General features: G+C 40.3%; 12 protein-coding genes and 1 long non-coding RNA gene across 35 annotated transcripts; 4 read left to right on the top strand and 9 right to left on the bottom strand.

Annotated features, from left to right (window-relative positions):
• Nucleotides 1-56,112: 56,112 nt before the first annotated feature.
• On the top strand, nt 56,113-83,137 carry LOC121912069 (sprouty-related, EVH1 domain-containing protein 2-like). Its single transcript, XM_042434132.1, has 6 exons — nt 56,113-56,782; nt 72,308-72,500; nt 72,607-72,775; nt 73,586-73,650; nt 80,085-80,243; nt 80,370-83,137. Exons 1-6 carry the CDS (start codon nt 56,757-56,759, stop codon nt 81,156-81,158), a joined length of 1,401 nt encoding a protein of 466 aa, XP_042290066.1. The 5' UTR covers nt 56,113-56,756; the 3' UTR covers nt 81,159-83,137.
• Nucleotides 83,138-90,869: 7,732 nt separating this feature from the next.
• LOC121911467 (actin-related protein 2-A-like) lies at nt 90,870-103,854 on the bottom strand. The gene is made up of 9 exons (XM_042432981.1): nt 103,670-103,854; nt 100,831-100,941; nt 98,805-99,020; nt 97,908-97,980; nt 96,975-97,111; nt 96,406-96,555; nt 94,474-94,619; nt 93,764-93,896; nt 90,870-91,331 (listed from the first exon to the last, which is right to left on the bottom strand). Exons 1-9 carry the CDS (start codon nt 103,715-103,717, stop codon nt 91,161-91,163), a joined length of 1,185 nt encoding a protein of 394 aa, XP_042288915.1. The 5' UTR covers nt 103,718-103,854; the 3' UTR covers nt 90,870-91,160.
• Nucleotides 103,855-105,417: 1,563 nt separating this feature from the next.
• On the bottom strand, nt 105,418-117,044 carry aftphb (aftiphilin b). Of its 2 annotated transcripts, XM_042434177.1 has the most exons (10): nt 116,939-117,044; nt 112,362-113,875; nt 112,070-112,239; nt 111,736-111,862; nt 111,324-111,380; nt 110,897-111,019; nt 110,672-110,732; nt 106,298-106,381; nt 106,026-106,149; nt 105,418-105,884 (listed from the first exon to the last, which is right to left on the bottom strand). In XM_042434177.1, exons 2-10 carry the CDS (start codon nt 113,838-113,840, stop codon nt 105,761-105,763), a joined length of 2,349 nt encoding a protein of 782 aa, XP_042290111.1. In that variant the 5' UTR covers nt 113,841-113,875; nt 116,939-117,044; the 3' UTR covers nt 105,418-105,760. The 2 variants fall into 2 exon arrangements, with proteins under 2 accessions (XP_042290111.1, XP_042290112.1); XM_042434178.1 differs by lacking the exon at nt 105,418-105,884 and having other exon boundaries at nt 106,032-106,149; nt 106,251-106,381.
• Nucleotides 117,045-118,951: 1,907 nt separating this feature from the next.
• LOC121911770 (zinc finger protein 436-like) lies at nt 118,952-122,883 on the bottom strand. The gene is made up of 3 exons (XM_042433597.1): nt 122,453-122,883; nt 121,005-121,059; nt 118,952-120,692 (listed from the first exon to the last, which is right to left on the bottom strand). Exons 1-3 carry the CDS (start codon nt 122,750-122,752, stop codon nt 119,587-119,589), a joined length of 1,461 nt encoding a protein of 486 aa, XP_042289531.1. The 5' UTR covers nt 122,753-122,883; the 3' UTR covers nt 118,952-119,586.
• Nucleotides 122,884-127,783: 4,900 nt separating this feature from the next.
• On the bottom strand, nt 127,784-138,760 carry LOC121912087 (galectin-related protein-like). The gene is made up of 5 exons (XM_042434154.1): nt 138,086-138,760; nt 137,426-137,518; nt 137,253-137,341; nt 136,306-136,492; nt 127,784-133,295 (listed from the first exon to the last, which is right to left on the bottom strand). Exons 1-5 carry the CDS (start codon nt 138,116-138,118, stop codon nt 133,152-133,154), a joined length of 546 nt encoding a protein of 181 aa, XP_042290088.1. The 5' UTR covers nt 138,119-138,760; the 3' UTR covers nt 127,784-133,151.
• Nucleotides 138,761-144,175: 5,415 nt separating this feature from the next.
• Nucleotides 144,176-185,982, top strand: abch1 (ATP-binding cassette, sub-family H, member 1). Of its 5 annotated transcripts, none has more exons than XR_006100017.1 (23): nt 144,176-145,723; nt 146,965-147,520; nt 147,737-147,849; nt 151,495-151,643; nt 154,499-154,658; nt 156,613-156,767; nt 159,356-159,463; nt 161,090-161,183; nt 165,892-165,966; nt 166,967-167,144; nt 167,385-167,481; nt 167,598-167,766; nt 168,416-168,516; nt 172,317-172,387; nt 172,789-172,838; nt 173,169-173,225; nt 173,439-173,509; nt 174,993-175,081; nt 176,494-176,597; nt 178,880-179,039; nt 181,061-181,165; nt 181,890-182,153; nt 184,619-185,982. XR_006100017.1 is itself a non-coding variant. In XM_042434256.1 (23 exons), exons 4-23 carry the CDS (start codon nt 147,778-147,780, stop codon nt 181,994-181,996), a joined length of 2,172 nt encoding a protein of 723 aa, XP_042290190.1. In that variant the 5' UTR covers nt 144,176-145,323; nt 145,568-145,723; nt 146,965-147,520; nt 147,737-147,777; the 3' UTR covers nt 181,997-183,850. The 5 variants fall into 5 exon arrangements, 4 of the variants coding, with proteins under 4 accessions (XP_042290190.1, XP_042290189.1, XP_042290188.1 ...); XM_042434256.1 differs by lacking the exon at nt 184,619-185,982 and having other exon boundaries at nt 144,176-145,323; nt 145,568-145,723; nt 181,890-183,850; XM_042434255.1 differs by lacking the exon at nt 184,619-185,982 and having other exon boundaries at nt 146,965-147,097; nt 181,890-183,850.
• On the bottom strand, nt 166,813-167,660 carry LOC121912158. The gene is made up of 3 exons (XR_006100018.1): nt 167,578-167,660; nt 167,342-167,440; nt 166,813-167,117 (listed from the first exon to the last, which is right to left on the bottom strand). It is a non-coding gene; the product is annotated as an uncharacterized LOC121912158 (long non-coding RNA).
• A 12,379-nt stretch (nt 185,983-198,361) lies between the features above and the next one.
• Nucleotides 198,362-247,083, top strand: peli1b (pellino E3 ubiquitin protein ligase 1b). Of its 2 annotated transcripts, XM_042432877.1 has the most exons (8): nt 198,362-198,438; nt 198,622-198,721; nt 225,832-226,141; nt 234,153-234,282; nt 235,551-235,652; nt 237,130-237,327; nt 237,905-238,093; nt 242,337-247,083. In XM_042432877.1, the coding sequence occupies exons 3-8, from the start codon at nt 226,059-226,061 to the stop codon at nt 242,913-242,915; spliced, it is 1,281 nt and encodes a 426-aa protein (XP_042288811.1). In that variant the 5' UTR covers nt 198,362-198,438; nt 198,622-198,721; nt 225,832-226,058; the 3' UTR covers nt 242,916-247,083. The 2 variants fall into 2 exon arrangements, with proteins under 2 accessions (XP_042288811.1, XP_042288810.1); XM_042432876.1 differs by having other exon boundaries at nt 198,364-198,721.
• A 918-nt stretch (nt 247,084-248,001) lies between these two features.
• Nucleotides 248,002-284,533, bottom strand: ugp2b (UDP-glucose pyrophosphorylase 2b). Of its 4 annotated transcripts, none has more exons than XM_042432875.1 (11): nt 284,268-284,533; nt 282,126-282,158; nt 279,919-280,046; nt 277,585-277,692; nt 264,107-264,292; nt 259,857-259,990; nt 255,395-255,692; nt 254,439-254,636; nt 251,199-251,441; nt 250,848-250,952; nt 248,002-250,204 (listed from the first exon to the last, which is right to left on the bottom strand). In XM_042432875.1, exons 3-11 carry the CDS (start codon nt 280,015-280,017, stop codon nt 250,097-250,099), a joined length of 1,479 nt encoding a protein of 492 aa, XP_042288809.1. In that variant the 5' UTR covers nt 280,018-280,046; nt 282,126-282,158; nt 284,268-284,533; the 3' UTR covers nt 248,002-250,096. The 4 variants fall into 4 exon arrangements, with proteins under 4 accessions (XP_042288809.1, XP_042288805.1, XP_042288808.1 ...); XM_042432871.1 differs by lacking the exon at nt 284,268-284,533 and adding an exon at nt 283,247-283,718; XM_042432874.1 differs by lacking the exon at nt 282,126-282,158.
• A 1,480-nt stretch (nt 284,534-286,013) lies between these two features.
• mdh1ab (malate dehydrogenase 1Ab, NAD (soluble)) lies at nt 286,014-292,843 on the bottom strand. Its single transcript, XM_042433103.1, has 10 exons — nt 292,752-292,843; nt 292,388-292,551; nt 291,751-291,849; nt 291,187-291,283; nt 288,843-289,018; nt 288,211-288,333; nt 287,904-288,080; nt 287,311-287,424; nt 286,742-286,831; nt 286,014-286,611 (listed from the first exon to the last, which is right to left on the bottom strand). The coding sequence occupies exons 2-10, from the start codon at nt 292,388-292,390 to the stop codon at nt 286,489-286,491; spliced, it is 1,002 nt and encodes a 333-aa protein (XP_042289037.1). The 5' UTR covers nt 292,391-292,551; nt 292,752-292,843; the 3' UTR covers nt 286,014-286,488.
• Nucleotides 292,750-374,707, top strand: LOC121911534 (WD repeat containing planar cell polarity effector). Of its 4 annotated transcripts, none has more exons than XM_042433101.1 (19): nt 292,750-292,819; nt 293,136-293,194; nt 318,121-318,205; nt 321,258-321,302; nt 324,427-324,477; nt 326,309-326,379; nt 327,496-327,555; nt 328,671-328,785; nt 333,413-333,549; nt 337,135-337,326; nt 345,139-345,742; nt 350,352-350,540; nt 351,256-351,379; nt 352,540-352,603; nt 361,374-361,473; nt 368,779-368,887; nt 372,152-372,243; nt 373,642-373,673; nt 374,503-374,707. In XM_042433101.1, the coding sequence occupies exons 3-19, from the start codon at nt 318,145-318,147 to the stop codon at nt 374,551-374,553; spliced, it is 2,097 nt and encodes a 698-aa protein (XP_042289035.1). In that variant the 5' UTR covers nt 292,750-292,819; nt 293,136-293,194; nt 318,121-318,144; the 3' UTR covers nt 374,554-374,707. The 4 variants fall into 4 exon arrangements, with proteins under 4 accessions (XP_042289035.1, XP_042289033.1, XP_042289036.1 ...); XM_042433100.1 differs by lacking the exon at nt 292,750-292,819 and adding an exon at nt 311,864-311,904 and having other exon boundaries at nt 293,146-293,194; XM_042433099.1 differs by lacking the exon at nt 292,750-292,819 and having other exon boundaries at nt 293,117-293,194.
• Nucleotides 374,708-383,928: 9,221 nt separating this feature from the next.
• Nucleotides 383,929-392,055, bottom strand: otx1 (orthodenticle homeobox 1). The gene is made up of 4 exons (XM_042434467.1): nt 391,739-392,055; nt 389,001-389,190; nt 387,465-387,616; nt 383,929-385,829 (listed from the first exon to the last, which is right to left on the bottom strand). Exons 2-4 carry the CDS (start codon nt 389,095-389,097, stop codon nt 385,077-385,079), a joined length of 1,002 nt encoding a protein of 333 aa, XP_042290401.1. The 5' UTR covers nt 389,098-389,190; nt 391,739-392,055; the 3' UTR covers nt 383,929-385,076.
• Nucleotides 392,056-396,858: 4,803 nt separating this feature from the next.
• Nucleotides 396,859-552,456, bottom strand: ehbp1 (EH domain binding protein 1). 11 transcript variants are annotated; one of them, XM_042433041.1, is made up of 25 exons: nt 552,097-552,456; nt 551,031-551,503; nt 529,517-529,574; nt 529,085-529,180; nt 524,761-524,814; nt 500,917-501,098; nt 498,716-498,855; nt 494,917-495,057; nt 493,737-494,001; nt 491,015-491,261; nt 474,167-474,345; nt 473,291-473,339; nt 465,950-466,768; nt 464,047-464,088; nt 463,598-463,744; nt 450,020-450,170; nt 447,292-447,558; nt 443,124-443,278; nt 437,694-437,832; nt 437,010-437,110; nt 433,587-433,710; nt 408,191-408,290; nt 406,897-406,970; nt 398,097-398,211; nt 396,859-397,643 (listed from the first exon to the last, which is right to left on the bottom strand). In XM_042433041.1, the coding sequence occupies exons 2-25, from the start codon at nt 551,132-551,134 to the stop codon at nt 397,553-397,555; spliced, it is 3,840 nt and encodes a 1,279-aa protein (XP_042288975.1). In that variant the 5' UTR covers nt 551,135-551,503; nt 552,097-552,456; the 3' UTR covers nt 396,859-397,552. The 11 variants fall into 11 exon arrangements, with proteins under 11 accessions (XP_042288975.1, XP_042288973.1, XP_042288979.1 ...); XM_042433039.1 differs by lacking the exons at nt 529,517-529,574; nt 551,031-551,503; nt 552,097-552,456 and adding exons at nt 504,875-505,040; nt 526,001-526,049; nt 528,667-528,787 and having other exon boundaries at nt 529,085-529,174; XM_042433045.1 differs by lacking the exons at nt 529,517-529,574; nt 551,031-551,503; nt 552,097-552,456 and adding exons at nt 504,875-505,040; nt 526,001-526,049; nt 528,667-528,787 and having other exon boundaries at nt 447,502-447,558; nt 529,085-529,174.
• Between the last annotated feature and the right edge of the window lie 2,442 nt (nt 552,457-554,898).

Genomic DNA, 554,898 nt, shown 5'->3' with positions numbered 1-554,898 from the left:
CAGTCGGCCTGTGATGAAGATACTCAGAGGGTAGACTGTAACTACAAAGAAACAAGAATCAAAAAGAATTGTTTCTTGCCGTTTCTCAGCAGGTGTCCCCAGAGCTCACCAAGCCTTGCCTCAAACTACCCTGTTTGACTTGTTTCAGCTCGCTCACTTTAAACCTGAGAAGAAAGAAAAGGGATATGTTAGCACCAAATGAAAAAGAGAAATCTTCCTCAACCGCTACAGGAGCCAACAGGACAACATGAAGGCCTGAGGAGTCCTCTCAGTTTTCCCCCCATTCATATTTAGCCTCCTTCCCCTGTTTTCTCTGTTTCATCCTGGAATGAGACTTTTTATTGCGTTGGACTCATTCTGCATCTGAGAGAGGTAAAAAATAGCTTTACAAAATACTGTAACTGCTGACATGAAAGTGAAACTCTAAGGAATACGAGTAAACATTTGCAACCTTTATCTAAAGAACACGTTTTTGGAGATCGAACAACCTGCATTTTTAAAATACTGAGTCATAAATTTTAAACAGGGCTAGGGTTAGCTTTTTGGAATTACTTGAGGCACATCCTCTGTAGTCTATACACCTTCATGCCAAATTTGAAGGCCTTTAGATATTTCTTCTGAAGAAACTCATGGGGAAAAGTTCTTACTGTACAATATTTTCCTGCAGTTGCTCTGCAACAGCTTGTTAACACTCACAGAATTCCTCACCGAAACGAACCAACACAGCTGAGCCCATTAACACCCTCCATCCTCTCTGTCCATGTTTGACATCACACAGCTCTCTTCTGAATACATTACGTCTTTAAAACCTCAACTCTTTCACAATCTGTGCTCATGTATGATGCCCACCCAGTCTTACAGTACCTTTTCACGGGGTAAGGGCTACAGAAGAGGAGGGTTACTACAGTGTCTTTGGGAAAGAGAGAAAACATTTGAGAGGAGAAGAAAGAGAAAACGCTGGGTCATGAATTATAGAGCAGATCACTTTTGTCTGGGTCCAGGGAGAGAGAGATAGACCACGAGAGAGAGAAATTCACCCCCTATTCTTCCATGCCCCGTCTGGTACGTGGGAAGCCACTGGGGAGAGCGATTTATGGCCAATTGAAGCAGCAGCAACATCTCTCGGAAGGCAACGAGTGGATCCATAGCAACGATTCTAGTGGGGCATATTAATCCCCTGCTTTATGTAGTGCTAAGTGTACAATAGTAATCAGGATTGGAGCAGGCCCCACTGATCATTAAGGGAAAAGGCTATATAAAGAATTCATAATGGGATTAGCCCACGGCGAATGGAGAAAGAGAGAGAGACAAGAGAGTGTGGGGGTAGATGTCTGGAGGATGAGGACAGGGAGAAATGGGCAGAGGGAGGGCGGGTGGGAGGATGCTGGGAGTGAGGGGTGGCACGATGCTGGAATTAAATCACCCATCAAATTGCATGGAGGAATTTTAATTTACAGGTTAATGTCGTATTGTGTGACTAATCACAGCCAACCGTTGCGATGAACCATTAGAAAATCGGGGAAATCAGAGGCTGCTGCAACAAATTGGTAATGCAGTGTGTAGCTGTTCCTGGTGAAAATTCACAGTGTTGAGTAAGAATAATGTGTTTTGATGTTCACAGGGGATCTTAACTACAGTATCCATTCAAAGGTGATATCAGAGCAGAGCAGGCATGAAAAGCAGAAGTTGCAGGAAACCACACCTCCTTTATTTGGTAAAGATGAGAAATACATTCAGAAATACACAGAACAGATTCACCTGTACATCTGTCCTTCTCGCTTTCACTTACAAACACACTTACAAACAACACAAACCCACAAAATGTGCATACAACTTCATTTATACTTCAAAACTATACTGTATATTCACAGTGTCTTTGACCTGAAACTACTGCTGTGGAGCCATGACTGTACACCCACACTGCATTATTATTAATTATACTAAAATATATTTTTATCATGCGTTGGATATGGATATGAAGGCCCACTGTAACAGATTCAAGATTGAAGATTCAAGACTTTATTTGCCATTTGCTCAGGTAAAGGTGTTTCGAGGGTGTTGGAATTCTTGTGCGGATCTCTCAGGAAAGTAATAAAAAATACAATAAAGACATGCACATAATAATAAATAAAAAAGATACACACAATTAAGAGATGATATAAGATGTACATAGTAAAAGATATAAAGTGAGTATGTGCGTGTAGGGTGTGTGTGTGTGTCTGTTATCACAGTTCAGAGGAGTTCATGTCAGGAGTATTTCACACCAGCTTGAATGTCTTTTGCAAGTAGTCTGATGGCTGTTGAGAAGAAACTGTTGCAGAAGCGCTTCCTGTTTGTTCTTGCTCTCTGGTTGGTGGTATCTTAGCTGGTGTCTGGAGCTTCTCCACCTAAACAGAGAGAGTCCAGGGTGATGTGGCTCTCTAAGAACGGCCCGCAGTTTGTTCCTGCAGCGGTGGATGAACATGATGAGTGTCCATGGAGGGGAGCTGTGTTCCTATGATCCTCTCTGCGGTTTTAATAGTCCTCTGGAAGGCCTTCCTCTCCTTTAGTGTGGTGTTTCCATACCACACAGTTATACCTCTGGTGAGGACCTCTGTAGGCCTGGATTAGAGGCTGGTTCCCATGATGTAAGGTGTTGAAGATGTCTATATACACCTCTGCCAGCTCAGCAGCGCAGGCTTTCAGAACTCTAGGTGACACTCTGTCCGGCCCTGTTGCCTTATGGGGGTTAAGCTGCTACAGAGACCTAAGAACCTGTCACCTGGAGAACGCTCTTCCCCAGGCCACATGGTGCTGTTGGTAGTACTGGTGAAATGTCCAGATTGGGGTTATCAAAGCTGGTGTAAAAAGCATTAAGTCTGTCTGGGAGGGTGATGTCTGAAGTAGTGACTGTGTGCTTCTTTCCCTTGTAGTTTGTGACAGCCTGGATGCCCTGCCACATACTATGGGTGTTGTTGTCAGCATAGCAGCATTCCAGTTTTTGTGCATGGGTCCTTTTTGCTGTCCTGATTGACTTCAGCAGAGCATAACGGGCCAATTTATACTGTTGGTTATTGCCTGACTGGAAGGCCATATTGCATTCCCTGATCTTAACTTGGACATCTTGATTAAACGAAGGTTTCTAACAGGAAAAACCTGGATAGTCCTGAGGGTCACACACATGGATGTACGCCGGCTGATGTCACAGCTAACAGTTTCTGTATATTCGTGGATGTTGTCTGTGGCCTCCCTAAACATCTTCACATCAGTTGTCTCAAAGCAGTCCTGCAGTTCAGCCAATGCATTGTCTGACCACTTTTGCACAGTCCTAACATCCAGACATGTATTTTCATGATCACTGACGATGCTGTAGAGCTCTCTCAGCGTTATATCCAAGTTAGCCGAGGGGGACATGTAAACAATGCTCAATATAATGCACTGTAGTTCTCTTGGTAGGTAGAACGGCCTGTATCTGATGGTCAAATATTCAACACTTGCTGAAAATAATTTGGCTAAAACCTTGATGTGTACACCATGACTGCTTGACAAGAGCTGCAGTGCCCCCCTCTGCGAGTTTTACCACATTCTTCCACACTGCAGTTGCATCTGCAGAGCGCGAAGCCTGCTGGTGTAATGGTGTCGTCAGGGGTCTTTTGGTTGAGCCTTGTTTCTGCAAAACACAGGATTGAGGAGTCTCTGATGTGTCGTTGTGTGGCGATCCTGCAGAAAAGGTTGTCTATTTTATTATCCAGCGATTGCATGTCGGTCAGTAGAATGCTCAGAAGAGTTAGCCTCTCACAGCTAGCAAGGCGTTGGCATGGCCATTCAACCATGTGTTTAATTGTTAGTGGCAGTATTTACCCTCTGTCAATCCTAAAAAAGACCCAGTGTGATCAGATTATAACTTTTCTTTTTCAAGTGATGTGACTGCTGTATTTTCATAGTGATTGCATATAGTTTGCCTTCTTTGTAATCAAATCACTGAAATATAAACAGTTAAAATTGCCATTACTGGGTGCTTTCTTGCAATGCCTCCACTGTTTCACTTCCAATCTGTAACTACTCCTGTTTATGTTACAATAAACAGTGGAGCACCAAACTAGGGCCTCATTTGTAGAAACATTTCCCGTTCAAATTTGGTCAAATCCAGACACACAGAAAAATTACAGTACAGTAGATGCTTTCCAGACTGTGGAGGTAGTGCAGGCACGTCCAATGAGACGGACACCCTAGGGCAGACCCAGAACATGCTCAAGGGGTTGACGTATTCTGGCCAGTGTGGGAATGCCTCGGGATCCCCCAGGAGCAGCTGGACATGGCTGGGTAAAAGGACACTGGGGCTGTTGTGCTTAGTGTGCTGCCACCGCAAACCAAACCAGGTAAACAGACGAAGGGATGGATGAACAAACTTTTAAACTGAACTGCCTTATTTATAATGCACCACAAGGTGCAAAGATAAGGAATACCATCTTTGAATAATGAAACAATTATCATTGGACCAATGCTGAATTGGCTTTGCAGGATAATGGTTGTTCCACCTCATTCATGAGGTATACTAATTTCAATACTGTAGTTGCGCATTGATACATGATGTTAATGAGGATACACAGTTTAATTTGATGTCAGTCATTCTAAAAAAATAGGCTAAGGCATGTTTTGAAAAAATATTTTTAGATTACATCAATCATTAACTTTTGTAATATCTGATGTAGGACAATAATAATCAGAAACAACCAAGTGAACCTACCAGCATCCATGAATTTCCAAATACTGTATGCTTAGACCAGTATATCTCAATCACACCCAGACCAAACTGAAGTACGAAACAGTCCAAATACCTTCCATTCTGTAATGGTTTTGGTGTGACTCACTTCGTTTATTGAGAGGCTAAAACTTCAACAGAACAGTCTTAGAAGAAATGCACCTTGACCCGATCAACAGACCACCAGCAGTAACACAGTAAGTTCAGCTGAAGCCTTTCCAGTACTAATTCTATCTCGGGCCTTGGCTCAGCTCGCTTTGGGTAGCTCCTTCATCACTGCGGCAGACCGGGGGGAGGACTTTATTACAGCCACAGCTCGTTAGCTTGAGTGGTCTTAATGAAGCAGCGTGGCGATCAGACAGAAATCATGCTGCCGAGGCCCTGCGTCATTACACCAGCCTTTAATTACGTTGATATATGGCCGGGACGGGCCTCGATACCACGGAAATTCAGTAAGTCTGACCGGACTTCAGCCTTCTACACACTGTCACACACACACACACACGCATATTTCCACAGTGTATGTGAGACACATATACACTCACAAGGCAACACTAGTTAATTTGTACTGAAACTGTCGAAAGCTAATATTTTGTGCCAATAATCCAGCCAAATTTCCTTCACTTTTACTGAAACTATGACCATTTTACGACCAAAACCTACAAGTATTTAGAGTTTGTATCAGACTTCGTTCTTGTCTGAGTGAAAAAGCCCCTGAAAGAGCATTTAGACCATCATAAAACACTAAAACTCTCCACTGAAAGTGTTGACACTGTTTTCAATCCCAGCATGCTTCATTGCACAGCAGGTGGGAGAGAGAATTTCAGGACAGATAGGAAATTGAGGCCAAATCCTTGTGAGATCGGAAAAGCAACTTGACTGGGTGACAACAGACTTGAAAAAGATACTGTTGTGTTTCATTACTATTCATGAGTTTATTTCAAAATGTATTCTCCAGCTGAGAAGCGGAGAAGGGCTTCCAAAAAGGCCCTTGAGGGGCTTCAGAGTAAGCAAAACATCAGAATTCAGAGTTAAATGGTGATGGAAATAATACCTTGTCTGCTTGGAGTACCAAATAAGCTGAAATCTGAACACTTTAAGGTAAGATGTGCCTAGAGTACAAGTATGCTCAACTAATTTCTTAAATACTTTCCCATTTTAAAAAGACATTTCTCCTGACTCAATTGCCCAGTGTTAAGTTCTTTAAATAGTAATTAAATACTTTGTCATAGTTCTGCCTGGCCAACTACCTACTACATTGTCTAACAAGTGAGAATTTGTAAAAAAAAAAAAAAAAAAATGGCTACCAGTGATGATGAAAGCTCTACAGGGGCCCTGATTCTTCTGAAGTAATTTTCTGGATAAATACTCAGACTTGAGTGAAGCAGCAGCAGCACGTCTGCAGGAGTAAAACATTATGGTCTGCCTTCCACTGCCGCTGTTCTGTGAAACATATTCCATTTTTCTTTCATTGGACTCAGAGTTATGATAGCTATATTATGTCATGCTTCTCTACCTCCTTCATTATTCAAAATGAACAGAAATCCAGTTATATAATACGAGGGCAGAAGTTCTTATGAGATTTGGAAAGCTCAGCACTAGACATCTCCACTCTGTGTTAATTGGTTTTGCTTTTGAAAGGCCATCATTTTCTTTCGGGCCCATTAAACATAATGCTCCAGAGTCCAGGATTAGTTCGCACTCAGTAAGACTGCTGTGTTGTCGTTAAATTCAATTTAACGGGGCACCCACCAGTGCTAATTACCACTAGCCCCGCTTACTGCTCCACGTTAGTTTGGTCACTGTCCCTGTGAAAAGATTTCTGCGGTGGATCACTTTTCCTTTTCTTGCCTTGCTGTTTGGGTGTGTTAGTCCAAGGTTGTTGTTGTTTTATATATATATACATATATTTTATTGTTATTTTATTTACCATATTTCTAATTCTGCTGTTAAATTCTTGCATTTTAAAATACCTTATGCAGATCCCTCTTCATTAGTTATCATTACTTAGGCCTAATCCCCTATGATCCGGCCCCGTTCAAAATTTTAAAACAACAATTGACTCCTTGTTGATGATGGCCTCATTGTGGTACCCCAACCCAATCACCATATCCTCCATATCCTTCCAACACACTCTAGCAATTTTTAAAGGGGCCATATCATGCACATTTCCAGGTCTATACTTAAATTCTGGAGCTATACCGGAATATCTTTGCATGATTTACAGTTCAAAAAACTATTTATCTATCTTACACTGGCTCTGTACGCAGCCCCTCAGTTCAGCCTCTATCTGAAACAGGCCGTTTTAGCTCCTGTCTCTTTAAGGCCCCCCTCCCGATGAGCCCACTCTGTTGTGATTGGTTAGCTTCTGGAAGTTGCATATTGGCAGACTTCTGACAGCTCCAGAGACTACACAAATAAACATCTGTACACACTTGAGCTGAAATCCCATCTGAAATTTAAGAGTGGACAACGCAAACAACCAGTGGAGCAACTTTAGTAACAAAGATTACCGAACGGACGGCCAATTCGACGATTCGATGGAGAAGCAGAGGTAACATTGCATTCAGAGCACTCAGAGCAGGTTGAATCCCTGGCTTTTGACTTGCAGAAAGCGTTTTTAGATGCATTCACCTCATGTTGTGGAACTTTGACTATGTTTAACATAGACGTCTAACAATATAACAGCATTAAAATGACAGAAAATCACAAAAAGCATGTTATTTACCCTTTAAAGGCAAGAACAAGGAGGCAAGTAGGAGAAAACGACACAGGAGCTCCAAGAGTGGTTACACATGTTGTACAATAGCAGCACGCACTGTAAAAGTTTCAATAAAGAAACATCATGTGCAGATTTTCCTGCTGTAGATTTGTCCACGGCTCAGGTTACAGTGGCTGAGAGTAAAAGCAGGACTTGTATTTTCATATCTGCAATACAGTACTGCAATTTTTACTCAAGTAAAGGATCTGCATACTTCAGCTACACATAAGTTTGATGTCTTCTAGAGCCGTTGTTCCAACACTGCTTCCCTACCAAGTTTAATGTAAACCCCTTTGCGTTAATTCATTTTCAGTGTAAATGACAATGGAGTACTAGTTTGCTCACAGGAGGTCCTGCAGTCTGCTGCTTTGAGAAACTGACCTTTAATATTAATTCTCTCCCCTATTTGGCTAGCCGGATATGCTTAAGAAACGTTTGCACAGGACGCAGGTAAAAGATTCATTATTCAGCCTCAGGAATGGGCAGAGAAGGGCCGTTCCAATGGCTTTTACCTAACTACCCCCCTAAAAGCCTCCCAAGAAAAATACCTGCATTACAGAGCCATGCTGTGGAGAAAGTGTATTCACTATAGAAGCACTCCCTGAACCTGAATAAAAGATGAAATATTGAACATAGACTGCAGGGTTCTAAGTATATTATTTAGGCCAAGATGGTCTAATTGCCCTAATGCAATGGAGAGTTGATTTTTTTCTTGCAAGGTGGAGTCTGCAAGTTTCCAGACCTCTACTTAAATGCAGGATTGTGAAGGGACCACTTTACAGTGCACCCATACTTTTAGTGAGGATGGAGTGAGGTCGGTACTGTACATTTAAGGTAGAGACATTAATTACTTTTTAATTTATAGAGAAGGTTTTACAGACTGTTAAATTTTTCAGACCCAGGTCTCTTTACCTGAGGCTATGAACAGTTGGGAGGGTAGATCTAAATCTAAATGTAGAAGTTTTTAATGTAGAGAACGATCACACTGCCTTTATTATTAATGAGTAAAGCACTGCTGTCATCAAAACCAAATAGACCCAAAGGAACTATGCAGGGTAAAGAGTGCAACATGAGGTTGAATGAAGGGGAAAAAATCTAATTATTGCCATTTTCATTTATGTTCTTTTCATCAGATGATGTGTCAGAAATTGATTGTATCATTGATTTGTTACTTCAGCAATAGTTTTCTATTTAACCAACTAGTTTTACTTCAATTGGTATATGACTTTACTTCACTCAGTTGCAGCTTAAGTGTCTAAACTTAGGCTAATACTTATTTCTTCTTTCTCCAAACTTTAGAAGGATTTTTTTAGACGCATCCGTGTGTGCCGTTACAGTGTGCACCTGCTGGTACTTGATGCTAAGACTGCATTACACCAACATATCATATCAAATTGAGTTGATATGAGATTTTTTTTTTTTAATTCTGAACTGCTTTGCACCCTTTGGATTTTAAAGCTTGCATGAACACATCTGCTGAACTGAAATACCTGCTGCAGCTGGCCACCATACTTACTCAAATGCACTGTAACTTGTGATAAACATGAGATGTTTCTGCAGTTTCCTCTCTGCTATTGCTAAAGTTGAATGAATACAAAATACAAGAAAGCTGAAGCAATGATTGGAGTAACGGGAACTGGTTACGATTTGTATGATCATACATTCATGCTAATTTCCTTAAATGAAAACGGCTTTCACAAACATTGAAAAGAAGGTTGAATATTGAGCCTCTAACACTTCTTCTACTGATTATTTTCCTTCTGCCCTGAGAGGGAGCTGGGAAGAGAGAGGGAGAGACAGAATAGAGTGTAAAGAGACAGAAAGACCCCGGCATCACCTCTCACAGTCCCACTGCCACCTCCTCATGTGTTGTGTTTGATATTTCCCAGTAATGATGGGAATTTTTCTCCCCTATCCTAGCAGGAGTCACCATCCCTCCCCTCTCAAGCGGCCTGTCCCTCCATGCTGAGACCCACACAATCACTCTGTGCCGGGGCCTGTGAAATCCCAGGACACCGGGGCCCTATGAAATCCAATAGAATGGCTTTTATCCCCTGAAGATACAGTACAAATCATCATTGGTTTTATCTCAGCTGGGGATGTCGATTTATCTAAATGAGCTTAGTCCCTCTAGCTGCCTGTCAGAGTTATTTCTCCCTCTCAAACACCAACCCCACCCTGACACCCTCCTTTCTTCTCATCTTTTTCCTCTCTCCTCCCATCGCTCAGCCCTCCTCTTCCTCCTCCCACCCTGAATCGGTGAGGTTTAGATCCTTTCGATGTCTCCGTCCTTTGTTCTCTCGAGAGGGAGGGGACAACAGAGGACGAGGGCAAGTAATGGGATTGATACCCTGTACCGGGCACCAGTTTTGTTCGAAGCCTGCCTTACTGGCCCAAAGACAAGTGTGTACATGTGTGTGTGTCTGTATTGTGTGTGCGTGTTGTTCTGAGTCCCTTTAGTGTGCAGTGGAATGTACTTAATCTGCCTGCCATCATAATGCAAATGAAGGTCTCTGGTCCCAGCGGGGAGAGACTGTGTGTGTGTGTGTGTGTGTGTGTGTGTGTGTGAGTACATGAGTGTGTGTATGTGTGTAGTAGAATAGCCAAGCCCTTGACAGAGGATGCTTGAAAGCTCTGGAGGGGGCATCAAAGAGTGGGCAAAGGCTTCTGTCACACTAACACAATGGCTCAGGACCAGGTCCAGTTACACACACACACACACACACACACACACACACACACACACAAAAAGGTCTATTGGAGAAGACTGAAATATGACACCGTGCAGGTGAGGTGGGGAATGACAGTGACCCTGTATTTTTTCTTTCTTCTCTAAACACTTCTACACAGGCACTAAATGAATTCAGATAAATCAACAAGATTATGTTGTGTACAAGCAAATTACTTTGATGAAGTAAACGCTTAAAATCTGTGTGAATGAAAATGAGAGATTTCTACATGTTAGAAAATAATTGCTGAAAACATGCGAAAGACTGAGCTATGTAGTGCTGAATTGTGGAGTTAGATCATTTAACTGTTTTTCACCATTTCTGTGTTCAGGAGTTTTTGGGCGCCCCTGAAATGGTGGCTCTATGACGTACAGAGGTGACTAACATGACCCCACCACCCCCCCACTACATGAACACTAGAGCGCACGTACTCATAGTTACTATTTTTACACCAGGTAGTTTTAAAAATTTTCACCTGGGATTCACTTCAGATAATCCGCTGTTATTGGTGAATGGGGCCATTTTCGATCAATATTAGCGCTCAAGGAAATATTTAAAACCCAGCTGAAGCGTCCATTGATGGGTAAAACCACCAGCGGCTTCGGCTTCAGCACCAGCTGTTCGGCTGAGAAGACGGGTAGAGTCAATGAACGCGATGCTGGCAAGTCCCGGCCAGAAGGAGAGCATTTGCGGGGCAGCACTTCACAAAAAGACACGGTGTGATAGCCACAAGCAGAGCAGTGAGTAACATTAAGTGCACCGAACTCTATTGATTTAACATACCGCTGATTGGTGATGGTTCGCTTGTTAACTAGTCATTTAAGTTACATTTGTACTGAAATAAGTCCACATTTACCTACAAAATATGTGCCAAATTAAACAGTGGATCCTACCGTTACTCTGTTTTTAAAATATCATCCATGTTGCTTGGCTTACACCTACAAACAAGGCCTATTTTAAATTGTGTATTTTTATGCCAGAGTTTGGTATTAGCGTTGTTAACACAGAGGCTGTTCAGTTGGGCCGTGCTTTCAGCGCCTTCAGTGGACACACCCCCAGCGTTTCAGAGCAGAGGATACTTATTTTTCCATTTTTGAAACCTAATTTTATATCCTTTTTAAGTAAAATGATTTTTTAATCATTCAAATTTGGCTGGGTGATTAATAACACATTCTTTGTGGTGTGACAAACTCGTATTTATTATTGCTTTACACAGACTTTAAGTTACAGGCAAAATGGAGGCTTAAAGAAACTTGCATACTCAGTAGAGGTATGATAGTTTTAAAGTTCACCTGAGTAGACTAGTCCTCATTCACTACATTCCCGCTCCCATACCTTTATGGTACTTTCTGTTCCTTTCTATTCCTTTCTTTGTCGTCTCCAGCCTGAAATCATGTTAAATGTAAATTAAATGTTTTTACTGCACTGTAACTCAATCTAAATGTGCCCTTCAGTTACAAACACATACCGACTCTTAAAGTAACCTTGAGGTCATTTTTATGTTGTTCTTAGAATTTATTTATAAAAATATCTGAATAAAGCCTTAACACAGAAGTCTTCTTCTTTTTTACTTCTGAATATTAAGCAAATATATGAATGCCGAGAGTGTAACACTACACATAAGATACTGTAAGATCCAGTCTTCAGGGGAATTTTAATAGACCACACATTTCTGTAGACTGTTGTGCCTCCAAATATTTTCTTAAGATCAAATAAGTGATAACTAAATAACATCATAATTTGTAAGTTAGGGCATATAAATTGCAGCACATATATCAAACACCCTGGGTTTTCCTAAATTGCTGGTTGTGTACTGTAAATTTAAGCACACAGAGATCTCCTTGTTAAAATAGATGTTTTATAAAGATACTCTCATGATTTTCTGCATACATCATCAGTTAAGATTAAATATGATAGTAAGAGCTCTATAAACACTGAGGCTTTCATGGTTACCTTGTTAAAGTGACCCTTGATCTCAGCAGAATTCATCTGGATAAAAGACTATATGACATTGCTTTTTTTTGTTTTTGTTTTTTTAGTAAGGTTCCTCTTTATTTTTCTCTCTCACTTAACTCCACCTTGTCCTCCTTCAGCTCCCTCTGTATCATCCACCTGTATCATCCATCTTAAGATCAGGATCAAGGTAGATTTTATTGTCCCATAGAGAAATTACTTCTGCAGTGAGGTTATAAGAAATACTGTCTCCACATGGTGACTAGAAATATATCATTGTGGGTACAAGCTTAAGTCAATACTGAACAAAGGAAAAAAAGGAAATATACACACTGGATCTTTCCAGACAGAGATGTGCATTCGGTTGAAACTCTGTAGTAAATCATTATGGGAGCAAGATGGAGAGTGTGGGTATAAATACTGCATACTCCTTTTAAAATACAGTAGTCACAAACTGTATTAATTCACTGTTTTATAATAAATTAATTTATTAAATGAATGGTAAATGGACTGCGCTTTTATCCAAAGCACTACACAATTGGCCTCTCATGCAACCATTCACACACACACACACACACACACACACACACACGTACACAGTGATGTCAGTGAGGTATCATGCGATGTATCTTGCTCAAGGACACTTTGACACGAAGATAAGAGGAGCCACGGATCAAACCGCCAATCCTACCATTAGCAGGTGACCAGCTCTACCTCCTGAGCTACAGGTGCTGCGGCTATTATCTTACTGCACAGCACAAGCAGAAGAAAAATATGTAAAGACACTTAAATGAAAGGAACAGAAAACCAGCCTGACTTGCAATAAAGGCATATAAACGGCATAAACGAAGCATTCAAGAGGAATTGAGAAGTTAACAAGTTGGACTCTAATTCTGCTAGTACAGTAGTCTTCTGCACATTTAATGCTTATTAATTAATTAATGTATGCAAATATGTGAATACTTAGAGGGGAACACAACACATCAGATACTGTAAATCATCCAGTCTTTGGTGGAATTTTAATAGACTGCACGTTTCTTTAGATTTAGGATTCTGTCTACAGATCAAAATCACAAAAAATTAAACATCAAATTATTTTATATGTTGTTCACTTATTTCAATGGAAATTCTTGTGTCTTTAACACTACTATGATCACAAATACTACAACTATTAGTAGTAGTTGTGGCTCCCAAAGCAAAAGCAATCAACGGCCAAAGGAACCGAGGCGCTTTACTCCTCGCTCCTGAACTGTAGATATCAATTTCAGTGTGTTGACAGTCAAAGGTACAATAATGTGGCCAAACCTATTAATAGCAAGACAGTTAATTAGATTCAAAGATTAATTAACAGCTTATCTAATCTATGAGTGGGCTAAAGATAACTATCTAATTAATAATATGAGTTAAGAGCAGCGACAAAGTTTGTCAAACAAAGAACTGTCTTTAGATAGAAGAGTATTATCTTCAGCCATCTATTGTTCTTTGTCATCCCTCTCTTCCACTCATCGCTCCTTCCTTCTGTTCTCCTTTCCTTCACTCTTTCCCTCTCTCACTCACACACTCTCTCTCTTCTTCCCCCTCTGCCCCTGATGTTTATTGATTGCCAGAGTTCATACAAGAGCATCACTTAATGTGCTTGCTTTCTTGTCCTGCCTTTGTTGCCAGGGCCGCAGCCCACAATATTGCAAATTGATCCGTCTCTCCCTGCCACCCTTTGTCAGGGTTTGTGAAGTGAACTACTATTACATTAGCCCACTCTCTGTTTCGTACCCCCACCCAGCCCCTCTCCATCTCCCCCCCCCTTCGAGTCTTTCTTTCACTCATTCTGTCTTTCATGTTATTCTGGGATGGCATCAGCATGGCTAAACACTGGTTTGAGAGCTGATTAGCAGAGCCACACGCCTGACTGGCTACATTGATGAGCTCCTTGAGGTTTGATGATGTAGCCAATAAACGGACACTTTTGATTATCTGACCTCTGACCTTTTCTGTAACAACAACCCCCCCCCAACCCCCTCAACCCCCATCCTCCCGCCTTTCCTCTGTCTCCTCATCGTCCCTTTCACGCCTCCTTCTCTCCATTGTCCTTCTCAGGTGACGACTCGAAAATGAGGTCAAGCTTGTTTGAACAAACATGCTGAAGGGCAGCCCATCCTTGAAATGAGTCGGTGCACTATTTTACCACCTCTGGGAAGTACAATTATTTTCATGTTACTGATTATATGACACCCTATCTTCCAACTATAAAAATGAGCATCACATGGCAACAATAATCTTTGCCGCATCCGAGTTAGCAAAAAGTTTCTCAAAAAGTTATGCAAGTGAAAGCTCTGGGAAAACTTGTATGCAACTTGTGATAACCTGTCCCTTTAGGCACTGGAAGTGAGTGGACTCCAAGACCCAAGACAGGCATCCAATAATAAGGTTTTCTCTCACTTCACTCCCGCCCTGGACAACTTGGCAGGAAGTTGGAACGAAGACGAAACGCCGGCACTCTTTGACACGCCTGCGGTCTGATTTCACCGTCCTCCTGAGCCGATCAACAGCGATTTCTGAAGTCTGCATTCCTGACAATGTAATTGCCTCATGGAGTATTCTCCCCAGCTCAAAGGCAGAGTGCCTGTAATTAAGACTGGATGCCCTGGACCACCACCACCAACCACCAACACACACATACACAGAGACTCCAGCACCTCCCAAAGCTACTGTTGTCATGGAGAGAAGACGTCCAGGAAGAGGCTGCGAATGTTTTCAGTGATGGTAGCAGGGGACAAGGGGGGGATGTGGAGAATAGAAGCTGTACAGGGGGTTGTTTTCAACTGTGTGTGTGTGTATGGGGGGGTGGGGGGGTTCTGAAAAGAGGGCGATAAGGGGATGGGGGAACTGCGGCACAATCATCTTGATTTCTTGTGCTGAACGATTACATGCCATGCTAATTGCTAGCAGAGGGATCTTTAATAAATATTTCATTCGGCGCAGCATCATTACTGCCTAATGTCGTTATTAATCTCCGCCGGTAATTTCCACTCAGGAGCGTCTTTGTGAGGGGGAGAGCAGTGTTTTTCTCTCCCACATGGAAAGAAAGACAGAGTGGGGAAGCTGGAGAGAGAAGGAGAAGTTAAGGACTGATACAGAACATGAGACGTTACATTAAAGTTATAAGTGGAGAGGGAAGGAGAAATGAATGAGCCATGTAGAAGAAGACAGAAATAGCGATTAAAGGGACAGAAAGAGGCAAAGTGAGGGAGAGAATAAACAGAGAGGAAACGAAAGAATCAGTTCCAGTAAACAAATACACAGTTACACAGGAAGTTACTACTCCATAAAACAACACTGGATGGACGACGTGAGAGCTAACATATAATAATGTTACAGAAACATGTCATTTCCTATGAAGCCTTTCCATCAGTGAGCTCATAGCTACTTATTTGATTTGAACATGGGAGGAAGGGTTGTATGAATGCCTCTGTAGAAAACGATTTACTTAAATAACCAGAGTTTCTGGTTCCGTGATGTCAGACACGTACAACAATCAACAATACTTATTTTTCATACTTTTATCAGAGGCACAGTAACCCAGGTTTTTGTACATTGCACCCTTGCTCATAAAGCAGATTGGCCCAGATCTGCTCTAATAATGTTTTGCTGGTACATACATACATATAACAGTAAATAGCAGAAATTGCCAATGACTGGTACTTTAACATATTACAAATAATGTCATTGTAATATATTTTTAATAGCATTTCTTATCACCAAAAACTGACAACACATCTTAAGCTTTTAATGGGAGTACTATTCTATAACTTTTTTATATATATAAAAGTGTCTGTTTTGCTAAAGTCTATTGCCAACTGATGTAACAAAACAACACAAGTGGTTGATCTTATATCCAGTTTCTGATCTAACAAATATCCTTCAACGCATCAGGAAAAAAAAAGAAAATGTAAATGTTTTACAAATCCAGCAGTATTAAGCAGTGGTTTGTTTAGAATAAACAGAAGAAGAGCTGGGTAGTTAGATATTATTATTATAACAGCCGACAACAAAAAGAGTGCCACCTACAGAAACTCACTTCATGAACGGAAAATCGCAGACAAATACATCGCAGAACTTCTGACCTGTAGATGGTGCAGTGCACAAAAAAATAAGATAACAATCATAGTATGCTATTCAAGTGAGCTGAAGCTCATTTGTGAACATTTCACACTTTCAGGTTCTGTTTATTGTTTTTAGCTTATGTTTTATGCTTATGGTACTTTGTGTATTTTAGTATATTCTTGTGTATATGATGGTTTTATTATAAATATGCTAATTTGAATGTTATCCTGTTTTTTGTAATGGCAATAAAGTTAACTCAGCTTTTTCACTTACAACTAAAAGACACAAAAAAAAACAAATAATGCTAAATTTTAATGTAGTCCTTAAAGGTACTCCTGACTCATACACTACTGTATTTGTAGAGCAACAGACAACTGTGCATGGGTCCATACCACGTTGTGAAAGTCATCTCTTTCTTCATGCAGTTTAAGACATTAAGAAGGCGTGAAAATGGCAGCGAGCTAAGCCTTGGGCGAATAGCAAATAGCATTAGCCACCAAGCAGACATTGCATTTTGCTCATTCCAATATCCATCTGTGCCTGCGGCTATGCTAGCTAACTGCTATCAGACTGGCTTATTCACAGACATTCTCCACAGCTCGAGTGCTTTTTAGACCAAAATTCAATCTTTAGTAATAAGTGAATTTGAGATGGAGCATAAGCGCAAACTAAAGGCAAATCCAAATCCATGTTGGTTTTATCTAACAATGTATTTCATGGCCGTATTCCAAACTTTTATGAGAATAGGTTATGAATTATTACCAGAAAAATGATTATACGCTTTGCATGATGTTTCAATAACATATCCATCATATATAGCCATAGACATTGACAGTAGGGTTGAAATGGGATGGAGGGATGGTTTGAAAGAAGAGAAGATGGAGTGATTTATTGACTTACAATAAAAAAAGAGAAAAAAAGGCTTCAGCTAAACCATCTATCCACCCAGTACTCCCTCGTTCTCTCCTTCGCTCTGCTTCCATCTTCTTTTCTCTCCTTCACACACACACACACAGAGACGCACACACACACACACACACACACACACACACACACACACACACACACAGACCAGAGCCACACAAGCGATGGCATTGCCCCCAAAGAAAATAGAGTTGTGTGTACCATCCAATTATCTGTCAGGGGTGAATAATGGCCCCAATAATATATTCACATTGCCGTTGCCGATCAATTTTTAATCAAGCTGAGAAATATGGAGGAAGTGAAGCTAAAATGACCCACCAGGAACTCTCCCATAATACCTCAGCAGAGGAGTCCCTAATTTTGCACCAATCAAATTACCTACTCCCTAGCTCCTTCTCGACTCCTCCAGCACCCCCCCTCCCCCACCTAAACCACCGCCATCCTACAAGCAATAATGGTGCCTCCCAGTGTGGAGCAGACTAATAGCTACGACTGGCCTGTTCTTTATAGGTGCAGAGGTCAGGGGGCATTGACCTTATTAAAGAAATTTTCACTGATGATAAAGTGATTAGCTGTTACTAGCTGGATAACATGCATTCAGTGGCACTAAATGAGATCACAGAACTACATTATTCCTGCTTTTACAGGGGGAAAAAAGGCACGTTTGTTGTAAATGTACAAGTCAGTTGGTGCATGAACAAATGGAACAGAGTCTGCTTTTTTATTTTGTCTATTTATGTCTAGAACCTTTTTTGAAGTCAGTCTTTTGTCCCTTTATTTGTTGTAAAAATGTCTTTAGTAGGAAAGTAATACAACTGACTGTTTGCCCGCCTTAGTTACTGTTGCTATGCCTGTCAAGCTTTGTGTTTGTGCATGAGACAGTGGCTAATTCTCAGTAATTTTTGAAACAGTGGGTCCTTGACTTCATCCAGGCTTCTCATTTTTAGCAGATGTACATGGATTTTGCTGGCTGAAAGGAAAACTATCACTGGCGGATTTGATCAGCTATAGCATGCTAATTAAGCTAATATCAGTGCCATGAATTGGTTGAAAACGCTGTCTGCGACCAATTTTTTTGTTTCCAGTTGACTTATTTTAAAACAAGAATCTTGTAAAAGGGGTCTTAAATATGGACTCAATGGCTACATACATGATATCATGCTGAAAGACTGATGTTAAACACAATGTACAATATAAAATAAGAGAAAAGGCTTTTCAGATTAACGTGTTTGGCAAACATAACGTTATCTTGGTGTACATTGCTGGGGTTGCTGGACTGTAAACTAATAGAGCATTATAAAGCTGCTACCGTATCCTACACTCTGATAGCATCCAGGACTCGGCTTCCACACAGTGGAGAAATACAACTCAGTGGATGCAGAGGTTGTGAGGCCTTTTTTTATAACGTGACCTGTAACCCCACAAATAAATGTATTGAGTTTATCAAGTGCTCCTTGGCCTTTGAAGTAACACTCAGTTACTACTGTGGGTAGTATGCTGGTTAGCTGGACATGCTAATTACTGCATCTTACATTAGACAATCCCTCCAGGATTTGCTGCGTTTTTTTGTGATTATTGCAGCAAAAAACGTTTGATTTTGCAGTGGCTTTTGTTAAAAATTGTGATACAATTTGCAATGTTTTATGTGCTCTTTTTACAGTAAAACTGTGGGAATTAGGAAAAATTTCAAGCAAAGGAAAATAATACGTTTTTTTTAACTACTACCAACAAAAAGTTATATAAAAAAGAAAATACTGTACTTGACTTCCATTTATAAGCCTTTAGTAAATAAACTTTCACCTCAACATTTGCACAAAACTAAAATCAATAAGTCAGTAATACCATTAAAAGAAATTTCCGAAGTGTTCCAAAGTTTCATTTCCAAAGTGCCCATGTTGAGTTTGAGGTAGATTATGTCCATCATTGCTGTCTGAACAACACATCAACTTGTTTTTTTCTGACTAACTGAATGCAAAACTCATTTGGGAACATTTGGCAACTGTTTTGTACGATCTCAGGCAGTGACCACAATACAAATTGCGACATGAATCGCAACGATTGGTCCAAATCACAAGCGGTCTGTTGATTTGGTCATTTCATGCGGAAAAGTTACAGTAATTTAGCTGAACTGCAAGCTCTCGCAAATATTGCAGATATTTCTTGAATTTGCGTCAACTATTGCGATCTCAAAATCTCTGATCACTGCTTAGAGCTCATGAACACACTGTTTAATTCACTCCTTACACTTTTAACCACATGAACATAGTATATGAAGAAAAAAAAACAAGCTTGAGAGACCTGTTGTGCATAGTTACAGTTGCTAAGCTATGATGCTGTTTGAGGGAGCAGTTTAGTGAATGGTTAATTTTACTCAAATGTCAGCGGGGAGTAGAGTATGCCAAAATAAATATTGAATAGTTATTATTTATTATTCATTAATTCGTAGGTAGACATAAAACAAAGTGATTTATTAAATTAATGTTTAAAAATGCAGTAACTACATTTTAAGAATGCTCATCAAATGTCATGTTATAATTCTGTTTCATTTTCTTTTTTAATGGATGAATGAATGACTCAATTAGCAGCCACCTTGCAAACATGCTGAAGATAATATATAAGCTTGTATATTTATTGTTGTTCCTTTACATTTAGCAACTGACATCAGGTACCATATTTTCCAGACAGAGGATGGGGTATAACATTTTATAATCCAACCCTTCAGTTCTGCTGGTACCTTTTCTAACATGCAGCATGTGTGTCATTGATGTGTAATTGTAAATACTTTGGCTAAAATGAAAATACCTTAGCTATGTCAAATGGAAATTCAAGCATGCTTAATGTAAACCAGCTGATTGCACACAATAGTTAACACTGTTGCTCCATATGGATGTATAAACCACACACACACACATATTTAATGGTGTGCAAACAGACTTTCCATACATTAATTCATGCCATCTAACCTGCGTTCACTCTCTAGCTTGAAGTTACTCATTTCTAAACACAAATTACGTACAATACGCATGTACGTAAACTTACACAAACATACACAATCGACCTCTTGTCTGCGCACTTTGTGAGTAAATCCTCCTCTATAGAGCCAACCCCAGTGTGCTTCAGATGGGTCACGTACCTCTATGCAGCGGTGGGGCAATCTGCAATGAAAGCTTTTCCATTTGTAATAAACTGCAGCCTCTCAGAAGAGCAATCCAAGGGAGAATCCACCGTACTCTCTTCTCACTATAACAACAGCGTCTGTAAAACAAATGAGCGGGGAGGTAATTGCAGACAAACAAAAATTACATTTCCAATAACGGTTCTTGTCTCTTTGGGCTCCCAGAAGCCCCCAGCCCTCCTCAACAGCCTTAATATACCCTCTCATCAGCCTTCCTGTTGAGAAGCCGCCTGAGAGAGGTTATCAGAGCACAAACATAGCTAATCTAATGTGAGCAGGGTAAGGGCTTAGTGGTTGAAGTGTTTTAGGCAATTAAAAGGTGGAAAGTGATGGTGGAATAGATGGATGAGGGCATTAGACTAAACACTAACAGTGCACATGACCCGTACTTTATACTTGAAGACATTCATTGCACTGTAGTAAGGTTTCATAATAAAAAGCACTTGTGGAAAGATGAGTAATACAAAAGGCTGGAGCGATTAATAAACAGCCTGAAAAACAAATGTCCATCATAGAGCCCAAGACATGGTTTCCAGATTATAAAGAAACACACTTTCTAGAACAGACAATTAACTGTGTATGTGTGATATTGTTTATTAAAATATTTTTAAGGTGTTATGAATGATTTCATATAAGCCATCACTCAACAGTTCCTACAGTTTTAGAGCAGTGACATTGGAGGTGAATAATAATGAGCTGTTCGTGTGTGGTAGATGTTAAACTTTCAACCTTTAATTTTCCAAGCTGAATGTACAATGTGTTGCATATCAACATCTATAAATAATTACTACACCAATTTGAGAGTATAATTATCATAAACAAACAAGTCTTCTCAGACAAGATCAGCAACCTCTATGGTGCCTTTTATGTTGTGTGCTGCGCTTTTGGAGCTTTTAGAGTTTTCTGGCGACAGCAAACGGTGGTAGAAATGTAAAGCTGGTGGAAAAATGACTTCAAACAAACTAAGGCTAAGAAAAATATGTAAACAATAAAAACGTAGTTACTTTGAAGTAACTAAATCAGCATAACAAAGAGTGTTGAAAAGTTGGGCTGTATATTGTAGGTTAGGTGACCTGTATTGCCAATTAGCAGTATTTGTGAATCCAGCAGTGTATATAACGTTCATGTTCCTGCTGGATAGTTTGAACTTGCAGCTGTTCAACTTAGTTTGTCTGCATATGGCATGTTGCATGTTGTCATGATTTTCCAGGCTGCCCCAGTCAAATCTGCATTATATAATTTCAAACTTAATCTCTCTATATCTCTTTATATAAAGCAAGGAATCTCTGTCTCTCTGTCTGTCTGTCTGTATGCATGTTTGTTTGTCCTTTGCATATCTCAAGAACCTTTCATCCAATCTACTTCATACTTGGCGGGTGCATTGCTGGAGGCACAAGGGAGTGTTGAATTTGGTGCAATTTGGACATGCGACACGTTTAATATGAATAAACAAGTGATCAGAAAGCCACTCTGCTCTGCAGCGGCGGGGCTTCTGGGCTATGCGACTGCACGCCATGATCAGAGCTGTACAACCCTGCTGCCATAAAAGAGACGAGGGGACGACACCCCTCTTTGTTTGATAATGTTAAAAGTTCGGCTTTGTTGTGGGTTTCCTGAGTCATTTTAAAAAAGACAAGAGAAAAAGAGAGCAATCGGTGCAATTTGGACACGCGACACATTCAATATTAATAAACTTTGAACAAACAAGCAAACAGCGAGCCACTCAGCCTGTCTATGTCTAAGTGCAGCTGGGGCTGTTTGATATAAACACCATCACATCACAGCGGGGCGGGGCTTATGACTTGAATTCACACTTCACAGGTGTACTTCTGAGGACTCGAGGAAGTGCAGTGTTGAATGTGAAGTTGTTTGTACACGCGACACGTTTCTTGCTGAGTGGGACAAAGGCACATACCCCGCTCAGTTAAACTGCCCGAGAGAGAAGAACGAGCGCACACAGGGAAAAATAACAGAGGTGGAGGCAGTAAAACTGGTCAATAGGAGTGCAGACACGTTTGACTGGCAGCACAATCAACCAATGGAAGGCTGTAAACTGCTTCTATGGTTCAACATTTGTTTAGTCTCACTGGTGAAGATTCTGTATGGATTGAAAACATTTCATTTATTAAATCTTTATCATTTTAATTGATACCTTTGTCAATTGGTACATATATATGCGGTTCTCAAGAAATAATAAGCAATCGGCTCATTCTGAACAGGCACGTTTTGAACAGGCACTGCACTAGTATCTTTAATTTTAGATGAGTGGTTGATCAAACAAGCAGCAAATCATTACATTTGAGAGGCCGGAACCAGCAAGTTTCAGGCATTTTTGCCTTATAAATGATGTCAAACAATCAATTATCAACATATTTGGCAATATAAGGCAGGTGCAGTGTCTCTCCAGAAAGTGAAAATGTTATTGGTGTTATTAGTCTCTGGCGCCGTTTTCAAACTGCAGTAATCACTGCCTTCGGGGCCAAGGAACGTGTCGACCAATGCAAAGGTGTGGCTCACTGACATGTTTTTAATGGTTTTTGGACAACAACAGATGTCTACAGCACAGAGGAGGACAATATATCAGGCTTTGCATAAACACACACAGAGAGAAGAAAGAATAGAATAGAAAATCACCAGCCATATCCTTTCATTTTCTGTCAGTTGACTAATTACTCAATTAACTAACTGTCTAAGCACTAGTTTATGATGGCTATGAAGACTGCAGATACTGTCAATCATCTCTATCAGGGATCATGTTTTACAATAGCAGATATTATCAAATACATATATATATGTATATATATATAAATCTATAAAAACTTCCACACATAGCACTTTTAATGAATTGAACACCAATGTTCACACATACACACAAACTCACACCTTCACTTTGTACTTGTACAACCAGAGACAAACGCACAAAGCAACTGTTCGTTCATCACACACACACACACACATACTCTCTCTCTCACATAGTAAGAATTCCACTGAGTGCAGCAGCAGTCATCTCCTCCCTGCAGCACTGAGATCAAATCAGACTGTTTATCTGATGGTGAACCTGACATTAGGCCAAACTATAGGTCCCTGCTCGGCTTCCTCTTATCAAACCCTGCAAACAGTGAACTCCATGGCCCGGGCCCCTCACAAGGGGGAAATTGATTACAGCCTCGGGCCAAACGGCAGTAAGTCCACAGCTCTGTTCATTCCATTATGAGTCCCGGAGCCGAGCGGGCCGAGGTGGCTATTAGCCACAGGTTCTGGATCAGATCCTCAGATATCATTTGATCTCGTAACAGTGATGGGTTGAATGAGAGGTGGCGTAATCTGAGCAAAGATGCAGGGTTAAGGGTTCATATGACCTCAGCGGTGACTAAACAGCCGCAGTCAGAGCTTTTAACAAGAGGTCACGGGAGTTCATATTGGTTTGACATATTTTACTTAAAATTAATATATTGACTGTAGTTAATGTGGAACAGTTCACTGGTTACTCTGCTGCTTGAGAAACAGACCACAGCTCATATGTGAGATAAAAAGCTCTTTTGAAAAGGTCACGTAAGTGTGTGTGTGTGTATACTCTATGTATATACTGTATACTATATGTCTGTGCATACATCTGCCTGTGTTTACCACTGTTATATTATTCTGTTTAAATTTATGTGTGAGAAAGAGATGGATGAAGGAAACAAACAGAGCGAGAAAGTGTGTGTGTGCGTGCGAGTGTGATAGTGTGCGAGAGAGTGAGAGCTAATAGTTTTAGGGCATTCCTGTCAGTGTTTCTGTATGATTGTGGGTCCTGTGTGACTTCCTGCAAACTTTAATGCTTAGACGAGTTTGATGTAAACACTCAGGGGAGATAAAGATGGGAAAGTCCCTGAGATATTTAACTGACTAATTCCTCCACTGTTTTTTTTTTCTTTCTCCTTTTTCCTCGCTCATCTCTTTCTTTACATCAATCAGTCTACTGTGGTGGAAGAATCTGGGAATCCAGGATATGCAAAAAGAAACATGCCCTTTTTCCTTCATCATCAAAGAGTAAAAGGAAAATGCATGTGCGCTACAGACAAACACGCACACACACAAACACACACACACACACACACACACACACACACACACACACACACACACCTCCATCTCACAAACACACCTTCATGTTAAAACTTTGCTTGGGGCACTTTATTTTCCCAATTAGACTCGTCAAGAGCCTGACAAGTCTCAACTTTGTTCGCTCCCCCCTGACAGGAAATTAAAAATTGTATTTGAAACCGTCGTCTTCCAACAAAACCAGGAAGTGAAAAAAGCATCAGCATGACTGTTGTTTGGCAGAGAAACATTCACTTTGTTTCCTGCTCGTAAAGTTTTGCATTTCTAATTCACAGCACCTTCTGAATATAAATCATTTTCTTTTTCAGTTTGGTTAAACTTGTTCATGTGTTAGGTGACAGATTAATGAGGTTCACTACACTGAATTAATTGTAGGAAATTTGTGCTGGCAGTGACAATGATTAGCAATGACTTCTACACCTTGGTCTATATTTGTTTTAAGAATAGATATCATAGTGGTCATGCAGATTGGTCAGAAACTTCAGTTCCTTTTACAGTTTTATTAGAGCTCATGTAATCTATGTTAGTTTGATTTGTTTCATCTGTGCAACTTACAAAAAAAGCCGTCATACTAATGTTTTGGAGTATATTAAAAATTCCCTTATCTAAAACATGGATAACATACAAATCAGCATAATTTATTCCTATTATAAAAATACTTTAAACAATTAGAAACTGATAAAAGTAAATGTTAGTCCACTTAAAATGTAAAGCAGCACAACAATAATTTTGTACATTGGCAGCTCTGAGTGGCAGCAAGGTGTTAGTTTGATTCGTCACTTCCTCTGAGTGAAGAAATGACCATACCTCAATCAATTTCACTTCAGCCTCAGTGCTCTTACCAGTTGCAGGTCGACCTTGTGATTAAGGCTGATGGATTCATTTATACATGTTATTTTCCAGCTGAAGAATGACGCTTCTCTTTCTCCTCTCCAATCCATCACACAGCCTCGATCTCACCCACCGCCAACACACCGAGGTGAGAATGATCGATCCTCTATACTGTATATATAGAATAAACATACACTGTATAGTTACAATACAAATTTAAATCTTATTATGTTCTGTAACCAGATGTGTAATTTACTCCTTGAACTGTTCTTGCTCCATCTTGAGAACTCACCGTACTTTAAATAAAAAAACTGTGACCCACATCATTCGTACATGGAGTCATATCATGCACACTAATTGCAAAGTGGGACGTATCAGCCACATGTTCGCATTTCCATGCATGCACACCCCCACAGGCCGCCTGCCCCTCCCTCCTTCCTTTTCTCTGATGTGTTTTTCATGTTAACACTTTGCAGTGCCTTAGGTACATCGTGCGGCTTCCCGCCATACACAGCCCTACCAAGGCCATTTAGAATGTTTTTATGAGATAACATCGTTTTTATTTTTCAATTAAATTTTAATACTTGTGTTTTCCCCATTTTTTTTTCTTTTAAGGGTTGCTATTTTCCCCCTCATACAATTTCCTTATGTCCTTTTGTCTTTGTCTTGAAAAAAATGCTGGTTGCTTCCTTTGTTTTGGTCCCAAACTGAAACCTTTGTTTAACTGCCAGAGGAAGACAAGAACGAAAGAATTAATCAATACGATATCTACAGACGACTGACTGCATCATAATGTTTTATTGTGATGAATAAAAATGTTATTATAAACATTTTACAGTGATTACACTATCAAAATCCAATGTAAGCTGGTTTGGAGCATTATTATTGGCTTCACTGTCCTTACTGGGCAAAATGGACATTTTATTGTCAAACACAATGTGAGTTTTGCATTAAAATTGAGTTCCTGTGGTAGCTGTCTCACACCAGTAATCACAAACAAAAGGTTACTCCTGTAGGTACATTTACTGAAGTATAATTTTGAGGTACTGTTACTTTACTTGAGTAGCTTTCCACATTTTAGAATGTACTTTACAGCATTTATCTAGAGCTTTAGTTACTCCAAGGTACTTTGCATACAAGCATTTACTAAAATCAACACAGTAATTATGATGCATTGCTGTGATTTAAACTGTCCAACAGTATGTAGATGTAGTTACAGATAGCATCATATGGATTACCTCCATGATTTGTTCTAGCACCACGTAACCTCTCCAGATCCCCAAAGTTCCTTCCAGCTCACTGATCATAATCATCATAAAACATCACAGTTGAGCTTTGAAACAGCAGAAAAGAAAACCTTCACACGTCAATAACTTAACACTCTGGAGAAAGTTCTCTCTTCACAACAATACTGATACTTTAGAGCCTTTATATTTAGTTTGGTATTGTTACATTTGTTTAAGTAAAGCTATACTATAACACTGAATCATGGATTTTTTTTTTCACTTTTTCTCACTGCCATTAAGTGTAGCTCCCCAGTCCAAACATATTCATCATGTAACTATTCCTACTGAAACTCTGGTATCATATGTAAGTGAACTGTTAATATACAATCATATAATCCACCTCTTCTGAAGTATTGAAGAAGTGATATTCCTATAAATCACATTTTCTCCTCTCATTTATTCAGCAGAAAATATTAGTGGAACTTGAATGAACAGGGATTTGTGGTCATGATGTAAGCATTAAGAAAACCGTTCTGGACTGTGTGTGTTAAAGAATGACCCTGTTGTCTTTTCAGGTGTGTGTAATATGTGTGTGTATGCAGCTCCAGGGGTTAACAGGGGAGTGGGTGGGACCACGGTCCTCCTGGGCAAGACCTATATACCCCTACCCCCCCCCCATCACTGCAGGCTAGGGCCCTTGACCACATGTGTGTGTTTGTGTGTGTTTGTGTGCAACATCCACAGTTAGCACCAGACTTTTGTCAGATTTTGTTATTACACTAAAAACAGCAGGAAACTGATAAGATTGCATGAGACATTAGTTTCCATATCTGCAGCAGAAACAGCGGTTTCTTTGGGATGAATACAATTAGTTGTTGGTACTCCTAGGTCAGGGCTAGGGAACGTCACAGATCAGCGCACAGCGAAGTGATTTTTAGAACATACAGTTAGGAAACACCACCGCCTTAGCAACAGAGATGGAGACAAAATAAAAAAATCACTTATCACGAATCACATACCTCACCAAGAACCAAACAAAAATCAATCAATCAAAGATGACTATACCAATCAAACAAGCCTCTGAAAACAAAAGAGGGCAGGCAGGTGGATCAACCCCCTCCATCTCTTTCCCTCTCATCACCTCGCACCAATCTGAATCTTGATTTGAATTGTTCGGCTGATGCGGAGAACCGAAAGCTTTGAAGCATCAGTCGCAAAGGGCTCCTTTACGCCACCAAGCCAAAGTGATGCCATATCACATTTGACACCCCAAAGCCTGAGAAATTGATCCCCTCGGTATGGCCATTGATCGGGTTGGGGTTTGAACACGCGCTCGGGCCGAGCGTGGATGGAAGGGTCAGGAACAAGATCTGTGCCTGGCTCAGTTCTTTTGTTATGGGAATCGATGGTCTCCCACCATGGGGGAGATTAGCCCAGTCGGGTCATGTGAGAAGCTCAGCGTGAGCTTACGTGATGTTATGTGTTTGTATATCTGTCTGTCTCCAATAAATTATTCTAATCTGTGTTTATGAGCATGTCTCGTCATCTTTTATTTTGTCTTTTATGCTAGTCTAACTTACTGTGTTACTGTGTTATTGCTTTGCAGTCCTGTGAAAGCTAAATTTAGAATTTTAGGGTGAGAACAATATTGTGAAAAGAGATTCTTGTAGGGTTGAGGTAAAAGTGTGCGTGCTTTTGTTTGTGTCAGTAACATTTTCTGGAAAAAGGTATGCGCTTTCATTTTTCCTGAGGCAAAATAAAATCATTATTGTGCCATTCAGGTCAACCACAAGTTCATACACTGGCACTTTAACTGTAACTGTACTGGCACTGTTTGCAGTTAAACAAAAGTTAAAAAAACAGAGCATGATAGAGCATGTTGTCTAATAATATGCATGCATCTCTGAAACACAAAAGCCTGGTCATCCCAAAACAAAGATGTGTTTGTTGTGTTTCTGCATAAAATCCTTTTCTGAGGTATATTTTCCTCACTGACATCACTTAAAAGTTGCATGACATAAGTTGCGTTGTTGACTTCTGCTACGTAGTTGAAGATGTAATTCCAATCTTTATATTTGGACTTATATGGGTGGGGGTGTTACGTGCCAGTCAGGGGCACAGTGCTTTTGTGTGTTTATTTTCTTCCCTCTGTTTTTCTCTCTCTCTCTCTCTCCTGCCGCCCTTGTACTCTCTCCAGGTGCCATCAGCTCATTGGTTTTCATCTGTGTGCGTCAGTCATACAACTCATTTCGAATCAGCCAATCATCATCCAGAGCCCTCTACGAAAGAGCAGAACTCAAGAGTGAGGGCCTCTCAATTCCCTGCACTTGACCTATCTGTATGAGTTGTTGTTACACTGTCAGATGAAATTCAAAAAGCTGTGTGTTGGGAGGTTAAGGACAGTAGGTAAGTTGGGCTCCGCCTTTACATTTTTGTTCACCTAGTAAATTTTGTTAGACACACTAGGTTTAATGGTTGGTGCCCCCACTGTAATGGTTTTTGGTGTCATTTTTGTCGATAAGCAAGTTTGGTTTTTTGTTTGTTTGTTTTTGTTTTTAGATATAGTCATTTTTAAGGTTTTGTTTTGTTTTATTGATTTTTCTGTTACTTTGGCACAACCACTTTGTCCTGTCCTCATCCACATTTTGTGAACCTCCTGTGTATTTGTAAATATTGTAAACAGTTGAAAATAAATTCTAAGTTCATATACTCCTACTTTGACTGTTTCAATTTTTGATCGCCACGTTACTGTCTTCACTTTCCTTAATTCCACCAAAGGGACGTAACAAATCATAAAGATATAGCTGATAGTCATGTTCGAAACATACTTTTTTGATAGGGATCCCTTAAAGAAACAGTTCGGAAACATGCTTATTTGCTTTCTTACCAAGAGTTAGATGAGAAGATCAAAACCACTCTCATGTCTGCCCGTTAAATATGAATCTACAGCCAGCAGGCAGTTAGCTTAGCTTAGCTTAGCGTAAAACCTAGAGACAAGGGTATCAAGCTGGCTTGGTTCTGTCCAAAAGTAAGAAAATCCAACTACCTGCACCACTCCTGTTAACTATTACAGCTGATGAGATGAGTTTATTTTACATAAAAAGTATTTCCAAGTGCATAAAGAAAAAACTAAAATGAGAGGCAACACAGAACATTATAAGAGAAACAAAAGTGAAAGAATCCAAATGAAAAAGAATAAAAAGAAGCAGGAATGGAGGTTTTGGCAGGGCCAAAGCAGGCCACAAACAGACCAGTGCTAAAGGGCCCAGGACAAGTGTTGCCATGTCCCCCTGAAACCACCGAGGCCGCTGGGTAATGAATAAATAAACACCCCCTCCAACCATCTAGCCTCTTCCTCTTCCTGCTCTCCGCATTTGGCAGCAAACACACACACACACATATGCATACACACACAGAAACTGGCACATGCACATAAACAATACGCACAAATGCATACATGCATGATTGCCATCGGCCTGACAGCCCAAATACAGACTCTCAAACATGCAGGTATTATGCAGAAGAGTCTCTGTGATTATGTGTGCCTTTAGGTGTGAGAGCATGTGCCATTGTTCATCCATACATTCAGCTTTCCGCATGCCAGAATGTATTCTCTGCTTTGCCTACTGCATACTGTTCATGTATATTTGTTTTATTTGTCTATCCATATTCATTCAAGGCTGTGCGGAGACATTTGGCTAGCTAAGCCAAAGCTGGGCAACCTCAGTACATTCCCACACTCATGCCATGTATAACCCAACTGAGATATCACTCACACGCCAACATAGAGGCATGTGGCAACGCCATGTCAGAGCTTATGAAAACAAGAGAGAAGAAAGCTGCGAGACTCGGAGATGGTGCCGTGGCTCCCCATCTCTTGGCCTGACAGTCAGTGAAAATATTTTCAATTATTCAACTTGGCAGATTGAGAAGCCAAAGACGGAGCAAAGACCTTTTAACATGTAACTTGTTGTGACAACACTAAACGGCCCTCACCGCCGCCCGATGAAATATAGATATTTTGTTTTGTTTCCAGCAGGATTAATTTGTCATTACCAAGTTGTTGCTTAGGCCGCGAAGGCTGAGATACACTCCCGTTTAATGGCAAGAGGAAAGTGAAAGGAGGGTTGGCGAAGGAGGGACAGAGGCAGCAAGTCCCCTGAGGAATCCGAAAGCATGGCAGCGAGGCAATAAACACACAGACACACAATTATCAATATGGGTTTTGAGGGCCTACATCAATATTCTTGCATTAAAACTTAAATTCTCTCTTTAGATTTAACCTTTTTCATGCCACATAAGATATATTTATAGGGACAGTTTTTCATCCAGTTTTTTTGATTTTTTATGACAAGTCTCACCAATACCATTTATACCATTATACACACAAGTTTTCCAATAAAACCAGACTAATTGAATGGTTTTAGGTAAGTTAGAGACTTAATACACCAAAGTGAGCCAGGTTTCATTACAGCTTTTACAAAATGCCAATCGAGAGGCCACTAAGTAAAATCATACTCTCTCGCCCATTATAACAACAACAGTAACAGGCCTTTTATTACATACTATAATGTTAATACCAGGGTCAGATATTAAGGGGTTCTGGGCCAAAACATTTGCTTAAAAGTTCACAAAAATGCCTGTGACATTAAATATTAGGGGGAAAACATGTCTCTAATAAGGATTTGACTTGAACTAAAGTCTTTTGCATTTGCCTGCATCCACTGAGCTGTCAAGTTTTCACATGTAAATCAAATCATTATGTCACTCATGTACCATGCTAGGTGACATATTACAGAGTCTAAGCCCAGGTGCTGTGTTTGGATGAAGCGATCAGCACTCACCACATAATAATAATAATAGTAATAATAATAATAATAATAAAGGAGAATTTGGTGTATAAAAACCAATGCAGTGTAGGGAAAAACAAGAATAGAAAAAGTATTTTTAAAAGTAGATAAAAGATTAAAACTCAAGTAAAATCAGGGAAGGCTCCCTAATAAAAGTATGTTTTAAGAAAGGACTTAAAAGAGATCACTGAGTCAGCCAACCTGATTTCCTCGGGCATATCATTCGTCATCGTGGCCCTGACTGCAAACACTCTGTCCCCTTTAGTTTTCAGCCGGGACTCTGGAACAGACAAAAGACCTCTGACCGAGGATCTCAAAGTATGTACCGGCACGTAAGGTACTAAGACGTCAGAGATATAGCAGGGAGACGGGGCCATGAAGAGCCTTAAAAGTAATCAGTAAGATCTTAAAATTAATTCTAAAACATACTGGGAGCCAGTCTAAAGAGGGTAAAACAGGAGTGATGTGATCATGACTCTTGGTTCTAGTTAAAAGCCTGGCAGCTGAGTTCTGTACAGTCTGGAGTCGATCAATAGATTTTTGGTTCAGGCAAGTAAAGAGGCTGTTGCTATAATCCAGGCGTGATGAGATCAAGGTGTGTAAAATAGATCGTATTTTTGAAATATTTCTAAGATGGTGAAAACATGATTGCACAAGCTTTGTGGTGTGCTGCTCAAAACCTAAATTACTATTAAACCAGATGCCACAATTCCTTGAAACAGGCTTGATATGATCCACTAGGGAACCAGCAGATGGATGAATTTGTTTTGTTTTGCTGTGTGCTGGGACCCAATGACAAGGATCTCTGTTTTGTTTGAGTTCAGCTGAATAAACATTTTTGACATCAGGTTTTGACATCACAAAGACATTGGTTAAGTGAACTCAGCATTCCAGGGTCTGTGGATCTAACAGGCAGGTACATCTGTGTATCATCAGCATAACAATGGAAAGAGACACTGTGTCTATGAACAATGTGCCAAAGGGGAAGCGTGTATAATGAAAATAAAATTGGCCCTAAAACCAACCCCTGAGGCATACCATACTTAACAGAGGAAAATGAAGGGACATAGTTGATCACAGAGACACAGATCCTCCTATTTGACAGGTAAGATGAAAACCATTCTAAAGCTGTACCAGATCTCTCCGCCCACTGCTGCGCTAAAGTCCAGGACTACAAGGACTGAGCACATGCCATCATCAGCAGCCATTAAAAGGTCGTTGGTAACCTTGCAGCCTGCAGTACAAGAGAATGCAGACTTAAAAACCACTAAAACAGCAGAATAAGCTTACATTTCCCCACCCCCTTCAAAATGCACTTAGTATATGCACATGTACACACAACATCTACTTACCCTCCTCACACACATACACGCTTATTTCTTTCCATCAGACAGAAGATTACATAGCAACCTTGACCTGTCTGCCCATCGTAAATTACCACACAGCTTCCACTGGTATCTCATTCTGGTGTGTCATCAGCTCGCATCCACAACCGCCATTACACTACATCAGTGACTTGGTGAATTACAACGAAATACAGGGTCCATTGTATGTATTACACCATGTTTTGCAATCTGATTTGTCCTTGCAGCTGGTATGTCATTCTGTTCTCTGAGACAGTGGACATTAGTCACCAGGAATTCCTTAATGTTAAAGCTGCATCGAGACATTTTTTTATATGCACAGCTTCTATACTTGTTTTTTATTGAAAATAAATGTAATAATATGACCTTTCTTCAAAATAAATCCTATTGCATGTTCTAAATTAACTGCTGACAGAAAAGAAATGTTTAAAACACGGAAGAGAAAAAATATCTGAAGCATAATTGGGACAGATTCCTCTCATTTGCTGTTGAGAATTGATTTGTATCTTTCAATGAGTCACAGCCACCATGTCTTTACTGTAACTGATGTCATCTTAAAATGTCGTTGTATGCGTTTGGGAGCGCAGCAAGTGAAAATACTTCAACAAAGCATGCTCCTTTCATAAACCACAGTTACTTGTTCCAACTGTAGTGGGATAGTCAGCAAGATGGAAAACAGTTTCCAGGTCATGAAGGGAAAGGAGGAGATAATGAGAAAATAAGAGTGTAACAGGAGCCCCACGTTATGATGTAGGCTGATAAGAGTGGTGCATCTTAACAATAAATTGTTATCCCAAGCAGCTTTAACTGAACTTGGCAATTAAAGTGATTCAGATGATGATCATTAGACCCTGAGTACCAGCTACAATGCCTCATTCTCAAACATAAAGGGCTTGTAGGTACTGTACGGTGACAAAGCAGCTATGTACTCGTGTCATGTATACAAAACTGAAACGCTGAGCAGGAGCTTGATGCAAAAGACAAAACGATTAATGTGAAAAATATACCTGCAGGCTACATCGATGCTCTCTGATGGGTTTATTCATCAATGGTTTGACCTCCACTGCCTGGCCTTTATTAGGTCTGCAAAAGAGTCACAAATCCCCGTCAACATTCAATGATCAACACTTTCATCAATATGGGAATATCTGTTATTGTAAGTACGTGTCAAGTAAACAAAGTAGAGGGTCAAATTTCTAATAGAGAGACATGAGTCATGAGGTAAATGTTTGATTCACTTTAACCTTGAGTGATTATGGACGGCTAGTGTGTGTGTGGAGTAGATGCATGTGTCTCTCTGTCCTACACTTTATGCACTGACATTGACACTGATGACACCATCTTTTACTGCTTTGCACACACTCCTGCTGAGGCTTTTGCATATCTTCAGTATGCATTTGATAGAGTACAAGAACGGCTTTGTCAACTGCAACTCAAAACATGTTTTTTACTACTTCAAGAACAACAAGATCAGCATTGTCCAAGAAAATTGTTACCAGAAATGGTCAACAAATTGAGTTGGTATCTACTTTTAAATATTTACGGTTTTTTAATTGATGACCACTTGTCTTTTAAGGCGCATATCCAGTTTGTCACAAAAAAGTTGAAGCTTTTACTAGGATTTTACTGTGGAAACAAGACTTGTTTTTCTTTTTGTGTGAAACAGAAATTGGTGGAATCTACCCTTCTACCTGTCATTGATTATGGTGATGTGTTGTACATGAATGCCTCTGCTCACTGTCCTCACATGCTGGATAGCGTGTATCATCAGGGTCTGCCATTCATTACATACTGTGGATCTCTTACTCACCATAGCGTGTTATACACAAAGGTGAATTTGCATGCTTTATGCGCACGCCAACTCAGTCATTGGTATGTTTTTACTTACAAAACCATTCTTGGCAAAATTCCTACTTACTTATCTTGTCTTTTAAACTTGAAATATGGAAATTACAATCTTACTTCTCAGGACATTTTGCAATTTGTTGTTCCAAAAGTCCAAACTGAACTGGGAAAAAGCTTTTAGCTTTTCTGTACCTACTGCATGGAACAATCAGACTGGTCTTAAACTTCAAGACATTGTAACCCTGAACGATTTTAAAAGTCTATTGAGTCCAGGTTGTCTGTGATCAAATGTTTTATTTGATCACTTTAATGTTACTCAGATCTATGTGCTTTTATGTTAATTTATTGTCGAAACTCTGCGTCGCTGCTATTCTTGGCCAGGTATCCCTTGTAAAAGAGATCTTTGATCTCAATGGGACAAACCTGGTTAAATAAAGGCCAAATAAAATTTTCAAAATATGCGGATGCAAACGAGTGTCTGACTGTTTATATGGATTCATACAGACAGAAAAGTATGTGTGTGTGTGTGTGTGTGTGTATATATATATATATATATATATATGTGTGTGTGTGTGTGTGTGTGATCGTGTTGTCTCTGCTCTCCATGCTGCTCTGCTCCCACAGTGCCCCTGGGACCCATCTGCCTCCCTGTTATTAATTCATCAGGCTTAACCATGCAGCGCTTTATGACTCTGTTTGGACTGATGAACTATCACACACCCTATCTCTCTCTCACTCTCTCAGAACAGGGTATTGAAAAACAATATCTGTCACTGGATGCTGAACCTATACTTGCATCTTGATATGTCTGTTGTATTGTCTGGTGTACATCTTGCCTCGTGGCCTGCTGTCTCTATACTGAGAGTCAATATTGTGTGTGTGAGTGTAGTATGTGCTCCGTCTCTGCATTGCTGCCACCAGGACAAATTTCTGCACATTTATGGTTCTTGGTCAATTCCCAAACCATTTTCCATCTTAGTGTCAATTTTAGAGTGTCAAAACATATCCTAAAGTTGCCTGGTAATTCCGCAAGTTCTCTCAAAATCACTAAATCACTCAAAAATGATTAAACTGAATAAACACAGACGAAATAGAATATCTTATTACTCTTTAGAGGCCCTGAGAGGGCCAGAAATAATTTCTGAGAAGGCCACTGATCTCCAGGATTCAATTCATTTTACTCCAACTTTGTCCGTGTACCTAATTCCCTTCATGGAAACTATTTTGGCTGAAAAAACGGCAGATTGTGGCCATGTTCAAAATAAACCCTTTTAAAAGGAAGAAATCTAAACATTGCATTGAAAGATAATCTAAGAATCAATCAATGCCCTTCACGTGAATATGTCTTGATTGCCATGTCTAAACCTATTCCCATCAAAGACACAGAGAAGAGATCTGAGATTGCGGTACATCAAAAGAGTTTATCTAGCTAGTATTATGTGGCTGTAAATAGCTGCAGCAAAGATACAAGAAACACTGGCTGAGTGCTGAGAAAGTAGAAGTGGAAGGAAAGAAAGAAAGAAAAGAGAAAGAAAGTAAAAAATAAAACAGAGAAAAGTCTTTACTGCCTGTTCCCGGAGACAATAAATTCTTCAAAGACACAGAAGTCAACCAACAAAACAAAATAACCACACAGTTTTATTTACAAATGGATAGTAAAAATGTATAAAAAATGTAGTGGTTTTGCATCTTTGCAGCTAAACAAGTTTGGTCTTGTAGTTTCTCTGAGTTAGAGGTTAATATAAGTTGTGATCGGTATCATAATCTTTCCTCTCAATCCCGCTGTTGATTATCTAATAACACATAAATGCCATAAGCATCCTCTGAAATTAAACCAGATATAGACCAGACCAGATTGTGTCTATTCCATAGAAATATAATAATGTGTTTTATTTTGTTGAATAAATGTAAAAACTCTGATACTGTGATTAGTTTTAACCTATTTTGAAAAGATTTCTGTCATTCAGAAAAGGTGAGGAACCTTCATATCACAAATTCAAAGGTTGGCGTACTTGATGGAAGCAGCTTTCCCCTCCACTCCGTCCCTCAGAGGGCAACACGAAACTTGAGGACATCCAGGGGGAGTTCTTGTTGGCTCACCGGTGTCTTAGCACTGGGGTTATACTCCCCCCCAGTGGACATACTGTGAACTCAATTCTCTGCAATGGAGAGTATAAGACAGTCACCATCATGGTCGATATGCATTAAGTTTAGAGCATTTTTCAGTCTCATGTTACGAGCTGTGTGATCAGAGGAGTAAGGATTGTTAACGCTGGAGCAGGAACAGTTTCAGAGTTTTGCTCAAGCAGCATTAGCGGCCACCGTAGTGATTATCTGAGACCATTTGTTCATCATGAAGCTAAAACTTTCTCTAACCCTAACCCTGTTCTTATCCACAATGTCTGACACATATTTGGATCTCTCAGCATTCATCAGGTCAGGTCATGGGTGAAAATGCAGGAATTACTTGCTTCCCATTCAGCTTATTTCCCATGCAAGCATACAAACACACATCGTCAACCTCAGAGGGAATACAGACATCAGTGACATCGATGACAACAAATCTGAAATTACAAATAAATATATTTAAACAAATACACTGTATTTCTGCAACCCACCAACACACACACACACACCTCAGTCAAATATGCCCTCGGTATTGTAAGTGTTAACAATACTCTTGTTTGCTTCTTGGAGCTCTAACATATTTCCCGCCTCAGGGCCTCTACGGAACGAAACGATTGACAATGTTTGAAAATGGCGCAGACAACGTGATTACAGATATGACAGTATGCCAGTTGTCACTTCAAGGGAAAGTCTGGAAAAAGACAGAGATGTGAATGTGAAAGAGAGGCAGAAAGTCATTGAGAGAAAACATTAAGAAGAGAAGCTCTCTATGGAGCAGAGGAGTGAGAATAGTTGACAAGAGATGGAGAATAGTGATAGGTCATGTTTTAAATGGAAGTGTAAGAGGTTAAATAAAGGATGACACAAGACGCAAGTGATATGACTGGGATTTTGAACAGGTGTGAAAAACAGTGCATCTCTTCCAATGAAGATCACTGTCAATTAATGGGAAAACTTTTATTTCCTCTGAATCATGTAAAATTGACTGGCTGAAATTTAAGATAAATGACATGGTTGAACAACACATGGAGAGGCACTGAGGAAGAGGAGGAATGGGGGGGGGGGATCTCAACGGCAAGCACCATGCCAATAAAGCACAATACATAACCGTTACCTGAGGTGTGAAATTAAATCTTGTAATCTTGTATCTATCCTAATTCCCCTTCGACCTCCACTTCTCTGTTCAGTGACGGTGGAACACGGTCTGTGGATCTTGTCCCCCATCTCTTACATTGGGATCTCTTTATGGACAGTGGACAGTCAGAGATTACAGAGACTAAAAACTGTTTGGGCATGTGAGTATAGTTTTAAGATAGACAGACTGTGATTGCAGAACTTTAGGATACTACTGTTGACTCAACCTGCCTTTCCAAAAGTAGCTGATTACATTAAAAAAATCGACTTAAGTGAAAGCAGAAATACTTATTAATATAGTGCTCATAACATAATGTGTAATTGCAATTAATTACTCTCCACATTCTCTATTAAATTTCTTTCAGCTCCAAACATAAACATACAGGCATTTCAGAGTGACTTCAGCAATTCAACCTTTATGGAAGACGTCTTTGTAGCTGCCTACATGTAAAAAAAAACACAGTAAAATCAATACATAGTAAACTAAATACAATTAGCTGACCATATATACAAATCTTTCCTAGGATTACAGAAAAAAAGATATTTTCATGCATCCTTGAAGCATCTTTCTCGTATATTTGTTAACTCTCATTATTTCTCAGTAGCTTATATTGTGATAAAAAAAAAACAAGTATCCAAAAGTACACTAGCACAACAGAATTATTTATTTCTGAGTACAGTAGCTAAAGACACCTGGCACAAAGATGGAACAGGTACTTCGGCGGCTAATAGAAGCGTTCAGACATTTTCTCTTTTTCAAAGAAACAAATACCTTTTATCTCCTCGGGTAAACTGCTGCTATCTCTCCATTTCCTGCCCCAAGCAACCTCACTTAGTGTCTTTCCCTCCAGGGAGCTTTTTCTTGGCAAACAGGGCTGTTTATTTTACTAAAACGGGCCTTCAATTCAGCTGGTTTGTCTAATTAAAATGTTGCAAAAGCATTGTGGAGTAGGCATTTTATTTAACAGCTAATTGTGCTGACGCTAGGGACTGGGATATTTTATGCATACACTTTCCAGGATCTTGGGGAAAGAACGCAATTCTACACACACACACACACACACACACACACACACACACACACACACACACACACACACAGGAGATCAGTTTCTCGTTCATTGGTGGGATGAATTTTAAACAGTCAGGAGTATCGAGTTAATCAGTGAGAATTCTGCGGGGGAATATCAGGTTGCCTTTTAACACAGGAGGATGCATGTATGATTAACGTGCCGCTCCCCATTGGACTGAACAGAATAATTGTCTTGTTTAACAGGTGTTTTTAATCTAGGCACAGGAATTAACAATCCTTGTTTGTAGGGGCGCTCGGGGGTTGTCATGTTTGAGATGTAATGACTTGCCGTATTTCTTGTCAACAGCTCATGTCATCCTAATTGAGTGTTTCAAGTCCACGAGTTTAGAAAGGAGAAGATGTATCTACGAAAAATCATTGTCGGTGGTGTTAAGGCTGAACTGGTAAGAACCGACACACCTCTAGTGGACATTACCACACTCAGTGTTAACTAGCACCCCTGAAATTGGTAAACTGTGCGCTGTTACACACTACTAATTGAGGGCAATGCTCTCCTGGAAGTACAACTACAGACTGATGTGATGACTGGAGCAGCCGGGGGTTGAAGGCCCCTCAGTGGTGATAATGATCCCACACAAATGTATCTGTCTGGTTTGGAGATCAAACCAGCAACAGTTACAAGCTAGCTTCTCTGAGCGAAAGACCACGACTGCCTCTACAATACGGAGGTGGGTTTACCCTACTATACATACCTGGCCACCTTTTAAGATGTTCAGACCCAACGTAGAATGAACATTTGCCTTGCTTTGCTCAAGGAAATTTGACTGCTCCCTATTTTTGCAGTCCATACCAGCCAGACTGATTTTAAAACATATAAGGAACTCTGAGTCTTTCTGTTATTTTCCAATAGATCCTCCACTTTTACGTCTCGTTCGTATGTTCCTCTAATTTACACACTTTAATCTCAATCTGACACATCTTCATCCTAATCTGTGCTACTTGGACTGAAACTGTGGTCAGAAATGTGTTTTTTTTTTGCACATGTGACCACACCCAACCATGATGTCACAGGGTCCTGGAGTACACCTGTACAGCAGTAAACCACTGGAGGCCAGCAAAAACAACACTGTTATGTGGTGTTAAGTCACTCTTTAAGGCTCTTTCAGACTGGAAAATGAAAACTGTAGCAGCTGCAATGGGGCATGTATAGACAGGTATCACCATAACTGTACAGCTGCAAGCACATCAGCTTGCTTTGCATCCACTAAAAAGGAGCAAAAGTTTGACACGGTCAAACCTCACTAGTTACGGTGATGGAAAAAGTAAACTTTCAATGAAATGACTGGCAGCAACTTTCTGCTTCCACAGATAGAAAGGCTATAAAAAGGTCAGGAAAAAAATGTTTGATTAATCTGCCAATTCTTTCCTTAATTAATCAATTCAATGTTTAGTTTATAAAATATCCTTCGGTCCAACATGAAGCTTTGCATATTTTGTCCAACCAATAGTCCAAAACCCCCAAAATATTCAATTTACAATGATATAAAAAACAAAGAAGCTGGAACAAGGGAATGTTTCTGATTAATTGATTAGTCGATTGACAGAAAATTAATTAAATACTTATTGCAGGGTTATTGTAATAAATAACTTTGTAAGGTGTTACTGTTTGATTCCTTTCAGTAGATGTGATGCCACAGGGAATTACATTTATCAGATTTCATATTTTCTACTCCCTGTTCTTCCTGTCATTCTGGCTACCAGAAAAATAAGGAAAAATCACCTTACTTGAGTGTTATCAATAAAAACTACCAGCAGGATTTTTTTCTCTAATGAGGTGTTAAAACAGTTGGGTTGTGGTCTTCCTTGGTTTAGGATGGTTTGGAGAAGGATAGTGTGAATTTGGTGCAGTCATCGTAGCAATGAGGAAGAGGAGGGGGGGGTTCCTAAGTGAGAATAAAAGCCTAGCTTGTATTACCTTTTCACACGTCAGCCTGCCCTGAAGCTGACAGGTTGCTAAAGTAAAGGTATTTTAACATCCAATTTCAACAGTTTTGTGGCACAATTGTGCGAAACTAGGGGTGAAAATGAAAATGGAGAGAGAGAGAGAAAAAGGGACCTAAACTTGTGAATGGATGAAGAGTTTCTTTTTTTTTTTTTTATTGGTCATTTCTTTTCTCCTGGAAGGAAGAACACATCAATACCTTTAACCAGGTGTAGGTCTCCCTATTGTCATTTCTCACCTATGCTGAAAAGAAAAAGTAGTAGTTTTAAAAGTGCTAGATGGTCATCGGTCCGAGAGATTTTTGAAAGATGATTATGGGAATGACCAAAGGGATGAAAACACCAGGAAAAACTTTTTGAAGCTACATTTAAGCCGATTTATCCTGATGTGAAACTGTCATATATGTCTAATAAAGTAAATACTGTTTGTTCTGTCACGGTCACATGGTCATCATTGATTGGTTGGTTGTCTGCTGCTTTTTTCCAGTGAAAAAGCTCTGATAAACCCACTGTACACCACCTCCCCACCACCAAACAGCAGACAGACGAAGTTAGCAACCAGTTAGTGAAGATAAAGGAGCATGTAGCTGCTAAAAAACAGATATTTCTCTCAGGAGTTGGTGGAGAGCAAACCAGAGATAAATATTGGACTAACGGCTACTAACACTCCAAATTAATGTCAACATAGACCCCAAATGTTTCCTAACATGTTGCCACAACAACTTTATATGCCAGTGTTACTTAGTGGATAAAAAAAAAAGGTTCAAACAAACTTGCTCATCCAACAGACATCAGAGCAGCTCATAACGGGTCCATCTCCACAGTTGTCCTGATTTGTGGAGAGACAGGAGTAAGACGTAATAATGACTGTTACATATTATGGCTGAAGGTCATTTTAATTTGTTTATAATTCTCTTAATTCCTAAAAGAAAGATCAGTGAAATACAGTGCAGAAATGCAACAACAATGACTAACTTACTTGACATAAAGTTTATGCCAAAAGAAATAGAAGAAAACTACCGGGAAAGGCTATTTATTTTCTGACATTAACATTTAAAAAAATACTTCAGCAAGATTTTGGATCATCTTTATGGACCAGAACTGATCACAAAAAGCTGATTAGACCATTAAGAGCATCGCTTGATTATCTCTGTGGAGATATTTCTGCTATTGTACGTTTCATATCTAATACTCAAGCAGTCATTTAAAATACATACACTATCTCCTTTCTGCTATTTAGAATAAAATAAATCATAGTGTCCATACCAGATCGAAGCTAAACTTTGAGCTGCTCTTCAAAGCCCTCCTCCCCTGCCAGTGAGCCGGGTAGCATCCTATCCTATTTAGAGAGGGGTTAGCCAGGATTAAAGGGTGTTTCTGTCGCTCTTATCTAGTGTTTGAGCACTTGATCACGGAGGCATGCCCTAATCCGAACATCGATGCGGTTCCATCAACACGCTCTCCTGGAGCAGCTCGCCAACAAAGGGGCTGTTGGGGCTTGTTTAGATGGGGCCACACACACAACCCCCCCCACCCCCACCCCCACCCGCTGACACCCGACATACACGCATGCATAGAAACACACAGATCCCTTTTTAAGGAACAGTGTTTCTGCTGTTGCTCGCTTTGATAGTTGATGCCAAACATCTAATCTCATAAACTTCTGCTTGTTCTCTGCTGACGGACTCAAACTTAAGATCTGTGAAGCGTTTGTGCGTGTGTGTGTGTGTGTGTGTGTTTGTACATGCAGGTCCGTGTGTCAGACTGGGTTTGTTTGGAAATCTAAGTGGGAGATTAAGTCAGGTTGGTTGATCACCAGTGGATTTGTTTACTGCAAGCTTTAGACAGAGATGATAAGCTGTTTATGTCAGATCTGTCATGAATAATTGCAAATGTTTGGGCCTTCTGATGTGTGTTACATGATAGCCTACATGTGATGATGCTTTCCATCAGTGTAGATAAGCAATCAGCAATTGTTTATCATTTTTGAAAACTGCTTTAATACCGTTTGGGCCCTTAAGATTGACAGTGCAGCAACATGCAAAACCATTTGAATACAAATTTTTTTAATGACAAGATCTCCTTAAGTGTTTGTTTATATTGTTATCACGATGCAAATATTATGAGTACACATATTTTCAACCCTGTGTCTGCCTCCATTTGATTCGATAAACCATGATGGGGGGAAAAAAATGTATTGTAACCTCTCCTGAACTCCAAAAGTGCATGATTTAGGGCAAGGGATTCAAGACTAGGATTATCAGGATAGGAAAGTTGGAAGAAATGTGGAAGACTTTCTTCTAATTGTGGCTTTTTTCTGGTGACTTAATGGATAAATTTTACCTCTTCAGGCTTCTAAAAATTATTCAAATAAAACAAACTGAGAAGGGAATGACATTTTGGTTGAATTGTCGACACAGCATTATTTTAGGGGGGGCTGAAGCCAAAAAGGTTGGGAACCAGTGAGCTGGACTAAGGAAGAAATTGAGCCAAATGTGGTTAACAACAGAACTTGAGAGTTTAATAGTAAAATCTGGATGTTTCATTAAGATCAACCAATTGTGCTCTTGAATTTAATTTAAAAAATGAAATATAGGTGTATTTTGAGTCTGTCTATCTGTGCTGTGTATAAGTGTGTCTGAAAACAAGGCAGAGATAGACAGACTGTGTATGATCAAATGTGGAAAAAATGACCATTTGCCTCCCTTGTGGGCCTGCTGGCTATTTGACAGGACTGTATATCATACTCTTGGATGAGTTGTAATTGCAAGTGACTGCTCTGTGTTTCTCAGAAGTGGTTGTGTGTATGTGCGTCTGTGTGGTGGTGGCGGGGCGGGTGGGGTGGGGGGTGATGGTGGGGCGGGTGGGTGGGGGTGGGGGGGGGTCAGTGGTGTTTTTGTAAAAATAAAAGGAGAAGTGTTGCGCTTGCTGTGGATTCTTTAGGAAATTGCTGTCGCACACGCAGGGGCTGGAGCCGGGGCCTGGCGACGGAGACAGAGTCTGGCTCCCAGAACCATTACTACGCCTGCTGGAGCCATGGAGGCCAAGCTGTGTGTGAGTGTGAGTGTGTATTTTGATAGTGCTGCTAGCTTTTGGGGGTCAAGCAAGACGTGTTTGGTATACATATGAGTATGATATGACGTACTTGTGTTAGTATTTTGATGTTGTGTCAATATCATATTTGACAATAAAGCTGATGTATTGCTCACTGTGATTGTCAAGTGTGTGTAGTTGTTTAAAGTTATATTTACACTAAAGTAACGAAATCAATTCACAATGATATATTTGTGTTTAAAATTCAACACATGGCTCTTGTATGTTATGGTGTGCTTGTGTCTTTATTTTGATTACACAGGAAGGATTAATATTGAACATTGGAGTGTATGTACTTGTGAGTACCGTATGTGTGTGTGTGTGTGTGTGTGTGTGTGTGTGTGTGTGTGTGTGTGTGTGTGTGTGTGTGTGTGTTTAGACATCACTAAAAAGGTCCTAGTTGAGAAGGTATAGCTATAAATCTCAGCGATGTGAACAGTAAACTGAAGTCTCCACTCTCGAGAAACCCACAGACTAAACACTGATGACCCCAACGCTGACCTCACACTCACACACACACACACACACACACACACACACACACACACCTTCCAAAATGACGCATATAAGCATTTTCTGACCTGCTGTCCCAATAGTTTGGTTTAAGCAAACATATCCTGGTTAAAGGTACAGCAAGAGATGATTATTTTCATTATCAGTTAATCTGCCAGTTATTTATCTATTGACTGATCATTTTGTTTATAAACATCAGAAAATAGTAAAAAAAAAATGCCCATCACCTATCCTAGAGCTCAAGCAGTGTTTCCTTAGATTTCAACAGGGCACAGTGCTGCTGCTTAATGATGAACGCCACTGCTGAAATTTCATTTGTACATAATAACCATGACAAACGCAAACCATGTACACCTTCTCCACTTCCAGCAGCTGACTGGAGCTAGTGGGGAGAGAATGGGAACTGGCATCATGTATGGTCACACAGCAGCCTCTGCTCTCCATCCTCTCCTCCTCTGCTCTCTGTCTAGTGTTGTGTTGTTCGCCAACAATTTGTTCAAAAGAACGAATCCTTTGGGTGAGCGAACAGAACTGAATCACTTCCTGAAACGATCGACCACAGTGCGCTCGTTAAGCTAATAGTGAAGTTCTATAAACAAGCTAAAATGAAAGCTGTGTGTAGTAGGGCTATTTTCCTGTGTGGTGTAATACAGCTTCACTAGGTGTGTTGAGACTGCACCGTGTCAGACCAGGCTGTAGATTTGAGTTGCTCTGCTGGTATGATCCCTTCACTGACTCACGTCTGTGGTTATCTGGCTGATGAGTCCTCAGATTTGTTGTTGTTGTAGAGTAAGACAGCTGCTTTTTACTAACTTGGCAAACAGCCTGATCTTTTGTTGTTAATATTGCCACCTACGGCGTTGCACCAAAGTGTTTCCACACACTCATCAGCACAGCTTTATTCACTAGTGTCCGCCTCCATTAGCTTGGTTAATGATATGTCAAAGAGCGATAGGTCAAGCTGATGGTGAATTTTAAGGACACTCTCTGCTGGATCACAAGCAAAACTACTTCAAACGGTCTGTTGCATTTATAGACTGCAAATTCTGAATTGGAACAGGTCATTACTGTTCAAATATTTCATTTTTCTCCACATTTGAACAAAAGTTTGAATCTAGTATAAAAATGTGACAGCCCTAGTATGTGGCTGCTGTAAATGTTTAGCTAAGTTTGCCAAATATACTAAAAACTAGTAAAATTCCTGTTAACTTAGCTACTGGCTGAGACAGCAGCTCCCCTCTCTCTACCAGCTGTACCTGCAGCAGTAAATCACATCAGCAGCACAGGGAGGAGGACAGAGGACAGGAAAGGACTGACAGTGACTGATGTCTGTGTTCTTCATTCTTTCTAAACCTCACTCAGTATTTTGATGTCAGGAATATTATTTATTTTACTGACATTTTAGATTTGTTTCCAGTGAGATATTATTGAGGTTATATAGTGACTTTGCTGTTGTAAACATTACTGTTGCTGCTCTAGAAACAATATTTAGTTGTATCTAAAATATAAATCAATTCTAATCCTGCTCTCAATTAGGATTACTTCAGGACATAGTGCTAACGTCATCAGTGAGCATATTTCTTTCACTTTTCTTCTTGCCAATGTCTGTGTCTACTGTGACAAACTACAACCTGTTGTTTTTTTATAAATATTGTAATGATAATAGTCCAAAAGGATGTGAAAATGCATAGTTTTTAGTCCAATAACATCAAATTTTGTTGGGGGAGAACCTCGACTGTGCTGTGACATTTCATTTTTTGACATTTATTACAATGACACTTATCTGAACCTTCTGGTGTCAAATACTTCTGTAAATTAACACACACACATGATTCTCTGGACATGGATAAACATATCTGGAACAATTTTAAGGTAGTTTTAGGTTATTCCACTGCCGGTGTGTGCAAATACACACCGGCAATACTCACACTGGCTCAAGGTAATGTCTTCACAACACAAGCACCCCACTCATGTCCTATGTGGCATCCAAAAGCTTTCAGTACTATCAAAATGCACACCCACTCTCACATGTATATACTGTACAATGCATACATGTTAAACACACACAATCACACCAGAAATTTTGAATGGTCAAAAATCAAAAGATATTAAATTTACTGTAATGTAAAATGAGGAAAAGCCAGAAAATCCTCACATGGAACCAAGCTGGAACCATTAAAATGAATAAACAACTAATCAATTATCAAAACATTTGCTGATTAATTCTCTGTCAATCTATTGACTTAATGCCAAACTTGGCTTTTGACAAGCCACCAATGGAGGAACACTCAGGCAGCTAGCGTGATGAAAACAAACATTATAGCATAGAGTGTAAACTAACACAGTACATCTACTCAAGTACAGTTTACATACTGAATTATAATTTTGACATATCGGCACACTTTGTGATTCCTTATACTTTTGAACCACCACATTTCTGAGGAAAAGCATCACTCCCTTACAATATTTTAACCAGGTGAAAGGAAACATTTTGCACATAGAGTATGTCTGAAATGTTTGTGTTAAAATCATCTGGCTTTTCTTAGCACATTCATGGATAATAGACAAATTACACCCACTCTGTCTCTGTAGTGTTTTGTTATGTCTGCTGTCAGATGGAGCTTGTTTGCTTAGAGACGATGGGGTGTAAATAACAAAGAAAGGGACTATTCAAAGGCAGAAAAAGACAGTGAAAACCACACAATATCTTTTTGGTGTATGGTGAATTAATCCAGAGTGAAATGTTAGCATATTATAATAAACCATTGGTAAGTTCATTTTCAGGATATTCAGAGGTGAACACCGGAAAAATGCGCCATGTTGCCAAAACGATGTTTTATGTGATGGGAAGTAGGGCTGCAACTAAATATTATTTTCATTATCAACTTATCTGCCAATTATTATCTCAATTAATCAGTTAACCATCTATTAAAATGTCAGAAATTGTGGAAAATGTCCATTAAAGTTTCATAAAACCCCAGTTGGAGTCTAAAAAGTAGCTTCTTTCATCCAATCCAAGAGTCTAAAACCCCAAAATGATAAAGATAAACAGCCAATCCTCACAACTGAGAAGCTGGTACTTGGAAATGTCTGGTATTTTTGCTTGAAAAATGACCAAGAAGTTATAATTTTAGGCAACTGGCAGATTGATTAATAAACCAATTGTTTCGGCTTCAGATCGTCCAGTAATCTACTGGTATTTGTTGGAATTTTTCTGTATTGGCGGACTAGTAAGCCTTAAAAGTTTAACATTTACCAAGAAATTTGTTTTTAGTTGGATACTATGAAATATGTTTTAGTTACAATATATCAAAAGAGGGAAGTTTCTGAGATGAAATGTGACATTTTCAAAATCTGCAATTTATCACAATAATGATTTTTTTCTTAGAAACAAAAGGAACTCCATCATATCATCTTTAATTCTACCATTTTCATCTGGAAAGATGTGAGCCGTATAGTGAGTCTCTGTCTCCCTCTGTTGGAGTTGTGGTGGTGATGCTGGGAAGCAAAGCGGGAGTTTGACCAGACTGCTAACCCACGGCCCAGTGACTTCCATTTGCCCTCAAAACCCCACAAGAACTGTTAGGTCGACCTTTGACCTGATACCACACACTGGGGCAACCTCATTTATCACCTGGATGTGGAGTGTTGTGAAAGGGGGTGGAGGGAGGAAGAAGGGGGGGTTGGAGGGGTATGTGTATGTTGGTGGGGTCATTAGTGTGTTGTGTTGGTTTTTAACAGGGAGTGTGGGTACAGAGGCTTGCTTTGGGGGTGTAAGCACTCTTGAAGGGAAAGGAGGCTTTTATGTACGTGTACAAAAGTTACAGACAGAGAGACGCTGTCTGGTTTGATTGTGATTGGGGGGGGTGGGGGGGGATGCAGAGAGGTCAGGGAGTCAAGGCTGATGAATGTTTTGTGATACTCTGGAGGGGTCTCTATGAAGGGGGAGCACAGGGCGGTGTGGTTTGAATTAGAGACGAATTGAGCCCCTTTACGACTTCTATGTGTATTTACTGTTGTGACTAGGCTGCTGCTGGAAGGACAAAAGAAAACATTGTGAAGGATGTAGGAAGAGTCAAGCCTATGACCAAAAGATCTGATATGTGTTGTGGACGCCTACCATTTTTTATGTTGTATCAATTTGTCTTTGCAGATTTTCACCCCATTTTCTCCTAATTTGGAAAGGCCTCCTTACCACTACAACCCCGCACTGCCACTGAGTTGCTAAGGATCTTGGGAGTAGCAGATATTCATGTGAACCCCTCCACACGAAGGAGAGGGAGTCTCAAGTGCAACAAATGTTTCAACCCATAAAGGTCAGAGCAGCAATGCTTTTCCTCCACACTATATCTAATATGGAGTTGCACTTCAAACTTGTTTCTGTGAGGAGTTTTTGTGGCGCAACTAGAAGAGAAGATCTCATGAAAACACTAACAAGTTTTGTTTTAATTACTTCTGAGAGAAATAATTTTGTTACAAGTGAATTAAAATCAGTCATTCAGTCAGTGCTATGTTCGGGTCGGGTTATGTTCAATAAGAAGTTTTTGTATGTATGTGTTGTCTGACTAGCTGATCATAAATTCCAAGTCAAGAGAAACACCTTGTATCATAAAATGAAGACATTATCAGACCATTTTCTAATCAAAGTCTTTTCACAAGATGCATTATTGTGATGGGGAGCTACGTCACAAGCTGCTGCAGGTAACACACATACCAACATCAGTACACACACACAAACAAGCCACACGTCCACATTGCCAACGTACATCTTTTACTCCTGTGTCAAGGCTGTATGGGATGCTAGCTGATATACCATTTATCTCATTTGCTAAGATAACGTAACTTTAAGAGACCATTTCACACAGCAGGATGATTTAAACTAACCTCAACACAGCAGCCACAGCAAAAACACTGGACTGAAGAGTGAAAATTACTTGAAAAGGAGAAAGTGACACGAGTACAAGAGAGCGAGAGACAGAGATGATAGCCCACCTTCCACACCTTTATAGTTGCATAGGAAAAAGCACAGGTGTGAATAATAAAATTAATTGGGGTTGAATTCCATTTAGCTGCTTCAGTTAGTTATTAGTATCACCTGTACTTTTCCTTCTATTCCTACAAGTTAAAATGTCTGCTTTGAAAAAGCCCAATAAAGTCCCAAACCAAACCAAGTTACAGTTGTTTTCTTTTAATGTAATACTGATAAGAATGCAGTCCTAATGTTATTCTGCCAAGTAAGTGATACAAATATAGACCAATCTTATCTTAAGTATGTAGACTCTAGCACTCTAACAGCAAACTCAGAAATGTACACATCAAACTATAAACACATACATTATGAAGTCATGCTAAACACTGCACAACCCTTATCATTTGTCCACAATGGCTACGATAATCTATACCCTTTGAAGAATATTTCACACACGACAGCACAACAGGGAGCCGATGTTTAACGCTTCATATATTTCAAAGCAGCCTCAGCAATTACACGTCAGAATACTGCAGAGACTTATGCAGCTTATGAAAGTCCAGTTCCCACATAAGTGACAGACAAAACAGCAAATACAGACCAACACCAAACCAGGATACAACAGGTAGTTCATAAAACAGCAGTGCAGTGAGAAAACAGCTCTAATACTTCTGGCCTGTGTTACAGCCGAGCACCAACAAAGTCAACACATCTTACAAAAAATATAGGCTACTGTTTATGAGGCAGCAACTGACAGTTATTTTCCTTAACAGTTTATCTGCTGATTACTTGTACAAGTCATTCATTTATCTTTTAGGTTATATCCATCACAATTTCCCAGAGCCCAAAGTTATGTCTTCAATTTCAATTTGTTGTGTTCAACCAAAGGTCTAAAACTCCAAGAAATTCAATTTACAGTCATATAAAACTGAGAAGCTGCTAACAGCAGAATAGAAAATTGCAATTATTGATTAATTTTCTGTTGATGGACTCATCGAAATAAGTCATTTCAGCACTAACTGTAGCCTTTATGGCTTTAAGTTAATGCTGGAGATGACTGATTAAAAAGGGAACCATCTTACCTTCTGTAGACTGAACTCCAAATGCAAACTTCTCTGTAGCTAGTCTAAAAGTTAGCTCTCTAGCTAGTAGCTGGTTTTCCAACCTCCCAAAGCTAACTAACCGCTAGCCACTAACGATTAGCTACATCACTAAAACACAAGTATTTGTACGTAAATTAGACTATTATACGGTCAAAACACACAAAACAGGTTATATAATATCCCAGCTTACTACATTTTTTAAATTTAACAGTACCTTCATACACCGTCTACAACCTCTGCCACAAAAATAGATTTTAAAAAATGTACAAACGTTTGACTCACTTTCTGTTCAACTGTTGTTGTTGTTGACGAAACCATGACGTAAGGTATGTTGCGCGTGCACACAATCAGCTTGGTCACCTGACCTTAATGCGTTTTTTTTATTTATTATATGTGTCTATAAATACATATAAATCTTTTTTTTATTTCAACGTCTGTAAAGTTAGCTGACCATTCAAATAGCGTTGAGATGACTACATTCATTACACTTTCACTGTTAAATTTTCTGTAAATAAATCTGCTTGTATTTACTTCCTCTAATAATTAAGTCTGTGGGAGGGACTTGAGATTATAAAGGATGTAGACTCTCCCCTCCAGACATATGAAAATACTCTGCTCTGAAGACAGTTCGTGCCTATGTTTTTTCTTAAAAAAAAAAAAGTCTAATTAACCTCTTAAAAAGCACATCTACCCCTTCTCCCTCATTAAGAATCCAGAATATGCAGTACTGTGCAAAGGTTTTAGGCACTAAAAGTAAAGTGAGGATGTTTTCAAAAATGATGCTATAATTTTTTATCAATTAACTTTGTACAAAGTTCAGTAAACAGAAGAAACCTAAATGAAATCAATATTTGGTGTGAGCACAATTTGCCTTTAAAACAGCAGCACCAGTTCTCCTCGTTACACCTGCACAAAGTTTTTCAAGGTACTTGGCAGGTTGGTTGTTCCTGCATCTTGAAGAAGTTGCCACAGTTCCTCTGTGAATTCAGGGTGTCTCAGTTGCTTCTGTCTCTTCATGTAATCCCAGACTGATTAGATGATATCGAGATTAGGGCTCTGTGGGGGCCAAACCATCTGTTGCAGTACTCTTTGTTCTTCTCTATGACTCTGGCTGCATGTTAGGGGTCGTTGTCATGCTGCAGAATGAATTTTTTGGGACTTATTAGACACCTCCCAGATGGTATTGCATTATGGATAAGAGTCTTAACATCTAAAGTGTGTAAAACTTTTGCACAGTACTGTATGCAATATCATATGCAAATATCTTTAACCAGGGGCGCAGCCAGAGATTCTGGGCCCCATGAAAAGATATCACATCAGGCCACCCCACCAACCCCCCCACCCACCCCCACAGGCCATACCAACCCTGTGCAACTGCTGTAACCACACCTCCAGAACCCAATTGACCCATTCAAAGCTTTAAATAACTCTTTGCAGGCTTGCAACTCTCTTGTAGTCAAATACTTACTGTATGATATTTACTGACAGTGAGCAGTGAAAATATAATACTGTGCAGCCCTGGAGGTTGCTGCTTGCACATGACTTGAAGGTGTTATTTTAACATTGGCTGTCACTTTAGTACAGACTGAGTCACTCAATGCTTCAAACTGTTCAGCATCCAATACAGACTATTGGCTGTTTTTGTTTCATATACTGATCATTATGTGGAAAAATACAGTGTTTGAATTCTTATCATTGAAAAGGGTTTAATCATCTTTATTTTTTCATAATAATAAAAAAAAAAATTCCCACGGATCCCCTGCAATTATGCCAACTGACATATTGACACATTCAACACAATGCTGCTCACCTCCTTCAGTTGGGAGCAGGGCTGGTTCATTGGTAGGGGTACGGGGATGAGACAGGGTTGCTGAGCCTGAGGCTGCATCTGTTGCGTCTGGCACCAGGCAGAGACAACTGATTGAATAGCTTGCTAAAACTTTGTCTGCATTGATTAAATGTCAGCTAAAAGGGGTGCGAAATGTAAAAACTCTGAATTTTCTGTGAAGATATTAAATAACTAATGTTAGGGGAGCAAAAGTATCCTCTTTCACTGTGGACCAAGCTAACAAGTTCATTTCCACCACTCACAGGCTACACCCACCTTTCTTTGTGAAATATTGGGTGACACACTGTCACCCTGTCCTTCACCTCTCCTGTCTTTCTTTTTTTTTCTTTTTGTTTTTGGAAGCCAGATTTTTCTGTAGGACGCTGAGACATGATGCTCCACCAGCACTCCTCACTGCAGTTCACTACTAGCAAGTACCACCTGGTTTGGGGGCAGGATCGAACCATTTCATATAAATACAGGGGGGAGGTGGGCAATACAGAGGCTCTCTGGATGTTTACTTTTTGCCAAAAACAAGAAAAGAAAAAGAAACCATTAGTTTTATCAATACATTGTAAATAAAATATTCTATTAATGATGATAGGTTAGTAATTTAATATTGAAAAAAATGTACTTGATGTTCTAATATTTTTTTAGGACCCCTGTCAGTCACAGGCCCTTCGAATCGTCCTAGCCCCCCTACCAGCTACTGTAGAAACATGGCGGTGCAACATGGTGGCCTCTGTGGAAGAGGACCCGCTCCTAATGTCCATATAAAGGGCTCATTCTAAGGTAACAAAAACACAACAATTCTTATTTTCATGAGATTATAAACTAATTAAAACAAACGTATGAATATTATATTCCATTTCTGCCAAGTCTGGTCCGCTAGATGCCTCTGAATTCTACACACTGCACCTTTAACTGCTACATGTGATGTGTCTCTATTTCACTAAAAATGTCCATTCAATGTGCACATGCACTGGAGGTTTCAGGTTTCCGCATCACACTTGTGTAAGTTGCATAATTGGACCAAGACTTGCCTCCAAACGAGTTGCGATGTCATAAAATCACACTCATACGTACACATCTTAAACTCAGATTTAAGCACAGAGACATTTTCCTCCTTCAGTTCATGAATGTGAAAACAGCCTGTAGTGTCAAACTCTTCACATCTGTCATTCTGCACATGTGGAGCTCAAACATCTAAGTCAAGTCACAATAAGCTTTTAAACATTTTTGAGTGGAAGCGGACTTCAAGTTTTCAAGAACTCAGTTGAAAGCTTGTTTTTTGTGATTGGGGGGGTTGTTTGATTGATTGTTTGGTCGCACAGTATTTGTCTATCTTTGCCATTATTGTTTGTAAATGTTTATCAAGCTGTTTCATATTAGCAAGTCATATTTAAAAATGCACATCAAATTGTGGTCCCCCTCAGTAAATTAGGGAACCCCTCGATATATAATGAATTTCACTAGTTTGACAAGGTGGCTTTTATTGAAGCCACTTTGTCAACATTTATGTCATGGGATATTATTGTGTTGTTAGGATAATATGAATATCTGTCTTCCAGTCTTGAGAAGCTGAAAAATTAGACTGAATTTGTCATGTTTACTCCACTGTTGATGAATGGGAGGCTGACTTTGTGTGCAAGGACTCATTAACTGTTTATATACACAAGGGAGCTTTGGATGAATGACCCTTCAATACCCTGAGGGAAGTTACTGTTGCATGAAGTACATACAGAATATAAAGCAAATATTAGGACAGCGTAAGAATACAAAGACAACACACACTGACAGAAACCAGACAAAGTAAAAAAAAAAAAAAAAAACTATACCCACTGAGTTGTACTCATTTCAATTAAAAAGAAAAAGAAAATTCAACTTAAGGAAATGCTCTTTGATAATTTTATTATATCTTCCATGTTTGTATTTCAAATACTGAATGGCAATGTCAAAAAACAGGTTTAACAACACAAATAGTAGTGTCGGGATGTTTCAAACTGCAGTAAATTGAAGTGCCTGCTCTTAATACCTTTATACCTTATTTTAAAAACTGTCAACATCACATTTTACAGCTGAAGGTTGTCTGAAATACGACATTACCAAAAAAAAAAAATGCAGATACAAGCAATGGTGAACATGAATGCATATCAATCTGTCTGTTTTTGATCATTTAAAATAATACAGATTAATAGTTAAAACTAGCCTGAATTTTCACATTTATACCACACGGTGCCAGTGTAGACCCCAAATGATTGTTTGTATTCAGTGGATACAACCATCCACGCATTCATGACTTTGTACAGATGTCATCATGCCTGTTGCAACTCAGAATTTGATGACTTTAAAGTGATGTCAAAAAAATTCTCAAATTACAACAAAATGTCCATCTAGGGAAACATAAACCTCTTACTCCATGAAGCTGCCAGATAATGTGAGACTATTACACTGTCAGGTTTCTATTTTTAAAAAAAAATGAGTTAACTCACCTGACCTAATTCAAGGTGGCAGTATTTTAAATGATGTTATATTAAAAGCTATGACATGTACAACAAGTTTGGGTATTATCATCTGCTTTGAAGTTGACCCAAACATGCGATCCTTTACAGGCCTACTACAACATACTAATCCTCAGACAGGCTATCTCCAAATGTTTATGAAGACAAACATGAAATAGTGTAAGCAATTTACTGAAAAAATTGTGTAATAATTGTTGTTTTAAGGGCGACTACTCTCTGAAAATGAGGCTGACAGGCAGGTTTATGTGGTAGTATCTCCATCTGAGGGGTTGTTTAAAAGCTTCAATAACCCACAATCCTAATAATGTCACTTTTATGTTATTATGTTAGGGTGTTATTGTCACACTGTAATCATTTGGTCAAAACTTTAATTACAAACGTGTAGGATGTATAAATCACCAGCCGATGGCGCTGCACGACCACAGTTTCAAACTGAATCCTGTTGATTCTTCGCCTGGGCATGATCCTGACAACAATACTGGCAACTGTTTAGTGCAAGAACACAAATCTGGCAGCACTCAACGAAAACAAAAGTGGCTAATCATCTAACTTCCCCACACTTCAGGAGATCAATAGGTGTTAAAGAGCTCAATCCGCAGAATGAGAGATTGTTTTGCACACAGCTGCTATGGATTACCTGAAAGTCTCTTACAGATATGGTGATAAAAAGTTAACGAGATTAACCACAAAGTCCTTTAATCTTTCTTTATTTCATCAGACATGCTATTGGAGTTTATGGTGGCTAAACTTTGCTCTTTTTTTCGGTCATTCAAACGTAACTGATCATGCAATCGATACTATTTTATGAGTTCAGCCAACTCCAATTGCATTAACTGTGTGTCTCTGGTATTTTCTATAATATTCCCATGATAAACCTATACTAACCTAATTTATAATCTGAGACGTGTTGAGTTTACGGTGACCGTCTCACTCTGGTATTTTTAATTTCCCATGGAATAACTATAATATCCACTTGAAACTTACAGGATTTTTATTTGAGAACAAAGGTGACATGTCCGGATTTGAAATCAAGGATCCGGGGAAGGGAAAGAAGGAGGAGGGGGGGGGTCATTTATCAAGGGCCCCTACGGCTTGCAGCTCGTGGGCCCTCCACCAAAATGTAGACCGACGTCACCGCTTCCGCCCTGCGCCCCCTCCTCCTCCTCCTCCTCCTCCTCCCTCCCTCCCTCCCTCCTTCCTCCCCCGGCATCGTTGGAGCTGCTCGGCTGCCTGCAATCCAACATGGAGTAGAGAGAGATGGGGCTCTAGCGGGGCCACCCCTCGGTAACAACAGCGACGACGCGCTTTTTACGCACAACTGGAACCGGAGTCGTCGGTGAAAACATGCGCCTTAGGACTTATTAACGGAGTGTGTGCCTTGTGTGTGTGTGTGTGTGTGTGAGTGTGTGTGTATGTATGAGTGAGTGTTTGCGAGCGTGCGTGTGTGTGTGCGTGTGTGTGTGAGAGTGTGTGTGTTTGGGGAGGGGGGGTGGGGGGGCGAGAGAGGAGCTGGATTCGGCTACTAAATTGTCTGTATAGGCTACGTTACCTGCTGAAGGCGATGGGGTATTAAAGTTGAGAAAGGGGCATTTGCGATCCAGAAGCAACTGGGTGGCTCAGCCGAGGGGAAAAGAGGAGAAAAGTGAAGAAAAGAAGACGGAGCTACAGCCAGTCGAAGGCAAGCCAAAGAGCCGACACTCGCACAAAGGCGCAGGGGGGATTAGCTTTATGCGGAATTGGAGACAGGATCGGAGGAGCCCGCGGTGAAAGAATGACGAGCGAAAAGTATGCAATCGCCGTGGTACATTACCTGAGGTGAAACGAGAAAAATGATAGAAGAAACACACCCAAACGAGTAAGTACTGTATCTCAAAGATTTCTCTATCCGTCTCTCTCCTTCTTTCGCTTCTTCCAATGCCTACAAGTTGGAGATGATTAGGGCAACTTGGTGGAATGTGCAGCCTAAACTCCCCTCTCTCCAAGCTGGTTTTCCTATATGTCTTGCATTTTATTTTATTTTTATTTTTATTCAGTCGATGGGATTTTGGTGCTTGATGCTGCTGTGAAGCAAAGTATTGACAGTGCTGTACAAGAGGCTTTTTAAGGCCCCCACCTTGGTGTAGACTTGAGAAGGCAAGAGAGAGAAAGAAGAGTAGGAGGAGGAGGGGAATAAGCGTGGGTGGATCGGAAACATTTTCTGAAAGGATCTGAAGCGAGAGAGCAGGCCCTGTTGCAGCGTAACTTAGAAACTCAAACACGCCCCGAAGTTACACCTTTTATAAATACGCAAACAGCAGCGAGGTCACGCACCTCTTGTTTGTGCGTTGTTCAGTCCCCAAAAAAAAGAAAAAGGAAAAACCTGACGGCGTTTACAGAGGCAATTTCGCCTCGTTGTTTGGCCACATCTGTGTGTTTGCTTCCAACCGAAGGGGGAAGTCTCACAGGATATGAGATATCCGATATGCCTCATCCGCCATCTCTTTCTCAATCGCCCTCATTTGCATAGCCTACCGCGCTCCATTCATAAAAAATACCGATTGTAAACGACGTCTTGCCCTGAAAAAATACGCGTCTGTTTCTGTTTGATTCGAGCCACATGTGCTTCCCTGTTTCTGTCTTTGCAGACCGGCGATCGTGCTGCTGCGTCTTGCGAAATGTAGCTGATATAGAGCCGTACAATGTGCAAGGCCCACAGACCTGTTTATATGGCATTGGCACTCATAGGCCTATATGGAAGCGCTTGAAGCTTAAAATTAGCTTTACTGGAAATGAACTGTGGGTTAATCTGAAATACATGTTATACTGGGCAGGTGTCAGAGCGCTTTTAGCCCAGTTGTGTGGACGTTATTGTTTCGACAAACACGAATAGACCACCAGAGCTTTGAACACACGCAGATTATGATAGTTTTTTTCCAATGTGAGTCTGCAGACGAGGCTTTGATGTCGTGTTTATGGCTGAAATTACTCAAATGTAAATGTTTCGGCATGCCAGAACTGTTTAAATTATTGGCTACCATTATTATCGACAGCACCTCCGTCTCTGTCAGACTACATGGGGCTGTGCTCGGTAGGAATGCCTGCCTTGCAGATCTCTGTCGGCGGGGGTGGAAGGGCGAAGGGCACCGGAGGGGATGTTTGCGCTGCGGTGGCGTGACGCCGGCTCATTCATAAAAGCCCTCTAACCTTCAGGCCGTCCCCATTCATGCCTGCTGGCCGCATAGGCGCCTAAGCAATGGAGCAAGTGGAGCAAATGCATCCCCATTATTCAATTAGTGGGAGCAAAGTTATGGTTTTGCTACCCCACTTTTTGTCTTTTTAAATAAAACAAAACAAAAAACTTACTATCATACAGTCCCCGCAATCAGATGATTATATTTCAGCAGCCTATATCAATGATTTTACTATTTTCAGCAACTGTGAAAAACAAGTAATATTAAAAACTACACATTTTGAGTTGGTTCAATCTAACTTGTTTGCCAAAGCAAGCTTTCGCTGTCAGTCCAAACAAGAGTCTGACTGTTTTTAAAGGTGAGAAATATACCATTTAGCTTAACTGCAATCATTGTCTGAAAATAGAAAATAAAGGCTAGTGTATGTTGGATGAACCTGCTTGGTACACTGACTTCAGTCAAACTTTTAAAGTAGCTAAAAGTAGGATTGTACTGTCACTGAAATGCTAAACAGATTTGCGAGTTAGCTAACTTTGCCAGCCCGCTCGCCTAACGTTAGCTTGTTGATTGAACAGGATTCATCTGTTCACGAAGGAGCCGAATCAGAGTTGGCTCTTTTATAGTCGAGATAAAGGCTTATGTAGGCTTAAATCAACCAATAACACAATAATAAATTCATAACAGATAACGAAGCAGTGCAAAAAGAGGACACTGACTGACAAGACAGAGCAGCACAGCCCCATAGCAGCACCCTGCAGCAGCGAGTTATTCAGTGAGAAATATGCACAAATCTATTGTAATTTATTCCCATGCATGCTGCTCAGAGTAATCCCAGTCAGTGGCTCTTCCAGCAGCAGCACAGCATCTCTCCCTCTCAATCATTTCCTGTCCTGTTCTTGATGCATTCTTGGTTTTTATAGCACCCTTTAACCTAACTAAACTACACTAGTGCAGGTGGCTGTTTCTTGACTTAATCCAGGGGGTTAGGTGGTGTAGAAATGCAGGAAATTTGTTTTAAATTACTTTTTTTTTTTTTATGAAGGAGGACCCCCAGACCATTTCTGTGGTGATGACGTGTAGTGCTTTTCTTATAGTGTGATGTGCCCTTTGCATCACACCCCCCATAGCACACAGAGATCAATGGCTGATTCACGTTCATTAAGAAAAACAAAAGCGTATTATATGCTCTGATAATATAACTGTCAAATAACTGCGTAATCATGGAAACTATCATGATATGCCAACAAAATGTATTGCTAGCAATAAAGTTTGGTTGTGTAGGCTTTATGAATGGCCATACAGTTGTGTAATAGTCTTGATAGAGCAAAAATATTAATAGTTATGAAATACTTTTTATTTTAATTATTTTGTTAAGATTCTCCCCAGCCATACAAACTCAAAACATGTCTTCAAGCTATACCCTATTATATTAGCCAACATCTATTTAGGCTTCTGTTAAATGTAAACTTAATTAACATTAATGCAAACAGGAATAAGCCTTGACTGACAGATGTCGATTAACTCTTGACTCTGCTTTGCCAAATGATATCCAGACTGTCTTAAAATTTCAATAGCTGATTTGTGACAACAGTCAGTGTATCAACTAATGAATTTAACTGAAGTAGCCCACTACTACATGGCCTGCTAATATGTTTTAAAGGGACAGGTTCACAATTTTTCAAGTTTGTCCTAAAACAATAGTCAGGTGCCCAAATTAACATTGAAATAGGTTTCTCCTGCTATAATCATTCCTCCTGTTCATACTGACCATTAGAAGATCCCTTCATAATGCATTTACAGTGTAAGTGATGGGGACCAAAATCCTCAAGTCTCTTTGTGTGCAAAAATGTATTAAAAAGTTTATCTAAAGCTTCAACCGTCCAAATCAAGTAGATATCTTTCAACGTTACAGTCTTTTTAGTGCCAAAGCTCCTCTTTTTGTTACTATACTTCCATCGCAGCTCAACAGGGAAACATAAAGAGGGAATTTGGTGCTAAAAAGACTGTAAATGAGGCAGATATCCACTTGATATGACTAACTCAGACTGCTGAATCCTCATATAAGCTTCAGATAAAACTTTTTAATGCATTTTTGCACAAAATGACTGGACATACTGTCATTTTCATTGAAAGCACATTTGAAGAGGATCTTTTAGTTGTCAGTATGAACAGAAGGAATGATTACAGTGGAAAAAAAAACCTCTTTCAGTGTTCATATGGACACCTGACTGTTGTTTTAAGACACACTTGAAAAATTGTGAATCCGTCCTTTAAGGCCCATAGAACTGCAATTGATATAGTGCATAATACATCTATTTTAGTTGCAGTTTATGTTCATTTATTGTTGTTCATTGTGCATTGTACAGTAACTATTAACAATGTTTTACTACAGTTGTACACTTATCGTCTTTTAAATTCTGATAGTAACCTTTTGGTGCTTCATAAAGCGTTTATTGTCTCATTACTGGGCGGAAATAATGTGCAGTGTGCTGTTATCTGCTAGCTGTGTGTTGTGGTTTCTTATCAGAAATAAAAGCCTTTAATGGGATTAAGGCAGGGTCAGGAAATGAACACACCTTTTATACCTTTTGTGTCATGTTAAAAGGTTCAACAGTGTAGCTTTTCCTCTGCTTATGTACCCTGTGTCACAAGTTAGATATTTTACTACCTCTCTTACTTTTTGTACAGCCGATTGTATGTCTGTAGATAAACAGCACGGTCTAATGGTGCAGTCACATGCCTCACCTGCTCAATAGACCAATCAGATTTGATGTGTCAGTTGGCTATCAGTAGGCAATGTGATTACAGGCACATACGTTCTGCTTTCTGTTGACTACATGTCCTAAAACTAAACTATAACCGTACCCATCATGTCCTCAATTTGGAGGATGTTCCTCTTTGTCCTGTCCTTCTAAGGAGATTTATTACCTTTTTATAAAAGTGTAAGATCCCTCTTAGACACACATACACCCTGTAGAGTCACAACACAAGCAGAGGATGTATTGATCTGGTGTGTGTTGCTGCAGGGTCAGCATGTGCACAGTCAGTATCGGACAGGAGATGCCCGGTGACATTCAGCTAAGGTCAACGTAGCAACGAAACATAATCCATCCCTGAACAAAAAGCACTCATCAGCTGGCAAACGCAGCAGAGAGGAGTTAGCAGGTCTGCATGTTCCCTCAGCAGGACTGTTCTGTTCCTCACATTTATATTTTTCTACGTTGGCAGCATTTGATATTGAGACTATAATAAACCTGACAGGTGTGGAATTTCAGGACTGTGAAAAAGCTCATCTCCAAAACAATGCACGATTGGCAGAATAACCAAATTACAGATACTGTAGAAACCAGTCATTGACATTAGTGTAAATGTGTCACCTCCCTTGGTCATAAAGAAAACTTTTTTTTTAACATAGCCTTGCATCTAAACTGTAGCAACTGCACATTTTGTTAAAGGAATATTACACCCCTAAATTACTTTGACACTGTTATAAAACTGTTTTCTGCTGCACCCATTTTCCCTCACCCCACCATGTCTCTTACTTTGCTTAAATGATTTCTACACATTCCCCACAATGCAACAACAAGCCAGAGGGCCTGGATTATGGCTGCAACTAACGATTATTTTCATTATCGATATAATCTGTAGATTATTTTCTCAAACCCAATGTGACGTCCTCAGTTTTGTCCCGACCCAACAGTCCACAACTGTCATACTTACTATCATAAAGGACTAAAGAAACTAGAAAATATTCACATTTGAGAGCCTTAAATCAGAGAATCTTGCAATGTTAAGTCATTGCAGCTCTAGCCCGGATGTGTTGCATTCATTTGTTAACTGTACATGAACATGGAAAGATTGATCGCACTTACAGCAAAATAAGGTGCTCTTGTACTTAGGAAGTGAAACTTGTCCCCCGGACTTGAAATGCAACATGTCTTGTAGCTGCATTGTTTTCTGGTATATTGAGGTTACAAGTAGTGTAGTAAATGGTCTGACTGTCTACTCTGCAATGATTCAGAGGGACTGATCTTTAAACCTGACATTTCCTGTTTGTCTTAGTATGCTGAAACATTTTTTACTGTTAAACTTGTGGCTTGCTAACTTTAGTTTTACGTATACACTATTGGCATATACTGTAAAAGGGTGTTTAAAATATAATAGCTCATAACAGGAGGGGAAGAGAGACTCAGAGGGCTAATTTAGCTGGATATCCTCTCTTTTATAATGGGCCAAATAACCACATAACGTCCAAAGACATTAGAGAAAACAGCATGGAGAAAGAACAAAAAGAAACATGACATGATATATCTGGATAAATGTATAAGTTATTATGATTATATATAAAGTATATATGTATACAGATACACAGATAATTAGCATGGCACATGGTGTTACTAACATATCACACTCACGTGCAAACAAACAGAGAATCAGCATGTCCACAAATGAACTTCCTTTACAGACCCTTGGTATTTTTTCTCTCTCTCTCTCTCTGTACTCCCCCATACAAACACACACACACACACACACACACACGCATCATGTGGAACAGATCCTTGTTCACAGTGTTTCCTGTGTTTTACAGAGCAGCTCATCACTGGTTGCTATCCGGAGCCTTTATATAATAGCTTGAGCTGTTTATATCTGAAGACTAAACAATGGACCCGGATTGTTTGCCTGTTTTTTTTTTTTTCTTTCTTTCTTTCTTTCTTTCTTTCTTTCTTTCTTTCTTTCTTTCTTTCTTTTTTACTAATCTCTGCTCATCAGCTGACTGGATGACCAACATTATAATAACTTGAGTTTTCATTCACTTCACTCTTGTGTGTTTTTCGCTTGTCACACCAAGTATACAACAATCCACTGGACCGGTTATTGAAGACTCAAATTCTTGTCAGCTCTTCAGTGAAAGAACAACCTCCCTTTCACTGCTTCCCTAACCAGTTCAGGTTTATGCTTTGTTTGACATCTTACTACCTCGATGATTGACATAACGCATATCTTTGGCCTGCATGTAATATATATGCTTATGTAGAGTAACACTACTATACCGTACATTATGTGCACTGCTGTTCTGGCTGATTTGTATAAAAAGATGAGACAGATAGATCTTTCTCCACACGTGATATTTTAAGGAAAGGACATCATTTTATTGCACATATTTTGAAAGTCCGTCTAGTTCAGCTCGATGACTCATAAATTGGTTGACACAGTCTCAAACTATCTCGCTCGCTCGGAGTTTATTCCTGCAAACGCACAAGTCAGTCTCAGGTCTTCCCTGTCTCCGTTTATGTTTAGTCACTCTTACACAGCTACACGTCTTTGAATCTCAAGTTGGCCCACTTCCACACAGTACTGTCATATATATTTTAAAGGGACAAAATCATAATAGATGTTACATATTTCAAACTGGCTCTCTTTTTGTAATCTTGAGCTTCTCTTGTTAACATAAAATTGCAACTATTCCTACAACACATAATAGAGAAAGACTACAGGCTATTTAAAACACTAACCACAAATAGCATCAGGAAACGCTGCAGCCCATCATGTGTAGTGTGTTAAATATATCAGCATATTTAGACTAGGGAACCCCTGAGAGAACAGACTTCCTAGTGTTCATTATGCAAATCATTTTCTGTTGGTTTGGTGCCCTGGAGCTTGACCACAGGCCGTCTAATTACAAGATAAACCATTGACATCTGACAGTTTATGTAAACGAAGTCTACCTGATCAAACTTGCCACGGTTAACGTTGTGCAGGGAGCATTAGAAAGCCCTTCGTCGCTTACGTTTGGCCCAAAGTGTTGAACTTAACACAGCGTAAGAGGATATGAAGCATTATAGAGGGTCTTGGTTGGCTTTTCAGTCGTCTGTAAGAGGTTTAGAGCCAATCAACTTGTTTTATGTACAGTTTCCACATTGATGGAGATGAAGGGGCTGCAGAGTTACCTCGGGGATGACGGCTTCCTCTTGGAGTACAGTTACAGGCTTCTGGATAAAATGTGGGATCTGTGACACAGCTGGGCCCTGAACATTTCCAAGTAGTTGTTTTTGAACCAAACATATCACAATATCCTATATTTTTTTGTGAATACAGGCACTTTTACAGTTACTTTGACTTGATTCAGTGTGATATATAACCTTTTCTTTGCTCTCATTTTGTTTAATAATCATAAAACAATGATTTTCCATCCTGTAGAGTTGAGAACAATCTGACTGTAATAGCATTTAAAATGTTCAAGTACAGTAACCCTCTTTTGCTCCCAGGGAGATTAATAATGGTGAATAGGCCTGAACTCGGAGCGTGATTGGTCAGTTGGATATGGGATGTTATCCGTTAACGCTCTTCTGCATATTAGTGACCTCACTGTCATGTCAACTGACACACACACATGCACGCACGCACGCACTCACTCACACCAGCAGCTCGAGCCTTTTGCTGCCTAGACGTGAGCGTTCCACATAACTACGGCTGACTGACAGAAAGCCGATCAAACTTCCCCTCAGGAGCCTCCAGTGTCAATAGTTGTGAATGAACTCGCTTCACCTCTCTCGCTCTCTCTGTCTCTCTCTCTCTCTATCTCTCTCTCTCTCTCTCTCTTTCTGTCTTGCATTAGCACACAGAAATGAAAAAAGAGTGACAGCCAAAATTAAATTAGAAATCATATTCACACTTAAACTGATTTTCCATTTTTATGTTGTATGTAACTAAAAATGTCACCAACGCATTACTTTTACATAAATCACTTTATTTTGTAGAAATCTGCTCAGTGTTTCTTAATATAAAAATCCCAGCTATTATAAAATCCCACATTTTTTTTGGCCCTCCTCCTTTTTCCTCTCTAGCACCCAAATCAGAAATACTGTACGTTGAAATACCAACACGAAGCCCTGCAGAACTGCAGTCTGTAACTTGTCTGCCGATGATTATGTATATGTACTAACAAAGTGTTCTTATGTACGGTATGTAAAGAAACTGCATTTACTCATATCTGCAGGCTGTTTTCACACCACCTCTTTGAACTGTTCTATATGGAACAAGTGCTTGTGGGGGGTTATTTGTGGTTATTTAATGAATTACGCAGTGAGTAAAAGGTCAAAATTAACAACACATGTTCATCACAAGTTAGCCAAACCAAACATAAGGCCTTACAAATGCTTATTCAGTCTAAACAATAGTGGGGGGAAAAAAACAGAGGTAATAAGTTTACAGTGATTAAAAAGTGAAACAGAGAAACCAACTAGCACATGGTTGTAATTTTCACTTCATTCAGTCAACTATTTATTTATTCACTTTATGTAGCTTTGCTATTGTTCCTGAACCAGGAGTGTCAGCTTGATCTGTGAAGCACTGTTAGTGTATACAGAGGTACAAACCAGTAATGAAATGATCCAGATCGTGAAGCGACTTTCAGAGGCTTCCTGGTCGTTGCAGACAGAGCATGTGCTGTGTGTGCAGCCCCAGAGAGAGGCGGACCCTGTGTGTGTGTGTGTGTGTGTGTGTGTGTGTGTGTGTGTGTGTGTGTGTGTGTGTGTGTGTGTGGTTCTGTTGATCAGGCAGAGGCGCGGCCAGTCATTCCTTGTCAGAAGTATAGCCGCCCTTATCACACATGGCTGGCCTTTTTATCTGTCACACATGAGCTGGATTCCAGACCTGATAACCAGCCTGCTTCCCAGCCCCCTTTACTGTTTTATTGCTATATTGCTGCACACAGACCACGTCAGGTATTTGCAGGGTCCAGCTAATATGCTAGCACTGTTGCCACTACAGTATGAGCTAAAAGTATGTATTTAAATAGTTATTTGTTTCTGCTAAGTCCAGACAGGATGTGGATGCTGACGTGGTTTATCGGCAAATTAAATTTACAAATAGTAGTTAAGAGTTGATTGACGGAGCACTAATGTGGCTCGGTAGGGAATGTACGAGTGTGTACTCCACCCACAGCGCATTTCCTCATTATGATACAGACTTGTTTGCAAGGTGTGGACCCGGCATAGAAATGAAAAGTAGAGAATGGACACCTACATTCACAACAGGACTCAAGGACAAGTCTGCTACAAGTTTATATGATGTAAAATCATTCTGGCACTTATTTACAGAGCACATGGAGTTCATCAATTGTCTAATAAAAGCTAACAAGTTACAATCCACTTTGGTTATTACAGTCAAAATAAAGAAATACTACAGAAAGAGATCTGAATATTCTTCCTCTTTAAATTCACAGCTAGCTTTTGTAACTGGCATAAGTTGCTAAAGTATTAGCAACGATTGGTATCAAGCATCATTAGCTCGACCAGAAATTTGCATGTGAACATGAAAGTAGGGAGCCTACGATCTATCTCTCAATACTATTTTATATCTGTGGTTGAAGTGAAGTAATGACAGCAGTATAATCGATGAAACCGTTTTTGCATAGGCTATTAAATGCGGTGCTGTAAATGATTGTCATGATACCGTTCTATTATTCAGACTGTATGTTATTATATTGAATGGCGCCTACACTAACTGGAGGAGCTTCTGAGTCACAGCGGGAGGAAGTAGATCAGAAACATGGCCTAAAGTCACGTAGTAACATTAACTAGTAACATTAACATAGACCACCAACAGGCAATAGTGCATTATTGTATAGTGAAAGCTGGCTACTGCAGTATATTGCCCGTCTTATGAGGCCAGACACACCCTGTACCTTTGACCCGATGGCAGCTCATATTAATTTAGAGGAGGATGTGATTCATGAACTGCCTGCTCCTATCTTATCAGCGGCGCGTTGAGTTCCCCTCAATCAGCCTTTTTAAACAGTCATCACTCAACTTTTGACACTTTACATCCCTGTCTTACCTAAAAGAGTTTGAAAAGTGGTTGTTTACCAGTCTACAGCCTGAGGTTGTAGCTTGAGGTGTACTGGCAGAGGTAAAACTCCTCTAATGATAAAATAACCTTATAAAAATTCCAGTTAGGCTTAGTGGTGGGGGGAAATATAACAATGATCCCAGCCTCTCATATTCATTATGTTATTATTCTGGTCTCCCCGCCAGGTTGTGACTGGGTTAGGGTTATATTAGGGTTAGATAATATTAGTCAACCAGTGATGTCTGGGAGAAATCTGTATATAAAGTTAAAGATGTGTGTGTGTGAATTTTATTTTTTGCAAACAGGTGATTTATAAATAGTGAATAAGCCTTACTAAAACTTAACCGCCTTTTCTCAAAGTGGGTGTCACGGTCCTTTTTTCAGCATCGGTACCTCGTGCAACATTCGTGTGGACAGAATTAGATTCACAGCTCCCAAATGTATGTGTGTGTGTGTCTGTGTGTATTTGTGCCAGGACGTGTGGTCACTCCCATGTGTATTAAAGTAGCGCGTTGCTGCTGGTTGTGGCCGTCTGTGTGTTCCAACCGCAGATTACAGGGCCTGTCGGCAGACGGGGCTCTAAACGTGGGTCACAAGACGGCCCAGAATGTGACATGTTCATCTCAGAGAGCTGATAGCCAGTACCTTAAAGTATCTTAAAGCACATGTGCTTATATAACACAGAATTTAGTGTTATTTCTGTATGTGGGTGGCCTAGATGTGTGGTTCCCATATGTGAATGTGTCGTACATGTGTTTGAGTCATGTTGAACCGCAGTAATACTTAAATATAAAAGCAGCAGTGTGGATTTTCAAACTAAACATTTCACATTGTGTCAGAGCTGCCCTGAAAGAAATAATCTCTTTGGTTGAATTGAAGCTGAAATTGAAGGTTTCTGCACTTTGTCACCCTCTGTGTTAGCAAGAGGCAACTGAAATGATGTTGAACTACAACAATGAGGCATCCAGAGTTACATTTGTGACATAATCTCATCAGCCACATTGATAGCATGACTTACGTCATCGTTTGAGACATTTCATGTGAAAAATAATGAATAATAACCAGTAAAAAAAAAAACCTCCACACAAACTACAACTTTGTTACGGAGCGTCTAGTGGTCACACGTTACAATATTTGTTGTTAGATAAGCTTTGTGGTTAGCTATGTGGCTAACAGGTGTATGTCAAAATAGGGGTAATTTATTTGAATAACTGCCCCCAATTTTTATCATTAGGTAGTTCACAGCTCTTAAACTGCTATTTAAATCCTGATCATTTCTGTTGTTTCCATCACACAGAAGCTTTTAAACCAATATTCATGTTCGTCTTTTACACACTTTGTCATCACATTTACTTTTGGTTTCTTTCCTTGCAACAGATTAATATGTATTTATCTGTATATATCTGGGGTAGAAAAGCCTGTTGTTTCAAAGCATGAAACTACAAAAATGGCACAAATTAATTTTACAGCCAGAGAGATGGCAAGCTGCTACCCAGAGCAAGCTTATATAGCAGCATATAAATGACAATTTCAACCACCAAATGTGCTAGTCTAACATCTAACAGTAGCTGACATAAAATTACATCAGTTAATTGTTATAAAAAAAAGCCAGTTAGCAGTAGCTTAGCTGATCTTATATATTCAGTGTAGTCATTCTAGGCTCTAGCTAGCTAGTGTAAGCTATTCTTGTATGCTAGCCTGATTCTCCAAGATCTCAAGTTAATGGAAATATAAATAGATCACTGACGTGTCTGTTTTGAATTCCTTTTCCTTTGCTTTTGTTGCCATTCAAGTTTCCCACGTGGCTAGCTAGAACCTGAATGACTGTTTGCCTCCGCCCATTGTGGTTTGACATGATATGAATGATTTCTGCCTACAAACTGTATCACTGAAGCTCCAGTAGTCTGCCACCAATAACAATTTGACTTTCAATGTCATGTGTTCAAAAATGATTACAAAAGTAGGCTGTGTGCTAGCGTGTCTTTAACGCTCCAACACAATGAACCTTTAATATATGAATGGAAACATCTAATGTGATGAAGTGGATTTAATATGTATGTGTGTGTGTATGTGTGTGTGTGTGTGTGTGTGTGGGGACATGAAAACCTTGTGGGTGACTGTGGTTGCTTCTCTGTGCGGACTGTTTGTCTGCTGTCAGCCAGTCAGTCTGTCATTCAGTCAGTTTTATGAATGTGTGTGGGTGGGAGCTGGTGAACCAGTTTTGCCACGTGTGTGTATGTGTGTGTGTGTGTGTATGTGTGTGTATATGTGTGTGTTTGTTTGATGTTCACTTCAAATCCCCGGGACTGTCTGTAAGCTAATTATATAACAACACCTCTCTCATTCACTCCCACTCTGCCTCTCTTTTTCCCCTCCCTCCCTTTCTCTCTTTCTATGTTTCTCTTTCTCTCTTCATCCCTCTCCCGCCCACACACACACACACACACACACACACACACATACACATAGAGTGCAGCATCGATGGAATACACAGAGGTACATCCTGTTATTGTCAGATCATTCATGTGGATTGTGACTGTGTTCATTGTGTCCCTGTGAGGGTGGTGGCTGTCATGCTAATGCTTGACAATGCCTTGTATTTTACCATTCAACCTCCATTGTATTGTCTCATGTTATAGGCACCGACGACTCTATTGGCTGCAGAGGGAGTTTTTGTCATGTATTGTTCAGTACGGCTATATAGACTAAACTGCGGCAGAATTATCTGTCGGTTTGTACGATGTGTGTCTGATTGTGGCTCCAATCGGCTGTTGTTTTTTTTTAATCTAAATGTTCACCAACTGGTGTGTAGATGGAACAAGGTTACTTTGGTTTGGGCAACAATTCTGTGAAGCAGGGCTGCAACTAATGACAACTAATGTCGTTAAAAATACATCAGTTTTAATTATTTTTTAAATAGGTGATTAATAATTAGTCTGGAAAATGGTGAAAAAGGTCTGTTGCAGTTTCCAAGTGTCAAAGATGTCATTTTCACTTGTTTTGTCTGACCAACACTCCAAAAACCCAAAGATATTCAATTTACAATTAAATAAATCAGGAAAAAGCAACAAATCTGCACATTTGAGAAGCTGGACAGGTCTCCCTTGTACTGTAAAAGAGATAATGTATCTCAAGAGACTTCCTGTTTTAAAGGTTAAAAAAAAGAAAAATGGAGAATATCACACCTTGACAAAAAAATTTGCCACGTACCTTTAATTTTACTTGATAAAGAACATTTTTTTACAAAGTCAGTTATCAGAATTGTATTGTATTGTAATTTTCCAGTGGTCAAGTATAATCGATTAATACACTGATTGTCTCATGTTGAAATTTGCTTTTTTGAGGAAGATTTGAGCACCAGTAAAGAAAAAGCAACACCAAGCTGCATTAAATTAAAGTGTGTGTGTGTGTGTGTGTGTTTTTGTGCTGACTTGTCCCGGTGCATCACCTCCCACCTCAGCACAGCGAGGACCAAGCGAAGTCGTGACTTGAGACGCCCTCAAACATTCTGCCATCGTGTGAAAGCAGCTCTATAATAAACCACTGTGGCATTAACTAACTCTTAGAGTCTTGTTCATGCCAGAAACATTGAGAAAAGTTTACAGGAAGGTAACTTTTTTCTTACAAGTCAAGGCCAGGATGAAATGACAGTTTCTGCCTGAGGAAGAATTTTTTATATGACATGGAAAATATTTGTTCCAAAGCTTAAATACACATTTCACCTCTTCCCTCCTGGAAGTGCCTCTCCCTTTGAGTTATAAGTGTTTTCTTTTCTTTGTTGTTTGTAATTTGTAGAGCTGCAACGGTTAGTTGATTAATCGATTATTCAATCGACAGAAAATTAATCTGCAACTATTTTGATAATCAATTAATTCCTTTAGTAATTTCTTAAGCAAAAATTTAAAAAAATGTGGATTTAATGCTTTTCCTTGTCATATATTATAATAAACTTAATATCTTTGGGTTTTGGACTGTTGGTTGGACAAAACAAGACATATGATTGTGGAAAATTATAAATCATTTTTCACTATTTTCTGACTTGTTATAGACAACAAAAGATAAACTATTAATTGTGAAAATAATCGGGAGATTAATTGTTATTTGCAGTCCTTATATTTTGCCTCCTTTGGTGTCCATTGGATTTTTGCACACCTATCATAGGTGTATGTGTACATTCTTTGTATTTATACTAAGAATTTACATATAAGGTATTGATATTATCACATAGAAATGCATTTCTTGCTTCAGGAAAACAAGCTGTTCAAAGTGGCTTTTCTGTTGGAGTGGTCTATGATTGACGGCTCACCTGCAGGAAGTCAAACTGGTGACGCCTTATTAGAATTAAAATGACAAAATGAGAGCCTTGTACTGGCTCGGTTTGTTTGTAATATTAATGAAGCTGTTTATTTAACTTGCTGAAACGATAGCGTATCAGTTCCTCCAGGTAAACATGCAGCAGGAGGTGTGTGGTGGAGATTTCCTGTAACCAAACAAGATCTCAACTTGTGGTTTTGAGTCATTTTGGTTTCAGGCAGAGATCGTTCTGCTCCTAAATATTGATTGAAGTCTTCTGAGGTTTCATTATTAACTGGCATATTTACCAGTGTCGCTCACAATCCTCTTGAGGCGTCATCGTGTTTACATAATAGATAGTTGAAAGTATTTTGAAGTTGAGTTAAATGGAAATGAAACGCAGCATCTGATTCTATAAAAATGCATGTGCAGGATATTCTGCATACAGCATTTTATGGTGCATACTAACTGACCCAACCAGCAATAACAGAACATTTGATTTATGTCAAGTTTTTATTTAATAGTGGATGTTCACCTGTGACGTGATTAAGTTTCCTCTCTGACTACAGCTACAGGAAACGCAGCATAAAGTTTTCTCATGTGATGTATTTTTCCAGTATTAATTTAAAAGCTTAGTTTTCCTGCCATAAAATACCTTTAAAAAGCTTCATTAGCCTGGATTTCAGTGCAGTTTTAGAGGCTTTACTTCACTGACAAAGATGAACTTGACAAAGATGAAAAAACACAATGTTAGAGATGTTCATGAGTCACTATTCTCAGATCCAAAATGTAGGTAATTATATTAGTAGAGAAGGAGGATCGCTCTCAAACCACATAGTTAAACACATATTCTTAGCAATGTTTTGTTATGCAGTGATTATCAGCTATTATAGCTTCAATACAATCGGCGTCAATGTTGTTTTTCTTAGACACGTATCAGACTGCTGTCACATTCTGTATCAAACATGTTGTTCCTGCTCCACCCTGCACTTTAATATAAAAACATGTTTTTGCAATTATCATTCTAATAATTCCTTCTCTCTCTCTCTCTCTCTCTTTCTATCCAGTGACAGCTACATCGTGCGTGTGAAAGCGGTGGTGATGACGCGGGACGACTCGAGCGGTGGCTGGCTGGCCCAGGACGGGGGCGCTCTGAGCAGGGTGGGAGTGTGCCGCCTCCTGCCGCCGGAGCTGGCACCCGTGCCGGCCTCCAGCAGCTCCCAGTTCCTCATCCGTGGTGAGCGGCTGCGGGACAAACAGGTAAAACACAAACACACACACACACAATATGATGATGAGAAGCACTCGAAAGGTCATTTAAGGAGAAGAGATTGGAAAATGTGTCCCTGTTGTGTCTGATTAACAGGTGATCCTGGACTGTCCGCTGAGGAAGGATCTGGTTTACACCATAGCAACGCCCACGTTTCACCATTGGAAGGTGGAGGACAGGAAGTGTGGCCTGTCTTTCCAGAGTCCGGCTGACGCAAGGGCTTTCGACAGGGGGGTACGGAAAGCCATCGAGGACCTCGCTGAAGGTACGCTGTGCTACAGTGGGTCAGTTTATCTGCAGGTCAGATTATAGATCACTCTGGAAGTCCAAGCTGATTCCAAAACCAGATGCAGTTGATTTTTGAGTCAAAATGTCGTCTGTAAGAGGGTTATGATGAAGTCATGGTCATGAATAAAATGGGCAATAAACAGTGTACATGTCTTTCCAAATGTACAGTTAAAGAAATGTCACATACAAATCCAAGAACATCCAACTAATCTTCAGTATTCAGTGCTGCAAAGTTTAAACCCACAAGTATAATTCTTTACATTTTGTGTAGTCCAGGGATGAAATTAACGACCCGGTGTGGAAAACTGAAAGATTGCTTCCGTTAGATGATAGATTTTATGGAAAAGTGAAGTTAGGAAAGTAAAGATAAAGCCTATCCAGTGGTTGCCAAAAGTAAAGTGAGTTTAAGCTGAGAGGCAAAAGTCCACATCTGCAACATGTTGTGAGACAGACTCGAACTCTGAGTAGGTGTTCAAATAATACAAATTGGGTAATACTGTGCTTTCAGATATGTCGGGATACTGCTTAATATTGGAGGTACAACTTCTGATTCTGATTGAGGGCAACAGCTTTCAATGATAGAAAGAGAATAATGTAATGAAAATAAGTGCAGACTGACTTTAGAGGCATAAAGTGATGAGCTTTAAGCTCAGCTGAGCTCTACAAATAGGACACCCAGATGTTCCCGCCCTGCCGTAATATCTCCTCCGCTTATGTTATTTTCTGTCCATCTCATTTTCACTCCAGCTTTTACCTCACGAATTAAGTTATATTTTCTTCTCGGTAGGCTCCACAACCTCCTCTACAGCACTCCAGAACGAGGGCGAGCTGGGCGACGACGACGTCTTTACTGTAAGCATGTTTCTTACATTCACTATCCAAGTCAGAATTATGTGTAATAGAGGTCCATCCATCCATTTTTTTTACCTCAACAACTTTCTCCTTATCCATTATAACTACTACAAATCTTCAGAAATATTTGTGCTTTTCCCTGACAAGATGAATTGTCAAGGTTGAATAAGCAATATGTTCCAAAAGAGAGCAACTATGAAGAAAACATATTTGCCAGAAAACAACAACGTTGGTTGTCGGATGGCACCTCGTCTCCACTGATTTGTGGGTTCACATAGAAAATAATACTGTGGATGTTCCAGCGTACATCATGCAGTGCCAGTGTCTTTTCAATTCTAGTGTTGTCACAATAACCACAATTTTAATTTTGGTACCAGCTATTTTCTACATAAAGTAATAAACTGGGTTTGTAGAGTCCAGCTCGGCTCAGTTTATCTCAATCCTTCTTTTAACATCTCAAACAACATCCTTTGAAAGCATCACAGAAAAAGAAATTTCAGGTTGCAGAGTGCAGAAGTTTTTTTTGTTTTTTTTTAGTAAAGAAGGAGAAAATCCAGAGCTGCTACTTGGCTCTGGATTTAACCATTTTCAGTACACACTAATCAACTATTCAGCCAAGATCTTAAAGGGATCTCCTGCATCCAAAACATATCTCAGGATTTTATTTTCTGCTGTCTAACAGAGCGTTATTCAGCCCAGGACATTAGTATTCCCTCTGTGTCACATATACCTGCCACAGTCCATGAAGTGTGTGTGTCAGGGCCTCTCTACCTTAAGTTAGCATGGAGGACCCCCTCCCCCCACTCTGTAACCTGACACCAGGAGCAGCAGGCAGGGTCACAAGGTCACTTCCTGTATCCCACCACCTCCCTCTCTCCTGGTGACCCCCCCCCCCCCTCCCCTCCACCCCTCCAACCACCTCCCCACCCTCCCAGTTGAAAAGGAGAGCAGTAACCAAACTAGCAGCTAGCAGCTGTTTCCCAGCTTAGTGCAGGGCCGGTGATTTACGAGAGGAAGTGCCTCGTGGTTCATCTTTGACTCTAGCTGTCTGTAAGGGCCAAGACTAATAGGTGCTCTGCTGGGAGTGTACAGCCACCACAGAGACGCACACAAACATATGAGGAGGGGTGGAGGGAGGCTACAGCGCTGTCAGAGGGTGGAGCAACGCCTGAAATGGAGCATCAGGTTTTCAGTGAAGGAGAAGCTTTCGGTGCAACAAATCCAAAGCAATTCCAGGGTGTTGTTGCTGGAAAAGCTGCTTTATTCACCTGAAATAAGACTCAATTGTAGCTTATAACATAACAAATAGTGAGATAGCCTCCATATTTCCATCTCAGCCGTCTTTCAAACCACTGAATTGAAACTTTTTTTCTGCACAAACATGGCTCCACCTTTCTGGTGAATCACCTCTAATGGCCCCGACAGACCAAGCCCACATTAGGGAACTAGAACCAGCAAAGGGAGACTGATGAAGTATTTTGTCTCGCTTCACGTCTGCTGTTAAAAATTGTACTTGGACACACTACAACGACTACAGCCAACGGCTAGCGCGCTGCTAACATGCACATACATCCTGCACCTGCACGAGAGGAAATATTTAGCCATGTGTAATCCTAAAAAAAAAAAAAAAAAAAGTGGAAAGAAAAAACTAAACTAAATCTAGCCTACCATTTTTACTCCACATTGAGTCTATGTTAAAAACTATGTCATATATACAGTATATGTCTGATAAAGCTGGAACTAACACTGATAGTTTAGCTTTGGACTGGTGTGGTCAGGCCAAGATCTTATGCTTGTGGAAGAATGACAATGACATGAAAAATGAGGAAAAAACACATTAAATTTGTGAAATAAATGATTCACCAGGTTGAACAGTCACCTAGCTTTCTTTACTGGAGATTTGCTATCTGATACTTTGTTGCTTAAAGTTTCCAGCTTAGTCAGGTTTAGTTATTTTCTGCTTTGATTTATTGAGAAACTTGTCTTCCTCTCTCTGACTGTGCCAGTCGTCTGCGTCCATGCGTGTCATGTGTTGCAATAGATACACAATGCCCTTTGGGAAGAGTGAGAGAATGTAGCCAAACCATTGTATTAGCCTGGTGAACTAACAAGTCAGTAATTGATGACATAAAACGAAATTGTAGCTTTGAGCCTTGAGTCCAAAGCATTTTACAATGTGCCTCAACACATTCGCTGGCTTAACCATCAGGCGCAATAGGGGTTCATGGCTTTGCTCAAGGACACCTCGACATGTGGACAAGAGGAGCGATCGAACTGCCAACTACCCTGCGACTAACAGACGACCTGCTCTGCCTCCTGAGCCACAGCACATTAAGCAGTATCAGGTTCAGTCGAGCAGGGTCAGTTTTAGGCTCACACAGAATTCTTCTCTTCAACCCAGTGCCTCAGCCAACAATTTAACACACTCAACCCCCAACTAGTGCCAACTGTGCCAGACACTCTGCAAAAAGTACAAGCTACGGTCAGCAACAGACACTCAATAACGGGCCAGCGATGCCACGACTGTTGGCTCGGTGTGTCTGGACCCTGCTGGAGTTACGACTGTCATCAACAATGTCCAAGACCAAGATCCAGTCTTAGCATTTATGTTTTCCTCTACCTGATGATCTTCTCCACAGAGAAAGTATACAGAGCATTGATAGCATTTTGGGAAAAAATTCACCTTTTTCTACACAAAAAACACAAACATATTGAGACCTTTTCTTAATGGGACTCGAGGCTCACCATGTCTTGTGAATGCTGTCAAGTTTTAACACAAGCTATGACACTAAAATCACAAGTTTATAACCACGGGGGTACATCGAGGGGTTCAGTACTGCTTGTTTTCCTCTTAGCCTCTGTCAATGACCTTTCCCAAAGTTAGTGGCGGCGGCAGAGGTTTGCGAGGCCGGCAGTCGTGGACAGGGGGAAATGCTGTGGCAGATTTACAGTCTTTGGGGGACGGGGGAGGATGGTCGGAGGGGCTGGGGAAAGGGGGGAGGTGGGGGGATAGCTAGGATGGACATACTTCCTAAATTATTCCTCGTTCACCAAACCTAAACTTAACCCAACCCTTCCTCTGTCCCTCCCTTCAGCACGTCTCCTCTCTGTGTCTCTATTTTGGCTCATTCACAACAGGGGGAGTGAAAGCTATTGAAGCAATTCTGGGCTCATCCCAGGAGAGCGAGACGGGCCTGTTGAAGGATGAATCCTCCCGAGCTTTGAGTCAGGACATGTTTTGTGTCAGAAAATAACTTGAAATGCCCTCTGTCCAGCCTTGGGCCAGAATATGTAGAGAGAGGATGTCCAGAAATATAAACTCTCCCCCTCAACTCCTCTCTGTCTTCTTGTGCAGTTTGCAGCAGAGAGTCTGGTCTGTGTTTTGAATTAGTTGCAGCCGTGGAGGCCAGAGTAGGACTGGTTTTAAACCGTATCAGCTCCTCCCCCCCGGTAATGTCTTCTCCAGGGGGGCGGGGCCTGGAGCGGAGGCAGCATGTTATGTTATTTTTGGCCGGCTGCTCTGAGGGCTTTGTAAGAAAGCAGGGGGAAATTCTCAGCATGGCGGTATCCATGTGGGGAGCACAGCCCTGGACACAGAGCGGGGATATAATGGGGATAGCTTCAGCAGACAGACAGACAGACAGACAGAGAGACAGACAGACAGACACACACCAGATCTGGGTCATATAACTCTGGCTAATAATTCATAGCATTCGTTTAAGGCTCGTTGGAGTGCCAGATAGGAGATATTTAGCACATGGGGTTAAGATTTTGTCAACTTGATCATGTTTGAGAGTAAGTTTGTTTGACTTTTGCAGGGGTCATATGTTACTTGACAATAATCCTGTGTTTACACTGCATGAAACATAGTTCTGTTTGGACATATCATAAGTTGGACTAGAGGCTTTAAAGCAGTTTAGTAACAGTTTTGAGCAGGGAAAACATTTTTTGCTGGTTTAGTTTTAGCATTAAGCAGTCGTAATATTGCACTGATTAGATAACCAATAAGTGATAAAGATGTGGAATCATGCAAAAATAAAATTCAGATCCATTTGTTGAGCTGGATGATTGATGCAACCATTTTTGATCATTCTTTTGTTACATTACATTCATTTTGGTAGACACTCTTTATCCAAAGTACCTTCACATTTTTTTCCCCACACTCATGTTTTACATTTGAGTGTCCTGCTCAAGGACACTTTAACATATGGATAGGAGAAAAGCCAGAGTTTGAGCCACCAGCTTCTCTTTCTGAGATATTTTATTTCATTTTGCCTGTCCAGTAAAAAGTTGTGGAATCAACTTCTCATCTGTTTTGTGCATGTGGAATTGTTTTTGTTTTGTTTTTTCATGAAAATAAATCATATCAGCACGGAAAAAGGAAGCACAGAAATCTCATGGCTGCTGCGACGCTGCTGGCAGCGACCGAGCAATCGGCACTGGCCAAAACTTTTCTGGACAGACAAACCTGTTGACCGTTGATATGAGTTTCTGTGAATGTGGTGACCTTTTAATGACCGATGGTGTTGTTGTCAAAGCCAGATTAAAAAAAAGTGCAGAGAGTGACTTTCACACCTAACTGCGCAGATTGACGCTAGAGACACGTTTATATTTTTCTTTTTTCCAACATTAACAAGTCATTAAAGGGTCAACAAAACTATTATATGCACAGGGTGCCTTGGTGGTCTAATGGGTTACCATATAACTGCAACGTCCATGGTTCAAATCCTGGCTGGGGGACCGTAGTTGCATGTCATACCCCCCTAAAAAAATGTATACATGCCAATTCTTAAACAGTTCAACTGCTCAAACTTCAATCAGGGGCTGCAAGTAATGATTATTTTGATTATTGATTAATCTGCAGATTATTTATCTTGATTAATCAATTGTTTTGTCTATAAAATGTCAGCAAAAAAGTGAAAACGCCTGCTCTAACTTTTCCAGAGCAAAGGTGACGTCTTCAAATATCTTGTTTTGTCAGACCAACAGTCCAAAATCCAAAGATATTCAGTTTACCATCATGTATGAGAATTGAACATTTGAGAAGCTGAAACCAGCTTTTCCATTTATGCTTTAAAAAAATGACTAAAACAATTATTCAATTATCAAAATAGCTGCTTATCGATTAATTGACTAGTCGTTGGAGCTCTATTTCCAACCTTCTGGAAGATAAAGCCACTTCACTTTTGATTGAGTCAAATACATCTCATATATGCACACACACATACATACATAAAGAGACAGGAGAAGTCCCGACCTGCCTATCAGCTGGTACACTTCGAGCCCCTTCACTCAACCCCACAGAGGTTGACCCCCAGTGTGGCTGTCTGAAATCTGTCTGTCTGACCGCTACACAGCAGCGGCCCGACTGTGTAGTGTCTGGCCAAGATTTGAGTTGGAGCCGAGCCCTGACAGCCTTTAGCGGAAAGAGGACAGGATACTGTTCACACACACACAAACACAAACACACACACACTCGCACAAAGTGGTGGAAAAGAGAGAAGGAAAGGTAGGAATGTGTAGAAAGTGAGATTGAGGAGAGGAGGACAGGTTTTTTAGGGGGGGGAGTGAAGAGGAGGGGGGAGAAGACTCAGGGGAGAGGCCAAAAAAGGTGATACTGAGTGTGCAGAAAACTGGCTTCCTAATATCAAGTCACGCCACAACCTTCATCTCAAACATGACAAATCATTCTTTCACATGTCCAACGATATCGTCTGGTGCTCACAACCAAAGTGAGTTTAACAGGTGAATGTTTAAACGATTTAAAACGATTAGCAGAACGAAGAATTTATCATTTATCAAACAAAAACGCCAAATATTTGCTTGTTCAAGCTTAACCGGTGTGAGGATTTACTGCTTTGCTTCTTTGTTGAAACTGTTGTAGAGATTACTTTATGCATATTTGGAGGCTGTAGTTGGTCGTGCTGTTGGAGGTGTTTTGCATATTTTGTCCACCCCATTTACATCAATGTGGGTAAACAAAATAATAGAAACACTATCCGTTGGGTCAGATAAAGTTCATCACAGATCTTGCTGCAGTTTCAAATGCAAAAACAATACCTGCTTGACTCCTTACGTCACCGTGGTAACCTTAACCAGAAAGGTTATACATAATCTCCACTTTTATAATTAGCTAACATGATTTTAAACCTAATTGTTTTTACAGGTTTTATGGATTTCTAAATGAATCCTGTTGCTGATGTTTTATAGCAGATGTTATTAATAAAAGTTTACCTCACACACAGTGATCCAAATGTGGATCAAGTGGCTCGGAAAACAGAGCTCCCTCTTCCTGTTTTCCCAATCAGTGCCGAGCCGAGGTTTCCTGTTTTTGTTTGTCCAATCATGGCGTCCTTTCGCACTAACTATTTGTTTGACGTATCCAATGAGAATGCAGGTTTCAGCCCGCATCCTGTGTTTGTTTGTCCCCTCAGAACACCACAGACAGCTCATCCAACTCCTCCCAGAAACTGGAGAGCTCCCTACAGCCGCTGGAGTCCTCGCCCCTTCCGCAGAGACACAAGTGTATGCTGGGACATCGTCACGACCTCCATGACCCCTATCGGCTCTCAGACCACTACTTTTTGGACCAGGTGAGACAAAGAGCTTCTGGTTATCTCGTTATTTTTTTCGTTGACGTTGTTTACTGCTCCCCTTAAACAAACCGTACGGGATGATTACTGCCAGCAGCGTTAAACCTCTACCCTCCTTTCTTTCAGCCGCTGTCTCGGCTTCCCCGCCATGTCACCTTCCAGGAGGATGAAGAAATCGTCCGCATCAACCCACGGGAGCGCAGTTGGGAGCGAACTACCGAGCGTCTCCATGGCCGCCAATCAGACCGCTCCTGGCTCACGGGCTACGAGGACTACCGCCACGCCACAGTGCGTGACAAGTTCATCCAAATGGACGACTCTGAGTCCTACGTCCACTTCGCCAAGACGGAGGCGCAGAAGCACGACTACACCTACCCGCTGGCACCGGCCCTGTCGCCCTCAGACTCTGACCCAGCCCTCGGACCCTTGACCAATAAGGGCCATGGCGGCTCGTATCACCACGGCTTCTCTTCTGTGGTCTCCACCCAGCCCCGCTCCTACCTCCCGAGCTCCTCCCCATCCTCTAATGGCGGGAAGGGGCGGAAGCAGGGGGAGGTGGAGCGCGCTCATTGCGAGCATTGCGGTGAGCACTTTTACATCACCGACAATCGGAGAGGCCGGTGCCAGGATGCGCCGGACCCTGTGCGGGCGTGCATCCGGCGGGTCAGCTGCATGTGGCTGGCAGACACCATGCTCTACCACTGCATGTCCGACCCAGAGGGGGACTACTCAGACCCCTGCTCCTGTGACGGGGGCGAGGGCAGCGGCGGAGGCCGATTCGGCACGCGCTGGTTAGCCCTGCTCGGCTTGTCTCTGGTGGCGCCCTGCCTCTGCCTTTACCCGCCTCTCCACGCTTGCCACCGGGCGGGGCTCATGTGCGGCTGCTGCGGAGGCCGACACAAGGCCCTGAGCTGAGCCTCCACGCTTGGAAACGGCAAAACCTTAACCCAACGCAAGCACAGGGAAAGGGAAGGATGGGGGAAGACAGGGAGGGGACAAGTGGTCATGGCTGCTCGCTCTCTTGCCTTGGTTTCTCTGGGTTTCTCTACAAATTCCAGACACTGAAATAAGCCAAAAAAAAAAAAAACAGTTGGTGCATTTTCTGAACGGCCTGGGAAGATAAGCTCCCCCTTACGGCAGACAGTTCTCTCAGCTCTCCACGTGGCCATTTCATGCTCTGTTTCCAGTGAGAGAGCGCTCTTTTTCAGGGGGCCTTTTTTTTTTTATAGCTGACCTATATGTCATGTATCACATATGCAGGTACTTTATACTTTGTACACTGACTTGGCGTCAAAGAACTTGAATTATTTCTCTTTGTTCTATTCTTTTCTCTCCTTTGATGTTCGCGTGGCCATTTTGTTTATATTCTATTCCAATATCAGGCCCGCTCAGCTCAACTCCAGCTACAAGAGAAATCAGACACTACACCTCTTTGTGTGTGTGTGTGTGTGTGCGCGTGCGTGCGTGAGTGCGTGCGTGTGTGTGAATGGTATATGTGCATGCTTACAATGTGCGCCGAGGCCTTTTGTTGTCAGTTCTGCAGCTTATAGTAAAGTTTATGTATATAGTCTATGTAGCTCTCCGCCATCGACATCTTCTTTGTTCACTGAAAGAAACGTGGTACTCATCTTAATCTAATATCCCAAAGATTTGTGTTTTTATCCTATTTATTTTCTCACTAAATTGATCTACCAGCAAAAAGGGTGCTGGGTTGTGATTTACTCACTGAATGAGACAGTGCCTCAAGTCATGCTATGATACTCTAGCATTTGTCTCCCTGCTCCTTTCACATTACTTCAAACAGTGCCTAAACTATCACCTAAACCAGGAACCCATCCATTGTTAGAGTTCCAGTCTTGGCTTATTTTACTGAACGTACACTTGAAGCGGTGTGTGTGAGATTTTTTAAGGCTCTGATTTCCTCGTTTTTTCGCAGAATCTCAGCCAGTGGTCCACGTCATGTCAAGGACTAGAAAAAATCAGAGATACCGTTAAAATTGGTGCCCGTTATTGCCTTAAAATGTGGAGTTGGAGATGGTCACTCCAAACGCTCCAAACTTCACCCCCGTCCCTCTGAAGATGTCTGCTATAATGAAAAGCGTGAGCATGGTTATGGCTCCAAGCAATCAGCCTCACCACATATACTTATAAACTTGGCTTAAACTATTTTTATAATGAAAAGGAACTCTTAAAAAGTTTCTCATCAAGTGTGTAAACTAAGGACTCCAGTATGCCTGCGATGTACAATCAGCTCCCCTCTTTTAGCCCCTTCCTCCAGTAGAGCCCACCAGTCACATATGTGGAACAGCTACGTCCTGCCTGAGGAGGATTTGAATGGTTTAACAAATCAAATGTGTTTTAAACCATGTTTAAATCTATTCCAAGTATCCAAAAAAGAAAATAGATATGAAACCTTCTAGCTAGTTGTCTGCAATTGAAAATCTGACATATTTGTGATTGTTTAAGGTCATAAGGTCTTTTTTTGGCCAAAAATCGATATAATTATGACCTTTTACATGGACAATGTCACTAGAACAATGTAGTGAGTCTTATTTCACACTTATATATATATAAGATAAGTGTAATTCTTGATTTATTAAAGGAATAGTTTGGCATGTTGGGGAATAGACTCATTTGCTTTCTTGCCAAGATGAGCTTGGATGAGCAGATTGATACCACACATCTCTGTGCATTAATATGAAGCTAACCTACAGCTGAAATATGGTTAGTTTATCTTAGTAGAAAAACTGAAAAATAGGGGGAAATAGCCTGGCTGTGTCCAAGATCTTGCTTGTTAAATCCACACAAAAATTCAAATGCATGTTAATTAGTGAGCTTTGGAGTTTCAAGGTGTGTATTTTTGGTTTTTTTAACCTTTGGACAGAGCCAGGCTAGCTGATTCCCTGTTTTCAAGTCTTTATGCTAAGCTAAGCTAACCATCTCTGTAGCTGTAGCTTCATATTATCAGGCACAGACATGAGAGCGGTATTAACTGTCTCTCCTCTTACTCCCGGCAACAAAATGAATAAGCGTGTTTCCCGAAATGTCAAACTCTTCCTTTGAGGCCAAATTATGGGAGATTAACACGTGAGACAACTTGCTGAAACCACAGTTACATGTAACTAGCGTGCTCTGTCCCTCTCAGTACTACAGTATTTATGTTTTTTCCTCCCATGCTCGATTTGGTATCATCGTCATGCCCACAAACGTCACATGTTTGACAACAACAACTTGACTTTGACATTCAGGGTCATAGATGTACAAAAACAGGCATTGGAGGGGAAATTAAAAAAAAATGCTGTACTACCTGCTTGCGTCACCTGCTGTTTGAGTGACACCGCAGCCGGCCAATCACACCCTCACACTGAAAGCACAACACTAAACTGACAACTGCTTGGGTGCTTTTTTTTTTTTTTTGCTTTGTCTAATCCTGGTTGATGGCAACATTAGGGATGTAACCGGGAACACAATAAGCTGGCTAGAATAATTTTTTTTTTTTTTTAAAGAAAAGAAGGGGGATGTTATCTCCGCAAAAAAACAGCTGAATCCTGGAAACAAACATCCATCCCTGATTGTTGTGGGATGATGAAGGAAATGTCACTTACTGTAGTTGAAATACAGAATGCCTGAGGATGTCCTTTTTCCTTCTCTGGTTGTGTCTCATACATCCTGTCCTGTGCACCGGTTTGTACGTCCTTGGTGTGTGTGTGTGTGTGTGTGTGCGTGCCTGTGTATGTCAGCGTTTAATCATTTTTCTCCGTCTTGTCCGGTGTTTGTGTGTGTTCTCACATGTCAGAGCCATTTACAAGTGCCTGAACGCATCCTCTTTATCTCCTTGTGTATTTAAATCGAAAAATTAAAGAAACGACTCCCTGTATTGAATTAGACCCATTTTTTACGCTTAGTATTTTTACCTCTGTAAAAAAAAAAGAGCAAAAATTATATTATATATATCAAGTGTATGTTGTACATTTTTATTTCTATTTTGTTTTTTTTAAAATAACTGTTTCTAACATGTACGATGGATGTAGCTCTTGCTTTTCGAGAAGGAACAGGAAGTACTTTGTAGATACTGAAGGGTGGCCAGGTCTGTGAGAAAACTAAAGTGAAATGTGTGTCTTACCTTCCGCCTCCAATAAAATGAGAGAAAACAGTGAAACCACACACGAGTCTGCTGATTAATTTGAGTTCCGGCTCCAAGGTACTTCCCCATAAATATACATTGTAAAACCAGACCAGAAGCACTGTACATTCTGTCTTGTAACCAACCGCAGCTTTTCTGCTGTGCACATCAACATTTACCTCCATGTTCCTCCTGTTTTAGTATTTCATCAGCACATAAATCACGTTTCAACACATTAAAAGAACAAGAAGCATCAAAGTATTACTATGAATTGAGTCCAACATGAACATAAAAATGAAATGAATCCTAAAAAATACATTTACAGGAGAGAAACTGTGGGAACACTAAAGAGACAAAGCGTCTCGGAGGCTGTACTTTGGCGCAGTGGTGCTTTGAGGGCTGCAACTGACGATTTTCAATATCAATCTGCAGATTATTATGTTTTCAGATTGTCTCTACATTCGTCCCGTTCTCTTGTGAACGTGAAATCTCAGGAACGCTTTGAGGGGATTTCTTCAAATTTGGCACAAACATCCACTTGGACTCAAAGATGAACTGATTAGAATTTGGTGGTCAAAGGTCAAAGGTCACTGTGACCTCACAAAACAAGTTTATGGCCATAACCCGATTATTTATACACTAATTATGACGATGTCTAATAATGTCTAATAGGATAAAATGATGAAGTGTTTACATTTTATATCCAAAAGGTCAAAGGTCACCTTCACTGTGACATCATAATGTTCTTCAAAAACACTTCTCTGGTCGTTATTCAACACTATAACTTTTCACATTGGTTGGATACTGAATTGTTGACACTAATCTTGGGTGTGTCCACCTTGAAACTATGGTGATTGTTTAGATCTTCTGTGCTGCCGGGTTGAAGATGTGTGTGAAGCATCCGCATTTTACAATTTGTAGCTACTTTGGAGCAACATCTGCATCTTGAAGCATCGTCTACTGTCATAGCTACAACTTTCAGAATGAGGTTTATTGTCCAAGCATGTGAACACATACAAGGAAAATGCACTTAATGGTGCTGGAAAAAAAAAACGTCAGTAGGATTTATCCTCTGGGGACCATGAATGTCTGTACAAATTTCCAAATCCATTTAGCTGCTAAGATATTTCAGTCTGAACCAAAGAAATGGACCAATATGGCCCTAAAGCATCACCGCAAGCGTGGCGAAACGCTAAGTATGGACTCCTGTGACAAAGCAAATCTGAGAAGTTGTTCTAAATATAATGAAGTGCATTTTGGTGGCCAAATAGCCACGAGATACTTTATTAAGTTCCTCATTCAGTATCTAAAATGGTTTATTGAAAGTATATTTTCAACAAGGACAAACTCGTAAACATTCAACAAATAGTTTGAAGCCACATATAAAGTCTCTAAAAACAAATGCAGAGACTTTAGAGCAATAAACTTTAGATGGAGAAAGGATGTCACCCGTGACTTCACCAGGAGACTCAGGCTCTAAAAAAAAAACGTCAGTCGAGCCCTGACATTGTTTATTATGTTTCAAGAACTTCGAGTTTGTTGCACAAAACTCTTAGTAAAGTATTTAATGAAAGAAAACACAAAGAATAAAAAAAAAAAAAAACTCTCAGCCTAGTACACCCTGTTTCATTCTCTCCAAGATGCCTTTCCCTCGCTACCTCCCTCCTCAGCAGGAACATGTGATAGCCATCGAGGACGTCGAGCTGTTTCACTCAGGATGTCTCTGGAAAAGCATGTGGGCGATAATGATGGAGCGCGAGAGAGGGGAGGGGGAGGGAGAGAAAAGAGAAGAAAAAGAAGGTCCCTGGGGGCTTTTGGGGGCCTGCTAAGCAGCTCAACGGCTGCAAACAGCATCACAGTCCACATGTGCAAACATTTAAGATATCTGCTCTTGTAATGGGGTCAGCGTGGCCCCTCTCTGGGTGCACAGAGCACCGGCGCTCACTTCCCAGTGCAGTTTACAGGAATGGGTGGCTTGTGCTGTGGTCTCATGTCCAAAGATAGGCAGAATTTTGATCTTTTCCTCTGCTGAGTTGTTGCTACATTTGCACCAAGTCAGCATTACTTTTGCAACACTTCGGCTCGTCATGTTTCTCTGAACCCACCCTGGGGTCGAGATGTTGCAGGAGTAAATCTTTAAAAGGAGCCACATAATTGTTTCAGCATACTTTGTTAAGGAGTTCAGAGCCTGCACCTGAGATAAAGCATCTACGACTGCGGAGGAAAACATCTCTCTACTCCCACCCTGTGGAAAATGTTTTAGCTGTTAAGAGTTTGTACAAAAGCACCTGGAAAACAAAGTTATTAAATCCTTTAGTAAAAGTAGTGATACCATAATATAAAAGTACTCAATTGAAATAAGAAGTCGCCATTTTGTGTCAAAAGAACTCTTCAAAATGTCCATTAAGTAAAACCGAACGCATGTTAGTAATAAACTGTATCAAATGTAGAAGTATTGACAGTGAACTATGGTCTCCATCAGATTTAATTACTGATGCATTAACATGTATTACAAGGTAATACATAAACTAACATAAACACATATACAGTAATTAAAAGGTTCAAAACTGTAGATGCAAACTGAAAATTTGAAATAAATAAATAAATAAATAGGAGACATCTGATACAAAACTTACATTTTCATGTCATATGCTCCTCTGCAGGTTAGGAAAATTCACCACAGGATCCATTTCGTAGCTGTTCTGCAGCTTTTGATTATATTTCATGATCTTCATCAGTTTGGAGTTTGCCCATGTTGTCATGGAGATTTTTTTTTTTTCCTGAGCACTTTAAAGGAAAGGTTCCCAGTGTTTCCAGTCTGTCTTAAAACATGTCAGTTGTCCATATGAACAGTGAAAGAGGTTTTCCTCGCTGTAATCATTCCTCCTGTTCATACTGGCTATTAAAAGATCCTCTTCAAATGTGTTTTCAATGAAAGTGACAGTGTGTCCACAGTCATTTTGTGCAAAAATGCATTTAAAAGTTGATCTGAAGCTTATATGAGGCTTCAGCAGTCTGAGTTAGTCATATCAAGTGGATATCTGCCACATTTACAGTCTTTTTAGCATCAAATTCCCTCTTTGTGTTTCCTCGGACAGTGTTTCCCTGTTGAGCTGCGGTGGAAGTATAGTAACAAAAAGAGAGACTTTGGCTCTAAAAAGACTGTAATGTTGAAAGATATCTACTTGATTTGACTCATTTGGACGACTGAAGCTTCGTATTAGTTTCAGATAAACTTTTTAATACATTTTGCACAGAAGGAGAATGATTATGGCAAGAAAAACTTGTCAATGTTCATTTGGACTCCTGACTATTGTTTTAAGACAAACTTGAATAATTGTGAACCTTTCCTTTAAGGACTTTGTGTTGGCTTAAAAACTGAGGTTAAAAGTTCATTCTTCACTAAAGTACTGTGTTTAAAATGTCTAAAATGCACGGTGCCATCAAGCTGAAGTTAGCCTGAGTTCATGAAAAGTTTTGTTGACGTTTGGTTGAGAGAAAAATTTACATTTTTACCCGATAGAAGCGAAATCCTCTTATCTCATTTCTCATTGAATATAAAATGTGAATTTAACTGTACAGCTGGCAGAAAAATAAACGTAGAAGAGTAAAAAGTACAATATGTCTCTATGAAGTATAGTAGAAGTTCTGCTGAGTCTCAGCCACAGTACCAATCCTGTAAAACTGCACATAAGTACAGGTCTTGAGTAAATGTCCTTAGTTACTTCCCACCTCTGTTGACAATCCGGTGATGAAGGAAACTTCAACCAGGGCCTCAGAGGTAACAGTTCAGGGTTAGAGGGAAGTGGCAAGAGTCGAGGGATTAAAATGGAACAAGGCCGGAAGAGTCTGGGTGAGATCTTTATTTCAGGCGCGGAAAGAGAGCCTCTTCCTCTGGTGGCGCCAGTCCTCTGCCACTGTTCCATTTCCTCTTCCTCCTTCTGGTCTCTGTGCATAGCTCTCCTCCTCCTCTGTGAGCCTCAGTCACCGTCACACCTCCATCCTCTCCTCTGGTGGTACAGTTTATCTATCGACGCATCTGATCTCACCTTCAGTTCTAGACAAAAACTCTTAACTTTAGGAGGTGTGGATTAAAAACAAGGTCGCCTTCTTGAACTTTGAAGCTGCAGAAACTGAAATATCAAGCTAAAGCAGAGTATCGTCATCGTTTTTAATGGCTGATATCTCCAGTTTGACACCTGTTGCTTTAAAAGAAATGTAAACAGGAACAACAAAACCAGAAAACTGACTTTGCTACTTGACGACAGTAACAAAGAAGTTTCTCCACATAGCAGAAATGTCAGGAAATATGACCTTGCACACATATTACAGTATTATACAGCGTTACAGCTCTGCTACAAGGTTAGCAGGAGACGTTTTTTGATTTTTTTTAAAGATCTGCTCCACCATGAAACCAGCATGTGGTGCACAGAAGAGACTGAACAGTAAAGAAATAAGATGTGTTGCAGGCTGATTTGGAAATCAATTCTGTATAGCAGCTCATTAATGGTTTTGCTGATATTTATTGTTGATCTGTTCCCTTTTTTTTATTCATTTGTCCCAAAAGTGACACACCACTTCAAGTCGACCGGCTGGTAGAACATGTAATTACAGGCTTCGATTGGATGTATTTTTGAACAATTTCTGAATGGATTTGAAGTTTTTGACTGGTGTCAGATTGCTGGTGGCAGAATGAGTCATGCTGCACACTACATAACTTATTATTAGAAGTTCACTACTGAAAACGAAAGTGGATCTACAACATACAGCGTGTGCACTAGAATCTGTCTTTTCAATACCTGGAGATGATTCATGACCCACATTTTTACAGGTGAACTAGAGGTGAGATGATTAATAGGCTACTATTTTGATAATTAAACCTTTAAATTCACTGGTTCCAGTTTCTTAAATGTGAGGATATGCAGCTTTTCTCTGTTTTATACCGATGTAAACTGAATATCTTTGACATTTGAAGTGTTGGTCGGACAAAATGTAAAATTTGAAGATGTCACTTTGGGCTCTGAGGAATAGTGATGAGTATTTCTTAAGCAGATTTACTGAATTATCAGGATGACTATTCAGAAGTAAAACCCAAACAAGTCTTTTGATATTAATGCATTTGAGATTTGCAGTGGCTCCAGATTTAATTCATTGTCCTGATAACTCATTAAACCAAACCAAAAAAAAAGAACCTGTGACACAAACATCCTTATAAATCACTTTTCTTTATTTAAATCAGCGTTAGGCAGTTATGCTATGAACAACACAGGAAAATAAAAACAAAAACCGTGACAAAAAAGAAAAGACATTAAAACATGAGATCCAGTTAACATTAACTGCACTTGGCACTGGATAGACAGTTCATGGAAAGAGGAGAAAAAAAAATATACACATTTGTCATACTCAAAATAGAAGTGCCTCCAGTATTCGTTATGTCGACCGTCGGGAGTGAAAGACTGGAGAATTTAAATATGCCCTCAACAGCATATTAACATCAATAAAATACCGTTTTTTTACCTGCTCTGAGCCCAGATTCAAATCGATCTCATCGTCAGCCTGCGACTGCCTCTCTGTGATTTGGTGGATCTGAAGGAATACGACAGGTGTGGTGCTATAGCGTCGCCGCAGTCTCTTAATACCGCTACAACTGCTCGCACCCGTTCATTCAGCTTAAGATTGACACCCACAGAGGAGGAAGAGGCGAGTTTGATGAGGAACAAAAAAGTATCACTCCCCCACCCCCAAACCCCGAAGTACCGTCACACAACCGATGTCAAGCTCGGGGGCTTTTACTTTATGTACTTATCCCTTTATAAATCAACCATCAATTCTTCATAAAAACATGGAGGAACTTCTGTTACCACAATACACTCCATTTACAATGGTAGTAGTGCACAGCAACAAAAGGAAAAAAAAAAAAAAATCAAATTTAAAGATATAAATTGAACTCATACATCCAACAAAAAAGGAAAAGCAATTAAAAAAAAAAAAAAAAAAGTAATCCCTCTCCCAGAAAAGAAAAGTCATGATATCATTTATAAAAACTGACATAAAAATGTGATCAGTTCTCGCTCACCTGGAACAGATGCTGAAAGCGGCTCGTGGCTGTTTGTGGTGGACCCTGATTGTGATATTACCTACGAGTTGCTTATAAACTTTGCATCGTTTTAAATCGCCTCCGGAGGTTTAAATCAGGGGAGGACGCTAAACTTTCTGAAACACTCGCTGCAGCGGCTGCTGGTGGGTCCCCACGGTTTACCTGCCGAATTTAACTCGCAGCAAACGTTTATTTCTACAGAAGAACAATACTTGTTTGCTTGATCGGATGGCAGGTAAACGTGCAGCGTTAACATTTCCCACCCTGGTTTTAACCTTCTCCACCAGACTGAGAATCAGACTTCAAAAAATACATCAGCAGGGCAACGTCAACCCTTCTATTCCTAGTTAAAGAAAGGGAGGGGTTTGAGTGGAAATCTGCAAAGATGGAATTGGTTCTCGGGGGGGGGGGGGGGGGGGGGGGGGGGGGGGGGGGGGGGAAGTGTGAGCCAATCCCAAACCAGGAGAGAGGAGTGGCAGAGAGGAGGAGAGCAGGGGAGGTGACGGCTCGTTTCCCTCTGATGTTCGAGGGAGCATCAAGAGCCGAAAGAGAGAAAAAGAGGGATAAATAGATATATACTCTGCGATGGGGGGCGAGGGGGGAAATGTGTGCATGTACTGTGTGTGTATATGTGTGTGTGTGTGTGTGTGTGTGCGTGTGTGTGTGAATGTTGTGTTGGGGCTGTCCGTTCAGTGCTTTATCTGACGGTGACTCCTAGTTTTTCCAGCACGCGGACTCCTTTCTCCTGGTACTCCTCCCGGGTCAGCCAGAAGTTGTCCTTGTCCTTCATGATGTCGGCCAGCACGGCTCCGCCCAGGAACACCATGTGCTTTCGCCTGGGAGGATCCTCGATCCGGATCTTAAATTTCTACAAAACGAGGGGACAGGGAGACATGTAAGAGGTCCCTGTGTAGCAAAGACACATCTATGGCTGTGTTCACACTGGAGCTCAGAGTGTCCCAGTGTTAGTCTTTTCAGGTCTTAATGTGTTTCTAGTCTGTGTGAGCTTTCGGTTGGGTATACCTGGAGATTTGCATCAAAACTTGATCCGGAGGTATAAACCTAATGTTTGTGTATTCAAATCAAAACATGTAATTGCTGCCTTGGCAAACTTGAGAACAACAGTCACAACTTCCGGGCCTGAGGCACCGTTAGAAACATGAGAATAAAACAGCTGGAGGATCTAACATGTGTCCAAACCTGAAGGACTGCATCATAACTGACATGCCAAACTAGATGTAATATCTTTTTTTTTTTTCTTTTTTGGTAATTTGCATGTACATTATTTTCACAGTGTCATATTGATAGTGGATATTAATATGAAGTATTTTTACACTGGATATGAAGGAGATGCAGTGTGAAAGTCACTTTCACCAGTATTAATTAATTGTTTTAGCATTAGCATTCATTTAAGGTCATTTTTTGGCCATCTGACAGAATTAAGTCCAATATTCACTCTCCTTTTGGCTTTGTTTTGGTCTCCACTAACTTATATCTGTCTCATTAGCTGATAAATGCTCCACTGTGTTCACAGGCTAGTTGCTAACTTTGTTTGTACACTACTTGCTCAGCACCAAACAGAAGACAGTGGGTTTTTAGAACTTTTTGGAACATTTAGCCCCTGCGACTGAAAATGATAGGCGCAGTGAGAGTGAACCAAAACAATGATCTAAAAGACTGTAAAGTGTCACAGAGCACATTACAAATTACTTAATATAAAAACACTGATTAGTGCAGCTTTAAAGTGATACTCCACTCAAAATCAGCATGAAAGGTAGCGTCATGGCAGCTTCAAGTCACTTACACTGGATTCTAATGCTGACAAGTTTCCACTATGGAAAAAAGTATCACAACATCAATACAAACTTCTCAAACCACTCCCGCAGGATAATCCACTTCTCTGCCCTGTCTGTAGTCTCCGTATGTTCCAAACAGTCATATTTTCACCAAATAGGGCTAAAAGACGCTGCTCCTGTTTGTCGCTCACGTGGCTAGCTGTCTAAACGTAGCTGAGAGCAACAAACAAACAGCTAAAAAAGGTGCAAGATACAAATGGAGGCAGTGAATTTAGCCGTACTGCAGCACGAACGTGAAGTGTTTGGGCAGATCAGATGGACCATGTGGAGTAGCAGAGAAGAGGAGTGGTTTGAAAGGTTTTTATGGATGTTTTGATAATTCTTCTTCCTACTGTGAAATGTTGTCAACATCGGAATCCATTGCAACCAACTGAATGAATTCAAGCCGACCGCAGCCTCGCTCTCCGTGACAGATCTGAAGTACAAACTTTTCAACAGACACTTTTCAAGCCTACAGGGGCTGACTATTTGGCATAGCAGTTATTTGAGGTCTTAAGGGACCCATCTGAAGGAAAATCCTCTGTCTTGTAACAGACTGCACACATTTGTGTTACTTGAAGATATATGTGGAGGGGAAAAAAACCAACACTACATATAAAGAGCTCCATTCCAAAACAAGATAAACACTTTGAGAAAAGTGGCCGCAGTTGCGGGCAGAAGAGTAAAGCACATAATGACTTGCTATTAAACTTATGAGTCATCTGTAGACCTTTGTTTACAAAATAGTTCTGTGTAAAATCATCTGTGTCTTCAGGATACTGAGGTGGAGCTGTAATGTAATGATATCTTTCCTAAACAAATATTTATCATTGGGAGGTGAACCCCACGCATTTTGTTATTTAAGTGCTTAATCAATGTCTGTTAGCCTCTGGCACCACCTGGTGGTAGCTTCTGTACACTGCACCGGTCTGAGGCGTCATATAATCATTAACTTTGCACCTGAAAATTTCAAATGTGTTTGAGGCAGACATGGTTTAATTAGTAGCTTTAGATAATTCAAGGGGTTTAATTTATTCAGCTAGGAACACCTGGTGTGTGGAACTAGACCTCATCAAGACAGAGGAGATACTGAGAAGTAAACTGCTAGTTGTCAGTCAAAGTTTACTCACCACACTTGACTTAAATACATTCCCTGTGGTTGTTGTACCTTTTCTGGCACTGTCAGCCCTCTCATATGTGGGAAACACCACCCAGACTAACTTAAACACACCCTGAATCAGCTGGAAATACTAATTCACAGAAACTGAGAGGCCCGGTGCAATGAGTCCAGACTTTAGCTCATTTGAAGCTACCAGTAAGTTCAGTGGCATACTTTCTTTTTTCTTTTTTTTTACATTGTCAAATTCATACTGTAAACCACATCTGAGCAGTTTTAGCTCAAAGTCCTTCAGTGACACTCTTCACATTATAATTACAGATGAGGCGTTAAGGTTCAGTTTCTCACCGAAAGCTTGTCCACATCTCCCTTGAGCACACGCTCCAGGTACAGCTGCTTGAGTTCCCTCTCCAGCCGAGACGGCAGGCCCGGGTACATGGTGGATCCTCCTGATAACACGATGTGTTTGTAGAACTCAGGCCTGATGACGGGGAGACAGACAGAGAATGAGAGCGGGAAGAGAACAAACAACAGGCACATGCAGAGAGGAGGAGACAATCTTAAAGTCGAGTCATGTTGCTAGTTTTCCTTCACAACTGGAAGAACTAGCATATACTTTCTCATTTTAAGTCCACAAATGTTGAAAATTTACTTTCAGGACATTACAAATTTAAATTGATGACTTAAGCTGAATACAACTAAATAGATTATACAACTTTTTGCAGAAGCAAAGAATTAGCAACATATTGGGTTTTCCAAGCGTTTGTTATCTTGGATTTTTCCTTCTCTTATAAATACTCAAAGATAAATTTTCATTCTTTTCCATTCAGAACTATGGAGTGCAAGAAATATTTGGTTTAAAACCCTGAACTGCTTCAGTGGGAGCTCTATACTGCTGAAATGTTTGTTTGCATGTGTGTGTGTGTGCTGTGATTTGTTAATGTTGTGTATCATTGTGCGTTGGAGTGGAAACACCCCCAGCAGAGTTTATATCGCTGCATCTACCCTTCTTTATCAACAGCGACAGGAGCGTATCTGCCCGCTTTCCTCGGCCTCACCTGGTGTCTATGTCGGCCGCCTGGATGGTGTTGAAGAGCAGCTCGGCCACTCCGACGCCCTCCACGTTGATGAGGTGGGGCTGGAACAGAGCCTCAGGGGCCTCAAACCGCTCTCCACCCACCTTGATCACACGGCCATCTGGCAGCTGGAGACGTGTGGGAGGGATGAGATGAAAAGAGGAGAAAAAAAAGAAAGAAAGAAAGAAAGCATGACACCACTGAAGCAGTATGATTTAATGTGTGACTCAACATAAAGAGATAAAGGGTGTAAATCTTGATGAATCATTCTGTTCGATGGTTGTTTTTAAAAGTTGTTCTCAAGAAAAGGCAAAACTTTCCTGCACTTAGAAAACAAAATCCTTCAAGACTCTAATGATATTTCACAGTAAGTTAAAGCACAGATATTATAGGCTACAAACTGAGTAGAGTGAACGTGTGTGTGTGACTATAAAAAGGCTTCATTCAGTTGAGGGCAGTGGGAGGAAGTGGAGCCCAGCCACCGCCGCAAAGTGGCTGCACAGGAAATGATGTAACTCACGGTTCAGGGCTCTCCGGCCACAGTTACATTGCCCTCCTTGTTTCGGCACACTCGAGCACACAAAATGATACTTACACATACATGTTCACACACCTACACACACACACACACACAAACGCACTCGCCTACGTTAACCCAAACACACATGGTCACAGTGAGCTCTGAGACACAACATGTGCTCGGTAAGGCGTGCAGAAACACAGACTTCACGACCTGCGTTTAGATTCTGTGGTTCCCTCTGCAGGGAAAAGGGCCTTGGAAAGAAAAGCAAGTCTAGTGGAGGAGCGCTGCACCCCCATATGTTTGAGTCCCAGAGAAAACAAGTTAGTCAGCAGCACTGCCCCGTCTAAAAAGCAGCCAACAGATCCAACAACGGGCATGTGGTAGTCTACTTAGCTCAGTGAAGAAACAGATTTAGTTACACCATTAGTTTTGATTACTTTTGGGAGAGATTCGTTCTATAGTGATGCTATTTTAAGCCAAAATATGAAACTTGTGCACATGTGGTGTGCATAAAAAAAAACAACCTCATTTTACATCAAAAAGTAAACAAAACAAAATTGAGAATCCCCAGATGGCTGGAAATGTGTCGCTATTCTAAGTGAAAATTGACAACAGCTGCGTAATACGTCCAGTAAAATATGAATGAACCAATTTCCAAAGAAAGTGTTTTAGCAATTATTTCGCATTTATATCTCGAAAATGAAAACATTCTTTGTCCTCTTTGCCCTCATATTCAGTCTCACTGTATCCTAGTTGGTTTTCTTGTGCTTCTGTCTCTGATTTAGATATTTTCTTTAATAGGAGATGTTTATTATGATTTTTATGGCATTTATTAGATAGTTGCCTATAGAGAGCAACACACATGGCAGGAGTGGGTGAGATGAGGGGGACTAGGACTGCTGAGCCTTATGGGGACCAATTTGGGAGTTTCTTTCAGTTCAAACTGCAGGAATGATTGATTACAGCTCCTCTTTCTGGATCTTTATTCATCGACGAGTATTGTTTTGTTTTATTTAATATCAAAGTCCTTATATTCCCCCATTTGATGTGAACAGTGTGCACAATGTCCATGTGAGGGCAGCAACTCATTTTTAAGGCAAGTCTCACGCTGGCTACTGTGTCTACACACCTGCTGAAGTGAAACTACAATCACAAACACCACATTGAATCATAAGTCTTAGCTCAGCAGAAGTTGAACTGCTCCGTTAAAACTACTTAAAACACACAAACACACATCCTGAACTTTCCCTACAGGTATTAAAAGAGTGACTGCTGCACTGACCCCTTACATGGAGCTTACTTTTTTATCAGTATTTTATCAAATAATAAAAAATATAAATGTGAGTAGATTCGCTTTATTATTTTGAAAACTAAAACATGTGATTATCTACCGTGTATGATTCCACGAGCACAGTGGTCTCCAGCGCCAGCTTCTGCTCCTGCTCGATGTTATAGCCCACGTAGCACAGCTTCTCCTTCATCATGCGCACAGTCTCGAAGTCTGCAGAGTGGTTGAAGGCATAACCCCTCAACAACAACAACTGCACCCAGACAGGGAGACAAGGGGCAGGGTAAAGTGGGGATGAAGAGAGAAAGCAGAAAGAATGTGATGAGGGCCAGAAAGCATTATTCTACTGAGTTTCTTATTGAAATCTCTAATATTTTTACTGTAAAAAACACCTCACACAAGTGGCACTGCTATTGCTAAGGTCTTCTCAAAATTAAGACCGTTAATTCCAATTTCCTCCTTCCTAAGAAGCAATAAGCCTCTAGATGACTATAACCCATATAAAGAGACTTAAATCACAGCAAACTATAAAACAAAAGATGCACCAACATTTGCATTTAACACCCTATTTTGGATGTAGAATTACAGTGCTGCAGTTACAGTGTGATGATGTAGTGCCATTGAGTGTCATTATCTGGTATCTTCCAGAGACTGTTTTGACTGACTGGATACCTTGATGAGGTAGCGGGTAATGTCCCTGCCTGCAATGTCCAGGCGTCTCGTCAGGTGGGGCAGGCTGAAGCCCTCGTACACAGGACAGATGTGTGTCACACCATCCCCAGAGTCTACCACCACACCGGTCAGAAGGCCTAAAAAAAAACAAAAAAAAAACCATGAACTAGAGTTAATAATCTACATTGCTACCAAGCTAGGTGTGTTTGTGTGCTTTGGGCTACTGACTGTTAGCCTTGTCAGCTGGGTAAACACACAAAACCTGAGATAACACGTTTAATGTAACAATTGACTGTTAATAACTGCTCACTAGTTGGTAATAAACTCAGAGACAAAATGGCAGAGCAGCAAACACACACACCTCACACAGGGACGTGTGTTCGAAACAGAATGTGTAGGTGCGAATAATTCATGTGAAGCTCTCCTGCTTGATGCATCACACGTGGGTTTAACACATCAGAACAACTCGGATCATGTCATAATAGTTGTCTGTCACTGGAACACTTTAAAATGATGTTCATGTGACTGTCTAGACTTTCTGGCACTAAGAATATCATTATCTGGCGTCTAAGTTGTCTCATGAAATAAATCTTTGTACAAACTATTTGACAAAGGTGTGGTAGTTAAATACAGCCTCACAAGAAATTTTTTTTTGCAAATAAAATGAACAGTCATCTCTTTCTGAGCTTCAAGCCACAGAGGAGGTGTAGGGTGACTTCTGAAGGAGCAGTGAAGCAGCTAATGGCAGCTATAAATAATTTACTAGTTATAACACAGATATAATCCTGCTATCGGGGGGGAATCTTCTTTGAGGGTGAAAAGAAGAATACCAGCAAAAAAAATGTCATGTGGAAACTGCAGTAGTCAACAGCAGAGTGCTCACATATCTTTCGGTTAAACCTGTAGCCCAAGCATGCATGTGTCTCTTCTTACCTTGGGCATACAGTGTCAGCACAGCTTGAATAGCAATGTAGACTCCTCCAAACTGGTAGGTCTCGAACATCACCTGCAGGAGAGACCAGATAACGTCAGACAGCGAGTTCAACCGGTTTTTGTTGATGAAACCGAATAAATACAGTACATCTGGCGACACATGAGGAACATGATCTCTGTAGCATAATTCAGAGGTAATATGTGATGAAATAATTTCACAGAGGATTAATCAAAATGGCACTTTTGCAATGCAGAATGACCTTAAAAGGCCATTTCCTCCAAATGGCTGCTACATGCTGGCTCCAAAAAACTCAAAAAGGTCTCAACAGCTGATTGATCTTCTTCTAATGTACATCTTTGTGGCCGTTTAGTGCTATTAAGGGGATACTGATGCTTAGAGAGGGTTTGGGTGTGTGTCTGCTTGATTGACAGTTCTCTGAGGCTATAACACACAGCCCCACCTCAGCTGCACACAACACAGAGCTGTAAGTTATATAAACTGGAGACCTACAGTGGCCCAGTTAGGTATAACAGGTAGGAAAGACCTACCTAGAGTTTAATATAGTTTAACATCTCAGAGTAGAAAAGGTTGTATTTATTTAAACGCAGCTTATAACTTACAGTAAGAAATGCAAAAACTTGTGCGCCCCAGTAGCCTGCTGGTTAAGACATACCACACAATCTCAACAGCTGTGGTTCAAATCCAGCAGCGGACCCCCATCTCCCTCACTCCCTTAATTTCCTGTCATCTCTCCACTGTCCCTTTAATAAAAAGGCATGAAATGCCCCTGAAATATATATATATATAAAATGCTAAAACTCTCTTTTCCTTTTCCCATCACACAGCTACAAAAATACCTACAAACTGCACACACACGGACATAAATGTCAACTTACCTCGATGATTTTCTCACGGTTCTTAGTTGGGTTCATTGGAGGCTCAGTCAGCAAGATCTTGCAGTTGCGGGAGTCGATGTTGAGCTTCTCTGGGCCGAAGGTGTAGTCCCACAGGTGTTTCATGTCATCCCAGTTCCTGACGATGCCGTTCTCCATGGGGTAGTTGACCTCCAGCATGGAGCGCAGCTCGCTGGCCTCATCCCCCACCATCAGATCCTGGAGGGAGGGGTCAAATGGCAACGCAGATAAATATTTAGAAGAAGCAGTCCTTTTCCAAAACTCAGTTTGGATCATTCAGAGTCACTTGGAGTAGGGATAAGCACTGAGAATTGGTTTAAGGGAAATAACACCTGTAATTTTAACTCGCCCCCTTGCCCTGCTGGTCTCATAAAAATCAGGGAAACTGGATCATCAGATGACAACAGATAAATTCATGGCCTCAGATCACGCCCAAGTAGTAGGTCTTTTTTTTTTTTACTATAAAATTCAGTTACCCAGCATGCACAACAAGGCATTAGTTTCCATGCATGTACACCTGGAAACACTTCTGTTTCCCTCTAGCTACAGTAAACCACTCGTTTTAGCACCATCCAGCTAGCTGCATGCAAGGCAGCCTGGCAATGTAAACAACCGTTGGGTTAGAGCTCAGTGTTAGCCACACAGTCAAGCATCTCACGTTCCACTTGGAGACATCAAAAGCCTACTGAAGGCAGCCATTTTATGGGTTCATCCTGTGTGCTTTGGCATTAACAAAGTACCAGTCACAGGCATCGCCTCCATGTGGTCTCAATAGAAAAAAAAAAAAAAAGTACAAAGAAAAACAGAAAAACAGATGTGCTTCCGTCTCCAACTTTCAGCTGTCTGCCATGCATCCTCCAGTGTGGACACTTCCGCTGCACTAGTAAAGGTGAAGCACTCACAGATAGTGAAATGCTCTGAAGTAGGACATTCCTGAGCTGAAATATGTCAACTGCTTCATAACAGTGGGCTAAATGGATCTGTGATGCATATAGGGAGGTAAAACATTTATCATTTGGCAACATGCGTTGTAGCAGCAGCTGGCATTTTAAGATCTTTTTAGCTGAAAAACGGTTGTGATTATATCAGTCCTTAAATAGCAGCAGGATTGAGGGGGGGTGTAGCTGTCAGGATGCACCAGCAGATCAGAGACTCTGAGAATGGAATCGGTCCAAAATCTCTTTTAGCACTCCATCGATAACAGCTGGCCTATGATTCATCACAGCCATTTTTGCAACACTTTCAGCCTGAGGAGAGGAGTGCATTAGTGTAAGGTGCTGTATATCTATCTGACTGTCGGCCACTCGTTAGGAGATCAACACTCAAACTCAGCGCTTTAAATCACCAAACTAGTTGGAATGTAGAAGAATGGAATCATTGTGTGAGTAGAAATGATGAAAGAAAACAAATGAAGACATAGAACAAAAAAAAAAAAAGACATTTCAAACAAAGAAAGATTTTTCGGCTGAGATCAAAACATGACACAACTCTCTGTAGCAGGCAAGAACAGGAGGCACACACCAACCTGAACTTACCATCTTCTGGGCATTCTACTTCACCGTGGGGGAACCAAACATGGAGGAAGAGGAAGGTAAATATATATATATGTATATATGAAAGAAAGATGAATAAACAAAAGAATTGGAAAGAACAAGAGAAAGGTAGAGATAGGTTTCATGCTAAAATAATAGAAAACTGTCAGACATTTGGCTAGACCTCAGTTATCCAACTTATTTTTACCCACATTACAGTATCTATGCAAATATTTTATATTTGCAGGAATGCACTGAGATACTGTAAGATCTTATTTCTACCAGGACGACATCCAAAAACAAGAAGGTAGAATTTGTGATTAGAGGAGCGATTGTGAACCAGATTATAGGAGTGACTGCTAACTCTTACTGGAGCTCACAACAAAATAATATCAGATCTTCTGATTGAAATTAGAACCTGACTTTGTTCTGTTTGGTTCCTTCATTCCAGGAACATCAGGTGTACCGGTTCGTACCTTGATCTCAATGTTTCCCACTTTGGCTGTCGATCGAATGATGGGCCTCCCAACAAGCGCAGGGAAGATGTGCTCTGGGAAGTTGGAGCCTGCATAGCCGCACTTGACGAACTAAAAAGAGAGGGGGACGAGAAGACCAGAAGAAAGAGGAAGTGATGAGGAATGACATTTTAAGTACTGATAAGATAAACTGTGCAATACAACAAATATAACATCATGGTCATCCTGCTGATAACAGTGGGCTCAAATAGCTTTTGGACTGTGAGAAAAATGTAACCACAGACGCTTAAATACCAGAACATATTTCCTGCTATAGCGTCCAGCACAACAAAAACCTTAAATGTTTTAAAATAATGTTTAATGTTTTCACTGAACTGTAAGGTGGCACAGAAAACCAGGAAGAGAAAACATCTAAAGTGTATTATGATAAAAACAATTGCATATAATCTGTTGTCTCAGATTATAAAACTGATATGTCGACATTTTGCTCTGCTCTAATTAGAGATTTCCCCTCGCTTGCAAGTTGCGATGCTACCACTGAACACATTTTTGTCCTTCCTCTGCAATGCTTCTATGTAAAAACTGTATTATGGCAACACCGCACAAATACAGTGGTTTTGTTTTCACAGTTGAACGTTAGACTCTTCTGCACTTGTTCTATTTGTGTCATGACATCAAACATCTGCAGACACAGAAATGAAAGAACATGATTTTTCAAACTGCCAGTGTCCATGAAAAAAATTCAAAGATGATCCACCAAATATTTTTCACTAAAGTAAATCAAAATAAATTCAGCGCACGTAGCTCACTGCTGCCCTACTGCCACAGGGTAATTTGATAAAAAATAAAACTGTAATCATAACAGACGAGGCAAGCCAATTCTGTCAGTAGCAATTTTGTAAAAAATCAACTAATGCTTGATTAATCCTCTTACAGAACCAGTTCACCCTCTACAGTCAATGTCAGTGGAAGATTGTGCAATTTACCAGTAACAGCCCACAGCTCAGCCTCGCATCTTCCGTTTTGCAGATGCATGTGCTTGCCGTAACACAAAGCAAAGTTAAAAAGTCTGATTTAACAGTGGACTCAATGATGTGAAATAGCAAGTAGCAAGTCTATAAATGTAATGATGACATATGTGACTGTGGCTCAGACTCTTCTCACTTCCTCTTGACTTGTCAGTTCAACCTTGACACGGAGGCGGGGTTTTTTTTTCTTTCTTCTTTTTTCTCTGAGCTTCATTCGCATAAGGCTATGCTTGAAAGAGTCGCATCTCAGAAAAAGCCTTATTAGTCACTAACATGCTGAGCCAACATCCTCTTTTACTGCTGACAAGCTTTGGGAAGGAAGTTTCTGCAATCTGAGAGACTGCGTTACCTGTTTGCATGAGTAACTCCTAAATATAAACACAGAGCAGCAAAGTATGTTGTATACTATGAATGGGGGACAAACTGCTTATTTTTCTATAAACCACAGCAGCTTAAACATCCTCCGAATTCAAGTGGACTATAAAACCAGCCAACAATGTTATTAAATAAAGACCACCAAACTGTCCCCTCAGCAGTGCAGATATGACTTGACTTTTGCTACTTCCTTCTAACCCTGAACTGTTACCTCTGAAGCACTGTTTGAAGTTCTTTCATCACCAGCTTGTCAAGCGAGATGGGAAGTAACTAAAGAAATTTACACAAAAAAATGTGGATATCTGCCACATTTACAGTCTTTTGAGCATCAAATTCTCTCTTTGTGTTTCCCTGTTGAGCTGCATTGGAAGTATAGTAACAGAAAGAGGGACTTTGGCACTAAAAAGACTGTAATGTTTAAAGATATTTACTTGATTTGACTCATTTGGACGACTGAAGCTTCATAGTCGCACCAGATAAAGTTTTAAATACATTTTTTCACAGGGGGAGGAGTGTAGATATTGCACCCTCCCCATCACTTACATTTTAAGTGCATTATGAAGGGATCTTCTAATGATCAGTATGAACAGGAGGGATATTTATGGCAAGAAAAACCTATTTCAATGTTCATTTGGGCACCTGACTTGTTTTAAGCCATACTTGAAAAATTGTGAACCTGTCCTTTCATGTTGAGTGTTTGTCAACCCGGTAAAGGCACTCATTCATCCAATAAAGCTATGCAATGTTTTTACTTTTGATTTAGGGTGAACACACAATTGGAAAACTTATGTAAAGTGGTCTTTCAAACCCCTCAATAGCCTAACGCTACTAAATGACTCTTCTATCCGGGAAGTTGGGTCTTGCTACTAACCAGGAAAACATAAAAGTGGTTCCTTAATTAACCTAACACGGCCTAAGCTAGCTAGCCACCGTTACACCTAGCTGGCGTAGAGTTTCAGTACAAAATCTAGCTACTGCCCTTAATAGCCGAACCAAATGTCCAACAAAAACAGTGAATCTGCAAATTATGCATCGTTTGCTAAACGCATCATTGACTGACGTAGCTGGCAGACAGAATAAACCAGACAGCCAGCTGTTAAATGCTAGCTTCAAACTAGCAGGCTAGGCTAGCTGCTGTAGCTTAACAACCGTTGGCAGCAAATGAGCTGTTACTCGTCTGTCTTAATTGTGTGGTTAGTACAGATGAATGAGCTACGACCAGAGCTGTGTATTCAGCGTTTATCCCACGGCTCTACATGCTGTTTCCGTGTCGGGTCTGTATGAATGAAAATTAGCTGGCTAACAGTCTGGCTAGCTACCCACCCAGTTAACGCTAGCTAGCTGACAGCCCCACTTCCTGTTTCAGCAAATCACTCGACATAACGGCTCCGTTTTAAAGCAAAGCCACGGATCGATCACCGAAGCTGTGAACTCACCCCGGTCCCATTGTCACAGACCACCACTTTCCTTCCCTGGCTGTCCATTGTGTAAAAGCCCAGTTGCCTCTCTGAACCTCCCTCAACTTTCTTCGGCAAGCCGGAAGGAAGACGCACCAAACCCGGCCGAGAGTAGGAAGGGAAGGGTGCTCATCCGGTGTGTGTGTCAGTAAGAGCCGCTCAGATGACAGCCACTCCCTTCAACATGCCTGTTCAGCTTCCAGCTCCTCGCAGCAAATGTATTGACTGATAGTATCGCTATAAACAAAATGATTTAAGATTCTAGTCGCTCTGTGCATGAAGAGTAATTACTATTACACATGCAACATTACAAAAAGGAGTTAACAGTTTTTCAAGTCTGTCTTAAAAGGTCCCCAAATGAGCATCGAAATAGGTTTTTCCTGCTGTAATTACAAATTACAAAAAAAAAAAAAAATCACAATTATAAAATCCACACTTCCCCTTCTGTGCAAAAAATATTTAAAAATGTATCTGAAGCTAATACGAAGCTTCAGCTGTCCAATTTAGTCAAATCAAGTAGATATCTTTTAACAGTTGCAGGCTTTTTCGTGCCAAAGTCCCTCTTTTGGTTGCTATACTTCCACCGCAGCTCAACAGGGAAACACTGTGGAAACATTGAGGGAATTTTATGCTAATAAAGACTGTAAATGTGGCAGATATCCACTTGATATGACTAACTCAGACTGCTGGAGCCTCATAAAAGCTTCAGATGGACTTTTAAATACATTGTTGCACAAAATGATTGTGTGGACACACTGTGGATTTTGTCCCCCGTCATTTACATTGAAAGCACATTTGAAGGGGTCAGTATGAACAGGAGGAATGATTACAGTGAGGAAAACCTTTGTGTTCATATTGACACCTGACTGTTGTTTTAAGACAGATTTGAAAAATTGTGAACCTGTCCTTTAAAGCCTCTCATCTGACTGAAAATGTGAGATTGTTTGAAGAAATATACTGAAGGAAAACGACTAAAGCAATCAGCCATTAATATGAATGTTTTAGTTGGACAACAAAACTCCTCAATAGTCTTATTATATTCAGACATATTTCCAATCTTTCTAAACTTCAGGGAGAGTAGAGTCTTGATCTTCAGAGCATGTAATAACTGCTGGACAAATCTGAAAAATTACTGAGCAATTAATGGACAAATAAAGCCTATTATGACAAAAAATTAATTATCTACAGCATAATTGGGAAAGTGTTACAGAGATAATCATACAAAGCGTTTCTGTCAATTTTAATGAAGAGATTGGTCAGTCTAGAAAAAAGATTTGTCATATTAAACATAGTTACCAGATTCTCATTGCAAAAAAAGTAAATGTGCGTGGGGCTGAAATCAAATTACAACTAGAATTAAATAGCAAATAACAAAATAACAACCATAACAAAAACAAAAAACATTTTCAAATTTCCATAATAAGAAAAAAGTCATATTTCATATTTCATGCATCTTCATAAAAGCCACTTTATTCAGGCCATATCAAGAAGGTATATTCTTTCCGTCTCCCATATTATTGAAGTATATGATAACATTTGCCTATAATGATATTAATATTCAAACAAAGATGGCATGTTTTACAATATAAACAAATAAATACATAAATAATCAAACATTACTTCAGTTTGTGAGCTTGCAGTAATAGTCTCTGGAGTGAATAAAAGTATGTGTGTGTGTGTGTGTGTGTGTGTGTGTGTGTGTGTGTGTGTGTGTGTGTGTGTGTGTCTGTGTGTGTGTATGGGTCAGTTTAAATAAACCACAACACTCGACTTCAAGGAGAGTAATACCCTGTAAGCGAGGATGCATGCCAAAGTCCTGCTTCTCTGCAGTTTTCAGATTATTGTGTGTTGAAATTGATATATGAGCTGTTGTATGTGAGAATATTCTCCCACTTTACTGACAAAAAGCTTATTGTCAGGCTACAGACAGAGAACAGCCAGCAGGTGGAGTATTTTGACCGAAGGGGGAAGATCAACTCAGTATTACTCACAATGCCTCTTGTATCTGTATAAACCTGTGGAGTATCTGAATCATGTGTTAGCTGCAATAAGCGATAAAGTTGGTTAACTTCATTCTTTGGGTACGAGGATGCTCGGGAACATGAGGACCTTGGCCTGCATGAAAGACAGGTTAGGCAGTCCAGAGATCAGCCTGACAGCCTCTGCACTCAGCTCTTCATCCTGCTGAGGTTTCCTGATATAAACACACACACACACACACACAAAGAGTACAAATTAAGATAGCAATACAAGACGAGTAGATGTTTAATTATCAATACAGTAAGAGAAACTTGTGTATGATTTTTTTTATTTTTTATGTGCATGATAATGAGACCTGACTGAAGTGCTGGTCTTCTCTGCAGTGGACAACAGGCGATTTAAAGTGTCCTCTAGGCAGCTGCTGTTACCGCTGGTTTCCAGTTTGCTGATGGTCAACTCATACAGCTCACGGTCAACTCCTTTACATGCGAGTGTGTACAACAAGCACACGTGTGGACAAACATTAACATTTGGCAACAGTACACTGAGCTGCTTAATATTGCTCTAGTAGTAGTGTCACCATTGTGCAGGAGTAGCTGCTACATTTCTGCAGTGTCACATGCTGACCTGGAGGAGGAGTGTCGCTTCGGCTGCTGCTGGATCTGCTCTCCTCCTCGGGACCAAAATAATCCAAATTGAGAGCACAGCAGCCTGTGCTTGCAAGGGAAGACACTTGGTGAGGAGGGATGGGGGGTTGTGGGGCTCTATTTATCATTCATAAAAGGAGAACGAGCATCTACATGTGATTGATGTTTGATTCTTTTACTGAGACAGAGGGAAGACCGAGAGAGAACAACTATAAAAGCTCACACCAATGCAAAACTGTTGTCGTTCAACATATTTTTATATTCAAATCCAGAGGAGGCTCCTTAACTGAAATATCTAAGCCAACACCCAGCATGAGGTCACTAAAACAATATCCACATGGTAATAACATCATTAATGTGAAAGGTGGTTTCACTATGTTGCTGTTTGTTTTTCTTTCCTGTTATTTCTTGTAATAATGAAACTCTTGCTAAACGTTGAAGGAAATCTTGAGCAAATGCAAACAGAGCGTGACTTCCACCTTGATTACATGCCAATAAAGAAAGATTAGACACTCTTAAAGAGTAATTTAACACCAGACTGAAAAGCAGGGTTTCACTGCCCTCTCTGGATGAAAATGTGTTTCACCTCTGACCACAACCAACATCACACTTGTGGTTTTGCTTCCCAACCCGACCAGCACAGTGTTGATTTGTGCCCGTGCTGTTTCAGTTTCAACACACACAAAAAACACATCACTTATGCCAACCTGAACTGACTGCTCTGTGCGGCAAGTAAACAAAAAACGACATGTACCAAAAGCATTGTAAATAATCCAGACTAATAAACATATATTTCACATTACTTGCAGTGGCTGAATCCAAGTAGAAAAGCCTTTAAGTGTCTCTGTTGACACTTAAAGGTTATGAAAAGATGAATAGATGAAGTTCAAGTTTACTACAGCATCACTACCATCTGCTGCTGTGAGATTATCATCTGATAGATAGAGATTTAGTTGTCATACCAACAGCCTCATATGCCGGCTGCACTCCACTTAACCGGGTTTCCCTGCTCTTCCTGTCACATGACAGGTGGCATGCCGGCATGACCAATCAGAGCGTAGCACCTGTAATAACACCTCATAGTGATGTCATGGTGTACTGACACACCCTGGAGGACACTATTACATCACTACCAGGGGAGAAGCTATACCAGGTGGTCAGCAAAATAAGTTTTTCCATGACTGTTAAGTTGCACTTTAAGCTGAGTTTTGTTGTTGTTTAAGTAAATTTAAAATTTCTCAGATCAAAACAGAAGAATTGAAGAAAACTGAAACCTTCTAATATTATTTGTAGAGATGTTTGAGGCTATTGCTTGACACTTTTAATTACGTTAGTAGTTATCTGTCATAACAAATGTTTGCAAGATGCAAGTTAGACTATGTTGAAAATACCACCAGTTTTAAATGGTGGGACTTAAAAGTGTCAAGGAAATCTAAAACAGTTTTTGTCCTCTGTCTTGGGGGGGAAACACAAACAACTGACAACAAGCTGTGTAGTTGTTTGAGTACTCAACAACTGAACTAAGCGTTCAACCACAAAGAAAAGTGACACAGCTTCAAACAAGGGAGAAAAGCTGAAAGAAGAGAAGCAAAAACAAGCCGAAAGGATCAACTGATTTATTTCAGTATTTACAAGGATTTCCCACAAGTCCTTATTGCAGTGCATTCAATTTGAATTTGAGCAGCAAATCTGAGGAAATTAAAATGTAGATTTTGTCAACAAATGGTAGGTCCAAAGAGAATTTCACCATTTGAAAAAAAAAAAGAAAAAAAAAAAACACACTAAATAAGTCCTTTTTATAAAACAGTTGCTGGCATAAAGGCACAACTCATTAAGAAATACTGTAGTTGCAGTTACAGAAATGTTGTAGAAACACTTTCAATTCAATTAATGAAATACTGAAAAGGTGGATTTCAGGTATCAATTATTTTTTTCAAATTGAAGTGCTTTGGAATCAAACAGTCGTCTATCCTACTCAGCATGCTCATACAGTATACAGTGTATGCATCAGTGCACAGGAAGCAAACAAAGAAAAACAAGAGAGCAGCATAGAGTTTAGACAGTCATCATCACTGCAGCCTTCCTTCTGTTGCATTATTCAGCTTTTAATTATGAAATCCTGCCTAAGATACAGTGTTTCTTTCAATTATAACAATAATCACAACATAAATCAAAAGCCCAAAGACAGACTTCATATAACTAACCGTATGAAAAATTAAATAATATAAACAGACTACAAACAAATGTTTAAAAATATATGAAGTGCATATTCTTGTTGAACTACCCTTTCATTTAAACCCAGTGAAAAATAAAGTATGTTTTAACCTTTTTGCTGCATTCAGCATCACCTACAGAGAATACGCTGCCCTCTGCTGTGCATACTTTATTATTACAACACTGTCCTGTTCTATTTTTTTTTTATTATATATTTACTTGATGCAATTTAATCACATTTGTCTTGCTTGGGTTGTAAATGTGGTGTCAAAAGTGGCACACATGGAAACAGAACAGGTAAAAAGGTTTTCTTAACCCAGGAGAGTTTCTCTATACCTGTGGACCCAACTCAGGTACGTGTCTTCCAGAAAATTACTGGTGAAGTTAATGAAACAGGTTAATCAGCTGCTCAGCGCCATTAAATGACGAACAATATGTCAGCTCGCATGCTACGAACCAGAGCTAACATTCAAACATGTCAGCATGTTGCATGGAACAGTTCTTATAGCCTGTAGAAATAAGTTACTTTTACCAATCTGGTCGTTTGTTTTTTTAATTCGTCGTTTATCTTCATTAGCAACTTGTTATGCTATAAAGTAATTCTATATTAACAGTACTGTTGAGTTAGCCATTACATGCAGCAGTTATAAATGGATTGTGCTGCAAAGTTTGTTGTCTATTATTGTCCTGAGATGCAAACAGAGATTATGGCTGATTTCATAGAGCAATTAGCCAATTAATTAAGATTTCACTTTTTTTTTTAAAACTAGCAGTATGTTACCTGCTAGTTAACTGCACATAGTCAGAAGGACACCAACAACATGCTGCGTTGTCTCCTTTACTCTTTTGTAATTTAGTTTTTTGGAGATTACATTAGATCTAGTTAAGCTTTTTGACAATCCTTGAGCCTTATTACCATCATTTCCATATATTCAATTAATTTACCAAAGAACATGCTTCATATAATTTTGTGTTTAATTGTAATTATATCTTTTTTTAATTAAAGTTTTAGGATAAATTAGAAACAAAGACTACACCAACATGACTGTACTACAACTAAGAAAATTAATAAAAATTTCCTGAGCAAAGAAAGACACTTATTACCTGTATTGTTTCTTTTTAAAAATTCTTTTTTTGATATCTCTTTACCAAATGTGTCTGACATAACTGAGGGCACCATGAAACCCTTTACAACCAAACACGAACAAATAAATAGTTTCCATGAAAAAGTAAAGACTAGTGTTAAATGTAAGAAATATAAAGCCAATAATTGGTTGGTACTGTCCATTCTGCAGGACAAATCTAAATATGTAATATGATCATGAACTGGACGGTACATTAAATAAAAATGGGGAATTTGATAAACACGTCCATTAAATTAACATGGCACATATAATGACCATGCTCCATGAGCTGACTGATGTCTGGTGAGGAAAACATGTTCAGCATTTAATGCTTTGCAACTGTGACATTAATTTAGCAATGCCCTAAATTTTTTGTGTTGTAGTCAAAAATAACTTCAGAATAGTAGCAAAAGTAGCTCAAAGTGACACATATAATAGTTTTCAGTAGCTTTCACCTGTATCAGGTGTTACTTATAGGACTTATGTTTCCTGATCACAACTGGGACTGATAAATACTGAGATAAATTCTGATTGTAAAAGAAAAAAGCAGGTAGAGATGAGGCACTGGAGTAGTGACAGAGGGAGAAAAGGGAAGCCAGTACGGTGTTTCCCCTTTACTTGTTTTGTTGTTTGTTCTTGCACATCTAAATTTTGGATCCAGTTTTGGGTCTGTTGGTTGTAATATTATTTCAATTTTTCTTGTTTCTTGCTGAACACTGGGTCTAACTTTGTTATTGATGAGACAAAATTCCTTTCAATCACAATGTCTTGCTTTCACATCCTCTGTAGCAGTGTTATTCACTTTGTTGTGGTGACCCACTACTGAGTGAGTGAGTGGAGGGGAAACACAGCGTAAATTAAAAGAAGCGGAACATGCCCTGGAGGAAGAGGAGTCCAGAGGAGCCCAGAGTAAACTCTCAAAAGTTCTGGCTTATTAGAAGAAGCCACAAATGGGATGGCTGGTACTGTAGTCTACTTCCGACCCCAGAAGTGAGGGGCTCGGCGAGGGGACGTACCGTCCTGAGAGCTGCTAAGGCCACGGCGGCTCCAGTCCAGCTGCCTGGAAGGGAGCGCCTCCTGCAGAGACGAGTAAACAAGAATTTTAGACACATGGCTGCCACCTACCAGAGTTAAACAGCGGTGTGATCAGTAAAATATAATCCTTCAGTAGCTGCAGGAAACTACGACCAAGGTTGGCACTTGTTGTAGATTCCCACATAGTTCCTCTCAGTTTCAAATACCTGCATTGATTCTGTTGAGGGGTCCGGTTTGTCCGGTGGCCCTGGAGGTGCTTGTGCTGTGACCACTGTGTGTCTTGGAGAACAGACAGCTGGCACAGAGTCTTTGGTGGGCTCTAGCATTCCCTGATGAATGATAAAAGGATGTGGATGGGAAATAAAAAAAGCAAGCTTTGAAATATATCTACTGTTAGAGCAGTGGAGACACTTAATATAGATTCTGGACAGAGCAACAGTGCAAATATAAAAGTGACAAAACCCAGTATCTTTTTACAGTATTGAAACTTTCATGACTTGTGCTGTATTCACACCATTAATACATTTCGTCTTCTATGACACACCACTCACACTACTCAACTTACAACAGTTACAATGCTTCTTCACACTAAAAACAGAATTATTTAGGTCACATTTCCCACAGTTGACTCACCAGGCTGGATGCAAAAGCAGGCACAGCCACTGGCTGCTTCTTCATGCCAATGAACACCTTTCAGAGAGCAAAGACATCAAATAAAAACCTTAAAAGGTCTTAAAATAAAACTGACCTTACATTTTCTGCATTTGGTGTGTAGTAGGGCTCAAAGTGTAAAACCTGGCTGCTCCAGCAGTATAATGAGCTCAATGTTACAAACAACCAACAGAGTGTGACAGCTTGGATTTTATATTTTACTTCAGCATATACTGCAGATCAATTGCATTGATCTGTCCTCAGACTCACTATGGGTGACAGTCCTTTTAGGCTTAATATAGTATTTTTCAACTTGTTTACTCAATTACTAGCGCAGATCTTGTTTGGATCAGTGCTCAACTGTTACTGGCTGTTACTATTTTGCAAAACTCACAACGTTCCTTGTGTCCACACCAAGGCACCTGAGCAGAGTCCTGTTAGTATGGGAGCCACCCCACTGAAACTTGAGGCCAATCGCACTATGGACATCCTGGTAAGGCCACCGCAAACCCAGCTGAGCCCTGGGCAATGGTAAGAAAATTGAAAATCAGCATTATTGTGTATTCAGACAGTATTAATATCTATGCTAGTTTAGAGACTGTAAATCTGAATATCTGTGATGGCACCATTTTTACTCTAATGCATTATTTTAAGAGGAACCTGTGAGACTGTTAACATATCTGCCACTATCACCACCATCCTAACATAATTCAGAGGGTTATCCTCACCACTGAGCTCTGGGACACGGCTCTGGTATCTTCTCTCCATCACTCTCAGGGAGATGTGGTTGAAGCAAAGCCCCGAGGCTGGACACCTCCTCCTCACCCTCCACAGCTGGGACCACAACCTCTGGGAAACTGGCCTGGAGGAGCTGCTGGACACGACAGGACAGTGAAGCCTAGACAGGAAAAAATAGAAAAAGGGTTTGTTTTATTGGCTGTGAAGCATTATTAATGATATTAATATCATTGACAGCAACACCAACAAATCCAAACATTTTTTCAGGGAAGCTTCTCCCACCTGACAGCTCTTCCTCTTGAAACCCTCGTCTTGTCCCATCCTGTCCTCAGTGTCTCCATCTGTCTGCAGGCTGCTGACTTGTTCTCTAAACTGTGTCCACGTTTTCCCGTCCTCAGGAGCCTTCTGCTCCTTGAACTCCGCCCATGACCCATCTCCATCCTCCTGTGTGGGTGCTGAGCAGAAATCTGCAAAGCTGTCACTCGGCGGGAGGCTCCCTAGACTCAGCACCCCTGCATCGACTGTTTGGGCATGATCACTATCACTTTGATGCTCGGAACTGCCGTCTTTGAAGTCTGCAAATTCACCGTCTGTATACGTTGCACGTGACTGGTTGGAGGTAGCAGAAGTTTCCTGAGTCGCAGATTGGTCGCAGTAATGAAAACCCTTCTCTGCTTCTGACTGTGACGGTCTGAGATTGACAAAAGAGTGAGAATGCCTGTAGTCTCCCAGTTCTTCTTCTTCGACATCAGTCTGGTCCCAGTCAGTCTGATCCTCCGGTGAAGCAAGAGATGAAACATTTGGCTCCAAGTCCTCAGAAGGACACTCAAATGAAACATCATCACAGAAGGATCCCAGGTCCTCTGCAGCAGACTCATACTCACTGACTGTTTGGGGGACAGTAGAAACACTGTTCTCTCGATCTTCTCCGTCTTCCTCTGACTCTCTATAATCCTGCAACTCTGAAGTTAACTGATGCCTCCTTTCCCTCTGGCTGTCTGCTGTCTTGCCTAGCTCCTCATCCCCAGAATGAGATGGATAATCAAAAGCTGTTGCAGCTTCCTGAGACTGACGGTGGTCCTGAGATGATTGCACGAGGGCTGCATCTCTTTTCTCACAGTGCTTGACCTTGGTGCAGCCATTTTCTCTAGCCTTATATGCACAATGAGATCTGGGCTCAGAGTCCATGATAATCCCTTGTCCTGGATCACAGGGTTTTTCACCCAAACTGTTCGTCCCTCCCAATCCGCCACCCCACTGCTCTGTACTGCCCATAGGAGAGAAGCCACAGCACCAAGGGTGTGCTGCCTGCTCTGTAAACACAGTGAAATCAGCAAACCCTGTTTCCTCCTTCGGAGAGCAAGCACCTGATATGGAAGCAGCGTGGGTCCCAGAGTTGTGGTTTCTTTCTGCGTAACCGTTTGTGAGATGAAAAGATGATTCAGTGTTATTATGCAGCCCTTCCGCTTCTACCTGGCCCCTGCTGGACCCTGAGTTACCAGTGGATGTGGGCTGGGATTGTTCGGCTGGGTGGTTAAAGCTGCAGTTGGGTTGACGGGTGGCTGCTTTTATGGTTGGTGAAGGCTGTCTGAGGCGGGACGGTGGCTCAGTAGAATCAGCGAAGCCAGGAGGGGAGCAGGACACCCCATCAGAGAATCCACCAAACTCCCCAAACTCGTCTTCCTCTGATCCCACCTCCCCATCATCATCATCCAGAGGAGGAGGGGATGACGAGTGCAAGGGCATGATGTCTGACTCCATGGGTTCTCCTGGCAGGACTTGAAGGCTTCATGCACCTGGAAGAGGAAAGTGAACAGAACAAAGTTAATGAGAAGTGGGAGACGAACATTTTGAAACTGTTTTAGTGGTCTGATGATCGCACAACGGCATCAATCTTTTCTAAAACACCACGGCAAGACTGCAAGAATGAATTTTGCTTTTGTCTTAACTGTTAGAAGAACTAGCCTGGAAAAAAAATGCCAACAGTGAAAACTGGAGCAGTGAAATGACACAGCATATCAGACATTGAGAACACCAAAGTGATTGTTTGTAATATTACTCCACTTTTAACAACCTTTCTTTGGCTGCCTATTTGTTTTAGGTTTGGTCTTCAGATTTTATTCATTACCTTTAAGGCACTAAATATACTGGCACTAGATCACATTCCAGAGTTATTCTCCCCCCTACCAACGTGAATGCAGCCTGAGGTCTTTGGACATGAACCATCTGTCTGTTATCTGTGTAACTAGGTTAAAGGATGTTCTAAATAGTAGACAGAAGAGCATGAAAATGAAAACAAAAACTTCCCATAGTTCACCTCAGCTCTGAAATGGCTTGCTTGATTTCAGGCTTACCAAATCACTCTTTTGTAAAATTCTTTTTGTTTTACATACTCTGCATCTTAGATTTGATAGTAATATGTAGTAGTATTAGTTAATATGACATGTTTTACTGATGTTCTGTTTTGCTGTTTTCCCTTTTTTACGTGAAGCACTTTGTAATGTTGATTTTGATTAGAGCAGCAACGATTAGTCAATAGACAGAAAAATAATTTCCAGCTATTTTGATAATCAATTAATCATTTTGAGTCATTTTTTTAACAAAAAAACTAAAACTCTCTGGTTCCTGTTTCTTAAATGTGAATATTTTCTGGTTTCTTTAGTCTTCTGTGACAGTGAACTGAATATCTTCAGGTTTCGGACTGTTGGTCGGTACAAAACATGACATTTGAGGTTGTATCTTGGGCTTTGGGAAACAGTGATTAACATTTTTCACCATTTTCTGACATTTTACAGACCAAACAACCAATCGATTAATTGAGAAAATAATCAACAGATTATTCAACAATGAAAATAATCATTGGTTACAGCCCTACTTTTGGTGAGTGCTATACAAATAAACTAAAGTATCATGATTATTATACAGTATAATGGATATACTGCAGCAAACAAAAAGTGACGATTCTTGAAATAGCAAGACTGGTAAGATTTGCAGGTTACAAATTTTGAAATATACAGTGTGGTCCAAAAGTCTGGGACCACATTGAAAATCTCTAATATTTTCACACAAACCTGGAAATAATTAGAAAGTTTGAGTATTCAGAAACATTCAAAAACAGAAGAAGTTATGACATGTAAAGTGAGGAAGAAATATTTAAGATTCTTCAACTATTTCTAAGTCAGCAATCAAATTTAAGCAAACTTTTGGTATTAACCAACTTAACTCCTTTGTACAAAAGGTCAGATTTCCTTTAGTTGTATCCCTTCCATTGAATCATTCAGATGACACTCAGGTGGATTTGATCTACTTAAATATGGCTGTGCGTCAAGTTTCCAACAGATCATTGCTCACTAAGTAGCATTGTGATAGTTGGAAACACGGCATCAGAACTAATGTGAAAGTGTCAGAAGTCAAATTGTTTTTCTAAGCAAAGAGGGGCTTTCTCAGCATCAAATCATGGCTTGAATCCACATCATCAGAAGATCAATAAATCAAACTTACTTCTCTGAGAAATAGAAAAGCAACTTCATTACAGATGCAGAATTTTCTATATAAAGAAAGCAAGACTTCAATCAGCAAAAGTCAAAAGAAGGCTGTCTTGTAATGGTCTCAGAGGACGAGTAGCAGTCTCTAAACCACTTCTAAGAAATACCAGCATTTCACAGTGAATATTTACTGATGAATCCAAGTTTGAGATTTATGGCAGCAACAGAAGGGTTTATGTAGGTGGAGTCCATGCCAGCTCGAATGCATGCTGTCATTAAAGCAACAGGGGGACATACCAAGGATATTCTGAAATTCATGTACATTTTTCAAAGATTCAACTTTTCACTCAAACTGTTAAGCTGATATTATCATTTGTAATGAAAAAAATAGTATTACATTTGAAACAAATGCAAAATAGAGTATCTTGACTAGTAGTCTCAGACTTTTAGACCCAACTGTATAGCAAACTTTGTTAAAAAATAGAGGAACCAACACAGATGATTGTTCCTCAAAGTAGAGTATAAAAAAATCTGAACTTCATGAATCTATTGCACAAGCTCAACCTTTTACATATCCTCTTTTGTGTCTCTTAAACCTAATCTGTCAAATGTTAATATCTAATTGAGATTTTATCAACTCTGTGACTCCCCTTCTGGTGCTGATGTGAACCTGGAGTGGAAAGAAAAAGTGTCCAGTATTGGCCCCAGTCAGGAAACCGATACAGGAAACACTATCCGCAGCTTTGTGCTACTTAGGATGAACAGTTCAAACCAAATCCTGAACATGAAGAAGAAGCCAGGATCATGGATTAGTGTCTGCATCAAAACCTTCAACACAAACACACAACATCTACTCCCTTGTGTGAAAAAAAATACAAGAAATAAACATGACAATTCTTCAGTTATTTTTAAGGCGACATATTATCAATATTCTTTGGTTTTGTGAATGGTCAGTAAAGCAAACACAACAACTGACGTCCTGCCATTTTCTCCTGTTTCTGTATCTTTAGACAGACAGGTGTCATATAAAAATACCAGGACATGAACAACTGAATGTGAAGCCATGTAAACATGAACTGTAAACTCACTCTGACGAGGTGACAGTTAACATGAAGCTAGATATTTAGGGATAAACCAATTTAACTTTTACCGTAAATAAGAGATGCAAAACCGACGTCCCTAATTCCGCTATCCTGTTACAACCACGGATGTATGAAGAGATCGGTTACAACACAGCAACTGATTAGCTGACATCACCGCCGTTAGCTAGCCTAGTGTCTAACGCCAAGCTAACCGTCAATAGCGTTGACACCCTATTTAAATGAGGCTAACAGCTCGCTAGAAATACTAATTACCCGTTTTTTTTAAATTTACCTGCAATCATTCACTTCACCTTCCCGTCACTTCTTGTGTATCAGTGGTGCAGTCTTGCTCCCCTGCATCTTTCAACATCATTCACGGTAAGCACTGAGATATGTAAAATATTGAGAGCTCTCACTATGTGCCGTTTCAAGGTACCGTAATTACTAGTCGCGAAGAGCAGTTGGATTTACGCCCAGAGGCCCACTTTGCAGGTCGCAGAGTGGCTCTTCTTTATAATAGACGATCTTCAATGTAATATGAAACAACCGCATTGAAAGTGGTTCAAAATGGCGACATCTGCTGGGCGACTATAGGTATTACCATTTATAATCTGAGGCGGATTATAAATGGTTTTACCTGCTTTCATTATGGTTATTTTGTTCAATACAGTCTATATTATTAAAACGGATCACTTTTAAATAGTCTACAGCTCTGTTTTTGGATATCGTGGCAGATTGAGAAGCACAGACTGTATCGTTTTTATTTAATCTCTTTATTTATAGAAACCATTACTTACATGTGTGACATTTAGACAATAACAGAAGACACTTAGGCATCATAATGAAATAAAGATAACAGCACAACTTCATTTATAATTGGTTGATACATTCAACATGGTAACAGGACATGGGGTAAATTCAATCATGAAAAGTTCAAACACTAGACCAGGCCTCGAGAAGTTGGATTTATGGATGTGAAATTTCCCCTCGTAAAATTAATAAATTGACAGTCCGTTGAACTTTCTGGGTTTTTTGCATAGTATATTATTATATCCTTGGCTTCCAGCTTAATTAAATGCTTGCTTTGAGTGTCAAAATACTCTTCATTTTTTCCCCCAGAATCCTGATGTACACTTAAATGGAAAAAAACAGATGTTTTCTTCTTAATTTTTACAAAATTCACATTTATTATTGATATCCACAGATGAAGTAGCCAATCAGTGGCCCTGCTGTTGGTGGGATCATTTCTCCCAGAGTGCTGTGCAGAGGGAGCCAATATTTACCTCCAATTTATTCCACACAAATAAATTAAGTCAGTCAATAAACCATCCAAGGATGAATATGACTCTCTCTATCCTAAATTATGAATGAGAGCTCATTAATTTTCCTGTGTGTGTGTGTGTGTGTGTGGGTTTGTATGCTTGTAGCTTGTATAACTCGTAGCTACAGAAGTTTGTTTACTTTGTCTCCATTCAGTAAGGTGTAACACTAGTAGCCTGCATGCTAATGTCACTCCGTTTGTCGTATTTATAATCACTTCCTGTTCACATTCTTTGAAGTCTCCAACTTGGCCACGCCCATTTGCGCCGGGAAAATTTTTCCGCCGTTTTGGATTTTCTGATAAACACGTTTTCTTCTGGCATATCATATTCAATCTAATCTTCATCAAACATGGCATATATCATAATTAGATGATCCTGAACAAAATTTATGAGTTCGTTTCTGGGTATCACTTACCGTTGGTCTGTAACTGGTTACCAAACTTTTGAAGACGTGATGCACCTAACAGGCCATAACTCTTCAATGCTACATTTGATCGCAACCAAATCTGGGAATGTTGTACATTCAGCCACATTACACAAGTGTATAACATTTCATACAATTATACCCACAGGAGGCACTACTGTAACCTTATAACTATATTTGTACAATTCTGTTGTCTTTAATAAAATTAAACTTGGTACAGAAGTTCTTCATGAGAATGTGCACGACATATTGAAGGCACCGATAACCCCACTGCCATATCTCTTAAGTGTAATATTCCATGGCAACCAAATTCAGCAGAGTATTACAGATGGAGATGCTGAACAAGTCTGTAGCGTTGGATATAATTTCACCTGTAGGTGGCGCTACAAGATTTTAAAAAATGCTACAGGAGCAGCAGCTATCAGTCTAATCAGCTAGCAGCAGTCACACGCATTTTCTTCAGAAAATGTACATTCTAGTTATAGATATTAATAAGGTTTAGCGGATAATTTACATACTTAGCAACTGTATAAAAAAACAAAAGTGACCAGGTCAAAGATTTTGAAAAGAATTTGCACATTTTATTTTCCTTATTTTCAATAATTGGTTGTTTTATTTATTTTATGAACAAAGTAAGAAACTGAAAACATCCACAACAACTTTGAGACACTGTCAAACTTTGACAACAACTCTTACGAATGAGAACAATGGGAATACTGCTTGGTTTCTTTCCAAGTTGCACTGTTCAAGACACACTGCTCTAAGAAGACAAGGAAGAACCCTACATGTATAAGGCAAAGAATGGAAGTAACTTTGGGAGAGGGACTTCAGAGAACCTCCGCTCCTCAGATGGCAACCATTGTTGCTTGTGTGCAACAGAACAAGCAAAAATTAAAGGTTTGGAACCATGTCATGATGTGCACATATGTAGTGAAACATACTGACCACACTGAAGCTTTTTAGTGCACCCATGGCCTGACAAACCTCTCAAACACTGATTTGTGTTTGTTAAAAATTGTGAAGAGGTTTTAAACTTGTATAAGAAAGGCACAAAAGGCCACTTTGCTTTTGGGCACATTTTATGTTTTAATATTCAACATAATTTCTCACCTCCAGCTTGTTAATATTTTCTTTATTTATCTGTGATATCACTGATGCTGGAAGCAGTCCATGGTATCACAGACTGATGTTCTCTCAGACATGCTTTAAGTTTTTTTCTTCTAACTCCTGTCCTTGCAGTTTCTCACTGATGTGCCGTTTCCATGACTCATGAACCTCCACATGCACCTTCAGGTCTGAATCTGTGTGAAAGGTTCTACCACAAGTTATGCAACGAAATGACTTGTTTATCCTATTGTGTTGAGTTCCTGTGCACAATTTGAGATGATGGCTACTTGCAAACCTTTTGCCACACTTATTACAAAAATATGGTTTCTCTCCAGTATGCTGTCTCATGTGAACAATACGATTAGAGTTCTGTGTGAACGTCTTGCCACAGAAGTCGCAACTGAAGGGTTTTTCACCGGTGTGAACTCTCGCATGCAGAACAAGCTGGTGCTTTTGATTAAACTCCTTGTTGCATTCAAAGCATTTAAAGGGCTTCTGCTCTTTGTGATTCTCATCCACATCCTCTTTTTCTGGTGTGATTTTGCACTCATTCTGCATTCTGCAAAATTTAAAATGATTGCTTGTGGCAAAACTTTTCCCACACTTAACACAAAAATATGGTTTTTCCCCGGTATGCACCCTCATGTGAGCAAGGCGACTTGAGTTCTGAACAAACGTTTTGTCACAGTAATCACAACTAAAGGGTTTTTCACCTGTGTGAATTCTTATGTGCAGGACTAGCTGGTAACGTTGTTCAAACTCCTTGTTACACTCCAAGCATTTGAAGGCCTTGTGCCCTTTGTGGCTCTTGCCTACATGCCTGATCAGATAAGAGTCTCTCTTAAAACTTTTACCACAAAAACGACAAGACTTTTCTTGCCTCGGAGGCTGTTCCAGTTCCACAAAGACTTCGACGCTACGATGAGGCGATGATGAACCGTCACTTTCATTCCATTTGTCATCATTTACAGTCATAGTTTCAGTACTGGAGGATGGGAAGAGCTCCCAGTCAGTGGTTGGTTCTGATTTAGGATGTCTGTCTTCAGCATCGTTGGAAGTATCAGCCTCTATGTCTGCACTGATACACTTGTCCACCTGCTCCTCTTTGACCTGTGGGTGGATCTCTGTTTCCTCCACCTTAATGTCACAGTGCCGCAGTGAGGGAAGCAGCTCTTCAGAGACCGACTGGCTGTCTAAAGGATAGAGAGGACATTGTCAGTATTTTAGCAGGTCAGGTTTCCAGCATTAACCTAAAAACACCCCCCCCCCATCCACCTTGGTATGATTCATTAACAGAGTTTCTCATTCATGTCTAAACTGGGACAACAGACAAATCTACTCATTAAAGAAGAACTGTATAAAGTATCCTGGTGGCCACAACCTGTGTTGGACCCTCTGTTTCGCTTCCTCTATGTTTCCTGTATGACCTTTTAAAAAGAGTACTGATAATTCTCCTTCTCTCTGGCCTTGCAGTGAAAAAGCACTGCACACACTGCATGTCTTACCTTCAGAGGAATGAGAATCCAATGACACATCCTTGGTCCTGTCGTTTTCTGAATCCTGTTGCAAATAACCTCCCGTCAGTATGTATCAGAGGTTAAAGGCAAGACAAGCTTTCACTTGTTACTTCACTAAATCACTATTACACACAGTGCTATAGAGGTGCATCACAGGAATAGTAGGACTGCAACTACATATTTTCATCTTGAGTAACTGCTTTATCGTTTGGTCTATAAAATGGTGCCGTCTCAACATTAGAGCCGGACTGATATATCAGCGGTTTGTAGAAATATTGTTTCCTGCGTATATATGTCAGCTGATGAATGACATGAAATTGAAGTACAGAAATGCCAAATATATGTTTTGAAACAGTGTCATTCTTTAGTTTGGCCACAAGACAGTAGTGACAAGTTTATTTTTCAACTGTCAGACGTCCTGCTCAGTGCATTTATTGGTCTCAAAACCCCTTAAGGCACATTATCAAGAATGTTTTTTATGTTATGGGTTGTGTAAAGAAAATTAAAATCAACCGATGTAACATTATCTGATATTTTGAACAAACATTGACAAACATCTCTCCAAGATGTTTATCACTTGATGATCTCCATATCATCTATCTTTGTTATCAGTGATGGAAAGTAACTAAGTACATTTACTCAAGTACTGTACATAAGTACAATTTTGAGGTACTTGTACTTTACTTTTGATGCTACTTTATACTTGCACTCCACTACATTTCAGAGGGAAATATTGTACTTTCTACTCCACTACATTTATTTGACAGCTTTAGTTACTTTTCAGATGAAGATTTGACACAATGGATAATATAAAAAGCTTTTAAAATACAACACATTGTTAAAGATGAAACCAGTGGTTTCCAACCTTTTTGGCTGTTAACATCTTACAAAAAGTAGTGTGTAGTCGGGGTCACATTTCAGATGTCTATGAGTTGTTAACAGCTCCACCGAATAGTGATTTTTCCCTTTAAACTTCTCACATGGTTTCATTTCAATAAATGTTCAAATGATCCAATAGTTCACCAAATATCAAATATTAGAGAAAAAGTCTTTTTTAGTCTTTTTTTTCTGCTGACCCTTTTGAGGGGCCCGACCCCTAGGTTGGGAACCACTGAACTAAACTAGCTAACTGTATATAAAGTAGTTGAAACTAGCTCCACCTCCAGCAGCTACAACAGTAACATGCTGCTCTAACACTGATGCTTCACTATTAATAATATAATGATGTCATATATAATAATATATCAGTCAGAGGGACGAAACCACTACTTTTACTGCAATACTTTAACTACATCAAGCTAGTACTTTTACATGCAGGACTTTTACTTGTAATGGAGTATTTTTACATTGCTGTATTGAATATTTCTTCCATCACTGTTTGTTAAACAGTGATGTTGATAAAATATAACTTGAGCAGTACTAGCTAGTTAAGTTACCTCCGCTGCATTTTGTTGAAGCGTGCAGGAGGTAACGGTCGGGACAGCCGTTGGCGTCAGAAAACGGTGCATCCTATCGGTCTTCAGCTGTCCGTTAACGGTGTAGTCCTCCGGTACGAAATGCTCTGAGCAGACAATATATTTCTTTAACTCCTCAATGGGAGTATTTACATTTACGTTTAAGGCAGACAGCCACAGTTTGAGCCGCTCAGGTTCCCTCACTGGCAGGCGGTGAAACGACAAGGCAGTGCCAGTCTTTGCTTTATTTCTGCATGTCTTCACAGCGCAGGAGTGAGGCATGTTATAACAGATTTCCTCGTCTAAAAATAAATGGTATGTATGAAACCACAGTGCTCCTGTGATTTAAGTAAAATCAAAACAATCACCGCTACTTCCGGGTAACGCAACCTGTGCGTCAGCATCAGCGTCTACATGCGCCCACAGAAAAAGTAGTCCCAAACTAAAGATGTTCTTGTGAAAGCCATTTAAAAAAAAAACGTTAAAGGATAGTTTCACAGTTTTTCAAGTCTGTCTTAAAACAACAGTCAGGTGCCCAAATGAAAACAGGAAGAGGTTTTCGTCACAGTAAGCATTCCTCCTGTTCATACTGGCTATTAAAAGATCCCCTTCAAATGCACCTTGTAAGTGATGGAGGCCAAAATCCACAGTGTGTCCACACATTTGATCTGAAGCTTATATGAGGCTCCAGCAGTCTGAATTAGTTATATCAAGTGGATATCTGCCACATTTATAGTCTTTCTACCATCAAATTCCCACTTTGTGTTTCCTCGGACAGTGTTTCCCTGTTGAGTTGCGGTGGAAGTATAGTAACAAAAAGAGAGACTTTGGCACTAAAAAGACTGTAATATTGAAAGATATCTACTTCATTTGACTAATTTGGATGGCTGAAGCTTCATATTATCATCAGATAAACCTTTAAATACATTTTTCCACAGAAGGAGGACTGTGGATTTTGTCCCCTATCATTTACATTGTAGGTGCATAATGGAGGGATCTTCTAGTGGTCAATATGAACAGGAGGAATGATTATGGCAAGAAAACACTTTTTCAGTGTTCATTTGATCACCTGACTATTGTTGTAAGACAGACTTGAAAAATTGTGAACCCATCCTTTAACTCTGAGTCTGAAGTAACGTACAGTAAAGCTGCAGAAAGTGTGTTTCCCTACTTTTGATAAAATTTGATATGACATGCTTATTGATCCCATTGATATAACGGATCTAAGCTAAACTCACCATTCATAAGCCTGTAAACCAACTGTGAGTTTTTCAGACTCTGGGTTTTAGTGGGGAAATGATAAAATTATACAATAATGACCGTTTTGTGAGGTGTGAAAATGTCTATAGGCTGTTTGTCTACTATTATACCTTGGGTGAATTAGAGTAATGTGAGACAATTTTTCCAATTGGTAATTCAGCAATACATTTCGATATAAGGGCAATATATTATATCAGCACCCAATACCATTCTGAAATCCCCAAAGGTTTGTTCTACTCATATCAGAAAAAGAGAACGCAGATATCACACTCAGAGAAGAAATGGCAAATATAAAAGTGTTTCTTGTACCAAATTGTCCCAGATCATGTGCCTTTCCTAATGTGGGACAGTTCAGGCTGAAATCTGGGACACTCATTGGAAGGATAAAATTCACACAATAAAAACTTCTATGGTGAATAACACTCAAAGCCAAAGTGGACGCCGATGTTTGGTAATTTCAGTAACTAAAATGTTTTTGCTATTACAAACAATGTAGTAATGTATTATATTATGTATGTATTAATATTAGTAATATATCATTTTTAATCTGCCTAAAAATAACAACAAATTAGACATTATGAGACTAAGATCCCTGAATAACTATTAGTATTTCACATTTAATGTGCTTAAATACATGTTTCACCACTTTAACAACATATATGACTGTCGCACATTTATAAAACCAGCTGTCCCACATTTCAAACAACATTTTCTAAAGTGGGACAATGAACAATTAACTAAAATAAAACATATGAAACATGTTTTTCACCATATTATAGCACATTTTGATTCACAAATATATCATAAACACAGTCTGATAACAATTGGAAACATAGCTTAATTTATTATGTCCTTAACATTAAATTACTCTAAATCCTTTGTAACTGATTTGACTGGACTTTCTGGCCCGACCCCTCTCCATCACAACTAATATAAGACCCTCTTGCTAAGTTATAACAATAAGTTAAATAAATTGAAAAGTGTTCCTAATATTTTGCCACCCTCACATATGTTAATGGGGTGGACAAAATATTAGAAACACTTTTCAATATAATGCACTCCAGTACACCACCAGCACCCACTATGACCTCGATAATAAACATAAAATAGAATTATCAAATTTCTGACAATGTCAACAACTGAAAAAAAGCTTGGTAAAAGTATAATTTATGGCAGAGCTGTTGTATTGGATTACATTAGATTGCACAGGTGTTCCTAATAAAGTGCTCAGTGAGTGTTGTTTCCCCTCAACTGAACTCAAGTGGACAACAGAGCCCTCTAGTGGCCAAATCATACAACTGCATTTCTGCAAGTTAAAAAAATGATATATGACCAATATGATGAGGCATTGTGCCTTTTTGAAATAATCACACAGGCCTGTTTATGCTATAATATCACAGTTATATGAATAAGCGCACATTTCCTCCAAAACACAGCATAAAGAACAAGTCAGTTTTGATAGTGATCCACAATATTCAAAATGAAAACATCTTCTCTCAAAGCACACGAGAACATTTTAGAAAATGTTTTAATGGTGGAAATAACAGTGGTTGGTTGTGTTAACAAAGACATCAAAATGCTGCAACAAACGCATTCCTAACATTTTATGAAAAAAATGAGATTATGATCAGAATATTACTTGGCCACCAGAGAGATCAAAAGAGATTGAGAGAGAGATTGACTTTAAATTCTTTCACTTGTTTTTAAAGCACTTCATGGACTGGCACCAGCTTACTTGTCTAACCTGCTTGCCATATGTGAACCAGTACAGCAGCCCAGTACTAACTGTCTTAACTGTCTAGCTAGCAGCCAATGTGGTTTATCTCCCAGTTCAAAGTATTTTTGTCTAACTTGAGTGAGTAACATTTCAACACTCTTTGAGATTATGGTGTTATATTCATATTTGAGAGAAATAATTTTGTTTAGTGTAGTTGTGGTTTGCCTGTCTTTATATGTAGTTTCAAAGGATGTCAACTCTTCTTCTATCTCAGATAGTCTTAACCTAGACTAGTTTCTTTTCTGCTGCCTCATATGACATTATATGGCCTCTAAAAACAGCTTTCATGGATTCCCAAAGTATAGAGTCATTTAGATCACCCTTACCATTAGTGCTTATAAATATTGAAATTTGCTTTGAGAGGAATGCACAAAATTCTGGGTCATCTAACAGAGAGGTATTCAAGCGCCAGGCATAATCTCCCCTAACGATCTCCAATTTGAGATCCAACGAAACAGGGGCACGGTCTGATATAAGAATGTTGTAATAGGTACATGAGGAAACAGCTGATAGCAACCTTGAATCCAACATAAAATAATCTATCCCAGACTAACTTTTATGAACAAAATGAAAGAAGAAAAATGAAAAGTCTCTTCCAGTTGGATGGAGTAATCTCCAAATATCTACTATACTATAGGACTGAATAAGAGTATTTAACGATGTACTGCTCTTAGATGTACCCAATTGCCTTGGTTGCTTACCTAATTTCGAATCTAAAAGGCAATTGTGATCCCCTCCAATGATCACATCAGAGTCTGATAGATTGGGTATAGTATTGAATAATTTTTTAAAGAAGTCAAGGTCGTCTGACCATATATGTTTACCAGCATTTTTGGAGAGTAGCCATGGTCAGGTCTGGGAAGATGTGCACCGTTGCGCCATCATAGGCAAGGGTCGAGCTCTGTCTTGCCAGTTACAGCACAAGTTCCTTAACTCTGTAGTTGTGCAGTCTCACTATGATAGGTCTTGACTTTCTTTCCTGAGCAAGTTTAAGACTTCTGTGAGCCCTATACACTTTCATTGGTTTATTCAAATGTTTCTCTCCTAAAATCTTGAGTAGAAGTTTGGCCACAAAGTCAGATAGTTTACCGTCCTCAGCTTTCTCTTTGATGCCCACAATTTGAATGTTGTGTTGCCAGGAGCGAGCCTCTAGGTCATCGATCTTGGCCTGTTGCTGTGCAGATTCTGATGCTAGGTTAGCATACTGTCTTTCCAGCTCTTCAATCCCTTTCTCATGTGATTGTGTGGCCTCCTATGTTAATGTTAAACGGGCGTTGATCTCAACAAATGCAGATTTCAGACCAGAGGATTGAATTGATTTCAACAAATCTTTTGTCCACTGTAGAGGTCAATGTGGCGATGGACCTAGTACTAGCATCTCCCTTATCTACTGCCTTAGCTAAGGTATCTCCAACAAATTTGTCATCTGTAGAGTCCTTTTCGAGCTTTCGTCTTCTGCATGGTTTTGTCATTCTGCTCAGGGTTGTGTATATCACTATTTGCAAAGGTTTTTCAGAAAAAATAAATATTTCAAAGTGAGGGTAAAATTAAAAGTGTAGTGAAGCTCCTGAACACACGTCTAGTCCATGCCACTGCAACTTGAAGTCCCCCTCTTCAGCCTGGCTTTTGGTTAGAATATTTTTGGGCATTATATCATTTAATCATTTATTTTATTATATTAATGTTTTAAAATGTTGCATTTCCTCTTATTTCACTTGTCATTGTCCTTTACATGTTTTATCTGCTATAGTTATTTTATTTTATTCTATTATTGCATTAGTCTAATTGTTTTCACTGTTTTCACTTATTCTATCTTACTATCAGCTTGTCAGTCATCTGTAAGCACATAGAAGTACACTAACCTGTACAAAAGGTGCTATATAAATAACGTTCGATTGATTGAAAACTCTAAGCCTACATCATCAGTACTCCATGCTTATAGTTATAGTGACCCTGGAACCAAACACATTACACACAGTGAACAAAACACAAAAAGAAACACAATGAAACTGAAGATTTAAAACTGTGTAAGAGGTGAGAAGGTATGAATCTGTCATCTACAAATTCCTGCTGATTTATACTATTCTGTCAGTTCAAATATGACTGAAAGAAGCATCCTCTTTTATATTTTGGCAATGCATTTATTCAGTTAATTATCTTAGTAAAACATATGTACAGTTTGGTTGCACTGACCCGTTGTCTTTGCTGTCTGGGTGAATATTTTGTGTACGTTATTAGGTGTTGGAGCATCTGAGCAATGAGACACTGAGCACAAGCACCTTCCAAGATGAGAAGTTTAATGGTTTGCAAAGAAGCTGTTTTTACAAAAGCATGAGGAGAAAAAAAAAAGAAACATTTGGAGAGATCTAACACAATGGCAGAATGTTACTGTCTTCATCTAAATACTGGTCCAGTGCACATTCTCAATGAGACACAAAATCAGGGTCGCTTCAGGATATCTCGGGAATTTGACATCATGTTGTACATAAGAGGGCTCACGTTTCTTGTGGTGACAGAACAGACATCTGCTCCACTGTAAAAAAAAAAAAAAAAAAAAAAAACCACAGAAAAAAAAAACAGATCAAACAGCACAGAGAGGGGGCCAACATGATGCTCTGTAACATGAAAGACTTTCAGAAGATCAAAGTTACAGCAGGCAACACCCTGGTGATGCTCAAACTTACAAAACACCAAATCAAAATGATGGTTTGCCTTGTTTTATGGTTAAAAATCTCAAAGTGAAAGAATCTACAGGGGGGTAGTTTGACCCAATACTTGTTTAATTTCATTAGTTTGTTAACATTTGTGCATGACATTTGTCTTTGACATCACGGTCCGAAATTCAGTTTCATCTGGACAAATTCCCAGAACACTCATCATTATAAAAAAACTCAACTTTTCAAGATGCCTTCATATAAACAGCAAAAATTAGTATGTTACCAAATACAGTAGGTATGACTTTACCACACACACACACACGCACAACCCTGCTGGTTACACTGTAATAAATAGAAATGATAACATGATTGTACAACCACACAATACATTAGCAACAGATCAGCCTACTTCTACTCAGAGGACACTTTATAAATGGACATCATGATGTAGCTGTTCTTGCAACAGCCACCTAGGTTTTTAGCACTTAATATTAAGTCCTTTTGTTATTCTACTTGTTCAACGTCATGGGAGAAAAAGCTTTAATTAGATACTTAAGTTTATATTCTTGCTTTGTGCATCCTAATGTTCGTGTTCAAAGGTTGTAATTTGGATATGTACTAAACTTCATTTAAACTAGGCTATAAAGATAAAGAGGCCAAAGAAAAATCCACCCACAAGGGGAAATTTGCCCTTGCAAAGCGCCTGATAGATGTTTAGAACATAAAAGCATGCTTGATCCGAACAAAAACTGGCAATACCTCAGTCTTTCATGTACATAAAATCGCCAGGTACTAGCTTACATGCACAACAAAATGCTTTCTGCTTGTTACTCAGTTTGGTATTCATTGTGTAAAAACCGAAGCCTGTGAGGCCACGTTCATAAATATGTACATCCAAAGTCCAAAAGCAGGGTAACATACAGACCTGGGTCAAATAAACTGTTTCTCTTACATCAGACTTTTGAATGAGGGTAGAAAGTGTGAAATAGATCTGAACAGGTATGAAACGGGGATCCTTAATAACTGAGGTGAAAATAAACAGTATGTCTGCCTTGGCATTTATCATCAGATTACAATCAGGAAGAGAATGACATTCAGTTATTTTTAGTTATACTTTTAAAGGGTGGTAATTAAAATAATAGTGAAAAGGAATAATTACATTTCCCAGGATTGTTCTTCAAAGGACATGGGATCATTAGGAGATCAATGACTGGGATCTGTTGTATTTAACACTACATTTCAGGAAGAAACACAACACATGTTGAGGTTTTCCAGATACACAAGCACATGTACCGGTTGTGTGTCTTTGCTTACTGGAATACCAAGCAGTTGTGAGTCCCCTAAGTGGACACCAACGCCTTCTTTAAAGTGCACCAGTACCGAATAAGTAAGCTCAAGTACCCTGCATGCTTATCGTGTACCTGCACCACACTCAACCGTGCAGCAAACCTAATGGGAAAAAACACTCACAACAGTCCCAAGAACAATTTGCTAATTATGTTAAGCAAAACACACTCCCTGCACAAACACACACGCAAACATGAAGAGCTCCCTTTCCAGCCCTTTAGTACAGGAAGTCTCGAATTGTTCGTCTCCCTCCCCCATTGGCTCCGTGTGCTATAAACGACAGCGGAGGAGCTGAAAACAGTAATCTGTATTACACTTCAACACACATCTTGTTTCTACATCAATGAAACATACCGCTGAGTTAATGTCATAATCTTTACATAGTGTATATTAACATGGTTTTACAAGAAATTGTAGTATTACAAATGTATGGTCAATTGTTAAAAGAAAGAACACAAACAAAAAAAAAAAACAGTACCCAAAAACACACCCTGTCCACACAATTACACATTATTTGTTCTGTTGTAATACTGGAGTAATGATGCATCGCACTGGCTCACAGCTGCACTTCTCACTGCCCTCTCATACCAAACTGAACTTGTTTCCTGTTTGTGTCCGAAATAAACCAGCGCCTGCCAAAGCGAAAACGACAGCTCTGGCACTCAGGAAGACCCCGTCTGACCAACCAGGAGAAAACAAGTCTGCCTCCGGAGCAGTCAGTTTGGGAGCAGCAACCTTATTGCTACGTGAAAGGAATTAGTAAATGCTCAGTGCCTGCATGTACAGTGAGCAGCATCTCTGTATTTCGATGAATGCCGCACAACAGCCGCAGCTCACTGAGATGTTAAACAAAGAGGTTTCTTTAAAGTTTGCACAGAAATCTAAAGGCAGCTTCATTAACGTGAGCGTGAAAACATGGCACGCATCGTTTAACGAGCGCCCCGCGGTGATCTGCAGAGAGAAGTTCTGCACAGATGTCATGGCTTACTCCAAATTCACAGCAGCAAAAGGGTGATGAGAAAAACCTTTTACAAGCATAAGATCAACAAAATGAAAAAAAATCTTAACGGTAGCTCTGTGCAGCCTCGTGAAAAGGTGTACCAACAAAAGTCTTTCCCTCTTCACTGTGTTGAGCGGCTCTGAACCATGACACGTTTCAGTTAAATAGGAAGTATAACATCTGCTTCTATGACTACAAAGGTGATCAAACAAGCTTCTCCAACCTGGTTCAAGTTTTACTGTCGTCTATTTTGAATTTTCTAGTAAAGTCCTCCTTTATAAAAGGTTTCCAAGTTATAAATCATGAATTTATTAATGGTTAATACATAATTTACTAATGCTTTATAGATCAATTACAAGCCATTAATAAGAACAACTTCTGAGTTGCCTGGGTTGTGAAAAATCCTCTTGCAGTATGACACTCACACATCTTTTTAGCTTTTTAGGACTTCTTACAGAAAACTCTGATGCACCGATGACCTGTGATTTATCAGCATAATTTATTAAATGTTAACTGACGACCTGATAGCTTATTAGACGGTTTAGCAATATTTACAGCTCTACTATTACTCAATTGAGAGGATAAACAAACAAAAAGAACCCGGAAACCCAAAAGTTGTTCTCATTAATGGCTTATAAAAAAGTATTAACATTATCAACCATTGAAAATGCCATTAGGTACAATTTATAAACCTGTTATAAAGGGTGACTTATTAGAAAGTGACATCTAGAAATCTATGTAGTGATATTCTTACAGCTGTATGTGTTAAACTTTGCAGAGCATAGTGAATGTTCCTCCTCTAAGAGGTGTAAACGGAGCACTTTGAGACATAATACTTTTCATACCTGTGAGTTTTTACTTTGCACGTCACCTAAACTATCACTGTGTATTTATCATGACTTCCTTTCTGTCTCAGTGAAGGAAAAATACGTCTTGTGCAGAGCGGAATAGAGCGGAGTTAAAACCATGCGATGCATATAAGACTTAACAGTGCTTGTTAAGACCTGCTGGCTGCATTAAACAAGGACGTAACTGCTTTATAACTTCTAATCTGCCTCAGTGTGGACAAGACGCTAACGTGGAATGATTCAGGAAACACTTAAAAAAAAAAAAAAAAAAAAAAAAAGTAAGACATACTGTCAGACAGAAAATGGACTATAACAGCACCAGCCATACCACCAAAAAACTGTGACACTGAGTAATCATCTTGTGCATTACTATATCTTCTATACTACTATAGAAACATGAATACTATACATTCAAAATACCATCAGGATCTGATCCTGCTTCCAAACAACCAACTGACCGCCGAATGCGACTGAATGTTTTGGATTTTAGTTTGCACTCAGCCAACACCTGCACACTTTGACAGCACAGTTTCTTCTAAATATTGACTAGAGTGTATGTGGGTTTTTTTTTTTTTTTTTATGCCAGAGGAGAAGTTGCATATCTTATTAGTGTGCAGCTTGGATGAGGTTTAGATGAAAAATGTGAGTGAAACAACAGACATCAGAGTCCAGTTCAGCAACTTCCTGTTCAGCAGCAGAACTTTCTATCAACAAGAGAAACGGCTGCAGTGAACGCTAAAATGAGTGCAAACTACCAACACACGCAGTGCACAGTATGGGACGCTTTCTGCTACATCTTATCATGATATAATCCTCATTTTTTGGGTATTTAGGTCGGTGAGATTGCAGCGTTGTTACCATGACAACTGGAATAAACCCAAGGGAAGGCAGGGGAGTGCCTACGGAGTTGGAGACACATCAGCACAGAGAAAACAGGGTGTAATACTCGACTCTTATCAGCCGCAGGTTGAGATTTGGAAGATAACTACAGCAATAATCACACACCCAACTGAGTAAATCTGAAAGCACCAAACGAACTAAAATGTTTTGCTTTAAACCAGTTTTATCTTATAGAAAAATCATGTTTATGCCTTTGAGGGAATTAATCAAGGATCAGTTTTAGTATCTAAACACTGCTCAGGTCCAATACAGCAGAAGTTTACAGCATACATGTCACTGTTGCTGGGTGAAAATCTTCATCGTGAGCCACAAAAAGATTTAATTTGCATTTTATCTAAGAGATTTTGCAGGACAATTTATGTTAAAGCATCTGATTAATCGCCAATTTTGGAGGTTTTCACGCCTCAACAACAGTTTGCTTTCATATTAGCTAAGTGCCAGATATTTTTTTTCCTGAGTATTTGGTTTCGTAATGTCCGAGTTTATTTTCCACACCTGCCTCTGTCTCAGCATCCCTAAAGGATTCAACATGAGAAAATGAACGCACTATTAATAAGCTGTGAGATCCCTGATCTGACAAAAACTGGGGCTACAAGGAGGAAAAACCTGAAAATGGAACAAACACATTCACCCACAAAGAATCATTATATCAGATCCTGGTTAAATAGAAAGGAATGGATAGAAGTGAATGAAATAAAGCAGAGGAACTCTAACTTGTTACTGTGGGAGACTTTTTTTCCAGTTGCTATGCTGCTGCAGTGTTGCATGATGGGTTATGGATGATGACGTAACAGACGCATGCGTATGTGTGTGTGTGTGTGTGTGTGTGTGTGTTTTCATCTGTGATCAAGTCCTTGCTTCACACACGACTTTGCAGAGCTGGAGCGGGAAGTTAACCGAGCTTGGTGATCTGTAGGTCTCCTTGTATCCGTACTGTGTCGATAGAGGCCAAAGATTTTACTTTGTGATAAAAGTCAAAGAGCTGGTGTCCGTCCACGAATATTCGGAACCTCTGGTGCTCGCAGTGGATCTCAATCTGACAGGAGAGACAGGTGAAAGAAACAGACAGAGGGTGGAAAAGAAGATTGGATAACACAAATCATTAATAATGCAAGTCTAGAAAAATGAGTAACAACAACAGCAGGTCAATGAAGATTATTTCTCATTTTCTAGTCAAGCACTTCTCTCATCTTGTGCAAAAATACAAGAATATTTAATCGACGCTTGTTAGAGCCTGACACATTGCTTTTTTTTCTTGCTAGTAGTGTATGAGATGGTGATTTAGGGATGCAAACCTATCGTGCTGCTGCGTTTATGGCATACTACACGGGATAAAAGCATCAGCTGACTGCCTCAATAATAAAAGTGACTTCACACCAGGAATGCGTGCAGCGATTTTATTTAAAACTCTGGAGCAGTGACACTTTGGTGGAAAGAGTAACTGCACTTCCACTCAAGTGGAAGAACTGTTATTTCACTTAACTCAAGTAGAGGCGGGATTGTTGCCTACTAAGAACTTGTTAAAATACTCGAGCAGCTCTGTTAAATACCAGTTTAAAGCTAATTGTCACTTATTTACATACTGGACACCATGACAGGGCCAATGCGGTATCCATAAAACTTTATATAAATATGTCCCAATAACTAATCCCCCTTTTAGAGTTCATAAAAGGAAAAAAGCTACTCAATTAAAACAAAAAGGCAAATATTTTACATCCCTTGCATTTGACACGTACACTGATCGTTTGCATGAGAGCGATAACTAAATCTGAGGTAAATAAGGTGAAACTATTACCAAACGCACAGTTTTATGGGTACAAATACCCATCTGGTTATCCTGCTTGTAAAAAAGTTTAACAAATAGATGGATGATCAAAATCTGCAGTTTTTTAATGTGTTTAATCTTGTAAGAAAGCACAAAAACGCTCTCTGATAATGAAGCTACAAGTGAGTCCATGTCCCTTTTGCTTACAAGCCCTGACTCGGTTGTAGCTGCACTGTGTGACGCTCAACAAACCACATACAAAAATGCAACAGTGTAAACTTTTCTTAGTATAGTTTGGAGAACAAACTCGCAGGTATGATCGCGCTCCGAGGCAGACCGTTTGGACGGAGCGAATAACAGAAATTCTCTGAGACCGCATCACATCATGTGTCTTGTCCACATGCCTTCCGATTCATGAGGCAGTTTGTTGGAAGCAATCTGCATGACAGCCTTAATCTTCAGCCCCCAGCTTTTGACAGTCATGACTGTGCTGACCTGCTTCGTCACGCTCCGACCACAAACAATGACACTTTATCAGACAGACTGACGTTACATAACCAAACGCAGGGATCACCTCTAGAAATAAGTTCAAAAAATAGTAGTTGTAGTGTCTCTGTCTCGGTCATTTGAGTTATAATTATGTCTTGTTTCAGTATTTTAAGCATTCTTTAGAAACAATTGAACAATGAACCTTCTGTCTTTTAGTACGTATGATGGTACGTTTCCATTCATCAGAGTATCGTTCACTTACTGGACTGAAACACCTCATCATATATTTTTAGTCAAACGTACAGAATTAGTAGAGCGGAATATGACATTACAGAGCTAACATGTCCTCAGGTCCTATGACAATTACTCACATTGCATATGTGCTGCTATTCAACCCCCCACCACATCCAACATTAACAGCTGATGCGGCCCCTCATACAGTAAACACACCGCTACACAGGATACGGCCTGTATTTACATCAGATGGATATAATGCAGCGTAGAAAATCATTTCCTGTTGGTTTCTTCTTTCTTCAACATTACTGCTGTAACATGTGATGACCTCTCTTACAGTTGATAGCTTGCAATGCTTAAGACAGACTTTTTAAAAAGGAAAATTCCACCCAAAAAGAACTTTAAATATATTTGTTTTGCAATGTCTAACAGTAGCGGCGCGTCAAAGCAGTTTCACAACACAACGCTGAAAGGATTCAACTTTGTTTTCACTGTCAAACAAGTGCATTAGATAATATCTTGGGACAACATGTCTGATCATCTGATCTCTTGTGTGACTTGCCTTTATGAACTCCGTTGCAATGTTGCGTCTGTACAGTAGAGCCGAATCAAAGCAATGAAATAAGTCAGCAAAATGTTATTATCACCAATAGAAGCAAAGGCCAAAAAGATCCAACAAAAATCTGATGCAGGTTTCATACAAAGACAAACCCATTAAAGTTTGGACACACCTTCCCATTCACTTGAATGTGTGTCCAAACTTTTGACTTGTACTCTACCTAAACTGTAACCGTGATAATGAATAACAGGTCAAAGGAGAAGGATGCGCGAGTAAGAGAGAACATCCCACAACGTCCAAGGCCACAGGTTCAATCTTTCACATTTATTGTGTTACTTCTTGCTCACAAGCAGCATCTACAATCAAGCCTCCTATGATGATTTATAATTGAGCAAACTGATAAGATCCAACCACTGCCATGTTCTTAAAAAATTAAATATGTTAAGTTCTGATCATTTTACTAAATTAGCTGATCTTAAACATTTCTATAAATGCCTGAATAAGAAGGCTCCTCAGGTGCTCAGTTACCAGGTGGTTCTTCTCTGGGTTTCTGGCCTCAGTAACATGAGGTACTGGGAACTGTATGGTGCCCTTTCGTAAATCCTCATTTAGACAGACGGCTCTTTCTGTCCGGGGGATCAACATGAGGAACTCTTTACCCACAGAACTCAAAATGGATCATGACAGGGATCCATTTAGACTCTAATTGAAACCATTTTTACAGAGGGATCGCTCATGTAGTCATGAGTGATCTGGTGCTTGTTGTTTTATGATACTTTCATTGCATCATTGTTTGCAAATCCTTTGTGTTTTTTATGCATTTTCTTAAGTTTTCTGTATTTTAAAGGCTCATCTAGGGACAGGTATTGCAAATTAGCTAGGGCTACATAAATAAACATTACATGAATAAATAAACCTGAACCTGCTTGCAAACAGGGAGTGTTTATCATCATCATCTGACATGTAAATTAGTCATAAATGCAAAAAAGGGGTCTTTACCCTAAAAGGTTGATCGGGGATGAAGGGAAAATAGGCGGTGGACGCCTCCTCCTCCGTCCACTTCCCAGAGATCCGGGCGCTACGCAGGAACTGGCGGTCAGTGAAGCGGGCGGTGAGTTTCAGGGCCACGTCAAACGGCGGCTCCTCCTTCTCTGATTCGCGGCCGCAGGTCAGGCTCACGTCAAAGCTGAGGGAGGAAGGGGAACAGAGCTTTGAGGAGTCAGGCGGGCAGCATTGGGGTAAAGGGGTAAAGGTGTAGCATATGATATAATAGCTAATCTGGGATAAGTCAAACGCATAATTCTGCTGCTGCTGTGTAAGAGCAAACTAACTGCGTGTTAATTATGCATAATCCCTGCTGCTAGTTTTGGTTTACCTCCTCTCCCCTGCAGCTGTGTTGTTTAAACACACACACACACACACAAGCATCTTTGTGCAAGCATGAGGACATGATTATTACAGTGACTAATATGCTGGGATGTAACGATGGAAAACAGTTGTGTATTTTGCTCCACGGGGTAGCTAAGTCAGCCGGGACATTCACATGAACTTTGGCTTGAATACTGAGCCAGCAGCAGTCACTGAACATGATGAGGTCATGGAGAGGTTTCTTCCAAGTTTGACACAAGTTTCCATGTAGGGTAAGGACACACCCAAACAAGTCTGCCTCACTGGGCCTCAAATTTTCTTTATTCCCCCTTTTTTTTTCTTCCCTGGTGCTGAGGGAACGCCCTGTCTCTGCATACTTAAGAAGCCACCATTCTCTCCGCCTGCCCACGCATTACTCAGTGTGTCCTGGAGTGGCTGTGCAAGTCTGACTGGCCTTAAAAACAAAAAGCTTATCTCCAGAATCATGTGGATGACATAATAAAGGCTGATTTTAAACGTGGTGAGATAAATATAGACTCCAGATAAGGTGTGCATGCTTTTATGACGTGTTATCTTACCTGTCTGGCTCCAAATCAATAATGCCCATCACTATGATCTTCTTTCCTGGCCGCATGCCTCCCCGGATGCGTCCGCTGAATGGCACCGTCTATGCAAAGCAGTGAATTTATTACGCACAGCCGGGGAAACGAGCATCAAACACTTAAGGAGACTATTAATGCATCTTTCCTACCAGGAGACGTGATAAATCCTCCTTGTCAGGTGAGATGAGGCCGGGGTTCCCCAGCGAGTCGTTCAGCTGCTCATCTTCCACATTCTTCAACACCAGTGACAAAACACACAGGATGCAAACTGTCATTTATCGCCCTGTCAAGTAGGATATAAACTGGCATGGCTGAGGTTAAACACCCAGCATGAGGCTGCAGGCCTGTTTGAGAAGAAACACACACACGGTGTGGCCTCGCATGCGGCTGATCCCAACAATGACGAGGTGGCAGCAGACCTGTCATGTTGTTATCGGGGCTCCTGTCGTGTGCTATGTGAGATTATAAATCAATATCGCAGACACTAAATTGGCCGCATCTTGCACCGCGATGTGAAAAGGTGAATGCGCACATTCAGAGCACCGGCTGAGCGGCCTAGGTGAGCACACAACACCGGTACATTTCACCGCGAACGTATTGAATTTCCCATTTCCTCCCGGATGAAAGAGGAGTCGCCTTGCGCTCTGAATGCGTTGCGCACGGCGCTCCGCATTTACTGTAAGCAGCGGATAATCGACACAACGTTGCGCTTAAATCAAACCCACAGTCCGCTATGCAAAGACAATAAACACAACAGCCAGTAACATCCAACCCCCGCCCCGGTTCCCATGCAGCTCCAAAATACTCACTATTCCGTCCTTTTCCGCTGCCTGCACCGCCATCTTGAGCAGAATAGCATAGGATGCTTATTATCGGAGCAGAGGCAGCCCTGCCGGGGCGTGTGTGTGTGTGTGTGTGTGAATGTGTGTGTGTCAGCGTCGTGGCACTGACTCAGGAGGATATTCCTGTTCCTGCTCCTATTCCAGGGTCTCCACGTCTGAGCGGGCCTGGCACAGAGCGCAGTCACCTAGCAGGACATCCCTCCGCTCCACTGGCTGTCTGAAATGGGTGGATATCTGCTGACGTATGCTTTATAATAATTACAGACTAAAAGCTTAATCCCCGTCTGTTGGAGAAGGCTAATCAGACAGATTTTCTTCAACCCTTCACCCAATTAGGCAACATGCTCTTTGGACTCTTTTAGGCTTCATTTTCCAGATTATGCAGGGAAAAAAACCCAGCAGATAACTTTGATTGAATAACTTATGAGTCGTTTATTCACTTTGAATGTGACACGGAGGCTATCTGGCCTAATTGGCCAAAGCCTGCACACTGCACACTCAATACTTTTGAATGATTGAACAATACTGCACGCCTGCACATCGAGCTAAATATAGCTCTGAATAGACCCATTTCTGTCTAGTTATGATCCTAGAGCATTAATTGCTTTTTAGTGAATGAAGTGGACACTCACATTCATGGACATGTGCACACAAGCCCCCCTCCCTTTCTATGTTTTTCCCTCTATCTGTCCATTCCTGTGCATACAACCCCCACTTTAACCACACTGCTTCCTGCTGTAGTTTAAGCTGAGCCAGTTCGCCCCTCTGTGGACTTTTAAACACATTACAAGCCAAAGCAAAACATTCCCAAGTCCTTCCCAGCTCAGGATGTGGGCACAAATAAAGTGATCATTTTAAAGCATCAGCCATTTAACTCTTAAAACTGTCTGTGTCAAATATGTTAGTTTCATGATTTCTTTTATCTCTCCAAACAGTTTTAATTATTTTATTGGTTTATTTAAGAAGGACAATATAGATAAACATTGTTACATACAGATCAGAAATGCAACAGATAAAAAAAATGTAGATAGGGCGTCTGTTTGAAAATAATTTGCAGCACCCATCCCCAAAGTATCAAACACATTAATGGATAATCAGGATAAAACAGCAAGATAGGTAAAACAGAGTGTGTACATGTGTATATGTATGTGTGTATTGTATATATGAGTATGCATTAACATATAAGTGTATATGTGTATATAATGTGTTTTTAGTTCTGGCAGTTTGATGTTCCATAATTTAGAGCCCTTTACTGAAAAACAAGATTGCCCAAAAGTCATATTTTTGATGAAGTTGACAGATTATACCTGTGGCAAGGCCATTTATGTACTTAAACACTGTTTTAATGAAGGAGAACTTTATAAAACTGTCAATACTCAGATTATGTCCTGGTCATGTATCCAAAGTCTTTTATCCAAAGTTCTTTGAAACAAGACATTTTGTACATGGATTTCTCCCACTGGGACATAAAACCCAAATCATGGGTGTGGTAGTATTATGCTCTAAACTCAGATGTTAAAATACAGTTTTAAATATGTGAGCATTGACAGTTTTAGGACAGCTGCCGTGGAGCAGCAGGCAGTTTTATGTTTTTCTTAAGGGCAAAAAACAAGTCAGAGATGTTCATAAGGTCTTGCATCCATTAGCTGGTTTGGTTTTTACATCACACTGTAAAAAAAGTTATTTCACAGAAATTTACTGTATTATTTTACAGGGTTTTTTTTCTACATTAAGTGTAAATGCAATAAAAACACAGTAAATTATTTTATAAAATAATAAAATAAAGGCTGTAATCTGTAAATTAATATAATGGAATATCATAGTTTTTAACAGGATTAGTTAATTACAATTGAATGTTAAATTACATTGAATTCTATGTAAAAAAAAAAATACAAATAATACACATCCTATTACTGAATGTAAAATTAAGGCAACTTTCTGTTTTTTTATAGCAAAACTTTAAATGTAATGTAAGAAAAAGTTTTTTAAAAAAAAGTAAAAAAATGATGAAAAGTCTGGCAGCAAAAGTTGCCAAACACTTACCGTCAAATAACAGTAAAAAAAAGTATTAGTTATTAGTAGTTATTAGTTATTCTACAAAGAATTTTTTTAAAAAAATACAGATATTTACTGTAGACATTATCTGCATTTTTACAGTCCAACTGTTGTAAGATAAAAACAAAAAAAAATTATAAAATATTGCTAGAATGTTAAATAAATGTATAAATGTGCACAAAGAAATGAAAAACATTGCAGAAATACCTTAAAATTACCTAATTTAAATAATGGCTTGTTTTATACAGTATTCTTTTGTAAATTCATAGAATTATCCAATTTATCCTTAAGACTGCCCCATCAAAGCACGAATTTCTGGATGTAAAACACAAAAAAATTATGTAAAATTATATTCAAATTATCCTCCTTTAACACCCATTAATGGTATCTTAAGAGCTTTAGGCTTTAATTTTATGTGATTATCTCATCCATTTACAGTAAATTCCTGGTAAAAAAATGGCTTACAAAAACATAATTTTAATAATCATTACCTTATATAAACATTATCTGAAAGTAATTACAAGCAACTATCCAATATACCTACAGACTTTTCCAATTAATGTATGAGATTTACGGTATATAAATAGTATTTGACAGTAATTACAAGCAACTATCCAATATATCCATCTGACACTCTTCTTCAGAGGGATATTTTTTATATATTGTGTGTACACTGCCATCATTCTTCAGAACCTGCCACTTATAGGGTATTTGAGGCTAAAGAGAGCTATTGTATTTAGGTCTTGATGCACAACATACTGGTGTTGGGGCTACATATCAAAACCAAATGGTCCTAAAATGCATGTTTGTTGTATCCTATGTTCCATCCTAACACTGAGGAAAGCCTAGAGCTGAAACCTGTCTGTTTTTTGCTGCTGTGCATTATTAAAAAGTGATATACACTTTATATGATATACACACTATAACATATTTGTGAGTGCTGATGACTTCATTTGTTATTTTTGTGAGATGCTGCCGTGACAGTGTTTTTTGTTATCATACATATCATACATCCAATGACTGCGCAACATTCAATTGTTTGAATATACGCGCACTTTGTTGATCTCTGTCTGAAGCGCAGAGACTACGGAGAGAAAATTTCTCAAGATAAAGTAACGCAAGTCATTTCATAATATGAAGTTTCGTATAAAGAGAGATATAAACTGAACTTGTCATGAGTTGAGCTAACACCAAGGGCAGCAGAAAGAGAAAGTAAGATAGTAGCATTCAATGCTAGCTACAACTTGACATAACTAAAGTGTTGATGTTGCATAAGTGTCAGAATTTTAAAATGTATGTAGAGTCAGCAGGGCTAACGTTAGCATTTGCTTTTTGTATGGATTAAGTAACGATAAGTCTGTGTGGCTTCAGATAACATAACGTTATGCCAGTCCTAATGAAGCTAACATTACTAAGCTTAGCTTTGAATCAGAATCTCACATCAGTCATAGTAACGTTAAATAAGTCACATTTGCCAGTTGACCAGTTATATGTTTAAGCTCGTATTCGGTCCTGCAAACATTAAATAAAAGTCTGTGGCAAGTTGTGACCTGAGAAAGACTTTAAGTGACAGCTAGTATGCTAGTGTTAATAAGTTTAACTAGTTAGCTTGATAAGTTACTAATATTATTTATTAAAGAAACATCAGACTGCCCAGCTGCTCCTAGTTTTCTTCCTCCTTTACTGCTAGTAAATACGTTGCTGTCTGCCAACTAAGTTAGTGTTGGTGTGTGTGTTCCTCGACTTTGCAGCAGCAACAACTAGCAATAATAACAATCAAATAGCAATAAAACAGCACAGTAACAGCAATATAGCACTTAAAAAATAAACACAAAGCAGTAAGATTTACATTGTGGTAGTGAAATGAGTGTAGTGTGTGTAAAGTGCTGTGTAAGTGTGTGTGTGTAATGTGCAGACAGGCAATTAATGTTTATTTTTCATAAGCCTGGTTGTCTGGTGGAAAAAACTGTCTCGGAGCCTGCTGGTCCGGGCTTTGAGGCTGCGGTACCGTTTACTAGATGGCAGAAGCTGAAACAATCCGTAGTTGGGGTTAGGGTTAGAAATACAGTTGTAATACACTTGGAAAATAATAGAACAACTCAAAATATGTATGTTTTAATGTAATGTTAGTATATCAATGTGTCACAAATTTATTGATAAAATAAGTATATTAATCATGATAATTATTTGAACTTTGCATCCCCCAGCCTCTTCCTTCACATACGGCCTGCATGGTTATTGGAAGGTTCCGGGCCTCAACATCCCCATGGTCATACCCAGCCTCACCACCCTGCCGGAGGGCGTTCTCAACCAGGGGAAAGCCAAGTGGAATTTAAGGAGGAACTGCTTCTGGGTGCTACACTGCATGACCCATACAGGCCTACTATCTGTTTCCTACTATCTGTTTGCCTCCTTCCTGAGGGTAGGAGGCAAAGTTGCCATTGTGTCTACATTGAAAAAAATACAGGCAACAATGTTGACAACTGTTGGTGTGCAGGTACTTTTAAGAGCATGATACACATTTTCTGTTTTTGTATTCTCAGGACAAGGCTTGCTGAGGCTCATTGCAGAGGATCATAGCCATTGTTGGAATTCTGAAAGAAAATGGGTGACTTTCCATCTGTCCTATGAACTTGAGACTATTTTTAGCATGCAGATTCACATCTGTATGTTAATACTATGTATTAGCTTATTTGTTTGTTTCTGGAAGGAATTTAGCTCCTGCTTTTGAATTTAGCCTGTATTTCCAAGGAAAGTTCAATCAATATTTGTCAGAGGTTGGGGACTCAAGTCGCATGACTTGACGCAAGTCGCAAATTTGAGGACTCGTGACTTGGTTGACTAACACTGATAAGACTCAACTTGACTTTGACTTGAGGCAGATGACTCGAAAAGACTTGACAGTTTTTATTTAGCTGAATCACCTATTTGCATCATTGTAAATATTGAGCATGAACAGCTAACGTTTTGAGACATGAAAGGCTGGCTTCTAGTGTAGTGTGTGCAACCCAGGCTTTAAAGACAGTGTCTAGCAAGACCTAGAAAACAATGCAAGACAGGATTGAGCTCAAAGCTTGTTGAAAGCATTTTCCCATACCTGCGCTGGTTTTCTCTCAAGCTAAATATTACCTGACCGTTTCTGATTCAGACAAGACAGTTTATGAATTGACAGCTTTTCATGACAGAGCTTCATTATTCTGTTTGCAGTCCCTCACTAGTTCAAAGTCAATGTAACTCAACCACAGCAGAATCGTCTCTTTCTCTTTAATCAACTGTGTGACAAATGCAATGCTTCAAGATAAGGCAAACAAAATGATATTTTTCCTTGATGATGCTTAATGTTTGAACAATTTCAGTGTTCTAAATTAATGGATGTATTAGTCTACACAATCCACAGCAGAAAAAAGTAATCATCAGATAAAATACTATATTTCGTTGTGCAAGCGCCAAATGCGGGTAGATTTTCCATTTGGCGAGTAAATATATCAAAGTAGTCATGTGTTGCAGACAGACACTCAGGCTGTAGTATAACTTGCAGTTTTTTTATGTGCGCACTTAACAACCACAACAAAGCAGTATATGTAGTTTACAGTCCACCAGCATATTTTTGCTGCTGATAAAACCCACTGGCTTTGTGCTAGTTCCCCTTCTTCTACTACTTCTGCTTCAAAACTCTCCACCGTACTCAAAGGCGCAACCTGGTGGCAGAATGGCAGAAGTCATACAATATATACATACACATTAATACTGCATAAAATACAAAATTATGAACCCTAAATCCTGGAAAACATGCTAGATCCCCCCCCCCTGCAGATTTATACATTTGTTTAACATTGTAGCGATGTTTTATAATGAGATTTTCTTTTTATTTTACAATGGTTGGACTGTAAAAATGTAGACAATGTCCAAAGTAAATATCCGTATTTTTAAAATAAATCTCTGTAGAATAACTAAAGGTTTTTACTGTTATTTGACGGTAAGTGTTTGGCAACTTTTGCTGACAGACTTTTTACGATTTTTTTTTTTACAGTGCGCCTCTCTATTTTTCTGCCAAAGACATCCTATCAAGAAGTGGAGTTTTTTATTATTATTGCTGTTGTTTTTTTAAAAGCATTTTTGGCTGAATGTTCAATTTAATGGTCAATCTATTTTTGTCCTCGACGATGGGAAAATTGTTTTTTAAGCAAGAGGCAAGAAGGACACAAGACATAAAAATCTTCTTCCCACATGTGCAGCACCGTGAGACAGTTTTATTTATACAGCACATTTCATCACAGCTAAACTCAGTCTGCTTTATATTAAGATGCATACAGCAACAAGTGACACAAGGATATATATATTAAATAAAATACAAGAACAAACAACTTGTCATAAAGTCTGTTAACAGTCATGTCCAATTAAAACAATTTTCCAGCAGCAGAAGCAACAACAGACAGCGTCAAATCACATCCTGTTTGTCTTTGACTCACAACAGACACCAGTGACACCTGTTCGCTCTCATCATTTTCAAGCAGGCAAAATGCTTAATTATATCTCTACATGCGCTGTAAGCATTTTGAATACATGTGTTTTCTCACTTCTACTATAAAAGACAGAACTATGACCTAATTATTTGATTTATCGTTTGTTTAATGGTCAGTGCAAATACAAATACTGTTTACATTACATGTAACATTAACATCATGTGTAGTTTTTGTAGGCTGAAGTAATTTGTAAGCCTTGTTACTCTGCGATCTTTCCTTGCCTAAAGCTGCAATCACGCCATCAGACATCTGAGGATGAGGGGGGATTTCTCTTTCTCTCTTTTTTTCCTCAATTTTAAGGATTCTTTTATGTGGGTTTTTCTCTTAGAGGGCTTCAGCCAGATCAGGAAGCATTAGCTGTTGTGGGCCTGTAAAGACTATTTAAAGCCCCTCTCCACTCAAAAATGTGGTTTTTCTTCTTGTTACTTCACTTGGATGTTTGAGCTTCGCTGTGCAGAATTATTTTTCTTATTTAGAGTTTGACTCTGGAGGACTGTTTCACGTCCATCAGCTGAAGAGGGAAAGTTTCTCTGTACTCGCCGTGTATCTGAGTTAAAGGCCTACGAGCATGATATGTGACATCGCAGTTTGGATCCAGTCATGATACAATATGCAACTTACACAAAGGTGATGTGGAAACCTGAAGCCTCCGGTGCCCAAAAACTGAGAATGGACTTTACAGTGAAGTAGGAAACATCTTACATCCTGTAGTTAAACTTTTTGAATGAAAATGTTTCCATATTAATAGATTCTAGATTCATCAATGAGGGAGAAGTAGATGTAATTTTAAGTATTTCTAAGTATTTGTAATTGTTGTAAAACAGGTCTGGAACAGATCTTTAAACACTGTGTGTGATATTATGCTATGTAGGTAAACCAGCCCAAATGAGACCCTGCTGACTCTGATTGGTCTGGATCTGACCTTACTGTGCCTACCTGTGGTGTTTACCTGTGTTGAGTGCTTCTAATCCAGTTGATAAAGGATTTCTATGCTGTAAACGCTCTTGGGGACAAAGGATGAATTCTGGTGAAGTTATTTTGTTCATATTGATTTTAGGTATGGAAGCTATTCCATCTGGTTCTACTTCTAATCTGTATTGAAGGAATGCTACCACTGTAACTTTTGTCCTCCCCTTCTGGCAGTGACAGTAACTACAAAAACACTGTCGACATGTGTTTACGTCATAGACTCCGTCATAGCCTACTCTGTCGCTACTGTTGTGGCTGTGAAATGGTGGATATATTGTTTTGAACGTCACACAACCCCTGCGAAATTATTCGTTTCACTATTAGAATTTGATCCATTTGGTCTGATAACATTTGCAAAGTCTAAAGGAGTTGCATGATTTAATTATTTTCTCCCATTCAAGTTAGCTGAGGGCTAACTGGTCAGCCAGCGGAAGTCTGTGGGGCACATGCTCTGCCCATAGAGCATGTGTAGTATGCATTTATCTGATGGTTGTATAAAGGGAACTGGATACAGTGTTGAGGGCATGGCCCTGCTTCTCAGTGGCACATGAAGCCAAAAAAGCCACTTCCTGAAAACATATTTCACACGCTCTATGGGCCCAATGCACCCATGGAACATGCTCACTAGAGACTCCCACCGCCGAGACCGCTAACTTCTGGTTTAGCCCTGTTGCTAACTTGAATGGGGATAAAACTATTCAATTGTGCACCTCTTCTAGACTTTTGAAATATGATCAGACCGAATGGATCAAATTCTGTTACGGAAAAGAGTCATTTCACGGGTTTTGTGACACTCAAAAAAATGTATCTGCTGATTTACAGATGTCTCTTTCACACTGTAAATTTATGGGAAAAAGTCTTTTTGGGCCCAATAGCATCACGTGATGCTGTAATTACACAGTTTGGCTACTATGTCAAATTAGCTTCAAAGCCCAACACTATTTCTGGGGGCTTGATTCATCCTGCCAGCAGGGGAATGTCACCACAGACACCAGATTTAAAACCTCCAGTATACTATGAAATACAGAGAGATTTATCTGGTAGTGACAAGCTTAATCAGCATTGTGTGAAGTCATTTGGTAAGAGCTTGAATGTAACGGACGTTCATTTATATGTAAAAGTCTTGCACCCCACCTCTGCACATTGATAATCAGTTATTAAACTCCACTATGTCCTCATGAAGGCTCCTCTCTTTATTAGTTCCTTGGTTTGTGCTTCCATCTTGTGGTTTCTGTGGGAACAACAACATCATACTGAAACAAATTTGAAAATAATTACATCATTTGTTCTTCTCTGCAGATTCTGGAGTGAAAAGGTGAGAAGGTTTTACCTCTGTCAAGATGAAACAGTCTGATACATCATCATACTCAGAGGAAGTGAAGGAGAAATGCAACAGAAGAAGACCTTCTTCAGCAGACACATAATACTGAAGGTGAAGGATCTCGGTTAAATGAGATGACTGCAGGCTATCAGTCACTCCTTCAGGCAGGTTGGCTACACTTCAAAAAGTATCCATCAGATCAAGTTATTTGGTGTTATTTTGAATATTTTAAAATATACATATATATGTGCACAAAAGTGATTTAACATAGTTGCACTTGTTTCCACACCAGTGTCAATTTCTTGTTTTGTTCCTCAAAAACAGGTGTACTGAATATAGTCAAAACAATAGAGAACAATGTACATGGCTATAAATAAATGTTAAAAATAACATCAAGTGAATTCATTCAACCAATTTGGCAAATTATTACTTTTAACTGAAGAAAAATAAGATGCTGAACCTCATCATTGCTAACCAAATTACATGTCAAATGGTTATTTTTTTGCAGTGGAGCATCAGCCCCTGCAGCTACAGGTTAGTTCATGTGGTCTGCAGCCCCTATGGGCCCAAAACCGATCAGAAAGTTCACCAAAATCCAGTAATTTACAGATCAGTCGTTGCTCTGTGCAGTCTGCAGGTACAGCAGATTGTGTGACTTCAGTATAAAGAGTCTCACAGCGCATCCCTCCATCCCTCCACCCCCACACCCCCCCTTCTCTCTCTCTCTCTCTCTCACTGTCTCTCTCGCAGCGACCCAGCCGGCTGCCCGGTCCGCTCTCCTCCCTGCTGCCATGGCCGCGGAGGCTGCCAGTCGGGATGATGCGTCCCCCGGACTCGCAGACTGCACCGAGATGGAGGAGCGGGTAAAATGCTGTTTAGTATAATACAGAGTGTTTTCTTTGCGAGAATAAAACGTTCAGGATTGAGCCGGTGCCTGACAGCGGGCCTTTTCCTGCAGGAAGGCTGCAGCAAACCCGAGATGAAGGGAAACTCTGCAGGATGCAGCCGCAACGATTTTTTTTTTTTTTTTTTTTTACTTTTGGTATAATATACAGCTAGATTTTTTAGGCGAAAAGAGGAGGGAGGGAGGATGAGCCTTATCGTTTTAACATCATAGAGAGAGGGAGAGAGGGAGGGAGGAAGAGAGGGAGCGCCGTGCACGTTTGAACGCGCACCGCGCCGCTGCTGCTGCTGCTGCTGCTGCGCTCTCATTGACGCGCTGATGTGAAGGGAGAAGTGAAAGTGCAGCAGCTGGTCGATGGATGTAGGCTACCGAGGCTCAGCTTATAAATAGCCCCGACAGTGGCCAGCAATTCTTTAGCAGTTTCTGCTCGGAAAGCCTCAACACTCGCCGCGTTTGCTGCTGAATCCCGAGATATTTGAGCGCGCCTGTCAAGCCTATTTTCTTCCACTTGGCGGTGACGCAAGTTGGCATTAACTTGGCAGGCAAGGTAGGAATTCTTCCTGATTACCAGAGCAGAGCATGAGTATGAATGAAAAGGGAAGCTTTGTTGTGCAGATTGAGATCATCATCAGAGGAAAGTGTCCACCCAGAAGAGGCACAACGTGCTGTTTTCTCTATAGGCCTGTTCATCAATAAGATAATGGTTAGATGAGAGGGGCTGCAACTATAGCCACACTTTTGGGGATTTTCTATCAGTTCTATTTTTGGATTAATCTATCAAGCACTTAAAATGTCAAAACTAGATCCCAGCTGTGTTCATTCAGAATGAAAACCAAAAAATACCAACATATTAATTTTATAATGACATGAAACAATGAAAAGCAAATTAATCTTACAACTTGTGAAGCTGTAACCATCAAATATTTAGTGTTCCCTTTACAAATGGCTACAAAAACTTACTGATTTGACATTTTAAAAAAAATGAAAATGACATTTTCTGTCAATACTATAGACTTTGGAGTAAAGCCACCTGTTATATAGGCTGTGGAGAAGGGTGTGTGTGTAGGTGGGTGGGTATTCTTCTGAGGAAATACATCCAGTCTCCACCAGCGTGCACTGAACCTGTTCTTCCACTTTGCATTTATGCACTGAGATGATCGTGTCAGCTGATATTCACATGCTCTTTAGTTGTTGTCTTCAGCCTGTAGATACACTCATCAGCCGCTCTTCATCCTTTCCACTTCTACCTTTTGTCTTCATCTTCTCGGGGTGAGTTTTTGCTCAAAATGCTCATTTCTTCTCCATCAGCTTGATTCCTGTCAGTGTGTTTTCCTCTAGATAAGGAAACTCCTTTTTCAAGCGTTATCTCAAATGTCACCGATGGATCTTAACTGGGTTTAAAATCAGCTTGTCGTCTGGAATGATCACAACCACCAGCAACCTCCAGCTAATTCATACAGAATGAGGCTGAGATCTGTTTTTAGTGATAATACTGTATATTTTGCAGATGTAGGCTATAGTGCCAAAGGTGAGACCAACCAAATGCGTCAGATTATGCAATGCAGTCTCCCTAATCTCCTCGCTGGAAAATGAGAGATGCTGGATTTAAGGAGGGAGTTAGTTGGAGACTGGGGGAAACCCGTGAAAGAAGGCTGTTATTAGAGATTACTGGGCAAAGAATCGTTTTATGACCCAAATACTTTGTCTGCTGAAGCTTGACAAGATGCAGAGAAAACGGCGGGAATATCAGAGCTCGAGAGGACTTTTTTCTGACATGTTGTTGTGGCATTCATCTCAAACTTTTGAGTTGAGGGCAAACTAGTTTCTCCCTCCACTTGCATTCTTGGGAAAAAAAAAAGAAAGACTAATCTGGTTGCCTCCCCCAGTGGTTTGGTGACTGGCTTACATAGAAGAATGGTTTGCATTTTTCTTCTCAGCTGCTTGCAGTAAAGCCTTGTTAAAGCACCACTCCTAGTGATGGAGCCACAAACGTCGGCTCTGCAAAGGAAGAAAATGTCTGAAGTTTGTAGTTTTATTTATTTTTTCCCAGAAAGATTTGCAACAAAAGTTTTTGTTTTTTAGTTCTTACCCTCCCTCTGATACTGCCTGAACACACCTCACATTTGAATTCTGAACACTAAATGTGATATATGTTAGTCTGTAGGAATGTAAAGATTCACAAAATTCATGGTTCAGTTAAACTGTTTGATATGTTTCAGTACAACAGAAATAAGTGCCTTAGTGTGCCTCACATTACCATTTATGATAACATCAGGGCTGCATCTAATGATTATTTTCATTATCAAATAACCTGACGATCATTTTAACTATAAAATATCAGAAAATATGTCTTAGAGATCATGGTGACATCTTTAAATGTCTTGTTTTAAGATATAAGATATTCAGTTTATTATCATGTACGACACAAAAAGTTTTAAATCCTCACATTCAAGAAGCTGCAATCAGGAAACGTTTTTAGCGTTTTCCTTAAAAACTGCTTAAAACTATTATCTGATGACCAAAATAGTTGCAAATTAATTTTCTGTCAATCAGCTAATCTATTAATCAACGAATCATTGCAGCTCTAGAAAACATTCAGTTTAATATTTAGGATTTTGTGAGTTACTTAACTCGATTATGGTCGTTTATCAGCAGTATAACATCATTCAAAAGCAGTGTAACAGTATAAGTAACCCATTCAGATGAAGTGACAATAGCAGAAGAATCTCAACTGAAGCACTTTATTGACAGATTTTAAACAAAATGTGTCTGGATTTGCTTAAAAACAGTGTTAAGTTGAGAGCCTTGTATTGAAAGAGCCACATATTCGTCTAAGAGGCTGTTTAACTGAGGATTTAAGCTTCTCACAGTTAATTCGAAGTGTTGTAGGTTTTTCCTATGTGGGATTGCAGAATATTTGATGAAGGCGCAGGAGGTTTTACAAATGGCTTAATGTCTGGGAGAAACAGGTGCCAAATTTGTGGCATTGTTGAGGGAGAGAGAGTGAAAAAGAAAGAGGAAGACGAGACAATTTTGGCCCTATTTTAGTTGTGAATTTATTACAATCAAACCACTTCGGTGACAGAAACAAACTGCAGCAAGATTTTAAAAAAAAACACCTATAAAGTTCACCGTAAAACCTCGTCACAATCAAAACACTTTTAACAGCTCACAGCAGGTCTGTATGAGTATATTATGATTGAAACTGCAAAATATATACAGTATTAATCCAGTGTCAAAGGATAGACACTGGATTAATTCCTCATATAAAACCTTCCTTCTTGGAGGAAGAGTGTATAGTTGAACCTCTGAAATATATGCTTCCGTTCTTGCTCTCTAATGTCTACAGTCTTAAATAGTTCAGCATCAGACTTTAAAAGCAGCTCAACAGACAGAAGAAGCTGCTGAAGAAGAGCTGATCCCAAAATGAAGGAAAAATACTATTTATAGGCTCAAGATTTATCATAAGCCCTCATAAAGTATGTGCATATGACGCTTACAGTAAATAGTGAAGAACAAGTGCAACATCTGAAATCTGGAAATAATCAGTATATGTCTGCAGAAACACAGTCTTCTGTTTAACAAAGTACCATCTCTCTTCCAGCTGACGGAGGGGACCATGACGGCTGATTTGGAGGCTCCTCTGCCTGCTGGACAGGAGGATTCTGCGATCCGGTGTCAAGATGTGTGCCGGTCGTACGGCAAACTGAAGGTCCTCAGCGACCTCAACCTGACTGTACCGCAGGGACACATGTGAGTGGAGTCAAATCTGTCGCCATGGCTGTGATTTCAGACTGTTTTTTTTGTCTGTCTCTTTATCATTTTTTCAAAACTAAACCCAGCTTCAAATGGGAGTTTCTGTTTAACTGTACATGTGCTTGATATCTTATTTAACTTTAACCAGTCAGGTCAGGTTAACATTGCAATAGGGAACTTGAGAGAACAGAGACGAAAGAAGAAGAAACAACAATTAGAGCAGGAAAAACAAACATAAAAGAAATATTTAAAATTCTGACTACATCTGTCTTTATTGGGAAACACTGTAAGATTTTTTAAAAACTTTACCTCCTGTCGCACTATAAGGTCTTGTTCACACCTGGCATTTAATTGCGTCTTGGGTGATCTGATCACAAGTGGACATCTCGAAGTACAGGAGTGAATGCAGCCAAGACGTATTGAGGACACATTGAAATCTGATCGCTCAGACCACATTCGGAGGTACTCTTGGCCACCTATGGCCACGTTCTTTTAACAATGTGAATGTGTCCTGGGCCACACTGAAGGATCATCCACTCAACTGACGCCCTGTGTGTAAGAGGAAGTACATATTAAATCACGCGCCAACGGTGTCATATTAAAGTTTGAAACAACAACAAGCAAAATGGATTCTTGTGGATGGAGTACACATGAAACACATGATTTGGGAGAAAGAGTTTTAATTTTGTCCATGCGCCAAGGTCTTTGCAAACTTCTTCTTCTTTTAATTTCTGGCAGACGAGGCACAGGAAGTACATTGCTGCCTCTCGCCGGTTAAAAACAATAACGCATTTGGTCTTTGCAAACAGAAATGAGGTACATGTCTTTATTTGCATGTAGAACAGGGAAGTGAGATCCGATCACAAGTGGTCACACATGTGGAGATGCACTCTAATGTCAGAAATGACGTACGTGTGATCGGAGGCACAAGCAACGTACTTGTCCTTCTCCTCCCAGTCAGTAGATGTTTTCTCAACATGCAAATAAGGCATTCTTGGGTGAGGTGTCCAGGACCTGGCTGACAAGTCTACTCACCCTTTTTCTTTGTCATGTATCTGCTGACTGATCAGTTGCCAAAATCTCAATTTCCTGAAAGACAGTCAGGTTTATCATCAGTAAATCCACTTTGTTTGACTCCTGAAAGCCGAAACCGGAAGATTGTGTCACCCAAACACAGTGAGAGTTACAGAGAGACAGTTGAGGACATCCAGAATGGTGTTAAAGATGTTAATGTATTCTGTGGTTAAAGGTATTCTGTAGTCCAGCTCTAAGTGCCTTTCCCTGCATGTGAGATTCATACTGTTCTCACACATACCTGCATTTTTTAAGTGACACATGAGATGAGGAAGATTGGGGAAAAACAGAAACCTTCAGACAGAAATTGTTTATACTGGTGTAACAGTCCTGAACAGAAAAGGGAAGTGAGAGTCTGTCAAAGATAAAGCGCTTCTCACATTTTTCACAGGATGGAAATGTGTGTGAAGTGTGAAATGACAAAGGTGATATAGTGTTACACCTGGAATGCACTCAGAGAAACTGTCGGTATGGTGCATGTGATCTGTTTGGTTTTTCTTTTTGTTTAATACAAAATAATTCTTCAATGCAGTCATTTCTGAGAATCAGCTTAAAGAAGAATAATATTTAAAGAAAAGACAAAAAATGTCTCTGGCAATGTGCATTTTATTCTTCAATTTTGTAGTTTGAAATACACAAAGTAACTCCCTCTAAAACCTCAAATTTGTAGTTTTTACATGTCTGTTTGTGTAATCATGAGGTTTCGAGGTGTTGGTAGGCGCATATGTAAACTTTGGTCAGAGCCAGGCTAGCTGGTTCCACCTGCTTCCAGTCTTTATGCTAAGCTAGGCTAAACGTCTCCCACCTCCAGCTCTGTACTTAACACACAGACAGGAGAGTGGCATCAATCCTCTCATTTAACTCTTAGCAAGAAAGTGGATAATATGTCAAACTATTCCTTTAAAGACACTTTAAAAACTTTGGAAGTCAGTGACTGATATCAAAATAGAGGCTACACTAAAAAAAGATAATGACAGCACCTTCACCCAACATTAAACACCTGAAATACTTTGAATCCTGAACAACAGATGATGATGAATGACAGCTTTGTTTTGTTGCCACTGTAACAAGTGAAAAGTGGCACGATCTTGACCAAGATGGCATCTTAACCTCCACATAACCAAACCCAAACTTGATGAATAACCCCACAAATGCACTGATATCAAATATATTCTATCTATCTCAATAAATCTCAATAAAAACATTGTTAAAAAAAGCAGTGGTAAGGAGTTAACGGGTCAAGTGGCCTGATTAGAGATTGTATAATTATTTCTGATTTTTATGAATGTAGCTCAACCTGGTTCACTGTGAATGTCTGCTGTGACAGTTGTTTACACAATCTAATTGTAGGTCCCTTTAAAGGACTGGTATGCAACTCTGACACAACACCTGCATATAATACAGACATCTGGTTATCTTCAGATGCTTACATAAACATGATCCACCGTATGTTCTCTGTTGAAAATACTGTTGAAGGGCAATCTGAGTTCCTTCCTTGCCTGACTGTGTGTGTATATAAGCTGCAGTTTCTCTAACATGGTGCACTAGTTCCCATTCACTCATTTAGCGACAGAAGAGGCTATTTAGAGCTGCACCGGCGCCTTTGTGTGTCAGAGGGAAGTCCGCTTTCACAGCATCATCGCCACAATATTTACGTACTGTTTTCTATGAAAGTGAAACCTCATGGACAGATGATAAACAAACAAACCATTACGTTTGCAAGATTAATTATTTAAAAGAGATCCTTCATGTTTTATCATTCTGATTCTGTGTTGCAGTTACGGCCTTTTGGGCCCCAGCGGATGTGGGAAGACCACGCTGCTGAAATGCATTGTGGGAACTCTGAAAATCTCAAAGGGTCACATCACCGTGTTGGGGAAGCCCCCTGCATTTCCCGGTCATGATGTCCCAGGGAAGAAGGTCGGGTACATGCCGCAGGTGAGAAAAACGTATCACGTTAATTTCTCCTGTTTAAAGGTGTGTTTGAATTAGTGTGTAATACATGTGCACAAACCGTGTTTCATACATGCTTGTTAAATGTATAAATGTATCCTTTGCTATATACTCAAAGGCTGAATCGGTGTGCCCAAGGGTGCTTAAATATTATCCATAAATTTAGAGCTGCAACAATTAGTCGATTAATCGATTAGTTGATCGAAAGAAAAAGAATCAGTAACTATTCTGTTTAAGTCATTTTTCAAGCAAAAATTGGTTCCAGATCCATAAATGTGAGAATTTGATGCTTTTTCTTGGTCTTAAAGTAAAGTCAATTGAATATTTTTGGGTTTTGGACTGTTGGTCAGAAAAAACAACACAAGAGATCAAAAGATTAATGGATGAAATAATTGGCAGATTAAGCGATAAGGAAAATAATCGCTCTACACAAATTTATTCAAAGCTTTTAACATACCAAAAGGTCATTTTATTTCTCTAAACGGACTTCCTCTTGTCCTTTTTCTGAGCTGTATGTTCAGTCAGAAAGCTTTCTCTCTACATTTTGGTTGCTAATCTGATTTTAAATTCAATTAAGGTTTAAGTAGAGTTGAAAAGAATTTAAATTATCTTTAAATTGCTTTTTTTAAAGAGTGTAGATTCCCTGTGAAATTCTTTGCAGCACTCTGTTTGCATTAAGCCCAATTTCTTTGTCTCACAGTTCCACATTTCTTTCTTAAGTATGCATGTTTTCTAAAGAAAATTCTGGCCTCACATTACCATCAGAGAGTTGCTCATTACAGCCGTAACTGTTGGATTAGGTGCTCTGCTCAGGGCCGTCTTTAATTTTGCCTCTGGTTAAGTCAGTGACCTGTACCTGAGTGAGTCTCATTACTGTCAGAGTGGATACCCGATGAGACTGATAACACACATGGCATGCGTCCCCTGTGTGAAACCCTGAGCATCACATTCGTCTCTGTAGGAAGCGATCTGTGACCCGGTGAAGATGAAATGCGACACCTCACATGTTCCCAGGGTGCGACTGTTGTGCTGCTGTGGTGAACTTGGCTCGTGTGTGTGTCGAGATGCATGACTTGTAACTTGGACTCGAACAGAGAGGCTAGCAATACATAATATATCCTAATTATTTATTGATACAATGAAATGTGCATATGAGTTATTATTTGATCCCTTAATCCTTTAAGGTTAAATATTTTCCCAGGAAATCTGGACTGTAATCCTTTCAGGAACGACAGCACGAAGTCAAAGGTCTTTGCGTACGTGCTCACATGCAGATCTGTAGTATTGTGTTGTGAATTACATTATGAATTCAGTGGTTATTAGACACTATTAGATATTTCATAAATCAATTTATCAACAAAGGAACAATGGGAAAGGTGTCATGAGACTACGGTTGTGTATTTTTTGTCACAGACTGAAGTGTGTCTGTAGCACTGAGTATTGAAAACAGTCAAGAAAGCAAAGATTTGTACATTTTTACTCATTTTCGGCAAAGTTTTACATACAGCTGTTTGTGTGTGGGAAGTTCGGCTTTTTCTCTGTAATGAAAGAAAGTGTATTGTTGAGAAACACATGTTTATATTCCTCAAAGTAAGGTGTCGGAAAAAGTATTGTAGTATTTGTTTTGGTATCGGTTCCAAAACTCAGGTATCTAATTGGAACAATTACGGAAAAATTTCAAATTATACCAAACGTACATGAGACATAATTTCCTTATGAAGAAGAGTGCAGAAGTGCAGAAAAGGAGGATTTGTAACTTATATGATGCTTCTCTCATCAGTTACTAGTATATTTGTTGGAATAAGGTGAGGTACATGATGGTGACCCTTGTGGGGGATGAAAAAGCTGCAGTATTCATGCCGTACCTGTGTTCACTGATACATTTAAGGTTTTGACTCCTCTCTAAAGAATAAAACATGGTTGCATTTATGTTGCACAGGAGCTGGCGCTGTACAACGAGTTCACCATCAGCGACTCGCTGACCTTCTTCGGACGAATCCACGGCCTGACGTCGAAGGAAACGCAGGCGCGGATGGACTTCCTCATTGACTTCCTGGATCTACCTCAGAAGCACAGCCTGGTCCGAAATCTCAGGTACAATCACATATAGGTGACCTTACAGTCAGGATGGAGTGAGAACGCAGTGATTTAGAGCTGAGCTTCTCCAGAAAGGTTCGTTTTTAGAGAACGTAACTATGCAGAACTGAATGTGGGTCTGTTTTATTGTGCGTCATACCGCTGAATTTACACCACAAGCTGTTTGTGGACCACTCACCTACAGGTCCATCATTTTCTACAAATATCTGCAGGTGAACTTTGGACAACATTCGATCAACAGGCATTTGGGCATCAACAATATTAGATTTTTTAGATTAGGACAGATAATGAGATAATCAAAAAATATTTTGTCTTGTTTACATTTTTTTGCAGTAGGCAGGTTTAGTCAGTCGTGAAATACAGACAGCGCCAGACTGTAATAAATACAGCGTATCCTTAAACACAGCCGGTTCATGAAATGAGGTAAAAGTGTTTTTACAACAGTCTGATGCCTGTGGATTTTGACACTTCTGTTCCCTGCGTTAATGTGCGCATACAAAGACAAACACAGACATAGTCACTCTCTCCTCCTCCACACGTCTTAAATCCAGAGCATATAAAACAATAAAATTAGCAAAGATCAAATAAAGAGATGTTATTTTTATTCTGTTATAATGTTGGATGTCTACTTTAAATATGGTTCCAAAACTTGAGGTGAACATGTGTAAAAATGCTCCCTGCAAGTCAAAAGCCAGGGCTTCAGCCTGCTGTAAACACTTTGTTTGTAATGTTACCTCTACTTCCTACTTATGATGATGTCAGATTGTTCACACGTGCCCAGAAACGGCCATTCTTTCCATAGTCTTTGTTCTGATTGGTTAGCTTCTGGAAGCTGCGTCTTGGACAACTTCCACCGGCCCCGGAGGCTACATAGACAAACTGTAGTAGTAACATTTCACTTCTTTTTCTCATTTTTTACTCAAAATGGAAAATCTCAAATACATCCGTACATATTGGAGCCCAATTCTAATTCAAAGTATGTGAGGACAATGTGTGATAAGATAAATAAGGAGCTTTTTGAACTGTAAATCATGCAAAGACATTCCAGTGGAGCCCCCGAATAACAATAACGACCTGGAAATGTGCACAATACGTCCTCTTTTAAAGTTTAGGAAACATCATGTAAAGTTGCCAGTATATTGCATGATGTTAACTTGTGCACCAGCAAGTAGAGAACTTGATGTAAGCAAGCAAGGATCTCAGTTTCTTGTGAGACCTGGACTTTCATTCTACATTCAGCCTGCTTGCATCACCATCAAACTGTAAGTGTGAGCTTTAACCAGCGGCCTGATTGGCAGCTCAGTTTGTAATTGGTAACATGTTTACTCACCTGTCCCACAAATGATTTTATCTGCGGAGCCTTGTTCAACTTCATTGTTCCAACTTCCTGCTGCTGAGATTTCTGACAGCTCGTTTTTTGTTTTTTTTGTTTTTTTTAAGAAAAAACTTTCCACTCAGCTGAACCTCCACTATCAGCTGCTCACTTTTTCATCATTTCCACAAAGGAAGATAGAAAGACTGAAAAGCCTTGTTCTCAAACCATAAAAGGAAACGGTGGCAATATGAATTAAAAATAGTGTGCTTGGAATTTCACCAAATATTTTTTTTGGGTCTCTGCTACATTCATTAAGTTATTTTTAAAAATCTGACTCTGTTCTTTAGGCCAAGTACAGACTACTGCAAGAAACAAGAGGAAACTAACAATGCACCGACTTACATCAGTAAAAGTGGTAGATTACTTAACGACCCCTTTATATTCCACAGTTATTGGAGGAAGAGTTATCAGCATCTCTTGTTGCGGCTCTTGATTCACATCCCTGATTCGTCACAAAGACCCTTCTGTTCTCAAAGAGGCCCCTCAAACCAGCTTCATTAGCACTTCATGTAATATTTATGTCTTCTGTGGTGTAACAGCCTGTCATGTTACTGAGCAACAATGCTTACTGGCAGTTTTACAGTGGATTTAGTGTATAAAGTCATTTTATTTAATAGTCTGTTGTGTTAATAATCTTGCAACGGGCTTCTCATCTTCTCCTCACTTGCTCTGCTGCAGGATTAAGTGACACATATTGTTCACTATACATGACATGAAAAATATTCCTGGTATGAGTAAACACACCATGTGGCACATGTGCTCACCATGTGTTTCTGCTTCATGTCATCGTGTCTCTTTTGTGATCACAACACTTAGGATCAATCTGCTAATTTGTGATACATAAAAAAGGAGAATGTTTTCAAATACTAGCAATAAAATTAGGTCAAATTGTCAAAATGCCCCCCCCCCCCCCCCAAAGTCTCTTGCTCAGGTCTTGTTGTTTTCCTCTGTGTTGTCAGGCAGGTTTGTCCTGCAGGTTTTGTCTGCTACTTTTGGCTCCCATCGCCTCCCTCCGGAGTGAGCGGCATGCATGTGAGAGGCGAGGTGGATTATCAGTTACGAAACAATTAGAAGTGTGGGAGATTCACCTTTGACACCCTTTGACTCCTTTTGTTTTCTCACTGGTTTTCTTTGTTTCTGTGTGTGTGTGTGTGTGTGTGTGTGTGTGTGTGTGTGTGTGTGTGTGTGTGTGTGTGTGTGTGTGTTACAGTGGGGGTCAGAAGCGCAGGGTGTCTCTTGGAGCGGCTCTTCTTCAGAATCCAGAGCTGCTCATTCTGGACGAACCAACAGTAGGAGTCGACCCTGTGCTCAGGGCAAAGTATGTAAATACACACACACACACACACACACACCCATAATTGTTTCCTCTGGTATCACATAGCTTGTCTATAAGATCTCTTCCCATTGTGGCTGTTTTCCAACTTATGCAAGTCTTGAAAAGTACAGCCTTGTTGTTTACTTATAAACATTTGTCATTCTACACATCCCTTAAAGATGCACTGTGGGACATTCCTGTAAAAAAACAAAAGCTCACATTGAGTGTTACTCACCAAAATACACTGGAGTTATCCTCTAACGTTGCTCTCAACAACATGCTGAATACATTTCCTTCCTCATGAAACATTTTCAGAGCTGATTTTTAAGTATTTAAATCCTACATTGATTATGTTCATGCGTACTATCTTAAAGTCATCTTCTTCCCTGCCTTTGCTGACATATTCCTACATTTTTTCAGCCACCTGTAGAGTCAGTCATCTGCTCATAGCACTACTGGAGGTCAGACTTGACCAGGTACCTTTAATAAAAACATAAGAAGCTGAAGGGAGACGCTGGATTTACATTTTACATGAATGTATTTGCTTAGTAGTTATTGGGTTATCCTGGTTAACATCAAATATCAAAATATTTTTAAATTAATACCCTAATTTATTAATATGACAAAATCAAGGGTATTAGCATTGACGATCCCTAATGAATTCTTCATATTTTTCATTTTCATGGCATTTTTGACTCACATTTTGACCTACAGTGTAGAGAGTGACAGAAAGCTTAGAGAGAGAGAGAGAGAAAGAAGGATGACATATGGCTGACTTTATTTAGCAAGAATGATTGAATAAGTTCAGAAAATTTCATCACTAAACCGTACTGTATCCTTTAATGCCAGGAAAATACGAAACTTAAGCTGTATCATAATAATTCAATAACCAAAACCCCAGATAAAATATTTCATATCACCATATTGTCATTATATCAATATATTACCTTGCTGTACAAAGTGTAGGAATCAAGATTGTTTTCCTGCCAAATTCAGTTAGATTTAGTTTATTTTCCAGATATTGTTAGCTAGTTTGAGTTGAGTTACAGGTGGTGAAAATGGTCATTTATTCCACTCCAGCTTCAGTGTTACAGCTGTGTAACTGAGAAAGGTTTTTAAGGATAGAAGTACAAACATTCATGTTTATGTTCTACTGCAGAGCTGCAACAATTAGTCAAAAATTATGAAAAGTCACTGCTTTTCTTGGTCTTCACTTATAATATATAATTAGTAGTATAGTAAATTTAGTATTTTTGGATCTTAGACTTTTTGTCAGTCACCAACTTGTGTGTTAAGATATTGTGTTGCTGTTTTCATTAATAGATTAATCAAGAAAAAAAACAGCAGATTAACCAACAATGAAAATAATTGTTAGTTGCAGCCTTATTCTATTCTTAAATAGAATAAGGTCAAGTCAGAAACACTTTTAGGAAAGCATGCTGCTTTCTGTCGGTGTTATGCACCACATCTCATTGTGTAATAGCACCACAAAGCCTCATCAGATCAGACGGCTGGCAGGCAAAACTGCTGCTGGCAAAGCCGTAAGCTTTTTCAGATGTTAAGAAAACTCTATTAGTGAGCGGGTCAAGTCTTATGTCATTTGTTTGGTTTCTTCGGTACCCTTTCTAGGATTTGGCAGCATCTGGTGGAGATTGTGAAGACGGGGAAAGTCTCCGTCATCATCACCACGCACTACATAGAGGAGGCCAGGCAAGCCAATGTGGTGAGATAACACACACAGAACCCACACGCATGTTCATAAACGCACAAGGGAAATTATGCATAAATACGCACATGCATGCTCACGAACATTCAGGAATACGGCGGCAAAATCAATAGAACAAAGCACCTCGTCCACATTAGTCTTTATGTTTCGCCCCCTCATAGAAAAAACAAGGAGTCCATTGAGGAGGTCAGTTCTGTGTCAACATGTGAGATGAAGTTTACTGTTTATTGGCTTTGACAGGAAGGACAAAAGCTCAATTTGAGGGAAGAACAACTTCCTATGGAGTTTGTGCGGAAGCTCTCTGGTGTGTTTATTTTCCATTTCACTGGATACAAATCACATTTGTGGTCACTAGTTCACTTAATTGGTTACTAGTTTTATACTCAATTATTTTGGTTCATGATTCAGTTCAAAGGAAAAGCTTGTTGATCCCAAATAAATCCCATAAAAAAAACAAAACCAACACAGCTTGATACATCTTATTCCTCTGTGCCATAAACCTCCATAATCAATCTATTAAAAACACTTCACTGAGCCACATTGTTGCACTGGATGACATGTTCTTGCATTAACACTGTACAGTACAGTAGTTCATTTTGAGTCAATCCAACACACACTGTCCTGCTCCCCTAAAAACTCTCTAGACTAGAGCACTAAATGTGTATTAATCGGCTGCTGAGAATAGTCCCTAAAAAATGCCCCGTATACTCCTGCTTTCATAAATTGAAATATGTATTTGTCATCTGTTTTTAAATATATCTTCAGTAGCAACAAATGTGCTTTGGGCTGAATGCCACAGACAGAGTAGGGAAGTCTGAAAGTATTGAAAGACAGACTTACACATTGTTTGTTTAAGTCTTGTTAAGGGATTTATTTACAGTAAGAAAAATACATAATACAGCCGGCCTTATCCTCTAAGCACAGTGTGTAAATGGATATGATTTGAGGACAATGGTAATTATGTTTTGATGTAATTTGCACATATAAATAATTTGTAAATCATATTATACTCAGAAAAGCAGAAAAGTGAATTGCTAGAAAACTAATTACCGAAAGACGTTTATTAGCTAAGATTACATGCATCTTGTCATCTGATCCTGGTGTGATGCATTAAATGACCCGTTTGGACATTGGACCTTTGCAGGCAGTGAATAACATCTGCTCAGACTGTTAGCATACTGTGAACCCCACCCTGCTGGCATACAAATACAGACTAGTGTGAAGAAACAGACGGAGAGAAAACAGGAAGTAAGGCAGACACACATTTAAAAATAGAGTCATCAGAGAGGCTTTATAATCATTGTTGGGTTTTATTTGTGCACATATAGTCACAGATTTCAATCAAAATCATATAAAAAAACTCATAGATATATAATAAATGATCACCCAGGAGAACAGCAGGGCCTCACACACAGTACGAGTCATTACACACAGCTCACCCTTCATACAGCGCAGTAAGCCTATAGCGTCACATATTCATAGTACATTTAATAATCACCCGTCGCTGCCAGTCAAACTAATGCTTGGCTCAGCATAAATCCAGATATTCCATGAGTTCAGTCATTGTTTCAACAGTAATCTTCTTTCTGTATGAAGTCTTTAAAGCTGAATGCTTTACAGTTGTAAATTTATGCTGCAGATTAGGCGACAACAAGGCACATTTTTTTTCTTTTTTGTTTAAAGGTATAGTTCATCATTTGGGGAGTTAGATGAGAATATCGATACCAGGAAGCAGGGGGGAAACAGCTAGAACAATTTATTTAAAGTAAAACTATGTAACTTTTTAAAGGAGAAAAAAAATACATATTCATAAGCAATAAAACACACCTTTGCTCACTTTTATACACTAAGGGGTTTTGCATCCTTGGCTTTACTTGGTCTACTGTGACCACTAGCTTATGGTAGCTAATGTTGAGCAAGCTGTAGATAGATATTGTCATTCAACTGACTTATTGAGTCAGCTTCCTGACCTAACGACTCTTTTCTTCTGTTATATACTGCTATATTGATCCCATAATTGGTTAACTCTCATTAATTGTGGCCACAGTGGCAACTGTTCAGCAAAAGTTACATAGTGTTGCTTTAATACTATGAGGCCTTTAGTTTCTGTGCTTTTGTAAGGAATGTAAGTAAACACACAACGATGAAACAGAGTTGTGCGGTTTTCAGAGGCTAAAATGTAACTTCTCTTTTCTTGTACAATAACCTCTCACCTCTCATGTTACTGAGCAAGCATGTTTTAGTAAAGGGAACATGGCTGCTTGTTTTGTGAGAAGTGCTGAAGTAGTGCTATTTATTCTGTAGCTGAACAAACAACCCCTTCACTGTGTGTATCTACTGTATGTATGTGGTTGGTCTGTTAATGTGTATGTATGAGAGTCAAATTGATACATTTTAAACTGGCCTTTTTATAAACTGGGGATAAATACCTGCAGATAGAAAATGTTTTTTTATAAATTAACATTTTAGAGTTTCATACATCACTTTCATCAGTCTGTTCTCTGCTTTCAGTGGAGGATTTATTGTCTCATGATGGTTTAAATGTTGTTTAAGAGGCTTTTTCACTGCGCTCAGAGTCTGGAGGAAAGAAACAAAATGTTTGTAATATTTTTGTCCTGGTCTGATTTTAAGATATATTGGCATGTAACACGCCCTAACGTTCATGCATTCCAGAAAGTCTTATGGGCAGGTGCGTCGGATCATAAACTCTTTGACTGTGATAACACCAAAAAGTGCAAATCCCGCACACTGTCGATCACTTGTTCTCACTTTATTAACAATGTTTTCAGACCAAAAACATATTTAATAAAGTGATCGACAGTGTGCAGGATTTTTTTTAGTGCTTTCAAAGACATATTGGCATAAAATATTGGCAGTGACAGTGACTTCAGGTGGAAAATAGTATCTGTTCTGCCATGTCAGCAGGTCACAGAGCCTCAATTAATCAACTTGTCAGTGCAAGTATTTGTGTGTGTGTGTGCTGTCATATTCAAACCGAAACTCTTGCCTGTGGCATCGCATAACTCGAGCTTTTTCTGAGGCTGCACGAAACGAGGTCCAAGTTCATTTCGGCCTCTCGCTAATGCAGCTACATGTAAACAGAGACACTGAAACTCTCCACTAGAACCTGTCTGACCACTCAGCTCACTCAGCCATGTCTCCGTTCAGGGTTAAATGATAGGTGGGTGGACGAAGATCACGCTGACTGAGTGAGAATGAGGTAGATTTGCTGATTTATTTCTATTTGTGTCTGTTACACCTTGACAGAACTATGTCACACAGTGCAGCAATGCATCACTCCACTGCCAAGGAATGAGCTTTGCAAGGTCATGTCAACATGCTCCGTTGTTGTTTCATCAGTGTTACTCCGTCTAGTAGAATAGGTTGACTTTGATCACATAGCAACTGCAAATTTTGTTTATAGCCTGTTTGACCCACTAAAGACACACACACACATACACGCACACACAGACCTACAAAACAAAATCCCACTTTTATAACAGAAGCTTATGAAAACCTGCCCTGATGTGATAAAATACAACTCATTCTCCAACGAGGTTATCACAAATAGTCACAATATTCACATAATTAATATTCTGGGATTCTACTTATTTATCTTATACTGGTCCTTTATGCAGCCCCTCAGTTCAGGCCCCCAGTTCTGATTGGTTAGCTTCAGGAAGCTGCTTCTCCAGCTGACTTCCAGCAGCTCTTGGTGGCCACGTAAACAAACAACAGGAGTAGGATTTCACTTCCTGTTCTTGTTCTTTACTCAAAATGGAAACTTCTCAAATACATGTTTGAGTGTGAATGCAATCCAAAATATGAGAGCGGACAACGCACATAACCCATAGAGCAACCTTAGTTACAAAGGCTACAGAGCAGACGGCTGTTTGTGGGCACATGTGAACAATCTGACATCAGTTCGATGGGGAAGTGGAGGCAAACAGCGCAGGCTGAAGCCCTGACTTTTGACTTGCAGGGAGCATTTTTACATACGTTGTTGTTCTGGAACTTTGATCATGTTTAATAATAGAAATCAGACATTATAACAGAAAATCACAAAAAGCATGATATGTCCTCTTTAATAAAATATAAAATAATGCTTGCTGTAATAGGTGTTAAAAGTATTTGTTCCATGACAAAATCTTTTTAGCGCACAAGAATTGATGAGTTTTGCATCTCTAGTAGCAAATACAGCCAAACATGATGGCTGAACAAAGTTAAGACTGACAGAACAACAACAAAAAATCAAAAATGTCAAACGTTCTTTCTCACATAGAAATGTATTTTTGTGATCATGGAGGAAAAATGCTCCTCAAACATTTAAGCTATTTCTTCATCAATTATTATAATTTTTACCAATTACCAATTAACCATAGAGAGGCAAAACTGTGGGCATATTTTTGAACATTTTGGGCCTTTTTTCTTTCATATTTAGAAAATGTTCAGCTCCAAATGTGGAGGGGATGTTGAACTGAGTGTTGTTGGACTATTCAGGAACTTTTGGCCAGATGTTTCTAAAAAAAAGGAGAAAAAAATGTCAATCTGTCTGCTCACACTGTTGGATTGACAAATGTTCTCTATAAAGTGCGGAACAGAAACACCACAGCTGCCGATAAGAGAAGAATATCACTTATAAATAAAACTTTTATCAAACAGATCGTCTCTCTACATTGATTTAACACTCCTGTCCTTTTTTTAGGTCGGTCTCATGCGGAACGGCCGCTTGCTGGCTGAAGGTCCTCCAGACGACGTCATGAAGCAGCACAGTGCAACAGTAAGTACTTTTATAGCCCTCATGGGCTCTGTGGACACTCACAGGTGCTGATAGGCAGGGAGGGGAGTTTCTCATGGGACCACAAGGCAAGTTACTTTGAGAGCAGTTCAGTGTTGTTTATTGAGTTTCACAGTCATTGAAATCTGAAATAAACATAAAAGAAAAGAAAAGAAACAAGGCATCAAGGCAAGTTAAGGAAGATTAAAAATGCCAAAAGAAAAACAAATGAAACAATGAAATAAAGTGAAATACAACACAAAATGTTACATTTATTTCCTTTTTATGGAAGCATTTATTGTCATTTTAAAAGGACAGTTATTTAACTTTTTGTCTTTTACAACTGAATGATTTGTTTTTTATTGTGACATGAAATTTCCTACCACATTAAAATCAAATCACAACACAGAAAACAAAGTGAAAAGGTGCATTATATTGCAGTGTAGACCAACAGAGGGCAGCGAAGACATAAGAGATACTAAGTTACAAAACACTGTCATGAGTTTTCATCAGGAGGTGCTGCGGAGCTTATGGAGAAAAGGAATACAAAGAACATACAAATAGCAATGTACAATGTATTTTACCTGGTTTTTATTTAGGCACTTTACATCTTCCGTAAGAAGTGATGCAACTTTTCAAACTGTAAATTGTTGCCACATTAATGTAATTTTGAAAATGAGATGCATAATCTATGAAAACTTCTTTCAAAACCCAACCAAGAGATACTGCGCTTAACAAATGGACCAAGAAACAGAGCAGAGATCTGATTTCTCCTTCTGATGCAACTTCAATTGTGAGGCACAAAAAATATACAAATTTAAACATGTTAGATTAAACAAACAAGCAACTTTAATATGTCTCATTGAAAATAAAACAGAAAAAAACATTTATGCTGTGATATTTTCTGCTTTGTAAAGACAAAGAGAAGCCTTAATGGGGAAAATAATATTGTACACTTATCATCTGGTCCGTCTTTACATTATGCATCTATTATCTATTGCAGACCTTGGAGCATGCCTTCCTGCAGCTGTGTGAGACGTCAGACCAGATCGGCTCTAAACAGGGGTCCAGTCCGCAGGGAGCGTTGGAGAACAGCCAATCATTCGAGAGCGGGCGCGATGAGAGTCGGCCGATTCTGGGAAGCGGAGCAAGAACTGCAGAAGAATTCCCCAAATATTCAGGTGCTGATTTGAAACATGTAAAACACATCTTATTCAATCCCAGATGTAAATATTACCTGATATTATTTTTGCAGATGTTAACACTCAGTTTACAACCTGCCTGTTTTTGCAGGGTGATAAATATATAAATGTGGTGGGAAATATGTAAATATTGATATATAAAATACCTTTGGGTTGCTGTTTGTGTGTAACATCACCTTTTAAAGTGCATCTTTATTGTGTGTGTGTGTGACGGTACAGCGGACTGGAAGGTGCGAGCCAGACATTTGCTGCCGAAGTGGAGAAACATCGCCGCCCTGATGATCAAAACCATGGTGCGGATGAAGAGAATGCCGGGGTACGTCAAAGTTAATACTATATAATAGTAGTAATATGTAGTAATTAATAGTAGAAGTTGTGATTGACATTCTGGTGCAGCGTTTGTGACTGTTACCGTCTCCTCTGTGCTCGCAGCTCGTTGTGTTTCCAGTTCTTGCTGCCCGTCATCCAGATCTCTCTGATCTGTTTGTGTGTCGGAGGAGACCCAAAGGGGATCGAGGTTGCCGTGGTGAACAACGAAACCTCCCCCTCCGCTTATAGCTACTCGCTGCTCTCCTTCTTGGACAACACCAGTGTGCACCAGGTATTTATTTAACCTGTGGATGCATTGATATTAATACTCTTGTATGTGTCACAACAAAAGAGGAACCGTTAGTTTCTGTGGTCGTTCACTAGTTTTTTCTCTTTCTATTCACCGGAAACATATCCTGCAGATCTTTTGATTAATTCAGATTTATTTTGCTTATTGATTGATTATGTGTATTAATTCTTGCATGACAGATAGTTACTTTATTATTCAGTCAGCTTGCACAGACGTGTGTGTGTTCTGTGGCTTAATGAGTTAGAAAATTTGTCACAGAGCTCGGAGCGACTGTTAGTTTGTGAAATTGTTCAGTTTAGAAAGGAAGTAACACATTTCTCTACCAGTTCCTAAATTTAGTTTGACTTTCAACAAATTTGTTTCACTTCTGTTCACGGCAGAACAAACATCAAGTCTCACATTTTCTAGGAAACTAAAGTTTGTTTTTCTGTGTTTGACACAGACACACAAGCTTTCAATTTATGTAAATGTTTAATAACAAGCATTAGAAGCTTTGGACGTGTTTTACTGGATTCAGATGTGCAGCATTACATTGCTTAAGCAAAATATAATCAGTCAGCATTCAGTTGATTTAAAGAAGTTAAAAATTGATCATATAATTTATAACTACATCTATTCTTTATATCCACAGGTGCCCTTGTCTCACACAGATGCTTTTAATGGGATCTATAATGGCGAGTACTGGGGTGTCATCAGCTTTGGCAAGAACTTCACCAGCTATCTGACAAAAAGGTGAGAGAAACATCATCATAAACAAAGATGCACCGATTAGATAAGCTGGATCAGAATCTGCACCAGTACCGTCCTGATTAACTTAATCAGGTAATGGACATGATGTGACTGATGTGCATTAAAGACAGTGTTTGCACTATCAGTTATATTATTGTATGAGTGTCAGTTCCTAGTGCTGCAGCAACCCCCGGCCTTCTATTGCATAAAGCAGCTATAATCAATGACAGTGTATCAAATGATAATGTGTAATGTTAGAGGAGTTGCTCGTAGTGACGACAGAGAATGATCAGTGACTCTGCAGCTCCTCTCAGGTTTACGGCTCATTGTTTAGCTGTACACCTGTTTGCTTCACAATCACCACTCTCACAGCATTGATTTTGGCTGTAGCAGGCAGCTGTTTTCAGAGAAGAAGCTCTAAAAACCCATTGTACACTACCTGCTCAGTACCAAACAGACAGCAATCAGCAAACAGACACAGTTAGAGACTAGCTGGTGAACATAGTGGAGCATTGAGCAACTGAAGAGACAGATATTTCCCTCAGGAGTTGGTAGAGAGCAAAAACAGAGATAAAGGAGGTAAAAAAAAAGTCCTTCAGCTCACTATATAGCAAGAAATGGGCTGTAATGACAGTTAATGGAAGCACAAATCCCAGAAGTTTGCACAATTTCGTTGTTTTCTGGTATATAGCCACCAAATTTTAAAACTTCAGTTCACACCTGTGTCATGTTAAGAATTTCAGGATTTCAAATTAAACGAGTGAAATCAGGCTTGAAACATTTGAGTTCACATACTTACCAAACAGATCCTGAACCTGTGTGACTGGCTGTAGTCTGGCCTGACATGTCTCGACTTGTCCGGACATGATTTGACCTTTTGTCATGTGGCCTGTGTGTTGTTTTTGTTTCCCAATTTACTTTTCTTACCTCCTTTGGCTTACTTGAGATAGTTCCTTTTTATAAATGTCACAGCGCAGACTGACGCTTAGGAAGTTACGCACCTGCAATGCCATCCTGATTACAGAGGGTTGTGTTTGTGTGCATCAAAGGGATTCTTCAGTACTCCTACAAAACCCACAGTAAAGCAGACTGGCTCCATCCAAATGTCAATGTGATGCACAGACAGCATTCCAGAAAGAAACATGATAAACGCAAACAGACGTACACACTTAACCTCACTGCACACATTTCTTAACAACCATTATAAGTATAACACATAACCAATCAAACTGGACAGGTACAAACAGCTAATAACTGATAATTAAGAGTCGACCCTCCTTCACAATCACAAAAGTCAGTGTATTAGCAGCGGTGCACCGATATTCTTCTCAGTAACAGCATGAATTCATGAAGTAGACGTGTCTAAATATACAACATCCAGAAAAGAAAGAATCCAGTGTCTGATGGGGGGAGAAAAATGTGGAGATTTCTACCAAGCAGAAATAATTTCCAGCTAACACAGAGCGGCTTTGTTGATACCAAGTTTTGACAGATCATTGAAGATAAAGACAGGTAGAGTGTTTTGCGCTGTCAGAAACATCAGCTCACATATTTCTGAACTTGTTCGGATCATGTGGAGGAAAGTACCAGAAGCCTTAATGGGACTCAAGCTGTAGTTTGCCCAAAAAATGTATTTTACATGGTGATCATCAGTTGGTAACATTAAGTGTTAATAATTGTTGACAAAAATGTCAATAAGCACTTTAAAATGTCCTTAGATCTGCTTGCAACTACATTACAGTTTGGTATAAAACATTTATTAAGTGTTTTACTGCTTATAAATGCCAAATAAAAGTGTTTAAGATTAAGTATTACCCTTGAAAACCATGTGAATGGGGTATTTTGTGACGGGACGCCATGTGCTTTCAAAGCCGACTGAAGCTGAAAGTAATTCTAATAAACTTTGAATGTCCTGAAATGCAGATGTAAAACTTAATCTTCCTCCCAACTGTGTTGCTTGTTGACACACATAAACGTACTTAAATCACACCAACTCACACCTTAAAATTACCATCATGTGAGGATGAGTCAGTCCTGTAGGATAAAGGGCACATATTACTGTCTAGGTGTGAATAACAGTCGCGTTTATGTGTCTGACGCCTGGGTAGACAGTCTGGTCCTTCCTGTCCGCAACTCTCAGTCGTACTGAATCATGTGGCGTTCATGTGACAGATCTGAATATAGAAAACAAAAAGGTGTTGCTTTTACAGCTCTTAGTCATGTAATACCTGTTGGATGTCAGTAGGAATCAGGTTTGGAGTCAATTCTGAGTTTGCAGGTTCACTTTTGTAATCACACAATTACAGTCATATTTTATCAGATACTCATACAGAGCAGATGTGATTTCATATGGTGAAAAGTTTGCATCTGTTTATTATCTATAAATAATTGTGTGATGTGTCCTTGTGATGCAGTCACAAAAATAATATAGTATATTATAGGGCTGAAAAGAAGACATTAATCAATTAGTCAACTATTTTGATTATTCACTGTTTATGTTATTAATCAAGCAAAAATGACAGATGTACTGTTTCCAGCTTCTCATATGTGAAGATATTCTGCTTTTTTCTGTTTCACATCGTTGTAAAATGATCATTTTTGTGTTTTGAACTTTTGGTCTGACAAAAAAAATGCAAAAGAAAGAAATCATCTTGGACTCTGGGAAATCCCTGTTTTGTTTTCTGACTTTTATAAAGACAAATTAATCAAGACAATAATTAACAGACTAATAATGATTTTAAAAAAATCGTTACTTGCAGGCCCTAGAGGAATAGTTTAATAATGTATAGAAACTGTTGAAACTAAACAGACTAACACAACTGTCAAATATTAAATAAGAAAGTTAGATTGTTTGTCTGCAATGTTTTGTTAAAAGATGAAACATCAAAGTCTTATTCATTTGTGTAATATGGTCACACTCGGGCTGCATTTAGTGACAGCTATTTGCAGATTGCACAGTTCAACAACATTTCTCAGAGGCAGAGCTGCAGGTGGAAATAAGTTGAGACAAGTTGAGATTATGGCAAAAAGATGTTTAAGGATTTTTGTCTTAATAAATAAGGGGACCTAGGCAAGAAAATTAAAAGTTATAGCCACAGGAAGGAACTTCAGTATTTTAGGTCAAATCATGTGCAACATACATGCAAATAAAATCTCAACTTGTATCGGTTATAATATGATCAGTGGCTTAATGAGGCCATGGACGTTGCTTTATTTGTGTGTTTGAGAAATAACTGACCCAGCTGACCTAATTAGTCACATGAGTCTGAAGTCACATAGCTGTTATCTAATTAGTTCGGCTGTTGACCATTCAAGGTCACGAAGAATATCAAGCTAAAAAAAGAACATATTTCCAAATAAAGCTTCCTTATCCCTACACGTTGACATACAGTATATTTGTTCAAAACACCAAAGCTGAATAGTCAACAAATGTTCCCTGTTGGCAAACATGAAATATTGTGTTTTCAGTCAAAAATATTCACATTTTCGGACTAAAACTTGACCATTGGTGAAAGCCAAAACTACAGCCCTGGTGAAAAAGTGTAGTGTTTTTCCCTTTAGATCAACTCTATTGAATCTATATCTGATAATTTGGTAATCTGTCTTTTAATGAAGCTGTAAAAAGCTTATGTTCTGCAAATAATGACTGAACAGGAAAAAGCAATATTCAGAATATCAGCATCTTCAGCATCGTGTGTCTCTTATTTTTGCTTTTATTACAACACTTTCATTCAGGTTTTATTGATTGTTGTTGAATATTAAAATGTAAAAATCAAATCATGACCATGCTCCTGATTTTACAGGATGATCCAGCGGCAGGTTTCTAGAGATGTGATTGATGGAGGATCAGTACACGTCTGGCTGGACCTGACAAGTAAGATGCAAACCAACCTTTGTGCAGCTGAAACGGTTCTGTTTTACTACAACTGCAATTAATTACTGCCAGTACATTGTGTGGCAGTGTTTTCCTTGGTGCAAGTTAAAATTGTTTTTAACTAAAGTAATATTCTAGCTTGAGTTTTCTTGCCATAAATCATCTTGCACAAACTAAATATCTTGGAAATGCTGAAATGCTATTGTCTTTTCATGAGATTCTCTTCATCTGCTCTATATTTAATAAATTAAAGAAGAGAAAAACAAGTAAAGGAAAAGATTAACACGTACTGCACATGTCTCCTGCACAGTGCATTTTCCTGTAAAAAAAATATAATCATTGACAGAAGACATATTATACAGCTGAAGGTGTTAACTTTCACTGATAATGTTTTTTTCTAGATCGACAAATTGCCTTCATGCTGCAGAAGAAACTACACGAGGCCTTTCAGGTAAATATTAGTTTTCTGCTGTTTTATATTGTTTATGATTTTATTTTACAAGGAGAGATGCAGTCAGAAATCATCCAACAGTGTACATTTGACTAAAATGTTGCATAATGTTCCCAATTACCATAACTATTAACGTTAATTAACTGTTTTCTCTCTTACAAACTCTTCATATTTGTAAAACAAAAACTTCAGCAATTCATTTTGTTAGTTTTGAATTAAAACTTTGTAGAATGACACTATGATAAAATCACATCATCAGGATCTGCCATGAAATATAAACATGTTAAATATGTTTGACTAAGATTGTAAAACTCTGTGTTTTATCTGCAGGCTTTTGTGGATAATAAGTTGGGCAGTATGTCCTACCTGGTCGCCATGCCGATAAAGGTAATAAAGAGGTTATGAAACAACAGAATATGTAGAAATGTAATAACTATATAGAAATGTACAAAACCTTTTTGTATTGAAATCTCAGAAATACATAAAAGCAGCACAGCAATAAAAGTCCCATAAATACTGTATATGCAGTTTCAGTTGTTGTTGTTGTTACTGGTGATGATACAAACTCAGTTTTAATACTTTGTTGTTGTCGTCTTGCAGTTTGAAGAGCCGATTTATGGCAGCCTGAATACAGACTTCACTACGTTTGTTACACCTGGAGCTGTGCTCAGGTCAGTATGATGTAGTATCAGGTCAGTATGATGTAGTATCAGGTCAGTATGATGTAGTATCAGGTCAGTGTGATGTAGTACCTGTTATGGATATTCCATAACTGACCAGGACAACAGAATGTCAAGCTGTACTCCTCTGTTCTCTCAAACAGAAGATAACACATGTTGTTTAATAAACCAGGAGCCTCACAGGCGAACCAAGGCCAGAATGCAGGTCATCATCAGACGCAACAAGACAAACCAAAGATACAGATTTAGGTCATAGGTTTATGATTCGGAACTGACGAACTAGTTTCTATGATTGGCTTAAAGGCTGGTTTTGGACTGTGTGGGTCAGACGAGTTTGGGGACACCGTACGAACAGGAGGTGTCCCTTGAGTCGCTCTCCCTTGCAAGGTTCTTCATTAAAGTTTTCCCAGAATCATCATACGAAGTTTGGTTTGGTCTTCTCTTCTTCAAACTGACAACTGCCAGTGCATCAGCTCCGAAAATCCACAACAGTACCAGGTCATTATGATGTAGTATCAGGTCAGTGTGATGTAGTATCAGGTCAGTATGATGTAGTATCAAGTCAGTATGATGTAGTATCAAGTCAGTATGATGTAGTATCAGGTCAGTATGATGTAGTATCAAGTCAGTATGATGTAGTATCAGGTCAGTATGATGTAGTATCAAGTCAGTATGATGTAGTATCAAGTCAGTATGATGTAGTATCAGGTCAGTATGATGTAGTATCAGGTCAGTATGATGTAGTATCAGGTCAGTATGATGTAGTGTCAGGTCATTATGATGTAGTGTCAGGTCAGTATGATGTAGTATCAGGTCAGTATGATGTAGTATCAGGTCAGAATGATGTAGTGTCAGGTCAGTATGATGTAGTATCAGGTCAGTATGATGTAGTATCAGGTCAGTATGATGTAGTGTCAGGTCATTATGATGTAGTGTCAGGTCAGTATGATGTAGTGTCAGGTCAGTATGATGTAGTATCAGGTCAGAATGATGTAGTATCAGGTCAGTATGATGTAGTATCAGGTCAGTATGATGTAGTATCAGGTCAGTATGATGTAGTGTCAGGTCATTATGATGTAGTGTCAGGTCAGTATGATGTAGTATCAGGTCAGTATGATGTAGTATCAGGTCAGAATGATGTAGTATCAGGTCAGTATGATGTAGTGTCAGGTCAGTATGATGTAGTATCAGGTCAGTATGATGTAGTATCAGGTCAGAATGATGTAGTATCAGGTCATTATGATGTAGTATCAGGTCAGTATGATGTAGTATCAGGTCAGTATGATGTAGTATCAGGTCAGTATGATGTAGTATCAGGTCATTATGATGTAGTATCAGGTCAGAATGATGTAGTATCAGGTCATTATGATGTAGTATCAGGTCAGTATGATGTAGTATCAGGTCATTATGATGTAGTTTCAGGTCAGTGTGATGTCAACCTACCTTTAACTTCCTTCTTCCTCTGGTCCTCCAGTATCACCTTCTACCTGGCCGTGGGTCTGACGGCCCTCTCCTTTGTCCTGGAGAGGAAGGAGGGGCTTCTGGACAGATGCTGGGTCGCAGGTGAGAAGTCAAAGTTCACACTGCTCCTATACACCATACAAACACAAAAGCTGTGTCCCAGTTCCATAATACAACTAATTCTATGCAGGTTTGAGTATGTTGTGCATTCATACTGGGTAAGTGAGAAAATGTATAAGACTCAAGAAACTCAAACAAATGCGCATACTAAAGAACATCTCAGTGTGTTGTTGATGGACACTATTTTCCCCGTGCTATAAAGCAAAAAAGAAATTGGGGAGCAACACAAAGCTGCAAAAATCTGAATAATTTCAGGTGTTGGAGAAACAGCTCAGGAGGATATTGGAAAACAAAAAACAAAGTTTTAAATCTTTAGAAAAACATTTAGCTTTCTCTTTGTGACAGTGGTTCAAAGTTGCAGTGACTGATATGTGTTGATGTGTGTCAAGTCAGATCAAATTTATTCATCGAGCCCGTTTAAAAACAACAGATACTGAATAAAGTTTTTTACAGATACAATTAAAATATAGTTATGTAATTAAAACAAAAATAACAGATAAGCAACCGAAACAGACAAAATTGTGTGTGTGTGTGTACAAACCAGTTTACTGTTTACTGTTCAGAATCAGTATATAGTATATACTGTGTATAATTAGTATGTAGGGTGGACTTTGTTAATTTCTGCATCTGTTGCTTCCCTTCTGACACAACATGTAACAGTATTGAATAGTGAAATTACCTTTTTGTCCTTAAAATGCCTCCAAATTAGATGATTTTAGTTACAATTACTGCTATTTGCCTTCACAAGCAAGAAAAAAATTACTTATACACCTATTCCTGTTTAAACATACATTTTTTCATAAAATTGAACACATTTTATACACAAAAAGACACCTGTAGGAAATATTCTGTACAGTTCTTTCTTTCTTATTTCTTTACTTTACTTTAAAATGTCATATTTTGTTACACTATTATGGTTGTTAGTAGTTAGTTAGAGTCAGATATCTGCATTTAATCTGTATATTTATTCAAATCCTTTGACTGCAGGTGATAAAGCATCGGTGACAGATATTGAACACTGAGTACGGCTGTCTTATCAAGTCCAATCAAAGTGTCATTTAAGTGTAATTTGAGATGTAACCAGTAGGGGGAGTTATCTGATCACTGCAGCAAGGATGAACTGTTTTATTTCCAAACATTATGAATTATTAATGTACAGCTTTAAAATGATAAATAACTTTGTAGGAATCTGTAAATTGCATTTTTTTAAATTATTAGTAATATATCTAGAGTTGCTGTAGCCATTTAGATTTAGGTAAGATTAAATAAACACAGATTTGAGATGACTTGTTTACCTCTGATATTATAAGAGCTTTCAGACAGATTATTTATAACTGAATAATTATTTAACATCTCTCTCTCTCTCTGCTTCTCCCTCTGTGTCTCTCTACCAGGTGTGAGCTCCATGGAGACGATGCTGGCTCACCTCTTCTCTCAGCTGTTTGTCATCAGCGTTCAGATCATCCTGCTGCTCCTCTTCATACTGCTCGTCTTCAAGGTTCGACTCCCCATCAAAGGCAATAAAACAGACAGCTACTGCGACAAACATCACGCAGAATAAAGACACCGCGCACAAACACAGAGACACGCTTCATATAAGCAGCAAAAAATAAGGTCCGCAGGGAAGAAAGTAACAGCAGGAAAAGTAATAAAACAACCAAATGATCAATAAAAATGAATAAAGGGCTAAAGAATTGTTTTACTATATAAATAAAGCTGACTGTGTTCTCACATCAAAGTATCACAAACTCACAGGAACACACGTCTTCATTGCAATGCCAATACTCGTCGGAAAACAGACCACAGGGTCAATACTGTTTAACCTTTATTGAGACCACAACACTGTCAATTTATGTTTAAGAGAGGCTGAGGTCTTATAATATTTCCTGCACTATTTCACCACCAAATCCACTGTATAAAGGAGATTTTTTTTTTTTAGATTGAAGGGCTCTTTCAAAGCCTCTAAAAGGTCACTGCGATTATTCTCATTATCGATTAATATCCAGACTGTTTTCTCTATTTATCAGTTAGTCTGTGAAGTGTTAAAAAATAGTGAAAAAACTTGCATTCACAATTTCTTAGAGGCAACGGTGATGTTTTCAATTTGCTTGTTTTGTTTGACTAACTGGCGAAGAGCTTATATGATATATGAGCATATTATTTTCATATAAGAAAAACAGTAAAACTGTCACATATGAGAAGCTGGAACCAGAAAATGTTGATTGAAAAATGACTGAAACGATTATTTGATCATCAAAATAGTTTTCCTGATGATTGACTAAGCGATTAATCGTTGCAGCTCTACCTAATATGATCTGGCTTGTAGAGAGTTTGACATGTAGGGAGCAGTTCTGACACGCTGTAGGTTAATGCAGTTCATTTGCATTTTTACTACATCATCAAATATCTGACTTTACCTCCATGTAAAGATCCAGTTTTAGAGCCATAATTATGTTAATAATAATTCAGTTTGACTATCTTAATTTTCTTTAACTCGTGAGGAAATATGGTGTAAATCCTCTTGTGTGTGTCCGACAGACTCTGAAGGTCAGCGGGGTCATGTTTACTGTAAGAACATTGAACCAGTGGGAATATGGTGATTCTGTTGACCATTGATTTTCAATACATGTGTATGAAATCAATACAGTGTGAAGGCACTTAGACAAAAGAGGATAGGCATAATTTGTGAGTGTTTGTATCTGTATATGTGTGTGTGTCGGGTCCATGCAGACACATGCTTTTATGGGTGTGTGTGCTCGTCTCTGACTGACAGTGTGTGTGTGTGTGTGTGTGTGTGTATAAAGGCGTGCATGAGCGTGTGCATGTGTGTGTTAATTAAGGTGCTGAAGTCCAAAGAGACCACCACTCCATAAATCACTCCCTGCGTTTCCCGTATCCAGGGATCACTGTGGGATCGCCACGACAACAGCCCTTGATTGCTGTGGCAACCGAGTGGTCATGTGGCCTCTGGGTGCAGGTCTATTTTTGCACGTTGTCAGGGGAGACGGATAGTGTCTTAACACACTGAGGACAAGTGCACCAATGCAGACACACACACACCAGCAGATTTGAGTGAAGTTGAGAGTTATCACCTGAATCTACTGAGCTCATACTTGCAGACTTTACTTTCCGTTTTTTATTATTAAATTGTTTAACACCTCCGCCCTGTTCACACTCACGTCTGTCTGTGTAATTTACAACCAAACATAATCAGCATTCACATTTCTTTTCACTTCTTGCTACATTTTTGGCTCACAGATCAGTGCAGAGTACAGGTCGTTTCCAGATAACGATCGATCGTAGAAGTTAAGAGCGTTTCCTCAGGGCGTTTCTACAAACATTCTTAAATTTCTACACGGGTTTCCCAAAGCGGCTCTTAAAGGATAGGTTCACAATTTTTTTCATTCCTCCTGCTAAAACTGGCCATTAAAAGATCCTTTTTCAAGTGTTCTTGTAATGTAAGTGATCAGGGACAAAATCCACAGTCCTAATTTTGTTCAGAAATGTACTTAAAAGTTTATCTAATGCTAATTTGATGCTTCAACAGTCTGAGTTAAAGTTAAATCAAGTGGATATAGTCTATATAGAAATAATGTATATGACGCTGCAAATGCCATTCTGTTCTGGCTTTACTCTCCTTATCTCAGTCTTTTTTTTTTTACCATTTTGTCCACTTTTAGGTGCAGTGCAGCTTTGTGCATGAAAAAAAAAGATTCAACTTTTATGAGCCTGTTATCTTTTCTCACACCTGTGCCTCCATCTTTGTCTCTTTCTCTGCAGATGCCTAACGAAGGCTCCTTGGTGCTGGTCATAATTCTGATCGTGCTGCAGGGCATCACTGGCATCTCCTTCGGCCTGGTCATCTCAGCCGCCATCGATGACGAGCAGAGCGCCAATCAGGCTGCCCTGGGCATCTTCTACCCCAACCTCATCATCAGCGGTAGGCCTATGTGTGTGTGTGTGTGTGTGTGGGTGTGTGTGTGTGTGTGTAACCGGTTTAGAGTTTGAAAAAAGTTTGAAAAAAGTGCTGTGGGTGTCCTATTTCTGGAACACTATTTAATCAGTGAAGCTGATCGTAAACTCTTTGATGTTATGAACCGTGAGTAGGTGTTATGTAGGCAGCTGTAGATAAATTATGTTTAGGTTGGTTTCGAGCACCAAAAGTTTAGAGGCTTCAGGAGAATTTGTGGGTCTAATTCTGCTTTAACGCTTAAGCTAAATTAAGTGAACTAATAAAGAGAACTGCTCTCATGGTCAAGTGGGCGGTGTTGGTGTTTGTCGACCTTTGGCGTTAGCTGATAAGCTAATACGCAGATTTCTTGCACAAATTATGGTTAAAAAGAATTTTCCCCTACCTTAGTTATTGGTTTAAGGGCAAAGTTTCTTGAATTTAATTTTAGCAAGACACTGAACCCCAAATTATTTCTGCTATGTGCGTGAGCGAACGAGAGGCACGCTTTGTCCTGCTCGAGTTGAAAAGCGCCGTATGAGTGCAGCCCATTTACCATTTTAACGACACTGCGACATACCTTTTATTGGCTGTTTCCCACTACAACTCAGGATGCTGAAAGGTCATCTGCTCATGTAGCAATGCCGCAGCCACAGGTAGAAACTTAATTATTGCCAGCAGAAACCACAAACATGTCATCACCATGGGTCGTGATATATGTCTTTGCAGTGGGTTTGATGCGTCACAGCTGCTGGTAGCAAGGTCGATACTTACTGGTTGAACTCCAGCACTCCTCCCACCACGATGGAGTGACTGTACTCGCATTCACAGTTGCTGCAAAACAAATGCACAGAGCCAAACCAACAATGAATTAATCCACTTACAAGTATTGTTTGTGTATCGAAAGTCTGATATATCGTATTCCTCTGTGCCGTAGACTTCTGCTGTTGTCCAAAAACTATTAAAAACACATCAGTCAACCACAGCGTTGCACTGGGTGACATGTTCCATCACCACAAAGAGTTTTGGGCATGTTTGTTTAGAAACGACTCCAAAGACTAATAACAGTGATCACATTTTCAGTCTCAAGAGAGTAGTTCTGTGTAAGGCAGACGCTACTGTGCATTTGCAGGAATGTGGTTCTGTTTACAGTCCTTCACAAGCTTGTTGTGCTACATATCACAACCTCTTGACTTTGTATTAAAGTTCTTTGGGAAATTTACAGTGTAGCACATCTGCCGTCATGGAACTACTCTCCAGAGACTGAAAACATGATCGCTGTTGTGAGTCCTTGGAGCCGTTACTAAACAAACTGCGGTAACCATTGCCTTCGGGGTGAAGGAACATGTTACCCAGCGCAGCAGTGTGGCTCATTGATGTGTTTTTAATAGTTTTTGGACAGCAATGGAGCTCGACGGCACAGAGGAATAAGATATATCAGGCCTTGGATACACACACAATACTTGTAAGCAGATCAATTCTTTGTTGGTTTGGCTCTGCACATGAGAGTTGTTGACAATAAGAAAAATATAGAAAAATCACCAGCTTTATCCTTTAATAATTTATCATCCAAAAGCTGGGGTTGAAAGTTCACCACTAGATCCCTTTAGTAGGTCTGGAGTTTTAGATGATATCATATGATATTCATCTTTGAACCTCAGCTTTAAAGTCGACATGGACCAGATGTCCTTTAAGACAAAATGGACATCTGGGCAAACTTCATCTGCTAATGAAGACCATTTGAGACCATGTCTTATGTTAATTTTATCCTGAACTTGCATTACTTTAATGGAAATCCAAATTTTAAAAAGTACCTTGTGCACTTCCTCCTCACTTCCTCATCTGCTTTGGAAGTAAAATTTCAATTCTCATCACAACAGGATAGAAACAAGAGAAACCAGAGCTTGTTTAAATGCTTCATGGGGCTCATTATCAAGATATCCAGATACAAACTAGATTTTAACAGGTGTAAATGACATCTTACACATTACCTTGTCTATCCTGTGCTGTAGGTATCATCTGGCCGGTGGAGTGTATCCCCTATCCACTCCGCTACATCAGTCTGGCACTTCCTCAGACGTACGCCTCCGAAGCTCTTCGCTGTATCATGTACAGAGGTAATGTATACGTGTTACACAACTCTCATCTGTTTTACAGTCAGGAGCTGCCGTAGCTCGTCTAGTGTGTAGTTAGCGTGTGTTACGGTCACGTCTATGGACACACGAGTGCAAGCATGTACACAACATCGTGCACAACATAGCCAGTCGTCTAAATAATTAATCAGCCTTGGATCCTGTGTAACTCTGCTTCCTGGAATGTAAGGTATAGTGGTTTCGCTCTGTCTCCCCATCTTTCTCTTGATCTCATCGCCTCTGAACAATAAGACGTGACGACGGCCCGAGCTCCCTTCGTGTTACATGATACACGCCAAGCACAGGAAGTCAGAGGAGCCATTTCCTGCTGCAACAATTAGTTGATTAATCATTTAGTTGATTGACAGAGAATTAGTCAGCAATTGTGTTAATAATCGATTAGCCATTCTTTAAGCAAAACTGCCAAACATATGCTGGTTCGAGTTTCTCAAATGCAAAGATTTGCTGCTATTCTGTGTTTTTATATAACTGTAAATTGAATACTTTTGGGTTTTGGACTGTGTGGAAAATAACAACAGGCATTTTTCATTATCATCTGACATTTTACAGACTAAACAACTGAACGATTAATCAAGACAGTAATTTGGCAGATTGATCGATAATGAAAACTGAGCTGAACTGGGCTGGGCTGACCACTTTCGGCCTCTTGTATCTAAATAGTGAATGTAAACATAAATCTTTCCGACAGGTTGGGGTCTGTCTCGGATGATGGTGTGGCGAGGCTTCGCGGTCACTCTGGGCTGGAACACTTTCTTCCTCATCCTGGCCACGGTCATCTTAAAGCTGAGGACGTGACAGCCTCGTCTCAGAGACCATCATCTTCCAGTACGGGGCCGAGCCGTCAGGTGAAGCCCAGGAGCCAACCGCTGACCTGGGCCTCCTGTCTGTGGATGCACCGGGGCAGCAGAGAGCAGGAGGGGAACGGACTGATGCATCAGTCTCGCTCCTCCAGGTTATCTGTCTCTCTCTCACACACACACACAAACACACACAGACACACTCCTGAAGTTCCCAGCCAGCTGCCTGATCCTGCAACAGTTGCGTTGGCCTGTTCGAGCGCGGGTGAACTTTCAAAACGCTGCACATAGAAGCACACAAGACAGAATATACACAAGCACATATGAGAATATTTGCTAAATTGTGTGTTTCACTTCTATCTGCAGCTTGTTGAAACTCTTTACCCCCCCCCAGAATGGGCCTTGCACCAACTCAGGGTCGCTTTTTTATTTCTGTTTAAAGTCTAGTCTTAATGCTAATAGAGAGATATTTCTATGATACACTATATTTCAAAGTAGGTGAGGCCTAAGAAGTCCATTTTGGAAAAAAAGAGGAAAAAAATGGTGATGAATATACTGACTATAACTGTAGGGCATTGGTTTTGTCTGTGCAGTATTTTATTGTCTACCTTATATTTGCATTATAGATTAAATGTATGTAAATGTTCTGTAAAATTGACAGTGTCCGAAAAACAGTCTCAGCACAAAAAAAGTGTTTTTAAAAACAAGAAAATGTGAAAACTTTTTATTTTTTTTCCGGTTGCTTTACAAGCAGAAAAATCGAGGAGAGAATTGTCGTTGTTGCAATATGTCGTGGGAATCCAAAGCAGACTTTTAGGTGCTGATCGCTTCACTCTGTCCAGGAAATCATCACTCATTCAGGCTTCCCACAGCAACAGTTTCTTCTCTAGTTTGCTCTAGTTTTCCTGTCAGGTGCGTGACAGGAAGTGGTAACCGTGTCTCGTCTCGGAGGGTTACCAGGTGCTCAATCGCAAACCGCCGTTTAGAAGTGCGTCATTGTCGTGCTTAGTTCAGCTTGCTGATATTCTCCGCTACTTGTGTTTTGTGCCTGCATCTCCTGTGGGAGGAAAAAAAAGTGGGGGTTTCATGTTGGTGATGGAAAGTTTTCATTCTGTATAATTTTTTTTTTTTTTGAATATTCTCCACTTTGCTGGACAGAGTGGAGGCCGTCAGATAGATTCTTCCCACAGGTCAGGTGCATCATGCTCGTCAAGCCGTCTGCATCCATATGAAATATATTTTTACGCAAACAAACTGTTCATACTTTATATTTTGTTTATGAATCTTTCACTAACAATAACACAGAATCAAAAAAGCACAGGGGAATAATGCTGTTTTAGATTCAATATGTCTTGGAGATGTGCCTTTGGGATGTTGTGGTGTCACTGTGGGAAAAGGGAAGAAAAATTCAAGCAAAATCCAAAAAATGAGGAAAATATTATTGGATTTTATTTTGTTTTTTAAATGCAACACAACTGTTTAGGTAAGCTAGTCTTTGTATTAAGACTTAGATTGTGGGATGCAAACAAAATACGTACATGGGAAAATGATGGATGATAAGATTGTAATGGCTAATTGCTAAGAAAAAGTAACCTGTTACTATAAAAAAAATAACTGTAGTCTGATTTAAACATGTTATTCCCAAAATTACATTCACTCTCCTCGATGAAGACAGGACATATTGATCTCTAAACCAGCAAGCTTTCTGACTTGCCTTTAAAGCAATGGTTCGACATTTATGGAGAAGAGGCTCATTTGCTTTCTTGCCAAGAGTTAGACGAGAAGATCAATACCACTTTCATAATAAGTACACTAAATACTTAGTTTAGCATAAAGACTTGAAACGGGGGAAAACAGTAACAAAATCAGCCTCTCAGCGCCTCGAAATTTCAATACTTTTTGTCCAGGAGTTGTGATTTCCTGGAGCTGCGATGTCACGATGAGGTTGTCAGCTGACGAGCAGAGAGTCCAGCACATAACCGCCAGTAAAACCACCACACATGGCTGTTTTTATTTATTTTTGTATGGATTAAACAAACTAGATATACCTTGTTATTTGCCGGCTCCACCTTCATATTAACCTTAATAACATGGGAGTGGTACCCATCTAACACTCAGCAAGAAAGCAAATAAACATAGTCCAGAATCACATGTTGTGCCAATGTAATTAAAATGTTTACATTCATCTGGAGGCATGCTTAAAAAACTCTGAACATTCTTTTTATTGGCAAATATTTTACCCAGTTCAGCTGTAAAACTAAACACATATACCAGCATGTGTTGTGTTTAGATGTGTGTTGTGAATGTTCCTTCTGCCTCGTAGCTATGATGCTACATGTATCAGTGCTGGTAATGACAGTAATACTCATGTAATGAAGAATTTATGTTTCTATTAACAGGATAAATAATGAATCAAAATGACCTTTGGTTTCTGCTGGATTATGTCGTGGTCTAATGGTATACATGTATATACAGTATGCAGTGTGTAGTGTTAGGTGTTGAATATCTGGGAGACAGGTCCCCCCGCACTGTAAATCTGCTGTTGCTCTCATTGCTCTGCAGTACCTTCATCAGTGTTCCTATCGCACATTTTAAGGGATGTTATTTTCTTGTTTGATAGAAACAGAGGAGCGGTAGCCTCTTCCTCATAGAAGCAGCTTTCTATCATGGTCAGATGACACCGAGATGTTTCTAACTGGACATTATAATATTCTGTAGCTCTGTTCATATTATTATTTCCATGACAGAAAGTTGAAGATCATCCTGGCGGGATTACCTCGGTGCCTCATCGACTCCCAACACACAATACTGTGTCTAATGTACCTTTGCAAAAAGAGTTAAAAATGATGGACAATCATTGGTAAAATTAGTACCATTTATGTGAAAGTATGGACATTCTTTGGCTTTTTTTTTTGTTTTTTTGTTTTTTTTTTGGACAATTTCTGAACTATTGGGATATTATTACCAAAAACTGTATAAGATTGTCATATGATGAAGTGCATTTTAGAGGAATAACCTTTCAAATACCCATAATCCAGTCTGTAAATCTACCTACAAAACCAACTAACCATTATAGAAAAGTAAAGAATAAAACTTCTCATGCATAACACATTTGACAGTAATTACATGGACTGCAATTATCCTACTGACGACACTATTCAGGGGCTGGTGTTATATCACCATGTTGCTACTGTGATTTAACCTCCAAGTAAACTTAGCAAAGAAAAAAAAAAGGCTTTTGTTCACAGTAATTCATGATGACAAAACACCTTAAAAATTCAAACCTATTTTCTCAATCAGGTTCTTAACGCGAGCGATGGGATCACACACGAACACGCCGTTTTCCGCCAACGTTCAGTCAGTTTTTATTATTTAACGTGAGAGATTTATGTCGGGAAAAAGGTGATGTCATGTATTTCCGTGTACCAATCAGACTATTAGTTATATTTGAATGAGAATCAGATGACAGTTAAAAGGTTATTTGCTTATGTTTTAAGGCGACTAATCTCAAAATTCAAATCTGATCAAACCACACCCAGTCCTGATGAAGATTAGCTAGGTTCATGTGTGTTAAACTATTTATTAATAATAACGTAATATGTTTTTTTCCAGACTTTAACTTCGATTGTTGCTTCTTTACTTACAAGTTTAGAGGAAATAGGTGAATACAGGTGGATACAAGTCTGAAAATCCCATCTATAAAGCAACATTTACTGTAAGAAGCCAGTTCTTCCTCTGAGTTTTGTCTTCATGTGGTTAATACAGGATTATTGCAGTTCATGTACACATATGAAAGTCTGTATAACCAGGATGTATCACGTCCATTCTTCTCCAAACTCCAGTCGACTACCTCCGCTGTCTCTCCCCAAAGGGCATGTAAAGCATTTACACTCCTGTGTTGTGACATGTATGCACTATGTTTGCAGACATGCTTCGATGAAGTTCTTTTAATGTATTTTGAAACAATAAAACCTTGATGAGAAATCCTCTCTTTGTCCCCTGCTTCTGCATTTCAGAGCGCTGCCAGATTTTACTTAATACCAAAGTACAATTCCTGTGGTTACAAAAACACCCGGAGGCCAAGGACGACAGATTTATTTAATGACATCATGCTCGCTTGCATCACTGTGTTGCTCGTTGCCATGGTGATGGTGATGACCCCATTGCCTTTGGTAGAATCTGGATCCTCACCTGACTGACTGTTTGAACTTTGTGTGTGCGTGTGTGTGTGTCTGTGGTGTGATAGTGGGTGTGCCTTGGTATGTGGGTTTTTTCATGGTTACTGGGTTAATGGGTCTGTGCATGCTCATATTTCCTGTGATGTGTGTCCACAATCTGAGCTTATATGTGTGTAAAGTAAAATGTCTTTGTGTGTGTCTCCTATTGCATGTGTGTATAGCAGACACAGAGGAGGTAATATTGTGTCTTGATGTAATGTATTTAAAAGCAAACTTTTAGCTTTACAACCACAAAGTATTTCAATAAAGAAACATAGTTTTAAAATCAAATAGTGATTAACTGAGTAAAACTTAATTTACTGACAGTAGAACTACTGGAAATGAAAGCAAAAAGTTTAGAGGTCAGATATAAATAGATTGAAACAGGGCTGCAGTTAACAGTTATTCTCATTATCAATCAGTCTGGTACACTTGATTAATCAACCATTTAGTATGTCAATTTGCTTGTTTTGTCTGAAGCCTATCAGTGTATTTTTGTTTTTGTCAACATATCTCATAAAAAAACCAACAACAACAACAACGTGTTAGTCCGTCTCTTAATGCTCTCTGACTTCTCTACCTTGTGTGTGGCACTTAAATCTTAAACTGTTGGGCACTGTAGTTTTTTTTAGCAAACATTATGTAAACAGGTGGAAATGGTGCAACTTCCAGCAGTAGATTAATACACATTTGGTGCTCTTGGGAGTATTTCTGGCAGATTGACTCAAAATAAACTACAGTTTGTGTGTCTGTTGGTCTGTTTTCTGATGTGTGTGTGTGTTTTTTTTGACAACAATGGAGGTCTATGGAACAGTGGAATAAAATATATTAGACTTTGGTAACACAGATAGCACTTGTTGTCAATTCATTGTTGCATTTAGTCTTTAAATGGGATTTATTGATAAGAAAAATATATAAAATCACGATACCTTATGTAACATATGCCTCTAAGCCCATTGTGGTGTGTCTGTGTATGAAGATGCACACTATACACACGTGTCCTTGTGTGTATGTGTGTGTGTGTGTGTGTGTGTGTATATATATGTTCCTGTCTCACATGACATCTCCTTCTTGAAACCCCTGTGGACGGCAAAGCTTGAAGAGATCCGACATGGCTGCCAGCGAGTTTCCAACAGATACCTGAACCCCCTCAAGACTTGTCCTCCGTGTGAGTTTCCACCTTCTCATCTCCCTTCTATTAAACCCACTATTAGCATTGTGAGTGTGATTATATGTCCTGGTGTCACGTGACCTGAGACATATGTACGTCTAGAGAAACTCGTGAAATAATTTATTTCCCACAAGCAATCCCTCTGCGTATTTGTTTCAAATGTACACATGTGTACTTCGGCTCGTGTGTCTGCAGCTATGGTCGCGAAAACCCTCAAGCTATGTTCTTTTGTTTGTAAAACTGTTTATCATCTTCTGTGTGCGTCTAACATTTCAACAAGGCCATAGCACACCTCGTAATGCAACCACTGGAAAATAGATAACAGCCTCAGTGACAGGCTGCTATTAAAATAGTCCTTAGTTCAGCGTGAAATGAGAGTCTGGTTGTCTGTCCACAGCCAATTACAGTGGTTGGTGAGCTTAGTGATGACACCATACCTAATTACAGTCAATGACTCTGTAATTACATGCAATGACACCCAAAAGTCTCATAGGACCATACTGTATGTTCCTGCTATGTAATATAAGAGACATATGAGATACATGAGACAGTATGGACATAATGTGCAAAGCTCTCCATTCAGTTGTAATGGTTGATTACGATTAGTCAAACATGGTAGGACTGTAGATAATTGATGAAACTGATCCAGATGTTGCAATGTTTTTCAAACTTTAATTAAAAGAGAATTCCAGGAACCTTTAGAGTTAAACCCAATTTACGGCTGTCTGCATCTGGTTTACATTTCCTTGAGTCATTTTGTAACACGTCATGTACGGTAATTATATTCACAAATGTTTCCGTTCTTCTTTCTTTTTTCATAAAAAACATCTACATTCACCTCGAAACTACACCTTGTAATTAACCCTAGCTTCAAATTAACTGCTGTCCAAACTATGATAAGAAAGATGCACTAAATAAGAAGACAGTTTTTCACTTGTAGCTTATGTGGCAGTAAAGGTTATGATGTAATTGAGGGGGATGATTTCATCTCCTCATCTCCGCAACTGGGACACGATCAACAAACCCTGACCAAATGAACCAAATAAAACCAGACGAATGCTTCACATTTACTGGATGAATTATATGAAACTCTAGAAGTTGTTTTGTGCACTGAATAGATATTAAAGGCATCGAATTACACATTTCTGCTAAAGGAGGAAATGTATATGGAGAAAAGGAGCAGACAAACCCAGATGATCCTGACTACAAACTTCAAAAAAATGCATGAGTTTTATCATTTATAGTAATGTGTTTTATTATACAGTATGCATTAATTTAAAGTGGTTGAATGGTTATTTAAAGTCTGGGGATCTACTTTCTGTCCTCTATATGACTTTAAGAAATAGAAAAAAACAATATGCATACATCTTTTTAAGTCAATATAAGCCTAATTCATTCATTTTCAAGAAAATTCCACCTTTTTACTGACATGACAGCTCAGGACATTTGTTCCTCTCGTGCTGGATAATCAGCAGCGCTCAGGGACGCATATAAAAGACACTTTTTGTTCATCATATTCTGTCCCTGGATTTTAACCAGCACCGTGTCAGATGCCAGAGCTTTTTTTCTTTTAACTCCTGGCTACAATCGATACCACTGTATCTGATTTGTGATGGTCCTCAGCTGCAGTCTATAATAGCTTTTCCACCTTTTTCAATTTGTCACTACATCATACTGAGACAGCTCCCAGCTAAAGGTGTAGCCAGGGGACGGTGTTTGATCTCTGAGTGACCAGCAGGATGCCAGATCTAAAATGTCATCATCACTAGGGTCCTTCAGCAGCTCTGGTTTAGATAGAGGAGACTAAACAGTTGATGGTCTTGTCTGTTTGAATTACCTGAGAAAAAAAAAGAGTGATTCAATCCAGTAAAGAGTGGTGCAGAGTTTGTGAGTAATGAAGTGAAGCAATGCAGCCACCAGCTCACATATAGACACACATGATGGAAGCCCAACACAGCATCATACTAACTGTGCACACAGGATGAAATACAAAATAGGTCAAAGGCAAAACCTGACAAAAAACCCAATAACAATAAAATATATCATTTTTTTTCCCTTAAGCATGATATTAATGCAAGGTCAGCAAGTAAACATGCCAAATGTTTTGTGTTGCTAAATTGAACTGGGAGTGCCAATTGTAGTATTGCTAAATAGATTTCATCACAACCTTTAATTTGCACAATCCTGCAGCAGGACTAAGAGTCTACAGCCATGCTAACTATAAATGCTAACATCAGCTTCCTCATTCACAATGCTAAAATGCTGATGTTTAGAAGGTATAATGTTTACTATGTTCACCATCTTAGTTTAGCGTGTTAGCATGCTGACATTTGCTAATTAGCACTAATCACAAATTACAGATGAGAAGTATGTGTGACAAATTGTAATTTTGACCTGATTTTGGTGCTAGAGGAGAAGTCAGCGCATCACCAAAGTCATGTCGCAATCAAAGTTTCCAAAGATGTATTCAGTAGTTGTTGATACGTTTCTCTCATGGTGATGCTAGAAGAAAAAGTCTCAACAGTCATTCAGATACATCGTCTAGGAACCTACTTTGGTGCCAGTCCATCAAGAAGATGATGAAATATTTCACTGAATAAAATCCAGGGAGTCACCAAGTATCAGTACAATCCATTTTATGAGGAAAATCAGTGTTTCTACAATATTTCATGTCAATCAGTTGGATAATTGTTGAGATATTTCAGTCTGGATCAGATTGGTGACCAACAGACCAACATTGCCGTCCATGGAGTCAGATGATCTAGCATGGCTAAAAAGCAAAAAAAATCATACCATATCCCATCTTCCTGTTTTTCTAAACAACTACAAATGGATGCATTTGAAAGAGAAACTGCAAGATAGCTACTTTAATGTTCAGTTCATAACTGCCTCAGTGGAATCCACACCTGCGCCACAACTTTTATACAGCTGAAAATAAGGTAGTGTATATAAGGTTTTATATATGGAATTTGCCATTGTTGAATTTCACAAAATCACAGTTTAAATGACTTTAAAGGGGCCATGTTATGAAAAAGCACTTTATCAGTGCTTCTGCACATGTATTTGGGTCTCTGATGTGACTACTAACACACAAACTGTGAAATAAGACCACCCAGTCAGTTTGGTGTTGATCGATCTGAACTCCGTTCAGAAAACAAACATTTTAAAAGTTGTTTGCTTGTCGTCTTGCGAACAGACCTGACAAAGGATGAAGTCAGGCTTTTTACAAATCAACATCATGATGTAGTTATTCGTTTATTGCAATCTAAGTTTATTTACACTCAAACCAGCGGTTCTGAACAGGGCTGTTTAGACAGAATGAGAAGGCTGCTGTGGTGCTTGATCCTTGCGGTATTCTGACCAAAGCTTGTCAGATACATTTTATAAAGACTTCAGGGAACTGTGTTAACTTGTGGGAAAGGAATATAATATGTCCTCTTTAATCAACAATTTTGGGTGTAGTCAGTCTCATCTTGGTCAGCTGGGAAACCAACAGCTGACATAGGAAAACAATCTTGCCAGCGTGTCTGTCTTTTTTTGGCAAGTTTATCTTCTCAAACAGCTCATAACCAGTTAATAACCTATATGCACTCATGGTTGCCAAATATGAGTGGGCAACCCTGAATCATTTATCTCCCATGATGCATGCAAGCAAGGGCTGGTATTTTCAATTGTTATCAGAAAACACGTCATCCCTACTCAACCGTTCCTGCGATTAAACAATGCCGTTGCCAAGTGAGGAGTTTCCTTGTGTTTTTCGTTTACTACAAAACAACATCTGCAGTAAATTACAACACATACTGCAATTTATGCACAGATCACATTATACAGAACATTAAACTACTTCACTCACAAACAGAAATGTTACCGTATCGTTATCTTACTTGGTGCAGTTTTTCAGTAGTGAACTGGTGAAATGCAGCAATGTTGAGCAGTGCCAACAGTATGTCCATTCACAATATGAGCAGTTAGCTTAAGTATGTTAATCAAATACAGAATGTAGGACACACACACACACACAGTCATGTTTCCATTCCTTAAGAGGTCATTACATTGACTTACATTCATTTCCTGGAGACTTATCCTAACCTTAACCATAACCACTACTTGCATAACCCATAGACTGTAAAAAAAATAATGAATGTAGCCGCCGTGATGTCACCCATTGGTTTGTGGACTCCTGTTTTGAAGCCTCGAGTTTGCATCATTTGCATTTTGACTGTCGCCATCTTGGATTTTTGGAGCCAGAAGTGACAAAATTTGGATGAGAGGGTAGAGCTGAGCCTAATGCTAGCTGCTAGCTTGGTTAGCATGATGCATTTACAGTCTATGGTTAACTGTGATAACACTAATGCTAATTTCGCTGGTGAAAAACAGGCTTAAAACCATTAAAACAAAATGTACTTACTGGAAAAAAACTGAATATCGGACTCTTTAGAGGGTCTTTTAGCACAACCAAAAAAATGTTACAATTAACTTTCATGAACTGAAGACATACTGAAATAGCAACGGCTATGGCTACGCCTATACTCTGTGAATTTGGGGTTACTCCATGGTTACGTTACCTAACCAACGTTGTCACCGTGGTTGTGACTTGCCTTTCACGGCACCCACTTGTCACTCAAAGTGGTCACACCCTTAATTATGCATAACTTTAAGCATTAATAAAATTTAAACGGATGAGTTATATAAAAATTCATCCCTTGTAGAGTTGTCGTGAACGGGGAAATTAGCTATAGAGACCGAGACCGTTTTTTGTACCAAGCTGTAAACATGTTTTTCTGTTCTGCTGTAATGTTGGGCATTTTAACATGAAAGTCTACGGGGATTGACTCGCTTTGGAGCCAGCCTCAAGTGGCCATTCGAGGAACTGCAGTTTTTGGCAACTCCACATTGGCTTCATTTTTCAGCCCCGGAGGTTTCTGCTTGGCTGAACCCTAACCTTAACATAACCCCAAACTAACCTTACCTTTAAATCAAGTATTCACCTTGAAATTAATGATTTACGTTAAGGGGACTTGCTTTTTGTCTCCATATGGGAGGTAAGTCCCACAACATGACTGTGTAAACAGATTTACGTCCCCACAACGTAGGAATGTCTGATACACATACACACACACACACACATACACCTGATGTATGGTCAGATTACACTCAGGTACACGGTGCGTCCTGTCAGTACTTGTGTTTTCATACTTCATGAATCCTTGCTTGATTTCAAACCCGTGTCTCTCTGTAACGTTTAGTGCATATTAACTGTCAGTGCTGCACCGGTGTCTTTTTTTGTGGCAGATATGAATTATTTTTTATTTTATTCTTTTGCAATGAGAATATTTCCATATTTACTTCATCCTATGAGCTCTTATCTAAAAGTAAAGGATAGAAAAAATTATATAAGAAGATATAAGAACACTAAAAAGTAAAATGCACTGTTTGAAATAAGTGCATAAAAATGTATTAGAAATTAAGATTGCAAGTGAGGACAGTAAAGCACATTTAAAAGAAGCAATGTAAAAATGCATATTAAGGAATTGTGCACAGTCCTGTTTTGCAGTAAAATGTGAGCTTTATCTTGATATGTCTGCAATAAAATGCTTGTCATGAATGCAGAAACAACATTGATAACAAATTTTGATTTTCTTTATTCCAATCATTATGATTTTTTTTTCAAGCTGCTTGATAGAAAATTGTAAAAACAAGAAATGGTAGATAAATGAAAAATGAGATGTAAGTGAGCCGTCAGGATGCATTAAGAAAAGAAAAGAAAGAGAATAAGTCAATAAAACAAGTGGGAGCAAATCTAAATTTCATTGAACAGATTTATAACATTTAAATGTAAAATATTTAGGATGTTGATGACAAAAGTATTATCATTTTTGATTCCTAAACCAGACTGCAAGTCAATCAGAAAGGCCCAAAGAGAGATTTAGGCTGCAGTAGCTTTCTGAATAAAACTAAACTTTACGTATAACCATTAAAATATTCCAATCATGTCTTAAGTCTAAATGTCAACCAGAGATGCAGATATATAGACTCTTGGCCTATGTGTACGTTACTTTTTCTGCATTCTGACTGAACTAGATATGAAAAGTTGCTTCTGTCTGAAAAAAAAGTGGATTTTTTAAGTGTCGTAGTTGCAGCAGAACTTCATCCCAAAATATTTTTCCTAACAGATTTTTAAACCTCAGTATTAATATGTATAGTTTAAGCTTCTGGCAAACAAACTGGTGCAAATGACACCAAGTGAGCAAGCTGCAGATCAGTGTTTGAAATGACGCAGGTCTGCTACTGAATGTTTTGACAGACATTGAACTATGATCTCTGGTTTATGAGTCTGTTTATCTACTAAAAAATGTCCATCTCAACAAAAAAAGTGAGTTTTCAAGCTCTAAAATGCTGCTATTTTAGAAGAATGGGGAATCAAAATAGCTCATGTTCTCATTTTTTTTCACCGGCTGAAGTCTTATTTTGTCAGCAAACTCTTTGGTTACAGCCAAACAAACAGTTCTGTTTTTGTCCTGACTTACTTAACTTGATGAATTTCATTAATATGATGTAAGTGCCCTAAATCTTAGCAAAAGCATCTGCTCTTGTCCCATGTGATGCAGACAGTGGACAAAGTGTATGGGATTGCGCTAAGGGCAGACTGTTCTCAGTGAGCATTTTATCCTTTGTTGTTGTTGTGCGATAAGACCAAAACATAGCAACAGCTGGGCTGCGTTCAGCCGCGCAAGGGAGTCAGGAGGGCTGCACGGAGAAGTCTTCGCTGGTGTGACAGGATTATGTGATAGAAACATGCTGTGCTCATGCGTTGCCAAATATTAAATAACACTACTGTCCTGTGTTTGAGGGGCTGAGCCCTGCGCTGTTGTCATGCTGCCATGGTGACAGTAACCATGCACAGGATAATGTTTACAGAATGTTTAGCATATCACAAAGCAGGCACATAGGGTGACTGGGCCAGATGAATCAAATATGTGTGTGTGTGTGTGGGTGTGTGTGTGTGTGTGTGTGTGTGTGTGGTCCAGATATTCCTCATGTTGTGGGGACGCAAATCTGTTTGCACAGTCATGTTGTGGGGACTCGCCTCCATTATGGGGACAAAAAGCAAGTCCCCTTAATGTAAATCATTAGTTTTAGGGTGAAGACTTGGTTTAAAGTTAATATAAGTTTGGGATTATGTTAAAGTTAGGATAAATCTCCAGGAAATGAATGTAAGTCAATGTAATGTCCTCTGAAGTGATGGAAACACAACTCTGTGTCTGTGTGTGTGTGTGTGAGTGTCTCTGCTGCATTTTTCATCATTTCCTGACGCTTCACACAGAAGTGCAGCCCATTGGCTCTTGGAAAGAGAAGCACTTGTCAAAACATCCATCAGAAGTGAAGTGAAGTGAACTGGCTGGAGAGCCTTTGCCCGTGGAATCAAAGGAAGGTGTGTCTGCTGCATCCAGCCTTTGGAAACGTCCATGAGAGGTGTTGGCGTTGTCGCCATAGCAACGTAAACAGGAGGATTCAAACACAGATTAAAATGTGTGCAAAGATTATGTAAGGTGTGTGCAGGACACAGGGTTTCTTAAGTTTCTTCAAGCAAAAGCTTAAAGTTTTCTGTCAGCATCTGCAGCTCGTTGAAAAACACTTTTAAACTTGCAATGCCCACTACTCACTTCTGGCGTTCAGCGTTGCAGCAGGCGTGTTTTTTATTAGCAAAACGTAAGTGTGTGTTTTACAGCGTCTCAGCAGCATAAAAATAAGTCTGTCTCTGTGTGCTTACTCATATGTGTGTGTGTGTGAGTGTGTGATTACCATGAGGGCAGTTAAGTTGTAGTGAATCTGTTCTTGGCCTCACCTGATTTTTCCACTCATTCTCACATTGAAGGAGTTGTCTCCCACTCAGTCCAAATATATATACACACACAAACACACTTTCACAAACTTGCAAGTCTTCTGGTATAACTCATCCTCCAAGAATCATATACACACAGTTGGTGGTGTATTGAAAGTAGTGTTGTTTGCTCCACATCTGGGACAGATTCACTTCTCATGTCTGCGGGGGAGAAAGGTCATTTTATATGACTTGTATAGAAGGTCTTTTGTGTCCACAGCAGTGTAATTTTTGAATTTTGAAATCTGATACTTCCCTTTTAAGGTTTTGTTTCATATGTATAGTTTTTAAGGCTTTTGCATGTTTATTCCCTGTTTTTGCTGTTTACTTATTGACTGATCAGTTGTGTTGAATACTGTCTATTATTTTTTAACTGTTTGGCTTTGTGGGCTCCTGAGCTACCCCCCTTTTGGAATATGTGCATGTGTCTTTCAAATGTTGTCTGCTGTGACCTGCCACACTTGTGTCTCTTGTTTTTTGTCATTGTGCACGCACGTCAGACCAAACTAGCTTCCCCTCAGGAAATGAATGAAGTTATCTTATCTGATCCAACTATATTTGGACTTGAACCTCAGCCTTGACACGTTAAATGACATGCAGCAATTTTGAATATACAGCACGATAGTTAGCTTTTTAATCTCTTTTGGGCTGTAAATCTTTAAGAAAATCCCTTTCACTGTTTTGCAATAGATATTTTTGGTAGTGACAGTGTGAAAGACAGACAGGAAACATGGGACACTCAACACATTTCCTCTGCTGGAATCACACCAGGGATGTTGCAATTATTTGGTATTAATCACCAGGCTACTGGGCGTATTAGTAGATTTCTAATAGAGATATGATTTTAAATGTTTCATTACGCTTGTGTATTTGTGCTGTAGTGGTGTGATGGGCTTGGTGTGGCTCAAGGCTATTGCAAGAACTAGTCAGCAAGTTCCAATGAAATTTGCTGGAAAATCAGGCCGTACGTCCAAAAAATGAGATGAGATGTGATTTGGATCTTTGTACTGACCTGGATCCAGATGTGGATTCAGGACAAGGATTCATTAGCATTAAAAGATTTGACATTTTTGAACAGTTCACAAGTTTCTCAATCAAAATAATAATGTTAAGAAAATCATCCATATCTATTCCCTGCTTTTATTTATTATGATGCAAATCTGGATCTTTATGCAGACTGAAAATGTTCAAATATTGTGCAGCCACATGTTGATTTTGCAAGATTATACTCTCTTGTGACTTTCTAGTTTTATATTTGACAAAAAACAATAAAAACTATTTAAAAAGTCACAGCAGCAATCCAGGAAAATGACCCCTGATTTCCTTCCTTACATACGCTGTTGAGTTGCTGAAATTTTCAATAAAAATGTAAACACGCCGACAGTCCTGCATCTTTTAGAGATAGGTTTGCTGCAGTTTCATCCAGATCCACATAAATCTTTTGCTTATGTCTGCTTGAGTCCAAACATTTTGGACATGATAAAGCAACATAAAGCAGATGCTGTGTCACCTTGAATAATTTAAGGATGGCTTCTAAAAACAAAACTGATTCATTCTCTTGCACAATACAAAATACTTGCATCTACACACCTGCATATTCACACATGCACACACAGGAAAAAAGAAGGCACGCAACATTCTGGAGGTAAAAATGAAGAAGTGGCAGCAGCAGTTGGGTCCACCCAGGCTAAAAATTTAAGCACTCATGGTATGTAAGTTGTTTCGGATGAAAGCGAGCATGAAAGGGCATATGAGGGAGAGAGAGTCACGCGTATTTGTGGAGCTGGAAACACAAAGATTCACATCAAAGGTCATTGTGGAGGCAATGAAGCAGAGGAACCGCTGAAGGTCTCACGAGTGTTCAAGGTGAGTTCATGAAGCCGTCTGTTGTATGTCAGAAAACACTTTGAGAGGTGGAAAGTAACACAGAACATGTACTAACTTATTGTAACCTACAGTTATAAGGGTCTGACCTTTTAAATGAGTTTTGTGAGGTGTTATACTTTTAGACCACTTTTATTCTTTATGTCACATGGAGATATTTTACTTTTCAGTTCACCACATTTATCTGACAGCAGTAGTGAGTGACTAGTTATTTTTGCAGATTGAGATATTAGATCATATCCAGAATTTACAATAAAATTATAGCATTGATACTGTATAAACTAATCAACAGTGAAGTTCAAATTTTACAACCTCTTGATTGCTATAGTTTACAGGTATAAGATACTCCTTACATATAAATACACCAAAACTTCACACAGTACTAAAAAGTGAATATGTAATATTAAAACACTCAAAACCCAATAAAAAACAGGAAAATAATACACAGGAAAAAGATTCATGCATTGATTACAAGCAAAATAGTACAGGGTGTACAAAGAGAAATAATCATCAAAACATTTTAAAAAACCTGTTGTGTTCTTGCAATTTTAAATGGATCTCATAGACTGTATTTGAGATATATAGTCAATTTAAAAAATCCAATTTCAAACTAGCTTTAAGGAATTGTTGTTTATGAATAAAAAAATGCAAATAATATGTAAAAGTTTACCAAATCTAGTATTTTTATAGTAAAAGAAAAAAACAATTACATGACCATCAGTGGTGGAAAGTAAGTACATTTACTCAAATACTGTACTGAAGTACAATTTTGAAGTACTTGTACTTTATTTGAGTATTTCCATTTTATTTATTTTATTTTACTATATTATTTATGAGTTGTTAACAACGCTCTACCAAATAATGATTTTTCCCTCTAAACGTCTCACATGGTTTCTTTTTAATAAATGCTCAAATGATCCAAAATTTCAACAAAAATCAAAGATTAGAGAAAAAGTCTTTTGTATGTATTATATTAGTATTTTTACTTAAGTTAAGGGTCTGAAAACTTCTTCCACCACTGATGACCATCAATTTTATCAAAAATAAAGTGAGTAAAATAATTCAAAAAAGGTTTTAACTGTGCTACATTCATTATCATCAAACAGAACTCTAACTCCCAGAATCCTTTGCGGCGACGTCGGCGTCTGTTTTCTCCGCCCACAGCGCACACTCACAGCCGGAGCTCGGTCCGCTCTGTGTTTACGTTGAGATGCTCACAACAAAGGACAGCGCACCGCAGAGAGCCTGTCAGTTGAAATAAAGCACAGTGGATATTTATCTTTACGGTGAATATTTCTAACTCATAGCTGCAGAGAGAAGGGGGAACACACATCACAAACCCTCTTTTGCTTTCCCTTTTTTTAAATGAGAGTCACGGTTTTGTTTGTCTTTTTTTTTTTTTTGGTAAACCAGCCTTGAAGGGAGAAATTAAAAATCCTTTTTGTGTGTGTGTGCCGGTTGAACGTTAGCTAGCCTGCTAGCCTCAGCAAGTTGGGAAAGCCAGACAGCAGCTGTGTGGAGAAGCTACACCGGAGACGTTGGGAAGAAATAATCGACATTTACATCGCAGTAAGTACATGTTTTAACAGTTACAACAGCGATAATAGGGCACAAACACAAACGATAGTAGGCTAGTTGAGCGCTAGCGAGCCCATACAGTGTTATCTGTTACCAACCGTCACCTGCTTTGTCCTGCCATCTGCTCCGTCATCATTAACTGATCATTTATTAACGCGTATAATAATGTCCGAGCTCTCTGCAGGTAAGTCATGCCAGTCAGTGGTACTGTTTTATTGTGAGTGCTGCAGCTGCAAAGTGCAACCACACACACACACGCACGCACGCACACACACACACACACTAATGCATACACTTATGCACCTGTTTGTGCTCATTCTTTATCTCAGTGGAAATCAGACACTCTATAAAGATAAGACTTCGGGTGGGCAGTAGCTATATCGGTGTGTGTGTGTGTGTGTGTGTGTTGGCTTCAGAGATGCAAGTATTAGTTTACATCACTTTCAGTCTGCATGCTGACCTGTCACTGAGGGGTGGGGGGGTGGGAAAGGGAACATTGCCTGATAAGGAATTAAGCAAATGCACAGACTCTCGCCATTACTAAACCTTGATTGCCAGTTAATGACTTCCCTCCCCTCCCTTCCCTCCCTATCTCCCATCTCATTGTGCCTGTGTGTCCCTCACCCCCTCTCGTTTCTTTTCCCCTCCCATCCTCCACCATCCACCCTTTCTTTCTTTTCTCTCTGTCTCGTTCACTCTGTCCCGGTTGGTAAGCGATGATGTGATAAGTTCTGCTCCTGATAGAGATCTCACTGACTCCCCCCCCCTCATGTTGGAAATGTCACGGTAAAGACAGACAGACATTAACTCCATCTGTGCCTCGCCGCTGCTGCTGCTGCTCCACCAGGATGCCCCAGGCCTTATTTCCATTGTTTGCTTGTCAGTGTGATGATTAATCAGGAAACTTGTAATGCTGACCAGTCTTGGTGGTCAGTACAACCCAACAGGGCTGATTTGTATGAGAATAGGACTTTCAAATCATAGTTAGTAGCCTGCTGAAGTACCAAAGCTAGAAGCAGAACAACACTTGCTTCTGAAATGTTGCATCTACATTCTTGTGACATCTGTCTTTAACGCCCTACAACTGCTCCATGAGCAATGCAGCAGATTGAGAATGAGATAAAGACTTATTTCCCACCTATTTGGTGTGTATTGTGGCTGTTTTTTTTTACATTCTGAAAGTTAAACACAGAAGAAAGTAGTATTAAAAGTGTGGAAGTGTCCAAAACTTAAAGCTACGGATGCATAGTCAAGCAAACATACAGTCGAAGCCATGCATATAGTGCTATGTTGCAACTCCATCCTGCAAATATCACTTGTGTAATGTACAACATTTAAAAATTTGGAAACATGAGATCCATGAAGCTGGATTCAGGGGTTAACTGGAGTCCCGCAGTAGATACCAACAGCATAGCTTTTTTGATTTATACTTCAGTGTCGAATTGCACCCGCAACACTAAACAGGTGTATCATACGTGAGCGGGTTGTATCGTGCTTTAATTATAATCCACTCAGTGTTTACATGGTTTCATTTACTTTGGCATATTAGCGAAGTTGGGGAAGGTCTGCTTTGTTTCATTACTGAAAATGGTACTATTCTCTGCGCTCGCCATATCTACGTTGTTGCCTTCACTGTAATAGAGAGCGGGGATTGTGAAGAGAAGACTGGCTTTGCTAGATGTGTGACTGAAAAGGAGAAGTTTTTTCAGAGACATGTAGGAGAAAACACAAGCTGACCAATCACGGTTCTTGCGGTCCTCATGCCCCCGTGTCCGTGTCCCATCTTGGTAGCTGCCACAGTCCTGGAATGTAGTTGCATTTTTGAGGAGATGTGCATCAGCTGCGACGTAGCCTCAAAGCATTCAGTACGCACGTAGCCGCTGTAGGTATGGCGTAACCCCTCAATGCAGAAGTATAAATCCAGCTTGAGAGCGACCAAACAGAGCTGAATCTGGTGTAGAGAGTTAGACAAGAGTCACATTTCAGCACTGATATCTGCTAAAAGGCAGGATGAAGAATCTTTTTATATTAATGTGGAGACTATTTAAAGTCTGCAAACAGTGGAAAATGGATAACTTCCATTGTGAAGTGTTTGGGACATCATTTGCCCCGCAACAAGGGAGCGAGTAATATGTGTGCACACACGTTTCTTTTTTTTTCACATTTGCTTTGGGTGTGTTGCCTTTGGGCATGTGTGTGTGTTCTCCAGCATGGTTTAGAGTCTCAATTTCAGGGAGGAAACTGGAGCCGATAGTGTCAGACGGGAGTGCAGAGAGAGCTCTGATGTCTTAATGGAGGCTCAGTGCTGCCCGTATCCTTAGTAACCCTGTCTGTGGGGACACACAGAGGCCTCCCAGACTCGGCCTGGACTGGATGCTGAGTTACTGCTGCCCAGGAATGAAAAAACCCACATAACCCCAATTTCATCAATTATTTTTTAAAAGGTTTTTATTTCAAATTAAAGATTTTACACGGTCCCGTTTTGGCTCCGTAAGATATGTGATCCAGTAGCAGCATGAAACTAATTTAAAAGACTGTAAAAGAATTACAAAAGTGCTGGCAATATGGCTCACAATATGCACAAGCTTCTGAAGGTCTTCCAAATCATAGTGGTAAGACGGCTCACCACTTAACACCTCCACCCCCTCATCTCTTAGAGTCCCTAATATGCATATTTAGCCTTTAAATTTGAGGGTAGGAATGGTTAATTTCAGGCAACAAATGACTACTCTGCGTGCAAAAGCTATTAATTTAAGGGATTTTTCCCTTGACATTGTACCTGCTGGGGTCTGTAGACTGAGCTAAGTGTAAACTATGTGGAAACCCAATGGAAATAGATGAAAGCTGCAACAGTCATACCAGCGGTTGGTGGTTATCTTCCTGGTGATATTCAAACAAATCAACAACATGCCAAACGTGGGAAAAAAAAGTGTCTGTTTGCACCATTTTAAACCTTGTTCATCACGTCGTGGAGACTTTAGTTTTAGGATGTGTTTGCATTTATCCGTGTGTGTCACGTGCCTGTGGTTTGTAGTTTCATCAGGGAGAGCCGGTGAGCTCAGCAGGGGTCCGCGGATGTAATCGTCGGCACAGCTGAGCAGCAGATTTCCACCCGCTGTGTGCGAGGAGCTTGGCACCTCCTCCTGGTCCGGCTTACTCTCTGCTGGGCTGGTAAACAGGCTGAAGTTTGTGGAGGGGAGATTACGTCTGTCATGGAAAGTGGGTCAGACAGTGGGCACGTTTTTATGGCCTTGTTTCTGCAAGGTAAGGAAGAAAGGAGGAGGAGAGGGTATTAAACTATCAGCGTTTTTCCATAGTGTTGCTTGAGGCAGCTTGTGCTCGATACAGTTCTCTTATGCTCTCCCTGCTATCAGAAACATTAGAATTCAAGTTCCAGTGAACGTTCACTAATGAGGCATTCACGGTGAAACTTAAAGGACCAATTTGTAGGATTTTGTGGTATCTAGCAATGAGGTTGCAGATTTTAAAACAACCGAATAGTCTTCTCCCTCCCCCTCCCCTTCCAAGCGTGTAGCAGAGAACTCTGCGAAACTCACGACAAACACGAAAAGGCCCTCCCTAGATTCAGTGTTTGGTTTGTCCATTCTGGGCTACTGTAGAAACATAGAGGTGCATCATGGCAGGCTCCATGGAAGAGGATCCGCACCCTGTGTAGATATAAAGGGCTCATTCTAATGTAACAAAAACAAAACAATTCTTATTTTCAGGTGATTATACGCTAATTAAAACATACTATAACTATTATATTCCATGTCTGCAAGGTCTGTTCAGCCAGATATCACTAAATTCTACACTTTGCACCTTTAATTAACTGCTAGGCTTCTCCGTTGTAGGGATGTAAGGACACATATATTCAGTAAGTGACTTATTTTGGTTCAGCACATACTATGAACCTGACTTACCAGTTTAAGGATGTGTTCAGACAAAAGACAAAGCTAAATTTCATCTTGCATAATCCAAACAAACGTTTGCACTGTTTCAGTCTGTGTTTATTCAGCGTTGATTTGTCGCTCAAGTTCGCCTCCTGCCAGGAGGAGCCGGCTGTTGATAAAACTGAGACCATGTCCATACTAAGCAGATCGAATTCGTAAACGCATATTTTTCCTCTCCGTTTCTCTCCCCTGAAACCAGAGCGTTTCCAAAACGGTCTTCAGAGTGTGTAAATCTGTTGTGTTTACAGGGAAAATGGAGATTTGTGGAAATGCTGTCATATCTGTGACAAAACAGATCGTGGCTGTAGCGCAGCATTGCATTGTTTTATTGAACTAAACTCAGAAGAGGAAGAAGAAGAAGAAAAACAACAACTAGCTATCTTCCACCTTTCTCTCACTGAAATTGTTTTAATGTGCTGACATTAAACTAAATGTCAGGAAGCCTCTGTGAAAACAGAAATGGTAAACTGTTTCTTCTTCGCTAGTTTTCTGTGGCCGACTTGCTTATCGGTCTCCATGCATGTCCAGTATGAGGAGAATTATCAGTTTATGGCGTTTTAATGTGGATGGAGGGATTTGCAGAGACGACCTGAAACGCCTGGTGCAGCTCAGCACGTACCGAATCAACGTCCATTCTGGTTGTCGATCTTATTACTTGAAATTAATGGTAAAGAGTCAGGAATGTTTGGTTGCAGGGATACAGAGTTGATTTCATGTTAGAACAAACACTGCGACTATGAGCGTAAAAACGCTGTAAATTCATCAACGAGAAAAACAGACACCGACCGAGTCCCTCCATTTCCCTTCTGCTATTTTGTGGTTTTAATAAGATGCTTCCTGTTGGTCACCACACATCCAATTATTCTATGAATTATGTAAACTCAGAAATCAGTTTACTGTAAACCACATACATTATGTAAATCTGGTCTCCTCAGAGTAATAGCATTAAACTGTGCATGCAGTATGTGACACATATAAGGATTGCACAGTAAAAGAGGACAACACGAGGCACATTGCACAGTGAAAGTACACCTGCACAATATCTGAATGGAGATTGTCTCGCTCTTGCTTTTCTGAAGAGAATTATTTATTGAAGGAGCTGTTTTGATGACATTTTTATGCATAAAAGAGTTAAGAAAGGTTATAGAGTGAGTAGGTGATGCTGAATAACAGCTGTACCGGATTTGTTGTACTAAAAACCTCCTATGCATCTGGGATACTGTCTCTCAGACTTCCAGTCCCTTCACCGCCTCCCCTCTTATTATTTATCTTTCACGGTAACCTAATTTGTATTTGTCTCTTTCCTCTCTTTGTTTGTCAGTCAGTGAAAGTAGTAACACCAAGTCTCCTCTCCTGCTGCCAGTACCTGAGTCAGAGGAGTGAGGGAGGAGGGGGGGGGGGAACTGGAACATAGTGAGGCTGTTCAGCTCCTTTAGAAAAGCTGTTGGGGAGTTCACAGTCCTATTTGGCAAGTTTATTACTTTAACGGTAATCCAGCTGAGTTTATGAATAGAATCCTTATTTGTAAATGTTGGTGGAGCTCTGGGAAAATGTCCGTTAACGTCAGGGATGTGCTGACACAAGTAGAGCTGAACTATATTGGGGGAAAAAACTTCCAACATTGCAATGCTTTATTTCTTTGAAATAAACATTGTGAGATGAGCTATCAAAGTGCACAGTTTCAGCATTTAAGTTATGTAGCTCCATTTGGAAAGACAGAAAGAGAAAAGATTAAAGTGTCTTTTGCTCATGATCTTTTTTATTTTTATTTTAAAAACTAATATATTTCCAAATAGATGTAGCGTTTTTCATAAACAATTATTGTTCATAAACAATTATTGTCTTTTTCTTTTTTTATTACTAATTTATAGAACTAGAAAGTGATTAGTTGTCTAGTTGATAGACAGAAAATTAACCTGCAACTATTCTGATTATCTGTTAATCGTTTAAGTCATTTTTTAAAGCGTTTGCTGGTCTCAACTTTGCTGCTTTTTTCTGTTTTATATCATTTAAAATTGTTGGTTTTTGACATTTGTTCAGACAAGATATGACATTAAAAGACATAAATAAGAATAAAATAAATGACAAAAGTCATTGTCACAATTTTGACATTTTATAGAACAATTAAACAATTAATTGAGAAAATAATTTATGTTTACTGCAAATGTTCACACCAGATGCTTGTTTCATTCTTAGGATTTAACCACATTGTGTCTTTCTTGTTAACTTTTTAAAAATAAAAAGTTTTTTATGGAGGCAATTATTGTGATTGATGATTTTTGTAAAACCGGATGGGCTAGACTGCCTGTCTGTCTTTCAGATTAATCATGACAAAGAAAACTTTGCTAGTTTTCATTTTCCGTCATGCAGGAAAAAAGATATTTATATAGTGTAGAATGATGGGCCTACTTCCTTCCTCCTAGTCCTGGAAGACTAATACACATGCGTACATTGTGTTGTCAATGCTGAATGGATATTATTTAGCTGTTCCAATTCTACACCCCAAAATGTACCATACTCCCTGTTTTACCACCCAGCTAGATCTTCAGTAGAGCAGGAACCACCTGACAGTAATTTATGTCCAAAGTGGCAGGTAGAGCACTGAAATGTCCCAGATGTAGATAAAAGCTATCATCTGTTAGCTGCTGTTCATTTCCTACTTTAAATGATCGACATCTGAGAAAGACAAATTGCTTTCTTCTTCACCTTTCTGTTTTGGGTGTGCCTGGTGGTGCGTTCAACGCCTCTGTCCAAAACCTAAACAACAATCTTTCGCTATGAGTTCATTCGTTTCCCTTCGTGTCATCAGTATCTAAGTCTTTTACAAGCAGAAACTGAAAGCCCCGTTGAGGTTATACATATAAATCGTGAAAGGAAGTTTTTGTGAGGGAGTGAATATGATCCTCAAGATACCAGCTGTGGTTTCCCTGCTATGGAGTTTGTTCATACCGGCAGCTGAGGTTGAAACTTCTGATATAATTTGGCATCTCTCCCTTCCCCCCTCCCACACAAACACACACACACACACACACACGCACTTACACACCCTCAGACACTCATATGTACACACAGACCTGTAATTATCAACTCCCCTCTGATCATGCATGATTGCCATTTCCTGCCTCACTTTCCAACCTTCCTGTCTCAAATGAGCTTGTCTGTACATCCTTACTTACACAAAAGGTCGCGTGTGTGAGTTGTTGAGGCTGTGGCTTCCCCAGGGAGCCCTGCTGTTCCTGTGAATACTGAGAAAGAACTGGGCAGTCATTGCTAAAAATCCATTAAATAATTAAAACCTGAAGGTGCTTGTACTCAACATATATACCAAAAAAACAGCAGCAAGTCGCTGAGATGTGAAACTGAAGTAGAATTTGTATTTCTTAAATCCAAATGATTACACAATAGGTGAAACCTGTTAAGAGTAGAGCTAAATAAACTTTGTGTACTTCTTATCTCCAGAAATGTTAACCGAGTCTGTTTTATTTTAAAAAGTGTTGGAGGACAGAGAGCCAGAAGTCTCAAGCTCTGCCAAAACCCAAGCTTGACCCCGCTGAAGCCTGAATGCTAGCTGAACTAAGCGCTAGCTCGTCTCATTTGGCCGGACAAGAGGCTAATGATTACAAACTATGACCAGGTGTGGAACAATTAGACCAACACAGACTGTTCCCGTTCCCTCCCCAGAGAAACGCAAACTTCACCAAAAGTTTCAAGGACCCAAACAAGAACGAATGTTGAACGGAAACATGAATCAGCCTCAAGCATGCGTCTGTAGAAAAATGAGAACACTGGCACATCCAAACCCTGTCCACCAATTTTCTTTCCCCAACGTTTTATAGGTACTGTAAAACTGACTATTAGTGTAGAGTTTGTTGTTTTGTTTTATGCTACTGTTGGCATTTTATACCACTGTCCTGACTGTTTTGAGCTATAGTTGGTCTCTATGGGAAATGATGCAACTTAAAGAGGGTGTATCATGCACATTTTCTGGTCTGTATTTATATTCTGGGGCTCTACTAGAATATCTTGACATTATTTACTGTTCAAAAAGCTCCTTATTTATCTTATACTGGCCCTTTATGCAGCCCCTCAGTTCATCCTCTGTCTGAAACAGGCTGTTTTAGCTCTGGTCTCTTTAAAGGCCCCTCTCCTGATGAGCCCACTCTGTTGTGATTGGTTAGCTTACAGAAACTGTGTGTCAGCAGATGTCTGGTGGTTGTGATGGCTACGTAAACAATAATATGACATCATCACAAGAAGGAAGTAGAGGTAACATTGCAAACTGAGCACTCAGTGACTCACAGGGAGCATTTTTTACATACATTCACCTCAAATTTTGGACCTGTGACTATGTTAACAGTATAAAAATAACAGAAAATCACAAAAAGAACATTATATTTCCCTTTTAAATGTTTCAGCCTCACCAAATTCTACAAATCATGAACGATAGGAACTAAAACCATGCTAGGTTTGACTGCTCCCTTGTTAAGTTGCTGTGGACCAGATGTCAGTTGTTATTGTACCATTCAACACTATAAAAGCTAGTTAAACACCAATGCTAAATAACTCAATTAACCCAGAATATTTAAGTGACTTTGAGTTGATGAAGGTCACATCTGTCCCTGATATTCTTTCCTCAGTGTTAGAAAGAATAAACAAGCACCTACAGTAGCATTAAACTCTCTCACATTATTATCACAGCATTTTGTCCATGATGACATCGGTATAACCGTACAGAGAACTCTGTGATCTCCAATGTATTGAAAGGCAAATGTCTGTAAAACATTACTGTAACAAAACTGTGCAACAGAAGATAAAAACAACCCCCTAAAAGGCAGAATAATTCATCAAAAAGCTGGAATTAGTTTTATTTAGTCTCTGGATTGTAAAGGGCTTTTAGTTCAGGCAGAATTTTATAGACAGCTTACATGAAACAGTGTGTATGAGCTTTTTGTAACCCAAGCGGCATTATGTGCCATCATTCATTTGTCAAAGAGACATAAACTGGCTGAAGGCTGAAGTGACAGAAAGCAGACCAGCACAGAGAGAAAAATCAGCAGCCGTCGTTGTCTCAGTACTCCAACTGCATCTTTATATCCCATCCACGATATATTGTGCAGCCTTGTAGCACCCAATAATAATAATAATAATAATAAAGAGGAAGGCTGCCTGGGGTCTCCACTGCTGCTCAGGAGCTCATCTGTACCTGGAATTCTGGATCCTCACATCTGGTGGTCTCCCTAGGAGGTAGTTCATGACCCACTTAATAAGACCAGGATGTTGCACGTCCCTGAGTTTCTGCCCGTGTGCATATGACTGCATGGTGCTCAAAGTCTGCAATTTAACCCAATAATCATTCTTTCATTTCAAATCCAAACTCTGGACTGAAAATGAACACAGTATTTATTACATGATCCATCAAAAGTATTACATTAACACCAGAAAATATCATAAATTCCCAATAATGTAATAAGGTATTACACTATCAGTAAAAATGTTATTACAATGTCAGTCAGGATATTTTTATTACATTTTCGATCAAGTTAAGTGCAAAGTTTATTACATTTTCAGGAGATTATTACATTATTGGGTGCTACAAACCTCGCTATGGCTATATTTTATGCTTAAAGAATGACACACGTTGACCTCAATAACACTTTACCGTAATTATGTTCTATCAGGCACTTTTGTCAGTCACTTAAATTATTCAGAGCTACAAACCTGCTTCCAGATTTGAATATGTATTCAAATGAATAACAGAAATTTAGTTAGGTTGTGTAATTTTTTCCCTACTGCACTGAATCACTCTGAGCTCACAGTTCAGTCGCACGCATCCCTACAACACATTGACTCCGTGCTGCTGTACTGTGCTTCCAGGAAGGTCACATATCATGCGCTTTGTACAATCGTGAGATGGCGTTTGGCTTCAGAAGCGCTCGGTTTGTTGTGTTTGACTGCGTGTCCATCTGACCGCTCACCAGTGTATGTTTAGATGTCCAGTCCAAGCGCATGACTGCACACATTTCACCGCACCGACACATATTGCTCATGCGTCTGCATCTGCGATTGTGTGCATGTTTGTGTGTCTTAAGACCTCGCTTGTGTTTGTGTCTTGTTGCACATCCACCAACAGGGGCTGTTTGTTGTCTGTGTGCATACGCGTGTCTGTGTTCTTCCCACTGAATCATTGATGAGACGGTAATTCGAACACAGGCCCTCCTATTTCTTTCCCTACCTTCTGTCATCAGTTAGCCTCCTCCCAGTGCGGCTTACAGGAAAACCAGCAGGCTGCCCTGACAAAGCACATTCAGACACGGACCTGCCCTGGAAACTGAAGAGAAGCAACCATAAGGATGAACTGTCACAGTAACTTTTAGGCTTTCCTGGTTGTGTTGTAGCACACCTGAATGATCAATGTGAAATAGAAAAAAAAGTGACTCAGCTTTTTGGCAGTTCACCGTGTCGTTATACAAATATATTTCCATATTTTCATGCCACAGTCTTAGTTTTACTTTCTGGATATCAGTACGTTATTCTGTTGTGGTCATTGTTTGCTTGTACAACTAAATTTAACCAATTAAACTATCACGTTTTCCAAAGATCTTAAATAAAACTGATAGAGCTACAACAATTGATTGATTGAAAACTCATCAGCAATTATTTCAAAGGTTGGATTAATTGTTCGAGTCATTTTCAAATAAAAAATACCAACAATTCACTAGTTCTGGCTTCTCAAATGTGAATATTTGCTGGTTTTAGTCTTACATGATAATAAGTTTTGGACTGTTGGTCGAACAAAATAAGCAATATGAGTAAGGGCTTTGGGAAATTGGGAGAGACTATTATAGACCAAATGATTAATCGAGAAAATAATCGTTACATGAATTGACAATAAAAATGATTGTTAGTTGCAGCCCTAAAAACTGACTTTCACTGGTTTATTGATGTCCCACTGGTGCATACTTCTCAGCAGTGCAGTGGCATGAGCTGCAGGACGGAGGAACTGGAAAAAACAAGATCATAATTAAATGAAAAAAACAAAACACAGAGCGCAGTTATATTTTACATTTAAACAGTATTTTAGGGAAAAAACAGAAGCCTTCTCCTTAGCTTGATTAGTAGAAGTTGATGTAAATCTTAACAGCATAATGTAACGCAAAGACTGTTTTACTGAAAACTCTCCTCAGACAAAATGTGGTTTACTGTTTTAGTCACTTTTTCGAGAACGCAGGCTTACCGTAATCCTTTTTAATTTAAGACAGCTAAAGTTAGATTTTAGGGAAGTCTGATTTACACAGATGTTCCAAACATTATTCATAGAAAAAATAAAAAAAAACAGGAACAATTGCTGCTTTTAATTATTTTTTCTAAGTGGTATCTATTACACTATAACTAACAGTGGAAATATGGACACATCGGGATGAAAGACTCATTTCACCTGACGTGTATTCTAGTAGTTCACTGAGCCTCTGAGCTTCCTGACCCCAGACACGAGTCCAGCCATCCAGCACCTCAGGCTGAAACCGAGGACGCTGTTTTTTTGGTGGGAGTTGGTCCTGGATCTTGGATTCTTTAGAGATGCCAGTCTCTTGGAGCCTCCAGACTGGTAGTTTGTTTTGATGAGTTAATTTAATTCTCAGCAGGAATTTGGCGCCAAAGGGTCGGACTCCAGTCTGCTGTTTTAGGAGCAGCGGGTGGAGGAGGCGGGGAAATGGTGCTGTTGTGCACTATAGAAGGTCTGCTTCTGCGTGCACTTAGCATACTTTTTGCAGTTTAAAAATTTTGTATTTTGCTTAAAAGGATCCCGTGCCTTTGCTTGACATGTGATGCTCACATTTGAAATCGGTCAGAGAGGTGTGATGTGTGCTGGGGCTTTGCAGCAGCCTAAAACATTTATGGGGACGTTTTCGGCATGTGTCCTCATGGGTCGGTTTTGTGGAGCATGAGGCCCGGAAAGGTTTTTGATGCCATCTTCACTATGTTCACATCTGCTTTCAACAACACAGCTCGGGTTTACATTCCTCACCTTGTTTCTAATGCTCAAGTCCTTTTCCTGACCTGCTCCACATATTTCATGCCTTGCTGTTTATAGCTGATGGGTGTGAGTATTGTTGTGGCAACGCTTCCTCCGGGTCAAGTGCTTGGCATCGTGCCCAAGTGGATTATTCTAATCGGCCTTGTTACCGACTGCTCCTTTTTTTTTCCGTGATAGTCACAGCTACAGAGGATCCTCTTAAAAGTAGCTCAGCGTGGCTTAATATTGTCTACTTCAGTATATGTAGACTCAATTTGTTGGTTATAGCACATGGGGAAGTGGTCTGCTTTGTGTACCAGTTTATAAGCCCTCTGGTGCAGGCTAATGGTTATTCCAGAGAGCCCAGACACCACAGAGTGTGGATGTCTTGTAATATGTTTCTGTAAAAAGGGAGGAAATGTAACCTACCACACATAAAACATGACAGATGGGCCAAAGCTAATTAATTTTTTATTCACTATGTTATAGAGCATGTGTGCACCATCCTGAGTAAGCAGGATGTTCATCATACAGTAAGTCTGGTGTTTATTCACATTTATATTTATAGCATTTGGCGGATTCTCTTATCCAGAGTAAAATACAGTGCTGCTCAACTTTCATGATTCATACAAATAGAACAGAATCACATCCAGTGAAGGAGGAAATATATCACCTCATGTAGAGCTGCGACTAACGATTATTTTCATTAATAGTGAATCTGCGGATTATTTTCTCGATTAATCATGGAATATATCAAAAAGATGCCCTTTACCAGGTGCCTTGTCTTTTCTAACTAACAGTATGTGTATTACTGTCCTATAAGATAAATAAAAGCAGCAAAATATCACGTTTATGGAACTGAAACCAAAGAATGTTTGGCTTTTTTTCTAGAAAAGTAACTGAAACAATTCATCGATTATCAAAATAGTCGCTGATTAATTTTCTTTTGATCGACTTACAGTTGCAGCTCTGACCTTGTGTTTGGGTGACCATAAAGTGCTGTAGGGTGTCTTCTCTTCTCTTACAGTTCACTATAATATATTCCTTTCTATAGATAACAGCAGACAATTTATGTGCTAGTTATTCTAGATTGTATAGGAGATTACAGATTTGATTTTTTATGATATGTAGACCTGACAGCAACTACAGCTTTCCTGTTCTTTGTGTAGTGTGACGTTTATTAACCTGTTGTTGAAGGGTAAATGCATTTATGCATTTAGAAGCAGGTCACAATTTGCCTCTCATTCACACACATTCACACACCAATGGCAACAAGCTACCACAGATTGGTGCCGGGGAAGCTTTGGGGTTCAGTGTCTTGGACTTGTGGACAAGATGAGCCAGGGATTGAACCACAGCCGCCCTGGTAAGGTGTATTTTAGGAGATCGTCTCACAGCAGCGTCATTAGGACTTAATCTAGAGGTTAAACCATCTTTTTGTCTCCAGTGTTCCCCACCCTGGATGTGGCTCTCTACTTTATCTATTGTGTTTGCCCTCCTTCCTCTTAAGCGATGTGTCATGGGGCTCATGTGATCCTGGCACATGTTTCCATCCATCTTGGTGTAAATATTGGACCACACACACACACATACACACACACACATATACTGAAGAATACCTCCAGGGACCATTGAACATGAGAAGTGCGCGCCTGCCTGTGAGTGGGAAGGGAATTGGGACTTCCTGTGTGCATCGACACGCTGACTCTGTGTATATGACTTTAGAGCAGACTGGCTACAGGAATGTCAATGGTTAGAGTGTCTTCCTAGGAGATCCTCTATATGTTTAACTTAAGAATAATAAGTAAAATATTCAAATGAAGCAAAAATGAAAATATATTTAAAACATGCATACATACACTCACACACTACATTATTCTATTTCCTTTGTCTAAGCTCCAGCAGCTCAGTAACACGTCCCAGGATTTCACACTCTGGTTCGTATTGATAATGCAGTCTTATCTGTGTGTGTACACGCAGCTGAGTTTCAGGAGATATAATTCACGCTACATAAATTTTCTGTAATGTTGCATCAGCAGTGATTTTTTCCCCCCCCATCATAAGGTCCTCTGTTGGCTTTATAGCTCCTCTGGATGGAAATGGTTTGTGTGCCAATACACACTGTGGGTTTATTCTGAGACAGAAGACTGGAGTTTCTGGGTGATCTGGTGTGTGAATGGAAATGAATCCGATCATTTCCACATTGAAAAGTTTGACATTTCCCATTGTAGTCAGCAAGAACCCGAGATGTTATGAGCTAGTCGCAGTTACATCTCAGCACACATTAAATCAACTAAAATCTTAACATTTAGTTTAAATGAAAGGAATTAAAATGTCAAAATGGAAAAGGTGTCGGAGCTTGTATTTCACGAAATCCAGTTCACACCACTGAAAGAGAGCGAGCAGGCTGGAAAATTAACAAGAGCCATTTGCCAAAAACTGGCAGTGTGTGCTGTCATCCAGTCAGTCTGGCAGGTAACCAGAAGTCCTCTGGAAGGTCTGTCTGTTCTGTAAATCTGTTGGCTACTGTGGTGATGAATGAAAAAAGTAGTTCCTGATCATCTCGAGAAGGAAACACTCCAGTCATTAATCATCCCATTATGAATTGCGTGGTTTCCTGCTGTACTTTTGGGCAGTTGTTCAAGTTTTTTGTTGAGCAGCGGTGTGAAAATGGCAACATTAAGTTAATTTTTATGTGATTTCATCAGCTATACAAAGCCTAGTCAACTTCCAATCTTTTGTTTATTGCACTCTTGGTACTCCAGATGTCAAAAACACCCCATGAACTCTTTGGACACACTGGAGCTTGTTTCTAAAGCTCACAGTGTTGCAAGCATGTGAACTGTGGAGTGGTTTTAGTTATAATTAATGATATCCACACTGACATCCCGGGTCAGCCAGTGATGTAAATGAAGGCCACTTTTGGTCTAAAACACTATATTTCAGCAAAATTTTGCAGGTGCACCACGCTTTTAAAGTGCTGCTGTAGTGAACTATATTTACTTGATGCAGAACAGATGTGAGACACATCTTTATTTAAATTGGATTGCTCCGCTAGTTTTAATGCAGCCCCACTTTAGGCTGTGGGTGCTGTGTGTAGCTGCGTCGCATAGGAAAATATTCACATTAGACTCAGGTGTTGGCAGATACTTAGTATAAAAATACTTCAGATTTATGCAAACACTTTGACACATATGATATATGTGACGGTATGATGTTAAAATATTAATAATAGTAGTTACAGAGCACTTTTCAAGACACTTAAAGACTCTTTTCATGACGAGTTAAATAAAAGATTGTACAGAACTAAAAACTAGAGCTGCAACGATTAGTCAATTAATCAATTAGATGCTTGACAGAAAATTAATCGGCAACTATTTTGATAATTGTCATTGTCAATTCTCTGTTTCCAGCCTCTCAAATTACACTTCTTCTGGTTTCTGTAGTCTTTACTGATAGTAAACTGAACATCTTTGGGTTGTGGACTCTTAGTCAGGACAAAGCAAGACATCTGAGTACGTCTCCTTGGGCTTTGATCAACATTTTTCACCATTTTTGGGCATTTTTTTAGACCAAACAACATATTATTCATCGGTAGATTCATCATCATCAAATGAGTGTGTGATGGTTGAGGGGTTTTATGAGGTAGGAGGGGGCCTGGTTAGGTTTTAAGAATCTTAAGTACTGATATAGAAGTCTCGGTTGCTACTGCATTTATCAAAACAATTGTCAGTGCAACAGGGATAAAGCTAAGCAGTCCTCTCTTCAGGACAAATGCACGTGTGCTTACCCACTTCAGTACATTTCACAGAAAAAAATCCTTTTCCTCTCATGTCCCAGATGACAGGGGTAGAGTTCTTCCCTTCCTCCTTCTTTCTTTACATGCCATCTGTTTATCGATCGGGGGCAAGTTCGACCAAAGGAGGAGACAGAATAACACATAAAGGAGAAAAGAGAATCTGGCGTCAGGTTTGCCAGCTCCCCCCCACCCTTCCTTCCCCCCCTACACCCCGCAGATCAGTTTCCGAGTCATCGGGCGTCTAATCTTCACTGTGTGCAAACCAATCCCTTTCCACTGACCCGTCCATGCAACTCTACACACTGGAGAGCGGTCCCAGGGCGTCTGAAAATGAGCTCGCGCCCACACAAACGCTCACATATTCACGCACAAATGCATTTCACTTGCATTACAAACACTCACGGTAAATTAACAACCCCGCTCTTGTACACACACACACACACATTCAAACGGAAGTCTCTTTAAAATACTTAGCCGTAATTTGTTGGGTTAAACTATACTTTGACTTGTTATTAAGTGCTGTTAAGATTAAACTGTTTTCTAGACAAGCACCACTTACTAAGATGAGGTTTATGGTCAGACCCAGTAGTCATCCCTTTTCCTACAACCGTAAAACCTCCAGCATTATATGCTGCATTTAGTCACCATTTGGAAAAACAATGAAAGACATTCCAAGAAACTGTAGGAAGCATTTCAACTCGAGCGCTTTGCTTATTTCAAGCCTATAAACAGATGACTTATATCCAGACCCATAAGGATTTTTTATTCTGTGATTTTTACTCTCCCATCTACGGCAAACTAGCTTCAACACAGGCGTCCCAGCTTACATTTTAGTTATAATCACATCATCCGTTGTGGGATTAAGTGTCTCACTTAACGACCTTTTGACAAGATGCTGCAGATAAAACTCCTGACCAGATAAGTTAACAGTAACGCTACCCTACTTCCTTGTTTGGCATTCAGTCTGTGAATCTAAAAAAGGTTGAAAATTTACAGGACACATTTATATGAAACTGTTTACCCAAGGAATTTTTTTGCAGAGCTAACAATTTATTTAGGGCTCTCACTAAGACAAACAATATGTCAGCTCTCCTCAGAGGTGAAGATTTAGCAATTAGTCCCATCTGCTCTTTGGAAGTCGGTTCATTCAGCTCTGGTTGACGAGTTTGGATACTCCGAGAGGCCTCTCTTCTGAACAAATCACAATCTTTTTTGCTCTGTATGATTGGATAATTTTTATCAGTCTAATTGTAGATGTTAAACTCCTTAAACACCCTTTAAGTTAACGGTGGAGCCTCTAACATTGATTTGTAGTAGTTCAAACAGTTACTGAAGCAAGGAGCCCTTTTTAATGATGTCAAAATAGCTTTAAGCTCAAAGCAGGCTATGCCCTCATCCCTGACTGATTAAAGGTCTTTAAAGGTGGAGTTGATGCTTTTGAAATTCTGACAAGAGTTAATTATACACTGTAATTCTCTCTTAATCTTTTTTGGGTAAGACAGCTTCACATTATAAGGACTTTTCTCATGTTAACAAGTTTGGTGTGTAGTTAGAAATGTTGGTGTGATGACGAGAAAGAATCAAATCTAAGGATTAAAGAAAGGACATGTGGATGATTTTGTACTTTTTCAACCATTAATAAGATTTATTAACAACACAAGTACTGAAAAGTCCTATAGAGACTTAGCTGAAGGTGCATTACAGTGCGTCATATGATGATTTATGCATATTGTCACTGTAGTTAAAATTCAATATAAACATTTGCACTCTAGTGAAGTGAAAATTATTATGCAGGTAATATAATACTATACTTTGGACGGACAAAAACATCACTTTATGCTCGCAGTTACACCTCTCAAGAGATCTTTTCACTACCGTCGCATCGGGGGTTTGAGTGTAGCAGCGATTAACCTCGCCTCTTTTCCCTGACAGCTTGTTGTTGAATATGACTTTTCTCTTCCAATGAATCAAAAGACTTTCCAAACAGGCCACGTCTAAGTGGTGTGGCGTTCCTCTCGGAGTGGGAACTCGACAAAGAAAGCTTTTGTTATAAGAGGTGAGGTCAGTTGGATTCTTAACAGCATGAGGTGGATCAGCTGATGCTTGCCCCCTCCCATCTCTTGTTTACCATCCTCCTAACCAGCCACTTTTTTTTTTTTTTTAAGTTGGTGGATTCAGTGAGGATGCAGGATCCAGTTTTAAAATCTGAATTAATTTAATCTGCAGACAAGAAAAGTGCAGTGGCAATAAAATCCAAAAAAAAAACAGACAAAAGAAAAAATGATAGAGCAACAGTGAGATCATTAAAGTGACAAAGGAAACAAAACTGATTCATGGTTGTAGTAATGAGTAAGATGTTGTAGACTAATGACGGAGCTGTTTTGATTTAATTACCAACAGTGAGTGTATCCATGCAACAAGATAATCCTTGACCAAACAGTGACATACGTTTAGTCTTAGAGCCTTTTTATGTGAGATTTTGCCATGACATTATTTTGCCTACATGGAAATCCCTTGGGTTTGCTTCTGCACTGTGTTGTAATCTTACCGTTCTTGATACAATCAAACTGAGGTTAGTACCTGACCTGAAACCTTGACACGGGTGTCACAAGAAATAAAAGGTGGGCAGGTGTGTTACTGACATTACCGTAAACCACTACTTTACCATTAAAGCATCTTTTTAATTCTACTGGAAAGTAGGGTAACACCCACTCTCTTACCATGAGGTAGCTAAAACACAATATTAACATATTTCTTGTTTTGATTAACTTATTAAATGTCAGAAAGGGGGTGAACAAATCCAGTCACATTTTCCCAGCGCCCAAGATAATATCTTCAAATTGCACTTTCCGTCCGACCAACAGTACAAAATAAATGTACGCTAATATAAAACGGGGAATAGCGACAACATCTCACATTTGAGAAGCCGGACTCAGCGAATGGTAAGCGTTTTTGCTCAATAAATGACTGCTTGATTATCAAAGTATTGTACGGTAGTTGTTGATGAATATCTGTCGATAGGTAATATTATGAAGAGTCGGGTTATGTTCAATTATAATTAGATCATAGGACGTGTTGTCTGGCCGTGTCAGAAACTGAAAGGCCGAGTAAAAAGCCGGCCGTCATAGAGAGCGGGGAGACGTGATATTGTTTAAATACAGGATAATGGTGCACATTTCCAGACAATCTCTCCTGTTTGGCAGTCTCATAGTCTTGCACTCAGTTGTTCACATGAAAAGTGACAGAAATAGTTGTGTCGAGATTGACAAAAAGAGAGCGAGAGGAAAAGCAGGTACGAAATATGGGATTGACAGTTTTGGAAAGTTACAGAAATAGTCGGACACAGCCTTAATCTGACGTCGGAAGAGGGTGGTGGGGAGGGAGGGGGGGGTAACAAGCACTTCTGAAGAAGCATACTGGCAGCTTTTCAGCACTAAACTGAATAAAAATTGTATTTTCACGTCAGTCTTACCCAAGCACACTTCAGCAAAGCAGATGTCTGCTTTTAAAGGGTCATGAATCTCTGCCTTTCATGTGAATAATGTCTCTTACCGCTCCCTACACCGTACCGCTGTTTACATGCCGGCTTGCAAATTCCACATTATCTCACAAGTGGCACTGTGCTGAATGTCAGTAATCCATTTCAAGTCCTGCTCTGTCCATTATTTCTTTGATAGCAGGCGTTACTCTGTGTTCTTTGAAAATGTCCTGTCTCTTTGGTCGCAGACTTGGCTTCGGCATTTCTGTAACTTAATCTAATTCGGACAGTTGCCTAGAAGTGAGCACCTCACTGTAAAGTGAGCCGTGGGCATGAGACACAGGAGGAAAATGACATTCACACTACAGTGGTGCAATATAAATGTATTAGTATGTGCACACTTAACACCGAGAAGTTCAGCCATCTATTTGCAGTAAAGGGAACAAGCCGTTTGTCGCAAGGGATGCAAAGATGAAAAGACTGAAGAGGAGGGAAAGGAAGGGCGGAGAGAGACTTTCTGTTTTTGGAAAATTGTTGCTGTAAGCTTTTGAAAAACTTGTGTGGTTCTGCTGCTCAGCATGGAACAGCTGGGGAGCTCAAAGCCTCTTGCTAGCAAGCTGCTCATAGGAAACATGAAAGGTGCGAAACGCCTAAAAGCCTTTAGAGTGTTTGAGGATGTGGTGAGAGCCAGTAATACTGGGATGATTAGATATCTGATGACCTTCTTGATGAAGGACTTTGACAAAGATCACAGCAACCACAAGTAATAAGATGAGCTTTTTTTTTTTTCCCTATCAGATTTCTCAGTTCGACACACAGATTCCCACACTAACACAGCAGATGTTATCCACTTTTGGTCTTAGATTGTATTGATATCTACTGTAGTTTTTAGCCTCGCAGGAGGAATACAAGCAGCTCTGTCAGTGTCATAACAAAATACAGCAAAAGTAAATAACCACAGGTTTCTGAACACGTTCTGCAGACAGCTGGTCGATTTGCTGACACATTATGCCATTACTTTCAAAAAGGAAAGGAAATATGAGAAAACTGACTTCTTATCAGAAATGGCTTTTTGTTTTTTTAAAAAGCTGTTAAAATTTAGTTGAATCATGCCTAACTCTTCACAGATATTCTGCGATTTTAGCATCATTAATAATAATGTTTATACACACACACACACTTATACACACTACAGATGTCCAGTTTGTTGTCTTTTAACACAGAAGCAGGTGTGCTTAATATTGTTTGGTCTCACATGTCCAGAAAGCCAAAAAGATGTCATCCTCTCTGAGTCTATTCCAGGCATCTGTTATTATTTATTGATCTGATGACCCACTTACCAGGAAGATATCGTCACCACTTTCCACTAGTGAAGATGTTACACTGTGTAAGAGGTCCTGGGTTATTTTTCCATGTAATCAAACGTTGCCGTCCTGCCCTGACCCGCTGACTGATGTGAGCTTTCCGCTCTTTCAGTCACGTTTTTGGTTCTACATTTTATGCTTGTTTTTTGTCCCTTTTTTTCCAGTTTATGTCAAAAGTTCACTGCTAATATGTTGATTAATTTTGTTTTTTGTTCGTGATGTCCAGTTTTATTCTTCAAACAAACAAATGTTCCCTGGTTACAGCTTCTCAAATGTGCTGCTTTTCTGTGTCATATATGATGTTTGGGTTGGAAAAACAGGCTTCTTAGTCTCTGGGTAATTATAACGGGCTTTTATGATCGATTAATTGGGACAGTAGATCAGCAGATTAATTGATGATGAACATTCTAGTTAGTTGCCACTTTTCTTTTTGAACAAATTTGTCATTGAAGCTTCTTCTCTGCTCATTTCTGTGCTGGAGACTGATGATTTTAATCACAGTGTGACTAGTTAGTTGAAAGCCTTGTAGGTACAAAACATGTTCAAGTAGGCCTTGCATAAAAAATGTTAGCTGTCTTGGTTTATATATATGTCAGGAATTAGAAGTGTTGTTACATGAACCAATTGCTTAAGCTGTAAGGCCTTGGATTGAGACTGGTTATGTATCAGGACCTACATTTTACCTCATTAGACTTAAGTGATTAATTAGCCGAGTTCCTCTTTGTCCGTGGACCTGTTAGAGTATCTTCTGACCCATTTTCGTTTCGTGACCTGAGAAACACCGCCTCTGGTAAAGTTGTTTGTTTCCACAGAGCCGTGTCTTGTGATCCTGAAAGTGTGTCACCCTTTGTCTCGCCACACCACCAGCCTTTCTCAAGCATTACACACCTTTTTTTAACTCAAAACGAAAGAAAGCATTGTGCAGGACTCAAACCCCGCTGAGAACTCGATTAAATCTGGGAAGTGACACGGTGGATTGATGCAGGCTCTGCTTCCTTTTGGCATATGCTAAATAGGACAGTTTGACAGGTTGCTCCGCAGCTCAGCTGGCAATGCATTGAAAAGGAGAAGTGCAGCTGTTACCCTGCTTCTGCGTTAACATGAAGACGTGTGTGTGTGTATATGTTCGCCTCCGCTTGTATGTTTGTTTGTCATGTGTTGTGCTCTCTTGGCAGCCAATGGGAATGGCAGGTGTCGTCCGTGCCTCCTTGCAGTTAAGTTTTATGAGAGCTTTTGGAAGTGTGAGGTTGCTGTTCCTGCTGTCAGCAGCACGCTGTTACAATCCGTGACCCCGGCCAGCCAAGTCAGCCTCGCTCAGCTCTGGATCTATTGTTGTAGGACTGTGTGTCTCGGTAGCTAAGCAGCAGTTGGCACCGAGCCACACCGAGCTCTGTGTCTTGCAGAGTTGCAGAGACAGAGAGCTTAGTCAGGAACACAAACACACACACACACCAGAAATTACACACACACACACACACACACACACCCATATACTTAACACATGTGTACGAGGGATGCCAGATTTAAGCAGTTTGCTCACTCAGTCTTCAACCATGTAAATGATCAATAATCTAAAATATATGTTTTTTTTTCTCAATGAAAGCCTTATTTAATCGATTGAAAAGGGATATTTTGCAGCATTACCATAACGGTTATTTTCATTATCAGTTAATCTGCTTATTATTTTCTCAATGGATTGATTAATCTATTATTTCATATAAAATGTAAAATATAAAAAAATATATAAAAAGGCCAAGGTGACGTCTTCACACGTCTTGTTTTGTTTGACCAATAGCCCAAAATCCAAAGATATTCAGTTTACCGTCTTATACGACACATAAAAGCATCAAATCCTCACATTCGAAATGATTCATCAATTATTAAAATGTCGATAAACTTAAAGTGAAATAAAACCGACCGCTCCACTTGTTGTCATTGAAAGAAAATGTTTTTAGTGGAGCTTTAAATATTCAAACAAACATCAATAACGGTTAGTTAACCAGGAGAAAGCAAGATGGTGGAAGAACGAGAAGAGAGGCAGCAGATGTTTTTGTTGAGTTGATTTTATACAGAAAGATAAGTGGGAGCAGGACCCACAGCACTCACACTTACATTTCTTTTAGCCCTCGGTGTCTGGATCCATAGGTAAAAATCAATCCCTGGCAAGTCAGCCGACGGCTCCCTCGACACTACCGCCTGTGCGCACATGTGAGCGAGCGCGCGTGCGTGCAGAGAAAGATTTTACACGCACACGCGGTTCAGAACAAAGTGTTTTACTATGCACTGACAATGCCGCATGTGTGAGAATATGAGATTAACCCCTTCTGTCAGGGGAGCAGGTGGGGCTCAGGCTTACATCCAGTTTTGCAGATTGAACACACGCGTCTTCACCTCCCCCCTCTTCTTCCTGCACACTTTTCTAGCTCCTCCATTTTGTTTTTATTTCCACCATCCAGAATACAGATTTTTTAATTTTTTTTTTTTACATTTTTCAATACTGAGTTCACCTTTTTCACAACTTTTCACACAATTCTCTTTTCCAACATGCAGCTCAGGTCTTTCTTTCTTTCTTTTACAAAAATAATGGCACTTCTTTTCTGCATGGATTGTGCTATTTTACAGTAATATGTTGCAGAAATGAATCTAAAAGCATGCGATGTGCTTCAGTAGGCTTTATTTTCCTACACTGCAGTAGTTCCAGTAATGCGATGCACTAAACTTACATGTATAAGATAGCTGCAGATAAGTCAACCCTGTTTTCTGCGCTTCTCATCCATATATCGCCTCATTTCCTCTCTTTTAATACACCTTAGAAAGAATCGTTTTGCGTGTCTGATCCGTCCCTGGCAATCTTCTGCAGATATATTCAGGCATCCAGCGTTTGTTGCATCTAGGAGAGAAATCTGATCATGTGGACGGTGGTCATAAACTTTCCACTTCCATGAGGAAAATCGTTTTTTTTTTTTTTTTTTTCTAAGATTTAGGAGAATGTGGAAAATTGTAGTCTAATTTACAGTAATTTTGTGTTATGTCAGGATTTCAACATATGTAAACGTTCAAATCGGGCTGTAAATAAAGTTTTGGTGGTGTTTGAGTTTGAGTGAGAAAACAGTCGGTGAAACTTGAAAGTTGTGGTCATTGAATGCATTTTGTTCCAGAGCAATTAAAAGTTATCCTCAGTTCAATCCTGACTGTGTGTTGAGTTTTGCACCCCAACTTCACTGTCCTGACTTAACTGTCTGAAAAAAACTGAAACGATTCACAACAACCTGCTGAACTCTGTTAAACGTATGAAACTGTGGTGTATTTTTGCCTCTTGTCTTCGTCTGACTGTGTGTGATGAAGCCGTTTATAGTTCACAACTCTACTGATGTTGTGGTGTGAAACGCTGAATATAGATCTATTGTTAACACAGTGTTAACACTCTGGGAGTGAGATGTTGTGTGAGACTGTGGAACAGTTTGCATGATGCGTGGATGCATGCATCTGTGCTCTTCTTGTGAAGAGTTTGTTGCTGCTGAAGACTATCGTCGGAAACTCCGCCATCACCTGTAGTTTATCAGAACTGGTCAACCCACAGTGTAAGTCGTTGGTAGTTTACGCACCCTGTAACTTCCTGTTTTCTGAGGGGGAAGTGTTGGTGTGAATACACCTATAGTTCAAATAGATGGCCTCCTTACAGGGCTCGCTGTGCAGTGGGACTGAGGGAGCATGTGTTTTACGTTGTTTTTGCATTTGACCATATTGTGTTTACTTCTGCTGAGTTTTTCAATGTGCATAATGTGCCGTTCAAGTCAGATCACAGAAAATCATCTACATTAAGCAACATCTAATGCTTTTCATAGCAAATGTAGCGCAAATTATAACCAAGTTTATAGAAAACTGTCAAAAGAAAATTTAATGTGTGTTTTTCATCCACTGTTGTAATGCAAATATTTATGATGGTGCAAATTTTCCAGTCGGGGGCCGTTAAACCATTGCAGAAGACGAGGATGCAACAAGATCAGGGCTGCAACGATTATATTCATTATTGGTTGGTCTGTTGATTATTTTCACAATTAGATGATTAGTTGTCAGAAGATGTCGATCACTGTTTGCCAAAGCCCAAGGTGACGTTCTCAAATGTCTTGTTTTGTCCCGACTGACAGTCCACAACCCAAAGACATTTAGTTTACTGTCATAGAGGATTAAAGAAACCTGAAAATATTCACATTTGAGAAGCTGCGATTAATCAATCACAAAATAGTTACCGTCGCAATTAATTTAATAGTTGGCAACTAAACGATAAATCAACTAATCGTTGCAGCTGTAAACAAGTTGACTTGGTTAAAAGAGCGCCAGTCAAACCTCAAACGTAGAAAACATGATGGAAATATTCATGTTGTTTCATGTTACAGTTGCCTCATCGCTCCACACAGATCCGATGTTTTTGTCTGCCGCTGTGTTTTGTTTCAAAAGACGTTAAAGTCACATGCTTCACGTGCGTCACGATTTATTTTCACTATGTCCGTCATTTTCCAACTTTTCCACCTCAGTCAAATGTAAAACGATATTTTTGTGATATTTTATTTTATTTTTTGTTTTTTTTATGCACCAACTGAAAATAAAAACAGGTAGATGAAACACACCTTGTGATTCATTTAAAACCTGTTCTGATGTGGGAGATAAAACTATTTCAGTTGGGTGCAGTTTTTCAATATTGTGTCAAAGTTCACACGCTGCGTTCTGTCAGTTACTGTAATCCCTCAACCCAAACTGTAGATCTCATTCAAATACATGTAATATTGTCAATTTACAGTGCATCACAAATGCTCAATGCTCAAACGGTTAATTTGGCCCGTGCTGAGTGATGCTTCTGTTTGACATCTCTGACGTGTCTGAAATATTTATTTGGAAGGCCTCCGTATGAACTTCTCCCACGCAGCCTGATGGGACTGTATCTGCTTTCCTGCTTTTCATTGCTCAGTGAGAGTGTGAGAGTGCTGAGGAACAAAGCTCCCGTCCCTACTCATCATCAAAACACTTTGCTTCCTATGCTTTATTCATGTGTGGTTCTCCATTCTCTTAGCAGAAAGGCACTCTGGGAATTGTAGGAGAAATATTCTGCTTCATATAAGGAGGACAGCCTGGAAGTTGTTTCTATTAATCAGGTTTTGAATGATATCTTTGTATATTTACATATTCAGCCTTTTTTTTCCCCAAGTGGGACATACAGGACCTCATGAGTTTAAGTCGAACCCATGATGTTGAACGTACACGACTTTCAACAGGAAGTCCATGCTTTTCTCTCTTCGTATCATCTTTTCTCACACAGACTCACTTTCTCTTACCCACTCTGTGATTTCCTGTGTATTCAAAAAGTCCTGCATGTGTTTTTGAGTCATTCTCTGAAGTCAGCATTCACAAACACCCACCTGAATTTACTAGCAGAATAAGTCACATGTACTTCTGACCGTATTTGTGTCCCTGATGCTTTGACAAATGCTTTTTTTTTTTACATGAAACTTTGCAATCAAATTTTGGGAGGTTGAAGTGTGTTGCAGTGTATTTTGCATTTGTACCTCCGGAGCAATTTCAGCCGTTTAAAGTGGCTTGAAATATCTTGGCAGTAATAAGGCTACAGAGGGCTTAAAGGGGTGGTTTTGTTTCTCTCCGTTTCTATTCTCACAGTTTGAAATGTGCCTTTCCTTTTGTCACGCTTGTCATTGCAAACTCCCCCGTTGACCAAGTGACCTGCTTTTTTTAACCAGTCAGTGAGCCGCTTCATTGGGAAGGTGTAGGAGTCCAGGAGTTGCTAATACCGTGACTGTCTTCCCACTCTCTAAACAAGCACGTTACTTGCATTTAAACAACTAGTCGGTTAACAACCCCCCCTCTTCAGTGTGCATTCAGCCTGAAAACAGCCCTGAGTTTTAAAAAAAGCAAGTGGCTATATTAATGGGGGCGTGTTGTTTCAGGAACTGATGAGATGAGTACGATATAAAGAGATCCAGGAAGCCTAGTTTGAGAAACAGATCCATAAGTGTGAAAGCTTATCAGATGCTAAAGTGTGATACTGACAGAGGGTTTTACAAGTCTGGAAAGTTCACAGTGTCAATCGTTTTATCTTTTGCCATGACGATTGCAAAATAAACAGTATAATTACACCGTTAGGTCACAAAGTCATCTACGAGGAATGTGCTCTTGCAGGTATTTGGTTGGCCAGCCAGACAACATCCTGTTGTGTTGTGGCATTGTTTGCTGGACAACCTTACGTTTTTTGTTGGAGCCCGATGCATTATAAGGCCCACTAAGTCTTTCTTTATTCAGTGCTGTCTTCTGTCTGAACTTGACCTTCGTTGATAACATTTGTACTGCTTTGACTAAAACCTGACTATTTATGCATGCATTTGAACACAAGCTGAAATCTCTAGAAGTTAAAATCTTGAAACACACAATTTACATTTTGAGTTAACACACTAATCTTTGTGTTAATCCTTTCTTTGTCACCCTGCAGGGCAGGACAATCGGCGCCGCGAGAGACGGACACATGAAGCATGAGAGGCTGGAGCTGAGGCTCAGCTGACCCTTCCCCTTCCTCCTCTTCCTTTCCCCCCCGTGCGCCATTCGATCAGCACCTCCCCCCCTCCCTTACCCTCCTTTCCCCTTCCTGTCTCCCTCACCCTGTTGGATCTCACCCATCTTGTCTCCCCTCCTCCTCCAAACCTCAATCAGCCGTGCCCAATGTACTCCCCGGAGCAGGAAAACATCTCCACCACCGCCTCCACCAAAGTGCCAGTGAAGTATGGAGAGCTCATTGTGCTGGGGTAAGCAGCGACAAACTACAGACTCTCATCATTACAAACAGAACACACACACCAGAGTGATTTTTCATCAGTCGATCAGGCTTAAATGTGTAGATTTGAAAAAATAATCCGAGGTGAGGAGTGCAAGGGTCAGAACAGCAGATCCCTGATAATGTTTTTGTGACACTAATGAAATCATGTTCTGATACAGTCATCATGATGCACAAATCAACACTATTAAACACTATTTAAAATCTCACAGTTTTGATAATAACCATGCTCTTAAATTCTGTGAACATCGTGGATTATTTTATGCCATATTACGTTTGTCGCTGCTGAAATCATTGTTTTTCCAATTTTGTCGACGTTCAACACTGTTGGAAGATAAAAGTATTGTGGATTTATTAGGTTAGATTTTAATGCTTATAAAAACAATCTTGAGACTGTTAGATTAAATTAGCTGATACATCTGGGAGATCAGGTTTTCTTAAGTACTGTATTGAATGTGAACTGTGTGCACTGGCCGCGATTGACATATTAGTCATTGTTGGATCTATGAGTCATGGCTGATAATGATTGGATGTGTTGGTCGTAGTTTTTTGGCTGTTCTAGCTCAAGCCTTTCAACACACTCGCAGTGTTTTAGGGCTCCACATGAACTGCACACATGGACCTGTGATTTTAAAATGTGACCTTACACACGAGAATCTTCTGGTTTGGGTTCTTGTGGTGCAAACGCCGAAGACTGTTGTTGAAACACGCAGTCCCCTCCTGCAATTCCAACTGTGAAATACATATTTTAAAATTGTTTTGCTGTGTTGTGTGTGTGTATACATTTCAGTTGTTCACATAAATCATACATAATTACAGAAAAGTGTGATGACTAATAAAAACGCTGCCTACAATCTTTTTCTGAGTACCGAAGGGTGGACTTTCCCCACCCAATGGTGGTATGTTTGTTATATATTTGGCTTTTCATGGTGGCCCCTGATTGGTAGACACTGCACGCAGAAAATAACGCGGGGATCTGGGGCGGAAAATTTTACACCTACAAAATGTTGCCAGATTGGGCGATTTTCTGTCTAATTTCTGCTTACTTATTACATAACCTTTACCCCCTGAAGGCAGGTAAAACGTACATAGATCATTGTGGTACTGTGGTGATAACTGTAAAGTGAAAGTAGTTGCTAATTGGACACCAAAAGATACTTTTTAAAACTTTTAGAAACCATTAGCCTAGCTGCTAGCCACCAGCAGCTGGCTCTCTGAAAAGGGAAGCCAATGCGGAAGTGCCTTAAACCTGCATTCTTTCTAACGGCCAGCAGGGGGCGACGTCACCGGCTCCAAAAAGAAGTCCAATTGCATAGAAGTCTATGAGAAAATGACCCTACTTCTAATTTGATTTATTCCCTCAGTGAACACTTTCCCAAAGTTTTCCCAAGTTTATGGTCTCAACCGCTGCTTTCAAGTCTTCTTCAATACAGCATGACGTTCATTTTGTAAAGTATGTTCCCATTTAGAGTGAAATAGACGATAAAGCAGGGTATGCTTTAGGGCGGGGCTATGTTGTGATTGACAAGTTGCTCCCACAGCAGTGAGTGAGGTGCTGCAGTTGGAGCAGCTCCACGCTTTGGTCCAAACAAGCTCATTTTTCATCTCCTCTGGCTCCAAAAAAACCAAGGTAGCGACGGTCAAAATGCCAAACTCGAGGCTTCAAAACAAGATCCCACAAACCAATGATGATGTCACGGTGGCTACGTCCATTATATTTATACAGTCTATGTAAAGTGCATATTCACGGTCAAAATACACAGAGCTACTGAAGAAAAGTCACGCCACGCTGCCGCCTTCCAGCCATAATTTTGACAGTATGTTTGCTGTCATTCGTTTCCCTTTAATCTACTTGTCAGACTCACACACCCAAAACAGTATGTGGTCGTCAGTGATTTAGGTGCAGGCTCTATCCTCTCTAGAGGCACCAGAATACTAACCATAAAGTCTAAATTACCCTGAACAGACACACAGTCTGAACACAGTTTTGTGTATATTGTTCTTTTGTTTACTCTGTATTACAATGATAGCATAATAGATAATCATATCTCAAGAACAATGAGAATAACATTGACATAGAGAACAAGAGTTATTGCTGCGCTAAAAGCGTCCTGAGGGGATATACGTGCAGAAAGGACTTAGAAGCATTTCTAATGGTCAATTAGCTCGCGGATATCTGCTGCTCAATCTCCGAATGATTCACTCGAAGAGTCGACCGAATGCAGTGCTCCAGAAAATGAAACGGAAATGTTTTCCAGAAAGCAACACAAACAATTTGTGATATTTTGGTCCGGTTTGCACGGGGTCATGCACCGAGAGTTCACACACACACAGAGAGATGTTCAGCCAGTGAGCACTAAAATCACTTTATATTGTTGGCAGTATGACCATGAGCATGATAAATAATATCTTAAATTTAAGAGATATATGATAAAAAAACAAGAGAAGGCATCAAAGATATCAAATTAGATGTTTCAGGTGGTGATTCAGTGGTGCTGCATGTTGTAAGAACTTTTTTTAAGAAGAGAGATGAACCACACTGTTTCATATATCACAAGATAAGATGAATTTTGGCGAGGAGCAGCACCGGATACTCATCTTAAACACCTTGCCCCCCCCCCCCCCCCCCCCCCCCCAAGATATGTTTTGACTGAAGTCCACATACTCAGCTGTAGGAAAAACCCTCCTCCCCACCCTGCATCTTCAGCATAGAAGACATATAACTCCCAGCCCCAGCCCCACTCCACAGAGGAATGCAGATGTCGGAAAGACTCCTTACACGCATAAACACACACACACACACACACTCTTTCTTGTGCAACACAGACACACAGATATACTGCATACACACACACATTTTTCATGTCTCACACACACACACATTTGGTCTCACAGCTGACTCACAGTTTGTTGTTCTGGAGCAGTATTGTCAGGGAGATGACCGTGGAAATTTTCCCTAGTGGAAAAAATGCAGTGAGCAGTAAACGCGGTTCCATGCCTTTACAAGGGAGAACCCCAGTTTTCCGTTTTGCTCTGCTTTTTCCGCTCCTACTTTTTTAAATCTAGGTCAGGCCACCATTTTTAAAAGGTCAACAGGGGCAGTTTTTTACTGGATGACATGAGTAGTCACACATTATACTGCAAGTAAGCCTGCTGTGTATTAAAGTGCAGTAAACACTTTAATGCGTATTACAGTGCTGGAAACGCATACTTATTGTGTGGCCTAAGTGGGGGTTGAGCCCCTAACCCCGGCATTAGTACCAAGCTTTAACCTCTGACCGACAACAACCTGTTTACTATCAGTAAGCTGAGATTTTAAAAGCCATGTAAAGCCACTGCAAACACACAACACGGCTTTAATATTACAAGGACAGCAGAATCTTAAGCAGTGATTTGTTGCAATTAGCCCATCAAATTAGCATTAGGCTTCTCTGAAAGAATGCAATGAGGAATCTATTGTGAATGAGGATGCAGCTTAAGTTAAGGTTTACTCGTTGCTATACGGTGAAAGGCTGCTCTCTTCTCTCCAGAAGCTGCTAAATTTTACTTTGACACTAGTCTCTCACAACTGAATTACTTGAAACAACTACAACTAAACAAAAGCACTGTGCATTTTCAATCACATCCTAAATTGACACATGACCATCCTGTCAACCTTTGTAATTGAAACCTGTTTTCTGTGTGCAATAATCTAAAGAACATACGTCGTCCTCTGTTTCACTTCTTGGCCATAACTTCAAAAAAACATCCTGTACACCATAAGGTCTTAGTTACAGGTGCGTGGGATCAAAAACTCTTAAAACCAAAGAATCCCACACACTGTACATCAGTTGAACTCCCTCTCTCGTGCAAAATTGTTTGTGGGAATCTTACTTTCACTTCTCCATAACTCATTATACTTTTATGGTTGGTTTTAGTTTGCTAGATGAGGGACGACTGCAGTAAAGTACTTAGAAGCCAGTATAGAACATTTTAATGATATTGTGAACTAAATAGCTCAGCTGCAGTAAACCCCACCCATCTGGCACTCCCAGCTGGTCGAAACAAGGGCTCAGATTTAATTGTGACTCCTGTGTGACCAAGAACAGACTCACACACACACAATACTAATGGAGGACCCCATCAACACGTAGCACAGTGTTGTGTCTGACCTCCTCGCTAACCCCCGTCCAACATTACCATGTTTGAAGCCCAGTGATGCTAATGGTCTAATCCAGAGGAATGCTGCAGCGTCTCCTGGGACGATCTGTTTACATGCATACTGGACATCCATGTGGCCTTTTAAGCAACTGTGACATCACTCAATACGCTGCAGTCCAACCTCCAAATCCACCTCTGTCTGTCTATATAGAGTACGTGTGAGATTCTGTATTAGCACAGTAATTATTATGTTCATACAAAGGCATGTTTCATGTGTTGAATCTTCACTTCTGCCATGAAACTCAAGCAGTGTCTCTTATGTTACAACCATAGACGTCATCCACTGGTTTATATTGGAGCTGGTTTGAAGCCCAGAGTTGCTGCTTGTAATCGGCGCCATCTTTTCCGTTTGGAGCCAGGACCTCCCAAATAAGGAGTGTCCTTTCAAGGTCTGGAAACACGTCCCGCTACCTCGGACCCAAGCTAATGCTAGCATACTGGTAACACTGAGCGGTGCATACTTAAGGCTAACATTAGCTACTTCAGCTAAATTTCGCAAACAGGGCGGGTGTCATAATCAAGTAACATTAGACTTACTGAAATATTGCGTGACAGCATCATGTTTGGTTCAACAGTACTTAACTCCCGAAGCACAAACACAGTCAGTAGAGCTGCGTGTCTGTAGGAAAATCACTGTTTATTCTTTAAACAGAAACTGTGCAAGTCTGTCTCAGTATGAGCCCCGGAGCCGGGAGAGCAGCAGGCGAGCAAACTGTCAATCACTTCTGTCAATCATCACCCACACGGCAGACATCAAAGCTACTCTAAGTCTTTAAATCTTCTTAACGGAGCAATAATTTCCAAAATGACCACCATCACACTTATTAGAGGGCCTGAATTCAGCGATCGAGACCATAATGCCTGTGTTTGTCGGTATTTCTGGAGAGAAGTCGACACTTTTTGAGTGGGAGCCAATTGAAACCAGGGATTTTTTTTGCAGCCAGTGTCTAGCGGCCGTCGTGGCATCACACTTTAAGGTATTTCTGCTTCAGTCTCAAGCCGTTATAGTTGCCACTTGGTTATTTCTAAGACAGTATAGCTTCCCACATGGAGATGGAGCTCACTGAAATAAATATTCTATCTCTCTCCAAAGGTTCTCATCCACACCGTGTACATTTTGTTGTGCATTGAGAAAAAATGTATCTACTTATTTATCTATATCTGCTATTCTAAGCATTGAATTTTTTTAAGAAAATGAATTCATACATATTTGGCAGTGTCTACCTTCAGTCTAATAAGCTTGTAATGCCAGCACATGTTAACAGAGACACATTGAGTGACTCAGTCATAGGCAGCAATTACTCACACAGCCTGTCTTTATGTTTTTATAGGTTTACTGTATAAGTAGTAGCTTGTTGCTGCACACTGGGCTTTAGTTTACTAGTGTTTGCAGGGAACACACTCACACTCACAAGCTTGTTGCTAATTGTGGGAATTGAAGAGTATAGCATGTGTCTGCACACACACACACACACGCACACACACATACACAGACACATACTTTTTCCTAACTCTGGTCCGTCCTGCACACTGCGCACACAACCTGTATCCGCACACAAAACTTGTTTCTAACCCTTGGCCTTTCTGCCATTGTTTTGAGAATATTTGGATACATGTATTTACAGGCACACATTGCTGCTACCCATGGGAACCTGGATTTTAACTGCCTGTAACACTTTGAGCTTTCTCCAGCAGACTGCCCTGCCCTCCCTCTGGATACGGGGCTAAACTTCACCATGGTTACGCTTCTTGCCATGGTTACTCTTCCCAAACGTTGCTGTGGCTCTGTTCTTTCACCATGGTTACTCATAAACCCTCCCAGCGTTGTTTGATCCCAGCAGATCTGCTCTCTCACCAGTCAAACAGAAACATTTAGCTGCGGGCTGAGCGTCCTTATGACCTGTCTGTACTGTCTTTACTGGACTCAGTACAGTGGGTGGGTTCATTTAAAGAATCTGATTGGTCCAAGACACGCTCCCATACAGCAAGGGCAAGTTGTATTACACTTGTTGCTGTGCAAGGCCAAACACAAGAGTGGCAGCGTTTTCTCTTCTTTTTCTTATTTATTTTTTTTTACTACTTTAAAGAAAGCTTTTCAGACATTACACATGCAGTCTACAGTGTGAACCCTTGAATTCTGTTCGTGCGAGTGGGAATATTTCTTGTGAATACTTCTTTTTACATTGTTGATGTGTCCAGTATGTGTAAAAGTTTATCACCGGATGCCTGCTTTTGTGGGAATCATCTAAAAAAAAGTTCTGAAACCTTAAAAGATGGCTTTGGAAAGTTTAGGTCAGAGACACGTGCTTCAAAGACTTTGGAGATGTCCAAATGTCTGTCAAAAAGTGTATTTATTTATTTATTTGTGTGCGGCAAACTTCCTCAGCCGCATCACCTGGAAAACGTCCGCCAGATGATGCAAAACGGACTTTGGAGATCTGCCTTAAACTACAAACTATGTTTCCTCATTTTCTGTTGTGGTGCCTTCAAGGACGGTCAACTCTCCCAAAAGACTGCAAATCTGAGAGAAAACTACAAAATTCATAAATAACAAAAAAAAAAAAAAGCTGTTGGAAGAATTGAATGTCTGATCACGTCTTCGCCTGTGTCTTTTGCTGAGTTATCACATTGCATTTCATACAGTCGAGTACAATGACAGTATAGTGTGTCAGTGAAGTCACAGGAGTCCATAACTTTTGTGGCTTCTGGATGTCATAACAACGTTAAAGTAGCGAGCAGTGTTTATGTATGTGGTAATGTTTATAAAGCTACGGTGCTGCTAGCAGGAATATCACTTCATGCTGGTGATGGCTTATCAAAAACATGTGTGTGCAATAAGGAATAAAACCTCTGTATATTCACAGAAAGGCAACTGAGTGTGTTTCTCAGACGTTTCTACCTGGAAACATAATAGTACCACACTGTTAAAACTATCGGCTGCAGGAGCAAATGTGCACTTTCTTTCTCCATCCAGGTTTCTTTTTCACGCCTTTACCAATCCACAACTTTTTCTTAATATTATTGTCAATGTTTTGCTTTGTTAACTGAGATGTCTTGATTTTTACAGATACTACTTTTTTTTTTTGGAGCTCTGAGCCCGTCTTCTTGCATTTAAGCACCATAATGCATCAACTGCAGCTGGATCAGTTTAAGTTGCTTCTCAGAAACGATGTATTTTCTGGCTGCTAACTAACCACACACACACACACGCACACACATATATATACTGTATATACAAACATACGGTTCTCGATGTTTTCTTACTTAAGGATATGAAGCAAGAAACACACACTGAGAGACACAACGGCACAGTCACGGTGTTGTTGGGAGTCACAGAGACTCTATTCTGTCGGAGGGAACGCCTCTGTTTATTCTCCTTTCCTCAGCCATGTATCAGGCTAAATGAGTCTCTGTGTGTTTGTTTTCTCAGACTTTCTGGGGGTTATGTTTGGAGGGCTTTGTTGTTTATAAGGACATGATGTGCTTTTGTAAAAAAAAAAAAAAAAAAAAAAAAAATACATGCATGTAAGAAAAGTATAGACTGCTGTTTGTGTGTGAGTGTGTGTGTGCGTGGTCTTAGGGGCATGAAGGGAGTGCACCAAAAAAAATGCCTCAAGCATTTTCCTCAACGGCTGTTTTTTCCAGCGTATTATACAGCTGCTCAGACAATAATGCCCTATTGTTTTGTTTGTGTGTTTGTGTGTGTGTGTGTGTGTGTGTGTGTGTGTGTGTGTGTGTGTGTGTGTTTATGTTTTTGTGTGCATGTGTGTATGTACATGCAGGTACAATGGCTCTCTGCCCAACGGAGACCGAGGCAGACGTAAAAGCCGTTTTGCACTTTGTAAGAGACCGAAAGCAAACGGGGTGAAACCCAGCACAGTTCACGTCGCCTGCTCTCCACAGGCAGCCAAGGTGAAACACGCACACACACACGCGCACACACACACACACACACACACACACACACACACACACACACACACACACAGAAACACACAATATAGTATCATTTAGTCATCCCGGGGACTGAAACCCTACACATCAGCAGTTTTTTGCCTTCTTGAGCTGAAAGTTTACATCGTGATTTAAGTTTCGAATGAGTTCTGTCATTTTATAAACATAGTGAATAATTTAAAATACACACTGCATGTATCAGTTAGAAAAATAGCTTTCTTTCCTCCCTCTTTTACAAAGCTCCTCTTTGTAGGAGTGTGATTTTGTTTGTCTGACAACATCAAATAAAACACACCCAGTTCATTGGATTTGACCTGCGCTGCTCCACCAAAGGCTTTTGTGAAATTCTGTTTGCTTTTTGTTCTGTGATATTAAAGTAACACACGCAATGAATCACACACACACACACACACACACACACATACACACACACACATGCCATCAACAAGACAGAAAGAGAGCACGCATATTCAGCGAGTCTTTGCAGAAAAAGAAAAGGCTCTGTCGAGGTTTAAAAGGTATTTGAACAATGGGTTTTACACGGCGTTTAACTGGAACACGCTGAAGGTTTATAAGAGAAACAAATGTGAACGGTTCAGTGGAAGGTAACGTAGCGTTTTTCAGCTAAAGTCCTGGGAAGCACATGTCTGTGTGTTTCCATCATCAGTTATAAAGCTGGCCAGAGATCCTCTAAAATCTGTTAAATGAACTGGGGGATTGAAAGTGGGGTGTGTGTGTATGTGTGTGTGTGTGTGAGGACCTTTGCTTTTTTGGTTTAACATCTGTACTTAATGTATTTTAGTCTGTGGACACTCTCTCTCTCTCTCTCTCTCTCTCTCTCTCTCTCTCTCTCTCTCTCTCTCTCTCTCTCACACACACACATACATACAGAGACCAGCCTTTTGGTGATTTAAAGAGTCTGGAAGAGTGATTGTCCTTCTCTGTCCTGTGGGTGGTCCTGAATGACCAAAAAGAGGCCTGTGCTAAGTCCAGAAAGTGACTATATAACTGAACTCTTCACCCACCCCACCCTTCCTCCGTCCATCTATTGTTTCTCTGTTAGAATCAGTGAGCAGATGTCAGAGGTGTTTTTTTTTTGTGTGTGTTACAGAGCATGCCAAGGTTCATTCCTCTTGAGGATTTCAAATGAAGGGTTTGATTGGAAAGCGCCTAAAGGTTTTTTTTCTCTGTATTGATCTATCCTTCCTTCCCTCCGTCCCGCACAGGCCATAAGCAACAAAGACCAGCACAGCATCTCGTACACTTTGTCTCGAGCCCAGACGGTGGTGGTGGAGTACACTCATGACAGCAATACAGACATGTTCCAGGTAAAAAAAAGCCTCAGCTTTTACCACCAGGACTGGAGTTTTACAACCAATTTACAGTCCTTCTTTTTCCCCCATTTCACCGCTGCACTCACCCATACCTGCTTAAATAGTTTCAGCAGTGATTTTAATGAAATGAATTGAATTTAGGTGAAAATTGTCAAGATGTTGATGTATATTTTTAATTAAAATAGAGGTGGAAACAACTGATTAGTGATCTTTATGAGAATATTGTGCAGTATAATCAGGACAGTTATCTAACACATAGTTCTATAAAGTCCTATAAGGTATAAAACTAATTTAACATACATTTTTTGGGTATTTGTGTGGCAATGAAAACACAAAAGACACAAAAATCATTAAGCTCAGGTTCATTTTTGACTTGCAACAGCAGTTGAAAAAACAATCTCAGGTTGCTGTTATGGAGCTTTCAGTCACATCTTTATTCTTCATTTGGATCCTGATCATCTTCCTGGCGTCCACACAACAACAACAACAACAACAACAACAGCAGCAATATAACAAACAGCAATTTAAAATCAAATTGATCAATAAAACTAGAAAACGAGCCAAATATAATGATCAAAAAAATTAGTGAAAACAAACCTACTAACTAAACTGGTTTGTCAAGATATAAACAAAAAGAAAGTAAACAAAGATTTTATTTTAGTGACTCTCTGAAAGAAAATCTACTTTTCATGTGTCTCATCTCACATCATATGATCTTCATCGGCAGATGGAGTTTGTCCCGTTGTCATGGAATCGTTACACGTTTAAATTTCCATTTTCTGAGCACTTTAATGACTTCTCGTCCGTTCTGGCTCAAAAACAACAGTTTGAGAAAAACCACGGCAATTTATTATGAACTGTTGTGGAGCTTTCAATCATATCACACAATCAAACAAAATCATAACTCTCCAAATGAAATACGGTGCAGGTTTCCTCTTTTAATAAGTAATAAAACATGTTGTGATCAGCGTTTCATGCCAGCGATATATTATTCATCTCAGTCAGTCAGGCAAGGACAGAGTGTTTCGTTCTGGTCTTTTTAAAGTCACCTCGTTCTTTGCTTGATTATAGCATTAATGCTCTGGGAGGCAGTGCTGTCCTGTGCAGCGATTATGGTACAGTGGTGATTCAGGTAGCTGTCAGGGGCGGCAAAGTGCCCATCATTATAGTACAGAATGTCCTTAAAGTTATTATGGGTTTTAAAGAAGCTAGTTATACATGCGAACCAGCTGAAAACTTGTCTTCAAGGTCATCAACATACATGCAGTTTAAAAAAGAGAATATATGTTATATATTTCAAATTTTGAATAGATTACATGCTGTTTTTTACTCACTATACCTTCATTTAGCAGGTTTTGTTTCTATTTTTTTTATATATATATATATATATCCTCTCTACACTGGCTGGAATACATTGTTGACTAATCTTGTGTGAAACTTGTCAGAACACATCTCCATCTCTCTCCACCAGATCGGTCGATCGACGGAGAGCCCCATAGACTTCGTAGTGACGGACACGGTGGCGGGCAGCCAGAGTAACGCAGACACCCAGTCAGTCCAAAGCACCATCTCCCGTTTTGCCTGCCGCATCATGTGCCAGCGCACGCCGCCTTACACCGCACGCATCTACGCCGCAGGCTTCGACTCCTCCAAGAACATCTTCCTCGGGGTGAGCTGTCGTTACGTCCGCTGCTCCAGAAATGTGTAGGCGAGTTGTGAGAGAAGAAAAAAGGCAGAAAGATGAAAAAAAAAAAAAAAAAAAGGGGGAATGAAAACCACAAGGAAATGTGACAGAAAATGAGAGGAAAGGAAAGCGGAGACATACTGGTTGAGACTTGATAATGTGAAAGAGAAAAATCTTGTTTACTTTTAACAATCATGTTTCCTGTTGTTTTCACATGTTTTTATTTCTGTCTCTATCCAAAGCAAATAAGTGACAACACTGAACTCACCCACACTCCATTTATATAAAAATCTTGGGTTTTTCTCAAGCTGCAGCATCTCATTTAAACATTTTGGCATCAGTGTGTTCAACAGCATGCTGCTGCTAAATAAGTCAAGAATTTTCCATTACTCCCTTTCCTTCCTATATTACACTTTACTCCCTGTTGAGTTGTTTGGGGTTGAGCGCTGAGGGAGTTGGCAGGGATCCAGTATAAATAACAATATACCAATAACAATATGAAATGCATTTTGAATTGTTCCCCTACTGATCGCACCTTCCCGTGTTTTTTTGTTTTGCTCAGGAGAAGGCCGCCAAGTGGAAGACATCGGACGGACAAATGGACGGGCTGACCACCAACGGCGTGCTGGTGATGCACCCTCGTAACGGCTTCACCCAGGACTCCAAGCCGGGCGTCTGGAGGGAGATCTCAGTCTGCGGCAACGTCTTCACCCTGCGGGAAACCCGCTCGGCGCAGCAGCGGGGAAAGATGGTGAGAATAGATTTTAAAGAAAAATAAATAAATCACACACGTATGCATATTCAAAACATAAATTCAACCACTGAAGAGCTTTGTGTTTCACACTCAGCGTGTGTTCGCGGAGGATTCTTTCAAGCCGGCGCCATTGGTTTGAGATTAACCTTAATAGAGTGTGGCTGCTTTGGAAAAGAACAGCGCTTATGTGTTTCCTGAATGTGAGAACAGTTTGGCCTTTTTTAAGAAGACTACATAATGTTGAATGTCGTAACTCTGAGTCCACTAATGACAACAAAGAGGCAGAGAGAGAGAGTGTTTTTTAACACGCAGGCGTTAGAATGAACAAAGATGTTGCAGAAAAAGTTGCTGCTCTCATTTTAAAAAAATTCAATATGGAGCACACCGGATGTAAATGTAAGACTTGGACGTGAGCTCGGTTCGCTGTGTGACCAGATTTTTGTAATTACACGCAAGACATCTGTACTTTTCTTCCTCGTCCGCTTCCTTTCTCACACTCACTCACGCACTGACACTGTTACTCAGGCAGGAGGTCAGCCACAGCTTAACACCGCCGGGAGGTTATCACGATGCCGTCTCCAAGGCAACACGCCGGGCTGTCAAAGCTGTGTGTAACAGGACCTTGTAAGGGGATCCTCCGGCTGACGTCAGAGTCTCTCAGCCAACCGTGGCGCTCTCGCTGCCTTGTCAGCGTGGCCACCGGTAGTATGTGTCTGATTGGATTTAGGTTGTAGTCCGGGGGGTTATTGAATAAGATCTTTGTTTTAGACGGATTTCACCCAGAATCCTCTCTACTATCCCGCCTCTCCCACAACACCGACCACAAAACACATAGTGAGCTTGTCCGCGGTCTTTATCTGGAGTCCCACCTGTTTTATAGTCTGTCCAGCGCAGCACAAACGAGCAGCTCTGTTATCGCCAGCTGCCCTTTAAACATCCAGAGAGTTAACTGTGTGTATGTGTGTGTGTGTGTGTGTGTGTGTGTGTGTGTGTGTGTGTGTGTGTGTGTGTGTGTGTGTGTGTGTGTGTGTGTTATGCATCACTACAGAAACCGCTCATTATTTCACAGTTGATTGACAATTTAGATAGTCGACTGTGGGAAAGCATCTATTTTCATTATGTACGGTGATGGGGTTTAATTGCCATGCTGATTGCACACAGGGGTGAGTCTTCTGTCATTCTGGGTGATGATGATGATGATGATGATGATGATGTCACAAACACCATATCTGAGATTTTTAGATACATTTTGAAGGTTTATGTTAGTTTACAGACTTGGCACTCTGACAACATTTTCTCTGGAGTTTGACCTGCAGATGGTTCACACTTTACAATATACTCGACCTGCAATGATTAATTGATTAGTTGCAAACTATTAAATTAATTGCCACTATTAAGATGATTGATTGATCGCTTTGAGTCATTTTTTAGCTTCTCAAATGTGAATATTTTCAGTTTTTTTTGTCTTCTATGACAGTAAATTGAATATCTTTGAGTTGTGGACTAAACAAGACATTTGATGATGTCATCTTGGGTTTTGGGAAACAATAATTAACATTTTTCATTATTTTCTGACATTTTATGGACTAAACAACAAATCCATTAATCGAAAAAATAATTAACAGATTCAGTCAGTTTTCAAGCAAAAACACCAAATATTTGATGGTTCCTGCTTCTCAAATGTGATGATTTGCTGTCTTTTCTTGTCATATATGACAATAAATTGAATATCTCAACTTTAAAGACATCACCGTAGCCTCTGAGGAATTTTTTTTCTTTTTACATTTCATAGACTAACGATTAATCAAATATTCAAGAAACAAGAAATACTTGTCGGATAATGAAAATAATGGTCAGTTGCAGCTCGTTCCCTTTAATGCCTCACACAGTTACGACTACATGGTTCTTGAAATGGGAAAACCGCTTTAGTGAAGGTTAACATCTGAAGGACATTCTGACTGAATGGAAGGAGAACGTCGTCTCAGCAAGTTTGCCAGAAAGCTGTCTGGGCTACCCATAACTGTGTGTGTATGTGTGTGTGCTTTTTTTGTTTTGTGCATCCCGTGTCTGTAACCTCTCCCGTCCTTACACTGTTTCTACCTACCTATAAGTGATGAAATGAAGTGACGTGTTTATTTGATACAAAGCTGTAAACACCAGGTGATATTTAATAGTTATTATGAGCTAACGAGGAATCGTGAACATGTTCTTTTTCAGTTTCTGGACGGACTCACTCAGCCTTGCCAGAGGGGCAGCTGGTTGTCCTTCTGCAGTTTGACACAAGGTTGAAGCCAGCGTAATTAGGAATATCTTACAGTGCAGTTTGCACACACACTGGTTTTCTGGGAGCCTGCTGCGGGGAATGTGGTGAAGTATAATAAATGAGCAGAGTACAGTGTCTGAGCTCCTGCTGTGTTTAATAAAAGCGTTTGTGCTGATAAATGATTTGCTTCGGTGTAATTAAATTATAACTGTGTGTCGACGGTGAGAGTGCGTCTGCGTTCACATGGATGAACTCGGAAAACTAAGATCATTACACCAGAGTGAGGTTATTTATTGATCAGGCAAACGGTTACTCTTTTTTTTTTCATGACGTGGCGATAGGTTATTGATTAGAGGAGCAGAAGGTTGCCGGTTTGAAATCTGAGCAGAGGAAAAACAATAACAGACGCTGAACTCGTTTGTATCGTTCCAGTTGAGCTGCTTGTTGGGCAACAGAAGAAAGGCTGTGGTTTTACTGGGCAGATGTGAATGTGTGTGTGTGTGTGTGCGTGTGTGTGTGTGTGTGTGTGTTGCTACATCGCTGACATAAAGAGCACACACGTGCTCAGCGAACCTTCCCGGGATAAATGAAGGTTAAAAAAACTGTCACCGGGAGGGACACGTCAGCTCGTGGCAGCGTAGTGCTGCCGCCACAGAAATGTGTTTGCCCCGAGACACTCGGTGACCTCGACGTCAGCGTCAGCAGGAGTGATCTCATCAAAGAGCCCTGGGAGCTGCACTTCCCCTCATCTGTGTATCACTTTTTTAAAAATAGTTTGTTATGTCTTTTAGTTGTTTTTTTTTCTGTCTTTCCCCTCTCTCAGTCACTCTGTTTTTGTCTACATGTGGAATTTCCCACTGTGTCTGATCTGTGTACCACCCAAACTCAGCGCTTCTTCCACACTGTAGGTTATTAAATCTTCCAGCTGCTTTCTCTCGTGTCCCCCTGCTGTCGTCGTTTCTCCCCGTGTCATCTTGCCACCAGCTGTTTGTCCCCAGTCTGCTCTCTCTGTCTGAGGGTGAGAGATGGAAATACTCGTGTTATACTGACACCTGCTGTTGTCAGATGAGTACTGCAAACCTCAGCAACACGTCCGACAAACCGTCCAGTCACTAATCGGTTTATCCTATTCAGGATCATGTGGGGGCTGGAGCCTTTCCCAGCATGCATTTGGTGAGATGTGAAGTGGGACACACTGGACAGTCAATCTCAGAGGCAGGAAATAGTATGATATAAGTAATAAAACAACTGAGAATATCCCAGAGCCCAATATAGAATTGATTTGATTGTATATTATTTTACAGATCAGAAAACAATTGATAATTTTTTTTTTTTGTAATGGTTCAAGCCTCTTCAGTGTGAACGTTTTCTGCTTTAATTGCAAATCTTTGGGTTTTTGGATTGTTAACTGGACAAATCAAGACTTTTGAAGATGTCATCTTGGGCTTTCTGACCTCTTGGTGGACATTTTTCATTATTTTGTGGACTTAACGATTACTCAATAATGAAAATAATATTTGTCTGAATCCCTTATAAGTCATCTTATGAAGCTATATCCAGTATTATGAATTAAGTGAGACTGGAAAAAACAAAAATAACCTGAAAATAGAATAAAATAGAACATGTATTATAGTTATTTGTAGCCGAGCCAGCAGCAGGAGTTGAGGACTGGTAGTGCTGGTCAGTCAGATCTGAAATTACATTTGTGATCCATGTTGTGTTTTTGAATCTTACTGACTGTTGTGATCCTCTGATCACCTTGAGCTTCACCATGAGAGGTTTTGTGTGAAATGTCTCAACAACTATTACGTGTGTTCCCATGTGATTTGTCACAGATGTTCATGTTTTCCTCAACATGAATTGTAATGACTTTGGTGATTTTCTGACTTTTCATTTCACGCCATCATAAGTTCATCCGATATTTAGTGATCTGAAAGTGTGACCTGCTGTATGTTATGTTTCTGTCTGTCTGTCCAGGTGGAGACTGAGAGCCAGGAGCTGGTCGACGGCTCTCTCATCGACCTTTGCGGTGCGACCCTTCTGTGGCGCACTGCTGAAGGCCTGTCACGCACCCCCACCCTCAAGCACCTGGAGGCGCTGCGGCAGGAGATCAACGCGGCCCGGCCGCAGTGTCCTGTGGGTTTCAACACGCTGGCCTTCCCCTCCATGCGTCGCAAGGACACGCCGGACGAGAAGCAGCCTTGGGTCTACCTCCAGTGTGGCCACGTGCACGGCTACCACAACTGGGGCAACCACCGCGAGGAGAGGGAGGGCCGGGAGGGCCGGCACAGGGAGTGCCCCATGTGCCGAGCTAAAGGGCCGTACGTGCCGCTTTGGCTGGGCTGCGAGGCGGGGTTTTACGTGGACGCCGCCCCACCCACTCACGCCTTTAACCCCTGCGGCCATGTTTGCTCAGACAAGACGGCGGCCTTCTGGAGTCAGATCCCGCTGCCCCACGGCACGCACACCTTCCACGCCGCCTGCCCGTTCTGTGCCCAACAGCTGACTGGCGAGCAGGGCTTCGTCAGACTCATCTTCCAGGGACCCCTCGACTAGCGGGGGCGGCTTCCCAGCATCCTTTGGGTGAGGCAGCGTGGGGAGTTTTTTTGTTTGGACGCTGACCCTGATCTGCTACCCAGATTTGTTTTCTTTCCTCTGCAGTTGGAATATGAACTTTTTTCTGGACTTTTTGTCTCTTTCTCATTTTTAAGTGACCTTTGTATTGCTTTTTCATGAATGACAACAAAGATTTCTATATTTTCATGTGAAACCAGAGACACAAAAACCAAACAAAGAACACTGCTGGGTAAAAGTTTTGTGTTTGTTTCTCAAAAGAACTTTCAACAACAGTATTTATCTAAATTACTAACATACCGTAGTGCAAATATACGGTTTTTATTCATGTTTATTGTTGCAATATACATCTGTGTACATCTCTTAGAGCTAATTTAAACAAAGATGTTTATTTATGGCCCAGAAACCATTGCTTCATCCTTTATCTGTCAGATATGCCGATCTTCAATACTATTTAGCATTTTTAAGTTGAAAACACAGTATATTGTTGATCAGATATAAAGTTCTAGGTGTGTCCTGAGGGTTTCGTTCTGTGTCTTTCCCCACGTTCACCTCTCAGATCCGTTTGTCGTATTTATACACCCCGTCCTCTGGCGTGCTCTCACTTCGTGTAACGTGTGTTAACCCTTCAGTTGTCCTTCTCTCTCATTAGGCGTCACCATGGCCTTTTTTTCACATTCAAAGCAATAGATTTGGAATGGGAAACCTCCTAAAGCATTATGGGAAACTGAGTCTTTGCGGGCGTCTGTGTTAAGCCTGAATGACCGTTTTCCTCCCTTTAAAGTCCGAGTGAAACCTTTCTGTGGGTGAGTGAATCTGATCACAGGTTAGCCATGATATGTAGCTAATGTCACACGTCATGCAGACACACACACACACACACACACACACACACACACACATAAACTACAGACCTGGTCAAATACTTTAGTGGAAGTAGAGAGCAACTGTCAGCACAGAAACTCGTGGTACAAAAACAAGAATATGAATGAAAATGTCAGCAGAGCGGTGTGGACAGTGTCTGGTTTATTTTTGCTGTGATGTTTGGGGCTCAAGTGCACAGTCACAGTCAGATTAATGGTCAACATTTTGCCAGATACAGTATTCTGATCAGTATTAATCTTTGCATTAAGCTAAAAGCTCAGTTATGCTCCACTTTTCTTGTAACAACGTTTTTTAGCTACCACAGACATTTTAAATGAAGTGAATGACTTTTGCCAGTATTGTGGTAATCTATGAGTGACTGTGTGTCCTACTGGAGGCTGAAAACAACACAGCACAGATCCTCTTTACCATTTCAGGCATGTGATTTGCCATAATTACATGGATGCAAACGAGAAGTTGAAACAGTAGAAGGCATTTCGGTTTGCTTCTCTTCTTCTTCTTCTTCTTCTTCTATTACTTTAATTCTTATCATGCAAGAAGCTCCGTCCATCTGATAAACAAGACAAAAGACAACTGTAGCCGTTTGACTCAGGTTTGATGCTCACAAACACATGCATGGCTTCATTTCTTTAATCCAAGCTGCAAAATCCTCTTTATGGATGTGTGTGTGTGTGTGTGTGTGAATTTATCAGGGCTTCATATTAATTTGTGCTTTTCAAACAGTACTAAGGAGATCCTCATGGAGTATTTTAGGGGCGACGAATGTGCTCTACAGTGTGTGTACAAAATATCAAGGCTGCCTGTTCTTCTGTGAAAACTCTGATGATAACTCATATATTTATATATTCTAATAACTAATAACACACTGGCTGAATGATTCATTGCTTTTGTATCAAAATTGCAATTTGAAAGAGGATGATCTCACCAGCTGTCCACTGTGGCCGACAGATCGATTAGTGGTAATGTTCGGTACAAGCCTATCTTATTTAAAACTATGAACCAGACCACAAATAAAGACCTGGAGTTCAATTAACATTTCATTTTGTGAGGTGGCCAAATAACCAAAAGAAACCATTCTCTGCTGTCGGGTTTAATACGGTCTGTGCACACATTGGCTGCTTATTTATTTCCTCCTAACCAGTCTGTCTGAGAAAAGTCAACTTTTATGTGAACTTGGTTGATTTTCTGAAGAAAAATCGACCAGTTTTTCCCACCTTAATGCTAAATTATTAGTTGTTTTTATATCAAAATAGCCATTAGAAAGAGAGCAATCATTTTATCACAAGAGAGGGGATTTTATTTATTTATTTTTATATATTTGGGGGCATTTTATGCCTTGTATTTGAAAGCGAAATGACAAGAAATGAGGGGAGAGATTGATTAGGAATGACATTCAACGAAGGATCCCGACCAAATGTAATACAGAGACGCTACAGTTCAGTTCTTCACCTGAACCCACCAGGGATTACCTGCTGATGACTTTAATTATAAGTTGATTATGATTATGTCACATTTCACCAGCTATAATGAAACCTGTCAATAAATTTACTCAGCTGTAGTTCATTAACATCGGAGGACTTAAGTAACAAGCAACTGCATGATTTCATCTGTTTCTGCGAATATAAAAAAAACAAGACACATTTGTGATAAAGGTTGGTACGAGCGTGTCTCATGTAAAACTATGTAAACCACAAATAAATACCTTGAAGTTTATTTATAGAAAACGATCGCAATATAAATCTTAATCACAATATTGGTCTGAAATTTTATATTTTCCTCAAATCATTCAGCCACGACTGTCCTCTCTTTAAAATCCACGTCTACAGTCAGACAGAGAAGAGACAAAAACAAACATGGCATATTTATTTTTGTGATCAATTTTGTATTGATTTACAAAAAGCAAAGAAAGGACGACCCCCCCCCCCCGCCCTCACTAATATCAGCCACAACATCTCAGAATGATGACATCGATACTGTGAACGTCACAGCGATCGAACTTACTTAATGTCTAACAGCACTTCTTAAAAAAAATACAAAAAATTAGACTTGACATGCTGAAGAAAACAGAAACAAACAAGAAATAATTAAAATAATGAATTTTGTAAGCCAGCCTGTACCAGAAGCCCTTATAATGCTCAGAAAAATAGAAATTTGAGCATCTATAATTCAAGGAGGTGGAGGAACTCTGAGGAAGATTGTGTGATATGATGATAAGCTCCACAACAGCTACTAAATGGACCTTGTGGTGTGTTTGTCACCGTATGCAAACTGTAATTTTTCACTTAAAATGCCAAAAATCATCAAAACAGTGAAGTAGTTTGTACTTTTTTACAGAAGCTCCAAACCACATAAAGCAGATTGTTAAAAAAAAACGTCTGTAAAGAAGGCAGTCCTGATATTTTGCTGATATTTGGGTGTGATAAAGCACAAATTAAAGATTCCCGCTGCGTTACACACAACACGTCGCTGCAACGTCGCTGCGGTTCGTCCACTTCTTCTCATGAAGCCACAGGCGGCGTAAGAGCGAGACACACACTCGTACTGTAGAAACTCTCCAACAGTGAAGCAGCTTTACTGATCAGAGTCACTTCCAAACTGACAGAAACAGTTCTGCATGTGAGGTCTGAATTCAGTCAAAAACTGCAGGTATCAGTAGCGTGTGTGTGTGTGTCTGTGTTTGTGTGTGTAAGAGAGAGATTGTAATTTATGTGTCCATGATGATTGTATGTGTACAGTTTTCAGTTTGTGTGTTCACTCAGTAGTTCTCCATCGGTATCCCCCCAGTGCTCGGACTGCAACACACTAACTCACCTCAGGGAGAAAAAAAAAAATTTACCTGTGTCACATCTACACACACACACATCCACACACACACACACACATACAGCGCTAAGGTCCTCTGAGGATACCTCATCAGTAAAAAAAAATCTCCACCCTGGATTTTGTGTCTCGCCTCTCCTTCACTCAGTCTCGTTTTGTTTCATTGACTCTCGAGGCACCGTGTCTGTCTCTCTCTGTGGATATAAAAGTGTGTGAGTAAGGGCTCCACTCTGTCTCTGTACTGTTATCTCAACCTAGTTTGTTTGTTGTTTTTTTACACAAAGACATGTCCATCAAGCCGTCCCACCTCCCTCCACTCGCTCTTCTTCTTCTTCTTCTTCTTCTCCTCTCCGGAGTCTCCTTGTGCTTGTAAAGGCGAAAGCAACGAATGTTTCCAGCAAACACTTTTTTGTAATAACTTTAAACAATAAAGTGTTAAAAGTGACACATTTCTCTGTGTACTGTTTATGTGTGTGTGTGTACTTATATTACTAATGTTGAGGGGACATATATATGATTGTCACATTGTGGGAACCAAGTCCCCATACGTATATATTTCGGGACGGGTTCACAATTTTTCAGAACATGTTTTTCTTCCTGTTCATACTGACCGTTAGAAGATCCCTTTATAATGCACTTTCAATGTAAGTGATGGGAGGCAAAATCTAGTCCTCCTTCTGTGCAAAAATGTATTTAAAAGTTTATCTGAAACTAATATGAAGCTTCAGTCGTCCAAATGAGTCAAATCAAGTAGATTTCTTTCAACGTTGCAGTCTTTTTAGTGCCAAAGTCCCTCTTTTTGTTACTATACTTCCACCACAGCTCAACAGGGAAACACAAAGAGGGAATTTGATGCTAAAAACACAGTAAATGTGTCAGATATCCACTAACTCAGACTGCTGAAGCCTCATATAAGCTCCAGATAAACTTTTAAATACATTGATTACAGCGAGGAAAGCCTCTTTCACTGTTCATATGGACACCTGACTGTTGTTCTCCTATAAAGAGGAAGTACGGTGCACATTTCCAGGTTTGGAAATGTGGACCTGGAATATCGTTGCATCATTTGCATTTAAAAACTCCTTATTTTATGTAGCCCCTCAGATCAGCCTCTATCTGAAACAGGCTGTTTTAGCTCCTGTCTCCTACTGATGAGCCCACTCTGTTGTGATTGGTTAGCTCCTGGAAGCTGCCCCTCGACAAGCTTCCTACATAATCACTACATACTCTAATTTCCATTTGTATTCTGGCATGTATCAATAAGTTAATTTTTTTAATGGTTTGGTCATCTCAGTGGAAATGACACTGGACTAAATTCTTGTTCTGGATGAAGTGACTGTGAAGACACAACAGATGACACACGTTCAGTATTTCATATTGCACTTTATTCAGCTCTGAGGAGGCAGAACTGGGCTGAGACCTCGTCACTGTCACAGATCAACACTTATTGCTTTCAGGCTCCTGGTCCGCAAATATGTCAGACCCAACTCAAGTATTCTCACACTGAAACTTTGTGTGCATGTTTTAAAAATGCTGACTCTGTGTCTGTGTGTGTGTGTGTGTATGTATGTGTGTAAAACCAACACTGCAGATAATATTGCACCTCCTGTCTTGCTTTGTGTGAAGAGTTAATGCTGGATGGCGGGATGGACAGAGGCAACAGGAGAGGTTTGACACCGAAATGGAGGCATCAGGTTTCATAAAACATGTGAGCACACATACTGGATAAAAACAGAAAATAACGCACAACACTGTGATATTTTCCAACATCATACAGGGACTGTACAAAAAAGAAAGGCCTTCAATTTAAAGCGATATAATTTCAGTTATTACATACATTTCATGACATTGTGATCTTGCCTGGATATGATCATTACAGTCTTCAAACAGGAACATCATGAAAAAGCTCAAGAGCAACAAGCAGACAGAGGTTGTTTAGGCATCACATGGGTAACGTTTTGTTTCTCCTCTATGGCACAAACTCCTGGGAGCTTCTCAGGTTATTCTGGACACTGGAGGTGTAAATATATCCAGTGGAAGTATGTTCTACGCTCTATTTAGTGGAAGTCACAGTTGTCATTGCTCTGGAAAAATATTAGCAATTTATTTCTTGGCACAGACTTCACTTCAGGCTCCACTAATTCCTGTTGTACTGTTGTTGTCCTGTAACTGAAAGCTGCTCCAGTCAGTATCTTTATATCAACAACAGCTCAAATGACTACACGTATGTTGAAGGTTTCACAGAGAATTATCACCCGACTTTGCGGTTCATCTCTTCTCTACAGAGCATTTTACTGTCTTTCAGCTCTGCACCAAACTGCAATAACCAGCTGGTGAACACGGCGGAGCGTTTAGCAGGTAAAGAGACAGATATTTTTCTCAAGACTTGAAAAGTAGAGTAAATTTTGGATTAATAATCATCAGGTGGGAAGATACAAGACCCCACGTAAATGCTAATGTTGCTCTTTGTCTGTGTAAATAGGCGACTGTTTGCAATATCAACTTTATAATGTGATAATCAGTATTAGCGCTGTGTTAACAGCTTGTTCTGCACAAGTGGGCAAAAATTTATAAATCCGAAACCTTATATAACATGATTTTGTTATGACAGTTTTGGTGAGACAAGCTTTTCACAGTGGCAACAATTTCTGGTGGATGATCACGCAAAATTGATCAGAAGGGTTAATTTGTCTGAGGTACACTTATTTATTATATTTTTATTTGACTTATTAATTTTATCTTCTTCTTATTATTATACTGCTCTGCGAGTGTAAATGGTTGTGTATTTGTATGCATGAACCCTGTGATAGACTGATTACTGACTGATTGCACATTATTCCAGTGATTTCTTTCATGTAACAGCTGCATTTTGGATCCATAGTAAGTACTAAAGTGAAGTCTCTGTGCTTAAGATAAACAACCAAAACTCTTCCATAGCTTTACAATCCATGACTTTACCTCTTTATGTAAGTACACAATGTGATTGCATTAGCAGTGCTGTTAAGTGCACAATGAGGATGACGATTGTTCTTTGATGTCTTGTTAGTATCCCTAAATATACTTTACAGTTCAAGAAAAGTAGACAATAAATCTGATTTGTTGTTTTCTCTCTAACATGAATATACTTACATTATAGGCTAGTGCTGAGCTCATAATCTTTTAAAGTGGCAGCCATGACTAGCTCATTATTAATACAATTAGAGGTTTATATTATGTTATCAACAGCCTCTAGAGGGCGGTACACCCCCATCTTCCACCATGTAAACTACTTCCTAATGTTGGGACTGCAGAGTAGCACTGCACATGCAATCACACACAGCCTTCAAGGGAAAGCGACATCCTCTTAACAATCTGTTGGTGTCGGGTAAACATGACAAACAGGTCACATGACTGGGATAAAGCTAGCTGGGTCACATGATGAGGGCGGGTGGCTGAAGTTGGAAGGGGTGAGAAAGGCCTCAGTGGTCCAGGATGCGAAGGTTACCAGATACGATCTTGTTCTCGAGCATGGAGCCGGCTGGAATATCGATCCGATCGCCGTGGTTGGCGATGATGATGACGGTTCCCTGTAAGGGGGGGGAAGAGCGATGGCTTTTGTTTAGCAGCACATAAAAAACAAGCGCAGTCAGACGTGGAAGGGTGACATGGTGACATTTTCAAACCAGGATTTAATTAAAGCAATAAATCAATGACAGGCTCAGCAACCTGCCACCACGACCTGTTTCTTTCAAAGACTTGAAAGCTTCTGTTACATTCACTCGATGGTTTTTGCATCACCTTTGTTAAAACACACAACCAGATTATAATCTCTCAGGATTACACTTCCTTTACAGAGAAAGGTCAGTGAAATTATAAGATTTATCTCTGCCCAGGGTGTTTCTGCACCACATGAATGAATATGAAAACTAAAAGAGGCAGCGAGTCAAAATCACTTGAGGTTTGAGGCCATTTTAAGACCCACAGTGCACCTCTAGCATCTCGTAGCATCAGCGTGGGCACCAGAATAAATAATGCAATAGTCTTTCTGGGTTATCACACTGCACATTTAGAACAAATACAAATTTCATGTTGTGCCATTTGAGCCCCTGAAACCTTTTAAAACCCAAATGTAATTCATGAGTCTACAGTGATGCTGGTTTACAATACAGAGATCTCCATAAAGGAAAATTATCTTTTTCTTTAAAGCTTCATTTAAGTGAAAATGTTTACCTTGAGCGAAACGTTTTTCCCAAAGGTGACGTCTCCAGACACAGTCAGGTGGTCGAGCTCCAGCATGTCAGGGATGCTCTCGAAGCGGGTCAGATACTCCTGAACCTGAACACAGACACAGAGAAGACAACAGTGTTTTAAGAATTAGGATCTATTTAATCACTTCAGCCCAGCGGATCCTTCAGCAAAACATTTTAACCCACAAATAATACTTTAAATTCTAGTTTGGACAATAATATCAAATAATGTCTTTCTGACATCTAGAAATTTTTGCATTTGAGGACACAGAGGTGCAAACTTTTAGTATCAAACACGTTTTTACATTTTCACCGTCTCCATACGGAGCGTTACCTTGGTGAAGGAGCTGCCCAGTTTGACGTGCGGCGTTGTTGGGAACTCTCTCTTGGGGCTCATGGTGAGCGAGCCGGCGTCCAGGCTGTACAGGTTGGACATGACCAGCAGCAGGTCGGACGTGGTCTTTACAGGCAGGAAGCGGCTGCGGGGGACGTTGATGCCCATGGCGTTGTCGAAGCATTTGATGGCGGCGCCGACCGCCGTCTCCAGCTGGATGACGTTCTGCCCGCCGTCAAGCGTCTAAAAGCAACCAAACACATGAGAGAGGACATGTTTGTTGATGTAGGAAAGTAACATGGTTGTTTTTTTCACCTGCTTGTGCAATGAGAGCACTGATTCCTATCACTAAGAGGAAGTTACTGCTCTCTCTTTCCGCTTTCCTCGTCTCTCACAGACACGTAAACCCACTTGTGCAAGATTTGAATGCATTCATGAACTGCAAGGAACCCACAACAAAACAAACACAAACCGTAATTATACATAAAGATAAGTGACTGTTAAGATCAACATCCAAGTTTCATTTTAAAATCCTTTTACATAAAAAGCTTAATTGTGTTGTTTTTCCTAAAATATTTGAATTATTACTCTTAAACTGTAAAGCTTATGCAGTCTGTTGATACCAATGAAATAAATTTGAATTTGTTATGCAGCAGCTCCCAAACAGTTTTGCACTGAAGCTACTTTATTTAAAACATGTCTGCGATTCACTGTGAACACGATTACTCAATAATAACTGTCATCTCTATTGGTAAAAACCTTGTTTCTCCAAAAATGGCAAACATCCAGAACGTGGTAGTAGTTTTCAGCAACATCAGCAGAGTTTTAGACATACTGGTCGATCCACCACTTTGGTCCAGACTGAAATATCTTGATAACGATTATATGGATTGTCATGTAATTTTGTACAGATATTCTTGATTCCAAGAGGATGAATCCTACTGACTTCTGATCCTCTGACTTTTCCTCTTATGCCATTAACATTTGTGATTTTGAGTAAAATGTCTTGACAACTATTAGAGGAACTGCTATGAATGCCTCACAGAGCTGCTAGTATGGCCGTTGTTAACTCCTTTTTTTACTTTGGGAAGTGAAAGGTAACATAACAACATATAATGATATCATGATCTGGGTCTCAGGTGTAGCTATCAGAAGGATTTATGTAACACTCACCACTCCACGGCTGCTTTTATCTTAAGTGCCTCTCAGTACCACGATTGCACATATTTCAATATGTATGGGGGCTATAATGGGAACGGGGCCCTTCTAACTCTGCAGTTTTAGTGCTGCACTCTTACCTAGATGGGACCACACACTTACATAAAGCCTCACAGCTCTGCGCGGTTATCACCAGTTACGTAACAGTCTCTATGTCACAGTGTGCGATTCTGTAGCCGAGAGCTAGAAAATTACATCTAGAGACCCGGAAAGCAATAATCAGGAATGAAGCTGGGATGCAGCGGTGAATTTATTACGCTGGTTACAGGGTTGCATACCCTGAGGAGAACAACCAAAATAACATCAGCATCATCACATTAAGTCAAATTTGTTTGCTGCACTGCTTTTAAGAGGGCGGCTCCGTCAAGAAAAGAGCTTTAGGGAGGCAACAGAGGATAAACATGTGCAGGGAAGACATGCAAAATTGGGGTAATCCAAATCAGAAAAGATATCACATATACTTTTTGAAATCTTCACTTTTCTTTAACAACTCTTTGCTTTATTAAAAAGAAATGTGTAAGAAAACTGCAGCTGCTACAATATGTTTTTTTAACACACTTGGTCCTCAACTGCTCTGTAGAATAAAAGACAACTTTAAATTTTTACATCTTTGAAGGAAAATGTTTGTGTGAGATCCCGCAAACAAACATACTCTTTTCTTTCTCAGCACAAACAGCTTCAATTGGAGTCCAAGTGGGGCAGATGAGTCACCAGAGAGGTGACCAGAAAACTGGATTGGATTGAAACTGCTTTGCCCCCCCCCTCCCCCCGACTCTGCTCCCTTGTATGCAAAAACCTCACATGACAACAAAGTGAACACAGAGAGGCTTTAAAATGTGGGTTTATGATTTTTTCAGAAGTGCGGCTCTCTGCAGAGGAGAGTGGTGCTGATATCTCTTCTTAACGTCGCGCTGAAATAGGACAGGTGATATCATTCTGGGAGGTCGGCTCGTTACCGAAAGTAAATCTATTTTGTTTCATCTGAGCACCCCGGTGTGCTTCCCTCTTTGAAGTGGCCCCCCTCAAGGCTTGAGACTCATACATGGCGAATTATTACAAGGACATTTATGAGTCATTTCACTTTGATGGCCTCCATAATTTATTGGGGAAGGGAAGGGAAGAGAAATAGACATAAAGACCAGATTGTCATACAGAATGGACATATATACAGTTTCACTAATGCACGAGAGGATTTATGTTGTTGTTGAAATGACGGATAAGACTTATTTGTCCTGATGGATTCTGATGTGAAGCTGCTTTTTTCATAACCAACCGTAAGTATCTCCACATGTGATAGATGCTTTAACTTTAAGCCATAGTTGTTTTTTTTAATGTGTTCTAAAATTAAACTCTTCTGGTATTTTTTTTGACATTATTTCTAATGTCTTTTATTAATTATTCATCTGAATCAACAGTGAACCATACTACACTCCATAAACATGAGAGAAATGAAAGAAACACGCTGTCTTAACCATTATAATGTGGTTGAATGACTTAACTAATACTCTACATTTCACAGCTGTTTAATATTTCAGAGTCATTACTGTACAAACATTAGTGAAAGACATGCAGAGAAACTGGGTTGATTATGGGGACAGGTATTTTATTTTAATGTTTTATTGTGTTTATTGTTTCTATGTTTTTTACTTGCTGATTGAATGTCAGTAGATACGTTCATGTCAGTATCAGAGTTATCGTGATTTTAAGATTCTGAGTTTTCTGCCAAATGTGTCGTTCATGGTGATTAAACTCAGATTTACATTTAATTTCATGTTGTCAAGTCGCAGTATTTTTAACCGTCACTCACTCCGACCAACTCTATAATCATTCAGCGGTCTTGAGTTGTCCGATGACGTGAACAAGTCGTAAACGTGGGAATCTTTGTCATCCAAACCACATGACCTGACCGCAGCAAATACTCTTCATTACACAAGCTTTGGCTTCGTAAATATTAAACTGATCAACAACTGAAACTGTTCCGCACGTCGGTGTTCGACTGTGTGTTCTGTATCGTGTACTCACCTTGGGGTTGACTATAATCTCCATGTCCATCGCCTTCTGTTCCTGCAGCCTCTTGATAGCGGCCAGAGAGATCCACAGGTTGTTGGTGTTGAAGATCTTGAACTTTGAAACGGATTTGAACTCGTCCACATGAGCCTTGGGCACCTGGGCGATCTCCAGCAGACGCAGTTTTCCATCGTACTTGATCAGCGTTCCACCCTGAAAAATCAGAGACAGCAATTTTATAACATGTGTTACTAGAAACTGCCTTTGTTTTCCCTGAGAATTATAATTTTCATAATGCCACTGCATTTTAAAAAAAAAAAATCGCTGGTGACAATAAGTAACAGATTTGAGCATCATTGAATCTCCTTCATTTATTACACCTGCCTTTGAACTTGGTTGTTGGCATGTAAAGGATCCATAAGATCAGGTTTACAGACCAGATCAGCTGCATCATATATTCAATTATTAATATCACCTTTTGCCATTTTAGCTTTTTTTCCCCACTGAAAAATCAAAGGGTCAGTTTACCCAAATTTCAAAAAACCAGTGGTGTCTGGTGCATGCAGATAGTTTTGGTTTTGGATATCTCAAAACCTGGGCATGAAACCAAATATATCTGCATGACTAAATACTGATAAGACCAAGTGAGAAACAACTGTGATAATTTTCATTTTCAGCAATGAAACACTGAGATTAATCTCCATTTATTCTGCAAAAAAGACAAATTCTGTTTAAATGTGAAGCTCTCTCTTTACATGATATAACACACAGTACAAGTTAATTTGTTCTGGTGATGTTAGTACAAAGACACCTTTTAAAATGACGCAGCACAAACTGATATGTAGAACAAGACCACATGTAAAGAAACAGAGCAAATAATGTAACAGTATCACTCCAAAAACTATAACTAAATATTTGAACTCCAAACTGAAACCCAGTTCTCTTCCTGCTCCTCCTCCTCCTCTACATACCTTGACGTCAGCGCGCGTCTTGTCCGTCACCTCCATGATGAACTCGCATCGCTTGCCGTTGGGCTGGCTGACCAGGTGGTGCAGGATGTGGAGGTCCACGGTGGCTCCCAGGTTGTCGATGTTGGACACAAAGATGTACTCCTTTCCTTGAGCGATCAGCTGGTCCAACAGGCCGGAGTTGTAGAAGCTGGCGTAGATGTCGCCGTGACCTGGAGGGTACCAGCCTTCTGCGCTTTGCCCGGTCATACTCAAGTTTGTTGACACAGGGAGGAGCGACTCTTTGTTGATGCGAGGATACCTGAAGAGAAGAAGAGTTCATAATAAGATCAGACACACTTTTACTGGTGTATAAACACTCAACATTCAGCTAGATGGTAACTCAATATCATAAATTAGTGTTGTTCATTGTATCGTACTGTAATGTGATAAAACTGTCATAAAGATAAGATCAAACTCATTGATCCAAGGAGGGAAATAAAGTAGTTCATAGTCGGTAGCACCAACTTTAGTTCAGGTCTACTAAACATCATTTAACTCTTATATCTCTAAAGGTATCAGTTGCCATGAGACGTCATAAGATCTTGTTTTTAAGTTTAAATTATAAAATTTCAAGACTATAGGACCAGGCTCAACTAAAAAAACCTAATATAACAATTTGATTTAGTGCAATAAATTTAAATGATCATTTTGTTTTTGAGGATCTCTTATGAACAGTTCTGTATCTGTTTCATATAACAATAAGAAGGTTGTTCTAATAAAAGAAATCTCACTACATGTTAATTAGATAAAACAACACAAAGAGAAAACAGCGTGAAATCTTTTTGCTGCACGTCTGAGGTGAAACCTTGACGACTCTGAAACAAAGCAGCGTGCCGAGTGCCATGTCAGTAGATTTGTTTTTATATCACTGCAGGACTTCAAACGCTGCCAGAAAGTAAACTTTTAAAAGTTTTTTTTTTTTTTCTTTCTGAGAAGGCAGATGAGGCAACAAGCCAAAGGGACCAAGCCATCATCGCTATGTGCATTAACTTGATCAAAGGGTTTCTAAGAAGGATCCGCGTCAGGCTGAGTTAACAAACCTCATCGTGAGGAAGAGCACTGAGTGGGAGCCGCCTGCGATTTTGGCAGTTTGAGGATATTTCAGAGTGCAGATGAGCTGGTCAGGTGAGAGCAACTGCAAGAAAGAGGCACCAAGGCCCTTTTTAATGGAGGATTAATCCCAGCCAACTGTTCTGGAAAGATATTTCAGATGAGTGGTTTTGATATGAGCTCATAGAGTTCAAAGGCTTTGTGCCATCTCAGACTCAAGTAAGAACATTTTGTTGCCTCCACAAAGATGTTTTTCTTGTATCCACTACTGCTACCTTAAAGGGAACAGTGACTCTTCCCAGGGTCCAAAAGGACACAACTGTACATCTTATCAGAGGATCACTTGGATTGTTTGACATAAGTATTAATAACAATTGAGTTGTTAACTGATCTTGGCGGTGATTTTCCATTTTCTCATGCCTCCAACATAAGTTGTGGAGCGTTTTATCTGTCCTGCAGTAAAGGTATCCGGAGAATAAACATATTTTAGTTAACATTCAAAATTCAAATTGTGTCTTTAAGGCCTTACAATTATGTTAAATGCATTCCTTACCTCAGAAAACATTATTTAAAAAATATTTCTGGATATTTTTACACCAGTTTGTGTTTTTTCTTCTTCTGCAGCCTTTTATGATGCATTACTGCCATCAATACCAACTGTCAGACTTATGTTTGACACCCTGAAAACCACCAGTTTGCACAAGACACAAACTTAATGGGGACTCACTCATTAAAACATTACAGAGTACATTTAATGTCATATATCATGAAGTCTGTTTAAACCTTAAAGGGGTGCTTGATGTACTCCATTTAGTGCGTCACTTCCATTAAGTTGAGGGACGTATCAGAGACAGATTTTTCAAAGCTGAGATATCTTGAAATTTACTCTCTAATGTGGGTCAAGCTCCGAAAAGACTGGATCCTACATTCCCCATAATGCAACTGTGCTATTTGTTAGATCCTCCCTCAGGTTTATAACGCAGGCTTTCTGTGATAAACATTCAGTCTTCAAACAGAGATAACATGGACGACATCATCAGTGTTTATTGTTTTGTTGTTCATAAACTGTATATATGAGTTTAAGGATGAGAAAGTGGGAGGAATACTTCTTCCTTTTCCAACATGTAATATTTACTTTGTGTTGAGAGTTGGTTTCTTGTATAGGTTTATTTCATTTTATTGTTATCTGTGTTTTGTTTTTATCTGTTTTTTTTACTTTTAAATGTTCAAAATAAAAACAGACTGACTGACTCCTTCCAGGCTGGATAACACTCTCTGTGATGATCTTTATGTGTAAAATTGGTGGAATTACCCTTTAATGATTCCTGTCTTCCTGTTAAAGAAATATTTCTGTTCTTTTCATCTGACAACCATCCATCTGTTGTACAACTGCAGATTGTTCTCAGTAATTTGTCTACAAGTAAAACTAAACTTTACCCAATGATCAATCACAGCTGGAGGGAATTTGTGGTTGTTCGAACTAATTTGGAGAAACAGGCTGAACTGTTTTTTGGGGGAAACTGAAAATCACTTCCTGTAAGTGTTCAACAGCTGAGTAAATCATATTTAGTAAAGGTCAAACATACGCAAACACAATGATACTACAAGGAAGGAAGCAAACTGATTAGTGCAGGGATCCGTAGGATATGCAACACACACACACACACACACACACACACACACACACACACACACACAAGGAAGTTGTTGGGGTTCTTTTTGAGATTAATTCCACCTCACAGAAGACATTCAAATATTAACACAACAATGCTGAGTAACAGGTTGTGTTCACTCTGTGTTTGCATGACTCTAAAAGGGTGTGTGATGTATTTATATGAAAATGAAGCCGAACGTACAAGAGATCAAAGCAATTTAGTCTGTTCTCACGCATCTAAAATGTATCTTTTGTATTTTTATTTTATCTGCGTCATTTACTCCATTGTTTTTGTTACTCAATTTGAGAAAACGGCTTTATTAGTTATATTTAAAAAGAGCTTAAACAACTAGCTAATTGATTAGTCAATCAGTTCATTGACAGAAAATTAATCAGCAACTATTTTCACATCGTTTAAGTCATTTTCTTATAGCAAAAATGACAAATATTTATTGTTTCCAGCTTCTTTATTATGAAGATTTGCTGCTTTTCTTTGTCACACATGATAGTAAATTGAATATATTTGGGTTTTAGACTGTTGATCAGACAAATCAAGCGATATGAAGGTGTCATCTTGGACTTCAGGATGTCGTGATGGGTATTTTTCTCTATTTTCTGACATTTAATAAACCAAGCGATTAACTGATTAATTGACAAAATAATCAACAGAATGATTGCAGCTCTAAACAGGATTTGCATTTAAAATAAATTTAATTTTCCAGATCTTTGGAGCACAAATGTTGAAATAAGCTTTAAAAAACAATCACAAACAAACAAAGCGCCAGACCTCTGAATGTGACTGCTGAGTCTATTCATTCTGCTCGTACCTTTGGCAGGTAACTACGTGGTTCTTATTGGCTGGTGAATAATGAAAGTGGCTGGAGAACGTCTGGATTTGTCCGGTGGATAAAGCAAATTGTTTTCCCTCATCAACTGGAACACCAGATAGAACGACGTGCAGCAGAGTTTAATTTACCTTTTATGAATTACTGTCACAACCTTTACCACGCACTGTTTGTTCTTTTATTGATTGACATTTAACTGCTTTCTCTGTGCTGACATTACAACCACCAACACACTGCCGTCCAAAACTGCTTTGTGCTACACGCCTTTCAGCACACAGTACATGCAAGTGCTCTAAAAAATTCAAGGGAAATAGCAAAGAAAAGCAAGTTCCACTTGACTGACAAACTGGAGACATTAAATATGAATGTCTTTCTCCATATGTTACATGACATTTCCTGTCTGGATGCCGCAGTTCTTGACAGTCTGAGCACAGAATCAGGAGCAGAACACAGCAGGCGATTGTCCGCTGGCTACTCAGACACTGAATTTAGACTAGTTCATTATCAGAGGAGGTTGAGTTCAGTTGGCGTGTTTCGGTTCAATACTGCTAACCGGGAGTGGAAGTGTCTCATACGTCTGACAACACTGATACTGACTTTTGCAGTACGACTGGAGCTTCAGCGCACACATTTTCTTGGCCGTCTTTGCTGTTTAAGGTGTAGTGTGACAGGAAATATAACCTGAATCAATATAATATTAATCAGGAGTGTGTGTGTGTGAAAGATTTACATTTACAATAAGTGAAATAACAGTTTCAGTGTTTAATTTCCTACATTGTTGACCTTAAAGAGTCAAATCCTTCTAGTTGGTTTGAGTCCTCTTTCACTCGACATGACATTTACTCGTTTACGTGTCAGTAACGTGTTCTCTCACCTGCTCTGGTTGAAGGTGTGTATCTTGACGCGGTGGTGTGTGTACTTCTGCAAGATCTTCTTTGTGTCTTCATCTGTGTTGAAAGAGTTCATGAGGACCAGGGGCACATCTGTGTTGTAAGTCTTGTTCAAGTGCTGTGGGAAGAATAAAAAAAAAAAACAAGGTTCAAGTCATAGATAATGCAGATTGTCAGACATCTCGAGGGTCTGAAGGAACATTTATATATATGCTTTGAGCTTCAGATATAATCCAGACCAGTATGATGGTGGGGATGCAGGTTTTGTTAAGTGGCTGAAAGACTCCAGCTGAAACATCTTTTCATGGATGGATTATTAAGCTCTTATGTGAATAAATGAGATGTTCCTGTAAGAAAATAGAACTAATCATACTGAAGGTAAATGAAATGAGATTATAGTATGTAATAATGAAAGACAGGACACTATAGTAAGCAGTCCTTTTGAATACAGGTATGTATGTAGGTATTGTATGTATATGTAAGCATTTGTACATGCAGATGTACAGTATATCTGCTGGTGTTGGTATGTTTTCTTTCGTTCTTTGTGTGTTGTTTTTTTTCCTACACTTTGCATATTAGAGAATGTTTGTATTCGTTTATATAACAAAATCAATAAAATACTGGATTAGTCATAAAAAAACAAGGTTAAAGTTAATTCTTCTTGTAAATGCCCCCTTTTTTTGTTGTTGTGTTTAATTGATGTGTAAATCGTCAGTTACAAAACCAACTCCAATGTGTTTGAGTTGCTGGATTAACATGTAACTAATACTGAGGAGAAAAACTGCCAAAGACACAGCGTCCGTCCAAACAATAACTATCTAATATCTAATAACTAACCTAACTCGATGATTAGGTCAGAGTGAACCGAGACCTAAGCAGAGATGGAAGCATTTTCTCTTATCTTTATGGAGATAAGAGAAAATTAAAGTGAGTAGAAGAGGACGATGATAAAGTTGAGCAAGAGTTGAATTTCCCGTGAGAGAAAACAAGGAATGAATCAACTTTTCTTAACTTTCTTGTCTTTTAAACATTAAGTAACCAGGATGGGTGTTGGCCCAGATGTCCAGACACTTCACATCAGGCGTACCCGAACACTCATCTCTCATTTGCTAGAGTTATAAAAGTGGGTAAACTGTGTGTAACTTTCCAACACCTCACTGTGTAAATGTCATGACGCTTCAGGATGTAAAAGAGCTCAGTTTAAATGATGCACCCCTCCTAATGCTCACACACGCATCGTAATGTATGACAAACAAAACTAAAAATAAAAAGGATTACAGCAACTTGCTTTCCAGTATGTTGACACTGGGTGTGTGGAGAGGCCGACACAACCAAAGGCAAAGACAGGAGGGATGACTGTGACCGTGAAAGAAAGGAAAACCAGCTTGATCATTTTTCCACAGTTGAGTAAAGCCTCACTGTTATGGAGAACAGTGCGTCTCTTGGATACACTGGTAATCTTAAAGCATCTCTCTGTGCAATTTTCATACTTCTTCAAATGTTTCTTTTTCTGTCCAACCAACAGTCCACAACCCGAAGATTTCAAGTTTACTATTACAGAAGACCAGTGAAGCCACTACCAGTGAATGTTTTTGGCATTTTTGCATAAAGAATTACAAAAACAACAACGAAATTACTGCAACTAACTGATTAACAAACCAATAATTTCAACTCTTAATACATAATACAGCCATGAAATTTGAGGGTTTTGGGGTTTTCAGGGTCCTTAAAATCTCACAATTTTTGTGAAAAAACTGAGGACATGACCTCAGTGTCCTCACTGGTAGCTATGGACCTGGTTTCCATTATAAAAGTGCTTCTCTCAGTTCATCTGCTTTTGTGACAGTGTTTGTAGTAAAAGGTTTTTAATGTGGACAGAAGCTTTATAGACTACTTCAAACGAATCTGGAGATCTCTGATATTAAAAAGTGGTCTGTGCCTCTGCATTATTTTAAGATATCCTGATCACAGACTTACATCTAAGCCATAAGCAACAACTTTACAACTGCACTGTTTTTTGTCTAGTTAGAAGACAGTGGACTCGTGAAAGATATGGATTTTCTGCAGCCAGATGGCGCCATTCCAGTAAGCCTGTCCTTTGTCAAATCTTTCCACGTCTGCTCTCAGTGAGAGTGTACAGATCTCTGCACTAAAGTGGTCCAAAGTAAATGCGTCTCTCTGACTGAGGCAGTGTAGTAGCTGAGAGGGGCGTTCACACTCAGGAGATGCGGTTAGGAGTCGGTGAGTGTGTGTGTATGGGATCCATTTTCTCTCTCTCTCTCTCTCTCTCTCTCTCTAAACAGGCTGTTTCAGTCAGGAGGTAATCTGACCAGACCTGAACAGAAAATGGAGAGCAGTGACTCGGACACAGAGAGCAGTGTGTGCTGGGAGGAGAGAAGCGTCCCGTGGGGCTGTTATGAAACACAAACACACACACACACAAATAGCACTCAGCCACACACACATTCCCAACATAAACTCAGTTACACAGTATTACTAATTATTACACCAGCTCTGGCATCACCATCTCACTGACAAACCTGGATAGGTTTCTTACAACTGTCTCAAAATGTTAACCCAACTTTCATCTATATCTAATTATTCATTAGCTGAAATCAATATGAGGACAAAGCTTTCACCTGGTAAAAGCTGCTTGAAGCTGCGATTATTGAATTTATTTATTATACAGTAGATTAATAAAGAACATAAACTAAGTTTGAAACAGCATAAATGACTCAAAGGACTGGTTGTACTGCTGGTGTGGGGAATAAGGGTTTTTTTTTTAATAGGACATGTCATGTCTTGATGTATGATCATGCACAAATAACTGCCGTCGCCCTCCGTATACACTCCTCTCCTCCAGCACACAGTCTTCTCTGTTTCCCTGCCAATCCCGCAGACCTGCCTGCCTGCACACCAACAGATCCTCTTTCACTACAACTCCTCCCCCGACCCCCAAGATATTACACTGGACTCCTTTCAAAAAGACCCTCAAGCTGATTTTCAAGAACGCATGTCTCTCCTCCCGACACCTCAGATACATGAAGCAATAGGGGCTTGTGCCTGGAGGAAGATGCACGTGCAGCATCACAGATAGGAAGGAAAAGACGCTTGTAAATTTTCAGTTCATAAGGTGAGATTAATTTTTTTCCCCTGAATCCTCTGATATTTTTTTTTCTGTACTTTTCTAAGCTCTTCAGTCTAAAAGCAGATTAAGACACACACACTATTTAAACATTGGAGCAAACAACACTACACGGAGCAGATGTTTGCATCACTCCCTGCTCATCTGCCCCACCCATTCTGACATCACAGCCACATCACGAGCGCTGGTGTGACAACGCTCCGCTGCGTACGACCGCACCTCTCAGTGAGGCAACATCTAACTGTCAGTCCTGCTGCCATGCTTAGGCTCCAGTAAGAATGTGACTTATAAATAAAGGCTGTCGACTGTGAGAGAAAAAGAAAAACTTGCAGACTGTGAAGAGTTAAGAAAACCTAAAGCTATTATCCACTGATGGATTTATGGGCTGAGAAAAGAGGTTTTATGACTACTAAAGAAATAAAAAAATAAACATGAATAACCTCATTAAGAAACTTTAAGAGTCAAGAGAAACTCCCAAGAACACACAGAACATGAGACAGTTAGTGTTTGAGCTTCATGGGCGCCTGAAATGATTCATCCTACTTCTTAATGGAACACTTCATTTGGTTCTTACACCTAAATGAAAGAAGCAGTGAGGTTTGGTGACAGAGTTTTGGTGCCTGCAACAAGTCACATCTCTGTGTTGAGTCTATTATTAGCACGTAGCGCCCTGGTGAACAAGTGGTTCAAGAGGGCAGCCACGTAATCGCAATGTCAACGTTTCAAGTGTGGCCAGAGCACTTCGTTGCATGTCACCCCCACATCTCCCCCTTCATTTCCTGTCATTACTCTACAGTCTGCTCTATAAAAACACCTAAAAATGCCTCATCAGCCAACTTGTCTGTCAATTTATTAATTTCTTTTAAATGCATCAAGCCCAAACTTACATTCATTTGATTTTTTTTTGGCACAACAAGCTATAAACACAACATTAGCATATTATCCCTTTATAAAGTCTTATTTCTAGCTACCTGAAGAATCTAAGGGACTATACAAAAACGATTAAGGTGTGGAGTGGGACTGAACCTTATGTTTCATGTTTTAAGAAAGCAAGACCAAGGTCTTATAGTCTGTTATTGATTTCTTTACCTCTATTTGTTGCACCGTGAGGTCCAGGAAGGTGTTCTCATTGCGGACGCTGATCAGGCTCTTGGGGCCCTTGCATCCCATACTGGTGCCCAGGCCTCCGTTCAGTTTCACCACCACAAGTTTGTTCAGGCTGTCAGCTACGCTGTCCGGCAGGCCTCGGGCGGCGATCTTATCGTAGGGCTGGATCTGGAGGAGAAGAAAAAAGAGAGACAGATGGAGGGTCAGAGAAAACAGCAGCAACAGCAATGACTTTACAGTTCTTGTAATTTTGACTCTAATGCCTCAATCCCATCAGGCACAGCTGTTCTGTCCTCTGCACGATTTCATACCCCACCAGGAGCGTTTCAGAGGAAGCGTACCCGGAGAGGAAACCAGGGACCAAGGCAGTCATGGCAGCAGTGGTCTCATAACATCTTGTGATTTTCCACTTCCAAGATGAACCTCTCGTTGTCTAATGTGACAAATATCCTCTGACCGGTTTCCTTCTGGACTGGTGCCACCGGTCATAACATATGTTGATGTAATGATGTGATATACGATTGGGAGCCTGCACAGGCTGTTATATTTTAAAAATTGACCAGATGCTCTATGCAGCATGTCTGGTGGGATCACAAGCATTCACTAGAGTGGCTGCGGTCAGCAGTCACGGCCGGAACGCAACGCAGATGCGCCCGGTGGGATCAAGCCACTCTGTCTCTGTACCAAACATCCCAGAGAACACCTGTGAATCAATGGAGTTTGTGATAATTTTATGTATTTTTCTTGGATTTGACTGATTTTACTGCTTATTGAAAACAAATTGGTGATGTTTTTTGCCTGTGCTTTGAGTGTGGGCTGATTAATTAGTGAAGAGGAGGAGATGGAGCAGTGTAATAGGCTGAATTGACATGGAAATGTGAAAATGTCACACGATGTTAATTTGTTCTGTTGCAAAGGGCTTTTTTTTGTAACAAGAAAAGAAATGCTACATGCATAAAAAAAACTTAAGACACAAGCACATAACATGCTTATTTTTTTGTGAATGGTGCTGATAACAGTAATTACAATGACTTAATGCACAACACAGCTGGTTCCAAATGTCTGCAGCACTGCTGTTGACGAGGCAGCAAAAAATCATTGGAGTACAGTGAACTGTGTGTGTGTGTGTGTGTGTGTGTGTGAAGCCACATTACTGGGTCAATAATCCAGCTCTCACATCAGCGTATTCACACATCATTTATTGACTTCCTTCATTCTCTCCCTCAGAGCAGAAAGCGAAGGGGGGATAAGAAAGAGGATGTGACTCTAAAATTACAAAACCTTTAATTTGTGAGGCAAAAATTCACAAGAATTTTCTAATTTAAATTGAAGATGCTGCAAGATCCGTTTTCAGCAGAGCACGTACTTCTTCCCCACTGGTGTCGTGTTTCTCCCCGAGTTTCATCCAGCCTGAATTCATTTTATTCTTTCACAAAGAATTTTTAAAACCAAGTTAAAAAAACCTGTGAGTAATGTGCAGAAGCATCCAGGGATACCACAATCCTAACCAGATGTTACAACAGCTTTTTGTTGTTAGGGTGTGAGTGAGCGTGTCAGTGTTTGAGTCTAGCTCCATGTGAGTTTGCCTGCATACTTAAAATAAAATGAATGAGTAAGAGCTGTGACTATTAGATGATGTGTACGTGTGTGTGTGTGTGTAAGGATATCAAAAGGCCGGGGGTCATACTGTGTCCTTTCCTGCTGAAAGCACTGAGTCACCAATCAGTGACAGCTGACACAAAGCAGACCTCCTGATGGAAGCAGACGGCCTCTCCTCTGGTGTCTCTGGTGTCCCCTCCCCCCCACCCTTCTCTATACCCTCACCTCACCCCACCTCGAGGATGAAGTTACAAATACAACAGACAACCTCGACACAGCTGTCGCTCACACTCTGTCCCTCACGTAGACGGAAAGCTGTTGTCTTGGAGGACAAAAAAATATTTTTCAGAGTCTAAAGTTGCTAAATGTGTTAACTGACTTGCAGGATAACTGTGCAGACAGATTATAAACACTCACTGTTTTATATTACAGTGTTGATTGATAAAACTCTCTGCAGGTATTGGAAACTTCGAAAAGGTTTGGGAGAAATTCAAGGGGGGAAAATGTGAGAGATAGGTCACTGGTGTGTGTGTGTGTGTAGTTATGTGGAGCGAAATGTGTTTTTCATCTGGGATCCCCATCCTAGCCCTGTACCCCCAGAGGGAAACAGCATCCACTCCCAGATGTTCATTTCCCCTTTCTGGACAATACAGATGGGCACTTTTTTTTTTTCTTTCCTGCTCTGTGTGTGTGTGTGTGTGTGTGTGTGTGTGTGTGTGTGTGTGTGTGTTTGTTGTTCCTAGCTACTCCAACTAACACTCAGTAGCTGGCAGGGACCCTGTCTTTGACCAGACTGCTAGGATAAAACTACTTCTTTTAATTCTAAAGCCATTAGATCTAGAGAAAGATTTTTTCTTGCTTTGACTGACACGTTGCTGTCAGCTGCAGGAGTTAGCACCTGGGAGACATCCAACTGACATTTCATCTACGGCAATAAGCCCAGTGATGGATTTCTGTTTTGGAATGATACAAAGAAATGCCGGCAGGATTTGAAATGTTATACAACTAAAATATGGTTGCATAACATGTTAATCACCTTCAAAGGAGGAGGAAAGACATCTGCATGACTGGAATCAGACTACACTGACTTCAAAAACTATTAACACGGAAGAGTAGTGGAAGGGTTGATGTAACTCAGAGAGTTGCGTAACAAATTATTTAATTTGTTGTTGACCTTACTGCACTGCTTCCCGGATGAGACACTGGTCACTGGTTTGAAGGTTACATATGACTTCTGGTGTATAAATGCACGCTGGATTTCCACTAAAGCTGCCTAATCAAAAGCAACATGCAACTCAAATATCACAAACATCTGCAACGAAAAATCAGAAACACACTCGTACATGTGAGAGAATGATTAATGTCCAAATATGTGAGAGATTTTTAAATCTGCCATGCTGTAGTGGTGGTTAAATAACTGTATACATGCTGTGAGACATTCACTACAACTGACTTATGCTTAGATATATGATGAGAGTGATTTCACAAACTATTTGTGCATTAATGTGGACATTCATGCAGTAATGAGCCAATATCCGTGTTAATATTTTAAAATATCACTCTAACAGCTCTGTGAGGGTTCACATAAGTACAGCAGTGCTTTGAGGTTAATGCAAACATCAGCATGCTCACAGTGACAATGCTGACATGCTGATGTTATCAGGTGATATTTATCAGATTCACCATCTTGGTTTAGCCTGTTAGCATGTAAACATTTGCTATTTAGGCTGATGTCAATGTCATTAGTTATGCAGGTATTTTTAAACCATTGGGCAAGTTGAAACTTTGATCTGATGGTGGTGCTACATGAAATGTCAAAGGATCACCGAAGTGGATAGAATTTATCCTCAAAGGACCTTGAATATATATACAAATTTTCATGGCAATCTATCAAATAGCCTAGTTGTCAAAATATTTCACTCAAACCTCGGGCTGCAATGATTGATCTGCTGACTATTGTCTTGATGAACTAACCTTAACCCTTTGTCTATAAAGAAAGAGTCAAATTTCCCAACCAAAGATATTCAATTTACTATCATGTATGACAAATAACAGCATTAAGTAATCACATCTGAGGAGCTGAGACCAGAGAATTCTTTGCACTTTTGAAAAAAATTACTCAAACAATTCTTCGATTATCAAAATAGTTGCAGCTCTACTGAAAACCATAAATGTAAACCTCTTGATGGTGCAATCCATCCAATACTCTGTAACATATATTTCAGTCTGGACCAAAGTAGTGGACTGAATGACAAACAGACAGACATTGGTATCCATAGAGCTACGCCGCGGTTGCGGTTAAGAACAGAAGCTTTTAATAATTTAAGAGAAAATCCTCCTGACATGTAAATCTCATATATTATTACATATAGAAACTGCCGCGTCTGCATTCTTCCATCCTTTCCATCATTCTAGTTGTTTCGCTTTTGAAAAAAACAAAAACGAAAAAAAAAACATAAAACTTTCCTTAGGCGCACAAAACTGCAGCACAGTATCACAATGCAGGAAATTGTCTCTACCTCTATCACAGTTCTTACATACCACACACACACACACACACACATACACACACACAGACATAAACACAATATGACCTTTTAAAAGCTCTCACTGCTGCGTGCCTTTAACTCTTTTGTCTGACATTCCAGCATTTTTTCTTACAGCTTGTATGCGATGAGGCTTCCAGTCCTCGACCCAAGGACAAGAGTGGTGCAGAGCTTAGTCACCCTTCACTATAGAAACTGAACACTGCTGCTGTATGTGCAGCCTTGGGAAGCTATAATAAACTACACTGTCATTTAAAATGCATGTTCACATGGCATTTTGCTTTCTATGTGTGAAGAGATTTGTCTGATGTAATGCAGGACAGTCAAAATCTTGACTGACTTTGCATGTTGAGGCTTTGCAAACCCATCTGCATTGGATGTTATGATAGTAGCATTGGTTGGTGTATGCAGGCTAACTGTGCAGTTATGCAAAATGAAACCAAACCGGCAAGCTGCAACGTTCTTTATTTTCAAATGTTTCCATCTTTTATTTGTCTTTGTTCTGTGCCGCCTATTCAGAGCAGACTATCTGTAATCCAAGTATTGTTTGGTGCATGTCTTAACTAAAAGCCATCACTTGTTGATGTAAAAGACTTGCAAAAGTGAAACAGCTTCATGCTACATTTCATATCACTCAATCTTGTTCAAGTCTCAGCACCTTGAAGATGTTTCTGTATCATCTGTCAGAAGTCAAACATTTGTCTATTCTTAGCTGAGTCTCGCATTTCCACGAAGCCTCAAATACACAATAATGTCAGTATCTCTCAAACCCACCTGAAGACAGTCTCTCAAATACCAGTGACGATCATTTTTATATTTTACAGCGACTTTATTTTCTTGTCACTCATGGTTTTCATCCTGAAAAGCAGCTGTCCAGTTTTTCAAAAGGTAGGCTCTGATCTTGAACCATTTCCAACCCAATTGGACAGTTTGGTGTTTCACTAACACCAACAGGCTACAGTGCTAAGTGCCTTGACAGTATTTTAGCAGTTACAGGAGAAGTTTTACTATGTCAGCTGTGTGTAAACAGTATTTTGGGCAGGTCTTCATTTACAGCAATGTGAAGATCTCTCAGGTTATTACAGGTGTAAGAGAAGTCATGACTGTGACTTTCAGAGCAGGTAAATCCAGTGCCTCTTTCTAACTGGCTGAGTCAGATCTGCATCTTTAAAATACCTGTCACACACTCCTTTTTTTACCTGCTATTATACTACTAACAATGACGTCTGTTAAAACAGTAACATTCCTGTCATTGTCAGCTCATGAGTCGGTCAGCGTGCGGCATACTGAATGAACTGCATACAAAAATAGTGTCGAGAGAACATAATAAATTGTTTAGATCATTATTTGAAAACAGAAAAACTAAATATTTCACAAGGAAACAGCAATGTTCCTTTTGACACTTATGATGCCAATTTGTTGTTCAATCAATGTTACTATATGATATGACTGATTAAAACAAAGATAATATTGACTAAGTCAAGGTATAAATTCAACAGAGAAATGTAAGTTACTGTAGGAATATTGCATGTGATGACTGTATGTATTTTTCTAGACATGTTTTTGGTAACAAAAAGTTTTGTGAATGGCTGAACCCTCCTACTGTGTTCGGGTCAAATCTGACCCGATTTCAAGTTCAGATGTGTGAAACATACTTTTAATTTTTTCTTATCTAAACAAGGCTTCATTACATCCTCTACAATCACCTAGTGAATACAATAAAACACGTGTTGATCATTTGTCTTTTTTTTTTTTTTTTTTAAATTAATGCCTATAAAAAAATAAGTTTCATCTGTTTTTTTATGGGTCAAATTTGACCCGGTAGTAATTATGAGTTGTTTATCCAGGGAAATACATAGTAAATGTTGCCAAACCATCATGAATAACAAAAATTACAACAAAACAAAAATAATAGTGATAAAATCTTATAATAATATTGTGTAATAATACTAAAAGTTTCATGCCAAGAAAGCATATCGACTTGAAGTCAATTATAGAGCCGCAGGCAGCAAATAAAGAGCAAGCAAAAAAGCTGTACAGCAGTAAATAGACTGCGGCTTTCTCGTGCTTCATTTCTCACTCTCACCACTTTCACCATCTCACCACTCATCTCATCACGTTGACCTAGGTCACTTTTGGGGACATTACATAGACTTACATTAATTTCCTTGGGACTTACCCTAACCATAACCATAACCGAAACTACCCAAAAATCACATTTTTCCAAATTGGGGACATGGCTTTTGGCCCCGATTGGACAAGCTGTCCCCAGTTAACTGGTCTTTAGTCTTAAATTTGTCCTCGAAAGTGTCACAGACACACACACACACACACACACACACACACACACACACACACACACACACACACACACACACACACTGTTCTCCTGTTCCCCAGCTGTAAAGCAGTATATAGGGTGGGGCTTTCTCATGCTTTATTTCTCACATCTCACTGCAAACCTAGCAGAGCACACACACACACACACACACACACACACACACACACACACACACACACACGCACACACACACACACACACACACACACACACGTAGGCAGGCAGGCACGTACGCATAGCCCTGTAACCACTGAATATAAATTTTATCTCATGGTCTTCTCATATAATCTCTGATGATCTTGCTTTTAATTTGACAAGCTTACATTATTAATTTGTGGTTGACATTGTGGGTGTGTGTGTTGTGCTGTTGTGTGTAGCTTTGTGTTTTGTATAATGTGTCCTGTGTGTTTTTTGCTTTGTACTGTTTGTTATTGTGCTGTTGCTGTGTGCTGAAAATTAGCTTTAAAGCTAACTCTGGCGCATTACATCAAACTAAACTGTTAAAACTGTACATTGTCCCAATAAATACAATATAAAACACACAAACACACACACACACCATGGTGGGATGAAACTTATTGTGAGAAATAATAATGAAAGAATAAAATGTTGTTTTTGGAAATTAAATGTACTTTTCTCCTTTTTTTCATAGGGAAGTATATGCGGTCAATTTTGACCCCTAACACAACAGATGTAACAATAATTGCTCATTTTAACGTATAAGAAAATATAAACAAGTTATTTTGGTAATTATTTTGTTTATCAGATCATGTGATGGTCTTACTTGCCTGTTCTGTTCATCATAAGCAATAAAATAGATAAATTGTGCCTATTTCAAACTATAAACATATGTTAAATTTGGTCTAAGGTACATCAAATATCACAGTAAGTATATATATATATGTTATGCTTATAGATGAATAATAAGTCATTTGACAAAAGAACATTTTACTGGATAATAATTACAGTTTTTTTCAGTGCTTGAAATGAAAATAATAATAACAAATGAAATAATAACAATATTACTGACTTCATTATTTAATAATTGGAGAAGACAGCTCCCCTGTGTCCTTTCACCACTCTTCCTTTCATTTCATTTGTCTGCATGACTTGAAAAATGCCTTTAGATGCCAAAAATATACCAATTAATTATTACTGCGGCAGGTCAGCCTGCCATCTCTACTAGTCTCTGTGGTGGGTGGGCGAGCTGTTTCAAAACTGTCTTTATAGACTAAGAAAGCTAGTGAATCATTAATTTGGTTGGGGGAGATTTTCAATCCAGTGGCTGTCTTTGGCAGTGGTTGTTAAGAAAGTTTAGTTTTCCTTGTGTTCTCCTTTTTCCTTCACTCTCACTCACTGGGATGCTGCCAAAAGATGCCTCTTTACCCTCTTCGCTCTCCCAAAAACACTCTCTCTCATTACCGAGTGTCACTGTCATTTTCTATTTCACTTAATGTTCCCTGTTTTAATACTTCCCAAGCTCTCATCTTCTCTCTGCCTCCATCTCTCTTTTTATGTAAAGCTCGTTTTCTCTATAAAACCTCCTCTTTGTGTGCTTCATCTTTTCCTGGTCCTCTCTTCATATTTAATCTTCTCCATCTCTCTCCATCTGCAGCTTCTGAGTTCATAAACATAAATGAGGCGGCTCAAAACTGGAGAGTGATGCAGTAACTCCGTGCTTGTTACAGACTGAGGAGGGAAAGACAGATGAGGCTTTGTATGTGTGTGTGTGTGTGTGTGTGTGTTTGGTGAAATGGTCCGATGCCAGGCGGGCAACTGAGGAAGGAATGTTCAGTGAAACAGAACCAAACATGGCCAACAAACGACCCACAGCAGCATCCCTGGCACGAAACCTGACTGAACCTGAGATTTTCTTAGAAATACAATTTGGACCAAAAGTTGTATTTCCCAACAGGAGGAGGGAGGGGGGACATCATATTGGGCGACACTCTTGTTTGTTTTAACTGGCAGTGTACATGATTGGTGAATGTCAGGGATTAAAGGTCGGGTTGGTAATCTAGACTCCATCAAACACAAACACTAATCAACTGGAACAGGACTAGAATAACACGTTCTGTAGAGGTGGTTGATAAAATGTACTGATAAAACATCATTATCCCTTGTCAAAACTTTGGACTGTATTTCTTAGGGAAACTTAAGAAGGCAAAATTACCCTCCCTAGTTCTTGTTTACAGAGGAGAAAGAGAAAGCATCCCGCCTGGAGACATCACAAACTGACATGAGATGTGCACGACCCAAGACAGGAAGGCTCCGTAGCGAGTGATTAAAACCGCCCAGAACATCATCGGTACCCGTCTACCGAGCATATTGGTGAGGTGAGGAGCCTCCACAGAGTCCAGAGGATACTAAAAAAAAAACAACACCAACCCCAACCGCAGCCTGTTAACCCTGCTGCCATCTGGCAAGAGATACACAAGTATCCGCTGTCGTACCACCAGACTACAGAGCAGCTTCTTTCCTCAGGCTGTGAAACTCCTCAATTCATCCTCCGCACTCTAATATAAAAGTAGTTTTATTTCTATGACTTATTATTTATTAATCCATTTATATAATTTCTGTTTTTGTGAGCAGCATAAAGAGACTACAAACTATATTTCGTTATGTCTTATGAATGATAATAATAATTACTCATCTATAGTAGAGTATATTAGCAGGTGGCAAGTGGATATTACCTCACAAATGTCTTTATAATAATATTATTTTATATCCAGTGGATCTCTAATAAATATAATTCTGGCAGAAGTGGAGCTTCCCATATATGGGAATCCAAAGCACATGTTTTAAGACACATGACAGTTTTTATATGTGAACTTCTGTCATGTGACATTTAAGAAATGCTCACATATGTAAATCATTTTAAGTCCTTGAAGAATATGAAGGTTCATAAATGACTTTATTGTCAGAGTATGAAAGAGCTGAAACAAATTCATGCAAGCTGGTGCAGAACGTGATCAAAATTAAAACAATCTGCATCCAATCGATACTGGATGACACTAATTTACTAACTTTAGTTGGTATGCATCCTCATTTCCTGATTATAACTCATGCATGAATAGTTAAATCACTTTTTACTACTACCATGAAACTGACAGATTTAATAATCTGACAAGTAATGCTTATAAACACTTTACTGTCCTGACTAAAATTAGCATATCCTAGATCCCAGGCTCTGGTTTTGCTCAAATATGTGATAAAGTGATAATTTTATTGAATATAATGTTTATATTTACATATCCGTTGGCAGAGCACCTGCATATTTTACTGTTTTGTTTAATAGAGCACTAATGTTCACCCTGTTATTGGTGTAATCCACACTTCGCCACTCTTTATTTTATTGTAACATGCTTTTATGTTTTGCAATCGATTCAGAGCTGCAATCTTTTAAAAAATTTCAGTTCTGTTGTGAGTCATACTTTCCACCATCACAACAAAATAAAAAATACATGAAGACAAACCCGCTATTCTGAAAAAAAACAACAAAAAACAACAAGCCACTGTGGTGAAACAGAAAACAAGCAACAAAAAATGATTTACTTCACAATGACTTACTAATGCATTAGGAGATCTGATTTATACATTTTGTGATTTTGTTAAACATTAATTAAGGACATGCACCTTTCTGTGCTTCACGTTATGTACGCTGACATGTTTAGCTGAGACAAAGTTATAGTAGAAAAAGAAGAAAGAACTTGAACAAATACTAAGACACACGTACTTCTGCTAGTCCATTTACTTGCTGGCTATTTTCACGTGCTGCCTCTTGACTACTCGACATTTTGACTGACACAAAACACCCCTATCTGACTTCAAAGATCCTCCCTTGAGACCGAACTGAATGAGACAAGTCTGCACTTCTAACTCTGTTAAACCTTTCAATCCTCTACTTTGAAGCTCACATAAAAACAAAGCAAGTCAGCATTCAGGAAATTGAAGTAGAGAACCGAGAGCATCCCTTGTGACCATCGACTGCGGATGACCTATAACATGTGCTTTTCAGTGAAAGAAAACAAGGAAATCCTGCACAACCAGCTCAAACGAGCACTGATGACTTGGCACTTTGATTGACTTTGTAAGTGAGCGACTAACAAAGCCATCAAAATGAAATTTAGACTCCAGCAGCCTGTCACACTGTGATCTTGATGTGGACAACACGGTCACATGACACTTACCTTGTTGTATCAGCTATAATATTAAATATAACATTTTGTGTACTTTACCTTTTGATATTTATTATTTACTTGCCTGTAATACTGTGTATTTATATTATATGCATGATTGCTGCTTTTACTGAAGGAAAATACTTCTTCCATTACTACCAACAATACTCTTTCATGTCTTGATGGATGGAAACAAGGTGCCGGGGACCGACTTCATTGTTCCACCCGAAAGCAGCAACATCATCATTCATCTTTTTCATTGCCATGTTTGCATTGAAAGGGGCTCTGTGCTCTTATCAGCGCGTATAACGCAACGCATCACAGGACCTGTTAAACTAGAGAGAGAAGGCAAACAAATTGTCCTTTTGTCATCAAGATGCTTTGTTGGTTTTCATTCCTGGTGGCGCACCTCTACCAGGATGCAACAGGCGACTATCAGGCTGACATCATGTGGTCTGATCCCACCATTAGCTAACTTACAGCTAATTATGTCAACTCTAGGAAACCGAGGAAACATTTGGCAAACTTATTATGAAACGAGCCTGAAAGTCACCGCAGCAAATTACTTGAAGGGGACAAACACGTGAAATATATATTGTTATACTGTCAGATGTCTGTGTTAAACAAGTTCCAAAATATGAGGTGAATGTATGTAAAAATGATACCTTCAAGTCAAAAGGTATGTCTGCTCTAAAGTTCAGAAAAGTAGTCACACACTTGTGGCCTAAATACGAAAAAGAACTTAAATGTTTCTACGTTAAAGTACTTTTTCTTTTACGTACATTACTGACCCAAAATAATCCAGATTTCCCAGCCATTGCTCTGGTTGTTTCTTACACAATACACAGTGTGCTAGGTGTTTGAAAAAGTGACAAATACACTGATACTATCACCTTATCTGTCAGTTTACTGCATTTAAATGAACCTGTCATACCTTGACAAGTAAAAGCGATAAAGGCTTCTAACTCTTTAAAAAGTCATTGTTATTGGAGTTTTTTTAGTTCACAATGTCCCAAAAAAAACACTTTTAGACTCTTTAAACAAACCACATGTTAGAGGAATGAAACAATGCCCCATAAACCCAATGAGTGATTCATATTGCATCAATAAAACAGCTGAATGATTTACAGTTTTATCAGAGTCGAGTCAAACCCAGCATTAAGAGATTGGTATGCCACGATAAGAAAAAGACGGCATCTCCCTTCATAAAATGTCACTATCTTATTATGTATAAAAGAAGGTAACTTAAGTAATTACACTGACAAAACAATTAAAATTTCAGAAAACTCTCTCTATTGACTCCACATTAACTTCAGTCTATTATTCTTCTATCATTCAAACTCTAGTGACAAAGAAACCAACATTTGAGAGAAAGTTAAAAGGAAGAGTAGCAACTGACAGATATAAATGACAGGAAACTATCTCACTGTTGACTTGGATATCAGATGATACAGAGAAACATGTTGTCAGTACATGGAGAGAGGTTATAAAAAGGGAGTCGCATTTACACAATTATTGGCACATACTTGGCACATTTTACTTCTGTAAAATTCAATCTGGTTTAAAGTTGTATCTCCAGTTGGGGTATAATGTGTTAGACACATCTATTTCATCCTTAAATACATAGGATATTATGTATTATACATGTAAAACCAGTGGTGTCAAGGATATTTTAGTGTACAAGTGGGGGAAATAAATGAACAGCGAAATAAAATGTGTGGCAGAAAAGACTTGTTCAAAAGTATCAAAACTTTTTTTTTTTTTAAATGAACAGATTCTGTTTGGTGTCATATTCTTTTTTATGTCTCTGATGTCTTCAAGCTGGATACCGTTTCATGACAGACAGCTCGTCATGATGACTGACAGGTGTTGGGATGAGAGTTTGATCATCTGAGGCTGAGACTAAGAACACGCTACTGACTTTTACTGACTGAAAAAACTGCATATGGTGGCTTTCATTTTCAGTTTCAACCTGCTTGGATCCACCTGTCGTCACAAAGGACAATAGATCCTTTTCATGGCTGACGTTGTGATTTCACAACAGGAAAAAGCAGAACATTTACAATGGCTCAGTTCCATTAGGTTTCCCTGAAAGTTGTGTCAGTGAGTGGGTGGATATTCACAATACAAGATGCCTGGAAATGGCTCGCCTAAATGAAACGCATCTTTGCCTGCGTTGATAAGTCTAAATGTCATCCGTGAAAAGGGTCCTTTAAGGTAACGGTGCATATGTTCAATGAAATGTTATAACTGCCCGGGTCAGGTCATGGGAGTCCAATGGGAGTTAAGATGCAACTTTTTCTGACCAATCAAATACATGCAAGCACACTTTCCAGGGTGATGACCTTCTAATAAGAACAGTGTCAATCTACTGTTTCTCTCTCAATCGTTGAGAATAAGGATGAAAAATGACTGTGGTTGTGATAACTCTCCACAGTTTGAAACTCTGTCTTGTAGTATTATAAACTACTGTGCAGTGTCTTGGCATCTGATGGTTAAAACTCATGGTTGTATTACTCAAACTGGACTTCCTGGATCGTATTTCATCATTTTGTCTGACTCTGTGGCAACAACACGCCTCCACCAGTGCAGCTCCTTGGTAAATTATTTCCGTTTCATGTATTCATTATTGCTTTCTGGCTAAATCCTCTTAATTTTCTAAACAACAGTCATTAATTAGATATAGAATCATGAAGGGTATGGACAGAGTAGGGATGTTACAAAACACTTCATTTTCTCTTCTCTGTACTTAGATACAAGCACATGCTCACTCAGACACATATTAACGACACTTACCGAGTCTTCTGGAGGTCTTTGTATCTTGATCCACTCTACTGATGGCCCTTTCACCTGCAGAAATCTGTGGAAAAGATTCTTGAAGCCCTCAAAGTCTTTCTTGGACACCTGAAAAACACAAAGATTGATTTTATACATAACAAGGCAGGCTGAGGTTTCCAAAGGTTCAAGTCACAAACGCAGTTCTGCACAACCGCAACACTAATTCACTTGTCCAGAAAGATGAAAAATGTAGTAACTGCTTCACAAAGTGCACCATCATCCAGGAGGTTTCTCTAATTGAGGGGAGTTGAACAAACTGCCAGAAAAGCTGTACCGCTGATAGAGTGGACACCTCACTTGTATTTTTCAAAATTAGGATAAATGAAGATCATTTTTGCCATCAGTGATTCCCACTGTGGTTCTCAATCACGAAACGGAAAAATCTGACTTATCCTCCCTGGCACTTATTTCTCATTCCTTCCACTGCACTTTATTACTCCTCACCTTGACAGCAGTTACTTTTAATGCAGTTAAGGGATCAAGGAACTGGAACTTTTATTGTTCCTACACAGTCAGCTGATAGTTTCAAATATAAAATATGGGTCTGATCATCTGTAATTACACCGTGACATGAGAGGTTTAACCATCTCTTACGGCAGCCACCTATTATAATGATGTCACTGGTAATTAAACCTTTGTTCACCTGTGACAATTATCATTCCCAAGTACAGATATTATGTGTTTCTGACGTGTATGTGACACATATTGTACATACCACGCAATAAAATCTTAGTACTTAAAGCACCAAGAGAGAGAACATTGTTACTCATTCAGCTGATGTACATGCGTTTAACTGTCTTATGAACGTGATCGTAATGCATGATGTGATGTAGAACCTTGTTAATATGTTTACTGACAAACATTTGGTCATTTTAAATGAGATGTTCTGTCTGTCTTTCTATGCAATCCTGCAGTCCTCCTTCCAAACTTTTATGTTGTTTTATTAGCTTTGAGATGAGATGATTTTTATAAACCATTTCGGTGTTTTATTTTGAAAATCTTGCCTCCATAAATTAGTGATGTGCAATTCTTGCAACTGGGTTTGTGTGTTATTAGTTGTTTTTTTAATATACTTACATAAAATAAGACAAAAAAAGAGGCCAAACACTTTCATTTCAACTGTGTTAGTAAAAAGAACAATCTGTTCCTGGAGGGTAGGCTAAAATAAATAACCATGTAAGCAGCCTGTCACTGGTCTGCTTTCCATTTGCATCTCTTTACACAGTGACAGTGATGTATAACCGTTGTTCACTGCAGCAGCCGCTGGTTATAAGGATGCCATTGGTAATGATACAAGTACCCTTTTTTGACCTTTGACAACTTCAAAACAAATTTCAACTGTGTTAGTAACAATCTATTCCTGGAGGCTCGGCCAAATAAATAACCACGTAAGCAGTCTGTCACTGGCCTGCTTTACATTGACATTTGTATCTGTTTACACTGGAACGCTGCCCAGTTCAGCCAGTGTGTAACTATGAAAGTGTTTGTTCTCCGTACATCTGTGTATGCACGTAATTGCACATGAACATTTTGCTTGCGTAACTGTTAGTGCTTACTGTGTATACAAAAGCTTTTTTTTTATGTGAACAAACCTGACAGAAAACACATATGAAGAACAGTGTTGGGCTTGCATGTGTGTGCCTGACTGTCCCTTCTGATCATTTTTCAGTGTATCATTCCACCTTCTGTGATTGCTGGCGGTTTAAACACGCCTGGATAATGTCTGAGAGGCAACTGCCAAACGCTGTGTGTTTCTACGTGTGTGTGTGTTCAGTCAAGCCATATTTAGTGACAGCTTAGTCTCAAGGTCTGTGATTGTTTTATATCAAAAGGAAACTAAAAAGGCAACAGATTAAATAGCAGCTTTTTTGTTTCTGCTATTTAGGACAGGGGTTTTAGATTTCCATCTTAGCTTTTGATTCATCTACTGCTGTGGCTTGAAAAAGTGCACGCTCTCCAACAACACAATTAATTCTGGGCGAGCTGAACAGATTTACAGGGTCTCAGTTGGGCTGGAACTCTCTAATGACGCATTATATTATGATTTAGGCTGATAAAATGAGTGAGTGTTTGCGTAAAAAACCTCGCCTTCTGCAATTTTATTACGTATCCACATGTATGTGTGTGTGTGTCTGGAAGCATGTACTGTAGGTGGGACCCCGTTGGCACTGTGGCACACAGTATGCGTCACTTTTGTGTTTTCCCAGTGTTCGTCTGTGACCCCACCACCCCTCTAAATCACAACCAGATGGTCGGAGAGAAAGAGGAGCGAGGGAGAGAGAGTTAGAGTACCTCTTTCTCTGCCCCTGTGGCAGTGTCCAGCAGTTTCTCCAGCTCAGTGTGCATGGAGCTCTCCAGCTGCTGCCGCATCATTTCCTGGAACTGAGCCATCCCTCCGTTGGCTACTCCTTTACTCAGACCTGGACAGGCAACATTGTAGAGATAGAGGAAGATAGAGTTTAATACTGCAATACAGTTGTTTTCTAACATAGAAATTATTCCCAGGTTTATTCATTTTATGAACTCAACCCATTAGTGTTAGCTTTGTCTGCCATTGAACAAAAATATGAAAGTGATTTCTGTATGTTGGAGAATATTATAGCTACTGAAGGTCAATAGCTATTCCTCTATGTTTTAAGCCACAAATAATATGTAATTCTCATCATTGGAAGAAAAACTCTCAACTGAAATAAATATATGATGATACAAGAGGGTGGATTTCTATAATCAACAGTGACAGATCTGAGCTTTATATATGGATTCCTGGCATCACCTTTTATCCTCTTATCACAGGTAACAACGCCCTCACGATTGGCTTTTGCGCAACACTTGGACCACGTGTCAAGTTTGAAAACACAGATAAGCATTCAAATCTGGAAAACAGGGGTTTGTGACATTAATTATTGACGTGTATTTCAGAGGCACATATGAGTTTCTTAAGATGAGCGTGAGGATAGCCTACATATGTGAAAGTGATCGTCGCGATATATCGGGTCCATAGAAACGGCGAAGATATTTTTGAGGTTGTTGAGAATGAGTGTCGCCATTATATAGTGTGTCCGCAAGTTCATTTTCCAACAGTAAAACGTCCCACTCAACACATATCTTGGTTACAATCCTTTAATGACTTAACTTATGGAATCCTTATTTGTAATGATTGTTTGTGCTGCGTGTTTATGTTATTAAAGTGTATAAATCTCAAATATCGATATCGACCTCAGAAATCCAGTGTTGGTCAACCTCTGGCAAAAACGAAAACCTCAGAACTTCACTAGCTTTGTAATTACTGCAGTACAGCTGCGCCAACGTGACTGGTAAAGTGACCAATTAAACAGCTTTGTTTTAATTACTTAAGTACTGTAATTATACCTGTAAACTCATTCCGATTGTCCTGATCAAGTTCAAAAGTATGGAAGACAGTTTGGGTGTGATAAAACATTTCCAAAAAAAATGTGACCATATTAACCTGTTGAGCCAGCTCTGGTTTCTGAGCTGTGTGAGATTAGTGGTTTGGTTTGTTCATTGGCGTGAAATCAAAAATAGGATTTAAAAAAGGCAAAGCTAAGTCATAATACGGCTAAAAAAAGATGCCATCAGAGCCGAGAGCTGTACGTGCAGCTGCCCTTGAGAAGACAAACATTGAAGCTCATGGTATGAAAATACATTTATAATATAATTAATATTAAAGACATAACAAGGGCTGAATGATATGAACCAAAACACATACACTTTTTATGACTCAGTAGCTTGATACGGACCATTTGCTGCTATTATTTTAAAAAAAGAAGAGTATTTCGGGAGAGAGTAAACAGGAGAGGGAGGGAGTGATAGACCTTGAGAGTGCAGTGCGGTGCTCTCTATTTGAGATGTTAAAGATTCCTGCCAGCCTGTCTTTCGGCATCTTTCTCATTGGGTGGCAGAGTAGCACAGTGAGCAACCCTGAGTAACGTCACGAAGACAGAATAACTCAATGCTCCTGGCATAAAGTCAGAAAAACGACAACAGGAATCAAACCTTTCTGGTAAAATAAGACAAGACAGATCCCATGACACCATAGATCGCCAAAGGCGGTAGAAGGAAATGAGAAGGATTTGCAGCATACCAGCGTTACAAAGATTTTACCATCCCTGGTTAGGCTTTTGTTAATGTAATATTTTACTTTTTCTCATAAAGGACAGATGAATCCCTGGTGCCGGCCAACTGCTGTGACTGTGGTTAGTCTTGGGATGCAAGTAGCTTTTCCGTTATGATTAATGGTTAACACTTTCAAAGCTAAACTACTCCAGTTAATCAAATAATTGTTTAAATGGACTGTGTAAATATGACTTCCCACAGTTCATTTAGTGATTCTCTAAAGAGCAAGCTAAACGTCTGAAGCTGCACCCATAAGATTTGCGATTTTTACCTGACTGATGATCAAAATAACAGTCAGGCAAGTGATTGTTTGATCAAATCAAGTGATTTGCTAGGTAGGTCTGTCACTTTGAAAGTTAACCAACCATCATCTGGAAGTCCTCTTCTCTTCAAAAGACCTTAAAGCAATAGAAAAAAGGGTGTGGAGAATTTGTTAATGTTAATGATCGGCAACCGTGCCCAAAAATACAGCTGTCATTATGTTATGCTGTCATTAAATGGCTGAGTGCTGAGTGGACGGCAGTAACATGTCAGCTACTGGCAGGCTGGATGTTTAGCTTATTTAAACCACAACTTCACCTGAGAGCCACCTGACTGCCGTCCAACGCTTTTCAAAATAGTTGTTGTTGAATTTATCACACGTTTTTACATATAATTTGAAAAGTGGAGTGTGGAGCTCCTTTATTTTTCAGTTTATTAACCCTCTCCAAAGCATTCAAGAGTCTAGAGCTGTCAGAGCTGCCGACTATTACATTAATCACAAATTATTTTGATAATCGATTAATCGTTTTGAGTCATTTTTTAAGAATAAAATGCCCTCATTCTCTGATTCCAGCTTCTCTTCTGGTGAATATTATCTGGTTTCTTTAGTCTTCTATGATAGTAAACTAAATATTTTTGGGACAAGACATTTGAGGACGTCACCTTGTGCTTTGGGAAACAGTGATTGTCATTTTTCACCATATTCTGACATTTTATGTGCCAATCAACTATCGATTAATCAAGAAAATAAATCGGCAGATTAGTCGATAATGAAAATAATTGTTAGTTGCAGCCTTACAAGAGACACAGTTTGTGGTTGGCAAAGAAGAATGGTCATGTGGTGTTATGAAGGATAATGTAAAGAAAACTATAATGAGCATTCTATGACTCTCGAGTCTCAGATATCAGAGCTTTCATCCTTTACATGAGGGCATCTATCACCGCTTCAAACTTTACCAGAAATAAAACAGAGCATGTGGTGGATTATACAGCGTCTTAAATCCCTAATAGTTAATTGACAGCCAGTGCCAGGCATTTTTAAATGCTTGGAAGGTAGGAATACCAAATTAAGAAATGTAGTTTGCTTTGGAAAGTGATTTTTAAATGGGGAAAAGCACAGGTATGGTTCTTCAAATCCACCTGGGGTCATAGCCTAACTGTAGGTAATTAATTCCCCTTCAGCCTTATTACATCAAAAGTTGAATACCCCCAAAACACTACTCACCTTCTACATAAAGTGCCATGTTTCAGCTGCCAAGTAGAGATCAGTTCAGCACATACGCTTAAATAACAAGATAAATCCCAAACACAGCAAACAGAAACGTTTCAAGTTAAATATTCCAGGGAGCATTCACCATTAAAAAAAACAAAACAAAACAAAAATTAAGTCTCATTGACCAAACATCCCGTTAATTAATTTTAAAAAAAGTTTCCTTGAGGTATCCTATAAGACAACTGGTCCTTCATTCAGACGTGAACAACCCTTCAAGTCCATTCACTACTGGAGCTGTAGAGGATAGGACATCCTGTCTTGCCTCATGTACTCATAAAAAAACAGAGCAAAACAAGGACACATTCATCCGATCACACTTATCTCTCTGGACAGAAGCCAAATGTCGTCCCTGAACATGAAGCTGGGTCGGATCTAGCAGGGTCTTTTATTGCTTGCAGTTTTCCAGCCCCAATACAGTAATCCACGTCACAACTCCTGGCTGTGACTCCCAACCTCTGGTTAGGTTTTTCTTTTTTTTTTCTTTTTTTTTTTTTGCCTCGCCCCCCTTTGGATTAATTTTATGACCTTATTGCTACTGAGCTTTTTCGGCCTCTTGTACACAAGAGTCCACTCATATTACCAACCAACAAACCCCTGGTTAATTATTAACCGGTGAGATGCACACTTACTCCATCCGCATGACCTGCCTGACAGGGAACTTCACAGGATATAGGCTGCGGAAATGAGATAATGATGGATGGGTATAAAAGGACGGTGTGTTCTCAATAATCAGTGGATAATAACGCTGCCTACAGTGTACAGACATAGAGACACATAAACGCATCAGGCTAACGTCGGTACCGTGAACGCCACACGGAGAAACACGACCGTTTACAGTAAAACCCCCCCAGTTGGGCTACGTATTAGCTAACCTGAGGTACTGTGTTACCTCGACACCTCTCGGTTGAAACTACTGGGTTATGTCAAGAGGCAAAGTGGTAAAATGTACACATATTTAAAGTCATTTTCTTACTGTGTGGCTGTAGGATGCTGGCGGAAGAAAAGTCGATGGGGTCGGCCTGGTCCAGCGGGTCTAAATGGACCACAGCGCAGAGAAGACACCAATATTGTATTTTGTTTTTTGAAACGGACTTTTACCTCAACACACCGAGCGTCTGTTTCCCTTTGACATTACTGAATAAAAATCAAAAAAGGCTTTTAAAAAAACACTAAATAACTTAAGAAAAAAGGTGATTAGTTTTACAACATAGTGTCATTCCGAATTGGAACGTTGCAGGAGGATGGCAGCCAATGAAAAGCCTTTTTAACCGTGACGTAGCATTTGAACACCAATAGATTTCTGCTACGTGCGACAGGAACATTATTCGATGGGGGAACAGATTTCGACAAAACACCAGGTTGAAAAAAGCTAAAAAATAGACCCATATACTCTACTACTACTGTTTGTATTTGTGTAATACTAATCTTTTGAGGTACGCCCTTATATTGTAATGAGTATTATCAAACAGGCTGTGCAGCATTCAACATTCCTCTAAATACACCAGATTTACCCCATTAATGTTGGAGTAGTTTTGGTAGATTTGTCCTTATTAATGACTGATTGTTTTTATCAACAATTGCAAGTCATGAATTTTAACTAATTACAGAAGTTACATAATCTTTCCTTCTGTTGCTGGTATGCAACAGAAAAATTAGGACACACTGCCCCTATCTGGTGAAACTGTGACATTGCGCTTGTACTGTACAGTGTTTTACTCACATTACAGGACAGGTTCACAATTTTCCAAGTCTGTCTTAACCTGACAATTGTTTGGTGCCCAAATGAACATTGAAATAGTGATTTCTTACTGTAATCATTCCTCCTGTTCATACTGGCCATTGAAAGATCCCTTTGTAATGTATTTAAAATGTAAATGACAGGGGCCAAATCCACTCCTTCTGTGCAAAAATGTATTCAAAAGTTTATCTGAAGCTAATATGAAGCTTCCAAACTAGTCACACCAAGTAGATATCTTTCAATGTTACAGTGTTTTTAGTGCCAAAGTCCCTCTTGTTATTTTAAGACAGACTTGAAAAATTGTGAACCTGTCCTTTAACTGTGCAAATACCTCTCACTGGGGCTGGGCAAAACAGAGATATATGAATTATTTAAAGCCCCACTCCACTCAAAAAATGTCTTGCCAATGATGTTTGGCCATCACTGTGCAGAGTTTTTGACACTAGAAGGCTGTCTTCAAAGGTCATCTAGCTAAAGAGAAAGTTTCTCTGTGCTCACCAAAAATCACAGTTTAAGAATTTTTACTTATGAGCATGATTTGACATCACAAGCAGTTTGGAAGCCTACATTGCAAACTACATTGAACCTATTCGTTTTGTCATCCTACAGGCAAATGAATAGGTATGTTCCACTTGGAAAACACAAAGCAAAAGCAAAATCATCAAAAAAACAAAACAAAAACAAACAAACTACATTGTTTAATCTTTGTATTGTTTCAGCTTTAATAGTTATTGATTCCAGTGTTTGAGAACTTAGTGCATCACTGACTATATGTAACAACCATCCATTGACTTATCCCCAGAGAAAAATGATCAGAAAATACCTGGTAACAACTTTGATGGACTTAAAGTGAAGTTATACTTGTGCGTCATGGTGTAAAATAGCCTCAACACAGCGGTGTCTGTAGTCTACTGAAAAAAAGAGACTAATGCTGTGCAATCATTTATAGCCAAGGTGAACCTGTTTACATTCTTTTTAAAAAAAATTGTGATAGACAGGAGTGATCAGAGCAAGCAGAAAGTTTGCAGTAGAAATGGCTTTGCTAGATGACAGAATATATCTGGTGTTACTGAAAAGGAGAGGATTATTGATCATTTCTTCCACTTGCTTAATGTTGCCTTCTCTATCAACAGTCTCCTCTGGCATCGGACACTTGTTGGAGAAAACACAAGCAACCCAAACTAGCAGATCATCATTCTTGCGGTCACCATTCAGTTTTTGAAAAGGTGCACGTTAGCGTAGCTAAAGCTACGGTGGCTTTATGTGCACACGCACAAGTATAAATCCAACTTTACACTCATAAACATGAACTCACTCACTCTCTGTCACACACAAACACACACTCACACATACACACACACAGTAATGTAGGGGTTGGTGGAGTGCTTTATCACAGGCGTGAGTCTGGAGTTTTGGGGTTATCTATGCGCCGGTCGGGTGGCCCTGTAGGGTTTAGTCATACTGCCAGGAAAGCCACAGCTGTGTCTCTCTCCTCTATCAGCTCTGTGGCTGTGGCGTCCATCTTGGATCGGGAAAAGTCGTTGATGGCCAGGCCATCCACAATCTTCCAGGTCTTGTTCTGATGAAAGAAGATACTCTCATAAGTTTTGTATTTTCAACTGATATCATTGTGTCTTTATTTACCAGATAAATTCAAAAACATACAGTAGGCTGCTAAAGAAGTGAACATAAAGTTAGATCATTCTCACCTTGATCTGGACAGGGAATGAGTAGATGAGGTCTTCTGGGACTCCATAGGCGTTGCCAGAGGAGTAAACACCCATGGAGGTGAACTCACCCTAAACATAGTGGAGAAACTGGTTAAAACTGCATTTGAAATACAATGTTGCTCATACCAGAAAGAGTATCTCATCATCACTAAAGTTAAAATGGTTATCATTTAAGAGAAAACTAAACTTCAACACTAAAATATTACATTTCACAGAGCCATATGCAGCCTCTCCCAGTGTCAGATACATAAAAGTTTGTGTAGATTTATGGAAAACTCAAAAAACACAGAAATATCCCAACATACTCTTTTTGTCAGATTTACATGCATGAAGCTGTGCATATGCATGTTTCTGTTTTATAAATCTCAATCATCACACCCCTTAACTTTTTGTATTGTAGTAATACCCCTGTCTGCTCCACCAGTCTTCAATGGACAGCAAAGAACAATCATTAGGTGTGTGGACAAAGTAATAGCCACTTCTTTCTTGAATGCAACAGGCAGACATTCCCACATCATAACTTAAGTATAAATAAATATATGGTTTACCTCAGCGGTGCCTGACCAGATGTCTCTCATGTGGTCACAGATGGCCTTGGCTGCAGACATGGCGCTGGACAGCTTCCTGGCCTTGATGACTGCAGCACCTCTCTGCTGCACTGTCTGCAATACAGCAACATGGACCATTAAAAATGATGTCCAAGCAAAGATTAGTAGTGAATGGAAATGTGAGCAGAAGCACTAAGCGTTTAGATTACAGGGTCAGTTACCCCTGGTGGTAGTGAGTCATGCACCTAGTTTTGGTTTTATTTGTCAAAGCATAAAAAAAAAAAATTAACTGCATTTTTTTGGTTATGTGTAAATCTTCAGTTTATCATGATTTTGTGTAATCAATATTTGAGTAGTTGCTAAACAGCTCAGGTCTTATGTGATTAAGGAACTTCATCTCAATTGCTACTCCTGTCAAGTATACTGCCATCATCTAACCATTTGATTTAAAAAATGTCTATCAAGAAACTTCAATTAAATTATGAAAATATTTTTGTATTATGTGCAACTTCATGTATTATGGCTTTACAGGAACGTTGTAAAAATGCAAAATGTATATCAGTCCAATAGAAAACCGTAAATCTTTAACTCACAGCGATGAACTCTCCTTTGAGCCAGGCATCATCCTTCACTGCTTCGAAGCAGGCGAGCTCACTGCCAGACAACTTGACCATGCAGTGGTGCACATCTGGGTACTGAGTGGATGAGTGATTGCCCCAAATGATCACATTCTTCACCTGGGTGGCAGGAACGCCGCAGCGCATCGCCACCTATAGGACCGCCACAAAGAAGGTTTCATAATCAGCTCTGACAGAGAACTGGAAGGCTGACAATATGGAAGCTAAAAGTCTATGAGTCTAGTTTTTAAAATGTGCAGAAAGGTTCCCAAGGAATACAAACCTGAGAGCGAGCCCTGTTGTGGTCCAGACGGGTGAGGCAGGAGAAGTTCTCTTTGGGGATGGAGGGAGCGGACTTGGCTGCAATCAGACAGTTGGTGTTGGCAGGGTTTCCCACGACCAGAACCTGAAAACACATGCACATATTTTAAAATAAGACCTGAGTGACGCATCTGATCAAACATATTATTGTAACTGATTAATAACTGCTCGCTAATAGGCCTTGGTGCTTTCTTAGGATAGATTCCCTTCATTTAAAAAGCACAACATGTTGCTATAAGTTTTAGATTTTATTTTTACCAGAGGGGAGCCAGACTCTTGTTACAAAAGCAAACTTGTATTATGCTTAATTTCACAAAAGGACCACAAAATGATGGTTAAGCATTAGAAAATGAGCTTGTACTTTGTTTATTATGTTGCCATGTGTGCAAACATAATCTAATGAACAATCTAGCAAAAGCACAGTAGCAACAAAAAGTATGTGGAACATTTTGTACACCCTCGCAAACAATGTAACATGAGCAACTTTGTACAGTTTTGTTCCAGAGCCTTCGACACGAGAAAAGGAGGGGAGTGGACGGATGAGGAAATGAGCATGTTAGTGCAGGTTTATAAGCTGAACTCCTGTGTCGTTACCTTAACGGTCTTCTTGGCGTACTTCTCCAGGGCAGCTCCCTGGCTCTTGAAGATGGCCACATTGGCTTTGAGCAGGTCCTTCCTCTCCATGCCATCCTTCCTGGGCATGGAGCCCACCAAGATGGCTGCATCCAGGTCCTTGAAAGCCACCTCCTCCTTGTCAGTGGGAACAACATCTGTGAAAGGGATTGAATTACGGATTCTGTTTGAACATGTTTACATACTGTATGGTTCCTTGATTTTACATTAAAAACACTCAACAGATTCATGTCACCATTTACATTTTTGTTTTGCTGTAGGAGAGCTATTTTACTGACTTTTGACATGATTTTTTTTGTTCTTCAAGGTGTTTATTTGTCAAATGAAAAGATAAATATACTAATTTTCCAGGAACAAAAAAAACATTCTGCACAATTCCTTAATGATCCTTTGTGTAACTGGTGAGCTCACTCCATCCACTGTTGGAGTTCCTAATAAAAGTTAAGTGTAAAATGAACTTGTTCGTACACCCTCTAAAACAAGGACAAGGACAACCAAAGAACGTGAAATTCACTGCTTACCATTGCTGTCCATGCTGTGCTTCTCACAATTCATCACTATAACAATTCCCATCTTTCATTGTTTGAAGCCAAAATTCATGCAAAGTTTTTCCATTCTTTAGAAACCGAACATGCATACAATTTTGAGAAAAGCACAATGTACATGTGTGCATGTGCGACTAGTATTGTACTATATGACTAGGCCCATCTCAGTGCATGACGCGTTTTCTTTGCAGCACAGTTGGTTAATACAGGGGCCTCTCACAGCCCTGTCCCAACAAAGCAAAGGACAACACCATTTCAAAGGAAAAATTCCAGGTCACAATGGAGACGGCACATAATGGTGCCTCACGACTGATGTCATGACAGCGGTAACAGTGATGAGACCAAAAAACCTATTGGAAACAAGGGCCCATATTTCTCAATTATCTCAGAGAGAAATTATTTTTAACTGTCCAAGAATTCTTACAATGACGCATATTTGGTCCTAAAAGCATTTAATCAAACTTCCAAACCAAGGGAAATTTATAACACCACCAAGATTTAGGAGAGCTGCACGGCTGGCCTAAGCTCTTAGTAGCTCCCAGTAAGTGGTGAAAGATATTCTGACAGGTGTACAAATTATAAATGACAACAACCTTTTTCAATGATATTGATTGATTCAGGTCTTGTGGCTGATTTTGTCTGGATTAACTGCTCCATCTAAAAAAAATTGTGCCTGCTTTGCAGAAACAACTTCTTAAAATTTACACTTAACTGAAAACAAGAAGAAACATCTGCAACATTTATTATTTGGGATGTAGCAACTATGATTGCATTTGTCCATCCAATACTGTGCATTTCAATAATTTCCTTGATGAATAAATGAATAAATACGTGTATTGACTAAGGATTGATTAAAGTGATTTTGATATGCTAAATAAATACAGACCCTGGCTCCCTCCATTGAAGGTGTGTGTGCACTTGAGAGCGACGAGCAGAGAATTAAACTAAAACAGATTCATTCCTCCTTGGGCCAAAAAAATGCAGGAATGCTTTGCATTCAAGAATGTAAAGCACTTTCAATAAAATTGTCCACAAATCTTAACCCCAGCATCTCCTTCTAATTACCATTAATTTAGATTCTCCAAAAAGCAGGAAACTATGCAGAGGCCAACGGTCCATGTGAAACATGCTGGCATGATGATGGGACATGCTTAAGCCCCCTTCCCCCCACTACACAATGAGCTGTGGAACTGAAAGGCCAGAGCTATGTTTACTGGGAATGGGAATAATAGGATAACTCGTAATACTATTAGTAGTAATAGTAGTAGTAGTAGTAAGAGTGTTTCGTGACTTGCTGTCCACAAAAATAACAGTATCAAAAGCAAGACAATCATCCACAGTACAGTCATATTTGTGGTAATGAACAGGAAATCATAATCCTAGAGCAGCAATATAATTTAGTAAAAATCAGGAGGCAATTATGTGCTATTTTTTTCTAATCACTGTTACACTGCATTATGAATCAATTTTAGTACCACAGCATGTACACGTGTGCTCTCATTACAATGGAAAAAAACTATAATCTGGCAAAAGGCAGAACTTCTAGAAAGCACCTGTTTTAAAGAAATTAAATCTTTTCAATCTTTGTTAATTCAGTTGAACTTAAAGTAGCTTCTACAAGACCTGCTAAAGTAAAATCAATAGTCTGCATGTTTAAGGAAACTGATATCTGATGCCAGTATATCAATACATACAGTATGAGACAATGTATTATGGTAGTTTCACGGTGTACATGTTTTGTCCCTCCCTTAAATAGTTACCTCTCAGAAGTGGGAGGGCACAGTCCTGCAGCTCCATGACAACACCTTCCAGGACTGGCAACATGGGTGTAATGTCCAAAAGGAGCAGGGTGATTGGCTGGCAGAAGGAGGAGGGAAGGAGGCAGACAGTGGGATGAATGGTATGAGATAAATGTGACTCAAAACATGCTGAACTAAAATGACATGTCAGTGGGAGACTTAGTTGTCTCTGGAACACAGTGCGAAGGCCTAAGCCATGTGCGCATGCCAAATGGATCAAGTGGTTTTAAAGTTGGCCTAAGACACTTGGCACAGGATCCATTTCATTGACTTCAAGGACATCCTGGCTTGTCCCAGGGCGCGTGGACAAGCAGGTGCAATCTGCTTAATTCCCACAGGCACAACATCTGTTCAATGTCACCCCCCCCCCCCCCCCCCAGACATGACCTGACCACCTTGTGATATTCACAGCCATTTTCTGGGGGCTGTTTGTATCCAATGAATGTCTTGTGACACTGCCCTTACACTGCCAAATGAGATAAGATATTGAGTGTGTTACGCGAGCAATACAAAGCCCTTCTTTACCTGATCTTTGCCAAAGACATCTCCCTTGGCAATGCTGAACAACAGGGAATAGGCAATCTGCCCAGCAGCGCCGGTCACCAGAACTCTAATAGGCTCAGCCTGCAAAGACACAAGGTTAACACTGATGTTAGTACTATGAGCATTGATTTCACTATGAGGACAGGTATGAAAGTGACAGTTCAATTGTCCAAAGCACGTGGGCTGTCCATTCTTGTCTACAGGATTAACTAAAGCAAGAGGGGTCAGTTCAAAAATAGACACGGATGTAGTCTCTTGCATACAGGACTCACTATTACATAACAAAACCTGTTCATACTTACGTTATCAAGTTCATCGCCATCTTTACCATTCACTCAACACAATTCAATCAAACCCTCAGATTATCAAACTAACTAAGAAGCTAGCGTTAAAAGGGAGCACTGTGTGTCACTATGACTGAATTTTCCAATATAATCAACTCCTGTGGTTGGTTTCATCATTCGGCGAGCCAGAGTACGAGTACCGTTAAAATTAAGTTGCAGAGCGAACTTTGACGAACTTTGCAAAACTTTGTAAACTGTCAGATAGTCTCGTTCTACTTTCATTACTGAGAGCATAAATAACACATTTATCCCGTATATTTCCTAAATGTACTCACCATGTTCACAAGGACAGGGTGGACTGCTCTCTTTCTCTCTCCCACTTCTAGCTCAACCCGGAGGTCACTCGTATTTAAGTCCTCAGTTAATCACGACACTTGTAACGGTCAGACGGCAGATGGAGAGTCCCGGTAATTGTAGTTTTCGTAGTGATTGTAGTCCTCTGTCAAAAAAGTAAACTATTCTCAACAAGTTACACAGCACATATTTGATAGATAGTAAAACATTGCTATCGGCGACACTACTATTAGCTTAGCAGTATACATAGGCTTCTAACGTTACAAGATATTGCTGTCTAATGAGCTAACGTTAGCCGGTTGACATAGCTGGTTAGCAGGTTAGCATAGCCTTTAAATAAAGTACCGCTTGTAGTTGCTTAGCGACCTGAATCCAGCGGCAGCAGAGAGCACCTAGCATCGTGAGGATTGCTTGTGAGTTACTTTAGCTTAGCTACTCGTTAGAGATACAGACAGAAGACCAACATATGTAATATATGAACAGCGACTAATGGCGTTAACATAAGTTATAGAAGTGGCATGAAATTGGTTAAATATAAATGTTTTCCGTTTAAAAGTAGGTTGTTAAGTTTGGAAAATGCTAACAACCAGCAGCGAACGGTGACTAACGGCGTTCACGTGTTATCTTAATTAAACGGGATTGTTTAAGTGAAGCGTTAAATGTTTACAATGAAAAGCATGTGTTAAGTTTGGTTGTTGACGATAACGTTAAGTTTGAAAACCACTGAAGATGTGCAGCCTGTGAAAGAGCAGCAGACCTCTGCAACCCCCGTCACTGAGATAATCAAGGTAAGTAAACACATGATTAACGTCACCTGTCAAAGCTTTTTTCCTCTATGTCTTTCTCCCCCCTCCAACTGTGTGTGTGTCTGTGTGTCTAATGTCAAGTATTGAGAATGCAAGATTGTGTGGAGGAAGTTTAACATTTAAATGACTCTTGCTTGAACTTTTCTGTGTTTGACTGTCAAAGTGATAACCTTTTAATAGGTCAAACAAATATCATCCAGAGACATTGGGTCTTAAGAATAATAAGGACTGACATTATGAAGTATTTTAAATTCCCCTCACTATTAAAAGACTTTCAATATTATGTTTTCATTTTTCCATTACTGTTAAATTGATCTTTTGCTTAACCTGGAGATGTAATTAAATCACAGCATGCATCACAACATCTTTTTGCACATCAAGATTTTGTTGTTGTTAACAAAGCAGTCTCTTCATCTTTAGTCCTTCAGTGACGGAGGCGCAAAGTGTTCCTTTCTACTATCTTGTTTTGGGTTGAGGGGACCCCTAGAGGCCCAGTGTTAGGTGAGCGTGGCCATCAATATTTCATGGCCTCATTACAGGCTCATTACATGACTTGAACAAAAAGCACAGGGGATGGTGTTACACCTAGCAGCCATCAAGCTTTAGTGTCACTGTAGATTAGCTTGGCTGGATGTCTGCAGGGTTAAACCACTGTGCCAAATGATATTAACTTTTGAAACTGATTTCTTAAGCCTATACTCTTTGTTTACAAATGATATTTGTGGTTATTTGTAGACAGCAAGGCTGTATAGTCAGATGGACTGCTCAATATTGCTATACAGTAATTGCAGTTAGACTTGGAAGATATGTTGTATGCCGATATAACATCATTTGAGTGTCATGTGAGTCTTGATATCACTTACAGTTGGATTTTGATTATTACATTATGATCGAATTTAAATGTGTCTTATGCAGGTATCAAAGGCTGCATCACAATTTAGTGCTGAGATGAACAAGTTCAGTGACTTCCTGAATTTGTTTCACTTTTCTGGCGTAATGAAATGAACACTTAATTCCTCTATCTCCTAAGCCATTGCCCACATTTTTAAATCAAACAACCCACCTATAGTTTGGATAAAAGATTTGTATGAAATATTCAAGATTACATTATTGTCATTTCTTAGTACTTGCATACATTGAAATGAAATTCTGTTTCTCCCAAACCAAAAACAGTGCACCTGTAGAATAAACAATTTAAACAAACTTAACTACTAAAAATATAAGATTCCTAAAAATATATTCAGAAAGTTTCAGAAACATAAGTAAAGGAATTATATAAATACACACAAGTACGCAAAAGTATAAAAGTCTTAAAATGACAGCAAAGGTAATATGAGGTTGTGAATCAATAGTCATACCCTAAATGTTATTGTATAGTTTAGGGCCACAACTTAAGATTTTTTTTATTATCAGTTAATCTGCCGATTAATTTCATGTTTATATATATATATATATATATATATGACAGGGAAAAACAGCAAATCTTCACATTTAAGAGGCTGGAACTCTTGGTATTTTTGCTTAAAAAATGAGCGAAATGATGAATCAATGAGATAGTTGCCGATTAATTTATTGTAGCTGAACCACTGTTGGGATGGAATAAAACACATGCAGGTATTATTTAAAAGTACAAGTATGGGATTTCAGTCATGGAAACACATTTGCTGTGAGGAATGAATGAATGAATGGATGGGCAGGATATTAAAAGTCTTTTTACAGTTTAATTGATGGGCAGCTGAAGTCATTGATGCCATAACATTATCAGGAAGAACGAGGTAAGTGTCATGATATAATACTCATTCGTAGCTGGGCTCTTGTTCTACAGGTGCCTCTGACCTCTGATCTTTTTGCAGGATGGCTTACAACATTTCCCAATGTCAATCAGTACACCATCACTAACACAAATAAACTGCATATCCTTTACATCCCAGAGACATTTTAATGGCAAGGAAGGGGTTTGGTTAATTGTAAAGTTCTCAACTAAGGTTTGAAGACTCATAGAGAATGTTACATTTTCATGAAAATACGTCTTAGAAAACGTTGATTTTTTTTTCATTTTTTGCACTACAACAAAGTTTGATAGAAGGCAGTTTGATGGCACACCATTGTAGAGGAGATGTTTTTAAGCCTGATAGTGCTGCAACAATTAGTCAATTAATCAATTAGTGGATCAACAGAAAATTAATCTGCAACTATTTTGATAATCAAATAATTGTTTTTAGTCATTTTTGAATAAAAAATATTTGCTGATTTCAGCTTTTCATATGTGATGATTTAATGCTTTCTTTGTCATACACAACAGTAAACTGAATATCTTTGTGTTTGTGACTATTGGTCAAACAAAAAGAAATATGAAGACGACACCTTTTGACTCTAGAAAAACAAAGCAGACATTTCACACTATTTTCTGACATTTTGTAGACATAACTAACCGATTAATCGAGAAAATAATTGACAGATGAATCGGTGATGAAAATAATCATTAGTTGAAGCCCTGAAGCCTGATAAGTTAATAATTTGAATCAGTGACAGTGCAGTGGTGCTAACGCTAAAACGTTAAAAGACAACGCTAGAGTGGTCAGATTCAGATCTGTTATTTGCGTCTCTCAGTCTCTACCTTGTGAACGGTAACATTCTCATGTCATACTAAAATTTTCCCTCTTTGTCAAACCATCCCACTGTTCTGTCTCTAAAACTAAAAGCACAAAATGAACCCAAGCCATCCACAAATTCTCCATCCAGAGCCCAACACTGGCCTTGCTTTTCGTGTCTCCATCTGCCAGTGACAGGGCCCTGACACGGACGCTTCCCTTCTCAAAAGGCTCTGTGTGTGATAGCCTGATTCAGAGCTGTTTGAAGCAGCTGCCACAGCCTGGCAGTGCTCCTCTCAGCTCCCGTTACATTTTTTTACCCCTCTGTGTGGCATGTGCTTGTGTCTGTCATGGGTGTCAGTGTGGGACAAACAGGTGTTCACAGCTGTCCGTTAGCTGGCACAGCACTGTGTGATTCGGTCACACTGTGGATATGTTACATTTGTCGCAAAGGCCTTTAAATATGTCCTGGTCATGATCTACTTTTGTGTGTTTTGTTTCACAAGTGGTTGAAACTTTTTATCCACTGCCCAAAAAGGTGAAAAGGTTGGTATCCTCTAAACAATGGTTGTTTATAGCCAGGGGTCAGCTAGTAAAATGGTAATTTACGTAGTATCAGTTAAACATCACCTGTGTTTTGCACAAAGTTCCCATACTAATGAAATCCTGTTAAAATAACAGAGATTTAAATGTTTTCCAGGCCTGGAAAAGCTTTTTTAAAGATGCACTAATCAATATTCTAGTATGAACAATGGGTCAAATGTCATAGTGAGGAGCCCACAGATAAACATCACCCAACTCTGCAGTTCAGCTCAGCTTTACATAGTGTTTTAGCATTGTTTCGGTTTTAAGGCCTGCAAAGTCACTGTTTTGGTTCACTCTCACTGCTCTCATCAGCATTGTTTCCAGCAAGAATAGGCAGTTGTTTTTAGCCAAAAAAAACCTGAGACAAACCCAGTTTACACAACCTACGGACAGACAACAGAGAGACAAAGTTAGCTGGTGAAGACAGGAGCATTTTGTAACTAAAGAGCCAGATATTTTTCTCAGAAGTTGGTGGATGTCCAAAAACATGACTCTATGAGTGCTGATGTTGCTCAGTGTCTGCTGGATGTGTAAACGTTTCCAAACATATTAGCCATATCAACTTGATTAAGTGATTATATGTCAAAGTTATTTAATAGATGATAATAAAATTGTATTTTAAGTGAGGATCCATATGTTAGATATTCTACAGGAATAGTTTGGACAAATCAAAGAATTTAGTTGTGAGACTCACAAAACAAACTTCTCAGTTTATGTATTGATGGCTTTCACTGCTGGACTGCCATTTAGAAATTCTAATATCAAGTTTAAAGTTATGGAAAAGTTTTCATATCAAATTGCAAAATAAATGCAGGAAACCTTCAAAAGGTCAAACCAGAGGAGTTTTTTTTTTTCTTTTCTTTTTTTTCTTTCACAAAATGCAGAAACGATGCCACCTGTCAGAAGTGAGATATCAGGAATAGAAACATCTACGAGCGAGGGGAGATTAAAAGAGCACAGCGACCTTGAGGTTAATCTTTTGTTAAAGCCATTTTGATTGCATCACATTTTATTCTGTACTTCCTTATGATATTCAGGACCAGTTAAGTATTGATCATTCTTTGTACTTCCCTTTATGGCTGCCATGAGATTACAAGAACAGACAACTATAGTATAGGGCACTGAATCTATATATATATATATATATATATATATATATATATATATATATATATATATAGGCTATATACATATGTAGATTTTTTTCGTAGCTCACTGTACTTATGTCTTCTGTGTCATTGTACTTATGTTTAAGTGCTTTTACATGTTAGTAAATCTCTCTGAGTTGCCCATAAACCAATTAGTTACCAAGATAAATTCTGTGTACTTACTGTATTTCATGATTAAAGTGATTGTGCCTCTTATCATTGTGCACAAATTGGAAAAAGCCTATTAACATAAACATGTATAAGCTATTCCTTAATTACACAGATACCCCCTATGAACCAAAGCATTACTGTAGTACACTTGCAGTGTACATAGCTGTATTTCCATTTCTGTTGATTTAGGCTCATCTGCATTTCATTTCAGTGTCACAATTTTAATTTTATTCGAATGCTTTTGCTGAGAGAAATGAAGAATAATCGACGGTGCCGGTGTATTTCTGTTGCGTGAATGCATATCTTCTGAAGGCACCAGTTGTGATCCTAGAAATTATGTCCCATTTTTGTTGACATTTAGCAATACTGAGGTATCTGATATTTAAATGTGTCAATATCTCCCTGTCCTATTTTTCCCAGTACTTCAGTTCAAGCTGCATAAATTGGAGGTCATTCATGTAAAAAGGTCAAACTGTGCTTTATCTCTTTATTGTATCCGGTTAACAGTTGAATTCAGTTAAAGACTTTCTCTGTCAGACCATTGTTTATCTACGAGATATTCATTAGTCTTTGCATCAGGTACAGCTATGAATGTACATTTCCATCAAAATCTCCAGAAATCCCCTTAAATTTGCATAAAAAAGGGGTTGTAACAGTTATAACTTTACATAAGTGCACATTTAAAAGAGTCTGCTGTTGATGTAACTGTTATTTGAGGTAGATTCCAATGTTTATTTTCTTCTCTGGCAGTCTCCCCAGTCAGGTTGACATGAGGGGATTAGACCTACTTTGTCTTTGTAAAAAAGGAAATCAGAATGAAACCAAAAAAACAGCAGCGGCACACATGATAATATCTGGTGCCAGTTTGCCATGCCGGCCTGATCCTCTGTGTGTGTGTGTGCTGTGAAAACAATCGGCATTGTGGGTGTTTTGTCCCACCCACCAGGCGAAACCTGGAGCCCCACGGAAGCGATGGGAGTGGGGAAAGTTCACACGTGCACAAATCCTAAGCCGCACACTCACACATACGCATGCATACGCTTATACACGTGGAGTGTGTGCACGCTCAGAGCTCAGCAACGTCTGCTCGAATACTTCGCATATATGTGCACACATACAGAGTACATACACTGTCATGCGCTGAGCTGTGAAAATCTTGATAAGTGAATGATGGCGTGAAGAGCATCACGTCTCTCTCTCACTCTGTCTGTCTCCTCTGCTGAGCCTCCTCTCTGTCCTTGGTCCACTCCACCACCACCACCACCTCCTCTCTTGTTCCCCTCGTCATTTCACCTCCCTCATCTCCACCCTTTTCTGTCCTCTCCTTCTTTATCTCCTGGTATTCTGCTCCTCCACTTGTCCCCGCAGAGTGCACCTGAGTGACCCTGTTATGTTGGCAGCTGGGAGGCAGATAGCCAGCACACCCACCGGCCTCGGTATCGCCCTCTTATCTGCCTCGGTAGACCAAATAGCCCTCACAGTGTACCAGCAGACACAGTGAGATAGCAGGTTGCATTCACACGAACGCACACATAAACAACACACAAACACGGCAGATAATTACATCACCCATCACTGCTATCTCCCATCATAATCAACTTCTGTATCCCTGTTCCATCACTTTCTTTACTTTGTGGCGTATCTGTGTCTTAGCAGTGTCATGTTCCCGTCTTAGATTAGTTGATGAAGCTTTAGATCAGAAGAAGTAGATGGATTTTTGTCCCCTGTTTTACCTGCACTGTAATGCTGTGTTGTGTTGGGCCTGTCCGGTCATTTTACACTTATTTGCAATAACTGTTATAATACACTAGGTGTCAGTGTACGGCCATAGTGAAACATTCTTGGACGTCACTTTATTCAACGCTTGGAAACTGGTGTTGATGGATTTACAGTGAAGAATCTCCCAAAACACTTGTTGCTGCAGCGGTTGTCTTGTCTTCAAGAGCTGGGTTTGTGACTGAAAGGTCATTAGTTCAGATGATCTCACAGGCAAAATCTAGGAAATCTAGAAACACCCTTTTGCTGTGTTTTAACAAAACTATTAATGTTACAGTTCATACAGGACTAGGCTCATAAGCTTTTTTGCAAGACTTAACTGACTACCTCTAAATTGTCTTAAAACCTGAAGCACCTTTTCCTCTGATTAGTTAAAATCTCTGTAAATTAGCTTGCTCATGTCCTAAAAAATCTCACCCAAGGATCTAGTGGGAACATAACTGTAGTGTAACAATGCAAGCGGGCAAACTATATTTATATTGCACTTTTCAAAACAGAAGTTACAAATTATGGGAAGAAGAATACAAAAACCGAGATGGAAGAGACAGAGAAGACAATATATCAAACAAGGATAAATGAGTGTAACAATGAAGGTTGTTTGTACCGTTGAAAATCGTAGAGAAGAAATCACGTATAAACTTTAAAAGTCTTCTCATTGAACGTATTTCTGTGATGCTTAACGTGTCAGTAATCCAGTCAGGGGCATAGTTACCTGCAAACAATTTTCAAGCTCACTATTAACACAGTTTTTGTGAGAATTTGTGTGCTACTACTCATGGTGCTAAAAAAAACCAACCTGAAACTGTCATGTCATGTGAAAGCAGACTTTGCACAATATGTATAGCAGATACTGTATGTATAATAATCCACATACTTGCCCAGATAGTTAAATGATGTGGCCTTATTCATTGCCATTTAATCAATGTATGACTAGAGTTACACCTGATCACTCAACATGATGTATGATGTACCTTTGTAATTATTCTCTTTGAGTATTGAAAGATATTTTTTTCCAAGCCTCATTTTCTTTTTATGCTAAACACAGCACATCTTCCAAATAACCCTGGGCTTAAATATCATGAATCGGTTGCTTCCAAAAATATCGTACAGATCCATTTGAGCTGTTGTTATTGTGCGGCTTTGGCACATTTAGGACAAGGCCTGGAGGCGTACAAATGTGTCCAATCTGCCTTGATGTACCTATTACCTCTTTTGAGTTTCCCTCTCACTGTCTGTCTGTGATTGAAACCTGAGAAGGACTTTGTTTCAGGCCAAGTGTTGGCTTGATGTGGGGGGAAAAAAAAAAAAAGCAACCAAGCCTTCAATCAGAAAGAACGCAGACCTCTGCAAACACTCCAAGTAACTTCTTGGCACTGATGCAGAACTATTCAATTAAATCTCATAATATACACACACTGAACCGTCCTCGGAGGTGTGTTTCTTCTTCTGAGCGAGCCTCAACTCACACTCTGCCACTCTCTCTCTCCTTCTTTCTCCCCCGAGGTGTTTGCATAGGGAAATGGTCCGTGAAATGGGTTTGATGGAATCAAACTCCATATTAAGACAAATACATATTTCATAGCAGTTGATGGACTGATTGATGGGGCTGTGTCTTCATTTCCTCTGCGTGTCACCGCCGAAGAAGATCTTTATCAGAAACACTAATATGAAGGATCATGGCTTGGCTTGTTTCAGAGAGGGGTGAGGAGTTGATGTGTTCACTTGTGTGTTTTTTTCTGTGTGAGAAATGTGTTTGTGTTCCTGCCGCACCTGCTCTCTCGATAGTGCCCACAAGGGGGCACCAAACTGCTACATGTTGCCATTCTGCATCTGTCCTAACCATTCCCTCAGCTGTGGACAGCGACAAACACACTTTAAAAAAAAAACTCACTGAAGGATGACCAGAAATGCTGCAGCAACAGTGTCCTGGATCCACAGCCAGTTGATGTGCCGAGAGCGGAAGGTGGTTCACATTTTTATCAATGCAACTGTTGTTTTAGCATAATAAGGCTGGCTGACAAACTACCCCTGACCCACCCCAACTAGTCCACTAGCATCCACCTTTCATTAACCTCAAAACCCAAATCCATCCAACTGGACCAGTGATGGCAACTCGCTGCCGACGCTGGCGGTCACACCCCTCTGCACAGCCATAATGGGCCGTGGCACAATTGGGGGCCACGTAACCGACAACATTCCGGGTCCTTCCAAGAGGCCGTTTGCCCGCAGGTTACCAGCAACACCGCTTGTCCCTGTTTGTCTGCACTCACTAAAAGGAAAGAATGTTTTCCCCCACAACATGGCTGTGTGGGGATTAAGGCCCATTCTGAGTGGCCCCGGGTCGTGCAGCAGATGTTAGCCAGGATAGCGCTCGTTGCCGTGCCGACAGTGAGCCGGCGGGATCGGCCCGCCCAGACGACGTTAAGCCTATGTACATGTATGGGACAGGAGAGGGGGTGAGTGAGGGGGTCTGTCTCACATTAAAGAGAATGGCGGTGGGAAATTTGTCACAGCGGTCACGCACTAATTCATCTACACTGTCTCAAATCGTCATCACACACACATAGAAAGCTCACATGGCTAAGATTGAGATGGTCTGACATCAGGGCAGGACGTATGTAAGAGTATCCGCTGGCTTGGTGAACAATATTGGTTTATTAATTTCTGATCAGTGTCATTCATTGACAGATTCAGACATGTAAACTGTGTTGGGTACATGCGCGCTGTAAAAACATTTCCTCGTGTGATCGGATCAGCTTCATTACGGTCTGCGATGCGTGACATTTACAAAAAAGCACATATAGGCTTTAAACCAACAGTACCTCCATAGTTGCACATCATCTGTCAAAATCACTTCCCCCTATGTGAGCAATAGCTTTTTACTCTCCCAGAAGATGTTTTAGTGTGATGTGTTGTTTTAACTGCTAAGCTCTCAAATGCTTGTCACACGGTGCCTCTAATGAAGACGACTAAATGTACAGATGGAATTATGGGTGAAAAAACAAAACTGTGAAATGTGAAATTGCCTGTTTGGACAGTTTTGCTATATTTTAAGTAGTGGCTTATAGTTTTTAAAAATGTATATAGTCAACAGACTTGATGATGACGTGATGTATAGTGAAAGTAAAATGGGCAGCATTATAAGAAACAATTGTAAGAAATCTGACTGTCACATCAACTAGACAGGAGATGTAACAAAATATTCTTCTCAGACTTGAGATTAATTATGTATGATTGACACTGTGTTACTACAGATATGCAATGATGGGTGACAATGTCTAAAAACAAAGGATGAGAGATGGGCTGGACAAAATCTTAAATAGGTCAGTTTTAAATTGTAATTTATAGCCACCGTTTTGCAGTTTTTCTTATTTCCTGCAGTCGACAGTAACCATTTACCTAAACGCTCTGAACTAAGTTTGAATTGTAGGCGTGGGGTAAGGTTTTGTGGCCATTTGATGTGAAAGATGAGCTTGTTCTCTTTAAGTCAGACAGGTCTAACTGCAGGGTGAATGTGTTTAACATGGGGCCCAGTGGAGGCCCCTGTGGTACTCGTAACCGTCAGGCTCAATGGAAAGAGGATACAGGGTCTGACAAGACATGACTTGACCCAGCGGTACAGGCAGAGGCCCGCTATTGTCCTGAATGAACAGCAGAAATCAGTTTTGTAGAATTTCCCCTTCTCTGTATGTCTGTGTGTGTGAGAGAGAGAGAGAGAGAGAGTGTAAGTCTTTTTTATGTGTGTGTCTGTCAAAGTGAAGTGAACATGGAACTTCTAAGGGGCAAACGAAGCACAACACTGACATAAGCAGTACGTCAGTGGACATTTGTGTGTGTGTGTGTGTGTGTGTGTGTGTGTGTGTGTGTGTGTGTGTGTGTGTGTGTGTGTCATGGGGTGCAGACCATATGACTGTTCTCTCTAAGGAAGAGCGTTGGGCAGAGCTGGACTGTTTTCATGCATGGCTGAGTGTTTGGGCTTTTTGACAGATGGAGAATAGCCAAATGTGTGTGTTTGTTTCTGTGCGCGATTGTTTTAGTTTGTGCTTCTATTCTGCTGATTTCAAACCTCAGCACCAGCTTGACTGACCCCTTTACTGCAGGCGACAAATAACCAGACTCCATCATGATAGGAAGAACTTTTTACCTTCTGACACTGTAGAGCTTCAGAGGCCAAACTTTACTTATGTTTTATTGCTTACTATGTCAACTCTTCAGAAGTTGGCAATCATTCTTGTTTTCTTTTTACAGTGTGTGTAGTGTTTTTAAGATATCTGTTAAGGCATTTGGTTTATGGAGAGAGGTGTGAACAAAGAGGAAATCAAATAGAAATTATTCTGGTTGAGTTGTTACAACAACCCACATGTCTATCACAGTCCTGTATCTTGGCAGTGACTTCAAGGAAGACATCAAACCATGATTGCTGGCTTATTGTGGAGAAACTATGTAAAAGTATGCCACCAAAATCCTTACAAATCAAAAATATGGAATCTGACAAAACACATCAGATCAAGGCCAGATCTTATGCACAATGTTAAGAGCATATGCTACCAATACTACTATAATTGTCGGTCAAGCCAAATGATCAAAAATTTTTTTTACAAAATCGAAAAAACTTTGATAACTTACACATAGAAGTTTTTAGACGATCAACGCAATACACTGTGGGTAAACAGAATTTCATCTGTGGTGCTCAAAGCACGTCTTTCCAGTTACTATGGATAATAACTGTTTTCATTGGAACTACTTTTTCCCACAGAAACGGAGAACATTAAACAGCTTTCATTGGGTCTAACCAGCTAACTGGCTTTCTAGCTAACAAGTGAAATCCAAAACTTGTTCCTAAACAGCAGCAAGAACAGATTTGTCCATCTTGTTTTAAAAAAACTTAAAGCTCCTGTTTTTGTTGTCTCATTTTGTATAAAGTGATCATACACGGTCCAAAATGGTAAACATGAACGCTCTATGCTCATTTTACACATCTTGGGAATTGATTTATAGGTATTCGGGCTTTCAAAATCCAACTACTAGTAACCTGCACCTTAAAGTGTCTTCTTTATCCAAACCGAATGAGTGTAAGAGGACGATTGGCTGGCACCAAGATGTTTAGTCAATAAGTCAATCAACAGAAAATAAATGTCAATTGTGAGAAGCCATTAGTTGTCATTTATCAAGTAAAACAATACATTTCCTCCCAAGGAATTGCATGTTTTTCTTCTTCTAATACCATTGTCAAAGTACCTTATGATGTTTGACTGTTGGTCAGACAAAGAAAATGATTTTAAGGTAGTTTCTGGTAATTTTAGATGAGGATTTGATTATGGCAATTGATTAATGAAAATCATTGTTAGCTGCTGTTGTACAAAAAGCAATCTAAACCTCACTGCCTTGACTAAAGACCAAAATATGTCTTTGACCCTACAGTGATGAAGTATGATAGACAACTGCCAGGTAAAGGAAATGAGAGCTGATAGTAGACGATGGAAAGGATTTTTATTTCTACTTCTAGACAGGAGCGCACTGCACCAGGGGGAGAGGGGAGATATGACACTGAGGTCACAGCAAAGAGAACAAACCTCTTGGTCCGAGTGCCATCGACGTCCAAACACTCTGTGCCATGTCAACCTGTCAGGGAGAGAGAGAGACAGAGGGAGGCACTGCCCGCTGAGAGGTGTCCGAGGTGTCATGGCCTCGTCTGGGAGGTGACAGACAGCATGTGTGTGAGTGTGTGACGGGGAAATAAGACCGCTGAGAAGTCTAGGGGACCTTCATCGTGACCTTTCGTTTTGTCAGGGTCCATCTCGCTCTGTGCATCTGACAACAACTTTAAAAGACCTTGTCTTCCTGAGTCCTTGACAGGTGTGTGTGTTTGTGTGTTTGTGTGTGTGTGTGCATATTTGGTGGCGTACACCAGTAGTGAAAAGCTTGAACTGAGCTGTATGTTTCTGTATGTGTGTGTGTGTGTGTGTTTACAGGACATTTCTGTCCTAGAATGTAAATTCTCTAGAAATGCAGACACATAATCCACCATAAAAGTAAACCGTAATTTCTGATAACAAGGCAGTCTGAGTCATGAGGTAATATAATAAAAAAGCCTTTAATATTACATGGCTGACAGCAGCATGTTAAAAGGAAAGAAGCCTTCATCAGGGTGTTGATGAAGCCTGAATACTTTGGATTTTATTTTTCCTCTTGTTTTCAGTCATCGTGGCGCTTGACTCCAAAGAGCACCTTTGTCCTCTGAGTGAAAGTGTTTGTTTTGTTCACTGAGCAAAGACGTACTCCAGATTAACGCACGATAAGAAGTAATTCCTGATAGTTAAACTACAAATTTGTATCAATTTATCCTGAACTAAAGGTCAGGATTTTCACTGATTTATGGCAGTCACCACTATTGCAAAGACCCAGACTCAGTCTCCAGCCGTAGTGCTTCCAGCTTGGCTGGCGCTCCACTGAACACAATCAGTGTTCACTGCTGGGAACCCGGTGAGGGATCATGCCTCAGTGTCTTAGTAGTGCCTACCGGTTAAACCATTACTTTAAATGTTGGTTTGAATATTCATTTCAGCCAATTTGGGGTATAAAATTGTGCTTTTGTTGGTATAAACTGTAGGTTTACAAAATTGACTAGCAAGAAATGGTACCACAATCTACCTGTAAAGGACACTGTGATAACTCTCATAAGTACAATTCTGCTCTCTTTTTTACTAAGAGAGTGTGCATTTCTTTTTGGACTTTATTTCCTTAAAGAAAAAATGATAAAAAATATGAAGAAAAAGATAAAAGTTTAAAAAATAGATGGATACCTTTTAGGCTTCAGTCATATCTGCATGTATGGGTGTACTGTATATAAGTCAGCATATGTAAGCATTTGTTTATGAACGTGTATTTGTGTGTGTGTGTGTGTGTGTGTGTGTGTGTTGGTATTTGTCTGTTTAGCCATATATTTTTGTATTGTGTTGTGCATGTATCTGTGCACAAATATTTCATCATGTCTCTGTGTGAGTCTGTGTGCGTGTGTGTGTTTAGTGTTTGTACTAGTGTTTGTGGTCAGGAGGTGAGGGGCAAACAACAGGCCACCAAACGGCTTTAAAAGAAGAAAATCCAACAACATAAACAAAACCACGGACAGTGTGACACGCGTCACCTTCGCTGTGACAGGGGACAGACACCGGAGAGGCACATAGTCCCTGAGAATCTCTTTGAAGTCAGCCAGCAATTGTGCTGCCGGTTTGGAAGTATTGCCTTTCCTGCCCTTGGGCGTTGCTGTAGGGCAGATGCACTCGGCTTTTAGTGAAACACTTGCCAGGATTAGGCCTATTAGCTGAACAGGAGGGAAAGACAACCATCGCTTGTTTAGTGGAATCCTGTCTGAATGCGGAAATGTAGTCTTCATTTAATGGGTCTGATTGTGAAGGCATCGAGCCAGAGGTCTGCCTTCCTCTTGCTGTCTATTCCAACTTTTTTTTTTTTTTTTTGCCTAATCAAGACCTGATTGCACATTCTCCACCAAATATCTCTTTTTCTCCGTCCTTCTCTGTGTCTCTGTCTCAGTCATTACTGGTGCTGTGTTTGTATTTCTGCTCCAGGCGTTGGGTAAATACCTCTGCTGGAGTAGGTTTTCCCCCCATTTCCCACCTTCCTCCCTCCATTACCTCCTCTAATGACGTTTACACATCTGCTTAGAAGAGCTTCCACTCATCTCTCCGTTTCCCTGCGTCCCTCTTTCTCTCCCTCATTTTCTTGCACACACAAGCACACGGACACTGAGACTTACAAGGTAGTATTTGAAATTCTCGATTACTTGGCCACTGACTTTTATCCTAATTTCAATTAATTAGTACAATTCAGGAACACATAATGTACAAATTCCTTCACTAATATATCAACAAAAATCAACACTAGAAGTGTGTGGCGGTGTATTTATTTACAGAGATCATGCTTTCTGCCTGTATTTTCTTATTTTCTTATTATTTTGCTGTGTTTGGGACGCTTCTGGGAGTCAACCTTTGGGCAGTAGGTATGTAGCCCCCAGCCAATAACAATGCGCAGGGTGTGAGGTCGGGACTCATAGCGTAGCGACCAGGTTCTCTCTCCTCTCCTCTGCTCTGCTCTCTGTCTCTGTGTCATGGATGTATAAAGAGCTGCAGGTCTGTGTGTCTGTTTGATCGAGGGCGGGGCTGAGCTACACACACGCAGAGCAGAGAGGCCATGGCAGACAGGACGAAGCTCTGCATTCACACAAAATCTGGCGATGCTGGTTCCAATATTAGATGTCTGCCACTTTTAAGAACTGCCTAATTGTGTCAAATAATGTAAATGTCATAGTATCAATTTACTAATTTCATTAGCTGGAAAAATACACACATCACAGTAGAATTAGTCAGTTTAATGATTAGTTGAGCCACAAATTAATCTGCAACTATTTTGATAATTGATTCATTGTTTTAGTCATTTTTAAAGCAAAAATGCCAGACTTTCTTCTATCTTTAGCTTCTCAGATGTGAAGACTTCCTGCTTTTCTTTGTCATAAATGATAGTAAACTGCATGTCTTTTGGAGTGGTGGGTTAGTAAAATGAAATAAAATAAATAATTTGAAGATGCCAACTTAGGGTCTAAGAAGTTATGATTTGCTTTCTTCACAATTTTGACATTATAAACAATTAATTGATTAATTCATAAAAAAAAGTGCAGATCAGTCCATAATGAAAATAATTGTTAGTTGCAGCCCCACAGATTGGTTTGTCCTGGAAAAGCAGCTATTGTATTTAGCAATAGTCATGATCCTCACTCTCAGTGTTTCCTTGTCTGATCACATGTATGTATGTATACTGCAGCCATTAAGATTTTTTAAACAAGTGTTGAAGTATTTATTTTGCTTTTCTTTTTTTGTGAGTTTCATTATGAGGGGAAAAAAAAGTCTCTCTTGCTCTTTTTCTCTGGACACCTGAACTTTTCAACTCTTTACCTCCACATGCCCTCCAAACCTGGAACGGTACTTCAACTGATCTACTGGTTTCTTTTGCACACATATACATTTGCATGCAAAAGTGCGCGCACACACACACACACACTCTAAGACGCACACAGACACACATACTCACATCACTCCACAATGAGACTTGCCCAGCGGTCATGTCACTCCGGCTTCATTTTCCTGCTGATTGACATGTCCTGTAAAACACACAGACACACACACATATGCACATGCATACAGAGTGACTGTACCTGTCACCTCTCTTGAATAGTATTACCTTTACCTCATTTTGTTCTGCCTGTCCATCACCTCTATTCTTCCCCCGCCAACAGCTGAATGGGCTCCTGTGGGACTCTGTTAAGTGTGTGTGTGTGTGTGTGTGTATGTGTGTGTGTGTGTGTGTGTGTGAGAGAGTGTGTGAATGAAAGGTTTTCGGCCTGCTGCCTGGCGCCACTTTGCCCACCCGCGACTCTTCTCCACCAAACCCTCTGTCTTGTAATAGGACAGTTCAGTTGAGACGATACACTGTACTTGCCTGTGGTTTTGTGTGTGTGTGTGTGTGTGTGTGTGTGTGTGTGTGTGCGCATGTGTAAGTGTATACACTGCCGCCAGGCCTCACAGCACTTCCACTCTGAAGAACGGAGTCTTCACTTCGTCCCCTCTTTTTCTCTTCTCAGCGGGTCGAGTTCTGTGACGCCTTAGGTCCTCAACAAAACCACAGAAGTAGGAGAGACAGACATACAGACAGCGAGGGAGAAAACAGAATTTGACTAGAACATGACGAGAACTCTGAGGTCCCACTAGCGACCCCTAGAGGCTGCAGTGTTCATTACATTACACCACCGAACAATTTAGTGACAGTTTTGCTATTCTTACAGCCTCACCAGTACAAGGGCTGCAGATAGATTGCTTTTTTCCTAAGGCGGTGCTAATAGAAAGGCATATGATCGTTAAAGATTTAATGGCAATGTGCCATATTTGATTATGAAATACCCGTGCACAAATGTCACCATTTGACTGGAAGATGGGGCTGGTTCCAGACCTCTGAATCGCCCCTCACATCTCCAATTTGTTGACCCGATTCAAATGGGTCTGGTGTTGTGCCCATTGATGGCCATTTCTTGTGTTTGGAGAATTAGTTCACTAATTAGAGGGTAGTTGGCAATTACACAGCTAGCAGGCTGCGTAGCTACATTCATGAAAAATAACGACAGAAAAATTTTGACAAGCGTCGGTGAGATCGTCGCGGTAACTCCACGTAGAGAAATAACAACTCTGAGATCATCGACATGAGGCGAAATTGTAATTCAATCTGATTATTAGGCTACTGAAATACAGTATCCAAGTGGAGAATAAATGTGTTCAGTAAGTTATTGCAAGCTGTCCATTACATTTTGATATTTCAAAACTTGAAGATTCATTTTTTGAAGACCATCAATGTCAAAGCAACTTTTTGCTGGCCATTAGTCTTTAACAAACCTTTTCTTGATCAAGGGAATATTGACTCCTAACTCATAAAGAACAGTTTTCTAGGAGAATGCGAGAATGCGACCAGGTAAATTTTGCTACAGCTGGTAGTGTAGTAAAAAATTGTGAGTAAATGACAATAGGTGATCATAAATAACCTCCAGTATCAAAAATCTAATGTGTTTTCTGAAAATTTGCACGCCAGTCATACTGATTTCTTTCTTCGTACTTGTCTTATTTAAGTCTCATTAAATGAAGAACAATGTCAATTTATCAGAATTTTAAATAAGAATCATTTCAGATTCCTTCGCTAACACCAACCGTTGAATGAAATATTCCTCAGCCTGCATCCCTCAATCTGTCCTCTCCTGCACTTACTGCCTCATGTGAATGAAGCAAACATATTTGGTTTTCAGTGTATTAGAGGTGAATCCGAATGTTACCGTGTGTTTATGTCAGCTTGTACGACGAGTTTCCTCTCCACCACACACCCACCTTATCTGTTCTGTCAGTGGTCACAACCCCCCGACGATGTTTTCCTCCTGTTACGTTAGACTCATTTCAGAGCTTTGATTCTTTGTTTTATCTGTTTTTTTCACTTCTCATTTTCTCACTCTTTCTTCAGAGGCATGTCTTTTGTTTCCAGATTTTGTCCACCATTCATTGCTCTGATATGACACTAGAAGCTAGAGGACTTCTCCCTCAAGGATACAGATAAGCGCTTGTGTGAGTCTGTGTGTGCACGGTTTCATATGTATGTAAATGTGTGCATGTGTACATTTCCTCAGGTATCACGAGGTTAAAAGATAGGAGAGTCTGCACCATACTGTATATGCATTTCCATGCATACGTACGTGCTTGTGTGCACCGTATGAGTTCACATATCAGGAGTTTGAGAGATTGGACAGTGTGCGGGATGTAGGACTGACTTGAGTGCCTGAGCGTGTTTACTGAATCTGTTCGTGCAGTCTGTGATTGAGACTTGGCAGGAACTCTGAGGCACCTCAGATTGGAAAATATGCACTCATACACTCACAATTACACACTGTTACCCTACCTATCTCTGCGTGGATGTACCTCCCTGTCGCTCTTTGTATGTTCTTCATGTTCACCAAGTTTCTCTTCCAAGAGCCAAAACAAGACCAAGCTATGAGAGTGACATAAAGTTTGTGGGGGAAAAAGTCAGAAAATTTGAAACACTGTACTTTGAGAGAGATGAGACAATAAAGAGTAAGTAAAAACTGCAAGAGAGAAAAAGACAAACTGTCCTTTTGAGAGAGACGCAACAAAGAATGAAGAGAGTAAAAATTGCCGGAAACAGAGAGTGAAAGCTTGCAGACAGGGTCAGAAAACTTAATGCATTTCTAATAGGGGATACCTGAGAAAAACATGAGAAACAAGAAAGGGGGGGGGGGAATAAAAGGCAAGGGACAAGTAGGCAGAGGGATGATAAGTGAAGGTACATGAGGGAAATAAAAGAGAGAAAAGGGAAAGGGAAGGAAAAACTGACAGACAAACTTACACAAAGCCAAGTAGGTGAGGAGAGAATTGTGGTGTGTGTATGTGTGATGTGTAATGACAGTTTGTGTGTGTGTGTGTGTGTGTGTGTGTGTGTGTGTGTGTGTGTGTGTGTGTGTGTGTGTGTGTGTGTATTTGGGGCGGGGGAACAAGGCGAGGCTGTGATGGCCTTGTGTCAGTCACCCTATGGCAGCTCTTTAACCCTGTAATTTACCACATCACTCTTCTCACAGTGATGGGACCACTGCGCCAGCTGACAGCACTGCCTCTGGCGTGTGTGTGTGTGTGTGTGTGAGAGAGAGAGAGAGAGAGAGATGAGGGGAGAGAGATCACACCTGTGAGAAAGGATTCTTGAGATGTCAAAAAAACGTCTGTGAGCCTGCCTTCATTTCAGCCCTGTCTCTCTCTCTCTTGTTGCGGTGAAGCTCCAGATCTGAACCAAGGCCTTAACAGACCCTGAGGTATAATCGCCAAATGTGAACTAATTTGTTTATGGCCTCATATCTATTGCAACATAAATATCACTGCTGTAAGTACCCCAAACTTATCTTAGAAATCTGCTGTCTTAATTTCCACTGATCGGTGGTGCTTGACACTTCAGTATCCTCTCGGCATGTGAGAAGTGATGTGAAATCAAGAAAGAGAATATGACCGTAAATTTTAATGATCTGAGGAACATTTTTATGTGTCATCTTAATCTACATTTCGACTCTTTTTAAAGCCCTCTCTTCTACTAATGTACATCAAGACTCCACAATAAGTCAATTTAACATTTGCATTCATGTAAACCGTGTCTGTGTGGTTCCAATGAGGTATTAGGAGAGTAAAAAAATCAAAGACACTCACTGTGCAACCAAATAAATTCAGGTGACAGATCAGTACATAACTTTATTGTAAAAGTAAATATATACATATTTTGAAGCCAATGTGGATTCAGATACACAGTAAATATTTAAATTGATTTAACAACTTTAGGTGGTGTTATTGTACTATATAAAGGCGAGAGAACAGGGTATGTGATTCCTCCACCAGAGACAGGATGTGGAGGAACAGCTCGTTAGAAAGGCTGTCAGTCAGATTCAAACGATCGGCATCTTTAGTCTTTTTGTGCCGTGTATTCACCTGAATACCCGCTGTAGCCGGACACGTTCTGTCCATGTATACATTCAGAGCACATATAGAACAAAAGCTCAGTGTTAGATTCTGTTAGCTTAAATACGTAAATGTCTATTTGATTTCTGGCTGTTGAGAGCAAGAAAGAGTGAGAGATGTGACAGGACTGCAATCCAGATATCTTTAGAAAGGCTTCCATTGTTTCTCTCTTACTCTTTCACTCTGCGAGAACCAGTCTCAAATAAATATTTACTTTAAGTTCTGACTCTGAGTGCTCTTCCTCACACACACACATATCCAAGTGCACTCATACAAAGACACTTTCTGTTGCTCTTGTTCCTCTTTGCACACACACACACACACACACACACACACAGTAACCACCCAGAGGGGACAGTGAAAGGAGCAGAGAAAGAGACGCAGAGAGCAGACAAGGTCGTAGTTCCTGTGGACTGTCTTTGAAAGAGGAGTCGTATGTTTTCCCTCCCCTCCTTTGATGTTAAAGCAGCCTCTTTACTTGTGTAAAGACAGGGTACAATAACCTAGACCCCCCCCCCCAACCCTTCACCCCTCATCCAAGCTCTCTGTACACTGGCTGTACACCCCCACAAAGCTCTGCAGGGGCACAGGTAACCCACAGCAACCCCAGCCAGAAATCAGAATGAGTGTGGCAGCTGTCCAGGACCTGTGCAGCATGCTGTGAGTGTGTGTGTGTGTGTGTGTGTGTGTGTATATGTGTGTGTGTGTGTGTGTGCCTGAGTGTATACTGTAAGTCCATTTATGCCAGTGTGAGTGCAATCACTGTGCCAGTCTTACAGCTTTTTACAAAAACATGTTAAAAATGATACCCATTTAAAAAAACATCATTTGTTTCTAACATTTTATTTATCGATATTTCAAAATCTTTTTTCACAAGAGCATTTTTCTGTAGATTACTGCTTTCTGCTTTCATATATGATCTTTGAGACTTGTTTACAATTATCTCAGTCTCTGTGGGTAGTTAAGTGTGCAAACTTGCACAATCCTGACATTGTCTGTGTGTCCATGCGTGCATGTGCTGGCATATGTAGAGAAATTGGTTAGAATATAAAAAGCAAATGGTTGAGGGAATAATCATCCTTGTGTGGGTGTGACTGCAGCTATTGCAGGTTTGAGAGATGGAGGAGAATATGACTGAGGTCTCTGTTTAAGTGTGTATGTGTCAGTTGTATGTATAGCACATTTAATCATAAGTAAAATCAATGTACATGTAATAACATTAGAAAAGAAGAGTTGGGCGCCCCGGTGGCCTGCTTGTTAAGATGTGTATCACATACGTAACATCTGGGGTTTGATTCTGGCTGCAGACTTTGTTGCATATCATACCCTGTATAAATAATGGCAAAAATAATAAAAAAACAGAAAGAAAAGAAGATGAAACCAAAAATGCACCCAAAAAAAGGGACATTGACAAACTCTGCATCCACACACATATAGTAAAATAAAAAACTTTTCAGTTTTCTTTTGAATACTCGGGCTTGACACAGTTGTGACAGAGAATGGGACCAAAGTAACTACAGTAAAAGCATGTTCACCAGATCTGAAACTTGTTCTGGGCTCTAATTAAAAAAAAAAAAAAAAAAAAAAAAAATTAAAAAACCATCACCTGATGACATGAGAGGTCTGATTGGATTGTCAGTGAGCAGGTCTTCAAAGCAACTGTTAAGTGCTTTGAAGACTATAAATAGAGTTTTGAAGCTGATCGTAGTGCACTCTGAGCCAGCGAGGTTGATTTTAAATATTTGAGTGATATGTTTGGCTTTGTGTGTGTGCATAGGTGCCATGTAAAGAGAGCAGAGTGGTGAGTTGTTAGACAAACATGCTGATGTGTATGATGTGACGGCATAGAAGAACGGCACCCAGTGTAAATGGACTCCTCTTCAGTAACCGTTTACCTTAGTACACACCAAGAACACCTCGCCCTGACCAAACTCTCTCTGTCCTTTTGTGAGTCTCTCTCTCTCTCTCTCTGTATTGCCTGTCTGGATACATATGTGGCCACAGGGCTCATGGACACACATATCAGTTCTTATCCAACACATACTCACCCATTTGCTCTCTCATTTTCTATATCTCTGTCAGCCCCCTTGTTTCTTCTATTCTGCCGTAAACTCCCTGAGACCCCGACAGCTTCTCAGAACAAGGTCTCAAGAACTTTTAGGCGAGCCAGACTGGCAATAACTAAATGAAAGCTGGCTGAAATGAGGTTTTCCCTCCAAAAGGGCTGACTTCCTCTAAAAAAGCTGGTTAGGAGAGGATGAAAGAATCCTCTTATGTCAGTAAACTCGTTACGCCGTCGCTGCCATGCCATGCTAGCCCCAGCGTTTCCATGGCACCCTGTGTTATCTGTGTGTATTTTTGTTGGGACTTGTAGTTTTGGGGGTTGAGTGGCAAAATGAGATTTTTTTTTTCTCCCCCCCACACCAGGAGGAGCAAGAGGGGAAAGATAAGAGAGAGTCCCCTCTCAGCGTTAACGAGAGAAAATAAGAGAGAGAGAGGCTGGAGAGACGGAGAGCATTAGCTGCACAGATAGAGAAATGAATGGCCGACACAGCAATACTGCTACACCTTTGCTACTCTATAAAGAGTTTCTGCACTGGCCTGTGTTGAGCGTCCTCCCCTCACACACATTATGCTATGCTGATCTGAGTCCATCCCGTGTAGGATGTAATATACACTGTAATATAGAAGGTCTGTCACTCCATAGCATTATCCAACATGGCAGAATTTATGCTTCAGACAGTGAAGAACATTGGTTAAAGACTTATATACCTCTTTTCTGCTTGCCCAGATTGCAACAAACTCACAGATGCTTTATTTATGTCTCATACAGATTAAAGATACGTTGAAGGCATCATTTGGATTAAATATATGGGATGTAAGCCAGACGAGGCTAATATCCATTGTCAACATAACTGCAGATTGCATGTAGGGACTGGGTTGTAAAAAAATGTGTTCTTTCTCTAGCAAACGATCACATAAATCCCCCAAAACCAAAAAAAAATCAAAAACTGTTTCTTAAAAACACTGAACTTTAGGAGAACTGGCTTTAACCAGCCGTTGTTTGAACCAAGTTTCCCCAATCAGTGGCACATTAACACAGGGAGAAGCACTGTTATCCATTGTCTTCCTCTTGCTGCTGCTGCTCTGTTTGGTGCCATACTCTCACACTTTGTGTCCCCCACGGCCTGATGATATTGATTGGAGTTACACAGCCAAGGTAACCTTATTTTATCATTGTGTGTTTCAGTAAATGTAAATTCTTTTGTCTCTGCAGCTGTGACTGCCACTGCTGCTTTGTTATACCTGAAACTCACTTGATTTTGAATTTCTTTTGAGTTTTAAGTGCTAGGTTTTATTCAGTGATCTTAGTGTATTTATTTTTTTTTGTTTTTTTTTTAGTATATTACTAAATTGTTTTACATTTTGTGGTGGTTGTGAAGTTACTTGGTGTAACTTATTTATTGTTGTTTTTAACTAGCTGATTCATACAGAGGTGGTGCTAACATTTAAAAGGTGGCTTTGTGCTTTTATTTATTTATACTTCTTGTGTGCTTATATATTTTGTGATCTGTTTAACGCCAACCTAAACTGTAACAACTCTTTTTGATACCTTTAAAAACCACGTCTCTGTTCATTCTTGTTGTGAAACTTACCTGTGTGATCGAAGTAGGAACTCATTTGAGTTCCCTGGGTGGTGTTGTCGGATTTTTTAGTCTAACTTCAGTTTTCAGACAACCCCTCATCAGGTTACAGCGGCAATAACAGTACCATGAATATTAATACCATCACTAGTAGTAGAACCACCAGCAATGGTGTGTCTTATCTCAAAAAAGACATACAGATGTGTTGAAATATGTACTGCCGGTAAGGGTAACACAATATTTACACTAGAAGTAGTTGCAGTAGTACTAGTTGAAGTAGTAGGAGTAGTGGTGTTCTAGTTATGGTAATGCTGGTAATAGTTGTAGCATTGGTTAATAGTTAGAAGTGTTAGTAGTAGTAGTAGTAGTAAAAGTAACAGTAGGTGTAGTTCCTTTATCGCTAAAACACCACAAGTGGTTAAATACACAATTTGACAAAGCACAGTTGAGATGCTGCTCATACAGATGGAACCAAATACATCAGTGACATACAATAACAAACCATTAATACAATAACACAACATCAATACTACAGGGGGAAACTCTGCACAGAAGACTAAGAGAAAGCAACAGACAAGTTAACAGACTAGAGAATAAAGCCTGTAATAAAGAAGGAAAGATAACCAGCGCCTGTTGTAGACCTGTCCTATTTTCATTAGCTGATGTGTGGAATGCTGCCTGCTTTGTCTGAGCTGTCAGCTCCAAAGTATGCGTCCATCACTGCACGTCTGTGATGTGTGAATGACGGTACGAGCATCACCGCCCGTGACCTTGTCTCAGTGTCAGCCTGAGTTCACGTGCTGGTGTTGGTTGGTCTTTAATTTGTTTTTGGTCAAAATGTGAATGCATACCTGTAGTGCTCCCACTACTATTATTCCACCTTACTAGTAATACAGGTATGACAGGTAGAGGAAGTCATACGTTGGTGCTACAAAAGAGTATTATGTTGCATCACCATTGTCACAGTTTTTGTAAACCCTCAGCCTCTATCATTACAGCTGCTGCTACTACAAATATGATTACTACTACTGCTACATTTACTACTAATGCAACAATGACTACTGTTATCTCTATGGGAACATCCTTATATTAACAAGACTGCAAATGCACACCTGGTACACAGTTATATAGAAAAAGGAAACTAATGCATCTTGAAGAGTTCATTACTTTCTTTTGTCAACCTGATAAAAATCCAAAGCACAAAATGGGTTTGCACACCCAAATTAAGTAGATATTTTCTTTTTATTTCATTTAACTTGTCCAATTCAAGGACAGGGGAAGAATGCACAGACTATGCCTTCTTTGTGTGCCATTGCATTACTTTTGACTTTCACTTTGGTTACGCACACTTCAGGTCCCCCATGTCTTTAAGTTTTTTACTCCTAGAGCTGACAAAAGAAATGCCATTCATTTCACACAGGGTTACAAAACAATGAATTATTTAGTTAAAGAAAGACAAGTTAAAAAAAGAAATTTCAAAAGATATGGAGAAGTCTATTGAGAGAGTACACTCATGCTCATGTTACCTTTTCATTTGATTATATTTTCACTGTCCTCCATCAACTCTGAGGTCATGAAGGTACACTGTCCTGTCCTGCTTTGTCATCTGCACTATAGTTTGATTGTACATAAAATTTTGTATTTTGCCAGTGTAGGTGCATGGTCAGGTAGTAACAGTCGAGCAGTCACGCCTGTTCGTCATTCAAGTTTGTGTGTGTGTGTGAGCACGTGTGCCTACATGCTTGCTTTGTTTGAGCCTCAGGCCTATTTATGTCAATCTATTATGTCGTCTCGTCAAGATACGCATCTGTGGTTGTGTTTGGTCTGCTCTGTCTCTTTCTCCTTCTTTCATTCATTTCTCTCACTTGTCCTTCTCCGCAGACTCGGGTTACACTCCTCCATCAGATGGCGTTCTGCCTGGCTGAGCTGCACTTGTGGTCCACCAAGAGCTCACTCCAAGTCAAAGGTAGAACTTATCAACAAGTTCAATCTGCCTCTCAATAATTCTCCTGTTCCTCTCACTCCGTCTTGCTCTGTCTCCTTCTGTCATCGCTCACTTTGTTTTCACACCCTCTCCCCACCTTACCTATATCTACTTTAACAATCTGACTCCCAAGTCAACACCAATTCTCCGTCTGTTTTCACTTTCTCTTTGCTCACTTCACAGTGTGGTTTATTGCATTACACAACATTCTTTATATTCATTTTACGACATTAAACTGTATTTGCACGTTGTTTAAAGTGTAATTGTTTAGCATGACCGCAAGCAACTGAAGAAAACCGATGAGAAATGTTTTCTGAGACCACCCACACTGGAGCTAACGGGGATGCCATAATTCCATATTTGTTGACAAGGAAAAAGGAAACTTTTGATCAATATTTTCACAAGCACACCATTGTAGCATTGTTACATGTCTAGCTTATTACTAAAGTTCACAAATTTGTTCTTTCATGTTAAAATCAAGTATAAAATCAGATTGACATTCAATAAAATTCACCAAAAACAAACTACAGATAAATAAAACATCTAGTAATATTGAAATCTTTGTACATATATTGTTGTACGCACATGACTTTGAGAAGATATTTCAGTAACTGCTCATGGATCAGTGAAGTCAGCTGCACATCGCCACGATGTACAAATGAACTTTAACTGGCAGCCAATCGTTCCTCGTCTGGCCGAGTAGGCGTGGTCTAAGTGTGACTTTTCTGGCAGTTTTTGTGCGGTGCGGGCCTGCTCATCACCTATCAGTCCATCTCTTCTGTCAGACGGAAATGCTCCGTTTCTCCATTTTCTTGTTTTCTCCTCCCTTCCATTTCTGTTTTGTCTTTCACAGTCTGCTGAGCTTTAGACAAAGATAGTGTCTCTCGGAGGCTGACTGCGTGTGTATCTGTGTGTATATACTGTATGTGTGTGAGTTTATGTGTATACACAAAGGTAAGACAGGATGTGTATCCTGGGTGACACATCCTTATTTGTTTGTTTCTTCCTGCTGTGTGTGTCTTCTGCTATCTTGGAAAAAATGTGGATGGATACAAGCGAAGAAGCCTGGTCGCTGAGGTGTGACACACCCTATCACCACCTTCCTTTCATCATATATACATCCACCTTAAAAACACAAGTATAGATTCATAACACCAGCATCTACAATGCAGTAAAACAAATGTTTTCTATGCTGTTTGTGTGTATATCCTACATGTGATTGCCATGTTTATACAGCTCCCACAAGCCTTTTACTGTTGGCCACCGAGCAGCTTCACACATGCAGTTTGTTAAGTGCTTTACTTTGTTGCATTTCCTCAACAGAAATCATTGCCGGAGGGAAAAAAGCTGTTCATACATTACACCCACACAGATGTTAAATGAAGATTCAGATTTAACTGGTGACCTTTTTGTCTTACCTTTCTACTTGCTGCTGCTGCATAACTGTGATGCTTCATTGTTAAATCAAGGATTTTAGTCCATGGAAAGGTTCCACAAATAAAGTTATAAAGTTATTGAACTTTGGATAAGTAACTGAACAACTGAAGACTGTTCTGATACCAGACAAACTGAAGCATTGTCTTCTGTAAATGCTTGTAGACAAGCTGTGAACAAAGAGATAATTTGTTATATGCTACATTGTTGGCAAATATTTGCCTGCTTACAAATCCAACAGACAAGAGCAATATGAGCATCCCATTATAGTTGTGGTTTTGGCTAGCAGAAGAATAAAATTCCAATATTCTCTGGTACAGTTCACAAACTGCTGAGAAAAATAAATGGGCCTTTAGCTTGTTAGATGTTCGACTGTCTTCACCAGCCTCGTTACCATTACTCCTCTGCTGGGCAAGTATAACATATACTGTCTTTAAACGTGTTTGTTGAGAACAGTTGCCAATGGATATGAGGGGATTGATGAAAGCAAAACGAAAAAATTAGCCAAAAGTGGCTAAATACATAGAGTTGGGTGAGAGTCACTTGCCAATGTTAATACCAAAAGTATTGATTAATACCTTTTATACAAACGTTTTAGAAACACTTTAAACATTGTCTATAGAAAAAAATCTGATCAATTGATATTAGCATTGGCAGATATTCAAGGTTAAGATTTTGAGCCATCATCAGTTGTGACATTGAACCATTTTGTGTGTGTGTGTGTGTGTGTGTGTGTGTGTGTGTGTGTGTGTGTGTGTGTGTGTGTGTGTGTGTGTGTGTGTGTGTGTGTGTGTGTGTGTGTTGTGTTGGTGCAGATAAAGAATGACTCTGCATGTTACCTGATATACTTGTTTACTATGAAAATCCCCATTTGCAAACAAGTAATTAGAGTTATGAGTGCATCTGTATTCAGGTACACTTCATGTGGTGTGTGTGTGTCAGTTTGTGTGTGTGTGTGTGTGTGTGTGTGTGTGTGTGTGTGTGTCTGTCTGCCATCAGCTCTCCTGTTGTATTAGTGTGACCTGGCCTCAGGAACAGCAGCAGCAGCAGCAGCAACAGTAGTGGAGTGATAAAGAAACGATGTGTTGTGCGAATCTGAGTCTGCTTATGGTTGTGGGCCTGCAGGAATAACACTGAAAAAAAAAAAAAGCTCAGCTCAGCAATTTGTGCGTGTATGTGTGTATATCAATCTGTGTTTGTGCATCTATGTGTACGTTGAACATATATGCGTTTTGTTTTTGTTTTTTATAGCTGTCTGCTGAACTGGTGTGTCTGCTTTTAAATGTATATGTTACATGCGTGTAAATCACAGTCTGTCCCTCAGGTGCGATGGGTTAAGGCACATTCCTGTCTTTATTAATACCCTCCTCCATTCTGGCTCGGACGCCCCCCCCCTCCCCAGCCCACCTTCACACCCCCATTCCTCCCTCCCAGGGTCTTATCTAAACCGTGGTGCTGGCAGACGGGACAGGCCACTGGCTGATAGCGATTGTTTATCCCACGGTGCGAAATTGCTGATCTGTCTTCTGCTTTTTCCCTGACAGCTAGATGTTCATCTCTCTCTCTCTCTCTCTCTCTCTCTCTCTCTCTCGCCCCTCAGATACAGATATTGGCACCTATCAGTACTACGATAAAGGAGAGCCAGGTAAATAGTGTTTATATTGGATGTCTGTTTGTGTTTAAGATAAGTTGCATTTGTCTTGTTTTTGGAATGTATGTTATTTCCTTATATATGAAGAAGGGCTTTTTGCTGCCTCCTGTGCTCACATAAGCTGTAACCCCCCCCCCCCCCCCCCCCCCCCCCCCCACACACACACACACACACACACACACACAAAGATTATTAGTCCTTCGTATTATTGGTATTTCGGAGTCTTACACCCTTTAACTACACATACTTACTTGTCCACACAGAGGCTATTAGTATGTAGGATTTACACCCTAAAACCTTATATACACACATGCACATACCACACACACACACACATACACATGCACACAGGTTATTAGGCCTCCGCGGTTCTATCTCTTACACTCCCTGTGTTGCTGTTGACCTGGGGTCCTGCCACACAGCGATAGGAAAACTAAACTGTTGACTTTCTCCTAGATCACATAGCAAGAGGCCCCATGTAGTCCAGCCTCATATTGCCTCAGGCCAGGAGGCTTCCCTTACCATCAGGAAGTGCTCAAATCGCTCCCCCACGGTCCTAGCAGCGTAGGGACGGGCTGTGTCATCCTTTGCTTTTTTTTTTTTTTTTTTAGTGTGTATTAATATAGCTACACTGTCGCCATTACAACATCACTCACATCACTCACATCGCTGACCTGATCTGTATGAAAATGATGCATCTTGCAAGTATTTTTAGATTTGTTTTACTGTGATTGGTCCGAGGAGGGTTGCTACATTATTCGTGTCACACCGTAAAATAAATAAAGTTACGCGTCTCAAATTGTTAAAGCATCTTCAAAATTACTCTTAACTTTTCCAAGCTGGCACTCGACAATTACACCTCAAAATAAGGTGACTTTAGCTTTGTCCAAAATATTAATACATTTTGCACGTAAAAAAATATGTAATAATATTATATATGTTTGTAGAGTGCAGTACGTACCATCGACAAGTATGATTGGACTTTTTTTAGCCCCTCTGCTATGCTAACAGTTAAATGGGAAAATGATTTTACGGACATCTTGTCAAAAAAACATTTTTAATTACTTTAATTTATAACTATTAACTTTTAAAACTATAAATTGCAATTCTATTTTAAAAGAAAGACAACAGCACGTGTCCCCTGTGATGGATGCAGTCAAGACATTTTCTAAAGGGAACAGAAGTAGCAGCAGCCAACTTTTAATAATTTAACCTCTAATGTGTATATATATTTATTATAAATGTCAAGATACAATATCCTTTTATTTAAACCTGCATTAATTGATTTTTTGGGGGCCTCTTGGGGGCAATGCAACAAGCCGTAAACACAATGTTCATATATTATTGCCTGATAAAGGTAATATGACAAACAGTTGCTTATTTACATGTCCAGCTGACAAGGAGCAACAGTAACATTTATTTGGAGTTGTGATTCTGGCCCCCTGGCAAACATAAATATAATATTCACTCTTCTTTTAGCTCTATTTTGGTCTCCACCCACTCCTGAGGGAAATAACTTGCCCTGAAGCAGCTAAAATGCTCAACTGTGTTCACTTGCTAGTCGCTAACTTTGTTTGTCTGCCGTTTGGTGCTGAGCAGAAAGTGTACAGCAGCTTGAACCAAAACAGTAAATGTGGCGGCCAAAAAACCAAAACAATGAGCTGAAAGACACTGAAAACACTCTGTAGAGCTGAGGGGAGCAGCCTTTACATTACACATAGCTTTGAATTGTCATTTGCCATTTCTTTCTGTTCTCTCTTTATTTAAAGACATCTCTCTCTTCATTTCCCTGTTTCCCTCCGTCAATTCTATGTATTTTTCAGTGTCTCTTTCTCTTATCTGCACGTTTTTTTCTCTCTTTTTGTTACTGTGCCTGTCTCGTATGCTTATGCCTCTCTTTCATTGATTTCCGTCTCTTTGCCTCTTTCTTTTCTCTCACCACGTATGTTTTGTTCTTTCTCATTTCGTGTACAGTATGTCTCTCCTCTCTCTTTCTCTGTCTCTCTCTCTCTCTCTCTCTCATCATGGGGTTCTCTCCCTTCTCTCTCATCTGAGAAGCTGCCTTCTCTTTCATTCCAATCTTCAGTGGAGAGACGATGCTCTCGCTCCAAATCCTTTCATTTGGAGGATTACTAAAGTGTGGCTTGATATCAGAGTGGAGGGAGGAGAGGAGGAGGAGGGGAGAGACGGAGCAGGGGGAGCAGAATCACCATCCAAAAGTATCACAACATTTTCACACAGGATTGTAATGATAGCTCAGGTCATGATTCCATTGCATATACAGTAGATTATGATAGATTAAACCGTGTTTGATATTTTGTATGGGCACTGTGGCATTCAGCTTGAACAAATGAAGAAAAAAGTGTGTGGTGTGTTCAGCTACACTGTGAAAAATTACATTTCTTACCAATATCTTTGGCTTCTTATAAGCAAAGATCCCTGTAGTCCATATTGCATTTAAACTAAAGCCAGTGTTCTCTACTTTGTACATACATATGTGTGCTCTACCTTTTAATATTTAGGAAACATTCACATGAGCATGTGTAATATATCAAAATATAGACAACATCCTGTGACTGGTTGAGTGCAAATGAAACAGTCTTGTCATTCTACAATAGTCAATTGGTATCAAGGTAATTTTTATTCCTTTGAACATCTGTTTGTTGTATGTATTTGCTTATCTGAAAGGCAAAATGTTAGTTCCACATCTCCCCACTAGAGGGAGACCCAGGCTCATTGGAGCGGCTCCGGGGGTCCCCAGCAGCCAAAAACCCCTCCAGCCCTCCCCACCCAGCCCCGGAGCAGGTGCCCATGTCTGGGCCTGTCTGGCCCCTCACCCCCTTATCTGATTAATACTACTAATCCTGGAGGTGTTCCTGCCTGCCAGAGGGGCCGGCCACCAGACTGGCCACTTTCTTGCTCACAGTGACCGGGCCATGAGGCACGGTTGTAGGTTTTACTTTGCCAAAACGGCCCTTTGGAGTTATGGCAGTGTTTGAGCTCCAGCTTTATTCTCTGTTCTTTGTATACATCATATAAACATGTCCTGTACATCTTGCTATTTCCAAACATGAATTTCAAATCAAACCCTTCATTTGGCCTCTTTTCTTTTTCCCAGCCAATCCCCTGGAGCATCACTACTACAATGAGAAACTCCAATTCTGTGAGGGTAAGTCTCCAGCAGAAAAACTCGGGGAGAGAGATGATTTTATTCGTCATATCCATATGTGTGTCTGTGTGTTTGGGCACTAATCATCTCACCAGTGGATGACCATCTTCCAGAAATCGTTGTCCTCGTCAATCAACTGTCCCACTTCCTCTATTCTCTCTCTCCCTCCCTCTCTCTGCTTTTCACTCAGTAGTGGAATACAAACACCCTTATCAGGAGACGAACACTCATCCTCCTGCCCTCCCCTCCCTCCTCTCTCCCCTGACGCACTCCCCCCCCCCACCCACCCACCCCCTCACCCTCCCCACCCTCATTTGCATGCATCTGTTTACCTCCTCTTCCCACTCATTCTTAATAGAGAACCCCACTCCTTAATGGTTCCTTTCAGTAAAGATGAAAAGGGAGACTGTAAAATAAACAGATAGGGGAGTGATTGCACCATATTGAAAACAGCAGTCCTTTCCTTCCCATCTTTCCTTTCCTACTGAAGTTCATGTATATGCGTGGGCAGGAGCAGATGCACAAATTCAATTAGCTGTTTTTTTTTTTTTTTTTTCATATCCTTCCCTCCCTCTGTTTAACCACTAGAGATGGAGGGGGAAATTAAAATGAAGGGGCCTCGGTGTGGCACGTGTTGAGATATGTGCTGCTAACTGTGAGTTTGCATTTGGGAGATAACTAGAGAGTGCCAAAAGTCCTCACGATTAAGTATTTCCTTCTCCTCAAGGACCAGTTTGTGTGTTTTTGAAGGGACATTTTGCTTACAGTAGAATATTTTGACTCCTTTTACTGGCTACTTCAATCTGAAAGCAGCAGACTTCAGATTTTTGCTGCTTTGGGGATATGGTAGCCAGAAATATAAAACTACATCAATGTGGTTTTAATATAGCAGTTATAATTTTATGTTGGGTTTTAAACATAAACATAAATTAGTGATTAAGCTAATGGTACCAGTAGCACTTAAATTAACTCATAGGGCGATATGAATCATGAATTTCCACATTGTTGATAATAAAAGTTGTTAACCTGTTGTAGCTTCTCATTCTCATTCAACAGTTAAAAGACTGCAGGTATTTAGTATGCATTGATACTAGTTATGCAACTAGTAAATGTTTAATAATTGATCAACCTGTCAATTGTTTTTCCAATTAAGCAATTCATTTTTTAGCTTATAAATTGGCAGAAAAATTTAAAGATGGTGATCAGAATTTTCTGGATCTCACGGTGACATCTTCAAATTGCTTGTTTTGTTCGATCAGCAGAATAAAACCGAAAAGTAATCAATTTACAGTGATATAAAACAGTAAAAAGCAGCAAATCTTCATGTTTGAGAAGGTGGAACCAGCAAATATTTGGGATTTCTGCTTGATAAACAACTAAATAAATGATTAATCGATTAGCAACATAGTTGTTGAATAATTTTCTGTCATTCAAGTCAACATTTCAACTCTAATTGGGAGACAACATTTGCTGATGTGGTCATACAAAAGTTCTTGAGAGCTTAAAAAGGTTCTAGGTAAAGTGCGGCAAGTTACTCTGTAAACATTCAAATACATTGTCAGCATTGCATTTTAGAATACCTGCACCATGTACCTGCACCTCTTTATTCCACCGGACCGTCTTGTCATCACCTTTTATTCCCCATGTCACCCATTTTCATACTTAGATCTTAACCCAGATATAAAGTTCAACCCTTTCACCCTTTCCGGTATTCGCTGCCACATTCTTCTAAATTCCCATGAAGGCCTTTTTTAAATGATTTCTCCAATTTCTGTTTTTAAAAGTTAAAGTCACATGATCTCCCGATTCTTCTCGTGTTTTCCCTCCGTAGCTCGAGGCTATTCGTGGACCCCCAGGAACCGCCGACCGGAGAAGCTACGCGATTCGTTGAAGGAGTTGGAGGTACCCGCCTCTTCTGTTCAATCCCCCATCACCCCCCACCCCCCCACTGTCTTCTTCCTCCCTCTGGGGATTTTCTGAGTTTTCCCTTTCCGAAACGGCCGATTGATTAACAAATAGGGGCATTCTCTCTCTTTTCTCCCTCTCCCTTCACTCTCCCTGTCGTTCTCGTTTGTTCTCTTCTCTCCCTCTCCTCTCTCATCACCTCTCTTTCGGCCGAGCTCTGTCATCGAGGGGGATATTTGAGGGGATCAGGGGGCTGCAGGCTGCCCCCTCATCCCTTCCCTTCCTCCCTCCTTCTCTTCCTCCTCCTTCCCTTCCTCTCCCCTCATTCATCCCCCTCTTCCTCCGCCTTTTCCTCCCCCCTTCCTCGCCTCTGTACTTGTGGCAGTACAGACCTAGCTTTGTTTGCTGGAACCTGTCTGTGGCTGTTACACACACACACACACACACACACACACACACACACACACACACACACATACACACACTCCCCACCCATCCACCTCCCTCCTCTCACCCGTAACCATTGTCTGAAACTAGAAACACCCCAGCTCACCTCCACACCCCACCCTCCTCCTCCTTCTCTGTCCCTCTCTCCACCCACCCAATCACCCCAGCTGGGTTTGGAATGTGGCAGGAATGACTGACCTTACACACACACACACACACACACACACACACACACACAGAGTCCTTACCTGCATCCTTTTTCAACTCCCTCCCACCCTTTTGCAAGCAGGAGCTGCTGCAGTGGCCACCCGTGGTGGCAAGTGTCTGGTACTGTGTACAACCAAGACAATTAATGCAAGTATGAGCAGAACTGGTGCTAAAAAAAACACCAAAGTTCACAATTTTAGTTCTGTAGAGGCGAGGAGACACCACATCCTCTGGTTTATTCCTTACGTGAAATATATGTTTTCTGTATTTGTTGTCAGAATAAAAGTTTTAAACCACCTGTTCAAACCCAATGTTGTGTTGCTCTCAGCATTCATATTGCATCGGGTTTGTGTTCCTGTGGATACGGGTTGCGTTGGCTGCTTGGACTCCTCTGTTTGCTCTGTTTCTCTCACAGTCTCCCTTTTTCTTTCTCTTTGTTTATCTATCGTGCTCATTCAGGAACTGTTGCAGACCAACACCTGCGTTCACACCAGATGGAGGAACAAGCATTGCTGCCAGGTACACACCCTCCTCAGCCCACCGCCTACTGTACGCACACACACACAAACACACACAGTTCTTTCAGCTTCAGATAGTGGCAGAAGCTGAACGTCCCTCCCCTGGTCCTCCCAGACCAGGGGCCTCATTATAATCATTATAATCACAAAACAGAGCTTGAAAGATATGTAAGTCACTTCCCACGAAAAAGTTGGAATTTATAAAAACAAATGGGAGAATGTGCGCACCTGTTCGCAAACTCTGACCCATACGTACAAACGTTTTGGAGACTGGGGAAATTGTCGACGCAGATGGTGAGATGATGAATTGAAGCCAGATGGTATAATGATTCCTGTCACTTAATATCAGACGTTAATTATAGATCCACTTTATCATAAACATTCAAGCTAACAATGTTACCTGTGCTTAATGCTTGTAATGAGTCATAATTATTCCATAAGTACCTTTCAATTTTAAAAGATATCAGCCAACTCAAATCTGAACCCATCACATCTATGATTTATGATTGAACTATGAACAGCACAATGTGCTGTCTCACCGTCACGTTCCCAGCCCCCCAAACTGCAGAGGAGTGGGTCGGACTGTACGGTGCTCACACTCGTGGTCAGTTGTGGAGCAGCACAGTGCTGCTGAAATGCCAGGATGTGGCAGGTGGCAGGATAGAAAGTCTGACTCGCTTTTCCCAAATATTAAGTGTGAATATACTGATTCCTTTTCACCTCAACCACAGTAACTACTGTTAACTAACTGTTTGTATTTTTAAGATATTAAACTTTGTATTAGAGGTGACACTGTTGACTGGGAACAATTAGCTTAAATTAATTAGTAATAGACCTTTTACATTTGTCAGAGTTGACTTAACCCTCATTGAGGAGTTACGGGTACAATTCAAGTTCAATTAGAGATGCCATCTTGATCATCTCTCATACAATTTTATTCAGTTAGTCCCTTTCTAATTTACAGTTTTCGTAGTTTAGTATAGTTTTTGTTTTTGTTTCTGTCGATGTTTGGGCAGAAACAGAAAGCGTACTAAGCTTCTGGTTTAAGTTTAAAAGATTTTAAACTGGATCTCTGTCCTCTGTAATCTTTTTTTCTGTTTGTGTGGTACCCTGCAGCTGATGCTGAGCAGTGGAGTACTGGTGACGCTGAATCTAAATGGACCTCAACTCGAACAAGTGTGTGTTGACCGAACATTAGTGGGCCGACTACCAGCCAACACCGTGACTGATGGTTAGTTACACAAACAAACATACAGTATATTAAGACCTGTTCGGTGTGTATTTATGATTTCAGGGAGCTAAGGAGCTTATTTTTACCCTTTGGTTTATATTTTATATGTGTTTATTTATTTAAAAAAAGGTTTCACCCTTTAAGCCAGCATTGGTACACAATTCATTAAAGCCTTCAGACATTTTGACTGTAATTTTAGTTAGTTCTAACACCTATTATTGCAGGAAAGAATACCTTCTTCTGTATTGTTGCGCTTCTTGCATTCAGTGTATGAAATGATGGTTTAATATGTGGCTTTAATATTCTAGAGGTTCACCCAGGTTTAAGCAGATTAAGGACACAATCATCATTGTTTCCACCACATTGATGGGCCACCTATCTCTGCCCACAGCCATACACACACACACACACACACACACACACACACACAGCACAGACATTTGCATTAAAATGTTAAATGTTTCAAAACCACAAAACCATCTACCATGCACTTTCTCCCACACTGTCAGCACCGACTGTGTGCTTACACCTGCTCGCCACACATGCAGCCTGACATCTACCACACACACATGCACACTCCCCACTCTCCTCACCACTTTGTCACGCAAACACTCTCTCTCACACACACACACACACACACCGATTCGCACACATGACAGGTGCCACAGGTGAGCGAGGCGACTCTGGTAGCTAATTGCGGGCAAATCCTTTTGTGCTGTGTGTGTCCAGGGGCCTTCCCTTAAGAGCATCCATCAGTGTTTTTCCTCCATTGCGCATTCCTCAAGGGAGTACCGCCCCCCACTTGCACTGCGCTCCCTCGCTCTGCAGACCTGGCAGGAGAGAATAAGGGGCCGTGGACACCGGCCCAAATCTGCTAATTATTTCTTTCTTTCTGTATCAATTATTTGTTCATAACACCGCCCTCCTCGCTTCCGCCCGAGGTCTCCAGACACCTGATAAAGCCCCCATAGTGCACACACTCTCTCACTCTCTCTCTCTCTCTCTCTCTCTCTCTCTCTCTCTCTCTCACATACACAAATACACACATGCACACACTCGTTCTTACACAAGTACATATGTAATTACAGACGCACTGACTTTTTTTTTTTTAATACAGACCAACAAGCATTTACTTATTACTTTTACAGGCATACACACACAGAGACTGTAACACACAAACACACACACACACATACACAGTGGCACATACTGAGGTACACACATACACACCCACACACAGCCAGGTACACATACACCCACTCACCTCCCGCTGCGCTCCATTCAAAGCCTCAGAGGCACTAATTATTAGAGTAATGGTTGTGAGAGGGTGGGTTCCGGGGATTTTGTGTATGTGTATGTCTGTGTGTGTGTGTGTGTGTGTGTGTGTGTGTGTGTGTGTATGGAGGGGAGTGGGGGTGGGGGGGGGGCAGCAGGTTAGAGGCTGTTCTCACATCTGTCACTTGTTAAATTAGCCTTAGACAATTAGAGTAGAAAGCCAGACCAGATCACACTGTCGAACACATTTACAATGTACAATTACAGAGACAGTTTACAATTACAATCAAGTTGTGACTGGTGTAAGTGTGTGTGTGTGACATGCCATGTAGAAGTGTCTTATTCATGTCTTGTTATGTTATTATATATATATATATATATATATATATATATATATAAAAATAATTATTATGTATTTGTATTTTTAATCACTGCAAAGTCAGTTTAAAAATAAATGAAACCATAAGTCACTGTGTAATGAACAGGATTTGACAACTTTCTTAAGCAAAAAGGTTCTTGGCATTTGAATACTGAAGAAAATCCTCTTTTTGATTTGCATGGATTGAACTAAATGTGAGGCCTGCTCTGTTTTACGTATTTGCCTCTCTGAGACAACACTCAACGGCAGCCAGGTCCGCTTTTGTTTCGCAATGTGACAAAAAAAGCAAGCTTAAACTTCTCTTAAACTTTGCATCCTCAGTCTTGGTTACCTCCGTGTTTCTACCATGAGCTCTGATTGCATCATACGGATCAGTAGATTACATATATTTTACACCATCAAAGTATTACCAGCTTCCTTTGGCCGATGTCTGGGCCAAGCTGTGCATATGCTCCACGATTAAGCATCCTTAAGTGATTTTTCATAGCCAGTTTCATTTACCCATGTTTAAATGTGCTTTGGTTAAGCCCATTGGCCTCTTATGTCAACATGCTGCTGAGGAGATGGCATTAAATGGATTTAGGGGACTGTGTGTATGTGGTGAGTGTGTGTGCTTTAACATGTGGTTGGTTTGTTTTATGACTGTGGGTGTGAATGCACGTACTGTATGTGTACATGTGTTGGTGTGTGGAACAGTGCATGCATAAAATGTGGTTGCAGGCTTGCATGTATGAATGTATATGTAGTGATCTGTGCATGTGTTTATGTATCTTGGGGGTTTGAAAATGAGTGTGTGTGTGTGTGTCTCTCTCTGGGGGGTGTATTGGGGTGGGTCATAAAGGTCTGGCCCTTAATACCAAATCAGCCACCTGGTACCAGATTGGGCCACAGCCTGGTTTCATATCCCCTCCTTCATTTGGGACTGAATGGGATTAATCCTAATCCCGTTTATAGACACCCATAGAGATCAATACTAAACTGCATTTAACTTGATTTGTCTGTAATCTATTACAAAGACGCTTACTATTGCATTAAACGTTGTTTCGGAAAGCCAAGGCCTTGTTAATGGCTGTATTTTGTAATGGTTTAAGCCTTGAACCAGTTTTCATTACAAATGCTTTATAATCCAACTCCAGCATAGGGACAGAGGGATTGCACTGACTCAACTGACCTGGTTTAAGATGCTAGTTTTTCTGTATTTTCAAGCAATGTTTCACTTCCCTCATGAATATTTGCATATTAATTTGAAATTTTCACACAACAGAACGATTTGAAGTGTAATCATACCAATACCCACACGTTTATAAATACACACATGCCATGGTTAATTGCCGGTTAGATTTCTAAATCTCGGGGTGCAGCCTTACTCGTTCAACTCAAAGCAGGATATCTGAGAGACATGTGTAACAACCCCCCTCCTTTCCATTTAATTGGTTTCATAAACAGATTAATTTGAAGGAGAGGGGGGCTTAATTGCTAATCAGCGTTTCCATGCAGCTCCTGAAGAGTTGAACAGGATCAAGTGTGTTTTTCTACCACAAAAAGGCCTCAGAGCCTGCAGTGCACTGACAGGAGGGGAAGAGAGAGGAGAACAGGAGAGGGAAGAGATACAAAGAATACAGGAGGCAGGAGAAGAGAGGAGAGGGGGAAACGAGTAGGAAAGGAAAGGAAAAGTGGGAAAGTAGTAGTAAGAGAGAGGAGGGAACGGGAGGCAGTCGGAGAAAGACAACTTCTGGCATGCCACTCCAAACTAATCGAAACTAAATGATACGGTATAACGGGGACAGTGACACTGCAGTATAATGAAGTGAAAGCATAGAGGACAGTCAGAAAACACCTTCAGGATAGAAATATAATTGGGGAGTGAAGAAATGTCTGAGAAAACGTACAATGTATTGTATACTGTGCAGTATATTCACATGCTCAGCCAAAATACAGAGACTACAGGACTTAATATGAAAGTGGAGGGAAGGCGACATGAATTGGAAACACATATCTTCAGCTTTGTTCCAATCAAACCATCAAGAGCATCAGAAAACATGTCAGAAAAAAATAATGAGTCTCAAGAAATTATTAGCATTGAATGAATTGTTATTTTTCTTTATAATTTGGTAATTTAAACTTTATTTCTTCATGTAAGTACTGTAATTAAAGGCATCATGTTTTACATAAAAATGATTTGAAAGATAAATGGTGACCCAGCTGTGTAGTAACTTGTATGTGTTGATATTTTTGTCATGATTTATGGCTGTGTAAAGAGACAGTGGACTCCTTAAAAGGGACTTGTCATTTCTGTCACTTATATATTGTTATAATGTCAGATGTCTATGTTAAATATGGTCAGTGTTCCAAAACCTGAGGTGAACGTATATAAAAATGACATTTTCAAGTCAAAAGCCAGTGATTCAGCCTGCTCTGAACGCTCTGTTTGCAAAGTTACCTCCACTTCCTTGTCCTACTGACATCATACATGCCTACAAACAGCTGTCTGTTGGTTGCTTTTGTTGCTAATGTTGTTTCATGGGTTGTCTGTGTCGTCCACTCCCGTATCTCGGATCAGATTCAGGCTCGAACATGTACGCGTGTATTTGAGAAGTTTATATTTCAAATGAAGAACGAGAAAAGCAAAGCAAAATCTGACTATTATTGTTTGTTCATGTAGTCTCCATGAAGCTAACCAATCAGAACAGAGTGGGCTCGGGAGGGAGGCCTTAAAGAGACAAGAGCTAAAACAGCCTGTTTCAGACAGAGACTGAACTGAGGGGCTGCATAAAGAGCCAGTATAAGATAAATAAGGAGCTTTTTGAACTGTAAATCATACAAAGATGTTCCAGTAGAGTCCCCGAATAGAAATGTAGACCTGGAAATGTGCGTAATATGATCATCTTTAGGTGTCATCTCAACGATATATAGAGGTTGTCTTTTGTTTTTAATCATGACATTCAATGACAAATGTGGTGATGTCATTCCCAGCGGTGCTGAGCGATCGGCTGTTCCTGCTGGCCTTCCTGGAGCAGAGCCAAGTGGCTGCAGTCTACCTCAACAAAAAGAACCAGGACTCCCCAGAGACTGGCAGGCGAACAGACAAACTCTCACCCTCTGAAATCAAGGTACAGTAGAACACATTAATGGAGTGTGCATGTGTATATGTGTATATGTGTATGTGTGTAGGTGTATGTAAGACAGGACAGAGTCAGGTGTAGAAGAGACCATGAGAAAGAGAGAAAGGTGTTAAAAGGTCCACTATCACCATCCAACTCTATTATTATTCCACCTGATGACCAACATTTTATCCACTCAAATGTGGATTTGACTGAAGCCTGGAAACAAAAATATATCCAGTTTAGTCACATATTGTTCAGTACAAGGCCATTATAAAAAAAACCATAAGAAACATGGAATGAAAGGTAGAAACCATTATAATAGCTTTCAATGAGAAAAACCTATGAAATCCAGTATCCCAGTTTGTTTGAATCAAGGTTTAGTAGACTGAGACACCAGCTGGGTCCCCATGAAACCAGTTTAACAACCTACTATGAAATCTACTCAGTATATTGGCTGGTATGTACCGTAAACTACATACATCTACAAATTATGCAAATAAGGACCTCAGATTTGTGTAACGGTTATCTAATTTTCCAGTAATCTTTGGAACAACTTCAACAACTGCTTGAGTTTAGCAAGATGTTTATAACCAGTTCAGCAGTTAACCAGTTTATGTGGGTTTCTAATATCCATTTATCCTATCTATTTGCCCTAATACAGTCGGAGGTGGTAATGTTGGAAAATCTTAAAAATTTTGAAAAGACAATGCTGATGATTTATTGTATATATCCTTAAAATGTTTTACCCATATGGTCTGAATGAATAAAACAATCCAGGAGTCTTTCTGAATGTTTTTTTTAATAATTTTTATGAACGGCTCCTTGTCTGATATCCACAGTGTTTACTTAAATCCTAAAGAATCTCTTTTACAAGGGTGTTGATATTGCAAAAGTCCTCCCCTCCTTTTATTTGACTGTTGTTTTAGGACAGACTTGAATAAAAAGCCTAAAGAGTTTTCCATCCAGTCTGAGTAAGTTCATGGGAAAAGGGCCTTGCGGTTCAAATGTACCCAGGTCACCTTAAACTCTCTGCGTCCTTCCTGTGTTTGTTTATTAATCTCTTGTAAAGATGGGTATTGAGAGGCAGTCTGATGTGGGAGGGGGGTTGTAGGTGTTCGTAACAGGTCTGATTATGTGTCATGCCCTTCTTCCCTCCCCCAAAACAAAACTACAGTGTCCTCCTTCACTAGCAGGCTAACCGCTAACCCTGGCATTATCACATTACTGCCAGGCCCTTTTGTTAAGGTGTGTGTGTGTGTGTGCGCGTGCATGTTGCTGTGTGTAAAAGCAATCGTTCCTGCCGTGCATCTGTCTCCACAAGCAGAGTCCTGATAAGACACCATCCCCAACACATACACACTCATTCAACCACCACGCCATATTGTACACCCCACTCCTCTGTCAATGCATGTGCACACACACACACTCATGCAACCTGCAACATACACACGTGTGCACACGTATGCCCTGCCACCCATCCCCCACAAACACGCACGCGCGCACACACACACACACACATACACACATCGCCCTGGTCCAGTGGGCTAAGCTGGAGAAGGGAGAGTGGGGGGCGTTGAGGGGGGGCTAAACTAATCCGGCCCACAGAAAGTGGTTTTTGATTATTGCTGACCAGCAAACGCCAGCAGAAAAAAAAAAAAATCTAGAAGAGGAAAGAGATGGGTAGGGATGGAGGGATGGAGGGGGCATGGGGGGGGCGGGGGGTAGAGATAGAGTGTGTTATTAACCCAGTGATTTTCAGATTTTTTTTTTTCTTCTTTTCCATTTCTAATCTGTCAGTGATCTCTCGTTCAGCTGTTTGGGGCAACTCTTTGTTCCCTTTATCATCAGATGTTCTTCCATCATTTTCATTCGCCTCTGTATTTTGTGTCCAAAGCAAATTTCCACCCCACCCCACCCCCCGAGGGGCAAGAAGGGCAGGGATTCAAGGATTCAAGGATTCAAGGATCATTTATTTGCCAAGTATAGAAATACAAGGAATCTGACAAGACATTTACATTCAGTAAAAAAATCTAACATATAACATTAGACACTGTTACACTGGGTGGGTTCAATAAAAAACATCTAACAAATAAATAACAATCTAACCATTACATAAAACACAGACACTGTTATGATGACACTGTTACGCTGGGAGGGTGGGTGGGGGTGGTGGGGGGGGGGGGTAAAGTGGCAGGTGCAGGGGCATGGACCACTGAACCTCAAATCTGCTCTACTCATACAGTGCAGCCTGTCGATTTACTAATTTTAGCATGTTCCTAGGCTGTTAAACCATATTTTATTTTGTACTTTAGGAGCATGTTTCTTTTATTAATTTCTATTTAACATTCCTGTATTCCCGCTTATGACAACATGCCTATTTAGAGGGATTCTGATTTTACAACTGACTGCTCTTTTCCGGGGTTTCAGATATTTATTTTGACACAAACCTCTCATTGATTTATTACAAAAATTCCAATTATTCTACCTTCTTTTCTCCTCTCCTTATGTATGATTTTTGTTTTGTCCTTCATTCATTCATTCAAGCATGCCTTTTTCCTCTATTCCCATTTCCCTAAAGCTGTAGTGCATAAAGGCAGCCGTCACCCCTCTTTCCTCTCTCTCACCCCTCTGTCCAAACCCAAACAATCTGCTTTTTCTTCATTACCACCCTTTATTCCTCTCTCTTTTCCCTAATTCACCTCTGTCCTGCCTCTATCTGTCAGGTCCTCTTCTGCACTGTGACAGAGGTCATGGACGTGTGTGTGTGTGTGTGTGTGTGTGTGTGTTAGGCATCGACTGGCTCATTGTGTTAGTGAGTGTGACCGGAGATAAGGAGTGTATGAAAGGCCTGTATGAATATTGGGCTGTGTGTGTGTGTGTGTGTGTGTGTGTTAAGAGGGAATGAGCTGTGGTGTACATGAAAGGCAGGGTCACAGTGTAAGACCTGCAATTTCACCTGCTTTAAAAGTGCTTCTGGATAGAGCACTGTTTGTTTAATGGTGTGTTTGTGTGTGTCTGTGAAAGTGTGTGTGTGTGTGTGTATTTTGTACACTTACATATCAGTGTCTCTACATGTATGCACATGTGTGTTTGCGTGCATACATGCATGCATTCATGTATGTGTGTGGGTGTGTGTGTGTGCGCCCCCAAAGCACCACGAGAGCTCATTACTGTGCGCCTCTGTGTTGTGGCCCGTAGAGCGTGGCGGACCTTCCCAAAAATATGCACATCACTAAAACAACAAGCCCGACAGAACAAAACACACACACACACACACACACACAGACATTAATAATGGAAGATAAAAAAAACAAAAACCTTAGACATCAACACAAACAGGACGGGGGAAGGACAGGAGAGTGATATTTGCGGCTACAGATGTGGAAGTTTCAGAGCCCTCAGGTGGGTGAATCCACATGGGTGAATCACTGAGGTTAAGGAGCTGATATTCTGATAACTTCCCCTTCTTCATAAGATATATTTTAACTTTCTGGGTGTTTCTGTGTATGCCAGTATTGATCTTTATATTGTATTTCGTATGTTGACTCTCTTCTCAGTGCATACTCTGCATATGTGTGTTTCCATGTTCAGGTGACCTGTGTGGAGGTGACTGGGCGGGGACGCAGGCTCCTCAGACGTGTGGCTCTCAACCGTCTCCAGGATGTGGCGCTGTGCTGGTGGAACCTGGACGAGCCCGGAGAGGGGCTGTGGCCCTGGACTCCTACCAACACGCACAGGAACAACCTGGTCCTGCTCAGCTGCTCGCCTGCTGAAGGCCTCAAGGTAGACACACACACACACACACACACACAAACTTATTCTCAAAAACATAAAAGTTGCAACTTTAAAGTTTGTTTTCTGACAGGTCAGTTATACTCTTAAAAGATTACGATACATATCATGAAAGTGCAGTAACACTCAACAAATCAGATGGTGAACGACACCATCTCCAGGGCAATATTCACTACTGTAGGTTCTTCATTTGAGAGTAAAGTATATTCGTGCAAAGACCGTGGACCAGCCCTTTACTTTTGGAGTTTTCTCATCCAGCCTACGTGTGTTTTGTGGACTTTATGGGTGAAGTCTTGTGAGTTTACTGCGGGAATATCAGGCGGCAGGACTCTTGCCACGAGCCATGAGATTCTTGGCACGTTGGCTTGTCACTGATTCTGGTTGTGATTCTCCAGACACGTTCTAGGAGTGACGAGTGTCCTGTTTGGAGACCTCAGGACTCCACCAGAAATCTACCAATTTATAGAAAATGGTGTATTGCTCCCTTTTCCTCATGTTGCTGCCTGAAGTAATAAAGAAATTCAAGTATTGTTCACAAGTGATTGTAAGATGGAGTGTGAGATCAACAGGTGGATTGGTGCAGCATTAGCAGTTTCTCAGTTGATCTACAGCACAGAATGTTTCAAAGCAGCTTGGACATCCAGAGGAAGTTGGAACCATTGCTCCTTCACACTAAAAGTCATCTGATTGGGATGCTTCCAAGACATCTCCCAATGGAGATATTTCAGGGATGGAGACCACAGAGTAGACCCAGATTACACTTGTAATGGTTACGTTACCCACCTGGTCTGGGAACACGTTGGGATCTCCCAGGTTCACTTGCTGCCACAGCAACACAAACTTAACTAGTGACAGAAACCACATATGTATCTGGATGAATGAATGTATAATTAACTAGAAATCATTGAAATGTGTTTGTGAGTTAACTTGATTGATTGCCTTTGTTGTGACAAAGTGTATCACTTTGACTGAAGAGTTTTCATTTCAGGAAAATCCTGTATTTCAAATGGGAAGCAGAGCTTTTTCCTCTGAAGTTTGTATAAATTTTGGCTCAATTAGGAATTTATAAAGACAAATCACTGGAACAGTTTACAGTAGCATGAAATAGACAGAAATATAAAAACAATGCTTACAAATTAGATATTTTTTGCACATATTCAGCAAAAGAAAGGCAATTAAAGTGGTGCAGACTGTAATGACACTGTTGGTTTGCTTGTTGCACTTTCTGCCACCTTTAGCAGTTGATCATGTGAGGGCGACGGAGGGAGTTGTTTGTCTTTTTGAATGAGGCATTTAAAATCCTGTCTACGTGCTCTTTCGAGATAAATCGAGGCTTTTTCAGTCAGCTCTTATTATAAACATGTCTCACAGGACTTTACAGAGAACAAGCTAAGCTAAATCTAACTAATCAACCATCAATAATTACAATGATTCAGTAGAGTACACAAAACAAATAAAGCAAGGACACAGAATATGGCATAAAATTATATGAATATGAATAACTTAAAAGGTTTTTTAATACCGTTCAGTACAGTTTGAAACCTTAAACTCTAACACATATCATAACTCTAGCTGTTTATTTTACCCTACACACACAAACACAAACACACACACACAGTGAAAAAGGCAACAAAGCTGCTGTTTTTAAGTGGAGACTTGTGGATGGGATTGGGGATGGTGAGTTAGTGACCTCAAGGGTGGCACCTCTCTGTCGCACCTCCATGCATCGCCATATGAAATACGCAGGAGAGCTAAGCCGCGGTACAGCGTGAAGGAGAACGCCTACGCATCCGCAAAGACGCACACACGCTGTGACACACATCCTCATGGCCTTTGGCAAAACCCTACCCGTGACCCGATTCTATGTTAACGTAGGTTTGGCCTCACGCCGAAAAACAGATGAAAGATCCCAAATTACCGAACCGGGCTTAACTCTACTCCTCATACCGCGTACCTCGGTAAGCGTATGCAAAATATTTACCACACCAAAGCGCAGAGAAGGGAGAGAGTTTGCAAGAGGGAGGAAAGATGAGCGTTACCAATTGCATGCAAGGAAAACAAATTCACGCAGGAGAGAATGAGGGAGGGTTGGGAGGTGGAGGGGGGGAGGAGATGGGGGGGGAGGCACATGAATATTGAAATAATCAAAGCAGATGCTGTTCGCTGCTTTTTCCGCTTCTTGTTTTTGGAACGCTCTCCACATTTATCACACTCCTTCACCTAGTTTATTCTCTCTGTCTCCTTCAACCCCCCCCCCCTCCTCTCCTCCCCCCTCCTCCCGTCCTCCTCTCCTCCTTCCTTCCTCCACGCTTCAAGAACATTAAAGTCTCTTCGTGGGGCTGCGGCATCGTGCTCTAATGAAAGCGTTTGTTGTCATTTTTCAGATGCGCGGTGTGAAATTAAGCGAGCAGTTTATGTAAGAGCCGTGGCGGGAATCAAACGCCGGGCACACATCGGGAGACGCCAGCTACTTCAATCACTTCAAGCTCATATATATGTTCCTTTTGTTCAGTTCGCTATCTGCCGCACTAAGCCAATTTTCTAGCCAGTCTCTCGGCATTTAAAAAAGTCTGATTTCTTTCCCTATGTGGTCTTAATTCGTATGCCCCCCCCCCACCACACCCCCCCCCGTGCTGATAAGTGGAGCCACGGCACGCAGGGGGGTGTAGGGTGGGAAGGAGAGAAAAACACATACAGTTCGTTTTTATGCAGCCAGTTAACATTTTCAATGATCCTTCCTTCATGCTTCTCTCCCTCAACCCCCAACAAACACACACGCACCATTTGCTGGAATTTAATAATCTTAATGAAATGAAAACACCACATGAACGTTTACTTGCATTTTGTGTGTGTGTGTGTGTGAGAGAGTGTTTGTGTGCATGTTTGCGAACATACTTATTTTTGTTTTTGTTTTTTAAAGCCTATGACTATCCTGTTATCTGTCACCAAACAGTTTTTCTGCAGCTGCTTGATCGGCATTTGTGTGATTTCTGTCTTATTGACTTTGGCACTGTGCTGTGTGGCATTTGTCTCTACTGAAACAAGAAAAACAGATTGTCCATGAAAGACAAACTTAAATTAAATCATTTGCATAGAAAGAATGTATAGTTGCAGGAAAATTAAGCATTTTAATCTGTACTTTTATCTCATCCACAAGTGGAAAAACAATCACCGTAAGAGTGTATTAGAGGCTAAAATAATCATGTAAAATGGCATTATTTGCCTCTAAAACATAAATTGCAGTGTTCATATGGAGAATTTAAGCATGTACAGTAGAGAGCACATTTTCTGCAATGCACTGGAATCATATTCAGACCATGAAAGGGTTGGGTGTTGAATGCAAAGTGCAGAATTTCTCCCAAGCTCCACTGCTTTGTAAAAAATCACACAAGATACACTGGTTCTGCAGTTTCAGGTCCAGTGAATAATATTCCCTCCGTACTACAATTATGTTCAGTGGTACCAATTATGACAGTTATGGTGTGAGGAATATTTTGGCTCGTAATCCTGCTGTGCCTGTGCATTTTCTCACATCAGTACCTCAACTCTAACCCTAATTCACATACCTAAAACTTCCCAGTCCCATCCCCCGCCCCTCCAGAACCCCCTCATCCCTTCATCCCTCGACTCTCCTCCGAGTCCCTCCGTCTCTCTACCCGTCTCTCCCTGTCTTTCTCTGCTCCGTGAGCTGGAAAATTGGCTTCAAAAGGCCACTGCTGTGAACAAGGGCCAGCCACACAGTTGGGCCCGTCCGCTTTATCTTTCACGCCACGGAGGGGAAAAAAAGGTGCCGGCAAGAGAGAGAGAGGGAGAGAGAGAGAGAGAGAGAGAGAGAGGAGAAGAATGGAGAAGAATAGTTTTGACCAGTCACTGAAACCAATAACCAGGAGAAAGCTACTTACCAGAGGCCTCTCTCTCTCTCTCTCTCTCTCTCTCTGTCTGTCTGTCTCTCTCTGTCTGTCTCTGCTCTCTTTGCATCTTTCTCTCCATGTCTCCACCCCCTTTCCCTCTCTTTACTCACTTCCATTCCCACTCTTTCTCATCATCTTTTGTGCATACATTTTGTCTGTCTGCATCTCTCTTTCTGTCTCTGCCTTCCTTTCACTCACCTGCTCACTTCCTCTCATGACCTTATTCATCATTTTCCATTTTATGCTCTCAGAACTGGGGAATACAGTACGTTCAGCTGCCACAATATACACACCGGAGAGCTCACAGGCAAACAAAGCTTTGCTTTTATGAATATATTGAAGTGACACATGCACACTGTATTTCAGAAGTCCTTTCTTTTCTCTTCTTATAAGTACTGATAAGCACTGACTGTTGTTTTGGGTATCAAAATGTAATTTTACTTGACTTTCATGTAGCAGAGACACGCTGAACAGCCTCAGTCGGCGTTGTGAGATCAATACCCAGAAAACTCTCCTCTCATACTTGTCCTGAAGTCACCTGACAGCCCACCTGGTTTTTTTTGTGAACACTTATACATAATATTAATACTTAGCGTCTATTGTCACAGTGGTTAGTTCACCCTAACAATAAGACAACCAGCTGAGCATGTAGCTTTGACTATGAGAGTTCATGCATTGATCAGCTGCAGGTTAAGTATCTTATAATTTGTCTTATGGTAGCATGAATGTTTGCAGTTTAAAAGAGTTTTTGGCTCTTGTAAGATTCAAACCCCAAAACCCTGAAAGACTTTGTGCCGTGCTCCAATGTTCTAATCAGCTGTGTTGCTTTCAGAAGCCTTTAGCTCAGTCCACATGGAAGAGAAACTGAGGCAAACTGGCCTTGAAGATGAGCCAGAGTCCAAATGCTGCCGCGCTGGCTTTAATAAATATTGTGACTGGTAAACATGCGACAGAGAGAGAGTGCTTTCTATGTTGAATGTTCTGCAGTGGCATTATTTAGATTTATTGACTGCATCCTTTTAAATATTGCACTTCTATATAACTCTCAAAGCAGGGCAGTAAGTTCATCTTGGTCAAGTACAAGTCAGTTGAGCTCAGGGCCCTTTGTGTAGGTTCTTAATATTGGGTTTAAATATACAAGATATAATATCCTTTAAAAAAAGTATCTTAAACTGAAATCTAAAATGTCCTGGAAGCCAGCATAATGAGGCCGCGACTGGAGTAATATACTTTATACATTTTGTGTGAGTCTGAGATATGATTTCTGAAATAATGATTATGTGATTAAGGATTTTCTTGTCAATCAATGGACTGTCAATCTAGCTATAACTCCACTGTATAATATACTGTATCTTCAAACATCCAAGTAACATTGAGGAAATGACAAATCAATGCATCGATGTTTGAGGCCCATTACTTACTGCATGGAGCTGTCTAGCAGGGAAATCCCTTTTTATTGACTGTAAAGCTGGGTGAAAATAACCCAAATATCATTAAACTGACTCTATTTTTACGTTTTTATTAAGGGGATAACACTATCCCACGTCATACATGTTTGTTGTGTTATGTAGTTCATGTAAAAATAGACATAAGACAAAACAGAGATTAGTCTTGAGCCCCAACTAGAGGAAGCACCGGCTGTCGCAGGTGTTTGAACCAGTCCATGCAGAATTCACTCTTTGCCTCTGAGCTTTAGCTGACACTGCCCCCTCCTCCTTTCCATAGGGGTTCACCTGTCAGGGGAAGCAGAGCTGAATCAGCTGCACCTCATCCCCGATGGTGCCATGGTGGCATGCTGGCACAGCGGGCACTAGCAAGTTGGGCAGAGGATGAAAAGCTGAGAGGATGAGATGTGGTTGGGGGGTCAGGGTTTGTGGAATTGAAGTAGGTCTTGTGATTCCTGTGACAGCATTCTGTGGACTATGGTCCCTCGCCTGCTATGTGTTTGTGTGCAAGTTTATAAAATGCATTTGTCACTTTGTCCAAGCAGAAATGTAGCTATCCAGAAAACCGCACCCTTCCAAGGATACCCCACCCCTTACATGCATTGCCTGCTGCCTCAAATAAACACACACACACACACACACACACACAGCACCCACCCCCTGGGGAGCAGCAGGAGCTAGCTCTGGGGGATTATGGAGAGCAAAAAAAAAAAAGCTTTCAGGAGGACAGTCATCTGCTTCTCTCCTGCTGTAGACCATGGGCAGGCAAAATAAACTCCCTTCCTCCCTCTAAGTCCCTTTTTGGCAATGCCTGCCAAAAAATTGGGCCGGGCAGCTTTGCGAAAGGAAAGGAAAGGCAGGCAGGCAGCCGATCCCTCTTTCTGTCTACACGGCGAAAAGAAATGGGCTCATTTAGCCAAAGCTGCCACGGTCAATGCAGGGCTCTGATAGAGGCTTTGGTAAGGTGAAATCCCTCCTGAAAAGCTCTGTTAGTGACTATGGAACTGTTGGGCTGCTGTTTAGTACAAGCTGTTGTCTCCTGTCATCCACCTACTGTTCCTGGTTCCTTGTGGGTGTTTTATCGACAGTACCACCGGTGACACGGCCTATCTCCCTCAGTGTCAATGCTCGCTTGCTTAGCGGGGCCATTGTGCCCACTCCCACCAACTGGTTGTGATCCAGGTGTGAATAATATAAATTCTGGATGTGACCATTGGTCAAATAATTCCAAGCTTTTCTTCCTGTATCATCCTCTTTATATAGAAAAAGGCTTGTTTCTTGTCATTCAGACCATGTCTAGTATTGAGCTTTTGGCTCCTCACACAGGTAAACAGGAGGTTGTTTATCACTAGGTGCTGAGTGCCAAGCCGTGGCATGCTAAGGGAGAAGATGTTGTTGACCTTGAGTTAAAATGGAGCGCTTATCATTAGCTGTCTTGATTGACAGTCGGATGTTTATGAGCAAAGTGGAAGGCTCTATTTCTTCCGTCTCCAGGCGGTTTGGGGCTGCTGCCATGGTATGACTCATTTTTCTGTCCCTGTCTTTCTCTCACATGTTCTCTTTCTTTCTCTTTTCTTATCCTTCTTTTATTTTACGGGTTAGATCATTAATAGTACTGCCACAAGTCAGTCGCTTCCAATCCCAATATAGACAACAGACGCTGAACAATTTAGAGGATACTGGCTCAGTCTTCTCAGTCTGGCTCAATCTTAATTTCTAAGTGGTGTTGTATCCTGTTTTACCAAGTGCACCATCCCTCTAACCACTCCAGTGCTAAAGGGGATATTTGGACCAAAGACAGATACAGACAGAATTGAACATGTACAACATCTAAGTGTGGTAGACCTGTCTGCAAGATAATTTTCTCCGGTAACACATAGTGAAGTGGGTGGAACTGCAGGAAGAACATTAAAATGTTAATTCACAATTGAAAGTTTAAAACTAACATATATTTTCAACATGGCCTCTTGGATCATTTATAGGTTTATAACATAAAAAAAATCAGTTTTTTTTTTCTCTAAGTGTTCTATGTCTACTGGTTCAAAATACTAAAAGAAGACAGCAGCCTCTAAATCAAGAGCTTTAGCACATTCAGTGCACTGTAGTTTCTGAACTGAAGTCTCTTAAAACTATGAGAACTAAAAAGTAAAATATCTGAAGCTGCTTAATGTATTAAACAAGTTTTTACAAAGCTGAGTCTCTAACTTCAGCTTGCAATTAGTGGAGTAATCGACAGGATTTGAAGGACGAGTCTATTATTTTATGAGTAAATGCTTCAGAGTTAGAATAAATTGCTTTGAATAAATAAATGTTAGCAATTTAATTTATACAGGATATATTATTGTGAATTGTTAGATCAGATGAGAAGATGATCAAGTGTGCATCAGTGGTAAGTATTTAGTTTTATTTAATTAATACTCTCTCTTTACCTTTACTCCCTCTGCCAGGTCCTTAGCTCCATCCGAACTGAAAGCAATCCCCTGGACTGCTGCTTCAGCCGGCTCCAGCCCTACCAGCTGCTAACAGTGGAGCTACCCACAGGACCCCAAGGATCCACAGAGGGGCCCTGGGCTGACGCTTGCGTGTACGAATGTGCACGAGGGCGCATGCACCGCCTGTCTGTCACCCGGATCCCGCTGCCTTCCCATCCTGTTTCCTGCTCACGTCACCCCTGTGAGACCACACTCCTCCTGGGCTTAAGCGACTCCTCCCTGGTCTTGTACGACCAGCGACGGGGGGTCTCTATACTGGCCTCTTGCCCTGTGCCAGCCACCCTCCTCGCCTGGCATCCTGCTGGGGCCGTGGTCATGGTAGGGGGAGGGCACGGGGAGCTGATGTGCTTTGATGTGGGCTTGGCACCTGTAAGAATGGCGCTGGTAGCGGAAGAGGTTGCTTCGGCCGCCACGCTAAAACTAGCTGAGCACCTGCGCTGCTCTGGAGGCCTGGAGGGACTACAGTGGGGGACAGGTCTGGAAGGAGGCCCAGAGGGGACAGATACACTGATGCTGGCCTTTCATGGGGGACCACTAGCAGCCTTGAGATTCCGACTAGGTAAGTAAAATAAGATCCCAAAATGCCATTTGAAGAACAAATTACTAAAAATAAATGTAATGAAAAAAATTTAGGAAGTTGGAAAGTGTACAGAATGGAGACCAAAACTCTACGTTAGTGCTGCAAACTAACAATTATGCCCTTTATTAGGCAATCAGATGATTTTTTGATCGGTTGGTAAATTGTTAAATCAATAAAAAGCCTTTAGACCGAGATAATGTCTTAAAAATTGCTTGTTTTGTATAACCAACAAACCAAAACTCAACGATATGCAATTATACCACAGAGAAAAGCAGCAAATCGTATTAATTGTAAAAAATGATGATTTATTTTCTTTAAATCACCTGATGAAACACCTAACAATTTCAGCACTATTCCACATTTAGCCATGAACAAAACTCAGTAAGTTAAATATCTCAGAATATTGAGCAAACTGTTGCATCGATTTAACATCACTTCAAAGGTCTCAAATCAGCAACAGTAAGAACTGTTTCAAACTACACTACTACAAGTAACCAGCCTTAAAATTTATTTCCCTATCCGATGCACTTTCTCTCAATAGAAAATAATTTAATAACCCTCCACACCATCACAATCACCTCCTCCTAATGAAGGTGCCCTCCTCCCTTCAGAAGCTCTCCCTCTGTTTTGGATCTGACACTGTATCTGAACTCCGCTGTGTAAATATGGCTGCTGAACGGGTCGTCCTAGTACCTCTTCACTGCCGAGGGAAGTTAATTTGTTGACGGGCGGGAAGGTTAGCAGGAGTCACGCTCTCAGAGGTCATTCAATAATCGCCCTGGGGCAAGAGCCCCCCAGGTGCATTCTGGGATGCATTTTTCCGATAAATCGTTTACAGTGGCTGCGCAGTCCCTCGGGGCCCCCAGATAAAGTTTGCCAATCAAAATTTTTTCCGAAGCAGCCACCTCACCCCTCTAACACACGCGCATACACTAACATACACACTCATACGGCGCTATACACACTCACACGTACACACATCCAGCGTCTTTAATTGTGACTTTGGAAAGAAGATGTGACAGTGGCACGCAGCTCTCTTGCTGAAGTTTGAAAGCAGGAGTGTGGGGGTGGAGGGAGGTAGGTAGAAGATTGTGTGTATTTGAGTTTGTGTGTGTGTTTGAGGGTGTGTATTTGGCTGTGTGTATTCAACTGCATTTGCCTGTGTGCACAGGGAAAGGGGAGGGTGTCTTCCAACAATAGCTTCCCCTCCTCTGATCGTCTGCCAAGGTTTTGATGAAGAAAGTCACTGCACGTCTTTTCTCCATGATAATTCTTCCCCCCCCTCACACACACGTGTGTGTATTCTTCTATTTCTGTGCTTCTATGCGCACACACACACACACACTCCAACTCATTTGTTTGTTTGCTTGCGCTCCTTCTCTGTATTGACTTGTTTCATAAGGCCCGCTACATGACAGAAGGAGTGAGTCGGGAGGCGGCGAGGAAGAAAGACTTGGCCAAGCTCCAAGTTCTCTTTTTTTCCATAGGAGGCAGCCCTCCCTGGTGCCCCCTCACCCCCACCCCCCTGCCTGTACCGAGTTATCTCATCTGGGCACACGTTAGCCGCGACTGGGCCTGCACCGGTACAGGCTGTGGAAGTGCAGACCAGGAAATGTGCTGCACGGCGCAAGAAAATAGAGTCATTTTTCATGAGGATGGGAATTTAGTGAAATATTATTGATGTATAAAGTTCAATTACATAACTCAGTGTACAACTAGTGTTCAAAGAGCGAGACCAAGCGAGACCATGTCTTTATTTGACATTTATTTTGGTTACTTCTTAAAGCAGAAAATTAGTCAGCAGCCATCGAAATAACATAAAGGTGGGCTCTCTCCTCCACTGCACAAGGTTGTTCTTGCTAATTTGGAGACAGAGCTCATTTGTAAAGCACTTTTATCAAGCCAAGCCTACCCAGGGCAACGATTTGAGTTTAAACCTATTAGTATTCTTAAAATTTACTAATACAACACCAGCGTTTTGACTAGATTACAAAGGACTCCTTTCATTTGTAACTTTAAGACATTTTAATTTCTAAATAAGACACTGTGGTCTACTTATTGATTCTGGACAATATAATAACACTTTTAATTGCTGATATTTTAATATTTTAAAAAACTTAAATGCTGATAATCAGATAATCATTAATATCTTTGCAATTGAATTCAGTGTCAGTTGTAGCACAGTTAAGTTTTGTCTCTGTGAAGTCTATTTGTCATGTTGATAGTGCACAGTGTGAGTACTCTTTCTTTGTGGCTGTTTGTTCATGCTGCTGCTGAACTTAGTGCTCAGTGTTGTTTTGTGTACCGTGTGACACAGTGACGCCGAACTGAGCTGGTCAAATAGGTTAGCGTAGACGGGTGTGGGAGAGAATTGACAAGGATCCATTGTTTCTGCATCAGAGTTAGCTTGGAGCAGGCGTTCACACCCAACTCAAGGACCCCTACACACAAACATACACACACTCACACATAAACATAGACACACACAAACCGCTCAACGCTCAGCTGATGTATTAGCCACATTAGCCCACTCTTTAGGGGATTTGGGGGCTTGCTAATTGCCAGCTTGTCATTTTAATTGCTTGTACACCCACCCACACACACACACACACACACACACACACATACACACACACACACACACACACACACACACACACACACACACACGTACACACACAACTTCTTCAATTAATTAGACAATGAGTCAGTGGTGACTTTGACTTCCTGCAGCCTGGTCCATTGACGGTGCTGCTGTTGGTGATCACCAACATTGTCCAGAACTGTGGCACATTTCATGCACAAGAGCAATTCAAAATGCTTTACGTAATGCATTAAAAACATTTTTAAAAAAAAGAAAAACAACAGACACAGACACATTAATATGCCAATTAAAAAGTTAAGAACAGAGATAAATACAGGATAATTAAAACTAGTTTTAATTTTAGTAAGTTGCTGATGCAACAAAGGAAAATAAAAGTGCAGTAGAGAAACCAATCAGTCAAAGGTTCAGGAGAACAGCTCAGTTTTTAAGTTAGATTTGAAAGTGCTTAGAGTTGGTGCACATGTAAGATCATCAGGAAGATGTTTCTATCTGTGTACAGCATTGTAGCTAAAAGCCGCTTCACCCTGTTTTAGCTCTGAGTCGAGGTACAAGTTGACTACTTCCTAAGGATCTAAGGGCCCTACTGGGTTTATACTCTTGTTGAGTTTGTACAGTGATTTATAAACTAGCAGCAGTACATTAAAATCTATTCTTTAAGTAACTGGAAGCCAGTGTAAAGATTTAAGGACAGGAGTTATTAGAACTGTCCAAATTTGGTTAAATGGCTATATAAGCCTAACGACATCGTAACATAATCCTGCTTGTAGCATGATTGTGAAAAATGTCTTAACATGGCACTTTCAGAATTCTAATTTGATGAAGTTGCATTAAAGGAAGTTTCCGTTTCAGTCGGCACACGCTCCATTTATTGCAGCACACACTTAAGTACGGCGCTCCCGTGTTGCTCCAGCACTCGCGTGCACATCGGGCCTTTCCCAAAACAAGTCTGCAACAATTCCTCCTACTGTTGTACTGTGTACCATCGTGATCAAGTCACAATGGACCATAATCACCCTTGGCATTCAACACCTTCACTTCCCGTGTGTGCGGTCTTTGTATAAAGCCACACACACACACACACACACACACACACACACACACACACACACACACACACACACACACAGGCACACCTTTGCCCTTACATACAAACAGAATGAGACACCTCTACTGCCAGTAAGAGTACAAAACCTTGTCCTTCCATTATTCAGCAGAGTCCTAATCTGCTCACACACACACACACACACACACACACACACACACTAACAAAAGCATAATCAATATCACCTCTGGTCAAAAGACATAATCAATTGCAGCGTCCCTCTCATCATCACTCATCACAAAAAAAGCAAACAAACTTAAGTCACCAGACAGTCTGATTTGAATAAAATTTAGGCAAATCATTTGAACTTAAGAGAACATAACGTAAGCTCAATATTTTTATCAGTATTTATCAGATGTATATAAACAGATGGCGGTTTGCTGATGGTGAATCTTGTTTTTAATTTGCATTCACACACACACACACACACACACACACACACACACACACACAGATACACACCAGGGATTAAACAGACTTCCCAGCTAATTGATTGACAAGTCAATGCCAGTCTGAACAATCTAGTGCTGCGAGTTTAGACCGATCCACTGGACACTTACTTAACTTAAGTAACACACTGCAAGTGCCAAAACGTTACCCTTACCTCACCCCTGAATACAGATTTCCCACAGCGGTGAAGGAAAATATGAAATGTTGTTTAACCAGCTGCATTTTTGCATATTTTATTGTTTATATTTTATCATCTATCATCTAAACCTTGTGATACATCCTGACAGGAGGCCTTCATATGTAGTATAAATATTAATTTAATCAAACTAAACATTATAGCTGCCGTGGAGATGAATGAGATCCTGGTGCATTTATCCTGTGTTGCATCATCATTAAATGCAGTTTATTCATTTGTAAACTAAACGTGACAGGGGCTGTGACGGGGGGCCAGATGGGTCCAGGGGAGCTTCTGCAGCAGTGGCTACGTTGTGGTCAGGTCAGAGAGGCGCTGGGCGTCCTGGAGGCCATGGACTGGAGCACCATGGGAGACGAGTGCTTCCGAGGCCTGAGCTCAGTCACCAACCACCTGCTGAGGCTGGAGCTGAACGCAGAGAGAGAAGGTGGGTTTCAAAACACTTTAGGCTATGTTAAACACAGTAGATCGGGGGTTTAGTTTTACAGATATTTATGTAAATTTAAAGATCCCCTCCAGGCATGTTTTAAGATGTATATAAAATACTTTGAATAATAATTTGCGTCTGATATGGTTTTTCCACAAAAAAAGTTAAATCTTGTTAAAATCCTTAGATACTCATTTTTCCTCATTAAAAATATCAGAATCTGTAAATTTGAAAATATATTTAATTACAAAAGTTTAACTGCTGGATACAAGATGCATCGTAGTTTACTGAAAAGTCTCAGTGTTCGTGCACCGGAGGCTTCAAGTTTCCACATCAAACTTGTGTAAATTGAATATCGGATCAGGATTGGCTCCAAACTATTTGTGATGTCACAAATCCTGCTCGTAGGCCCCTTTAAATCAGATTTTCAAGAAACTTTCCTCCTTCAGCAGATGAATGTGAAAACAGCCTTCTAGTGTCAAACTCTTAACATACATCATTATGTACAGTGAAGCTCAAACATTCAACTGTAGGAACAAGAAGAAAAACACATTTTTGAGTGGAGGAGGACTTTAAAGCTGCACTGTTGGTGCATTATTATGTTTTATAACAGAAACTGCTCACTGCTGGTAAAATTGTTTGCTGACACACATCTCACATGACCCACATGAATATTATTTTTGTTTCATTGTGAGTGTTTCTATTCTGTCTGAAGCCCAACTAGAAGCAGCACTGGGTGTGTTTTACGCCCCACCTGCCCCTCTGTCTGACACGGTGATACTAGAGTACAAGGAGGCGATCCTGAAGTACGCCCGCCGCTTTTTTCACCACCTCCTCAGGTAATGCACACTGTCCTGTAGCTTAATTCATCTAAATTCATACATTAACAGTTTGTTCCCAATAACAATAATAATAAGTAATTAAAATGTAAATCAAACAATTAAAACCACATGTGTTATGATAAGATGTCTGATCACTGATTTAAAGCTGCCGATGTGAGATTTGACTCCTTTTTACGGCATTAACAGAGGATTTTATTCAGTTATTATTAAAACACTATGCAGGGTGCAGAATCAGAATAAGAAATACAGTCCAAAAATGTCTTTCAGAAAATGACATCCATTGAAGAGACAATTTAATACCGCTTATTTGCCGCTCACTATTGCTATTTTAAAAATTCTAAAAAGGAAATAGCTTTTGAATGTCATCGCACGCACGCACGGATGCAGCTTTGAGTCATTCATAAGGCAAAGCACCACACATGCACCTGTTTAGACTGTTGTTTCATATTCCCTTCTGCCATGAGAGCCTTTTGAAATGCCTGTTTGACTGAAATAGACCCTGTTGTTCCCACACACTGCTGCTTACTGCTCTCCATCCTGCAATTACCTCCCATTCCCTCTCTCTCTCTCTCTCTTTCTCTCTCTTCCTCTGTAGCAGAGCTGGAGCGTTGTTTGGCATCCCTCCTCCTCTCCTCTCTTATCACCTACCTGCATTCTTTTTCTCTCCATCAACATCAAATGAAGGAAGCCCCCCCTCTCCCTCCCCCCTCCCTCTTCTCCCCCCACACACACCTCCTCTCTCTGCTTGTGTTTGTTTGTTTCATGTTGGCTCTAGACAGGAAAAAAGTTGAGGTGTTTTGTACTGGGAGACGCAGCTCTTTCTCTCTCTCTCTCTCCCAGCTTTAATTCTGGATAATAGGAAGAGGGCTCGCTACTCTCAGTTCAATTATTGACAGTTTTCTATGTAGAGGTGTGTGTGTGTGTGTGTGTGTGTGTGTGTGTGTGTGTGGAAAGGAAAGTTGGGAGGTGTGTGTCTGTCTGTGTGTGTGTGTGTGTGTGTGTGCAGACATAAGGAAGAAATATGTACAAGTGACCTTTCCATCTCAAATTTTCATCCAAAGCGTGTGTGTTTTTAGATTGATGATTGTTCTCCTCTTTTGTTAGTCTGTCAGGATGTTGTCGTGTTTCCTCTTAAATCGTCTCCTCTTTCTCCGCAGACACCAGCGCTTTGAGAAGGCCTTCCTCCTCGCTGTAGATTTAGACGCCAGAGACTTGTTCATGGTGAGTGAAAAGTAAATATTATTTAAATTGCTCTCTTGAAAGAAAATTTGATATTTAACCATGACAAAAAGGTGGCTGACATCATAGTAGAGATGCAACGATTGGTTGGTTAATCGATTAGCTGACAACTGTTTAATTCGCCGCCAACAACTTTGATAATCAATTAATCGTTTTGAATATTTTTTTTAAGAAGAAATCTCTGATTCCAGCTTCTCAAATATGAATATTTCTGGTTTCTTTAGTCCTCTATGATAGAAAACTAAATATCTTCGGGTTGTGGACTGTTGGTCAGGACAAAACAAGACATTTGAGGACATCGCTTTGGGCTTTGCGAAACACTGATCAACATTTTTCACAATTTTCTGACATTTATAGACCAAACAACTGATCGATTAATCAAGAAGATAATCAACAGATTAAACAATAATGAAAATAATCGTTAGTTGCAGCCCTACATTACAGTAAAACCCACTGTTGAATCATTTTAAGTCAGTAAAGAAGGAAAAGCTCGACACTCTGTTAAGACTAAAAAGGTTAAAAAACATCAGATACTTCACCAAATGAATCACAAACAATATAAACAAATAAACACAGTCGCAACACAGGTGCTCAGTGACTACAGAAAGGTAGAAAATATAGAAAGTCCTCTGATAGGCTGGAACACAAATTTAACTAAAACACATTTTATTTAATGAGGCTTACAATTATGTTAAAGCTGTATACTACTTGTAGCCAATCGCAGCACCTCCCTACATAAAATGATCCGTACCAGAACCACTTTGATGACCCAGTGAGGCTATCAAGCAGCACTGTGTTCCGGCTCACTTACAATTTCCAAATGTACTCGGTTTTATTGGAAAATTCCACAGATATTGGGCCCCAGTAATCACAAACCGTGAGATTTTGTTGGCAGTGCTAAGCGACGTGTAACATGTCTTCGAACATTTTTCAAACAACCAGTGATATTGTTACTGACTGTTAATAGATCCCTTCATAAAACACTTTCAATGTAATTGATGAGGGACAAAATCCACAGCCCTTCATCTGTGCAAAAATGTATTTAAAAGTTCATTTGAAGCCAACATGAGGCTTCAGTTGTGCAAATTAGTAAAATCAATTCAATATCTTTCTAAGTTATTGTCTTTATAAGTGCCAAATTCCTTCTTTTTTGCTACTATCCTTTCACTGCAGCTTTCACTGAGACATTTTTACTAAAAAGACTAACTGTGGAAGATATCTGCCTTATACAAACACCTGAACTATTACATTTTGAGTGATAAATCTCAGTGTACATATGAAAGCTTAACTAGTACTGTACTGTACAACCTATTTTAATCATTCTTTCACTGTTGTGCCCTTGTTGCTCTCATTTGCACATGACTTGTAACCCATACAAGTGTGTGTGTGTGTGTGTGTGTGTGTGTGTGTGTGTGTGTGTGTAACGTGTCAGAGAGCAGGTGTGATCTCAGTATGGGCCCCTATCTTTTCACAACCTCCATGGCCTCGGCTCGGCCTTTTCCTCTCCTCTCATCTTCCCTCTAACTCGCTCTTTCTTCCACTCCACGCTGAAATGCTCTTCTATGTGTTTGACCCCCTTTTTCATGGGGCCCCCTTTGCTCCATGCTTCACCAACACCCTCGACATTAATACAGACCCACACACACACACACACACATACAAACACACACACTCCTCTTGCTCCCTCAATCACACTGATAGCACTGGTTCCAATTCCCTCCCCACTAAGTAGTGCTGCTGGGAAGCCGAATTGAAAAGGTGGAGTCGAGTCTGTGGACCTTGAAAGAGCGCAGGGAAGGGGGGGGTGGCAGAGAGGAGGGGAGGGGGTAGCGGTGTAGATGGAAAGCTATATGACAAATGCAACAAAAAAAAAAAAGGGAGAGAAAAGGCGAGAGAGAAAAGAAACAAGGTCTTGCTCTGTAACTTTGGAGGCGTAAAGAGATGAGTAAGGAGGGAGAGGAAGAAACAGGAGATGATCCTGGAGACTGAGGTGGAGACATATTTGCAAATAATTCTCAGTGTTGAGGCTGAACTGATGGGTGGAGTCAGACACATCAGGGCTATTCAGCCCGGTTGAAGCAGGCCAAAAATGTTCCAGCTACAGTGATTATTCTCATAGAGCCAAATGTACAATCATATATATGCACTGTATGTGAAATCCTTGTTTTTATGTAAACAATCAACACTTCCTAAAACTTACTGGGCCTCAGTCATGACATGTTTGGTCATATAGATGTGATCTTAGCTTAAAATTCACTTTTTTGGGGGTAATATACATATTAATTTTTTTTTTTTAATTCTCTTCTACACTGATATTCTCAAATTTTCATATTTTGTTGACCATGAAATAGAAAATAAAGTCCAAGTAACCTTTTGTAAATTCAAAATGACAAATATTCCAATAGATTAACTACTTTAAGTATTTTCATTATGTTTTCAAGATGCTTTTGTGTGTCACACGATAACCAAATTGTTGATTTGCTTAAACATTCAGTCAAGAAAAAACAGGAATAATTTGGATCTCTGCAACATGCAGTACGTGTCCTTGAAGCCAGAGGTGTGACGTTGTTGTGGTGTTATCCAGAGCTTGTATGTGTCTCTTCACACTGCAAAACCTCTCTAATTAAAGGTACTTACTTACTCTAAAAACTGTCTGTCCCCTCCTGCAGCCCTAATGCTACACCTCCTTAAAAATCAAACAAGTATAGTGTTAATAGCACACAGACGACATCCCTCCAGACTTCCAGTTTCTCTTCTGACACCTAAAAAATATTTTGCTGAAGATACATTTTCTGGAACGTAACACAGTTTAAAATTAAGTCAGCTGTATACGCTCACTTCATGAATCAGATGTAGGATTTTACTATTTTTCTTGTTAATTTTATGAGAACAAATTTGAGAGAGAACATAAAAAAACATTTGATCGAGCCCCTTTGTGGACAGATGCAACAGATATTTTCAAGTCCTTTCATCCCAGATCTGTAACAAAGTTAACGATGAGTTACAACAAGCAGTTTCAAGCACTTTCTTGCCTCATCGACCAAGAGAGCGGCATCACATCACATCCGAAAAGAGCGACAGAGAGAAAAAGAGAAAGGAAAAAGAGGACGTTGACATTTCACCCCTCGCTCTGTCCCTCGCTCTAATTAGGTTGTGTTGTTGCTTTAACCTGCTGGTCGGCTGATTGAGTTGAGTTGGAGGGGGTTAATGAGGGCAACCCCCATCCTCACCCAACTCTTTCTAACTTCCAACTTGCCCACAGAACTCAATAACGCACTACTGACTTGATAAAATACACACACACACACACACACATATACACACAGATAACGTGCCCTTACCTCTTCTGGAAACGCCCAGCATGATATACCCCCCCCCCCCCCCTCCCTCCCTTTATCACCCGACCCCCATCCCCTCAAGCCCCATTGTTTCCCAGCTAACAATGGAGGCCCTCCAAGTCTTTCTCTAAAAAAGAAACCTTTTGTTAAAATGAAACACTTTAGTGTCGGGCTAAATTGAGGGGGAGGAGGAATTGTTGGTAGGGGGGTGTTTTGGCGGTGGTGCAGGTTGGGGGGTGTATGTAGAGGTAGTAGTAGGGGGTTACTGAGTCGTTTGCATTTTTTTTTTTTTTTTTTTTTCATAATTGGCGCTGTTCTGTAGCTCCCTAATTAGCCTTTGATAATGAGTTGATAATGTAACCAATTAGGTCATTCGTCAGCCAAGTCAAGCCGAGGACAAGTTTTTTTTTTTCCCTCCCCTTTTTTCTTCTTCTTCTTGGGTCTTTGGCTCTTGATGTAGCTTGTTAATTAAATCAAATTGTGTGATAGCCGAATCTGATGACGGCTCTTTTGTTCCCCAATGAGGGCTTGTACTGTTTCTTGTTAGATACGCTAACTAAGCTAAGGCAAGCTGCGTCTGTTAGGTTCACCCCCTATCTTCCTCCACTATCTGACGCCAGGCTCGGCGGCGCTGGAGGAGGAGGAGGAGGAGGAAGAGGTATCGCACGTCTTCGGCAATAAGCTCATTGTTGTCGCTCAGATGAGTAATTTGCCTTATTAAAACGTTAAGTCCTTAACACCTATCTGATAGAAGTGTTAGTCAAACACAAGGCTCCTGGATAACAGGTGTGTCAGAAAACAAGTGTGTGTGTGTGTTCAGCAAATGTGCTCATGTCCAGGGATTATGCTTATGTTAATTAGTGAATATGTATTTTCATGTTTGCATACTTGTGCCCATGTGGATTTGTGTCCAGTCTCCTTGTCAATATTTGATTTGACTGTATGTTTGTTAATAAAGGTTAAAGGAGAATTCCAACCTAAAACATTTTAGCCCATGAACTGGAATTTCTGGGACTGACTGGTATTTAAGTGTATTTTTTTTATTATTCCTGCAGATAACTGGCTAAATGCAGCGGCCGCAATGTAGTTTGATAGCAGAGAACTTCAAAAATAATCATCAGGATTTGATGTCAGTCTCTCAGAATCAAAGAGCAAAGGCTTCTCTCTCTCGAGCTGCCTTTTAGTTTGATGTTTTACATGTTTTACAGGTAGAAACACATCTCAGAGGAAACACAGAGAGACTAAGGCTGTGCCCGAAATCACTCCCTCGTTCATTTATTCACTATTCCCTCAATACTACTACATCAAGAATTCGGACCCTTATAAATTATCATAATTTTGAGTCATCACCAACAGTAGTGTGGTTAAACTGTACACATCTAACAACAGAAGCACATGATGTTGCATTTTTAAACAAAAAGTAATCTTGCTTTGTCTGTCAAATCACTTTATAAACTCTGTTTTTATAGATGCTATTTAAATAAAGTTACTATTTATTATTATTATTATCTATGCTGTGGACATGGTTTACTTATTTATTTGTTTAGGGCTCTATATAGTGCATCAATTTTACACATATAATTCTGACACTCAAATATAGCAAATAAGGAGTGATATAGTATATATTTAAGTGATGAGGCTTTTTTCATTTGAGCACGGCTAGGTGTGCTGTCATGTTGATTTAAGCACATTTTAAATGTCTAGCTGACCAATCAGATTGTTTGGTCATAACTACCTGTTGTATAACATGCATTTACACATGCACGTCTCACTCTTTTGCTGTTACTACAAAACCATTGTTTCTGTTATTCTCTCTACACCGATAGCAACAAGTTGTTTCCTGTTATGTGTGAAATCTTGAATGGCATTGTCAGAAATGCATGAAATCACAAAAACTGAAGTCAAAGTTGTCAGAGCAGGTTTAATAATCAAACAATGCAGCTCCAGTTTTAAACAATTGCACAATTATAACTGAGTGCAGGTGAAGTAAAGGCAGCATTCTTTAAAATGTCACAATTGTGCCACTATTGGTCACATGTCAGGAACCAAAAAGGTCAAAAAGTTACTCTGCATACCAAAAAAAAAAAAAAGAGCAAATCCACATTGTATGTTCACGTATGTATTTCCCATCGATCCTGTTTGACAGTAACACAGCCAACATGTTCGAGTGCAAACATACAGCAGACGTGAGCCCTTCTATTAATGTGCTGTAAGCGCTGCTGTGTGCCAATTAACCTAATCCTTCATTTATTTGGAAGTAACCCAAATATCAGTCAATATCGGGGTCTTAGCGTCCACCTCACCCCCCTTTCCCTCTACCCCTCCCCAAAAATGGCCCTCTAAAACGCCCCTCTTTATCAGTGCGGTTAGCTGGCGCGCTGCAACCCCTAAAGCTCTTATATAAATAAGATTAGTGTCGCGTTTGAGCGTTGGGGAATAAGAGGTGTAATATCTGATGGTTTTATATGCAGTATTATTGTTATCCCTTCTTAGTCGGGCTGATACTCCTCTCTCTCTCTCTCTCTCTCCTGCTAGTTCTCCGTTTGTCTCTCTCGCTCTCATTTCACGTTTGTTCATTCGTTTATTCTTTCTCTGGGTCTCTCTCTCTCCAGATTCAGACAGTATTATGAGGAGCTAAGCTGGAATAAAGCGCCCCGGCATCAAATGTTCATATTGTTCTGTTCTGTCTGTCATACAATCTCTCTCTCTTGCTCTCTCTCTCTCTCCCTGCTGCTTCTCTCGCTCTCACACACATGAAAAACCCTTGTTGTGAATTTTGACTTCTTCCCGGCTTTTATGTCTTGTTCACCCTCTCTCTCTCTCTCTCTCTCTCTGCTCTTTTCTTCTTTCTCTCTCGCTCACACTCCTCACTATCATTTCACTATAATGCCTCCTCTCCTGTTTAATCTTCCGCTGCTCTGTTTGTTATCAATTAGGAAGCCTCACTCATATCTAATTGAGGGGCCATGTCCTCGTTCACAGCGGCTGAATTAGCCACCTCAGTCCTGGGAGCCGATTTAGGTCCTTTTGAGGCCATTTTGTTGTCAGCCATTTTCACATTTCCTCCTAACTCCTCACCACAGAGGGCAGGCACCACACTATAATTACCCAATCTGTTCCCATTCATACTCTTCAATTTCAGCACCTCTCTCTCTCTCATTCTCCTTTACTCCCCCCTCTCTCCCTGCCTCAATTCCTCTCTGCTCCCCATCTCTTTTGGAAACCAGCACCCCCCTCTTTTTTTTTTTTTCCTCTGGGGGTACAAAAGCTGGGTTACAATATGGGGGTATTAGGGCCGGGTGCAAGCTCAGCTGGGGGCTGGCTTTAGCCAGCTGAGGGTTATCCATGGCGAGCCCTGAGTCACGGCACTGATGTCCTGTGATGTCGCTGAGGCGGAAGACTTTCCTTAACACGCTGTACCCTTTGATGGGCCCTCAGGCCCTGCACTCGGCCTGAGGAAACCCTGCGACCCTGAGTAGCCCCTCGTTGGGTGCCAGGATGAGGGTTTGATTCACTCTCAGTTCAATCACTTTAGGTTGAATGTTGCAGAAAATCTGTTTCCCTTCTGTTTAAAAATTCCACAACGTATATTTTTTATTTTTCTCACTTCAACTTACCCGATATCCACAGCGTGTATATTTCGCTCCAGTCAGGGCGACATTTTCACACTGGGAGCTGCCCAGTCCTTTCTTAGCATTTACTGCTGGTCACTGATGGGCTCCACTGGAACAAATGTGGCAACATGACGATTTTCTAATTAAATTGTGTATTTTTTATTTATTATTTGTTTATTTATTTGTGTCTTTAGTTATTTACTTCACAGCTGCTCTGGGAGATTAAAAAAAGACGTTTCTTTATGAAACTTTTATACCATCAGGAAGCTCCAGTGTTTGATTTTTACACTGAGAGCATTTAAAGGGACACAATAGAAGTTATTTCAAGACATCAAGACAGATATTTGTAACTATTGGTGGTCATTGATTCTAAAATGAAGTTCTGATTGTTTGTATATCCTGCTGTATGATTGAGCTGTTATCATACAGTTCAAATTTTCCCATCAGGATGCACTTTTTAAATCTAAAATTAAATCAATTTAACATCATAAAACTATGAATTTGTTCAATTTTTTATAGGGGAATACACTTTTCTTGTTGATCTGGACATATAGATCCCATGTTCCTAATCCAAATATTATTGACATTGTTGAATGTATTTAATTACATCTTTTAATTAGTTAATGTGCTAATGGGACTAAGCTGTGTCCCAGTTCCATAATAAATACTAACTGTATAAAATGTGTACTAATCTTTATAGTGTACTGTTTTTGCAGTTTATATACAAGAAATCAACATCCTAAAACATTTAATAATAACAGAAAACCACTTTGACTGTCAAACGTCAAACAGAGAAAGAAAAATGTTTTTCCAAAAATGTTATATTTTATTTTTTGTTTTTCCTGTTTCATGTTTCACCATCATTAACATTAACAGTAGTGTAGTTTTACTTTTTTACATTGTAGGAGAATAATGTCCCTCAACAGTGTTTTTGAGTTTACATATTTTGTTTTTTTTTCAATGCACATTTAGTCTCTTTTCCATTATGAACACACTAATGTATATTCTCAAAAGCTGCTTAGAATGGATGTCAGACACAGTGCATGTCTCTCTTAAGATTTGAATTGAATCTGATTTATTAAGACTACGGTTTGAGAATTAATTTGTATTTTTCCAACTATTTAAATAGAAGATGAACTGACCTCAGCCTTGCTTGTAGCCTGGAGGGCCTTAAAACAGGAACAGTGTGGTTATTAATGAATAGTAAGGCAGCCTTGAGTATTAAATCAGCCACCCTCAGACATCATTTAGCAATATTATCTCTCTTTATGGCCGTGCGAGACTCAAACAGAGAGATACAGAGGATACACGCTGTTTCCAATATTGTCACAGGCTGATATAGTAATATGCTCGGCTGGATATGTTTCTCCGTAAAGAGAGAATACCAGCGTTTCTGAAAGGTGAACAGTCCCTCGCCTCCTCTCCCACTTTTGAAATGTGACAGATAACATCCTCCTAGTTCAAAACCGGAGAGACGAGGGTGTGGATGGAAGGGGGGGGGGTGGGGGTAGAGAGGGGTGGGGGGGGGGGTGCGAGCAGGCTGATTTCAAAGTTTTTTGAGGAACCGGCATTTCATCCAACCGGTGCTCTTTCTGATGTTGGGCTTCAAACGCCTCATTTTTTTTTCCCTGTCATTTCATCTGTTTCTTCCTTCTCCCGCCAAAACACCGCCCCCCCCACCCCTCCCAAAAAAAAAAAAAAAAAAAAAAAGAAAGAAAGAAAAAACCCTATTGTCATTGGAGCCTAGATTCATTTTAGATTAACGTTTGCGTTTCTTTCTGTTTTGCATTACCTTCAAAGGACCTCCATTATGTTTCCAGCGATAAGGGCGAGGTGGTGTTAGCGGATGTGGCCAAGACGAAAGCGAATGAAATCGAGGCCCAGGCCATCGCAGGCAACGGTAAGAAAATAATCATAATGTCTTAACCAAAAAGACACCAAATGTGACTCGTTATTTCTCCTCACATCTGAGACGGAAGGTGGACGCTCGATAACCTCGGTAACTCACCCACTCCGACACACTATTCTCACATCTGACGCCAGGTATTTTCTCAGGCTCTCACCCTAATTTAATAGAACCAAGGAGAATTACATCAGATCACGTTTGACAGATTAAGAGTGTAAAAATGGAAAACTCACATAACCTGTAGCCTTTTTTTTTTAAAAAGACATTATCATCTATAGTAACGATTGAAAGTGAGATACTGAAACGAGCTTTCATTGCATGTTTAGAGAATTAAATGGAAGGTGTGAAAAAGAAATCTGATTAATCCGTTTTTATTAAGTGACATCAACCTTTACGTAACCACTAACAGCACAAAGAATAGTGGGTAAGTTAAGGTTTTTCACCAAATTGGATTTGAAAAACAAAAGTGTTTAATTTCAGACTAATGAAACACATTGAAGGCACCAAAGTGGTTTTGAGGAACCAGCAAGGGGAGGAAAACCAGCGAAGGCCCTTTTTTTTTTTTTTTTTTTTTTTGTCGTTACTTCAGGCTGTGCTGCTGCCCTTTGACAAACACTCCCGAGAGCACATACCAGAGGGGATCAAGCTGAGTTCCAGATTACACACACACACACACATACACACAAACACACACACACGCAATTCCTAACAGAGGTTTCTAAGGCCAATGGGGGAGCAGAAAACATTCAAATTTGTGAGGGAACTAGATGAACATGTCTGATGAGTCCTTCATTGATGCTTAAAATACACCAGAAGGCTATGTGTGTGTGTGTGTGTGCGCGTGAGTGTGTGTGTGTGTATGTGCGCGCATTTGTGTACTCACAGACAACCAAATGAGGCGAGAGAGGTATTTAACTCCACCGTATAAGGTCAAACCCCGAAGGCTGAGTGTCTGTGTGTTTGTCGGTGAATGAAAATGAGCGTTTGTGTAACTGTGAGGCCTGTTTGCATGCAGTTTCTTTTGCTTTTTTTTTTTTTTTTTCCTAATGTGATGCATAACACGCACACTCCTCCTCATAAGCCTCTTAATTATGTCCTCGATGATTTACCTCCATCACCTGCAGCATGTCCTATCCTTGGACAACAGCAGTGCAGAGAAAGGAGGGAAGATGAGACAGAAGAGAGAGAGGAAAAAGAAAGGATGAGGAAAGGGTGAGGACAGAAATTAAGAGGAGGAGGAAGCAAATAAGGGAAATAAAGGAGAGGAATGAGGAGGAAAGAATAGATAAATACAGTAAATAAATTAAAATTGGGCAAGAATGAAGGTGAAGGAAAGAAAAACAGACAAGAGACAAATAATGAAAAATTAAAGGATGCATGAATATATAGAAGGTGAGAAAAGAGAAAATAAAGTAAGAAAACAAATTAATAAAAAGGGATAAAAGTATATAGATAGCTTCATTTATTACACACACACACACACACACACACATCAGTGTGTTACATGGTTTGACTGGGAGTGTGTTTTGAAACACTCACACATGACGAGGATATTGACACCGTGTCACAGCCAGTTGTGATGACGCCTCTCTGCTTGTGTGTGTGTTTGTGTTCAAGTGTGTGTACATCTATTTATGTGTGTGTGTGTGTGTGTGTGTGTGTGTGTGCTTTACAGTTGTGTGTCACCGTTCAGACAAGCAAACAGAGCATATTAACGGAGCTGAAAAGACAGGTCATAAATAATGAGCAGCTCACTGCAAGCAGAGGGCTCCAGTGAACAGGTGTCTCGCTTTACACACACACACACACACACACACACACACACACACACACACACACACACACACACACACACACACACACACACAGTCCCTGGCACTGTCGTCACACACCACCAGGATCAGGACACACGTGTGTACAAACAACTTATGTAAACATACATATAACATTTTTTAAATACTAATAATATACAATAATATATAGAATTAAGAAATATATAGAATTAAGAAAGCATGATGTGTGAAAATAACACGTTCTTGCAGAAGTTTTGAAGAACATATGATACTGGTTGTCTTTTCTAGTTAGTATTCATTTATCATTAGCAGCAAATATGTTTATAAAACAGAGACACATTGGAGAAGAGTTTCTTTTTGTGTTCAGTTGAGATTAGTTTTGTTCTTCAAGGATAAAGCAAATAAATGTCTGTGTTTTTTGTTATAATGAAAGAAATATTCTATAAAAACTGAAAAATAATGAAATCTCATTATGAAACATTGCTCCTCAAAGCAAGACTAGCAAACGGAAAACAAATATTTGCTCTCGGATAAATATTTGATCTCTGACATGGTGCGTGTGTGTCTAACAAATAAGTCGGTATCAGGGTTGTTCAGGACAGTAACCTGCAGTTGTTGTTGCAACTGCTTTGCAAATGAGTCGAAATGCTGCGAAAAAGCTGTCGAAATACAAAGAGCATCTACAGGTATGTTTGGTTGATCATCAGAGTGGATGGAAATTTCCGTGTGTTTGAACTCATAAAGCCAGCGTCCTTCCGCGCAGACTGAACACACACTTGTGTCATCAGTCACATGCTTTTCAAACACGCGTTCCCACGGTGCAGCTACAGTGACCTTTGGCCCAGACCGACAAACTATCTGTTTGAACACACACAAGCGACTGAAATTTGTTTGTACTCAGTCATAGTCACACACCACAGATCCAGTTCAGAGTGGCCCTCGGAGTCACTTGTTTGTGTAAATACTGTATATGTACTGTATGTGTGTTGCACACATACATTGTTAAACAGCCTGTTTTGTTCATGCAAAGCAGGTGAATCCCTACTGAGGACTCAGAGGCCCAACATGTCCTGAATGACCTGCATCAGGTCAACTTCTTGTTATGAAGGCAAATACACACACATTCACTGCACATGAACGCACACAAACGCAAACATACAGTATTATTTTAAACTCTGAAATTAGATGTAAAGATATTTCAGCATATTTAAAACAACAGTCAGGAGTCCATATGAGCATTGAGGGTTTCTTGCTGTAATCAATATTTCCTCCTGTTCATACTGACATTAGAAGATCTCTACATAATGTACTTACAATGTAAACGATGGGGGATAAAACCCACAGTCCTTGTTTTTAGAAAAAATGTATTCAAAGTATATCTGAAGAGAATATGAGGCTTGTCTGAGTTTGTCAAATAAAGAAGATATCTTCAACAAATACGGTCTTTTTAGTAAAATTTTCCCTCTTTGTGTCTCGATGGACAGTGTTTTCCTGTTCAGCTGCAGTGGAAGGATCATAATATAATGAGGGAATTTGGCTAAAAAGGCTGTAACGTTGAAAGATATTGACATGATTTGACTCATTTGGACAGCTGAAGCTTCAAGTAAACTTTTAAATACACTTTTGAACTGAAGGAGGACTGTAGATTTTGTCCCCCATCACTTACATTGAAAGTGCATGATGGAGGAATCTCTTGATGTCCAGTATGAACATGAGGAATAATTACAGCAAGACAAACATGTCAATGTTCATTTGGGCACCTGAACCCATCCTTTTAAACTAGATTTGCCTGCTGCTCCACATTCAAAGAGCTCGACAGTAGCAGAGCTAATTTAAAGTGCAGTGTAATTACCTAAAAATTACAATAATATTGATACTTGATTGATCTTACTGCCCTGATCAGTTGACAGTCTCGCTTATCTCTGGATCACGCTGCCCCCAAATAGCTGTTATTCCTTACTGATACCACACTAAGATATTTACATTTAACATAATTCCTTTAAACCTGCATTTATACACACAGAAAGTCCTTCAACTAGCACACAATAATACTTGAGTTGTGAGCAGTTTGTAGTTTATCGTATCACACAGATTTTAGTTTATTTATGTTTTATTTTGTTGTGCGTGTGAAAGTGATGCAACAAGTATTACACTCATGCTGTCGGAGGAAGTGAATTACAGAAGTGAATGTCCTCCACGTTGTAGATAACACTTATATAACTACTAAAAAACCTTCTTCAAACATTATAAGCAATAAAAACAGGAGAAATAGTTGAAATAGTAGACTGATGTGATTCTACTTGATTAAATTAAGCTCAACTCATCAAGTAGATTACTAGTATGAAGATGTATTTTTCTTTTTAACCCCTCCAAGGGAATTATTTCATTTCCAGTGATCCCCTTCTTCATCAGGAGGATGACGAGCTCCTGCTTGTTTACGTTGAAAGGAGCTCGTTGATTAGGGCGTCTGATCAGGATACTTCCTGTTTGCCTCCCCGTGGAGGTATTCCAGGCACGTCCAACTGGGAGGAGACCCCGGGTCAGAACCAGAGCACACTGGAGGGATTATATATATCCCACCTGGCCTGATATCCACCGGGAAGAGCAGGAGGACGTGACTGTGGATGTTTGGGCTACTTTGCTAATCCTGCTGGCATCACGACCCAGATGTGGGAAGCGGGAGATGGAAGGATGAAGGAATAGATGGATGGATGTCTGCCTCATGTTCACAGTTTTACACATTCACACCTGGGGATTAAGTGCTTTTCTTGCTCAAAGGCAATTTGACAGCAGTAATTGAAGAACATCATTTGCTAGTTTAGCAGTCAGACAGCAAAGTCCACGTCTCTAAAGTTGAGGTCAGCGGGTTTTTAGTTCATGTCCTCAGGACTCGGAGTATTTAATCTGCAGCTGCTTTACACCTGGAATTAACTGCAATTAACCGCCCAGTAGGACGGAAAAGCAACCCGCTGTGCTTTTCTTGAGGAGCAGGAGTGAAAACAGCTGATCTAGGCCATCGGCACCCCGGGTTATTTCATTTCATTTCAAGAAAACGTCAAAACAAGTTGATTTGCATTAGAATGAACATATCTCTTGCTATTGTCTGGACGATTTCTCACTTGTTCTCTGAAAAATGACTCAATACCGGATCGAGTGGTTCTTTTTTTGAGGTGGATGTCTTTTGCGGCGCACCAGCATCAGTCCTGGACTTGGAATCAGATTGGGCAGAGACACCGGATTTCTATGCACATCTTCTCATATTCATGTGCGTCTTTTGTGAACCGAGATGAACAGAGATTCTGCCTTCGCTTGTACAAACACATGCACAAAAGCACACAATAGGGGACACACATCTCAGCTTAGAAATGGTCCCTTTTATAACAGCATTGGAAATCGCTTATAGCTGTCTGGCTGACAAGTGTTTTGATTTGGATAGATACGGCATTGTGAGAGGCAGAGTAGCGAACAAGTGCGAGGGAAGGCTTCTTTCTCTTCCTCTCTATCTCTTTTCTTTTTTGAGTAGCGTTTTGCCAAGAGGAGAAGCCAAGTTGTGTTGCCTGATCGTTCCGTCTCCCACTCACAAAGGCTGATGTGACTGCTGGGCCTTTCAATGGGCAAAGAGACAAGAGCTTTATCTGACGATCCACTTCTCCACCTCCTCTCACTCTCCCTGTCTCTCTTTTCTTGGTCGTTATAGTAAAAGCCTGTTAGCTCCGGTGTGTGTTGAAGGAAAAGCTGCATTTGTCTCCCGCTCCCCTCTCAGCTGTGTCGGTTTCCTCTGTTCCGCACAAACCTCCGTTTACTGTTCGACTTCTCGTCTCATTTCAGAAAAAAAAACGTCAGTGGCATGAAACAATATTGTCAAGGCGTGAAATCCGAATCAGCAAAAACCTACACTCTGCATATGTAAAGCAGTTTAAACAAACCGTATAAAGATGATAAATTATAAGGCTTAGAAACATGCAGAAATCAGACAAAATCTCTGCACCCTGTATTAATCGCTGCCAATAAAATGTAGTGGAGCGATGTTTCAATCTCACCGAGATCGATGTCTGGCTTTGTTGGGTGAACAAAGTAGAACATGCAATATACAGATGGATGACAAATTAACAGAAAAAAGCTGAATAAATATATATGCTATAGCTTTCATCGTCACCAGAACCCACTTTGAACACCTATGTGAGATTGTAAAGTGAAAACCACCCTGTGTTAAACAATGCAGAGGGGCTGCGTTGGTGGGGGGTACCAGTGAGACAATGAATCCAGAAAATCCAGTTGGAGTAACGGATTAATGCGTTTGAAGGCATGTCGGACGCCAAAACACTTTCTGATACTCACAGACAAGATTTCACAACTCTGGAAAGTTATCACAGCGGCAACTAACGAGGTAAACGGTAGAAACACAGCGTTCACCAGGAATGTGCGCTCGCATGTGTATGACGCAGCCCTTTAATTCATTTGAATTGGGTCGGCGCGTTGACGAAAGATAAAACAGTCGCCGCCGTGATAACCATCTAGAGTTGCAAAATCCTGTCTGTGAGTATTACAAACTGCTCTGTGTGGTGTTTTAGCATCTGATAACCTTTAAATGCATTAATCTGTACGTGTAACACCACGCCCCCACCAACGCAGCGCCTCGCATTGTTTTAACGCAGCGCTGTTTACAGTCTGAATGTAGCTTTAGAGTGTTCACCGCCACCATCAACAAAGCATCAAATGAGGGAATATCTTATAGAAAAATGCTCTTCATCCCTCCAGTTGAGTTCAGAGACTTGGAAGAATCTTTACTAAAAAGCACTAAAAGCTGTTTTGGCAGCTCGTGGTGGACCAACCCCTAACAAAGATGCTTTCATGTTGGTTTTTCCTTTAATCTGTCACCCATCTGTATATACGGTCTATAAACAAACATAAGGATTACTTACAGTGGCTGCAGAAAGTATTCAAACCCCACTTCACTTTAGCACACCTTAGAGTAGAAACAGTAGGAAAATATGACCAATCACATTAAATCCACTACATCAAAATATCATAGGAAGTAAGTAGAAAAAGGTGCAATTGTATATTGATAATATATTTCTCACCCACAAATGGTTTAAACGTAATAAACAATAACATAACTGAGAATCTGATGTCATCAGTGCTCTCGACGTGGTGTTTGTTTACTCTTGTTTGCTTTTGTCACTCAGGTTGTGTTAAATATATGCGGCCACAACATACAGCGCGTTTCTCTCAGCCACAGTTTCAATTTTCAGTTTGAATTAGTTTCATTGGTGACGCGTACGTATTAAACATATTAAACATCTTAAACATCATCGTAATCATCGTTGTTGCCAAAGCAGAGCAGATTAGTCGTAATAATGTCATTTTATTCCATTCTGAGCTGAATAAAAACTGTTTTTCTCACTTGACGTGTTACTTTTTTTTATTTATCCCTTCGTGTGTGTGTGTGTGTGTGTGTGTGTGTGTGTGTGTGTGTGTGTGTGTGTGTGTGTGTGTGTGCGTGTAGACCCTCTGAGAGGCAGAAACGGTGTGTATGGTTCCAGCATCGGGGACAGACAAACAGAGAGGAACCAGAGTGCCACAGGACCTTCACACCCAAACACTCCCACAACACAGTGAGTTACATGTCTGTTATGTATGTGTGTGTATGTGACTGCATATTATTGTGTGTGTGTGTGTGTGTGTGTGTGTGTGTGTGTGTACTCTCCATACTCTCACAATACACCATATGTCTCTTTTCATGTTATGTTGAAGACTTTTACAGAAGAGCGAGTCTGTTTTCATATTAATATTACAAACAATACAAATGTATCTCATTTTGTTACGGTAAATGTTATTACTTAACAAAATATTTAGTTCAACTTGTTATAAATGAAGCCCCCAGACTCATTCTGTGTGCGGAGGATTCACTGTTTTACTGTTACATGTCTCGTCCCACTGCGACTCACTATTGTCTGAGTATAAATTGTATGAGAGTGTCAGTGGCCAAATGACCCAGCTGCAGCCTAAAAGCCTTCGCTCCCAGTGACATTTCAAATGTCAAAACCACATCAGTTCCGGGTCTTACGCTTCTAGCCATCCCAGCACTGAAGCCGGAGCTGTTTAGCCACATTTAAAAACGCCACCGGAGTCCATTTTCACCACGGTTCAGTCTCCAGAGTGCTGACAAAACTCACTGTTTCAGAGTGATTGTTTAATACACTTGTCTTTGTGAATGACGTGTTGAAGCAGTGTGACTAAAGACACACTGAAAGCATCCCTCTCTTTGTCCCTGCCTCTCTCTCTCTCTCTCACACACACACACACACACACACACACACACACACACAAACAGATACTTACAAATATAGCCATCCACGTCTCTATTATTGTGGGATGGAGGGTGTGTGTGTGGGGGGACGGATGGAGAGGGGGGGGGGGGTTATGGAGGGGCATTCCTTGTCATACCCCAACTAACATATTGGAGTATTTATATGGGATTTGTGTGCATTAGATAAAAAAGGCGCTCTTGTTCTTTTCATCCTCATAGGCTTTTCATGGCTGTTTGACTGTAACACTGATGACTCTCTGCTACCCCTCCACCTCCACCCCTCCACTCTGCGTTTCTCTAAGCCCCCTCCATCCATCCCAAATCCCTTCCTATCGGCCAATTTAAACAAGCTGGGTCCAGAGAGAGAGAGAGAGAGAGGGGAAGAGACAGAGAGAAATACTCTGTCCTAAGCTCTTTTTAAAAACAGTAAAAGGAGCGAGAGGAGGGGGAAAAAAAAGAGTGGTAAAGAGGGTTAGGGCGATTTGGCAGCCAAAAGCCCGGTTGTACTACCCCAGGTCTTCCCCTGCACCGCTGACAGAGGCTAAGAAAGCAGATCCCCAAAACCTCCCCAAAGATAATGGCCACAGAGAGAAAGAGACAAAAGCCTCTGTTTTTTTTTATTGCACAATTTCCCCCCTCCTTTACAACAATTTTATATATTGAAACCCTCCCCCCCCCCACTTCCTTTGTAATCTGGTCTCCGATGAAGTTTCATTGTTTCTCATGTGAAGCCAATGACAGCTTAGCTGAGATGGAGTAGGGGAGGCATTATAGCGCGGGCGTTCTCCCGTTTGGCTCGCTGAGAAAAGAGCAGAAACAGAGAGAGAGGCGAGCACAATGGCAGTTTGGGGGCTCCTCGCCGATTCCCGCATTCCCCCAAATCCGACTCTGTGTGTGTGTGTGTGTGTGTGTGTGTGTGTGTGTGTGTGGAGAAGTGAGAGAGAACGAGACGGGAATCTGGGACGCATCCCAACGTTCCTTTGATGGCTGCTGGCCTCTCTCGCTTATCACGTACTCGTCTGTCAGCGGCGTAAAGGAGAATGGAGGCTATTTTTATTTTTTGCTTAGCGAGGCCGAGGTAAAGGTTAGGCAAGTCGAGAGCGGCAAGGAGCCAAACATTTATATTTGTCAATTAAATATTCAATTTTTACGTATTTATTTGATATTAATGTCCAGAATGTGTAAGCAGGAGTAGCTTCAGTATCACGCTGTGTTTGCTAGTGAGACGACAGATCATCGAACGGGATCCTAGAGCCAAAAACAGAAGCTCTGAGGTTACACTTTTGTAACAGTTCACCAATCGACGGTATCAAAGTAATGAGCCCTGATCAATAAAAACCTGACATCTGCCTGTAATGATGGAGGCGAGAACATGATTTCACTCAACAGGGTCAGTTTGTAAAACCTGCAAAGAAAACTGCCTCACACCACTTAGAATAACCTCATTAGTACCAATATTGTGTTTTATAGTATTTAAAGTTTTAGGACGTGTCTGCTAAGTGTTGAGTCTGACCGGAGCAATTGTTGAGGAGGTTTAAGAATTTAAGAATTACTGTCCTTCAGATCTCACATAAATTTACCATTTACCATCATGATTTTAAGTATTTTGTGACTGTTTGATGGATTATAAAACCAGCTGAAAGTCATGTCAAACATGCACTGACACCGATCTTTAATTGAGACACGTGTGCAACGTTCAAGCAGCTCCTACGTGTGTCCGCCATGTTTTATCTTGTTGACATGTGACTCAGGTATTGACTCAGATAATTAATGGACCTGGTTGAAGAGTCCCTGGTACCTGAAGATGGTCTAAATGACATCTTTCAAGTTTCTGTCTCTCAAGCTTTTCCACCCTCGATGAGAGCATTAGTGGCCAAAAATAAAGTCACTCTATTACTTTATTGATCAAGTGAAACAAACGTTCACACATTTGTCTTGCTGGTATAAAACAGCTTCTGTTCATTAGAAAATGGTAGTATGGTGGTATCAATGGAAAGTGTATTTCATTGCTTTGATGTTACTCCTGTACACAATGTGCCTCTTGTGTTTCAGTGTCTGCTGATGCGTATTGGATGCACAATAGTTAATGGATTATTCATACCATAATGTTGAGTGTACATACATGTGCTATACCTATACATACTGTATGTATGCATGTAAATCAGTGAGACAAGAGGTAGACATACCAAACTATGAATTTGAAGTTGCCCTGGTGCACCAGATAGCAGTGCATTTTGAGGTTTGACTGACAGGTTCAGCTCTTTGTTGCTTAAATGGAAAGTCATTTGATGTTCCCATCTCTGTTTGCTGCAACACACAGTGCATATTGCAGCTAAACAAACACAAAGAAATCAGTAACTGAAGTAGAGAGTAGACGAGATGAGAATACGTGCATCAAAAAGATAGAAAATCACTCCTGGAAAGCTCAAAACATGAAAAACTATAGTTTGTATTGTTTGTTAAAGATAAGCTAAAATGTACATGTGCAGTCCGGTTCTGTGTTTTTGTGTTTAGCTTCACACATGATCTGTAAAAAGAAAAGTTACTCAGTTCTCGTATTGTTTTTTAGTGCTGATGGAAGAGCCAATCAGAGGAGGCCGCAGGCTGAGAACATCCGTGTGACCGTGAACCCAGATGTCTTCAGGTCACTGAGGCAAACAGGTGTGTCTGTCTGTCTGTCTGTCATGCTTAAAACACCTGTATCTCTGTTGAGTCTGTGACAGAAGAATGATCAAAGACCTGAGTTTCACCTTTTGTAGGTTAAAGAATCACAAGAATATAAATAAGCAACTGAGCGGCGATGAGTCGTCCTCCAGGAGGAATGTTTAGGTGTATTCATGACACTTCACTTTCAACGAGCTGAAACATTTGGATCCTTTTTCAGCTGTCAAACTGGGTTTTTTTAGCTGCAGAAGATTGACAATTTGTGTACGGTATCCTTTTTTCTGTTTTAAAGAAGTCACTCCTCATGGTTATATAATATTTGTTTCATTGCTTACTCAACAATAAGTGATAAAGAGTGTAGAAGTCTTTATTATTTCATATTTTTTCATTTCAAAATCTGGGAAAAGGTTCATATTTGATAGTTACCTCATAGTGTACCAGTAGAGGAGCATAACAATTAAGACCAAATATACCATCACAAATGTTTTAAGCCGCTTATAACTGTGAAAACTGTGTATTTTTAGTAAGATACAATGGTTTCATCCTTATACTTACCCAGAATTTATGATAAATTCAACCATTTTTAAAACAATCTGGTTTTGTCTCATGTCTCGTTGCCCCAACTGCCCTCAATGTTGCTCCTAATTCTGCCAAACTACCTCCAACATTAAACCCGTCACCAGTAACAGCTGATGGAGAGAATCAGCCAGTTATATTAAATCACAGCCCGTCGTGTTCAGCATGTCGGTTTCAGGGCCACGTTTTGAAGCCCTGCAACATTCAGCCTGTTTTACTCTCTAAATGTAGCCTGAGTGCTCCTCTCTCCGGGTCTCAGATGTCTGAGATGACTAACTGGTCATTTAGGAAGAACACCCATTAAGAAAACATCACCACTCCTTATTCGCTTCTTCCTCCTCTCCTCCTTCCCGCTCTCTTCCATTTTTAATAATTCCATTTTTTTTTCGGGTGATTAGCAATTGTCTCACTACCAAATCGCTCTGTCATTTGATAATCCGGACTGTAGGCTATTGGAGGGAATTTGCATCACCGTTTTAAATATCTGTATAAGGCACACAGGGGTTTTAATGTCAATCATAACCTTATTAACGCAGGGCTCAGAGCGAGAGAGATCGCCATGAGTGACAACGGTTTACATTCGTTAAAACCCAGAAAAGGCGACGTGTCCGACGTACTGAGTGAGCATGTAACCTGTTCAGGCATTCTGCGGCGTGTGTGTGTGTGTGTGTGTGTGTATGTTTATGTGCTGTAGGGCTGTCGTGTGTGATTATGCATGGATAATGTTTGGTTGTTGTACTTGTTCAAACTGTCACGGCTGCTTTACAGGAACGTCCAACATCTCTCCAACATCATCTGTCTTTTCATTTTGTCCCGCAGGAATCAGCGAAGGTGACAGAGACGACAGGAATGTAAGTCGATCGACTGAAATTTGATTTTTATTTTCGTTTCTGTTGACAGGATTCACAAACCTGTATCACGTCCCTCTACAGTTTGTAGATCAGCTGGGAAAAGTTGTCAGGAAGCATGTTATTAGTTTACAGACATCAGTATATTATACTGCTACTACAGTGTTTCCCAACCTGTAGATACAAGAAAAATTAAACTTCTGCTGCACAACATTGTTTATTCTTTTTATTACTTCACTTTTATTCGTGCATATGTCTATTTTTCAATAACTGAAATGAACTGATTACAACTCGTAGACATGCAAACTGTGACAAGGAGTATAAGTATTAAACGCATTGACAAAAGGTTGGGAACCACTGCTGCACTACACTAAAGAGAGATAAATTGTTTATAGGATATTATAATGTACAGTAGTTTGTGGTTTCCTACCTACAAATGTGCTGATGCTGAAGGGTTGAAGACTTTAGAATGAATTGATCTGCATATTTTCAAATATTAAATCAGTTCAACCCTAAAGTTAACATCTCGTCTTTACCTGTTGTCCAACTATATAAAACAGGAAAGGAGCAGCTGTATTCAATGTATAAAACTAGTTCAATGTAGTGTTTAAGAAATATTGGATAGAATGATATAGTGCGGCGTAACGTAGTTTAAAATTAAGATTCAAATCTTTATCAGCTGGGTGATATGAAGCAGCTGAGGGCATGTTTAAAAGTAAAATGATGTATGAAGAACTAATCCAGGACACATTGGACTCTGTGTGCTGTTGTCTTTATATTTATACACTGTTCAGGTTTGTAAAACGTGATGTTTCTGTTTATTCTCTCTCAGGACGATGAAGACCCCGGGATGCTCCGTGTGGTCCATTTAGGAATGGTTTGAAAAGACTAAATCTTCACCAATAACAGGCTCATTTTGTCTATATTTTTATAAACAAAGCAGTTACTTAAACTTGTATCATTGTACAGAACAGCAGATGACTGATGAATCACACATGAGAATTATTAATAAATTACTTTTGTATTGAAAAACAGAAGCCAGAAGCCTTTATTTTCTCAAGTCAAAAACACTGACTGACTCTTAGTTTAGTCTAAACCAAATGAACCTTAAAAGAAAACAGTTACTCGCCTTAAAAAAATAAAAAAAAACATGACGTGAAAATGTTTTAAACCTTGCCATTAATCAGCCTGAAAAAATAAAGACTTGTATTATACTTCCATCACCACTGATATTGAATGTTCCAGGCTTCCTGTGTGTGTGCGTTTGTGTGTGTGTGTGCTTGTGCGTGTGCGTGCGTGCGTGTTGGCCGAGATTACGGGCCACAGTTTTATTCATGAATAGGAGCCAACCAGAGACTTTAAAGCATCGCGCGGAGCCCTTTTCCTGAACAGCAGCCATAGCCATGTCAGAGCTGTCGACGCGCTGCGCTCACCGACTAATCTGACAGCGCCGCGCGAGCCCTAATCCCTCACTGTATCGTAATCTATTTACTTTGCATTCTAAGAGGATTTCCACCAAAAAATATACAAGAAGCGATGTTGGAAATGGACAGAAGATCAGCGAGGATGCTTTTCTGCTCTCTCTCTCTCTTTTTTTTTTTTTTTTTTTGTTTTGTTAGCTTTTTAAAAAAAAAAAAAAAAAAAATCATTGTATGTTTTTTGGGAGTCAATCCCCTGCGAGAGGGATGGGTGAAAGGAATTACATTTCTGACTGATACTAATACTTCTCTTATGTAAACATCAAAATGTTATATTTCCCCTCTGATGATACAGTCACACTGCAGAGGCTGCTGGAGATAAGTGGCATCTGTCGTTGCCTTTAGTGCATCTCTTGACACGTTCATAATTTACAAACCAAGGCTGCATTATCTCCCGATTGTTTGACTTGACAGCTCGAATAAAAGCTGCAAAATTGCTTAACAGCCGAGCACAAGTTCCTCCCATCTCTCTGATGGCCCTACACAGTAGCCTTTTTTGACACACAAACAGTGAAATCTCTTCTTTTCATAAAACAGGAAAAACAAAGTACGAGACCAAACGCTCTCCTCAGTTACCCTTTAAGCAATTATGTCAGCTTTGTAAAATCATAAATAGTTATGCTTCATTTAAAATGTGGCCAGCAGCTTTATTGTAAAACACCGCCTCACGCTCAAATCTTTTCCATCCGAGATGACTCGCAGAGATAGGCTTATTAGTGGTATTAACATACTGCGCGGCGTGCTGGAGCTGTGAAACGGCCTTGTTAACATTTGGAAATGAATCAAGCCTCCAGCACTTGCTATTATCCAGGTTATCTGTTTTTTTCTCTCTCTCTCTCCCTTTCTCTCTCCCTCTCTCTCTCTCCTCTGTGCAACAGCTGTGCAGTGTTTCTGCGAAGGCCTTATCACATCTAATGATGGCACTGATTGGACTGATACTGCTTTCCCCCTCAGGGCGAGGTTGTATGTTTTATAGGTTTGTTTCACTGATCTCCACGAGTGGGATCCCTAAAACATTATAGACGAATGTGTCAGTACCGTTAAATACATCATAGAGACAAATTTACTCACAACTGAGAGTAATTGGGAAGGATCTTATTCCCAGGAAAACATTACACAGAATGGTGTTAAATTTCTCATTGTTATTGGTTCCTGTGGATACTTTGCATAAGAATCGCAGTACAATTGTTTCATCAAGAAAAGTACTTAATTACGGTGCAAAATAGCTGTACTGAATATCTGTTTTTGCCTCTTGAGAAGCCTCAGAGACAAAACACATTATATTTTGATGCTCTATGATTAGAACAACCTGTTTTTTTTGCCTCAGATTGAAGTCAAAGAGAAACATAAGAGACTAAAAGTGAAGATAAATGTCATATTTGTGGTCGACTTTTGGTCAAATGTGCATAAGATAAATGTTCTGTTCTGTTCAGCCTCTCTAACAGCTAAAAAAAACATACTAATCATTATTTTATCACCTTGATGCTTCATGACTTTGAGTAATTTCAGGAGAATTTCTTATAAACGTGATTCTGACGCCATGTTTCAGACGTCCGCCACAGAAAATGATGCATTACTTCAGTTTGGGGTCTCAGAGACCCCGACTGGAAAACAATACAATATATTTTTATATGCTTTATATCTGTGATTGGCGTTGATGGTACTTTTTATGCAGCACTTCACTTCCCAAATCCCAAATAAGTCTTATAAGGATTTCTGTTATTGGAGTTATATAAGTGACCCCAGAATAGATAACATCACTATATAATACAACTTACTGCACATTTCTCTGTCTGTGAGATGACTTTTTGACAAACAAAAGTAGTTTTTTACATGTATTTCCCAATACCTTTACTACAAATATATAAACTAATATTTCCTTATTTAGTGGTAATAATGATGCTTTTATTGTCATTTTGGTGTTTTGTCACATTCATCAGATGTGAGAGTCTAGTTTATGGCAGAGGGAAGCGTTACCACCCCAATACTCTTCAATAAGATCAGAAGAAAAACAAAGTATTTACATTTTTATTTAAAGAGGGAAAATTGTTAATTTTGCAATTATTGTTACTTTTACACAAACAATCAGCTATAAACTGATGTCAACATGACATAATGGTTCATTTTCTGTATAGCCAGTTAATCAAACTAGATAATATTTGGAAATTAACTAACTTTTCAGATTTTTAAGTGATAGTTGTATTTTCTTTTCCCAACAGAGGCCGACAGCTGTGATTGTTTCTGCATGTTTTAAAGGTCAAAGGTCACAAGTAGAGTTTAGATTTTCTCTAAATAACCACAAAGCATCGTACACGGTCAGTTTACTGCCATCGTTTTTCTGTCGCTTCTCTTTGGCTTCATATGTGTAGAGAGAAAAGTTTGTCAATGAAGAGCAAACTAAATGAAGGAGGAAACGTGACGAACACGTCAGACAGTAATCTGTTGACACACGGAGTCGACGTCCTCGATGGGAAACACTAAAGCCTGAAGGCCAACAAGTCTCCATTAAGCTTTCCCTGCGCTGGAGGGCTGCAGGAAAAGACAAGTTGTGACTTGGGACGAGGGTCCTCTGCATCGTTTCCAGATGAGATAATACGAGCCCTCTTCAAATACCTTTCCACCGCATCCCTCCTTATCCCCACGCAACTGATCTACAAGGAGCGGAGCAGGGAAGTGAACGGTCATTTAAGGTCAGATATGAGGGGAGGTGCTCAGTCCAGAAAAACAGGGTGAGGCAAAGTCCACACTGAACTGCTTCCACCAGTCCAGTCTGGTCTGAAGGAAGTGTTTGACTGCTGCTGTGACCTCAGAAAAGTTTTCTCTCATAGTCTCAGATCGTTTAATTTACTGATACACTGTTTAAAGAACTTGATTGGATTTTAGGAGTTTGGCCTTCTGATCAGTTTATTGAGTTGTTTAAGAGACGATCGGCACCAAAACCATCTCTGTGTCTCACGTAGGGAGCTCAGTTGAGGGTCCATGTTTATATTTAAGCGTGTCAAGTGAATGAATAGCATAACCTAAATTATTAGCTTTTAGCTCCACTGTTTGTATTGTTGTTAGCCACGATCTCAGGGCTGTAGGGATGGCAGCGTCAGTTGGTCGACCACTTTAGTCCAGACTTAAATATCTCAACGATTATGGGATGGATTGCCATGAAACTTAACGTTGACATTCATGTTCCCTTCAGGATGATTTGTAATATCTTTGAGGATTCCCATTATTAGTCCAATGCTTTGGTTTATGACTAAATACCTGCAAAACTAATGACATTTCCATTTGTGTTTAGTGCTAAATTAACAAATGTTAGCATGCTAACACGCTAAACGAAGATGTTGAAGATGATTATACCTGCTCAACATGGCCACGATGCCATGCAAGCATTAGCATTCAGCATTCAAAACACCATTGTGCTTTGACTATAGACTCTTGTTTGTTTTATAGATTTGTTATTTATAAAAAAAAGTGAACTTCAGTCTTCAGGATTATTTGTGAAGCCGCTGAAAGTTCTTTGTTTTTGTTTAATTTCATCTCCGTTATTCCCAGCCTGTCAGGTTTATAGACAAAACGTAAAAACATCCTCGTGCAGAGCTGCAAAGCATCTTATTGTCTCTCTTTTAGTAGAACGCTGTATGCATGTTAGCAGACACTCCCAACAGATCAGTCTACTTGACCCCCTCATCACACTTAATAAGGGCCAAATACCCTAAAAGTCTGCGTACCCATTTAATAGTCAATCAATCCAAACTGTCAGTGCTAATCAAAGAAGGACGGATGAAGCTCGACGTTACAGAGAGACTCGGTGTGCTCAACTAAACCTACAGTATGCAAACCCACGAGGAATTTCATGAATGCTCTCAGCGCCTTGTGTCACAGGGGTGACTAAGCTGCTTTCACTCCACCAGCTCGGCTGTATTGGCCGCCTGGACTCAACTGTGAAATCCCCTCATAGGAACCAAAGGTACCTTCACCTTCTTTGAGTTTGGATGACAGATTCGAGAGGTTTGGTGGTGGCTTTGTTGGGTTTTTTTTTTTATTTTTTTTTTTAAAGATTGTGTGAACCTGTATAGACCCACCAGTTATATGTGCCCAGACTTGACGGTATACAAAACAAGATGCAAGAAGAAAAAGAAGAAACAGACAAAAGCAGAGAAACTGGAGACGACGGCCCGGACTACACCCACGTCGGTGTACAGTTGACCCCAGATTAACCTCCCCCAGGTAAATATAATCCTCCTCTGTATCACCTCTCACTCCTCATACCGGCCTATGAACACACCAGGATGCCAAGGTCTGGCGACAGTCGACAGCCAATGAAAGACAAGTGTGTGAGTGTGTGTGTTGTTGTTTTTTTTGTTTTTTTTCTTGTCCTGCATGGAAACAGAAGACAAGAAAGCAGTCCCAGCATGCAGGCTATCAGTGCATCTGTTGGTCCTTCGAATCTCTCTCTCACTCTCACACACGTACTTTGACGTATCGAGGTCTCGCACAACACAAATCAAATACTGGAGGATCAGTCCGGTTTCTGTCTCCTTTATCTATCTGTCTGTCTGTCTCTGTCTCTCCTAGATAGAAATCACAACCGCTCATGCAAAAACGGTCCAGCACGGTTCCAGTTCATTTCCTGGACAAGTGTGAACAAAATGTCAACAGTTTCCAGTCCACCCACATTCAGACACCTTTCACTGGAGCAGGCGAGAGGCCAAAAGGTCAACAGTCGACAACCAGTGGTGCAATCAATCGACCTATTGAACAAACTATGAAGGCGTCGGACCCTGAGCTCAGGTTGAAACAACACTTATCACACACTCGTGCACACAAGATTAGAGTGACGAACTGGGCCAATAGCGTCCTTTTTTATTAAATATCAAATATCAGCAGATGTGACGGGCTGTACTTGAACGCATCTACAGGCGAACAGGCTGAAAATCCTGTGATTAAATGTAGTTTATTAGCAGATTATGCATAATTGTTTGATTTTAGCTCCTAATTTTAAAGCTTTAAGTATCCATAAGTGTCTCTTTTAACAGTTTAGAGGCTTTTTTCACACTTGCAATAATGAAATTCAGATGAAAACACTGATTATATGCAGGTTTTGGTCATTTTAAGATGTTCAATATGACAAAATATTGGTTAGTGCCCTTAAAAAAAACATCCTGGTTGCACCTTGTGTTAACCGAAACTCTCTAAGCGCTCCAAGAATTTGGATGCCAATTACAAAAAAAAAAAAGTGTGTTAAACAAAGAGATGAACTAATTGACTGGATTATATCGTCAACTTAATCACTCTTGAACCTTTTCTAAATTAAAAGTGTTTTGTTGGTTCTTCCCTCAGGTGTGAAACCAAACCTCAGGTTAAGTTCAGACGAGGCCGTGAAGATGAAAACAACATTTTTTAACCTTTGTTTGCAACCTGCCGTAGATCTGATGAAAGAGAGAAACGAACCTTAAATACTCGGTCACATTTAAAAGAAATTATAATCTGACTAGTTTGCATTTGTGTGGTCCGAGACAAAGTGGAGTCTGATGGAAAGACGAATTTGGATTTGTGCTTTTGTAACCTCTGTTCTTGTTTTTATAATCGTTTCCATCTTGACAGAAGGATGATAATTCCTTCAATACAGTATGTTCGAGATGGTTTATCTGTCAGCATTTGTGTCTGAGGTCATCGGGTCGGATTAAGAGATACCTGCTGATTAAAGTTGTGTTTTTATACATTTAGAGTCGTTTTTAGTGCTTCTTCTGGTGCCAAAATACACTGTTAGAAGTAAATGAAGCTGATTTGTTTGGCTGCAATGTTAAAATTCAGCCTTTATCTATCAAAACAAATATAAATAATAAAAATAAATATCACCTGCAGCAACTAAAAGCAGCAGACATGAAGTATTGTATTGAGAAAACTGAACTGTGTTTTTTTTTTTTGGATGCAACTCTTTGTTGCAAAGTGAATTTCATCTTTTAATTAGTAACATCTGTATAAATGATTCATCTCAATCATCAAACTAATTGCATGTTTATCTGGAAATACTACTAATAATAATAATCCAAAATTATTTCCTAAAACTAAACAGCAGCAGAAGCAGCGACATGTAAATTAAAGTGAGACTTTTCTGATATTTTGCTGCAACTTTAGATTAAATTTAGTTGTTTTAAACTGCAAAAGATTTGAATTCTGACTTAAATTCCTCAATAAACAGCTGCAGGAGAATGAAATAATTTGCATGTTAAAAGTAAGTTATTCACACTTCTGTTATTTCTGAGCAGCAGCTTTTTCCTCTGACGCAACATTTACTATAAATAACTGGATTTTTAAAGCTTTATTTGATAAACTTGGACGTTTTTTAAGAAGCTGCTGATCATTAAATGTTTTTCTTTTCCTGCACTTTGACGAAGAAAAACGCGTCTCCTGTGTGTTTATCAGCCACATCTTTCACATTAAAGCTCACTGATGACTTTTCCTTTTTCTCATCAGCATTTTTTAGCCTTTTTTAGCTCGTTCATGTGGAGGCCTTCACTTCACTTCTCTCCACATTTTCATTTTTATTTCATTCGCTCTTTATCTTAATCTAAATATCTTATTTTCTTGAATGTATCTATTTGTTTGGGCTGTTGTGCAGGTGTTTAATTAGTTAACTAACCTGCAGGCTGCACAGAAACATTTCCTTCATGTCTGACATGTTGGCTGCAGCTTCACATCCTCAGAGGAAACATTTAATAATCTCTTCTTTTGTCAGAAACGCTTACACCGCTCCTTTTTTCTCTTTTCTTTCTCTCTCTCTCTTTTTTTTTTGTTTCAGTCGGTGTTTGAAGGTGAGCAGCTGTCTCATGTGAGACCTGTGGCTCCCCCCCCTACCCTCCCCCACGTCCCCCACCCCCCTCAAAAAAACTCCTTAAACAATCCACACAAGATTGGTCGCAAATGTTTGTTTGATGCAAATCCGAACAAATCCGCCGCTGCTCGTGGACGCTCGCTGCGCTGTTTGCGCGTCTTGGCGCAAACATGTTTAATGTCTGCAGATATTTATTCAGCTGCTGCGAGATTCATTTACATAAAGAGAGAGAAACACACGGCGGGCTGCAGCTGAAACACGATCATCCACAGGCAGGGAGGAACTCCAATATGTATCGATCAGGCTGATAATCTGATCAAGGTGATTGGAGGATCTATGGCAGAGGTTTCCAAACACGTGTCCTCTCCTCACAGGCTGCAGAAAGACTTTAATTGACTCATTTGGATGATTTTTAGGAGGTAAAAGTGTAAAATGACACAAGAAAAAGAGCAAAGATTGAACATAAATCAGAAACAAAACACTTAATATACTGTAGCTCATTTTTTTGTCTCTGTCAGACATTATTGATCATCTTGTGACCGTTTAGGCAGTGATTCACTGACCCCAAAACAAATCAAAGTAATCCGCGACACATTTTTTTAAACCTTCTCAGATTATTTAATCTGAATATAAAAAAATATTTAATAGAAACTAAAACAAAGATAAAATAACTTTAATGTAGCAGAAACGTTTCTTTCATCTTTCTAACGTGTTAATCCTCTTGTGGATGAAGGCATCTCGACCTCACTGATGGTTTAATTATCATTTCATTGAAAATTACACTAATTGAACCAGAGCTGAAACAATCAGTCAATGTATCGATTAGCTGATGTACAGAAAATCAGTCGGCTACTATTCTGATAATTGATTAGTCACTTTTCAAGCAAAAAAAAGACAAAATGATGGATTTCTGCTACTACTACTTCTTAACATGTGTCTTATGTGAAGAATACTGATCATATGAGTTTTATATTGTTAATCAGATAAAATATGAATCAATTAATCGAGAAAATAACCAGCAGATTAACCAGTGATGAAAATAATTGAGCCTTAATTAGAGCCTACAAGAAAAACTCTTCAATTCAGATTCATTTAACTCATTTAAACTTCCGTTTTTTATGTGAAATTATTTGGAAAAAACTGTACTTGCCCTTAATTTAAAAAAGTGCGCACAATTTGCACTTTTGGTGCGTCATTTCTTTGCACAAAAACAGTGATTTTTTTATTTATTTAAACCTGTTTTTTCTCTGTTATTGGCTCCTTTGCTCTCAGCGCGGCCTTCACTGTCAGTCCAAAACAACCTTGCCAGAAAACTGACGCGATTTTTTTTTTAAACTTCCCCCTCTTTTATGCCTGCGAGGATTACACACACACACACACACACACACACACACACACACTTACATCTGACCCCCTAACCTGGCCCCACCTACGTAATTACCGCATCAGAGGCAGAGAAATTCCTGCAGGTTATTTTGGAGAAACCAACTCAGGGCGCAGGAGTAATTATCACGCCATTACAGCGCTGCATTCAATTACGCCTCGATCAAATGTCTCCCGGCTCAATATTTAAGGCTTTTTAACGCCGCAGTTTAAAAAAGACACTTGGTCTCCCCTAAAGCGAGGAGAGATGTTTAGTGTTTCAATTTAAAGACAGAGACAGAAGAGGATTAAACTGGTTTGCTCTCTAAAATGGAAATGCGGGGCCTACACGCTGTTCACGGGTTGTATTAATTATGGGTTAATTTGCATTTACCCTGTTATAATTAGGAGAAGAAGAAGAAACAAGCTTTTAAATAAAAGTGTGTCTAGTTCAAATGAGAGAAAACAGGAGTTTTGAGTTTGTAATTTGCTGGTGTACATGCATCTATTAAAAAAAAATAAATAAAAAAACCCAATTTGACTCCCTGTTGGGACTCAAACAGACAGAATCCACTGTGGAGGATCAATATGACTTAACGGATCTTTATTGGATGAACATGTATGTAAAGGTGGTCGCCTTAAAGATACATTCAACATCTCACTGTCATTTTTGGAGCTATAAATCCACATTTCCTCTCCAGAAAAAGAAAAAAAAAATGTTTTGACTCCAATAATCAAGCCAAGTGCTGCGGTTCAAACATGTCCAATAATCACGACAATGCCCAAGAGGAAGAGGAGGAGGAGGAGGAGGAGGAGGAGGAAGGAGGAGGAGGTCTGCTTTGAAAATGTAGAGGCTATATATCATCCGGAAAACAAAAAAATGTAGCCAGAATATTTCTGCATCTATTATTTTTAAGATTTAGAGAGTTTTCCAAGACATTTTTCAAATTTGCTGAGTAAAACAATGTATATAAAAGCTGAAACTTTATGGCCAATTTGTTTATCTTTGGAATATTTGGAAAGATTTACATACAGTTTTTTTTTCCTTTTTTTTTCTCCCAAAGTGGTAATAAACAATTTTTCAAATTCGGGAAAAAAAACACCAACTAAACATGGTCACTGTAACTGACCCAAATACATATTTACATATTTCAGCTCCTCGATGTAGCTGACTAAAAATCTCTGTCATTCTAAAATAACAAATTTTGAGAAATAAAAACTATACAGGAGTTTTTTTTTTGTTGTTTTTTTTTTTTTTTGATTGGGTTGGAGGTAAGACGAAGGGGGGGAGCAACGGCAGGCAGTTCCTGTCGGTGCACCAGAGGGGAAAATATTCCTCCCATCCAGAGAGCCAGAGAGCTGGTGGTCAAAGGAGTTTGGTTGAAATGAATTGAGAAAAAAAAACAAAACAAAAAAACCAGTTTGGTTTTCTTAAGGTCATCCAAGAAGGGGGGCGTCTTTTAAAAACCCATTCTTCTTCTTCTTCTTCTGCTGCTCCTGATCAACTTTTCATGTTCTCTTCACAGGACTTTTGAGGGACTGTTTCTCTTCTTTTTTTAAAATTTTTAATTTTTAAAAGTGGAGACGAGAAGGAGCTGCTGCTATCTTATGGTTCATAAACTCTTTTTGTCTTTTAAAAAAAAAAAAAAAAAAAACAAGCTAATCTGGAAAACAAAAAGAAGAGGGAGCAGACGAGCAGGGAGGAGGAAAAAAAAAAAAAAAAAAAAAAAAGCCTGATCACAAGACTTGGAACCTCCAGGAGGCCTGGTCTTTGTAGTCCAAGCAGTCTGTGGTGTTAAAGTTGAGCTTCCACGAGGAGGCCGCAGTCTGCTCTTTGTAATCCAGGCAGTCGGAGGAGTTGAAGGCCAGGCTGGAGCCGCCGTAGGCCTGGTGGTGGTGGTGATGGTGGTGGTGGCCTGACGACTGGCTGATGTGGTGGTGCGGGTGGCCTGACATGGAGGAGGCCGTCATGGGGCTGAGCTGGTGGGGGTGATGGTGGGAGTGCATGGGGGCAAGGTAGGAGCCACAGTCCACGCCGCTGAAGTAGGAGCTGGAGGGGGCGGGGTAGCCTTGGCCGTAGCCCGGCGTCTGGTTGTAGGACATGGGGTAGGAGGTGGCGGCGGCGGCGGAGCCTGACATTGAGCGCTGCATACAGGAGGCGTTAGAAGGGGGTCCGGGCTCAGGGAGAGGGGCCACGGCTGGAGCGGGAGCGTTTCCGGGGGAGATAGCGGGGCTCCAGATGGAGGAGACGGTGCTGATGGAGGTAGAGGTGCTGCTGAGCGCCGCCGCCGGGCCCGTGTGATTGGTGGAAGAGGACGAGGACGAGGACGAGCCCGTGCTGGAGACGGCAGGAGGCGTGAACTGGCCGCTGCTCTCTGATCCGGTGCTCTCTCGGGCCGGAGAAGACTTCTTCTTAGGCGGCCTGGCTTTGGCACTGCTGCCGCTCTGCTGCTGCTGGCGACACTTGGCCCTCCGGTTCTTGAACCACACCTGCAACCGAGAACAACCGAGCCAGGAGTTAGCAAGCGTACACATAAATAACTGCAGCATTTCATCAAAAAAAAAAAAAAAAAAGAAGAAGAAGATAGTCCTGGGCCATGCTGGGAGTACATTATGGAGGAAAATTGTGGGTTATTAGCCATCAAGGTTCATTTCCACCCCGGCCCCTTGGCTCGGACCAGCCAGGGGTCCAATTTCATACCTGGTAGACGGCTCTAAGATAACAGGCTATTGGGTTTCACCACACAGTAGGGTAACTCTAGAGCACCGAGAGGGTAGGATCATGTAGAGCATTTTGTTTCACACACACATTCAGAGAATAACTCAAATTGTCAGAGAGAGAGAGAGAGAGGCTTGCCTTGGTTTTCCCCTAATGCCTCTGAAGAGTAGTATTTGTTCAACATGGTAGTACACCAGTGAGTTTCTGGAGTATTTGCTGGACTAGTCCTGGTCTCTTCATTACCTCGCCGCCATATTTCAGATCAAATTACACAGCCTTCAGTTGTATTGCATCAAATAATAATGAAAGAATCTACTGTTTTCAATAGACTCTAACGTTTGTCTCTATAATTGTGTCACTTATTTCTGTTTACATCAAAACTCACATGCAGTTTGGTCTGTTGGATGCTTGCTCACTGCCAAAATGAAATAAAGTTTTGACAAATAAATAATTATGAGCTAAACCAGAAACATAGGTGGGGAATATGAGATTATATAAATAACCACTTGAACACAACCATCAACATCCAGTTGCCCCCAACACTTATTGATCAAAAATCAATCCATACGTCCGTTATTATCCACTTTAAAAAGGGGCTTAAATGACTGTAATCAAGAGCTACCAGACTTGAAATTATACCTATAGCTTAATTATGTCATTTTCTTCTTAAATTAAATGAGAAAGTAGTGTTTTGAGAAATTACTGGTGTTAAAATTTTAAAAAAAGGTTTCAGGTTTGGTGATGATATGACACCTAAGCCATTTAGCCTAACTAACGGTCAGTTTAGCTAACTATAGGCTAACCCAACTAAGCTAATTATAACTGCTGTAATATACATAAATTAGGACACCAACGGTCGATTTCAAGGACATACACGAACATTTAAATCATTTTTAAAAACACATACATGCTTCCAGAGAGTGATAAGCAAAGACACAACTGACTATTATACTTTTAAAATAAATAAATAAATAAATGCGCTAAGGCTAATTAATTTCCTATAAGGTAGCTCCTCATAATCGATGCTAATGAGGGGCTAGCTAGGAGTTGCAGTTGAAATGCTGGTTTAACTATTTACAATAAATTAAGTTGCCATTTTATCATTATACTTTTAGCATTAGAACGTTAATGGGAAGCCAAATTTAGCCGGAAAAATACCTTTTAAAACGTATTTGTGTGTTTAAAAAATGGCCTGTTTGATGTTAGCAAATAGCATAATTTAATACCAAAAGTTACCAACGTCTATGGAGAGTTAACGGTAAGTGTTGAACGTTAACGTTAGTGTTCATGGTTAGTATTGACCGTTAGTGTCGACCGTTGGGCCCGGTAGGTTTGTGTTTTTTTGGAGACGTTTCCACACTTTAACTGAACACACGGAGGTGCAAAGGAAATATTTTATTTCTTGCCTGGACTCTGGACTCGGGCAGGTTGATTTTCAGTGCGACCTCCTCCCGCATAAAGATGTCCGGGTAGCGGGTTTTGGCGAATAGAGACTCCAGGACGTCGAGCTGGGAGCGGGTGAAGGTTGTCCGCTCCCTCCGCTGCTTCCTGGGAGTCGCTGCGGAGCAAAACGACACGGAAGAAACACAAGAGAGCCGTTAATAAAAGTGCTAATAACGATGTTCATAATAATGAGTTTCTGCTCAGACTGTGAAGTCTGCTGTGGAAAATAATTAAAATACATCACTTTATCCTTAATTAATCAGCGTAAAACAAAAATTAAAATCTTAGAGGAGCTTTCCGTTGGGTGAAATTGTAACGCGTTTTCTCATTATTGATCATTATTGTTTATGATCAGTAGCACTGACTTCACTTATCCTGCAGACGTAGAGAAATTAACTTCTAACCGACATTTTTATTTTAGTTTACACCGATAAAAGTCGAGACATAAACTAGACAAAAAATAATAATAAAAAATAAGAACAAAAAGAAAAGGTTTCTGACAGGCAAAGTGGAGGTAAAACCCATTTCAAATAACTTAATAGGCTGTTATCATGTGTACAATTTATGTTATAATGATAATTCATGGTGCACATACATCATACTTTAACTGCTTAACAAAATACAAAGACACTTGATGTGTGATTTTTGTCTTGTCCTGAACATTTTGTATCATTATTTTTTTGTCCATATAAGCAGAGTTATTATAGTTTTATATTTTTTCAGAGTGGCTGTACTCGTTTCAGTTTAGTTTTTTTATTGTTTAAAAATGTCTAGTTCAGTTTTTATTAGTTTCAGTATCAGTTTTAGTTGTTTTAATTATTATAATATGGAGGGGTATCTGTCAGGGTCAAGATTTAATAAGTTCAGAATAGTTATTACAATATAAACACGACAGTTGACTCTAGTCATTTATATAAATATATAATACATGTCTGTATATTTATAGCCTACAGTAGTATTAGACTTTATACTATATAGTCTCAATAAACCAGCCTCCTCATGCTTGTTGACACATTTGACATGAAAGAAAACTAAGACATTTTCTGTGTATTTTTTTTTTTTATTTTAGTTAGTTTTGTAAGAACACAGTAGTCTATTGTTTTAATTACTTTTTTTCTTAAGTCTACATTATATTTTTATTTCAGTTAAATAAAAATGTTTTTCACACCTAGTTTTAGTTTTTAAGTTTAGTTTTAGTTAACTATAATAAACTCGCATATTAGCCCAAAACACACTAGTACGTTATTATTATTGTTGTTATCCTGCTATTATTACCGTTGTATCATCATCATTGTTATTATTATTATTATTATTATTATTATTATTATTATTATTATTGCACACTAATTCACTTTTTAGTAGCCTAATTTTCTTCATGAAGAACACTTTTCTCCTTTTTTTTTGTCCAATGGCATTTATGTTTTTAAAAAGGTGTGTGTGTGTGTGTGTGTATGTAGATATATAAGTGTGTGTATGTGTGTGTGTGTGTGTGCTCCTACCTGGGTAGCCCACTGAGGGGTGCAGCAGGTCCATGGCAGCGCCGCTCAGCCCCAGGCCGTTGACGCCGTAGGGGGGCTGTTTGAGGTAGGACATCATGCTACAGGCGGTCACTGCTCCACCCAGCTCAGGCCAGTGGTTCGGTTTCCCCCGATGCTGCAGCTTGACGGGACAGGGGGCCGATCCAAGTCACTGCACACACACACACAAAATGTATTTTAAAACAAGATGAATCAAAGCCAGCTGTCACTGCAAAAGTTAGTTTTGGAAGAGAGAGAGAGAGAGAAAATATGGATCCTGAACCAGGAGAAGATTGTTTTTATCATCCAACATTTGAGAAAGAAACTGTTGTGTTTTATTTGGAAATCCCTCTTTCCAGACAAATGTATTCAAAGTGGAAACACGCATGAAAACACTATAAATAAACAGCCGTCATTACAGTGAAGTACCTGACAAATCCTGCTCATAATTTACTGGCACTTGGATATAAAAACCACGACAGAGACGCACATGAAACCGCTTCAGAAATATTAGATTTTGGGGGGACAGTCGGGGTCAAACGGCTGCCAGATCCGCTCCAAGTCAAACCTCAGCGGAGAAAACAAACCTGCAAACTGAAGCTACACAACTTTTCATTTATAAGAACAAGACTTTATATCATCTGTTTAAACTGACAAACCTCCAGAATATAAAATAAAAGCATCGATAAAAGGAGGAAACACACATGAACATTGTCAATAAATCACTGCTTCCCTGAAAAGACTGTTTGTGTTGATTTGAATATATATTTATGTTTTGTTTACTTGTGTACTGTCTCTATTTTATCTTTATGTATTATTCACTTTTTCTCTGCTGCAGCTACAGTTTGTTGTAAATAGATACACTTCACTTTTTTCTTTTTTTTTTTTTACACCAGAAACACTTTGATCCTCAAACAGTGATTAATAATTCAATCAAAAATAAATGACATCTATTATGTAATGTACCGTTTAAAAGCTCTGAATGTCAATAAGATCAATAATCAGGGTAAAAAAATAAAAAAAAGACAGAAAATATCTTGTAAAATGACGCATTTTGGTCAAACTTTCACTCATTTTAAAGTCATAATGGAAAATTAATTTTACATTTTGCAATAAAAAGTGCAGGGTTATTATTCTGTGTTGAATCTTTTTGTTAAAGTTGAAACCTTTGAATAAAAGCACACTGAGTACAATATGAGTGTGTGTGTGTGTGTGTGGAGGCCTGCACACACACACACACACACACACACACACACACACACACACAGCGCGTAAAAAGCTGGATTATGGATGTGATTTGATAATGTATAAAATCACAGCTGCGCCTGTGTGAAGTCTTTTCTGTTCTCGGTCATTCTGTTTGTTTCGGGTCGTCAAACTTTGTGTGTTTTTCTGACCACAACAAGACTCCTGCGGCTCTTCAGCTCCCGGCTGAAATTAACTGAATCCACATTAAAATAATAATAATAATAATAATAAAAAGAAGGAAAGAAAAATCCAGCTGCAGTAATGTAACATCACTCTTCTTTTTATTAAAAAAGCCAAAGATGTGAGGAGTCAGTTTTAACAGTTTTATCTTTTAAGAAATCATCTTTAATGTTTGTTCTCTTCTTTATTTTAACGCTCAGGAGAAAATAATTAAACTCCACTGGAAATAAAGGCTAATTTACTTCATTTTCTCCAGATTATAACAAACAGTAAATTAATATTTTCTATAACTATGATATTTAATTCCTCTCTGTGCCTATTTAATTATAAACAACATCCGTTTATGTGTGTTTGTTTCTCTCAGTAAAAGAGATTCAATTAAAAAGGTTAAAATTTAGGAGAAAATGAGCACAAAGCGTTTTGAATTTAAAACAAGTATCTGAAACATTAATCTCACCTGCAGAGAAGAGCTTTGACTTTTTTCATTCTTTTTTTTTATATCCTGGTGAAGGTTTTAAAAGTTGGATATTATATTTAATTTGAACTCCTCAGTGGAGAGTTTCAGCCCTGCAGTGTGAATTCAATTAGTTAATCTAAAAAAAAAAAAAGGGAAGAGATTATTTTTAACAATGAGCTCCTAACTGACCAAAAGAAAAAGGAAAAAAAACCCAAACCTGAACCAGACAAACGTGTATTCCAGCGGCTTCTAACGCCGCGTTTCCAGCTCTGCCAGGCCGGAGTGAAAAGGCGAGATCTCGGTGCAAATGAACTCAATTAGAATTTAGATTAGACCTCCGGGGAGAGAGAGCGTTTCAGAAGGGCTCTTATCAGCAAAATAAATTAACAAAAACCAAAACACGCCTCTCCAATTATCTACTAAGTGGTTCAAACGTTTTAATGGCCAATTGCACTCAAAAAAAAGGAAGAAAAAAAAAAAACCTCCACATGGATGAATCGGAATAGAAATATGAAAATTATCTACTCTGGGAGGAAGTTGACTTCATTTATCCAGTTCAAGCTGAAGTCCTCCACGCTGCGGATTAATTGAAATCTCCGCAAAAAACAATTCACACAAGCGTTTTCACACCACGTATCACTGTTTGTTTTTTGAAATGAATGCAACGTTTGGAGAGAAAAAAAAGTGACTTTTTCTGTCGCTTTTTTACACTTGAGCTGCTCGTGTTAATGATGCACAGTTTTGTTGCTCGCGTGCAAACTGCGGCTCAGAGTAAAAAAAATAGAAAAATACGCATAAAACATTAAATTAGTGAGAGAAAAGAAAGCAACGTTACCTTGTTTTTTTCTCTCCTTCCCTTCTCCTGAGCTCTCGGGCCACAAGAGGAAAGCAGCAGTAAAATTATCCAGCAGTAGGAAGTCTGCAGGGCACAAAACTCAAGCAGCAGCAGCGGCAGACTTGCTCAAAAACAATCAACAGTGCGCAAACCGAGCAGCATCACGGACAAACACGCAGCCAGGTTAACCGCACACAAGCGTCACCGCGTCCTCGGTGCGGTTCCGGGTGTTTTTACAGCCAAATAAATCAAACTCATTTGCTTTCAGGGGGCTTGTCGTTGTCTGTCAGAGTGTTAAGGTTTCTAATGGAGATTGATCACCTTCTCTCCGCCCCGCGCCTCTATGAGCGGAGGACACCTGCGGATCCGCCTCCTGCAGCCAATCGGCGCGCGTCTCCCGGCTGACGGACGGCGACGGCGGCCTATAGACGCGTAGCTGCAGCTCTGAGAGCCCACTCCCACTCATATCCCCCTCTTCCCTCCCTCCCTCCCTCCTCCTCCTCCTCCTCCTCAGGTCCCGGTCCCGAGACCTAGACGAACCACAGAGAGGTTTTAAAAAGATGGAAATGTTTCACAGGCCTGCTGGAGAGACTGAGTGCTTCAGAGAGCGCAGGCCTGCGTGCGCTCTGCTGTGCGCCAAAGTGCGCAAAGGCAGAAACTGTCTTTAGAGGATATATATACATATATATTCACATTTTATAGGAAGAAGTGATTATTTTGTTATTTTAACGCAGCTCACAAGAAAAAGAAGCATTTTTTGGAGCCACCAAGAAGAGAAACAAACTAAATCTGCGGATTTTTCTTTCAACTGAAGCAGCAAAAACTCATTTTCTGCTAAAATCCTTCAGTTTTCTTGTTGTCTTGATACACAGAGGTTTTATTTTCCTCTAAAGCATTAAATTGTTTGTTAAATGAAATTTAAAAAAAAAATCATCACTCAGAACGTTTCAGGAGAAAGAATATGTAGGAATCAAAGAAGACATTTGTTCCGAGGATTAAAAAGATCTTTTAAAAACTGTGTTTAGTTTGACAGAAAGCTTCCTGTTAGTTCATCAACAAAACAAAAACACATTTACAGAGAAGAAGCCTCAGCTGCTTTTTACTGGGACACTTATTCCTGCTGTTCATTCCTCTCATGATGTCGCACAAAAAGTCAAAAATAAAAAGGAAGTTAAATTTATCCATTTTGATTTTTATTGTGATACGCCCCCCCCCCCCCCCTTCCTCCTCCTCCTCCTCCTCCTCCTTCTCTCTCTCTCTCTCCACACACACACACACACCAGTCTCATGAATATTAATGAGGTCTAATCCCCATTTAGAATTACATTTGAGGATGGTTGACGTAAAGTTTAATAGGGATAGACCTCCAACTCACTGCGGAAGAAAAAGAATCCACAGAAGAAGAAAAAATCAGCAGCAAAAAAAAAAAAAAAAAAAAAAGCTGCGGTCACTGAATCAAATCCTGCACTTTATGCGGATGTTTTTAATGTGTTTTTAACTCATCACAGACAAAACAAACTGGGGTTTTTGGAGGTTTTTTTTTTCATTTCTGGCTTGTGTGTCAGAGAGGGGTCGTGGAGATGCAGCTCAGCTCGAGCTTCTCTTCTTTGTGGATCCAAAAAAAACCATCAACTTCTGTAAATGAGGCCTGAGCTGAAAGCGAGCTAATGTTCAGACAGAGAGAAAGAGAGAGAGAGAGAGGGAGAGAGAGAGAGAGGGAGAGAGAGAGAGAGAGAGTGGAGGGATGGAAATTACATTTTTGTGTGTGTGTGTGTGTGTGTGGGGGGGGGGGGGGGGTATCAAAGTGGAGGCCGATGGGACTTAAAAGTCATCGACGAGAGCACTTTGACAGAGAAACTTAGACATCAATAGTCGGCGGAGCAAAAAAAAAAAAAAAAAAAGGGGGATCAAGTATGTTGGAGGTTGTGTGTGGAGGCCTGTAGTGATGCTGCTCGGAGGTTAAAGGCACCTGAACGCACCAAAAACGCACGTAGACGCACCTTAACAGTCATTTAAATGGGTAAATCCGTGTTTTTACGCACAGAGACGCCAAGAAAAAAAATAATCAAAAAGTCAGACTAAGTGAAGTCAAATGTGTGAATGGGAGGTGAACAAAGAAGAGGCGTTGTAAAGTTTTTTTTCTGAGAGTTTTTGGCGGTTAATTCATGCGGGTTTGTGCTGCATGGCTGCTGACTGGAGGTCAAACACTTTTTACGCACCGTTTTATTTCCACCACATCTGAAGTCCGAGCAGTCAGAGGGCCCGTGGAGGCTCTGACTGAAATACCATCACCCCTCCTCTCAACACACACACACACACACAGGCCCCGTTAAATTATGCAAAAAGGCCATTCAACAAATATGGCCCTCACAACACAAAAGAGACGGGTTATTCTGATATTTCCTCTACATTTCTTGTTTTTTTCTCCCCCCCTCTCTCTTCTCTCGATGTAAGACCCCGAGATAAACCCCTGAACAAGTATCAAGTTATCAAGTTGCACCAACCTTTTGTAATAAGAGTATTTTGTCTAATCCCAAATTGCAGTTGAATTTTCTTAATGCTGAGCTGGTAAAGCCTCGGATTAGGCGGCGAGGAGAGGAGGGGGAAAAGTTTTGTCCCTTCAGCCGGCAGGATTGGAAGCGGGGATCTGCGGGGATGTTGTCGGTGCTTATTAAAACGATGATGCATAAAACACAGTGTTGCAGGAGCCCCGGCGCTCGCTGCACGGTGGAGACCCGGGAGGCTCCCTCAGGTGCAGTTTTTTGGACGGCGGCTAGGGAAGGAAGTAACGGCAGAGGGCCGAGCGGCTCTCAGCACCTGTGAGGTGAGGCCAGGAGACATCAAAGCTCAGGAGATAATCCATTCAGCTGAAGGATCCTCAGCTGCACAGCTGCGCCGAGGCACCGCCGCTTTTTACGCAGCGCGTCGCTCTTATTCTCTGTAAAAATAGGAAACTAACTGAAATGTTTTTTTTCCTCCACTCACTTCTACTTCCACAGGAGCGTTAAAGACTCGAGTGATGCTGCAGAGGTAAGACAGGGCTGTTTCTGTCATTTTATTTACTGCTAATTCTACAAAAAAAAAAAAAACACATGCATCAAAATTGTTAAAATGTGGGTTTATCAGCTGATTATTTCTTTCATTAAAGTATTTTTTTTAGTAAAGCTGATTGAAGATGAAGGAATTTAAAACTGATTTAACAGAAGCAAAAAAATCTAAACTAATTCCGGAGTAAAAGTGAAGTTTTACGCGCGAATTGTCAGCTTTTAAAACACTACAGAAAACATTTTAACAATCTAAACAACAAGTTTAAATCCATCTACAAGTGACAGACGATGTGAGTCATTTTTTAAGTTTTCCTCTCTCTCACACACACACACACACACACACATACAGCCATCTGACGGCACCGAGCTAAACGTCCTTCGCCGTTTTTCTTTTTGGGCTCTTTGGCGTTATTCTCCACATTTACAGCCTCCCGTGATAAACGCGCTATAACGCAAAGTAAAACAAAAAAAGCGCCTCCGGGGAGGGGGAAGAGACGCGCGTAATGTGCGTAATGTGCACGTACAGTCGGGTCCCAAGCAGAGAAGAAACGAATCAGCAAATTAATTTCAAAGTATTAGAAAGGCCGGGGAGGACGTCTGCTGTCACAACCTATTTTCCTGCTTTAATCGGGGATGGGAGGCTGCCTGCGGGGATGGAGCGGAGGGTTAAACTACGGACACTCTGATTTTTATTACAGGGACACGTTTTTACTGTTTATTTCAGGCTGCGCAGTCAGGAAGCCGGTGCAAGATAAATAAGTGCAATTAAAAGGAGGTGATTTTTTTTCTCCATCTTTAAAAAAAAAAAAAGAATATCGACAGTTTTCTCTCGACCTTCTAGTTTTTATTCCTCCCTCCATCCATCCATCCATCCATCTCTGCCATGGCTGCGGGTGACCGAGTCTCTCCAGCTCTGCCCCCCGTCTGCAGCGCGCACAGAAGCGGCCCAAGGAGAAAAAAAAAAAAAAAAAAAACATCTGCTCGGTACAAAGTGATTTCTCTAATCTTCCTCGGAGGAACCTGCTCAGCACCGACCTCAAACAAACACACACACACACACACATATACACACACACACACACAAAAACCCAGAACGCCAATTTTAATTTATAAACACGCACAAGTCGCAGGGGAATTGAACAAGAGCGCAGAATAATAAAGCGTTGCTAAACGCAGCGCAGTGATATAGGAGCCACTGATGTGTTTACATTTCAATAACTTTATGTGAAAAGAAGAAAAAACAAACAAACACAGGGAAATAGTCTGGAGCACGTGCAGGTAAAATGGATAAATTGATAAAGAAGAAGGAAAGTATTGATTAGAAATGTATCTGCAATTGTAAAAAATAGTGAATATATAAGAAAAAACATAATAAATTAGACTTTTAACGCAGCATTTTATTAAAATTCATCGTTAAATTGTTAAGAAAATTATAAAACTGGTCGCAGATTAAATACTTGCAGCTTTAAAAACCTCTAATATTTGTTTCCTGAGGGGTTAAAAATAAATCCAGCACACGCTGCTTTGTGGAGTATGAAATCATAAGGACTTTATTGAAGACTTGGGTTATGACACTGGAATAAATAAACAGATAAATGTTCACACTTAAAAAGGACAACTGCACCAGATGTGGAGCTCTAAAGAGATGCATGTGTGTGTGTATATAAGCATATTTCTCCTCTTCAGGATACAATAAATAGAAATCAAAAAAAAAAAAAAAAAAGTTGTTGAGCAAAAAAAATGCACATGAAATGAAATGTGATGGTAGTTTTCACTTACAAGCAGCTTTTATAGGACAAACGGCAATAAATAATATATATATATTTTACTTTCAACTGCATGAATCCTGAAAAAAAGAAAACAAAAAAAAAACCCAGAGGATTTTGGAAGCTATTGGTCAGAGCAGTGATGAAAATATACAACATGAGATTATTATTATTATTTTTTTTTTAAACATGATCTTTCTTTTGGTAAACTGCTTTCAAGCCAAGACAATAAAAAAAGCAATAGGAAAGTTAAGATTTATGCAAGATTTATGAACGGTGTGCGTCCCCCCCCCCCCTCCCTCCCCCTCCTCTTTTTAAGATATTTTACAAGTAAAAACTTTAAAGTGAAATAATTAAAAGATACACAGTCAAGTAATGAAGTAGCTTGAAAAGACTGATATTATAACGACTCTTGTTTCTGGTTTTTTTTAAAAGTCCAACTCATCTTCTCAACATCATGAAAAGAAGAAAAAAAAAAATAAAGAAAAATCCCCCCCCCCCCATTAAACCCAGTTGTGCTGTACCTCAATCCGACTGGTCTCCACATTCAGACAGGATGGAGGCTGCTGCTGCATCATTACATACAAATATCCCATCTGTCTGATAAGGGGGGTTTGCACTGCTTTTGTCTCGTCATACATTTTCATATCACATACAAGTACCGTTCTTAAAGCAAATTAACATAAAAAATATCGTATATATATATATAAATATATATATATTAATATATATATATATATATATATAGTGGGACAGTTTGAGTCAGTATAAAGTTGGTGCAAAAGCATCGCAGGGCTTCTTAATCCAGCCGAGTCTCTGCTGTTAGTTTCACCAAAAAACAACAACCAGAGCAGGAATCCAACAACTCATAGAAATGTCTAGGAAAGCTACTATCAAATAATAATAATAATAATAATAATAATAATAATATATCAATAATCGTAATGATACATTTCTTTTATCGGCTACATTTGTTGGTTGTGTTTTCTCTGTAATGACAATCATTGAAGGACACACTTCTCCTCTTTCTTGGCCATCTTGCCTTTGTTCTGCTCCAGCGTCCTCTCCAGGTGCTCGTCCTCCTCCTCGGCCCTGTGGGAGGGCAAAGGTCAAAAGGTCAGATGTGTTGGTTGGCGGGGAAGGGGTGCACATACAGGTAAACGCAGTCGGTGCCGAGGCAACCGTCGCCGTGCCACCTGCGGAGTGGCCTGGCGCCAGGGGCCGAGCTCCGACCTTTCACCCGCCTGGCACCCTGTTGGCGGATGGTGCCGCCAATCTGGAAGAGATCCCGCCTGTGCAGGTGTGCTGCTGCTGCTGCTACCGCTGCCGTGCAAGATGACTGCAGGCTGGCTGGGACGCAACACGCCCTGAAATGTGTTTTCACTACGTCTACAGTTTCTTAGGAACCAAACTACAAACTTACTGAAGGTTGAGTTTGATGTTCTGAGAGAAAATAACCGACAGAACTGTGTGTTGTTTGTGTTTTTACATCAATGTTTCATACTTGTTGTGTGTCTGGTGCTGAGAGGATTGTGGGTAACTTACTGTTTCTCCTGGGCGTCCAGGTCCCTGACCAGCGCGTCTCGTTTGTTGACCAGTATGACCAGCTCATCCAGCAGCAGCTGCTCTCGTCTCTTCTGGGCCTCCGTCTTCTGCCAGTCTGCAACGACACCAGAAGAACAAACAAACTGTGTCAGACCAGGAGACGCTGAGATCTTTTTATTCTGAACAACCTGGAGACGCTTTGACCTGCGGACCAACAGGTTGTTTATTTATTTTTTGGTCCTGGCAGGAACGAAGAGACCAGTGAACAACCTCACAAGAGCAACATTTCTACAGAATCACCTTTGACCCTCCTGGAATAGAAATGTTCTTCCTGCACACGTCTCACACACACACACACACACACACACACACACACACACACACACACACACTGGACGTGGCTTCACTTGTTTAACGCAGCTCTTCATCAGGTAACTGAGTCACACTGAAGGACAAACGAGATCTTCACGAGGACTTCACAGCTTCAACATGACGGACATGTCGTCTGAACTAAGACACATGTTGCTCAAACATCTTCAGATCGTTCAGCGGACGGACGGACGGACGGACAGTTTGATAAAAGTTCATCTTGTTTTTGACCTGCTGGACTCTCGTAGAGACGAAGACGAGGTCGGTTCCACGTATGGACCAGTGTGTAGACGTGATGTGTCGACTCCATCAGGTTGTGTGAACAGTGATGATGTATCGAACACTTGAAGGACGATCATGTTAACGTGCAGCCTCATGATGGAGGTTTCCTTCCGCATGATGTTCATACGTTTTCGGAAATTAAATTCCTCAGTTTTGAATTATCTGTTTATCACATCATCTTGAGACTGAGAAGATCTTAATGTGACTCATAACTTAAAGGTAACGACTGCAAAGCTGCAACGATCAGACGATTAATCAATTAGTGGGCAACTATTTTGATAATTGATTCGTTTTTAATGAAAAAATGCAAATATTCACTGGTTCCAGCTTCTTAAATGTGAATATTTCCTGTTTCTTCAGTCTTCTGTGATGATTAACTGAACATCTTTGGGTTGTGGACTGTTGATCAGGACTAAACAAGATGTTTTAGGTCACATGTTCAGAAACCTTCATTGTCATTTTTCACCATTTTCTGACATTTTAAAGACCAAACAATCAATCAAGCCAGTAAAAGGCAGATTAATCAATAATGAAATTAACATTTGCAGCCGTTAATGACTGGCAATCACTTTCTAACAGACTTCAGTCTTTCAGTCACATGTGGAAGTGAATATTCTATTGAACACTTTATATTTTCAAACTTTTCTCATAAAAGTTGGTAAAATATCCTCAAAAAAGCAAAGTGACGCCTCGTTATACTCAACATTTTAATGAATTTGTATTTCAGTCAGTAACTATTAACCTGCTTTGACACCTGTTTGGTTGTTTTGGGTCCGTTTTGAAAGAGTTTGGTACGATTATTTAATGTTCATGTTGAATTTAATCATCTCATAGATTCACTATTTAAATATAAAATAAACGTCACCTCGCAGCCAAACACTCGGTTTGTTCCTCAGCTAATAAACAAACAAACAGGTGAGCCCCCGACTCTCGTCTCAGTTCTCCAGGGTCTTTGCAGGAAGGGGCCCCACAGGGCCCCACAGGGTCCAGGTGGGACCCCGATCCAAATCCCCTCAGCCTCTCCCTGGAGGAGGGGGCTGCCCACAGGAGAGCACTCAGTCCCCCTGGGGCTCAAATATCCGCCTGGCGCCCTCGGCTCCAGATACACCCAACACCGGGGCAGCGCTCCTCCCTCCCTCCCCCCTAAAAACTCACCCCGAACACTGAACGCTGCTTAAACAATATCATTACAACCAGTAGTGAAACATCAGTCCTGCATCTACCTATCCTGCAAAAACAGCACAACTAAAGCTGTTTATAGATCTGATTAAATTAAATCAACTTGTTATTGTCGCTGCACATTTTACCAGTAAAACAAACTAACTAGAAACATTTCCTCCGCCGTCTCACAGCTAAAAAGAAGGAAGGAAATCTCTCGGCTACTCCTCAGCTCACAGCGAGGAACTCCATCGTTTCATATTAGAGAAAGAAAAGAAAAAAATCCCAGCGAGAATTCAAACACAGCTGAGCCGTGTGCAACTTCTGTGGCGCGTAGGCAACTTCACCCCTCTATCAATATTTAACCGCCTATTGATTTGAGAATAAAAGGAATGTTGTAAAATGTCAGTCCCAAAATAAGTGTGGCTTTATTAAAAATAAATATTCCCCCCCCTCCTCATTGAGTCAAATTGCAGCAGTGAGGCTGTGTGTGTGTGTGTGTTTTGTGTGTGTGTGTGTGTGTGTCACGCTGGGCCCAGTGTGTTTGTCCTGAAAGGTCTGCGCTCTCTTCATTGGCCCCGCTCGTCCCTTTGAAGTCGACCACAGAGCGAAATGAACACAGTCCCAATATTTGGCTCTCTACGTTCTTCTCTTTCTTTCTTTTTCTCCCTCAATCTTTTTTTTTTTTCTTTTCCTCAAGGAAGCAAATTTACTCTCCTCTGCCTGTGCGGCGGAGTCGACAAAATACTTCAAAACTGCCAAATATGTCCAACTCCTGTGTGTGAAGAGTGTTTGTTTTTTTTGTTTCCTCTTTTCAAACGAGAGGAAGGCAATTTGGAGTTGTGAGAGATCAAGACAAACTGTGTCAAGTGTAGAAGAAGAAAAAGCAGATGAGTCATCACGTGAGTCATCTTCCTCAGATAATTGTAGGACAGGAATGTGTCTATATCCGCCATAACTCCACTATCCCACAATCCTCTCTCTCTCTCGACAAGGCCGGCCCACAAGAGGAGGGTTCAGGAAAAAAAAAAAAACTTCCCACAAAAACACAGAGAGGTATGAAAAAAAAAATCCTCTCAATCCTGCCCTCCTTCTCCTTCAGAGCACATCTCAGCCAAAAAGCCAAAGTCCTGCTCGTCCCAGGGAGAGCTGGGTGGTGTGGGAGGGGTGGGATGGGGTGGGGGGGGGTTACGGGGGCAAGCACACTGCTGTCAATCACACGTCGCAGAGTCCCGCCCCCCTCATTAGGAAGGTAAACAATAAAGAGAGCCGATGAGAGACGTGACCAGGCAACACCAGAGCGGGGCAGGCTGGGTAACCAGACACCCAGGAACAAACAAAACACCCTGCAGCCACTCAGCGAACCCCCCCCCCAACTCACCCCCTCACCCCTCAACAAGCCCCGCCTCCCCCATCAGAGAGGGAGAGAGAGAGAGAGGTTAAAGAGAGGGAAAGACTTGGAGGAGTGTGTACAACTCACATGGTGGGTGCATATTCAGATAACCCTCGCCGTGCACGCCAACGGTAACCATGTGAGTCTGCACAAGGCACACAAGAATGCGCTGGTTCAAATCCCCATGAACCCCTCCCCGCCCGCTCTCTCCGACGACGCTAAATTTATTCAAGAGAGCAAACTGGTCCAAAGCTTCGTTCTCTAAAAAAAAAAAAAAAAAAAAAAAAAAAAAAAAGCGAGAAGAGGCCGACTTACATGCATCTTTCTATCCGTCTCTTTCTCTCTTATTTTCTGTCTCACACACAAAACACAGCAATGCGACATCAGGATTTGATCGGCAGCTTCATAAGTTAAAGGACGACGTCCTCCGAAGTCCTCGAGAATCTACGTCTACCGACACCGATCTATAAACGTATTCCCCTTCGTTTCTTTGTTTTGTTTTTTTCCCCCTGTCGTCCTCTCCGCTCTGCTCGCTCTACCTCTTGTTCTCGTTGTAAAAGGCCCCCAAAAGCTGGTTTTGGCCGAGGTCCAAGTGGAGTCAAGAGACAAAAAGTGTCACTGGAGGAGAAGAAAGTCGACAGGCGGTGAAAACGGTTGACAGATAAACGTCTTGACGGCGACGCATAGCCGGATTCTTCAGTCACATGCAAATGTTGAAAACTGAAACACAAAAGTTTGGTGATTTCATTCCTGGTTAGACGCAAAAGTCTTAAACACCAGAAGAAGAGCTCAGTGCTGCGGAAAAAAATCTAATTAGCAATGACCAAAGATGATTTTCCTCTAATTAAGACTATTAAGTTTAATAGTCTGGTGATAATCTATATTTATGTTATTGTCAGCAAATAAACAATCCTGATATTTTGATATTTAAGGATCGTTTATGTATCCAAAGCCTGATACATCTTGTTCCTCCAGAGCGACGCTGTTGTCCAAAAACTATTGAAAACACATCGACAAGCCACAAAGAGTGACACTTCCATCGTTACAGTGAAGACGCACTGTAGTTTATTTTGAGTCAATCCTACATACATCATCCTGCTGCCATAAACACTCAGTAGAGCATCAAATCTGCTTCTCAACATCGTCTCCATCAAATACACTATTTACTGCTGTTTTAGGATATTATGTAGACCACGAAAAAATGAAAGAATATGTTTGTGACCTGATTTTTAACATAAGACAAGCTGGGAAAACCTTGAGAGACTGGCTAACGCATTGATGTTTTTGGCCTCTTCATGGGATTTTTTGACAATTAACAAAGAAAACTAAAGTTTCCAGTCCACAACTTAACACCTTTAATATTTGGGAAAAATGCAGAAAAATGCTGTTGAAGTAACAATCTTGATAATCCACCATCCTGACTCTCAGACCGCTTCAAATAAAAACATTAATGAGACAGCGTAGCTCTGAAAAAGTTAAAAAAAAAGTCAGTCTATAAGTAGGTGAGACATTGAGCGAGCGGGAAACTAAGTTCTAACTTTTTAAATCATCCACAAATTCAAGCATCAATCTAAACAAAACGCACAATTTCAACATCTGTTCCACCGTATGTTACAATAACCTGCATATAATATCATGTTAGCTACACTAACAGGAGGCTCTTGTTCCAAGATCCTGGAAAACACATAAATTTACATCTTTAGAGGATGTGAGGAGAATATTTTGTACATTTAAAGTAAATGAGGACAAACTATAGCTTCAGTTTCTGTGTAACGATGAAGAACGACCTAAAAACCAGCACAAACAACCTCACTGTAAAAAAAAGTTAAAAAAATAACACACTTGCTTCCAAAATTCTCCAAAAGTCCGACAACTTGTGGAACGAAGGTTCTTGTTATCGGCGGTTCCAGTCAACTAGCAACCCTGAAAGAGTTGGCGACATCATCAAAAGTCGCCCATGTGATAGGATTCCACAGTGCACCTAATCAATCAGGGTCTGTACGCGCCGTCCCGATGTGTTACAAAGCCCAAATAGATTTACAAATGGGAAGTGTGTGTGTGTGTGTGTGTGTGTGTGTGTGTGTGTGTGTGTGTGTCGGGGGTGTGGAGAGGGATAAGCTCCTGCATAGGATTACATATTGATTTTAAACATATAAAAAAGCTTATCATATCAAACCGTAACAGGAAAAACTCTGGGACCCGGCTATGCATAAATCCCTTTTAGATGGTGAGAGGGCGTCCACCTTAAAACACACACACACACAAACACACACACACACAGGTCCTCAGAGTGAGCCAAGACACAGTTTTGTGTGTGTGCATACATAGGTGTGAATCGGTAAGCAGATAAAGAGGGCATAGTGGATCAATTTTGTGGCAGGGAGATGAGAGTGTGGCATACAGATGGCATTTCCCCGCCTGGCATCACACCAAGAAGGTACACGGAGGTGGTTATCATTGGGCATGCTCATAAACAACATCAACGCCGGCCTGACAGCCTCAGCGTGTCCCCAACTGTTTTATTCTGCAACAGCTGCACAGTTAATCAAAACTGTTCTAACATCAGGTTGTTTGTAACGTCATAAATCAGCTCAATAAACAAGTTATTGTGCATCATTATGTCACGATTTGAGCTTCGTGGTTAATAAACGTCGACTCTCAGCTTGTCAGCAAAAGTTGATAATATCAGTCAAATAAATAAAACAGTCAAATGTTGTTTTAAGATCAAAACTGCAGCAAATTATGTGTTTGAAATGTTCAACACTACAAAAAAAAAATCACTACACAAAAGTGACTGTCAGGTTTGTGCTTTAAACTGCTTCTAAAAAAATCTGAGGAATATTTAGGAAAATGTGTCCTTTAGCAGGAAAGCAGCTTGAAAGTTGATTTGAGAGGAATTCTCTCCTCCTGACTCCTCTTTCCACCTCAAAGCGTTCTCCTCTCATCCTCTCTCTCTCATGTGTTTGTGCGTCCCGCGGTATCTGGTTCACGTCAGAAATACGACTGTGGAATAAAACGTCACGAGTCATAGTTGTTTCTCTTTCCTTTTCTGGTCTGCAGCCTGATCAGAGACACGCAGCTCAACAGCTTTTAACTCCCATCAGAATCCAAAATGTTTAGATTATTATAGACAGAATGAGAATATTTACTTCTATACCTCTGCTACAACTGGACAACAAAATAGCAAATATTCTTCTAACCGTTTCATAAACAGAACCAGCTGTTAGCATACTTAACCAGTTAGCTGTAGCGTTTATTGACCTGGACAGACTGTGTGAAGACTGTGGTTCGATATGTGACTATGTAGGCCGACTGAGAAGTAAAGACAGACTGGTGTGTGTGTATCAGTGCAGGTATATATTTTTCTCAGCAGGGTGTGTGTATGTGTGTGTGTGTGTGCAGGTGTATCTTAGTGATGTGTGTTTCTCTCTCTGCTCTGACTCTCACTGCATCTCTCTCTCTCTCTCTGTGTCATCGACTGGCCAACCAAATCAGCAATTACTCGCACGCCCGACCATCGCTCAATGGACCTGCCCAAGCACCAAATAAGAGCTGGAAAGATGGGCACTGAACACACACACACACACACACACACACACACACACACACACACACGCAGACAGAAAGATAGACACACAGGTGGACACACAAACACACCTGTGAGAAGTAAACACACTGATGCAGACAAACAGAGACCAACAGATCCTCTCTCTCGCACACACACACACACACACACACACACACTTTCTAAACACACACACACACACACTGTCAGGTCTCTTCCCAGCAGCTCAGAACTATCTGTGGCTGCTACAGAAAGGTAGAGCCTGTGAATGTTAAGTGCCTCCCTTAGGGAGGAAAATAAGGCCGGCTGATAAGTTAGTCAGCTGCAAATCCAACAAGTCCACATGAAGGCAGAGAGGAGCGGTGACACGACACACACCACCTCTCCACCTCGACTTGCACACTATCTCCGCTCTTTCACTTCCACACACACACACACACACACACACACACACACACACACACACACACACACACACACACACACACACACAGAGGCCTAACAGGTAGACACATGATACATATCTGATATAAATATGCACTCACAGAAGCACCAGGAAACCCACAGACACACACACACACACACACAAAAAAAAGACAAAAGCAGACTTGCACACACACACATACTTCAGCACAATATAATATACACAAACACGAGCACACACCCACACACTGAAAACAGACTCACTGATACAAAAACACACTCAGAAATATGAACCAGAAAAAAGTGAAATCCTCCCATTTGACTCGAGCTGCAGACGCATGGCGGCTCGATAAAGATAAATAAATAAAATGGCCGGGCGAAGACGGAGGAAATCAACCTGGACGCAGGCAGCGTGGCGCCGTCTGCAGCTCCTGCTTGGCTACGCATGTCTGCTCCCCCCCCCCTCAGCACCCCCCCACTCCCCCCCTTTTGCCTGGCCCACCTCCTTTCTTGCTAATTACAATTGATTTATTATGGACCAGGTAGCTTATCAGGTGCCCGCTGAAATTACAATGGTTGTCCGAGGGCTGTGAGGAGAGGGGGGGGGGGGGGGGGGGGGGGGGGGGGGGGGGGATTGGGGAGGAGGGTGGTGGTGGTCAATGTCGAATGGCAAAATCAATTAGCATTGATTGGCAAAAGGTTCATTTTGCCAAAGAGGACGCAGTCGAAGGGGATTAAACTTCCCTGGCCTCCTGACAACTTTGATACGACACAATGGCTGCTTTTCTGGCTGCGGTATAGTTAACAAGCTTTCAATAATATAACTGCATTTTTTTTCTCTCTCTCTCTCAATGCGGCTACGGCTAGATTTCAAATCAGGCATCGGCTAGTCGGGTCTAGCTAGGAAACAGATAGCATTGATCAAGTATCAGTGAGTGAAATCCCTCGCAAGCTCGCATCTTAATCCTCATCAAGAAGCCGACGCGGAATTCAAATCAACCTGCTTCAGGCTTTCGATGGAGGCTGGTCACACAACGGCCGCACGAAATGTAAGAAAGACTCATGAAAATCGTTCGCATGAAGAGAGATGAATCACCCTTCAGCTCTTCCACATCACCAGAAAGAAGAAAATAAAACTTCAACTGTTGCTGGTTGTCTCCTCTAGCAGCCATTTGGCCGTTAAATAAACATTATCCAGATGTTCAGACTAGTAAATTAGTCACTCTAGTTTGCAGATTTAGGAATATTTCTTTACAGATTGTTGGTCGTTTTACATTTGCATCAGTAACACAATCCAGTAGATTATTCTAACTCTGACTTGGTTCATTTAAGTGAAAGTATTTTCTTATCAAAACACATCTAACGTCACAAAGTTGAGATTCACGTTTAAATGCAATTTATAAAGTGCAAGTAAGATTTTATTGTGAAGTAAAACGGAGAAGAAATGACACATCTCTGCTGCCTGGTACCTGCAGACACCATATTAAATCCCCTGACCTTTGTGTGTGTGTGTGTGTGTGTGTGTGTGTGTGTGTGTGTGTGTGTGTGTGAGTGTGTGTGAGTGTGTGTGTGTGTGTGTGTGTGTGTGTGTAAGTGTGTGTGTGTCTTACCCTCGATGGCCAGCATGGCTCTCAGCTCTCTGTTCAGCAGTTCGAAGCGTCTCTCCAGATCGTGCTCTTTCTCCCTGTGGCAAGTTAAGAGAGAATGAGTGAAAAAAAAAAAAACAGACACACACTCACAACAAAGTTCATCAATATGTTAATGACTAAATCATTAAGCACTTAAAGAAACCTGCAATAAACATCGATTCAGCTACTCGCCTGAACCTTCTCCGGCTTTGCATTAATCTACTGCACATAACTGATACACATACTGCGCTCACACAGCCCTGGGTGAATGTGCACGCGTGTGTGTGTTTGTGTGTGTGTGAGGAAAGAAAAACGGATATAAAGAGAGTAGAAAGGATGTGAAAATGCATTAAGAAAAATAAAGAATGAAACATATATATATGCATTTATGGACATGCCATGAGTGTGTGTGGTCTGCATGTGTGTGTATGTATGGCTACATGTGGTTTGTGTGTGCGTATGCGGCGCAAATTAAATTCTTTCCTCTTTCAGCCATATTAAAAAATGAGCTAATTCGGTCCCTAATAGAATTTGTCCTTCACAGGCGCCTTTTTCTCTTCGCCTCCACAAAGAGAGAACAGAAAGGGCTAATAATCAGCCCTTCTGTCAATTGGCCACTTTAAAAGCCTCCCCTTTCCCACGATATAATGTGATTATGAATACTTCAATCTCTCCTCCACTCGCACACTTTGAAATCCCAACAGCCGCAAATGAAGAAAAAGGCAGCCGGTCTGTGTGTGTGTGTGTGTGTGTGTGTGTGTGTGTGTGTGTGTGTGTGTGTGCGTGTGTGTGTCTCCACCTGTCGCAGCTGACCACATACAAAGAGACTGGCGATAGAGTGATGATCGCCACACTTCTATTGATTTCATATCCCGTCCACATGTAAATCAATGAGCGGATAGACAGAGGGGGGTGAATGGAGTAGTAAGTACCCTCCTCCCCCCTCTCTCACCCCCCACCCCCCCCCTCCTGTGCAGCTTCAACGAATGTGATCTAACGCTTGAATAGAACGGTGACGTTTCCAGGTGTTTTAATGCTTCTCGGTGCATGAAAAGACAAACAAAAGCAGGTGATAACGGAGGCTACACAGCTGATTCCACCAGTAGGAAGTGGTTTATAGTAGAAAAGGCACAGGTCGTTGTGGATGTGGCGGTAATTTGACTATAAAATTGAAATAAGGAGTTGTACGGAGAGATCAGCGGCTAAACAGAAAGACGACAAAGAGGCGGACGTGTCAACAGACAGAAAAGTTTAAGTTAAGCTACAGGATACGTACAGCAGAGAGAGCTGATTCTGTCGTCTGATGAGGGCGTTCTTCTTGTTGACCAACATGAACCACTCCTGCATCATGGCCTCCTCCTCCTCCTTGTTGTTGCCTGGAGACACACACAAACAGAAAAAACAAGCAGAGTTAAACACACACACAATAAAACAACCCTTTCAATAACATCACAAGCTTTTAATATTTATTCCTCAGGTGTTTCTTTGCACCCTTTTAAAACCATCATGTCGATTGTTAAATAGAAAGTAAAATCAGTTACAGTAGATTGAACCTGACAAGATAAAAGGTCATTTTCTACCATCGGCTGCCTGTAAATAACAGAATTAAAGTGTACAGTGTATATAAGCACGCAGGCATACACACATGAAAGAGATGATGCAGAGTCAGTACATCCATCAGATATTTATGTGTATGTGTGTGTGTGTGTATATGTGTGCGTAAATACACTCTCACTTATGTTCCTTGTGTAAACATTCACATACTTCACACCATGTCTTCACAACGTCAATACAGCTTCAACCGGGGCGGGATTAACTCAGCGATTACCGTCGAGCATCTTTACAGAGTGGAGCCTCTCACTGTAGGGCAATACATATCCCACCAATCACTCAGCGGGCCTTCAAAAAAAAAAAAAAAAAAAATACACGTCTCTGGGACTCTCCGATGCTTAGTGTAATACCTGCTCTACACACGGAGAGCTAGCAAGGCTCAAGATGCATGGCTAATGTAAGCTTCGCCCACGCCTGGGGCTAAAGCTCTATGCTGTAACTTACTTACAAGATACAATGGGATGCGCACAACTGATACGGACACAGCACATCGAATGGAAACCCTTAAATGTTTGCAACATAACAGCAACAGGGACAGCATCCATCGGTCATGTCTGACCTGGAATAAAAGAGGAACTATTCGGGTCAGGAGTTTGACATCAACTGGGCATCTGTCGGCTGCCTCAGAATGATTTCAAAATAATAAATTAGACTATTTTAATGATTTAAAAGATCAGTTATTAAGAGGTTATTTTATAGCTTAAAAATTCATTTCCTGATTGATTTATATGTCTTTTGATGCAGAGACTATCAAGAGAAAATAAATAAATCTAAGTTATTAAAGTCTCCTGGTGGTGTTAAATGCTTTACATTAGTAAACAGCAGTAAAAAAGACGTTATGAACAGTTGACAAACACAAAAAAGCTGGTTTTGAATCATTAAGACAAAATCTTAAAATTATATATGTGGATTTAGATCAAATTTATGTAGTTAAAAACAGGAACGGGCCTTTAAATGTATTAACATAAGAAAGACAAATATTCTCCAATAACTTATTGTAGAATCTGAAACTGACATATGTGATTATACATAATTGGTGGATGAGTCTTTCCAAATTCAACAGAAAATTATAGTAAATTATACTGCTTTCCGAATTTAACAAGATAGACAGTTGCAAAATAAGTTGGGTACGAGATGTAGCCACATATCAATGTTTTGTGTGCAATATAGTTAAATGTCGATTCGGTTTGTTTTGTTTTGATAAGACCCCTTTAAACATGGACCTCACATGTATTAGAAATTAAATATAATTTATTCTTTATAACTTCTTAATTTTTCCACACAGATCACTTGTATATTTCATCAATGTGTAAATAAACTCTGCTGTGGTCAGTCCAGTAAAGAGCGCCGTTGATGTCAACAATTGGGATATAAGCTTCGTGGCACTGGAGGCCAGTTAAGCAGTGACAGCAGCATTAATCTGACACTCAGTACGTCTGTGAAGAGAGGAAATGGATGAAAACAGAGGACGTGAGATGAAAGATGGTCTTAGGGCTTATGTTATTATCTCTCGCTGTTTTTTTTTCCTCCTCCCTTTCTCAAGAGGAAGGTTTAATAGCTGAGTAGCTACGACAGGCATCATAACAGAATTAACACTAAGAAGACATTTTATACCACTTATTTATTAATTGGGAGTCCTCTAAATAATAAGTAAGGCACTGTTGTGCTGTAAACAAGTATGCCAAGTTCAGTTTTTTCACACTATTCAAGAGAGGAAGTTTTATTTATTGTCTGGGAAATGTGGTTATGACCCGCTCCTTCTTTTTGGTGATTTCAAACATTATTGACTTAGTGTTTTAAGCTCATACTGCTGCTTTATTTTTTATATTCTGGATAAGATTTTCAACAGAATAGAATATAAACTAAAGGACAATATGTTTGGTGCTTTAAATGGACCTGAATATGATCACAAGCTGTGAATAAATGATTGATTCAGCTGCTAAGGACAGCAGAAAACCAAGAGAAATGTGTCTTTTTCTGTCCAACACACACACACACACACACACACACACACCGCCACTCATGGCAGAGGAGAGGGAGTATTGGGCCGCTGCGTCACTGGCGACAAAAGGCAAGCACGTGGATGTGTGCGCGGACACCGGTGAGTGTGTGGACATTTGTGATACTCTGAGCCAGCAGATGTATGTAATTTCATTTAGGAGGGTGGAGCGGGGAGGGAGGGGGGGGTTGTGGGGGGGATAGAGAGAAAAAGAACGAGCGAATGAAAGAAAGCTTCAGGATTTAGCGGAATCGGGGGCTCGTGGATTACTGTAGTCAACTTTGAAACGGACGACACTCGGAGGGGGGATAAAGCCGGCGCTGACAGGTCATTGTGCTGCCTCGAAGTCAAATAAAACAAGCAAATAATAATGGCAAATATTAAGCTCCTGTGACATTGTGGCGAGGCGGGCTGGAAGACGAGGGGGGATTATAAAGCTATATCCCCCACCGCTAGCCAGCCAGCAGCTACCAGCCAACCACCAGCCGCATTTTGTGAAAGGAGGGAGGAGAGGAGAAGAGAGAAGAGAGAAAGGCAAGGAGGTCAGAGGAAAGGTAGAGCGGGTAGGATAAAGGAGATGAGGGAGGTGGGGGGGGGAGGAGGAGGAGGAGGAGGAGGAGAGAAGGATGGGTAGTAGGAAGGAGAAAGGGAGGGATGGAATAAGGGCAAGCAGTTGAGCGATTTCAAAGCGGAGAAAGAGAGGAGGGGATGGAGGGATGGAGACGGGATGCTAGACAGCTGCTCAGCATCCTCCTCCCTTCACTCAACCTCTCCAGGGTTGAACTTTGACCTCCACATACTACCTGACTCTTAAAGAGACACTGTGCGTCTGCAGTTTGTCCAACTGAGACGAGTCATATTTACAGGCACTAACATTCACTTCATTTATTTATTTATTTGGGTGCTACAAGACTTTAATACCCATTCAAATTACATATGAGACACATTTTACAGTAGAAAACTTAAGATGACGACCAGTAGAGTCAGTTTTTTAAACTGTGCTTTAGAGGAAAAAAATAAAAAAAATAAATATTGGTACTATTAAAATATTAAGGTTAGTTCCTCTTGTATTTATTATTATTAGTAGGGCTGCAATTAACAACTATTCTCATTATTGATTCATCTGTTATTAATTTGTATTAATCCCTTATTTGTGCAGTCAGAACATTGTGAGAAATGGTCATTACAGACAATTACATCTTCAAATGGCTTGTTTTGTCCGACCAAAAGTCCAAAACCCAAATAAGTTTAATTTACAATTATATAACAAAGAGAAAAGCAACAAATCCTCATATTTGAGAAGATGAAACCAGCAAATGTTTGCCATTTCTGCTTGATTAATAATCTAGTAATTTTAAATAGTTGTGGACTTAATTTTTTTGGCACTAATGTTTATGTTCAGTTCATTAGCGTAACTGTATGATATCACTGAAAGTACTGAAAAAGGGAAATTAAGGAACAAACAGTGCAGACAGAGGAAATCAAAGTGTTCGTTTCAGTTCAATAACTGTATGTAGTAGTTTATGTAACTGTTGTTCGTTGTTGCTCAGCACAAATATTAAGGCACTAAGCAGGGTTGAGGGTTTGATTCCCACTCGGACCACCCATGCTAAATATATACCAGTACAACAAGAACAGTACTGTCATGAATGCATCCACCAAATGGCATATGTTAAGAGTGACAACAAGAGAGAAAACACTGCTGAACGTTGTGTTGTATGAAGACAAATGGTGTAAATATCGCTGGCAGGCGCCATTGACACTGTGTCTGTGAATCCAGCCTTGGCTCTGAGACACTGTGGATCCATGCTGGCTCTCAGGGGGCCATCTTGGATCAAAGCATCTGGCAGTTTGGCAGGTTGCATTCTGGGTCTTGCTGCTTGCCTTACACGCCATTTCTCAGCGCTCAACACAGAGCAGGGCAGAGCAGAAAGAGGCCAAAAATCTACTGAGACTGAAGCAATAAATTTGGCATCGGTACAATGTTTGATCAGGACATCAAAGGATTAGTGAAATATGTCCGATGGAGATACACCGGGTTTCCCTTCCTACAGGAAACTTTATCGTCATTAATATCGTGTTTGGTGTCAATGTGGCGGCGATGGTGAGAAACACACAAGATAAAATCAACTCAAGCACACATATATATACACACACACACAGCCAAGATACAACTGATACACACATCCTGACAACCCCTCTATCTGATTGCCTGTCTCCCTCTTCTCTTGTTTCACTCTCTCTGCCTCACAAACACAACCTGGATACAATGTGAAGGGGGGATACATTTATCCTGAAGGCATAGGAAAAAAAAAAAAAAGGCTGGTTAGCATGGGTCAATGCGTGATTGTACGCTTCAATATGAGAGGCAGAAAGAGAGGGAAATGTAGAAAGAAATGGAGAGAAGGCAGGGTGAAAAGACAGAGTTAGCCTCTATAGCCAAATAAGATTAAGATAGCTATCTTGGCCACTGTTCCATTCAGTGTAGATAGGAATAATGAAACCCACCCTGAGGTGGTCAAACTGCTGCTGCTGCTGGTGGCCTGCGCTGGTTTTTAATTAAATGTGTAACGTTGCTGTTCTACGTCTCATTAAACGCATGCAAGGAGTAGTTTTAGTGTGTAAATATTGATTGATTTCATATTTTTAGTAGAATGTTAATTTGCTAAGATGCCCAAAGCTAGCAGGCATTTTACATTTTATTTGTCATATTTCACAAAGGAGCTTGTAACTAAACACTTTTTTCTCTGTTTTATTGTTCAGTTTATATAAAAAAAGAAGAGTTTGATGCCAACAATCCAAATTTTTCTTGTTTTATTGTTGCTTGACACTAAAGCATCTACCAATTATTTTCATTACCAACTTATTGGTAATTTCAATTAATAGTTCAATCTATGGCATATTAGAAAGTAGTGAAAAATGGCCATCACAATAGGCATGTTATCGTGTAGTAGCGGGAAAAGCACAGGTGTAAATAATAACATGAATCATGGTTGTATTCCATTTATGTGTGCAGGTTTCATGGCCCCAGTATTGTGCATGGTTCACTGTCATGGCTTACTGGGAGACCTTAATGGAACAGAGACATTGTTCTTTTTTTTTTTTTATTTATCTTAATTTATCTTTTGTTATTAGTAACACCTGTGCTTTTCCTGCTATGACAAGTCAAAATATCTGCTGTGAAAAAGGTCGACTTCCTGGAGGTGACGTCTTCAAAAAAATAGTTTTGTCCAAATGACGATATAAAACAGAAAAGTAGCAAATGTTCACATTCGAGACATTCGAACCAGCAAATGTTTGCCATTTTTGCTCGTCAATCAACTAATTGTGTATTTGAATGGACTACACACAGCACTATGTTGCAGGGGTCAAAACTTTGACCTTCCAGTTACGGACAGGCCTCTTGACCATTACGTCACCCTGCCACCTAAGAACCACAGGTATTTGTTTAATCGTACAGGAGTATGATGACTGGATACGGAAATCCGACACTTTCCTTCCCTAGAGAAACAACTTCTTTCTGTGCCTGGAAGGAGGGAGCTGGGATAAAAGGGGGGAAATGAATGAGACAGAAAGAGAAAAACATTAAAAGCTGTGATCACAGCACGTTCATCTCATTTCTTATCCCACCATTTTGCCATTTAATCCAATAGCTGCTAATCCAATTTGTCTATCGGACATGTAAAAAGGCGGGGAGGAGGAGGAGAAAGACAAGGAGGAGGAGGAGGAGGGAAAGGGAGGAGATAGAGCTGAACTTCTCTTCTGTGTCCAAGTCACTTTTCTGAATTGCGGTTTATTTAGGGACGAGCCGCACTTGTGCCTCTCCCATCGCTTTCTCCATCCGACCGTCAAGCCCGTCTGATATCAGCGGGGATCAGGGGAAGATGAAAGCCAAAGATGCATGAAAGGAAATGAGAAAAGAAAGAATAAAAAGAACAGGATGAACATTGTTTCCTGTGATTAGGTAAGAGCTTGTTAAAAGGCTGTCACTGCAGTGATGTGAATATGCATGACAGGGGCCGGCCTAATCAGAGAGGTCTGTGGCGAGGACCGGAGGGGGGGAATTGTGGTTAAGTAGCCTACTGAAGACTTGATTTAATTAATGTGAGTGGAGGAGTGTCTTGTTAGGAAGGAGACAGAGAGAGAGAGAGAGAGAGAGAGTGAGAGAGAGAGAGAGTGTGTAGCTTGTAAGCAAGAAAGGCTAGTGTGCTGGAAAATTCAGTTTTGGCCATAAAACATAATCTAAAGCCTGCAGTAGTGGTGTTTCTTTAATGCTGGAGGAGATCTTCAAATTTCAAGTAAGCTTTGGCTTCAGCTCTGACAGCTTACTCACTTCTCTCTCTTACTTACTTGCTCTTATTCAAAGCGAAATGCAATAAATGCCGCAATTCCCAACTTAGAAATGTTACAGAATCAACCCCCCCTTCACCTCCAATCTTCTCGACATTGCACATGTGATTTCTCCTGCACTCTCCTATTCTCCTCCGCTCTCTACTGGAGTGGTGCTGAGGGCTATTTTTTTTTTTTTTTTTTTTTTTCCAGGGAGGCTTGTACGAGGCCTTTTTAGCCACCTTCAATGGCACAATGGTCCCAGCGTATAGAGCAGATTCCTGCTTTATTGAACCTGTGTATAATGTCTGGTGAATGGAACACATTAACCAATTCACACTCACCTCTTTTCCTCCCTCCTCCCCCTCCCCGCATAGAAATTGGAGGAAAGTAAAATAAGGAGAAAAAAGAAAGAAAAAAAACCTCCCCTCACATTGAGGCACAATGACTGCCTTTTCCACCGGTGTCATTTGTCAACCACTGCTTGCTTTACAACTTACAAAAGAGGTGGAGGTAGAGGAGAGACCAAAAGAAGCAGGAGTAGGGTGTGACTGAGAGTTTTGGGGGCAGAGAGATGAATCGGGTCTTTTTTTTTTTAATCACAATCATAAGTGAGGCTGCATAATTATTTGTTTCTAATTATGATGTGTGTTAACAGTAGAGCTACATCTTGTTGGAAGTATTTGTAAAAGAAACTGACCAACATGCAGAGCTGTTTGATCTTGAGTAATGATTTTTGTTTCCATAATCAATAAACACAGGATATCCGCATGAGTAGAGTGTTAAAATATTGAAGTGATACTGATATAAAATGCGTGTGCCGTGGAAAAAGAGCCACTGATACTAATCGGTGTTGAATTTAACACCTGCTGAGGTGTTACTGGTTAATCAAATAAAGGTGTTGGGGCAAAATTTTGACTCGTTTTCCAAAATTCAATAACATTTATTCAATTAACTCACACATCTAAAGAAGGGCGGAGATCCAATGTGGTTTTGATGGTTTATTAACATCCACACAGTAAATCCCACTGAGCTTCTTTCAAAAAGGGAACATGTGGAAATATACAAACTGTCCTCATTCATGATGACATGTGGTTTATGCATTTTTAATGCAGTTCCACTCTTACATTTAGCTAACTTGCTTCTAACATTTATTCTACTAGCACTGTGGGTTATCTCATTAACAGCACATGCACAGTAACTAAGTCTTAATATACACATATTTTGAAACAATAACCCATTAACCCATCAACTACATTATTCCCCTGACAATAAAAAGAAGTATGATACTCAGTTCTCAGGGACAATAAATAAATGCACATAATGAAAAACTCAACTCTTATAATTTAGACAGATTTGACTCTTAGAAACATCCTCACCTGCCACAACGGTCGATAACTACGAGGTGGTTAAGCTGGAAACAGTCAGTTAGTTCTTTGTTTGTCCTAAAATTCGGTCAACTGTAAACTGCCCAAGAGTCCAATCAAAGCAGAGTTGCACTCAAATATCTACAAACTGTTCTGTCTCTCCATCACCTTCATGTTAGAGCAAGACAGTTACTTCCAGACGTTGCAACCCCGTCTCCTTGAAATAATGTTTAAATACTACTAAAATAACTTTTACACCAGAGGCAGTGGTTCACATCCTGGGTCCTGCGTGTGATTAGGTTTATTGAACAGACGCGGTTTGGAACGATCTTAAAGCCTAAACATAACAATAAAAATGATGCTTTAGCTGCTATGACTGGATATTTGAGGAAAATAATGAAATGAATATTTTGTAGACACGTTCAGTATGAGGATTTTTCAATTTTGCAGATAAGTTCATTGAAAACATTCCTTCATTATGTTGATAAAAGTCACAACTGGGGCAACATTATGCTTCTATTTTACTTTGGGAGTATGTAATCTCTAAGAGACAGGGTTGGACACAAGGCTGTATTTTTGTCTCTGAAGTATTTTCATAGTTTAGGGCCAAAAGTTAATTTCAGACAGAGACAAAATAATCATGATCATGTAATATTTTCCATATCGTAAATACCATTACAGTTTTATCTGTTATCATGCAGCCCTGATTGTGAGCGCTGCCTCGAGGAGAGATGAACTCAGGATGGTAGAAAGTCGGATTGCCAAAGCCTTTTTTAATGAGCAGGAGAGTGTACATAAGCAGTGCCTATCATGTCACTGTTTTTAACGTTTGTGTTCAGAGAGCATGTTAAACACAGGACGATAGGGTTTGTCCTTCTAATATGTTTCTTCCTCTCATCTCTCTCTCTCTCACTCTCTCGCTCACAGCCCCCTGGGCAAACACATCTGACCTCAGAGCTAACAGTAGAACAACCTCCAGACACCTCTCACTCCTCCACCTCAGAGGTTAAGGAGGGGTGGGAGCTCAGGCAAACAGAGTTCACATAATAGACTGACTCTGGAGATGAAATCTTCATATTTCAGGCTTCGCTTTGTACACACACACACACACACAGCTGCTTGTAGGGAGTGGTGAAGAGTGTATTTGCGTAAGAGACGTCATTTATGCAGTTTTCCCTCTCTTACTCCCACGCACTCCTCTTAATTGAGCTCTTCTCTTCTTTCCACTTCCTCCACCTTCTCATTTTAATTTGAGTATCTAAATTAAATGTGTGTTTATGAAGTGAACTTAAGCATCTGATTCTTTATTTTATTGAATAACGAGGGACTAAAATGGGGCCAGATTAGACCAAAACAAATGCCTTTCCTGGAGTATTTTTTCTGTTTGTCTTGCAGAACCAGCCAAGCCGTGACAATCACACAAATACACTCCTCCTCCTCCTCCTCCTCAACTCAACCCCCACATCTCTTCTCCTTCCTCCCCTCCCTCCCTCCCCCACTCCATCAAATTGTGTTTTTGCTACAAATCAATAAACATTATCAGAGAGTGGCAGACTATGGGCTGGTGGAGGCAGCCTCTGTCTGTTAAAGCCCAGACCGCCCTGTCTCTATCACAGCCTGGGTGAGAAGGCCAGGAGGAAACAAATACACACACACACACACAAGAAAAAGGTAGACAACACACACACACACACACAAACACAAAAATAGATGTAACAGGGACTTACAGTAAACATAAGAATCTACAGGCACAGATTGAAGCAGAATACATACAAACAGAGCCACAAGTAGACACACAGACATGCCCGATGATCAAAGAGCGAGTCTTTGATGCATGTACGCTTCTACAGGGAGCGATTTCTCACATCCACGCATACAGAGACACAGACAGCAGAAAACAATCAAACTGAGAGGACTGGAAAAGAAAAGAACAGCGCGGTACAGCACTGGCTGTTTAGTCCATGACACTCAACGTTTGTAAGAAATTAAAGGGGGGAGAAAAAAGAAAAAAAAAAATCACAGTCTATGACGCCAACAGTGACTTTAAACACTCTCTAACCCATTAAGGCCGCTGTATCACCACTCTATGCTTGTCAGCTCCCGTTAGCTTTAGCGTCAGAAATCCCCGCTCTCTCCGACGCTCTACGAGAACCATTTAACTGAGCTCTAAATAAGATGATTTTCAACCTGTCCCCACTTAGCTTGGGGCTGTAAAAGGAAAATCAGGGGGCCTGCCATACACCATTTTCTCAATTACCTTTCTCATTATTGTCATCCGTGTTCATTACTACTATTATCATCCTCCCTTTTCTGTTGCACCCCCCCCCCACTCCCCCCACTTTAGGCTAGCTTAGGCCATTGTGGCTGTCATGTTGGATGAAGAGAAAGAGGAGAGCGGCAGAATCGAGAGCTTTTTCAAGGCCAGAGCACTTCAGGTAATTAATATAGCAAGAGGGGGCAGATGAGAGGAGACGGAGAATATGTGAGTATATGTACGCCTGTGTGTGTTTTTGCTGAAATGCCTGATTGGGGAGCTCACCTGCCGATACCCCCTAAAAGGTATTTCATTAGCAAGCCTTTTACCATACAAGCACAGGAACAAAGCCTCGGTTACGCCTGTCTCCACTCCAACTCAACGGGGCCCTCCAGGACGCCTGTAGCTGTGTGTGGGAAGAGTAAAGAAGAGTGGAGGAGCAGAGAGGAGAGGCGAGGAGAGGCTATCCCTGTTCATAATCTCATGACAAAAGGCAAAAAGGCATCATCCTATTAACAGCATGATCTTCACCAGCTCATGCTAGCTCCTTTCCACAGGGGGCTCTCTGTTATTATTAAGGTGAGTGGGTGATAGGGAGCAGGAAAGGCGCCCGGTGCCTCCCTATTAGCCCTGGGACAAGAGTAGGTATGGAGGGGGAGAGGAGAGAGGAGAGACCCCATGCTAGGGTCCTGCTTGGAGTCTCTTTCTATTCTTCAGAATGAGAGCTTGGACCTTTGGGGGCTGGTTTCTATTAGGCTTCAGTGATACAACACAAAGTGGGAGACATTCTTCAATCAAACACCTCAACGCCAGCGGTGATGCTCGCTGGGAAAACATCCTCAGCTCCACCTGAAGCCGACTCACTTTATTCCTCAGCTCACGTCAGGGATCATATATTAATTAAATGCTGTGAAAGCCGCGGCGCTACCTGCTCTACATTCGTTTTGTAGTTGTGTTGTCTCCTTATGATGCTCAAAAAAAGTCAAAAATGGTTAAGATTCATGTATCGTGTATCGAATTAACATGTCCTGTACGTTAGTTTGTGTGAGCTCAGTTTTTTTACTGTATTTATTCACACAGAATATAATTGCGGCAATATTTTGTATATGTATGTTGATGGATTCTCTGCTGCTCGTTTATGACGGTGGAATCTGTGGAGATGATGCAACATGTTGCCTCTGTGCAATCAGGACGTTAAATTAAATTTGACAGGCGCGATTACGTGTATCAGTATTTGCATCTCTTCACAGACTTCAACAGGCGTTAAGGTAAAAAAAATAAAATAAACAAACACTGGAAATGGAAAAGAAGGAGGAGTCATGGACATTTTTTTGTATTAAGCTCGGTATCCACTGGCAGCATTGCTAAAATACTCAGTGTGTGTGTGAGAGAGAGAGAGAGAGAGAGAGAGAGAGACTGGTGAGAGAAAGAGAGATTAGTCTGTTTTTCTGTTTGAGTGTTTTGTCTTCTGCTCAGTGGGGGTGCTTGCCTCTAGCCTCAGGTTACACAGGGGAATTGTGGGAAAAAAAGAAGTAGACTGAGCTGTGTTTGAGAATGACAGCAATGCCGGGCTTGGTGTTAAAAAAGTATTGAACAGGTAACTCCCTCCTCACTCTGAATTTCACTTCATTCACAAATGATTAAAAGTTCTTCTTTTGTGAGGAACACATCCGCATTTCTTATCTCTTATTTTTTGCTTCTTTTGTTAGTGTACAGTATCTCATTTGATCGCTTTATAATCACTGAAAAATTGTTGGTCCGTTTTGACCTTTTTTCTTCAGAAGCCTCATTGATAATAATGTTTTGACGTAAAGATGGCGGAGGGGGACTTGCACACTGTAGCTAGAATAGCAGGGGATCGTCTCCGGCACATTTTGGAGACAGTTCTGTGTACATTGGACGTAACAGACTGCAATGAAAACCTGTCTGCTAATGTTTGTGACATCTAAGAAGAGGCGCGAGGAGCAACAAGGCTTCAGAGTGGTGCTACTAACGTTCAGATTCTGAGAACTAGTCTGGGATTATCAAAGAAGCCGCGCTGTCAACCTTTATATTGTTTACATACAGCAGAAATATAAACGCAAACTGTTCTTTTTCCTTTCTTCAGTATGTTTAAAACACTACTGCATGATATTAAACTGAAATAGTCAACTAAACATTAACCGATCTTTATTACAGTGATTAAGAGTACAGCAACAGGTTTGGAGGAAAGCTAAGTACTGATGTTGTGTTTATATGTCAGTTTTTGATGTGGACATAAATAAAAGTACAAGAGAAACTATCATAATACTATGATTCATTAACTGTACATAAGTAGACTTCATTCACTCCCATTAAAAGCAATAAAGACGATCATCAATTTCCTCTCTTTGCAAGTTTCTGAATCCAATCGATGTTTCTATGTGTGCATGGATTTATCATGCGATCACGCTGCTTGACGATGAGACAAATGTCAACAACTCATCGCTCAGACGGCTCTGCGAGTACACCCACTGTTGCACTTTAATTAACACTATACACATATGGCACATGCTGCACAGCTTCAACATTGCTTTTAGGACATTTATGGATAAAAATAGCATTGTTCTTGCTGTGTGACAACCTATTACTGCAAAGAATACACACGGACTCACCTGATAAAAGTCAGGATTGAGCTAATTCAGTGCGATAGAGAAAACTTTGAGGGACATTTTTAAAAAGGTATGTCAAAGTAAAGAGTGGAGATACTCGAGAGATGCACTCCTTCCGACTCCATCGCCTCCCACACACACACACACACACACACACCTCCTCTCATCATCATCGTCCTCCATTCTCCTCTGTAGCCCAGTAAAAAGCCTGTGATGACCTGGGTGTGTAGCTTATTAACCTCTCCATCAGTTCTTATCAGCCAATGAATAGCCCAGTCATCTGCCCCTCCTCTTAAATCTAAGGGAAAAAAAATTTCTCCTCACGTCAGTAATAATTCAATCCACACACAAATCATTTAAGGTGTACGCGCACACACACACACACACACACACAGACACAGACACACACACACACAGAAGGGGATCAGTGGTAACATTTTGTCAACCTCGGTCCTGGTGGGCTTCCAAGATTGGCGTGGACCAGATGTTACTGAAATTATCAACAATCGGAGGAAACAACAGACGGACATGTGTGTGTGTGTGTGTGTGTTCACGTGTGTGTACTTATGTGCCTGCCTACATGCATGAATGTGTGTGTGTGTGTGTGAGGGCCAGAATAAATTAATGGGTGATTTCTCCCCTTGCTTTGATGGCATTAAGAGCCCTCTTCTTCTCAATGTGCCGCGTTAAATGCTTTTCTCTCCTTCTCTCTTTCCCTCCGTCTCTCCCTTCTTTTTTTTTTTTGACAAGCAGGGCCACCCAGCAGAAAGCAACTGATGCAAAACGCCAGAGTAATCCCCCCCTCCATCCACCAACCACCACCACCACCACCCCTCCCGCTATCTTTAGTCTTTGACACAGTAGCCATTATCTGTGGGATTTAGTTAAACCAAACCTTCATGTATTTGTTAGGCCCTGGGTTCGTTTTCTCCTCTGACTGCTCTGCTTGAGTGTGGCCAGGCTGGGGGGGGGGGGGCTGGGGGGAGTGGAGGGGTTTACATCATCAGTACAGCTAGCTGGAGACATAAGAAGAGGGGGTATACAATGCCATCTAGCTGGATACTGTTAAGGATGTTAAACATGTTAAAGTAGAAATTTGTAGCCTTGTTTGTAAATCGCTGCCAAAAAACCCCCAAAGAAAAACCTACACTGAGTTTTTACAGAAGTTAACAGCTCAAACACAAACATTTAACTCACCCTGATTAATTTAACCAAACTTAACAAAAACAGATCATAAGTTGTTCTCTTCTGCCTGAATACCACAACAGTGAACGGAGCCTTACATAAAAGGAACCAGGAAAAACAAAATGACTTGTTTCTTGACATTTCCATGCATCAGCGGTCAACTGTGTCAAGTTTATAAAACTATTTGACACAAACAAAACCTGAAATATGACTGGAAGATAAACCAAATTTACAGAGGTACCAACATTACCGACCTACAATTTATCTCGTCACAGTTTTCAATAAACAGAGTCTGAATTATATTTAATTAAAGTGAGAATAGCTACAACAAAGAGTTGTTCAACTAAAGAATATCAGCAGCTGGTCATACTGTAATTAACCCAGACAAACGTATAAAAAGCAAGTCAACAAATATAATGAAATGTCACATATGGATGTATTAGTTACAGATAAATGTGGATGATATTGTCCAGTCCTAACATGAAAACTGATGACAGCTACAAAAAGAGTAAAACACTTTGCTTAAAAAAACTCATATCTATAAAATCATGCTTAAACACTGGAGCCTTTCTCTCAGCTACATGCTGCTACAGAGCTAAAAGCAGCGTTATGGAATCACTGTTGAAACTCGCAGATAAGCTGGGGCTTGGTGGGACTAAGCTAAGGTTAAGCCAGGTGGTTTAGCTCCCTGAGTATGTGTTTACACACACACTGAGGTGTGAACCATTTGGGGAGCTTAGAGGGGTGGAGAAACATGAGTTGATTTAGTGCTAGTGTAAACCTTAGTACCTGTTGATGGTGTTAATTGGGACAGCTTAACACAAACAGCATAAATCTGTAGGGATTCTGATCCGGGCCAAGTCAGATATAACATGCTTTAGAGGGGAATACACACTGGTACAGTGGGCTGCCTATCAAATCGCAATACTTGTTTTTTTTTTTTTTTTATGGTAACAACCGAAAGGCATCAAACCTACTGAGATTCATAGTTTTGTTTAATTATTCTTTAATAATGTCATGATTTAGATAAAAATTCTGCCAATTTTACACTATTTTATGTAGGAAAAGCTCTTGTGCAGCTTCTTGTATTTAGACATTTAACATTTGAGAAATATTTTATATAGGTTAAATTTAAAAAAAAAGTTTTGTGGAAAAATGTGTGATTTCTTCTAAAAATAATATATTAAAAAAAGTTTATCTAAATTATTTTAGTACTGGTAAAGAAATTCAGGTAATGTGTCGGCACCAGTATGAAAAACTAACAATCTTGAGCCCTCGTATTCAGTGGTGTATAGAAGTAATTTTGAAAATATTGCCCCTATTTGACTTTAAACACGGGGCCACACACAGGTCAAGCCACTTATATGGCAGTTATATTTATTTGTAAGGGAGTAAGAGAGGAGGGGGTAGAGAAATTTCTGAATGAAAAAAAGTGTGAGTATGTCACAGAGAGAGCAGTGATAACCCCCCCCTCAACCTGCTGACAGACAGCTGCAATCTTTTTAGCATAAGTGGCTCCGCCTGCTCCATTAGCAAAGAGAAGGAGGAGGGTGTGTGTGTGTGTGTGTGTGTGTGTGTGTGTGTGTGTGTGTGTGTGGTGTGTGTGAGAGAGGAGGGGGGGGAGCTCGACCCCCCCTGGGGTAGATGTTAGAACAAATTTGAGGGGTGTCATATTACACGCCTTGTGACAGGAGGCCGAGGGGAGGTGAACGATGAATTTGCTTAATGAATTAATCTGTGGACCAGTAATAGCTCTGCTAACAACATTAGTCATCCTTCTTTCATCTCTGTGCTGCGATTCACTAGTTTCTCCCCTCGTCTTCCTCTGTTACACAATCATTTCATCCAGTCCTTCTTCATCTTTACTCCCTGTCCTTCCTCTCTTAGAGGTTTGCTTAAGGGCAACAACAGTCTAGCCTTCCCCATTTAAGATATAAATAAATACATTTATTTAGGTATTTTCGGTAATCTTTTGCTATTTTCAGGTCAGACCTACCGAGGAATTAAGTCTCTAGATTTGTTTAATATACTCCCTGATGTACATTGTCCCTAATGTGTTTGTAAATGTGTCAAATAAATCCCCACGCACACACTTTTTCCATCTGGAACGATATTACATTACAACTGACACAAACACCAGGCTGTTACTGCCACTGGCCCTGGCTCAAGCTTTGATTCAATACACAAATGCAAAATTGCTGTGTTTAAATAGATATTTAAATGGAAATGTATTGGGAAAGACAGCTGTTGGTATTTGTAGCCTGGAGTGCTCATTACAATGGGAAATGGGGAGGAGTGTGTATGGGAGGGGGATGATGACAACGGTAGCATGGCGAGCAGCTGTGTTAGCAAGTGAATGGTGTAATTACTGGCCAAACCTCTGTCATTAACCTGCATTGTCGAGTGCCACCACATCCGTTACCATGAGAAAGCCTTGATTAATTGACTGCAAGGTTGAAATTCAATTATGTTGTTGGGCTGTAGTTTGTAAACCAAATAATTATCAACCACATACAAAACAAACAACAACAAAAAAGCCCTCTCTTGTAAATCTGAGCTATAGCAAGAAGAATATTTTTCTCTTTAATTTCAACTGTCAGTTTTGCTTTAAGATGGATGTGAGATAAAGTTTACATTAACACACAAACAAGAAAATAAAAGAAGAGGAAGGGGGGAAAAAACAGGTGGATTAAAATGTGTCCGCTTCATTTCAAACCAATAAATTAGCTCTTCATATAAATTTAAATGCACAAAAAAAACAAGACAAACAAAAATAAAACACTGGCTCCGCTTTGATTGCGTGCATCTCTGTGCTGCTACAAAGTCTGCTTTGTGCGGTGCGTGTTTATGTGTGTGTGTGTGTGTGTGTGTGTGTGTAGCTAAGCTGCGGTTGTGTGTATGAACATATTCAGTGTGTTTGTTAATGTGGAACTTGTATATTCTGTGTTTGCATGTGTGTGTCTGTGACGATGTGTTTGGCAGCTTGCAGGATGGTTTGTTGGACCGGCTGCTGCATGGGGTCTCAGGCAGAGAGGCGGCTGATGAAAGCATTGGCGGGATGCTCCAATAAAGAGCAGATTATCATAAGCGGCCATTGTCCACCTCCCAATTCTCTCCAACAACCCCCCCCCCCCTCCTCCTCCCTCCTCCCTCCTCTTCCCGTCCCCACTTACTCACCCCTCTGCTGAAAATGTTAATCGGGCCTATCGCTGGCAGGCTGAGGACAGGAGGAGTGCCTGGCCCAGTGAGTACAACTTCAACTGATTTAGAGGAAACGTGGATACAAATTAAGAGAGCAACTACAAAAAAACCCCAAAAAAAGCAGTGACAAAATAATCAGAGAGAAAAAGAAAGTGAAACACAGACAGAAAGATATACGACAAAAATAAAGTAAAATAAGAAGCAGCCCACAATAATTCATAAACAAATTTAACTTACACGTCCCTGGGCCGTGACGAGTAGCTACACCCCCTTCCTCCCCCTTCATCCCAACAAACTCCCTCCCTCCCTCCCGTTGACTCCATCCACCCAGCTCGTTTTATCTGAAGATTCTCAGACAATGCCTAGAGGATCCCGTTCCCTAATCTTCCTAAAAATCCCCTTTCATCCCCACTGTTAAAGAATGTATGAAAGGCTGACACCGAGCTGGAGAAAAGAATGAGAAAAAAAAAAAAAAAAGAGAGAACCAGTGCACATCTGGGAGTGAGGAGGGTGGTGTCACTGTGCTGGACTGGGGAGGGGAAGGAGGGGGGGTGGGTGGGTGGTGGTGGTGAGGGGGGAGACAGGGAGGCAGAGGCTCAGCATTGGTCGCTTGTGCAGAGTCCTTGCAAGTTGACTAATTAAATTGTTTTGCTGCTCAAACATTCAAATGGCCGAGGAGATTAAGGGCATGAGCGGGAATGGGAGTTTGTGTGTGTGTGTGTGTGTGTGTGTGTGTGTAATGGGAAGGGGGGGAGGGGGGGGTTAATCTGTGTTCTGACCCAGTTGAACCTTGGAGTCACACACACACATTTTCCACACAAAACAAAAAAAACCCCAAATCCTTTGTTTTGTCCCCCCTCAAAGGCAAGAAAAAGGCAATAGGTTTTAAAGGAGAGATCCCAAGATTTCTTTTCTTCCCCCATAGGGAAGAACGGCGCATTTGCTCCTGAAGTGAATTCAAGATGACCACAAACACATTCCACTGTGGTCTAAATACAAAAACCATTCGATTGAAAGTGAGTGCTCTTTTTGTAACCCTGACAACAACAACAACAAGAAAAATGACCGAAGGCTTCAAAAAAAAAGAAAAAAGAAAAAAGAAAAGAGGAACGCATCTTCTCTTGGCTGTGTCTATCTCAGTTGCCATGAGCCTAGCTTACGAATCGGGTCTGTGATTATGGATAAACAATAGTCGCAATCTTCACTGCTCAACAATTTCAATCACAATTCACACAATGAATGGCCGAGCCTACAGCGTAGCCTGTGTTCACTTTCAAGTCTACCTTTATTGGAAGATTCAGTAGAGCTGTGTGTGTGTGTGGGGCTTAATGTTACTCAATTCATTGTCAAAGCCCAACAAAATACAACAGAGGAAAAAGAGGAGTTGTACGACGTAGCACCTGAAAAACAAAGTGAACGCTAATTAAAGCCAACACCAAAACCTCTCTCCTCTCTCCCTCCATCTTTCAGTCTGTGAACTGGGGAGGGTATTATAGTCTAAACACTTTTTCTTCTCTCAGTGCTGAAAGATTAGACTGGTTATCCCATTAAAGTTGGTAAAATGCCATTCTTGTGTCTTTAAGCTCTCGTATAGGAGGTCAAGATGAGTCTGCCTGCGCTTACAAGGCGGGCACGGATGTAATCTGCCCAAAGTTACAATAATTAATGTTAAGCTTCTTCAGCAATACGTTTGTGAAAGAACTGGCCCTGATAATATACTTAAAGCTGCACAGGCTGTTTGTGTTGTCGCGACGAGACAAGGCAGGGCTTGATGTGCATGCGTGTATGAATGAGTGTGTGTGTGAGAGTCCCTATGCCACTCACGTAGCTGAGCTTAAATCTTTAGTCAAACTATAAGCTGATGCTGCCACAATGCTGGATTAGGACGACAGGCATGGGAAAAAAGTGAGAGGCTGGCTCACTTGATGCAAAAGAAATATACACGTAACACACACACACACACGTAACACACACACACACACACACTCAGTGACAATGATGCCTGAAACCCATCACCATTAGTATTAGGACTACAAGTACAGGATCTGCAATGTAAAGAAATTCCAATTACAGATTTCAATATTTAAATACCAAGATATTCCTTCAAAAGCATGCATGTGCACATACATACATATATATTTTAATATCATAGATGAGATGCAACTATATATTGATAATTCAGAAATAGATTAAAACCAGATTTTCAAAACCTATTTGTTTTGAAGGCAGTGGTAAAGAAAGCACAGAGTAGTGATTTTAAATAACTTAATCGTTGACTAAACCAAAAATTAATTTGTTTCTCTATAAAGTCAACTGCAAGACAACAAAACAATTAAATGAATTAAAATTTGCCTGAAGCACTTAGTTTGGATGATTTAGAGCCACAGGTTGACGTTTAAGCTGTTCAAACACTGCAATCCTCCACACACACACACACACACACACACACACACACACACACACACACACACACACAGACCCACACATGCTCTAAGGCCGCAAGCAGCCCTTTTCGAATGTGAAGGCATTGACAGTCCGTTCTGTCCCTTTCTCAGATACTGAGGGGGATATGCTGCATGTGTAAAGTACATTAAGCTCTTGCTGGATCCCTCCTCGTGCCATTCTCCTCTCGTCGACTCGCAGACACAAAGGCAGATTAAAGGAGCGCACGCCATAAAAACCCCTATGTCAATCTTATCGGCTTCAAGTGCAATTTTTAAACATATGTTAATCTGGGAGAGCTAAAACTCATTCTCTGCTCTCTCTCTCTGCTTGTTTATCTCTTATCAAATGCGCAGTAGGTGAGGGGCAGCTTCGCGGTGCGGCTAAGTGCCATTATTTGGATAATTGCGTCCATTGTTGCAGTTTATATAGCTATTTGAAATGGGAGGTGTGTGTAAATAGGTGCAGGGGCCAGGTAGGGGGTGGTTGAGATATATTCAAACAGGGGCCAGGGGATTTTCTGCAAAGGCTACATGACGCATTTGAATGCTTCTTCATACCTAGAGCTGAAATTTCAATAAGGAGTGTTTGATATATTTTTCTGTGTAACAATACCTTAGAAAAAATAACAATGCCAAGGTCAGAAGCATTACATGCGTAGGTAGAAACTCACTAACAATGAATAGTATCTAAATTCTACTGTAAATTAGCATGAAAATAAAGCGCATATTAATGACACTATTGAAAGTTTAAGCTTTTTCATCCATGCAAGGTGCTTTTTTTTCCCTTGGAGCTCTGTGCAAAAAGGTTGTATGACACTTAATAACACCAGTTTCATAGTTTAACTTTTGCAAAAACAGCCATGCGATATCATTCTAGTCAAAATTATATGTATTCTTAAATGATATTCTATCTTGATGACAGTTTTGACAACTTTTTAGTTGACAGTTGACTATTATAGGAATTCATCTTCAAAATGAATACACATCTGTTAAAACGTGCTAATATTCTTCTCCTATAATCAAACTCCTATAAATATTTGGTCTGTTGCAGGAGGTGAACGTTCTCCTAATGTTGCATGTGTGAAGGACAGTGCTCCCAGTGGTGCAAGAATAACAAGTTCATTAGTCGAGGGGGGGCGCCGCAGGAATTCAAATTCCCCCCCGACCTGGGCCTGGCCTCTGATTGGCTGGCTGCGTCGGCATGGCGAGACTCATTAGAGCCCAGCAGTAATTAAGAGTTGTTAGAAAGTGAATTCTCCAACCGCAGATTAGAAAATTAAACTATTTACTGATTACATATTAATAGAAGACAACAATGGCGCTTGCCATAAGCTTGGAAGGCAACCAAGGAATAAATCTGTGTACTTAATTACCATAAACAATGGGGGCATAGAAATGGAGTTTTATGCACACTCCCTCCTGTAATGTGTCTGATATCAGAAGACACTTGACAATTCTTGTTCAATTATCTCTATTATTTAATGTGCTGTGAACTGCCTCTGAGTAAATAAATTAACCACCCCAATTACTTTGGATTCATCTGGGGAGGGCCGCGGCGTAATAGAAAATGCCGCAGAAAGCTGCATTGTGCCCAAACCAGGGGAGAGAGGGAGGGGGGGGAGGAGGAGGAGGAGGAGAAGAGATGTGTGGAAAAGGAGGGAGACGAAGGGGGAGCAAAGGGTGAGAGAACGGAAGGAGAAATAGAGATCCACAGGGATAAAAGGAACAGAGCAAATAAAAAGTGATGCAGAGGAGCAAAGAGGATTGAGAAAGAAAAGAGAAAGAGAAAAACAAAGAAAGATAAAAAAGAAAGAGCAGAAAAAAAGCAGAATGAGGAAGCTGATTTGGAATGCACAAAAAATAAAGAGTGATGGGATAAGTTACGTATAACAGGAAGAATTAAAAAAAATGATGATTGAAGACTTGAATCCTTGTGGAAAACATTATACATGCAAACTCTATATATAGAGAAGGAGGGAAATAGAAGGATGAGGCAATGACAAAGCAAAAGCATGTGATATGAAAAGAAGGGCATATTGAGGACCAGCAGTGGATCTTCCCAGGCTTTCTGCTGGTGAAGCAGGGAGATGAACAATCAAGTCATGGGTCAGTCGGTCTGTCTGTTCACATCTGCCCATCAGTCCTGCAGCGCTGTGCACTACCACAGTACCACTGCACACTGAGCTCACCCAAACTTACCTCAAGAGGTCTGAATCATATGATCAGATGCACTGCTATGGACATCGCACTGAACATCCACCCTGCTTATAAAAGTAGCTCTGTGTCTATGAATAGACTGCAGTAAAAACTACATATAGACAACATAAATGTAAACACATGGCTGAATGTAGAATTACTAGTACGGGGACAGTTAGTGAAGTACATTTATATAATGATTAAGAATGCAGAGATCTGTAAATCCCTCAATACAAGAATAGTAGACTTCCTCTCTTGACCATTTTCTCTCTGTGACGTCCAGCCTTCACTGCACCTGTACTTCTTAGTGCTGACCCAAGTAACCCTTAGGTTTTCAATTGAGTTCTTTATTATCTAATTTTTTGTTGAGGTCACATCTGAACTCCAGCTCAATTAAAATACTGCAAGGGTGTGACAAATTTTATTTCTGTCCAATCTTTTCTCTGGAGAGGTCTGCTCAGGAAAGCTCAGCTTCTTTCTAAAGTCTGCAGATGTTCCGTATTTCATAAACACTTTAGATTGGATTAGGGCAACTAAAGTAAAAGTTGATAGTAGATTGGGTAAGAGGTTGGTCTTTATGCTTCTACAAGACAATAACAGCCTGGCTTGAGGACACACCAGTAAAAGAGGTTGAACTGGGGCTGCTTCCATGTGTTGATGGATGCAGAGTTGTGTGTTTGTGTGAGAAGCAGGGTGTCTTTAAAAAGGAACCTACATGCTTAGTAAACTTTCATAGACAAAACAAGGTTCAATGTATACATAAAATGAGATCATGAGGATGTCAAAATGTCATCACAACTTAGCAGAAACAGGCGGAGGTGGTCGATACACATTAGTGGTGGATTTCACAACCACATATCAGTTCACACAGGTGCATAATAAAGGAGTGTTTTGGATGGTAGAAGAGAAAATCTTGTCTAATACATACAAAAGCCTACGTTTTATGCACTTCTGTGGCCAACAAGTTGCAATGAATTAACTTTATTCTGTCAGATTTTTTGCCAAATTCATCATGATGAGGAGACTTTCCAAGAATATTTATTAGCATCCAAGGAAGCTGCTGAAGATTTAAAGAAACTTGCATTCTGTTAAATTTTCTTAATTGTACTGTGATTGTGTGAAGTCCCAAATTCAACCAGGCATCTGGACATCCAGCTGCTACCTGGTGACTAGCAGAGTAAAGAAATATCAACATCTGACTGGTGGCTGGTGGTAAATTCTCACCATGTTCCCTAGTTAAGCACAGGCACCGGTCAGATGTGATGGATCAATACCGGATGTTTTGCTTACAGCCAATCAGCCACGGTTTCAATCAGACATTTCAGGTGCAGAGAAAAATATCTATCATCTATGACAGCCAATAGAAAGGTGACCTCAGTTGCTGAGGTGATAAAGGTTACTTTAGTGACCACCTGTCACTGGCGCATCTCGCTCCGATGCCTCCAGATCTTGGCCTAAAGGCACAATCCATAACCTATTGGATGAGTCTCTGGGATAAGTGCTGCAAAATGAGATATGGAAACAGAAATGCACTTTCAGGGAGCGAGAAAGGTGCTCCACATCAAGTTTTTTTTCCTCCTTGCTGCAATACGATGGTAGTGTGGAATCGGTGGCTTTTTCACTGCATTTTTTATTTTGTAATGAGCTTTAACAAAATGACAGACGCCTCACAGGTAAGCACAGCCTCCCCAACATACATATGTTAGGATCAAACAGGTTAATTCTACATGTTTCATTGATATTAATGATAATTAACAGCATCAGGGACAAATCACAGGGCTTTTATTGTATAAAAAACATGATATCACCCACATACACAGTATACTGAGCTACATCCTCCAGTAGTCAGTGTGTTGACTTGTGGAAGTGACATTTTCTCGATTTAATTCCCCACTGATGTTATAAGGGGGTTAAAGCAACCAAGGTGAATCTCTCTTCGTGATATCCTTTTATTATTTTGTCCTCGCCTTCCCTGTTGTCCCCCCTCTTCCTTTTCTAGTGAATCCTATTTTTCAGGATATATATATATACCTGCGGTCCTATATAAACTATATAAAGAGAAATCTTTATGGTTGAAGGTGTTTGGAAGTAAATAACCTGGTGTCTTGCTGGCTAGCGGCTGCTTTATCAGTGGGTGAAGAAGAAGAAGGAAAAAACAGCCCTTCAGATTGACACAATGGCATGCGCTCCGACAGGGGAAGAGGGCACAGAGGCAGGGAGGGAGGCGAAAAGGAGGAAAGCGAACACAACAAACAGAGGAGAGATAGTCTCGATATCAGGACCCAAATGGGATGGGGAAGGTGAGCGCAAATCCCACCGCCCCAGTTTCCTTTTCTAAAGACCTCCTCTTCTATCCTCCCCTGTGTTGCTTTTTAAAGATTTTGGGGGCTAAATCCACCAAGTTACGCGCCGATATATCAGAAAGAGCATGAGAGCTGCTACTAAATTACTACAGCAAATACTGTACCTGCAGTTTACAAACATCAAAATTTTACACTTCCTGGATCCACGTGTTTTTTTTTTTTTTTTTTTCTCCAAGCAGCATTCTTGGGTGAGAAATGGGATGGTTTAGTATCACAAATGGGGATGCTATTCTCCAATTTCAGTTAGGGACTTAACGGAGCCAAGGCCCCTCTTTTGGCTCGGCACACTGTCTCATGTCTTAACAAGGCTTTACCCCCGGCCAAATCTTAAATAAAAACCTTCCGAATCCGGCTCCGTACGCCAAACCAGATTGCACTTTGTATGCGCGGGTGTGTAAGCATTTGTGTGTGTCTGTTGTGGATTTGTGAACTGTGTCAGTGCTCATGTTGTGTTGCCTCGTGTTTTTTTTTTTTTTTTTTTTACATTTCTTTGCCTCTCCCTCTCTCCTCCCTTTAACTCACCCCCGTCTTTCCTTATACAGCATATCAATGAAGGCCAGATATGTACTAGGGGAAGGAGGGTGTATGTGTGTATCCGTGCATGGCTGAGCGCACTGTTCAATAGTGTGGAGGCTGGCTGGCTGGCTGGGGCTGCGGCTGGCAAACGGCTGCAGCGGAGACTTCGGCTGGGGCTCCGCTATCGCACCCAGTTATCGTTTCCCCCATGAAGGGCTCCCTTATCACCCCAGCCCAGAGAGGTCTCCCTTCTTCTACCATCCCCGAGACACACTCCCCCCTCTCTCTCCCTCCCCACCCACCCATCCCCTCCCTTCTCCACCTCCTCCTCCTCCTCCCTCACCCCCCCATCCCCTCCTTTCATATCCACCCAGCGCTCCGTCGCGCAACATTCAACCGAGAGGGAGGGAGAGAGGGAGGGAGGGAGGGAAGGGGGGGGGCTTCAAAGATTCTCTCTCACACAAACGCACACATAAATACACACACATAAACTCCCTGAGTGTGCATGCGTGTGTATGTGCGTACGTACGCTCAATTTGCCAAAACAGTTTTTCCAGTGTAATTGGGCTTGGGGTACCTGTGTCCATGAGATAGCGCAGCCTCTTCTCCACGCGAGCTGCTCGGGCGTCTATGTGCCTCTGCTCGCTCTCCAGCGCAGACAGCTCCCCAACCACATACTGACTGGTGTCTTTGAACGCCTTCTGTCAACCGAGAGAGAGAGAGGGAGAGAGAAAGAGAGAGAGAGAGAGAGAGAGAGAGAATGGTTATGAGAGAAAAGGAAGAGTAGTGCGATATAGCATTAAACAGAGACAGAGAAAATATGATAGAGGGATGAGACAGAATGAGAGGAAAATAGAGATTGAATGAAGCAAAAAGGTGATGAAGGGATACAGAAAAGAAAGGACGGGAATGAAAAAGAAATGAAAGGAGAAGAAATAAATGAGAAGGGAGGAGGATAGTGAAAATGGTTTTAAAATGTATGCAATAGATGAGCAGAGTGTCCACAAATCTTCTTTACATAAAACAAAAGAGAGAATTTCACCAGAAAAAGGGTTTAATCTCACAACAGATAATACATACAGCTATTGACTAACTGTTGCTGCTTCTTGTTTTGTAGGAGCTTTGTTTGGCATTACTGAGTTCCTCTCTCACATCTTCAAAACCACTTTATAGCAAAAGGAGCAGCAAAGCTTTAAATAACCTGATTAGCGTACTGTGAATTAACTCCTATTCAAGTAAATCTTCGTTTACGGCAAACTATCAAGGCGAGCAGTTTCCTTAAATAATCATTGACCACGTTACTGATCAATAATTGATCAAACATCAAAAATAAAATACCAAATGCTTGTTTGTCAAACATGTCTTTTCATAGCTCAACACAAACAAATCAGATATAAAAACATGTGCTAATTATTTGAATCACTCAGAATCACTAATCAACAAATGGCCCAACAAAATCCAAAAGACTCAACATAAAAATTCTGCATAAATTAAATGTGAATAAACATGTAGGGAACTTAAAGTTAACCCATTCTTGTATGAATAAGAAGTGTGGTCATGTAGCCTGCAAGTGTCTGTATGAATAGACTTTTAGATTTTACCTGTATTCATTTAAGCATATGAGTGTGTTTGTGTGTTTAGCTTTAACTTAAGAGCTGAAGGCGACACTCAGACATCCTTCTCGTCATCAAGGTAACCAGCACCTTAACTGTCCCGTTACTGTGCATAGAAAACCACAACTATCTACCACTATGTTGCATCAAAGGCTCTGATCAGAGTTCATGATGCAGTTATGTCAACTCAATTGATTAACCGATCATCAATTAATAATTCACATCCCCAACAGCACTTTGACTATATTGTCCAGTTATATATCAAATTTTTTATCCAATGCTCAATCCACAATCAATCATATATTTAGGTTCAATTAAACTTTTCACTAGTGTAGATCCTTAATAATTACCGAGTGTTCCTGTATGTTCATTAAAAACACAAAAAGTGTTTTAAATTAATTCAGAACAAATATTTACAACCTACTGTGTCTGACTTACATGACAGGTTTTAAATTGTTTTCCTGCTCTGAAGATTAAAAAGAAGAAGAGGAGCGGAAGAATACAGAGATTCAGAGAGACGTCAACATCAGTGGGAGATGAATCAGTAAACTGCAAAATGTGAAATACAAATCACGGAACAAATTACGAAAAATAAAGTGTTTCTTTAAACAAATTATTTAAAGATATTTTGGTTTCTGCTTTCTTTTAAGGGGGGGAGATCATTTCTGTTCAAAAAACTTTTACAGGTGCTAAAAGTTAAAAAATGTACATTTCTTGTAGTGTTGTCTTGTCCCACCTGCAGGTTAAATGTCTCCACAGTCCCTTAAACTAAACCTTACATTCAGCTCTCCTAACCCACTCTGCCATTTCAGATAAGTCTTTCTTCCAACTTCTCATACATACAAACACCAGCCACTCCATATGCACACACACACATACACACACACATCCATCCCTCTTTAACCATATGCACTTAATACACACTCCATTTCTGACCCCTCTTCACCTCTGTCTCCTGGCTGCTTGCTATTCTCCAGAGAAACTCCTCTGAGTGAGGAAAATGTTTATTCAAATTCACTACTGAGGATGCATCCGAAAAAATATCTCCATTTTATTGCTGATGCACTTCATTTTTCTTAATGGGAAGAGGAACTAGTGAGCAGGAGAGAGAAAGTTTTTTTTTTTTCATTCCACCCAGGCCAGCACTTTTTCCCTGTACTCTTTCCGACGTGTGAGCGTGTGCATCTGTGTGGTTCTGTGCATGTGTGTTTTTGCAAGCGTGTGTGTGTGTGTGTGTGTGCTGATTCCCAGCAGCCTCTCTCCCCCCCCCCTCCCTTCCTCCTCCTCCTTGCGCGCTCTCGCTCTATCACCATATTTTTCCTTGGCAAATCAATTTTACACATGATCAGCCCACTCCCCTTGCCGCGCTCGGCCCAGCCGTAATTAAGAGGAGGGAAATTACCATATATATTATATTAATGCAAACATCATTCAGCAGGTAATTCTTGGCTGATCGGGATAATGGAAAGGTTGAACACCCATTAACCCTGGGGCCCAGGCACTGGGAGGAGGAGGAGAGAGGGTGTGTGTGTGTGTGTGTGTGTGTGTGTGTGTGTGCGCACATGGGACTGGGGTGGAGGGTGCAGGGTCGAGGGTAGGAGAGGGCTGCTCGGGAAGAGGGATTCACCCCGTGGTCTCCAGTGGCACACACACTCATTGAAATTATAGCATTCTTATAGACACACTCTTTGTACGCACAAGTTCAAACACAGGCCGAGAAGAGACTGGGAGTGTGTGTATATACGCACACTTGAAGGACACGCAGGCACACAACTCCTTTGCAGACACACACACACACACACCTCTAAATGGCAGCTGATATCTACCATTGTTATAATTAAAATGGCAGTCTGTTAGATCAATACATAGATGTCTCTGCAGAGAAGAGAGGACAGTAGAGGGAGAGAGGAAGTGTGTGTGTGTGAGATTGTGGTGGTGGTGGTGGTGGTGGGGTGGACAAGGTGAAGAGGAGGGAGGGAAATTCAAGCTAAAAAGGTGCAGAGAGAAGAAGAGTTCACTGATAGATTTATCTAAGACAAGTCAGGAGAGACAGAAAGAAAGCTGACTAACAGGAAATAAAAAAAAGGCCAAGTAGAAGCAATTATAGGATACAACCTCCCACCTCACTCTTGACCTGTAACTACTCAATTTCACCTTGACAAGCCAATCACCAAGGCATCATGAAGCTAAAGTTAAGGGCAAAGTACACCCTTACTTGGGCCTATCACAGTGCTAGCTCATATCTTGCTTTTAAGCCATTAGTATTTTAATGGTATGGATTTTTTTCTGCTTTTCCTGTCAGTTATTGCAGGAGGGAAAAGTTTAAAGTATGCACTGAAAACCCTCAGCATACAGAAGTATGATTTAATAGAAAGAAAATGACAAACCTCTTCTTCAAATGGTCTGCGGATATCGATCTCCGTCGGTGAACCTCTATCCTCCTCGGCCCTCCTCAGATCTTCAGGTACAGACTTCTGTCTTTTCACCTCTGGAGGAATAAAGAGACGGATGGATAAGGAGGAGAGAAAAGGAAAGTGCAGGCATTCGAAAGAAGATATGCGTAGAAGTTGCGAGATGTCATTGAATGGTCATTGCATATAAATGTTGTTCGTTGTCGTGCTTAAAGTGCAAGATAGTTGATGGAGTCAGAGAGGCTCATCATTGAAACTAATTAATAATGATGAAGTGTCAGTTTTCACTTCTTTCAGTGACTGGGCTGAGGATGGACTGCACTTTTTCCCATGATTTCTCTCCCTTTCTTTCCTGGAATTCTTTATCATTTCACAGGTGATTTATTCAGCAGTTATGGTCAATTTGGTGACAGAGGTAAAGGAAGAGTTTCTTAATAAAGTTGGTTTCAAATGAGCATTTGTTGAAGAAAATCATTATGACTTTATTTAGATTTGAGCAACTACTCTTCAAAATGTCTGTGCACGTCCTTGCCAGTTGCCTGTTATCAGGTGTGAGTCACGTGCTGCTGTGTGTATACATGCTCAGTAAATTCTCCCAGGGTAAATATGTGTGTTGTGAGTGTGTTTGTGTGTGTGTGTTTGTGTCGCATTGTCCCCCACCTGGTCTGCTCTCCACATACTGGCTGAAGGACTTCAGCTGTGTTTTCCTGACAGCTGAGTCCTTGTTGAAGACTACCGGGCTACGCAACCTCTCTGTTGCTCTGCGCAGCCGCTCTGCTCGTAACTCCTCAGCATTATTCTGTCAAACACAGAGAAAATACACATTTAGCCTTGACAAGTATTAATCTGTTGATACCAGAAGTCACAGGAACATAAGACAGTGTATTAAGATTGAATAAGTAATTACATTGAATAAGAAATTGAACCTACAGTATATCTGGTGTTGCTGTCCTGCCACAGCTGATTGGTTTTGATCTCAAAGTTTACAACACTGATGTAGTAAGATGGGTGAAAGCAGCTGATGAATACATGCAGATTCAAGAAGTGCAACAACGGCTAGTGTAAAAGTGTTAAAACAAACAGAAGAAACACACATTCACGGATGGAGTAGTTGGTTAAACTTTAAATGATTGACTTTAAAAAACAATGTCAGCAATTAGTTTTTTTGTCCTTCTCCACATCTCCTCTATTACTCTGACAGCCTCTAGCAGCCACTCAGATCTGCTCTCAGGCTTTTATTAGGCAGCTGATTATTGTGACCAAAAACACACACACACACACACACACTGCTGCACATGTAAACATGTGTGCACAACACCTACTGACAGGCCATGAGATAAATCTGGTAGAAGTTGATATGTTAGCTACATTGTGGTTTGCATGTTTGCGTGAACACCTCTCCAAGCACACACACAGACATACACACACACTCTCCCTCACTCATGAGAGAGACAAAAAGGAGGCAATTAACTTGACTTTCAACAAAACCCCGAGCCAGAAAATATATTCAAATTATGCAAAATGGGAAAAAAAAGCTATTGTTTTCAAAGTGAACATGTGTTAAAAAGCTACACGCTCGCTTCTCCCAATATCAAAAAACGGCATGCAGAAATGCTTTATTAGCAGGCCTCCAAATATGCCAAGCCGAGTGGAAAAGAAACCGACTCGGGCTAAGACTGACGTTGTGGCAACGTTAATAAGACGGCGAAACGTGTAATAAAGTCGACAATTAGGGCAAACATGTTCCACTGCTTGAGACGGAGGGAGATAGTCAAGCAGGGTGTGCAGAGCGAGGACAGCTAATAGAGACAGTGCGGGTGGGGAACGAGCTGCAGATAGGGAGTTGTTAGTTTAGCTTCAGATTATTGACTTTCAAAAACAATGTGAGCAATTAGTCTGTTCTCACTTTGTTTTGTCTATTAGTCTGTCAGTTTCCACCAGCCACTTAAAACCTTATGTCAAGTCAAATCGAAAGCAAATTTATTTATTTATTTAAGTGCTATATAGCAAAATGGCCAATTAAACATTTGAAGACATAAGGCTTGTATGTGTGAGAGTGCTACTGTTTACTGTGTGTGTGTGCGTGTGTCAACATTAGGGGGCAACAGCAGGGCAATATCCAAGAGAAGAGAGTAAATTACTGATATCAGGAAAAGCAAGGAAGAGAAAACACTGGTAGGTAACAACTGGTGGTTTTTACTTTCTTCCTAAATAAAGGGAACAACAAAAAGACAATCACAAAAACTAGATTGCTGAGTCCCTAATTAATGTTTGGTCTTGGCTTTCATGTCAAGGTTGCAACTTTGCAGTATTCAGTGAGGCTCCAGGACAGCAGCATTCAAAAAGCACCAAACATCTCTCTGGTTGCTGTTTTCTTCATTAGGCGGACGTGTTATAGCAAAAAAAAGCTTTTCATTTGACTTAAAATGACAAATGTACAATAGATACGGTTCATTATTACGATCTATTATGATGTTGTGTGTGTAGGTCACCTAGGTAGGGCAAGAAAAATACATACAATACACACTACAAATTACTTACGGTACTATAAATTTCTGTAGACAGGAGTCAATCAAGTGGCAGATTACCTGAATATTTTTTGTTTTTCAGGAGAAGTGTAACAATCAATGATAATTGGATGTCAAAGGATTTATTGGATTACTGTCCGTCCTTGTCATATTTTCATGAGGAGGATTTGTTTTTTTTTCAGATTTTACTGTGTTGACTGGTAAAAACTGCAAGCGCTTGCAATATCTACAGTGAACTGTTGATTTAGTAAAAGAGTAAATCCCTAGGGAGCCTGATTAGGACACTGAAGCTGTCGGCCCAATGATTAGTTGTTGTTTAACTGTTGTGAATCTGATGTGTTCAAGCAGAGATTAAACAGCGATGCAAAAAGTAAAAACCGCTGGCACATTACAACCAGATCTGTATGAACACGCCAATATCATAATGACAAGACAACACTTCCACTGGCCCTCAACACATTCTTAAAAACTGACTATACAGTGTCAGTATCATCACTGTCAGAGGAATTGGGGTGCTCTCTCTTTCTCTCTCTCTCTCTCACACACATACACCCTATTACTCACTGGCCCACCCAGCCAAGTTTGAGCAAAATACATTTTATAACAATAAATATAAAAAAACATATTTAAGGAAATAAATAAATATAAACTTGACTTGTTGTTGACTTGACGTGTGTCGCCTGATTAAAACAGAACTGTTGAAATAAGTTGTAGGAAGTCTCTGGTATGTAATTGGTTGCTTCAGCTAGCTAGCGGCTTTTCAGTAATAGTCATAGCAAAATTTGTATGCATGTCTCTGCACAGTCAAGAATGGAAAATCAAAGTGCTTCTCTTCAAAGTGGTTTGGACAGTTTTCTTGATAAAATAGAGTGTAAGGACACAGTTTTCTGTAAAATGTGCAGATTTGGTTTTTCGTGAGCTGACCGGTACTAAAGCAACAATAGCTTTAGGGTATAATGAATGCACAAGGGATATGTTACATGTGTGATTTCTGTCTAAATTAACACCTCTGCTGTCTGGGTTTATGTTCAGTTGCCACTTTATGCAATAAAATAGTTAATTAACTGTTAGTATTTTTAACTTATTATTATTAACTGTACTGTACGCTGTAGAGCCAATGAGCAGTCGGTCTTGTTAGTACAAATATACTGTTTTTTTAGACTGGACAGGCTATAGAGGACATTTTTTTTCTCCACTGTTGTGTACAGCCTTCATAGACCGATGCTCTGTTGGTTGAGCGTGTTGGATCAGCAGTGTTTTGCTGTTATTGGCTTCATGATGAAGAACGTTGCAAAGTAAACTGGTCGCTTGTTTTTTTCAGTTTGTCTTTGTTTGTTCTATTTTCTTCTTCTAACTTTTCATAAGCCAGTTTTTCTGGGAAAATATGGCCCACTTACTTTTGTATTGGCCCACCCAAAATACTATTTCTGCCTACACCACTGACACACACACACACACACACACACACACACACACACACACACACACACAGAACACCTGCCCACTTGGCTACCCCTCTGTCTCTCTTTTACGCTCTGGGACAAGCAGATATTGGGGTGTCCCCCACCCTTACCCCCCCTCCCTCCCTCCCGTCTTACTCTTTTTCTTTCACTCTCGCTCTTTATCTCTTATCGCTGCTATCATCGCTGTGGTAAGCTGTGGCAGTGGTGATTCAGTGCTTTTGGTGTGTGTGTGTGTGTGTGTGTGTGTGTGTGTGTGTGTGTGTTGGAGAGTCTGAATGTGCGTGCAGGGGGCTGCGTGACTAATGTTGCAGTCTGCTGAGCGTCGCATGGCCTTATCGTGCGCTACCGAGGCTGCGCATACACACAATCACTAATGAGAGGGAGACTGTGTGTGTGCGTGTGTGATGTTCCTGCAGGTCGTTCCACCCTCCTGAAGGACTTTTGGGATGCCCAATCCTCTTGGGACAAGACAGTTTATCCTTTTTTAAAAGGACAGAAGTAGTAAACTCACACGGCTGCACATATACAGACATATTTATGCACACACATTTTTTGACATAACTGATTTGTTTTAGTTGTGTTGTGGTGAGTACACTTTCATTTGGTGCAGCTTCACATTTATATCACATAAGCTGAACTTGAAAATGAACATGGCAGCATATTAGACAAGCATTTGAGTGCAAATAATGGCTTGCTCACTAGTGATAAAGCTGTCTTGTTGTGTAGTTTAGGCTACTGTGACAGTAAACTGTTTTTCAGAAACTCCTCCACTTCTGGTTGTTCTTAGCCTAAAATCTTCAAAAAAAGCTATGCAATTATAGTTGAACAACTGATTCAGCTGGGCTGGAAACCTTTGAAATTTTGGTTGTAGGTATTGTTCAACAACCCATTTAAACACTTGCAAATATATCATGGCTATTTCATGCTACATTAGCAGTAAAATCGTCTTTCTTGCACCCTCACTCCTAAGATGCAACTGTGAATCATGATTGTTAGCCTCTGGGCAAATCATACATAATTATAACAAGATGCTGATCACTAATTGTAGTTGTAGTAAATAATGTAGTTCATCAGCTAACATATGAAGCTAATATTGTTCTTAACATGAATCCAAACAATGCAACAGTAACAAAACCTTGTTTACAAGCTGTATTAAATGTTGAGAAGTAATATTAAAAAATATGATAAACTGTTAAATGTAATACATATATAATAGCTCACATTCACACAGGTATTTCCACCTACATTCATTCACTGATGGTGATGGGGCTGCCATGTCAGTTTCTGACCTGCTGACTCAGGAAAAGTTCAACATCGGGCATCAAAAATCAAATATTAGGCAGAGCGAGGAATGAGTGTTCACATTTTTGGGTAAGGTGTTTCCGATGAGGTGAGGTGAGGTGTCACACAAACCGTGATTCTACCTCTGTGTGGGTCAAGTGAGTACAAATGCACACATACGCACTCTTTTGGCCATAAAGGACTAAGCCTTTTAGGCTTTGAACACAAGAGGGTGTTTATGTGAATCGATGATCAAAGACACCCTGTGTCGCCATAAGCACAGAGGGTTTCGCTTGTACTGACAGCCACATACGCACACACTCACCTTATTCCACTTGACATTCAAAATCAATTAAACAGATGTTAAGACTGGCCGACTGCGTTGACTCAATATTCACATCAGAAGATATAGACGCACGCAGGAGCAACAAACCCCCCCCTTCCTCACCTGCTCACACACACACGACAACTCTCTGAAAAGGTCATAGTCAATAAAATGGGACTGCTACGTGTTATGTAGAGCATTATGATGCGGGGGTGTGTGTCATGGCTTTAGACAGTCATATGGACACAAGAGGGATAAACTATGAAGTGGTCAAACTGACTGATATGTACACAGGGTCAGCAGGCCGACAACCGGGAACAATCGAACCTGATTGATTGGACTGACCCTTTGATGGTGTGCAGAGAACGAGGGGACAGACAGAAAACGACAGAGAGATAAAAGGAAAGAGTGGTGTGTGGAGAGAGAGAGAGAGAGAGAGAGAGAGAGAAAATAAAGATACCCAGTGGGACATTAATGGTGGATATGTGTGTACCTCCAGTCCTTCCGCAGGGCTGAGTGGGGAGGTGGAAGAGGCAGTAGGCGTGGATGAGGAGGAGGTGGAGGACGGGGATGAAGGGGAGGTGACTCCTCCTGGCCTGACCTCCGCCAGCTTCTTCAGCTTCAGGTCCACATGCTTACTGTTTGTTCCTGGAGAAGAGAGACAGAAAATGATAATGAGTACAAAACAAACACAACAGAACATGTAAAACAAAACTGATTTATAGTTTTGTTTTACTACACAGTAAATATACAGACATTTAAAATGAACAAAAGCACTGAACTTCACTTACACACACACACACACAGACTGAAACTCTTACAAAGTCAAAAAGGCAAGACAACTTACTTTGGATTCATGTACACACACACTCACCCAGACACAGCCATTGATAAGAAACGTACACAAACACACGAGTGGGAAAAGATATACAGCGTATACTGTATATATATGATGTGTGCGAGAGAGATAGGGATCTGAACAGACCAGGCAGCCTTAAGTCCTGTTTGTACTGCAGAGAGCTGCTCAGGTACCGGGTATACATGTCCAGGACTATCACCATGGTAACCAAAAGGGCAAGATGGAGGGAAAGAGAAAATGAAAGATAGGTAGAGGGAGCATGTTTCATTTTTAAGTGTTTGTTCTCTCACAATCTCTCTTTCTCAAGAGTTTATACTGAGAGGTGTTTCTAATATTTGGTCCATCTTTGTCGTTATAATTCTTTATAATCTTAATATACAGTCTAATAATGCTATACTGCTACAAAATTCAACAGCACCACAAACTCCAAAATGGCCATAAAGTTTAATTAACACCTCTCTAAAACGGTTTTATAAAGTGAACATTATAACCTTCTTGAATATATGGTTTATTGAGGAACTGCTGTATTAGACCACATTCATTTTAAAGTAATAATCTTGAAGAATTTCATTTAAATAAATGTCTATTAAACCACTATCTATCGCTGAATGAGGTCACACAATGGTGATTGAGCCTGTGGACCACTGATTAAAGCCTTTCCATTGGCAGTATTATGAAATGGGTGTCAGTGGCAACATTCCCTGGAAAAATCACAAGTGGCACACAGTTAGTGACGTGTTTTCCAGCACCCAGTAGTGGTTGGTCCGCCAGAGAGGGTAGGCGGTGCTATTGCGACAGTCTTGCTCTTCAACTCACTTTTGTGTGAAGTGGCGTACCGCTAACTAACTGACGTCACACAGGTGACACTGTTTGGAGCTCTGGGAAGTGAGGTTGAAAAACACACCTGCAATTATCACCATAGGTGCTGCCAAAGAGAATGAAACTCTTTGAGCTCTTTGAGATTGTTACCTCTGTGCACAGAATAAACTGGCCACTGAATTCACACAAATCGCAGTTTCACTTTTTCGCTTTTTTCAAAGTAAAACTAGCAAGAATAAAAAAAAATTGTAGATTCCACTCATTCTTTCTCCAAATAAATCCTTATTTCCTGTATTCAAATAATCAACAATTACTACTTTATTACCTTGTGTTAGAATCATAACTAATGTTGCACTTTTTTTTTTAAACTTAAGTGTCTTCAATAACAGCTGATGACCCACTTTTAGGAGTCAAAATATCTTCACATTCATGTAAAAATAATGGTCTGTTCTGCCTATTTTCTTCTTATATTATTAAAACCTTTTTTTTAGCGCCTTTCTTATTCTTTATTTACTCCAAAATGATCGTCTCTATTTTCTTGCTAACTCCCTCCTCTTGTTCCAATCTGTCAAACTTAACTTCCTCCTTTCCTTTCCCTCCATCCATCCGTAATTTGTTTGTTCTATCCTTTATTCCTCTTTTTCCTTCCTTCCTGCCTTCCTTCCCTCACTGCTCCCTCAGTTTCTCTCTCTCTCTCTCTCTGTCTCTGTCTTCCAGTACTTGTGTACAGCTTTATTTTCCAGGGACTGGTAACCACAGCTCCCCTGCCAGGTCAGACCACTGCACTGAAGAAGATGAAAGAACAGGAGGGCAACCGTTTCATGTGTCACCTCCCCGCGTGACATGCACACATAAGCTGTGTCCCAATTCAGGGGCCGCATCCTTCAAAGGCTGCATTTGAAGACTGAATGCGTCAAAGCGGTGCAACAAGGCTGTCCGAAGGCTCCTTTAAATGCGGCCGAGAAATGCGGCCCTCTTTTCCTGAATTCGGAGAATCCATTCGCTGGATCCTTCACGGCCCGACCTATCCTAAGATTCATTGTGTGCTGGTGATGATTGGATTTTTTCCAAAAAGAGAATGGCGTCTCCAACTCTAACAGTGGCCGATGATCACACTTTTAAATTTAAGTATTGGGTTTCAACTCACTTGAAGAGCTAATGATACAAATATTAAAAAACTAGGGGGCCTTGAAACCTCAAATTTTTGTTAAAATAATATCCTAAGTTACGTGACATTAGTGATGCTAACTGATGTAGCTAGCTACATCATCAAGTATCGGCACGTCTCCATTTCCTCTAATAAATGGTAAAAGAAAATAAATAGATAAAGACAATTAAAATTCTTTAATTAAAATCCATTTCTACTAGCTGTGTCTTGAATGTCAACTGCAGCTTTCAAGGTTAAGTGACAGGAGCTGCGCTTAGTGACGCAAATAGGAAATCCTCCGTAGACCAGACCGTCTTATTTAACAACAGTTTGGCCTTTGTGGTCTATGAAGGAAACTCCTTTGTAGACTGCGTCTTTCAAAGGACGCAGCACCTGAATCGGGACACAGGTAAAGACAAACAGACACACACACAAAATTACATGATGCACACACCCAATGACACACAAAGAAACACACTTAGACTCGTATACATATATGATATAAAACAAAATACAAATGCAGCATATACACAGCGGAGGAGATGAGGGGAATGACCTGGGTAACAGGAAACGTACGACAAAAACTGAAAATTTAGGAGGGGAAACATTTACAGAATGAAGTGTGGTATCAGCTACTTTAGTGTTACAATCACCATCTTTCAGGAACACATAAAATTGCCTCCATTAAAGAACAAAAAAGAAAACACACCAACAGTGAGAAAAAAAAAAACAAATAGAGCAGAGATACTGCACTTCAAAGCTCGAGGAAGCATTTGTCTGTTTTCATGTTTGTTTCTTCTGGTCCCTCACTGTACTCTCACCTATCTCACATCGGCAGGGAATTGAGGGAGCAAATAAAATAAATTAAAAACAAAACAAAGTAATTAGTTTACCTCTGAAGATTCTGGCAAATGCTTTCCTGAAGATATGATTTTATTTTTGTCTGGGGAGCACTTTTCAGACTTTATTAATTACTACTTAAAGAAGTTTCTAATGAAAGGGGGGAGAAAAAAAACCCCACCACCAACAATATGGCGGCACTAAACTAATGTATATTGTAAGTTAGTTCCTCCAGAGTGAAACACCGATAGGTACGAAGCTTGCGAAGCCAATAGGATGCAGAAGTCAGAGGGGAAAGTGAATAGAGGATAATTGATGATGATGCACTGAAAGGTTGACGGCATGCACTTAAGTGAGTGACTGAACGACTGAAGAAGGCAGAGTGGAAGTGAGTAAGAAAGTGAATAAGTGATTGAGTAAAGCTTAGATCCGACTGCCTGTTCAAATTTTGATGAGGGCAGTTTAAACTAAATGACTGGTCTTGACTAAAGGCTTACACTGCCCTGCATTGAAAGGCTGTGCTTACTGTGTGGAGGAGATAAGGTGTAGTATCACAAAGACCCAAGAGAAAAAAGAATCACTCTAGTGTTGTTTAGACCTGATATTTCATTATTACAACAAATCTTCTGGATTCCATTTAGTTCTTCATCAGACCTCTGTCCACTGCATTCAACTTTAAACTTTAAAAAACTACCCATCAGATATTTTGTCTAATATGTCATTAAGAGAGAGCATGAGTGAGTATGTGAGTGATTTACGGCATTCACATTCAGGTATACAGTTTGAACAAGTGAGTGAGTAATGAGTGAGAGACTGAGAGAGAGATTTGGAGAAATTGTAAATGATTGGGGTACAGTATGTGAATGTACAATTGAAAACTGACCACTGAGAATGTAGGAAATAAGGTAAAGAAAGTGCAGGCAGGTAAATGTTAAAAAAAAGGCAAAGAAGACAGTGAACCATGCAGCACCAAACAGCCTCAGCCAGTGATTTTACCCAAAGAGGATAGCTCAGAGCTGGGGTTAGTAAGCTCCAGGGGCCCCTGGGTGCTGGAAGTAGCTGGAAGAGGGGCCTCCAGTGGCAGTGGGTTAGTAACCAGGGCAGACGCAGACGTGGTAGCAGCAACAGTATCATCATCATCATCATCACCACCACCACCAAAATGGAACTGCTCCTCCTCAGCCCTCCCCTCTTCCTCATCCTCACCCCTTTCACCATCAACACCGTCACCCTCATGATGACCTCTCACTCCGTCCAAAACATCTGCAGGTATTGAGTGGGACAGAGGAAAGGAGATATGAATGAAGGGAGTGAGTCAAGGAGGCAAGGAAGGAAAGTGAAGAGTTAAAGTGTGAAGGGAGGAAGTGAGTGAAGTTAATAAAAGAAAAAGTATAGGTGTTAAAGGAATATAAGGAAGAAAATGGGAGGAGTGCAGAGAAAAAAAAAAGTGTTAACATTAGTCTGTACTAAGAGAACATGTTAAGTGACATGCATTATTAAACGTCTCAAAACGTAGACATAACATGTTGTCATCTCTTAAGTCTGTATCTCTCCTTCAGCATCACACTAACTTGATGGCATGTTGGCTATCATCAAATAGATAGTCGCCCTAATATTTGGTGCACTATTGGAAACTGGGTAAATTGTTGCATGGTACTGTGTAGAGCTCATTAATGGAAACAATCCTACTAACCAATCTTGTATCTAACTGAGTTTATGCTATGAAAAGGCAGAAGACTACTGAGTGACAATGAGGGACTTTGACTGATTGGTGTCTATCTGTTTATGTGCACGGGCGTACACATATCTAACACACAAAGTGAAACTAAGACCTCTGTTTAATTTCCCTCATTCAAAGATCTGTAGCCTGCCTTTCTTGTTCCAGATAAAAGAGGCAGGGCAAACAAAAACCACAAAAACATGAAAGCACATATTCCATTAAGTCTCCTGAGGGGCTCAATAGAAACAACAGTGTCTCCACATTAGGAACAAAAGAAAAGAAATGTTGAAGAAACTCAAATGGAGACCTGAGCTGCTCTAGCTGCATGGATAACCCACCATGGATTAAAACAAAACAATCAGTAAACAGCGTCTGACATCGCAAGCTCCCTCCTCTGCTATTTACTTCTTGGTGGGGAGAGAGACCGAGAACAAAGAGAGAAGGCGAGAGAATCAAAATAACAACATTTCCTTTTTTTTTTTTTTTTTTTTAATTTGCTAGCTGCGATGCGGAGCGTGCTAGCAAGCGCTGTTCCTGCGTGGCTGGCTGGGGCCTAATTAATGGGAGGCCATGGTGATGGAGTTTGGAAAGTTTCTTTGCGGGCAGACACTTGGAGGGGGCAGCCCGGGCTGCATTAAAGGACCGTGAATGGTGTTGAGGGGAGAGAGAGAGAAAGACAGAGAGAGAGAGAGAGAGAGAGAGAGAGAGAGAGAGAGAGAGAGAGTGTGGGGGCTAGGATTAGCCGTTCTGCTCGGCAGGCCTTGTGTATCACAGCCCACAGCATTTCTCTCTTCTCCTCACCTCCTCCTCCTCCGCCACCCTTGTTCCGTTCTTTCCTCCAACTCCATTTTTAATGAGATCAACAATTAGTCCAATTCAGAAAAGCTGAAAGAGCAAATAAATCAAGTGCTAACCCTCCCTCTGCCTCGCTGTCTTTCTTCAGTTGCTGTTCTCACTCCTCCTTGTTGGTTAGGGTTTGTTAGTTTTCGTTTCGTTCGTTTATCTCTTCTCTCAACTTAAAAAGGAACCCAACATCAGTCTCAGGCTATCATGTTCCTTCTGACTTTCTATTTGTAATTTTGTCACTTATACCTTGAACCCCTCTCTGTCCATTCACAACCTATAAGAGGCCATGTCTCAATGTTTGCTAATCTCTCCCTCTCTTCCTCATCTGTGGGACCCACAGGAAGTCATCCTTCCTTGATCCCTACTTTTAGAATATCAAGAGGCTTCTTCTCTCCTTCTTCTTGATCACAGTTACACTTTTCATTCCCCTGCCTTCTGCACGCTCTCCGTCCTCATCTGTCTACACTCACACCTTTCATTTCCATACACTGCACTCAATCTACCTGAACAGTACAACTGAAAGAGGGGTGTAATGTTGAGGTATATTGGAAACAAATGACTAGAGAGGCCTAATAATGGTCATCATCATAATAACCCCAATTTCAAGGAAATGGAAAGCAGTGGGAAATGTGCATGGCGGAATTTTCTACCCCTGCAAGCCGTTATTAGAAGTGTTTGGTATTTTGAGCATAATTTGGCCGCACAATGTGTTGTGTTGATTAACAATTACTGGGCGAATGAGACGAGGGAGGAGTCACAGGGTAAATTGCTGCTCTGAATATGAGGGTGGTGCTTTTTAGACCCGCGGCCGTTGTCAAATGACATTTTGTTTTTCTCTGAGGATTAGGCAGAACCCCTTTAGAGAGCATAATGGAAATGTGTGAGTCGTAGCGTGTGTGGATGAAGGAAGTGAGTGTATGTCAAAAGCATGCTAGTGTGACTTTTCTTTTGTATTATAGTTAATGAGTATTAGTGAGTTGTGTGAGTGTTAGAAAGTGTGTGTGTTATTTTTTTTTATGGCATTTTAATCAAACTCTGAAAGTATGTTCATGGGGATAAATAAAGTCTAAATGAGAATGCTGTGTGCCCATTACGTGTATGTGTTTATGTTTGCTGACTTGTGTGCATGTGTGTGTGTGTGTTGAGGTGTGTGCTGACCTCCAGCAGGGCTAGCCTTGCTGCCCTTGACTCTCTCAGTGCTGGATGGGTCCAGCAGGCTCATGTCAGACATCTTGACTCCGGATCGAGCCTCAGCTATCAACTGCCTGGCTCGCTCTCTCAGCTGTCTCCGCCGCTCTGCATCCCGCTCCTGCACACAGACATAAATATGCACAAAAACATGAACAAAATAATTCAAGTCATTCTTGCTCAGGTGCAGGTAAATGTTATGGATGTTTCCGATGCATACACTCACTGAGATCCAGAGAAAAAGATTGTAACAGATGAAATTCTTCATCTTAGATGAAGTGTTACATAATTAGTGGCCACAAACACGTTTGTATTACATACCAGTTAATGATTATACAATTTCATATTGTTACATTATGACTATTTTAAGAATGAACATTGTAAAAAGATAAGACAAACACTATACTCACTAATTTACAACATAAAACCTTCACAGACAAACAAACTACAACATAATCAAAATTAAAGTTTTGTTATCAAAATGGATACACACACCTTACTGCATTATGGAGTTAGGACTGTATAGACACACACACACACACACACACACACACACACACACACACAAACATCATCTTGGTACTAGACAGACAGAGTATTGAGCCATCACCATCAGAGTAATGGCAGAAATGCCATTTTCAGGCCGATCCAATCTGATCCTACTGATAGCACAGGCCACCACACACATACACACACTCACAGAGCAAACAGGAAAACCTTGATGATGTCAATTGACAAACACTTAACTGATGACGACCCCACTGAGCACACATTCAATGCACAGCAAGCAACATATGGTAACCAAGCAGAGATACACAAATGTCCAAGACAGGTAATTTAAAATGTACTCTTGATAAGACTGATACAAAGTGATTTTCAGAAAATAAGGGACACAAAACAGATAAAAAGGGAACAGCAAGAAACATATCATTAATTCAAAGCTACTCTGAAAAGCAGATGGGGGGAAAGTTATGAGGAAGCATACTGATTTTATTTTATTTATTTATTTTATTTTATCTATTTTCTAAACAAGTTGTGGCAGCCGAAGAGTAATGCACTAGACAAGTCAATAATTCTGGGTGAGACTATGGTGGAAAAAATACTGTTTTGAATCCTGCCTGCATGATTTAAGAGGTTACGAGGCACACAAACTAACACAAACATCACTGCGCACTAACACACACACACACAAACTCGTCTTACATGACCCAACTTAAGCACAAACACACACACAACACCTACACACTCTGAAAACTCCACCTTGCACCCCTCCCCTTCCAAACATACACAACCACATACGACCCAAGGGAGAGCGGAGCAGCATTTCTCTGTCACTGTTCTCCCTCCCTGTGGTTTCCTGTTAATCAGGCTTCTCCATATTGAGGCAGGGGTTTTAGGGCTGGCCTATTGAAGCCACCCATTTATCCATTAACAAAACAAGCAGCGCCCGCTAATGAGCTACATCTCTCCATTTCCATGTCAATTGTTTGTTTGTAGCCATTGTTAGGATGGGACAATGGGGCTGTATTGTAAATGACAGCAACCCTAATGCACTCTGTGTATATGTGCGTGTGTGAGTGAGGGAGCCCAAAGGGGATGCCCACAGGGAGATGGGAACACACCTTAGAGAGAGACTGATAAAGAGAGAGAGAGAGAGAGAGACCGTGGCAGAGTGAAGTAGAGAGAGTGACAAAGAGTGAGAAAGAAAACCAGAGAAGAAATTATTGTTGATACTAAAAAAAGTAAAGTATCAAGTGTCGAACATTATGATACTTCTTTCTCAGCTCTCATTCAGCCCTGTTCCAGGCATCAAAGCAGGGAATCATGATTTCTAATTTGAAAGAAATTGGGAGCCTTAAACCTGGAAACTTTGTTACGTACCTTCAAAAACCAAGTTACAAAGTGCTTTACAAGAATAAACAAAATACACAAGTAAAAAAAGACAAGATATCCTAAAACAACTCAATCTTGGTTATGTTTGTCTATTGTAAAAAAACAAGATTTTCCAAACATGACACATGACAAAGGGAAGGTTGATCAAAACTAAGATCAACAGAGAACTTAAAGTATTAATTTTAGGTGGATGACAGAACTTTGAAGGCCAAATAACTTGATCATGGATTTGGATTAATTAAGCCCTAGGAAGTTCTGTGACATCAAACACTTTATATCTAATAAGCACGCTCAGTGTGACAGTGGAAATTCAATTTGTGTTTACTTTTAGTTGACCAGAGAACATGATGTAAACAAAAAACAATAGAGGACCTCAGATTGACCCCTGTGGAACACCACAAGACATGCACTACTAGAAAAACTTACTGGTCATAAAATAAATCAAGTGGGTAATTTTTTTGTCTGTAATATTAAATAAAAATGGATGCGTAGAAATAGGTTAAAATAAAGACTTAAAACAAGAGGAGTCACAACAGAAAGTATGCTAGGACAGATGGCCTAAAATACACTATTTGAGAACTTTGTAGGAATGATCCCGAGTGAGCAGGTGTGAGGATTTTATGAGTTGACTGCAAAGTCAACTGAGATACTGACTGAAATGGGTTAACACAGAGGTCCACTTCAAATAAATGCATGTGCTGAGGCCTCTGGGGTCAACCTGTCTGTTCAATTTTAATTTCTTGCATTTTTAGCTTAGATTTTAATGGCTGACCAGAGAGAGCGACTGATCTGAGACAAATGCACGGAATAGTATTGTTGTATTGCAGGAATATGTCATCCATCTATCCTACTTTGTATTTACGGTGTTGTTTTCTTTCAATATTTCTTTATTATCATTCTCACTTCCTTCTCTCTTACTATGATTTCTATGCAGGCGTCTCCCTGCTTTTATAAATGTAATATGATAAACAGTAATGTCACAGATGGCCTTCTGGCTATGGACTGGTTCTGATATCCAATCTGGCCTTTACAGATATGGATACAACTACCAGTTTAAGTGTGCCTGTATGTGTGTGTCTGTGTATATATGCATACAGCTTGGGCCCCCATGTACTCCAAAACATCCCACTGCATTATTGTTGTCGGCCATTTTGGGGACAGGAAATGGGGAAATTGACTTTGCCTATCCAGAGGCTAGGATTAACGCTACAGAAAAATGCATCTGACTAGCGCCTAGCTCAGTCAGCTATAGAGCTACTGATTAGAAAATATGAGGATATGTTTGGAAGGACAGGAGAGAGGAGAGCAAGTGTACAAGACGAGTTTCTTATACATTGCAAATGCACATGAAGCTCAGTCAGCTAAGAAAAAATAATGTAGCAGAGACAGAAAAGAAGCAACCACAAATACAACTTGCAAGAAGAAAAACAGACTTTATCTTACACATTTTTCTCTCTTATGCAAATTAACCACTAGTATTATATTAAGGTCATTTAAAGTTCTAAATAATGCAGATGTTGGCGAGGGAGCATTATCTCCAAACATCTTTTTGGGTGCTTTAAATTTCCAAGTCTTTGTTGAACCTTTTGAGATTGGATGACTGTCACCTAACTATTACCAACACTGACATCCCAATTACTACTCATTGTTCTGTTGAAACACGATATGCCAGAACTTTTTTCATTCCTAGAAGAGACTTGTTAACCAAGTGGTGATGCAATGCCACCCAGTGGACATTACGCCAACACAAAGTGATGATCACGCTCGCTATTTCCAACTTGGGAAGTGGTGACGGAGATCATACGTAACAGAAAAAATAAAAACACACAACCCTTTTATTTGGCAATGCAGGACTAACAACTAGTGGATGTAAAAGCCATGGGGACACAACTTTGGGAAACAGCGGAACACACAAACCAAACTAGCCTCGTCGTTACACGATCAAAGCCAGGATGAAAAAAGAAGTGGAAAAAAGGAGGAGAGAGAGCGTGTCAGCTGGTGGTCAGTGGGTAGCACTGCTTTAAGAATGGAAGCTCAGGAGGAGAAGAGACTTTTCTTTTTTTAAATGGCGACAGCAAGAACAATCGTGTACTGTGTCTTCCATTGACTGCTGGGAACCTCCAGGGGAAGAGAGGCTAAACGGTTGAGTGCGAGACTGAGACAGAGGGCTCCTCTGTGGGCTTGGCGTCGGGGTGAGGACCCCTCTCCGCTCTGGAAGCTCTTTTTGATCAGAGGGAGCAGGTTGTCGCCTTGGTTGCTCTTTTCTGGGCAAGGAGAAAGAGGGAGGGAGGGCACGCACCACTGGCCATGTACAGAGACCTGGCGTGGGCACAGAGTGATGCCACACACACACACACACACACACACACACATACACACAGGGATGCACACACAATCACTATCTAAAAGGGTTTGCCAACCTCCCAGATAGCCAGCCAGTCTGGCAGCCAGTCATGCAGTTCCAGACATTTGTCATGACAGGCTAATTCACAGTCAAGAGGTGCTTTAGGTCTCTATCTTGTCCAGGCACACACACACAGATGCTAAAGAGCTACAGAGCACACACACACACACAAACCAGTCACATTGCTATGTAATCACACACTCGTAAAACACGGATTCAAATGCCAGAATGATGATCCAGATGCATGATGGCACACGATGCAGATGCAGGTAGAGTTCAGTCAGTCAGTGGTAAAACTGCTGGTACTTCATTCAAAGCTATCCTACCGCAAAAACCAATACACAGGAAACACCTACAGTAGTTACTTTATGTTAATATACCAAATAATCTAATACAACAACATATAACCACCATGTCTACCATAAGAAGATCTTTGCTGGGGAAGTACATTGTTATATGAGAAAGAATAAAGTACTAAAGATCACAAACTAGCTTCCTGGTTTCTACAACAGTTGGCAAAGAGGCTAATTATCACTATATTTAGAAGACATCTTTAGACCAATTAAAAAGGGGCAAACTTGGCTTTTGCAGCTGACCACATTTCCATGACACTGTACTGATTATCAGATTATCCAGATGTAAAGGCGGGTACCACCAGTGAGAGTCAAAGCAGTGAATTAGAAATTCTCAGCTCTTGGTCCTCATAATTCCTTCTGTTTATATTTCAAATAAGCCAACAGTTGATTTGAATCAAAACATGTAAAATCTGATCATAAAGAATGTCGTTACAGTAATAATTAGGAAATAATAAATAGCCTCTGCTGGTCTCTATACTACAGTTTTACTATTTGCCATAAGGTCACGTTTGGAGGGAGGGATGATGTAAGACGGGGAGATGCACAAACAGCAACATCTTCTTTGTGGCAGGGAGCAATGGGGTTTATGGGAAATGTGGTCTTCGTCTTGAAAAACACAACAGAGGATTCCAGTTGGCTCAGTTACAGTCTTATCTGCGTACTGTAATTTCATCGCAATCAATTTTAACAATAATATAAGAAAATGTAAAAAAAATATTACATGTACCAAATGTAGAAATCTATTACTTTCAAAACCCCCTATTGCTCAAATTTTGGTAAAAAGAGAGAAAGAGAGAGTGAGAAAGGGGGAGAGAGAGAGAGAGAGAGGGAGAGAGAGAGCTTATCGGCTGGCTCCAGACGGAGTGCGCGGATCAATGGGCGTGCGAGGCCCACAGCGATCAATGCATTTGATAAAGAATTAAAGAAGAGCCACTGTACATGGCTATCAAAGAACCAGGACACGGCCTAATTATGATTCGACGGGTGCGTGCCCATGATAGGGGTCTGTGTGTCTGTGTGTGTGTGTGTTATATGTTCATAAATATAAATCTGAGATGTTAGAGTGGAAGTGGTGTGGAAGTGCAGGCTGTGTACCTGTGTATACGTGTAAGTATGTGTGTGTGTGTGTGTGTGTGTGTGCAAACTGAATGGTCCAGGAGTGATGTGTGAGTGTGAGGGTTTAAATATTAGTGTGTGTGTGTTTTGAGCAGAGCTGTCATGTCGGTGCGGTTTGCGGTTGTAAAACTAAGCTTTAGGTCATACATGATATGTGTACATTTTTATGACTGTGTGTGTGTGTTCCTGTGTATGTTTGTGGCGTGTATGTGTTAATGACTGATACCATTTTAAACTCAAATTGAAACATAAAAAAAAGGGATATATTTATGTCATATAGTCAGAAATGATCAGGTGATTTTCATTAAGTTGTTTTATGGTATTTTTATTGTGCCATTCTTTGTCTTTTGTCTTGAATGTCTGTTCTATCCTGTATGTGTTTTCCTATTGAACTGTGCGTATTTGTATAAAGGGCCATGTAGGGACAGGTGTTTCAGACTTGCTAAGGCTATAAATGTAGTTTGTGGTATTGTTCCATGCTATAAAACTGTTTGCATTTGTATAGAATAAAACAACTTCTTTATGTGTGCGTGGGAAACATTTTCTGGGTAAATAAATTTGTGTTTGACTTTTTAAGTTCTGTTTAACTGTGGTTTCAGATTTGAATGTTGAGCTGTCTTCCACTCTGTGTGTGTGTGTGTGTGTGTGTGTGTGTGTAAGTGTTTGTGTATGCTTAACAAAGGACACTTTTACAGTAGGACAGGTAGAACAGGAAGAGTGGAGCACGGAGACTACTCAACACACTCACAAACACACACACACACACACACACACACACACACACACACACACACACACACACACACAAACGTCAGAGGAGCCTGTCACTCTGACAGACGAGTAAGATGGGAAGGTTTTGCCCTTTAAATTGACAGGATAATTACTGGTAAGAGAGAGAGAGACACAGAGACGAAGAAAGTGAGAGAGAAAGAGAGAGAGAGAGATGGGGGGGGGGGGGAAACATGAGCTGAACTTTGTGACAGTGGGCAGCAGAAAAACACAAGTCACTTGTCACTGCACAACATACTTTACAAGCAAAAAGGGGCAGTCTGTGTGTTTGAAGGGCATCATCACAAAATAAGCCCCCCCCCCTCCGAAAAATCTCTGATATTGTCGATACCTTGGTGCGATATGGGCTACTGTCAATTATATCAGAGTCATCCAGAGAATGCTTCTCACATAAATTTGTCTGTTTTGAAAGAAGTGGCTGCTGAATTTAAAAAGACGACAAGTTTTTGCTAAAATGCATACCAACATATGTCACTGTGAATTTGTATTATTAGTATTTGCACTGTATAATTTCACCTTTTATGACAATAAAACTCACTTCCTCACTTATGGCCCTTTTCGACTGCACAACCTTTCTTTTTTTTTTTTTTTTTTTTTTTTGGAATTCAGGAACTGTCCCTGCATTTCAACCGCGGGAACCTAGCACCGGTTTTGGTTGCTGAGCCAAAGTTTCAGCCCTAAAGCAAGTATTTTCTAATGGGCCGGGAACTGTCAGGGTGGAGTTTGCAACACTAACAGGCAGCCACAATGTCTGAATAGCATCCATTCAGGCTGCATGGAAGTCCTCGTAGTTGCAAGTATCAACAGGATTCGGGACTGAAAAAACATTTTCTATCTAAATGACAGTTTTGAAGCTGATTTCTTGAGCAGTTTATAAAAGAAACTCTCTTAGCTTATTGTATCAATAGGTTATGTATTAAAGTAAAAAAAAAAAATACAACAAATGGTGTCTTTAATCTGTTATTTGTCTAATTTGCCTAAAAGTTAATGGTTCTTCAGATGCAGTGGAAGTGCAAATACATATTCCTGAGTGGAGTCTCTGGGACAATTTGGTCAGCAGGAAAATCAGAGATATGTAAAGTCACAAGTGCGAAAACCTGAACCGCATAAAGACACTAAAATATCATGAATGTTAAATGTATGTACACACACGTGCATATACTTGTGAACACATTTAAATCACACAAAAGGCACACACATGTCCAAAGTAATTAAACTTTCCACTCAAGCTAAAACAAATTCTTTAGACACTTAGTAAAGTGGTGGGATTACTGTAATTTCATATGAACATTAAATATTCTCTCGTCTGAGGACTTTATCCTTCATATTTTATTCATACAGAGTGGCTTTAAGACAAAGAGAGAGGGAGACTGGTGCTACAAGGTGGACATAAAAAAAAATATCTGACACTTCCAGTCTTGTACAGTGGAAATTATTTGGTCAAACATGAGCATGAGGCATGTGATGACTTGACAAAGAGAGATAGAAAGGGAGGTATATGTGTTCAGTGGAGGTTTGTAAGTGTGCGTGTGTGTGTATTACAGCTTTCCTCTCTGATGGCTTGATCAGCTCTTGTGATGCAATTGAGAGAGCGGTCTTTCACTTGCTCGTTAACACACACACACACACACACACACACATATGCACACACACACACACACACTCAATTTGGAGACTGCCTTTGATCTCCACTCCAGCCAATTCAGCCACGACACATACCCACACACTCCAACACACACAGTACAAAGAAACTCCCCACCGAACTATTTAGTTTCATTAGGTGCAGATTCTTCAAAAAGAAGAGAGAGAGAGAGCAAGAGAAAGGAGGGAGGGAGGGAGGGAGAGGGGGGGGTTGTAGGAAGAGGAGGAAGAAGAGAGAAGAGAAAAGGGAGAGCTAGGAGAAGAAAGGGACGCCAGCCACATTAAAATGAGACCTGGAGAAAAACTATTACTGCTGGGAGAAAGTTGAAAAGGAGAGAGGACAGGAGGAGGAGGAGGAGGGGGGAGTAAAGGACAAAATGTGGACAAAAAAAAGGAGAGTGAACAAGGCCATATTTGCATTTTCAAAATAGATTTCTTTTTCTATATTTGCTGCAAAGACAGCCGTTCACTGGTAGCCTTTTCAATGGTTGAACTCAAGAGATGTTTTAAACCACAGGGGCCTAAATTAGGATATTTGTATGCTGGACTTGTAATATTATCAAATGATTACAGGATTATGTTAGATTGGATACATTTATTATAAGTAATGCTGCAATTTGAGTCAATAATGTGAGATTTGGGATTATGAAACTCAAATTTTGCTATAATAATTCATATTTCTTTGTTATGAACTGTTGGCTGCCTAAATATGCCAGGAAACGTTCATCTTTCCAGCTGTCACTGTTTGGAAATTAGGGCCAACAGCCAGGTAAGAAATAGCCGTTATTGTGTCCCTTTGATAAACTCTTTTCTTCAGTATCACTTGGAGGAAATTGATTATTCAGACACAACATGTTTCTCAGTTTTGGAAAGTTTATGTGCGCCAAGGCTCAGCCAGACGGCCTTGTTTCAACCATCAGTGACACAAATAAAAGAAAGAAAGAAAGAATGTACGGAGGAGAAAATGAGGACATGAATGCAGTCAAGTCAGGATCAGAGGACAGCAGATGGGAGTAGATGACAACACCCGTGGGTCACAACAGCAGAGACCCAGGAGTCCCCTCCACTCCTGAGGAGGAGGAGGAGGAGGAGGAGGAGGAGGAGGAGGAGAGGGAGCGATGGAACAGAGAGAGAGAAGAGGGGAGGAGGAGGAGGTGGTCGGGGTGCTGGTCGGCAAAAATCAAACAGGACCCAATTATAGGAATCACAACGAGTCAGTGAGCAGGGGAACTCTCTTACCTGGAAAACACCAAGGCATTTGCGTGCACTTTTTAACGCATACCACAAGCACGCACGCACGCACGCACGCACACACACACACACACAAATGTTCAAAAGAATGCTAAAGTGCACAGGTGCTGCATACTTGAACACACAGCACACACGTATTTTTGCTTTACAGTTTTGCAAAGAAATACACACAGATTCACACAAACACACACAGACTTCTCCCAAACCTAGTGTGGATCCTGATAATTAGCCTGGCCAGGCCGGTGTGAAATTACTATTCTCATCTGCTAATGGATGAGAAGACCTGAAGCGAATAGACACAGACAGACACACACTTCTCGATTAAAATAATAACAGTAAGAAAAACTAAAAGACCAAGAGAGAGACTAAAAAAAAAAAAAAAATCCTATTGCTGCAATAATAATAACATCCTTGCCCTAGATATTTGTTAGAAAAGCTCATTAATTACCCATCTGGCTGTTGGTTGGGACATTACAACATAACAAGACATCTACACTGCGACTAATGATAAATTGTGAAGGCCACCTATCAGGAGGAGGAGGAGGAGGAGGTGGTGGAGGGCTCGAGACAATTAGTAGTACCGATTATCCATCAAAGACTACAGAGAGTAGGACAGACGGCAAGATAAGATGGAGAGAACTGAAAGAGAAAGATGAGATGCGACAGAGAAACAGAGAGATATAAAGGACGAGCAGAAAGAAAGAATGAAAAAGAGAGAATGTGGCTAAACAGGAGAAAAACAAATGGACACAAAAAGAGGGAGAGATTGTGTGTGTGTGAGAGAGAGAAAGTGACTGAGAAGACGAGGGAGGGAGAGAAAGAGAGAAAACTGAACCTGTGACCTTAGATGAAAGAACCAGTCACTGTGGGCTACAATTAGGGATGGCAGGAGGGAGAGCATAGGTCAAGAGAACAGGGTTACACACACACACACACACACACACACACACACACACACACACACACCCACACACAGTCCAAACAAGTATCCAACACATTGTTCAGTAACAACAGTCACTGTAGCTGTGGATTTGCAGGTATTTATGCATTTCCTCATGCATTTACACTTGTGAATGCATGCTATGGGTTTAAATTCTTAAGAAATATCCACATAGAACTGTTGTCAATACGATGTGATGCAGCTAATATATCCTTGTGTTGATTTATATGTTTTTTATATGTGTCACATTTAGCTGACGCTTGTTTAAAATGTGTTTTTATCATTGCAACAGTAAAAAAAGCCCTCAGTTCCAACTTCACCTATGAAACCAAACTAATACCAAAGAACAGACTAAAACCACAAAATCTTGTTGATGTAAAGACAAAACTTCTGTTTAATCTGTTGCATCTCCCTTTGATCTTTTTTATTTAAAGCTGAAATGCAACTATGAGGTGCATTATTTCCTATACTTCACTGTTTCCATAATATGAATTAATGAAAAGAGATTTCATATTGGGAGATATATGCAAGGCAGAAAGGTTTTACTGATGAGAATAAATAAGTAAGTAAGCACATACTGTATGTATGACGTTAGAGTTTATTATTCAGTTGATGACAGTACTTATGTTTTAAAAAAATCCTTCTTGGCCTGATTTTAATTGAATTAAAGCTTTAATCTGTGATGTGAGTTGCAGTGGGACTTTATTTCTGAATTTTAAAGGATGAAAAGAAATCTCTTGGAGAAGGTTGAGCCTCTGTTGACGAGTCTCACCAGCTGCTACTCAGTAGATTTTTGGAATAAAAGTTTAGCATCTAATAAGAAGTTTGGATTTGTTGCTTCCAGGAACCTGCCGTACCCGACCCCTAAAATGATTCATACAGTCCAAATGTAGCTTGTCACAATTTTTTTCAACAAATCAATCATTTCAGCGCTACATAGAGTTCTGCTGTTGTACAAAGCCCTGACTTGCGCAGCCTTGAGCAAGGCATGATTTTAGTTTATTAAAAAAAAAACTTGGACTAACTGATTTGTGCTTTGAACGCTACACCCCTTAAACAGCTAATGTGTCCCCCTCCTCTCCCTCTGCCCAAATCATTCTGTTGCCCCCACATTAGCCACTTCCCTGGAAGAATGAAGCCCGCTTTAATTTAATTAAATTATACCTTATGCATGCTAAACAGCAAAGCACCTACTTAGACGGATGGAGAGTTAAATGGGAAAGGCTTGGGCCTCTCCAGCTGATAACATGGACACACACACACACACACACACACACACACACACACACACACACACACACACACTCACGCTAATCAAAACAAGACATCAAGTAATCTAATCTGAATCACTAACAATTATCAGCACATTGGCCTCAAGGCCAGTCGTATTCCTTTGATCAATGTTTTCTATTAAAAAAAGTGTAAACAATTCAATATCTCCCTCTCACTCCTCCTCTTTTCCCTCCTTCCCTTATGCATGGAAGCGGTGCGTGCGTGTGTGTGAGGGGGTTATTAACCAATTGTCCTTGGAAATGAGTAAGGAAATGAGGAGGGGAGGGAGACAGAAAGATAGAAAGAGAGCGGAGGGGTGGGTCTGGCTACTTTAAGGAGCTAATCCAAGTGAAGTCAGCCATCTTGCCGCACAACAAGGGACAGTAGAGGACCTTTTTTTTCGTTGCTTAGGAAATATATCGGCGCAGCAACAGCTTTGAAAAACTCTTTTAATTTGCTTTCTTCCTCTGAAGACTTTTAACGCCACCAGTCCTTGGAAGGTCCTCATTTATTTCCTCAGATTATGCTGAAATGGTTATTCCTGTGGCCTACACACAGACAAACACTGACAACACACTTTAATACATAAGCATGTGCACGCAAGCACACACACACACACACACACACACACACACACACTAAAAACCATCTAATTCAAGGGCAAATTTCTCTTTAAGGATTCAGGCAGCAAATGCAGGGGCATGTGGCTGCTGCCTTTTAGATATTTCATTACCAAAAGGTATTTATTTCATTTTACCCTCAAATCCCTTGTTGTCACAATTCTCACAAGACCATATTTTTTTTCTTACCCCCCTTCCCTTTCCTTTCCTTTCCCTGAAACATTTGGAAACGTCACTGAGGATTTGACCACAGTGCTTTCCCAGGGTAACTCCTGGTCCATCAGTGCCCCCCTCCCCTCCCAGTGTATTATGTTCAGTGGAGCGTACTAGGTTCAGAGCTGGCAATTTCACTCGCGTCTTCTCTAGTCTAGTTTGCTTCGGTACAGCGACTCTCACCCCCCTTTTACCAAGAATGTACTTTTGCTGACAGGTGTTTGTGTACAACATTTACTCAGTGTTCAGGGAAATTGACGGGGGCAGCAAATTTGGTCGGGATGTCATAAAAATTGTGCAAAGTCAAGATGACCAAAGAGGGAGACTCAAAGAGAGAGAGAGAGAGTATGTGTGTGTGTGTGAGAGAGAAGGAGAGAGAGAGAGAGATGTTTATAGAGCAAAAAGGGAGTGAGGAAGTCCATCCACATTTCGTTTTTTCTTACTGACACATTCAGCTTGTGACATTCAGTAGTCCTCGAGAGAGTCTGAGCAGAAGTTAATGAGGAAAAGTCTTCTCTCCTTCTCCCAGCATTCTCATAAAGTGTTCAACAAAGTGGACTGCCAGAGGATGAGACATCTTGGACAGGCTTTTCTAGCATTTTGCAAGTGTAGCAAGCAGCAAATACGGAGCTGTGGAAGTGACATGAGGGTGTTGAAGAGGGTGGTGGTCACTCTAGTGGCTGTTCCTGCACACTGAGGTGATGCTGTACAACACTCCAGTGCACGGAGCAAAGAGGCAGAGACAGACAACTCAAACTCAGGACAGCGTTTACTTACTACACACAGAGGAGGTCAGACGAACCTGAGCCCTCCTCAGAAACCTGTACACCCAGGCTGACTCAAACTGGGCCTCAAGTTGAGACTTCTTCCTGTCAGATTTCCTTCCCATGTGTCTTAAAGCTCCTCCAATTCTTAAAATGACCAAAGAATTGACCTACTTGTTTTTATTGTATCAGACAGACAGTATCATTCCTCAGAGAAAGGGAAAGTAAACCGTTTCAGTCCCATAAATGCAAGCACACACACACACACACACACAGCACTTTGACTTACATCGCTGACATTTGTGGCCCTGTTTGGTGCGGTGACAGCTGAGTTGGGGACGTTCTTGTTGCCGGCCTTCATTGCAGCGTCTCTGCGGGCCTGCTCCAGGAGGAGTCTGGCTCTCTCCTTCAGCTCCTCCTGACGAGACAGCACCTTCTGGGAGACGAGACAAGGATTGAGTGTGATAACGTGAAATAATGCTAATGACAATATCCAGGACTGGGTACTGTTCACTTCCAATTAAACTGTGTCATAAATAAGGAATCTTTTGTTCACTAAAATGTACTTTGTAAGTACACATATTGAATATGAGATATTAGTCCTTTTAGATTCTCACACACTCTTGCTTCTTTGCAAGTGTATGGTAGGAAAAGCTGTTTGTGACTCTAGAAATATAAAGTATCTACATATAAAATATTGTATCAACAGTCTACTTCTCTCCTCAAAATTTTACTCACCTTCTCAGCTGGGGGACTTGATACAGGGGCAGGTGTTGGCTCCTTTTAAAAGAGAAAACAACATTAACTAGGTGTGCAGAAAAAATATTAGCTGACCTATTTAATAAAAAATATATATACACATGAAAAAAACCAAAAACACCTAAAATTTGCAGACTTACAGGTTCTAAATTGTAACAAATAATAGTTTGTACTGATACTATTCCCCTTATACATGATTCTTACCAAATTAATTAACTGAACTTAGGTGATGCCATTGACATGAACACTGACTGACATCTTTACATAGCAAGCTTTCACACAAATAGCTTTCACATTTCTTGTACAGTAAGCAGACAGATGTATAAATAGATTAAGACAAGCTGCCCGTAATGTACGAGCAGGGTATATCCCCCCATGATATACAGGACCTCCAGGACACTCCGGCATTACGGGGCCAGCCTACAAGCTGGGCTCACGACACTGTCTGGGTCCAGTAGCGTGGAGATCATGACAGCTTTGACAAGAAAGCAAAACACACACCTAGCCTTGGATTTTATCTGCAGGGTAATCCTGGCTATATTATAACAGGATGCATACAGGACAAACAGAGCTTTTACATTTGGCTTAGACACAGTAATATTACAACCAAGCTGTTTCTAACAATGAAACATGTTTATCCTTTCAACAAGTCAAATCTGACCTGGGTGCAGGCGAGGATGCATCCCGCTAGCTAGATAACAGGAGATCAAAATGGGGTGTCATAACTGTCATAACCCCGCCCCCCCGCCCCTCCCTCCTGCTGCCCCCCCGCCTGCCCCGTGACCTTTCGACTTGTAAACAGGAAGCGGTAATCTGGGGTTAACCAACGCAGGCAGCAATGTATTCAATGTGTGTTTGTGTGTGAGTGTATGCGCACATGCATACAGGTGCGTGTGTGAGACAAGATGAGGTGTGCTCTGCGCAAAGTGTCGCCACGCCTGAGCAGTCACGGCGCCAACTGCCATCAACTGAAGGGATGAGAAATATAATGAAAAATATAATGAAATGTCAAAGCAGGGGGTTTTCCTGGGTGCCTTCTATAGTTGCCACATGTTAAGGGCCCGGCCTCGACGTGTCTGGGTCTCGGCAACGAGACAGGTGACGACAACATCTAATGCAGAACGGGTGAATTTCGGTACGGTCATCTCTGCAATGACATCAACGAGGTCGGGATTTGAAGCTTAGCGAGTGCCAGGAGGGAATGAATGTTCACCGCATCCTCTGTCTTATGACTGATGTAGCTGTGAAAGTTTCAATCAAAGTGAGGGTGCAAGGATAAAAACCTGAACAATCCATTTAGGGGCCAGGCAGCTACCTGCAGGTAAACACTGTCAGAATCTTAATACCTGACTTAAGTAGCCGGATGAGAATTAGTGTACATCACACAACCTGATCCAGAGGTTGTTTAACGTAGAGGATTTATAATTAGCTTTGAGATTGTTTAATGTATCTCTTACTGACCCCTAAAGGACACGTTTAACTATATTCAAAACACTGAACACATTCCTGTTTCTACATCCCTGCAATAAGTGAGCTGCTTTGCTTCTCTTTTATTAAAATCAGGTGATTTAAGAAACTTAAAAAGAAGCATAAAATATTAATTATTCAGCATGTTAAAAAAGTTATTCTTATTTATAACTATTCTCAAATGGTGCTACAAAGTGAAAACAGTTATGGTGCTTTTGAAGAGACAGAATCTGAGTTCCTCTTTGACAAAATCATAACACTTTCACAGAGTTATGTGTCTATTTTAGCATGATCTGTAATAAGATCCTTTTTAAATAAATGTATTTTAGCCATTTGGAACTAGATTTTTCTCATGTGGTATTTACATTTTCTCATGTTGTTTGTATACAATGGCATTATTTGTCTGGGTGTTTACCTGTTTAGGGGGCATATCTGTGTGGTTGACTGGAGGGGAGCTGGTGTCTGAGGCAGGCTCAGACTCCGAGTGACGCAGGCTGGCCCTCTTCTTCTTGATGAGGTCGGCGTCCCTGTTATAGGAGAAGCCCAGCTTCTGGTGCGGTGGAGAAGAGGAGGAAGGGGCTCCTCTCCTGGTGGGAGACCCTGGCTCCATACCTCCGTCTCTCCTTTTCTCTCCCACCTCATCATACTGCTGTCTTTCTTTCTCCATCTCTCTATCTACCCTCTGTGGTAACTCGCTAAGGTCTAAAGTGTGGGCTTTGAGCAGATTCCCCCTGTCCTCAGAGCCTGACGGTGTCACATGGGTCGAGTCTGTTGAGGAGGTGCCCAAAGCTGTGCGTGGTGATGGGACAGGAGGTGAGGTTTGCAAAGGCCCTGCTGTTTGCAAGCTGGCTGTAACTGCTCCTACTTCTGCCTTCCAACCTGGCTCCATCGCCTCTTCCTCAGCGCCTTTAGTGCCGTTAGATTCGGTGTTAACACCAGCAGCAGATGAAACGGGTGAAGAGTCAGCCTGGCGCGGCTGCACGTCATTGAGTTCAGCGTAGAACTTGTCCTGGCCTATGGAGGCGTTTGTATCGGTTTCAAAGTCGCCCACCTTGTAGGTGCTGCGACTGCTGTTGGCTTCTATCTGAACCACGTTGAGCTCCTCACCGGAGAAGTGGGCCCGGATCTGGTACAGGTAGGTCATCACTGTAAGCTTGTCAGGAATGGCCAGCAGCACCATGTCGGATGGTTCCAGGAGACGGGAGATGCCCAGGCTCGCAAACCCATCATACGCCTGCCAAAATAAAAAAAATAAAAAAAGACACCACAGATAAACTGTCATGTTACAAATAACGCCTACCTGTTTGAAAAAGATTTGGATAAAGGAAAGAATATGCCACATTACATCTAGGATTGAGGGGGTGGAAGGGTGACAATAGTTGGTGAGATAGAAGAAGTCTGGTTTCTTTTTCCTGACATAAGTTGTATTTGGTGCATGGTGCATTGCATGTATGATCCATGTGTGTATGTGCTCATGTGTGGTTGTGCGTGAGAGACACCTTTGGCATGACTGCTGACAGGTCACGTCAGGGATGGTTGTCCCCGATAAGAGACGCAGATACCCCAAGGCAGAGCGCTTAATCCCGATGTGTATGTGTGTGTGTGTGTGTGTATGTGTGTGTGAGAATGTGCGCGCAAGTCCTTATCGCTCCCCTACATCAACCTGCCCGCGCTCTCCGTCACGCGTGTAATTGGTCTGATTAGAGTCTGATGAGAAAATACAGGTTTGATTATCAAGCGACACACGAAACCCAATCCCCCATCACCAGATAGACTGAGACAGAGAGAGAGAAGGGATGAAAACCATTATCGCAGCCAATGACAGGTAAATAAATAGATTAACAGCACACACACACACACACACAAACACACACAGACACTACCTCCATTCCCACACACACACACACACACAACCTCCCCATCCATCTCTCCCAGGTATCACAGCTTGTATCTGGCCTGCTTGATAGTGTTGATCTAATTCCAACCTGTTGCAGCTCTCGTTTGTTTCACTGCCTCCGTAGATCTCCCCAGTCTATCAATCTCTCTCTCTTTCTCTCCGTCTCCCTCTCTGACTTCCAGAACCTCCTCTGTGTTTTTTTTTTTTTTTTTTTTAAACCTTTATTTACCCCCGGGGGATTGTTTTGAAGAGCCCGCTTACTCTTTTCAACTCTGCTATGCTTAAATATAAGTCCTTTTCTTTCCTCCAACTCTACATTTCTTGGCATTTTTACTTTATCCAGAGAAGAGATCAGCTGAGCACATATGATTCTGCTCTGCGTTTGGACCATGTCATTCGGGAGCTTTGTAGTAAACAACTGTCTAACTGAAGGAGCCTGAGCTACTTCAATGATGAGCTGAGTTGCATGCTTTGCTCAGAGGCCCCTCAACTGTAATACTTATTAAGAGAAAGGGATTTCTTAGACACCTTTTTTTTGTTTGAGCACCCAAATGCGTAAGTGTAAAATGTTTGCACTATAGTAAACAGCATGTACACTACTTTTTTGTTAACTATCACACAACACAAAGATTAGCTGCAATACTGTAGATGTGAAAATTAATGTTATGCAACACTAAACGATGATGATGATTCATAAGTAGAGCTGCAACGATTTGTCAATAGATTGATTAGTTGATCAAAATAAAATCAACCTGCAACTTCTGATAATCAAGTAATTGTTTCGGTCCTTTTTCAAGCAAGAGTGCCAAATGTTTTTTATGATTTATCTATTTATTGACTGGGACAGTGTCCAGTTTGAAACATTGAAGATGCACTGCACCAGAGTTAGCTTGAAGCTAGTTTGAATCTGTAGTCCCGGTTCCACCTTCTCAGATCTAATGTTTTGCAATTTTTCTTTGTTATATATGACAGTCAATTGAATATATTAATGTTCTGGACTGTCAGTCAGACAAAACAGGCAATTTGAAGACATCAATGCAGGCTCTTTGAAACTGTGAATGCCATTTTTTCACTATTTTTTTTAGCATTTTATTGATTAAATGATTTATCAGCTAATCGAGTAATTGGCAGATTAATCGATAATAAAAAAAATTGTTAGTTGCAGCCTAATTCATAAGTCTTCAAAATCAACTGAACACTCACTACAGAGTAAACTGATGAGTGGCCTTCCAGTTACAAACCCTGTTTGATGTCGTTCATTTTATTTCTCCAACTGTATTTATTTCTATTACAGATGGAGAGAACTGGAGACACGAGAACAGAAGGAGAGAAAGGGAGACTAAGTAGGTGGTGCATTTAACTGAGATGTTTCTCAATTTACAATCAATTATGACGTCTTTTGTTAGGAGGAGTCTTTTTTCACTCTCACCTATTTTGTCCCTTTCTATTGATGTAAATGGTAACAATGGGAGGAACATCTATACTCGCACAGGGAAACGAGGGGTATGCGAGTTTGTGAGCTTGTGTGTGTGTGTGTGTATGTGTTTGTGCCTGCAAAGACAAGGCAAGAAGAAAGAGATGACGGCAGGAAAAAAAAAAAAGAAAAAAGAGAGAACAGAGAGGAGTTTGCCTTTACAGCGAGCCTGTTTAAGTTCCCCCCCTCCTTCCTGTGGCAGAGAGGGAGTGTGAAAGAAAAAAAGAAAGACAGAAAAGAAAGAAAAAGAATATGGGGAATAAGAGGGCCTGATTGGGTTTCTAACACGTATTCAGGGGAGCAAAGTGTGCTTGCATTGTTCCCCTCTCGCCCAGGGTAGGCTGTGAAAGAGAGCGACAACTTTGCTGCTCAATAGGGACAGAATGAAAGAATGAGAGAGAGAAAAGAGCGAGACTGGGAGAAAGTGAGAGCTGTACGAGGAGGAAGGAGGGAGGGAGGCTCTCGAACTGGGTTTTGTTTCAGGGTCGATGTTAGTCTTGACATCTGCTACAGTCTTTTTGACCTCAGTGTCATGCTTCATTCTTTCTATATCTTCTCTTATAGCTTGACGAGTGCTGATGATGTCATACCGAGACACTGATGACTATTAACGGGAAGACCTGTTGTATTTAGATGAAATGTTTTCTGGAGGTGGTAGCCTGTAGCATGTGCAACAAAAGTTAGCCTAGCATTACTGAAAATGTTGTATCACTTAAAAGTAAAACACTGATGATAATTAGACAGTTTTTCCTAACACACTAAAAATGAACTACTTATTACTAGGTAGTACTTATTACTACTGCTTGGTACTTTTGATTTTATCTTTCGCCACCTAAAAAAGTTCTCTCTGTAATGAGCAGAACATCTCTGGTAGGGCTGGGCAATAAATCAATATTATCTTTTATGTTTTGTTATATACATTAAAGCAACAATGAAAAAAATGCTGAAATTCTCTTGTTCCAGCTTCTTAAATGTGAATATTTTCTGGTCTCATTAGTCCTCTTCTTTAGTAAACTGAGTATCTTTGGGTTGTGGACTGTTGGTCGGGACAAAACAAAATATTTTAGGTTGCATCTCGAGCTTTGTGAAACTGTGAGTGACATTTTATAGACCAAACAACTAATCGATTAACTGAGAAAATAATCAGCAGATTAATCGAATAGAAAAGTTGTTAGTTGCAGCACTAATATATATTAATTATTCCAAGCAAATTATTATTTAACACCATCAAAATGGGTTATAGAAACTTTGGTTTTACATGTTAGAAGACTAAAACAGTTTATTGCAATCAATTTGTTAGTTTATATGTTATATTGCAAACATATTGTTACAAGAAATTCTCATTATAAATGATGATTTCCGCTCTTATTAACAACTGGAACGAGCCTGTCAACAGACTTCATCTTTTTTATAGCTCGACACTCACTGATTAGAGCCACATTTTTGTCCAACATGAATGTCAAATATTTTGGGAAATATCTGTTCTTCCTCACTTTCCATCATCCAACTGACAAAAGCTTTGGGTCTGGACTAAATGTCACCGTTGCCTGCCCCAGGCCGCTGCTCCCCGCTCCCCCTCATCTCCCTCTCAGTGACTGACAGCTATCTATCGTTGTCAATCAACTCCCCCCCTCCCCTCAGCCCAACCCCTCACGGTTGTGCTCAGGGCGCTTCAGCCTGCTGCTTGGTGCTACACTATCAGATGGCATGACAAATGACTTCTCCTTGGCCTCATTACACACACACGCACGCACACACACACACACACACACCAGCACACCGACAAAACAAACATGACTGAGAAGCAAGAGGTCCAAAGACACAATACTCTCAACATGCAAAATCCTGAAAGAGACAATCATCCACCAACTAGCATACATACACATACTCATTGATAAAGGATCATTTCAAAGTCTGTGTATCTTCTAAATATTCACTGTTTTTTTTTTCTACCTACCCCCGATATTGATTGTTCTTATCTGTCATAATTCAGCACAGTCCGAAGCTCATTGCAATCACTCTTCACAGATAGACAGTGAAAGGAGGAGGCGGTATGTCTATCAACTAGCCATGAAAAGCAGAGATAGGTGTAGTTTATACATTTCCATTTCTGCTGTCCATTCAATAAATCCTATACATCCTAATAACTACTTATGACGTTACTTGATAAAATATTGTGAATAAAAGAGAAGTGTCTTTCCACTTCTGTTCCTTCTTCACATATTTTAATTTAATTTTTTAAATGTTTAATTTCTTCTTTACTCCTCTTTCTTTCTTGCTTCTGTTTGCTATTTGGGGTCCTTCAGCTGCCACACTATGCTGTCCTCACCTGTGCCTGTTACAGTGTGAGAGCTTTCTCTTTTCTTGCTGGCAATATCATGGACACTCCTCTTTTCAACACCTTCATGGTGCTACATGACACCACACGACGCATTACTCCTCTTTCCTTATAGCCACATACAACGCCGAGTGTAATCCATGTGCAACTATGATGCACTACTGGATACATACTAAAAACAAGCACGAAGACATCACATCCGACGTCAGCACAAACCAGTTGATGTGAAGATTTTGACGCTACATGAGATTAATCTGAGAATCAAAATGAACTGACACAAACCACCAGTGTCTGACTCATCGCAGGTAAGGAAAAACTAAGACTCGTGAAGCACAAAATGCTATTAATATCTGTTTTTGTTGGATAAATTAACGAGAATCAGCCGCTTCACCGGTTGCTAACTTTCTGAACTGAAAATATTTGAATCCTTGACTTGTCTAAGGTGAAACAGGACCCTGACTGGGCCAGTGCAGCGCACATCATTTTAGGTGGGAGGCCAATAAACAGGACACATGAAGACAAAGGCTTTTTAGTGGTCTTCTTATTCCACATTTCACAACATATATCATTCTACTAATGACGCTGGATTTGAGGCTTTAAGTTCAAACAACTTACTGATACCCCTGGAAAAGAGGAAATGTGACTTCCTACATGTGACTCAATAAAAAACCTGCCAAGAGGGTTAAACAAGAACTAGTCACACTATTCATGAGCTTCCACCTGGTCAGGCATATCCTCCATGTTGCTTATACACACATATATATATATATATACCCACATTCTTGAGGGCTACATGAGCACTTAGGCAGGAGGTGACAGAGGGGCAGTTAGGCGATATCTACCTGTGTCTCCTCTGTGCACTACGGCTTGCTCGGCCACATGTACAACAGCAGCTAGCGTAGATCTATACAGAAAGCTGGTCGCAGCACGCTGGGTACAGTGCTGCAACTATTCTCCAGCTATCACCTTCTACGGCATATTCCCATATTACTTATATCTAACCAATTTCTTCAGGGCTACTTGAGCACCTGGAGGGGGGTGAGGGGCAGTTAGCAGATATGGGATTGGGTCTCTCCCTTTCCCTCCACTGTGGTTATTGTCAACAGGGTAGCATTCATGCCTAACAGGGCCACCAGAGGTTATCGCTGAGCCAGAGTGTGTATGAGAAGAGGAAATCAAGCTGCAGGAACCCGACGCATATCGTTCTGTGTAGCCCTCAGGGGCCAAAGAGGGGACAGGGCGTCTGTGTGTCGGTGTGTATATATGTGTGTGTGTGTGTGTGTGTGTAGTAACAGAGCAAAAAAAACAGCAGTGTGCATTTGTGTGTTCTGCAAGTGTGTACGGAAAAAAGTGAATGTGCGCGCAAAGAGCCGGAGGGACCGAGGGAAAATGGTGATGTGAGCGAGTCTGCACCTCAAACTGTGAATGTGCAGATATGATGGCATAGGGCAAATACATAGGAAATAGGAAAAATAGGTGTGGGGTACATTTGCTTTATGAAGAGACTTGGTTATTCAGTAGAGGAGAGGAGAAACCAAAGAAGCAGTGATACTCAAGCCAACGTGGATTACAATTGATACACACCAATAAACCCACTCCTGCACACTCTTTTACACACACGTACAAACAAAACAGTCTACAGTCTAATCAATACGAGACAAATATGCTCTTATTATACACACACACACTGACATCAACACACACACACACACACACACACAGGCTGTTCAGTAAGCTCCCAGCAGGCTGCTGAGTTAAGATACCATCTCTCCTCTGCCAGGTGACTAAGTTATGCCTTTCACACACAGCCACGTCTACACATCACAGCAGGGGGGGAACGTCTTATGAAAACTGTCATTATAACATTCTGGCTGTAGTGCGTATGTGTAACTGTGAGTACACGCATTTGCCTGCCTTCATGTGTCACGTAAACACACACACACGCTATATCCAGGGATTAATGGCAGATCTCTAAATAAGGCCAAATGGAGATGTGGATGGGAGGGAGCTAAGTGGTGTGAAGGGCCCAGCGGTGGTTGCCTCTTACCTTTTTGTTGTTTTCTTTAATATCCTGAGGATTGAGCGACTTGTAGTCTCTGGAAGAACAGTGGGGAGGGTCGGAGAGGAGGCAGGCAGAGGAAAAAAAAAAGAGGGAGAGAGAAAGAGAGAGAGAGAAAATGGGAGACAGAGAGAGATAGCAGAGAAAGAGGTGTGTTTAAATATGCGTCACATGTAATGGCATTAGAACTGTAACATGCAATTTCATAGCGGTGCAATCAACAGAACTAATAGAGTGGAAAATATGTAAAATAACACACACAGGAATGCCGTGGCACACAAGCATAAACACACACACACAAACACACACACACACACACACACACACACACAGTTTTGATAAATTATCTTCATGTCTGCAGGTTTTTCATATGTTGTACACTAAACATTTATGGAATTTAAGGAACATTTTAGGAATCACACACACACACACAGGACACTCGTAATGTTCACACACAATTACAAAGCACACACGAGAACAACGAGATTAGTGTTGGCGGCAAACATGCAACTCTGTATTAAAATATGAGAGTGACAGATGGCGTCCGCGTGCATAAGTGCGTACACATCTTTCATCTCAAACAGACAGACAGTAATGATGTATACAAGGACACAGCATGATGACAGGTTAACTGTGTGTGAGCAAATATGATGCCAAGGTACCAAATGAGAAGAGCTTTCATCTAATGTAAACTTACAAGACTTTCCCCCTGACCTTTCACGACCTAGAAGTTTTACTTTTTTTTCTCTCAAGGAGTCAACAGTCTAGTTTCAACCATGATTTGGCTTGCTGGTGTTAATTCTAGGCCTAATATTGTCCTCAACGTTCTCTCAGTGTGTGTGTGTGTGTGTGTGTGTCTCGTACATTATGTCAGGTCTGAAGTGGTGCAGCAGGGCGCAGAAGGCCAGACCGTTCCTCCAGGAGGTGGTGAAGTTGGTGATCTTCACCCCGCGGTAGTTCTTGGTGACTTCGCGGCACCAGGCCAGAAGAGACTGGCTAGCGTTGGGCTTCCCTCCCAGAACCGGGCTTGGGACGGGGCTGGGCTGCAGGTAGAGAGAGGAAGAGGAGGAGGAGGAAGGGAGGAAGAAAGAGAGTTTTTGAATTTATCTTTTGAGAAATTATGCAATACTTGATATCTACTATACTGCACACTGTACATTATAGTTTCTCCCTGTAGATTGTGAGAATATCGATGACAGACAAATTTGGGAAGATACATCACTTTCTCAAGCAAGTTAACATAAAATAAAAACAACCTCTCACAGAATATTGCGCCAACCCTTTACACTTTGTACAAAAGATTAGTTTGTAATAAAGATTTTGTAAATTATATTCTTGTAATTGCTCACATTGCCATCCCCCCTCCCTCCAACTCAGAGCTCCTTTCATTATTTCTCAAAAGGAAAAAAAACAAAACGTTTTACTTAGCGACTTCTCCCATCCAATTAGCTTTTCAGTATGTGTTAGCATACTGACATACAATGAGCCCACACGTGCACGTATGCGCACACACGTAGACACACGCCATAATGAAGGGTCATTCACAAAGCAGTGTATGACCGTGGATAATGTAAACATCTTATTAATTAGCTCCGCCTTTGAAGTCTTATCTGGGTCGAACGCTTTCACCATTAGGAGCCTTTTCCTCTCCCTTACTCCAAATCCCACAAATCCTTGGTGGCATGGAGACACTGGTCTTCCTCTAACAGCCAGCAGAACCAATGCTATTCTGATTATTCCGCTGGCTATTCACTAATCTGTTTATGGAGGGACAGATATGGGCTAATTCTCTCAGATCATTTTGGAGTGTCTGGTTAGAAATGGCAAAAATGTCATTGAGATTTGATTTTATGCATTAGAGGCCCATGAACAGAATGACTATGAAATGTGTTCAAAAGTGCATATTACTATTGTATGTTAGACAATAGCATTAACATATTACTAACAATATGTCATTGTGTATAAACAAGTTTCATCGAACTTGATTTGACTTTTTAAAGGCTTTAAAACACTACACAAAATATGACATTTTTCAATCCTAATAAATTTGAAAATTTAAAAAGATATAGTGTAGTTTTGTTAAATTGCAAGTTTTTAGAAAATGCATCTGCTTCACTGAACCACATTAAAGACCTTTTAAAGGTTTTATGTTCAGTTAATGTGACTGAACAGAGAAGTCAAGTCCTACAATTAGTCTACCATGTCTAGTCTCGTCATGTCTAGTCTCGATTGTGTACGTTTTAGTAAAATATTGACTCAGACGACAAATGCAATATGCAAATGTAGTCATGATGCTGCTTTCACTGCCACATGACAATCCCACTAGAATAAGATGGTTAAGGAAAAGTTCAAAATTAAACCTTTACTTAACCTTTAGTAGTGAAAAGTGAATGAAAGAGATGTTAGTTTTACACAGGCTGATAATGACAACCATAACGAGTTAACCCAGTTTTTAAAACACATAGTCAGGGTCTGGAGAAAAGACAGCTCACATTGAGCCTCTGTCCTGTAACAAGGCGAGCGGTGGCCAACCAACTCCCTCTGTTGGCCTCTTTCTGCTACTGCAAGGACGAGAAAGTGAGAACTGATGGGAGCTAAGACTTCATACACATTATCCTTACAAATTTTGGGGAAACAGTGCAATTGATGTGCTGACTGACTTGAGCATGTTTAAGATTTTTGCTGAACCCAGGACAACTAGTTTTTGCTGGGGCATAGAATAGATTAAAAAACAGACTTTGTTACATTTGAAAATTGTAAAAATATATGGAGGAGTGGTTTGAGGACATCACTCCAAAGGAAGAGATGTGCTCAAGCTTACTGCTGAGCCCCAGAAGTGTACAACTACATGTCTGAATGCCTGTCCAGGACCAATTTTAAGATTATATCAACCAAAACTTAACATCTGCTTTATGTACTTTATACTAGCCCTTTAGATATTTGGCTGTCCTTGCTGTTGACAGAGTTTAAGACACTAAAATTTTAATTGTTTGTAATGTCAACAGGCATAAACAAAAGACTGTAACAACACTAGCCAGTGAGCTGTAGTCTTTGAGAACCTGGATGTCTTGTCTTGCTCTTCAATTGTTGTAGTTTAACCTGTGACCGTGAGCCTGGAGCCTGCTGAGATGCCACAAGGACCAAGATGAAAGAGACTGGAGGCCATCTCTAATAGCAACTCCTAACCTTTGTACCAGTGTGTGTGTGTGTGTGTGCTTGTGTGAGTCATGCAGGCCCCTATGGCAGTCTCAGTACAGGGAGACGGTAGCGGGAGCCTGAGGGGCGGACACTTGACATTTCCGGCTCATCTTTAAAAGAGGGCCTTAACCTTTCCCCACAGCTTCTCCAGACACGTTTTAGGCGGCCTCGACAATGCCTGCGTGCCACCCAAACAAATGGATAAAAAAAAAAAAAATAGAGAAAAGGGAAAAAACAATACAAAAAGTGAGAAAGTCAATACCGATTACAACGTAGTTGCGATTACTGTACATGAGAGGAGAAGGAGAGTTCAACGTAAACAAGGAATTGTCTTTTTAACCCTATCAAGAAGGACAAATAATGTTGTCATTGAATATAAATATATCACTGACAAATCTAACATAATGTTCCTATTCAGACTAAAATACCATACGTGCATATACTCATTGTTGGCCGACTGGACTAAACTTGTTTCTCCAGTTGTCTTCTGTTTTTGCCACTGTTTTTGTGTGTGCATCAGTAAAAGTGTGTGTGTGTTTGTTGACTTTCAGTGTGGAATGGTCTTCCTCCAGGCCTTCCTTTTCTGCTTTTTCAAGTGACGGTGGAAAGTAGCTGTCTAATTTGAGCGCTCTAATTACCTGGGATTAGACACCAGGTGCTATTAAAGCAATTAGACACACAGCACACTCCAGTGCCGCAGACCCTGCACCCTAGCCGGCAGAAAACACACACACACACACACACACACACACACACACACACACACACACACACACACACACACACACACACACCTGAGTAACATAGCCAGTGGGAAAACATAAACGTACATTAGCCAGCAAGACAGGCTCTTTCTCGTATACACACCCAACCACCTATCCATATACAAGTGTCTGAGCCAACAGACAAAATAAACACAAACGAATAAACAGTTGCACTTTAAAAAAGTAAAAAACTTCCTCACACACACACACTGCTAATTAATTACATACAGAAGATGAGGACAGTGTGTTGATAAAAACTGATCAGTTTGAGGGTTTTAAACATCTCTGTTAAACCAAGCGAATATGTAATTCCAAAAATGCACGTGCTTCAACGAGACTATGCATCCTTTTCTTCATTCCTGACAATTTTTAGATTTTAGAAGCGGCGTGGTATTCACCCAACAACGGTGGAGCACGCCAAGCAGTGACCCCACGTTCATAACAACCCCGACTGATGTAATTTTCTCAAATCGCCAGCCCAGACTGTTTCATTACTCTCCTTACTGATAAAGGTTTATAAATGCATCTACGCGCTCAAGCTTTCATATCCATCAAATATTGAACAAATACCATATCTTCTTTTACAGTAACAGACTGCACAACCCTAAGACACAAACACGGGAGGAGTGAAATTTTCATGAGGAGCAGAAATGCACCCTGACTTATCAAACAGTTTGCTGTCTTGCCTGGAGGAAGGTGTGCACATGTATGTAGTGTATGTGTATGTGTGTGTGTGTTTGTCTTTTATCTGTCTGTGTGAATGTCACTGGATGTGTGTGTGCAACACTGACACAGCCATGTAGCTAGCTCGGCTCGAGGGTAGGATTAGCGGAGGAGCATTGCCTCGGCCCACAAACATTCCATATTAAAAAATGAAAAGGCAACCTTCATTACTATCAGTGGCACATAACCTCCCCTCTTCCTCCTCCTCTGCTACTATTATACACAGCCCTAACAGCCTGGGTGAAAAATACAAGCCACTGACAAGAGATTCCATTATTCCTGGTGCCTCAGTGTCAACAACATACATCCGATGGGGCAAAGAAAGAAGAAAATGGAAGGAGGGGAAAAGGATGGGAGAGAGAGAAAGAAGGGGGGTTAAGCTCACTACAATGCCTGAATGACAAGATAGGAGGAAACCTGGGATTGGAAGCATCCAGTTTCCTGTTGGTACTAGTGTCGGGAAGAAGATTTTTGGTGTCAGCAATGTTATTTTGGGAGGGTGAGATGTGATCTGAGATCTGGAATCATAAGTAAGCGGATGAACCATGATATGGAAAATTAGAAAATTGTCACAGGTCGATCTATGAGCTTAAGTGAAAGAACAATTCTGCAACGAGGTTGGAAGTCTTTTAGATTTGGGCAATTTTCCAGTATCCCAGTACTGTATGTTCTCTATATGAGCAAAAGTAATTTAAAATACCTTTTAGAGGAACTGCAAACATCCACTGACTTACAATGAGTTTAACAGTTCTAAACAGTCCTACTTCACCAATATTATAAATGGCTGAGACAGTGTAGAATACATCTAGGTTAAGTTTAAAACATTCAAAGACAGTTTCACATATCAAAAAAAATGTTAAGATTACAATACTAATGTTTATCATCTCAATGATTCTGTGAAAAAGTTTTCAACAAAGCCTTACTTGCTCTTTTTCAACCACAAAGTTCATAAAAAATAAGGACATGTAATTGATTATAGCAGGTGAATCTTTATGGACAACTGAAGAGTTAGAGGCAAAAATCTGAATAACACTACTGCTGGGTGATCCTGTTGCCTTTACTGACGATGGACAAATGTAAATAAAGTTGCAGAGCATTAAACACAATTAGACGACTTAAGAGTATGGAGGCCATTAAAACTGGCCTTTCAGAGTCATAAAAAAGATACAAGTCAAACGCTTTAAGTGGCAGCTTTGTCTCTCACTCCGGGGCATAACGCTTCAATGGAAATTTAACTGGCCTCAACCCAATGACATAAACCCACGACTCTGTGGAGAGAAAAGAGCTTCCGTGTCTTTCCAATCTCACTTTCATGGCTTCAAAGCAGTGTCAGGGAGTGTCAGATTTGAGGAGGTGTTGAATCTCATACTCTTTAAAACTTGTAATCCGCTCAAGGAGCCTACGGCAACGAAAAAAAAAAGTCCACACACACACACAAGCACGCACACACACACATAGAGCGAAGCACACATAAACACACAGACTCACTCCAAATGACAACAGTGTCTACAGTATGAAACCACACATACTGTATATACGCGTACACACTCAAACTCTAATGCACTGATACTGAACAGTAGGCACATACACACAGACAGACACACTGAACTGAATGTACATACACATACGAGACGGGCAAAAACATAGAGACATACTGTACGGCTAGACGCGGTTTAGAAAAAGTAGGTAAACACACAGTAACACTCACTAACACCCACTTGAAAAACATTAATACCTGTTCACATTTAAGAGGATGAGGTTTGTGCACTTAAGTGGCCTGTCCATCCTGCTACTGAAAAGCTCCCATCTGATTGGCTGGGCTCCAACCATCGACATGCTCAATTATTTAATTGCACCTTCAATCAAAACAAGCAATTTGTTTAATCTGGGCTTTTCTATGTCCGACGTCTTCACATTAGAAAAAGATGAAGCGGAAAAAACAGAATGATCACCTCGCGTCATCTTACCCATGAAATTGTGCTTCGGATTTCAAACGTTGCCTGCATGAGAGCAGAGGGGAGGGAGCAAAGTCCAATCAAAAGTTCAATTATGTAAATGGAGATGTGGAGTGGATGGAACAATAGGGAAAAGGAGGGGGGGCCGGGTGACAAAAGGCTGGAGGAGGAGAGGAGAGAGAATGTACCGTGAAAAATAATACATATTAACATACAATGGAAATATCGCATTACTGTTGTAATCACAGCGAGGAGGGGCTCCTTCCAAAGAGAGCTGTGAGAGAAAAGTGTGTGTGCATGTAGACGCTGTTTAGTTAGGTCAGGCTTCATGTGTGTGTGAGCAGGCAGAGAGAGAATGATAAGCTTTTACACCTGAGAGCTCACAGGGAAGGTTGAATCTATGACAGACTGAACCGGCTACTCTTGAGCAAGGCACTCGGCTGCTATGCTAACCAGCCAGGCAATACCGAACTCTGTATTTATGCCGTAGCTTTGTGCGAATAGACAAAGTAGGAAAATATATATGTAAATACATTCACCATGATGGTGATTTTGGGGGGGGGGGGGGGGGTTGCTAGTGATTCGCTCAGAAGCAGATATACTTCCCATCTAGCAGTGAACCTGCAGGCCAAGACAGAAGGCCTCTCGGCAGTTGGCTACCGTGATGTAAAATGCAAAAATCAGGAAAAGCGGTTTCCTTTTCCAGGACCATTTTGCTTCCAAGGCCTATTCTGCTCCAAAGGCATAACCATGCAAAAGCAGCTTGAAATTGAAATAAAAACCATTCACTGAAAAATAGAAAAAAAAAAAAAAACATCATGAAATAACAGAGTTTGGAGGAGGCAGCAGACAAAGGAGTGACTGTGCCAGCTTGCAGTGTGCCCACCCGCCCGCTCGCTCGACGAACGTGTAACACAGGGGCATAATGCGGTGTAAGCGCTGGCTTTAGCTTGTCATGGAAACGGCAGTAGCATTACCCACACTCACGCCTCTGCAAATTAGCTTTGGCTGAGGAAGAGAAAAAAAAAAAAGACATGCAGGGTGGGTAGGTATGGGATTGAGTGTGTGTGTGTATATCTGTGTGTGCGGTAATGGGGGTGGGGTGGTGGGGGTCAATGGTATGGAAGATGGGATCCAGTTAGGGACAAAACGATGGTTGGTGAAACTGTACCAGATTCTGCTCTCCATCTTTTCCCTGCTATGGGTTACACAGATCCAGCTCCCCATCAACCCTCACAACATGAGGTCTCAGCAATGTTTTACAAAAAATTCACCAGCTCATTCGCCTGTTTTGTCCACCTGCCTCCTCTTGAACCGTCTATTCTATGGCAACACCATTAGAGTCTCAGCTGTTGTTTCACACTCTTCTTAACCTGCGTCCACGATATATAGAAACAAGCAAAATGTAGAGCTGCACTCTGATCTCTCAAGCATTCACGTGTTACCTCTGTTGGATGTAAAACAGTGACTGTCTAGATGTTGTGATGCTCTTTAGTGCTGTCATGAGGTACAGTTAATACTTCAGACTTCCAACACTGGCAGACAGCTGTACTGGCAGCTTCTATCTACAGTAAATCTGATGTGACTTCATCGCAGCATATCTGTCAGAGACTAACTTCAAAGGAGCCACATTTTGCATTATACATAAAACATTCCTTCAAACTAAATTTCCAGCCTTACAATCATTACTAGACTGACCAGAGTGATGTTTACTAGTGAATATTACATACTACTGACCACGCAAATGAATTTCGCTTGAGATCATGAGTATGCATCTTTTATATCTTTCATCTTTTAAACCAGGATTTCAAAAGAATCCAGAAAATAATCCAAAGGCCGTCCGCCTCTTTGCTCTTCTTCCTCTCTTTCTCCACCTCCTCATCCTTCTCAGACAAATAAGCTTTGGAAGAAGGAAGAGAAGGAGGGAGAGCAAGGGGGAGGGTTCTCATAAATCTATACCGCATTAATCTCCTTTAACTGCCATCTTCAACAAACAAATTAGTGGTGCAATGGATTCAGAGATCAGCTGCGCCGATAACGCTGCCATTTATCAATTAATCTAAGCCTGGGCAGGGAAAACTCATTAAGGAGGCCACTTTAGGAATTATGTTCTGCAGGTAAAGAGGCTGACAGTGTGTGTGTGTGTGTGTGTGTGCGTGCGTGGTTAGGGGATGTCTTGACACAGCAGTTGCACACCCCCCGACTACAGACTGCCATTGTCCAGCGCAGCGTGGGCTCCAAAGTGATGAGAGGGGTGATAGCACAGCCAATTAAAATGAACATAATTACAAAGTCACCCCTTTGACTCCTGATCAGAATACACATGCATCAACACACACACACACACATACTGGAGAAGGCAAGGTGCGGTGGGGAAAAATGCTACACATAGGCGGAGAAAAATAGAGAGGAGTACGACAAGAGCATCCAGAAAGAGCAGGAAGAGATATCAATAAAGACAGTAGAGACAAAGTTTTGCAAAGGAAAACAACATTACTGACACTTTCAGTAGGTTCGCACATTAAGAAAAGGTACCCAGGTGGTCATATTGTCATTAGCATATCTGCTTTTGATACATTGTGGATGGAGCTGGAGTTCCTGACTTTGGCACCAACACATCTTAACTTGCAAATAATCCAATAATTCTCCTTTGCTACACAATTTGCCTCAATAAATTTATTTTTAGGCATACAGTGTTTAGTACGTTAACATGCTAATATGGCTAAGGCTGACATTTTGACCTGCTGATAGCGCTAGATGAAAGTTTGGGGATCATCAAAGACATTTCATTCTCTTCAATGTCTGTCAATCGATCAATCCCACAGTCATCAATATTTTTCTCTGTGGAGTAGCGTTGGACCGACAGAATGACCAACCAATGGATAGACATTCCCACTCTGACAACCATGCTGCTAGCTTGGCCAAACATTTAAACATCAAAAAAATCTCTCCTGTTAAACCTCTCTGTTGCTGTTAAGGTGAATAGAAACGGATGTTACAGCAGAAAAACATTCAACTCCAAGTAGAAAACCAACATTAGCTGCTAACTGGCGTCACTCCTGCTGCATTCAAACAAAAGATCCAGCCGATATGAAGACATTATTGAGTGTGCGAACCCACTGTATGTATGATTGTTCTGACTGAATTATGACCAAGACGGGACTGTATGATCAAATCTTGAGGTTGAGGTCGACTGATCTCCTACAAGAGTGCCTCAAATAAAAAAAGCCAAGGGAATGATCTCACTCAGATATCTACAAGTTAAGCACTGAAAATGCCACTTAGTATTTCCTACAGCACATAAGAACACACACCTGCATACCATAACAGTCCAAAGGAGGAGGAGGGTGCTGGAGGGCTTTATAAAGAGGCAATTAAAGCCTTATCATTTCTACACTCACTCTCTTTTCCTCAAACACAGACACAAGAGTGCACATGTGTGCGCGCACGTCCGCACACATTTAGACATACGCACCCAATTTGAAAGAAGAATCTCTCAGACTAATTCATAAGGTACTTCTAAGGTCCTTTTTAAATTATGGAGAACGGTTGGTTTAATTCAATTAAAATGTAGTGGGGGCCACTTAAGGATGACAGGAGTAAGGTATGGCATGTCTAAGTGAGTGCTGGTCTCAAGAATGTGTGGGGGGTCTTAGACCTTCTGGGGGTCCAAGGAGTTTTCAAGTGCATGGACTTCTATCTCCTCATGTGAAGCCCCCTTAAACCTCACCCCAAAACCCTGGATACTTCTGGGTTTAAGCCCACACACACCTGGAAGACTGGGGCAGATTAAGACCAGATTAAGATAAAGTTACCCCTTCTTCGGCCGCTATGTCATTCAAACCCCTGGCCTCTATGGCCACTGGATAGAGGGACACACAAGACAAAAAGGTTTGGTTCATTCACATATATACACACACACACACACACACAGGCACACACACAAAGGACTTTCTGGTCATCCTCATAAGCCCTATTAGTCTGCTATAGAGCCTCTCATAGCAGACATCAATCATGGAGGGATTAGTCAATTCCCTTTCTAAATGAGTGGCAAGGGAAACTTCCCTTCAACTCTAAAGCAGGTCTCTCTCTTTCAGAGATTACACAGCGATTTGTTTTCATTTTGTTCTATCTTCATCGTTTTCTGTTTGACTTGCTTTTCATTTCTCTCCCTCTTGCTCTGCGTCTCCCTCGTTCTCTCCTGCTTGCAGCTTGTGAGGTAATCCTTGGCAGATAAAACTAAGGAGGACTTACCAAAGGCAGATTACAAGCGGCGCTTTGCGGAAGGCCCTTTTACACCAGTCGGCGCGGGTATTGAGGAGAGTGAGCTCTTCGCAGTGCTTAACTTGTGAACTCGACATGCACCCAACAGAGGAAGAGGTGGAAAAATGATAGCCGCATTACAGTAACTGGATCAAAATATATCCCTCACAACACACACACGATTGCACATTAGCACACACAACACACAAATGCTTTTCTTTTCATGGAAACTGTGTATAAAATTGGGTTTGGAATGGTCGCTGAATACATATTAACATTTGATTTTTATTTGTTCACTTAAAATGGCTAAATGTATTAATATCTGTTGCCCTGTGAGACTTCAGGGTCAACACTGTGAATTCCTATACTGAGTAGATCAGCTGTTCCTTGAGTAAACAACTTCTTGGAAAGTCTTTTAAAATGTGGCTCAAACTTCTATCTTTCTCTGGATGTCAGAGTTACACAACTTACCCTAAAATATTACCTTATCTACACATTCCCATAACCTTTCTCAACTTAGACTTATTTAGAAAACTAAAAGATGAGATTGTTAATTAGTCAGTAATGTCTTATACCCTTCTAGCCAACCTGATGACAGCGATGCCCTGCAGCATGAAACGACAACAGGAAGCCTGATGATTGGACCTAAACTACATGAGAGAAGAAACTGGGTCTCCTCTCTCCCACAAGATCCAATGACAGACCACTCAGAGACTGCAAATAAGAGTTGGGGAGGGGTCCTCACTGGGAAAAGGCAAACATTGAGAAGTACTGACTTAGCCTTACTCCTCTCAAGGATTATTCTCCTAATATTACACAGCTTATGGAAAGGCCAATGTGGCCAAGGGGAACCAGTGAGGCTCCAATGCCTTGGTCTCAGAAATGGACCGCTATGACCGTTTCCCTGCTAATATTGATTACAAGTTCTGAAGTTCTGAATCCTGAAATGAGACACAAAGACTCCTCTGATCCATTACTTTAACCCAACAATATACAGTAGCTATACAAATCAAGTGCCAGTTGTATAGCTATAACAATTGCACTGGTATTACTGGGGGGAAATATATTTAGATATATCTGCACTTAAGTGTGACTAAATTTTTTACTTTGAACTTTTTACCAAGAAAAATTAACCTTGATCAAGCAATAAGATGTTTAGTGTTTTCTCATCTCCACTGAACTAAAGGGAAAAAGCAAAGACAACAAAATTTTATTTATGACAATGACATGCCCTTTTAAAATTAATGCTTACATTATAATACATTTGTCACCTTTATCAGGAGCTAATGGTTCACACTTGCATTCCTTTATTTAAAAAAAAAAAATCATCACAGGCAACAAATACCAAGACTCACACTAAGGGCCATAATGTCTTGACAATGTTTTGTGTTGCTTTCTTTCTTTGCGCTGGTGAAAATCGAGAAGTCTTGCCCTAACACTGGACACATGTTGTAAAATATCAACTACTGAAGAATATTATGTATAAGAAAGTTTCCTATAACATCTATTTGATCGCTGTTTAAAAGCATTCAGCCATGAGCCTTACTTTCTTTATGTCCTACATCGGAGTCTCTTTGTGAAAAGGTATTCCAAACTTGTCAGAGAAGATGGAATAACTTTGGACTGGATATAATGATAACAAGATGAGAGACCTTAGAGCGGGTAGAGATCAGAAGACAAGAGATGACTGTCCTTGTCTCTTGGGCTCCCCTTTGTCCTCCAAAAACATCCCTCAGTCGTCACGGCAACCTCAGTAACACTTCACAGTGTGGATGTGGTCCTCTCTTGCCGCGAACCCCGGTGAAAGCTAATTAAGAAATATCGCAGCCTTCTGCGAACTCAATTAAATAATGTTAATTTATTCTAATTTCAATTTCGAGGTAGTCTGAACTGAAGGAGGGGCTATGAAAACAAAGTCTGGGAGAGGAAGGAGAGCTCTGGCCTCTGTCTCCCCCTGGCACAGGAGCTCTCACAACCTCCAAAACTATTTAATTTGAACCTTTTGATTAACATAAGTAATCACACGAGCCCTTCAACTGAAGGGGAGAAAGAAAACATACCTCTGGTGTTGGTTCACTTTCTCACCTCTGTAAAGAGTGGGTGTGTGTGCGAAAAAGAAAGAGATAGAGGGAAATGTGGTAAAGACACCATGTTACATTGTGGTTGAGACTATAATTCTTACCTTTTTTATCAGTTTGTACTAAAAAAAGCACATGGATTTAGATGATACTAACAAAGGGTACAGTAAAGTAATAGACAAAAAAAGGTTACTGATTGGCCAGGACTCCAAAACATGTAAAATACATTTTGTCAATTTGCCATTAACCTGTATTTCATAAAGCTATCGACAGCTCTAGGATGTACATGTATTGTCAGGCCCACTACTGTAAATGCCAGCAACTAAAAGTTGAACTCTTTCTCAGATTCTTTGTGTAAATATTAAGTTAATATAGAACTTCTTTGTTCAAACTTTTGCCCACAGATATATGTCGCCTTCCAACTTTTCTTTATATGAAAATAAGGCAAATAATTCATGAAGCGGAAACTTGATGAAAATCTTAAGATCAGAGCATCTAAGTGTAGAGCGGTTTGACTATGGAATAGAGATGGAGATGAAACAGAAGGAGGAGCAGGGGATCACTGAATTACTGGGAGGGGTGAAATCAGCCCCAGGGAAAAGAGATGGACTGAATCAGACCAGACAGAGCTCACAACCCGCCCAACAGGAACTCCCTCTGTTCATTTAAATTAATCCCACAGACATTTCCATCCTTCTAGCACTTTCTCAGCTAAACTTAAACTTGACGTCTTTGAGGATCTATATCTCGCAGACAGGACAACCAAAAGACACATCGGCGTGGGAGCCATGAAGCATCTAATGAGGGTCTGAAGTGCCACTTTCATCCACTTGAAGACGGATCTCAGTTCACAAACAAAAATAAGAAAAAGTAGCTTTCATACTGTATGTATACTTAAAGTTCAAAGTAGCATTTGTGAAAGCTCAGTAGCAATAGTTTAAGAAGCTTGTGAGGTAAAAATTGCAGTCAAGGTAAAGACATGCGTTACATATATAGTGACCCTATGACATAGTGAAAGGACCTACAGTGTGCTGGGCATCATGGATGAGTAAACAAAGGCTTTTGGAACCTTTATAGGTGCTGAAGGTTGAACATCTATATTTAAATCTCTATCCACTGACCTTGCATTATAAATGTAAATTTGCACTACATTTCCACTGGTCACACAGGTCGCCCTGCATGGTCTCATGATTAAAAACCTCAACAATGGTTAACCCACATAGTGTTTCCCCAAGGATTTTTTTTTTTAGCAGCAGTGCTGTTGTGTGTGTGTGCAGAGCCCACAATGCTAGGTCCTGTATTTCCACACACCGGCAGTGGAATAACTTAAAACTACCTTAGAATTGTTCCAGACGGGTGTATTCATGTTCATAGAGTCATGTGCATGTTAATTTACCAGAAGCTTTTGACACAAGAACAGCTCTGGAAGCCCAGATAGCTGTAGTTGTAATAAATGTCAAAGAATGAAATGCCTCAACACTGAAAATGTACAGTATTTTTATTGGACTGTTGAAAGCATATAGAGAAAACACTGCCAGGTGTTTCAACAAATGCATTCGAGTGGTTATCCCGTCCATAAATTGCTAGTGATGAACGTGTGCTCCACTGGCAAAACTCCAGAGCTTTGAGCTCTTGTTAAAGCTTAATGTAAATCCAATCCATATGTGTAATACCTGTGTATAGAGGAAGTGGACGCACACCATATGTCCTGTAGATGTCCTGATTTTTCACAAGCTGGCATTGAAGTGGGGGGGGTTTAATGCAATGACATGGCGGATACAACTACATCCAAGACAAAGTTTAATGCTCTACTTCCCCTCCTCTGAATTCATACATTCTTTGAAAGGGAGATTAGCTAAACCAAAATATGACATTAATTTGGGGTATATAATGAATAGGTATTTTAATTTCTTCTCCCTTGCTGTACCTTGTTCTTATCTTCGTACCTTTATTGCTTTGGCTTTTCTTATTTCAATTCATATCTTTTAAATATCAGTCCAGGAGCACAGGAATATTATCTGAGCAAGACTCTGACCCTTACTCTTGTCACTTTTTTTTGTTGGTTGTAACTTAGGTGGTTAAACTGCTGCACTTATGTTACAACTGCACTGACTTAATGTGTAAAAATGTAAATGTGATATAAGGCGTGCTAATCTCTTGGTTTGCAAAAGACATGATTTCATTCAACAAAACACGTATGAGACGTTTCATACCCTTCGGGGCAGGTTGTAAATGTAGAACCGAGTATGGCGGCTTTCAATATATGAATTTCTATTCACATTCTGAGATTAGACTAGTTGTCTGTGTCTGTGTGTTTATCTTGGTCCTACACACCTATTGCCCACAAGAACAGTTGGCAGAGATAAATATAAATGAAGAATACACACCTTGAAACCTATTGTATGAGAGAGGTAGAGGTTAGCTGTGTTTTGGGGGAAGGTTACAACTGCCCCGGTGCATATTCGCTGAACTGAGCCTCAGGCATGCTAGAAACTATAAGAGAAGATACATACATGCATGCAAGCACAAGCACACATCTACACTCCATACACGTTCATAGTGCGATGATGTGTTGGTTTCGTCTTGGCCTCTCATAGTGGGAATGTCTCCTCTTAATCCTCTCTGACTTCATACATTCAAAGGTCATCTAACAGCCTACACATGGCTGAGGCGTGCATGTGTGTATGTGTGTGTGTGTGTCATAGTGCTCGGTGTGAATAAGAAAAAGAAACCTATTCACACTAGCTGTATATGTCAACAAACCCTGTAGGCCTATCCTTGTTTACTGTGAACATCCTATCTCTCTCTCTACTATTCCCTGGCCATCTTCTTTCTCTTCCCCCCACTATTCTCCTTTCCTCTACCCTTCACTATCTTCCACCTATTCTCCTTCACTGCACCCCCCCCACCTCCTTCTTCAATCCTCACCCACAATTCATTCTTTGCATCCCCCCTTCCTCCCTCCCTCCCTCCCTCCACCCCTAGCTCCAGAGGCAGGGGCATCTCTTGGCGAAGTGTGGCCCACCACAGGCCACTGGCTTTGGGTAATTAAAGTGGTTTAGGCCCCCTCACCCACGGTCACAGGCAACTGCAGCTGGGTGATAAAGGCACTGTGCCATAATTACATGGACGGCCAGCATCACCGCCCAGCTACACTAAAACAGTCAGCTAGCCAGCTGCATGGGGAGGAGGGACCTGTGTGTGTGTGTGTGTGTGTGTGTGTGTGTGGGTATAAGTAACTGTACAGAGTGTGTTTGCATGTGTGGGTGTGTGTGCACAGGGGGTCAACACCCCCTTGTGATCGCTCTGCTGTAGTTAAGCCCCCTGTGTTTAAGCCCCACACAGGCCCATTGAGCCCCTACACACACACACACATACACACACACACATTTTTAACCCCCACCTACCCCCACACCCCCAGCCAATCATTCCCCACCACTGGTCTGACTCCTGCCGTGAGTGTGTGTGACCATCAGCCATTTAATTAGACCCAGCCATGATTTACCTAATTTAAATAAATAAATAAACATACGAAAACACCCCAATAAACAAATACCTATATTCAAATGAGGAGCTAGGGAGTTTCATGAGCATAAAGAATGGGGCAGAAGATGGGATTGTGCAGGTGGAAAGAAAGCTAATGTAAGGACCACTGGATGTGGACACACAAGCGGAAACATACACACACACACAAAATACTTCAAGTCACTCACTTATAATAACATACGCTGCAATGAATGAGCCAGAATGTATAGTAAGTAGACTATTAGATGTGGAATTCTAGGATTTTAGTTTATGTTGAAGCATCGCCGTCTGTATTACTGTTTAAACTTTTCACAGAGATTTGCACTAAACTCTGCTGCACTAAATTTTATAACATTTATTGTACTCTCAAAACTCACTGAAATTCAAAGATCAAAGAACCGACATGCGTTCATCTTGAACAGTTGAAGAAATCAAACTTATTGTGCACTTGCCTACCTGAGCTAAGAGGCAACATGTTAGATATACAATATTATCTCTGCTGTGTCTATTCCATAACTTTCACATTGAAAACATTAAAACTATTACTACCAAAAATCAAGCCTTACATTTAGGGCTTTTGGTACCAACACACACGTATGTGTCCATAGCATGTGTGTTTCCATAGTGCGGAAACTCTCATTGGTTGCTTGCCAAGACTCACACTTTTCCTTACTGATTCTTTGATATGCTGTGAACCTGCACACATAAAACACTGTAAAACTGTTTCATTAGCAACTCATTGCTACAAGTGTCTGTCTTGTCTTTTAATGGGAGGTTACTTTCAATACTTTCTGCAAAACAAAACATTATTAGAGGAATTTAAGTTCATTTTTTCACCTTTTTTTTTAATCCCACAAGCACTGGGCTGCAATACATCACTAGTGAGGTCTGTGGTGAGAATTGTACCTGAAACCTGGATTAATTAGGATTTAATGTTTGGACATAGGCCTCTTTTTGTAAAATTCTTTGATATTCCATGACTACTAGAATATATGAAACTCACAGACTGTGGAGAAAAATCTAAACTCCGGGATACTCTAGAAAGTTGCAGCTTGTAGGATTCAGGATGAGATTTCTGTTTCTGTCAATTTTACTGGAGCAGAAAGTGATTACATTCATCACATTTGTTGTTTTGTTGTAACACATGTCTATGTGCCTGTTGCGGTGATAAATCAAGTTTATTACATTCAGGTGAAGCCTGTTTACCTTGGGGGAAGATGAGGCCAGCTCTCTCCCAATCACTGCTGCCACTGGGCTGGGCCCGGCTGGCTGGGTTCTCTCCCTGTCTGGGCCAGAGCTGGGTTTGGGAGCTGGCGGACTGGGGCCGAGGCCAGGGCTGGAACTTGGGGGCGGGGGAGCCCTCCTCTTTTGGCTGCTGCCCACATCCAGGGAGGGGGTGCCAGCGGGGGTCCGTGTGGGGCTCGATGTCCTTGGCTCATAGAACGGGTTGGATCTGAGAATGGAGGGAAGGAGGAGATGACAAAAGACAGCAAGAAAAGACAAAAAGATGTGTTAGAAAGTGCATGAATGTAACAAAGACTGCAATTTTTCTTTTAAATTCAAGTTATAGTCATTTGCATGACTATCATATGCAAAAAATAACAAAATACATAAGAAAACAATGAAGTAAATACAATACATGACAAGGTGTTATATATTATGAATGAGCATGGACACAGCTAAGCAATTCAGTGGTAGCACATGTAAGAAATATGTTCATACAAGAAAAATTGTTGATCAATACTTGGCATGTTGTTTTAAAACATCTAGTAATGAACTATCAATATTATTAAAACTATTTAAACACATATTTGGCTCTAATTGCCCATTGTTTAATTAAGGATTTTGCTACATGGAAATGAGTTTGGTGCAATACAATGAACAACACACACAAGTGGTAAGGTAATAGAAGATGCAGGTGCACTGAGGTCAGGTCTGCGTGACCTCATATCCTTACTGCCCAAGGTGGACTACTGACAGACAGACAGGCAGGCAGGCAGGAGCACAGAGGCACACACACACACACACACACACACACACACACACACACACACACACACACACACACACACAGGCACTTTCACACACATACCAGAGTGTTATCAATATACAGGCATGCTTGTGGCACTGAAAGCAGGGGCACGGCCTTGAGACATTTACTCAACATGCAACAAGCAATCCCAAACAAACAAGAGAATTTGATGGAGAGGGGTGGGGGTGAGAGCGAGAGAAAAGAAAGAAAAAAAAATGATTGACTAGGTATCTGTGTGAAAGAGAGGTTAGACCTAGTCAGTGTCTATCTAACTGCAGAGCGCTAGAGAGGGGAAGTGAAGAAAAGAAAAGCAGGCAGGCCTATAGAGCAGCTTAAACAGACCAGCACTGGCTAAAAGACATGTGAAAGGGCTCCAGTCAAAACACTGCGTTGCCCTCTTGAACCTTCTATTCTGCACAGAACTGCTCCTGATGTAAGAGACAGAGCAAAAGAAACACACCAGTCAATAACCTGTCTGTCTTTAGACAGCCGAGAGGACTAAAACACACGGCTATCCTTCTGACAGCTTCGCTCAACAGCCGAAAACCTACAAGTTTCCATTTACAATTTAGGCACGGCCACTCTTCTGCAGAGATCATTCACAATCAGTGAAACCTTCTACGTAGGTAATTGTGTTCCAGCTCTTAATTACAGATTAAAAGTTATCATTAAAACTTGCTGCAGACAAGTCACAGGTCACAGATATCCACTCTTTGACTTTATGGTTTCTTTAACTATAAAAAAGTAAGCACATCCATAAGGTGTTGGATCAAACAGTAGACAAAAAGTAGAATCTGAACACTGTTCTTTATTCCCACAATGTCTTTTTATGTCTTCGTGCCTCAAGAAGATCTGATTGATTGAAACTTTGCGCAGCAACAGTAAATAAAAAAACATTGTTTACTATTTCTGATAGCCCAGTGTCACACCTGTTCTACTTCAATTGATTTAAATATGTGTTTTAAAAAAAAATCAAAAAGAAAATCCACAAACCTGTTCAGTTTTTGGATAGGAAACACATTGTTGTATTTAATGACATACACTTTTCTTTTAACTGGGAATTCCTTACTGAACTAAACTTGTTTTGATACACTGAAAGTGATGAGTGGTGTAGAGTGGTAAAAGGAAGGAATGGAGGAAAAAGAAAATAATAAAAGTGAGAAAAACAGGATGAAAGAGAAGAGAGGTTAAGTAAAAATGAGCAGAGCCTGGGGAGGAAGTTACGGAGGACAGCAAGGAGGGAAAGTATGGGGCAACAAGTTGATAGGAGGAAGGGAAGGAATGACAGAGGAGGGAAAGGAGGGAAACCAGGTTAAAGAATGCGGTGAAACAACAGGGTCCTTGTTCCCGTTGAAAGAGCTGCCTCGTCACTCTGCCCTGGTGAGGGGGCTACAAGTACCCCTCTAATAAGGAGGGGTCTTACAGGACTTAGCCTGCCAACAGTAACCAAACTAGGCAGTCTAGATCCTCCAGGACTGCTTTTTCGTATGGACTCCTTACAGAGATGTAAAGGAAAGCATGTCAGTTGGCTATTTTGTTCAACAGTCTAGGTAAGTGTGTTTATCTGACTAACAAACAGTATGACGTGGATTATTCTACTGACATACATAAAGAGTTTAATGAACTGTATACACAAAGAAAGCAGCTTCAGGTCTTTTTATATTATTAGAAGTGTAAATGAAAGTTGGAAAAACAGTGAGTAAATATGCACAGTGCACACTCTTTCCTTACTCTCATGATGGAAAATAGAAATAGGTTTGTCGCTTTCATCTTATTAAACATATTACCTGCAAAATGTGAAGTTTTCACAAAGCAATGACTGATTTTTCATGTCAGCTGATTGTAAAATGTTGGAAAATTGGGATATAATAGAATAATAAAGGAATAATGTCTTACTCATCAAGCTCCTCCTCCTCGTTGTGGGTGGTGTCGGCGTACAAGTACTTGCTCATGTCGACAGGCCGCACCCCTACCCTCTGCCTGGGCTTTGGGGGTTCTGGGTCTGGCTCAGGGTCCATGTCCTGGTCCGGCTCATCAAAGGGGTTCCCTGGGGACGTGTGCGTCTCGAGTTCATCTGGTTCACTGAATGGGTTTGAAGAGTTGTGGTCGTAGAAGGAATCCTCATCAACCCGCTGCCGTAAGACGGGCTGGTCAGGAGGTTCTGTTTGACGGAGAGGAGAGAACATCAACTGGAGATACAAACATACTATACTGGGATTGGAAAAGTATCACAGACTCAATAGTAACTTCTTTATTTGATCATCCCGTCGAGTTAGAGAACTGGGCAGCAGAGGGGGGGCAAAATAAATGTGTCTGTGGTCCCAGAAAACAACCAAGCATTATGGATTTACCTGTTCATTTGCCTTCTCATGTTGTGTTTTTTTAAGAAGCTTACAAAGAAACAGCTGAGCCACAGTACAACACTAAGTATTTCCCCCCTATGCAGTTCGATTTCCCACATTTGGTTTACATTAGTTAACTTGGAAGAAAACTAAAACTTGTTCAAGCACAGTTTGAATATTATAGTGCTGCTCGCTGGGCCACAAACACTGAGGACAATTTTGCTTAATTTAACAATTCAAACATGCTTTGTGTGTACACATATCCACAGAGCCTGACAGTATCAGACACATGTACATGCCTATAAAAAAATAACAACCTTATCATCCCTCGAAACAAATAAAAGTAAACACGTTATATTTCCATACTGGTTTAGTATTGTCACACAAACAATAAGATTCAGATAAAAGTCAACTTAAACAAGCAAGCAAGCAACAAAGTGGAGACTTTCTGCGTGTGGGAGCATGCCATTCAAAAACAAATAATCCATACTGATACACCTGGCTACTCAAGGTGGTCATACAAAAATATTGGTTTAGCTGTATGACTGAAAGTACTAAAGCCTACCTGCTATCGTTACACATGACTACACACATTCACCGTATGTGTGCATCCAAACCTTCAACTCCACTGACACTACCTTAAACAAACTACTAAACTTTTACTGTGTTAACAATACTTGATAACATGATCAAAGCCTAAAAACCATGTCATGCGCTGACGGTGTTGAACATACCTTCCTCATCAGGATCACCGAATGGGTTGAGGTTGTTTGGGTCATGAAGGTGATCGTCAGGCTCATCAAAAGGATTGGTGCTCATGGCAGGAGGCGTGTCCTGATCCTCGTCTTCCAGGAAGTTCAGCTTGTTGATCAGCTCTGTTGCCGCAGAGTCCAACATAAAATCATATAAATGATGAGGAAGAGTGACAACAACTGAGTCGAAAATAACAGCTATGAAACAATTAAACTCCCAAAACAAGACTCTGAAATGAATACAAACATTCACAAACCCAAATATACCAAAGTCTGCACTTGGGAGTGAACCACAAGCATAAAGACCAGTTCAGTTTTGTGCGAGTAATCCCTCTTGCTGGAGAGCGCCGCCTAAACTTCGCTGTGCTCCTCCGCCACCTCAGTCCACTTCAATGCATGTACAAGCAGCAGTGGCATTCTGGGAAAAGTTGTGCGGTGGTATGGAGGGTTACCGTGGGAGACGGCATGGAGTTGCTATGGAGATCCTAGTTGGAGAGGCTGAGACTTGTCCACTTTATCTTCATCGTCCTCACTGTAGCTCAAACGGATGCCGCCAGTGTGTGGGTCAATTTGAAAAGAGTGTAAATGCGTGTGAGGTAGATGCCAAGAAGTGCAGCTGAGCGCTACGTGAGAATCTGAGCAAAAAAAAAAATTGCTGTGAGTGTGAGTGTGTGTGTGTGTTTTGGTCTATATGTAGTGTTGCTATGTGAAGTGGTGGTAGCTGATAAGAAGTGCTGCTCTTTTGCTTGCCTCTTACTGACAACATTCATGACCCATTTTAGCTCATGACAAGTGCACGTGTGCATGGGTGTGTGTTTATGTCTGTGTGCAGCTTAGTTTGTGACTGTTTTCTATCCAAGCAGAACAACCTGGAGGCTAAAGTAGAGTAACTTAGGGATACAAAAAAAACCCTCAAATGAGCTCAAATGTGTTTTATAATCACAGATCTTTTTGTGTAAAAGCTCCTAAAATAAGTTTTGGGTTTGTCATGTGTTATAGACAGCAAACAATAAGCAGATTTTCATTTTAGCCAATGATCCAAGTTGTTTCACTCAATAGTTCATCCTTCACTACTGATGAGGAACTAACCCGCAAAAACATCTAGTTTAGTCTTTAGCCAGAATGAAAACCTGTAAACTTGGCCCTTCACCACACATAGTTTGAGACTAATTTCATGCTGAGCCTTAAGACAAGAAGTTACACTAACCCCAACCTGCCTGCATCAAACTTAAACTACATCTACAGTAAGCCAATTAAATTCTAAAACACTGTTTTTTGTGCTAAAACAGCATGTATCCATACCAGGCATTTCAGCTCGTTTCAGCAAATACTTCTGTCCACATTAAAACGCCAACACGGGCATGCACAGAGAACAGACGAGCAGGCCATAGAAAACCAGTGAAGAAGTTTTCTGTTTTCTGTTTCAGCGGCGGCTTCCTAACCTTTTGAATTTGCAAGCAGATTACAACAATTAAGCGAGAGTTGTTTTGTTACCGTTTCGACAAAGCTCCATTTTCCGCCGCATACACTATAATGCCAAGCTGGCGTTCTCAGATTTACACGCTCGTTTTAGTCTGGACGGAGAGAAAAAGATGTGTTTACAAATTTAGTGTGGACATGGTCTTAGCAATGTTTCACTTTGTCACTGTGAAGCGGCTCACCAGATTGAGGCCCCGTGAGAATCCCACTGATCCAAAAACTTACTGTTCAACTGAAAACAAACAATATTTAATTCCAATTTGAAAACAAAGCAACACAACTTTTGTCTTCCAGAAAAGCTCTTTGTTGTGTAAGAAGAGTTCATTCAGATACCATTAACCTGGTTTGGTTCACTACCAATTGCAGTTGAAAAACAAAGAATAGGAACCAAAAGGATGAACACCAACACATGTGTTCACAACACCTTGTACATCACATCACCACATGGACCAAAATAAACTATAAGACCACAACACGATCACAATATCAATGTCAAGGAGGATCAGGGGATGGGGGAGTTGAACCAAAGAGAGATAAAAAAAAAAAAAAAAAAAAAAAGAGATTTTTTTGGAAAAGGAGGAATTAAGAAAAATGTGGTAATGAATGATAAAGTAGACGTTACACAAGGTTCACAAAACCATGTAAGAGGAGTCAGGAAACACAGGATGAGAGAGGTGAAAGAAAGGTGAAAAAAAGACCTTGAGAGGAAGCGGCAGGCTTAGCGGTTGCTTTGCGTGCTCGCTTAAGGACACCACCATCATCATCATCATCATCATCATCCCCATGTAAGCAGCTGAGGGCATTCAACTGGTTTACTATCTCTGTAAACGACAGGGCCATACAGGAAGGGAGGAAGGAATAATAGCAGTGAACAAGGCAAAATAATACACCCCATGGAGAATATCCACACACGCACACACACACACACACACATACACACACACACACACACACACACACACACACACACACACACACAGACAAACACCATTTATTTGCACATTCATAAGGAAGTTAAGATGAATGAATCTATTTCAGAGTGTAGACCTTGGTTTATATTTGTAGAATTATTAATATTGCTAAACTAGCTAGCTAACTACCTGGGAAGGTAATACTTGACTGACAGAGTCTACAAATATATAAACCAACACTGATATTTGTGTAGAGGGAAACATATGCTGTAATGCTGTATGTACACACAAATATATCACATGTTTTAGTTATGCTTTTATAGTCGAGGTTGCTAGCTGTTTACCTTGGTAAGCAGAAGAACATCTAACACTCATTCACACACAACTGACAAACACATACATACTCAAATACACAAACAATACACACACAAAATATATATTCACGGAGGTGTAAAATACATCCTTTTGGGTGTAAAATATCCTATTTTCATCATTTACATACACTGTTTGTAAAAGATGAAAAGAGAATATATGATTTGCAGGATATGTGTTGGTTAGCCTAGTGTTAGTGTCACTGGGATAGCTTGCTGGCTTGTTGGATAGGTAGCATCCAAGGGGGGAATATGATAGTGGGGAGTTTTGGCAGCTTTGTCAGGCCTTTGATTCAGAGATGCACGCTAGTGAAGCATCGCTCTGGGCGCTCAATGCATATACATATAAATGAGAAAAAGAGCAGGGAAGGGAAAAGAAAGGAGAGAAAGCATGAAGCTTAACACGAGGAGAGAAGAAGGCGCTTTGAAAAGTTGGATTAAGCAAAGCAGGAAGAAGCGGAGCCCATACATTAGACCTCGACATGTATGTATAGAAGGACGCAAGCAAGCCACTGTCAAACTAGCAGTTAACCAACACAGGAAGGAGGAGAACGCGAGGAAAAAAAGGGGAGAGGGGGGAAAGGAAAGCCTACGCATAAGAGGATAACCTGCAGCTGACACAATCTGTAAAATGAAGCTCATGAGTTCACAACGTCTCACATGTAGGCGAGCACGCACACCGGCACGCACAACTTAAGGAAGCATAAACTTAGAAAAACAACAAAATCAAGAAAGTTGATGCCCAACATGAAGCCCGGGTCTTGAATATTCTGGTCTGGGTTGATTACTCAGGTGGGTTAGAGATGTTATCCCGGGGGTAAAGTTGTCAGTTTGGGAAGATTGCAAAATTCAACAGGACATTTGGACATCTGCCTGTTAAAATTAGTTTCACGGTACGCTGATTGCTGCAAAAATGGCTCTTACAACAACAGATCAACTTACCATTAACTGAGCTCATATGATTATGCCATATATCTGTCGACAGTCTTACTCATAAAAGCGATATGTGCTTGTTTTCACCTGTGATCTTGGCAGCCTTCTCCTCCTGGTTAACCCTGTTCTCCTCGTCCTCCTCATTCTCCTCCTCAAAGTCGTCCAGGTTGCCGATGTCTGCCTGCTTCATGCTCATCAGGCTGGCCAGGCTCTGCATGTCCTCATCACTGACCATAAAACACACACACACACACACGAAACAAACAGAAACTCATGTTCAGCAACACTTAAAACAGATATATACAGCACATATAATACAAGTATAACGGTCTGAAAAACAAGCTCACTCTTTAAAGCATACAGGCCTTTACATTTTTATGACATAACCTAAATAGATTAACAACTAACAATTCATAAATTGATTGTATGAATGAATGAAAATCCATCAGCAGTTTATTTTCAAGGTCTGCTAGGAGACACACAATTCAACCCAAAGCTCTCACCAACACAGCTGCTGATAGCCAGATCACACGTGAGGATTATCATAGCTCCCTATCTCTCTCTTTCTGTCTCTACCTCTTTCACCACTCGTTCATTTCTTCACTTCAGACCTCCGTCTCTACACCTTACTCTTGTCATAAAAAAAAGAAAAAACTTCTCACATTTTAAGCTTTTGTCTCTCATCCCTACACAACCTTTTCCCATCCAGCCTTTGCCTCTTTATTTCCTCCCTCACTACCACTTTATTCACAGATGCATCAATTTCTACATTATTTCTTGTATTTTATATAGTCTTGTGTACTCCACCCCTCTCACAGTCCTTCGAAACCACTGCTCCATCATAATCGCTGTATTCTCCTCTCTGTTCTTTGTGTTTGGTGTTTCCCCAGGCCCAGAGGCTCATTTGAACTGGTGTGATGGAGTTTGTTTGTGTGTGGTCGACATCATTCCCCGAAGGGTTAACAAGGGTTACGCGCCATCGACCCGCCGTCCGTGCCACAACAAAGGCCTCGCTGCTCTGCTCTCGCTCGGTGTATGTGTGTGAGCGCCTGTCTTTAAATGAAAGTTGCTGCTATCAAATTAGAATGAATAACAAACGGCAAACACCGTGATTGAGAGAGTGGGAGAGTGTCTCCTCAAATGAAAGTTGGTGGTATCAAAGAGGAATATGTGAGAATGAATGAAGAGCTGCACTGAGTGGGTAACAGAGGGTGTGAGTGTACATTAAACTAACTAACAAATATGTGTACATACGTTATATTATACATTTTACATTTAGAGTACATACTGTAGATCAATAAAACAAACATAATTACTTTTAGCATCAAACCGGACTCTTTAGCTTGATGTGATTCTTTACAGAGCTGAGGACATTGACTTGCAATCAAAACTTCAATACTGGCATATTTCAAACGTCTCTGGTTGGAAGTGACATGAAAAAGAGCTGAAAGAGACGGGTTTTTAATGTAGAGACTAACTTCCTGCTTTTATACTGTTGTTTATCCGTGTAGCAGTATCTACATCACGCTAGCTGTGCGTCACTATATAAAGCCAAGGAGAGAGAGGTTATATGGCTGATGTGTCCACTGCGTGTAGGGTTTTGTTGACTTGAAATCTCACTTATAAAAAAATACTTATCACATTTCTAATTTGACATTTGTAGCTTCATTGTACTTTGCAGTGGTTGCAATCTTCGTTGCTGTTGCAAAGACAGCCAAACGTAATATTAGCAAAAATTAGCCAGGTTCCAGACATCTGAATCAATGCCTGCATCTCTGACTTGCTCAGAGATTTGAACTCATAGAGTGAAGTGGAACGAAATGGCGATTCATTCAAATTATCAGGATAGAAGAGAATTTGAACCAGTTCCAAAGAAACATGCCTTTTGGTTCTGCTTATCCCTGTGTGAAAGGGAAGTTTGGACGTGCTGCTAGTATGTCTACATCACTGGGCACATGTGTCAACATATGTATAGAATATATACAATATGGTGGACAGGAGCAAGCTTCCCAAAGACGGTACTTATACTGTGTATGCATATTTTCACTTTACCCTTAAACTAAAAATGTTGTTCATGACAAATAACATATTTATAGAAGTATAAATCTGCAGAAAATAAACATGATTCTGGCTTTCAACATCTTTGTTTTCTTTTCTTGTAAGTCAAGAATCTGAACAAGGTTTCATTAAGAAGCAGAACCGATAAAACAGGAGCAGAATCTGACTTTAATAAAAACGTACATGATACCATTCCCTACTTAGGAAAGGTGTTACATGAGAAGACTTACGTGGCCTTTCCCTCACGGAGAAAGATGCAGGAAAGGGAGAACTGCAGCGTGGCCGACACCACCTTCTTCGACAGGGGCTTAAACTTGAGTTTGACATCTGTCTGTGTGGGCATGGGACTGGCGTACTGCTTCATGTTTATACTGCTGGTGGCCAAGGCCTTCCTCCGCCCTGATGGAGACTCCTGTAGAGGAACAGAGACATGAAGCACACGCAGGTGAATATAGGCCCATATTGCAATGCAGGATCAGGTGGAAAATCAAGAGGAAAAAGGCAGGAGAGAGGCATTTGTTAATTTAATGTGAGGACATTCTGGGAGATGTAATTGATTTTGTATAATTGTTGTCATCTGTTTTACATCCTCCTTTGAGGAACAAGTACTTGAGGGGTCAGTAAAGTGTGGAACAATTAATTTTAATACAGGGCGCAGAAGGTGAAGCTGAATAAATATTTTCATTATCACCAATGACTGTGATTACAATATCTAGACAAATAATAGTGTATTTGGACACTGTTGGTTGGTAAATCCAGAACAAACTAAAAGCTGGGCCCTCCTGTGTTCCTCATTGTGAATTCGGTTGTGAAATCCTTCCTGATATTTCCTATCAAAGGACCTCGCTGAAGCCATTTTTGCTGTACTTCTTTTCAGAGATGTGCTCTGAGCCAGGGGCTAGCAGTCAAATTGGAATTTGGGAATATGCCACAGACCAGGTGATAAGAGTTATAGAATCAGTGACAGTGGTCTATGTGTGTGTGTGTGTGTGTGTGCTGTTCACCAGAGGACAGTGTGTAGAAAAATAAGAACAGCCGGAAAGCCTTGTCACTGACTGCTAGATATGGAAACTAAACAGTTGGGGACGTTCCAGCCTTTTGTCTGCCCCCCCTCTCTCTCCCTCCAACAAAAACTGATGGGTTTTGTCTGCTGCAAGTCTGGCTATGGAAGCACCACGCTGTCAGTGAATAGCAGACTGGTTCACCTCCTTGCTGTGTTGATACCACTGACATACCATGTCCCTCTTTTCTGTTTTGCCTCCTCTGTTTCTACAGATTCTGTTTTTGTGATGGGAAACTGACACATTTTCCTGGTTCAGTGATACGTGTTCATTTGCATGTGACGAGGGACTGATGTTAGAACCGAATGCAACGTGAGGGTCAGACACTGGTGTCCCTTCATAAGCCATGTGGAATGAAAGCAGCAGGAAGTGGTAACACATCTTCTCCCTTTACATCTGTTTCATTTCTCTTTTTCTCCCTTTTTGCGAGGATGTTTAAAAACAGCATATATAACTGTACACACACCTACACCCACACACACACACACACACACACACACTTGTGTTATTATACCTTCTTGTCTCAGCTGTGAATCGAGCCCGGAGGATTCATCCTCTCATGCGCACAATGCCGAACAAAGCAAAGCAGCTAGTTCTCTTTCACACAACACCAGTTTGAGAGCACATATACATATACACATACGCTCCGGCGTGTATGGTAGATAAAGCGATACGAGCTCTTTACATTGCCTGTTTCCTGATGTCTTCACACACAAAACACACACACACACACACACACACACACAAACCTCAGAGGCTCACACTCTGTGGGGAAAACTCAATCTCAGCCTTATCGCTAAGGACCGCAGGGTATTCATTCATATACACACACAGACATACCCACACAGAGTTAGTATCTGTACAAAGTAGTAAAGCTATCGGTAATATAGTGAGACACTATGTAAGCTCCAAATAGAGACAAGAAATCTATGGGCCAGCTATAGGAGCACCAACATGGTATGTAAATGTGCACAACTTCAATTTTCACTATTAATAACTATATATTACATTACATTCATTTGAAAAAAATGCATATTAAGCAACATATTGTTGTGTTATTACAACACATTATTGGCATATTTGCTATATTCAATCAATGAATAAAGCTAAAAATTGTCAAGAAGCTGACACAAAGAACAGTGCAAGTAGCTAATTTGTTCCTTAAATCGTTGAGACGTAGGATAAATCGTATTTTAGCAACCCTAGTAAACTTAAGTTAAGTCTCACTGTCAAAAGAACCGGCTAGAATCCGACATAACCCAAAACTTGCTCCAGTATAACTCCATGGTTGGGTTCTCTTACCATCCCAGTGGAGAAATGTTCTCACTTTTGTTTTTGTTGAGCCTTTCCTGTTTTAAAAAATATTTCCTTGATGTCATAGCAGAGTTTGTGGTGTAGCAAACATATAGCACTATTTTTATATCTGCTTGTTTTTCTGTATTTATGAATATTTTCTGTTTTTTTCTAAATATGGCATGCTTTGTAAAATTAGTGAATATGTTTTGGTAAATTGCTTGCATTTTCTCATTGTGCGCAGTGTGTTGGCCTGTCTTCTTCACCATTATAATCACATGAAGTAAGGAGTTCTTTCTTTGATATGAGGTCTTAAAAACAACCAGAGGATTGGCTGATTGAATGAGTTACTCTGATTTATTCAAAGTATCTATTCAATTCAGGCTTCAGTACATTTTTATGAACATAACAGGCTGAGGAGATCAAGCAGTTGGCATGTGGGAGGCAACAGGGCCAACAGCAGTCTTGTCAGTAAAAGGCTGATTCTGTTACTATACCTCCAGAGCTACTGTCCACGTACATTTGGACAAAACATAAGTTCCTCTGACAGAAATTATCAGTATCAAAGATTAGAAATGACTGTTCCTCCAATCCTCATTCCCCTGTCTCCATTCATATATCTCCTTCTAACCCTCCTATCCTTCCATCTCTCTCTATCTTTACCTTTTCTTTCCCACCTGCTCCTCGCACAGACCAATAATTGTATATATATATAAAAAAAACTACAGAAGAATCAGACCGGCTGACTAGAGAGACCACTTGACATTTCGTGCTGACATTTGAGCCTTGTCACTACGGCTGGGGAACATAATGACGTATCATCGCCCCACCACCAAGCTTGTCCAAAGAACAGCCCATCAGGAGAAGAAGAAGAGGAAAAAAAAAAAAAAACTCCCTCTCCACCTCTTATCTCTCTGCAGATTACACCCTGGCTATTATACTAAGCTAATAGCGCATGTAGATACTTTATGAATGAATTTGCCAAATGCACCAAACACTTAAGAAGAGGGGATTTAGTAAAAAGGAGGATGGGGTGGAATAGGGGGAGGGGGGGGGGGTCTTGAAAAATAGGAAATACTTAAGGATATGCAAATACCCCTGCAAAAGAATGGAATAACCGTTTCAACAGATTTGAGTAGGGGCAGCAAACAATGGAAATCTGCTCTATTTCCCCGGATGCTGCTTGTCAATCAATGTGTGTGTGTGCATGTGTGTGTGTGTTTGAGAGAAGGTGAAAAGGGGGGGGGAGTGGGGGGGTAGCTGGGATTAGGGTGACTGGGAGGTTGTGACAATGTGTAAAATGAAAGGGAAGGACAATACAGAAGTTTAATTTATTACAGAGAGGATAGGACTATCAATATGCTCTCTCTTTCTGAGCCCAAAGAATGACTAAGTACCTGTGTGTGTGTGTGTGTGTGTGTGTGTGTGTGTGTGTGTGTGTGTGTGTGTGTGTGTGTGTGTGAGTAGAAAGTGGCACAGAGAGAGAGATAAAGAACGACAGTGAAAGAGAGAGAGGATGGAAAGAGTGAGTGAGGGAGGGGTGATGGCTGTATGCTGCCCCCTAGCTGCATCTCTGTACAAATGCAGGTCTTGGTTAAAGACCCACAGTTACCTCTGACTTATAGCACAGTAACACACTCGCACAAACCAGGCCAACATGTGCCAAGACACAAACATTTACACAGAAATCACTACAAGTATGAGCAATCAAACCTGAAACCTTCCCACACATACTTTGCTCTGCCTATTTTTTTTTTCCACAATAAATGACGCTAAATGAGTTTCATTCAAGACGGGACTGTTTGGGTGTATTTGTATTTGTGTGTTAGAGTACCAGGCCTGCCCCTCTCCCTTGGTGCCAGCTGGCCCCGGATCGATCCACAGATGCTCCCCTGGTGGGGGGGCAGGGGTCAGGGCAGGAGGGGTGCCCGGGGGTCCTGCTGAATCCCTCTGCCCCAAAATGCCAATGGGACGGGCCGGAGGAAGGAGGGGTAGAGATCCTTTTGTCACCGAGAGATGGATTAATTAGGCTGAGTGCTAAAAGAACCTGGCTTCTTTGTATAGACCTGGTCTAACACAGACACACACACACACACACACACACACACACACTGACAGGGCAGTGTTAGCACATGATGAACAAAAAGAATAAGTGCCACCAAACACACACACACACACCAATCAGCTAATGGCTTTTTAACACAGGTCACCAGTCAATTGGTTTTTAATTTTAACAAACATGGTCGATATTCCCTATTGATCCATATATTACCACTTTTACTAACAATCCACATCAACGATATCTATTCTTAAACTGACCATTGTTAAAGATAATATGAATTTTATACAGATTGTTGGTGACAACTTTCTCATTAGGTGGTACTCATCATTGTTGGCAGTAAAACTGATTTGTCAATAAGAAGAAGAATCCGGTTAAAATGTTTTTAAGGAAGATAGACAGATGACAAAAACATGACTCTGGTATCAAAACAATGATGATAAGTGATGAAATCACTGGTTCCACATCAAGCCGATGATTATCTGACTTAAGCCTGGTGCCACAAAACAAAACAATCCTAAACTGGGTGAAAAAGGACAAGCTGAGGTCAGTTTCACTCTGAATGTAGACTACAGCACATCTGAAAAGTCAAGTATTTGACATCTTATTTTGCAATGAATTGTTACCCTAAAGTAGTTTATGGTGATCAGTGAAACTGCAGGAGATGGATGAGTCCTTCCTCTCTCTCTCTCTCGTTATGAAATGTGTTGACTGTGAAGTTATGTGAAACAAAACGTCAGTCTTAAATGGGGCTAATATATAAAGCTTAAACATTTCACCCCTCACAAAATCGTGCACAGGCCTTTGTAATTTGTATTCACACCCGCTCAGAAAAAAAACATAAAAGCCAAACTCAATTTACCCTATAGAATAACCCTTAGGTAGCACCGATTAGCCCTCCGCCCCAACACCCAAAATCAGCTGGCTCTGGTTGAATTCAGCAGTCAGCAGATTGAAGGGGTGGTTGGGGGGGGGGGGGGGCACCGCGTTATTCCTCTCGCCTCAAGGTCACAGTTATTGGAAATGGAGACATCCAATGTGCTCACATCTCTTTTTGAATCCGCACACAATGGAGTGATTCCTCTGTGTCAATTTGGCCTCCCCTGATAACTGATAAGGCAGGCCTTTTTACATACCACCTATGAATACCCCACTATAGGCGTTATAGACACACACACACACACGCATACACACAAAGATTAAGACCAAATTATTCATCTGCTACTATTATATGTGAGGATTTATTTTTTTTCCCCGAGCAGTGTGTATGTGTGCATTTTAAAAGCAACAATGGACATAAAAGGCATGCAATACTATCACTGTGGTTATGTGAATTACAATAACAATGGTTTTAATAATAGAATGAACTGTGCAAATGGCTTTCATGTGTGTTGTCACTAGGACACACACGCACACAGCCTCTCTCTCTCACACACTGCCACACAAGTATGAAATAGGACCACAGGATTTCTCTTCACTACAACCATCTCGTGGATCAGATTTAACTCCAACCTCACAAAATCTTTCACTGACCACAACCTCGTCCCCGGGGGGCGTGAACAACAAAAAAAAAAACAACCAACAACAAGGTTGACAAACAGTGGAGGGAAAGTGAGAGAAGACGTGAGTGAAGAGAGCGAGAGAAGAGCGATTAGTCACAACAAGAGCAGGATTAGGCTTGTTTTAAAAAGGAACAGACGGCAGATTACAGCACAGTGTGTGCCGTAGTTTTGGATGAATATGGCTTAGAATGACACTGAGCTCCAGACATAGAGTCCTTTTTTTGTAAAACACTAAGAAACTGGATATGGGATCATTGGATGTGGTGCCTACAGCCAGGTACAGGAACGATCAGACTATACTCACGAGAGAAGATGAGCACACTCATTAGCAATGGCGGGGTAAACATATACAGACAACGGCAGCAACTGTGCACCAACAGCTAACACTTACAACTGGTTCCAAATCTGTTAGAAGGTTAATGAAGGAAGATCTAAAGACAGGATTGGTCTTGCAAGTGTCCTTGAGCAAGACACATAATACCAACTACCAGTGTACTAACTCAAGAGTAGCCATTTTGACCTCTGTAATTGTGGAACATTCTGACAAGATTTTTTTCAATTCATTATCCATTTTTCAGTTGAAACCTGTATGTCTCAGGCATTTCCTTTTGCTGGATATAAAAACATTTTTGTATGAGATGTGTGGGCGAAGGCAATTTCTGCTACTATGCTCGATGGCATCACATTGTAAAACTTGCTAATTCATTTCGTTTGATTTCCAAACAGATTATATCTCTTGCATCTGAAGTGCAAATGTGCAGGCGATATTCTGTGTTTGCCAGGCAGGAGACTCCAGTTATCACACATATTAATAATCAGTCAACAGTGTGTTTGTGTGTGGTGTATGTGTGTAAAAGAGAGAGAGAGAGAGTGGGGGGGGGGGGGGGTGTAAAGTGAGAGAGCAAGAGAAAGATAGAGAGAGGGAGGAATGCCTTTAATGCAGGGTTGCCTCTGATGGCAGCAGATGAAAGGAGAAGAGTCACAAGCCAACTAGTCCTTAAAAGGCCTAATCCTAACTGGGAGAGAGGAGTGTTTTACTGGAGACTGACCTCTTGTTAGTTTGCCACACCGAGCCAAAACGCACACAGAAATACACATGAGAACTAAAATATTCCAGAGGTTGAACAGCATTAATGAAACCTCCAGATATAAAAGCAATCATCTCTACACAGTACAAGTTAGCAGGTTGAAGGATCGTCCCTCTAACCGAGGTCACACTAGACTTCAGTGTATGTTTATGTCTTTGTGCTCTGTTCAATATGATTATTTCTGACAGGTTGTAGAGATGCACCTGACATACACATGATACTCAGTGCATCAATGCAGCTACACTGGACATGTACATGACAGCCATTAAACAATGTGCAAACAAGCAAAGTTAAAACTAGACAGGGAGCAGGGGAAGAGCAAGACAGATTTAAGTAGATGCAGATTTAAATTAATATATTAACATGAGACCCTGTGTAAACACTGGGGCTGCAACTAACAATTATTTTCGATTAATCGTTTAGTCTATGAAATGTTAAAAAATGGCGTTCAAAATTTCTGAGAGGCTGCAGTGATGTCTTCAAATTTCTAGTTTTGTTTGTCTAAATGTTAAGATATTCAATTAACTTTCATATATGAAAAGGAAAAATAGCAAATCTTCACAGTTGAGAAGCTGCAACCATCAAATATTTGACAATTTTGCTTGAAAAATGACAGACAATTAATCGATTATCAAAACATTAATCGTTGTTGCTCTAGTTTATATGGTCAAAGTCCAAGGAGATTTATTGTATGATACAAACTGTGCGTTTTGTCCGACCAAATATTTTACTGACAATTATATAAAACAGAGTAAAGCAGCAAATCCCAACTTTTGAGCAGCTAGAACCAGAAAATGTTTCATTTGCTTGATAAATGACGACATTCATTGATAATCACAATTCTTATAAATTAATATGCTGTGGATTGACGTTAGTAATCATTCTACTGAAATCTGCCGTTTTCATTCAGCTTTTCTAATTAGTCAGCATCATAATTCATAACCAGCAAAAATGCTTAGATAGAGACCAAGCCAGTATCTCTTTCTCCCTTCATTTCTTTCCCTCCCACCCTGCCTCCCTCTCTTTCTCGTCTTATCAGTGTGTCCAGGGTGCCCTCCTCTCTTCTCCTCTCTGGGTCTTTCTTTTGGGTGGCCCTCAGTGCCCCCCACACACACTCAGACCCAGAGCATGCACTTCAGACAGGGGGCTAATGGGAAAATAAATTACCAGCAGGCAAAAGCCCTGGCTCTGCACTTCTGCTGGAGAGAGAGAGAAAGGGACATGGGGGGGTTTGGAAAGAAAGGGTGGGAAGGAGGGGGGGTCAGGAAATGGAAAGAGAGAAGGGTGGAGAGGACGAGAGAAGAAGACAGAGAGGTGGATAGCAAGGAGAAAGACGGAAAGAGAAGTCGAGAGAAGGGAAAAAGATTGAGAAAATGAGGAAGATGGGGTAAGGGAGAAAGAAAGACAGAGCCGAGAGGGGGAGGGAGGGAGAGAGAGAGGGAGATAGGTCGACAGGATTATAGCTAGAGTTCATCCCTGGTCTATGAAGTGCCTGCTCATCACTTTTCCCACCATTTCACCATCTCTGGCCATCATCAAGGCCTAAAATGGCCAATAACATCACCACACACAACACACACACACACACACACACACACACACACACACACACACACACACACACACACACACACACACAAACAGCCACTGAGCCAACACCCCCCAGTTACTGTATCTGGGATTGATTACTTCCCCTGCATGAAGCCGAAGTTCAGATATCAGGACGGCAGATTCACCATGGTGGCGGACAACGGTGGACAAATTTGTCAAGGGTGAGGTAGGTGGTGTGTCCGTCCACTTTTGACTGGTTGTGTGTGTGTGTGTGTTTAACAGAGTGAATGATGACAGTGGTCGACCACCCAAGTTCTTTCACCTCATTTTATATTACACACTCTGACACGCAGACACACATCTATTGCAGTAAACTTAACCAGTGCAACACAACTAACACAAAGCTGACAAAATCGGTCTCAAAACGTCACTGTGAAAGCAGGAAAATAGTCTCTGATCGGTAAAAAACTAATAACAATACTGGCTTAGTCACAGTTATTTAAAAAAGTGCTTTACATGCAGGAAACAAAGGACATTAAAGGATATGACTGGCGATTTAAAAAAATTTTCTTATTGTCAACAACTCTCATGTGCAGAGCCAAATTATCAATGAATTGATCAACTTACAAGTATTATGTGTGTATCCAAAGCCTGATATATCTTATTTCTGTGTGCTACAGACCTCAATTGTTGTCCAAAAACTATTAAAAACATGTCAATGAGTCACAATGCTGCACTGGATGACATGTTCCTTGGCCACGAAGACTTTGGGCACGTTAGTTTGTTTAGAAACGGCTCCAAAGACTACTAACAGCGATCACGTTTTCAGTCTCCCGAGAGTAGTTCTGTGTAAGGCAGACACTACTGTGGATGTGCGCTAACGAGTTTCTGTTAACAGCGCTTCACTAGCTTGTTGTGCTACATATCACAGCCTCTTGACTTTGTACTACATTGTACCACGGAGGTCTACAGCACAGAGGAATAAGTGATACACACTCAATTCATTGTTGGTTTGGCTCTGCACATGAGATTTATTGACAATAAGAAGAAAACAACCATGCCAGCCGTTAGTTTTGCCTTCTTGGGAGTCACTTTACCCACTAAACTGTCATTTAAGCACCTGTTTTAAAATGTATAGTAGAATAAAACCTCTTACTACGCCACGCAACTAAAAATAACAACAAACTTCCATGAAATTGAAATATAATCACATTCCCAACAAAGTTTTGTGATGGTTATATGGTGATAGTCCTCCCATTTTTGTTTTAGTTTCACCACCACACGACCGAGAAGAGGATGCTATCAAGCTCAAGGGTTTTGGCTGATAAAACTCCCACAGGCTGGAACCTCTATATTCCAGAGATATCAAATGATGATTTCCAGTTAAAGACAACAACAGGATTTTTTTTATGGAATCAGATTCTTCATATCCACTCAATTCTCACTTTAAGGATCTGTTTGTTTTAGCTGTTTTAGGCAGGCTGCTGAGATCTGACAGGGCTATGATAGGGCCCTAATCCAGAGCAAAGCTGATTTGCTTAAGGGGGCGGGGGGTTAAGATGGCCTGTGACAAGAAACAATTGCCCCAAGTGAGAGTCTGCCTCTCTCCCACCCTGCTCCATGACAAAGGTGTACTCTCCATGCTAAGTGACAAATCTGGGGAGACAAAGAGCATTAGCAGGGTGATGCTCTGCTTCAGTGCCTCCGATTGTGGCCAACTCAAAGAGAATCTAATATGGATTTTTAAAAAAAAAGGAGAGGGAGAGATTAGAATGAAAGAGAAACAATGAACACCTTCTACCAAGGGGGAATTAGTGGAGGGATTGGATAAGGAGCTGGTGTGCCTTAGTGTGTGTGCATGTATGTGTGTGTGTGTGTGTGTGTATGTATGTGCATGGGTGAGCGCTTGTTCTTTGAAATTCCTTTTTCCAAGAAAGAACAATAGGGTTCCCCAGTTCGGTTTGTTTATTCTGTTTATGTGCATGACACACTCACACACAAAAACACAAACAGCTCCCTCTCATATCTAAATGTGTACACTGTGGTTGAGCCGTGTAGTGTTTGATCTGTTTCAGAGTGACTTAACATTGGTGAAACAGCAGAATAACTTTTAATTTACAGATTCATAGATGACTTATAACCAATAAGCATAAAGGGCCCATCATACTGCCTCCACACTAAATTCTACTCCTATCACTGCTCATATAAGAGATGCTTAGAAAGACATTTAAATGCAAATGTATGTGTTTGTATGTAAGATTAGTAAGTTGTAATTTTTTTTTTTGCTTTAAGAGAATTTATAAGATAATTTTGAGAAGTGACACACAGCTCTCTCACAGAGGGAATGTGTCCTTCACCACATCTCCTCAACACCCATGGGTGTATGCCTTTACTGCAAGTAACCTCAAATTCCTGACACCTTCACCTCTGGGTGCGGTACTCTGAGTACAGATTTATATCCCAAACAGAGACAGAGCATGTTTGGGGATCAGTCTAACTGTCAGTGGCTGGCTTAGCACTGGCATCAGAGCACATCATAAGACCCTATTCATTGCCACTTAGCAGAACAGTCGCCTTAGTTTGCCAGTAACTGTGTGTATCTGTGTTCACTCCCTAAAATGCTCGTACACAAACACACACACACACTCGCACGTACTCACCACGAGCGGATCTTGAGGAGATAATGCCAAACAAGTCACCCTACACACAAGTTTAGCCTAAGTTCAACACTAACGCCTCTGTGCATGCATACATATTCTTTCGCCACCGCCACCCACGCACACACACACACACATATCTGCGGAACGAACAACCCGCCCACGCAGACCCAGCGGGTCAGGCTTGTGGATAAACAGGGGGATTTGCTGGGGCCAGTGTTTTGCGGGCCACACAGGCCTGTCTCCATCGCAAGCAGCCATCTTAAGACGCAGAGAGGAAAAATAAATAACCGAGAGATGGAGATAATAACTGTTCCGCTGTCGACGTCGTCCAATTGCACCTCGCGTCGCACCCGAACCGTCTGACCACCCATCATCACCATGTAACACATGACACCAATAACAAGGTGAGATGAGGATGAAGACAGGGATTAGAGTCGACCAGGGAGGAGCAGGGCAGTTGACAGGATGTGAGGCCATGAAGTGATAGAGGACGACCTCAGAGATGACTGATAAGAGAGGGTGTGGCAGCCAATAATGTACAAACAAGAGCCTTCAATCATATATCAGGACTGTTGAGAGACATAATGGACAAGAAATAATGGTTCAATACTTCAAGACATCTGGAGCTTATATGTTAAAATTTGCAACTGTGTAACACAAATATCACAAAATATTATGTGCATTGTGCAACTTGAGTGTCTGTAGTAGTTCAGGACTGGATGTGAAGTTGCACATCAGGTTTTGCACACAAAGAAAAATGTGAAGAGCAGACAGTCAATGTGCGGCATGGCAAGTCAGCAACACCTAGAACAAATTAGTCTCGTGATACCAGACGATTGGAGATCTCCCAACCTACCAGTCATCTGGGGATTTGTAAATGGAAGGTAGTTGCTTGAACGGTGGCAAGAACGGCCTCTAACAAACCTAAACGGAAATGATGCTCTCCCCCACATTCTCCTCCGTAGTGAACTGCGTGTCACCGCCCCGATATGAAGGGCCGCCCTAAAGACTTTGGATTGGTTCTGCAATGCAGGGTTTTTTTGTTTTTTTTAACTCTCTGTTTCCACCCAGTTTTAACAATGAAAGCCAGCAGATCTGTCCTCAGTCTCTAGTTGAGTGAAGTATGTAAAGACTGACCTGTGAGTCCAAGTAAAAATAACATCTAAGTCTACTTCCTTTCTCGCTTCTTTGTCTCACTCTGCTCTTTCTATTTCCTCCCAGCCTCTCCTACCTTCACTGTTGCTGGTTCAAGGCTCGTTTTACACCAACCCCCCCAAACAACCTGATACAGTAGACACCTTTGCTGAACCTTTCCAGCATTTGTGTTTGTAAGTGAATGTGTGTGTGTGTGTGTGTGTGTGTGTGTTTGTGTGTGCCTGGATGCGTGTGAGTCAGTATGTGTCTTCTGGGTCAGCTTGGGGACAGGAGGCAGTAACAGGAGGAGGAGGTACAGCTTGTTTTCTAGATTGGCACAAGTCTGTACACAGTGAGCTGGCAGTCCCTGCGGGGCCAGGACAGGCGTGGCCTGGGACAACAGCCATCATCATTCTGTAACAAAAATTGATCCAGTATTGTAGTCCCTGACATTTTAATTGAAATAAATATCTTGTTTTACTACCCTGTATTGCAATTCAATATAGTACAACAGTTATTCATCGTTTTACATTTGTTGGTTTTCAATCATTTTAGCCTTTTTTATAGTTGACAGTAGTGACAGATGGCGTGCAATGAAAATCACTGTATGGAGTAAAACTGAGAACATTGAGAGTGTGTGGTATGTAGAACCAGAGTGCATTCATCGATTAGTTGATTGACAGAAAATGAATCTGCAACTATTTTGATAATCGAATAATCATTTTTTGGTCATATTTTAAGGAAAAATGCCAAACATTTGATGGTATCTTTAGATTTTGGACTTTTGATCAGACAAAACAAGACATTTGAAGACGCCATCGCTATTTCAATCAACCAGTGTTAGCTAGGTCAAAAATGCTCTGCATGCGGAGGGTGATTTGTACATAGAAGTACTGATTAGTTAGGCAAGAGCAGCGACAACCATCATGTTAATGAAAAAGGAGACACCTACAGGGACACACACCTCAATAAAACAGTATTGTAATTATTTTTATCTAACTTTTTTTACCTCTTGTTTTGAGGAACATGCAAGTCATGACTTGACTTGACTGTGACTTGAAAGTTCCTTCATTGGCAGGGATGCCATTACACAAACAGATCTCGATCTTGAGTATACTAGTATTAGCTTGCGGTGCAGTATTTAACAGCGGTGCGATAACGTGCCATATTTAACTTTGTCATGCCGACCAAACATGATGCATTCCCCACTTTTGGCCAGCCAATTGCAAAATAGTTCATCTTGTTTAGGCCTGTTACAGTAGCACTCCCCTTCTGTGTGTCAAGTGTATATATGTCACAGCGGTGAGATGCATCATCATCCTTTAAAGTTTTGCCAAAATATTACAAACATTGTTATGAAGGTTTGAGGGACTGATCCACAGTCTGTAACATCAACATCTTGAGTCAAAACACACACACACAAACTTCAGTTAGGACATCTATCATGTGAAGGCCACACAGGCGGAAATAAGGATGTTTTCCCTGGTGACACTTGTGTTTTGATGTTTGCTTTGGGGTCAAACGTCACACTCTATGAGGCAAAACAAAAACCTGTTTGGGCTGGTTTAGACTCCACATGTGTGTATGTGCCAGAAATGTATCTATAAGCATCATGTGTGACAGGATGCCAGTGTGTGAGATTTTATACTGTATGTGTGCACACACGCTGTGAGCCTGTGTGTGTGTGTCTATGTGAATATATGATGGAGAGACACTTTGTGTATGAGCCGGTGTACATGTGTACATGTGACTGTGTGTGTGTATTTGCAGCAGTGTCTGGTGACATCTGCTGCGTTGTTGGCTGGGAGCGGAGCGCAGCGGGCTGCAGGAGCCTCAGACTAAGGAGATGAAAGCCGAGGTCACAACCTGGACCAGTGGGACAAGACACACTCGCTCACACTACACATGAATAAAAAGTCACACATGCAAACGTAAAGACCTCCACACGCACACGAGCAACATACACAGACTGCACATGTGCATGGCGTACGCACAAAAAGACACACACTGCAAACATATGTCTCTCTCGCTCTCACACACACACACACACAGTATGCGGAGGGCATACAGGAACACAAGGACGAGAGACTTAAGTATGAACAGGACCAAGATAAAACAGTGAAGCAGACAAAACAATACAAAGAGAGACTAAATACACGCACACACGCTCACACACATACACAAAAACAGAGAGAGTGAGAGAGAGTGAGAGTGAGAGTGAGAGAGAGAGAGAGTGAGAGAGAACAGAGCATGAAAAATATGACACAAACACAGAAACAAAGCCCCACATCGTCAGGGGCAACAGTTTAATCAGTTTAATTAACAAACACATGCATGTAAGCAAAAACACACACATACACTGATAGAAGATATGGTGTGTGTCGAAAATTGTACATAGCAGTGTATGTGTAAGCATGTGTGCTAAAAGAGACAATATATTTAAGTACAGGTGTGAAATGACCAGGGATGCAACTTATTTTTTAGTATTGATTAATCTGCCAATGATTTTTTGGATTAAAATATCAGAAAATAATGAAAAATACACAAGTTCCCAGAGTCCAGGTGCCATCTTCAATTAGTTTGTTTTGTCCAAAACCTGAAGATATTTAATCTACAGTGATATAAAACAGAGAAAAGCAGCACATTCTCACATTTGAGAGGCTAGAACCATTAAATGTTTGAACTTTTTGCTTTACTGGCTTAAAGGTTTACTCAATTATCACAATTAATGTCAATGAATGAATGAATTTTGTCAACTCTAGTGTGTTAATGCTTATGCTTACATACAAATCACACACTAGCTCAAGTATAAAGATACAATATCTCACACAGATACCAACCCACATACGCTCAGATACAGTCACACACAAACATGACACCTGCACAGAGACGTAGTTGGAGACACACACACACACACCTCATGGCGGCGGTAGCGGTTAGTCAGCAGACCAGCCATGTGACGAGGTGGTGTGGTGTGGATTAGGGGCCAGTAAGCCTATTAAGGCGACAGGAGGGACCACCCGGCCTCCATAGCCACCTACAACCCACTAACACACACACACACACACACACACACACAGAGCACCCTAAAACGTAACTAACTGGACACCCAAATACATAGCTCTCCAGACACAGGTGCAGTTTCTCACAAAGACACCGACACACACACACACACACAGACAAGAAAGAAACACACCTTTTCCATATTTTTTTTGCTGTGAGCCTAACTGTGTGTCTTGATTTTCTTATTCAGCCCACATAAATATTTTATGCACTTCAATGCAAGAAAATAATACATGTTGGCTGCATACTGGCAGAAAATGGCAGCATTTAGAGTTGTGATAGTTATGTGTGTGCCCTCTAGTGTGTACTTGCTGTGTGTTTGTGGTTGTGCGTATGTGCCCGGAGAGGGAGGGGTCCAGGCATGGGGGGTAATCACCAGCATCTGTTGCCTCTCCTCAGGGCGATTAATTAGATTAAATTAATTTGGAAAGCGTGTGTGAATGTGTGATCCCATACTAAGAAGCCCCCCTACCCCTCCCAACACCCCCATACACACACACCCTCACACACAATAATTTACATCCTTCCAGCTTTCTACTATAAAGCATATATTATTTAATATCAGCTCTGTGAGCACACATGAACGACCCAAGCGAACACACTCACGCTCTTCTTTCCGACACAATAAATTAGAGCCTTTTGAGTTCTCCAAACTATTTAAGAAATGGGAAACGAGCAAAGGTGAAAACTTTGGAGACACGCATGCACACGAGTGCAAATTAATCCCAATTTGTCGGCCTCGGCACGGGAGAAACTTTTGGGATTTCATACTTCATACCAGCTTTTGTCACCTTTGCGTGAATAGCCGAGGGCTGAAATAATTGTGTTTTTCTTCCCAGAGGCCCAGTCAGCGCTCACAAGCCACTGGCCTACGTAATGTGTTCCAGACAGAGAGAGGGGAGGGGTGGGGGCAGTACACACACCATGGGTATGTACAATACAGAGAGAGGGTGTGTGTGTGTGTGTGTGTGTGGAGGTATGGAGATAGTTTGTGGCCTGTGTGTGTAAGCGGATGGGTGTCATGGTTTTTCACTGAGTGTGCGCTGAGATGAGTGTCAGTATGTGATTGTGTGAGTGTGTGTCAGTGGGAGGTATGTGGTGTGGAAATGGCCTTAATGGAGTTGGATGTGGTCCACAATAGACAGGACATCACCTCAGAGAGAGAGGGAGAAACGGAGAGAAAAAGAGATGCAGAGAGGGGAAAAGAAAGCAGTAACAACATGGCCGAAGGGGTGTTGGAAACATTATCATAAGCCACAGTGAAAATTCCTTAAATAAACAGTATGTAAATAAAGTCAAACAGTTGCTTATACATGCTGCATTTACATTTGTAATGCCTCCAAAATGGTCTACACACCTTTCCTTTGGATATCAAAACATGACAGCATTCTAGAGAAGACTATAAGGCTTTTTTAACCTTTTTGTATGGCCATGTGACAAATCTTTTGCCCTTTATACAGCAGGGAAGAAAAAACAGTCACCTCTATGATTGTGTTGGTTTTCAGCATTAAAAAAGGCAGTTAAAGCTGTCACTACTTAACGTGGTAATTTAAAAAAAAAAAAATCAATATTTAAAATCTGGCAACGTGTAGCAGACAGGCTGTCAAACAGTGTGAGCGGTGATTTGGCAGAGCAGCCATAGATTTGGAAATTCCTTCTTTTCTGAGTGACATTGATGTAACGCGAGTGAAGAAGGCGAAGTCTGAATTGGGAGGGAGAGAGATGGAGGAGGAGCAGGAGAGTGGGCCTTGGAGTGTGTGTCCCTGTATATTCAATGTATTCAGACATGATAGCTTCTCACTTTAAATACAACAGGCCTGTGTGTGCGTGTGTGTGTGCGTGTATATGTGTGTGTGTGTATTATATAAATCCTCCCACAAAGCTTTGAAGATGAGGGAAGTTGGTCTACCATCTCCAGCTTTGGTTGATATGCAAACGCAGAGAGAATACACACAGACATACATACACACATTAACCCCCTCATGCACATACACACACAAAAGAGCCTGTCAGCACAATACCTTCAAATATAGCCGTCCAATCTTTTGACTCTCTATTTGCCCACCTTTTTGATAATACGCGCCTATTTGAAAAAGGGTGAAAGGCAAGGGTAGCATGCAATTTAGAGATACTACTGTGTAGCCATTTTCAGCCTGCCACCTCTCCCTCCCTCTCTCCATCGCTTTCTCTTCTTTGCTCTCTCTCCATCTTTTGATTATGCGATTCGACTTGGCAGACGAACAAATAGAGGAGAGAAAAAGGTAGTGTTTGACACTGCCATTTTCAATGACAAAATACAATCTAGCCAGGGCCAGTAATTCGACGGGGAGGGATTAGCCTAGCGCGAGGTTGGGCCCCCAGATTAAGACGAAGCCAGAGCACGGGGATCTTGAATTTCATCATCTCCGGCGCTCGGGCACAATGGCGTATTCTTCCCCTTTCTCCTCCGCCGTCTGATGAGGGGTCAGGAGAACTCACCTCTCCTCTTCTTCTGCTCCTCCTCCTCCTCCTCCTCCTCCGAGCAGCACTCACTACCGCATTCATTCATCCTTCCTGACTTTATATTAGCTTAGATACCTGATTGGTGGGGGTGGGGGTGTGAGCAGGGGGCTCTGAGCTGTCTATACACTCATGTACACGCATGCAAAGTCAAAAGTCAGGAGAAAATGTGACTAGACATTTATAAACACTCTAGATGTTTGGATATACATTTCGTCATACATACATCATCACAGACATACAGGCACTTGCAGGCACGCAGAGATACTTTTCCTATTGACACACATACACAGACAAACACACGGGTGACATAAAGTGGTGATCCAACAGATTAAATGGTGAATGTTTGAGAGCGGGTTTTCACAGATCTTAGGGTAGACTGCCCTCTGGTGGTCAAATTATATATCTCCCTAATTATTGCTCAGTCAGTGGTGAGAAACCAGGAACCAGCAGCACTATAACAATATGTCATAAGTGGGAGTCACATGGATGCGGCTTCTAAGATGGTTGTCTAGGACATTGCTCCCAAAAAAATACCCATTTTCCCCTTGAATTTGATCACTTAATGCTTATTTTTGCCATCCAGAAGTGGTGTGTTGTTTTCGTAATCACTTGATGTCATTCTTGAAAACTGCTGTTTGTTTCTGATGGCTGCTACAAGCTTGTAGCTCGAACCGCAGAAAGCGGCAGGCCAACTCCAACTCAAACGCTCCAGTTATTGCATCAAATGCTCTCACAGAACGTCAGGCGACTTTGGAAAAAGCAATGCAAGAGATGTTGCAACTTGGCAACGTTCTCAAAGAAGTGCAGATGGATTTTTCCTTAGTGAAAACCTCACAAGCTAAAGTTAGCACGGATATAACCGCTATTTTTGAGAGACTGAAGGAGGCAGACAGTCGGACGATGGACCTCGACAGTGATAATAGTCAGTTAAGCGCTGAGCTGTTGAAGGCATCCAAACAATGTGACGAGCTAGAAAGAGCAGTGCAAGATGCAGCGAACCGGGGTAGACTCAACCACAGTTAAATGAGATATATAATAAGAAAGTTGAATTTGCCATATTTAGACTCAAAACAAATTTCTACGAAAGTGGAGAAACATCAGGCAAATTTCTGGGAAGACAGTTAAAGCAAAAGGAAGCCACGTATGTTACATCAGGTATGAAGGATGTACCTGGACAAGTGGTGACTACACCTCAGGAAATCAATCAAGTGTTCAAAAAGTTCTACTCACATCTGTATACTTCAGACACTGCTGTTAATATTGGAGAAATCAATGCATGGTTTTCAAGGATTGATCTCCCTCGGATGTCGTCTACTCAAGTAGAAACTTTGGACGCTCCAATTACAGTGGATGAAGTTAGGAAAGCTATTAAATTAATGAAGTCAGGAAAGGCTCCAGGGTTAGATGGCTTCCCTGTTGAATATTATAAGAACTACATTGATATTCTGACACCTATCTTAACTAAGGTATATTCTGGGGCTATATTAATGGGTGAGTTACAGAGTACATTGAATCAGGTAGTAATTTCAGTGATCCTCAAAAAAGAAAGGATGCACTTGATCCAACCAGCTACATGCCATCGGCTATGCACCCAGAGTATATGCTGCTGGACATTATACATCCAGATCAGGTTGGATTTATAAGTGGAAGGTCATCCTCTGATAACCTCAGAAGATTGCTTCACTTGATGTGGCTAAGCAGGGAGTCTCCCTAGGAGAAGGCTTCTGACCGGGTGGAGTGGGGTTTTTTTTGTTGCATACTATGAAAACTTTTGGATTTGGAGTTGGGTTCTTAAATTGGATTAGAGTGATATATGCAGACCCACCGGCATGAGTCCTTACAAATGGGTTGATATCACCCTCCTTTAAGCTGTCACGGGGCGCAAAGTAGGGAGACCCGCTCCCTCCATTATTGTTTACGTTATTTCTTGAACCACTTGCAGTGGCAGACCAAAGGTTGGTGGGGTTAGAGCTGGATGAAAAGAGCACAAGCTGTTTCTTTATGCGGATTACTTTTTGTTTGCCTCTTCAACCTCTATACTGTTAGGTTTATTTGAAACATATTCAAAGATATCAAGTTACAAAATTAATTGGTGCAAGTCTGAAGTAATGCCAGCATCGAGAACTTGTCATAGGGTGTAATTAGCTCACTGCAATTCAGATGGATAGATACAGGAATGGTATACCTTGGGATAAAACTTTATGCAAATCTTACCAGAATAATGAAAAATTAATAACTACTTCAAAAGATTAAAACAAAATTAGATAGATAGAAACTGACAAATCTGAGTTTAGGGGGAAAGATAAGCATAATAAAAACAGTAGTTGCACCTCAGTTGAATTATATCTCTATTTTGGTGCCAGTCAGCACTCCTCCAGGGATTTTTAAACATTTTAAATCAGTTAAGAGACTTTCTGTGTAATGGGAAGAAACACAGAATTAACATTCTTAAATTATACACTACAAGGCATTAAGGAGAGCTGGGATTACCAAATGTAGAGTTGTGAGGAATATCATTTGAAATGACAAAATTGGCTAAACATTGGAATAATGGAAATACTGATCAACTTGCATGGATGAAAATAGAAAATGAACTTGCTGCCCCCTTGGGGCCGATAGAGGCACTGTCACAGAAAAATGTACCAAGCTTTAATAACAAACCAATCCTGGAGCATTCCAGAGAGACATGGATAAAAGCTCATAAGTTGTTAGATGATATTCATCAATTTGGAAAAACCCATTAATCTGAATAGGGGAAAAAACTATTCTGTGGGAATCATGGGTAGATAAGAATATTCAAAAAGTTAGTGATTTGTACAGAGCAATCCTTTCAAGAGATTAAAGATGATTTTGGCTTAGCCAAGAGGGAGTTTTGGAGGTACCTACACATAAGGAGCTACATAAAGAGTCTGGGGGTTATATTCAGTGAAAAGGAGAACAAACTATTATCCTGTGTCAATTTTTAACTGTGACAATTTAAGGAAAATATGAGAAAGAGATCTGAACTCAAACATAGAAGCAGATAAATGGAAAAATATGGTGGAACATAAACAAATTTACACATTACATAATCATCCACTGGTATTATTATACACTTGTTAAACTTCTGTATTTCTCTGTCTCCATCTCTCAGTGTCTCACATTACGAGTAATGGTGACAGTACTCAGCAATTCAACAGGTGTAAGGTGTTTTGTAGATTTAATACAACAGTTACTACTGCATGTGTACTTTTTTTCCTCACAGTAGTGTGCAAACACATCATTAAATTCAAGACCAAAACACACTACAGCAATATTAGGACATGTCTCAGATGAATTAGACTGTTTAAGATGAAGCTACATGTTGCCCCAAGTGTATGTCTAATTAATTTTTGTTTTTAAAAGCTGCCATCTAGTAAATCTGTCTGCTGCTTATAAAAGTTTTTTTTATTGCTCATCATTTTTAGGCATTTAGGATGCAAAGAGAAACTTGAAAGGACTGTAATCAATCAAACAACGAGCCTAAAGTGCTACATTATCACATTAAAAATCAATTAGAGACAAGAGTCCAAGACTCAGAGCCACAGTATATGGAGCTTTATCGAGATCTATAGAGTTTGGAGGAACAAAATGAATTTGAATTACTTTAAAATGTATTTAAAAACCAAAGCACACCATAACTTCCTGTTTATGACTTATAATTATCTAACAGGCTTAAAAGGAAACCTTACATTTACCCCCTAAAAAGTATTTTCTAAATTAAGATAAACATAACAAACTTTCACCATAAAAATCACTGCCTTGGTCTTTGATTTAGATTTTTCCATCATGACCCTCTCTCTAAATCTGAGTGTGTGAAGGTGTAAGGTTGCCTTCTTCCTCTCCTCCCTCCCTCTTTTCCTTCCTCCTCTGTGCTCTCCATTCCTGCTGTCAGGAGACTGGTTCAGCTTTGATCTTTCTGTCATTAGTCAGGTATGCAGAGACACAGGCAAACCTACTAACTTTTTTTTTTTCTCCTTCTCTTGGGTCTCTGTGTGCTCTCTCCCACGCTCTGACCAGAGAACACCAGCTGACCTGCTTGTCATCTCGGCTTTCTATCAAAGAGAGAAAGGTAGAGCAGTTTCTGCTGTCGTTCCTTTGAGCTTGATGTGCACAGAAAGTGACAAGTGTCAAAGCACTCAGCCAGCTCTCCTACTATTCTTTAACATTCTTTAAAAAAAGAGGGTTGAGGAGTCTCAGAGGCCTATCCTTGTTGATGACTAGTGACCTCTTCTCTCTACAGTCAAAAAGTTTATACCTCAGACATCATGAAATTGGTATCACCCAATAACAACTTCTTTGACAGAACAGAAAGCTAATATTGCCTTAAAATGCAGTAAATCTGTTACTAAAAAGTGTAAGCTAGCTATAACTTCATTAACGCTCAGTGAAAAGTTTATATACCAGCAAAAATAAAGTAAGAGCAGGTATCAGTTTCTTAAATTCTTACTATTACAGCTGTTTTGGCAAAAGCTTGCATGTCACGGAAAGACGAGGCTGGCCTAACATGCAGCAGTTCCTTTGAATAAAACATCCTGGACATTTCATTAATGATCTTTCAAACTGTCTTCAAAACCTTAACCAACTCAAACAAATGTGAGCACCAGACAGAGAGAGAGAGAGAGAAAGAGAGAGAGAAAGATACTTCAAGAGTTTGCCCTGAAAGGGAGGTCAGGCTGTTCCTGTGATGTGTGTCGGTGTCAATATGCGTCAGTGTGTATCCCGCAGGGAGGCTAGTCTTTCAGCTGCAGGACCAGGACAAGTACCTGTGACAGCACAGACCCATCCTGTTGAAGTGCCAGAGCAAGACACTGAATCCCTAATAGATCGAAAGGCACTGCTCTGTAGCAAATATTGATCTATGATTTTATCACTTCAACTACACTACACCACAACAATTAGTAGAATGACACTGACATACTGAGATGTGCTTTTATGTTTTCCTTCAATGTCAAAGTACAAATTGATTCTATTACAACCAATATTTCTTTAAGAGTTTAGGAAACACTATATCACAGGACAACCACAGAGAACATTAGTCAAGTTTTCTACCAAAAGCTTAAACAAGAAATAGCCAATGTTTAAGTACAAAAAACACATTTCTTCAACATGTCTGTATTATTTAGGAGCACATGTCACATCACTGCTTCCAGCAGAAGGAGGGAATATAGTGAATCGCTTTGAACAGCAAGTTTCCAGTTTCCTGGCAGACCCATGTTACATGAAATAATCTGCCCATTCTCCCTCTTTTTTTCTATATTCCCTCTCTCTTCTCTCAATCCATCGCTCCCACTATCACACACAGCTCTCTCATGTTCACCTTCTATGTTTTTCTGTTATTTATCATGAGTCCTGATTTTTATTTGCATGCAGTTGCCTTTCAAACTGTTTTCCTTTGCTTCTGTTGCTTTGAATAATAGTGTGACATAACAAAAACAAACGACAAACGAATAAATGAATAAATAGATACATAAAACACTAGTAGTCAAGTTACTCATTTGCAAGCTGCCACTCAATAAGTGTACGTGAAGTTTATTGCCTCTAGATATGGCCTTTAAATAACACTCCACAATTACCGGGAATGGTGGCTGTTACCATCATAAACACAAAAACACACACACTTGTGCCAAACAATCACTGTGGTCATGTATGCAAATCAGCACCTGTAGTTGTATGTATGCCAACATGCAAATCAGCACCTGTGGTTCAAACTGAAGGCTACCATCCACACTGAGAGAGGCATGCAATAGCAAAACTTGACCACATGGTGGCAGAACCTGCACATGTAATGCAAAAAAGGATTTACCTAAAAATTACTGAGAATTGAGGACTTACATTGAAGCAGTAATCACCTGTCACTGTGAATGAGAAGAGTTTTCCTCTCATCAACAGTCCAGGTGCCTTTGAGCAAGGCACTTTAACCATAATTTACCAAATAAGATTAAAATGAATACAAAAATCAAAATGCAGTGTGCTAGTATACAGAAAAAGAAAGAGAGTGTATCGATGCAATGACAAAGATAAGATGATTGAGGGGACAAAAGGGCAAAGACACAAATAAGTAGATATAATTCAGTACTCACATTTTCAATGACAAACGTCCACTCTTTGTCTTCAAACTCCTCTGCATGGGGGTCCTGCAAGGGCAGTGTAAAAAGAGATGTTTTAATACACAATATACTGCAACCACAGTATGGTCATTTAATTCAGCATCACACCTGCACTCCAAACCAAACTTAAGCAACACTCTTGAAACAATTCATTTCATTCACTGAAGTTGATGGATTTGGTCATAACTGTGTCAGAAGACTTAAAACCAACCAGGAAGTCAGAAAGTCAAGTTACAGTATGAGGTGAGTGGAGGACAAAGAACTAATATCATAAACTCACTGCAGGTGTGACAAGAGCCTAAGCAATCAATGCCCCCCCTCTCCCTCCCCCCCCCAACACTACATAAATGTTGTCGTCCATCAGTCTAAAAAATGCATGCAGTGCAACAAAAGCATGATTCTGCTGCTGTATCAGCTGATCCATCATGCTTAGTATCCAGTCCAGATCTATGATGGTAGTACTGTGATCAGAGTTCAGCAATGAGTGAATGCATTTTAAGCAGGCAGCAGTTAGCCAACATTATGCACTCAGACTAAATCTTTCAACATCTGCCCTCTGATAAAACACAACCTACCAGTAAAATAAAACGTTTCTACACCTGTCTGGGCGAGAGTGTGGGGGTGGGGGCAGCCCTAGTACAGTAGCTGTGTTGTTTTCAATTTGGGAAGTTGATGTGAGGAAAATACTGCTTTCCTATAGAAGTGACGTGTCTCAGGACTGGGGAAATACGCTGAAACGTGTTGCCCTTTACAATACAGAAACTGTAAAACAGAAAACAGACCGTTGAAGTGACAGCTCATGTGCTTTGCATACACTCCCTCTATTCACCCACTGACCTGATTTGTTTGTCCTAATTCCCTTCCCATACATGTCTGCATAAATGCATACATGTTTTGCATTAATCAGGTAAATTTCAGTCACATAATAATGAGCTATTGACTATCTGTCTGGACTCAACAACAGTTGTTTATGTATTCCTGTGTACACTTTGTGTCATACTTTGTGTGAGTGTGTTTTGACTAGTTGGTTTAATTGTAATGTATACGTTCTATTTAATTGGCAATCAAGCTTTAAACTGAACAGAAGAGAACCCAAAACATCCATGAACATGACATGAGAGTGCAGAACAACACTAAATTATAGATGTTTCTCTCACTGTCTTTCTGCCAGTCTGGGAGCCAGGTTGCCTTTTTGTTGATATACTGTACTTGCCTGTCCGCCCGTGTGTCTCTCTGTCTTGTCTCCCCTCCTGCCTGTCTAACTCTGAGGTGATGAGGAGACAGTAATGGACAAAGCAAGACAGTCTTACTGTGCACGCATAGATGACCTTCAGGTGCACTGTTCACATAGAAGCAAATATACACAGATCTCACACACAAGTAGTGAGATCTGTGTGTATGTGTAGGGAGTATATTCAGGCCTTGAACCATTAATCAATAAAATCAATTTTGTGTATGATTGTTGCAGCCCTAGTTTGTAACACACACACTGAACACTTGTACTGATGGCCTTTCTTTCTGCCTGCTCTTGTGACACACCCCAGAAAAATCAATATTCCTGCAGTCTGCCACAGACACAACACACACATGGGCACAGAAAGCTGTACTGTTGCCTCACCCTTCAATTTTTAAATCCTCCATTATTAAAGAACCACATAAACTGTTACTAAAAGCCAACAGAGCACAGCATTATCAGCCTTTTCAGTTTATTGTCAGTTTATGGTGTTGTTTGCAGAGTTTTAGTGCTGCTAATAAATATGAGCTCCCCCTCCCTAATAGTATGCAGCTTTTTTTTCCTAAAATCTCATTGTCATTAGGGGATTTTCAAAAATATTTCATTGCATTTCAGAGATACAATTATTAAAATATCTGTCATCGTGCAAGCAAATATCAAGCTCTTGTACAGATGCATTATAAAAACTCACAAACCAAAGTCTGTGAATTACAAACTAGCTAAAGTAAAAAAAACAACAACACCTGGCTGTGTTCAGAGGCATATTGCCAACCTATGTTTCACTCTGGTGGTTGGCTGGTATTAACAGCCCACTCCGCTCCCTGTTTATTGCCTCTGTAAGAATCAATTCTGTCTATAGGATGAGCAGCAAGAACCCTACTTACTTTTCCACTTCACAGTATTTCCTTGTTGTCTACAAAGTTCAGCTAAGACTGCCTGCCAGTGTACATCTCTCTGAGGTACAGGCTGCAATACTGCTAAACTCAGCTGTTTTCACTGCAGTGCTTCAGGCCAGACAGGACTATGAGAGTATCTTCAAATCACTGTTAGCGTTTGTTTTAACCTTCAAGAGCAACCAAATGGCCAAAAACAGGTAAGCTGTAAACCACAGAAAACTATACTAAACTGACTTTTCAGAATTTGCTCAAGGACCTTTCAGTACTTTGGATCCTCCAGCTAATAAAAGTCTTTACACTAAGTCAACATACTGCATATATAATTAGAAGTTATTAGAGTATTAGTTATTAGATTTAGACCTGCATTAATTGATGTTTTTGATATTCATGAATTGAGTGACTCCATGTAATGTGAGCAGTCACTTCTACTACCTAACCCACTGAGGAATATCACCCAATTTGGCAATTCTAACCACCTTTTAGTTCATTGTTTTGGCTCACAGACTGTGACGACGTCTTCACCGCCGTCTACATTCTAAAACACCGTTTTCGAGCAATGACGACATGCGTCCACGGTGGGCGTTTCAGCTCATTTCTGCAAATACCTCCATCCACATTAAAATGCCAAAACGGGTAATTCTCTTCCTACTGCAATGGGATGCGATTGTTGCTGTGTTTGTGTAAGTAGTCAACTCTTCAACCATAACAACTTGATAAGCTGATGGTTTATCAGGGCTGTAGTTTGGAGTTTGTCTCCTGGTGGTCAAGAATTTCTTAATGCAGCATTCATCGGACCAGTAATGCCTAATTTTTTGGATATAGTGGAGGAAAACTGTTGTAACAAAGACAACAAGCTGATTGCCGAGGCGATATTATTTGATTCATGGCTTTATGCAACAGATGAACTGTGCCTTTGGTCGCTTTGCTTTGAGTCTCCATACAAAAACAATTTTTATTATTTCCTCTGGGACAGGAAGTGGAAGTGGCCCAGAGTAAGAGGAGACCGACATGTACACCAGTACTACAATGGCATAGACGGAGAAAACTGAGCCAGTACACATGAAATGTTTTTCATGCATACTTATAACTGGCAGACATCACAGTGTGCTTTGTGTGTCTTTACAAAAGGTCTGGAGATACATAATGTCTCATGAGATTTTGCAACTACATCTCCTGTCTTCAACTGTGCAAGAAGCATTATGAGGATCTTCTGTATCAAGTGCCTGATTGGGATTCACTACACTGCTGTAAAGTTGTTGATAACGTACACACTGACAGGAAAGTAAGAGGCTACTAACACTTATATGAAGCAGAGGCATGTACAGAGGTATTTGTGGCAGGAGGTCTGGTTGAGACAGTGAGACAGGTAACAGGACACTGAGCTCAGAGCAAGCCTGTCAGCACAGAGGCCTAGCATGTTTAAATAAGCCCGGCACGGTGACAGATAGGGTCTGTACAAGTGTGTCATTTACAGACACACCTGTAATACAATACGTATAAGGGCCTTCCGATTACAAAATACATTTTCAAATTAAAGAAATTCAACAAGTAAAAGTGCCTTCACTTTCCCAAATAGTCTAAATTCTTTTAATGCACAAATCAATATGTGTCAACAGTTCTGGCATAAATGAAAGCCAGCATTTTGAATTTTGCAAAATGAGTACTAGATTCCCATTAACAACAGAGAAATGTTGTGCTATGTGACATTATTTATCCGGTCAGAAAAATAAATGTCTGGAACGCCCTCACTGATAGCTGAACGGTTCCGGTGCATGCCACCTAGTCCCTGGTTACACTTCAGCTGGGGACCTTTGTTGCTTGTCATTCCCCTCGCTCTCTCTCCCTAGTTTCCTGTCTGCTTCTCCACTGTCTGCTGTCCGATAACGGCAAAAAAAAAAAAAAAAGTCTTTCATGTTGTATACTAATAGACATATGCAAAGTTTGGGTTTTGTTCATTTACTGAAATTCAAAGAAATGTTGCAAATAAAAGTCAACATTTAGTATTTAATCTCCCAATTCTGCAAAGAGGATCAAGTAGGCATCCCTACAATTATTTTTGTAGGTTACCGTTACTGCAGTCTAATGGCCAGAGGACCCTCATGTTCCATAAACAACCTTAAACAGAGCAATGCTTGTCTCAGAGCTAATTAAACAGCTGTAAGCCTACCTTAAAAAGAGTGACAGTGATCTCAATGTTCTCCGGTACAGGCCACACCACCACTCCTCTGTAGGGGTTTTTGATGCCAGGCTGCCAGCTGTGAGACTGCAGGACAGAGCAAAATACAAGAAAGGTATGTGAGCCATGAGTAGTAGGAGATACAACAGGGGTTATTAGTGTAAATTAGTAGAAGGAAAAACATGTATTTACAGCAGAGCAATATCAACAGTGATAAGATAAGTAACAGACAGTGGCTGAGAACAAATTGTATCACCCTAAATGCAAAATGTTTGGCATGTCTCAAACATCAGAAAGTAGCTCGCTGATGAGTATTCTGGACTGGTGCAGTTCAGAGAAGTAAATTAACATTTGCAAGTGAGAAACTTTTTGGCTTTATTGTTCCTATATTTTGTTTCAGAATGCCATACATCAAATACAAACCTTGGAGGATTTCCGCCGACTCCTGCGCGTCCAAACCACCACCAGTTTGTCTGGTTGCCTGGAAAGGAAGGACAGAAAAGAGAGATGAGTGAGTCTACCCATATTATTTTTTACCGGCCAAAATAATAAATTGCCTTTTTGTGTCACATATACTCACTCCTTGTAAATGTTGCCACATATTAGCTATTTAATTAACAGTAGCTAGCAGTAGACCGGCGGCAAGTGACAGTTTAGCGGAGAGCTGCAATGTCTAGTAGCTGATGTCCTGTACGGTAAACAGTGCCGAACAACTAGGAGCGTTTGAGGCGGTCTGTGGCTGGAGCTCCTTCACGTCAGAGCGTCTCGAGCGCTCCTACAGTTTTGCAGCACTGTTTAGACGTACATAAAAAACACATATGGTGCGCATGTCGACACTGTATAGAGACAAACACAAGTAATTCCTCCAAGCTATCATATTTTATTATATGACTATTTTGTTACAAACATTTTCCCGCTAGTGTGGTGGGTGGCCTTCTGAGATTTACTCGCAAAACGGAAAGTCTACCCGCATTTGGTTCTTAGTGGGTGTTAATTTCAGACCCTGAATACACACAATTATTTTTGGTGAGTAAAAATGAATATAAACATATAACATATAAACTTTACTTTGTCGACAAGAAAACTCCAAAGGCCACTTTTAAGACTGTCTGTCCGACTGATCAGAGCTTGCATCTTAATGCCTGAAGATTTAAGACCCTGATAAGCCTACTACTGCATGCGCACACACACACACACAGAACAGAAAACACTCACACACACCTGAACAGCCACTCCTTGTATGAATAAATCATGAGACACAACTAAGCCCTGGCTTTGTCTCTGTGGACTGCACCATGGACACACACAACTCATATAACTCAACCCAGTTCCAGGTCAGAATCACGCTGCACCGACAACTGACAGGAGTAGACAAGAGTAACCTGAACTCCAGAATACAAATCAAATATTCAGTCTATCAGAAAACAAGTTACAGACAACACATATATGTAATAAAGACTGTTGAAATTTTGTATGAAAGTGAGGTGAGTGCTGGGAGAAGTGACGTGCTGACGGGGCACAAAATTTACTTTTTTTAACCACCAGTCAAATAGCTAGTGAATGTTGTAATTTTACCAGCCACTCAATAGACTACTGTTGTTTTTTTGGCTGGTGAATGAAGCAAATTTACCAGCCAGTTGTATATTTTACCAGCATTTGGCTGGTGACTTGTGCTAATTTGTGCCCTGGGTGCTGAGACAGATTAACAGCACTCATCAATCTGGTCACGACTGTCGTATATGTGTCAAACAGAGTCGATGATGGATACAAAAAGGGCATGCGTCTCTTAAAAGTTACATAAATATTTAAGCCACAGTGAATTGTTTTGCACACTATATAGCCTGAAGGTGAATTGAGTGCAACAGTGCAAATAGTGTAGAGCAGTTATGGTCCGCTCTGCTGCTACATCAGCGTATCCACTGTGATTAAGCGAGAAAGTAACTCATCAGCTGTAAATATTAGGACACACAGGGGGGCAATGTTGTTCTTACAGAGCATTAAGGTGCCAATATAATTCATCAGAAGTGCTTGCTGGATGATCAAACTGGGGCCAGTTTCCTAAAAGTGATTTTCGAACCACTGTTTACACGCAGGTTGCAAATGGTGCCAGTGCCCCGTTTCACAATGGTTGTCACTCGCAAATTGCAGATAAATTTGCAAGATTCATGGATCGCAATTATGGTGTTTTCTTGAGGTTTGTTAAAAGTGTCAAAATGAATGCGCGAGGAAATTATCTGGTGTTGCAAGTCGCAGCTTGTTGCAAATTTGGTGAAACAGTCTTCAACTGTGGAAAAATCCTCCCCACACACCTTTCTGATGTCTGAACTGGGGGAGGGTGTGTCCGACAGTTTCGGTAGCTTTTTGAAACCGACAATCCAACATTCACATTTAACCAACTGTACAGTACAGAGGTGAGGTTGAACGACTATTTCTGTCCCTTTTCACATGAACAACCATGTGCTATACTATAAATGCCTTCCAGGAGACACTGTCTGAAAATGTGCACCATGATCCCCACATTTAAACAATATGACATCCTGCTCCTCTCTACGATGACCTTGAGCTTTTCATTCCGCATTTAAACACTTTTGCCTTCTAATGTGGTCGGACTTTGACACACACACTTTCAAAAATCTTTAAACCTCTCTCTATAAAGCACACTCTAAAAGATCATTGAGATAAACCTATAAGCAACTGCTTCATAAATCACATCTGACTTGCTACTTTGCCTTGATGTGAAAGGAACAACATGACAAATTGGGGCCATATTTTACTCTTTATAGTCAAAATGAAAAATCATCCAAAACACAGCCAAAGCAGTTAGCTGGCAAGTTTGGACCTGCTTGTCTGTCACTTCAGGTGCTTTAGTGTGTGTGTGTGTGTGTTTGTGTGTGTGTGTGTGTGTGTGTAAAGACAATGCATTGCAATCTATCATTGCAATTTTTATATCAAAAGCACCACTAAATAGTGACTTTTAATCTTTAATAGTAATATTTTAGTAGGGATGCACCGATCGGATGTACTGGATCAGTATCGGTCCAACACTGACCTTGTTAGGGGGGTCGGGCATGACGTAACCAATTCAAATCAAATACAGTGTGTGTGTGTTTCAGCTCTCTATAATATTCATTCATTCACTTCCAAGAATCCACCCCGTGGTCTTGAGCAATACACTCCAGCTCCAGGGCTGAGTCTGACCTCTGACCTCACAATGGAGGAAAAGTAAGAAAGCAAATTGCCCTACAGGGATCAATTAAAACCACTCAATTCTATTCTGTTTGTCAGGCTTAGTCAGAGTCCAACAGATAAATTGTCCAGGCAAATATTATCTTATCAAAGATATATTGAAATAGGAGTGTACATTGGACATTTACAGAAATGCCAATGATATATATTTGAGGTAATTTTCCCCCTTCACATTTAAGGGAACTTTGTCAAAAATGTTCCACCTTTTATTCTCTCCTTGTATTGTTACTGTGAAAATTCAATAAATTCACAAAAAATAAATATTGGCCACAATTCCAACCAATCAATCCAAATAAATCAGACTATACAGATTTTAGGTGAAGGTGAAGTCACCTGATTACGTAGCATTTGGATGTCAAACAGTGGGAGGTGATGTTGAACTCCTCTTTACGTATATCTGTGGAAATATTCCCACATTAATGAGTTCTTAACTGTATCCCCAATATAGTTATTTGTGGTTTATGTGCATGAACTCTATCGTTAAGTACCACAAGGTTAACACTAGGTTTATGTGTGCATGGGCCCTTAAGTCAAAGACTCTTGAAGAACAACAGCCAAGCAGCCGTTCTAGGGAAAGAATGGCTGACTGTATGACACTAGAGAGAGGAAAAGCAGGAAGATAGGAGAGAAAAGATAGAGAGAAGTAAAGAGGAGGCGAGAGAGAGAATGACAAGCAACAATTTCAGCCTTGAGGAGAGGCCCCACATAGAGAATCTATTGTCCAACAACACAGGCCAAATCAGAGAGAGCATGCACACGCACAAAATATTACCCTCTGTTTTCTTCCCTTTGTACAGTACTCTCTGTGCTATGAGAAATATTGAAACCATTTGTCTCCGGGCTAACTGACTTCTGCGCACTTTCGGTCTCGTCCTCCCTCGTGTTCAGCTTCATCCTAAGGCCAGCATGTTCCTTCTGTGTGTGTGTAACAGGAATCAATGAGCCATCAGAGAGGAATGTCAGAAACAGAAGAAACAAACATGTCAAAGGCGGCAACAGAAAGCCCTGAAGACAGACATTTCAACTGTGTGTTCAGCAGCCCTCACTAACACTAAAAGCTATTTTAACATTAAGGCTTTCGGTTTACACTAGATTTGAGGTTTGGTTTGGTTAAGAATTGGCTACATGATGGCAATAAATATGTGTTTCTTTATAATGATCTGGTTTGTACTGATGATGGAGTACCCTGAGAGGCTCAGACTGTTTCACAACATTTTAAAGGATGGGTTTTATAGGAAGTAGAACAAACAAACTATTTCTATATTTCAGTATTTTTGAGTATGATTTCAAGAGCAACTTAACACTTGAAGCTTGAACACTCCCCCTTCAAAAAAATTCAAAAAATGAACTAAAAACTCTGAACCACAACTCAATCTTTCCATTCTCCATAGTCCACATTGCTGACAGGTGATTTTTGTATTTACAGTGGGGTCCAAAAGTCTGAGACCACTTTCCCACATGTAAGGTGTGTGGGTGTGTGTTGGGGGTGGGGAGCTTCATAGTTTTCTTGCAGATTTTTTAGGGGCCCAGAGGATAGAATTACTGGATTTTCTCTGGGAAAAAGGAAAAATAACATCTGTTGTAATGAACCCTACAGTCTTGGACCAAGATCAGTTGATAGTGAGTCACCTGTAGTCACTTTACACTAACTGAAAAAAACTTTGTAGATTTTGTGTTGAGATTTAAGAAACTTTCTTTTCCTGCCACTAGTGAGAGTGAGCTCCTCTTACATTTAGCAGACATCATGTATACTCTGATTACCTTTGCATTATGCTGTCTAAAGCTGCAACAATTAATCGTCTTTGTTCTACAACTCAGATATGATAAAAATAAAAAATAAAGATCAAAATATAAAACGCAGGATTCTAAGACGAAGAAAAAGAGACGAACAATGATTCAGTGTGTGTGTGTGTGTGGGCTGGAGAGATGGGGCAGATAGGAGTGGAAGTGGGTCAGCAGTCTCAGCAGGGACTGAGATGAGAGCCCCCCGAGATTGACACAAAACACAGATAAACCCTCCTACATTTACATTAAAGGCTGCAGCTCTCATCCAGACAAAACCCACGATTAGTAAGCATGTAGGTATTCGATGTTTTCCTAAAGGGCACTTTAGCATCACGACAGGAAATACAGCACACCATCTGTTGTAAGAACCCATCAGCCTGCAGTTACAGGTTTTATCTTCACAAACACCAACTAACAGCTACATTACCAGACTTTTTTACCAGGCAGGCAGATGTTTTTAATTGGCATTTTTGTCTTTAATACTGCATGTTGTTTTGAGTTTAATTGCCTTATTGATAACCCCACGCTTCATTTAACAGGGTTAGTGAAGCTACAGGAGAAATTCCTCTTTCTAACAAGACTAGGTCAGTATCTGGCTGAACCATGTACAGTCAATGTGTGAAATTGTGGCCAGTTTGTTACAGGACTAGTCAGTTGTGGTGTTTAAAATGTGAATTCCTGGATATTAAATGTTCATCTGCAATTTTCTGTAGTGGTCCCAGTAATATATGTTGTTAAAGTGTACTGAAGTAGCATCACATGACATGGTTCAGCTACATTTGAGTCAAAAAAAAGGTTATAAATGCAGTCGCAGGAATAATACTTTCCACTCATATCTTGGGATGTTTGATTTGAAAGAGAACTTATTTTAATTCTAATTATAACTATTCCTATATAACCATTCCTATTCCTAATTGCCTATCTGTTAACTCCTCCTGCTCTTTCGTCTGTTTCACTTTGCGGATGTCTCTCGTTTTTCACTCTGCATCGAGTGTTTTGTGAGAGTGATGGTTATTTGGGGTGCTTTAGCTCTGCACTCTCCCTCATTCCTCTATGTGGCTTTTTTTCTGCCTCTTTTCCGGTCGATGATCATGGAGGCTGCAGTGGAAATTGTAAATGAGAGTTTTGACAGCATTTTGGGTGCAAATTCAGGAGGATTATCTCTGCCTGTTTACTGCAGTTACAGTCAAATCAAATGCACCTGCAGAGCAGCGGCCCCACACTAAACTGATATAACAGCTACATGAGACTCATGTTTTACTTGTGTTTTAATGCTGTTGTTCATCGTTTGTGATGTGAAAACGTCATAGAAATAAAAAGCTTGCGTCCTGGTTTGGGTTCCGTTATAAAATCCAAACGCACCGCGGAGCATCTCTCCTGCTGCTAACAGCCGAAGAGTCGACCACACCGGACGGTAAAGGAGGAGACGGTAGAGACGCTGGTACGTGTCTGTTTAAACAGGAATTTAACCAACTTCACTACATTTAAAACCAGAGCTGAGAGTGTCAAAGCTCAGAGCAGAAAACACACTCTGCATCGCACTGCTGTCTTTCGATTTTTGATTTTGAAAGCGCAACAGCCAATGGGGAAACACCAACACTGGGCGGCCGACCAATGGTGTAACTTCATCGCTCACTCACTCACGGACAGCTGCAGTTTAGGGCCGGTCCAGCCAAAAACCAATGTTTTGACAATTTAAAATTCTAGTCACATGCAAGTTGAATGCATTTCAAGATTTCCACTTCAAGTCCATCAGTTTTCTCTGTCATCTCTTTGGATATTGCATGTTTTGATACTTTAGAAATGAGTATGCAGGATTCATTTCTTGATAATTTGGCAGGCCATAATATTCTGAAACAAAAACAAAGTCAAGGATTTGTTCATCAAAAAATCTGGCAGCTTAAATATGCTTGTGGTAAAACACTGAAGGCTGGGAAGTGGAGGGTGCGTCAGGATGTTGCAGCTGCTCTATCTTTCCTGTATGTAGGAGGAAGGAACCACTTCACATTTGAAGTGATGGCCCCAAGACCATCATTACATGTACACACAACAACTGCATATGTAGCGTGTAACAAACCCAGACACACAGCAGGGTAGGTCTCAGTTTAGGTCAGTGGTATAGCAAGAAAACATAGTTGAGTGATAAGCACAGACAAAGCATCCTATTTTTTTAAAAACACACAATAGCGACTTTGGCAATGTTCAAATTCCAAGAGGGAAAGCTGTGAAACTAAATATTTATACAATTCAATTCAATTCACTTCAATGACCACACAGCTAAGCTGGTGGAATTAGGTTCCAGTACAGAGTGTAACAGCACAGCTCCCAGTAATTGCAATGTATATGGAAGCAGGATCCAAAATTAACACCTGCCAAGCGCCAAATGAGGGTAGATTTTCTGTTTGGTGAGTAAATCTTGGAAGGCTATCCGCCGCACTGGTGGGTAAATGTTTGTACCAAAATAGTCATGTAATAAAATATCCGCTATGATGACTTGGTGGAAATTACTCATGTTTGTCCCTATACAGTGTAGACATGCGATGGACTTCTATTGATCCCTGTAGATGTTTGCTTTTGTTAGCTAACTTCCCTGATATACAAAACTGTCTTGTATTTTGAGTTTTTTTGTAACCATACAAAATGGCAAAATGAAAGTGTAGATCAGCAGATGTTGCTCATCTTGGCATTATGAAAACTCTTTATACAACACTGTGTATCACACTGATATATATATATATATATATATATATACATATATAAATAAAATATTGGACTGTACTAACTTTGATAATACGGGTTTATTGGGTTATTTTATGGAAATTTCGCTCTGGTCTCTTCTTTAAGTTTGTATTCAACATATTACCTTATTATCTCAATGAAATGTACTGAAACAAATGTATGTGTGACACAAAAAGGCAATTTGTCATTTTGTCCAGTTAAAAATATAATATAGTCCCCTTGGCAGGTGAGTCAAAATGTTAATTTTGGACACTGTGTGGATGTCATGACGATACAAGTCATGCTAGTATTTCTCCAACATGCAAGTTGACACCACCACCTTTCGACTTTCTATGCTTAAAGGAGAACTCCACCAATTTTACACATCAAATAATGTTTACAGGTCTAATTTTGTGCCCATGAGCCCATGAGTGAATAGAGCAGTCATTTGTCCGGAGATATACAGCGAGTGAGTGAGCATGTTGATGACGTTTCTATGATGCGATTGGCGCTGCAGTGTAGCTGCTTCGTATTCTTTTCTGCTTGCCTTTATATTGCTGTTTGAATACATGTGGTATTGATATCAACGCAAAACAGTCATCTTTATGGATGAGTTGATAGCCTCGGCCACCATCTTCGATGTGCTGTAAATGTGATTTCCACAGCGAAACCAAAGGAGTATTTCCAGTAGGTGAGAAGGCGTCTGACATGGACAATCTCCTGCTACATGTGTGAAAGGTAACTCTGGACAATGTCTGGACCTGATTCTCCAGACGCTGTCTGGAGTTCACATGAGAAAACTGCTTAAGAGGAAGAGACAGACAGGAGTTATAAACATTGATCACAATGAGGTGAATGAATTAGGAAGACAGTCAGTGAAAGAGAGGATGGAGGAGGCATGAGAGGTATGTGTGTGGTTGGAGGCAGGCGACTGAAAGAGGATACTGTATCATTTCAACTAGATGCTGACATTACTCAGAGGAGGAAGAGCTTTGACGTCTGCAGACAGACTCCATGTCTGCCTGTCTATCACAGACATTAGGAGAGAAGAAAATGTAGATTTGTTGTGCTGTAATACAACAGTTGTGAAAGATGAAACATCACAGACTACAGTGTTGTGTGTGATGCATAATAAAACAGACACTCTCTCAGTAATCTCTCGGGCTAAAACCAGACTGCATCACTGCATGAAAGGTTATTGTCTTGTAGTATGATATGGGACGGACAACTGCAGTAGAATATAAGCTGCTGAACTATATGAGGTGATACAAATAGCCAATGTAATGTATCCTGATATACTTGCATTACTCATCCTGCGTCCCTACTTTAATACTATACCATGAGTAATACTGTCTTTATACTGCAGTGATGTAATAATCCCTATCTGTACACAAGAGTGCCTGTTTTGTTCCTCTCTGTCATTATCTGACACAAAACAATAGTGACTGAACTTATATCCAGAGTATAAAAGCTATGAAAACTGGCACATACTGTACACTCAGCTCTCCTGCTGGGGATCCCTCCTTAACTTGGCTCGCCCGAGGTTCCACCACTAAGAATTGTTAAGAGATATTTTCTTTTTCCTTGTATGGGCGAAAGATCTGAGATAAGTGGTGTCAGGTAACTTCCACTACCTTGTTTAGGTTTGGTATGCTTGTTATGTCTTTCCAAGATGTTGTTCCAAATTGTTCTGTCATTTCTCCACAGTGTTTTTTCCCCCATCAAGAATCCTTGCAAGACTCGCTTGTGTATAAATATACATATATATATATATATAAAGAGAGAGCTATTTATAGAGCTGTTTAGGATGATGGGACTCTAAAATACACATAAAAAGAGCACCACCCACAGAAGTTCAATCTTCATCAGCAAAAAAAAAAACCCCATCACAACTCATACTCTTTGACAACTAATCTCTGGGAAATTCTGTGAAGAACGACCACAACCATAACCACTCGGTGCCCAAGATGCAGTCAAAATGAAAAAAAAAAATAGACACAGTGGCAGTTAAAATGCTTTCAAAGTACTATTTACTCAAAAACATGACAGCCTCATCAGGAAAAGCTTAGCTAAAAAAAAAAAAATCTGCTTTATACCTAACCTACTTGGCAAATTCTGATGCAGAATAGACAGCAATATAGGGATGGATGAGAATGTGAAGAGAAGAATAAAAGAAAGATAAAAGGAAGAATAAAGAGGGAGAAAGAGAAACTGAGACGAGGGGTAATTCTCAATTTGCTACGCTATCAGTCAAACTGTGGCCGTTGCTATCAAGACAGATGTAGCAGCGCAAACACAATCTGTGTCAGTGTCACACTCCAGACTGCCTGATAAGCTAAACACACATACTGGCCGCATAAACGCACACACGACAAGGCAAAGCAACATTTTAAATTTACAGGAAGGTCTGTATGATGCAGTTCAGGCAGTGTGATCAGGAAGGTGAAAAGCATTTACTCACTGACCATCCACTACCTGTGTGATTTAAATGCCCTCTTTCACATAAATGCTTAATTTCCTTTGTTATCGTATGCTTTCTCTCATTTTATCATTTTTCTACCGAGAAAAACTCAATAAATTTGCATCTGTGTTAATACTTTTCAGCTTCAGATTTTGATACTTTGAGCTGTTTAAGATTAGCTTTTTTTATGAGGCTCTGGAGGTTACTATCCATCTCGCCAGATAAGATCTCATCTATTTTGTCTCTGTGTTATCGCTTCAAATATTATTCAAGATTGAATATTAATATTCCTAGTCAGTGAAGCTTCAAGACTGTGGTGGAGGCTTTGTCTTCAGCCTTATTATGTTGAAACAAGGAGTGCACTGAGCATAAAGAAGAAGAGGATTATGCTGCGGGAGTGGTTTGAGACGGCATTTTAATACTCTTTTGTCACTGTTCGAACCCATTGTAAACAACAACATGATCCCACTGGTCTTCGAGAAGGACAAAAACACCCAGTTGGATCTCATACACCGAAACAGCCAGCTTTTAACTCAACAAACTCATCAGATACGTACTGGGTGCAGCAACATCTGACATTTTGTTTTTGAGATATCGGGATCTGGGTGTATTTGCAAATATTAAGAGTGACAATAAAATTAAAGTGCGTGTCACTGTGTTCTTCTGGTCCAAACTGCATCACTTGACCTCCAATTATACAACAGTCAGTCAAGTGTGCGGCAACCAAGAGCTGGGTCAATGACACAGAGTTAACGCTGAGAGCACTAAAGCATTACTGGAGTGTCTGGAGTGTCTGGACTGAAATCTAAAGCACCTCGCTAATCAGCTTGTTTAATTGTGCCCGTTTACGTACGTGTGCGCGTGTATATAAATGTTTGGCCACTTGTGTGGCAGGGCTACTGTCTGTAATTGGATTAAACACTAACATTAGGATTAATGTATGAGGTGTGTGAGCATGTGTGCATACGTGAGATTCTAATTTCATACTTGGAGTGAACATTTTCAGCCTTTCATTTTCAACGGTTAAAACGGTCAACTAGACCAGCAAAATGAGATAAATAGCTACTTTATGAAGTGAACGTAGTGTAGGAAAGGGTTACAAAGGACAACTGTAACCAGCGGGTGAATGATTGAATCACTGCCACGGTCAGTGTGACATTTTTAAGGAAGAAAACTTTACCTTGTGTTACTATGTAAGAGGACTTTGACCTTTTGGCTAGTGATTTGGGGAGATCAGGTGGCCGTTTCCTCTGACCATGTGTCTATCTTTATTGTTCCTACAAGCTTTATGGCAAGATTGACGATTATGACTGCTGCTTAACACATTTCACCAGTCCCATTGCCCAGCTGGATTCAGCTGTGTCACATCACTACTTTGATGAAGACTATTGTTAACATCAATACTGTATCTGATCTGACAAGTGATACACAACTACAAAAGGTGGGGCGTGAAATGGGACCAAACAATCTTTTTCCAGACGTTAGCAGACTTCATCATTCCCAGCGAGGGCCTGGAGACATCAAGCGTGAAGACTCTTTTTGAAGCAGCTGCATTTTATATTCAGCAGGCAGCATGGTTTGTTTCAAGTTAGCTGTATGTTATTTTTGAGAAATGCAAAAAAAAAAATTTTGCTTGAAAAGGATAGTAGCATGGAGACACTTGAAGCTGCAGAGACAGGCTGACTGGGGGTCAAGTGTGGCCAATTACGGCTCCTCCATGACTGAGGGGAGAGACAAGGTGAGAGCAAGTTACTAGCGATAAAGCAGGTAGGTTGGATGGATGAAAGGAAGGAGGTCAGGTGAGAGTTATTTCAATCTTATCTCCTGAGAAAGCATACAGGGAGCAGAGAAGAGGGAACTGTCAAAAAGAGAGGCCTTTAAGTGGTGATGACTGACAGCCAAGAGAAGAGAATGAAATGCTTCTTTGCTGACAGGACTGGCTCATGGGTGAAGGCGAAAACTTTCTACAAGATTTTGGGAGTCGCTGGAAACAGAAAATTGCCAAAAGTTCAGTACAAAAGATATCCAATGCAACTGATGGGTACTGTCTGCAGTTTGCAACAAAAATAACTCAAGTCCGTGTGTTAGATGCTACAAGAGAAGTGTACACACATTGGGAATAGTGTGCATCTTCTAGTCTTGTTACTTTAATTTACTGGCTCATCTCCAAGTGCTCTTTCACTCCTCCCTTATCACTTCTACTAGGTTTCTGCAATGGTGGGAGAGTTCAATCTTAACATTAACTGTATGACTGAGAAAGCCTCTGAGGCTCTGAGCAGGCAAGCTCAAAGCAAACTCATTAAGTCTTTCCACTGTCTAACCCTCATGAGAAAGAAACAAAGCAGATAATCATAAGTGAAACTCTAATGCAAACTTTGGCAGTCAAATACAACAGAGTGAAGGTTCATGAACTCGCTATGAAACACGGATGATGAATGAGTCTAGATGCTTGCTCAACAAAACATCTCTGACTGAATTAACGTAAAAATATAAAATATGGAGAATAGAGGAAAAGAGGGATTAGAAACACAATGACACAGAGGACAGTAAAATGGGTACAAGCCGTAGTAAAACATACAGCTCAGTGCCGCTCAACCAGATAGCACAGTGAAAGCCCCAGGGAGAGATCAGACACAGTAAGAATCGGAGATCATGTGTTTGGGAGCATCTCCAAAATAAATAAGGGAATAATAGGGAGCCGACTTTCTGTAGGGGGAGGTGAAGTGGGGTAATCAAAATCCCTCCTCCCCTCAACAACTACTGTTACTACACCAGCTTGCCAAAAGCCACAGGGAGAGGCTGGCAAAGTAGGAATCACAACCATCATGCGCTAAAAGCACCAGCAGCAGAGAAACAAGAAGCCCTGGTGAGGACAGCAACATCAGTTTCTTAAGGCGACGATCATGGTAAGTGGTCATGGTTGAAGGCACATCAAACTGCTCTCTTCATCCTGTTCGTTTCTCTTTCCGTTTCAGGTTCCTCAGCAGCATCAGCTAACCTGAACTTAAGGGGGCACTGGGGGCATTTATAGTAGGTTGTGTGATTTGACCATTAGACCAAAGAGTAACTGAGGTAAAGAGGGGATATGGCTACAAATTACCACCACCACTACCACAGAGTGACGAACCAGGAGCTCCTGACTTTTTTAAAGTCTAGAAGGCTGGTACAAGAAGGAACAGGACTTTGCTGGCATGCAGAGTGCTAGAATGTGTCCTTGAGTTAAAGCAGCTTTTTTCAGCTAGGGTTACTTTAGATGCGACGGGCCCTCCAGCTGTAGCCCTGATAATGTCAACACTAGTGTAGCCTCGTCGGCAGATGCAGCGGAGTTTGTCCCTCTTTGCCAGCCTGGGTTCACTGTTTAGCCGGGGACGCACTCTGACATAGAGGCTAATCTGAGGGTGCTCCGGTATCATCATATCGCTTTCTTGCCCTCCGGTTACACTCATATTTTTCCTTCACTTCCACTTTCTTCACCGGTAGCTCAAACAATGCTCTGCAGTAGGAAATGGGCGTGTGCTTTGACGTGCAAGCCAAAAACTGCAGACTGACTGGCTGTTGTCATGTTTATTTCTGCTGTGTGACAGGCTGTTAGATCTATCCATAGCGTTAAAAATGTCTGAAGTTTATCATCACAATCGACATAACTTTTATTACGATCCCGTATCAAGATCATTTTATCACCCAGCCTTAGACACCAGTACACTTGGGACTTGTGGTGTTTTTCTTTGCCACCCTGATACACATATAGTACACATTTATCAGCCTGCAGATGCTGCAGCAAAGCTCTGCAGGCTGATAAATGATGAGCAGTCTCTGGGGCCATGTGTGCTTCTTGCCTGACAGCAGCAGAGGCAGACACACCAGCAGAGTTTTCATCACATTTAACACCCCATTGACTGCTTCACAACCCTGCAGTGTTTCATATCTCTTGGTGTTTGTGTGGGAGGGGGTGTGGAAGTGCCCGTTTGTGTCCATAATTGCAGCGCAGAACAACTACACTTGGCTGGATTCCACTGCAAAGCAGTCAAAGTAACATTTCCGGAAAGAGAAAAGAGAAAGAAGGGATGAGAGGGGAGGGAAAGAGAGGAGAGATCAAATTATCAGGAGATGAGGAAACAAAGGGAGAGAGGGAGAGGAAGAGGAGATAAGAGGGATGAGAGAAATAAACAGAAGAAAAAAGATAGAGGAGCATTAATGATGGTGTCAGAGCCACCCCAGTAGCGGGCTTGGTGCAAGAAAACAATTACAGAATCCGAGGAGGAGGAGGAGAAGAGCTGCAGGCTGGACTGAGAGGACAAAATGAGTTAAATCATCAGCACGTGTTATAATTAAGGAAGTGATAAGCAAGCACGCAAATTAGAACTCAAGTCAACTATGAAAACACTTAGTGTTCACTCTGGTTTTGGCATCTTACTGGCATCAGCTCAGTTCAAATTTTCCAAAAGATTTAACCTAAGGCACATAAACAAGAATAAATGAGTGACTGAAGTGTTAATCAGACTATACATTTTAAAAAAAAGAAACCAGATAAGAGCAATGCAATGATTAAACCCAGAGGAACCTCAAGGCCTAAACGGTATGTCAATGACAACCCAGATTTGTTGGTTTCTTCCACAATTTACAACAGAAAGAAATGCAGCAAACTATCATCTGGCAGTGGAGCCGTCTCCTCGTGCCAAACCTATACTCAGGAATGTGTCATGGCCTTCGAATTTGAATATAATGGACAGCCACGTCAGACGAGTCGGCAGGAAGATGTTCCTCTGGCAGAGACATGATGGACGCTTGCCACAATGCACACATGCTTCACAGAAGACAACATGTCACAGCCTGACACACGCTGGTCACTTTCACTCAAACAGTGAGCCATTTGTCAACTGAAAGCATAATGCTTGGAGTGAAGGATCATTTTAAGGAGATTTGACATTCATTTACACATTTTTTTTCCACTTTTGGCATTTAGCAAAGCTTCTATTTAGAGTGATAATACAATGAGCGAGCAGTGTTTAGCTCAAGGACACATGAAGGCTCAACATGGGATCATGCTGGTTAATGCACAACTCTTGGCAGTTGTGGCAATCAAACCCTTCAAGGATTGACCTTTCAAGCTAATGCAGTTTGTTGTTTTTCTTCCAGTGCAGTCCTCACTGTGACTGTAGCTACAATCTTTAAGTATACAATGATTACACAGCTCAGAAATCATCTTTTCAGTAGCTACACAAATTTGTATTTGTGGATCTTGCAACCTCAGCCCTCTCCTGTGTCACTGGAAAGCTCACATCATCACTTTCTATCACTAATTGAATCAAAACATGATTGTTTTGGGTATATAATAACAGTACACAACTCCGGCTAATAATCTACAACACATTTATCAAGTGTTACACCTGCGCTATGAAAATCCACACATTAAATAATAAACTATAAATGAATTTTCACAGCGCAGGGATTCACTGCAGCACCACGGACACCTCGACAGAGAAGTGCAAATCTGCTTGAGGCTGTGAGTTGCTTGTGTGTGTGTGTGTGTGTGTGTGTGTGTCCAGAGCCTCTCTCCTAAATCACTATGAAATAACTGATGCTGTGTGTCTGCGTGCGTGTATGTGCACGCCTTCCGAGTTTCGCAACAGTCCGTGATTGATATGAAAACTTCTCCCCCAGAACTCCTCAACCTCCCTTGTCTTGTCATGTGGCTGTGAGGGAAGCAGTCCTGATTAGCCACGCTTGCATGTAGCCAGATAGAATTACCATGTAATCAATAGCGCCTCTGTGTTGCTTCCAGTGTATCACTCTCATATCCTCGGCACGCGTGTCAGCACGTCTATCAGCGCCAATGACACTCCGGGCTTTTCACGATGTTTTCAAGCTATATTTTGCCAGACAGGTTGACTAAAAACACATTCTTCCTCTAAAGCACCAGCCTCAGGGGAATACTAACAGAGTGAGAGAGGGTTACATTCATGCTGAAGTTCACGCCGAGTTGTCTTTCATTGTCCGGATTGCACCCGTCTTGCTAGTAGCTGAGGGACAGAAAAGTGTGTCTCGCTTACTGCACTCCTCCAAGTATCAGAGGAGTTGAACCAACAATTCTTCAAAATCTTGATTTTCCAAATATCAAGATATAAACACCTGCCAATGAGGCAAGAGCAACATGCAGGAGTAAATCACAGTGAACTAAGGGTGTGCCGTATCATATTGTTCACAATAATATCAGTATAATTTTTAATATGATAAAAGGAAAATCATATGTGATAATAATATTCCAACTTGCACAGCAACAACAAGCATGGCTGAAAGCAAAAGTAAAATTGCTACTGGCTCCACGGTGGAAGAGTTCGTTGCAAAAAGGGGAACGACTTCAGCAGTGTGGAAGTGATTTGGTTAGAAAAGATCAGATGTGCGACAAACCATGGTAATATGCAAGAAGACTTTAACACAACAAACTTATTTTACCACCTAAAGCAGAAGCACCCGGTTGAGTACAACACGAGCCAAAAATACCGCCAGAGTACACAGAAATATACAGAAATACCCTTAAATATCATGATATTATTTTAGGGTTATATCGCCCACCCCTAACTTTAACGCAATTAAGCAATGAATCAATAAAGAAAGTCACTTTTAGTTGCAGATCCATTCTGAGAAGCAGGATCTCTTGTTCACTTAACTTTCAAATTGAATGACTCTCCACCTAAACCATCAATACTCTGACCAATAAGGCTGCATGTATACTTTGTAACTGGTTAACTGTAGATATTAGCATAGCTGCAATACATACAGCCACAGTAAGCCACTTATTGTTTTTGATCAGCTGAGCCAAGCTGAGTTCTTATCAAGTCTTTGAAAAAAAAACTTCCAACAAAAAGAGCCCAGAAAGAGCCATCAGTGCATTTTTTTCCAAGAAGGAAAGTATTATAGTGAGAGAGAGGCATGAATATATGTATGTATGTGCCTGTCTATAATCACAAACAGACGTAGCAGTTTAGTTCCAACGCCTTCATAAAGACGTGGCCATTGCCTGCTGACTCAGCAGTAAAAAAAAAAAAAAAAATGTCTTTCCCTCCTCAGCAGCATCTGCCAGATTCAGAGACTTAAATATTTTCTGTGCTCAGTTAATACAAGATAGCTCAGACCGGCCACGTGACAGAGGTAGGAAATGTGGTGGTAGTGGCAAAATTCACTCCGTTACTTGAGCTGACACAAGAGCTTTGTGAGGAGTTTGATCTGAAACCTTTCGGATCAGACTCCAGCAGATGTTGATGTAAACACAGTACAACATAATATAGCAATGCAATGCACAGTAATGACCAAATACGTGCTTATGCTAGAGTATGAAAATGATTTGAGGTCGCAACAACTGACACAAACGGAAACCAGCAGAGAACAGATAACGTTTCATACAGGACACAATCTTCTCTGATGATGACTTGTTGCACAGGAGATACGATCTATAAATCAGAATTGGACTCAGTTAAAGTACTGCTATGTTAACATAAAAACTAACCCAAAAGACGAGCAATAAGCAAACGAGGAAGAGAAAGGTTTGACACAAGTGTGTTGCATATACCTCATGGGAGAGAGAGGCAGGAAAGTTTAGACTTTTAATAAAGTGGAATATAGTATTTGGAGCAGGTTTCAGATATTTTGTCTTCACGGGTTCTTGCATTTTAAAAGCTGCTGTTTAGCAGCTGACTGAAAAGTTGGACTTTTCTACCAGCACGTGAATGTACCACAGACTTTTCCACAGGCAGACTAATCAAATCACATGCGACAAGGGGACTATAACGCTAAAACACAGATATGAATGAGGGCAACACTGAATTGTCTGATCTGTAGAGAAGTGCTTGCAACACTGGAAGGACGGAGATATTAAACAATTAAGGCAGGCGGACCTTGCACTGCTCCACCACACCAATATGTCGGAATAATATTTGCTTAAGTCCTAATAAAAAATGATGTGTGTTTTTCTGAGCCTGGACAGCAGTAATAAAGCTTACTGGATAGATGGATTTTCCAACTAGTCCACTCCCCAATGTTAACGCTAAAGCAGATTTAGTATATAGATCTACTTTATATATTCACAAGCAGGATAATTGTTCACCTAATTCTCCCAACATTGGGATTCATCGTGATACATTTCATATAATTGCACCTACCTAAATGATTTTACACATTCATATTGTGACTTCTAATTATTTAATACTTTGCTGTCACTTGTTCTTTCCATACATTGGTATAAAAAGTACTTTATTACCCTGTCAAGTGGTAGTTAGTGTTGACACTGAACTTTCCTCTCATCGAGCTCTCTATCCACTGTGTTTCTAAAATGGAAATGTCTTATTGGATAATGATTGCCCCACTAATGGTAATTAGGGAGTAGTTAGTCAACCAGTCAGCCACACAGGCAGCCAGTTGACATAAGCAGTGCAGTCATCCGGTGAAGAAGTCACTGAGCTAATCTAACAGTGAGGCAGCCAAACAGTGATGTTATAAGATTAGCAGAATTACAGATTAGCAGCTATCACAGAAACATGTGAGGCGAGCATCTAAATCACCAGGAAACACCAGGAAGTCAACAGGTTATACACTTAGTTAATAAATAAATAGATATCTCAGTTTATCAATTTATATAGAGGTCAAATTATAAGTTTCATTTTTTCTTCTCATCATCTGCCAAGTAGATCAGCTCTGATTAGATTAGATGATTTACAACCCTGACCTGAATTATCATAATAACCTGCTACAGATGATAGGCAACAGAGAATATTGTTCATTTTTTTATCAAAGATGTTCAGTATCAAGTTACAAAGGGGCAGTGCTGCAACACTGTGAATGGTGCTTCATTTCACTGGCAAACACAAATACTGAACTCATTAATGTTTTAATGGTTAGTCTGAATTGATTCTGGCGTCTATGTGGCTATGTGAGTGGAATGCTGACTCCCTCTGCTCCACACTGGGGCAACTAGGCCACAGATAAAGACCAAACATTATTTTACAAATATAAAACATTACAGGTCACTCTCCAATCCAAGGCTCCTCCTCTGTCTCAAGGATGAAAATATTAATGTTGTGCAAACTACCCAAAGTAGAAAGATGTTTGGCTTGTAGAGGAGGAAAATGTTGAGGGGGTAAAGTAAACTTAAACCTCTCTAAACTGGTGAAGTCACTGACCTGCAAGGTTGAACAGGTGAAGAGCTGTTTTTCACACACGGCCTCTGTCACTAATTTAACATGTTCATTTAGCTGAACAGCCACGCATTAAGGCCCACTAGTGCCAACACTACCAGTCACCAAAACTAACAACAACTGCAATAGGCATTAAACAACTGACCAATAGTGGCCAATCAACTGTTGACCTGGTGCATCAGGGGCCTTTCCATCTAGAAGACAGAACTCATCTTAACTAAAGATGTGAAAATGTAATTGAAGAAGGTCCCGTGTGGAGTGAAGTTCCCTACAGAGAAAGTCAGGGAGAGGCCACATTACCTGACTAATTACAGAGGATTCAAACACCAAAACATTTATTCTGGCTGGATGAAAATGCTCATGCAAGCTCACCCCACATCCACATGATAAGTGGAGTCAAGCGACTGATCACACTTAAGGCATGAGAATCACACGTGAACCTTTGAACTTCTTACCTACTGGTTGCTTGAAGTGTTCTCCTAAATTATCAACTCTAAAGGTTTTTCTACTGAGCCTCTCAGTGCCAGACAGGAGTGTAAAATGAGTGTTTACAATTTACACAATGTACATTGAAAAAGCATGTATGGGCACACATACATGAGAGATCACTCACACAAAATAAGTGTTCAGCCTTTCTTCCTGTTATTGATTCCAGAAATGAAAGGGCTGTGGGTTTTCAAAATTCACTTTTGAAGGTTTCAGGAGATCCATTTGAGCTCTGGGGACTGTTTCCAGTCTGCGTAGATGGAAAGTTTCCACTGCAACAATAACATACCGTACTGATGAAGTCCAAGGAAGGCAGAAACCGTGCGCCAACGCTTTCTCACACACTTCTAGCCAGGCATGCAACCATACACACACACACACACACGCAAGAACATTCAATCAAAAACCTGCAGAGACCCCGAGGAAACACTCATAGCCAACACACTGGACGTAAAGGCAGACATTCCTCACAGATGGTTTTTAAATCATATTCTATACGAGAAAGCTGACATTTAAGATGAGTGGTAGCGTCATACACTGGCTGGTGACTCACTAATGGCAACATAAAATGTGCATAATGTACCCCTGACATAATAACACACTTTAAACATGCAGTAGTCTGCAGCCAAGTAGTATCTGAGGAAAATCTGAGCGCTTTGTATCTTCAAAGGTTGATAAATTTAGATTTTATGCCTTTATAAATCACTGTTATTCCAAACAACTACAGATAAGAACTGGGTTAAGCAACTACAAATGCATATACATACACACACACACACACACATATTGGATTGAACAACATAAAAGAACCCAGCTCAGATTGCAAAACAAAGCGTACCACTGACTATGAGCTGAGCCCACCCACCCTTTGCTCTGGGAAGAGATGTACATTTTTCTCATTCCATTCTCCAACACGTTAACATCTGTCCCAGGTCGAAGCTGTGTGGGGCTGTGTTAGTCACGCCTACAGCAAACCGCTTGAGAATCCATGTCTGCAGGCTACATCCTTGCTTTACAAGTCCCCGCTTTTCACTCATTACCCGCAAGCTGTAGTGTCGCATATATATATATCCACTCATTTCTCCACTTTATCTTCACCTGTGAAAACACACCTGATAGCTCCTCCACCTCCCTCCCTGCAATGTATATCATTCATTCTTCAATGCAGAAACATATCTGGGTTGTACTTCTATACATAGAGGCTCGAGCTGTAGGAAAAGCTGCAACACTAAGGCAAAATCCAATCCATATAATATCAAAGGGTATTTTCTCATTATAGATTATGTCAGTTTGTGGACATTTGCGGTCATTATTTCTAACACTATCACATCTTACCAGAAAAGGTGGAGGGAATGAGATGGCACTGGCTTTTTACGTTTAACTTGTAAGTCTAGGTCATTGTATTAGTGTCAAAAAAATAAATACTTTCAAGTGTTGTTATTACTTTGGAATGAGAAGAAGCGGATGTTTCGCAAATAGTATTGACACACAAACAATTTGAGATAATGAAAACAAAGAAAATTCCTACATCCAACATGTAATTGCTACAAGAGAGCTGACAAGATTTCTCCCACTCTATCCCGTAATATAATAATAATAATCTCATAATTTCCCTCCTACAAAGAGGTCAGAGGGCAATATCAGATTCCCACCAGCATCCATGGAGCTGGTAGATGTTTAGTGGTTTGCACAAGGACATTTCAGGAGGAGGGCAGCTTGAACCCAGCCCGTCAGGTTGAAGGGAAATCTGTCTGCCTGCCAACCTCTTTACTCAAGACTTAAACCAAACAAATTCAACATTGGTGCACAAGAAAAAGACCATAGCAATTTTACAAGGCATCCGGGCCCCTCCCAGCATGCAGACATGCCTGCACACCAAGGAGGGAGTGTGTGTGAGAGTGTGTGTGTGTGTGTGTGTGAGTCTGTGTGCCTCTGTGTGTGAATTATGGCCACCAGGAACGAGCCCTGCATTCCAGCATAGACAGAGACACACAGTTTTCATGGGGCTTAAATGACAGCACTGTGGTTGCCTGCAAGTCCCCAAAAAACTCACCATTTCTTAGTGCATTCCACCATCAGTTCCTGATAGGAAGCCACGAACTGGAATTTGGAGGCATGCTTCCCCACACGTTGCAGTCTCTTCCACACCGAAGCCATGTTTCTTTGGGAACGGGTAGTTTCTGTGTGCCTATCCCGCCCTGGGCTTCCTTCTTTGGGCTTCCTTCGCACTAAGTCACGCTAATGTTTATATGTATCTGGGCATATCCAACCCGCGTAAACACATAGCTAATATTTTACTGGAAGCACACTGAAATAAAAGATAAGACTGCACATCCAGTCGTGGCTGCTGCTCTTTAAAAACTGCCCGATAAATCCAAATGTAAGGACACAAAATCTCTGCAGCAGTGGTCGAGGTCTGATTTGACGGCGCGCATGATGTTATCAAGAAAATCACTCCAGAATTTCAAAAGGGCATGATGAGTAATCCACTGGGTAAAAATATCATATCTTTATCTGATGATCTTCCTGCAAAAGAAAGAAAAAAAGATACCGTCAGTACAGCAACAGCCAGACTGTAAAGCCCCGGTATTCCGGAGTATCCTCGCTGGTTTACAACGATAAGTAACTCCACAAAACGTCCCGATACAGGGATGCTTTGTCCGTGTGATAGCTTTACCGTTATCGTCGGCTGTAGCACTGCAGCTGTGAGAACAACACAGTTTATCTACACTTTGCTAATGTGTAAGAATGTGGAGGACACCAGCACTTCTGCTGCCAGCACGGCGTGCCGGGGGGCTATTTACTGGTGTGGCAAGCTAACTTGGGATGTTTGATGATAAAATATGAATTTAATGTTCTGTAACAGTGACAGGGAAGCACTGACATTACACTAAAACAAGCCGTGTTACTCTTCTAGTCTAAAAGAACTGCACCGAGAGGCGTCAGCCGAAACAAAGACTCAAATAAACATTTTGTAAACATGGAATATATTTAGCGGAATGTCTCTGAATCCAGGCAATAGTCCGAGCCGTTGCGCTCCGCTAACCCGAATGATTCAGCCGCTATGCTAACGAGTTAACATGTGAAACTAGGTTAACAGTACCCCGTATGACACTCACCTCAGTGTGATCTCCAACGCGTTATCCGTTAAGAGGCCTTATCGGTTAGGAGATAGCGAACTGTCGCCCGCTTGCTAGCTAATTATCGCCTTCTTTTTGCAGCAGCACCAGCCGTACAGCTAGCTAGCCTGCTAGCCATCATAACACGGCACGAGCGGAAACCGTTGCTCGCCAGTCAGTTGACACATTTGCTCCACAGGTGAGGCGAGAGCTTCAACACTGAAGACAATTACACAAATACCATTTATTTGAGCTTGTCCTCAAACTTTAAGTTAAACAAAAGTGTTCAACCCGCCCCCCGACAGGTATTCCCACGACAAAGTAGTCCGATAGTTACTGATAGTTAGACCGCTCACTTGGGTAAAGGTAACCGATATTTACAAAGATTCACTTCCGGGATATTCAAAGTAAAACAGGTAATTAAACTACATCTAGCTAATCGAAATCAGAATCAGATGTCGGCTGTTTTATAATAGGTCTATATTAATTCGATTAATCATAAATCCAGTTTTCTTCCAAATGGACGGATTTGAGGCACTGTCACCCTTTTCTTTGTCTAGCCAACAAAATTATCTCTTTTATTTTGAAGGCCAATCATCCAGCTTTGGTATTGTTCCGTATTTATCTTGTCTAGTTTAAAGCAGTTTCTCCTCTCCATCATTTCGCCTGCTGCCGCCTGGATGACTGAAGGCTGAGGAAAAACGCCCCCGGGCATCACTCATTGGTGGGATTCTTGTGCCATTTACAGCTTGTTTACTGATTCATGAGGCATTTCTGGGTTGTTGTTATCACACTGGTCAAATCCAACATCAATCAAAGGCATTTAATCCTGCACTGGGAGTGTGGATCAAATGCTTTCTGGCTCTCTGTTGCTTTTTGTCTGTCCTAAAGACTCCACATTCACAAGATTCACATATCTATTTGTTGTATAAGCCTATAAAGTACCCAAAGCACAAAGAATGTTTTTTAATATCCTTATATAAAATGTTTGGGTGAGGGCAGAATTACTTTAATGGCTAAATGACTGAAATATTTGGAGTGAAAACAATACAGTTAGTTCACCCAGGACACTATGGCATCAAAGCTCATCCCCTAAGGCTTGTTTGCTAATGAGGATGAGACTTGCATTTCCTGGCCCTGTCACATTAATAAGTGAGTGTTAACCTTGTAGTCCTGCATGCCGGGGGGTCTTTTTCACGTGTCGGGAGGAAATAAAACACCCACCATCCATCAGAAATCAATAGCCCTTCCTCTACACACACACACACACACACACAGCATCACACACCCCTCACATCCCCCGTTTGTAACCACTGGCTTGTAAATGCAGAGCAGAGCAGGCAGGAAGAAGGAGGCCAGTACTGCGAGGGAAAGACAATATGAGGCAGATTAATTTAATCTCAAAAAAAGATCTGGATTTAATAACAGGAAATTGATATTTTATCCTTTTATATGTTGCTCAGGGTTGTAAGCTGCAAGAAAAAGGGTGGATTTGTTTTTCTCTTTGTTTTTTTGGGCAAGTTTTGGCAATGGGCTGGATGGTAGAGGTCTGACTGGAGACACAATGGACGCCTTAAAAGCTCAATCAAATTTAAATCATCAGAGAGATTCGGTAGAACATACAAATAACACGGTGCCAGTGTTTTCAGCTCAATATAAATGCCCATGAACAATGAAAAATCTGCTATGATGTTTGTATCTGATCTGCATCCGGGTGAGCTTAAAATTAATGTCAAAGGTAGTTTTCTTTTAGTTTAGATGTCAAATAACATCTTGACAACATAAGGATTAAAAGCGAAGGATTTCCTACCAACATTTGTTAACAAAACAGCAAAGTTAATGATTATATTGTGAGTTGATCTAGAAATATATGCACTTCTGGATCGGGTAGCAGAGTAATATCTTTGGTGTTTTTTGAAATGAAAGTCTTTGTCTCCCTTACAGTCACAGCACAAAGCCCCACTTCATATCAGCTTTCATTCAGATCCGTATTTGTTAACTGAGAACAATTTAGGATTTAGGGTCAGAGCCGATTTGACAGCAGGGGGCCTGCTGATGCTGCTGCTCCGCGTCGCCTGTTTACATTTTACTCTGACAGATTACAGGGAGCCTCCCTCCATGCGTCAAGGAATGCTTTGATGTGACAAATGACCCGGTGCTAAATGACGCTTTGTGTGCCTGCCCACATGTCAGCAAAGGCCTCATTTCATACATAACACAAAAGGAGGACCGGCCTGCCGGTGTGTATCTGCGTGAAAGAAAGAGTGTATTATAGAGGGACAGTGAGAGTGAGAGAGAGAGAGAGAGAGAGTGGGAAAAGTCAAGTGGAGTCCTGTATGCGTCCCAAGTCCAGACACCTCCTTTTCTTTTTTTGGGCCTGAATTCCAAAAGCAAAGAAATGTTAATTTGCACCCCCCTGTTGTTAAATCACGATTTTTATTTTCCATTGTTACACTGCTGTTGTTCGCCTTAGTTATTAGGGGAAAACAGAAAAGGCAGACACCCATGATGTTGCAGCAAAAGCAGTTTCATCACTTAATCGCTATAACAACTTTAATGCTACACCAGGGAATCGTTTTATGTGCAAATAGGCTGCAATAGTGAAGAACGCCATTCCCCCCACCAACTGAGATTTGCCCTATTTGTCCAAAACCTTATTCTGTTTCCAGTTACTGTCACTTCTCCAACCAGGGGAAATGTTGAATCCAAGTTAAAGTGAGACTTACAGACTGTCAGCAGAGAGTGAACTATGTGTCCGGAGAACACCGGGATCACCAGCATGATTAATGATTACCCGAGTTA

This window comes from Thunnus maccoyii, chromosome 14 (genome assembly GCF_910596095.1).
Source record: "Thunnus maccoyii chromosome 14, fThuMac1.1, whole genome shotgun sequence".
Classification (NCBI taxonomy): domain Eukaryota; kingdom Metazoa; phylum Chordata; class Actinopteri; order Scombriformes; family Scombridae; genus Thunnus; species Thunnus maccoyii.
This window is presented reverse-complemented; position numbering and strand designations above follow the sequence as displayed.

Coding starts and splice junctions, on each gene's coding strand:
- LOC121912087 (XM_042434154.1), bottom strand. CDS start 138,118: ATGGCGGTGCAGGCAGCGGAAAAGGACGGAATA. Junction 137,519..138,085: donor CAGCGGAAAAGGACGGAATA/GTGAGTATTTTG, acceptor GTTTTGTCACTG/GTGTTGAAGAATGTGGAAGA. Junction 137,342..137,425: donor AGGATTTATCACGTCTCCTG/GTAGGAAAGATG, acceptor TGCTTTGCATAG/ACGGTGCCATTCAGCGGACG.
- ehbp1 (XM_042433039.1), bottom strand. CDS start 528,742: ATGACAAGCAACAAAGGTCCCCAGCTGAAGTGTAACCAGGGACTAGGT. Junction 505,041..524,760: donor GGACGTTTGTCATTGAAAAT/GTGAGTACTGAA, acceptor CGGTGACAAAAG/GATCTCTACCCCTCCTTCCT. Junction 464,089..465,949: donor CAGATATGCCCCCTAAACAG/GTAAACACCCAG, acceptor CTCTTTTAAAAG/GAGCCAACACCTGCCCCTGT.
- LOC121911534 (XM_042433101.1), top strand. CDS start 318,145: ATGGCGTTCTGCCTGGCTGAGCTGCACTTGTGGTCCACCAAGAGCTCA. Junction 350,541..351,255: donor GCTGAACGCAGAGAGAGAAG/GTGGGTTTCAAA, acceptor TTCTGTCTGAAG/CCCAACTAGAAGCAGCACTG. Junction 351,380..352,539: donor TTTTTTCACCACCTCCTCAG/GTAATGCACACT, acceptor CTTTCTCCGCAG/ACACCAGCGCTTTGAGAAGG.
- otx1 (XM_042434467.1), bottom strand. CDS start 389,097: ATGATGTCCTACCTCAAACAGCCCCCCTACGGCGTCAACGGCCTGGGG. Junction 387,617..389,000: donor CCCCTCAGTGGGCTACCCAG/GTAGGAGCACAC, acceptor TTTGCTCCGCAG/CGACTCCCAGGAAGCAGCGG. Junction 385,830..387,464: donor TGCCCGAGTCCAGAGTCCAG/GCAAGAAATAAA, acceptor TCTCGGTTGCAG/GTGTGGTTCAAGAACCGGAG.
- LOC121911467 (XM_042432981.1), bottom strand. CDS start 103,717: ATGGACAGCCAGGGAAGGAAAGTGGTGGTCTGTGACAATGGGACCGGG. Junction 97,112..97,907: donor GCTGACACTGTATGCCCAAG/GTAAGAAGAGAC, acceptor GTTTTTTTTTAG/GCCTTCTGACCGGTGTGGTG. Junction 94,620..96,405: donor TGCTCGTGGAATCATACACG/GTAGATAATCAC, acceptor ACACGTCTCCAG/CTGCCAGATGGCCGTGTGAT.
- peli1b (XM_042432877.1), top strand. CDS start 226,059: ATGTACTCCCCGGAGCAGGAAAACATCTCCACCACCGCCTCCACCAAA. Junction 234,283..235,550: donor GCTCTCCACAGGCAGCCAAG/GTGAAACACGCA, acceptor CGTCCCGCACAG/GCCATAAGCAACAAAGACCA. Junction 235,653..237,129: donor GCAATACAGACATGTTCCAG/GTAAAAAAAAGC, acceptor TCTCTCCACCAG/ATCGGTCGATCGACGGAGAG.
- aftphb (XM_042434177.1), bottom strand. CDS start 113,840: ATGGAGTCAGACATCATGCCCTTGCACTCGTCATCCCCTCCTCCTCTG. Junction 111,020..111,323: donor CTGCTTTTGCATCCAGCCTG/GTGAGTCAACTG, acceptor ATCATTCATCAG/GGAATGCTAGAGCCCACCAA. Junction 106,150..106,297: donor AAGCGACACTCCTCCTCCAG/GTCAGCATGTGA, acceptor TCGCATGTAAAG/GAGTTGACCGTGAGCTGTAT.
- LOC121912069 (XM_042434132.1), top strand. CDS start 56,757: ATGATAGAAGAAACACACCCAAACGA. Junction 72,501..72,606: donor AGCGGCTGCGGGACAAACAG/GTAAAACACAAA, acceptor TCTGATTAACAG/GTGATCCTGGACTGTCCGCT. Junction 80,244..80,369: donor ACCACTACTTTTTGGACCAG/GTGAGACAAAGA, acceptor CCTTTCTTTCAG/CCGCTGTCTCGGCTTCCCCG.
- mdh1ab (XM_042433103.1), bottom strand. Junction 289,019..291,186: donor TGCCCTCCCACTTCTGAGAG/GTAACTATTTAA, acceptor TCCCTTTCACAG/ATGTTGTTCCCACTGACAAG. Junction 287,425..287,903: donor TCAAAGGAGAGTTCATCGCT/GTGAGTTAAAGA, acceptor GCTGTATTGCAG/ACAGTGCAGCAGAGAGGTGC.
- LOC121911770 (XM_042433597.1), bottom strand. CDS start 122,752: ATGCCTCACTCCTGCGCTGTGAAGACATGCAGAAATAAAGCAAAGACT. Junction 121,060..122,452: donor TTCAACAAAATGCAGCGGAG/GTAACTTAACTA, acceptor TATTTGCAACAG/GATTCAGAAAACGACAGGAC. Junction 120,693..121,004: donor GGATTCTCATTCCTCTGAAG/GTAAGACATGCA, acceptor TCTATCCTTTAG/ACAGCCAGTCGGTCTCTGAA.
- abch1 (XM_042434256.1), top strand. CDS start 147,778: ATGGCCGCGGAGGCTGCCAGTCGGGATGATGCGTCCCCCGGACTCGCA. Junction 159,464..161,089: donor GACCCTGTGCTCAGGGCAAA/GTATGTAAATAC, acceptor TACCCTTTCTAG/GATTTGGCAGCATCTGGTGG. Junction 179,040..181,060: donor CCCCAACCTCATCATCAGCG/GTAGGCCTATGT, acceptor CCTGTGCTGTAG/GTATCATCTGGCCGGTGGAG.
- ugp2b (XM_042432871.1), bottom strand. Junction 277,693..279,918: donor CCACAGGGGCAGAGAAAGAG/GTACTCTAACTC, acceptor TGTGTTTTTCAG/GTGTCCAAGAAAGACTTTGA. Junction 251,442..254,438: donor AGATTATAGTCAACCCCAAG/GTGAGTACACGA, acceptor GGTTGCTTTTAG/ACGCTTGACGGCGGGCAGAA.